The sequence below is a fragment of the Triturus cristatus genome, chromosome 9 (genome assembly GCF_964204655.1).
Source record: "Triturus cristatus chromosome 9, aTriCri1.1, whole genome shotgun sequence".
In the NCBI taxonomy this organism is placed as follows: Eukaryota; Metazoa; Chordata; class Amphibia; order Caudata; family Salamandridae; genus Triturus; species Triturus cristatus.
Window position 1 is genome coordinate 991,948,865 of NC_140592.1, and position 536,154 is coordinate 992,485,018.

The following is a 536,154-nucleotide window of genomic DNA, read 5'->3' on the forward strand; positions in this document are numbered from 1 at the left end:
AAGAACGGCATTCTTCCGCCCACACAGACCGGCTTTAGGGCCCATAGCTCAACTCTTGACAACATCTTAGCCCTTTCCTACCTCGCGAAGAAGGCCAATACGAGGAACAAACCGCCCCTGTTCTGCTGTTTCATAGACTACTCCACAACCTTTGACTGAGTGAACAGGGGCCGGCTTTGGGCAAAACTTGACTCGTGGGGGCTACCACAGGCTCTGCTAAAAGCTATAAAAGCGCTCTATGAGGGCACCTGGGTCAAGGTGAAGCTATGCCCCATAATAACAACTGAAAGAATTGAAACCAACTCGGGCCTCAAGCAGGGGTGCGTCTTGGCCCCCATGCTTTTCAACTTGTATACTGCGGACATGGGGTTAGCTCTGAAAGATGCCAACTTAGCACCTCCAAAACTGGGGAGGCTCGTCTTGGGAACTCTCCAGTATGCAGACGACACGGTGATCATGGACCACACTAGGGTGGGGCTCCAAAGAGCCTTAAGCAGTTTGGCCCTATACAATAAGTCAAATGACCTACGGATCAACGTGAGCAAGACCAAAATCGTCATTTTTGGCAAATACCCCCTCAAAAAAGAAGCTTCATGGTCTCTGGGGGAGCACCGTATCGTCACTGCCCCATCCTACAACTATCTGGGCACCTGGGTCTCTGAGAGTGCCTCTGCAGTCAAACATCTGAAGGAGCTTAAACCTAAAATTAACAAAACCATTCTGTCGCTAAGACGCTTATGCCACCGCTTGGACAGTCCCTCAGCAGAACCAATGTTGACAGTGCTCCGGGCAAAACTGATCCCTGCCATTGCATATGGGCATATAGCCTACCCTGGTGCATTTGACAAAGTGGTAAACGCGGCCCAAGCGAAAGCCTATAAGATGGTGCTACAGGCCCCTAGATACGCAAGGAACACCAGATTAAGGCTAGAAATAGGCCTTAAGCGACCTGAGCTGGAATTACTGGGGGACCTTTTAAAACTCTATATTAGAGTATTGAAAGCACCAGAACATTCGCTAAAGCACTCCCTAAAATCAATCTTTGATGAGGTGGGCTCCCCCTGGTACTCAAAGCTAGGACAAGCTATTGCAGCATTGAAAATCGAAAGAAGGAGTTTGCCCCTGCACGAAATTCCTTTCTCAGCCTGGGCCCAAGCAGTTAAGCGCCAAGTCCGGATCATCTCCTTTGGTCTTGACCTTGCATCTCTTCGGCAAAATCCACTAACTCAGGCCCTGGACAAATCATATATTCCAGGTAAACCCCAACCTTACCTGCAAGATCCAGTATCCACTTGCGCGAGAAAGAAAATTTTGTACTTTCGACTTTTGGCCCTCAGGATCATGGACTTCAACCCCAAATGGGCCCGTACGGATGGCACCCTGGCCTGTCGTCTATGCAATTACCGCAGAGAATCCTGGCTACACTTGCTGTGCTGCTGCACAAAGCTGGCCAATGATCGCCATCGCTTGCTGCTTCCGATTTTATGGAATACGGACTATAGAACTTGCAGAGAGGCTTCAGACTGGTGCCTCTCAGTCCCCACGACCTGTTTGATAGCCAGAGTTGTGAAATTTATACACCAGGTAAAAATGGCACTCGACTCCCACTTAACGGCATTGCCTGCAAAGTAACTGGAAGCCCTCCGCCCCAGTTATCTAACCTGGGCTGGTTTAAAGACCCACGAAGAATCCATCTTTCGTCAACAGCCCTTGGTACATGTATTGACTCTACCGAACTTTCATGCGCCTCCCCTTATCAGTTGGGAAATACTGGTACAACCTATACATCACTCCTTTTAAAAGAACTCTGCTTTGGACAGCTAATCAGGACTAATATGTTAATATCTAACCCAAAGTGACTTTCACTTTTATGTGTGGATGGGACTTGTGAGGGGGTGAGTCGGGACGTTCATAAAGCTTCTTTTTTTCTTTTTTTATTTTATCTTATACTGTAAAGATTTTAAGTAATCATGCAGTTTATTATTAAAATTGTCAAATTAGTGCAGCATTTGAATCGCCCGAACCGAATAAAGTATTTGAATCGCCCTACAATTGGGGCACCCGGAGCGTGCTCTGTTATATTGCATGGAGCCTCTTGGGTATGAGCTAAAATTGTATTGCAGTAGTTTAAACCATGCATTATTAGATGTTGACTTTACTCCTGTATGTAGACCCCCCCTAGTTTTTCGAGGAGAGGGGTGTCTCTAAGATACCCTGCCACTTGTGTTCTATTGGGAGCTCTTTCAGGGGAGGGCCCTCCAGCAGAGCTTGGTAGATATGGAAAATATGCTTCCTTCCACTCGCCATAGCCAATAGTGTATCCAGTGTGTGGGAAATCTGTGGGGGGTCTGGAAAGGACGGCCATATTCCATGCGCAGATGCTGTAATTTTAGTGACCTGAAGGAATTTCCCTGATCCAAGCTGAAATGAATCGATGGTGTCCACTACGGTAATGAACCTATTGTCTGGTTAGAGATCCTGCAGAGTATTACCCACCCCTGCCCTCCATTTATCTATGGACATAGCTCTTCAGTAATTCTAAATGTGCCAAGTGCCCAGATTTTCATATCTGGTGCAAAAGAAGCCCTCCTCAGCACTATCCTGACCATTCTCTCCCAAACCCTCCATACCTGCCGGACCACAAAGGGCACGGTGGCTGGGGTTCTCCCCTTATCATCAACAAATCAGGCAATGGAACTCCATTGCAGGTATCTTTCAGTAACATAACTTCCCAGTTTTCCTGGTCATCTAACCAGTGGACTGCATGTTGCAACTGCGCGGCGAGATAGTAAAGTTCCAGGCAGGGTAACTCGAGTCAACCCCTACTCTAAGGGTGATTCAAGGTGGACAAGCTAACCCTCTTTCTCCTATAGGCATGTAGTAAATCCACTACTAACTTGTCTAGGTCTGTAAGTAACCACCAGGGAAATTTGAAGAGGGTCCCTTGGAAAATATATAGACGACGAGGTAATATGATCATTTTCACTAGTGCCAGCTTCCCCATCATGGAAAGATGGAGTGTGTTCCAGGATCTCATTGAGGGTTTCAAACCATCTATTACTCTTCCCATATTTACAGGTTCGAACTCCCGGGCCCCATGCGTGATTCTGAGCCCCAGCTATCTCACTACTTCCGTCTCCCATGGAAGTTCTAGTTGAGGTAAATCCTGCTTTGGTATCCCTGCCAGCATCTCCAATTGAAATAGTTTCGATTTGGTGCGATTTACATGTAGACTATTTAACTCACCAAACTCGGTCGGGACCGCCAACATGATAGGAACAGAGTACGCAGGGCTGCACAAATACAGCAAAGTGTCAATTGCGTATAAGGAGACTACTTGTATGGATTCCCCAATCTTTATCACCTATCTCTGCATCACGGTCTGCAACCGGCAAGCCAAGGGCTCCTTTGCCAGGGTGAAACGTAGCGGTGATAAGTGACACCCCTGTCTTCTCCCCCGACTCGGAGTGAAGCATCTCAACACCGTTCTCCCCACGCTCATCCATGCCGATGAGGTACCGCATAATAATTGCACCTATTTAATGTATGTTCGCCACAATGCCAATCTTACGCAGCACCTCCCATAGAAATTTCCATGACAAGGAATCGAACGCGTGTTTGATGTCTAGCAGCCCCAGTGTGTACCGGTCCTCCTCTAGAATTGGGGAATGCGTCACCAGGGACAGTCTCCTCAAATTACAAAGGGTGTTCCTGTGAGGGATGAACCCACACTGTTCCTCGGCAATCACCTGAGGCATGTACTCCAGCAGACTCGTAGCCAATACTTTACTAAGTATTTTTACATCTATATTGAGCATCAATAATGGGAGGTATGACTCGTGCCATCTCTATCAGGTTTGGTGAGCACCTCCCTCATGGAGGTAGGGAGTATCCCACTGCTATATGCCTCATTGTATACCTCCCGCAGCCCGTGAGCCATTCCCCCCACCCTGCTTTGATAAAATTCTGCTCTCAGGTCGTCTCCTCCTGGTGTCTTGGCTGTCTTCAAGCCTCGTGTCTCTGCCATCATTTCTTCCATAGTAATGGGGTTGTCTCACCCGTCTTTCTCCTCCCGGGGCAGCGAGGCCATTTGTATATCTGCTAGGTAAATGGTCCTTGCCTATCTAGTGGTGCCCTGTAAACCCCTTGCAAATGTTGTGCAGATACCTCTGTGATGCCCTTCTGCGAGTTCACTAAATGTTCTTGTGAATCTCGTATCACCACTATAGGTGAGTGATGGATCTCACTGCGTGTAAGCGTAGCTAGCATTCTACTAGCCTTGTCCCCTTCCACGTGGAGACGATGTCTTTAATTGGAACTGACAAATTTGGCTAATCTGTCCCACGTTTCCAATAGCTCCCACTTGCACTCCTTGCATTCAGGCAAACGCAGAGGCTGCTTAACCGCCTCCCATTCCAGAATACCCAGCTGGTGCTCAAGCCCATCTAAGGGTCTAGTAAGTTGTTTTTAGACTCCATACATTACTTTCATACACTCACTGCGTAGTACCACTTTCATTGCATCCCAATCCAAAGCTCTGGTCGTTTGTACCTCCCCTCTTTTCAGTAAAATAATGCTGAAGGACTTCCGCTACCGCTACCGCACCCGCAAACACTTACAGGTCTGACAGAGGGTCTATCCATAGCCTCCATAACAGCACCCTGGGTATCTCTCTATGTAGTTGAAACAATAATAGGAAATGTGAATGATCAGATTGATAGTGTGCCAAATAAGAAGCACTTTCCCCACTTTGCAACGAGGCACCTGATACTAGACAATAATCAATGCGGCTATATGCCCCGGTAGTTGGGACAAAGCAGGAGTAAGTCTTAGTCTGAGAGCAGCATGCCCTCCATACATCCTTCGGTCCCACTCCCCCATCAATTACTGAAGAGCGTTCATCATTGGGGGGGGTTGGTGTCAGCTGGGTAGGGGGGATGGTCTAGTTGAGATCCCTTGCCAGAATTATTTCCCACATGATCTGTGGCCGCTCTCAGAATTGTTCAAAAGAATGCAGAATCATCAACATTGGGAGCATATATATTCACCAGACAAACATCACGTGCATTCAGCGTTCCGAAGACAATCACATTCTGACCCTCTGGATCAATCTTCACTCCCTTCGCCACAAAGGGAACACTAGGAGCTATCCATATGAGAGCCCCTCTAGCATAGCTTGAGTATGACGTTGAAAATATTTGTCACCGCCATCTGCGGCGTGGTATTTGATACATGTTCCCCATGTATGTGTCTCCTGAAGGAATGCTACGGAAACCCCATACCATTGGAGGTAAGAGTAAATCCTCTGCTGCTTGTAAGGCTAACCTGGTCCCCAAACACTGCAGGTCATACATTTCCATTCGGTAACCATACCAAGATAACACCGCTTGTGCATATGCCCCACCGCGCACCCCACATCTGCCGGCCCCAATTCCCCACACACATGCACAGTGACACATATTTATAAACATCACCATAAAGCCAGTTTCCCCCAGTCCCACTTTCAAACACTTGAACCCATAGTAACAGATAACTCTCCCACCTACAGGCTGTGAGTCCAAACTATGATGGCCGATCCCAACTTGGCTAACTTTTGGGTCCCACCGCCACATCCCCTCCAAGAAGGCAACCGCCTCAACTAATACAAGTGCATAAAGCATAGGACCCCTCATCCTGTCAGGCCGGTGAAGCCAATGTCTTTCAACCTGCCCAGCCGGACCGTGGCCCACTTTGACCTCCCAACTGCACACATAGTACTACGTTACAGATTGTGGCTTAGGATATATGATAAACAGTACAATAGAAATTACAGTCTCACCCCCGATGATTGATAAAATGGGGTCATAACTGGATTAGGTCACTCCATCTTGGGCAGGAATGTCATGGAGAAACCAAGCGAACGGTATATCTATGAGCACGGAGCATCAGTAGCGGAAATCATTATACTTGCACATTGTCCACACTGTCATCCCTGGTCCTGTTCGATGGCATCACTTTGGTAGTATCTGGTGTCTCTGTGGGACATGAAAGACTCACATGAATCAGGTACGCTGGTCGAGTCTGTTAGGGTCACATCCGTGTACACCAAGATCCGCCCGGTACCTGGAGCGTGAAATTGAATCCACAGAGTGTTTTTGGGTTCTGAATTTCTGGGGTTTAGCTCCACTCCCAGTGCCAGTGCAGACAGGAGGTCCTTGCCGGGATGGCCCTCCCAGTGCATCCAGCCATTCGTTGACCTCATCGGGGTTGCACCCTGAGTATGGCAGAAAATATAAGGCTAGAATGAAGATCCTTTTCCCATAGCCATTTTTTGACTTCCATAAAGTCTCTGTGCATGTCTTGCATCTTGCAGGTGTAGTCAGGTAATATCATTATGTTCCAGCCCTAAAACTGGGGGGCACAATGAACCCAAACATGATGTAGGAACCCTATTACTAAAGTTAAACAGGCAGGCTATAATGGTCCACTGGGGTGCGCCAGGTTTGGACAGAGGAGACAGCACCTTGTGGGCTTGCTCAATTGTGAAGAATTTAGAAAGTTTCTAGGGCCTCAATATATTTGTGATCCAGTCCTCTAAGGATAGCTCCACAGATTGCACCCCTATGCATCTTCAAGCCTGTCCTCCATTCGAGTTGATAGAGTCTTCAGGTTAGACACCATTTGTTTTAAGGCCGCTACCTCCGATTTTGGTATCTTCACAGTACCCTCTGCCACAGTGACCCTCTTAGACATTTTGCGGAAGTCCGCCTGGAAAAAACTCACCTCGAGCGCCATGATGTCTATCTTTGCAAGAGTGATTTCCCTCGACCTCTTGATTTCAGCCAAAATCTCCCCCATCATAGGTACTACTTGTTTCTCTGGGGGGGGGGGGCAGTTTCTCCTGTCCACCACCTGCTCCCGCCACAGGCAAGGGCTTGGCTTAATTGTCAATTTTGTTAGCTTGTGTTGGCTTAAAGGATTTATCTTGAGCCATCTGGGTATTGTAAGGATGAAGTCCCCTATAATAATATTTGTCTCCAAACAGTTACTTTGTTTTCAGGGGGCACCAGTCAGTGGGTCCAGGCCGGGCACCCCAGCTGTAGAGGACCCCGCAAATCCAGTTATCAGCAGGGCCCCCGATAATGCTTCATCTCCAGGTATTGAGGGTGTCAACAATTATCAGTCCACTAAGTGAGCCAGGTATTTCAGTTCAATGTTAGCTCAATATATTAGAGGCCTGTGGAGCTACAGCTCATCAGGCCTTCCCTCGCCTCGAAGTTCTTCATTGGCATACTGCTTGCTATTCTGGCCTGCCGCTGGACCAGCCCCCAGCCGCCCAGGCTACAGGCATAACAGGTCATGCTGCCTCCCATGCAGCATACTGATCGGGGCCCAACTTGCACTTGGCCAACTGGCCTCGCACGGTGGAACCGCCGGCCCCAACTCTCTCACATTTATGGTTCCACTGGAACGAGCACGGCCCTCCTCCTCGTGTGTGACATGGCAAGGCCGATCTTGGTCTTCACACACCATCTACAGCTCCTTCTTGGCCTTACCAGGCTCTGATCAGCGGGGAAGCTGTGCACCACCTCACCGAAGTGGGCTCCGACGTCCTTCCAGCACTCCGTCCCTGGGGCCGATTCCTTGTAACTAGGCCTCCGGCACACGCCAGGCCCGACTCATCATAGGAGACCCCTCCGTCCTGGGCCCCGACATTTCTGGACCCCTGCCATGGCCGGGGTCTGCTCAGGAGGTCAGTGCTACCTTGTGGTTAATTGTTGCTCCGGCAACGCAGGATGATGGCGGATTTTTTATGTGCTCTGGTGAGAGTTCTGGGGAAATGAAACAAGGCAGACATCATGCTTGGTGACGCCCTTGTTGCTTTTCTTACTGCCATATTTTTTTATTCTTGGTATGCAACTCCATTGACTAGAAAAATAAGTGTTCTTCAGAATCTCTCTGCACCCCTATAGTTTCAATATTCTGCTTGAAATCTAATGGCAAGTACACAACTCTACCTTTAAAACCTTTCTGAAGCTCAGTTGGAAGTAACTTTTCTATCTTTGGCTCCATACAGACTATAGCTTGGAATGGATGTATACATTGTATAAGAATTGATTCATAAACACCTAAATCTTAAAGTTCATGTGGAATTAAAACTAGTTCTAACTTGTTATGTACTATTCTAGCTGGCATTTTATTATCCTCTAACTTATTATAACAGTACTTACATTTAATTTGTTGTGTGAAACAATCAAAGCATTCCTCTACAAATGTCAGCTGCACATTATTGCCACTTATCTCTGTTGTCTTCTTCAGTTTTTGAGGACACAATAACATAACAAGTTTGACTTTTGTAGTGAGTGCCTAGACAACATATACAAACACAGTTCAGTTTCTCCGAACAAACCTTCTCAAAATTTGTAGTCTCTTCTCGAAACTTATCAACAGTAATATTTGTGTCATGTTCAGCTACACTTGCAGATATCAAGCCCTAATTTTCCCTACACTCCTCTTATGGACCAAAGAAACAAGACTGGACATCATCACAAACCTTTTCTAGCTCTATTCATTTCTCATAAACAAAGCATAGCTGTTTCAGCATAGTAAAGCCTCCTAACTAAAGTTTGTATTTTTGAATGGTGTAGAGCTAACATTCTGAAATGATGAAAGGTGCTTTGCCATACTTTCTTTGATAGACATGCTAGTAAGCATCCCTCTAAATTAGTATACTTCCTTACTTGCATGGATCTAATCCTTGCAACATACTCAATTTCTGTTTTAAACTTCTGCAGGGAAACATACATAGGATATTTCTCAATATATCAATAGACTGCTGCCGAACACTACAAGTACTGCTACAGTTCCATTTGCATACAGGGGCCTGTCGACATCTTTCCTGTACCTCTTCAGCTATGACTTCCTCTACATTTCTAGATGCCAGCACCTCTTTTGCAATAGGACTCCAATCCTTCACCACATAACATTGTCCAGATTCTTCAACTGCATGTTCTAATGTGTTGTTCATTAAAGAAAGGCTAAATACTAGAAGTATGTATCCATTCACCGCTGAAAACGTTGTAAAAGTTAGTTCTATTGACAAGTCTTTTCTTTTGCATTCTTTTCCTCATAGGCAACACTATTTTATCCCTTGTCCTCATTTGAATTTGAATCAAAATAAATAGCTTCCTCTTGAGAGCAAAAGCCTATTGACTACAGCCGCAACACATTCCTTTTGTCTGACTGCTTCTCTTCTTCTTGTATACTTCTTCATAGTTCTTATTCGATTCTGAATGACTCTACTATGGAACATTCTAACTCTTATTTCCTTAAACTGTCTCTGCCTTCTGGTTAAACTCTGTGCTTTTTCGTATGATTGTTTTACTGTCCATATCATGTACTTTTTCTCCTTTCTTAGTTGATCTCAAACTTTGTTTTTTATTTACTAGGTTTAGCTGTCTTTCCAGTTGTCCACATACTATTTTAAGAAATGTCCTTGTTCTCTTACCAGCATCTCTTTTCTCTTTCACCACTTTTTCCACTTTTGTTTCTCAGTTGTGAGGAGATAGCATCCTTGCTTCTATTATCTTCTTCCCTGACTTTTTGATGGCATTCTAATTGTCTGTACTTAACTACAAATTTATGCATAGAAAGAAAAAAAAACTACATTTACCTTCTAATTATCTACTATCAGACTATATAGTTTAAGTAGTTAATTACCAACAAAAACTGTTGTCTCATTATGAAAAAGCTAAAATTAATCTACTAATTATCATGTTTACGTCTCTGTGTCTTTCTCTGTATCACTGTATGCATTAGTCTCTCACTGGGTATACTACTATTTTCATCACTGTGTTGCTGTGTATCTACTCATGTTTAAAGGACTATGTAATATTCTCATGTTATTTGTAATGTTCCCTTTTACCTTGTCCCTCGCTGCTCAGCCAGTGTGAGTGTTCTGTGTAGAATGTTAGTGTGATTGACATGTGTGGAATGCTTGGGTGTCTGGTGTGAGTGAGGTCAGTTGGAAGATGGGCTGAGCAGCTAGCAGGCTGCTCCTGGTGGGGCTCTGTATCTACTCTTTTTATGGACTTAATAAACTACCTAATGGATAGGAAGACCCGGAGGGAAGGTGTGGAGCTCCAGAAACAAAGTGTGTGGAAATTTGCCATGTTGAAAACCTGTGAAACTATAGAACCGTACCTGACCGGCTCACTGACCTCCCATGAAAATTTTTTGCTGACGAGGTTCAGGTTAAATCTCTTTCATCATCTGTTGATCAGACCAAAAACAGAAATTTTTAATAAAGTGGCAGCACCCTGCGGCTGCGACGGAAAGTCTCCGCAGGACATGCTGCATTTTATATTTTTATGTAAGTTTTATGAATTCCCACGCAAGCGCTATTTGGTAACTTTTTAAAAAAAACTTGATTTCACACAAATCAGACCGGCACTAATGTACTTACAACTCCTGCATAGTGACAGTATTCTACATATGAAGGAATTTTTAAAATTAACTGTCAAATTGAGGAATTGTCTGGACCAGTAATGATTCACAGTGTATCTTGCACTATCTATCCTCCACTATCCTCATCTCTAGTAATGACTCTATTTTGGGGAAGAAAGTATAGTTATTCACTTTTGGCACTTTACCTGAAATGTGTTTATTTTTTTCTTGTGACATGTATTTTAAATTGTATATGCTCTTTTATGGTTTGTAAAAGAACCGAAATAAAGTATTTTATATATATATATATATATATACCTAAATTTCAGCTTGGCTACATCCACTTTGTCATCTCTACACGTGGGACCAGCCCACTACATTTTGGCGACGATTTGGAGCTCATCTCAAGCACTACAGATGGTTTTATGCCAATGAAGGATGAGGAGCACAGCAGGACTACATGTTGGAAAGGACCTACTACATCTACTAGCGAAGACACCACACGAGAAACCTGCAGCAGTACGTGGTCAATTTGGACACACAGACACCTCCAATAAACTTCAAAGAGGAACTAATGAAACTAAGGAACTCAGCAAAGAAACAAAAGATTCTGGAAAAGCACGGCTCGTAGCCCCACCAGTGTCCACCACACCGGACAGCTTCTCCACTGGCGTGCTGTTCTCAAAGTCACCAAATCTAATGGACAGAAAAGTAACAAGGATTGCGAATAAATGTGAAGAACGCAGTAAGATTTACAGTTTACATGCTTTGATGTGTACTAAGTCTTTTTCAAGGACACTGGATTTGGATGGGTGATGCCTTGGTCATCAAGTGTGTCGGAGTGCACTGGGACGTGTAACTAAGCCAAGTCTCGAGTTACAATTTCAATGTACTGGTGTTTGCTCAAGATACTGTCATAGTGTCAATGTAAAAAACACCATTTGTGCCTCACGTTACGGATTCTTCTGACTTTCTAGTCTATACGCGAGTTTGCGACATTGGCACATTAACTTCGGATGAGCACGATTTACGGTGAGGAACCACAATTTGGTGATATATTTAAGAACGAAACGCGTTGGCTGATGTCCAAACTTTTAAATCGAAAATGAAGAATATATTTTGGAGTACATCTGGGAATATCGGACTTCATTCTGGTGCACCGTCCTAATTTTGAACTTTTCTATCTGGTTTTCCAGTGGAGTTTAAGTGTGGCACACTCCGAATGAGATTGCACAGACATTCTATTTAACCGTTCATTGATGAAATTGAGGTGCAGAACCTTGGTCAGCCACACATTTGTTCTTTTTTCTATATATTTAAGTTTTGTAAGGCCATGTTAGCCTTTACATGTTTGACGTTAGATTAACCGTCTTGCATGCACGTGTCATTTACGGCGCGCACAGTTTTATCTTCCACGACCGGGGTTCCGTGGTATTTCTCGTGTCATCTTCTGCTTAGTCAGACTTGTCATCATCATTCTGCTGCTGATGGACGTTGTGCTTCACCAACACGCCGTGAGCCATCCGGCACGGCATGCTCAGCATGCCGCCATCTTTAGGTTGGAGGCTCCTGGTTTTCAACATTGCATGTTGTGGACTGTGATGTGCTGTTCTTCTAGTTCTTTGCCAACCACGTTTTTAATAAAGTTTGTCCAATGTTGAAGCTGACCAACAATGCAGAGGGGTGAAGAACATCTTCACTTCATGGCTACTTGCTTGTTTCATGGTGGTTAATGGTGATCAGCTTGAAAACACAGGTACTTTCCGCTTGGTTATCACAACAATTTTCATTCAAGCCCAAAGGTCGTCCTGGCTGCAATTGACTTCTTGGCAGTTTCTAGGTTTGGGCCAAGGTTCGTGTTTTCAATGGATTTTAACACTCCGAGGACAGTGGACTTTTGTGTTTAAATGTCGCTACAAGCATCTTCAGTGGGCATCGACTTTCCAGCAATGTTCTTCTCTGTCACATGTTTCATGGAGCTTGTACAAAGTACTATTTGGTTCATAGGAACACCTGTCCCTGGTTATCGCGGTATCGGGCTCACCAGTGACATTTCTCAAATGCTAAGTTTATGGGGTATGTTTTATTGTCTTATCACTAGTTTGTTGTCATCCAAGGAAAACTGTCTTGCTGGTAAATTCTCATTAGTTAGCCATTTCTTTTTGTTGGGTGTTTTCACCTTTGCGAGAAGGTGGGTGTCTGTGCTACATTGATAGTTTTCACATGTTTTTTTCCAGATATTGTATCCCTCTCTAAGGTTGGGTCTTAGTCCCATGTGCCCTCTTTCACAGTATGGGTTGTATTCCCATTCAACACTACATTCTTGTCACGATTTGTAAAGCCACTGTACCTTACGTGAGTGGTGGCTTAAGGTATTTGCTCCCTTGTTACGCCTGGTATGGGTTTTAGTCCCATTTCCACGTTATTAGTCATGTTACACATATGATGTTTACCCTTTCACCACGTCGGTTATGGGGTGTTGCCCCATTTACATGTTTGTGGTACATCCCTAGTTTTGGATGTGTGTTTTTGGGTGTTAGTTCCACTAACAAGTTTTTACGTCATGTTGTGTTTAGTGTGTAAGCTGCCCGCACATCACCTTGCCATCTTGTGTGTAAGTCGCCCTGTGCATGACGTTGTCAAGTTGTGTCTAAGTTGCCCTGTGACTCACCTTGTTGTGTTCAGTGTGTAAGCCGCCCGAGCCTCACATTGCCATTTTTGCGTGTAAGTCGCTCTGTGCATCACGTTGTCAAGTCGTGTGTAAGTCGCTCTGCGCCTCACGTGGTCATGTTGTGTGTAAGTCGCCCTGTGCTTCACGTGGTCATGTGTGTGTTAGTTGCCCTGTGCATCACGTTACCTGTGTTGTTTTCCGTGCTGCACCTGTTCTTGGGTGCTAGTCCCATTCTACATTAGTTGTTACTCTGCTTAGGTTTTGGGTCATTCCCATCTTAGCATGGTCCCTTACATGAGGGGTGGCGTTTTTGCCACAGTCTCCTTAGTTGAGGAGTACTTCTTTGGGTGTAGTCCACCCACAGCGTTTTAGTCTTGGGGTACGTTTCCCCTTTACTTTCAATGTGGTAGTTGCTTAATTGGTATCTGTGAGCACTATTTACTTTTTCGCTTTTTTTGTTCTCTAGGTGTTAGTCTGTTTTATCCTTTCATTCTTCTTTCCTCCTTTGTTTGTCTATTTTCCCTCTCATGTTGTGGTTTTCCCATTCATCCCAGGGTGTATGGACTGTTTTCATCATTTGTACATTGCTGTGTATAGTGTTTTCATTTTTATTGTGGTTCTTTTTATTTTTCAATATAAAAGGGAAAGGATATGTAGTATTCTCATGTTATGTTGTAATGTTCCCTTTCACCTTGTTCCTTGCTGCTCAGCCAGTGTGAGTGTTCTGTGTAGAATGTTTGTGTGATTGACATGTGTGGAATGCTTGAGTGTCTGGTGTGAGTGTGGTCAGCTGGAAGATGGGATGAGCAGCTAGCAGGCTGCTCCTGGTGAGGCTCTTCTTATGGACTTAATAAACTACCTTAAACTCAGCTCGGATACGTCCACTTTGTCATCTCTACACGTGGGACAAGCCCACTACAGACTACTTGTCTGGATGGGTAACTAGGGTGGGTAAGTACTTGGCTTCATATGTTAGTGAGTGTACAATTCCAGCTGTAGGAGTTCCATCAGACGTTTATGTAAGTGTGCTGGTATATGATTTTCTGTTTTAGGAAGTCTAAGGCTCTGTAAATATCAATGTTAGTGGTTGAACAAATGTCTCAGTGCCTGTGTAGCTGAACAGAGGGGTATGTAGTGTGTCTGCAACTGCTTTTGATACATAACTAGTTTCTGAGTATGTGTGTGAAGTCCCTTTGGGGGCGCTAAAGAGCCAGCTGCAAAATGGCCACGCACTAGCACTCCTCTGACCGAGATTTATCTCAATATCGGTGGAAATATCGTTTATTGCAGCACCCAAGCTACAGATGCCGAAATCAGAACCGAAGCGGAACAAGTTGATACCAGGATGCCCATCTAAAACGCTTTAGCTGCTCGAGAAAATTCGCAAGGTTACCGATCCATGTGAGTGGACGGGAAGATGGAGGCGACCACTGAATGAGTTCGGAGAAAAATGGTAATTGCAGCACACAGCATCGGCGATTATATGTAAGGACACTCCCTGAACATTTTAGTGACAAACGCTGGCCTTGAGGCATGGCTGTATGTAGCATCTGTGCAGCTTTGTATACTTAATTAGCAAAGAGCGGAACATACCCCCTGGCGGCTAAAATGGCGGCATGAGGAGTTGCTACGGAATATAATGAGCGGACTGTGATCCATCGCCGCTGTGAAACAGCGTGCACTACGGACCCATCAGACGTGCCAAATAGCCTCACAGCTACCTACACACTGGCTTGCCTGCTCTGTGTGATAGCGGCGGCACTCCCCAGCTAGTCCATGTCTAGAGTGGAACCGTGTGAAATGACCGCCCGATACTGCGTGATCGTGTGGAGGCACTCGATGAGAAGGAACGAAGCAACACCGCAGGTGCCGCACAGATTTGTTGAATGCCTACCTCCTAAGACTGTGAAGGCGAATATCTGCAACGCACAGGATTCATGCTCATAATAAGCCAGCCTTAACCTTCCCAACCGCCGGAGGTGCTGGGTGAGTTTGCGGCACTCTATATGTATTATCGTGCATTGGGAATTTAAACATCACAGACTGTACTTCCTGTGAGCCTCTACACTGCATAGGTACCAAGCGCTAAGACAGACACTACGGTTGTATCGTAAGACAATCAGAGAACATACCGGCATCGCATCTCCAGCGTAACACCCGCTCATTGAACGTCTCCTCCCTCGTAAAGAGTGTCACCAATCTACATTCCTTTGCTTATTTCAACACGTATTCACTGATTACCTGACTGCGAGGTAAATGAACTGTGTGGGACCACACTGGGACACGTGCAAGCCTCGGGGTCAGAACACGGCGCTCTGATATATGCATCATCCACCTCGCTGTCTCTTTTGGGAACCTGGTGATGGAGAGCACGCAGTGACTACTTGAGAATGGGAAAAACTGACCAGCAGCAAACTAAGCTGCTATTCATGCCCCAACAAACATCACGACTCCCCGGTGCCACGGCCGACACGGATCCAGAAACGGACTCAGGTTCAGACGCCAAGATGGAGGCTGCCCTTAACGCCATCCACCACAGTCTACAGGCCATCGATGGTAAGATTGATGCACTTACCATCCGGATGGACCACATATCTGCTCGGATAGACAAACATGGTGAGCGATTAGAAGAGGCCGAACAGCGGATATCGGCGGTTGAAGATGAGACCCATGCAACTACCTCTAAATGCGATGACATGGCAAAACTCCTAGAGATTATAAAAGCAAAGAACGAAGATATCGAACCAAGATCACGCCACAAGAACCTGCGCATTGCAGGCATTCCAGAAAGCACCAATACTGGCAAACTTGAAGACTATGTGGAGAAAATGCTAAAAAACCTGTTTGGGACAGAACAATTTTCACCAATGCTCATTGTAAAAAGAGCGCTCAGAACTCTTGCACCGAAACCACCACCAGGAGCCCCTCCACGGCCTATAGTAGCCCGGATCCTGAACTACCGCAACCGCCTACTAGCCTTCTAGCCTTCTACCCAGACTTCACCCTATCTGTCCAGCTAGCTCACAAGGAGTTTGGCCCAGTGAAGAAGAAGCTCCGTGACATGAACATTCCCTAAACCATGCTGTATCCTGCCAGACTTTATGTCACCATGCGGGCAAAACTCACATCCTGTCAACACCCCATGCAGTGAGGAATTCCTTAAACATGCCAAGCAACAGACTGCACATGAAAAACGCTCCACCGCACAACCGGATTCGCATGAATACTATGATACAATGGATATCCTGGAACATGTAACTGCTATGCTGAACGCCTGAGGTTGGTGCCCTGCTTGTCCATTGAAATAGGGTAAGACGCTAGGCTCATTACAAAAAGGCGGCGGATTTATATTCTTCCCTGCTTGTACTATAGAACTGATGCAGGTACTAAGAAAGTCACGAACATCTGCTATACCGCTCCATTTGTAAACTAACTGTTATTTTTTTATATATGATTCATACCAAAGATGTCCAATATGATATTGCTAATTAATTACCCTTTTTTTAACAACAACCCAAATGCTGCAACTCTGTATACTTTTGTCGCTCCGGCCCCCATCTGCATGCGGATGGAATACCGAGCACCTAGTTGCCCCCTAACGGGTAAACCCCACTACAATTCTATTGCTGGTTACACTTACAGTTCGGGTTTGTCTTTGGCATGGTTGGGATGCTAAAGTGGGCGGGGGATAGTTGGGTTTTATGTTATGTTTATCCAGGCCACCACTAAGAGCTCAACACACAACACATGCATAATATTTCACATTGTACTCAATTCTATGGCCATAATAAAGGTAACTTCTGAAGGTAGTCGAGGTACTCTTGTGTACAGCACCCAAAATCGAAAATATTCACCTGATGCATAGGACGGTAAACACCACACCACTGAAACTAGTCACATGGAATGTGCGAGGACTTCAGGTGGGTGGTATTAGATAAACCCCACTATCACAGGAATATGGGACCCCTTGAGACCATTTTATTCCATAGAGAACAACAATGGGTTTTCCGTCTCCGTAGCCATTCAATTGGTCTGAATGACAATATACCGTGGTGTTCAGTGTAACATCATACAATTTGAGTCTATACATGTGCATGTGCTCCATCTTATCCAGTAAGATATGACCTAGGCACATCTGGATAGATAAAGAAATGCTCTTGGTCCATTTTGTCCATTACACTTTTAAAGGGCTCTTTAAATAGCAGTTCTTGGATATAATTTCAATGCACATATGACATAATAGGACTTATCTTTCACCTTGTCCTTCTATAACGCTAATTTTGGTCTCTCGATTTTGCCTATATCAAAGAACACCATACTTCCTCCAAACCAATGAAATGTATGACCTTTTTTGTTTTGGGTACTATGGTAACCGCCACATGCTCAATACGACATCATGAAAGAGGCAAACGGAATACATGGCCTTATGACAGAGCTTTTTCCTTAATCGGAAGCGCACATGCAATTTAAAAAAACAGAGCCATTTTATATAGTAAACAATATAAATGGCTCCTCTAGTTTACCCTGATTTCCATGGTGACGACGTAAAAAACGACACAACCAAAACACGGCACTACGTAATATGCATAGGGTGCACGTCACGCTGTAATTGATTTTCCTTCCGGGTATGAAGGGACATGCGCACACTATGACGGAACTCCCGCCAGAGTCATTCAGAAGACCCCGAGCGGTATTTTAGGTGAGCAATATTACCTCGCTGCTATAATAACTATGAATGAGTTGCGCTTCTGGTTATCTAAACAGAACCTTTGAAATGCTATACGGTTATCGGGCAAAAATTTAGAACACCGCCCGGCATTTGTATTAATAGAAAACGGGAATACGTACTGAAACGCCATACGAAGAGGGTGATTAGTTTGATACATCTGCCTAGTCTTTTTACCACATTACCAGGCGGAAAACACCATCTTGAACTAATGTAACATACTTGATACAAATATATGTATCAAAAACGCTATAGATTCTTCATTTTATAGAGCGCTTTTCTACCCCAATCTGTAGGCTTTCACTATATATCAATCTACACATGAGGGTATTTGCCCACATGAATGTCAATATTGCAGACCTACCGGTCATTTAACCAACCTTTTTTTAACAATAACACACTTTATTTGGGTGTTGATTTTAGCTGTATGGGGATATGAGGCATACATTCAAAGTTAGGTCATCTTTCCCATTCAACTAGTTGGTGTTTGTAACATGTGCTGGATCACATAGCTGTAAACTATGCTCTTACCTTCCTAATTTTAATCCCTACTAGTGAAACCGACAGAGCTGATTGACTCTGTAGACGGTTGAGTGGGAATGTACACAATGATGTCTAGGTAAGAGAGTTTACATTTTATTTTATTTTTCACTGGGGACATAAGAAGGTCGGTGGTGCAAATTCTTGACGGGTCACTCACAATAGTAAATTTGTGTCCTTCTACTTTACAGAGCCTTCTGACCAACAACATTGATGACATATATCCTTGGTCAAGCACAGAGGCCTAAGTACCTTTATATATTTCATTTATTTTTGATGCACCTTCACTAGCAGAGTGACTAAAGTATACAGGTCCTAACGAATGCCCAGAACTTAACTGTCTCTATGGCAGAAACATGATGACCGACCAATAGATAGGGTATATATATTTAACCCTATTTTTTCACTTGCTTTTTAATCACTACCACAGATGGAAGGAAGAATAAAGTTGTTGCTCCTATGTAGGTAGTTTTTAATCACTTTCACTTTTTTCTTGCACTCTGCCCCTCCTTACCATTCTGAGTTGGTAGATCCAACACGTGCTTCACACTTCTGCTCCTTCCCCCTTGGGTAAAGTCATAGCCCACACGGGGTACCTTGCGGTCCCCGTGTGTTGGAGGAAGCCAATGATGAAGCAAGTCACCCTCGGGTGAGTGAGGGTTTTCGTCCACAACCTTGTTGTGCCCTATGTCCTCTTACCCACATTTTTTCCCCTTGCTACCCTATATATCGTGTGAGTTATATCTGTTGCATGAAACCCATCTGCTCCAAAAAAAAAGCAGATGTACTAGGGAAAAGATGGGCTGAGATGGTGGCAGTTTCCTCTTACTCCACATACGCCAGGGGCGTTATCACGTTGATACGTAAAGGTACGAATTTTGTACACGAACAAACGCTAAACGATGACAATGGCCGGTATGTCATAATTATAGGCATCCTACACGGGTCCAAGGTGAGAATCGTCAACACGCATGGTCCCAATATTGATGACCCAGCCTTCTTCACTAACTTATGGAACATACTCAGAGGTCTCCCACATATGGATTTGATTTGGGGGGGAGTCTTCAATGTTACACTTAATGATACATATGATCGATCTCATGCAACCACTGAACATCATCACCGTGCTGCTTCCGTTATTTTTAATTGTATGATGGAATTCCACATGGAAGATATCTGGCGCATGCGCAACCCACAGACGCTAGAAGAGATGATGAAATGAAATACGTCACCCGTGGGTACACAGACCGTAGAATGGGAGAAGGGGGCAGGCCAGGTCGCCATTTGGCGCAACAGATACACACAGAACACAAACAACATATTGTACTGAAAATGATAGACCGTGAGGACACAACACATTATGACAATCAGAGCATATTGAGCACCTTCATGGACACGTATGGTGAGCTCTACTCTGCACGCGACACAGCAACTACACAATAAATCCTAGATTATCTAGAGGACATAGCACTCATATGGCTCACAGATGATCAGTGAGAATTCTTAGCACAGCCCATCACAGTGGAGGGGGTGCAGACCGCCATAAAGACCTTACCAAATGGCAAAACCCCTGGGCCTGACGGCTTTACGGGGGAATTCTAAAAAGCATATTCAGAACTGATTAGTCCCCATATTGTCGAAATGTATGACGAAGCCTATAACAATCAGAATCTCCCCCCAACATTACGGGAAGCAATAATCGTGGCACTGTTAAAACCGGATAAACAACCCGAGCGCGCAGAATTATACAGACCACTTTCCTTAATTAAATACCGATGTGAAGATCCTAGCCAAGATAATTACCACACGATTACAACCCTTTATGCAAATTATAGTTCTACCGGATCAATCTGGTTTTATACCAAATCGATCAACATCTCATAACCTATGCACCATCTTTGGACTCCTGCATCAATTAAATCAAGAGTTGGAGGCAGCGGCTGTCCTCCTAGATGCAGTCAAAGCCTTTGACTCTATTGAGTGGGTATATTTATTTGCAATTTTACAAAGGATAGGTCTGCCACCCATGCTCTTGAAATGGATTAAGTTGCTATATACCAAACCAACTGCAGGTATGAAGGTAAATGGCCACGTTTCAGGTGCCATAAACATCCTGAGAGGTACAAGGCAGGGCTGCCCCTTATCGCCTCTACTATTTTCCATCGCAATAGAACCACTTGCCTGCAAAATCCGTCAAAGATATGCACACATGGCGTTAAGATTCAACCTTCGCCCCGTCGGCATCTCAATGTATGCAGACAATATGGTTCTCTATGTGCGTGACCCAGGCACAAATTTAGAACCGATCCTTAGAGAATATATCAAATTTGGCCGACAGTCTGGCCTACAGATCAATTGGAACAAATCCGCCATACTGCCACTGACTGAAGTCACTAAACCACAACCACTGGAGTTCGCATTGGTTTGGCAGACAGACCCCATTAAAAATTTGGGATATGGATACATCGCGAGCAAGAAATAGAACTGAGAACAAATTATGGTACTGCCGTAGATAAAATTAAGACACAAATAAATAGGTGGATTGCGCTCCCCCTATTACTAGCAGACCGAATATCACTCATAAAAATGGCGATCCTACCCAAACTACTATATCTTTTTACAAATATACCAATTACCCCCCCAACTCCGAAACTTCGCAGATTACGTGCACTTCTTACACAATTAATATGGGCGGTCAAACAAGCACGGATAAGATTACAAACTTTAACCTTACCATACGCTTCTGGGGGGTTCGTGGTCCCTGACTTGTTTTTATACTACTTATGTGCCCAAGCACAATATGCCTATTATTGGTATCACCCAATCCATTACATGCCTCATTTAGCGGTGGAAGACGGTGAAGCCAACCCCATTAAATTAACAAGTATATTGACATATAAACGGCCACACCTGACCAAGCAGGAGATTAACATTATACGCACCACCACAGACACATGGCTGCGGGTTGGTCGAATAGCAAATAAGCTCCCACTCTATGCACCAGACATGCGACTGGTGCAACACCCCTCCTTATCGGTCACTCAGGACAGAGGAAGTATGGAGCTACTAGAGCAAGTAGGCATCACCCTAATAGGTGATCTTTATATCAATGGGATATTCATCACTCCAGATGATCTCTCATATATCAATAACCAGACAATGTTATTTAAATTCACCTATCATAGACTCAGGGAAGCTTAAAGAAATTGTATCCCTCTTATCCACATGAACCTCCCATACTTGACTCGTTGCAATTACTCATTACTACTCCAAACAACAACCATATGGTAGCGAAACTTTACAAAACCATACAATCTGAAATTGGCACCAGCAAATTAAAGGCCCATGAAAAATGGAACTTGCTACTGGATACACCTCTTAACGAGGCAGACTGGCAATCCTGCTGTGCACTTACTACCCTACTTACTCCCAATGGGAATTTACGTATTATTCATTACAAGTACCTGCATCAAGCTTACCACACCCCATTGAAATTGCACAAATATGGTCTACGTGAACGTGCGCGCTGTAAAAGATGTGGAGTTGATAAGGCTGATTTTATTCACCTAGCTTGGGAATGTGAGCGGGTGCAGATTTATTGGAGTCAAGTGGCAAATTTGCCAGGAAAAATTCTGAACTGTACATTGACATGCACACCGCAACTGTGTCTGCTGTGTCATGTGATACCGCTAACATCTGCAAAGAAAAGGTTTGCTGCCATAGCACTACTATTGGCGAAACGAAAAGGAGTGATACATTGGGACAGTAAAAAAACACCAACAGTGAAACAATGGATAATGGACTCTATTTACTGAAAAGATAAGTTTTTCATATATTCAGAAGAACTTCCCACCGCTTTTAAACCTGCTAATTTCTGGGAGCCTCTTACTGCTTATTTAGACGATCACCCTGATTTATTAACAAATGATGTATAGAATGTACCTCTCTAATGCCTTCAATCTATGAATATGAGACCTGGCTGCTGTACTATATGCTGTAATGTGTTGTTTTGTGTGACGATTATTATGCAATATCAATTATGCCGGTACTGTTTGTTACTTTTGCACTGTAATAACTAAAAAATACAATAAAAAAAAAGTATAAGTCCCTTTGTCGTCATCTGATTGATACTGAGGTTCTATGCTTTTGAAAACATGTATGTCAGTTGCATTATGGATGGTATACTTTATGTCAGTACTTGACTACATATCTGAGTGAGTGTAGGAGTCCATTTGTAGGAGTGCTATGAGATATTTAAGTAAGTGTGCTGGTTTATGACTATCTGCTTTAGTAGCTTTATGGCTGTCTAAAGCTGTATGTAAATGGTTGAACAAATAGCTCAGTGCTTGTGATGGTGAATACAGGGGTATGTACGTGTGTCTGCAACTACCTTTGATGCTGCTTGATACATAACTAGTTTCTGAGTATGTGAGTGAATATATAAGTGCCTTGTGTTGCTGTCTGACTGGGTGAGAGGCTCTATGCTTCTTAAAACATGTATGCCAGTTGCATTATGGGTGGCATATTCTATGTAGTATTTCACATAGGGCTATGCAAGTGCACAAGTAACTTACTGAAAATTGAAAGGATAGCTCTCATCTTCTAAGAACAAAGCACAGGTACTTTATGGCATACCTACATTTTATCTCACATGTGAGTTATGTTTACTAAAACATGTATATGTACCTCTGCAAACTCTCACTAGGAGAGAGACAGGGTGTATGCTTTTGAGAACATGTATCTCACTTGCATTATAGGTAGTAAACTCTATACAGTGCTTTGCATAGGGATCTGCAAGTACAAGTGTACCTTATTGAACTCAAAAGGACATATCTCATCTTTTAAGCACAAAGCACCATGCTTTATGACCTCTAGTGCTTTGCATAGGGATCTGCAAGTGCAAGAGTACCTTATTGAACTCAAAAGGACATCTGTCATCTTTTAAGCCCAAAGCACCATGCTGTATGACCTATCTACAGCCTATCTCACAGGTGAGTTATGTGTACTAAAAGATAGGTTTAAGACTTAACGAAGGGCTTTTTCAGGCCAAGTCAAGTGGGCAGTGAGAGTGCACAGACAGGCTCTGCACTAGTGAGCCTGACCAATGTTAAAAGGTCTATCTGTCTAGATGGATGACTAGGTTGTGTCAGTACTTGTCCACCTCTACAAGTGCCATGAGATGTTTAATTAGGTGTGCCGGTATATGACTATTCTATTTTAGGAAGGCTGTGGTTCTCTGAATATGTATGTAAGTAGCTGATCGAATACCTCAGGATAGTGTTTGTGAATAAGGAGGTATGTAAATCTGTCTCGAACAGTCTTTGTTAGATGCAGCATATATAAGTAGTTTTTGAGTATGTGAATCAATGTAGAAGTCCTTCTGTTGCTTTCTGACTGCGTGAGAGAGAGGCTCTATGCTTTTCTGAATATGTATGTCAGTTGCTTTATGGGTACCATACTCTATGTGCTACTTTGCATAGGGGCCTGCAAGTGCACAAGTAACTTACTAAAACTGAAAAGTACATCTCTTAGCTTTTAAGCACAAAGCAATGCGCATTATGGCATACTTACAGCGAATCTCTGAGATCAGTTAAGTGTACTAAAAGGTGTTTTGGCTGTTTTGGATGTTTTAATGTGTATATGACAATTAAAATAAAGAAGATTGCTTTGAAAAGAAACCTCATGGATATGGACTGATTTAAATTATATTGGACATTTTGAGTGGTGCAACTTGTGCTGTTTTTTTCATTTTCACTCCAGAACTTGGAATAGCACTGTGTTGGCGGGTGCTAATCAAGTTTGCACACTCATGGTGAATGAAAATATCACCATTAGATAGGATGGGTTAATCCTAAATCCGGTGCTGTCCCAGAGGGATACCGCTAGCTTTGTTTTCTTATGTTTGTACTAAAAGGTGTGTTTAAAGGTTAGTGAGGGATTTTTTTTGTGCCAGTTCAAGAAGGCACTAAAAGTGCACATATACCCTCTGCACTAGTAGACCTCAACTAAAAAGGCATAATAGCCTTTACTGTACTAGGCCTAACATATGTTTAAAGAACTGTTTCACAGGATGAGTGACTATGTTGTGTCACTACTTAGCTACATATCTGAATAAGTGTAGGATTACAACTGTAGGAGTGTCATCAGATGTTTAAGTAAGTGATCTGACATATCACTGTCTGTTTAAGTAACTCTATGTCTGTCTAAATGTGTATGTAAATAGCTAAACAAATAGCTCAGTCTCTGTGTTGGTTAATACAGGGGTGTGTACGTGTGTCTGCAACTGCCTTTGATACTGCTGGATGCATAACTAGTTTCTGAGTATGTGAGTGACTGTATAAGTGCCTTGGCCAATGTGTGACTGGGTGAGAGAGACTCTATGAATTTGAACTCATGTATGACAGTTGCATTATGGGAGGTAAACTCTATGTAGTACTAGGCATAGGGGTCTGCAAGTGTAAGAGTAACTTACTCAAACTGAAAAAGACATCTTTTACATTTTAAGCACAAAGCACTGTGCATAATGGCATACCTACTGCCGATCTCATAGATTACTTAAGTGTACTAAAATGTGGGTTTCAAAGTTGGTAAGTTGTATTTTTATACCAAGTCGAGCTGGCACTAAAAGTGCACAGATACCTTCTGCAATAGGAGGCCTCATCTAAAAAAAAGGCATAGATAGCCTCTTCAGCACTAGGCCTGACACATGTTTAAAGGTCTACTTGACTGGATGAGTGACTCAGTTGTGCCAGTACTTAGCTGCATATCTGTGTATGTGTAGGAGTACACGTGTGGGCTTACTGCCTGTATTAGTGAGCATTGGGGTACATAACTCTGTGTGCAATTGGCTCTGTTATTGCTGCATAGTGCAGTTGCAGGGTGTGTTGGTCGGTGTCAGTTTCCCCTTTCACAAAGTGATTCCTGAACTGTCAGCATGCAAAATACAAAGACCCCTGCCATGCTACTCCCAACATATACACGATGCTGCAGCATGATGGCCAACGCTTCTGATGTAGGCAGTTTTCTACATAACTACAGCCAATAGATGATCAGGGACGGTTCCAGTGCTTTTGGGGAACCTGGAGATTTCACCTGCCATAAGGTTGTAACCTACCCATGACCAGTTGACTAAAATGTGGTGTTCAGCTTCCTCCTGCACCCCTCTTTCCCCCGTTGCTGCTGCCTCTCGGCCTCTGCAGAGCGCTTATTGGAGGAGGGGGCAGGGTAGAACTGAGGCCGCCTGCACGCTTGTTCAGATCAGTGTTTAATCACAATCGGCTTCCTTCTAGCTTGGAGCACTAACTGCTCAGTTATATATTTTTGTTTAAAAAACGCAGGAACCAGCCTCAATAAGCGCTTTACTAAAGGGAGTAGGCAAATTCAGGGCTAAATATATCCTGCACTTCCCAAAGGCCGCTCTGCACCTCCCACTCCTTGCTGCCTTTCATACTCTGCATGCGCGCACGTTTGTTCCGACTTACATTAGTAACATGTCCTAGGACTCAAAATGAGGCCATGTAGTAATTCATGTGCTGAAACGAGTGGCCATGGTAACACTTGTAAAGTACATTTCACTAGATTTTTCTGAAGAACATCCTCATTTTTGATGGTCACCCCGTTCCAAGATGTCTACCTCCTTGCATTTTGCTGATGTACTTCGTTGTAATGCTCTGCAGGCACGCTCATTGGAGTAGGGGGCAGGGTAGAGCCAAGGCCGCCCTGCACGCTTGTTCAGTACAGTGTTTGATCCCATGCGGCTACTTCTAAGGCACTAACTGCTCCGTTTTATTTTTGTGTAAAAAAAAACTCAGGCACAAACCTCTCTAGGTGCTTTAAAATGGAAGCAGTGAAATTCAGGGCTTAACTTAGCCTGCCGTTCCCAGAGGCCGCTCTGCACCTCCCGCTCCGTTGCTGCCAGTCAAAGCCATATGGCCTGGTACTACCTATATCCCCTCCTCCCTTGTTCAGACCCACAGAATATCAGAAATAAGAGTTTAATTGGAAAAGGGGGTCGTAGATAACCCCCGGCCGTATTTATTACAAAATTAATCAAACAGTGAATATTAATTTTTACATAAATTTACGCAGATAATCACAATTGACATTTGATTACATTAGAATGTACAGATATCAGATGGCTATCCTTAACATAACTCTAATACAAGTTATTCCTATCCGAATCTAAGCATACATCATTCATAAATCATAATGGCAATCATTTTCTGCGTATCCATGTTTGAGCCTACGGCAAGGTCAATAACTGGTGTCAGATCCTTATCAATTAAACCCCGCCCTCCCGCCTGAGTGCGCATGCGTAGAGGGCCCGTTCACCGTGAGGGTACTCCCCCCCAGTTACCCCCTTACGCCCTGTATACTATCTCCATCTGGGCCCTTGCAGTTCTGCGCCCTTTTCTGGCGCAATTGTGCATGTGTGGGATGGCCAACTAGCCTAGGAAAAGCGTAACTCCCCCCTCCCCCGCACCCATACAGCCACAACGGCTGTAACTGCCCCTGGAGAGTTCTAGGAGGGAAGACTTGTCCCTCCCCCTTGGACGACCCCATTCAATAAATGTCGCCGCCCCCAAGGACCTTAAATTTACTGCTCACCAATCATGACCTTACCGCCACAGGCCAGCATAGTTGCCCGACTATCTGCCCCCCCCACCTCTAACCTTAGGCTAACTAGGAAGTCATGCCCTGCTCCTCAAGCCCAACAACCACGCCAGCAGGTTTTCTGATAGGGTTGCATTACCCACAGTTGATAAGTGGACACCGTCTTTTAGGAAGCACGGGTCCCCCCTGATACACCCGTGGGCGATCGTCTGCAAGTGAGGAGACATAAACAGCTTCTCTATCTTGTTGTTGATACGTCTTACTGAGTGGTTCAGTGCCTTTACAGAATCCCCCCCCTCCATTGACATCTGGGTACCATCTGTGACCATGCGATAGTGCATCCTTGGCATGTCTTTGCTAACCAACCCACCTCTGTGATTATGGATTCCACTAGCCCCCTTCTACCCAGATTCACCAGATCATTCCCTCCCAGGTGTAGGATAATGATATCCGGACAGGGACCCCCTTTCTTCAGCAAAACCCCTACAAAACGCCTGCATTGACTCAAACACAGGCCCCCCCCTCCCATGGAAAGCAATGTCTAGACCAGACTGTTCCGCCCTGTATTTGTAGTTCCCTGAACAGAAAAATGACTTCAAACGTGTCACATAGGAATGGCCAATAATCCAAACCACATGTGATCCTGATGTTGGTCGAGTTGCAGGTCCTTCTTGCTTTCGTGGATGTTCCGATGCCAGTTTCCCCCCTGCGTGACAGGCTCGAGAAACTGTAGAATTTAAGCAGAAAGACACGCATCAGCACAGTGCACCTGGCCCACTTACAACATGTGCAGCCGCACATAACGTTTATAACAATTAGAGGACCACCTCCCAATTCTCTTGACATAGCTGCTGTGTAATCCCCTCGCCGTTGCCTCGATCGCAGTCCCTATCCTGAACGAATGAGTACCAAAGTGCGCAGGATCCAAACCTGATTGCTGAATTGCCATGTCCATGACCCTCTTAAACTGGAACCGTGTGAGAGGTGTACCGTCTGCATGCATCAATAAAGTCCCACCCCTTATGGGGGATCTCTGACCCATAAATGCTTCCAAATGTGTTACCGGGCAGCATGGATTGCCATGCGCCCTATGCAAAACCAACCCTTCCCCATAAGCCTCCTGGTCGGTTTTGGACTTTTTAATGCATATTAGTATGGCATCGCCCGTAAATTTCACGTGGTCTACCTGCAAACCCCCTTGTGTATCCCGCTTATTCTGGGCAACCAATTCCCCAACGCGAAATGCGCCGTAGAATGCTAGTGCAAAGGCCGCCCTGAACAGAAACGCTTCCCCTTTTGTCGTGCAGACGGCGTCCAATGCCTCAGTAGGGTGGCTAGTAATTCCATTCCTGTCGGGTGCCTGGGATCGGGTGTAGTCCCCTGAATGCGCTGCCAACCTTTTAGAGCCTTCCTGACTGTGAAACTATCAGTGGGGTCCCCTCTATCCTTAGCCTGGGCAAAGAAAGATATCGCAGCCACGTGTCGCCTAGCTGCCGCCACTGAGCGTCCCTCCTCATGTAAAACGCCTAAATAACGCAGCAATGCCCTTAGGGTATGCCAATCTTCTGCCCAATCCTTCCCCAAAAACGTGCAATATGCCCAAAACGCCCCCTCATAGGCTTTCTTGGTCCTGGGAGCTAGGCTAGCTGCCACGAGGTTCAGTAATTGGGGGCACCAATCTGCCAAAGTGCTTCTGGGAAAGGTGTTGGGTTCGCCTCTGCAGAAGGGAGGTGTGTTCTGAAAACCTGCATCTTGAAGCGAGAGAGTGCATCAGCAGCATTATTCAACACACCTGGGACATGTTTAGCCCTAAACAGTACATTCTCCTTCATACACAAAAGGACAATCACTTTCAATAGACGGAGGATCATATTACATCTTGCGGCCTGCTGATTGATGCACTCCACTACAGTCATGTTATCTGACCAAAATACTACCGATTGGTTCCGCAGCCTGTCGGGCCATACCGTTAAAGCGACCCAAATAGGAAACCATTCTAAGAAACCAATGTTAGCAGTCAGACCAGTCTGCACCCATGCGTCTGGCCACCGGCGCGCCACCCACTCATTACCGAGTTTGGCGTCAAATCCCACACTGCCCGCAGAGTCAGTCCATAAGTGTAACTCTGCAGAGGCAGCGGGTGGACTGGGCCAGACCACCCTGCCGTTGAAGTCCTGCAGGAATGCCATCCAAATCCGCATGTCCTGCTTGACCTCAGCCGACAGCCGAGTATGATGATGCTTTTCTTGAAGTCCGGTCATGGCTTGGGCGATAGAGCGAGAGAATGGGCGTGCCATTGGGATCACTCTAAGAGCAAAGTTCAACTGCCCTACCATTTTCTGCAACTGATGCAAGGTTACTTTCTCCTTAGCTAAGCATTGTTGTAAGGTTATCTTGAATTTCTCAATCTTAGCTTCCGACAGGCGGAAACACCCTTCGACAGAATCTAGTTCAATACCTAAGAATTCTAACTTTGTCGTTGGTCCAACTGTCTTTCCCGGCGCCAGGGGAACCCCAAAAGCCTGCATGAGTGTGCAGAATTCCTGTACTGCCCATGCACACCTCTGGGAGCCCGTAGACCTCAGGATAAGAAAGTCATCTAGGTAGTGCATGACAGACTGGTGCCCGGTCACACGTCTAAGAGCCCATTCTAAAAATGAACTGAACTTTTCAAAATAGGCGCAGGAGACCGAGCAACCCATGGGCATACACATATCCATGTAGAATTTGTCTTGAAATTTAAAACCTAGTAGATGAAAATCCACCGGGTGAACCGGTACCAGGCGGAAGGCCGATTCAATGTCAGACTTTGCCATCAAGGTGCCAGGGCCCAGCTCCCTGAGCATTTCAACAGCCTGATCAAAAGAAGAGTATTTCACACTACAACTTTCTTCACTGATGGCATCGTTTAGTGAATTACCCCTAGGTGCCGATAGGTTATGGATCAACCGGAACTCACCCTCCTCTTTCTTCGGGACAACCCCCAGGGGTGAACAAACAAAATTCTGTACCGGGATGCAATCGAATGGGCCCATTATTCTGCCCAAGCGCAGCTCTTTTGTAATTGTTTTTGCCGCCACTCCAGGGTTAGTCCTCACTGACAACTGATTTTTGCAGTCAGGCGTTCCTACATAACCCGGGGCAGGAATCCTAAACCCATATGTGAAACCTTCTTGCAGTGTCCTAGCAGTAAAATGACAGGGGTATTTGTTCAGCCAGGGATTCATGGCTATTACGTCAATAGGGGTATGCGTGACTCGGTGTCCAATGTGTTCAATCCTGCTTTCTCTTGCTTTTTTCTCTTGCTTTTTTGAGACACTTGGATTCTGGGTGGGAAGGATTTGCGCAGATAGAGCAGGCATGTTTGAACTTACATGTGCCTGGCACCCTAGTACATGTTCTTCAGTTAAAATCCCAACATGTTCCCTTTCACCCCCCTCCTCCACCTGAGCTATGGGCAGGGCCTGAATTCTGCGCCGGCCAAAAGGGCTGATAAGGCTGATGGGGCTGAAACGCTTGACCCACTTGTCCTCTGTTCCCTTGAGTTGTGCTAAACTGAAAATTGGTCTGAGGTGTACCAAACTGGCCTAACCAAGATATCGTGTCCACCATGTTCCAAGAAAGCGCAGGATCGGATGCCTTTGCCCTCCTGAAGTTAATGTCATACAGTTTCCAACCCCACCCACCATATTTTTCATGTGCCATGGTAATGCGGTTATGGTAACACGCCATCTCTGCCTGAATATTCGGGAAACGTTCTGCCATCACTGCCATAAATACTGAGAAACCCCTGATCCAATTGGTTAAGTTCTCCTCCACCCTGAACCGTAACAATTCACTTGCCCATTCTCTGGGGAGCATCCAGTCTTTCTGTTTCTTAGCTTCTTCTCTCCCCCTCTCATCTACCAGCAAGGAAAACATGCTAACATTGCATCCTGACCAAATGACCAAATGAGTTCCTTCAATTCACGTGACACATGCCTAGCCACATTCTCCCTCCCTGTACGAGATTCACCCACCCCCAGCATAGGCAGTGTCTCCTGCTTACCTGCTGTGGTCACACCCGTGGGCTCTGCCAGCTTCTCTTGCACCTGGCTCACAACTGGTACTTCTTTGGTGACGCCCCCTGTAGAAAACCCATTAATGGGGCTAGGGAGAGAAAGAGGTGCCTGTCCTGTTCCTATTGGTCCCGCAAACTGTGCAATCAACCTCCTTGCCTCTGCTTCGGGATCCCCCTATATGTCTTTCCCCAACCAAGGCAGCACCGCTGTTAAGTGCGCCACCAAATCGGTTGGGACCGGATTTATGCCTGCTGTGGTATCTTTAGGGACCCCAATATTCGGCACCCCTGCGCCTAGTGGCATGCTGGCTACTGGGACTGCGCTTGAAGGGACGACCGGTAATGGCTCAGGTAATGGTTTTCCCATGGGTACCCCCCCGTTGGTGGTGTTGGGACCAGGGGACACACAGGGACCCCCCCTAACGGGACCCCTCCCGATGGTCCAGGGGCCTCCCCATCCTTAGGCTGCACCACCGGCGTTGCTGCCTTAGGCTTAATCCCCCCTTTTTTTGGCCTAACCCGTTTTGGAAGTGGATCAAATTCACCTCTAGGCTTGGGGGTACTATGGTGCGCCTAGGTCTTTCCACTATCCCTTCCTGACCCTCCACCCTCTCCTTGAGATCTGCCAAATTCTTCCCCAATCTATCCACTTTCTTCCACTTCTTATCCATGCTAACCATTTTTCGCATCATTGTCTCCATCATGAATTCCATGCGCGAGCGCTTGTCGCCCCGCCTCATTTTTCCTGCCATTGCCACTTAGGAGCGAAAGGCTATGACCCTAGACTAGCACAGCGTGTACAATGCTAGCTTAGTGCCCACCCCCAGTGATGATCCCACCTGTCAAAAGTACCACGTAAGAATGCTCACTTGATCACTTAATGGTCCATACTGTGTCCCTGCAACATATACTGAAGAACACTCTTTAATGACCACCTACGTGCTGCTCCTTGACTGAATGCTACATAAACAGTATACTTAGTTTGCGCAGCGCATATTCAATGCACTGTCGAACCACTCTCCCAATTATTTGAACACTCTTAAATCAGTTATATCCCTACGTATACAAGCATGCACATAAGCCTTACTGCATTACAATATGCTGGTATATTTTTACCCCCACTCCTAAACTCACATGGAAACCAAGATGACTGGGTACCTTCAAACTCTTTTGAGCTTTAAATTAGAAGCATGTAAAACACACAGTGGGATAGCAAAAATTCAGTGTAAAACGGGTGGTACAAACTGAAAATACACAATTTGCACATCATTTCACATCAGTGTTGAAAAATCTGTAGAACCATTTAACTACACCCAATGCACACTCCTCCCCGGCTGCGGACTGGCCCCTCTGCTGGAGAAAAGGTCCTTATCTGCCTCTCGCAGACTGTCAAACTTCTGTGTGAAGTGAGCACTCTCTTGGAAAGGGAAGGAAAAGTGCAGTTACACACCAACGATTTGTTTTACACCCTGCAATATTCTGGTTAACTTGCAGTTGCAGGGTGTGTTGGTCGGTGTCAGTTTCCCCTTCCACAAAGTGATTCCTGGACTGTCAGCATGCAAAATACAAAGACCCCTGCCATGCTACTCCCAACATATACACGTTGCTGCAGCATGAAGGCGCACGCTTCTGATGTAGGCAGTTTACTACAAAACTACAGCCTATAGAGGATTAGGGAGGGTTCCAATGCTTTTGGGGAACCTTGAGATTTCACCTGCCATAAAGTTGTAACCTACCCATGACCAGGTGTTCCCAAAATGTCTATAAAATGGCTTTTAAAATACATATGTTTACCCATTTATGCCTTATGCTAAATTTTGTATGCTGTCATCTGGAATAGAAGTCAAGTTGTCCAAAGCTCTGATTTTGATTTATTTGTATATAATACAACTTCTGTTGATCTTATAAAGGATTCAGTGATGTCCTTTCATGTGGTTTTATTAACTCAATTAGTCGTTTTAACCCCTTAAAAAGCCATACCTCTTGATTGTCTCAGAATGTTTATGTAACAGATACCTATTCCCAACCTGCCCAATGGCCATTGGGTTCACCTCAGTAAAAGTACCAGGGCATATGGAGTAATGTTCTAGTTTATGGGCTGGACTGTAGAGAGCGAGGTTGTAAATCCTTACCTGGAAGTAAGTGGAGCTCAAAATGTAGAATAGGTTAACAAGAGTTGGTTTGTTCTGAACTGATGTACTCAGTGAAAATAAAAGAAAATGAAACATTGAATGAATATCTCATGCTTTGGTACTTGTGCCTTTTCTTTGTAAGATGATGGACTACTCCAAAGTTACTTATCTAGCACTGTTACTCCTGCCACCCAGCTATTAAAACAAGCATTGGCATAGCCAATAGGTCTCTCCTTTGGGGCCTTATAAGTGTTTAGCCAAGCTGTGCTGTAGAGAAGTGTGGCTGCTGTGCAGCATGCTGAAAAGCTATAATACAAAAGTGTCAGAAGCATTTTTTGTTACCTTATATATGACCAAGAAGGCATTATGTACAACTGAACGACCATATTAAAAAAAGTATTTACAATAAAAAATGTCCTCCGTTTTCTTTTGTTCTTGCAATGCTGGCAACTTGTTTCTGCCTATTCCAATGGTTGTTTGTTAAAGCTTTTTTTGAGGGAGCATAAACAATCAGAGAGTGAAGGTTGGGAACTGGTACCTGTATTATAACACTAGCAGCGGCCAGACGCTAGAGGAGAATCAACAGATGCAAGATTCCGAGAGCAGCCTGAGGTGGTGCTGAGTTGGTAGTGGTGGTGGTATTGGTGACTGGTGCGGAGACGATGCTGAGGTGATGCTGAATGATACTCAGGTCTTGCTCAGTGATGATGATGTGGTGGTGTACTAGTGCAAAGGCGATGCTGAGTGATACTGATGTGGTGCTGAGTGATGCTGTGGTGGTGCTGAGTGATATTGTTGTGGCACGGAGTGATGCTGTGATGGTGCTGAGTGATGCTGTGGTGACGCTCAGTGATGCTGTGGTGGCGCTGAGTGATGCTGTGGTGGTGCTGAGTGATGCTGTGGTGGCTTTGAGTGACGCTGTGGTGACGTTGAGTGATGCTGTGGTGGTGCTGAGTGATGCTGTGGTGGTGCTGAGTGATGCTGTGGTGGCGCTGAGTGATGCTGTTGTGGCGCTGAGTGATGCTGTGGTGACGCTGAGTGATGCAGTGGTGGCCCTGAGTGATGCTGTGGTGGTGCTGAGTGATGCTGTGGTGGCTCTGAGTGATGCTGAGGTGATGCTGAATGATACTCAGGTCTTGCTGAGTGATGATGATGTGGTGGTGTACTAGTGCAAAGGCGATGCTGAGTGATACTGGTGTGGTGCTGAGTGATGCTGTGGTGGTGCTGAGTGATATTGTTGTGGCACTGAGTGATGCTGTGGTGGTGCTGAGTGATGCTGTGGTGATGCTAAGTGATATTGTTGTGGCACTGAGTGATGCTGTGGTGGTGCTGAGTGATGCTGTGGTGGTGCTGAGTGATGCTGTGCTGACCCTGAGTGATGCTGTGGTGGTGCTGAGTGAGGCTGTGGTGACGCTGAGTGATGCTGTGGTGGCGCTGAGTGATCCTGTGGTGGTGCTGAGTGATGCTGTGGTGCTGCTGAGTGATGCTGTTGTGGCCCTGAGTGATGCTGTGGTGGCATTGAGTGATGTTGTGGTGGTGCTGAGTGATGCTGTGGTAGTGCTGAGTGATGCTGTGGTGGCCCTGAGTGAGGCTGTGGTGGCGCTAAGTGATGCTGTGGTGGCGCTGGGTGATGCTGTGGTGGGGCTGAGTGATGCTGTGGTGTCACACAAACTTCCTTCACGCTGACCTTTAGTCCCCCATGTAATCATCTTGCAGAAGAGAAGAACGTCTTAAGGGCCTGACAGCAATCTTCCATCTTTCATTTCAATGTTTACAAAATATATTTACATAATTCAGTTTAGCGTAATTTCCACATTTAGGACTTCTACACTTTATGTTTTGTGTATGGGTTCAACACATTGTCCAAAAAAATAAAAAAACTGATTAAAGGCAGCATGAACAGAAGCAGTGATAATAGAATCGTGGACCAGGAGGGAATAGAGTCAGCGCAAGCTGGAAGGTAGCAAAGGGGGGGGTCAAGGGGTGAAACAGTGAACAACGTTGTAGTTAAATAAGACGTACCATGAAATTAGAAACGTGGGAGAAAAGAGACAGCCAGGTAATATCGGAAGACACCAGCGGGATGTGAAAAGTGACCGCAGGAGGATAATGGGGCCACGGTGAGACCCCGAGGGACGAAAGTTTAGTACACTGGAGTCTAATGGAGATGAGAGAAGCAAGTGAAATTCTGGTCAAACGGGTGGGTGAAACAGGTTCCATGGACTTGGTATGGAGTAAGAGCGGCAGTGGGACAAATGACTGTGGTGGTCTAGGAAGAGCAAAACACACAAGATGATGGACGGAATGTTGCACATTGGCAAAACATTCACCCCCAGTCACAGATCTGGGTTTAATCCATCGTTATTATGCTCACCACGCCACCCCAGTTCACACATGGCCATATGCAAATCAGTCTTGACCCTGTGCCTCATGGGAACAGTCCAGCCCAAACTGCCAAGCCATGTCTTCCCTGGACCGGAATCAAGCATCCTAGGACCGGTTTCGGGGTTTCACCCCTCTTCAGCCAGGATAGCTTGACTCCAGTGGCGTAGTGAGCACGGGACCCATGTCTGGGAATACCCTTCCCACATAGGGCAAACAGGAAAACACACAAGATGATGGACGGAATGTTGCACATTGGCAAAACATTCACCCCCAGTCACAGGCAGTTCGGGCTGGACTGTTCCCATGAGGCACAGGGTCAAGATTGATTTGCATATGGCCATGTCTGAACTGAGGTGGCGTGGTGAGCAAAATAACGATGGATTAAACCCAGATCTGTGACTGGGGGTGAATGTTTTGCCAATGTGCAACATTCCGTCCATCCTCTTATGTGTTTTGCTGTTCACACTATGTGGGAAGGGTATGCCCAGACGTGGGTCCCATGCTCACTACGCCACTGGAGTCAAGCTATCCTGGCTGAAGAGGGGTGAAACCCCGAAACCGGTCCTAGGATGCTTGATTCCGGTCCAGGGAAGACATGGCTTGGCAGTTCGGGCTGGACTGTTCCCATGAGGCACAGGGTCAAGACTGATTTGCATATGGCCATGTCTGAACTGGGGTGGCGTGGTGAGCAAAATAACGATGGATTAAACCCAGATCTGTGACTGGGGGTGAATGTTTTGCCAATCTGCAACATTCCGTCCATCATCTTATGTGTTTTGCTGTTCACACTATGTGGGAAGGGTATGCCCAGACGTGGGTCCCATGCTCACTACGCCACTGGAGTCAAGCTATCCTGGCTGAAGAGGGGTGAAACCCCGAAACCGGTCTTAGGATGCTTGATTCCGGTCCAGGGAAGACATGGCTTTGCATTTCGGGCTGGACTGTTCCCATGAGGCACAGGGTCAAGACTGATTTGCATATGGCCATGTCTGAACTGGGGTGGCGTGGTGAGCAAAATAACGATGGATTAAACCCAGATCTGTGACTAGGGGTGAATGTTTTGCCAATGTGCAACATTCCGTCCTTCATCTTGTGTGTTTTGGTGGTCTAGGAAGACGCATAAGGAGGTGAAACGACTACCTGAGGCAGTGAACAACAGCAATTACAATCAACTGGGAGAAGTGGTATCAAGAAGATTCTGCTGCATGGAAGGGTTGCAGCTGGTATCTGATACAATGGAGAAGCAAAAGAGTAAACAATTGTGAAGCATTGGTGCGAAATGGGTGGACGGGAGGCAGTGTATAGTGTGAACGCGAGGCAATAAGGTTGAAAAAGTTGAAGATGATCAATCTGGGAAATCTGCGCCCGAGGGGAGGATATGTACGTGATTCTAGGTCATTGGGACACAACGCTTGCAGTCCTGATCTTTTTTCAACTAAATAATATTTTTCCTTTGAGTTAGTCCAGTCGGTTTAACAGACGGAAACTAAGCTTACTACAACTCACAGAGAGCATTTATTATAACTGCAAAACCGCGGGGTGGACCCAAAATGTCCCTATGACAAAACAACTCTCGGAGGTTTCAGTTGAGGAAGTCTAACGAGTGAAAGGAAAAGTGGAGAAGTAGAAAGAGAACAAGCATTGAAGAGAGCGCGAGAGAGAGAGAGAGCCCGGGAGTGTGTCAGGGCTCACTGAGCATAATCGCACTAACAGCGAATACGGAGATCAAAAGAAACTACAAGTCCCGCCATTCTGTTTTGCTCTGTCATCACGTGAGCTGACGTTGCACGCTATCCGACGTGCTGTCAGTGGACCTGCATATCTGCCGAAGGTGCCTGTGAGAAGACGCTGATTATCCTGTGGTTCCCGCTGTAGAAAGAAGTACGGTCGGGTAAGGGTGCATATGTGCACCAGATTGTTTCTGTTGTTTTCTCTGGTGTCCTGGTGCCGCGGAGTATCTGGAGCGCGTTTCCAAGTTCCTCCTGTTGGCTTTGTTCTTTATGGTCTCATGCGGGAGGAAATGTTGTGACCATTTTGTTTAGTAACACATACCCTGGAACTGTTCTCACTCTCGCTATGAATTAACAACGAGATTGCAAGAATACCTCAGGTGATGCCTTCCTACATTTTGCTGGAGGAAGGGTACTAAAATCCAGCATTCACTATTTAAGCCGCAAAGAGAACACTTGGTCTGGATTGTGTTTTCCCTTCTTTTTGGGGTATTGAAGGAAACTATTAAAAACCCCTTTGTGTTTTGGATTATCTGTGGTAGCATTGTCGTAATGTACTACAGATCCTTGCATTCAGTTAATTTTGGATTCTGTGTTATCCTTCACTTGTAGGGGAGATCAGTTGGGGGTGGGACACGCATACTTCCTCTGAAGGTACGGGCTTTCACAGCAGGACTCTCTGTGTCAATAGGGAGGGTATGGTTTTTGTCAATAGTATTATGTGCTGCTTAATTGACCTGCTATTTTCCTTATGTTAGGAACTTGCTTATGCCCTGTATTCACCCTCACATCTCACCCGGTGTAAAGCCATCATTATATTCTTTACATATATATTATATATTCCATTGGGTAGTGTCTGCAAGTGCAGTAGTAGCATAACTAGACTCTTGGTATTACAGTAAAACTATTATTTTCTCTTTGTTGTCCATAGGTCTCCCTCACAGCTGTTCCTACCCTTTCCTTCCCTCGCTTGACCATCCCACTAGTCCGAGAGGATTTATTCTATCCGGACTTGGGGCTGTCGAGAGGTGGACCCCTTAAAAGCTTCAACCCGATCCTGAGGATATTCGGGTGACCGTGACAGAATAATCGGCCCACGTTTACTTATCTTCCTGGTCGGGTGTAAGCAGATATGGCGACGCTAGAAGACGTTCTAGCCACATTAGCATTAGTGCAGTCAGAGCTAGAGACCTCACATAATGCAACCGCAGTATTACAGGCAAGAGTAGAGCGCATGTAGAGGAATCCCTTTGACGCAAGTGGCTCTTCCCATTCACAGGCTAGCACGGTGGTAGTGGATGTACCCTCACAGATCCCGCTGGCCCCTCCCGAAAGATATTATGGGGATATGAATAAGGTACAGGTTTTCCACACCCAAGTTATGCTTCATTTCCATTGCAAAGCCAAGATGTTCTCAACCAACCAAGCACGTGTAGCCTTCCTGATCTCATATTTGGCAGGGGACGCTGCACAATGGGCAGTTCCTATTGTTAGACGAGACAACCCACTCCTCCCTGACTGGGACACTTTCAAGGAGGAGTTCGAAAAGACATTTGACCGCAGGGCAGAAACATTTTCAGAAGATAAAGAATTGCTTGAATTAAAACAAGGTAGAAAGGATCTGTTGGTCTACCTGAATACCTTCCGTTGATTGGTGGCTGAGACGGATTGGCCAGAGTCAAAGCAAGCAGCCATATTCTACCAAGGGCTTCGGGACGACCGAAAGGATGTTATCACCCAAGTGGATCCTTAGCCGAAGACTTGTCCAGCGCTGATAGAGCTAACATTGCATCTGGATCATCGTTTGAAGGAACGTAGAGGTGATCACAGACGAAGAGAACGGGTACCCCAGCGTTTTGAACAACCGAAGACTGCAGAGCACGGAATGACTCCTTCTGAACCTATGGCGATAGGGGCGATTTGGGCCTCTCTCACGCCCAAGAACAGGAATACCGGCGGAAACAGGGACTCTGTTTCTACTGTGGGAAGAAATGGCATTATCTCCGTGAGTGCCCTGTTAAACCTAAGAACAGTCGTTCCAAGTTTGGACAAGTAGCCACAATGACAGCAGACAAGTCGGCGGAAAACTGATTGCTTGAGGTGTGAAGAAGGGGACTCCTTGAGCAGTAGCAAAATCCCTTCGGTAAAGAACGCTTCCATTGACAGCCCCGAACACTTCTTCATCAACATGAAGATAGTCGTGGGAGAAGAAAAGAAACCAATCCCTGAAATGGTGGATTCAGAGGCCACGGGCTGCTTCATGGACGAAGAAGAAGCCCTCCGATTGGGAGTGGAATTGATTGAGAAAAGAACGCCCGAAAGTGTGTTTGCAGTGGATGGCAAACTACTGGAATTGGTCCCATTCGGTTTAATACGAAGGAGCATGTATTATGGTACAAGGATGACCATTGTGAGTTAATCTCTTTTAATATCATCCAAGCTCCCCAATACGGGGTGATTTTAGTATTGCCATAGCTCTGGAAGCATGATCCCACTGTAGATTGGTCTACTTAAACCTTAAAGATGGATTCAGAGTTTTGCACCTCTCACTGCATATATCCACCTACCATTCCTTCCAAGCCATTATCATGGTGTCATCACATCGCCACAGCCGCAGAGAAAGATGTGGAACTACCCGATTGTTATCAGAAGTATGCAGCAGTGTTTTGTGACAGCATGGCTAAAGAATTACCACCACACCGGATGTACGACTGCCAGATTGATCTTATCCCAGGTGCAGTGGTTCCATGCAGCAGGATATGCACATTGACGGAACCCGAGAATCTACATCTTAGGCAGTACTTAGATAAATACATTTCTTTGGGATTCATCCGTCCCTCCAGGTCACCTGCAGCATCCCCTCGTTTTTTTATACCGTGGGGCCAATGGGGAGCTCCGAACATGCATTGACTTCAGAGCACTGAATGCCATAACCGTGAAGAACCAGTACCCTCTTCCCCTTGTGTCTGTATTACCGGAACAAGTTAAGGGGGCTGCGATATACACGAAACTCGACCTTCGAGGAGCCTACCGTTTGGTTCGGATGCGAGAGGGAGACGAGTGGAAGACCGCCTTCAAGACTCGTTACGGGCTTTATGAATACCTCGTTATGCCTTTCGGCTTTTGTAATTCCCCTGCTGCCTTCCAGTTTTTTCTGAATGATGTGCTCCGGGAGTATTTGGACCGATTTGTGGTCGTTTATATAGACGACATCCTCGTCTTTTCTGCAGACACTGAGGAGCACCAGGAACACGTTAGGATAGTGCTACAGGCCTTGCAAAGGAACCATCTTTTTTGCTAGATTAGTAAGTGCGAATTTCATGTTACCATAGTGGAGTTTTGGGGGTTATGCTCACTCCAGCAGGCCAAATCATGGCAGAAAGAAAGGTAACAGCCATTATGGAATGGCCCAGCCCAAAGACCGTACGTGACATACAATGCTTTTTGGGCTTCGCCAATTTTTATCGGCATTTTATCCACCATTTTTCTGCCCTGGTGGCACCGATCAAACGATTGTTGAGGAAGAACATTTCCTTCCAGTGGGATGAAGAATCTCAAAACGCCTTCGAAGCACTTAAGGTAGCTTTCTCCTCCGCTCCTATCCTGGCCCATGCGGATCCTGAACTACCGTTCATTGTGGATGCCGATGCGTCCGATGGAGCAGTAGGAGCTGTCCTGTCACAAAGACATTCTTCCACAGGGCAGTTGCACCCTGTTGCGTTGATGTCTCGTAAACTGAACAGTGCTGAGAAGAACTACACTATAGCCGAAAAGGAGCTGTTGGCCATTAAAGACGTCTTTTTGGAATGGAGGCATTGGGTTAAAGGTGCAAAAAACCAATGGACTGTTTACACAGACCACCGCAATTTGCAGTTCATGAAATCCACAAGGCAGCTCACTCCCCGTCAGCTTAGGTAGATGATGTTTTTTGCTGAATATCATTTTGTTGCAAAAAGAACTATTGATGGACAGAATGCAGAACAATGTCATACATTCACCCCAGTACAGAGATCTGGGCCTAAATCCATCTTTTTATGCTCACCATGCCATTCCAGTTTGGACCCAGCCATATGCAAATCAGTCTTGACCCTGTGCCCCATGGGAACAGTCCAGCCCGAACTGCCAGGCCAGGTCCTCCCTGGACTGAAAACAAGCATCCTAGGACCCCAGCACTTATTGTTATAAAAATGAGGTACTGCACATACATAACCATGCTGCTAAGGTGGTAGGTCCACTTCTGAATCTCTGCTGACTGTCTTTCATCTTTCCAACAGTAATAATAAGAGCATTATTGCATTTACTATCATGTGCCAAGAGGCAAATAATAATAGAGTGTGCACAATTTAATCAGACAGCAGCTTATTCAAACCTGTTGATTCTCTTCAGACTGTTAGTACTCCTTGTATGTTTGGTACAAGAAGGTATGTAATGCTAAATTTGCCATTTGTATAAGAACAAATTGCAATATTCACTAAATTACGTGTGTCTATTAATTCGCAAAAGCAACATAAGTGATTAAAACTGATGCCTGCTTTGAATGTTTATGTAAAGCTAATTTCATAGACTTGGTTTGCAAACTATGAAAATGGATGGCATGTCAAAACACTTTCTCCAGTACACCAAGTTATCTGTTTAGGAAGCTTGGATTTGCAATTTATTACAGTTTATGCTATGGATGTACAAATTTTAGTTCATTAATGCATAGTCAACTTCCACAAAGTACCTGTACTTGTGCATTTCAAAACTTGATCTAAAAGTATAAACATTAATTTCCAAAAAATAGATGTGCTGAGAACTACCAATCCGACCATGTCCATGTAAAAATTAACCTGTTACCGAACCTCAGAGGTCAACCTCTCACAGACATTGCCTCTCACATCATATTCTCTCTCATTCCCTCACGCACACACACACACCCCTACACCATGTCTTTCCCACTCACTCTCACACACTATAGTCTCTTACATGGATATCTATACATATACACTGAAGCATGCGCTCAAACATTCTCTATACCACTCGACTCTCACAAGCTACTCCACTTTGGGCCAACTACTCCAATCTACACAACACCCTTTACGCCACTCAACTCTGCGCTACACCACTGTAGCACCCCATAGCACTCAATTCAACTCAATGCCCTTTCATTATACAACACTATACTCCCAGCATTACAATCCGCAACAGTTGGTGCTACTCCATGACGTAACATAACATACCACTCAACTCTACACTACGCCACTCAATAACACTACACTCTACTGGACTTTAGGACACTTCACTCGACACCCCCTTACATCAATAACTTTTAGCCATACTGAATAGTAGTCACACTAGGGTAGTGTAGTATCGCCTATCGGGTGCATTGCTGTTATTGCCGAGGGGGTGTGCATAGGCTCACCCTGACGGAGTGTTCTATATTGGTTAAGCCCACGTTAGGCAGGCTGCGTGAATAAATAGGCATGACCGTGAGGCGTAGTTTAGTTCTGACCATACGAGCATGCTGTAACAACCAAGCCTGTGTGGTGTCCTTCTCTACGTGAACACATGTGCATTCAATGCGCGAATAAAGCCCTGCATTGGTTCCCGAACTGCTGCAGGACCTAGCGCGTCCTCACCAACCCGCCTACATAACATTTGGCAACAAGGGTGGGCCCAACGTGTGCAGAGTGTTCTGTGGCTGCCGCCCACCGTTCCTACATGTGTGCGGTGCTTGTGCCGCATGGAGCCACGCCCCCAGGCCATCCAAGAACTCTGCCATGGCGGCTGTGGACAACGGAAATGCCTGCTGAGAAGAGACAGTGCGCGGGAGAAAAATCACGCTTGTGAATGCATTGAAGCACGTGGTGGCAGTCAACAGAGGCCTACTGAAGTCCTACAGAGCAGTGCATGTGGCTGGACTCAAGTAGCAGAGAAATGTAAGTGGCGCAGACCTGAAACAGTGTACATCATAAGGGAGCAGTCACACAAGAATAGCAACACCACTGACCAGATCCACTGCTAACCTCATCACAGAGAGGGATATGACTGAGTGTGCACATACCAATACCATGGCTCACATTTCAGCGATAGAGCCATTTGTAGTAGAAGGAGCCCCGTCAGCAGAAGCCCCGAGGTGGAAGGAGTGGGTGGAGAGAGTGCTCTTGTTTTTTGTGGCAGCGAAAGTGGACAATACACAGAAGCACGCCATGCTGCTCCATCTAGGAGGGAGAGACGTATACAAAATCTCCAAGACAGTGGTGGAAGGAGCACCCAAGACACACCTCACACTTATTGCGGCTCTCAATGTGCATTTTGAGCCAATGGCAAATCAAGATTACAAGAGGTTCATCTTCAGGCAGGCGAGGCAGCAGCCGGAAGAATCACTGGATGTATTTCACACACGCCTAAAGGAGTTGGCAGGCAGTTGTGGTTTTCAGGACGAAACCGAAGAAATCATACGCCAGATCGCCAAGTGTGTGCCTTGGAAAAGTAGCGAGAATGGATTCTAGAGGAGTCAGGGAAATTGCTAGCTGACATTCTCACTCTGGGGCGGACGAAAGAACTCATGGAGGCCACTCTTCAAAAACTGATCAAGACAGAGCTAGTCAATGTTGTCGTCATAAAGACCCCGTCACAGTCAAGCAAAGTGCGGAGCCCAAGGATACGGATGTGTGGATACTGTGGGAGACAGTCTCAACACCCGTCAGACTGCCCAACTAGGGCCAAGAAGTGCACGGCGTGTGGAAAAATGAACCATTTCATGAAAGTATGTCGCTCCAGTAAGGGAAGGACCCCGAGGTCCAACGTCAACATGATCCCAGAGGCTCAGGAAAGAAGTAGTGGCATGGACTATGACGACAGTGAGGAACACACAGTACTCTTGGTCTTCATGGTAGGGTCAGCGTCCCAAACACAGAGTTGATTGCCGCAGTGCCAGGTCCTAGAGGGGGGCGTCACACCATGGCAATAATAGACACTGGAGCCACCATAAATATCATGTCCTCCGATGCTTTCGGGTAAATGAACTCACTACCACACTTAAACCCCGCCAAGATCAAGGTTTTTGCATATGGCCAAACTAAACCACTCGCCATCAAAGGAAAATTGAAGACCACCATAGCCTATGATCAGCAGGCGGTAGAAGCCCTTGTATACGTGACAGACGAGGGGCACGGAAAGCTGCTAGGATGCAGGTCGGCAGAGGCCCTAGGCATCATCACCTTTGCATTTGGGGTGCACCAGGAGGAGATAAGTCACATCCTGTAAGAGTTTCCGCAAGTGTTACATGGCATAGGGTGCCTGCGAGAAAAACAAATACATCTCCACATTGACCCTTTGATATAGCCAGTAGCTCTGCGACACAGGCACATTGCCTTCCATCTCAGACCGTTGGTGGAAAAGGAGTTAATCAAGTTGGAAGAGGCAGGCATCATTGAAAAAGTAAGAGGGCCCACCCTCTGGGTCTCGCCAATTGTGGTCACGTGAAAACCTAAGCAACCTGGGGAGCTGAGAATCTGCGTGGACATGCGCATCCCCAATGCCGCGATAAAAAGAGAAAACATCTGACACCAACCATCGACGATCTGATTGGTGAGCTAAGTGGGACTAGCTGGTTTTCGAAGCTTGATCTCCGGGCCGGATACCACCAACTGGTCCTGGATGAACAGTTCTGGTATATAACGACCTTCTCCACGCATGTCGATTTACGGCGATATGGGAGGTTGAGTTTCGGAATATCCAGTGCGGCAGAGGTGTTCCAGAACACCATCAGAGAACTCCTTGCTGACCTTCCTGGGGAAATCAATGTCAGCGACAATATTCTGGTCCACGCAAAGTCCATACCAGAGCACAACACACGTCTGAGACAGGTATTACAAAGAGTCTAAGAGTCTGGACTCACCCTCCATTGGGAAAAATGCTAATTCCTACAGCAATTTTTTGGATACATCTTTTCGGCGGTAGGCGCGGCCCCTGAGTCAGAGAAAGTCAGGGATAACAAAGATGCCCCAGCACCATCAAATGTGACCGATATGCACAGTTTTCACGGAATGGTCAATTGTTACAGCCGGTTCATTAACCCCTACGATGCTCATGACGAGCTGGACTCGTCATGGCACACATTGGTCGTGTGCTCATGACGAGTCCAGCTCATCATGAAACATGGCGTTGGAAATCCCTCTGGTGCGGGCATCAGAGGGATTCCCTTTAAGCTAAAATAGCCTCGGGAGCTGGGGAAGAGCTTCCCCAGCTCCCGAGGCTCCCCCCCCAGGTTTCCCTGAAATGACGATCGGTGCGCACGTCGCGCTGACGTCATTGCAGTGAAACCGAAACTGAAATGAGCCAAGTTACTCATTTCAGTTTAAGATTCTACGTGCTCAGGGGGCTATCTCAGCCCCCTGAGCACGTAGAAACTCAGGAGAGGTATCGTTGGAAAGGGGAGAATCTCCCCTTTCCAATGGTACCCCTAGTGGATCCCTGCTTGGGGATCGCCCCAGTAGGGCTATCCCCAAGCAGGGATCCACCCACTAGGCACCAGGGAGGGGGGAGCGGCCCCATGGGCAAGAGCATTTGCGCCCCCATAAAGTTTTGGCACCATTAGTCTTTCTGTCCCCCCTGGGGGGTAGATGGGGGCAGTAGACCCAATGTGCCCCCCTGGGGGGGGGGGCAGAAAGCCCACTTGAGGCCAGGGATGTTTTTCGAGCAATTTTATTTAGGGTGGGGCTGCCCGAAATGGGCACTCCAATGCCCCCACCCTCCCACCACCATTACTGCCTTTCTGCCCCCCCCGGGGGCTAAAAAGCCCACTAGGCGCCAGGGTTAGTTTGGGGCAAATTTGAATTAGGGTGGGAGCTGCCCAAAATGTGCATGCCCATGCCCCCCCCTGCAAACATTACAGCCTTCCTGCCCCCCCTGGGGGCAGATGGGGCAGTAGCCCCCAATCTGCCCCCCAGGGGGGGCAAAAAGCCCACTAGACGCTAGGGATTTTTTTTTACATTTTTATTAGGGTTTGGGGCATTGGCATGCCCATTTTTGGCAACCCCCACCCTAATTAAAATTTGCCCCAAAAAATCCCTGGCACTAGTAGGCTTTCTGCTCCCCCTGGGGGGCAGATGGGGGCATTAGCTCCCAATCTGCACCCCCGGGGGGGGGGGGGGGGGCATTAGTCATCAGGGATTTTTTTTTTAGGCAAATATGAATTAGGGTGGGGGCTGCCCAAAACTGGCATGCCCATTCCCCCACCCCCTCCCCTGCAAAAATGACAGCCTTCCTGCCCCCCCTGGGGAGCAGATGGGGGCATTAGCCCCCAATATGCCCCCCCAGGGGGGGGCAAATAGCCCAGTAGACGCCAGGGATTTTTTGGGCAAATTTTAATTAGGGTGGGGGCATTGGCATGCCCGTTTTGGGCAGCCCCCACCCTAATTAAAATATGCCCAAAAAGCTCCCTGGCGTCTAGTGGACTTTTAGCCCCCCTGGGGGGCAGATGGGGGCATTAGCCCCCAATCTGACCTGCCTGGGGGGTATAAAGCCCTCTAGATGCCAGGGTTTTTTTGGGGGCAAATTTGAATTGGAGTGGGGCAGCCCAAAATGGGCATGCCCATGCCCCCACCCCCACAAAAATTACAGCCTTCCTGCCCCCCCTGGGGGGCAAATAGGGCAGTAGACCCCAATCTGCCCCCCGGGGGGCAAAAAGCCCACTAGACGCCAGAGATTTTTTTGGGCACATTTTTATTAGGGTGGGGGCATTGGAATGCCCATTTTTGACAACCCCCACCCTAATTAAAATTTCCCCCAAAAAATCCCTGGAGTCTATTAGGCTTTCTGGTCCCTTGGGGGCAGATGGGGGCATTAGCCCCCAATCTGCACCCCCAGGGTGGCAAAAAGTCCATTAGTCGGGGACTTTTTTTAGGCAAATTTTAATTAGGGTGGGGGCATTGGCATGCCGGTTTTGGGAAGCCCCAACCCTAATTAAAATTTGCCCCAAAAAAACCCTGGCGTCTATTGGACTTTCAGCCCCCCCGGGGGGCAGATGGGTGCATTAGCCCCCAATGAGCCCCACCTGGGGGGGGGCAAAAAGCCCACTAGACACCAGGGTAATTTTGGGGGCAAATTTGAGTGGGGCTGCCCAAAACGTGCATGTCCATGCCCCCACCCACCAAACAAATAGCCACAGTGTTTCTGCCCCCCTTGGGGGCATATCAGGGCAACCCCACCCCCGATATCCCCCCCAGGGCGGCAGAAAGCAGACTAGGCACGGATTTGTTTTTAGCAATATGCCTACCTGTCAATTTTGGGTCCTAGCGCAGCCGGCACATAGGGAAACCTAGCAAACCTGTACATTTTTCAAAACTAGACACCCAGGGGAATCCAGGATGGGGTGACTTGAGTGGCTCTCACCAGGTTCTGTTACTCAGAATCCCTTGCAAACCTAAAAATTTGTCCAAAAAAACAAATTTTTCTCACATTTCTGTCGTGGAAAGTTCTGTAATCTGAGTGGATCCACAAAATTCCACCCACCCCACGTTCCCCAAAGCCTTCCGATAAAAACGGTGCCTCTCTTGTGTGGGAGGCTCAAGTACCCGCGACAGGCAGGGGCCCAAAACGTATTGAGGCGACATCAAAATTGCCTATCACCAAACAACCTGGTTTTGCAAGGGGGGGGTCACCTGGGTTTTCGGCCCGTGCTCGGCAGCCAGCTAGGGAAACCTACCAAAGCCACACATTTCTGAAAACTATACACCCGGGGGATTCCAGGGAGGTATGACTTGCGTGGATCCCCCAACGTTTCCTTACCCAGAATCCCCTGCAAACCTCACTTTTTTTGCAGAAAAAAATCACTTTTTTCACACATTTCTGTGGGGGAAGTTGTGGCATCACCGGGCTGACACACATTTCCTACCACCCAGCGTTCCCCCGAGTCTCCCGATAAAAATGGTGCCTCACTCGTGTGGGAGGCCCAAGTACCCGCGACAGGCAGGGGCCCAAAACATATTGAGGCGACATCAAAATTGCCTATCACCAAACAACCTGGTTTTGCAAGGGGGGGTCACCTGGGTTTTTGGCCCCGTGCTCGGTGGCCATCTAGGGAAACCTACCAAACCCACACATTTCTGAAAACTAGACACCAGGGGGCTTCCAGGGAGGTATGGCTTGCGTGGATCCACCAACGTTTCCTTACCCAGAATCCCCTGCAAACCTCAATTGTAGCTGAAAAAATCCCTTTTTTCACACATTTTTGTGTGGGAAAGTTGTGGCATCATCAAGCTCACACAAATTTCCCACCACCCAGCATTCCCCCAGGTCTCCCGGTAAAAATGGTGCATCACTTGTGTGGGAGGCCCAAGTACCCGCGACAGGCAAGGGCCCAAAACGTAGTGAGGCGACATCAAAAATTGCCCATCTCAAAACCACCTGGTTTTGCAAGGGGGGGTTGTTAAATGGTAGCGGCAGTTTCAGTCGATATCCCTTCAAGTATTGCCCGGCGGTAATCGCCTCTCATACCATTCGATAATTTACCAATGAAAGAGGCAGGCGCCGGAGACTGGAAGGCAGGAAACAAAGTTTTTATTCCGTTGGAGCAGAACACATCAGATCAGACAGCAAGGTATCGTCACGAGGTGCTCTAACTGCATCTCTGAGGCCTGGCCTCTTATACACAGGTTTATGACTTTATTGCAGAGTTATCATACATGGCACATTCTTGAGATTGTCTTGGAACATGAAAGAACATCCTCGGAATCCCCACTTCGAGCTCGTTCCCACACATATCTACAGTGGAAGTCCCCACCCCATCCACAGTAGGAGATGGCTATCACACAGCTGGACATTCCGCCAATTCCCGGGGGTGGGTGCGACCGGCCGGGTCTCAGGGGGTAGGGGCTTTGATCTACTGTAATCCCTTTGATGTGGGGTGTTTCCCTTACAGTAGGGGTAATAAACTGCATCCGCAGGGCTAGGTGATGGCCTGGGATCGGTTCGGACAATGGGGCGCAGAGGAAGGGGGTTATCAAAGAGATGCATGACCATGTATGGGATGTCGGTCAGGCGTGGGATGTGGTTCCATGGCAGGGTCGCGCAGAAGGAGAGGGTTTATGGCCCGTGTATGAGAGAGCGGGGGTGGCCGGCGCGCGGGGGATGCTTGCAACGCCAGGGGAACGCGCTGGCGATCGACAATGAACCGGGGAGAGAGTGGGGTGCCTAAAATGGCGGCCGTGCGTTCGCTGTGCGTGGCGCTGGGGAGAGGCAAGATGGCGCAGATAATGTTCAGTTACAAACTAAATTTCCACAGTCCTCCCTTTTAACATATCTCGCCAGCTTGCCTGGCCGACACTCATCTTCGTTAACCCTTCAGCTATAATACCGTTAATGTTTTTCATACATTTCTTAAAGATACAGAGTTTTTAGGGCAGGCAGGAGTAATCTGACACATTTGTACATAGTTACATACAGTTGATAAAGTAGGCGAGGAGGTAGTACATACAAAATTACATCAGCTGCGCCGCATGTCAGGCCCAGGAATAGGAGGAGGGGAGCTTGTTTGAGCACAAATAGGATACTGTAAAGCAAAAAAAATGTTTCTGGCAAAACAAGGGATATTTCGTACATTACTTAAGGCCCAGACTTCGTGTGGATCGAAAATAGTCAGTATAGTCGTGTGCATGGCTGGTGTTGTATGAATGTCATTATACAAAGTTAGATTTTCTTAACTCTCAGTGTACAGTCGGAAGTGATTGATGCAACATCATGAAAACTCGATAGGAAGATAGTTAATATAAAAAGGTGGTTGGGAGAGGATTTTCGACTTAACATGGGTTCTTCTTTCCAGTGTCCTTTTATAAAGAGCCATCACTGGTAAGCTCTTATTGTTGTTCTTCTTTCGTTGGCACTGTTGAGCACCGGCGGTGGAGCTAAGGTCCAGCTCAAATCCAATTTCTCACGTGGCAGGGTGTGACCATTCGCTGTTCTCCGATCACAGTCCTGTTCCTTAACACAGTTCATCATAGGTACTTTGAGACAGGGTACCTGCTTTTTGTTCTTCTGTAGTTAAGTCAAATTCATAATCCATATAAAAGAGGGAGAGAGAGAGAGAAGGGTGTGACATGCTTCGGGATGCCGAGGGAAGAGGGGGTGGAGTGGGATCGGATCAAAATGCGGACCAAGGAGGGCAGAATCTTCCAGTACTGGGCCCATCAATCGGGCCCGATGGGTTGGGACTTCAGGCACGCTGGTCAGTGAGCAGGGGGCCTTGATATAGCCCTTCGTTCTATCGCTTATCATCCTGATAATGGTGTCTCGTCTCACGCCCTTTTTGCTTTGATGCTTCCCCCTTGGTCGATGCCATAGATGTTCCATGGTCCGCAGCCAGGCTGTGCGTCACGTCCGACCCCTCTCTTCCGATGGCCGCAGGTTATCTTTGAATGGGTACAAGAAACAAAAATCTTAGAGAGTTGGCAGGGAAGACATTTACATACTTCATCCTCTCTCCCAACCACCGAGTAGTTGCGGAAATGCTTTTATCGGTTGCTGTATGATTGGTGTCTATTGACTCTGATGTTAGTGTGCGTGTTACCAATCTATTATCATTGCTGTGGTGCAGGTTTCTGTGGGTGTCCCTGTCCATCGTCTGGCCTTCTAGGTGTCGATTCCTGCGTCCTATAATCGTTGCAGGAAGCCTGACATCTGTTAACCTACTGGTCTATTAAAAAAAATTCAAACCGGCTTCTCCGGTAGAGACTCGTTCATCTCAACACAAGTTTTGTTAATACATATTTTCCTCCGAGGACTGCTAAGTTTATGAAAGAGTGCGAGGTGCTACTGTCATGCGTTCACGAGTATCCATTTCGGGGAGGAACATAAGCTAAGCATTATTTTTGCTGGAGACAATAGGTAACCCTTTATCAGTTTAGGCGATGTATTATTAGAGAATGAGGTCATCAGCTGTTTCGTTCAAAATACTCTGAGACGGCTAGTATAGGGCTGGGGTTATCTTTGGGAGAACGGGGTGCTTTAGACATTCTATTTCGGGGTAATTGGGCGGGGGTAATTCTGGGCGGTGGAGATGGTGTCTTCTAAAAACAAAAACCACTGACATATAGTCCCCGTGATGAGGGCCAGATTGGGAGACATCAGTCGTCTTACCTGTCCTTTCTTTCTCAGCCAATTAAGCTCAACGTTTGCAGAAAGGAGAGGTAGTAACGTGGTAAAGTATGGTCGTTTTGTTTCTGTCAATTTGTTCGAACACCACCGTGTTTCAGGCCAATTATACACTTACCGGAGAGGTATGTGTCGTTAATTTATTCAAAAAGAAAGAGGGCAAGAAAGCCTTTAGTGAGGGAGGGGGAGAGAGAGAGTGAGAGAGAGAGAGAGAGAGAGAGACGTGTGCATCAAGTAGGCTATTTGGCATATGTACGACACAAAACGAGAGAGAGAGAGAGGGAGAGACATGGGTATGATAATAGGCCACTTGGTGCACACACAACATGGAGTGGCATGGGTCTGTTCTATGTAAGAAAACACAAGCGGGGAAAAGACATAAATTCGGTGATCACGTACACACAAATACCGGATAGGGTGTGACAGTACATGCATGAAGCGCAGAAACTTAAGACGGAGACTCAGGGCTACGTTGAGTATGGGGGCCTCTCCTTTCCTGTCCTCTTTCCTATGCATGCTGCGTATTTTCAGTATTTTGTAGTTTATCTTGGGGGGGTGTCGGACCTTTTACTCTCCTCCCTTTGATCGATGGATGAGCACTTCAATCATACGGTGACGCTCTCTTCAAGTGACTCAAGCATGAAATGCATACACATTCATACCGTATAATCGTAGCACACACGCACAATCATACCATACAGTTTCTCATGTTCCCAATGGTGGTCTGAACTTTACGCACTATCCCACAACGTTTGTCTATGTTTTTCCTGATATTGAACACGGTACGGTCCATGCCCACTCCATTCTTCAGTCGGAACTTCGTCGTGACCTATAGAGGGGAAAAAGAGGGGAGGGGGTGTGCAGTATTCAAAGTACCTTAGCGCGCGTAGACACGAAAAAGTTCTACTTACCACGTACCAGGCTAGCCGCAGGAGTGGGTAATACCACAGACCTATTATTCTTTTCGTCCGAGACAAAGATGCTCTATTTCATTCATCTCCTAAATTCGGGTTCCCTGGTTGTGCATGCATTTCTCAATCGGTCGTGTATTATGGTGCAAGATACCATACCTTGCATTCGGCATACACCTTAAGCTATGGTTGACCATTTTCCGACAACTCTTGGAAAAGACAGGTGTGACGGGCACAAATTCCGTTAATCAAAAAGATTCATGTAAATGGGGTCTGCATTATCTGTTTCCTATTGATTGGGAGTAACAATCATTTATTCAAAAGAAAAACCTTTATCAACCTATATGATTTGTCATGACACTGATTCAGTAATCTTTTCAAGAAGCCCTTTATTTAAAACAATGTCAGTATACAAATACGGGCCTACAACCGTTCAGGCCGGCCACGGCGTGAGAGGCGTCGAATATCATGAGCAATACTATCTTAGCTAAATAAAAAAAAAATGGGTAGGTCAGCAATCAGTAAGGTTGTACGTATGCTCGGTCAGTACCCTTCCCGTCCCTCTGCTCATCATGTGTGGAAACATCACATACATATCCTTTTAACACAAATGCCACGTGACTGGAATGCCACAAGGAGTTGTAGGCCTCTCCTACATCGGCGCCATTTTGGGGCGAGGTCGGGCCAGTGTACAGTCTAAGTCTTTCCATGAATTAGCTGTTGGACCAGAATTCCTTTCGGTAGTTCGAGAACTTTCGTTAGCGTCAGCTTGCGTCAGCATGGCGTCACCGCAATCTTGTAGCAACGCCGTGGTCCGTTCTTGGGGCGGGGCAGCAGGCGGGTTCTTCCGCCGACGTCTTGAATCAGTCTTTCTCACTGCACCAAGCGGAGGCAAGGTGGCTGCCGCCCGGGGCAAAGAACAATGGCGGCGGTTTGTCCCTACCGGAAGTCCGTGGGAGTCGAGTGCCAATGACTCCCACAGACTCTGCAAAGCTGAGGGGGCGTTTCGTCAAGGGTGGGGCCCACGCCCAAGCAGACAAGCTTTCGAGTCCAGAATCGTCTCACGGTGGGCTAGGCCTGGATCCGAAGAACCGACCGCCGGAGTCCAAAGGCAGCAGTAGCAGCAGCTCTTCGGTACAGCCACCGGAGAGGGGCCAGCAGCAGCAGTTCGGATGGTATCGCCACCGGGGTGGGTCCAGTAGCAGCGACAGCAGCAGATTGGATGGTATCGCACCGGGGTGGGTCCCCGATTACTCGGCTGCGGGGGCCCACTCCTCGCGTCGGGTGCTAGTGGCAATCCTGGTGAACCCGTGCTTGGGTGGTTGTCCGGCGGTCGAGTGCAGGGGCGCCAACTCAGCTGGACGGCGAATGAATGGTTGGGGTGCCCTCATCTGCTGGTGAGCCTCCACCTGGGGAGGCGGGGGAAGCCCGTCCGCGTCGCTTCCCCCCGCCGGGGCACCCTTCGTTATTGAAGGAAGAAGAAGAAAATGGGAAGATCCGCACGGCGTGGCAGACTCCGCCTTGGCGCTGCCAGAGCTTCGGCGCTTCGTGCAGCCTCCGGCCTATTCGCACAGTCGTCCGCCACTGATGTCAATGGATTTTTGCATGGCTTTTTATAGCCCAAAACCGACTAAAAGAACCGCCCAAAACAGGCCAATGTTGCAACTTCGAGGAAGGAGAGGCGAGGATGGTGTCACGTGGACGTAAATGCTTTGGGATGCAGGTCGCAGCAGACTGTCATGTAAATAGTTGTTTAAAACGTGTTTTAACCTGTTCATCTTGTCGGAATGTTGTTATACCTATAAGTTATTAAAATGTTTAACCATACTACTTTGTTGGAGTGTTGTACATATTTGCAATCTAGTTAGTGTAATCGGAAAATGGCATTGTCCAATTGCGCGTGATCCTAGTCAAGTTCGGTGACGTTGATGGTGGGTATCAACGGACTTCCGGTTGTGTCTATTGGGTGGGGTGGGTGTTAGGGCAGACATGTTTAGGCAGTGAGAGCGATGGGGCCGGGCTACCTCGTGGCCGTCTTGACCGTGAGCTTGGTTCCTTCCCCTAGTTCCATATATCCTACAAAGGGCTATTTCCTAGCGTTTCTTTAGTTTTGTAGGGTCAAAAAGGATCCTACCAGTGGCCACTGACTCTCGGGGTCCCCCTTTGTATATTTTATGCCATAGCTTGCTATAAACTACGGCGATTAGTTCGTATTTTAGTGAACATGTCCTTATTAGGGGTGCCTTCCAGAGGAGCCGGATGGTTCACCTCTAATAAGCGGTCCGGGCAGAACCAACTACCAATCAGTGGGGAGAAGATAGGCATGACGGGTTTCAACGGGGACAAAAGTCAGCACTACCTATCTTTTCACTGCTTGCAAAGACTAGACAGAATATCTCTATTCCTCGTTATTTGTAAGCAGAGAATACCTCCAAAGAACCAATATCGAACAACTAGTGTTTGGACAATCAATCAATCAATCAATGGGGAGATAAAGATAGGCACGACGGGTTACAACGGGGACAAAAGTCTGCGTTACCTACCCTTCACTATTTGCAAAGACTAGACAGAATATTTCTATTCTACGTTATTTGCAAACAGAGAATATCTCAAAGAGCACTATTCTTCAAAACAATCAAGGTTCGGACAATCAATCAGTGGGGAGATAAAGATAGGCACGACGGGTTACAACGGGGACAAAAGTCTGCGTTACCTACCCTTCACTATCTGCAAAGGGAGAGAGAGAGAGAATTTCTACTCCTCCCCGTTTGTAGACAGCGAATATCTCAAAGAGAACAATCAATGAGCAATACTAGTATTTCAGATAATCAATCAATTATTTCGCAATTTGTCGTGTTTCACGACCTTACCCGGACCGCGTGGACAGTTTCTCGTCTTCCGCCTCCAGCGCCCGATCGTCCTCTACTTTCCGTATTTGCCGCGGCACTCCTGATGGTTCCCAGTCAGGACCGTAGATCACTCGAGAGAGGTCTGCTCGGAACCAGTGAAGTTCGGATGATCGGCTGCCAGACGAGGGTCTATTGGGCAGGAGCTCTCCCGATCGTTGCAGTCGTTCACTCTGTCGTCGGGACCTCTCCCACTGGATCCACGTGTCGCTGATGGGCCCCACGCTTGGGACGCCAATTGTTAAATGGTAGCGGCAGTTTCAGTCGATATCCCTTCAAGTATTGCCCGGCGGTAATCGCCTCTCATACCATTCGATAATTTACCAATGAAAGAGGCAGGCGCCGGAGACTGGAAGGCAGGAAACAAAGTTTTTATTCCGTCGGAGCAGAACACATCAGATCAGACAGCAAGGTATCGTCACGAGGTGCTCTAACTGCATCTCTGAGGCCTGGCCTCTTATACACAGGTTTATGACTTTATTGCAGAGTTATCATACATGGCACATTCTTGAGATTGTCTTGGAACATGAAAGAACATCCTCGGAATCCCCACTTCGAGCTCGTTCCCACACATATCTACAGTGGAAGTCCCCACCCCATCCACAGTAGGAGATGGCTATCACACAGCTGGACATTCCGCCAATTCCCGGGGGTGGGTGCGACCGGCCGGGTCTCAGGGGGTAGGGGCTTTGATCTACTGTAATCCCTTTGATGTGGGGTGTTTCCCTTACAGTAGGGGTAATAAACTGCATCCGCAGGGCTAGGTGATGGCCTGGGATCGGTTCGGACAATGGGGCGCAGAGGAAGGGGGTTATCAAAGAGATGCATGACCATGTATGGGATGTCGGTCAGGCGTGGGATGTGGTTCCATGGCAGGGTCGCGCAGAAGGAGAGGGTTTATGGCCCGTGTATGAGAGAGCGGGGGTGGCCGGCGCGCGGGGGATGCTTGCAGCGCCAGGGGATCGCGCTGGCGATCGACAATGAACGGGGGAGAGAGTGGGGTGCCTAAAATGGCGGCCGTGCGTTCGCTGTGCGTGGCGCTGGGGAGAGGCAAGATGGCGCAGATAATGTTCAGTTACAAACTAAATTTCCACAGTGTCACCTGGGTTTTTGGCCCCGTGCTTGGCGGCCATCTAGGGAAACCTACCACACCCACACATTTCTGAAAACTAGACACCAGGGGGCTTCCAGGGAGGTATGGCTTGCGTGGATCCACCAACGTTTCCTTACCCAGAATCCCCTGCAAACTTCAATTGTAGCTGAAAAAATCACTTTTCTCACACATTTTTGTGTGGGAAAGTTGTGGCATCATCAGGCTCACACAAATGTCCCACCACCCAGCATTCCCCCAGGTCTCCCGGTAAAAATGGTGCCTCACTTGTGTGGGAGGCCCAAGTACCCGCGACAGGCAAGGGCCCAAAACGTAGTGAGGCGACATCAAAATTGCCCATCTCAAAACCACCTGGTTTTGCCAGGGGGGGTCACCTGGGTTTTTGGCCCGGTGCTCGGCGGCCATCTAGGGAAACCTACCACACCCACACATTTCTGAAAACTCGACACCCGGGGGCTTCCAGGGAGGTAAGGCTTGCGTGGATCCCCCAACGTTTCCTTACCCAGAATCCCCTGCAAACCTCAATTTTAGCTGAAACAAAATCACTTTTTTCACACATTTTTGTGTGGTAAGGTTGTGGCATCACCGGGCTCACACAAATTTCCCACCACCCAGCATTCCCCCAGGTCTTCCGGTAAAAATGGTGCCTCACTTGTGTGGGAGGCCCAAGTACCCGCGACAGGTAGGGGCCCAAAACGTATTGAGGCGACATCAAAATTGCTTATCACCAAACAACCTGGTTTTGCAAGGTGGGTCACCTGGATTTTTGGCCCCGTGCTCGGCGGCCATCTAGGGAAACCTACCAAACCCACACATTTATGAAAACTAGACAATCAGGGGCTTCCAGGGAGGTATGGCTTGCGTGGATCCACCAACGTTTCCTTACCCAGAATCCCCTGCAAACCTCACTTTTAGCTAACAAAATCACTTTTTTCACACATTTTTGTGTGGGAAAGTTGTGGCACCATTTTTATCGGGAGACCTGGGGGAACGCTGGGTGGTCAGAAATTTGTGGGATCCCGGTGATGCCACAACTTTCCCACACAAAAATGTGTGAAAAAAGTGATTTTTTCAGCTAAAAGTGAGGTTCGCAGTGGATTCTGGGTAAGGAAGCGTTGGGGGATCCAAGCAAGCCATACTTCCCTGGAAGCGCCCGGGTGTCTAGTTTTCAGAAATGTGTGGGTTTGGTAGGTTTCTCTAGGTGCCGGCAGAGCTAGGGTTCACAAACTACAGCTAGGCACTTTGCCAAAAAAGGGTCATTTTTCACTGCGAAATTGAGGTGTGACCACATTGCATTTTGCGCCGCTTCCTGTCGTGAGCACTAGGCCAACCCACACAAGTGAGGTACCATTTTTCTTGTAAGACTTTAGGGAACGAGAGGTGGGTAGAAATTTGTGGATCCACGCAGATTCCAGAACTTTCCACCACAGAAATGTGGGGAAAATGTGTTTTTTTGGTCAATTGTTTAGGTTTGCAAGGGATTCTGGGTAACAGAACCTGGTGGGAGGCAGCTAAGTCACCCCATCCTGGATTCCCCTGGGTGTTATTTTTCGAAAATGTATAGGTTTGCTAGGTTCGCCTAGGTGCCGGCAGACCTATGGTTAAAAAACTACAGCTAGGCACTTTGCCAAGAAAGGGTCATTTTTCACTGCGAAATTGAGGTGTGACCGTGTTGCGTTTTGCGCCGTTTCCTGTCGCGGGCACTAGGCCGACCCACACAAGTGAGGTAACATTTTTCTCGTAAGACTTTGGGGAACGCGGGGTGGGTGGAAAGTTGTGGATCCACGCATATTCCAGAACTTTCCACCACAGTAATGTGGGGAAAATGTGTTTTTTTGACACTTTTTTTAGGTTTGCAAGGGATTCTGGGTAGCAGACCCTGGTGGGAGGCAGTCAAGTCACCCCATCCTAGATTTCCCTGGGTGTCTAGTTTTCAAAAATGTATAGGTTTGCTAGGTTTCCCTAGGTGCCGCCAAAGCTAGGCTCACAAACTACAGCTAGGCACTTTGCCAAAAAAGGGTCATTTTTCACTGTGAAATTGAGGTGTGACCACGTTGTGTTTTGCGCCGTTTCCTGTTGTGGGCACTAGGCCGACCCGCACAACTGAGGTACCTTTTTTCTCCTAAGACTTTGGGGAACGCGGGGTGGGTGGAAATTTGTGGCTCCACGCAGAATCCAGAACTTTCCACCACAGAAATGTGGGGAAATGTGTTTTTTTTGACAATTTTTTAGGTGTGCAAGGGATTCTGGGTAACAAAACCTGGTGGGAGGTAGCTAAGTCACCTCATCCTGGATTCCCCTGGGTGTCTATTTTTTGAAAATGTATAGGTTTGCTAGGTTTCTCTAGGTGCCGGCAGAGCTAGGGTTAAAAAACTACAGCTAGGCACTTTGCCAAAAAAGGGTCATTTTTCACTGCAAAGTTGAGGTGTGACCACGTCGCGTTTTGCGTCATTTCCTGTCGCGGGCACTAGGCCGACCCACACAAGTGAGGTATCATTTTTCTCATAAGACTTTGGTGAACGCGGGGTGGGTGGAAAGTTGTGGATCCACGCAGATTCCAGAACTTTCCACCACAGAAATATGGGGGAAATGTGATTTGTTTGAAAAGTTTTTAGGTTTGCAAGGGATTCTGGGTAACAGACCCTGGTGGGAGGCAGTCAAGTCACCCCATCCTGGATTACCCTGGGTGTCTAGTTTTTGAAAATGTATAGGTTTGCTAGGTTTCCCTAGGTGCCGGCAGAGCTAGGGTTCACAAACTACAGCTAGGCACTTTGCCAAAAAAGGGTCATTTTTCACTGCGAAATTCAGGTGTGACCACGTTGTGTTTTGCGCCGTTTCCTGTCGCGGGCACTAGGCCGACCCACACAAGTGAGGTACCATTTTTCTCTTAAGACTTTGGGGAACGCGAGGTGGGTGGAAATTTGTGGATCCACACAGATGCCAGAACTTTCCACCACAGAAATGTGGGGAAAATTTGTTTTTTTGGACAATTTTTTAGGTTTGCAAGGGATTCTGGGTACCAGACCTTGGTGGGAGGCAGTGAAGTCACCCCATCCTGGATTCCCCTGGGTGTCTAGTTTTCAAAAATGTATAGGTTTGCTAGGTTTCCCTTGGTGCCAGCAGAGCTAGGGTTCACAAACTACAGCTAGGCACTTTGCAAAAAAAGGGTCATTTTTCACTGCGAAATTGAGGTGTGAACACGTTGTATTTTGCACCGTTTCCTGTGGCGGGGACTAGGCCGACCCACACAATGGAGGTACCATTTTTCTCGTAAGACTTTGGAGAACGCGGGGTGGTTGGAAATTTGTGGATCTACGCAGAATCCAGAACTTTCCACCACAGAAATGTGGGCAAATTGTGTTTTTTTTTAACACTTTTTTAGGTTTGCGAGGGATTCTGGGTAACAGACCCTGGTGGGAGGCAGTCAAGTGACCCCATCCTGGATTCCCCTGGGTGTCTAGTTTTAAAAAATATATAAGTTTGCTAGGTTTCCCTAGGTGCCGGCAGAGCTGGGGTACAAAAACTACAGCTAGGCACTTTGCCAATAAAGGGTCATTTTTCACTGCGAAATTGAGGTGTGACCACGTTGCGTTTTGCGCCGTTTCCTGTCGCAGGCACTAGGCCGACCCACACAAGTGAGGTACCATTTTTCTCGTAAGACTTTGGGGAACGAGGGGTGGGTGGAAAATTGTGGGTCCACGCAGATTCCAGAACTTTCCACCACCGAAATGTGGGGAAAATGTGGTTTTTTTTTTACAATTTTTTTAATTTGCAAGGGATTCTGGGTAACAAAACCTGGTGGAGGCAGTCAAGTCTCCCCATCCTGGATTCCCCTGGGTGTCTAGTTTTCAAGAATGTATAGGTTTGCTAGATTTCCTTAGGTGCCGGCAGAGCTAAGGTTAAAAAACTGCAGCTAGGCACATTGCCAAAAAAGGGTCATGTTTCCCTGCCAAATTGAGGTGTGACCACGTTGCGTTTTGCACCGTTTCCTGTCGCGGGCACTAGGCCGACCGACACAAGTGAGGTACCATTTTTCTTAGAAGACTTTGAGGAACGCGGGGTGGGTGGAAATTTGTGGATCCATGCAGATTCCAGAACTTTCCATCACAGAAATGTGGGGACAATTAGTTTTTTTGACAATGTTTTAGGTTTGCAAGGGATTCTGGGTTACAGAACCTGGTGGGAGGCAGCTAAGTCACCCCATCCTGGATTTCCCTGGATGTCTAGTTTTAAAAAATGTATAGGTTTGCTAGGTTTCCCTAGGTCCCGGCAAACCTATGATTCAAAAACGAGAGCTAGGCACTTTGCCAAAAAAGGGTCATTTTTCACTGCGAAATTGAGGTGTGACCACGTTGCGTTTTGCACCGTTTCCTGTCGCGGACACTAGGTCGACCCACACAAGTGGGGTACCATTTTTCTCGTGAGACTTTGGGGAACGTGGGGTGGGTGGAAATTTGTGGATCCACGTAGATTCTAGAACTTTCCTCCACAGAAATGTGGGGAAAATGTTTTTTTTTGTCAATTTTTTAGGTTTGCAAGGGATTCTGGGTAACAGAACATGGTGGGAGGCAGTCAAGTCACCACATCCTGGATTCCCCTGGATGCTTAGTTTTAAAAAATGTATAGGTTTGGTAGGTTTCCCTAGGTGCCGGCAGAGCTAGGGTTAGAAAACTACAGCTAAGCACTTTGCCAAAAAAGGGTCATTTTTCACTGCGAAATTGAGGTGTGTCCACGTTGCGTTTTGCGCCGTTTCCTGTCGCGGGCACTAGGCCGACCCACACAAGTGAGGTACCATTTTTCTCGGAAGACTTTGGGGAACGCGGGTGGGTGGCAATTTGTGGATCCACGCAGATTCTAGAACTTTCCACCACAGAAATGTGGGGAAAATGTTTTTTTTTTTACAATCATTTAGGTTTGCAAGGGATTCTGGGTAACAGAACCTGGTGGGAGGCAGTCAAGTCACCCCATCCGGGATTCCCCTGGGTGTCTAGTTTCCAAAAATGTATAGTTTTGCTAGGTTTCCCTAGGTGCCGGCAGAGCTAGTGTTCAAGAACTACAGCTAGACACTTCGCAAAGATAGGGTAAATTTTCATTGTGAAAATGTGGTGTGTTCACGTTGGGTTTTGAGCCATTTCCTGTCGTGGGCACTATGCCTACCCACACAAGTGAGGTACCATTCTTATCGGGAGACTTAGGGTAATTCAGATTTGTAAAGCAACTGTTATTACCTATTAATTTTTGAGGCTTTTTTGCCTTTCAAATGAAAGACATTGTGTAAAAAAGAAGTCATTTTGAAAAATGACCGATAATTCTCATGCTAGTATGAGTATTCCCAATTTCGAATATGTGCAAATATGTACTGTTTCTAAACTCTATAATTTTTTCCCATTTCAGAAATACATAGGTGTCTTTCATACCGATTTTTCCATGTATACATTTTCCCACAATAATTGCTATATACCCGGAACATAATAAAAAACCATTGCAAATTGCTGCTCAGGTTTTGACTCTGAGTTCGTCGGGTTGTTGGTGAACCTACAAGTCCTATATTTCCCCACAACCAGGAAGGTCCAGCGGATGTAACGGTATATTGCTTTCAAAGAGCTGTCATAATTAGAAGAAGTTACAGGTGAAAACGTTGACACAAAAGGATGTTTTTTCAACTAATTTTCAATTTTTACTATATTTAGCTGTTAGTTTCTATAAAGAAACCTTGATGGATCTACACAAATGATCCCTTGCTGAATTCAGAATTTTATCTACTTTTCCACAATGTATAGCTTTCCAGGATCCATTATTGCTTTCACACCCATTTCTACAATTAACTGGAAGGAGGTTGAAAGCACAAAAAATAGCAAAAATAGGCTATGTCCCAAAAAAATAACAAAACTGTGTAAAAAATGTTGGTTTTCTGACAAAGGTCTGTCATTCCCTAAAGGCTGGGAAATGGTGATTTCAGCCCCACAAACCCTTTTTTGATACCATTTGCAGAGAAAAACCCAGATGCTTTCATTTGCAGCACATTTTTCCCAAAAAACCCAAAATGTTGCTGTATTTTGGCTAATTTCTGGGACCCCTCCAGGGGAATCCACAAACCCTGGGCACGTTTACAATACCCATCATGTTGGAAGAAAAGGACGCAAATTTGGCGTGGATACCTTATGTGGTCAAAAAGTTACAGGGGCCTAAGCGCGCACTGCCCCAAATAGCCAAAAAAAGGCTTAGCACAGGGGGGGAAAAGGCCTAGCAGCAAAGGGGTTAAGGATCTTTCCTTACTTACAGCACCGTTGCGGGATTTGACAAAAGCTTCGAACCCATGGTCGTGGGGCCCTGAGCAGGAAGAAGTATTTCAAGGCACCAAAGATGCCCTATCCAGCTCCACCACATTGGGGTACTTTGATCCATGGCAACACACTCAAATTACCGTAGATGCAGGTCCCAAGGGGCTAGGGGCTGTTCTGATGCAACGCCCCGTGAAGAAGATGAGTGGGCTCCCGTGGCATTTGCAAGCAGATCTTTGACTGCCACAGAACAAAGATATTCCCAAATTGAAAAGGAGGCCATCGCAATACACTGGGGGTGTCGCCACTTCCATCTGTATGGATATGGGAAGCCTTCCTTCATCACCAAGGATCACAAGCCTCTCATTCCACTCTTCACAGCAACTGCATCAAAACCTCCGCCAAGCAGAGAGAAGTGGATGCTCCAGTTGCAGGAGTACGACTGCCGAAATGAGTATCACCCGGGAGTGGGGAATCCCGCGGACTACCTGTCTCGCCATCCTCGAGAGGCCACCCCCAGTGAAATGAAGGACGCCGAGGAGACAGAGGAGTATGTCTGCTATGTGATAGATCGATCTCGCCCCTTGCCCATCACACTGGGGGAGATATGTCAGGCCACCGGCCAGGACGAGTGTCTGCGGAAAACTCTCGAAGAGGTGAAGACCAACAAGTGGAACCATCTTAAAAGTCAAGGACCGATTCTCACTCCCGAGGCGACGAGGGCGCTCAAACGTTTGTACAATGTGAGACAAGAGCTGCCTGCTGATCCCAATGGGTGTCTTAAAAGAGGTCATTGCCTGGTCATTTCAATGTCACTGGTAAACAGAGTGATACAACTAGCACATGCAGGGCATTAAAGGATGGTGAAGACGAAAGGCCGTCTTCGAACAAAGGTGGGGTTCACTCTGATAGACGTGAAAGTAAAGGAGGCAGTGCGATCCTGCTCATGGTGCCAAGCGACTGAGGAGCCAAACCCTCCTGCACCAAATGTGATGGAATGAAGGCCGGTGGGCCCATGGATCTGCGCTAGCATGGACTTTGGAAGTCCCCCAAATGGGAGGCATACCCTAGTGGTGATCGATGATTACTCAAAATACCCCGAGGTTGAAGTGTTGTCATCCCTGAGTGCTGGAGAAGTCATACCGAAACAGGAAAAAGTGGTGTCCACCCACGGATTGATCAAGGAACTAAGGACGGACAACGGTCCCCCCTTTCAGGGACAAGAGTTTGCCTCGTATCTGGTATCGCTGGGCATTGCCCACTGAAAAATCATGCCTAAATGGCTACAGGCCAACGGAGAAGCTGAGCGCTTCATGAGAACTTTGAACAAAGTGATTCGTATTGCTTCTGCTAATGGGGACTCTACGGAACAGTCCATTTACTCATTTCTCCAGGACTACAGACAGACGGCCCATGCCACCACAGTTCATGCCCCTGGGCATCTCTCTAAGGGGAGCATAATAACTGACTCCATTCCTCATCATCCTCAGTGAGCACCTTATGCCATTGATGAACAGGCTGTAGACGGTAAGAGAAGAAATTCCAATAACCATGTCAGCCGGAATCGCCGAGCACAGAAATCTAATCTCAAGGTGGGCAACTTGGTGTTGGTCCAAGACAAACACCCTGGCAGTAAATTTAGATTGCCGTTTGAGAAGGAGCCGTGGCGAATCAAATCCATGAGGGGCACGCAAGTCACGGCCCATAAAGGCTTTGAGACAATCACAAGAAATATCTCGGCCTATAAGAGGTTCCAACCTTATCCTAATTCAGTGGTCCCAAGTAGTAGAGCAGACATGGAGGCCCTGGATGAGGTGGAATGGTCAGAGGTGATAATGGAGGCAGGTGACACAGAGGTGTCCAGTCTTCCCAGAGGAAGCCTAAGAGTCAGCCAAGCCATTCCAGAGTTGCCGGCGAACCCTGATGGAGAAAGAGAGGACAGTCGTGAACACCGGACACAGTATAGACAGCGCCAAAATCCTGAGCCGTCCGGAAGGATTAGAGACTATCACTGCTAAAGGAGCACCCAAATAGACTGATGTTCTTACTGTGGTTTGAATACTTCTCCCCATAGTTACAACATTTGGCAAAGCCATGGGCGAGACCTATTGGCTATGCCAATGCTTCTTTTGTTACAGCGCAAACTCGACCAAACGGTATGGGAGCGCATTGCATGAGCACCAGAGTAACGTAAACACTTAACTTTTTAAGTTAGAAGCTTTATTGTTGAAACACCAGACAGCAGGAAATGACAGAAGAAAGCAACTTCACAAGTCTCCTCCAGGCAGCAGCTCATGTACCAAAGCTCCAGAAAGGAACCTGGAACCTTGCATTACACAGCTCGAAAAGGAAGGGTTTTAAGACTAAACACATATAATGAGGAAGTAGAGTAAACACATATAATGAGGGAGTGGCAAATTACATAACACATCTTCTCCTGAGAACAAAACAAACAAACAAAAAATAAACAAGGATAAGGAAATAAACAGGATACCCACAACAGAGTAAAATACAGTAATTTAAAATAATTCAAACCAGATTCATAGCAAATGAACTTACAAAAGTTCAACAGTAAAATGAAATAAATTACAATTGTTCAAACCAGAAGCATTGCAATTAAACTTACAACACTTCAACAAAATGGCATTACAAATGCTCAATTCCGTGACAAACAAAATCTGTCATCGATTTGGGTTTGACACTCACTCTCTTGTGCACTTCATTGTCCGCAACTGGTTTACTATCACGCCTGACATTTATACACTCTTCCTGCTTTCCAGAACTGTCAGAATCGCCATCAAAACTGAAATCTCCCACCACCTGTTCTCCTTCAATACCACTTCTTTCCTCACTGTGATCAATCTCCCTCGCAGTGTGTTCAATCTCCCCAGCAGCGTCTAAATCATTCACACCATCTAGCCTGGAGGTAATAGGATTAGAGCTAACACCACTGCCATTATCAACATCCACAGGATCTCTATCCACGTCATCAAGAGCAGAAGCAGAAAAGAACAAGGTCTCCTTATCATTCTTGTACAGATCTTGTTTGCCTTTAAGGATGGTAATTCTTCTTGTATTCCAAACGTTACCATCACTCAGGAGCACAGAATTGCGTAGTGGTTTTCTGACCGTTAGAGGCTTCGAAAACTGACTCTCACCTTTCCAGACTTTCCAAGGTTTTTTTTACCTTCACCCACGTACCAACCTTGATATCCACCTTTTCTGATCCAAACTTACAATCAAAAGAGCGTTTGTACTGTAGATGTTTTTCAAAAATAACCTTCCTGTTACCATGGAAATATTTAAACCAGCACCTTTCATCAACCATTCAGGATTGCATTTGGTCCTAGCATTGGGTCCTCTCATGATTTCAAAAGGGGACATCTTCAAAGCCTCATGTACATTTGTCCTATTGGTCCACACAGTTTTATAGACCTGTAATTCCCATTTCTCACGCTTCATAACAGCAATTTGAATGGCAATTTTCAAAACTCTATTGAATCTTTCACACATACCGTTACCACTGGGATTATAAAGGGATATGGTCCTGTGTCTCACCCCAATCCTCCCAAAATAGTTTTTGACTAACTTTGACGTGAATTATACACCATTGTCACTTATAATTTGAACAGGTAGACCCTCATCTACAAAAACTCTGTCAGTAAATTCCAAAACAATGGCAGAGTCAACTTTGTCTACCACCTTGATGGTTGGCCACCTGGAAAACACATCAATTAGGAGATTATGTACTTGGCTGGGTTCCCAATAGGACCCATGATGTCTATGGCCACTGTGTGCCATGGTCTTTCCAGAATAATGGGTTCACACATATCAGGTCTTAATGTCCTCAAGGATTTTTCTGAGTTAGCACAGACAACACAACTCCTTACATTCCTTTCCGCACACACATCCATGCCTGGCCACAAGTACCATCTTTTAACCCTTTTCTTAGTTTTTACTATACCACAATGGTCTTCATGGCACATATTCATAATGGTTTCTCTCAAAGAAGTGGAAGGAACAGCTTTATCTCACTGAAAAACTGTTCCATGGTTTTCAGATAATTTGTTCCTTATTTTCCAAAATAGTCTTAATTTCATTGGGACCTTGGATTTCTCAGGCCAGCCATAAACTACATGCGTAATGAGTGATTGTAAATCCTCTTCCTTTAAAAATTCCTCCTTCCATTTATTTTCCTCCACAAAAAAAGATCCTTCATTGTGAATCAGAGCCCCAGACAAAGCATCCCATTCATTCACCTGCACTCTTTTAAGTCTAATGGCATACGAGAGAGAAAATCTGCTAAAACATAGCTTTTGCCTGGTACATAATCTACCCTTTAGATGAAATCCTGTAATCAAATGGACATCCTTGCAATCCTGTCTGAAGCTTTATAAAGACGTTCAGTGGTAAGTAATTTGGCAAGGGGTGTGTGGTCACTTCTGACAATACACTCCCTTCCCCACACGAAGCTGTGAAAATGCTCTAAAGCCCAAACACAGGCTAAAGTCTCCTTATCGATAACCAAGAATTTACTTTCAGCTGGGGATAATGCACTTGAAGCATATGCGATGAGGGACTCCTTGCCACACTCATTAACTTATGATAACACACCGCCCAACAGCTTATTGCTTGCATCAACGGTGACAACACATTTACTGCTGACATCAAAACAGCTCAAAATGGGAGCATGAATAATTGCATCCTTAATGCCCTCAAATTCTGTTTTGCATAGATCTGACCAAACCAATTTAACATTGCTTTTCAGTAACTGTCTAATGTTAAATACTTTGCTTGAAAACCCTTTAACAAATTTGGCATACAATTCTATTATGCCAAGAAAAGACCTAACTTCATCTTTATTGACTAGATGTGGGCATTCTTAATGGCATCAACCAACTGTGGCTTGGTGGTAACACCACACAAAACATGACCCAAATACATCACAGATCTCACTCCAAATTTACACTTCGAATGCTCCACTGTGTAATGCCCGGAGGGGCATGAATAACCTAAGGGGATTACGGGACAATACCTGGGGCATGCGGTTGGGGCTTCAACCGACTTCTAGGGGCGTGGGACCAGGTAGGCCTAACTACTGACAGCGGAGCCAAAATAAGGGATGTCTACTCGGTTGCTCAGTTCGTGCCGTCAGCCACGTGCACTGACGTCACCTTTTATTATATAGTCCCTGGTCCGCGCCCGGCCCAGGGAGTTGACTGCGCTACAATGTATTGCAATGGCCGGGTGGCCCACTACAGCCAATCCAACCTATAAATGTATAACAAATATTCTAAAACAGAAAGTCCTTAAAGTCACTTACAGAGACCGCCTCATGTGGCATCTTCACGGAAGTCTGAATGTCCACTATTTATCCGACAGCCCTTAGCACAGGAAGTCCTGCAACCTGGAGCTCGGCTCCGGATTGCTGCGCATCCCGTAGGGAGTGTGCTTGCTCCGGTCCTCACTGCTTTCGGACCCCGGGTGATGGCTGTCACAACTGTGATCAGAGGTACTTTGTTCAGCCACACCCCTCTGTCCTTCTGGGGTGGCCTCGGTCGTCGGGCTCCCCTCCATCGGCACTTCGACATCTGCTTCTTCCCACAGCTCTCTCTCGGACTCTGACGCCGCCTGCCTCGGACCAAGAACCTTTTTGAACCATGACATGTTATGGGCTATTCGCTGATCTCCTTTCTCCGCCACAAGAGTTCCTTGTACCTTCACTACCTTCCAGAGCTCGTGCTCAAACGGCGTGCGGAACTTAGAACCTGGGTGTCGGTCTTTCCCTACCACATAGTCACCTACTTGGATGTCGGTCTGTCGAGCCTCTGTCTTCCTGCTGGCTCGCTCATTGTTATGTCGTCGCCAGGCCTGTGACCACTCCACGTCCAGAACCGCCAGAGTCCACACTTCACTGCTTGGTATACCATCCCCCACTGCTCTCTTAAGCAGGAGGTTGTTAGGCGCACATTTGGTTGTGCAGTGCGGCGTCTGAAGGTATGCACTTAGAATTTGGTGCAGACAGGATTTCAGGTTGGCGCCTTGAGCCACCTCAATCCTCAACGCTTTGTTTAATGTCCTCATAAACCGCTCCACATCTCCATTTGCCTGGGGCCACTGTGGTGTTATTTTCCGATGTCGTATGCCATGCCTATCGAGGAACTCACGGAACTCCTGTCCCTGGAATGGCGGCCCATTATCTGTTCGGAGTTCTTCCGGCATTCCCAACAATGCAAACGTCTTCTCCAGTACTGGCTGGATATATTCAAAAGCCGTCGACGCGACCACCTCCACCACCAGAAACTTCGAATGGCTGTCGACGAACACGGCCATTTGCCGCCCATCTGGAAAACTTCCAAAATCCAAGCTTACTCGCGCCCATGGCGACAGGCTCGGTCCTTCCGGTATGATGTGTGCTTCTGGCGGGTCAACCCCCGTCACCAGGCAGGCATGGCACTTCCGTACCTTCTCTTCCCCAAGCCGATCCATGCCCGGAAACCATCAACGGTCCGGCCCCGCAGCGCTGCTGGTATCACTAATCGAGGGCCCCGCAAGATGATGCCGTCTCCCGACGCACTCAGCTCCCCTCTGCACCTCCAGAGACCTTCCCAATATTCTTTGTCGTCTGCCTCTCTGCTGTCATTTCCCCTTAGGAACCACTTCCACTGATGGTCACGTAGAGTGCGGGCGACCTCCTGTAGACACTCATCCTGCAGCGATGCTTCCTTGATGTCCTCTAAGAGCATGGCTCGAGGGCGGGCCTCTTCCACCAGTTGTCTTACGAATACCTCGGCTCCTTCATCCACCTCTTGACCCTGGATACGACTCGCCGCTAGAGGGTGCCGTGACAAATATTCAGCCGGGTTGTTCGCTCACCACTTCAAACCGGTACTGCTGGCTCTGGACAGTCCACCTCTCAATTCGGGGAGGCCCATTCCTGGCCGTGCCCGCAAAGAGAGGCACCAGTGGCGTGTGATCTGTCACCAACGTGAACTCATGTCCACACAGGTATATATGGAAGTGTTGACACGCCCACCGTATGGCCAAGGCTTCCCTCTCAATCTGAGCATAGCGGGTTTCCACCGCTGTGAGGGCTTGGCTGGCGTAGGCTATTGGCACCCACTCATCTTCATCTGTCCTTTGTAGCAGTACAGCTCCCTGTGGCGCCCCACTCTGGCACAGCTTGGCAAAATGTCCATATTTATTACATTTTAGGCACTGTCTCCCTTGTGCAGGACACACTCTCGGTGCATGCGCTCCCATGCCACAGTTTCGACATTCGCGCTTCTGGCGCCTCTCCTCCCGTTTGGCGCCAGCTCCAGCCTCTCGGCCAAACCCTTTCTAGAGCGCCTCGACCTTTCTTCCTTGACAGGCACCGGGAACAACGGCTGTGTCTCCCCGGACCTCTGCGCCAGCGCCAGCGCCACCTCCATCTCACCGGCCCTCGAGTCTGCCAACTCATGCGACCGTCCCAAAACCAAAATTTCATCCAACGTGATACCCGGCTGTCGCAGGATCAGCTTGCGGAGCTCTATGGACTTGCACCCCACAATCAGCTGGGCTCTGGTCTCGAACGGCCAGTCAATACTCACACAGGGGATGGCCAATTTCCGCAGCCTTGCGAAGAACATGTCAATGGACTCGTCGTCACGTTGTTTTGCCTGCCGCAGCTTGAAATGTTCAAAATATGGGTTGATCTGCGGATCAAAGGGGCGATTCAGGGCCCTGATCGCTTTCTCGTAGTCATCATGGTCACCAGTGTCAGGCAAAGCCTGGAACAGGTCATAGAGCTCATCGCCACAGCAGCAGCGACCACTTAACTGAATTTTCCGTCTCCCGCGTTGCAACAAAGTAGTTTTCCAGCTGCCCCAGCCACTTCTGCCAGCGCGGAGCCGCCGTCACTGGGTCTGCCAACTGGCTGAATTCCGGGAGAGACTTTGTCCAGAGAGTGCGGCATAACTGCTGGGAACCTCTCGCCTTCCGCCAAATCACACCACCCCACCGGAGCAGCTGCTGACCACCAGGCCGCTGGGCGAAATAACTACGCCACTATGACTGCACCAGGCCACGCCACACTCACTCACAAGTAGGCACAGGCAACTTCCGCCCAGCAACAGGCTGATAAGGCCGGGAGAAAACCGCGAGATAAGGGGCAGGTTCGCCACATTGCCCTTGCAGGCCCCAACCACTCAGCCTAAATGGAAGTCCGGCCCACGCACACGTCACGTGGCAGCCCGCTCTTACCTCGTCACCAATGTAGTGCCTGGAGGGGCATGAATAACCTAAGGGGATTACGGGACAATCCCTGGGGCATGCGGCCGGGGCTTCAATCGACTTCTAGGGGCGTGGGACCAGGAAGGCCTAACTACTGACAGCGGAGACGAAATAAGGGACGTCTACTCGGTTGCTCAGTTCGTGCTGTCAGCCACGTGCGCTTATGTCACCTTTTATTATATACTCCCTGGTCCGCGCCCAGCCCAGGGAATTGACTGCACTACAATGTATTGCAGTGGCCGGGTGGCTCACTATACACTGTTAAACCTCTCTCCTCCAAAATACGCAGAAATGTAAAGTAAACGCTTCACTTTTTAATTTAGAAGCTTTATTGTTGAAACACCAGACAGCAAGGAACAGAAGAAAGAAACTTCACAGCTCTCCTCCAGGCAGCAACTCATTCCCCAAAGCTCCAGAAAGGAATCTGGAACCTTGCATTACACAGCTCGAGGAGGAAGGGTTTTAAAAGTAAACACATATAATGAGGAAGTACAGTAAACACATAGTAAGTAAGTGGCAAAATACATAACCAGTTACATTACACAAGAACACATTCTGTGTTTTGTAGGTTAAGTAGTTTTTCCGGAACCACCCGATGGTGAGCCGACGCCGAGCCTCTGGTTGTTACGCCACATCCTCTTCCAGGGAAGCTTATTTTATGTCGCAAACCTCTCCTCTTAGCCACAGAACGCATGCTTCATGTAAGCACATATTTTATGTAGCTTCTCTTGGGTGCCCTCTTAGCCTCTGGATGAAATATCGCGAGTCGTGAAGCCTGTGCCGTAATAATCCGTCTCTAGAAGCGAGTCTGCCGTCTACTGCTTCTCTTTACAAAATGTGCAGAATGCTGTGCCTAGCAAACAAACGTTACCAACATACTACTTTCCCCTAAAACGATTTGCTGCTCTGTCTTTTAAAATGCCTTCTGGGTAATGAAGTTTAAACATTTTCGCTTGTATTTGCACTTTCTAGATAAGCTCAGGGGACAGCCAATGGGAGACAGACATGTCTTGTCTCCGTTCTCCAATGACGAAGACGACCGTCTACGGCTTTCCTTTCATTGGTACGGAGGCTGGTCCCATCACAATGGTGCTGGTGGCAGACGGATTGGGCCAGGTGTTAGACAGAAAGCTTTCGATTGGCTAAAGGGGCGGGTGCAGAAGCGAAGTTATGAGCTGCGGTTGGCTAGATGTGGTGAAGCAGGAACCAGTGGAGGTTGACAGGCCAGTTGCAGTAGGCCGTGGTGGATCCCCGGGCTCGAGTAGCGTGGCAGGCTGACCAGGGGTGGTTGAGTGCCGTCTTTGGCTGAACTGGTGTGCGTGGGGGTTCCCCGCCCCGGAGGATGAGGGGTCGGGAGCTGCTACGCCTGCTCGGATACTGCGTCTTCCTGACGGCGCTTCTGTGCTGCCAGTGGGCTACTGCCGGTGAGTGACCGTGAAGAGTAGTCTGCCGTAAGGGGAAATCAGTATGAGGCCGCAGCTCTTTGCCTAGTGATGGGTAAGGGCACACAGAGTGAAAAGGCGTAGTGTAAGATGGTATTCTGTTGCTTGAGGTGCCATTCGGCTGCAGAGTGAGGTGGGGTTGGTATATGCGTACTAGTATGGTTACCATCTGGGTGCAGCAAATGGTAGAGGCAGTCTGCTGTGCGTTTTCGCAGTGTCACTTTTTAATGGGTTATTTGAAAGGAGAAAACTTAAAGGGGTTATTTGCTTTTTATAGACGTTAACCCCTCTAAATTGGAAGACGGGTATAACAACACTTATGTTCTATGACAGTGATATGATGTGTCTTAATAGAACCCCCTCATTTTACCTTGAAGCAGTTGTACTTATATAATTCTCTCTTTAGAGGAGTGAGAGCGAGTTTGAATCTTAATGCCCCTCTTTCGAGGGGGGAAAGAAGATAATAGGTGTCAGCAAGGAGTAACTCGAATTGGATTACCTGTCGCCTTAAAGCGGAGAAAGAAATTCGTGTTTACAGTTTAGCATTTAGATGTATGCGTGTAAGGCTATACCTGGACACACACATTTCCAGATAGACTCACGAAAGTACCCGAGGCATAGAGGAGAACCGGACTATCAAAAACATTTCCAACAGGTGGTTACTCCAGTAAGGAGGAGCTTACGTATAGGGTGCCCTGTGAGTGAGGAAAATTAATGGAGGGGTGGCGGGGGTAAGGGGTTTTCTGCATATTATTAAGTGCAAGATGTGCTCTCAATTGAATATTAAGGGAGTGCTTTGTGTGAGATTCGTACATGGGTAAAAGAAGTTGCTGGTTTAAAAGAACGCCCATCCGTGTGGACGGCAAAAGCGGTGCAATAGTATGGGAGAGTAGTGTAATAAATCTGGCCTTCATGGGTACTGTATAGGAGGAGTGCTGAGGAAGGTTGTGCTGTCTTCGAAATGCCAGGACAGCCAAGCATCAGAGCACTATTCTCATAAGATTACATAAAAGATATAACAAGTAAATATATAATGGGCGTGGATTACTTCATTGTAGAGCTTTCCTGTTTTAACTAGACACCATAGCAGTAACAACATTAGCATCGTTTCAGAGGAAGACGCATTAAGATGCTGTAGTCTTGCATGGGCTATCATTTGACTCAAACAGGTGTATGCAGGCTGAAAACCTACGGATGTAAACATTTAAATACCTGACGTGGTTTGAGAACAAATTGTTAAACTCTTCAATAAATGGTATCGGCTCAAACGCCTCGTCCGTCAACATTTCTTTTGGTGCAACCATTCAACTTGTAACTCTCTTGAATAAATCAATTGTGTGAAAATATGTGTATATAAACAATATATGCATATTATTTACCATGTATTTTCCCACACTACTATGATCTTGAAATGACTGCATCCTCTGAGTGCAGCTTAAACTCTTGATATTTCTCGACATATGCATCCAGCCATTATTTTTCATTGTTAACCCTTGAGCTGATCAACTGACCCGGCTGGAGTGGTGATCTAGCAGTAGCCTAGCATCGGACAGATGGTTTACCTGATTCTAGGGCAGATCAAAATTACCTAATGTAGCCTAATGATCACAAGTAAATAATGTTTCTTTCTACATTCTTGCATCCTCAAACTGCATACTTTCTCAAATATTCACTCTACACCCCTTAAATCCGGCATGAAAAACTGACCTTTAATTAAAACTTCTGATTATCACCTCGCCGCCTTCCATTTTTTTGTCTCTTTAAAATGTCTCTATCCTTTCATTCTGTCCTCTGAACACTTCCTCTCTGAGCACAACCTACTAGGTCATATTCATGTTTGGCTTATTCTCTTTTATTGTATTTCTGCAAATTACCCACTACTCGTTTACAAGATCACGATCTCTCCTCCTTCCTCTGAAAGTCATACCTCAGCAACCAAACAATACACTATCTCCTCTAACTCATTCTTTAATCCTGCCAAGCATGTGCATGCTTGCAACTAACAGTTATTAATTTAGTCCATCATAAAGAAAATAGAATGACTGCTTCGAATGGTTAAGTAACCAATAACACTGGACTAACCACTAACCTTGGGTTCCGGAGCAGTGTGCTTCCCAGCGTAAAGCGCCTCAACGTGTCAACAGGGGTAGTAAGCACCATATAAATGCAATTGCATTAGAATAACATTGATATGTGTTTATTGTCTGATTCTTATTTAGACATTATGGCTTCCAAAGAATCCTCAATTTACTTTGTATTGAGATATTTGGAGGATAGTAATCCAGGCATCTTTGACTTTTGTGGTAAAGGATATATTCGCCAATAGAAGAATAGAGGTTACTTAGTTGATTTGCTCAGGATTTTAAGTGGGCATTTCCATTCGTGTCACAGATCTACTAGTTATTTAAAACTGACTTTAAAACGGGTCCCTTTCGCACCCTGTATTAATGTCCTTAACTTTTAATGTGAGAACACTAATAAATTTTTTAAAGATGACTGGTCACAGTTTTCCAGGTGTTCGGTTTATTGTATGAAGGTAATGACTCTAAGCAGTCAACCTCTGTTTCCCAGCCAAGCTCTTCTGTTGGCTTCCTCAGCAGGAATTCCAACAGCAGAACTGGTTGCTAGGATATGGCTGACTTCCAAAGAATGCATAATTAAATGAAAACATAACATATCTTCCTTTCTTATAGAACATTAAACGAAATATACAATAAAGAAGAAAAAACAACCCAATGTAATAACAAGGCTCTAAGAACAAATGTAATCGTCAAATGTTCTTGGTCTTGTTTTCATACGTTCACCAAGATTTCTCAGACTGGATCCAGAAGACACCTTCCCACGTAGAAAATGATTCTTCTTCCATTCGCGCACTTCCACATCACTGCAAATAGCAACTCTTCTCGTATTCCACCACCTTCCATCAGATAATTTAAGTAAATTTAATTTGACTTCCTCAACTCTCTTGGGTTCAGACAACTTGGAACTTCCCTTCTTCACTATGTTGTCTGAACATGTCCTCACAAAATTCCCAAACCACAAAAACTCTCTCCAAGTTCCTTAACTTGTCATTGTGTCTTTGCTCATAAATGTCCTGACATCTATTCACTTTATCACACAACTGCTTGTCATCAACATTCTTCTTACCACACCTTGCCATCCATGCAGGGACAGCTGCAGTGTAGGGAACTCTTTCCTTAAGTAAATAAAATGGAGTCTCTCCAGTAGTGGAATGGGTAGTGGTACTGTAGTTCCATAACATTTTCTTTATTTGACTCCTCTAACACTAATTCATGAAATGGCCTACTGAATATTTTCAGCTAAAACGCGGTTAAAGCGCTCCACTAAACCGTTACCCCTGGGATGATGTACAGGAGTTCTGCCATGTTTGATGCCCCACTTCTTCAAAAAATCGCAAAATTCCACAGACACAAATTGGGGACCATTGTCTGTCACCACTTTCACAGGACAGCCTTCCCTGTGAAAAATCTCTTCACAAAAACTGAATGTTGAGAGACATGACCTCTTTAACAAATACCACTTCTGGCCATTTGGAGAAATAGTCCATCATCACCAAAGCATATCTTTCTCCAAAACCCAAACGCACAAAAGGACCACAGATATCAATAGCAATTTTGTCCCATGCTCTATAAGGCAGACGTACAGGGTTAATAGGAGTGTCTCTTAACACATGTGACTTGTCACTACATGTGCAAGGCATGCAGTCCCTCACAAATCTTTCGATTTGTCTATCCATCCCTGGCTACCAAAAGTCCATCCTGGCTTTCCTCTTCTTTGCCGACATGCCTCCGTGCCCTTCGTGCAACAAGAACATAAGTTTCTCCCTAAGACTCTCATGGACCACTAACTTATCATTTCTCCTCACAATTCCATTCACAACAGATAACTTCCCAGACATCCTTGTAAATGACTAATTCATCATCAAATCTCCAACTTCTCTGATGAGGCAATTTTTCCATAACTTTGGGATTTAGGATTGGTGGCACAGCTTGACTCGTGTTTGAGTCGTGCGGGGGCAGCCATCTTGGGAGGACGAGGGGTAGCGGACTAGGCTTTCCCTGACGTCAGCTACAAATTGAGACGCTGGTGCGAGCGTGCATTGTCACTCTCCTGAGGCTTGAGCCGGGAGAAATTTAGATTACTGCTTCTGTATTTTATATTTGCACTGCGATATCTTGCACATAGAAAGCTTATTCTTTTAAATACTACTATGTTTTAATGCTGCTGGACATGATGGATAGTGCTGATTTTAAGCAACTTGTTAGGGCACCAACACATGTAGCAGGACATACCCTGGATGGTATTTTTTCAAACCATCCAGGCTTGTCGTTTACAGGCATATTACCACTTGTGTGGTCCGACCACGCTGCTGTCCAATTCGAACTAACCATTGCGGGTCAGAATGCGAGGAGTAGCTATCGCAAAAGACAGATAGAGACTAGAGCCTGGAATAGAGTCGATGGGACTGCTCTACAGGAGCTTCTAACTTCCACGGCAGGTCATTTACCGCAGGGGGTAGAGGAGGCGACCTACACCAAGTGGCTTGCACATGCATGTGATGAATTAGCTCCACTAAAAAACTGTCTTCCCTAAAAGATCACATCCCTCTGCTCCATGGTTTACAGAGGAGGTAAGAAATCTTAAACGCAACTGTAAACGCCTCAAAAGTAATTGGAGGAAAGGCTACATGGAAGCAGAAAAGAAACTGTATAAATCTAGCCTTCAGATTTATAAACAAGCTATCTTCTCTGCAAAACACAAATTCTTTTCGACCCAAATTGATTTGGCAAAAAACTCAGCCAAAGAGCTCTTTAGAACTGTCTCCAGTCTAGCTTCCCCGAGCCCAGCTAGTGTCCAATCTAGTCAGGAATTATGTGAGGAGATTGCCAAATTCTTTCTTAATAAAGTGGTGAGCATATTCTCAGTCTTCAGCGGATCTAATGATGATGGACTGAATATGGCGAAGGAGGTTTTTGAGCCCAAGAGGATCCCTCCCCTTGCTTCGGACAAATTTATGCCACTGACCGTACACAATACTCTTGAGCTCCTAAGGGGAGCCAAATCGGGCTCACCTTTTGATCCATGCCCGGTGACGGTCGTAAAACTGGCCCCCGGTCCAATTGCTCTTTTTCTCGCATCCATTTTTAATGGTATGTTTGAAACAGGACAGTTCCCCGAGCTTTGGAAGGTGGCCTCAATATTGCCCCTTCTGAAGAAGCCAAGCTTGGACTCTAATGATCCCAACGACTTTCGCCCGATCTCTCGTCTTCCTCTCCCTGCCAAAATGGTTGAGAAAAATATGAATCGTCAACTCGTTACTTTTTTGGGGGAAGTCCAAGCATTGGATCCCTCCCAATATGGTTTTAGAGAGGGACACAGCACTGAGTCTGTACTCATGAAGGCTATGGAAGAGATCAGGGAATCTCTGATCCTATTGGACCTGTCCGCTGCATTTGATACGGTCCATCATGATATTCTGATGGACCGTCTCAAGAACTGTGGGGTACAGGGTAAAGCTTGGGACCTTCTCAAAACCTTTTTATCAGACAGAGGACAGATTGTATCCCTAGGGAAATTTCAGTCCAAACTCTTTGCACTGCCATGTGGTGTGCCGCAGGGGTCATCACTGAGCCCAACACTCTTCAATGTGTATGTCTCGTCATTGGCCCCCGTTATCAGTGCATTCGGGTTTGGGATCACGTCCTATGCTGATGACACACAAATTGTGGTGTCTCTATTACCCGGCCAAGAGCTGGGAATAGATAATCGTTTTCAGGCCTGCATGGATTCGGTTGGGAGATGGATGGCAGATAATTGCCTAAAACTGAATTCTGGTAAAACCGAAGTGATGTTGTTCGGGAATGATCTTAACTTCTGGACTCCTAACTGGTGACCTGCCTCCCTGGGGTCACTCCCTACACCCTCTAAAAAGGTGACAAATTTGGGAATAATATTAGATGAGAAACTCTCCTTTGGGGCCCAAGTTAATGCAGTAGCTTCAACAACAGCGCATGTCCTGAGAACTGTTAAGACGGTATTGCGGCTTCTTCCTTTGGGGAGCCGGCAAACAGTGGTTACAGCATTGGTCTTGTCGAGGCTGGACTACTGCAACAGCCTCTATCTAAACATACAACAAAAACTCCTGTATAAACTTCAGCTGCTACAAAATGCCACGGCCAGATTACTTACGGGCACATCCAAGTTCTCCCCAATTTCCAAAGAGATAAACAAATTGCACTGGCTCCCGGTGAGGAACCGGGTGCATTTTAAATCACTTTGTATGGTCTTCAAAGCACTTTAAGGCTTGGGACCAGATCGTTTTAGACGCCAGGTTCAATGGTATAGACCAACAAGAACTCTCAGATCACTGGGAGCCAAACTGGTTGTAGTCCTACCCACAAAAAAAGCTCAGTGGGGTGGCAGAAGCTTCTCTTCATGCGCAGCAAAAGCATGGAAAGGCTTGCCATTCCATCTGAGAAATGCCACTAACCTTCTAGCTTTCAGGAAAGGGCTGAAGACCTGGCTTTTTGATAAATAAACCTTCTTTTTCTAGCTCTGCATTAGGGAGAAGTAACTAGCGCCAGGACGCCTCCGGGTAATCGTGCGCTCTAAAAATTTCCATAACATAACTTTAACAAGTGTAAGATCAGCCAAAATAGCTTCCTTCTCGTTAATGGCATCACATACATTCTCAATGTTAGCCGCAACCCAGTCTTCCCTTACAACACACACATCGCTTTTTACCTGAACAGGTAAACGAGATAAGCAATCTACATTCACATTTCTAATGCCAGTAACATATTTTAACACAAAAGAATACTCTTGTAAGTGGTACAACCACTTAGCTATGCGTGGAGTTGCTCTCGTTGCACCAATTGTAGAAAATATGTCAATTAAGGGCTTGTGGTCAGTGCGGAACTCAAATCTTGTGCCCCACACGAAGACTCTAAAATGTTGGACTCCCCACCAAAAAACGCCTCTTTTTCTACAGTAGAATATGTGCTTTCTCTACCTCTAAGGGTGCGTGACGCAAAAGCTATGACTCTTTCTCTACCCTCATGTTCTTGCATCAATACAACAACCAATCCATATCCACTAGCATCTGTTACAATTATGGTTTTGTCCTTTTTACAGTTGCAATCTTAATAGCTTCAAACGGAGTCTGACATTCATCACACCATTTAAACTCAACCCCCTTTTTCATCAACTCCCGCAAATGATGTACTTTGTCTGAAAAATTATGCACAAACTTTGCATAATATTCGGCCAAACCGAGGAAAGATCTCAGTTGATCCTTGTCACAAGGGGCAGGAGCTTTTTCCAAATCTTCTACTAAATTCCACTTTGGTTTAATTCCACCTTGTGACAAAGTGTGTCCCAAATACTCCACTTCCTCCTTACAAAATTTACATTTTTGCAAACTGATAGTTCAACCCGCTTCCTCCAATTTAGTCAAGACACCTAACGAAACATTATCGTGTTGTGATTTGTCTTTAACCCAAACTAGAACGTCATCTTGGAATACCAAAACATGGTCTGTTCCTTTTAATATGTCTTGCATTATTCTTTGAAACACGGCTGATGCCGAAGCAAGGGCGAAAGGCATTCGAATGAACTGAAACGACCCCTCTGGCGTTATGAAAGACGTTAGATGTTTAGATTCTGGTTGCAAATGCACCTAGTGATAGGCACTGGACAAATCTAAAGTGGTAAAATACTTCCCACCAGCCACACTGGACAACATTTCATTGATTCAAGGCAAAGGATGGCGGTCCACCCAAATACAATCATTTAAATCCGTCAAATCCACACACATGCAAATACTTCCATTGGGCTTGTGTGCGATCACGATAGGACTTAACCACTCTGATGCCTCTAGGTTCTATAATGTTTTCTTCACACAACCTTTGCAACTCACTCATAAGCTTCTCTCTCAAAGCCAGTGGTACATTGTGCACCTTGGGTATCGCATCCTTTTTAGGACTCGCCTGGTGTAGGCTGCGCAGACATGCGCATCTCGCTGGTGAGATTTAATGATTTAGAGTAACTTCTTTAAAGGGCTTTAAGCCACGCCCCTCTTTTCCATTTGCTGGCGTCACCGTTTATGCTAAACGGTGGCCAGCCATTGGAAAAGAGCTTCCAGTGACGTACACTTTTCTCTTTTAGAGCCGTCCCAGTTGGACTGGCTCGTTTGCCTTCCTGCTGGCATAAAAGGTTTCTTATCTTTATGGGGCCAAGCACATGGCCCCATAAAGATAAGAAACCTTTTAGCAGGCGAGGCTTTCAAATTTTTAAAGGCAGTGATCCTTCATGGGAGGACAAGGCAATGCCAAGCGCTTTTTTTTTTTTTTTAAAGCTCAGACGTTCGTCTTCTGAAAGGTTGTATCGTGTGAGTTGGAAGGTCTGATAACATAACACATAACGGATTTAGAGGGTGGAATCAAAAGAGAATCAACCCCCTAAAAATGAAGGCGCATTTGGAGGTATGTTTTAATGCTCAGAATATCATAATTAATCGAATGTAGCGTCACCAGAACTGATTTTGTTTACAAACAAAAAAAACCAGCAACAAAAAAATTTGCCGTCTACTGCTGTTTTTGCAAATCAGAGAGACATTCCTGCACGGTAACAATTCTTCACCTGCCTTTAAAGTAGAGTATCTCTTCGGCCATCTTGGTTCGCTACCTGTTACTGTTGTCCAAACCACGAAGTTGGAGATCTTACTTCTTGAGCCCTCTTTTTATATCCACGGGACACGATAGGCAGCCAATGCTAAGATGACAGCTCCTGCGCGTGGCCCGCATGTGGACTCGGACTTTGACAGCAGCGAGGACCTGCAACGTTTTCGAGAAGCGACGTGGAAGGTGGCTCCTGTGCGAGGTATCTCGGGGAGAAAAGGGGTGTATAGCAAAGGTGGATGTGTTTGTACGGCGCTCAAGCGTTGAAACTGATGAAGGACCGGAGTTGTAGGCAGAGATACAGAGGGTTAATCTATGTCATCCGACTGCGGCTGGTTGCGTCTCATTGTGGAAAATAAAGGAAGAGACCAGGCTGCAATAGATTACTTTACTGACAACCGTTTTGGAGTTTCATAAATTACGTTAAGTGGGTTTGACAGTGATGTGTTAATGAGCGTAATAATTGGTGCAACATGTTGCTTACGGCCGCAGAACAGTAGTGGTCGTACATTTAGATAAAAAAAGCTAAAGGTAAACGCATGTTTACGTGGTTGAAGTGGACAAGAATGGTAATCAACTACTTGCATATCTTGTAGTTCGTTTTATTATACTTTTTTGAATGTCCGCGTCCTGCTAATTCAAGATGGACGCCCACGTCAACGAGAGAATGCTGTCTTTATAGCTGGTGTAGTTGATGTAAGAAAGCAATCTGTTCTAGATTGTCTGGCGGCCATCGTGGAGTGATGCAAAGTCACAGAAACCTCAATGTTTCGGAAGATGTGGACTTCGTGATAGTTTGATGAATGATCATATTTTTTTTTTTCTTTTCTTTTTTGGACCAAACTTGTTGATAAAGAAACATCTAGGAACTTTGAATTAACCATTGCCATTGTTTGCACGATGGTTTATGTTCTCTACAGGATGCGAGTGCAAGGTTAGTCATTTTTTTAATTTTTTTTATGGAGTTTTATATAGCGTGAACTTGACCCGAATCGGGTATCAGAGCGCTTTACATAGCAGCAGTTGCGTTGCATGAGGACACATTCACATTGCTGAGACTCGAACCCAGTTCCCCAGATTCGAGGTCAACCACCCTTGCCGTTAGGCCAACTCTTCTCCCCATTTGAATTTATATAACACTTACTACCCCTGACAAGGCGTCGAAGCGCTTTTTCGATGAGTAGCATGCTACTCCAGAACCCATAAAGGATTAGTGGTGAATTAATATTGTGAAATATGAAATTAATTTGAATGTTGGACATGTTAGTCTGTCATTGTCCCTCGACAGCTCATGCAATAGGTCTCGCCTTTCATGAAGTTAAAGCCATTTGCTTTGCGATACAATACCATTAGCAAAGCAAATGGCTTTAACTTAATCAAAGGCGCGACCTATTGCATTTTCAATGCTTGTTCAGAATGATTCGATGCTTAAACTTCTTGAGACAGCCAAGTTCCTCCTTGAACAAATTTGGTAACTTTTTAACCTATGCATCTACTTCATGAGTTACTGTTAATAACAATTGTAAAGGATGGTTGGGATTATTCCCAATGCCTTGTGTTCCCTCCAACCTAAAAGGGACCTTCCTGTCTCTACCACATATACTTTTCGAAAAGTTTTCCACTTTTGGAAACTCAGTTCCATCTCAAAGTACCCCAACACAGGCAATTTCCTACCGCAATATCCCTGTGGTTCAACATTAGCAGAATTTAATTTGATAGCTCCCACGCTCTCCCAAGTTCGTCTGTCAATTAGCGTGAAAGGGGAAAAGAATCCGCCCACATATGTACATCAATATCATTAATGGTCACAATACACTTCGGAGAAGTGTACTCAACAACAGATTCTTTGTTAGGCACATCCAAATTGCTGACAACTAACACTTCAATGCCAGCATCATCATCAATGTACGTTTCCCCTTCATTATTGGACACTGCAGCAGAATTTATTATGTTAACACTTTTTCGATTTTTGGAAAACTCCTCTACTTTGCACACGCTTGAAAAACGGCTCTTTTTTTGCATTTAAAACATCTGCTTTTTACCGCAGGACAGTGGTTAGCTTCAGCGGTGTGCCTGGTACTGCTGCATCTGCAACATGACCTTCTAAACTCTTCCCCCACTTGTTTTTTTTTTAGGAATTTTATTCTCCTCTTGTGTGGTCCGCTCTACCTTCTTATTGGAATTCACTGCACATACTTTATGCTAGTCAGCGTCAACCTCAGGAACTGAACTGGCTAATTCCTTAACATACAGTGATGTATTCGCTATATGTCTGGCAATCTCTATAGCTTTATATAAAGTGGGATCTTTTAAATCCAGTAATTTCTCTTGTATTTTGATGTTATGGATTCTGTTTATCAACTGATCTCTTATAATCTCATCTGAGATCGTTGAATTTACATGTCGCAGCCAATCTCTCAAAGCTGCTACATATTGTTCAATTTTTTCGCCCTGAACCTGAGTACGAGAAAATAATGTATGCCTCTCTACAACAATGCTTAATCTTTTTCCGTAATTTTCAGCTAAAGCTGCCATAGCACATTCATAAACGTCTTCCTCCTCCTCATCTGAACTTGCATCCACATTTCTTATCGCTATATGCATATTGGGTAGGGTGTTCAATACTCTCCTCCCTTCAACACCTAAACTGACTTTTAAGTATTGCTAATTTCCTTTTTGCAACAAATACATCCCCCCCCAATTGCTTCAAGATAAGTAGTGAATGACTCCTTCCAGTAGTCCCATTCCATACAAGTAGGGCCAGGTTCTTAAGAACGTTGGAGGCGGAGGTACAGACTGGAAAGCCATTGTTGAGCCTATATAATAGAAACAAGAAAATTGCCAAACTAAACAATTGCACACAATTTCCAAATGTAGATCTAAATATAGTTCCTTTTTCTAAATACGTATACCACACCAGTTAATGTGATCTTCTGGTTCAACTTCAGTGTACAAATGACAATGATGCGCACAATACAATAGTTTCTAAACAATGATAGTGCACAATTCCTTTAGCACTCATGAAGAACGGACTTCAGATGCAAGTTATCCTGTTGAGATGAAATAATGTCTACTGGGACTTAATTTGATATGGTGGTTCCCAGTGCAATGCGGTCCAACGAAGAAAAAATGTACTTTGACTTTGTGTGATTCTTTGCTTCTTTGTGAATACAACAACAAACGGAACGCTGTGGCTCCTTCCCTCACCCTCGGAGGCGTGTAGTATCAATTTGGATATTGGAATATCCCAATCCAGTACTCGATTCTCTTTTCGACAATCCCAGTGCTTCAGTGATTTTCCAATACGGTGGCACTCACTATGTCTCTACGTCATCACGTTTTCCCACGTGACGCGCGGGTGTATGGCCTTTCCTTACGTGACCGGGTTGGTGAATATTCAAAGATACAGAATGTTGGGGAATCGAGAACGGAGCTCCAAGTCGTCACAGCAAACTCCAGATTCTGGTCTCCAAACTCGTTCGCGTTGTCATGGACGCCGAAATCCCCGGATCGTGGCTCAAGAACACTGGCGTTGCTAAGCAACAGTTTGTTGACGGTGAGTTGTTTACATTTGATTTTCAATGGCAAACTTGCCCGTAGTTCGGCACAGCTCAATTCTCACCCAATTAAATAAGGTAAACTCGTAATGGTGAACCTTGCATTCCCTATGAGTGGTCCGGGAAGTTGTGTTACGTTTTTAGGTCTTGCGCAGCGAGAGACCTCATGACACGCACAAGCGTGTGCTTTTCCTTATGGGCCACGCTATTGGCCTTTGCGTGCGTCTTTTTTACAAAGACAGCACGCAATTGGACAAAGGCAGGCGCATTGCTCTGCCCATGGCCTATTGGTGTCTGTTACGCGCAGCATATATGTTTCCAATTGTCGTGCCCAGACACGGGCTCGATAATTGGAAACATATGCTGCTGCTTGCAACCACGCACGCACACCAGCAGCTCCTGCATCTTGCGCGCACCATTCGCGGGCTTCCACGTGGAACGGCCCCAACCCATCCAGGCTCGGCCGGTTGACTTAAGATTCAGCACACCTACAGTTTGTTATTGCAGGCCGAAGTCCCGCTTCTCAGGCCTTCAGGGGCAGCCCTAGAAAAACATAAAACGCTGACTCCCCACCTTATGCACCCACCGAAGGAGATTTGATTTGCTAAAGTGCAGCTGCTGCATGTTCTCACCCGAGGACCTTGTGGTTCTGACGGTGGGGGGGCTGGCCCGAGTCTGCAGCCGCCGGGCCTTTAACTCTTGAAGCACCGATGGGCCAGTGCTGCTGCTGTGCTGTGGTACCCGGAACTCTCGCTATGTCCGTCTGTAATGCAACTGGTGCTCATGTAAAGCGCTCTGACACCTCCGGGTCGAGTTCCCGCTATATAAAACTGCAGAAAAATAAATAAATAACTCTAATTACCAGGTGATAGCGCAGCCCTGGAGACACCTTATTGTGTGATTGGGTAGGCTTGTCAGGAGCTTTAGTGGGGTTCAGGGCAAAAAATGTCGGGCCTTCTATGGGTTATGTTTCCATCTAGTAATTAAGAGCATTTTGTTTTCTTGTGATAGAAAACGATGTATGTGGCGCCGCGTATCGGTGTGGCACGTTAGCTGCCTTGTTACCACAGAGCCTTTACGATCTGCAATAAATCTTTGAGACACAGAAGGGTGCCTGTGAAGAGGTGCACCGCTCGTGTCCTCCCACATGGAGCAAAAACTGCAATCAGAATTATGTTCCTTGTGCTGCGATTTCCATCTGTACTTCTCTTTATGATATAATTGCACATGCCCGCCTCCCAACACAATTTTAATGTTTCATATCAGTTCACTCCAGTGAAGTGCACTGATTTGAATGAAATTGTAATTAAATGTGTTGCAACTGAAGGTTATCCCCTGCAAGCATGAATAGAGGAATTTATTATCGCTTGTCTAAGAATACTCAATATCTGACCCATTTACCAACTGTGTGGCCCGAGTAAGGGCTGATCTAGAAAGTTCAGGTTGAAACCTTCTGTGATTTGTCTTTGCACAGCTGGATTGACAAAGAATCCATGGAGTACTCCTACGTCTACGACGCTCAAATATTCTTAATGCAGGCAAAAACAAGGCCAAAGAGCATCCACGCTCTGTTCCTCTCTTATACAAAATGTTATTTAACCAGAACCCTGGATTATTCTGCAAGAAACGATCTCTCTTACTTAAAACAAGCATTTGCAATGCGATAGGTCTCGCATTTACACGAGTTTTAGCTATTGGCATTGTAAATGACAATGCCTTTTATTTATGTTTTAAAAACGAAAATAAAAATAAAAGGCATTGTTATTTTCAATGTTAATAACTCAAACTTGCGTAAATGCGAGACCATTGCATTGTAAATGCTTGTTCTTTTTCTTTCAGGCATCCTATTGCTCTTGTCTAGTGCACCATTTTTAATTGAGTCTCATCCAGGTGTTTATAACAGGTGCGGAATTGAGTTGTGTCTGAAGGCAGTGCGAGTTTCTCGTAGTGCTTTTCAGGGGCCAGAAGGTGTTTGAAATACGTGGTTATCCAATCCTTGGCCTCTCTGCAAAGCGCACAGAGCAATGGTCCTGTGTGCCAGCTAAAGTTGTGATTCCATGTAAATGTGTAGGTAGGAGAGCACTCTATGTGAATTTTAGTGTATATATTTAAGCCATGCCCTTTATTGTATAGGTACGTCCCTTTCAGGGACCCCTCACTTTTTCCACCCTACTTAAAACCCTCGATTTGCAGAGCTAATGTAAAGGATTTAACTTAACATTTCTAATTGTTACTGTACATTTGTATGGAAGAAAATTTGGCAGCTTTTAAAAAAATAAACAAAAGTAGCGCAGAAGTTATGAGGGATGGATAACTGGAATATTTGACAAGCATTGGCAAAACCAATATGTCCCTTTCATAATGTGAATGCTGAGCTATTGATTTTGCCAGTGCTTGGTTGTTTTGGTATTGTTTAAAAAAAAAAAAAATATCTGATTGACTGTCTGTGCATCATGACGTGTGTGTGTGTGCATTTTAAAAAAAAAAACTTTAGTAGATTAATCATTTTATGATGTCTTTGCCAGTGTGTCATTTGGACGGTAGTCTAAGAATGTTTGAAAGCATTCCAAGATGGCTGCCCGTGCCTGCTCATACATGGTGACCCACCAGCTGCGTTTTTGGCTTTTTATTTAAAGTTTAGTTTACAGACCATTGTCAGTATTATAGATTGCAGGTTTAATGGTGTAAAATGCCCATATTACTGTATATGGCTCAGGTGCATGCTAAAAGAGACATATTCTAGTTCACTCTCCAAAGGCGTCCAATGAGTTTACTAAACAGACTGTGCAGCTATACACCCTGCCCTTCTCAGTGGCTTGGTGTTACTGTGACAAATGTTATTTACAGCGGGTGCAGATTTTATTTTTTATTCACCCTGTGGCTGTCATAATAGGCAATCATCCTATCCTATTCCAAGTGCACCTACCAATGGTGATAGTCATGTGATTTTATTGACAACATTTTGTTGGTGGTGTTAGAGCCAGCGAGAGCAGGAACACAATGTACAGGCTACTACAGTGGACTACATAAAGCCACTTGTAACCTGTTTCAGTGTCATGACCGCTCATCCAGCTATAGGAAACTTTTTAAAACAAGCATCGGCAATGCTGCAACAAGCTTGGGTTTGATTTGACACATGTAAGCTAAGATATGCTGAAGTGCGCGTTTGTGGAGCCGTCTTCTGTGCATTTTTTGCCAAAGAATTTGCTGAGGCTAAGGCCTTTATCACAAGTGCGTTTAAAGGGTTGGAAATAATTATTACACCAGATAAAATCAGATGAGTTTGACAATGCAGATGGTTGTGCGTTGGCTCCAAAATCAGCATGCCCCACTATCGCAGGGGGATTTTTGTCTGTTATATTTCGTCAGGTTTGACCTTCCAGATAATAGCCCTGGGGCATTGGCCTTATCCACACGTGATAATTAGTAATTTTGGTAAACTCAGCCCAATTTATAATTCCGACCACTGTGCAAGTGGGGTTTGCATAGTTGAATTAACCGACCTACTTTTAATCGGGGCCTAAGATAATTACAAAAATCAGAATGTATAATTTATAAAGTATTACCTATTAAAATGAGGAATAAAATACTGTATAAGGCAGGGTGTCCAGTTCAGTCCAAAACAGCTTATTCTGTCATATTTTCAAGATAACCAACATATGAGTTCTTTTCAGATTTGTCGCATGTGAATTTGTCTCTTGTGTGGATACCCCGAAAAACTGATATGGAGCAGTTACTCATGCGATCTGTTGGGGATCCCTGTTTTAAAGACTTTTTAAAATGTAGTGTGGCAGAAAAATAGTAAGACTGTGGCTAGGGGCGATGTAAGTAGAAATAAGGAGTCAGGTCGAGACCTTGTTCACATGCAGTACAAGTCACACCCATAGTCTTTTGTGCCCTGCAAAGTTCTGTCATGCTGCAGATAATTCAAGTATCTTTCCAGTGAAATGTTTTCGCCCTCTTATTTGCGTAGTGTGCTCCTTGTGAAACAGTTAGAGGTTTAAGATGGTGCTCATGATGTGAACATATGCTGCCGCACCAGAGGCCTAAGTAAGATACAGGTCTCATGTATTTGGGTGTTTTTGGAGCACAAATAAACCTCACAGCGAGGTGTTGTGGATTTGTCCCTAGCAAATGTTTTCTGAAATGCTGTCCATCAATCTTTGCAGATTCGCTGGACTGAAATTTTGGTGACATATGAGCATTGATAATTTGTTTTGAGGACTGAACAGTATATTTTCAGCAGTTCTAGTTGGGTTCTGCAAGGCTTTAGATGTGAAGATTGTCATACTCAATGAGAACCCGTACACAGCATAGGTGCCAGAAGCAAATTATTTTAGGCGAAACAAAGATTTATTAGTTGACGCATGCAGGCTAGCGCTAAGCTTGTATTATCCTGAAGTTTTCTCAACATTTAAAGGGACTCTTAGCAAGCTCTTCTGCGAGGAAAGCATGGTACTCAAAATAATGCTGAGTTGATAGTTCATAGCTAGTGCATAAATAAATGAGTGCCTACGTCCTGTGAGGCAGAAACAGTGCCTGCTCTGGCCAGAAGTGTTGTCACCTCCTCCAAGCAGTATGGCTAAGTAATGAGCAAATCAAGGCAGGAGTCACATTTGATATGTGACCATGGCTTCCCCAGACTGAAAATGCCAACCCCCTGCCCTGGGCTAATTTGTCACCAAGACAGGCGGGAAATTGGATATGCAGGGAGGAGTGGTGTACTACCGGGCCAGTCACACCCCTAAGGTGAGTTGCCTGTTGTGCCCCCCCCTCTGTAGGTATATGATGTCATCTTGGTGATGGCAGAATTAGGAACTCTGGGACAGGGTTAATTCAACTTACCACAGATATTGGTCATATTGGGGGTGTAGTGACCCCAAGGGTAAGTAGCCCAGTGTCTCCTTCCCTTCACTCCCCTTAACACCCCCAAATCTATTATTTAGGGGAGCCCCTGGCCCCAAGAAAGCAGATTCTGATGACCTAAGAAGAAGGAACACCGAAGAGGCGTGAAGAATAAGCACTGAGGAGCAGCAACTGACTTGGCACCAAACCATCCAGCCTGCCTGGTGTCTCCAACAATTGTGCCAAAGACCACTTGTTCTGCAGCTGCTCTGCCTCCAAAAGCCTGGGAGCACTTCAAGGACCAACCAGTATCTCTTGTGGAGTAGCAGTGCTACTTCCCTGCAGGCACTCTAGAAGAACTGTGAGGACTCCAGACAGTGAAAACCTGACACTGGAAAGCACCACTGCACCTGTGCCTCCCAGCCCGAGTCAGAGTGGGCCAGCAAGGTCCTGAGAACCACCAGAGTTGAACCCCAATTTGGAATTGCCCAGACTGGACTTCTAGTTGCCGCCTGCAGCCTGTTTGTGCAGCCCCGCTCAACCAGACATGTCCTGCAGCATGGACCCGATGCCTAAAGAAACCACTGGATCCAAGACCTACATCTTGAGGAGAAGCGGACCGACAGTGTCCCTACACGTCAAGAGCATCTCAATTACTGAGCCCCCATGTGGGTTCAACCAGATTGCACCCCCCGTCCCAACTTGCAGCCTCTTCTTTATCCTAGGACCACCTCCCATTGAAACCAACGGGGCCACCGACACCGAAAAGCACTCTTGCACCTGGATGCCCCAGAGCCTACCGAGATGACCTGTTGGTACTGCCTTGGGCCTTGCCCCATACTTACCTTAACTCCACAAGATTAGTGTTATAAGTCGCTGCTAAATACCCATATGCAGTAATGTGTCTTTCCCCATAGGATAACATTGCCGCATTAGCGACAACGCAATCGTATGTACCTGTTTTCTTCAAAACTGCTACTTTAGAAAGTAGTTACCCATTATGACGTTCTTGGTGTCAGAAATTATAGAAAGATATGTGGTATGTTTTTTTTAGGTCGAGCCTAGGGAGTGCATGTGCTGGCTCTTCGAGACATACTGTATTTACTCTGTAGGCTTGCAACCCGCCCATTGCCTTTTTATTTGTCCTTGTGGTTCAAAAATGCTTGCTTGCTAGTGGTTAATCCTTCTTCTTTGTTCCTTCTTTTTGTGTTCAGTTTCTTCTCACAGAGCGCTGCCAAATTACTGTTAACATTATGCTTCTGTGTTTGTGTTAATTTGGGGTACTATTTTTTTCTTCAATTTCTGCATGAACCACTTTATGCCCGTCTTTGGTGGTTTAGCTTTGGCATCCATCACTTAATCTCCCCATTCAAATACCAAGAGGAAATGTCAGACGCTATTTTTTTAAATTGAATCTTCATTTTCTCTGACTTCAAAGTGCGAGGATTTTTCCTGAACACCTCCTGCTTCGCTGCTTGTTGGCCTAGCTATCCTTGGTCAGTGGACCTTCAGCATCCCAACTCTGCAGCACAGTTAAGGTTAGGGATTGGGCAACTCCAGTCACATTTTCTCTGATGCTTGTTTATATAATATGAACTTGAGCGAACGGAATCCTTTGAGCCAGTGAGCTGACATGCTTTTGGAGATGCGACTATGAGAGGTACCGAGACCTGAGAGGACTTTTGAAGCATTCTCAGCTACCCTTGATGAAATACATTTTTGTGCTCTACTGGTGAAGGATGAAATCCAGAAACATGCATCTAGAGATGAACATTGCTACCTGCACCATCTTTGGTGAATTACGGCTACTAACATTCAAGTAAGCTCTAATTGTTAACTGCATTCACCATAATGCAAGGGGGCGAACCGTGATGGGATGTGAGGACAGTGTGCTCCCATCCCCCTTTTGCTTTACAAAAGTGGCAGTTATGGTACATTTTTTTAATATTTAGGTGCGCAGAGATTAAGTGATGCCGACACACCCCTGTTTATTAATTATTTCCCCTCTACCTGACAAAGGGGAGCAGCATTCGTCCCTCCCATGACGCTGCATGTTCGCCCTACTGCCTCTTCCTGTCATCCGCCTCCTCTCAGAGCTCTAATTTCAAAGCACATTTGCAGCAGCTCCCCAGGGACTGTGAGACATTTTTTATTATATAATGTGCACTTGAGCAATCCAAAGCTGTTGAAGCGCTTTACATGAGTGCTAGTTACATTACACAAGGTCAGATATGTTTTTGACGGGATGTTTATAGAGTGCAAGCTCAACTGACCTGCAGGTAATGGAGTGCTTTACAAAAGAGCTAGTTACATTACAGGTCAGGTTAATTTTTTTGTTTTTAGGTTTGCGGAGATTAAGTGATGCAGAGGCCGTCCCTGGTTATTCATTATTTCACTTTTACCTGACAGATGGGAGCATTTTTTGTTTTTTACAGAGTTTTATATAGCGCAAACTTGACCCAAATCGGGTATCAGAGCGCTTTACATAGCACCAGTTGTATTACATGAGGACACATTCATTTTTGATAGGCACAGGGAGATTAAGTGATTTGCCCAGAATCACAGGATGTTCAGCGTCATTGCCGAGACTCAAACCCAGTTCCGCAGATTCGAGGTTGACCTCCCTAGCCGTTAGGCCGACTCCTCTCCATTCAGTTGTTGCAATGTCCAGTGCTCCTATACCCAGGGGCCTGGGACGCAGGGCGGGGCCAGGGGCTTGCTGGTAAACGGATGGTGCGAGCAGTGCTTTAAATGGAAAACTCTGGAGAAGCGTACTTGGCAAATAGAGGCCTGGGGAAGGAGGGATGTGACGTCTCCGCCATTGGAAAGTTCTTCACTACTTTTTAGGTCGAGCCTAGACAGCACTTCCACTGTCTGGAAGATCTGTTGTATGGACTTTGTGGTATCTGGAGATCACCCTAGGACTTGACTGCTTCTGCCTTTGCTTACGGACTTTTTTTTCTGTTCAACTGCCTCTATTTAACTGTCTTGATAGAAAACGACCAGTCGAGAGGTCAGTAAAATACTAGAATTGCTTTCTGCTTGTACAACTCTCTCTAATTAACTGTCTTGATAGTAGAGGTCAGTAAAATACCAGAAATGCTTTCTACTTGGGTACTTTCTTCTTTTATTTTTCTGGCAACATCCTCTATTTAACTTTCTTGACAGAAAACCACCAGCAGAGGTCAGTAAAATACCAGAATCAATTTAGCATTTCCTAGATTCCAGGCCATAGAAACTTGTATTCAACGAGCACCCGTAGAAGACCGAGCTTTGGAGAATACAATTTCCCGCTGATGGGCAGTATTTCTCTCCATGTATTTCCATACCTGGCATGTTTCGCAGTTTGGTGCTTGCTTTCCCTCCATGTTAAAGAACAGTAGATGTTTCAGCACCTAGGCTAATGTGCTGCATAGCTAAATACATGTAAGGTCCCAAAGGCGAGACCAATTGCATTGCAAATGCTTGTTTTTATAGGCTGTTCAATACTCTAGTAATGCAGTCACATCACAGATTGTTATAGAGCTGTTGACGTGCATCGAGGCACTTATCTTCCAGTGTGTGCATTAAAAAGCCTTGAAATGTGTCCAAAAATGTTTCCTGAGGCAAGCATGTATTCCCGAATCACACTGCATGACCTAGTGTGTAGTAATTGTATAGCTCTTCAATCCCTGGTGGCACAGCAACCAGGATAATGTGCTGCATGGCTGAACACTTTAAAGGTCCTAAAGGCGAGACCTATTGGCTGTGTTAATACGTGTCTATATTGGTATGGATCCCCTGATTGACTGTGTGTGTGCAGCAAATGTCTATTACTCCTCCTTGATAAGCCTAAGGCTGCTCAACCACACTACCAAAAGAAGAGCTCCTTGGGATTATTAAAGCGAGCACCTATCCACTCATAAGGGATACCATGACTCTACACAGTATACCTCTTTTTGGTACATTATATAAAGAGCCAACTTCCTACAGGTATGGAGAAAACCTAGTTTTTTTTAAAGTTTATTTTTCAATCTACCCTATATGCTGAGTTTAGGAATAGTAGCTGAATGTACAACTCTTGAATTCAGGGTACGCATCCTAGCAAAATGTGTTCTTTCTTGCACACTGGCATACAGTTGGAAGCCAACTGGTAGTAATAATTTTCTACTGTTCAGTGTTCCCACATTTGTCCAGATAAAAAAAGTCACCCTATTTGTATGGCTGTTTCTTCTGCATATGAAAAGAAACCCCCTAAAACGGTGGAGACATCAGATTCTTGGTATGAAAAACACCACTTTTTGGTGATGTTAGTACCTGCAGAATTTAGGCCAGGGTCGGCCGACACCGAGCGATAGCTACCAAAACCCAGATATTTCTACAAACTCAACACCCAGGACAGTCCATGAAGACATGACTTTTGTGGATCCCACTAGATTTTCCTACCCACAATGCCCTCAACTTTGGCTAAAATCACCCATTTTCCTATCGTGTCTCTGAGGTTAAGTTCCAGAATCCACGGGGATCTCCAAAATTCCTACCACCCGATATTCCTATACTCCTGATTAAAAACGTACTGCCAGTCATTATCAGATTTCGATGCCTTCATCTGTGTCTCACTGTATGTATGTCCTATGAAAAAATGTCTATGTTTGCCTATATGTTCACGTCACACTTTAAGTTCTAATTCTAGACCCTTCACTAATGCCTCCCTGTCAAAGATTTGTCTTTCATGTGCCTTCATTGCACTCACTGTGCAAAATCTAACTCTTTGCAGTGTGTGACAGTAAGTTGGAAATGTTTGAAGATGTCTTAGTTGGCCGTTGCATCAGATTATGTGAACATAACTACATTCGAAAACTGAGTGAGGATGCAGGGATAGCCTCTCGTAAGTTTCCTGAAGAGTATTTGCAGAAAGACTAAGGGCCTTACGATTTGGCAGATAGGGTACTTTGACAAAAACTTGTCTCATGTCCTGTCTACTGGTGTGCAATGCATTGATTGTAATGCACTTGTAATATGGCAGACTGATCATGTGCCCTGTTTTGACTGAGGGTGAAGGTGGCAAACAGGCTGCAGTTGTGAACTATAAGTATCGGTGGTTGCGATGATCTGTGTGTGACTCCTATATTGACCATTTGCCTTCAACCTACAAAAGATCTCTATGAAAATAGGCCTAGGTGAAGTTCAACTATCTCTTAATTGTCCTAGTTTCACTTGGAGTCCTAACTAATACTGGGCATATGCTGAATGAGCCCTTATTACTATCTCTCCATGGCAGAAGACTTGTTTTTAATGCCCTTTTAACACACTCGCTGAGCTTAATCCAACTATTTCTTGTGTGAGATAGTTGCTTATGTCTTCGGATGCATTTGCTTGTCCATTCCTCAGAACGCGAATCCTCCGGTGTGTCCTAGAATCAGACGCCAGAAAACCCCCATTCTCCCATTGAGACTGTTCGGAACACAATTTAATTTGGTACAGTTTCTTTTAGGAAGTCTGGGGATTTTTTGGCTGATCTAATTTGGGAGCTGTCAAGTGAGCACTCTTTGTGCTCAATGCAGAACCTGCCTGCACTCCCCATTGTGCTACTTTGCCACTGTCTCTCAACTGCACGGATTGTACATGCAAAGGACATCATAAATGCCATGGACATGTTCTTTGAATCACTTGATGATAAGTCGTCATCAGATGGAATTCCATCATCTGAAAAATAATTTTTCAGATTTTGCTCCATAATCCTCTCCCTTAGAGTCTATATCACTATTGGAACCTGCCTCGGAGCTCTCCTCTGTTATTCAAGATGGGGCCTGTGAAACAGTCAACCGTCAAGATGCCATCTCTGTTAACTGTCTAAAATGTTCCTCCTAAAGTACTACATCCTAAGTAAATGCAGAGGTACTCATAGGTGTTTGTATGTTTGCATGTTAGTGATATGAGCTGAAAGTTAGAGTGCTGTACAAGTTAGAAAGTAGTAATGAAATCCATTTGGGGCACAAAAAAGGGTAAAAGGACTTACTGTCTTCGCGCTGTGATTTTGACAATTTTCATGAAGAAGCTAAAAGAAGAAAAAATAATACTTTAAGCTTGCAACACACATAATAAGGCATATTGCTGGTCGTTCCCACCACAGCATGGGCCCATGTGCCAGCCCATTTCAGTCATTGATAAGTTATTGTGCTATTCACAATTTATATCCACCCACCACAGCATACATCCGAGGGCAATGGGTGGGCCTGCTTCAGTCATTCATTAGTTATTCAGCCATTCACATTTTCCTTCTGTCCACCACAGTTAGGGGATTTTAGAGTTCAAGAAAGGGTTGTGTTAAAGGGGAGTAAAGGGTTTGTAGTGTTGAGAAAAATGTAGTGTCAAGGGTTTTTTAGGGTTTCAGGAAGGGTAGTATTAAGGAGTGGTAAATGGTTTTTATGGTTCAGAGAAGGGTAGCATTCAGAGGTAGAAAGTAATTCCTAAGGTTAAGAGAACGTGGATTTGAGAGGGCGTGGCCAAGCCGGCTGCAATGGTGGACGTGTTTTGCTGAGGCTCCAAGGCAGACGGGGATTGTGTCTGTTTCACAGCGTCGATCCCAGCCGCAAAACGGTCGTTTAGTGACCGGAACTCACGGGGCATCTAGCACCGTTTCCTCGACTGTTACACTGTGGATTTCGAGCAAACTGCAAATTGCAGCCTTCCGAGAGCCCGTCATTTGATGACAAGATGGCGGCCACCCGGGCTCTCGCCCGTCATCCAAGTATCCTGGTATCCTAGAGGGCTCCAGACCCGGACAACCGCGTGCAAGGTCTGCAGGGCCAGGCCACAAAGATCGTAGGCGGCCCGCACACCCGGCAGCAATCGTTAGCCCACCCACCGGCAGTCACTACGAACAGCAGGCGGCCCTGAAAAGTCCCGACCGCGACCACAGCGGTGCGCAACAGCGATCGGACACATTGGGAAACGTAATGGCTGAATAAGATCGGCGAGCAGAGGGGTGCTTTATCACAGAAGGCAAGCGATTGCAGGCTGACTCCCTGCCCCCCGTGCAGTAGGACGCTGGGCCGCCATTTCAGCCGAGCTCGCCTGCCTCTTACATGGCGCCCGGCGGTGGTGACCGGTGAGCATCTACAGGGAGAAAGCGGGCACGGCCAAAACTGGATGGATCGGCAGCACCCTACAGGCGTTGAGTGGCGGGTTTTAAACACCACCCCCCCCCCCCCCCCCCCCCCGGGCCACCTGATACCGGGGGGTGTGGGGCGCACCCTTCACCACCGCCACAGCCCATCAGTACCTATTGCCTGGCCATAGCATGGCGAAGTGGCAGCCCGCTCGACACCAGGACTGATAGCCTGCCCCTCCAACTACCTACTCATCAATATCACCGCAAGGCATTTGGGGCTTGAACTGATAATGGGAGGGAACTACAACTACTCCAGGCTGTTGAAAGTACTCATTGCCAAGGACGGTGGAGAGAGAAGGAGGGGGGTACCAGTGCCAGCAACAGTGATCCCCCACAGTGTAACCTACGCGGTGCCTGCCGCAGCACGCAACGGAGTGGGGGTCGCCTTCAGACCGACTGGCGGAAGCGCTCGCTGGGGAGCGCGCAGCACCCAGAACTTACCCCAGAAGGAACAGCGGCCCCACGTGACACACGATAATCTCGACCCCCAATTTGCGCGGACCCGAGCGCGACTGGACAGTACGGGTGCCACGATGGGGAAACCTAGAGACACACAGACCACCACGGTACCAGAGACTGTGCCCAAAAACATGTCACAATCCAAGACTGGGGCCACACTGGCAGTGACCCCTTCCGACCTGTCCATATCGGATAAGCTTGACTGAGTGTTAGCAGCCATCGAACTTTCTCGAGTGTCAATGGAGGAGAGGCTTGGCACTTTGACGACCGACATCTCCCTCATCAAAGATGACCACCGGAAGCTGGCTGATAGGGTCAACGAAGGGGGTAAGATCATGGCGGACTTGCGGCCTGCAATGAAAGACCAGCAGAAGACAATTCGGGATGTCCTAAACCGCCTGTCTATAATGGAGGAGCGCGTGGTGGATCTGGAGGGCCGGTCCAGGCGCTGTAATATACGGGTGCTCGGATTACCGGAGGGGATTTAGGGAAAAGACCCGTTGGGTCACATGGAGGCATGGCTGAAGTCCTTTACCCCAGCTGCGGACAGGTTAGCCTTCTTCTCCATTGAACGCGCTCACAGAGTCCCGGCGCGCAGACCCCAACCCGGAGCACCCCCACGACCGATGCTCGCAAAGTTTCTACATTTTAGGGACCGATATGCTGTGCTTAGGGCCGCTAGACGAACCGGCCCCCTCCGAGTCGAGGACAAACAAGTGATGTTTTCCCGGTTTACGCGAGGGCAGTACAGCAGCAAAGATCGCTCTTTCTGGAGGTTAAGCGGCGGCTGCGGGCAAACAATATCCAGTACTCCCTTTTATTTCCTGCAAGACTCAGAATCGTCTACAAAGACTCAACCTTATTTTTTACGTGTGCGGGGGAGGCGAGAGACTGGGCGGACATGCACTGCCCGCAGCAGCCCTGATCAGGAATGGAGCGAGGACAGAGGAATAGGGCGCTTAGGCCCAGAAAACGCAACCCCAATAAGGGCCACAATGGCAGGGACATTCTGGCAAGGAGCCCGGCGTTTGACTCTGCTGATCTAGAGCAGATTATGCAGGAGCGCCGGGACGCTCTCCGGGCCGTATCGGCGTTGCAGGCTTCCCTGCCCTCAGATGACATGGACAGACCCCCGCGCCTGTTTTTCTCCACGGGCGAGGAGGACAGTGACTGAGCGTCGTCCAAGGGAGACTCCGTCACCCTGCCGCAGGTCACCCCCCCAGACAGCAGATTTTATGGGGTAGGATTCACGCAGGTTCACGACACCGAGGCTGCAAGGGAGACTCGGTAATAGGACTCTAGTAGCGAATGGACACTGGGCGACCCAGCTCACAGCTGATCGAGGGTGAAACCCCCCACATACACTGGTAGGTCTCTCATACTACTTGTACACCACAGCCCAGCAGCAGTCAGGGACCACATGACGCACAGTGATCCTTCCAGAACCCGTCCATGGATCACCTTCGCATACACAAACCACCAGCCCCAAGGTTGTTAATTGTTTGTTGACACTCTCCTTCTTCCAGAGCGTCAGTTTGGACGTATGGCCTCCAGCGATATGTCCCCAGTGTTGGGACTGTTTCCCGACCCCAGTTCTCAGTTTACCCACTCCATTCGCCATGATCTCTGCTTACTCCCCAGATAGGGGACAGGGGCAAGCACATACATCCCCAACTAGTTATGCACATGCCACCCACTGGCTAGTGAAAGGAGGCTCCCCTCTCTTGGGAATAGAACGCAACTACGACCCAATTTCGATTCTACTATGGCACACACAGACTTCCAGTTCTTAACCCTAAACGTGCGGGGGATGCACACAGCCCGGAAGCGCTATGCGATCTATGCGTACATCAAGCGACAGCAGGCACAGATCATATCCCTTCAGGAGACCCACCTCACGGGGAAGGAACTGCGCAAACTCCAGAAGAAGTGGCGGGGCACCTTCTGCGGCACGACCTACTCCGCTTTCGCGAGAGGAGCGCTCATTTGGATCCAGCCCGGAGTGCCCTTTCGTGAAACCGGGCAAACGAGTGGATCCTGAGGGCCGCTATGCGCTACTAGAAGGGTTGTTGGATGGGCTGCCCCTCCTTGTAGGCAGTGTATACGCCCCAAATGTAGATCAGGCACCGTTTTGGGGAACCCTGACATGCGCGTTAGCGGGATACACACAGTCCCCGTGGATACTGGGAGGGGACTACTACTGCTCCTTGGACCTCACACTGGACAGCTCCAACCCCCCTGCCGCGCGCGCCCCAACCCATGCACAATCAGTCGCATTCCGTGCTTGGGCTGCCCACTGGTCCCTGGTGGACGCATGGAGGCACACGCACCCGACCTCCAAAATATACTCATTTCACTCGATACCACACGACCTACGAGTCCGTCTGGACCTCTTTATGTGCACACAGTCTCTCATTTCCAGCATCAGGCACTCGGACTACTTGGGCAGGGTTATTTCGGATCACGACGCGCACACTTTAACACTAGTGTGGCAACCCCCAACGCCGCCGATCCCCACGTGGCGCCTCTCCTGGGACTGCCTTCTGGACCCAGTGTTCAAACACGAACAGTCAGAAACCATTTAACACTACTTCGCTGAAAACACAGCCACTACCTCGACAAGTGCCCTAGAATGGGACGCGTTCTAAGTAGTCCTACGAGTAGCATGCATCAGACAAATCACATGAGTGAAGCAGACACTAGAAAGAGCAGTGCAGACCACAGAACAACAAGTAGCTAGGCTCTCTAAAGCGGCCGACCAACAGGAGTCCCCCCCCCACACTATTGGCGGAGGCAAAAAGCAAATACGAAGAGGCATGTGCTGATCTGCGCCGGTATAATTTCCGCACGTACACCACCAGAGTCCACAGCGAAGGTAACCGCGCAGGCGCCTTATTGGTCTGGCTCATCCGCCAAGACACGCACACACAACCAATCACTAGTATTCGAAACGCCGCGGGGGTAGTCCATGCGCAAGCTGATATCTTAGATGCCTTCCATGACTACTATGCCATGCTCTATAGGGAGCCAAGGCCAGACAGGGGGCAACACATTCGTAACATGTTGACATCGCGTACCATAATCCAACTCACGGACGAGGAACGTAAGACGTTAGATAACCCGATCACGCCAGCGGAAATCAAATCTGCCATACACCACCTGGCCAAAAACAAGGCTCCGGGTCATGACGGGTTCCTGATGGAACTGTATTTCACGTTCTCCCAGCAGTTAGTCCCGCGGCTTGACACAGCCTTTCGGGAGGCGCTAGAAATGGGACTCCTCCCTCAATCGATGCGAGAATCGGTATTGGTAACATTCCCCAAGCCCGATCGGGATCCTCTGCTCCGAGCTTCCTATTGACCTATCACCCTCCTGACCACGGATTGTAAAATCCTGGGAAGGATCCTAGCAGACAGATTGACTGACATACTCCCCAGACTAGTGCACCAGGTCCAGGATGGGGTACGGGGCAAGTTCTCGAGGGTGGCGTGCCTCGTGCTGGATCCGGAGAAGGCGTTCAACACCCTGGCGTGGCAACACCTTTTCGACGGAGGGTGGGCATGGGGTCCCAATTTACGGCGTACACCCGGCTTTTATACACGGATCTCACCACAAGGGTCAGAATAGGCCGCTCCGTATCTTCTCCCATCCCGATCATGAATGGCACCCATCAGGGGTGCCCCTTTCCCCAGTCATATTTGCTCTTGCTATGGAGCCTCTGGTGGCTAGGCTGCGGGAGGTGGGCGAGCAATGGGGCATCCCTCTGGGAGGTCGCACACATTGCATCTCCCTGTATGCGGATGATCTCCTTATATACCTTAGAGACATCACAGCGGACCTCATCACCCTCTGGGCCACACTCGCATACTTCAAGAGAGCTGCGGGACTCCGGGTGAATTAGCAGAAATCCTCTCTCTACCCCCTGCATCCGAACACCCCGCATAGGGAGATACATATCGGAGACGCCGCGCTGGCATGGACGGGCGACGCCCCGCGGTACTTGGGCGTCAGACTCTATCATGAGCCCCGAGACCTCCTGGAGGGCAACCACTATCGGGCCCTCCGGGGACTTAAAAGTCAAGTTGCTTTCTGGCGGACCCAACCCCTGGCCCCCATTGGGAGGGTAGCCTTATCTAAAATGATTATGGTACCCCGGCTTCTATATTACTTCACCAATATTCCAGTTGTTCCGCCACGGGCCTTCTTCCAGGAGCTCAATTCATTACTAATTTCCCTGATATGGGGGAGGGGCTGCAGCAGAGTGGCCCTTTCGGCACTGCAGCTGCCCCGCGATCAGGGAGGGATGGGCGCCCCATCTTTTGAAGTCTATTTTCTGGCGGCGCAGCTGCAGTGGATATCGCGGTGGACGGCGCATCACAACCTTGGGGAAACGGTGTCCCAGGACAGACAAGTGACGGTCCCAGAGCAGACCCGAATGCTGCTACCAGGCACCAGACCCGATCCAGCCCATCCGCTGATGGTCAAGGCAGCCAGAGCCTGTACCATGTGCGTTCACCGCATGTCCAAGGGAGCACCATTGTATTCCCCATTACTACTGTTGGCTGGCCTCCCTAAGGGGCGTGGGTTCTACACCGCGGGAGAGCTTAGAATCTGGACCGAATGCCAACTCACGGAAACAGAGGCCCTGTTTTCCGACGGCCAATTGATCCCGTTCGCAGCCCTAGTCGAAGAAACCGGGCTTCCAGCCGGCCAATTCCTATTGCATAGGCAGCTGATAGCGAACTGTGAGCGGACCTGGGACCTCTGGAACGGGGAACCCAATACTCACCCGGTGCTGCACACACTATTACGCATGGGGGCGGGCAGGCACCACATCACATGGATCTACAAATCCATTATGGAACTCACACAGGTACCGCTAACCCGATTACGGCTCCGCTGGTAGGATGATTTCGGACGCGCCCTTCATGATCGTGAATGGCGGATGGCCCTAGAACACCACAAAAAAGTGTCCCGCAATCAGAGGTTCAAAAACATCCAGTTCAACATATTACACCGAGCCTATATCACACCGGCGCGGCTCAAACGCTTCTACCCGACATCCCACTTTGACTGCCCCCGATGTCACACCCCTGAAGCCACATTTGCTCATAGGTTTTGGTCATGCCCAGTGATACAAACCCTCTGGACGACGGTGCACACCACCATGCAGACAGTCACAGGTCTCACAGACTTCCATACATGGGAGGCATGTGCCCTAGGCATTTTTAAACGCAACAAACGGAAGAAAGCAGAGACCAAATTTGCCCTGCTAGACGTGCTGTCGGCCAAGCGCGGTGTGGCAATGCATTGGCAAGCGGCAGAGGGGCCACCAATAGCTGCATGGTGTGGGGGCGGTGCAGAAGTGGGCCGCAGCCGAGGAAGATCTTATTCAGCAAGAGGAGGCCCGTGGTATACGGCGGCGACCTATCTCATTAGAATGGGCGATACTCCTACAAGACTTTAGACAAGTGCACACAAATGACACCGAGCACGCGCAAAACCCCCAGGCGACACCAGATTCACCTGCATCCCAGTCCGCGCACGTGTCCAGTCTTCCACCCCCCCTCCCCCCCATCCATGCGACGACAGCTCCACCCAGGTAATCCCCCCGGAATCATAGCATTGGCCAAGAGTAGGTAAAGTGCACATTGCTAGCGTACTGATATGGGACCCCTCTACACTGACCCATGTTTTCTGTTCCCCCCGACCCCATACTTCACAAGTTACACACCCCCAAGTTTAGTTTGAAAACTGGATTATCTATGAATGATACCCTACACGGGGGTTTTGGATCAGAGATAAGCATATGGGTCGGAGAACGGCGGTAATTCTACTACTAAATGCCGCCCGATGCCTTCTGGCACCTCCGGCGGAGAAGGTGGGAGGGATACCCCTCCTCCACCAACGAATACACTATGTGACTGCTTACTCCGCTTCCCTTGTCATAAAGCTGATATTGGTAATTTGTGCTACCGAAATGATTAAGCGGATTACTGTATGACTTGTAACATGTTAAAATCCAATAAAAAGGTTTATAAAAAAAAAAAAGGGGTAGTACGAAATGCTTACGGGTCAGAGAAGGGCTACTTTTAGGTGTAGAAAGGGGTTTTCAAGGTTCAGAGAAGGGTAGCATTGAGGGGCAGTAAGGATATTTTAGGGTTCATGGACAGGTAGCGCTAAGGGGTACTAATGGTCTGTAGAGTTCAGATAGTGGCATCATTAAGAGTTAGCAAGAGTTTGTATGGTTCATGGAAAGGTCGCTGTAAGGGTTTTTCAAGGTTAAGGGATAATAAGGATTTTGTTAATGGTTCAGGGATTGGTAGCCTTAAGGGGTAGAACAATCTTTAGGGTTCAGAGATGGGTAGCAGTATAGGTAGTACATATTTGTAGGGTTCAGAGGTGGTTAGCTGCACAGGGTGGTAAGGTGTTTAGAGGATCTAAGTGTGGTTAGCACTAAGGTGTAGTAGCTATTATTAGTATTTAGGAAAGGCTAGCCTTAAGGTGTAGTAAAATGTTTTTGGGTTCAGGGAAGGGTAGCATTAAGCAGTAGTAAGGGATTCTATGGTTAATCTCTGAATAAGTTAAGAGTAAATAGGAGTTCCTGGGTTTCAAGGATGGTTGGCATCAAGCTAAGCTTGGGGTTTTACTGTTTAAGGAAGGGTAGCTATTTGGGGTAGTATGGGTTCAGAGAAGGGTAGTGGTAGCGGTTTTTAGGGTCCAGGGGCTAATCATTAAGGAGTAGTTAAGAGCGTTGAAGGGTTCAGGGAAGGGTCATTTAAAATGACAGCGTAATAAATAAGTACATTCATTTCACATAAACATGTTAAATTAGAAGTAAATTGGATTTAATATTAGAATGCATTTTTTAATGAAATCAATTTAAAATGAATAAAATAACATTTGGGAGCTGAGGACCTTTACAAAAGGTTCTCCAGCCTCTACATCTTAGAACTAGGAATTAGAAAGAACAAGCATTTGCAATGCAATAGGTCTCGCATTACTTAATGTTTGAGCTTTTTGCGTTGCGAATAATAAGGCAACGCCAATATCTCAAACTTTCACTAATGCAAGACCTATTGCACTGTAAATGCTTGTTTTAAACAGGCATTAGAGTGAGACCGCACACAATGATCCAATGGCAATTATTAGTTTAAGACAAATCGCATATAGAACATTAGGTACTATACACTGCAATTATTTACATTGATTCAGAAGGCCCATGGCTGCATTGAGCACATGAATATCACAGTTCAGTCTCTTTAGTGGGAAGTAATACCTTACAACAGCTGTTTTAACGGAATATTCCTGACTTTAAAAAAAGGATGCCTAAAATGTTGGCAGGGAGGCAGCATCCTGAATTTTGGCCGTATGAATGTCACTTCATTGTTTAACGGAAAGAAACACGGCTCCACTATAACCAACTCCTAGCCAATACTGCAACAACATTCTGCCAGCTAAGCAAGCTGAGGAAGAAGAGATGCAGCTACTGCAAATTTATAAAAAAAATAAAGCATACCCTAAAGTGTACCATCTGTGCACTACATAAGGATACACAACTGAACTGCGGTTGCTCTATGTAACGAGAGAGGTTTTATTGCAGTGATGCACAGTAAACACACACAACACCCAAAAGGGAATGCAACTTAAAATGCTGCAGTTTTCTGCCTGTATTCTAACAACATTTTAGCATCTGGCTACTGCATGTAAAGATACAAGTGAGTGGGATATAAAGGTAACTGCTATAAAAAAGTCTTTAGACTCAAAGAAACGCCAATCTTAACGAACGATGCGTTATTATAATAATGCCCCTCTTTGCACCCAGCCACTGATCAGTACAAGCATTAAAAATGCATTACGTCTTGCCTTTTATTAAGTTAAAGCCATTTGCTTTGCTATACCATACCATTAGCAAAGCAAATGGCTTTAACTTAGTCAAAGGCGAGATCTATTGCATTTTGAATGCTTGTTAAAATTGCACCTGCTTCAATAAAAATCAATTAGCAGAATACATTCACCTGATTATTTTATTCATCTCCCACGTTCTGTTCTAGACGCCTGTTTTATTTCTTCCCAGGCAGCCAGTTAGGGCTGTTAAGACTCCTGAATTGTACAGCGGACACCCTCTTCCTGAAATGTAGTTTGCCTCCTATTTGCCAATACACTAGATTCAGAAGGAACCCTGGTCTTTTTTTTAACCCGCCCGCTTCCATCCGCCTGAATTGCCCTCACTTAAGTCCAAGTCAATGGAGAAAATACAATCCTAATCCCATGATTTGTGTTTTTTGAAAATATCTCTCTTCCCTCTTTCAAAGGTTGGCATGCAGAAACCCCTCATCCCGTATTCGCAGGACGTCTGTGCTATAGGCCCTTCCTAAGTGGGTCAAAGAGGTCTGTGCCTAGCTAGGACGGGATGCATACTGCTAATGCAAATGTCAGGCAGATTAGAGACAGAAACCCCCAAAAAACAGCTAAAAAGAATGCCGATGTGGCCTGCATTGCCCCCATGCGGGGAGATTGCAATTAGCTGCCCCTCTCTTCTCCACTTTGCAGTTTAGGTGTATTCGGGGCGCGAGAGGCAACAACCCTCCCTGTCACCTCCACATCTTGTGGCGGCCTCGTTGGTCCCAGACATCTACCGGTGATCCTGCTAATCGTCCAGCACTCAAAGGCACCCAGCACTTAAAGAGTCTCTTTAGCCTGGCACGCTAGGCTGTTATTTTGGCATGCAAAACCGGGACATGGTAGCCCCGCCCAACCTCACTTCCTTCTCCAGTTAAAAAAAAAATCCCCGGCCCGGCTGCGAGACAGAGAAATGCTCTTTCATTGAAGTTGCAGAAGCTGCAGGAGTGGGGCTGCCGTTTGTGCTGTTGTTGCCATGAAGCTGTACGGGGCTGCCCTGTGCTCTCTCTGCCTGCTGCAGACCCTCGTCCTGCTCCTCCTGCCCTGCCTGCACCCTGCAGGTGCCGCCGCCGCCGCCACCGCCTCCTCCCCCTCCTCCCCCTCCCCCTCCTCCAGCAGAGAGTCGCTCAGGAGGGGTAAGCAAGGCTTTTTACTCGTGTATTTGTTTACCGTCCACGCACATGCTAAAATACACTGCTGACAATGTGGAGTCACCCAAATGAAGGCAATTGTGGAGGAATTGTTAAATTTCTTCAGAAACATTACCCAAGTACAGTTTATTCAGGAGAATATATTGTAAGTGGGGGGCGTTCAAGAAATGGTATCAAGTAAAGGTAGGTGTCGTAGGAGGACGGGTCTACTGCCCTTGAACTTGCAGGGTTTCCAACAGCAGTAACTGCAGAAGAGCGCGGCGCGAGGGACACTGCAAGGCCACTCGGAGCGGAGCTAAGCACTGCAGCAATCCAGAGCCAGGGAACCGGCTGCCCCGGGGGGCGGTGGGGAGCCACGCGTTTGTGTTGTGCGGTCACTTGTAAAAACAGCCATTTTGACATTCTACCTCAGAGAGAATGAGTGGTGCGCGCGCGCCACAAAAGCCATGTGGTTTCAATTTGCGCACCCGTGTCTGGGCTCGATAATTGAAAACACGCGCCTTTGGTGCGTGTAATAGACACCAATAGGCCATGGGCGGAGCAATGCACCCGCCTTTGGCCTATTGCGTGCTCTCTTTCTGAAAAACACACACGCACAAGCCAATCGCTGGGATCAAAAGAAAAAGCACACGCACAAGCTGCCCTACTCCAATCCATGTATCCGCAAGAGAAGAATCAACACCATGATTACCTGGGAGATATATGGCATGTGTTTGACCTAAAGGTTATTCTCTGTTGCCACACAATAGCTAAATTTTATAAAGAGCTCTGGCTCACCCAACTTGCTAAAAAACCGACTGCTTTTGGAGATGAGCACTTTTTTTATCACCACATACAACTTCTGCCCAATCAATACGTACTCCTGTCCTCCAACTTGTGGCCGGAACCAAAGCCCCCTCTGTAGTACTCCTGAAAGCTTTTTTTATAGGTTAATCACATAAGCTCTGGTGACAGCTGTGCTGTCAGAACAGACCTAAAAAGCACACTTTTTTGGTTATTTTCAAACTAAAACTAGATTTCGTCTTCCTCCAATAGAAAAACTGACATGATTCTGACCCACCAGGTCTGAATTGCAGTGTGCAGATTTGTTTTTCCATCAAATGTTTTTAAACAATTTTCTTATAAAGCTGTTCAGCATTACATTTGACTGACTGCCCCCTCCACCACCCTAATGCAAATTTTCTTCTAACGAAATGAATCTTCTTCACCTTTACTCTAACCCCCATCTTCCTTGCTCTGGCCCACGTTGCCTCTTCCTTTCCCAACATTTTTACACACATTATGTTGCTTTCCTACTGTTGCCTGCATTGGGTGGAGTTGTTCTGTGGCTGACTATTTGTCTTCAGTGGAATGTGGATTCAGTCCTGGTCTGCGTATATTAAGTTACTGGCCAGATGATAGACTTGGTTGAGTCAGTGTGCTGGAGCTGTGCACAGGATTTCACCAGAGCTGCCACCCAAAGCTGATCTGGTTGGGCTTTTCGATGTCCCTGGCGGCCTACCTGGAGAGGGTAATTTGTCATCTGTTTTCTGGATGAGAGGCAATCGGAAGAGCTCTGACCTTGACCACTAGCCAATAATTAGTGACTCAACAGTGTTCTCAGGGCTGTGGACCTGTCATTAAGACTTTGGGACAGAGCTCTATGCACATCAGAGTTGGGAGTCCTTGTTTACAGCTTTGTTGTGAACTTTAAAGCATTGTGACGGGATTGTGATCCTGTAGAGCTTTGATTGTCTTCTGCACTGTACTCTTCCTGGTGCAGAAAGGGAACACTGCCGCCTAGCTCTGACTGGGCTAGTCTCCCTAATTTGTGATGTCTATTTCTGGGCCCACAAGGACCCTGACCTTTGTTTAACTAAGGGTGAGAATTGTTGCATGTGCTTCTCATTTTCTTCTCAACTAGACTGCATGTGTTGCCATTGTTAGTTAAGTTATGTGATGCATGAGAGTATCTGTTAGAACTTTTTTTGGGCCTTTCCACTCCATTTTTGGTGATTCTTTTGTTTGTGCATTTTAGGGACAATGAGACTATTGAAGGGATGAGGAGTAAAACCGATAAGTTCATGCTCTACATGTTTGCTGATTTTTTCCAAGACTTAATTATAATTTTGGGAGTGCTCCGGTCTTCCAGAATTGGTGCAGGAATTGTGATGCCTACCGTTTGATGTTTAGTTTTAAGATCAGTATTGACAAATCTGACCTACTCAACCTATACTTAGTGGACAGAGGCGTGCTGCATAAGATCTTAAATTGATTAAATATATGTGGAGTTTACTTGACCCCATCATACATAGAGGCCTTAGTGATGAGAACTATCCAAGGCTGCTTGCGGAAATCCATTGAGGCGTAGCTAGGTAGCAGAATTAGTCCATGTTTTCTTGTATGGCTCAGGAGGGCTGAAGGAGGATGAGCTTACTTGCTTGGCATTTTACCTTAATTCAGTGACTCGCAGGCTGGATTTCGGTTCCTCTCACTCAGTCATATTTAATTTTTCTGCGGGGGGAGAAGACTGAGAATGTCTTTGAGACAACTGATACTCCATCAAGAAGAAGGAGCTTTTGCTTTACATGATGTGAGGAAATATTTTTTAGCTGCCTTCCTAAAACGCATGCGCCACTAAGGCATGGAACAGCCTTCCCTACCGTCTTAGAAACTCAACACAGCTTCTTCTTTTCAGGAAGGGATTAAAAACATGGCTATTCACTTAAATGCTCATCTCAGCTAATAATCACAGATGTTCTAACGGTTGGTAGCGTACAGCGCCAGGACAACCCAGGGTAACAGAGCGCTTTAAAAATTCCAATAACATAACATGATGAAGCAGAATAAGCTTGTAGGTAAACAGTGCTGTTTTGCAGAACACTTCCCGATGTATGTTGCATTATAAAATATCTGCTTAAGAACCATGGTAACACCCAGTATAAATACGGCACAAATCACAAAGGAATGTTTGACACTTGGAATGAGATGCAGTGGATTGCAGTTGCTTTCCAGACTTCTCATCTTTCTAGGTGTTGGCAAAAATCTTGATTCTAATGTTCGAGATGGCCATGATGAAAAACATCACCCAAACCTTGTGGTATTATGCTGCTTCTCAGTTGTTATCTATACTAGGAAGACAATGTTTGCTTGTAATTGAATTGTAATCTATTCTCCCTAGGAAGACTTTATTACTTATCACCCCCATATCTACAGCAATTTCTACAGCAATTAATCTGCTTTACCACTTCTTCTATTGTTGTACATCTTGTTCTTCCACATGACCCTGAGATTGGCAGGAAATTTAAAAGATGGATTACTCCCAGGGCTCTATAACTTTCCTACCTGTTGGCAAGTTATCACCTCTTATTCTCTTTTGTTTAAGAAAAAAATAGCTGTGGTTCCCAAACTTTTTCGACCCACGGCTCCCTTGACCTATTGGCCATAAGCTGTGACTCCCCTTTATGTTAATTTTTTTTAGTGGGTGAGGGAATGTAAGCCCGGCCTCGGGAGAACTTTCATTTTTCTCCCTGAAAATAATTGCCATGAGGGTATTATAATCATAGATGCAACTAAATAAATATATAACAGTTTTGTAATAAAATACTTTTATTGGTATAGTCACAGTGCATTCAAAACAAAGTTAACCTTACAGGCAATGTATTGTGATGAATGCCCCAACAAGGGGCTCAATAATAAACAGTGTACGACCCTGACTGTTCATGGGTAGCAGGCAATTAACCTGAACTCTTTATGTAATCATATTAAATATTTGTTTTTAACTGGTAAAGTTCAGGACTGCGAATACCTGAATCCAAAAGATTTTGAGGAAAGTTATGTCAATGACCTCTTAAAATTGTACTGCATTCTAGTGTCAAAGACTACATTATCCGCTATACATGACATTCCTCAAAATTGCCTAAATATTGAAGGTAAAAAAGAGAAAAAGATCTGAAAATCTTCCACACTACTTCTGGACCCCACTTGCAACTCTTAGATTAAACTTTCCACCATTTGGAACATTTGCACCCCCCCCCCCCTTCTTTTGAATTGGTTTACTAGAAATATAAAATTTTTGGAATAAACTGCATTTTTGTTCAACTCAAAATTTCCTACAGATTTCTGTTAAGAATCGGGTGTTTTACATTCAGCACAAATGTTATTGATCTTTTCCTGACATTGCTCCAGCTGCGAGCCAATTCCTTAACCACTGGGAGTCGAGTCCCCCCCCCCCCCCCCCGACCCCCCATCAGTGGGCCCCTCCCCTCCATGGCACCTCGCCTGACGTACTTTGCGGGGCGCACTAGGCTCCGGCACAGACTTTCAATTCTGGCTCCAGTGGTAGTGCTATTGTCTGCTTCCCTCTCCTTCACCGAGTCGTGGATTAGAGCATAAGAACATATGGGCTTCGACTCACCGAGAAAAAAATATAATCAGGTTTAAATTTGTCTTCACGGTGACTTTATATCAAGACCCGCCGTCCGCCGCTATCGCCAGGTCCAGGTTAGAAAAGAGACGCTAAAAAAATACCATAGTTTTAACTCTTTGCTTTGCGCGCGTAGCTTTTTCTGCACGTCTTAAACATATATTTTTTTGAACCGCCGAGGAGAGCGCACGTCCTTACCTTAGCCGTTTGAGACCACATAATTACTCATTCGCTGCTACTTATAATAGCGGGGTTTTGTTTACCGCTTAATAGGACACTACTACGCTTTATAGGCACTGTAAATACTGGGTATATGACCCACTTTTTACCTACCTCGCAAGGACTGAGGTTCCATTAGCATGTAAATCACTATTAATTGGTCTTCTGCCTGGGCCGGAACGCTCCCGGCTGCGCTGCCGACTTTGGTGCAGGAAACCAGGGTTCGAGCCTCGAGGTCGCGTCCACATCCTGTGATCCTGGGCAAATCACTTCATCTTCCCGTGCCTGAATGTGTAATGTAAATACGGTGCTCATGTACAGCGGTCCAATACCTTCGGGTCGAGTTTGCGCTATATAAAAAATGCAGAAAAAATAAATGACACAATGTGACCAGTTCGAAAAGCTTTGCTGTTTTTCCATGGGTGTCTCGCAGTCCTGATGGGACAGGGCCCTCTCACAAAGGTTATAAGCGAGAACTTACAACGAAGTCCTGTGCTTGATACTGTCTTCAATGTGAGCGAGAATGGCTTGAATTCGCCATCAGGTCAGAGTCGGATACCAAATTACAGGTTCTACTAGTGGGACGAAGAAACTCCAGATATTCGAGTGGATGACGACTTGTGCTTAAAGGCGGAAACATTTATTTTGCTCTAATTTTATAACTTTTGTACTGATCCAAGTAAACTTGGAGATCGAACAGTAAATTAGCCCTTAATAGAAGTCAGTGGCTGGTCGCCACCGTGTAAGGGGGAGGGGCGGGCGTGTGCTTGGAAGAGACCACGGAAAACATAAGTGCACAAAGACAATGGACGTTCCGGAGTATGTGGCAGGCCCACTGGTGTAAGATTATGCGGTTAAGTTACGTTGGCACCACGTGTGTGTTTTAAGACCACAATCATCTCGAAGTACAAACGCAAAGTATTCACTGTTGGCTCTGAGGCATGCTTGAAGGGTACATGCGCATCACGATATGTGGAGGTTACATGGCTGCTGCAGGCCTTGTGGTATTTACAGGCCTCTGCTGCAGAGCAGCGGGAGGAACAGACGAGAGCTGTGCACAGTCTGCAGCCAGGACACCTTGTATAGCAGGCCTGTCTGGGACTCAAGGCAACCACTTAACTCTTCCTCCTGTCCCTGATAAAGTCACCAATCACCAGAGTCGCTCTGTCAGCCCTGCGCGAGGTGAAGTGCACGAAACGTCCACCGCAACCTCCTAAATTAGCAATTAGGCGATGCAAGTCTATCTATCCTGCATACAACTTGAAGCCCAGACATGAGCCTCCTTCAAAAAAGAAGTAAAAATGCATCTAATTAACAAATTCACATCCTAAGACTTTAAATCATACGTGACTGGACTGTTAGCAACATAATCCTATCTACCACTGTCTACCTCTTTTGTATTGAATGTCGATTATTGAATGTATGTATATTACCCCCCAACCATCTAACGTTTCTGAACGGTGTAATGCAAAGCACTCTGATACCCTCTAGGATCATGTTCGCGCTATATAAAACTTTATAAACTGTATAGGAGAGGTTGACAAATCAATATTGTCACACAAATGCATATTATACCTCCTTCAACCATTTCGGAATTCCTTGCCAAAACTTTTGTGTTGAATGTTAAAATGAATATATACTGTGCCTAGTGCTGCTGAGTCAGCTGCAAGAACCATTGACAATTACTGAAGTACGAGTTTGTACTCATCGCGGAAAGCATGTGTGTGTTGAGCATTAAGCGGAGCGTTGTGTTTTGCTAGTGTAATATTACTTAAGCAATGCTTCCAAATGCTTCCAAACATACACAGACGCAGTGGGTGGTGGGAGATCATTACGCACAGTCTTCTTCATAACAATGCCTTGGCGTGTGAGGACCTCTGCGCCTGTTTCTGACTCCTGTTTTTACTTCTACTGTTTGTTTGAACGATTCTCCGGTCCAGTTATCCACAGGTAGCCTGCTGGCTGCAAAGGAGCTATAACACGATGCTGCCATGCTCCTCAGCGTCAAACTCATCTGTATATGAATGCATGTTTTGTACATGTCCAGTTATGGTATTTTGGTAGTCTTGAAGTCTTTGAAGTGAAAGTAGGCTGCTAGGCCACTGCAGAGGTCAGGTATGGACAGCTTAGAAAACATTGCAAGAATGCATAAACACAAATCCAACTGCAGTGCCGAGTTTTTTCAAAGTATGTTATAAAAACAGAATTATGAGAGCGACTTTTTATGGCTTGAAAAAAATTGATTTCTAGTTACAGGCTTCTTTTTCTGACATTCTCTGTAATTAGCTCTCACTGTTCACAAGCTGCTAATCGCACATCAGCTGACAGTCTTCCACCTCGTGCACAAATCTCAGGTTATTTCAGAATTCATGGTATTCAACGCACGAGGGTTCAGCCAAGGGTAGCAGGCCGTTCAGCTGTGGGTTGCTGATTCGTAACTAACTCTGGGTTTGCCATCCTTGGAAGGCTGAGAGTGTCTTGCCAAGACTGGGACTCATGATATGCCGATGTCAGCAGTGAGCGTTTAACTCCTTGGATAAACTGGCTGTCAGGTGCAGAACAATTTGTGTAACAAGTCAAGAAAGGTGCATATCACTCCCAGAATGCATTGCTTATTCGGTAAAGGCCCCTGACATGGAATAATCTGGTGAGGCTGCCTTTTTAATCACTTGTGATGATTTGATGCACACACTAGTGACTATTGTGAGAAAACTAAAATTCACTTTGCTCGCTTATGCAGTGTTCTAATTGTAAACGTTCTATGTCCGAAATTAGTAAAATATATTTCACATTTGTATTCCCTTTTCTCTTCATAGAGTACTCTTATTTAAATGTTTTCCCTTCCTGCTGCCACCTTGTGGCAGTATTGAATATTATTACTCTTACCTGGATTGTAAAGGTATACCCGTAGAAGTGCAGGTAAGTGCTGGAAAAGCAGGCCGGATGTTTGTGAATAGCCACAGATGTGTCTCACTCACCCTTTTCCACTGCATTGCCTTTAACTCGGTGTTGGCATTACCCTGAGAAGGCTCGTCTACTCATCTTAGTGTCACGTACAAATGTAAAGGTTGCCCGTACATTGTGTGACATGTTTTTGCTTGATCACCCGATCACGAACTTTTTAAATGTAGACATTCCACCACTGGGACAGGCAGATAGAAGTTGCCAGCATTGACAGGACAAAAAACAACCTCAAGACATTATTTATTGTTAATACTTTTTTAATATGGTCATTCAGTTGTACATAATGCTTTCTTGGTCATAATCAAGGTAACTAAAATGCTTTTGACACTTCTTTATTATAACTTTTCAGCATGATGCAGACTTCTGACAGCACAGCTTAAAGACACAGGCAAAGTCAATATCTCTAGCTAAACACTTATAAGGTCCCAAAGGCGAGACCTATTGGCTATGCCAATGCTTGTTTTTGTATTGCGGCGGGGTTAGCTAACCGCATCCCTGCCGCATTATAGTAGATGGGCAATGTGACCTCCGCGGTGATGGTCGCATCCTATTGCGGTCGGTGGGTAGGCCGCCTCGCAGACTGTAGACTGCCCGCCATCGTGATGACCCCCCCACCCCCCCTAGTTCTAACCCTTTATTTGGAATGGCACCTTAACTTCTATTGCTTGACCCGTCTTGCTTACGACTTTACTGTTGAGCTCCTTGATGCAAAAGACTTTGGGAAAGTTGTTTCTAATGAAGTTATATTTTTGCTTTCACTTTGCTTGTTTGCTGGACCAATGATGCTGAGGGTTTTTTATTTTATTATAACCGGAGGGTACAGGTCTGACTCTACTGGGCTCCCCCCAGAGTGCTCATGCAATAGCTGGTTCTTGCAATGCTTTGTGAGTGGCTTCCACTTCAGTACCCTATCATCAGTATATATTCTGTGTACATGTGCTGCCTCAGACTGTCATGATTGATGGGTTTTCATCTTAGAACAGGATAAGTCAGAAACACAAGAATAAAAGTAGTTCTTCTAGATTGAGGGCTTTCTGGAGGTGGACAATGATGGGAAATGCAGTTAAACTTAAGGGTGGGTAAGCTAGGGGAAGGACTGATCGAGCTATCTATTTGTTGTTACGACTTCTCATTTGTTTAATGCAGGGTTATGCAGTGGGAAGTGGAAAAAGAGCTTTCTATTCTGGATCTTGAGTGATTTTTGTAGGGCTTCTGTGATTCTGCCCGTAATCTCCTGTAGTTTGTTTATATGTTGCATTTTTACTTGGACTGTTGGGTCATAGAAAATGCAGGTGTAAGCAAGACCTTTTCCATGGTAAGTGGTGTTCAGACCCAGTGCTGTCCCCTGCTGCTGCAACTTTAAGTTGCTTTTTCACACCTATTGTTGGCCCATTGAACACTCTGTTTTTTTATCAATAAGATAACAAGAGTGAAGTTCTGGTTGTGGTAGCCTATTGGGTTTAATTTGTTTCGGTACTGAACCCTTCATTTGTTTATGTGAGCTAGTAGTCTGCAGTGGAATGCTCCTTGTTTGGGTACATGGGCGAAGGTAAAGAAGGTGGGTGCAATTTGTCTAAAGCTTCTCATAGTTGGCTATGGAACCTATAAAGGGCCAAGTTCTCTGTTGGCATGGACAGTATGCAGAGATATTGTTTTGGATGTATTGAAGTGAGGTTAGACGTTGAAATTACACTATGCCGAAGGCTGAGAGGTAAATCTTTGTTGTTTTTTTGTTTTTTGGGCCCCTTGAACTTTACATTTTTGCGAGCGAGGACAACATTTTGCTTCTTGGGTATTTAAATCTCTAGTAGATGTTGATAGGCTGACATGTGGATTCAGAATGTGATACGCTGACCCTTACACACTATATTCCAGACCTTGGAGTTTATATGTGAGATGAATGCTGCTTGCACTGACCTAGTAATATTTTCTTCAGCGTGCTCCAGTAGTGCCATAAAAAGGACTATTTCTTCTACACGACCAACCTCCTGTCTAAGACCCATCTATGTCTAAAACAATAATAGACATTTTGCCAAACCTGGCTGAATCCCATTCACTTGTTTCCTAAACCATTGGGCCCCTGCTTGCCCTTTGTTAGTTAGCTACATGTACTCACAAATTCTGTTTTCCCACTTATAGATCAGGTGGCCATGTTAATGAAAGAAAAGTGGCAAGTCAGTCTTGCACTGTGGACAAAAGGTTGACCAGATGTATGGAGACAAAGTGGCGAAGCATCCTTCTGTAAAAGACTACAGATGTTTGTCATCTTACCGCCAATCACCTCTACTGACCCAGTATGATTGGCCTTGCCTCCAGCCACTCTAAATCAGCCTTCAATTGAGTATTAAGACTGTTTCCTCCCACACACCCCTCACGGCTAACCCACATTCACCCATTGTTTTGCCCTAACAACCTCTTTTAGTGCTGTGCAAAAATCCAAAGCATTAACTATATAAGATAGGATACCTTTTTTAATGTAGTTTTCCCCCTCCGCTCCCCCGAATCAATGGAATCAGTTTGCTTTTAAACATTTCCTTACCCAGGCTACTCTTCTGCCCGTAACTATAAAATTCATTCTTGCATACTTTCCAGTCAACCCAGTCCATAGATTAATTTATATTGTGCCCACCTACAAATTCGGTTCTTGATAATATTTCACACTATTAATAATATGGGATTATTCTTTATCCCAAACATAAACTGGGTTGACTGAAACCCTGACCAAAATCTACCCTGCAGGCGAATATGTGGAGAAACTTCAAACCACTCCCTTTTTGCCTGCCTTATCTAATGTTTTGGAGATAAAGATTATTTTCCAGAAAAAATGATATTTCTCCCTACCTCTTAACTGGTCATGTTCCTACTCATCTAAGTAATATCAATCTACTCTGACCAATATTGCCCACCTCGGCTCTTCTTTGGCATTTTAATATGTATTAGAATGCTCACCATCTTCCTATAGGTAAGGGCATCTTTATTACAAAACTGGACAGAAGGAGAGATATAGGATCTTGATGGGATATTTGTGGCAGATAGAGGGTGTGAAGATAACCAGTCTCCAGATAAAAGCTTATAAACTATGGTGATCTTCATTTTGACCTCAAATCCCTGCATGCCCATGAAAAAAAGCTCCCTCCCCGATCTTTCTTTGTGAAATCAATTTTTTCGTCAGTCAATTAAAAAAACCTAAGGGTGGTTCATATATTTTGTACCTTTTTGGAATTGTTGTGGTTTGTTTATTGTGAGTTTTGTTGTACCTTCTTGGTGTATAGTTTAAGAGCTTGCAGATTTGCATTTCAGAACCTTTCTAAAGTGTGAGTTTATTAACTAACTACTCGTCTTGTGATTGCTGGATTCACCCTCCTGTCTTTTTCTTCTCTAGACGAAGAAGCTGAAAAAGATGGTGTTTTGGATTCCAAGGTGAGCACTCTTTTCTTCTAGTGCTTGTCATTTCACTGGATTTCTGAATACAGTTAAAAAGTCTTTAGATTTAGTTGTGGAAATGTGTTGATCTGTATATATCGGCGATCCATTCCATGGCCACACAGTTTGTGCATCTAGTTCATGGTGTCTTCTAAATGATGCTTACAATACATTATCCCCATCTGAGTGTCCCTCAGTAAAATGTGAATAATTTGCACTGTGTAATTATAAGTTAATTATGTGTTCTGTTCTGTTGTTGTTCTTGATAGGTTAGCCATAGAGGCACGTCATGGTCCAGACATGACCTCTATTCTCGTGTGCTTAGCTACTCTGCGGTCTGTTGGAGGATGAGGAGCTTTATATTGGCTGTGCCAGTGGGAAATAGTAACTGTGATATCCTGCCACCACTTGATCATTTAGGCCAGATTTAAAATTCAGGCTTCAATCTTTGATGACCATTCTCGAATGACTGACACATCTTGTTCTCACACTGTATCAGTTCCGTTGTATTACAAAGTTATGAGCGATTAAAAATGGACTACAAATAGTAAGTGCTGTATAAAAACTGGCAACTTAAATTCACACCATCTGTTGGCTTAGCTGTGAATAAAAGCATTAGAAGATTTAGAGTTTTAGTCTGAGACAGCACAGGTTGTGTAGTCTGATTTCAGAAAAAAATAACCCTTTAAAAATTAAACTTGACTCGAACGGAAATATTACAAAAAGAATCTTTGTTCTCAACTCCAGTAAGCATATCCTCTTTCAAATTGGATATCAACAGGGAAGTTACCTGGTGAGCAGCAGTGGTGGGCATGAAGTTGTGCTCTGGTCATTCTGGATAACATGTACAGGAAGATTTATCTATTGCGAACGGAACGTCTAGAGCACAACTGGATAGTGTCATTTAGTTTCTTATTCTCAAAATTATGAAATGCTGAGCAGACCGTGCTTAACTTTGGCCTCTGCTAAATGTAATTATCGCAATTAATGGAAGCAAAGCTCATCTCACTAAGAACAAAGTGCAGCAATAAAGCTAGCAAAAACTCCTCTTCAATATCCGTGTGTGTCCAACCACAGTTTTAGAAATTGGTGTTATTTTCAATTATGATGGCCAACTGGATAGTATAGACTTCCTTTGTGTTGCCTTATCTCATTGCATGGCACAATGTGGCATCCATCCTGAAAGTATTCTATACTTATAGAACGATAAGCTGCCTCTATTGGCTTTGCCATTGCTAGCAGATTATAAAACCATCTGGCATTAGCTAAGCCAATTGCAACGGACCCAAAGCATTGGCAAAGTGAGACCTATTCAATTTGCCAATCCATGTTAAAAATGGTTCTAATTGAAGACCCGTTCCAGCTTTTTGAATTCTGTCCTGTAAGGGCTATCTGATTATCTGAAAGCACCACTAGATAGATGCCAGAGAGAGGTTTTTAGAAAAAATGAGTGGCGGGAAGAGGGGTGTTGGCGTTCTGTCAATGGGCTGTCCATCAACTCCATTACCTAGACAGCCTTTCTGCCTCCCTGTGAAGCAAATTGGGAGATTTACTCCTGCCAGGCCCCTCGGAGAACAAGGCAACTGACCAGATACTTGGAAAGGTTTTTAGAAAAAAAGCCATTTGATGAAGGGCCAGTGCGTTCTTGCTTGGTGCCCACCACCCAGTCCTCGGACTAGGACTGTTTATCTGCTGTACTCCAGGGTTACATTGGTGGTATAACCCCAGAAGGTCCTAATTGAAGTAGAAATCCCACTTGACACCTGGGCAAGAACAAATAAATAACAAAGGACTGGGGCGAGGGGGTTGGCATATCTAGGGGTTCTGCATTTCAGAAATGTCTGTGAGCAGTAGGTTTTCCTGGGTGCTAGCTCACCCCGGGTCCAAACTTGGCTGCCAACACGATGAAAAGTGTGAATATTGAGCTTTTGGTCATATTGATGGCATTTTCTGTGCATTCTGAGTAAGAACAATTCCAGAATCCATATAAACCAGCATAATGCGGTCATACACAGCTACTTTTTAATGTTCTTGATTCAGTATAGATTACCATAATGAAGAAGTAGGATAAAAAGCGATTTGACTTTTCTTTCGTAATATCGATTTCCTTCAGTCATCCTTGCCCTCTGATGACCAGGTGACGGATCACACTTCTGGAGAGCATGTGGTAGATGTAGAAATCTTCTCTGAGTCTGAAGCTGCTGCCAGTGAAGAGGATGTTTCAAACGCCGATGAGGGAGAGAGCGAAAACACTGAATTGGAAGAGGATACCAGTCCGCTGGATGGAGCACCGCTTGAAAACCAAGACGCAAACCTACTGACACCAGGTAAGGAGTATGTGTTCCTTCTTGCCTGCTTGACTGAAGCAGAACAACTTAACTAAGAGAGAGATAAGATAGTCTGTTGAATTTAGCCCTCTTCAGTTTCATTTGGAATTCCGCCTGCTTCGGTAAAAGTATAATCAAGAGTTGAAAGATGATTGCTTTTCAAAATAAATGACCCTTTCCCTTACCCTCCTACTGCAGAGTATCCCGTCTCCTTCAATAAATTGTCAAGACTGTCGTTGAGTAGTCTTACGTCTGAATGACGAAAACCTTAATTTCCCTACATTTTCCTTTCCTCGTTTTGTCTTACTCCTTCCCTTTATATTTTTGAACTAACACATCCAAAATGGTAGCTGTGCTTTAATACTTTAATGTTCTTCAGGGCACTGAAAACAGTACCGGGACACTAAGGAGGTGATGTTACCAAATTAGTTTATTCTGAGTCAAAATGAGTGACTACCGGGCTTATGTACCGGCTAAAGTGTGAACGTTTTTTATTTAGGCATTTGGCTCGCTTCCGATACGGTGGGTGTGTGCTATATCTTTAGCAATCACTGGTAACAGGCCCTCCAGAACGCTGCTTTGTTTGACGACGTCTCCTGGGCTCGGAGATGCGTTGTGACATCAGTCGCTAGATGGACACTGTAAGTGGAGCAGTGTTCACAGTGGGCGCAGATCGGCCCAGGGACGGCTCGGGCACTATGTGACCTCTGCATCATAGGCGTCGGTATGGGTAGCCATCAGAGAATTATCTGGTAAGATAGCCTTAACCACTAGGACAGCCCGGCTGAACCAAGATCAGCATCAGAGCGAAAATGAGAGGCCATCCTTTGAGTTCCCGAGAAAAGGAACGTTGGCAGATGATTTCGAGTAATCGCTTGTTATCTCAAGACCTGTTTGAATCTATTTATGAACTCATACACAGCAACATCCGAATTGTGCTTCTAGAACGTACGGGGCAGCGTTTTGATTGGTTCTATTTGTGTGGTACTTTTTTCCCCTTTTTTAACTTCTACAACTCACAGAAACTAGTGTGCAAATAATGCGTCTGCCATTCAAATGTGTATTATTTTTAAAGTAGCGTTGCTACTTTTTGGGGTAGGCGAATCAAAAACCGAGTAAACCATCAAACATGAATGGCCTTTTTGCCAACCGTTTTAGCTTCACAAATAAACTGAACATTGGATCTGCAGTAAAGAAGTGTTGTGCGTGTGGCTGGGGTTCTGGCAGGTGCCCTTACTTCAGATTGCATCATGTGCAGCTGCACCCAAGGGACTGGCTCCCACAGTAGGTTCATCGAGAGTTGAGCTGGGCAAGCAAGCGGTCATATTCAGCAGTGATCTCTGGGAGGAGGGGTGCTTGCACCTGCGGATAATACTTCACCACAGAATTATAAGGTGTAAGTCATGTCTGAAAGAAATGTTTTGGGGGGGTGGGGTTGGAATTGTAAAAATAAAACTGATTCGGTGTCGATTTGGGCTTGCATAGAGACACACCTGTTCTTATTGCACTGCACTACGCAGGCAGCTTTGAAACCATGATGACGAAACTCTACTGTAACATAGAAGAAAATGCAAATAGGATGGTTTCCCAAAATAGCTTTATCGGTGGGTGGATATATCCGTTCTCCCTCATTGGCTTGGACCACGTCAGCATAGGAAACCTATTTGTTTACAACACTATTTGAAAACCCCAAAAGTTGCCAAAGGGTTAAAGTCATTACATTTCATAAGTTGATGAAGAATAGCATTTATAATAACGTATACAGTTTTCCTCAGCCCTTCTTTTGTTAGAGCGGTTTGCTTCATGGACTAAGACATGCAAAGAACTGCGGCTCCACGTTGAGTTTAACGGAGCGCTTGATATGTTTCTTCTCGGAGGGAACGGTGCAGCTGGGTATTGAAAGCAAGTGTAGATTTGGTTCCAGAAGGGCATCAGCTCCTTATTGATATCCTTGTTTTCAGGGCCTTCATAATTCAGTGTGGCTGCAACAAGTCATTGGGTACTGTGGAGAAACGTGGTTTTGTGCCTCTGCGCTTTAACACCCCCCAGAGGTTACTTGCACCGCTTGCTGAGAAGTAGCATTTTTTTAGGTTAATAAAAAGGCTTTACCTTTCTCATCTGCACCTTCCCTCAACTCTATCTATCTATCTATCTTCTCTGAAAAAAACAAAGGGTAAAGTTACGTTATAGTTAGGTGAATTTGTCAATGCCAAAATTACTGTTTTTAACAACATAAAACACAAACTCATCATTTACAGTAGCAGCGCTAACTATAACTTGCTCCCCCTTCAAGCACTGTTTATTACCTCATATATGGCATCACTCATGACATGTTCAATTACACCACTGATGACATCACCAAGCTTCATTTCCCCTCATATTTCTGTATTCATTGCTCTGGTTTTACACACAGCATAGATCACATCAATAACCACAAATAGATATATGGGAAGCCCACATGGAATACGGTGTTCAATCTGTATACAACTGTTCAGAGAAAGCCAAAACAGTGAAGGCCTATTCCGAAACAAATGCTTTTGTCTGTATAAAACCCGTGACACACACCAAACCTACATCTACCAATGATGGTACCATTTTACCATCTTTGGTAGATGGTAAAAGGTCGGTGTGGTTGGATTCAGGCAGCAAAGCAATCGATACTCCTCTGTCTCATATGTTTTTCATACCAGCATCGAATTAAAGAAAGATATTCTGTTTCACTTCTATTGTATTCTTCTCTGGACACCTTTCAAAAGCACTTTTCATCTTGCAGTTGTCGTAGGGCTTCCATGCAATACTGATCTCTTGTTTGCAAGACGATATTTTCACCTTTGTCAGACGGTTTGTATACTATTGATTTATCATTTTTCAGGTTATCCAATGCCTGTCGCTGATCTTGAGTGATGTTCCTATTAGATTTGAGTGTAGCCCCTTTCATGCGTAAGTGTAAAAGATCTTTATTCACTGCTTCTACAAAGACGTCAATTGCGTCACATGGCATTTGCGGTAGAAATTTGTGTGTGTATATGTATGTGTGTGTGTATGTATGTGTGTATATATATATAATCAACACTAGAACACCAGACTTGGTGAGCCACACGTCTTGTATGTAGATTTCTTTCCGCTAGGCAGCACTTTCTGCATCAATCACTGCTTTGAAATTCATCTGCGCAATTTGAAGTCCTTACGCGTTTCGAGCGTCCCGCACTCTTGATCACAGGTGTGGGATGAAACATGGAGCAGCATACTTCCGCAAAGGCTCCGAGTCACAATTTTCTAGTCTCTCCAAGTGGGCGTGTCTGCCAAGTGCATCTTGGTACTCCGAGTTCTTTCATCAGGTCAGTTTATATCATAGCGGTTGCCTCATTCATGTTCAAAAATTCAATCACCTTAGTAGGTTTCTCTGTCAGTTAACGGATGTGGCAGTGCTGTATTTCTTCCTCTGTTGGCAGAAAGCACAAGGCTCCGTATCAATTGGGTATAGTAACCCGCTGGACACCACTGCATACGTGGGAGGGTCACCGCGACCCTGGCAGGCCGCTATTAAACATCGACACTGGAACATCCAGACTTGGTGAGCCACACGTCTCGTGTGTAGATTTCTTTCCTCTAGGCAGCACTGTCTGCATCAATCACTGCTTTGAAATTCATCTGCCCAATTCGAAGTCCTTACTCGTTTCGAGCGTCCCGCGCTCTTGATCACAGGTGTGGGTTGAAACATGGAGCAGCATACTTCCGCAAAGGCTCGGAGTCACAATTTTCTAGTCTCTCCAAGTGGGCGTGTCTGCCAAGTGCATCTTGGTACTCCGAGTTCTTTCATCAGGTGAAGTTATATCATAGCGGTTGCCACATTCATGTTTAAAAATTCAATCACCTTAGTAGGTTTCTCTGTCAGTTAACGGATGTGGCAGTGCTGTATTTCTTCCTCTGTTGGCAGAAAGCACAAGGCTCCGTATCAATTGGGTATAGTAACCCGCTGGACACCACTGCATACGTGGGGAGGCTCACAGCGACCCTGGCAGGCCGCTATTAAACATCAACACTAGAACACCAGACTTGGTGAGCCACACGTCTTGTGTGTAGATTTCTTTCCGCTAGGCAGCACTGTCTGCATCAACCACTGCTTTGAAATTCATCTGCCCAATTCGAAGTCCTTACGCGTTTCGAGCGTCCCGCGCTCTTGATCACAGGTGTGGGATGAAACATGGAGCAGCATACTTCCGCAAGTCTGGTGTTCTAGTGTGTGTGTATATATATATATATATATATACACACACACACACATACAGGAACATGTGAGAGCTTTGCCCTCTTTCGTCCACGATACAGGCGACTTCCTGAGGAAACTGGAAGGGGTAGATTGGGATTCCTCCTATTGGTTGATCACGTTGGATGTTACATCCCTCTACACTAGTATATACCATCAAGATGGTTTAAAAGCTATTAACCGTTATCTAGGAAAAAGGCCCATCCAAATGTTTAATCACAACAAAATGTTGATTGCTACATGTGTGAACAATAATTTTTTCATGTTTTTTAACCAATTCTTCCAGCAGATTAGAGGAGTCGCTATGGGGGCCTGCTTCTCCCCTAGTTACGCCTGCCTGCATATGGGCAGATGGGAGGAGCAGGTCCTCTATGGCCTACATCATGACATTTTCACCAGACATGTAATCCGTTGGTATTGTTACATCGTTTGTATCTGTTTGATTTGGCAAGGCACCAAACAGGCCTTAGATTTCATCGATTTGATCAGGGTAAACAAATTCAATCTTCAGTTTACAGCTAACTTAAGTCAAGATTCTGTCTGTTTTCTAGATGTAGAGATTTTCATTACAAGTGATAGACTTGAGACCCGGCTATCCAGGAAGCCCACTGTGGGCAATATTGTTTTACATGCCGCCAGTCACCATCGGCACACTTGATACGCAACATTCCATATGGTGAGATGTTGCACATCAGACGCATCTGCAGTACTGATTCTGAGTGCATTTCAGCACAGGAGGCCAGCAAAACTAGATTTTTGGCCAGAGGTTATGCGGCTTCCATGATTGATAAAGCCATCACTAAAGCCAACCACATTCCTAGGGAAACGGTCTTGCAAAACAAAACATCCAATGCTGGATCGGTACAAGTTAAGGATCCCACTAGACTTATCCTAACTTATAATCGACAGCACCAGGCCCTTCGGAAAATATTTAAGAAAAATTGGAGCCTGATACGGAATGACCCTGTCATTGTGGACGGGTTGGAGCCACACATTTACGAAAAGAAAGAAAACACCCACGTGGCTAGCACTCCCAGGCAGAAAGGATAAAGGGCCCTGCCAGGTAAGTGGAGATCAAAGCACACCCCCTTCAAAGCATTGATCCGACGAGTTTCGGGAAAGACATCCCTTAATCATGGATCCCAGGAGACAAAAGCGGCAAACAACTGGGCTACATTTAGTCCACCTTTTATTTTAATTAAACTAAAAGGTGGACTAAATGTAGCCCTGTCTTTCCCGAAATGCGTCGGATCAATGCTTTGAAGGGGGCGTGCTTTGATCTCCACTTACCTGGCAGGGCCCTTTATCCTATCTGCCTGGGAGCGCTAGCCACGTGGGTGTTTCCTTTCTTTTCGTAAATGTGTGGCTCCAACCCGGCCACGGCTAGCACCGCTGCTGGACCCTTGCGGATCCGCCCCTGACCACATGGCGGGATTGCAGAACGGGTGGTCTGGAGGCTACCTTGCAGATGGAACATTGTGGGGATCATTGGCGCTTTTCACCCCTTTTTAATAAACTCTGCAGGAAAAGGTACTTTGCGGCAGGCATCCCACTTGGGAGATATTGTTCTGGACTACTGGTTCCATGATTCAATGGGGCTCCCTTGAGATGGACTAATTTCCTGTTTAATTAAAATAAAAGGTGGACTAAATGTAGCCCAGTTGTTTGCCGCTTTTGTCTCCTGGGATCCATGATTAAGGGATGTCTTTCCCGAAACGCGTCGGATCAATGCTCTGAAGGGGGCGTGCTTTGATCTCCATTTACCTGGCAAAGCCCTTTATCCTATCTGCCTGGGAGTGCTAGCCACGTGGGTGTTTTATTTATAATATATATATATATATATATATATCTCTGAAACCACCGCTTCAGCCGCACTTTCCCCGTAATTACAACTCTAACAGAGGTGCCACTCGGAATTCAGGTGCTCATTCAATATTTATTTTGTAATTTTCATTTAGCAGCAACACCCAAAATGGAACGCCAACGTGTTTCAGCTTATGCCTTCAACTGGGCAACCCCATGACCCACAACCATTGTGTTTAAAAAGGAAAACAGGACTGTTTCATCCTCCTTACTCACTTTTCATCCACAGCATCTAGACCACCTATCTTCACAAAATGTCTCCCATGAGCAGCCACATTGGGAATGTTGTTTGTTGCATGCAGTGGCTAGATCACCATAGTCCCATCCTGTTGTCAACTATGGTATTCTCGACCATTTCAAATGTATTAAACCAGTGATACTCAAAGTACAGGCCGAGGGCAGCATACAGCCCTCATGACCTTTACATGCGGCCCCTGAGCAGCACTGGCCTGCTGTATACGGCCTCAGCACTAACTTAAAAAAATGTTAAATATGCAGCAAGATCTTCCTTTTGTTTAACTGCAATTAACCTTTAAGTAAGTAACTAGGCCGTTAACTTTAGGAACACCTTTATTTTTAAAGACCGCAAACATGTCAAAATACGATACACTTTTTGAATTTTGAAAAAAGACTATTTCATTGACCTGTGGAACCATTTCATCTCAGTTAATCAAACTGTAGCAGTGCATTCAGAAGTATTTTTTTTTTTAAGTGATGGTTTTCAAACATGAATTTAGAAACGTTAATGCTCTCTCCTCACCCTGACAATGCCATTAATAATTACATCCAAGCACAGGAGTTGGTTTTGTACAGCACGCATCCTGAGCGTTTGTATTTCGAGGTCCTTTTATATGTGATAATGTAGAAAAACGAGTGAAATTGAAATGAAAAAATAGCCCAGGATCACACAATTTGATCAAGTGGAGAAGCCAAGATTTATCCCCGGTTTTCTGGTTTCACATTGCGCAATTGAGTTCAGCCAGTAGATATACATGCTTCGCTTAGTCTACACCCACTGTACGCCCCCCCCATCCCTTGCTGGCATCAGTGCGACCCTTGGTCACAGCAAATACCAAACGTTGCGGCCCCTGGCGAAATGTTTGTGAGTACCCATGTATTAAACACTTATTTGAAAATTGGAATTCAAATTTCGATTTTACATGTGCAGATTCATTATGTTAGACAAATGCACATCCTTGTAGGCACCAATTTTAATGATCAAACATATCACTATTCCTGCAGGGTTTGTACACACTTATTTGATTGCGCCTACCAATATCACATTTAATTGTCTCAATTTCAGTATTGAGGGTATAAAATGTGTGTCTTCAACACAGGCACTCAAAACGCTGATACAGCCAATTACTCGTATCTCTGTGTTGACCAGCTACTCTCATAATTGTCACAGTGTTATTGCACAGAACCTCATAAAGTGCAAATGTTTGTCTAAGAATAATATCCCACAAAATCTCAGTCCTACACATAAAGTGCTAATGCTTGTCAGAGACTGTTTTTATATTCACATTCCCACAATCTAAAGTGCAAAAGCATAATCTACAACCTATAAAGGACAATCATGTGTATAAATAAAGTGCAAATGCATCAACCCTGCTTGCCATAATAATCATATACAGGCCAAATGTTGCTCATACATGTGTCTCTACTGAGTCACAGTTATTCTAAAGTGCAATTGCCATTTATAACTACAATTCTATATCGTTTCTGTTCAGTTGTTACTAAAGTGCAAATGCAAGTGCGTTACTTTCAATTCAAAAGTAGATCTAAACTTCTCACTCTCCTAAATACATATAAAATGGAAGTTCAAAAAAAACGCTGTACCCTTTTGTAGTCCTAAAAGGATTCGATGTTACTAAAGCGCAAATGTGTTGAGGTATATTACTCTCAATTAAAAAGTCATTATTGCAAAAATATTGCATAAAAATCAATATGGCACATACTAGTTGTAAGAGAAGAATTAAAATAAAACAATCATATATCACACTGCTTACAAATAAACACTGTGGCTAAACTGGCCATATCTGAAGTGGTATTACAAGATACTGTGTCACAGGCTTATGTATGTCCCTTCCAACGTATATACCAAAATAAAATGTGCAAATATCTCTCAGTACTGGGAAATGTGCAATTAGAAACCGTGTATACTGCGCAATTATCTCATAGTGCTTAGATCACAGAGGGTCCAACCATGCTCTTCCAACAAAACACTCAGGCAAAAAACATATATATATATATATATTGCTGCTTCGAAACACCAGTCAGGTGCACTCGCAGGCGGGTGCTTCTTCGTGCGGGGGTGTACCCGCATTCAAATATTGCTGCAACTCTCCTTCTCACATCCACCATCCAAAGAGAAAGACAGCACTCACGGGGGCCGTTTCCAAAATTTAATAACTGGAAACTGTCACGTAAACAAACATGTTTGTTTACGTGACCGTTTCCAGTTATTACATTTTGGAAACGGCCCCCGTGAGTGCTGTCTTTCTCTTTGGATGGTGGATGTGAGAAGGAGAGTTGCAGCAATATATATATATATATCAGTTCAATTAGCTTTATTCGGCAATTAAGTCATAAAAGCACATACAAACATTACACATAAATACATATAAATTACTTAAAAAGGATAAAATTGCAATTAAATTTACGGTGGCCGACGAGCTTGCAGTAAAAATCAGATTAAAAAGACATTACATGTCAGTTTATAATGTACAAAAAATTAGCTAAACGAAGCTTTCACATCCCAATACTCTGTTTGTTAACAACCGGTAAATTATCCAGGGCGGATAAGCAATTTATGTGTTAAATCAAAGAAAAAGAATTGGCAATTTGCCTCAGTGCTTTTGTTCTTATACACCAGGCCCACCCTAGGAATTTAGCCACAGCTATACATATTGGAGGGGTAGGATCAGTGCACAGGATACGAAGGGCAATAGCATATCTTCTAATACCAAGGAACTTGCAGATGGGTTGTATCCATCTTTTACGAGGTGCCATATACATTGGGCAGAAAAATAACAGGTGCCCGATATTCTCACATGATGCAGCACATCTGTAACACTTATCATTATTACTGCCTTGCCTCCCCCATCTAGAGGTAAATTCCGCTATGGGTAGTGTACCCACCCGCAGCTGGAAATACAACTTGCGGTCAGTTGTTTTTTCAATGAGATCCCAGTAATCCTCTCGATGAGGAAGGGCTTTTAAATCCAAAAAGCGGGCTGTTAGATGGGTAGAAAGGCCTTGGGTGGTTTCCAATCTATATACCCATTCCCAGTACATGTTTTTCAAGTTTTCTTTGGAAGGAAAAATGGTATCTGCAGGTTTTTTCCAGAGATCTATCAGGCCTATACTTCCCAAAAGGGATTTTATCCCTTGTAGCCATGATATTTTTTGTGACCTGTCAGATTCTATGATGTCTTTAAAACCACTCCTGTAATGGATTAATTCATCAGTACACCAGAGTCTACGCCAATATAATATTGGACGTAGCCTCACCAGATGTTCTAGGGGTTTTTTGCCCAAATCCAATAATAGCGGTCGCAGTGGTGTGCTGGAAGGGAGGTTTATGACTTTGCGCAAAAAGGCATTTTCTAGGGCTTTCAAGCTAATCAAGTTATTAAAGCCCCAGAGCTCGGCCCCATAGAGGCATGAGCCCAGGACCTTGGTACCATAGATTTCTAAAACTGGAGAAATTGGCTTAGTTAGTGAGGTTTTAAATCTAGCCAACAAGGCCCCTGCTTGTCGTTTATATTGTAGGCCAGCCCGATCTAATTGGCAACCCCAGCGCATGTCATTTTGCAATGTTATCCCCAGATATGTAAATGATGTCACTTCCTCCAGGGGCGACTTATTCATGATTATTTTTCCTCTAAAGGTTTTTGATCCATTAAAGGACATGTACTTTGTCTTCCCCGTGTTTACCTCCAGACCTCTTTCTGCGCAAAATTCCTCGAAACACCCGACAGCCTTCTGCAATCCGCCAGGGGTCTTAGAGATTATCAGCGTGTCATCCGCAAACATGAGGATAGGGATACGCACTCCTGCCAGAGTCGGCGCATCGGTGGGGGTCCGCGAGAGCCAGTCGGTCACGCCGTTGACGAAGAGAGAGAACAGGGTCGGCGCCATGACGCAGCCCTGCCTCACTCCCTTGCCAACCGGGAAATCCTCCGTCACCTCCCCCGGGCCCCCCCAGCGGACCCTGGCAACATTTCCCTCATGCAAGCGGATGATCACGGTGAGGAGTTCAGGTGCTATTCCCAACTCCATTAGGACCTGCCAGAGCTTACTTCTTGGGACCAAGTCAAATGCAGCTTTTAAGTCTACAAAGACTGCATAAAGGGCGCCTTTCCCCAAGACCACCGTCTTCCAATATAGGTTGACAAACCGGAAGACTTGGTCGATTGTACTTATCCGGGAACGAAACCCTGCCTGCATTGGGCTGAGGATGTCATAGTCATCCATCCAGGTTTGAATTATATGTAAAAGCATACGGCCTACGATCTTTTGGACCGAATCAATCAAACTGATTGGTCTGTAATTGCTAGGGGTTGCTTTGTCTCCTTTTTTGAATACTGGCACAATTTCAGCGCACTTCCATGAAGGCGGTATGTCTGCCCCCTGTGCAATTGCGTTGGCAAGTCGCATAATATAGCTCGACCAGAGGCTTCTATCATTGGTAAACATGTCTGCGGGGATACCGTCCATTCCCGGGGCCTTTCCTCTGACTACTCCATCTAGTGCTCTGTCCACATCCTTAAGCGTGAATATGGCCTTTTTGTAGAATACATAGGGAGAAGTCTCAATAAGAAAGTTTTGGGCGGGCGCGGCATATTGGGGTTTGAAATGGTCAATCCAAGCATTCTGTGGCACATTGTTTTGAGGACGCTCTGCTATACCACCCCTATCCCATTTGTAGGTATCCCAAAAAACTTTGCTGTTCTTACTTTTTGAAGCCTCAAGAAGATCCTTCCAAATTTCATTCTCCCAGGTTACCTTTGCCTCTTTGAGAGTTTTCCCATATTTTGACCTAGCAAATCTTACGAGTGTTGGGTCCTTCTGCTTGAGTGCACTGCCTAATTCGTCCCGGGCCTTCCTGCACTCACTGTTATACCATCCCGCTTTCCTTTGCGGCACGGAGCTCCTGGGAGGGACGGGTTTGAGGAAATATTTCCGCAGGCCCGCAAAAAGCCTTGCGTGAATTTCCACTGTACGTTGATGGAAGTCCTGACCCTCGACCAGTAAACTCAGTTCTTCCAATGCAAGGGTAACTTCTTCTTTTATAGCTAATAAAACTTCTGGGTCATCTACAACCTGGTCCCATTTTAGGTGGCGCATGTCGTTAGACAGGCGATGCTCTGACTCGTATATTATTTGTGGCTTTTCTATAGCTCCAAGTAAGGATGAATTAAATGATGAGACCAACGGGTGATGATCACTCTCGGTTCTATTTACTACCTCCATATCTATGAAGTAGGGCCAGAGTTTGGTATGAATCAATAAATAATCGATTCTACTTGCCCTACGACCATTGTCAAAGGTATTTGAGCCACTTTTGTCGGACGTGCTCCTGCCATTAGCTGCTCTCATATGACTCCCTAGACATAATCCGCTTAGCTGGATTGCTGCCCCAGACCACCTTTTTACTGGGGCTATCTCAAGGGGTGGGATACCCCAGCTTGCATCTTCTTCAGCCGCAAGCTGAGATATATCGTGATCCAGGGGCTCAAACGAGGTATTGAAATCGCCTGCTATAATGGGTAGATAATTAGAGGGCAGTGAGTCAATTGTTTCTTCCAGCAGGTGTACTACTGGAGACTCTTTCCCCCCCGGCAGACCTCGTGCATAGACATTAAAAATTGCGAGGTTTACCCCGTCCTTTGAGGCAATCTTTACAAATAATATATCGTTACTAATGTTAGAACTTTGGGTGACTTGACATCCTAGGTCTTGCTTAATCCATATAGTTAGCCCGCCAGATGGTCGGCCTCTTCCTTTTTTTGAAGCTGGGATATGATAATTGAGAAATCCACTGCATATCAAGGGATCTATCAACCAAGTCTCTTGAAAGAGACACATGTCAAATTTTGATATAAAACCCAGCCAATCAGGGTCTACCATCTTTGAACCTAGCCTGCTATGTTCCAAGACATTATTGACAATTGGCCACTCACTTGTAGTCTTCCCTTATAAGGGCTTGAAGGCCCTTGTGGTAGGCTTAAGCTTTCCCTTGCTAAAGAAGTCAGGTTGATGATACTACTAGTTTTCCCATTAGTTAAAGTATCAAGCATGACATTACCAGATGTACCAGCTACAGCTATATCGGTATTCAGTGGGGATATAAGTCCGGTCCCAGCTGGAGGCCGGTATATTTCCCCCAGCTGGCGCTGGTCCAGTAATGTATCATTAGTTATGTTAGTGACAATGTTGGCATCCTTGGTTATGGTATGGTAAGCTACCCCATTTTCTGCAAGGTTTACATCTATATTGCACGTGTGTTTCCTAGACCTACAGGAATTTGATCGTCAATCGCAGTCTTCCAGACCAGAGGATATGATACCCTCCGTCTGCACATTAGGATATCTGTTACTTCTAGGCCACATATTGTTACCACTGTAGCCGACATCCACTATATTGGGGCGCTGACAATTATCATAGAAGTAGGACAAAGGCAGGGAGAGGATGGGTGTTCGAGGGTTTGAGTTTGGCCAGTGACAAATATGCTCAACTGCCCTGGGATCTCTAAAATTAATAATTACGCAATCTCCTGCTATGTTTTTCTTTTTGGGGCCCAACCAATTAACTCGACGCGCAAAAAGGATTTCTGTAGAAACATTCTGGGGTAAGGGGCGATTGGAATTTAGCCAATACACACACTTATTCTTCAAATCCCCGTAGTCCTCCCTAGAGTCTGAGCCCAAGGGTTTAACTCCTGCCAATATTATAACATAAGGGCTTGATTCAGGGGGGAGGTGAATATTTGGGTGTTTCATTGTCGCTCGAAGACTATGATCTACCCTATCTGCTGTTTTTGTTACATGGCTACTGTTAGCTGTCGCTTGTATAATCCCCCCACTCTCTAGGCTACCTACATATATATATACATAGATTGTAGAGTGTCCATATAGATCTGTCTGTTCATAAATGAACATGTAGTTCAGCATCAAGGTTCTGTCCTCACAGTTTTTCAGTGCCTAAGAGAATAAACATCCGTAAGTCGCACTGACGTAGCTCCAATTCCCTGTTGCTCTACGTTGGTGGATCTTAATGTTTCAAGATGTGCCAATTACGCTTGATCAGGGAATTAATAGACCCATTTTCTAACCCATGAAAAAACATATAACTTGATCCTAGTCACTCGTGATCTCCAGTGTGGTTGTGGTAGCCTGAGAGTTCATGAGCAGCAATTACTCCCTATTTTTCTTCAGAACCCTCTGTTTAGCTTCTCTGAACACCCTGGCTGGATACCCTCTATCAGAAAACCGTGCAGTCATCAACCTGGCCTCTGTTTCAAATGATGCAGCAGAAGAGCACATCCTATGTGACCTAAGCAGCTTACCGTAGGGGGGTACAAGATATAAGCAGAGTTGCGTTGGACTCGGGGTGCCCACAGGCCGTAAACTGGGTACTGTGCATTGCAGAAATTTGGAAAGGTCCTTGTGCACCTTCGGGAGACAGTAGATGACCGGTGTCGTGGGATGATCAATCTTTAGGTATAGATGTTCTTCACATGATAACAGCCCCTATTCAGCCCATCCACTGAGTATGGCATAATATTCCCTCTGACCACCGATGGGGTTGCTTCTCAGTTCTTGATAGTGTTCCTTCACCCTCAACTGCCTGTTCATCTCTAGTGTATTGGCTGGTGTTTATAATAACAACACTGCCTCCTTTATCTGAGGATTTGAGGATGATAGATTTATTATTCCTCAATGCATATAACTCATGCCAATCCTGTGCAGTGAAGTTATTATGGTCCCTATGTCGTTCTACTAATTTGTTGAAGTCCTCTATTAAAAGTTAATTGGAACACATCTACCAGATTCCCAGTTGGCAGTTGCGGTATAAATCTATTTCCAGGTTTCAGTCCACTGTCAATGGTGCAGTCTGTAGCGACCCCCTCTGACTGACTGAGTAAGGGAATATCCCCTTCATTAGTTGTCACTCCAGGGCCAACGGTCAAGCCTCCCATATATGTTTTATATATGTATGTGTGTGTGTGTATATATATAAATATGACCAACGGTTATAGGGACTTTCTAGTTGAGTTCAGATTTTACACACTCAACACATAGAAATTCAGCATGTATAGTTATACTTATCACATGAAACTATAACTCCTGCTCTGAGCTAACTATAACTCGATCTGCCTCCATGCACAGTTTTCTTATCAATAATTGCCCTGCAAATGTTATAGTGATATGATTTGTGAAGTCACAGAAGATGTCATGAGTGATGTAATGTGTGGGGTAATAAGCAGTGCATGGTGAGAGCGAGAGTTATAGTTACCTTAGGGCGCGAGCTATCGTTTTTGAGAAGTATAGCTATAACTGCTAAATTTTTATGGTTTTGTTTGTGTAAATTCTGAACCTAACTATAAAATCCCTGTAACCTTTTGTTTTTTCAGTGAATTTTGTTTTTTTAAATACTATTTCCTACCTATAACGTCCCTGTAACCTGGGTTTGTGAGTGTTTGTGTGGGTGTGCGAGAGTGGTGGGTGTGTCAGGGTGTGTGTAACTGGCTGTGTGGGTCTGTGAGTGAGTGGTTTTGTGGGTTTGTGAGTGGGTGTACAGGTGTGTGAATGGTTGTGTGGGTTGGTCTGTGAGTGGGTGGGTGTGTTAGTGTGGGTGTGAGCGAGTGTGTGATCAAGACTGAGTCAGTGTATTTTTTTAATAAATTGGGATCTGTCGCAGATTCACATCGGTGCCGCAGAGGATCCGCAGATCCTCTCAAACGGAAAAATAAACATTTTCCCACAATATCTTCCCCATGAGGGCTCCCTCACAATCCCCTCCATCAGTCCCATGATGTCATGGTACTTCTATCATGACCTATGTATCTTATTTCTACTATATCTTTACGCCCCCACTCCTTCCCCGGGAATCGAGGGCCTTTTGACCAAATGGCAGCTGCAACTTTTAATCACGGTATTGCTGGTGGTGCGTGGAACCGCAGTGGATCTGCATCTCTCTAGAGATACATAAATCTTTTTTCTTTAATAACTCTAAAACTACTGGACAGATTTAGACCAAACTACAAATAGCACTCTTTCTGGACCAAGAGCTAGCTTTCAGCTAAATTTAGTGTAATTTCATTCAGTGTTTTGGCCTGTATTCATGTCTAAAATTCCTATCGGAAATTGCACTGGGAAAACGTGTTTTGGGCACCCACCCTTTTTCTCGGCCCCCGCTTGACGAATTGCCCCAAAATTATCCAGACAACAACTGAAGTGAGTTGTACACTAGTTTTGAAAATGTTGTGAAGATTCGTCAAATGGAGGCAAAGTTATTAGCAAAACGAAAAATGCTATTTTAATGGAAACTAGGTCCTAACTATATCTGCCTACTGGTGATATATATAATGTACACACAACTGATCCCTCTCTGCTCGTATAGGATGCTTTACATAGTTTGAGACCATGATTGTATATTTTCTCTGATCCACTGTTAAATAACTTTATTTTAATGTCGAACACTTATTCTATTTACGTTTCCATTTTCCAGTTGTGACAGCTATTGGCGGTACAGCAGATGGTGAACCTTGCCAATTTCCATTCTTGTTCTTGGAGAAGGAATATGGAGAGTGTACCACAGAGGGCAGGGAGGATGGAAGACTCTGGTGTTCAACCACTTACGACTACCAGAAGGATGAAAAGTGGGGCTTCTGTGAGAGTGAGTAACCTGTCCACCTGATGTTGCCTCAATAACCACCATTTAAAGAGCTAGGTCTCTTCTCAGTTGATCTCTAATCTCTAAAATGTTTACTGTAGATTTCTCATTGCCAAATTAAAGCAACAATGTTATTGAATCCATTCCCAAATAGTCAGAAGGTGGTAGATTGTTAGGGTTGATCTGTGTTACCAGCTTTAAACAAGGTGTCCTTTGCCCTATTTCCCCGTGTTCAGATTACCATGAAAGGCATGACTAGATTCCCAAAAGTCCTCCGATGCCATCCATTAAGCAGTCCCTCTTTATAAAATTACATTAGGAGATACTGGAGCTAGGAGGACAGAGGTGTCTTTTTAAGAACAAGGGCAGATTTTTATTTATATTTGGGACAAAATAGGGGCTCTATGGAAACCCTAACTCTGTTTCCAAAGGACACATTATTGTGTGTTTTGTGTGTTTGCTTCCAGTCATTAATTTAAGGTTATTAGTACATAAATAGTGACATTGTAATGGTTGTCAATAAAATGGCTCAGTTTAAGTTATCACTCCCATGTGTTAACCAGGGGCGCAGTGTAGTAATCCATTTTTGCAACTCAGGTTGTGCAAATATCCGACACACTGGTTTGCACACAGGGATGCAGTTTATGCTGCGTCATTGTACAATGAGGTCATATCGCAAATTGTTCATTCTTAAAAGATGGTGTTAGTCTACATTTTTCATAAAATTTGCTTTGATTATCAATGAAGAAAATGTGCTTGAGATCAGAAAATGCGTTTAACTTTACCGTGTCTGTAGAAAAGAAAATGGAAAACATAGAAATTGATTCTTTTAAAATGTGATAAATAAATCATGTAGCTTAGATGCTTTTTGAACATGTAAAAAGTAAACGTGCAGCTTAAATAAGAAGTAGGCTCTCATACCTAATGTGATTCTACAACAAGGCCAGCAACTGCTGAAAATTCTCTAACTCTAAAATCGTTTATCACTTTAAAATGTGCTGTATGATGTATTTTGTTTGCTTTCTCGCACCATAAGATTTCACTAAACAATGTATTCTGGAATAGTTTTATACTGAATAGAGCATTAGCAATGTTGAACTTATTGAAGATATTTGTTTTCAATGTCTCATCAATACCTACTGATAGAAATGTTTCATTGTTTTAGACTAGCCCTTTATCCACTCAATGGGATACTGACAACAGCTAACAGAATAGGCCTACAAAGGTTCCCATTAGAACTTTCCCTCCTGTATCTAGGGCAAGACATATTAGAAACTTTATAGATAACTGCTCACCGGCATGAATGCTTCCCATGAGAAATCGGAGGAGATGCGACAGACCATTGTAAGACCCGTTTACATTGGACGAACAGTGCTGAATTTTGCTAATGTTTTATGTTTTCATATATACGTGTTTCTAGTTGGAGAGCAACACTCACTCGACTTGTCTTTTCAATGCCACCTTGCCCTTGATGCATTTTTACTTTTCCTTATTCTTATCCAGATTGATGTGTGCTACTCCTAACAGAGATTTCTTATTGTCCTGATCTTTTTTTGGCAGGGAGACTTTGTCTTACAGCTGATCATCGTTACTGCTGTGATTACTTCTCTTTGAGTTAATTAATAATTCCTATTGCAACTTGCTAGGGAACTCGGCTGAGTTTCCTGAACTACTCTTTATGGGGAGTTCATTCCATAGGTAACTAAATGCTCCACAATCTTGCTCTTTTCCAAGAGAAATCTTAATGGGCTTTTATTTAGGTTAGGACTCTTAGATAAAGATGGGGACTATTTCCTTTAAGAACATGCTGTCTATATTATGATGGTTCTAACAAAACCTATCCTTGGTATTTCTGTAAATTGACTAACCTGGATAAAGGTGACAACAACATTACTATCCTCTTAATGAGAAATAAAGCCTTAAAACGATTCCAAACCTCTCATTATTGACTGAACATTGCTATTGAAAGTTAATGATCATATTTGAAAATAATTGTTTTTACTGCTCCAGATCCATTGGCCTAAAGACGAATAAATGCAAAAAATAGAAGGCTTTTGTTGTATGTGCTTGGATCTGCACTGGTCATCAAATTTCCCTAAGAATGGCAAAATCACCTGCTTAGGGAATATTAAATAGGCATGTTGCTGTTTGCGAATCCCTGTGATTGCCTGCGAGTATTGTAATAGGGCCTACAAGGGGCAGCAGACCCCGTCCCTGCCTTTGCATTCCCGATTGGTGAAGAAACATTTTTTCAGCACCTGTGCTCCTTCAAGGGACACGTGCTGGGTTAAAAAAAGACGTTTCCTATTTAGGAAAACATCCAGGTGAAGCAGGCGTGGTTGCCATCGACCACTGCTTGCTCCCTACGGGTTTTTCAAGACGGAAACGCTTCCATATAAATAGTTATCCCTTTGCAAATCGGATATCACCTAGTTTCTAGTTTCTTATCCCTTTGATAGTTTTTTTAATTACAACCTGCAATTAAAAGAGGGTGTTCCTTGTACTCCCAGTCCTAATTGCGATTTGTATGGAGTAGCAAAAGGTATTTTTCAAGTGGAAAATGCTTTTCAGACTCGCAACATTTCTTTACTACATTTCATCCTTCCACTTAGCGGTCGCTAAGCCTGTGATGTTTTGAATCGCAGACATTGCAACCACAACATGCAGTAATACATCGGAACTTTATATGCATTTTTGACTGTTGACTCTGCCATCGTAATCCTCCCTCCCCCTTCTTTCTTTGTCTACCTTTCCTCTTTTGCTGTCCTTCTAACTTCTGACATTTTAAAATGTAACTGTATCTAATTATTTTTGTAGCTGAGGAACAGTCGAACAAAAGACGGCATCAGCAGGAAGCAGAAGAGTTGTACCAGCTTGGCATGAAAATCCTGAACGAAACAAACAAGAAATCATTGAAGAAAGAGTAAGTGTGCCATATGAAAGGTAATGCCATCATATTTGCAACATAAGATAGTGCTTCTGTATGCTTCTACGCATGCTTAATTCTATATGTACTCTTGTATGAAGTGATGAATTACAGAGCAAAAATCCGTTGCTGGAGCTCACCAGTGAACAATTAATCATTATTGACGCCCTAGTTTTGCGAGAGCTGCTATTTAATTTCTTGGTTGTGTTTTTCTTCTTAAGTACTGTAAAAGTGTCTGTACACCAAGACCAAACAGTCAAAAAGACTACATTTCTGAAAACGTTTAAATAGTGTTTAATGGAGCTGAGGTTTAGAGGCCTATCCCCTCCACACTTTGCCTTTGTACCACATGATTTTACAACATCCACGTTCACAAAACAAATCTATTTTCTATGGTTTCATGGTGCCACAAGCAGTAATCTGGTTGCAGTGCATTACAGGAAACAACTGCATGCGAATATCCGGTTTAGACCATCAGTCTTTTGGTCATAGGCATTTACAGATCTTTAAAGTTTCTATTGCTGGGCTTCATGGTAAATTCCTCCAGTCTCCTCTCACAGAAACATATCTGTGCCAAAGGTGCGGCCCAAATCTGTGTCCCCTAATCTCTAGAGTTTGTGTGGTATTATACATATGTTGATTTTCAATAGAACTGAGCAGTAGTCCAAACACTAGGTACCAGGAAAGGGTTTTGATGGGGGAGATTACAGGGGGGAATAACTGAAGTATTTGGATCTGGGCTCTGCAGCACCCAAGAGAACCGAACAACCCTAAGGGTGTGACCCTCAGCTTTGTTCTTCTTGGTCCTTTGAGCTTGGGGGAGGGGGGGGGGGGTGATGGCAGGGGGTACCAGATATAAGCAGAATTGCGTTGGACTCCGGGTGCCCACAGGCCGTAAACTGGGTACTGTGCATTGCAGAAATTTGGAAAGGGACTGCAAACGAAATGCTTGTTTAGGTTCCTGTTATTTGGTCAATTTTATCGCACCTGGATATGTGGAAACATACAACAACCATATATTTTTGACACTTGCAGAACTTAAAGTTTGTATCCCTGGATGCCAGATCATGAACTTGATTGGCTGGCTGGAATCTTGCTACGATAGTCACGTTTGTCAGATTTTTAACATTGTTTTATTTAAAACAAGGTAGTTTCATTCAATTCTTTTAACACAGACATATCCTTGCCAATGCTTGACCCAAATCAATGTTTTCGTGGGTCTATTGAGTGTTGGGTATCAAATGTATGGCTTTTCAGTGGAATTGTACAACAGTACAAAGACTAGACGCCAATGTTGTTTGAGGAGATTACATGGGGAATATCAGCAGCATTTTAGTTGGGGTTTCACAGGTGCACAGGGTAATCTACCAGCCTCCGACATCTCTGAAAGCTAGAGACACAGTGGCTTGTGTGGCTACAAAATATTTTACTACCCCAAATCCCCCGGAAATGTCGGAGTATGGGTAAAATAATTTCTTTGTAAACAAGAGAGGGACTGATGGGCTTTTATTCAAGGAGGTCCAGCATACATGCCCAGTTAATCATGTGTAAAGAAAAGAGTATGCAGTTCCTCAAAGAAAAGGCGGGGGGGTGCCAAAGGAAAGAAGAGACCGTAAAGCAGAGGAATACCTCTATTCGGAACTAGGGTCCTCACACACCCAGCAAGCTAGGTGTCATGCTTCATCATATGGACCTGCTCCTCGTCGGGCCGGCGCTGCAATGCCCGACGGGCACCCTAAAAGGGGCTCTTTGGCGGAGATCTTCAGTTCCTGGCCGTATGATGCAGTGTGTGTGAGAGGGACCTAGTGGTGTAGATGTGAGTGCAGGTAAGTGAATTAAAACAAGTTAGAGAGTCCAAAAATAATTTTATTGGGGATGGCTCTCTACCTGAATAAAAATGTGTGGGAGCAGAATGGCAGCTAACTGATGTTAAGATTCAGTCTGGCTATGCTCATCTGCGCTGGTCGACATGTTTCTTGCCTGATGGTCCTATTGATCCGTGGCAATTCCTCAGGACCTAAAAAAGCTGTCAGTAATCTACACTGGGTGGTAAGTACAGCTGTTACCTACTACCTGTTGTTAGGAAACGGTCTCGCCATCTGCCTAGGGAAACCTAAAAGAAGAGAAGATCATAAGCAAGGCATCCCAAGCAGAGGCAATGTAAAAAGTGGATGTATTACACAGGTCTAGTTCACAAAGTGATATAAACCCCCTATTGACTAAATGATCTAACATGACATGTACTTACCACCCAGTGTAGATTACTGACAGCTTTTTTAGGTCCTGAGGAATTGCCACGGATCAATAGGACCATCAGGCAAGAAACATGTCGACCAGCGCAGATGAGCATAGCCAGACTGAATCTTAACATCAGTTAGCTGCCATTCTGCTCCCACACATTTTTATTCAGGTAGAGAGCCATCCCCAATAAAATTATTTTTGGACTCTCTAACTTGTTTTAATTCACTTACCTGCACTCACATCTACACCACTAGGTCCCTCTCACACACACTGCATCATACGGCCAGGAACTGAAGATCTCCGCCAAAGAGCCCCTTTTAGGGTGCCCGTCGGGCATTGCAGCGCCGGCCCGACGAGGAGCAGGTCCATATGATGAAGCATGACACCTAGCTTGCTGGGTGTGTGAGGACCCTAGTTCCGAATAGAGGTATTCCTCTGCTTTACGGTCTCTTCTTTCCTTTGGCACCCCCCCGCCTTTTCTTTGAGGAACTGCATACTCTTTTCTTTACACATAAAATAATTTCTTCACTTTTCTTTTTCAATAACCCCAGAACTCAAAGCATATAGCAGTGTTCTTACCATCCATAGTTTCCACACTCTTCCAGGTAAAAACGCTTCCCGCTGCATTTATGGGTGGGCCTATTGAAAGAGACAGGAATAGACCACAGTTCTTAACCTGAGTCCAGGCTGGGGCACAGGCGTGTATGTTTATGCCCCATGAAGAAGGCTGACACTGTTTGGAATTTATTTAGGCAAAAAAATGCAAACATTGGGTTCCTTGTGGGGGCATAGTTGTGCCTCTGACCCAGCAGTGCTTGTGACGCTGTTTAATTTTTTTTGTTTAGTCTAAAAACAGTATCTGGACCCTTGCTGGAGGACAGACTTGCAGCTCCTAGGAGACAATGGAGCTGTCGGACACTGAATCAGGATATCACACTTGGAACTGGAGGGACTAAGAACAATTCTAGTCCCTCTCCTTTCTGACCCCAACCTCCCCTCTCCCCCTTCCTGGTTAATTTCTTCCATTGCTGGAGTGGAGGAAGGGGAGTGTGGGCGGAGATGGGCTGTTCTCCCTGCACTTTTTCTCACTACTTGTCAGCCTGGATCAAGCAAGTGGCTTGGGCTAGGAAGGAGTGGTGTCCGGTAGTCCTACTCACTGGGTCGATCCGTGGATTGATTTAGCGGGGGCTATGGAATAATTTCCAGGCCCATCCACTATGCATGTGATGTCACTCACATATGAATGAAATGGCCTGGAAGCAGCACAGAGCTATGTCATTTTGGAGTTTGCTGGTGCCTAGCAGGGATCAGGCACTGGCAATCTCCTTGCTACCAACCACACAACAAAAAGAGGGCCAGGGTTTGGGGGCACAATAATAGATAAAATGAGTGTGTATATATACAACATGAGGATGTCATGGTGAAACCTTTTCATGTGGCTGATGTAGGTCATAAGGCGTAAGGCCAGAGGGTTAAAAACAATGGTTCTTCAGGTTCTGAACAAAAGAAAACCCTAGTTCAATCAGTTGACCTTACAGTGATCTGGAAATACTGGCCAAAGTCTAAGCCGTCCACATTTCGATCCCTTGAAGCAACTTGAATAGGGTGTTTTATTAGGATATGGCCGAGTGACACTTGTAGCAAATCCATAAGGGTGACTAATCACTTGCAAATCCAAAAGACACATTAAATGGATTATTTTGACCAATAAAAGTATCAGGACTTTATTTATCTTTTGAAAGTGGCTAAAAAAGACATTCAACATCTAAAATATAGAACAATAAAGCAAAACCTGAACTCAGTGGGGCCAGAAAGTTACCAGCAGAAAAATGATTGTGGAATTCAAAACTTAATGCTGGCAGTCTTTAAATAAATCCTGATTATAAGCCCAATGTAAGGAAATGTGTAAATCTAGAAAAACAGACGTACCGTGAGCCACCAGAGGTCCCTTGCTAGGGGTGTGCAAAATTTGTATATTTAACTATTGTGTAATTACAGCAAAATTGTGTGAAATGCAAGTACGTTATTTAGCGGTATATTTCAGCACCAAATGCGCCCTCACATAATTTTTTCATGTCTGGACTAATTTAAACAAAAGCACCCTGAAAAAAACGCCTCTCATTCTATTTTCTTCTTTTTACCACAAATTGCGCATAAATCCACATAATGGCGCAATTGTGTAATTTTGTGAATTTTTCTCAACATGTATAACATGAAATAGCTGAAATTATGCGAATTATCCTAGCATAATTTTCATTTTGCCCACGCCTAAATCTTCATTTTCTTTCCAGAGACACCTCAATGCAAAGAGTAAATCCTATAAAACATCAAAAATGGTTAGAGGATTAGTGGAGAAGATGATGGATAGGTAGATGGATGGATGGATGGATGGATGGATGGATGGATAGATAGATAGATAGATAGATAGATAGATAGATAGATAGGCAGATCCTTGACTGAACCTTACTTAAACTGGGCAGTGTTCTTTTCAGCGAGCAGCATGTAAGACTAGAACGAATATAGCATGTTACATCGCATGCTATTACATCGCGTTCCTTTACAACGCGGTCGTTAGAACGCTGTACCTTTACAATGCAAGTCATTAGATCGACTTGCTGTACTGTGGAAATTTAGCTCGCAAACTGAACATTATCTGCGCCATCTTGCCCCTCCCCAGCACCACGCACAAGCGAACGCACGGCCGCCATTTTAGGCACCCCACTCTCTCCCCGCTCACTCTCGACCGCCAGCGCTTTCCCCTGGCGCTGCAAGCATCCCCCGCGCGCTGGCCACCCCCGCTCTCTCATACAGGCCATAAACCCTCTCCTTCTGCGCGACCCTGCTACGGAACCACTTCCGACCGACAACCCATACATGGTCATGCCTCTCCTTTGATAACCCCCTTCCTCTGCGCCCCATTGTCTGAACTGGTCCCAGGCCATCGCCTAGCCCTGCGGATGCAGTTTATTGCCCCTACTGTAAGGGAAACACCCCACATCAAAGGGATTACAGTAGAATCAAAGCCCCTACCCCCTGAGACCCGGCCGGTTGCACACACCCCCGGGAATTAGCGGAATTCCCTGCTGCGCGATAGCCATCTCCCACTGCGGGTAGGGTGGGAACCTCTACTGTAACCATGTGTGGGATCGGATCTGAGCCGGGGCTTCAGGGGATATTTCCCCGCACATCAAGGGAATCTCAAGAATATACTATGTGTAATAAAGCAATAAACCAGTGTATAAGAGACCAGGTCTCAGAGATGCAGTTAGAGCACCTCGTGACGATACCTTGCTGTCTGATCTGATGTGTTCTGCTCCGACGGAATAAAACTTTGTTTCCTGCCTTCCAGTCTCCGGCGCCTGCCTCTTTCATTGGTAAATTATCGAGTGGTATAAGAGGCGATTACCGCCGGGCAAATACTTGAAAGGTTATCGACTGAAACTGCCGCTACCATTTAACAATTGGCGTCCCAAACGTGGGGCCCATCAGCGACACGTGGATCCAGTGGGAGAGGTCCCGACGACAGAGTGAACGACTGCAACGATCGGGAGAGCTCCTGCCCAATAGACCCTCGTCTGGCAGCCGATCATCCGAACTTCACTGGTTCCGAGCAGACCTCTCTCGAGTGATCTACGGTCCTGACTGGGAACCATCAGGAGTGCCGCGGCAAATACGGAGAATAGAGGACGATCGGGCGCTGGAGGCGGAAGACGAGAAACTGTCCACGCGGTCCGGGTAAGGTCGTGAAATACGACAAAAGTGCGAAATAATTGATTGATTGTTTGAATACTAGTATTGCTCATTGATTGTGCTCATTGATTGTTCTCTTTGAGATATTCGCTGTCTACAAACGGGGAGGAGTAGAAATACTCTCTCTCTCTCTCCCTTTGCAGATGGTGAAGGGTAGGTAACGCAGACTTTTGTCCCCGTTGAAACCCGTCGTGCCTATCTTTATCTCCCCATTGATTGATTGTCCGAACATTGATTGTTTTGAAGAATAGTGCTTTTTGAGATATTCTCTGTTTGCAAATAACGTAGAATAGGAATATTCTGTCTAGTCTTTGCAAATAGTGAAGGGTAGGTAACGCAGACTTTTGTCCCCGTTGAAACCCGTCGTGCCTATCTTTATCTCCCCATTGATTGATTGATTGATTGTCCGAACACTAGTTGTTCGATATTGGTTCTTTGGAGGTATTCTCTGCTTACAAATAACGAAGAATAGAGATATTCTGTCTAGTCTTTGCAAGCAGTGAAAAGATAGGTAGTGCTGACTTTTGTCCCCGTTGAAACCCGTCATGCCTATCTTCTCCCCACTGATTGGTAGTTGGTTCTGCCCGGACCGCTTATTAGAGGTGAACCACCCGGCTCCACTGGAAGGCACCCCTAATAAGGACATGTTCACTAAATATGGACTAGTCGCCGTAGCTTATAGCAAGCTGTGGCATAAATATACCAAGAAGGACCCCGAAAGTCAGTGGCCACTGATGGGATCCTTCGACGACCGCAAGATAGAAGCGCTAGAAGTAGCTCTGCATAGCAATAAGACGACGCCTACTATGCTTGACAGTATTGGCATATGGCGCAAAGAAGCGACGCAACAGAAAAAGGAGGGAAGAAGTAAAAGCAGAAAAGGAATTACGAAAGGCAGCTCACCTAGCCGCTAAAAAGTTAGAAGAAGACATAAAGGAGAGAAGGGAAACTAAACTAAGACAGGAGCCCGAAACCTCAGGCCAGTACGCTGTTAGGACCCCTTCTTTGCTCTACCCTGTATTGTCCTCCAAGCAGCAAACGAATGACGAATTACTGTTAGGTCCCCCGACCATTTACATGCCCCCTCCGTATGCACCCTCCCAATCGGTAGTGCAACACCCACAACCCCCGAACACGAACGAAAGCAGTACAGGGGCCTCGGCCCTCACGGCCTCCGCGCCGGCTGAGCCTCTTATACTGAACCTAACGTCGACTGCAACGATAGACGACCATGAGATAGGAAAGAAAGAGTCCACCAGAATGAATCGGTTAACTAAAGATGAACGAGCAGGAATTGACAAGATAGTAGGGACGCTGGTGGAGCGAAAAGAAAGTGAGGAGTATATAACGGACGTGTATAAATCGTATGCCGACAGCCGCAGACGACACTTCGTCGTACGACTCTGTTATCACACCCTGAATACATATGAGGATAGGTACCACGATAAAGGTCCCGAAGGCCTAGCGGCCCTATATAGGAAGGTAGACATTGGGGAAGAAAGAGAGGGCGATGTAACGAACCTCTTCACTCGTACACTCGAGGTCTACCGACACCTTAAAGAACATGGACAGATCACCAAAACGGAAACCCCCATAGCAACTAAGCCCCAGGGAGGAAGGGCCGATGCCATGATGCCCATTAAAGAAGCTGCCCCCTACTGGGTCCCCCCACGGGGTCAGGGAACACACGACGACATCAACCACCAAGATGCGAAGGGAAGGGTTGTATATAACTGGGTCTACCAGCCGTGGGACCGGCAAGATATTTTGACCTTTAGAAAGACTCTACCCGACTTGAGAAAGAACCCGACTGCCTTCTACACTGAATTGGGTACAGCCTTAGGCTCAACGATAATGACGTTAGCAGATATCGACTTGTTCTTTGGGCTATGCCTACCGGCTGATGTGTGGAAACAAATCCGGAAAGTTGACCACGCTGAGCCGTTCGGATATACCTGGGTACAACTCGATACCATAGATAAACAGCGAGAACCAGGACAAAAACCCCCGAAAGCCATCTTAGAGCTCCCAGACAAGATTGTACAAAAGCTGAAGACTCTAATCCCAGAAAGAAAGGTAGACTGGTCGATAGTGACGGCTTGCCGCCAGAAACCCCAGGAGGATGTGTCTGAATACTTCTCCCGATTCGAGACTGTGTTCTCCGATTACAGTGGCCAAGACATGACCACCGCAACCGGACACCACCTCTTTGTCCAGAATTATGTAAAGGGTCTGTCTCAAGAAGTTTCCCAGAAGCTACAGACCAGCGAGAGCAGTTGGGCAGCCTCCAAACCCGCAGCGATTCTCCAGATGGCCCAATACTACGAAAACCAGAAGAACGAGAACGATAGGGCGTCAGAGAAGAAGAAAAAGGAATTAAAGGAGAGGGTGATGATAGCACAGTTACAAGGGGTGACCATAGGAAGGGAACCCCCAAAAGAGAATTACCAACCAACCGCCCCTAGAAAACTACCCCCTAGAGACCATACACCTACACCCTACAACGGACGGAGAGACTTAGATGGAAATCAATGTGCATTCTGTAGAGGGTTCGGACACTGGAAATCCCAGTGCCCGGTCCTTTTGGAACTGAACAAAAATAGGGACCCCAATAGACACAACCGGAAGTTTGTTGATACCCACCATCAACGTCACCACACTTGATTAGGATCACGTGCAATCGAGCAAACGCCATTTTTTCCGAATACGCTAACCAGATCGCTGATACGTACAACGCTCCAGCAAAATAGTATGGTCAAACATTTTTAATAAATTACAAGTATAACAACATTCCGGCAAAATGAACAGGATAAAACACGTTTTAAAACAACTATTTACATGATAGTCTGCTGCAACCTCCATCCCAAAGCCTTAACGTCCACGTGACACCGTCCTCGCCTCTCCTTCCTCGAAATTGCAACATTGGCCTGTTTTGGGCGGTCCCTCTTAGTTGACTTTGGGCTATAAAAGCCATGCAAAAATCCATTGACATCAGTGGCGAGCGATTGTGCGAATAGGCCGGAGGCTATACGAAGCGCCGAAGTTCTGGCAACACCAAGGCGGAGCCCGCCACGCTGTGCGGGCCTTTCCGCTTTCTCTTCTTCTTTCGTCAATAAGGGCTGATGCCCTGGCGGGGGGAGGCGCCGCGGACGGACCTCCCCCACCTCCCCAGGTGGAGGCTTGCCAGGCACCCCAACCGTCTTTTACTCGCCGGCCAGCTAAGCTGCCCCAGCCATCTTTTTCATCGGCCTGCTGAATTTCACCCTGGCACGCTGTGCGGATCTTCCCAGTCACTTCTTCCTTCAATAACGGAGGGTGCCCTGGCGGGGGGAGGCGACGCGGACGGGCCTCCCCCACCTCCCCAGGTGGAGGCTCGCCAGCAGATGAGGGCACCCCAACCGCATCTTTCACACGTCAGCCAGCTGAGTTGCGCCCTGCCACTTCATTCGCCGTTCGGCTGAGCCGGCACCCCTGCACGCGGCCGCCAGGCAACCACCCAAGCACCGGGTTCACCAGGACTGCCGCTAGCACCCGACGTGAGGAGTGGGCCCCCGCAGCAAGGTAATCGGGGACCCACCCCGGTGGTGATACCATCCAAACTGCTGTCGTCACTGCTACTGGAATCACCCCGGTGGCAGTACCATCCGAACTGCCGCTGTTACTGCTGCTGGCTCCTCTCCGGTGACTGTACCGAAGAGCTGCTGCTACTGCTGCCCTTGAACTCCGGCGGTCGACCCCTCCGGTTCCAGGCCTGGCCCACCGTGAGACAATTCTGGACTCGAAAGCTTGTTTGCTAGGGCATGGGCCCCACCCTTGACAGAACGCTCCCCTCAGCCTTGCAGAATTGGTTGGAGTCATTTGACATTCGACTCCTGCGGACTTCCGGTAAGGACAAAACCACCGCCATTGCTCTTTTGCCCCCGGGCGGCAGCCGCCTTGCCTCCGCTTGGTGCAGTGAGAAAGTAAAGCGTCGGCGGAAGAACCCGCCTGCTGCCCCGCCCTAAGAACAAACCGTGGCTTTGCTACAAGGTTGCAGTGACGCCATGCTGACGCAAAGTTGACGCTAACGAAAGTTCTCGAACTACCGAAAGGAATTCTGGTTCAACTGCTGATTCATGGAAAGACTTAGACTGTGCACTGGCCCGACCCCGCCCCAAGATGGCGCTGATGTAGGAGTGGCCTATAACTCCTTGTGGCGTTCCAGCCACGTGACATTTGTGTTAAAAAGACATATATATATATATATATATGTATGCGATGCTTTCACACATGATGGTGGGGGAAAGGGGGGAACCGATTTTTATGTTAATCTAGTGTTGCTCATGTTGCTCGACGCCTCTCACACCGTGGCCGGTCTATGGCGGCTGTAGGCCCGTATTTCCATACTGACATTGTTTTAAATAAAGGGCTTCTTAAAAAGGAATTACGAAATCAGTGTCATGACTAATCATCTAGGTTGTTGAAGGTTTTTCTTTTGAATAAATGATTGTTACTCCTAAGCGAAAGCATACAGATAATACAGACACAATTTGCCTAAAAATCTTTTTGTTTAACGGAATTTGTACCCATCCCGCCTGCCCTTTTTCCAAGAATTGTCAAATCAATAATGAACTATAACTTAAGGTATATGTCGCATGCAAGGTATGGTATCCTGCACCATAATACACGACCAATTGAGAAATACATGCACAACCAGGGAAAGCGAATTTAGGAGATGAATGAACTAGAGCATCTTTGCCTCGAACTAAAGAATAATGGGTCCGTGGTATTACCCACCCCTGCGGCTAGCCTGGTACATGGTAAGTAGAACCTTTCGTGTCTGCGCGCGCTGGGGTATTTTGAATACTGCACCTCCCCTCCCCTCTTATTTCCCCTCTATAGGTCACGACGAAGTTCCGACTGAAGGGTGGAGTGGACATGGACCGCACCAAGTTCAATATCAGGGAAAACATAGACAAACGTTGTGAGATAGTGTGTAAAATTACAGACCACCATTGGGAACATGAAAAACTGTATGATATGATTGTGCGTGTGTACTACGATTATACGATATGAATGTGTATGCATTTCATGTTCGGATCACTTGAAGAGAGCGTCATTGTATGATTGAAGTGTGCGTCCACCGATCAAAGGGAGGAGAATAAAGGGTCAGACAACCCATAAGATGAACTACAAAATACTGAAGGTACGCAGCATGCATAGGAATAGAGGACAGGAAAGGAGAGGTCCCCGTGCTCGACGCAGCCCTGAGTCTCCGTCTTGATGCATGTACTGTCACACCCTATCCGGCATTTGTGTGTACGTGATCACCGAATTTATGTCTTTTCCCCGCTTGTGTTTTCTTACATGGAACAGACCCATGCTACTCCATGTTGTGTGCACCAAGTGGCCTATTATCTTACCCATCTCTCTCTCTCTCGTTTTGTGTCGTATGTATGCCAAAATAGCCTACTTGATGCACACGTCTCTCTCTCTCTCTCTCTCTTCTCTCTCTCTCTCTCTCTCTCTCTCTCTCTCTCTCTCTCTCTCTCTCTCTCTCTCTCTCTCTCTCTCTCTCTCTCTCTCTCTCTCTCTCTCTCCTCTCTCTCTCTCTCTCTCTCTCTCTTCTCTCTCTCTCTCTCTCTCTCTCTCTCTCTCTCTCTCTCTCTCTCTCTCTCTCTCTCTCTCTCTCTCTCTCTCTCCCTCCCCCTCCCCCTCCCTCCCCTCCCCCTCCCCCTCCCCCTCCCCCTCCCCCTCCCTCGCAAAAGGCCTCTCTCTCTCTCTCTCTCTCTCTCTCTCTCTCTCTCTCTCTCTCTCTCTCTCTCTCTCTCTCTCTCTCTCTCTCTCTCTCTCTCTCTCTCTCTCTCTCTCTCTCTCTCTCCCCCTCCCCCTCCCTCGCAAAAGGCTCTCTCTCTCTCTCTCTCTCTCTCTCTCTCTCCCCCTCCCCCTCCCTCGCAAAAGGCTCTCTCTCTCTCTCTCTCTCTCTCTCCCCTCCCCCTCCCCCTCCCCCTCCCTCGCAAAAGGCTCTCTCTTGCCCTCTTTTCTTCTTGAATAAATTAACGACATACACCCCTTTGGTAAGTGTATAATTGGCCTGAACACAGTGGTGTTCGAACAAATTGACAGAAACAAAAACGACCATACTTTACCACGTTACTACCTCTCCTTTTTACAAACATTAAGCCTAATCGGCTGAGAAGGAAAGGACAGGTAAGACGACTGATGTCTCCCAATCTGACCCACAACACGGGGACTATATGTCAGTGGTTTTTGTTCTTAAAGGACACCATCTCCACCACCCAGAATTACCCCTGACCAATTAGCCCGAAATAGAATGTCTAAAGCACCCTGTTCTCCCAAAGATAACTCCAGCCCTATACTAGCCGTCTCAGAGTATCCCGAACAAAACAGCTGATGGCCCCTGTTTTAAACGGATAAAGGGTCACCTACCGTATAAAAAGGATACTCGTGAACGCATGACCATAGCACCTCGCACTTACGGGTATTACCAAACCTTGCATTATAGGGCGCAGAAACTGACACCTAGAAGGCCAGACGATGGACAGGGACACCCACAGAACCCTGCACCACAGCAGTAATTAATAGATTAGTAACACGCACATTAACATCAGAGTTAATAGACACCAATCATATAGTAACAGATAAGAGCATTTCCGCAACTACTCAGTGGTTGGGAGAGAGAATGAAGTATGTAAATGTCTTCCCTGCCAAAATCTCTAAGACTTTCGTTTCTTATAACCTATTCAAGGATAACCTGCAGCCATCGGAAGAGAGGGGTCGGACGTGACGCCCAGTCTGGCTGCGGATCATAAAGCATCTATGACATCGACCAAGGGGGAAGCGACGAAGCAACGAGGGTGTGAGACGAGACACCATTATCAGAACGATGAGCGCGAAGGGCTACATCGAGGCCCCTGCTCACTGACCAGCGTGCCTGGAGTCTCAACCCGTCGGGCCCGATTGATGGGCCCAGTGCTGAAAAGATTCTGCCCCCCCCTTTTGGTCCGCATTTTTGATCCGATCCCATGCCACCCCATTCTCTCTTCCTCTTTCATTTGGACTATGACTTTGACCTACTACCGAGGAACAAAAGGCCGGCACCCTGTCTCAAAAGTACCTGTGGTGAACTGTGTTAAGGAACAGGACTGTGATCAAAGAACAGTGAGTGGTCACACTCTGCCACGTGAAGAAATCGGATTTGAGCTGGACCTTAGTTCCACCGCCGGTGCACAACAGTGCCAACGAAAGAAGAACCACAATGAGAGCTTACCAGTGATAGCTCTTTATAAAACAAGGACACTGGAAAGAAGAACCCATGTCAAAGTTGAAAATCCTCTCCCAACCACCTTATTATATTAACTATCTTCTTATCAAGTTTTCATGATGTTGCATCAATCACTTCCGACTGTACACTGAGAAGTTAAGAAAATGTAACTTTGTATAGTAACATTCATACAACACCAGCCATGTACACGAGTATACTGCAACTTTGAATGTACTTCCTCCTCGCCTACTTCATCAAACTGTATGAGACAATGTACAAATGTGTCAGATTACTCCTGCCTACCCTAAAGACTCTGTATCTTTAAATGTGTGACGAACATTGACGATACTGTAACTGAAAGGCTAACAAAGGCGAATATTGGCCGGACAAGCTGGCGAGATATGTTAAAAGGGAGGACTGTGGAAATTTAGCTCGCAAACTGAACATTATCTGCGCCATCTTGCCCCTCCCCAGCACCACGCACAAGCGAACGCACGGCCGCCATTTTAGGCACCCCACTCTCTCCCCGCTCACTCTCGACCGCCAGCGCTTTCCCCTGGCGCTGCAAGCATCCCCCGCGCGCTGGCCACCCCCGCTCTCTCATACAGGCCATAAACCCTCTCCTTCTGCGCGACCCTGCTACGGAACCACTTCCGATCGACAACCCATACATGGTCATGCCTCTCCTTTGATAACCCCCTTCCTCTGCGCCCCATTGTCTGAACTGGTCCCAGGCCATCGCCTAGCCCTGCGGATGCAGTTTATTGCCCCTACTGTAAGGGAAACACCCCACATCAAAGGGATTACAGTAGAATCAAAGCCCCTACCCCCTGAGACCCGGCCGGTTGCACACACCCCCGGGAATTAGCGGAATTCCCTGCTGCGCGATAGCCATCTCCCACTGCGGGTAGGGTGGGAACCTCTACTGTAACCATGTGTGGGATCGGATCTGAGCCGGGGCTTCAGGGGATATTTCCCCGCACATCAAGGGAATCTCAAGAATATACTATGTGTAATAAAGCAATAAACCAGTGTATAAGAGACCAGGTCTCAGAGATGCAGTTAGAGCACCTCGTGACGATACCTTGCTGTCTGATCTGATGTGTTCTGCTCCGACGGAATAAAACTTTGTTTCCTGCCTTCCAGTCTCCGGCGCCTGCCTCTTTCATTGGTAAATTATCGAGTGGTATAAGAGGCGATTACCGCCGGGCAAATACTTGAAAGGTTATCGACTGAAACTGCCGCTACCATTTAACAGTAGGAGGCGCGCTGGATTTAGGAATAGTATAATTTACTATTCCAACTCCAGCCTGCGCAACAGTAGGGAAGGTGTTGGAATAGTAAATTATACTATTCCTTAGGTTAGAGTGCCCCCTACAGTAAGTTGATTTATTGACTTGCGATGTAAAGGCATCGCGTTCTAACAACGCGGCCGTTGTAACGGAACGCGATGTAAAGGAACGCGATGTAATGGCAGCGTTGTAAACGCTGTTTTCCTTCAAGGACACCAAGTGTATTTATCTGCTGCATGTCAGCAAGATGGCGGTGCCTAGCATCCATCTGCTCTGTATGTTTTTTCGTGAGCTATGTTTGGAAGTGTCTTCATTTCGAGTTTCTGCATGTATGCGCCTCGATTTTGTTTACAATGGGCAACTGGTCCTCTGCTTTATTTACACCTAATGTATGTTGACTGTTAATGTTTTCTTATTTTGTAGAGCCTATCATTATTTTCTGAAGGCCGCTGATATGAACCACATTAAATCCATGGAAAAGGTTGCTTACGCTATGCTTTTTGGAGAGCCCCTGAAACAGAATATCCAGTCGGCAAAGGAGCTATTTGAAAAACTGAATGAAGAAGGATCACCTAGAGGGCAAATGGTACTTGAAATGTTCATTTTACAGATGTTTTCATCAGAAGTGTTGGGCACATGGGAAGATAGTTGTGAATCTTAGATAAGCATATAGAATAGAGCGGCTTGTCAAACAGTTTGTTGTTTTGTATACCATTTTCTGGGAGAGTGGATATACAGAGGGCATGACACTATGCCAGAATTGGCTTTAATATTTCAGTGTTTAACACTGGTTAGTCTCTTTGATTGAAGGTTAATGTTCCTGGTGCCACAAAGCCATTTTTGTTTTTTGTTTGAGTTGTATAAATGATGAATTGTTGCAATCATAAGATTTTTATGAACAAAACGTTACATTTTGTGTTACTTTAATTATTCCAAAACATCACCACACTACATAGGAATGCATATTCATATCCTGTGTAACAGTGTGCTTTTACAATTGTAGGCTCTTGGATTTCTGTACGCTTCTGGACTAGGGGTAAATTCCAGTCAGGCCAAGGTAAGTTGATAAACACATGTTGAATACAGCTAGCCAAAAATTGTAATGTGCATACATACCTACACGAGATAACACTGCTGCTCTCTCACAGGCCCTGGTGTATTACACATTTGGAGCACTGGGAGGAAACCTGATAGCACACATGATTCTGGTAAGTCTAAACCACACTGTGTGCCTTGCTGTACTGACTTAAAAAAAAAAAAATTACCAGGAAAATATTGCAAGCTATTTATCTTTAACATTTTATTTTTGGCTAATCATAGTTTTTATCAGTACATGTAGCATGAACTGAATCTCCTCTAGGATCAGGAAGACTGAAATATAGGTTGGTTGATGGTGGTGTTCTAGAAACGGCAATCCCAGTTTTTACAACTCCACCTTTTTTGTAAACTAAATCATGTTTTGTGAGTATCTCTGGGAAGATTTTCTAATGTTGGTGCCTAGGCAGTTGAGATGCTTGCACTCACCCTCAACATAGCCAGCCAGTGGCATGGTGTGTAGGTAAGAGTTTGGTAAACTAATTTAGTACCCTGGAGTATGCCTATGGAACTGGTGCATCCAGTCCCTCCTTAGAGGGAACCTGAACACCTTTGAACAGTATAGGCCCGTTTCTTAAAGAAAATTGTAGCCATCGCTGCTGCACTTGTTCTCTTGTCCCGCTGCACACTTGCGCTAGCACCAATAATCTCATTCCTTTCCTCTGCAGAGAAGGTGCTAGGTAGTACATATAGGAAATTAAGATGATATTTACAGCCATACAGATTTGTTATCTGAACATATTTAGATATATTAGAATGTAATGATGTGTACACTTGTGAGATGAACCAATGTTCGATTGCAAATTGGAGCACACTAGAATAATATTTATTTGGACTAATTAGTTTATATGTATTTACCTTGATTGAGTCTATGGTTTATTTTTTTACTTTACTGCCTTCTATGTGGTGTTGATGTAAAAAGTGTATAAATACATTAAAAATAATTAACAGACATTTTAATTCTGAGATATAGCCTAACTTTTACCTTTTTAATGCCCATTTAAAGAAAAAGCTAATATTGCTTTGTAGAACACAGACTACTGTAAAACTTATAATTGGAAATGTATGGTTTTGCTGTACTTGAATGCATAGGCCTGAATTACATATTGCACTGTGTAGCTGGCACAGATATACTGGGGTCGGAATATATATTTCTGTAGAATGTTCTTGCACCGTGCAGTTACAGTTTTCCAGATTTCGTGACCTCCACTTTAGTCTGCAATTACTGCACCCTTTTCTGGATATTTTATTCCAATTACTCCCATGCCCATTCATACTCAGAAATTCATCTTGCTTTAATCAGCAGGAATGTTTGTGCAGAAATATAAGTGGGGTTACAAGTAGGGAGTCTACAGCTGGTCAGCTCAAATCAGGCTGTGTGGGTATCCCCTGTGGAGATACCACTCCACCTGACACCTAATCAGCCCTCTAGTGAAACCATCAATGTAGACTAATGCACAAGCATTTTGGTACTGTTAAGGAAGAAATGCTATGCAGTTTTGCTACAGCTGAAATAGCCCTACTTCTCATGTCATCCAACTAGTGACTACCATTTTTTGTAATGGCCATTGTTAAATCCCAATATTTTAACCATAGAAATACTTAGAATTGGAAAATTTAGTATTTTTGTCATGGATTTGTATAACTTCCTTTCCCAATAATTTGACTCAAGCTGTGCAAGGCTTTCTGTTAACATAGTAGTGTAAAAAAACTGTCTTGCTGGTGTTCATAGTGTTTCCTTACATTTATGTTACTTTGCCAACTCTTTTCTTCTCCAAGTGAATTTCTTCTTATTTCCTTTCAGGGGTACCGCTACTGGGCTGGTATTGGTGTACTTCAGAGCTGTGAATCTGCTCTCACTCACTACCGACTGGTGGCAAATAATGGTAAAACATTTTTTGGATGATTAGTTCAATAAGCATGCATTAGCATTACCAGCAATCTCTGAAAATGTATCTACTGTTCTCTTCCAGGGGATCCTCATCAATAGTCATAAGCACTGAATATTCCCGCCCATGTGCGGGGACCCCGGAAATAATAAAATTATATATGAAAAACACACATATATATATATATATATATATATATATATATATATATATATATATATATACACATATATGTATAAACATATATACACATATATGTATAAACATATATACACGTATATGTATAAACATATATACACAGCTCTGTATATGTATAAACATATATTATTTTTTCCAAGCCAATGCAGCCCCCATAGTAGGCTAGACAATATAGATATAAATATCCAATACACACCATAGGTATAATAATACACCTAAATCTCTTTTTTTTTTTTTTTTTTTTAACGAGGTAAAAACTCATGAGAAAGAAAAGAAAACACTGTGCCAAACACAGATCCACAAAACATTGTTAGCCTGCAGGCTGCATTGCAATACAATACCATAGAGACTGAAAAGCCTTGTACAGGTAAAAACTGGCACCGTGCCTTTAAGGCAGCCCTGATTCCAATATCCCATCATGCCTCAGGGGTGACAGTTGGGTCAGTTGTTCTTTCCGGCTCCTTCAGTCAGGACCCTGGAATTCAGCTCTCTTCAGTCTTGACTTTCTAGTCAAGAATTGCTAGTTTTCTAGTGAATTGTTTGCTTCATCTTAATTATCTCCTTTTGGTGAAGCATTTTTCCTGATTTGCTGACAGATTTCAAAACTTATTTCTGTCAGAAAATGCCTTCCTTGTTCATACCCTGTCCATCCTGTGGCAAAAAGAAGGCTTCTTCAGATACTCACGATGTGTGTATCATCTGTCTACCGGACACTCATTCTCCTGCTTCCTGTCGACATTGTAAGGACCTTTCTAAGAGGACTTTGAAAGAAAGGGAGAGGATTAGGTTTTATGGCCTTTCTGAAATGCGGTCGACGTCGAAGCAGTTGATCCCTGTGTGTTCTCCATCGGCGTCTGGCTCGGCGTCGAAGACTCCAGCGGCGGGATCGTCGTTGAGAGGTGAGGAGGCCAGGGAGACTCATGCTTCCAAGAGAAAATCAACGTCGATGCAAGATCCAGCGGCGAAACGCATTCGTTCGTCGTCGAAAACTTCGCCGTCGAGGAGATATCGTTCGGCGTCGAAGGAGAAACATCATCGTTCGAAGTCAACATCTAGACGGAAGTCGACGTCGAAGGAAAGAAGGTCGACGTCGAAATCTACTTTGAGGTGAAGATAGTCGTCAAAAGAACACGGGCGATCATCGACGTCGAGACTTGGTTCGCCGTCGAGGGAGAAGCGATCGTCGTCGTCGAAGACATTGCCGACGTCGAGACGAAGATCGTCGTCGGAGTATGAATCGACGTCGAGGCGGTCGCCTCCGTCTGGATCAACGTCGAGGCGGTCGCCTCCGTCTGGATCAACGTCGAGGCAGGCTCCTCCATCGTTAAAGATGTCCATGACGTTGGCGATGATACAGACGGGGTGAAGTTCCCCGTTGGGATCTAGGCCTCCGTCCAGGAGAAGCCCTCCGTCGACGACAAGGCTCTCGACGTCGAGGCATGACTCATCGCGTCGAGGTCCAGATCTCTGGCGATAGGCCTATCACCGTCGAGACAGTCCTCCGCTGTGGGGTATCAGGAAATGTCGAAACTTCAATCGACATCCAGGTCAGCGTTGAGACGCAAGTCTCCGCATAGAGTGAAGTATACACCGTATGTGGCATCGGAGCATGATTCAGCCTCTTGCTCACCGCCTATTTCTATTTCACCTTCAGCCTCAGCAGGATCAGGATCTCCTCCTTCAAGATCCAGATCACCTCAAGTGATAAATTCATTTCCAGCTCCTATTTCATCAATAGAGCATCCTGGGCCAACAAGTCCTCAATTGACAGCGTCACCGACACCAATAAGGCAGGAAGAGGATCATCCTCCGGGACAAAGCCCCACCAGAGTGCCCATACCACCACGTATGCCTTCCATGGCGCATGCAGTAAGCATTTCCTTAACCAGATTGAGGAATCTTACCCAGCCTAGGAGCCCAGCAAGTTCCCACTCTCGGGAAAGAGAGTATGATCGGCGCTCACGTTCGCCCAGGAGAAGATCGAGATCCAACTCTCGCAGAAGAGAGTCGGGCGATCTGAGAGAAGACGGCGTAGGTCTCCTACATCCTCTTCTTCTTCAAGTCGTTCTTCCAAGAGAGATTACTCCCCCACACTTTCAGATACTCCTCCATCTCGAGTTTCCCCAGTGGTTGACATCAGCACTTTTCAAGATGTTTTGTGCAGGGGAGCGGCAAAGTTGAACATTCCAATGCCTGTTCAAGAGACCACTTCCTCAGTCATCTTTGAGACCCTTCACGAAAGAACGGCGTCTCGTCCACTGTTGCCCCTGGTCCCTGGGTTGCTTAAACCAGTGATGGACGTCTTCCTCATGCCGGCTACCATCAAGTCAGCTCCGGCGCGAATACTTAAGAAATATCGTCCTGCTCCAGAGGATCCTCTGTTTCTCAAGGCGAACCCTCCACCTGACTCTGTGATTACTGCGGCCGCCAGGAAAACCCACTCAGTGGCTTTGTCATCCATAGTGCCGCCGGACAAGGAAAGCAAGACGCAAGACTCTTGAGGAAGAAGAGTATGCGGATCGGCTGCCTCCAGTTTGAAAGTTGCCCGTGCCTCAGCGCTCTTGGGGCGCTACGACAGATCACTTTGGGATTCTCTCCAAAGATTCATAGAGAAACTTCCGCAGGAGGATAGAAAGGACTTTGAGGAGATCTTGTAGGAGGGCAGTCTGGTCTCCAATCAAGTCATAAGTGCGGCTGCAGATGGAGCAACGCTGGCAGCTCACTCCTACGCCCATGGTATTTCAGCCAGACGATCTTCTTGGCTAAGATTAACAGCCCCTAAACCTGAGGCACAAGCCAGAATTGTCAATCTGCCTTTTTCTGGGAGTTTGCTTTTTGGTTCACATACCGATGACGAGATGGCTCGGATGAAGTCTGAACTCGAGACCATGAAAGCCGTGGGGCTAGAGAAAAGGAAAGAGTTCCGTCGTCGTAGGGGAACTGACAGGCTTACCTTCCAGCAGAGGGTTCAAACCCCTCACTGGCAGAAGAACCAAGACCAGCAAGGGCAGAAAAAACAACAATTCCAGTCCCGCAGATCAACTAGAGGACGAGGAAACAACCGCCAGTCCAACAGTGGAAACAAGGCTCAAGGCAAGCAATGAGCTATCGCTTCCTCCAATACCGTCCACCGCTCCGGTGGGAGGAAGTATTTCGCGACATCTTCCAGAGTGGCAAAACATCACCAGAGACAAGTGGGTTCTAACTATACTGCAACATGGATTCTCTCTTCGTTTCTGGAGACCTCCTCCATCTGTCCACCCGGTACATTCGTCTCATCAACTCAAGATGCTAAGAGAAGAGGTGGCAACCCTCCTACTCAAATCGGCCACAGAAAGGGTTCCGAGAGCGCAGAGAGGGAGAGGAGTCTACTCCAGATATTTTCTAATTCGGAAGAGAAGTACAAAAACAGAGTTCAGACCCATCTCGGATTTGCGAACACTCAACAAACATATCAAGAGGGAGAAGTTTTGCATGCTTGCACTTAACCAAATATATCCACATCTCCGTCGAGGCGATTGGATGTGCTCGCTGGACCTGCAAGACTCGTATTTTCATATACCCATTTGCCAGCGTCATCGGAAATTCCTAAGATTCGTGGTAGGAACCTCCCACTACCAGTTCAAGGTTCTACCATTTGGCCTGAAATCAGCACCTCGAATGTTCACAGAGTGCATGGCGGTGGTAGCTGCTGCCCTGAGGCGCGCAGGAGTCTTCGTCTATCCCTATCTAGACGACTGGTTACTAAAAGGTCCATCGCCTCAGACTGTACGTTCACAGCTGACACGCTGCCTGGATATGTGTCACCGATTGGGGCTCCAGGTGAATCACAAGAAATCCACCTACACACCAATGCAAAGGATACACTACCTGGGAGCGAGTTATAGATTCCGAACTAGGAAAAGTGTTTCCTTCGGAGGAGAGACAGTTATCCCTCGCTCAAAAAGGCATGCATGCTATAACCAACAGGCTGTCTACAGCGCGACAGATATCATCCCTGCTTGGGGCCATGGCATCTTGCATATTCCTAGTGCCCAACGCCAGGTTGTGGATGCGTCCTCTCTAACAGGATCTAGAAGACAAATGGGACCAAAAGTCTTCTCGGTGGGAGGACAAAGTGTGCCTTTCTACAACGGCCAGGCAGTCGATCAAGTGGTGGTTGAAGTCGAGCAATCTGCAGGTGGGGATTCCTTTCCATCAGGAACCTCCATCGCAAACACTGATCACCGACGCATCGCTACAAGGTTGGGGCGCGCATCTGGGGTCTCTACAGACTCAGGGGCTGTGGTCCAGCAGCAAGCAGCTATATCACATCAACATGCTAGAGCTCAGAGCAGTACATCTCGCCCTCAAGGCGTTCCTGCCCTCAATCAGCACGAGTTCCATTTTAGTACAAACGGACAACACCACCACGATGTACTACCTGAACAAGCAGGGGGGTAATCGTTCCAGGACACTCTCGCTGGAGGCTCAATCCCTGTGGCACTGGATCCTGGCAAGGAACTTTTCCAAAACGGCGGTGCACCTGCCAGACGAGCTCAACGTTCAAGCGGACTCACTCAGTCGACACTTTCAAGACCCAGGGGACTGGGTCCTCAACGACGAGGTGCTAGAGAACATTTTCGAGAAGTGGGGCCGTCCGCAAGTAGATCTCTTTGCGGACGAAAACAACACAAAATGCCGAGGCTTCGCCTCAAGGTACTATCGACCAGGGTCTCTGGGGAATGCCCTTTTGATCGACTGGTCAATGACATTTGTGTATGCCTTTCCTCCTCTTCCGTTAATCCCGAAAGTGGTGACCAAGCTGCAACACTCGACCACCAAGATGATCCTAATAGCACCGGATTGGCCGAGGCAGTGGTGGTACCCAGATCTCCTTCACCTATAGATCCGGCCGCACAAGCGTCTGCCGTGCAGGCCGGACTTGCTAACCAAGATGCAGGGGAGGATTTACCATCCCAACCTTCCCTCGCTGAGCTTAACAGCATGGCTCCTGAAGTCCTCCAGTATGGCCATTTAATCCTTCCCCGGGAATGTATTACCATATTGAAGGAAGCTAGGAGGCCTTCTACGAGACACTCATACTTCTGTAAGTGGAAGAGATGTTATTTATGGTGTATTCAAAATCAATATAATCCTACGAAATGTCAAGAGGAAGTGATATTACCCTATCTGCTTCACTTAGCCAGGGTGGGGTTGAAATTCTCCTCCATCAAAGTGCACCTGGCGGCCATTACGGCCTATAGGCGCTCTCCATCTCAGCATTCGTTCTTTAAGATTCAAGTGGTAAAAGATTTTTTGCAGGGACTCAAAAAGGTTTACCCCCCAGTGAGGCCTCCCTCGCCTCCTTGGGAGCTGAACCTGGTTCTTTCAAAGCTTATGAGTCCACCTTTCGAACCCATACATAAGGCTACATTACAGCACCTTACGTGGAAAGCAGCCTTCTTGGTAGCTATCACCTCAGCACGTAGGGTGAGTGAAATACAGGCCCTCTGCTCAAAAGAACCCTACACGGTTTTTCACCTTAATAGGGTGGTGATGAGAACTCATCCTTCATTTTTACCTAAGGTGGTGTCCGACTTTCATGTGAATCAGTCTATCTCACTACCACATTTCTTTCCAAACCCTTCCTCGCCAGCTGAGAGGGCGTTGCATTCTTTGGATATTAAACGAGTTCTCAAATTTTACCTGGATAGAACTAAGGCTGTCAGAAAGTCTGACCAATTGTTTGTAAACTATGGTGCTGTCCGTACAGGTTTTGCAGCATCTAAACGTTCAACTGCCAGATGGATTGTGTCAAGCATTAAGTTAGCTTATCAACTAGCTCAGAAACCGTTGTGGCCTCTACCTAAGGCACATTCCACACGAGGGAAAGCGGCTACTGCTACGTTTCTCAATAATGTCCCACTCTCCGAGATCTGTAAAGCAGCTACTTGGAGATCTGTCCATACATTCACGAGACATTATTGTCTGGACTCTGACACAAGAGCAGACACTCAAGTAGGGCAAGCCTCCTTGAGGAATCTGTTCAACAACTGATTATTTTGGTTGTTATCTTCAATGTATAGTGCAGTTCTCATTTGCCTGCGGTGGAAGATGGGCTTGCTATTCTATTCAGTGCTTATGTCTATTGATGAGGATCCCCTGGAAGAGAAGGATAAGTTACTTACCTGTAATCCTAGTTCTCTTCCAGGGGTATCCTCATCAAAGTCATAAGCAACCCACCCGCCTCCCCAGGCAAATGAGAGGACTGTATTATTAAATATGGAAGAAGTATATCTTTGTGTTTAGGACTACGGGTCCCGCAAAGAACAACTGACCCAACTGTCACCCCTGAGGCATGATGGGATATTGGAATCAGGGCTGCCTTAAAGGCACGGTGCCAGTTTTTACCTGTACAAGGCTTTTCAGTCTCTATGGTATTGTATTGCAATGCAGGCTAACAATGTTTTGTGGATCAGTGTTTGGCACTGTGTTTTCTTTTCTTTCTCATGAGTTTTTACCTCATTTAAAAAAAAAAAAAATGATTTAGGTGTATTATTATACCTATGGTTATTATTGGATATTTATATCTACATTGTTTAGCCTACTATGGAGGCTGGATTGGCTTGGAAAAAATAATATATGTTTATACATATACAGAGCTGTATATATATGTGTTTTTCATATATAATTTTATTATTTCCGGGGTCCCCGCACATGGGTGGGAATATTCAGTGCTTATGACTTTGATGAGGATACCCCTGGAAGAGAACTAGGATTACAGGTAAGTAACTTATCCTTTCTGATGGCTACTTCTATCTGCAGATACCTCACCTTTAGAATATCACCCCAGGGGCCAGATTGGATCCATATGTTTTCATAGCCGTGCTCCTGAGCACCACAAGGTGTTGCTATGCTGCTCCATGCTGAATTTGTTTTGCCCCGGAACTGATTCAGCAGAGATGCATAAAAGTGCTACCTCTGCTTGCCAGCGTCACTTCCTTTCTGTCTGTGCCTTTCAACACGGACCGCAACAATGTCCCCACCTAAAACTACAGGGTTCAAATCATGGTAATACTGATGCAAACAGATTTCAGTAGCAGATCCTTATGAGGTCTGCTGCAGATATGGTAAGGAATTTGCCATCATATACCTGAAGGGGATTCTAGACAGTGAAGCACAGATGTAAGCTGCCAAACTTTGAAACAAGCCATACAAATTATGCTGCCATTCTAAATGGAATACTCTGACCTGTTCCTGCTCTTAGTGCCGATCCCATGTCAGGTCCTCTTCGTGGTTGAGGTGATCCGATAAGTCGAAGTCCAAATTGAAGCGGAAACACAAGAAGGTGAAGCAGGACTCAAATCCATCCCACCAGTCTATCTAAAGAGAAAGCTTGAGGGCATTAAAGTACCACTCTATCTTTCTCTCAGTCTCAATTAAATAGCCTATTGCACAGTTTATCTCGATGTGCCCTGAATTTTCCAGGCCATTGGTGATACCACAATAGGCCAAGACCTTTATGGAGGTCATGCTGCATTTTTGGCACTTTTCTCTAGCACTGGTGTCTCCTTGGGCCCCAAGAATTCACTGGGGCCTCCAGTTGGGTTGCTGCTGGCGGATTCATCCTCTTTGGCGTCTGAGCCCCAGGAACCCGTCTTGGGTTCAGCATTGACTCTAGGTCGACTTCCATTCTGGCTCCAAGACTTGCATGGTCCCTTCTTTGTCAGCATTGGTCCCCAACGTTGCCAGAGGTGTATTCTCTGCTGACTTCAGTGTTCACCACAGTAGAATTGGTCGTGACCCCTGCTGAAGTCGTGCTCCAACAACACTCCAGTGCACCCAGTTATCGTTCAGTAGACAAAACACTTCTGCTACATTGGAGTTATCCTCCGATATTGCTTCTACATTGGAGCTCTCCTCAAATATTCCACCAGCTTTTCGGTTCCGACTAGGACCAGAGTTTGACACCACTTGGAAATAACAGTGGTGTTGTGTAGTTCCCTGGAATGCCCAGGACCTGCTCATTTTGGATGACCTGAACTGAGGGCTTGGTGTCCCAACCGTTTTCCGCCCACCCCCACAGGATATGTTGGCCTTTAGACCAGCTAGCTCTACAATGCCACAACCACCCACCTCTACAATGCCACAACCACCCACCCCCCTGTATTCTAAAGCAGTGTAGGTAGTATCTGGCGTCCACTGAACATGACAACCCTGATTCCGCAGGGATCGTGGAATACAGTACAATTCTTTTTGTTGAGACACTCGTGCTTGCTTTCTCTCAGAAAATAGCAATTAGGACGTTTCAATAAGTATTTATTGGTCCAGCGACAGTCTTAAGTAAAACCTATGTGCTGTGAAAATCAGGAGACAGAAGCCCACATACGAAAGAGATTGCAAGTACCAAGATAGAAAATAGTAGGTACATTTCACCATAGTGCTAATAAGATGAACACAAGCAATTCAGATAAAAAAAAAACAGTTGCACTTGCATATTCTTAAAATGTGCGCCCAAAGTCAATCAATCAATCAATCAATCAAAGGCATTTATAAAGCGCACTACTCACCCGGAGGGTCTCAAGGCGCTGGGGGGGGGGGGGGTCCGCTACTGCTCGAACAGCCAGGTCTTGAGCTTCTTCCTGAAGGAGAGGTGGTCTTGGGTCAGGCGTAGTTCGGTGGGGAGGGCGTTCCAGGTCTTGGCGGCCAGGTGGGAGAAGGATCTACCTCCTGTAGTCGCTCTGTGGATGCGGGGGACGGCTGCGAGGGCGAGACTGGTCGAGCGGAGGTGGCGTTTGGGAGCGTAGAAGTTGAGGCGGCTGTTGAGGTAGGTCGGGCCTTGGTTGTGTAGGGCTTTGTGTGCGTGGGTGAGGAGCCGGAAGGTGATTCTTTTGTTGATCGGGAGCCAGTGCAGGTCTCTCAGGTGTCTGGAGATGTGAGTTCGTCTGGGGACGTCGAGGATGAGTCTCGCCGAGGCGTTCTGGATCCGCTGGAGTCTCTTCTGGAGCTTGGCGGTGGTACCGGCGTAGAGGGCGTTGCCGTAGTCCAGTCGACTGGTGACGAGGGCCTGGGTGACTGTTTTCCTGGTCTCGGTGGGGATCCACCGGAAGATCTTACGTAGCATGCGCAGGATGTTGAAACAGGACGAGGAGACGGCGTTGACTTGTCTGGTCATGGAGAGGGAGGAGTCCAGGATGAAGCCCAGGTTGCGTGCGTGGTCTGTCGGTTTGGGTGCGTTGCCCAGGGCAGGGGGCCACCAGGAGTCGTCCCAGGCGGAGGGTGAGGAGCCCAGGATGAGGACTTCCGTCTTGTCTGTGTTCAGTTTCAGGCGGCTGGTCGTCATCCACTCGGCCACGTTTTTCATCCCTTCGTGTAGGTTGGCTCTGGCGGTGGCGGGGTCGTTGGTCAGGGAGAGGATCAGCTGGGTGTCATCGGCGTAGGAGATGATGTTCAGGTTGTGTTGGCGTGCGATGGCCGCAAGGGGGCTCATGTAGACATTGAAGAGGGTGGGGCTGAGCGAGGAGCCCTGAGGGACGCCGCAGGTGACTTCCGTGGCTTCTGATCTGAACGGGGGCAGGCGGACTCTCTGTGTCCTTCCGGTGAGGAAGGAGATGATCCATTCCAGTGCCTTCTCCTTGATCCCGACGTTGCTGAGGCGCTGCACTAGGGTGCGGTGGCAGACAGTGTCGAATGCCGCGGAGAGGTCCAGGAGGATGAGGGCCGCTGTTTCTCCGTTGTCCAACAGGGTTCGGATGTCGTCTGTGGCAGCGATGAGGGCGGTCTCGGTGCTGTGGTTGGCCCGGAAGCCTGACTGGGAAGGGTCGAGGGAACCAGTCGTCTCGAGGAAGGCTGCCAGTTGCTTGTTGATGGTCTTCTCGATGACTTTGGCTGGAAACGGGAGGAGCGAGATGGGGCGGTAGTTCTTGAGTTCGGTGGGGTCCGCCGTTGGTTTCTTTAGTAGAGCGCTGAGTTCGGCGTGCTTCCAGCTCTCAGGGAAGGTGGCGGTGTTGAGGGAGGTGTTGATGATGTCCCGCAGGTGGGGTGCGATGACAGCGTCGGCCTTGTTGAAGATGTGGTGAGGGCAGGGGTCGGTTGGGGAACCGGAGTGGATGGAGTTCATCGTGCTGATGGTGTCTTCGAGGTTGATCGGTGTCCAGGCGTTGAGGGTGGTGGTGGGGGGCGTTGGTTTGGTCGTGGGGAGCGTTGGTTGTGTTCTGAGTAAAGTAATTTGCCTAAATGTATCTAGCCTAGATCTGTATGTGTAACGTGTATATACGTGTATGTATTTAGCCAAGAAGCAGCGCCCTCACCTGATGGTTGAGAATGAAGGACCCGTCTCTGCTTCGAGGATGACAGCTCGCAAGGGATGTCAGACCGCTGCGGGTCGAAGATTTAGCTTGCAAGACCCCTCGTCAGCTTGAAAGGAATTCTCCTCTAATTTGCAAGGGGGAATAAGGGTCTTATATTCTAGAGTGGTCACTCCAGGGTTTCTTCTAGAATCGATATGTTTTGAAAACAATCATAAATGTTTTGAAAACAATCATAATTGGTTTTCCAAACAAATGTAATCTTGCACAGCTGGCTGTTGGCCAAGGATGAAAAAGTGGTGCCTGAGGACATGTTTATGTACGTCAGGTACAGGGATTAAGATAGAATACCAAGAGCTTGGTGTCGAAGAGACAGGAGCAAGCTACTAGGTAAAAGGTCAGCTGTTTTAATCGTTATCGTGTGGATGGGACAAATGTATGTAATAGGGGTATGCAAGACAGGACTAGCCTAAAAGACTTTACATTGGGAATGATGTACCCACACATTACTATCATTATGATGATGACGATGACAGTCCATATCTTGTGTTCCTGGAGACCAGTGGGCTTGATTCTTTCCGTGGTATGCAATGACTACAACCCTCCCCTTTATTCTCCCCCCCCCCTCCCATCCTTCGCCCCCCCCCCTCCCCCCCAAATTTTTTTTGGGGGTCTCCAACGGAGGAGAGTGCTTCATTTTCTCTGGTTGTCATCAGGTTATCAGGCATGCTGCTGGGGTCTTGTATCTACAGCTTCTTTCTGTTGAGGTTAAAATTAATGTGCTTACTAACATTTTTCAGCCTCAGCCATCTTCTTCTGAGCCCTTTACTTCCATTCAGTGACGCCTTAATCAGCACTATTTTGTGAATTTGGTCAAAACCTTGCTCTTGCCCACCAGTGGATGGGCAGGTGGCCATATGCCATAGACTAGCTACCCTGATTTAAATTTTTTATTTTTGTTATTTTTACAAAATATTCTATGCCTGAGAGTTTGGTGGTCAAAGCTTCCACCAGCAAGGTGACTCCTAATTAATTCCCCTTGATCGCCCCAGGGAGAAGGTGTCTGAAAGGACTGAGGCTTTTGGGGAAACTAATGTTCTCTTCAGCCAGCCTAGCCTTGAGGTCAGTCCATGCCAGTTGTCTACTAAGCTGTTGCATACGTGCTCTAATACATGGCCTACGATATATTTGAGACGGTCCCAGAAGAGTTGAGGGCTTCTCTTGCTCCACCAAATCAAGATGGTCCAGATGTGGCAAGGAGCACGATCTTCCCAGTTCCCCCTCCTTGTGGCATTAGCCTCCCAACTATTTTAGTTTGCCTGTAGCCGCACACGACGAGGCAGGGTTAAACGTTTTTTTCCAGTGTGGCAGTCCAACTCATCTGACAGATGGGTCCTCCAGATTGTCCAGCAGGGCTATGCCCTCAAGATCCTGTACAACCCATCACAGCTTCCGCCCACATCAGAGGAGCTCTCAGAGGGAGGAGCACCCATCCGTTTTATCGCAAAACGTGTGAGCTCTACTGTCCAAAAGAGCAATCAGGTTGCTAACGTCATGAGATATAGGGACTGGATATTACTCCTGCTTTTTCCTAGTGCTGAAGAAGGGCTGAGACCTTCCTCTATTTTTGCCCACGGAGTACCTTCCTGTGGAAGGGCATATTCAGAATGCTCACACTGGCCGGGGTTCTGTCTGCCCTGGATTCTGGGGATTTGGTGATAGCCTTGGACCTGCAGGATGCATATTTTAATGTGCCCGCCCTGCATCCCACAGACGTAGCCTGCAGTTCAAGGTCAACCAAGAGCTTTTTCATTTTTGCCTGCTCCCCTTCAGTCTCACCAGTGCTCATTGGGTGTTTACGAAAGTGATGATGGTGGTTGCCACCATCTTACAGAGGTTTGAGAGATCAGTTTTTCCTCACTTTGATGACTGGCTGTTGAAGGTGGACTCACCAGTCAGTCGTGAACTACCTCCAGACGACGGCAAATCATTTAAGTTCTCGATCAACGATCCACAGTCACACCTGACTCCTTGGCAGAGGTTTCTTTTTGTAGGAGCTGTTTTGGACATGGTACAATCCAGGGCACTTCCTTTGTTGCAATGAGTCCAGGGTATTAAGGCTATGGTCCTGATGCTTTAGCATTGGTCCCAGATTTTGGTGAGAGCAGCGATGCGGCTTCTTGATCCAATATATCCTACTTGTTCACTTCACCAGGTGGCATATGTGGGTGCTGCAGTGGGATCCAAAGTCTCCGTAGGCCAAGCATCAGGGGAACCTGGTGGGCATCATCCAGGATTTGGAGGAGACTGTAAACGTTCTGCAGAGAGACCAGCAGCACACCCTTCTCCTTTCCTCTTTCGGGGCTGACAGTAGTGACAGATGCATCATGGCTGGGTTGGGAAGTCTATCTGGGAGAGGTGGAGATCAGAAGGTTCTGGTTTCTGGCCAAAACCTGGCCCCACGTAAATCTGTTGAAGCTGTGGGCTATCTCCCTGGCATTGAAGGCCTTCCTGCTGTCCATCAAAGAAAGATTGGTGCAGGTATTAATTGACAACACTGTTGTATGGCACTGAAACAAGCAGGGTGGAGTGGGGCCCTGTGTATAGACTCCATGTGCCTCAAGATTTGGAAGGACTGTTGGGAGATTTCCATGATCGTAAACCACCTGGCGGGCTCTTTAAATGCCAGGACACATGACTGTAGGCCGCGATGCTTGGCTTATCGCAAATGATATTTGCAGCCCGAGGTGACACAGGGCATGTACCGGCAGTGGGGAGAACCCTGACTGGATCTTTTCACCACCCCCCTGAGAGCGTGCAGTATCAAAATGACTACACATTGGAGTTCCCAAGAATGCTTTCTCTAGGTGACATATTCAAGTTAGACTGGAGCACAGGAGTCCTGTATGCCTTTCTACCATGCCAAGCTCTGCCTGAATTCTAAAGATCAAAAGCTACTGGGCCCAAGTCATCCTAGTGATTCCAGATTGGGCCAGGAGTGTGTGCTTCCATAAATGTCTGGGCCATGAGCATCAGTCCTTGGATCAAGATGATACTTGGGTAGGATTTTCTGTAGCAGCAGTTGTGCAGGGTTCTGTGCTCCAACCTGTGCAATTTATTTTTCCATGTGGGGTGATTGAGCAGTGGCAGTTGACTGCATTCGACCTACCAACTGAGATTTTGAATATTATCTTTACTGCCAGGTGCCTATCTATGAAGTCTGTGTATTCCTGGTGCTGGGACAAGTTTGTTGCCTGCTGTGTAGTGCGCAAACCAGACACGTTGCAAACCAAATTGTGGAATGTTTTGTTGTTTGTTTTGTCTTTGGCCAAGTAAAATCTTGCAGAGGCCGCTATTAAAGATTTGTCTTATCTTTCAGCCTTTTGTGTTTACCAGTACAACCTTCTTTATTTAAGTCGCTTGTTGTGATGCAGTTTATTAAGGGTTTGACACCCATGGTCCCTCCCAAACTGTCTGTGATGCCACAGTAGGATCTCTGACATTTCTCTTGTGCATCTTCTTTGAGCCAGTGCATAGCTGGTCACTGTGTCTTATGACTTTCTAAACTCTCATCCTTACTACAATAACTTTTGCTCACCGTGTGAAAGAGCTCCAGTCTCTCTTGATGCAACTGCCATACACCAACTTTTTTTCCTGACAAACTAGTGTTGAGGACATGGATGACCTTTTTTGCCAGCAGTCATGACTCCTTTTTCACATTGGGCAATCCATCACCCTCCTAACATTTTTTCCTCGCCTCTCCCCTTGGAATAGGAGAAACTTCTACGATTGGACCCCAAAAAAGCCTTCAGCTATTACATCACTCATACCAAAGACCATTGGCCAGGCTATTAGCTTTTTGTGGGGTTCCCTCAGGCAAAGAAGTGCAAGGCGGTGCAGAACCAGACTTTATCAAAGTGGCTAGACCTCTGCATTAAGATCTTGTACACATTAGCCAAGATGCAGCCTCTGGAAGGACTGAGTGCTCATTTCACTACTGCCAAGGTTGCTACCACTGCACTGGCACTTGGAGCACTGCTGCCTTGACAGCCAGGTTAGATGGGAAGGGCATTTCACCTGTTTGGTCCTGCTGTATTTTTTGACCTGAGCCAACTCCACAAGCCCTTCACATGGAAGGGGTAGGATATTGTTTAGTATCCATTTTAGAGGTGAGCAGTCTGCTTTTAGAAGTATCCATTAGAAGAACAAGTAACACTGTTTCTGTTGGATATTGTTTCTGATGCCAGATTTCTCACTGCACTCCTACCTCTCCGTTTTGTGGAGTGGTCTCATTTTACCATCTGAAAAGATCCGAACATAGTGATCTGAACATTGTTACTGCCAATTGTTTTGTGCTTTGCGCTCGAGGGCACAGAGAGAGTCAAGCAACAAACTGACGTCGGCATGCAAGGATGGTGCTGAAATGTGAACTGTCAGCTGCATGGCACCACTTAGTGGCTCATGGGAGCACTGCTATGATCAGGTGCCTTGAGAATACTCTGAAGGTGAGTTATCTGCAGTTGGATATTTTATCGAACAGAAAGAGCGTTACCAAAGGTAATTAACTTGTCCTATCAAACATAATAGTTTACTGTTGTCAAGACCTACTTTACTGAGCATTGAGGTTCCAGCCTTTATGTGATATTTACATTAATGTTTTTATTTGTTTGGAGTTCCCTCTGTGGTGTAGTATCAATTGACAAGGCAGACTCTTGTAACTAGATTCTTATGGTTTCTAGCCGAGTTGCTACTTGTAACAAGGAGACATCTAAGTTTCGCCATTAGGTTTTTGTTTAGTAATACAGATCTGCCACACTCAACAATATGCTAACAAGATTTCTAAAGTTGATTTGAAAGGTTGCGACAGCTGCTATCCTGCTTGATATTTGCTCCCCTTAGGGGGACTATATGTCTTGGTACTTTATGAAAGCCCACAAGATATATAGTTACCATCACTGTGCCAGTGCAAGTATCACACCACTGGTGGATTTCAGTTGTGTTCGTGTGAACACTTGAATGCTCGAGTGCTTTATTGCACACTTTTGTTTTCCTAATATGAATTTGTAATGTGCTGCTGTTCTAGTATTAATTGGGGTGTGAGGGTGCCTCTGGTAGTGTGTAACTGCTTGTCTTTTATGGAGTGATTAATGCTGTTCTCTGTGCAAAACCACTCGCTAACAAGTGCTCCAGCAGTGCTATGTTATGTTAACAAGTATTTGTAAAGCGCAACTGTCACTCCAGGGAGCATCATGGCGCTGAGCGGATCGTTTGGCAGACAGGGAGGAGTGTGGCTCAATGGTTAGAGCGGCAGACCCTGAAGCAGAGTTCTGGCCAGGGACCAGGGTTCGATTCCCGCCTCGGCGGGGCTCGGGCTCAATTTCCTCAGACCTGTCTATTCTCGCCTCGGTGCCTATTCTAATCATGGGCCCCACGCTGCAACTCTGGGCAATAGCTTGCTTAGCCTCCACACCGGCCCCAACAGCGCTAAGGATGCCTGGCTTCACCATGGGGGTGCCCAGGAGTGGACACTTCACAGGGAAAGCCAGGAGGGGTTCCACAGCGGTATGAGTATCAGCGCCAGGAAACCGCAAAGGCGACACTGCAAGGTGGCCGTCTGGTGACAGTGCGCTCTATAAGTACCTTGATATTTATATTTATAGGGTGATTGAGGTTGGAAGGAAGGATTAGATGAGTGCTCTACATAGTGCATCAGGGCCGTGAAAATCCAAGTTTTCAGGGCTTTTCTGAAAGGAGTTTCTGATTGGATGAAACGAAGGGTATTGGGGAGTTGGATCCAGACTATGGACCCTTCATTGATTTCCCCCCCTTTGAGACACATCTGAAGGCTGGGGGTTTTAATAGATTTGCATTAGATGATCTGAGGGTACGGCATGGTATATAGCATGCATCCTGTTACTGGGGGCCTGAGGAGTGAAAGATTCTGAAGGTAATTGTATGGATTTTTAACAGGATTCTTTGTGAATCTGTAGCCAATGGAGTGCTTCCAAAGCAGCAGATGCTGATCACATCCTAGGCCATTTTAGTATTAGTCGGGCTGCAGCGAGTTGTACCATCTGTAGTTTGTGTAGGACTGACTTGTTAGCTCCTGCATCGAGGCTGTTGCAGTAGTCGAGTCTACAGGTAATTAGGGCCACTCCAACTGTCTGTCTCACCATGCTGGGGAGAAAGTCAAAGAACTTTTTTTTAATGATTGTATCAAGTGGAAGCAGATGCCAGCCACTGCAAGGGATTGCTGGTGGAAGGACAAAGCTGAGTCAAATTTGACCCCCAAATTTCTGGCTGCTGTTACTGTGTTTGGGGGAGTGGGATGTCAGCCGGCCACCATAGACTGGGGGAAAAATATTCCCTTTCCCCAATGGCATGATTTTACTTTTTTCTGAATTGCACCTCAAGTGATTAGCTTTCATCAAATGAAAAACCGCTGCGTGACATTGACAGAGATTTTCCTAGTGTAGTATTTTTATCTAGGACCAGGATTAGCTAAGTGTCGTCCACATATGAGGTGGTCTCGGTGTTAAAGGACGATATCAAGCTAATCACTGGGGCCATATAGACATTGAAAAGCACTGGGCTGAGGATGGACCCTTGCGGGATCCCGGAGAGCAGAGGGTTTTCTGCTGACAGGTATTGTCCAAGGGTAATGACTTGCCTCCGGTTTTAAAGGAACGATTTTAGCCAGGGCAAGGTGAGAAATGCAGTGGGATTCGAGGCGGTCCACGAGAATGACATGCGAGACCATGTTGAAAGCAGCTGGACCTACATAGCATTCCTTCCCTGATCAAGGGCACCTTTAAGGGATTTAGCCGTGTACAGGAGGGCTGATTCCGTGGAGTGCTGTGGCCTAAAACCAGATTGGTTTTGGTGTAGGATGTTTGCTCCTTCAGGTCATAAGTTGGGAGTTAACTCATTTTTTTTTCATCTTACTTAGACAGGGAAGTAAAGAGATGGGACGAAGGGTGGAGGGGTCGGCGAGCTGTTTCTTTTGGAGGGGTTTGACTGACGCAAGTTTCCACTCATTGGGAACTTCAGCTAGTGACAGGGATGCATTTATTATACTGTTGATGACTGGATTAACTGTATCTATCAGAGCATGTAGGATTAAGGGGGGGGCAGGATTCAAAAGGCGAACCCGATTTAACAGCCATTGCAGCCTGACTGGTTTGGTTTGGGCTAATATTTTGAAAAGCTCGAAGGAAAGGATTGTTTTTTTCAGAAACTACCTTGGTATTTGTGGGTGGGACATAGGGTACAAAGAAATCTTTTTGTCATGACTGGACCTTCTGTTAAAAAAAACTTCAGCTATGCGTTCACAGAGAGACTTTGATGGAGGAATCTCTTGTTTAAGTGACGTGGGATTTATAAAAGAGTTGACTATATGAAAGATAGTTTTTAGGGCTCGCACCCTAGCGTTGCAGTGCGCAGCACTGCTCGCGCAGGCGAGAGCCCTTTTGTCTGGGGGTTGAAATGGAGCCTGGAATCGCACACGCGATAATTGAAACCACATGTTCGCTGTGGCGTGCGCGCGTGCATCACTCGCGGGCTTCTTTTTTTTGGTTTTTTTTTTACAATGGCGATCGCGAAATGTAATTGGTGACCCGAAACCCTGCCATCTCTTACGAGCCATCCTGGTTCCGTTGTGCTCTCAGTCCAGTGCCTTGTGTTTCACACCCTTTCTGGTTGAGATATTCTAATAGCTTGATAGGCTTCTGGCTCCGGCTACACTGGTCGGTAAATACTATCTCCCTTACTATAAGCACGTCTCTGCTGTGGTGAGCCTATAAATCGGAGAGAACACCTTTAAAAATGTGAATAGTGCTGCACAGCTGACTAATATGTTGTAATACGCTCTGCGACCAAGAACTTCGATGACATACCTCATTTAATCTTTAAAGGACAATAATCTCCCACACCGTATTTATTCACAAACGTGAGTTAATGTTTTGAATGCTTATTGGTGCTCATGTAAAGCGATCTGATACCCGATGTCTCGTTTATTTAGTCAACAGTGAAGAGAGGGTGTCAAAAGTACGCCACTCTCCGGAAGAGCGTGTCTGGAGCGCTCTCCTCAGAAGGGGGAAGGGAGCACGCTGCCAGGGACTTTTCCAATGCCTGTGGCCTGGAGCCCTCTGCAGCCGTCAATCGCTTTGCCAGGCTCGAGCATTAAAACGCCTTCATTGTACTTTGCAGGATTGCACGACACCCAGAGACATGAATTAGTGTTATCCAAATTTGGTCAGCAGTGCTTTGGGGGGGTAGGGGGGGGAGGGGCAGTTAGAAGTGTGGTACGTCTCTAGATTAAGATCTGCTTGATGACTTGGGGCGCGTGTCAGAAGACAATACGACTGCTTTATTATTTCAGTTAGTGAAATAGCACTATTAGTGCTTTAATTCACGTCATACATTGTTGACATTGTACATGGCGTGGATGGAATCGACAAATATTTTCCTGTGGGTAGTTTTGTCTTAAACCTGTTCTTCAGTGTAAATTACTTCTGAATGTTTGCACCTATTTTAGGAAACGTACTCTGTGAGTAGTTGTGCCTTACTCCGGGCTTGGGTGTGGTTTATTTATGATTTTCTAGGGGTAGGACATGCTGAATCGCAGATAAAAACTGTGATTCACAAAACTTTTTCTGTGAATAACTACGCCTTACCCTTGTAAATTAACGAGTTAGTCAGACCTGGGTATGGAGTAAGATGCAACTACTCAGAAAATCTTTGTGAATCAGACTGTACCTCACATCTTAGACAGGACCGAGACACAACAACTCCACTGAAAAGGTTTGTGTTAAGCCGTTTTTTTTTTTTAATGAAAAATCTTTTAGCTGGTATTGTCTTAACATGCACCCTTCAATTTATTGTCCAGTAGTAGTAGTACCTAGAAACTCTGAAAGGGCTCCCCAATTGCAACGCACACCAGCATCTTCATTGCAGTAGAAATCCTGGTTTGGCTGTGTTTCAATTTATATGCAAATGAGTCACGTTTGGGACTCTGGGTGTATATGGGTTGTATTGAGCGGTGTTGGCTGCAGGGTAGATTTGTACTGTAGGCCATTGGTGTCCTTGAGTGAGAGCGGTACTTCTAAAGACTTGTTAAAAAAATCTTACACTGAAGGAGAAGTCCGTGAGAATAGGAAACGTTTGTCAAGCACACACCTCCATACCCATCTACAGGCAAACAATAGAGCCAACCACATCTAAAAGTTGGGCAACCACAGCACTGCATTGGACTGCCAAGTCGGCCTACAACACCAACAGAAACTAGCATTTGCAATGCAATAGGTCTCGCATTATTAAAGTTTGAGCTATTGGCATTGCTAAAAAATGCAACACCAATAGCTCAAACTTTAATAATGCGAGAAGTATTGCATTGCAAATGCTTTTTTGGTTAGTTAGCCAGTTTAAGCACTTCGGTGAAATGGGATTTCTTGGCAGCTTTGATATGTTGATGGTAGTTTTTAAGAGCGGCCTTGAACTCGGTTTGTTCCGTCTGTTTATATTTTTGTCGCAATCTACGTTCAAGTTTCTTGCAGTGCGAGACTGACACATATCAGAATGCTGCTATTACAAAGTGAAAGTGATTTTTTTTTTTTGCAGAGTTTTATATAGCGCGAACTTGACCCAAATCCAATCCGGTATCAGAGCGCTTTACATAGCACCAGTTACGTTACATGAGGACACACATATTTTGGTCGTGCCATCAGTTATCCAAGTAATACTGCAAAGAATCTCACAGTCCGGACCCTCGTATCTAGAATGCCACTTCAGCTAATCACCCCCAGCCCTTGATGGATATTGCTAGACTGCTAAAGCTGTCTGTAGTGAGACCTAAAAAAAGATGGAATTGGTTGAGTTAATGAGCACATTAACATAGCCAAAACTATGTTGCAAACTCACTGGCTATCAAAGCCTGCTGCGTTCAGTTATACATTCTTTAGCTTCAATCACGGAGCAGTCTGTTACAAAGCCTTTAAAAAAAAAAAAAAAGACAAGATTGTCTTAATTTCCACCTTCACACAAGAAGCATTGGAGCATAGTCTAGTAGTTGATTATTGACTTTTGCCCACCTCCACATTTCTAGTCTCCTGACAGTATTGTAGCCGTGCTGTCAAGTATACCAGTGCTGTGAATCTGAGTCACTATTCTGATATCCGTAGGCGATAACAAGGCACATTCCTGTTTTGACATAGTTGTAGTTCCTCATATCTGAAAGAAACACGTTAGTTAGATTCCTCACCTTAGAATAGAATATCCCCAGGCGTCAAGCTGGATCCGGAAAGATTTTTGTAGCAATACACCTTGCGCATCGCTAGGCGTCGTCTGCGGCTCCGCGTCCGTCGTTGGCGTCGTGCGCCGGAATGACGTCGTCGGAGTACTTAGACGCTGCCCTCGCGCGCTGACGTTAGTTCTTCTTTTTTCCGCGCCAGACAGCGCTGATCCGGGAAGAGCTTACCCCTTAGTCAATTTTTGACTAAACTTTTTTGACTCTTTTTGGTCTTCTGTCGACTCTACTCTGGTGCCGGTAGGATGCCCGGGTTTAAAGTCTGTGACTCCTGTCATCGACTGATGTCGGTGACGGACCACCATCGCTGGTGCCTTTCCTGCCTGGGGGCCGACCACGACGCGGAGTCGTGCCCCGATTGTCAGGCCTTGACCTCAAAGGCTAGACGGGAGCCGTCCCGTAAGCTTCTCGAGCTTCGGCACTCGGCTCCGCGCCGCTCATGGTCCCGGTCCAGGAGGAGGCCCAAGGACCGGTCGTGGAGCCGCAGTCACCATCATCGCTCGTCAGGCTCGAAGTCTTCGGGTAAGTCGAAGCGATCTAAGAAGTCCAAGAGGCGACACCGCTCTTCGGACTCCCCTCGCCGGTTGCGCGACTCGGCCGAGGGTGAGACCCCCGCGGCTCCTTTGGAGCCGCGTCCGTCCCCATACCCGCTGGTCCCTGGGACTGACGCGACTCCGGCGGGAGGTCAGTGCCTTCCTCTCAGCCATGAGGGGCCTTGCGCCGGCGCGCCTTCGGGCCTTGCGGGCTCGACCGGGCGACCTCGCGTGCCGGCGGCTCCGGCCCCGGCGACGTCTTCGGTCCCGGCGCCGCAGGTCCCCGAGGGATCCAGGCCTGGATCTCTGCCGGCGCGGTCGACCTCACGACGCCTCCTCCGCCGACACCGGTTCCGTCCCCGGCGCCGTCTCCGGACGACGCCGTCCCCCGGTTTAGCCCCTGTCCGGGACCGGCGCCGGTGCGGTGCCACTTGAAGCCGATGGATGAGCGTTTCATCTACCGCTTGGCTTCGATCATTCCTCCTGTTTATCAGGAATCGGATGACAGGGGCGACTGGGAGGGGTCTGAGGACCCTATGGCCCTGCAGGGCCAACTTTCACAGGACTGGGCAGACGAACTGGGGGATGCCAGTGGTCTGGACACTTCCCCGGACGCTGGTTTCATCTCTCCTCTGACCGTGGCCTTGGAGGAAGGTGCAGCTTTTTCAGTGGTGCTGCGCAAGGCGGCCGCAGCCCTGGGGCTTGAGCTGCCTGCTGTGGCTGTGAGGACTAACGTCCTCACAGAGGTGCTTCAACCGTCAGCAAGCTCCACTGAGTCTCTGCTGCAGTTCATTGAGGCCCTCATAGACGTTCTGCAGGGCACTTGGTCCAAGCCCTCCGCAGTTCCTCCTGTGGATCGGAATGTGGCCCGACGCCACCGCCCTGCTCCGGGCGACCCCAGTTTCCTGTTCCAACACCTCACCCCGAGAGTCTGGTTATCCAGGCCGCCACTTCCTAATCCTCCTTCCCGTCCGCTCCTCCGGATCGGGAATCCAAGAGGCTAGAACAGTTCGGAAAGAAGCTGTTCTCTTCCCTGAGTTTGGGCCTGCGGTCTTTGAACACCGCTTGCCTCTTGGACCGTTTCTCCCACTCTCTGTGGGATACGGTGGAGGACGTGCTGCCCCTGTGTCCGGAGGAGGCCCGGACACGTCTCTCCCAGGCACTTGCTGACGGGAGAGATGAAGCACGACATGCCATACGGTGTGGACTAGACACCACGGACTCGCTGGGTAGGGCGATTTCCACCACGGTGGCACTCCGGCGCCACGCCTGGCTGCGGTCCACGTCTTTTTCGGGGGATGTCCAGAGTTCCCTCATGGATATGCCCTTTGATGGCACTCGCCTTTTTGGTGAGAAGGCGGATAGTGCGCTGGCTCGTTTTAAGGACTCCCGGGCTACGGCCAGGTCCTTGGGTCTCTCGGCCCCACGGCCGCAAACTTCCGCCTTTCGCCGCCAAGGAAGGGGCGCCTCCTCACGTCCGCCTAGCCACCGGCCGCAGACCCAACCTGCACGCGGACGTGGATTCCGCCGTGGCGGTACTGGAGGACAACGTGCCGGTCAGTCCACATCCACCCCGCCAGCATCCGCCTCAAAGCCCTCCTAGTCCGAGCTTTCAGGCCCATTCTACGCCAGTGGGCGGCAGAGTTCGCCATCACCTGCTCCACTGGCGATCCATCACTTCGGACAGGTGGGTGCTGCAAATCGTCCGAAGGGGCTACTACCTCCCCTTCGAGACGACCCCTCCAGCCATGCCACTGCAGTGCCACCGTATATCGGAGGATCACTTGAATCTTCTGCGGGAAGAAGTTACGGCCCTATTGGCCAAAGAGGCCGTCGAGCGCGTTCCTGGTCCAGAAGTAGGCCGTGGTTGCTATTCCCACTACTTTCTGGTTCCCAAGAAGGGCAAAGGGGGCCTACGCCCTATCTTGGACCTCAGGAGCGCCCACGCCTTCCTCCGGAAGGAGCGGTTCAAGATGCTAACTTTAGCTCAGGTTCTGGCTGCCCTCGACCCTGGAGACTGGATGGTAGCGTTGGACTTGCAAGACGCCTATTTTCACATCCCCGTCCTGCCGGCCCACCGGTGTTACCTGCGGTTCACGGTGGATCAGGAGCACTTTCAGTTCACCGTGCTCCCCTTCAGCCTCACCAGTGCCCCTCGGGTGTTCACAAAAGTGATGGCGGTGGTCGCAGCTTATCTGCGCAGATCGGGGGTTCCAGTCTTCCCCTATCTCGACGACTGTCTGTTGAAGGCGGGCTCGCCCCAGCAAGTCGTCTCCCACCTCCAGACTACGGCCGACCTCCTGCATTTGCTGGGGTTTTCCATCAACGTGCCGAAGTCACATCTGAGACCCTCCCAGAAGCTCCTCTTAATCGGAGCGGTTCTGGACTCGGCGCAGTTCCGGGCTTATCCTCCGGAACAGCGGGTCCAGGATATTCAGGGTCTGATTCCCATCTTTCAGCCTCTATCCCGGGTTTCGGTCAGGTTGGTGCTGCGGCTTCTGGGTCTGATGGCCTCGTGCATCCTGCTAGTGCTTCACGCCAGGTGGCGAATGCGGGCTCTGTAGCGGGACCTGAAGTTTCAGTGGGCCCAGCATCGGGGCAACCTGTCCGACCATTTCTTGATCTCGGAGGCACTGCAAGACAGTTGCAGTGGTGGCTCACGGACCACGATTGGATCAGTGGCAGATCCCTCTCCCTACCCCTCCCGGAGCACGTAGTAGTGACGTATGCGTCCCTCCTGGGATGGGGGGGCCACATGGGGGAGGCGGAGATCAGAGGCCTCTGTTCTCCAGCGGAGTTCCCGCTCCATATCAACCTTCTGGAGCTGAGGGCGATCCGACTTGCACTGAAGGCATTCCTTCCCGTTATCCAGGGAAGTGTAGTGCAGGTGTTCATGGACAACACCACCCGCCATGTGGTATTGCAACAAACAGGGCGGGGTGGAGTCGTGGACCCTTTGTCAGGAGGCTCTGCGCCTCTGGACATGGCTGGAACATCAGGGCATCACCCTGATGGTTCAACATCTGGCGGGCTCTCTGAACGCCAGAGCAGACGAACTCAGCCGCCGGTGCATGATGGATCACGAGTGGCGTCTCAACTCGGACGTGGCGCAAGGCCTCTTTCGGCAGTGGGGAGAGCCTTGGTTAGACCTATTCGCCACCGAAGAGAACGCGCAATGTCAGCAGTTCTGCGCGTTGAAGTTTCCAAGGCGGCACTCGCTCGGGGACGCCTTTCATCGCGAGTGGAGTTGCGTCTGTTGTACACCTTGCCGCCTATACCACTTCTGCCCAGAGTGCTGAAGAAGATCAGGCGCGACCAGGCCCAAGTCATCTTGGTGGCTCCGGATTGGGCACGAAGGTACTGGTATCCCGAGCTACTCAGTCTGTCGATCGACGCCTGGGGTTAATTCGGAGGTAAGGATTCTAAAACTACTAATGTCTCTTACAGATACATCGTTACTTAAGGTAAGTAACTTGTTCGTCACTGCCTTTAGTTCAATTATTGACAGACCATCAACTTTTTCAGTACTAAGGGGTGCAGGTGGTAAATCGCCAGCTCGCGACTATGCCCCAGTAAACCAACTAATGCTAAAACAAAAACAAGTCCTAACGTGGCTCCAGACTGGAAATGGCTCTCTGGAAACCTAAATGCAGGGAGTAGACAATCAACTTGGAAGCCCAAGAAGGGGACATGCGACACAGGCCTGAAACTCCGCTCTTTGGAAATTGCCTGCCTGTAAAGTAAAATAGAGAGCTACACAATTCTACCCTTTTGGAAGTAATTTGACATAGTCACCTTTCAGGAGACAAGGGCAGACACCCCGGCCTCCATCACAGGCTATGCGTACCGTCTTCAGCAAGCAGAAAAAAACAAAAATATTCTGCAGCCCTTCCGGGAAGTGGCTACTTACATTGCACTCCCCTTATCAGGACAGATCGAGATGCTACCAGAACAGGATCCTGGCATTCTGATTACCTCCATAACTAGCTCAACATACAAGTGGACCCTAATCATAATTAAGGTCTACGTCCAACCAGCGCCTCGTTCAAAAAACAAAGTCCCCAAGGTAATCTGATCAATTATTCTAAACCTTATGAATCGATCACCAGAGCCCAAATTGATCATCACCGGTGACTTGAAATCAGAAACCTTATAGATATGGTAGACAATAATGATCTTCCACTGGAACATACAGCCTCTAGCGTCTAATTTACGGTGAACACCTCAGGATAAGGTGCTTAATGACAGACTACCTGATGACTGTCCATCAAACTCCACATACTTTTGCCCACTGAGTCAATTATTGATTATACATTTGTATCCCTTACTCTCTTTCCACTCTTTCCAAATTGTGGAACGCTCAGAAAGCGACCATCTTTCACAAAGATTGATCTTAGATTTGGGAAGAGAGGTCACCGAAAATGAACCTGCCATGCTTGGCACACAATATACAATAAACTATAAGAAATTGAGATGCTTGGAAACGCTTATAATGAAGATCGCTGATTCTGCCAAGGCTATAATAGAAGCGTGCAAAGGGTTAAGCTTAGACCAGATACCAACATGACACACATTTACAACTGGTCTATTCACAAGTATCAATAGTGGCACATAGGGGTCTCCCTACAACAAAAAATGGGTCTCGCTTTAGGAAACTATCAAAAACAAGACTACAAGCCTGCTGCTTGGCCATGAAGAAGTTAAAGCATTGAGGGTTGCTTGGAGGGGAAGCAATTAAAACTGGAAATAGCCTAGAACTCTTAAGATCTGCAAAAAAAGAATATAGGAGGACTATCTGGGCCAACAATAAAAAAGAAATAGACACCTTCTGGGCGAAGTTATACCGCAATAGCAAGTAACCCAGCTCTAGAAACATCTGGACAACTGTGAGCAATTTAAACTGACAATGGCAGGACCTCGGTAATATCCCCATTAAAGAAGAGAGCTGGGCGGCCTTCCTCCAGAACCACTTCTCGGCCTCAAAAGACCAAACCACAGTCGTGCTCTGAGAGCCACTGCCCATGCTGCAGCAGTCGGCGAGCTTAGCCCCTACTTCTTAGACTGCCAGCATCGAAGGGCTCATCTACCCCAGACATGGCACCTCACAAACCTGCAACATCATCTGAAGACTGCTCTTCCACTATGGACTTGAAGTCCCTCCTGCTTCTATACAGAGAACCAATACCCAAAGGTAAATGTACCTCCGGTACAGCCTCTTACATTGCCTTCAACTTAGTTGAAGACTGTCCTCTTGAACAAGCAATCGTAAGGGTAATCAAAACAGGAAGGAGAAATGGTTCTCTTTGGCTCACCTACTTACACAGGCCATTTATTAAACTGACCTGCAGTACTGGGCTGGAAAGCTGGCACCTCTTTATCCCAATGCAGTTTCCACCGTAAGCATACTCCACTCGTGGCGGGCTCGGTCATTTTCCCAATTTACTAAGAGGGGGACAAGATCGTACCAGAGAACTACCGCCTTATTACCCTAATAGACAATGAAGCAAAATAATTTGTGACCCTTGTATTAGAGAAATTAACTGCCTGGGCAGAATCTAAGAGGACAATTCCAAAAACTCAAACAGACTTAGAAGTGGCTCTGGGAAAATCTCAGGTATTTTGGCCTTGTCTGTCTTATTTGAACAAATTAAAAAAAGCAGGATCGTATGACACGTCTCTGCTTTGTCAACCTTAAGTCGGCCTTTGACTGTGTAAACTGCACAAATCTTTGGAGGATGCGCATGTCTTGAAACATTCAGTCTTGTCTGCTTTGATCCCCACAGAAGTACCCGTATGGAGTAACTCTATGACTCTAAGTCGGAAATGGTGCCCTTCTGTCATAAAGGATATACACTCACTAGGGTCTAAAGCAGGGGTGTGTGTTGGCACCATATCTCTTCAATCTTTTTCTGGCTGACCTCTGTCCAGCCTTTGATGCAACTAACAGCCACGCAGATGCCCCCTTGGAAAAAAAGGTTGTTTTTTGATAGATAGATGGCACCTATGTTTTTGGTCCAGGGCTCGGTGGCCATCTAGGGAAACCTACCAAACCCAGACATCTCTGAAAACTAGGCACCCAGGGAGTCCAGGGATGTGTGGCTTGCGTGTATCCCCCAATGTTTTTTTTACCCAGAATCCCCTGCAAACCTCAAATTTAGCTAAAAAGTCAAATTTTCCTCACATTTCTGTGTGATAAGGTTGTGAGATCACTGCGTCAGCACAAATTTTCCACCACACAACGTTCCCCCTCAGTCTACCACCCCTAATTGACGAATCTCAGGATATTGCCCCCTTCTGCCCCCGGGATTGCAGAGGGCGGGGAGGGGCAGCAGAGTGAATTGTTTTTTTTTAGGGGTGGGGCATTGACATGGCAATTCTAGACACCCCTGCCCCTAAATATACATAAAAAGGTAATCCCTGGTTCCTGAGGGGTGTAGATCAGGGATAATTGCCAAGAGGCCACTCCTCCCCCTGTCTAGTGGTGGTTCCTGTTTGGTGGATCTCCCTCCTGCGGCAATCCCCAAGTAGGGATCCAATAGAGACGAGTACCATTGGAAAGGGGAGATCCCCTTTCCAAATATTCCTCTCCCTTGTGTTTTGGCGCTTGGGGGCTTTTACAGCCCCACGAGCACTGAAGCAGTGAAACAGAAATGAGCCGATAGACTCATTTCAGTTTCAATGTAATGATGTCAGCGCCCCATGCGCGTGATAGTCATTACACTAAAAATATAAAAATTGCCTAGGGTGGTGAAAGCGAAATCCCTCTGCTGTTTACAGCAGAGGAATTTCCTGCTGGTGTGCCTTTGAACGTGACGGTTACGTCCTCTGCACAGGAGCGCCATGACCAAGCATGTTACCTTTATGTCTAAGGCACAGAAGGGATTCAGAAGAACATATTCTGGTACTTTTGCACGCACACCCTGGACATATTAAAGAAAATCAATATCTAAATGTCCTGCTGGACAACAAGAGAACTTTTAACAGGTGGGAGCAATCGCAAATAAGAGCAGTCCCTTAATTAGAGCCCTCAGTACGCTATATAAAAATTTGAAGGCCCAGACGCTTGATACACTATCTTCAGAATCAATGACCAGGCCGTACGTGAGTGTTGCGCCATATCATAGGACGCGATGGGGTTTTTCGGTTAATATGCCGCCTGGGAGCCATTGATTCTGAAGAGGAAAAGGGACGACGCCTATTCATAATAACAATTTGAATACTTACGAATATTTTGTGCCCAGGGGCCTACCGGTTAGCATGCCGTCTAGGACTCCTATGCTATAAGGAGCTTGATTTTGAAATTTGAGAATCATTACACAATTTGGGTTCCCTCTCTTTAAATCATGTATCTTCTGACTTTGATTCTGTGTCAGATAAAAGGAGGACTCTTCACGGGAGGACTCATTGACGGTGTCTTTTTATCTTCGCTTGTCTCATATCCTCATTGGTGGTGTACAAAACTTTCACTTTATACTCATTGACATCCATGAAATTAGCATTGGAAAACATCAAATTATACGAAAAAGGTCGTATGTGTCCTGTTAAACTCTGCGTAAGCCCTGACGAAGTTCCCGTGGCACTAGGGGAACGAAACGCGTTGGCTGTGCCGGTTTTATTGGGAAAAAAACTACGCTAATAAAGTGAAGAACTTTTGAATAACATATTTGCCTTCTGATTGACTCCTATTAGAGTGCACCTTCCTTTTTTTGTGGACATTTTCTTTAATTGACATCCCCCAGCAGCGGATGTCGGGAGTAGTTGCACTCATATAAAATATTTGAAACTGGTGGAATTTAATGTGCTTGACCTTGGTCTGCTGCTGTTTGTCTTTTGTATCTTTCCATAGCACCAAGTTTCTTGCTATGCATGGAATCCATCATGGCACATGGTTTCAGGCTGGTTATTATATGCATATATCTCCCATGGGCTAAAAGCAACTTATCCTTGAAATCTGTACTCCTACTGTTTTCTTATATTGGAGACATTCTTCATGTTTTGTGCGTCTCTCCATGTCAGTCTGCTGCTCTGAGGGCATCTGAAAGAAAAGTAAAATGTAATGTTATAAAAGCAGAATTGGGGTTAAGCTTTGGTGTACAGCCTTTTGACCTGTCCAGAGGCGAAAATGTGGAGGTCCAAAAAAGGAACATTCTGGGAGTACTGTAGGGTTGATGGAATATTCTCTGGAGAGCATTGCGTAATAGGGCTAAAGGGTGGTAAATTGTATGACTGAAATCTCTGTTCAACTAACAGTTTAGATGAACATGCATTTTAGAGCTGACCCAAACTTTTTATTTTCCTTGTGTTAGTGGCCAGTGACATCTCTCTGACAGGAGGAACGGTGGTGCAACGAATTCGGCTAGCTGATGAGGTTGAAAATCCTGGTGTAGCCAGTGGGATGCTAGAGGAAGACTTGATCCAGTATTACCAGTTTCTAGCCGAAAAAGGAGATGTACAAGCACAGGTATTGTATGAAACTTGACTGACACATCTAATTGGCGTGAAAATAATAATCTTTGCTCCCGTTTACATAATTTGACAAATATTGTTTATGCAGGCTCTCCTAATACTAAAATAGATTGAGCAGCTAAGTGGAAACTGTTCTCTTCCTCCACTCCCAAACACTACTTGAAAAAAAGTTGGGCTTATGGGATATTTAGCAAACGTCTGCTAGAGGCTCCAAAAACGCATTGCTTTGTCAATCAGTTAAGCAATCTTGTGTAATCTATCCAAACAGTAAAATAAGCATTTTTGATGGATACATCTATCATGTAAGGAATATATATATTTTTTTTATTTGGCAACAACTGCTTATTGAGGCTTTATAACTACTATTTCAGTAGCAGAGGTTCCTTACAAAAGCAGAAGTAATGAGGTTCTTTACTGCTTCCCTATAGAAACTTATTGGCTAAAGTTTGTACTCCTTGACAAATAATGTTTGATGGAACTTGGTGGTACAATTTGCATTTTGTTTCAAGAGGTATGCCAGATTGAGTGTTTCTTCTATACATTGTGCCAAACATCTGCAGAAGGCACCCATTTCATTTCATGAAAATAACCGCATCCATCATTGCTTGCTTGGTAAAGAGAAAGTTGTTTTTCATTTGTTACATGTTTTTGAAGGTTTCTGATGAGTATGCGAACATTCAAGTAGTCTTCCCTCTATCTCAAACTAAAATATATATAAAACCAGCACTTCCTCTGCTACACCAGTTAACATGTATCGCTTCTACAGCCAGGACTTCCCCGTTAACCACACTATCAGAAATAAAGTCTGAAACAATATATTACTGGGCTAGTCCTAAAATGAAAATATCTGCACACTTTTTGTGTAGTTGCAAAAGTACAATTCTTATCAGAACCATCTGTTGGCAGCCCTCTAAAGACTTGTTGTACAACATCTTGCCTGACAGGTTTGTGCTGCTGTGCGTCCTCTTATGTATTCATCGCTGATTTTGTCAGCTTTTTCTATTGTGGAAATAGCGCATTGTTTTTTTTTCCTTGTTCAGGTTGGCCTTGGGCAGCTGCATCTTCATGGCGGACGAGGTGTTGAACAAAACCACCAGGTATGACATCCTTGTGTTTCTTTGCACCATCTGTGGGGACTAATTGAGTTTAATGGCAAATGGGCACTGGAATTGAAAGTCTGAAATTCCAGCATGTTTTTTGTAGTTTATTGAAACATTTCAGCTAATACATTTGAGAAGGTCCTTTCTGCATCCGGCATGCCGTATTTCAACCCTTCTGAAATGTAACTGAACACTGTGACCGATATTAAGCGAAATAATAAAGACCGAATCCTGTTGACCTGTTTAAAACATGGTTTAAAGAAAGTTTTAATAAGGGGAATGCTGTTTTCAGTGCTTGGTAGTATGTGTGCAATATAAACTCTATCCATTCTTGTAAACATCAAACTATGATAAATTATAGCTACACCAACTAAGGAGGCCGATAATTTGTAAAAGTAATGTTCGAGGCATGCGTGCCGTAGATACACATGCTTTGCATACTCCTGCCATCTAGTGTTGGGTCCGGATGTTTGCAAGTTGTTTTTCCCGAAGAAGTTTTTCCCAGTCATGAGGTAAGGCAACACGCCCATGACCTTCCCCTGAGTCTGTTCTAGTCAGTGACGGCAATCCCATTGTCATCCCAGACTCCAATTCGTAGCTGGACTGGCATCGTCTGATATCGACTTGTGTGTCGAGCAGGCCATGAACATCTGTGTCAGAGACCGTGCCTCCTTTTTTTCTGACAGTCTCTGTGGGGAATACAATTGGCGCAGATCTGAGTATCCCTATGGTTAGCAGTTTCCCAATTCGCCTCCCAACCCTTCTCCCATGGCTGAGGATAACTGGCATGGTGGAACTGGCAGATGCCAGTGATCTGGATGCTTCTCCTGACACTGTCCTAGTCTGACCTAGTGTGGCTATGGAGGAAGGGGTTTCCTTTGCCATGGTAGTGAGGAGGACGGCTGACGTCCTGGACCTTAGACTGCCCTCGTTGGCAGTCAAGACGAACGTCTTGATAGATGTTCTTCAACCTGAGAGACCCCAGAAAACGTTTTCCCACCATCATTTAATGCAGCTCTCGCTGATGTGTGCTGCTCAGGGTTTGGGTGAAGCCCTGCACAGGACCATTTCCCAGTCCGCTCCTGGGAACTTAGCTTTCCCCACCCTTACTCCACCCTGGAGAACCTGGTCATCCAGGCCTGGCACCTTCACTACCACACCACCAGATTTGGAATCCAAGAGGCTGAACACAGCATGCCACTTGGGACGGGATTACTGCACAGTTTGGGTCACTGTTGTGCAAGTGTTGCCCATGGTCTTGTAAGAGGCCAGGCACACCCTGTCCCACACTATTTCTGATGGCAGGGACGCAGCACAGTTCACAGTACGCTGTGAATTGGACACAAGATTTTCTAGGGAGAACAATTGCTTCATCTGTGGCACTTTGTTATTCCGCTTGGTTGAGGTCAACTGACTTTTCGGGGGATGTCTAGGCATTCCTTATGGATATGACCTCAATGGCTTTTGCATGTTTGGTGATGAGGTATGTTTGCCACTCGAGTTTTAAGGTCAGCCGGGCCACTGCTCGGTCGCTGGGACTCGCCATGGCCCCATGCCAACCCAATTCTGCCTTTTGTCCCTTCCATGGCTATGGTAGGGGCTACCAGCCACATGCATTTCCTCCTTGCCACCCCAGCCAGCAGACTCTCCAGTCATACCGTGGCCACGGACATGGTTCTCACAAGCCCTTTGGGACACAAGCCCAGTGATCTACACTGTCAGCCCCCCTCTGCAACCCCCTCAGCAGCCTCCAAACCATTTTAATATTCCCTCTCATAATCATGGGCAACCACTAAACAGCAGAGTACTACACCACCTGTGCCGATGCCCCTCGGACAAAGGGGTGATCCAATTCTTTCACTGGGGTTGCACCCTTCCATCTACAGCAGAAGTAGGTTATGGTTGCTATTCCTGCTACTTTCTGGTCACGAAAAAGGATGGAAGCTTCCACCCTACTAGATCTATGTCCTCTCAACTACTTTCTGAAAAGGAGAAATTCAAAATGCTCACGTTATTTTAAGTCCTGTCTACCCTGGAGACTTTAATGGTAGCGCTGGATGTATATTTACATATACTCGTCCTGACTGCACAAAGGCGTTACTTGCGGTTCATTGTGGCTCAAGAGCAGCTGCTGTGTTCCCCTTTGGGTTTGTCACCAGCTGGCGGGCTCTCTCAACACCTGGGCAAACAAACTCAGTCATAGATGTCTAGCTGATCATGAATGTTGTCTCCTTCCCGAGCTGGTGCAATGTCTCTCCCGTGATTGGGGAGAAGCGTGGTGGATCTATTTTCCACCAACAAGAACGCGCACTGGCAGTGCTTGTGTGCATTTGCGTTTCCAAGGTGACTCTTTCTCGGAGACTCATTTTGTCTCGAGTGGGGCTCAGGACTGCTGTACGCCTTCCTGCCGATACCATTCCTGCCTGGAGTTCTGAAGATAATCATATGGACCGGGGCAAGTCATCTTGTCGCTCCGGATTGGGCACGGAGAGTATGGTATCTCAAACTTGTGAGTATGAGCAATTGTTTTCTGGTGAGGCTGCCCCCTCTGGAGGATCTTCTACAGCAGCAACAAGGTAGGGTTCTACACTTCAACCTGAAAAAGAACAGTTCTTGTTTGGACGGAAAAGACCTCAGCACAGTTAAAGTCGTGGACCCCTTCTCTATGTGCTCAACTGCACTGTTGTCTAGTCCTTAATGCTGATTTTCTTTTTGCCATAGGCGCACACGGACTATACATGTGCAACATTACATAGGCCTGTCACACGGATTGCAGTCTCGTTGGACCGCAAGGGCGCCTAAAGCGCTACCTTCATAGTGGGAATTTAATCAGGAGTTAAGCAGCAGAAGCGCAGTGGTGACAGTGTACCTTATAGTGATCAGTAGTAGTGAACAGGACTTTTTTCCCTGTGTCACTGGAGTGAGACCTACAGGCTCACACAACTGTTTCAAAGTTAAGCAGCTGTTTCCTCATCTCATCCTTGTCCTACATTATATAAATGTGTAGTGCTGCGGAGCGCAGGAGGAGGGACTCCGCTTGAAGTATGTGTGCCTTGGAAGGGTACAGTACAGGTGTGGAGCAGTGCTGTGCAATATATGTGTGGTTTATGTATGTAGTGGGTGGATGTAGTGCTGTGCAGCGCATGCACAATGAAAGCTTGTGCTCAGTGTATGTGTGCTTGCGTGAAGTACAATACATGAAGGGTGAATTGTTGTGTAGCATGCATTAAGTGAGTGTGTGTGGTAGCAGTGTTTGTTGGCAAATATCACATCTTGGTACAGTGTTGAAAAGCTTCAGTGCTGAACAGTGCACATAGACTGAATGTGTGTTCTGAATGTATGTGTATTTGAAATGGTACAATGCATGGAGGTAACAGTGCTGGACAGCAAGTGTGCCGAGATTGCAAACTGAGCAAGTGTACCTGGAATGGTACATTATATGGAGGACCCTGGGTTCCGTTTTGGAAGCCCAGGCCGGCCCGCTGAAGACATGAGGAGGAGAGGATTTCCCCTCCCAAACAGATGTGTATTGCTGCATTCCTGTGAGCTGGGTGGGTCACACTGAAGGAAGGGATGAAGATACTCTCACTTGACACTTCAAAAGGTTGCTCTTTGGTTCAATGATAGATCACAAGTAAGTGTCCTGGACAAATCTCGGGAAAGGAAATGGGGCTGAGAAGGAAATCAAAAAGAGTAGGACACGGACCCTGGGATTAACCTTTTGATGCATTTAATCACTGCTACTGACATCCAGCTGTAAACTCTGCTCACTCCCATCAATTGTGTTGTGCGTCAGACGACTTCAGAGCCTTGCCTGCTACGACAGACTTCCTTTCAGGAGAAAAGATGAAAAGGAGAAATGTACAATTCAGAAAAAGCAGAACCCCAATATAAAACTTAAAAGACTCGGACCCTAATTTACATTTGGTGTCTGGAAAAAGATTAAAAGAAGGGGGGGAAGAGACCCCAAAATTGGTCATCTACCAAGCAGCCAAACGTGCTATGAGAGAAGATGAAGCTCTGCAAGACTTCTGCATGTGACCAGGTCTGGGGGCAAAGTCCTGCTGGTCTCTCTGCTGGGTGAGGGGACAATACCCATAAAAACCAAAACCACCTGCCCTGGAGCACTAGTGCTTGCCTTCTTGCCAAGACCAGTGTACCCTGCGAGGAAGAGGAGACCGTTGAAGAGTGTGAGATCCAGTGGGGAGCCCTACCATGAGGACTCCCAGTGTGAGGTGTGAGGATTCAGCGGTGCACTAATCGGGTCATAGTCTGTGTGAAAGAGTGTCAGTTCTGCAACCCTCATCCCGTATGTAGGAGAAGTATGCCATGGACTGACCAAAGTGTTGAGTGCTGTGTGGGTCTTGGTAAGCCCATATGCCAGAAGTGGCCCCCGTAAAGTTGCTGCTGAAGGAGCGCTGAGATTCGTAACCGCCATGGTGGAGGCATTTACACACACCGGAGGAGTCTGCTTCCGATTTATAATGCACCTAAAAAAAAACATGTGCCAGGAGAGGCTGCCCGTATCTACTTTGCGAAGTTTAGTCCATCACTTGAGAAAAAGACTGAGGCTGCATTTGGTGGGTCGAGCCCGCACAGCGAGAGAACTGCCCCTGACAAATCACTGAGGACTCGACGGATGCTGCTGCATACTCACTGCACTCCAGTCAGGAGCTGAAGAAATGATCCTCCCCACCCACTCCCTCCCTTACTGGGGAATGCTGGCCTACCCCGTCTTCGCGAACTTGGAGCTGGTCCGATAACTGGAGGTGTTGACGTCGCCATTCAAGAGTGAGAGCCTGCGGCACCGACTACCGCTCTTGTGTCGTGAGCAGCCCGACTTTCCGATCAGGATCAGAATTTGCGGGTGCCACACTGAGGACACCGGCTGCAATTCTGAACATTCTCGTGTTGCAGGAGTGGTTAAGATCTGAGCTGGGCTTGTTGGGCGGGGGGGTGTGGCATGCTGTTCACACAGAGACACTTCCTGAAGAGACAAAAGGTAACTCTGGTGTACGGCCTATTAGTGAGAATTTCCTGGATGCGACCACCAGTGAATGGGGAATAACCCAGAGAATGTTGCAAGGAAGGGATATGCCTGACCACTATTAGAGCTCCGCCCTCAAGAGAACTGTGTTTTGGCTTGTGCATATCGTTATTCCTTTGCATGTGTGTGGAGTTAGAAATAAAACACTTATTTTTCTTATAATAGGAAGTATTTGAATGGACATTGATTTAGCGTTTTAACTGTTTGCACTTTGAGTTATGATTTGTACTCCCCTGTATTTACCCTTCCCTCCCAAGGAAGCTTTTGACAGCTAGTCCACAGCTACCACTGAGAGTTAAGTGCAGAAGGGGTACTTGGCCCAGTTGCTCAGGATTCCATAGTATTCCGAGCCCCAGGACATGAGAAGTAAAAGGCCTCAAACACCATGGATGGGCCAAGTGGCCTCAGTGTGCCCTGTGGCACTCTAAATGAGGTTCTCACTGTTGAGTATCTACTTTTCTTTGTGTGCGAACCTTACGCAGTTTTGTAAGCAACCATGTTCACTGTGCTGTAGCTACAATCTGCTGTGTTCATGTTCTTCACAGTATGTTCAGGCAGAATTGGAAAATTTCTAAAATAGACTTTGTGTCCCTCTCATAAATGCCTGAGGCAGGAAAATGTTAGGTTCTGTAAAAAGATGATGAAAAGGAAAAATAAATTGAGATACTAACTAGCCTGTGACAAGCTACAGTTTTAGTACGTTAGCCATTTTATGTGTTCATTGCAATTTTTGAGTGCTGTCAACGGGTTGAAATACTAGTCCTTCTTAAAGAAAATAAAATGTCTGTTGTGCAAAATTAGACTTGTATCCAAAGATAACTTTTTGAATAAAACATTTGAGCTGCAGTTGTCACAAACCAGCACAATTTATATGCCTTTGGTGAAATGAATACCAGTTCCTGAATATGTTATCTCATGTCTGGCAATCATATTAGATGATCTTTCACGTAGATGAGTTAAAAAATCTTTTGCAATTTGATTTCTTGCAGAGAGCGTTTGAGTACTTCAATCAAGCAGCTAATGCTGGAAATTCGCACGCCATGGCGTTCCTAGGAAAGGTATGTAAGTGCCGTAAAACAGCTATGTAGCCAAATTATTTGCAAAGAAATAGATTAACCTATTTGGGAAATGTTCTTTCCATGATGGATACAAAAATTCAGAAGAGTGTATCTGGTGGATTTAATAAGCATAATTGTTTCTTGTTTCAGCCCTTATAGTATTGTAGTTAACCATTGTTGTAACAGTGCAAGTATTTTCACCACAGCAGATATTGACCTAATAACACATTGCAACATAACTGTGCCTTAGTTTGGGGAGCGCAAAACTATAGACCACTAGAGATTGTAGAAGCATCAGAAATACTGTAGCACGGGGCAGTTGTCACCTTTGTAGGTGGAAGGGGGTTGTAATCATGAGCTGATAAAAAGTATGTCTTTTTTCTGCTCTGATCTACTAAGCTTTCTCCTTTCATGATTAACTCATTTTGATTATACTATGGCTATTCCTTTTTTCAGTCCAAGCCGTTCACTTGTATATATGGGGTGTCTGTTCTCTTTTACTATCCTGTAAATTTCTAGTCCATCCTCCTGCAGCCCTTCTCTTCATTGTGCCATTTCTCACAGTTTTAGAAGCTTTAATGTAGATGCTTCTTACGCGCACCTGTAACAGTTTACTTTGACGATGTAGCTTGATTTATTGTCTTGTAAAGCAGATTGTTATGATCATCCTAAAATTTAGGGCATGGATATATTATACCTTCCAAAGAGGTTCCTGTTGACACCTAACCGGAAGTATGCAGATTTAACGTTCTATGTGACCGCTGGACCTCAGTCGGCTATAGATTCGTGTTGCTTCAAGCACACTGACATTTTTCTTGGGCTTGTGTAATTAATTTAATGTTTTGCTTTTTGGTTTCTTATGCTTCTTTCAAGCACAGCAGTTCCATGTCCTGATAAATAAATTTTTAATCCTAGTGTAGCATTTGTAACTGGGATGCCCTATTACAGACACTCTATTGAGTGCAAAAAACAAATAAATGACATTAAGCCTCCTCATGATTTCAACAAAATAGTGAATTCAGTTAACAGTTTCCATTTTTTACTTTTTTGTTATCGCTTCCCTCATAAAGTCAACATATTTGTAATGACTGGTGTCCACAATGATGGCGATGAAGGAAAAGGAACATTCAGAAAAATTCATGACTCAGTCATTTCAGTACATATGTTCCTTGCTTTCCGATTTATTTACTAGCTTGAATATCATAGCTCTTTATCTAACAGATGGGAATAAGGAGACACACATGTTCAAATTTGCTGCACTGTAGAATGTTCATTAATAATAAATCTTTATTTGGGAGCACTCGCAACCATAAAAGACACAATCATGCATCAAAAATAGCATCATTACAATTCAATAAAAAAATTGAGATAAAACACTGCACATCCAATTTAAAAGAATTGAGATAAAACGCCACTCATTGTTACAGGTGATGAAAATGGTAAAAAAAAGTAATAATGCTAAAAGACAGGGGGCCAATCAATCAATCGGGTCTAGATAGTCTGGATCTATAGGCAGCCCCCAGGAAACTTGTCACTGCACAGAGTGTAAGTTCATTAGGCCACAGCTGAATATACATAAGTGCCACTCCGGCTTGTCTAAACTTCAAGCTCTTTCAAAGGGAATGAAGAAACTGCCTTCTTGGGAGGGTAAAAAATGTACACAGAAGGATAAAATGTAACGTGTCCTGTAGAGAACTAGAGTCACATCCACAGGGTCCTCTCATGTTTGGGGGGAACAAAGCCAGATGGGTATGCCAAGAGGAGGTTAAGAAGTTTAAATCTAAAGTGGGTGGCTTTTAACCTGTTAAATGCACTTATAATGGTAGAAAGGTAATATTACATTCCCTCAACAGACTTTAACAAGGTGTGCGCCCTCACTGTTGGTTTCTGGAGCTCGGTGTTTTCACGGAGGGCAGAGGTATATTTAAAATATAGTTCTGTAGTAGGGGATCTCTGTGTATAGTCATAATCTAGTGAATAGTCCCGCCCATGTGCGCGGACCCCGGAGAAATAAAAATAATCTCTTAAGTTGTCAAGCCATGCAGACCTGCATCTACACTTAAGAGAGAATTTCAAAGACAGATAATGCAGCCTATATCCACAGGCTACACTGTCCAGTACTTCAACTAGAAAAATTCCACCCACAACCACCAACAGCACTGCCTGCCCAGCTTTTTCCACAGAGAAAAACCTGCCTCTTCCAGCAAAAGCCTCTGGAATGATAGAGAGGAAGGAATGGACAGACAAGCCCCATAGGCTGCCATTATGTGTCTCAGAACAGGATACTGTGCCTTTAAGAAAACTTTCCAGAACTTTTCCAGTATCCCAGAATGCACAGCAGGTCCCTTTTACTTTCAGTTCTTTTTTCCGGCTCCTGCTAGCAGGACCCTGGAGCATTGAGCTCTCCCTTTTCAAGGGTTTATTGGTGATTTTTGTCATTTTTCAAGTTTTAGTGTTGGGAACTTCCTTCTGGTGTTGTCAACATGCCTGGCTTGTTTGACAAGTGCCCGGAGTGCGATAGGAAGAAGGCTAAGTCAGACCCACACAGGGTGTGTATCGTCTGCCTTCCCCAGTCCCATGTGCCGGAAGAGTGTGAGATCTGCTACTCGTTCTCAGCCAGGACCCTGAGAGAAAGAATGAAGATCAGGCTCCAAGTCCTACAGGACAGAAGGCTGAAGGCACAAGGTGGGTCAGGAGGGGCTGATTCTGCCCATGCTGAGGCCTCTGGGGGGCTCCCCAGGGGCAGGAAGACCGGCAAACGCCCCCATTCTCCACCGACCAAGGAAGGTCTGTGGGACGGCTGCTACCACCATGAAGGCGGCAAGTGCCGGGGCTCTGTTGGGGCGTTACGACCGTGCCCTGTGGGAGTCTCTCCAGCAGTACGCAGAGCTGCTGCTTTGCGACAAGAAGGAGGACTTCTTGGAGACTTTGCGCGAGGGGATGCTGGTCTCAAACCAGGTTATCAGTGCGGCAGCGGATGTGTCTCTGCTGGCGGCGCATGGGTACTGTCATGGCGTCCACCAACGACGTCGCGCGTGGCTTCGCCTTACCTCGCTCAAGCCGGAGGCTCAACATAGAGTGGCCAATCTGCCTTTCTCGGGGGAAACCCTGTTCGGCCAGCATGCGGACGACAAAATGGCCCGCATGAAGACGGAGGCAGAGACCCTGACGGCTGTCGGGTTGGAGAAGCCCGAAAAGAAGAAGCGCCAGTTCCAGAGACAGTTCGGGTCTGCGGGCAGAGGGCGTAGGCAGGCCTCGGGACAGCAGCAACACCAGCAGCAGCAGTTCCGTAAACCCTTCCAGGAACGCCAGAAGGGTAGAGGGGGCCAGCAGTCCGCTACTGCTACCAAGGGCCCGGCCGGGTCTCGGACCTGAGCGTCTACTTCCCCTGCAACCGTTACCCACTCCAGTGGGGGGAAGCATTCAATTTTTTCCGGCAGAGTGGAGAAAAATTACTCAGGACAAGTGGGTGCTGAATATTGTTTGCAATGGATACAGTCTTCGGTTCATCAGGCCGCCTCCAGCGATTCTGCCGGTAAGCTCGCGGTATCAACTGCGAGAGCTCCAGGCGGAGGCAGACATCCTGTTACGGAAAAAGGCGGTGGAAGACGTACCTCTGTCTCAAAGGGGAAGAGGTCTGTACTCTCGTTTCTTCCTGGTTCGCAAGAAGGACAAGAACGAGTTCAGGCCCATTCTGGATTTGCGGCAAGCAAACAAATGGATTCGCAGAGAGAAGTTTTGCATGCTATCGTTGCATCAGATTTACCCTCAGCTGCAACGGGGAGACTGGCTCTGTGCCATAGACCTACAGGACGCGTACTTCCATGTGCCCATTGCACGGAAACACAGGAAGTTCCTGCGATTCCAAGTCGGCGCCAATCATTATCCATACACAGTACTGCCATTCGGGCTAAAGTCTGCGCCCAGGACCTTCTCGAAGTGCATGGCAGTGGTAGCGGCGCACCTGCGGAGGAACAAGGTGTTTGTCTACCCGTACCTGGACGACTGGTTGATCAAGGCCTCATCTTTCTCGGAAGCGCAGGCGCACTTCCGGAGGACGTGCGCTCTCTTGAACAAGCTGGGGTTACACGTCAACATGTCCAAATCTGTCCCGACTCCGGTCCAGTGCATACAGTACTTGGGGGCCTCCATCGATACATGGTCAGCAAGCGTGTCTCCTTCGGAGGAGAGACGGTTATCGCTCCTTCGGAAGGCTCAGGACCTCATGGCCGCTCCATCGGCGACAGTGAGGAAGGTGTCTTCGCTGCTGGGGTCGATGGCCTCCTGTATCTTCCTCACTCCGCACGCATGGCTGCACATTAGACCACTGCAGGAGTGCTTGGAGGATCAGTGGGATCAGAGGACAGGTTCTTGGGACGACAAGATACGGCTGTCTCTACATGCTCTTCAGTCTCTGAGATGGTGGTGTTCGGCGGAGAATCTCCTCAGGGGGGTTCCCTTCCACAAGGACATTCCCAAGACGAGTATCGTGACGGATGCGTCTCTCCAAGGCTGGGGAGCGCACTCCGGAGACTTACAGATACAAGGAAAGTGGTCCCTGTTGGAGTCTACGTACCACATCAATTTCCTGGAACTCCGAGCCGTTTACTTGGCATTGAAGGCCTTCCATCCGTCCTTCCAGACCAACTCGTTGCTGATACAGACGGACAATACAACCACGATTACCTCAACAAGCAGGGGGTGTCGAGATCGCGCACTCTGTCGCAGGAGGCGCAGGCGATCTGCAGCTGGCTTCTGGCCCGGGGACTGATGATCACGGCCACGCATCTGCCGGGGGTGCAGAATGTTCAGGCGGACGCACTGAGCAGGCTGCTTCAGGAGAACCACGAATGGGTCATAAACGACGAGGTACTAGGAGAAGTCTTCGCAAGGTGGGGAACTCCAGACGTAGATCTGTTCGCCACCACCGAAAACAGCAAATGCCGAGACTTCGCATCAAGGTACTACCAGAAGGGGACGCTGGGGAGTGCGCTATGGATCGACTGGTCGAACAGCTTTCTGTATGCTTTTCCACCCATTCCCATGATTCCGGCGGTGCTCATCAAACAGTCCAAGTCCGGGGCGCGGATGATCCTGATTGCCCCGGAATGGACCAGGCAGTGGTGGTTCACGGACCTGCTTCACCGGGCTCTCCTTCCTCACATGCGGCTGCCGTGCAGGCCGGACCTTCTCACGAAGTTCGGGGGGAGGATGGTGCATCCCAACCTCTCGTCTTTGAGTTTGGCGGCATGGCTCCTGAGATAGTGCAATATGGCCATTTGAATCTACCAGAAGATTGTATGGACATACTGAAGGAGGCTAAACGTCCTTCCACTAGGACTTCCTATGCTTACAAGTGGAAGAGATTCTGCATCTGGTGCAAATCCAAGAACTTTGACCCGACGACCTGTAAGGAAGATGTCATCCTTCCATATCTTTTATATTTGGCGCAGTCTGGCCTTAATTTCTTCTCCATTAAGGTTCATCTCGCTGCTTTGACTGTTTACAGGAAATGCCCTTCACAGACTTCCTTCTTTCAGATCCCTGTGGTCAAGGATTTTTTGGAAGGTTTGAAGAAGGTGTTCCCTCCTGTCAGACTTCCCTCGCCTTCATGGAAATTGAATGTGGTGCTGTCCAGATTGATGAAGGAGCCTTTTGAACCTATTCACAAGGCTTTGTTGCAGCACCTGTCCTGGAAGGCGGCGTTCCTAGTGGCCATTACATCGGCCCGCAGGGTGAGTGAACTTCAGGCGTTGTGTTGCCGAGAACCTTATACTGTATTTCATGCTGCTAAGGTTGTTATGCGTACTCACCCTAAATTTCTTCCTAAGGTTATATCTGATTTTCATGTCAACCAGACCATAACTTTACCTACGTTTTTTCAGAATCCTTCTTCTCCAGCGGAAAGGTCTCTGCATTCCCTGGACGTTAGGAGGGTGTTGAAGTTTTATCTTGATAAGACCAAAGATATTCGTAGGTCAGACCAATTGTTTATCAATTATGGATCAGTCAGGACCGGTCTTGCTACCTCCAAACAGTCCATCTCTCGGTGGATTGTGTCCTGTATACAGTTGTTACCAAAAGGCTAATAAGACCTTAGGGGGTAAACCTAAGGCTCATTCCACCAGGGGCAAGCTGCCACGACTGCTTTGCTGCGTAATGTTCCGATTGCAGAAATCTGCAAGGCGGACACTTGGAAGTCGGTCCATACCTTTGCTGCGCATTACTGTCTGGACACGGATGCCAGGGCAGATGCTCAGGTTGGGCAGGCTTCGCTGCGAAATTTGTTCGCACAGTAGTGGTATTATTTTGTAATCTTCTCCACCGCCGTTTTTGTGTGGGGATGGGCTTGCCATTCTATTCACTAGATTATGACTATACACAGAGATCCCCTACTACAGAAGGAGTAGTTTCTTTTCTGTAACTCCAGTTCTGTAGTAGGGGTATCTCTGTTATAGTCATAAGCGCCCGCCCTGCTCCTTGGTGGAGAGATGAATGTTAATATAAGGAATGCTACAGGTCTGGCGTGCTACGCCTTCAAAAAGAACTGAAAGTAAAAGGGACCTGCTGTGCATTCTGGGATACTGGAAAAGTTCTGGAAAGTTTTCTTAAAGGCACAGTATCCTGTTCTGAGCCACATAATGGCAGCCTATGGGGCTTGTCTGTCCATTCCTTCCTCTCTATCATTCCAGAGGCTTTTGCTGGAAGAGGCAGGTTTTTCTCTGTGGAAAAAGCTGGGCAGGCAGTGCTGTTGGTGGTTGTTGGTGGAATTTTTCTAGTTGAAGTACTAGACAGTGTAGCCTGTGGATATAGGCCGCATTATCTGTCTTTGAAATTCTCTCTTAAGTGTAGATGCAGGTCTGCATGGCTTGACAATTTAAGAGATTATTTTTATTGCTCCGGGGTCTGCGCACATGGGCGGGACTATTCACTAGATTATGACTATAACAGAGATACCCCTACTACAGAACTGGAGTTACAGAAAAACTACTCCATATTTTATATTGTTAAGGTCCTGAGGCATTACAGTGTCGCGTGAAAGAAAAATATCTGGCCTACCTAGAGCAAAAAAAGGACCCCTTTACATAACATATCCAGAGATTTCTTTTTGCAGAGAATTTTAGAAGCACGCTCTAAGGACAGGCAGTCTAAGAGGATCAGGCGATTTAGGTTCATGTTTTTCCTCAACCATATTTTTACCCAACATAATAGAGGCCTTACTGCCACCTGGTCTGCTTCAAAGTTAACACCCAACTCTTCGTACACTGCATAGGCGGGCGTGCATTGAGGGAACCGCAAGATCCGACATAAAAACTTGCTTTGGGCCACCTGTAACTTGTGTGCTGCAATATACCCCCATACTTTACTACCATAGATTGCCTTTGAGGTGCCTATAGACTGATACAATTTTAGAATCCGTTCTGGTGCCCATGATCCCAATCTGTGGAAATAGCTGGCAGTGGTGCCTATAGATTTGTTCAGATCACCCAGCTTGCCTTCGAGTAGTGTTCTCCAGTTTAATTGGTTGTCGAATAAGATTCCCAGATCGGGGAAAGACAGAACCTTTCCTAGAGTGTGAGAGCCTGCTTTAAAAGAATTCGACTGTAGAACCCGGGGGCTCACTTCCAAAACATATGACTTAGTAAAGTTGACTGACCGGTCCAGTCTATCCATAAAAACAACAGACCCATCAATTAAAACCTGCAATCCCAGGGCTGTGCGAGCCGTAAGCACCACATCATTAGCATATAGTAAGACTGGCAAAGATCTCCTGACGACTCTTGGGGAATCCGACTGTAAAGCCAGAACGTGCTACTTTTTCTTCGAGTGACATTGGAATGACATTTTTTTAAGATATTGTTTTTAGGTCTTGCCTGGCGTTAGCAGCGCGCATGCGCTGCTCTCGCCATGGTGAGTGCCTTTTGGAATCGATTCTCATTCCAAAGTAACTTAAAGCCACGGCTTTGTTTCTAATTGGCACGCGTCATTGTTTATGTAAAACGTTGACGCATGATTGGAGAACGTGCTTTCGGGTTACTGCCTAGTCCACTTTTAGGACGGGCCATGTGGACAGGCGGACACCATCTTGGTTTGGCGTGATGTTGGAGGGTGTGCTAGTAGCTTGTTTACTGGCTGCCTATAGGTAATCCTACCCGCTCCTCCATCCCAAACCAAACTTCCCAAATTTGTGCTCTTCATTTAGTAATCCACTTCCTGAGGCGGAGGGCAAAGTTAGCCGCTCCTCTTGTTTCCCACTGGGTTCCTGGTAGATGCGGGTGACTGTGCTCAGCCAAGCGGCAGAATTCGGAAGCAGTCATTCTGGCTAACAAAGTGCAACATAAAATGGAGCTGCTGTCCCCCCTCAGGAGTGTATTTTACTTTACCGAGGGGTCCCAGCTTCTCAGTCTATCGCCTGCACCCAACGTGTGCACTAACGCACAGCCCTTCCGCCCGTGTGCACTGCACGGGCTTCGGAGACAGCCACCCGCCTCGTGTTGGTACACTTCGGACACATTTCTGCTGTGTAGCCCGTAGCTCCCAGGACACCATCTGTGAGGAGAGATTCTGGCGGGAAAACTGCTGAGTGGAACCTCGCCCCCTTGGGAAACGTGCCTCCAGGTGTGGTGCACATATGCGTAGTGCCATTGACTGCCAGGACTCTCGGTGTTAGTAAAATGGAATTAAAACGGATTAGTAAGAGCAGCAGGCTGTGTCTGAAGTCCAGCTTCACTGCACTATGCCCAGTGATATGTGCAGCGTGTGCACTGCGCTCTGTACACTTCACTGGTCTTGAGGTCAGTGCAATGTGCACTGTGCTCTGTTAATTTCACTATCTCCATTACACTCTGTGAACTATTCATACGTGCAATGCACGCCATGTGATCAGCACACTGTGAACCCTGCTTTGGACAGTGAGGGCGTTGTACCCTGTAAACAATGGGTCTGTCAGAATGTTCTATGCTTTGTACACTGTACCATGCCTTTTGATCTGTTCAGTGTGAACTGTGCTCCGTGCACTGCATTGTATATCCCGCAATCTGTACATTATACTGTGCTTGGTACACTCTATGCTCTGCGATCCATGTTCGCTATGCCGCTCTATGCTCTTTAAACTGCAGTTAGTGAAGTGTGTTCGCTACACCGTACTATGCCATGTAACCTGTACACTGAAGGGCATCTAGCGCACTATAATATGCCCTGTAACCTTTACATTGAATTATGTTCACTATGCCCAGTAATCTGTACACTGTGTACCGCGTGACGTTTCCTTCGCAGCTCCCAGCAGAAGTGTTTCTTCCCATGCAAAGTCTCGGTGACTGTGAGGATTCTGGCACCCAGAGGGGTTTCTGAACCAGCCCTGGGCAGCCTCGCGAGGTTCATTGGTGGACTCAAGCACTTCCTCGTCGAGACTACACCCCCAACAAAATTCCCTCTGTCTTTCAGCTCAGAGATCCGCGGAACCCGGGAGCCCCTGCACCGGAACCACGCCGGGGCTTCACGCGTGAAGCGGGACATCTGCAGAGCCATGCTGGAAGCACCCCAAAGCTGCACTGAAGATGGGGGCGAGAGGGGGGGTACTGACCGGACCCAAAAAGTGACATCACCCCTTCGCTGTTTTTTTAATCCTCATGAACGTTTAAAATGAGAAAGGACGATATCTGCTAATGTCGAGCAGTGAAATATAGTTCCGGAGGTAAAGGAATTATTGAAGTTCTGGAGGTTACACTGGTGTTGCCGGGACGGGGACTAAGTGCATGTAAGGTGTGAGCAAGAGACCTGGTGTACAGTTGGTTGATCGTCTACTTTCATCCTTATGTACATGTGGTCAGTGCTGGAAATGGAAAAATATACCCACGGATCCCCTAAATTAGGGGCTGAATGTCTGGCAGAAGAAAGGGATTGGAATCCCGTCATGCAGGACGACATCTCGTCCTGAGCGGGATTAGTTTCATCAGAGGGAAAAAGTTCAAAACATGTGTAGTCCTTCCTTTAACGTGCTTAGAACAGCACAGCTGTTCGACAAACTCACCCCGCGCTAACAACCCCGGCCAACAGCCAAGTGCCACATTATTACAGCTCCTTCAGACCACTAATAATTACAAGCACTCTGTATTCTGGGACTAGTAGTATGACTCCTTAAGCGCGGTCTTACAAATCCCACAATGCAAAGTGATTTTTCTACAATCCTAAGAGAGCACTGGGAAGGTATGAAAACCCTCCGTAGCTGTTCATTATCACATGTGGTCCACGGGATGCAAGAACTCATCAGAACTCGCCTTTCATTAACTTAAAGCCATTTGCTTTGCTATATAATACCATTAGCAAAGGAAATGGCTTTAACTTAATCAAAGGCGAGACCTATTGCATTTTCAATGCTTGTTTCTTTTCCCACTATCTTTGTGCAGTATTTTGTGGTTTGGGGAACTATCCTATCAAGATACTTTGGCTCAACACCAAAAGTCACAGACCTTTTCTGTACTTCCCATAAAGCACGGTATGGATACAAAATGACTTATCTAATTTAAGTGTTTACTTTGGAACCACTGCCCTTCCGCATGGGAGAGGATTAAGAAATAATTCTTTTAAACTAATAAGTGATACACACATCTGTAATCACACTGGGTGGTCTGGTGATGGTACACCCACAGGGTGATGGCACTTTATTCAAGTGTCACAATGAAAAGTACCTGTACCGATAATTGTGCAATATGATTTTGCAGCCTTGAAAAAGTCTGGGAAGACGAAACTCGTGTTGGCTGCGGTGTTTGAGTAACGATGTACCTGGATGTGTTTCTGAATTAAACATTTGTGTTTGGACTGAGTTTGACCACAGAGAAATTTGGAACGCTACAAGAAAAAGGGATCAACAAATACAAATTGGACTATGTGTGCTTAGGTGCAATTTTGTTTCATGTAAAGCCAGAAGGGCAGCTTCTAAACCATTAATATAAACGGAGAATAAAAAAGGGGCTAAAATGCAACCTTGGCGGACTCCTCTGAATTAATATTCATAAACCTTCTAATAAATCCCCTCTGCATGCAGGAAGCCCGGAACATTATATATTGCACAATGACTATTACTTTCCATAGGAAGAGTGTTTTTTGTTTTGTTAATAACTCTGGCACTGCCATTTGACAAATCTTCCTGAAACTTTCCCCCCCAAAAGTTAACTCACCTCAGCCCTTTCCTGGAAAGTTTTGGGGTGATCTAGCAAGCGGAGACTGAAAAAGGGAGTGGTCCCAAATTTGGCCTCCATTTGAAATCTGTATGCACATGCTCCTCAGAAACACTCAAAAGTTTTTTTGCATTTAGTCCTCACATTCTTAGTTAGCCTCTCATTGTCCCTAAAATACTGTTGTAAGCATCTGCCAATGGTGCTGTGCAGTGGTGCAATCTCATACCGGTATAGGTGCAGTGTATCTGCATATGTGCACCAGGATAGTGTTGTTGTCTGAAGCTGTACAGCATAAATGTTCAGCATTATGAATGGACACTTGAAGATGTTCTGAGCAGATGATTGTATTCATTCTAGAACGCATATAAATTATGAATGAATGAGTAATATGTAAATTCTGTTTGGTCTTGTTTAGCTCCCTCCATACACCTAACAGCCTCCAGCTCAGGAGTCATGCCCCAAAACCTTCAGTGTTTTGATCATGTGTACGCCCGAGATATGGCCGGTGTGGAGGATGAGATCTGTACACCGTTGTAGATGCCTGTGCTGTGTGTAAAACGATGCATCATCCTCCCTTTTGTTCTCTATCTGAAGCTTAATTTTACCATTCATTACAGCATTCCACTTTTCCACATAACCACTTGTCCCAACCATCAATGTACTGTTTAAGAGTCTGTTGTTAAGGATAGCTATGCAGTTTCTTGCAAATCCATCTATACGTTGATCACCGCTTTAGCACACCGGATATCAGTGGCAGCGTTGCTTTTGGTATAAGTAAAATAGTTCAAAGCGTTCGGATCGTTTGCAGTATTTGTAGTGACGAGTATCCTCGTTTCTGTTTTAGTTAGAGGACGTTTGTTTGTGTCTTAGTTTCACAGACCTCATGCTTTACATTTCCCCTCTAGGCTGCTATCTTTCCGATCATATTTCTGTGTTCAGCAGCTACTTATTCGTCTGTGGGTTACCTTAATGATGTAGGTTTGGTTCTTTGATGTTTCCTTTTGAGCCCGATTTAGAGTTTGGTGAATGAGTACTCCATCACAAAAGTGATGTATATCTTGTCCACCTTATTGCAAATGCATTAGCATATAATGCACTGGTAATAAGGCAGAAAGGATATCCTTACATAATTTGATGGAGTAATCTGTTTGCCAAACTTAAAATCAGGGTCTTTGTCTTTTGGGTCAAGGTATTGATTTGTGATACTTTGGCACCCATTTATCTACCTATTCTTTTGCCTCTGCAGGATTAGTGAAGAATGGTGATTCCTTATTAACCATAATTCTTAATTTAGAGAGGAACATCAGCATGAACTTCAGGATCATTGAGTGAAGTTCTTGTTTAACTTCCCTGGATTAGTTTATTTGCTTATAGACAACTGCCTTGTAGTTCGTGATTAGGAAGATTTGATTTAGGAGTACACAAGGGCCGTATTTTCACGCTTGTTGCATTATACAATCACAGTCCCCATAATTGAGGAGGTTGGCCACCACCACTTTCGGTAGTGCACCTGGCCTGGGAGCGATTGTCTGGAAGGAACCCTGTGTGCATGTTCCACCAAGAAAAAGTTTGGAAAGTTAGCCAGAGGCTCCTTTGACATGGACCTTTTGTTTTCATTTGCACAACCTTAAAGACAATGTTTCCTTTCATTCCCAAAGTATCATGGACTTCTGTTGTGGTGATGTACATGGTTCTTTGGGAGTGAAAGGAAGCATTTTCTCTCTGCCTTGTGCAGAGGGCAGCCTTCAAAACAGGTCCACAGTTTCTGCCTGATTTGACCATCACACCTCGTAAGATGCTATTCGCAAACATTATGACAATAACATGCTGTAAGAGTGTGTGGGAGCTCTTTCAAAATTCTGGGTCCCCATTTCTGGAAGGTCTTCATCCCGCAAAGGTGCTCACCAGATTACAATGTATTTCATAAATCTTTGAAAACTTGAATTAGCTTTTTCTTTTGTAGCACACCGATGCCCTTACTGGCTGTGTGCTTTCTAAATATACAAATAAATTAAATAAATGTGTGCCCTATGTCATATAGTATCTTAAGTCATTCTTGACTTTATAATCAGAAAGCACTTAACAATCTGGAATTCTATGTCCTTTCATAATGGGGAAGTCTAATCTAAAAGTCCTAAAATGTAAGTACTTTTGGCTGTCAAATCAGAGCTCACTAAGGGTGACTCGTGAGAAGAGGCCTCCCGAAACGATCTATGAATATGGTCCATTACTTGAACAGGAGGAGCATCACATGGGACCTAATAGTATAAATGTATATGCAGCTAAGAAATAGAGGATGAAACCTTCCATTCATTTATGACATAAAAAGTAGCACAAGAGGCAGTGTTTCATCAATGAGTGCTGTAGTTTTAATATGATCTCTAAGTGGTGGAAGGTAGAAAATCAAAGAATTTTCTTGGTCAGTTAAATGGTATGGAATGATTTTGTCAAAAAAGCCCCACTAGAACTGATGAGAAGAAGTGCTAAATTACTTCATAGGATAGGGACAAAATATCTATACTTGACAGAGATAATGAGCCAGTTCCATAGATACAGGTATGTACATGGCTCTGCTTGATTCTTTATTTTTATACTGGACATTCTGAAAACAATAGTTAGGTATGTTCCTGTGGAATATTATCCACTACACTATTTGTGTTACTTTTAAAACCCCTTGAGGAGCTGAACATCTTGTTCATATCTTTTACAGATGTATTCAGAGGGCAGTGACATTGTGCCCCAGAGCAACGAGACAGCTCTTCACTATTTCAAGAAAGCTGCAGACATGGTAGGTTTATAAAAATCATTGCTATGTTTAACAGCCTAATGGAACTAGCACTTATTTATGTTTGTCTCATTTCCCATGACTTTTATTTGGAAATTGTATATTGGAGGGCTGAGCCTACAAGCAAGGGTTCTTCTCGCATTTTGAAACATGCTATGTCCTTTTGATTGATACCTTTATCTGCCAAGTCCTCAGCTGTTGAATCTATTCCAGGTGCCAAACTGGATCTGGAAAGCTGAAACAGCCTTCCAGCACCAGTAAGTGCCTCCTGGCTTCATCTCCCTGCCAGGTTTCACCCTAGATATGATAATACTGGAGCCATTTAGACGCTACCCCGTTGCCCTAGCATGAGTTGCTTTTTTTCTGCAATCTTGATGGGGATGCTGAATAACTCTCCTCCGAACAATTTTTCCCCAACAATCAGATGATTTGCAAGTGTACGTGCAGGGTGTCTCCTCCTAAAAAGTCATGTTTCAAACCCAGTTGCCTCTTTCATGGACAGATGTCCTTTCTAGATGCCCACATGGTCTGCTTGTGGTGTTTGGGGCCTATGCACAACTCTGAGGTCGTATGACCTTTACTGCCTCATGAACCCTGACCATTGTGGAGTAGGAGTTAAAACTCTTTGTCTCCAGTGCACAGTTACTCTCCAGCTCGTCGTCGATCCCATTGCAGATGTCCCTGGATGTCCTGCTCCTCACCCTTGACTGCCAAGTCTTCAAAGCAAGCATTGTCAAGTGACAAGGCCTTAAATAAAAGCACATGTTGCATCTTAAAAGGAAGTCCTCTGCATTCAGACATCCATCCCACTTTAGGAAGTATGCATTCTTATAGGAGACATAGCTGCCCGACTCCAGCCCTGGAGCTTTGCCAGAACCAGTGGATATCACCCTGGTGCCGTCGCTACCTCAGACCTAGCACCAGCTCTCAAACCTGGCCTTAATCCTGGGTTCAGTATAGCCGTTGGCATACCCAGAGTCCCCATTGGCTGGCACTGACTGCTGGTTATGGCCCTTAGCCTAGACCTTGTTTGTGCTATTCCACCATGTTCTGATTCCCAGTGGCACACTGTCGGACCCGTAGAACCCTCAAGATTCTGACTGGCTTTACACTGTGGGTCCTCCTTCAACTCCAATCAACTATTGACATCCTTCCTTCGGCTTTGGACTAGTTCTGGACAGCGCCATTCTAGCACCAAAGGCCTCCCAAGTGGTACCTCCATAGGCGCCTGTCTTCTGCAATTCAAGACCTTCCTCGTACTCTCTAGAAGGCAGCCGCAGAAGCTGGTTGAAGAATCCTTGTACATGATGGAGTTTCAGTACAGATCTTTGCCTAGAGACAAGTATATCAGCAGGGTATATGACCTTTTTGGCACAAACTCCAACTAGATGAAAATGCCAAACCTCATTGCACATGATGATTTTGACAGGCATGACGTGGCCAATTAGTTCCCTTTAACTGGGACAGATGCTTGGGACTGTATGGTACTTCAAAGTGCCAGTGAGCTCCATACCTTGCTAGATTTGGCCCTGGAGAGCCCTTCTAGACTTCTGTTGGAGAAGGTGGCTTCTTTCACAAGCGTTCTAAAAGAGGGTGTGACAATTCGACAACACCGCCTTAGCCCATCCTCTAAGGCTGTGTGTGAGAAGCTGGTTTTCTGTTGCAGTAACCCCCCACTTTTTGTCAGACTACTGATGCACTTTGACGTGCTTTGGGTCCCTGCCAATGAGGTTCCCAGGGCCTGTGTTCTTTCCCTAAAACTAACCCAAACCCAATTGGCATCTCTGGCCACAGGTCACACACAGACACACACAGGCGCACACAGACACACACAGACCACCGCCCTGTACCCCTGCAGTGTCAAAGTCCATTCATGGACATTGTAAGTGCAGTGCTGCCATTAAGAGTATATGGTGCTGGGAGGTTTTCATTACGAACTCCACAGCACCATAATGGCTACACTGAGAAGTTTGCCATTAAACACACACTGATGCCAGTGTGTGATTTAATGAAAAATGCACAGAGAGGGCATCTTAGAGATTCACCCTGAAAAACGACCTACCATCTAGTGTCCAGGCTGAGTGGCTGCTTTGAGCTGCCACGACCAAACATGTTTCTGGACCCCTGGGTAGAGAACCTGCTGCTCTCAGGGGCCTGAAACAATGCACATCCTGGTACCAGATGCCAAGCCTTCTCCCCCAGGATGGGCAGGTTCCACGAAAGGGAAGGTTCAAAGGCTTGCCGCCTTTGTGAGCTTCCCCAGGCCACTTGCTGCTTTCAGCAACTGGTCCCCACTGGTTCTGACCCCCACTTTGGGCGGGAGAACCGGCGGGAAAAACAAATGAGGAAGACTGGTGTGCCCACCTCTGCCAACTCCACCCCTCAGGTGGGAGAGGCGAGGTGAAGCACAACTCTCAATCCCTGCCATCTTGCAGATGGGGGGTCCCAGCCAACCAGGGAAAGGCTTGTGCCCCCCTCCCACTGGAGGGTGGCATAATAGGGGGTGTACCCACCCCAGGAAAGGGACCCATTGTTCCCAACCCTGAACCTTGCTTCCTCAGACAAGAACCTGTAAGAAGAACAGAAGAAGGACCGAACAGCTATGCTAACAAGAGGAGGGCGCCCACTGGCTTGGCCCCAGCCCTACCAGCCTGTCCACACCTCAAACCTGCTCCTGTGAAATCCTGGTGTGCCAGCAACCTCAAGAAACCTGGAGGACCTCCCTGCCTTCAATCCTAAAGACTCTGTCTCCTAAGAACACCGGATTTGTTCAAACAACAGATTCCAGCTCCGCAAGGATCCACAAGTTTGCAACACTCTGCACCCTACGCCCACGTCCCGAGTTCGAGTGGCCCAACACCAAGAGGAGGTCTCCCCGTCGATCCTGACCCGAGATCTGGCGACCCCTGACCTGCCTCAAGCCTCCAGCCGATGCCTGCAGCCTCAAACCGGAAGGCCCCCCCCCCCCAACCGCGACCAGGAGCTGGTAAGAAGATCCGACCATAAAAGGCACCCCTGCACCCGGCTTTCAGTGGTCCAACCGACGGTGCCTAACCAACCCTCGATATCCCAACTTACCTCTCCAATTGGTGGTCGCACCCAGAAGACCTTAGTCCCCGAGTCTGCAGTGCTTTTGCAAATCAGAGACTCCACATTGAAAGCTACATGGCTTCCGACGCCAAAACAGCACTCTGCACCAGGCCGCCCCTGTGCCGCTTAGGGTGCATCTTTTGTGCTGGCCTAAATCCCAATTTGACCTGAGCTTAAGTCCAGGAGCTTTGCTCCCACAACCCAGTGGCCGGCTCGTTAGCAGCCACCAACCGGAGGCCCCCTATTCCCCATTGGATAACATTGGGCCTCAGCACTCTGCACCCGGTCGCCCTAGTGCTGCTGAGGGTGTAACAAGAGTGCATCCTTGACCCTGAGGGACCCCTGAGTCTAACCCCAGAACACCAACTTCCACAACAAAGTACTTACCTGTAAACCGAGAACACTATGCTCGAGGCATATGAGCTGCAGATTACACACTGTGCATAGATCGCCGTCTGGTGTTGGGCCCGGATGTTGCAGTTGTTTTTCTCTTGGAAAGTCTTTGGAAGTCACGAGGTATGTGACTCTTCCTTTGGATCATATTGCGCATGGGCTCTGGCTCCATCGTCCGATTGTTTTTTTTCCGCCATCGGGCGCGGATGTGTTCTTCGCGCTCCAGTTCGGAACAGTTCCAGTTTTCCTGTTCGGAGCGCAATCCTCCCCCCTTCGACGGTTTTGTCTCGATCGCGTTCTCCAACACTCAACGCGACTCTCAACAATCTAACTCTTCGATTCCGGTCGTCGACGAAGGCCTTTGAGCCTACCTGGGCTCCGGTCCTGGCTGATGGAAAGGACTCCATTTAAGAAGTGTCCTCGATGTGGGTCGAAGTTTCCCCACACCGATCTCCATGAGGTGTGGAACCTCTGCCTCTCCCCAGAACATGAGTCCAGGGACTGTCCAGCTTGCGCCTCCTTCCGATCGAAGAAGATGATCCGGGACCGACGAGCAAGGAGAACGATGGCTCACTCGTCGACTTCGATCCCCGACGACCTCTTCGAAGAAGGCGTCGATGTCCCGGAACAACAGCGCATCCGCAGCTGACGACTCCGATGTCGAGGACATTACTCTGGCACAGAGGGGCGTGAGTACAAACGTCGACCCCGACCCTAAACCCCCCTCCACGCCATTGAAAAAGGCTTCGGTCACGCCTTTGCCTTCGGGCCGAGGTATGCACCAAAAGATTGCTTCCCATAACCTGCTTCCGGGCCCGGTTAACAAGCCCATCAAGCCTTCAGGCAGCTCGGGCTCGAGTCAGTCTACCCTCGGTGCCAACAAAAACCTCACCGGCATCGATGCCTAAAAAAGAAAACGCTCCTTTCCACGTCCGTGCCGAGCTAGACACCAAAGCTCTCGGCACCGAAGACTAGCGCCGGCTCCTCGGCACCGATAACACCCTCGGAGCCGAGCAGGTAGCCGAAAAGCCTCGACTCCCAAACATCGAAGCCGAAAGCCACCGAGGAAGTCAAAAGACACTGCTAAACTTCACGGTTCGAAACCAAGAACCAGTGCCGAATCGACACCGAAAAAACCCACGGCTCCGACACCATCGGCACCGAAGGATCTGCCCCTTACAGACTAACTGCTTCGACCCGATCCTTAACAAAAAACCCTCGTAAAAGATCCAAAGACTGGTCATTTGTAGCTTAGCACAAGAAAAAGACACTGGACAAGCCTGCACCAGCTCCACCACAGCCCTGCCCGGATAGCAAGCACACAAGCTCTTCGCGCCAAATTTCAACCTCAACACTCACTTCCATCCCAAGTGTTTATGCCACTTATAGGGATGATGGCCTCTTGCATGTTCATAGTACCTCATGCAAGACTCCAGATGCGTCCTCTCCAAGAGTGCCTAGCACGCAAATGCAACCAGGCTCAAGGTCAGATAACAGATCTGGTGTTGGTAGACGGTCGTGCCCATCGCTCTCTGCAGTGGTGGACCACCAAAAACCTTTCCAAAGGGTGACTGTTTCTAGAGCCGGTTCCTCAAATAGCTCTAACAGCGGACGCATCGATCTCCGGCTGGTGGACACCTCAACAAAAGTTACTCCACATCAACCATCTGGAGTTACTGGCCATATTTCTAGCCCTGAAAGCCTTTCAAACACACGTCTCAGGCAAGGCTGTCTTAGTCCGCACAGACAACATGACAGCAATGTACTACATCCAAAATCAGGGCGGCACAAACTCTCTGCAGCTCTCTCAGCTAGCATAGACCATATGGAGGTGGGCCATACCTCAAAACATTTTTCTCCTAGTACAACATGTCCCAGGAGTCCAAAACACCATTGCAGATCTGTTGAGTCGTCAAACTCAACAAATCCACGAATGGGAACTTCACCCACAAGTTCTTCAACCATTCTTTCAAATGTGGGGGCAACCACAAATGGACCTCTTCGCCACCCACGAAAACGCCAAATGCCCTAGCTTCGCCGCCAGATATCCACACCCATTGACCAAAGGCAATGCAATATGGATGAACTGGTCAGGCAAATTTGCGTACGCTTTTCCGCCTCTCCCACTCATTCCATTAGTGGTGCGCAAACTACAGCAACACTCCCTAACTCTCATCCTAGTTGCTCCAACTTCAGCCAGACAACCGTGGTACACCACATTGCTGGAACTCTCCGTAGTTCCGCACCAAAAATTACACCTCCCTCCACGCCTCTTAACCCAGAACCATGGAGAGACCAGACACCCGGACCCAGCACAGCTCAACCTTGCGATCTGGCTTTTGAAATCCTAGAATTTGGCTACCTTAATCTTCCCCCTGACTGTATGAACGTCATTAAAGAAGCTAGACGTCCTACCACTAGAGCTTGCTGCGCAGCCAAGTGGAAACGATTTGTGATTTATTGTCACAACAATAATATCAATACATTGGATGTGTCTATCCAACACATCATAGGCTACTTACTACACCTACAAAGATGCAACCTAGCCTACACGTCTATTAGACTACACCTTGCTGCCATAGCAGCGTATCTACAAAATAGACAGCATCTATCCCTCTTTAGAGTACCTGTCATAAAAGCCTTCATGGAAGGCCTCAAAAGAATAATTCCCTCTAGAGTCCCACCCTCATCGGTGTGGAACCTAAACATCGTTCTCACAAGACTAATGGGGCCTTCATTCGAACCTCTACATAAATGTGAGCTTCAATTTTTAACATGAAAAACAGCTTTCCCTGTTGCCATTACTTCCCTCAGAAGGGTCAGTGAGATACAAGCACTCACCATTCAAGAACCTTTTCTGCAAATGCATCATAATAAGGTTGTTCTCCGCACTAATCCTAAATTCCTTCCTAAAGTCATTTCTCCCTTTCACCTCAATCAATCTGTGGAACTGCCCGTATTCTTCTCGCAGCCACAAACCATTGCAGAACGAGCTCTGCACACCCTAGACGTCAAAAGAGCTTTACTCTACTACATCGAGAGAACACAACCTTTTCGCAAGACCAAACAATTATTCGTGTCTTTCTCACCACCACACAAAGGCAACTCCATCTCCAAATCTGGGATAGCTAGGTGAATTGTTAAATGCATACAGATTTGCTACCACACAGCAAAACGAACGCCCCCTAAAGCCCACTCTACACATAAGATAGGGGCTTCCATGGCATTTTTAGGGTACATCCCCTTAGATGATATCTGCAAAGCCGCTACATGGTCTACACCGCACACTTTCACTAAACACTATTGTGTAGATGTGCAAACTAAGCAACAAGCTAGTGTGGGCCAGGCTGTCCACAAAACACTGTTTCAAACAAATGCAACAGATACTGATGGTCGCCGCTAAGAGGGGGTACTGCTACACAGTGGGTAATCTGCAGCTCAAATGCCTCGAACGGAATTTGCTACTTACCAGTATGCATTTGTTCTTGGCATGTAGAGCTGCAGATCTACACATGCCCACCCGCCTCCCCAGCTACCTTTATCTGTTCCAGTTTATCTTATTTAGATGCAACACACATGGGCATCTTTCCTGTTATTACTACGCTCCATCTTTCCCTGTTGGCGAAAAACAATCTGAGGATGGAGCCGAAGCCCATGCGCAATATGATCCAAAGGAGGAGTCACATACCTCGTGACTTCCAAAGACTTTCTAAGAGAAAAACAACTGCAACATCCGGGCCCAACACCAGATGGCGATCTATGCACAGTGTGTAGATCTGCAGCTCTACATGACAAGAACAGATGCATACTGGTAATTAGCATATTCCTTTCTTCCAGAGGATAACATTGACTGTTTTTCAATGAAAAGTTTCCAAGGGTGGAGTTGGAAGATCTAAGAAATCCTTTAAAACTGTAACTAAATAACCAAAACGCTTTTACTTACCTGTTTACAGGAAATGTCCCAGTGCAGTATCTAGTTCTACAGCACTGTGTAAGAAAAGTAATCTGAAAAGTAACTTACATGATATTTTTGTTGTACATTGATTAAATAGGCATATTTGTAGAGGTAGATTTATTTTTAGCATTTCTAAACACTTCAGCTCTATCATTAGTTTATACTTGAGCTATCCTTTTACAGTTCATGCTTTTGCCAACAAAAATCTGCTACCACCTTGTGAAGAATACATGCTTGGTCAGAGAAGTTATCTGCTTATCTGTTTTACAGGTGGCTCATAGCAAACACTCTAGATCATTGTTAGTAATAGCAGCCTTGGTTGGCCTGCACCAAAGGCGTGCGAGATGACACAGGCAGCTGTCTCACTCCTGAGTGGTCTTTGCCACATTTTTTAAGTGCGTTCTCACAAAAGCAGGTGCATGATTAGCCCACTGGAACATTGTAATGTTTGTCCTGGTCACCAGCGTTCGGATCAGACAGACGCAGTAGCCCAAACTTGTTTCTGAACGAGGATTTTTAAAGCAAAGATTTAATCATCAAGCCCCTGTTATATTTCAGACATGAGATTCCTATGTTTGGATTTAACCTTCTTCAGGAGTGCCTATTCATCTCATCCATCGCTGGTGCTGTAGCCCTCTTCATTTACTATATAGACAGGCCCATGAGTCCCACAGGCTTGACCTCACCAAATTAAAAATTCAGAGCCCATTGTTTATGGATGTTCAGGTGATGAGCGCTATAGTCTATGTCAGGGTTTATTAGCCGAGGAGGTAACCTCTTTCCCTCACTTTGCTGGCCTTCCCTTTTAAAACTTTGGTCCTGCCAATGCCTGCGATAACTCACTGCCGCCTGCGCCTCCGTTGATGGTGTGAACTGCCTGGGTTCAGCGTAGATAATAGAGATACAGAGTCACTTGGCTTTTTTGACTCGTACACCTACCCAATTCCATAGTCTGTGCTACCTCAAGTGGAGCAGGGCTTGAACCCCTACAATAAAGGGGGTGGTGGGGATCAGCAAAGAGCTTTACAAGTTCTACAGGACTGTTGAAGGCTTGATGGTTTGAATGGTAGCGGAACCTGTAGTGTTGGTTGGTTGGTTGGTTGTATTTCGGAACAACTCATGCCTTTACCGTGCATGCCGTTACTCCGCAGTCTTTACAACAAATGTGTCTTTACCAGCCATTCACACAACTAAATGCATTCGGGAAAGCGCTGGTCTTCGGAGCAGTATAATTTACTATTCCAACACCAGTCTGCACAACAGTAGGGAAAGTGTTGAACTCTAAAGTCTAATACCGTTTTCCCTAACGCATGTCATTGTGTGGATATGCATGGTAAAGACGCATTTGTTGTAATAAGCATGATCCAACTGCAGCGTTTTGTTAGGTCGTCATGGTAAAGGCTGTATTCGAGGCACGTGCGCTGTAGATATACATGCTTTGCTCTACAAGTTGTTTTTCTTCGAAGAAGTCTTTTCCAGTCACAAGGCAAGGTGACTCCTCATTGTGGTGATAGTGCACATGGCATTGACTTCATTGTTAGATTATTTTCTTTCACCCATCAGTTTTGGACGTGGTTTGCGGTGCTCTGGTTGGAGACCTTTCTTCGGGATCCCTTTGGTACGCAATCCACTGTACCCTTGTTGGTATTGTTTTGAATGGGTTTTCCATCCTCCGCGTGTTGATATCCGAAAACTGTACTAGTTGGATCGGGGAAAACTCCAACTGCGGCCTTCGGACCTAGCCTGTTTCCATTAACTCGAGGAAAACATTGAGAAATCTGCCAACGGAACTGACACTGTTCAAATTCTGCTCTCAGTGGCGCTCTAAATATCTGCGCACCGACCTGCACAAGGTCTGTAACCTGTGACTGTCTACGGAGCACGAGGAAGAAGACTGATACGCCTGTCGCTCATTTTGATCTAAAAAGACCCTGCAGGACCGTCTGGCTCGATGAAGAGAAATGCAGCGGCAGAGTATCAAAGACACCCCCTTTGGAGAATATATGGAACAGGAAGAAATGGAAGCGTCCGCAGCGGAAGAGGACGAGGCCTTCTCCATCCAGGACTCCGATTCCGAACCGAAGATCGAACTGGAGTCTCGGGATGTCCCAGCCAGTCAAGGTGTCATGAGTATCAAAACCCGCTTTCACCAAATAAAAGGCTTCCGGCCCACCACTGCTCTCCGGCCATGGTAAGCACCGAGACTCTGCTTCGAATGGCCCGCCCTCTGGCTCGGCACCGAAAGCACAAGTCGAGCCTTCAGGCTCGAGTCTAGACACCACACCTGCCGCCCCATAAACTTCGGTTCAGAAGGACAAAAAAGAAAAATCTGGCTCGGTACTGAACAGTTCCACACCAAAATGGAAAGATGATCCTCAGAAATTCTGGAAACTATGAAAGAAAAGCTGTCACCAAAACAAAAGAAAATTTATATTAATCCAGACACTGAACATTTTTTCACAAAACCTATGATACCATCATCCTCCAAAAGGAAGATTCCTAGCACACAAGACACGGGATATAAATTTAATTTACAAAAAAGAAAAAGGGCATGGCTACTAGCCCTCTCCACCCTATTCCCCTCCACCATCTTCACCAGTACCTTTAGTATGAAGTTTAGACCCTCTAAATATTACACCACGGGGTTCAACTTGTACAGATCCTGAAGTAGGGGCTGGGGATGACACTTAAGGCCAACCACTAGGTCCATGGGATGATTGATATAGATCCTCCCACAGTCACAGATCCAGATCTATGCCCTGCAAAACCTTCACCTCTTGATGAGAACACCTCATATCAGGAGTTAACTGTCAGGGGAGCCATGTACCATGGAGTACATAAAGAATCTTCGGAAGAAGAATTTTTATTTGAAACATTGGGGCCAACACATAAGACAACACAGTCTTTACCAATGTTAAAGGCATGATGCTCCATGCAGAAGACCTTTTTAAAGACCCTGTACATGCACGTATCGTAACACCTATAGTTGATTTTAAAAAAAAAACACCATCTGACCCAATTTTTATTAGGGGCCAGCTTCCATTAAACTCTTTGGTTGTGTCCAATGCTTGTAAAAGAGCAAACTCCCAAACTTCAGGTGATGCACCACCTCCAGACAAAGAGTCTAAATTAATAGATGCCTCAGGCAAAAGTGAGGCTGCACAATCAGTCAATCATTGGTGCATAGCTAATACATACACAAGGTATTTTGGCTAGGTATGATTGGGCCCACTGGGAAAAAATGGAGGAGTTACTCCAATACCTCCCAGAGGAGCATAGGAAAAAAGGGCAGGAACTAGTGCAGTAGGGAAAATGTATTTCCAACTCGTCCATCAGGTGTGCATATACACTGCTGATACTGCAGCCAGGGGAGTTAACACCAATAGTCTCCTCAGGAGGCACGCATAGCTGTGTATCGCTGGGTTTAAACCAGAGGTACAACAAACAATACCCAATTCTCCCTTTGTCAAGGAACAACTTTTTGGCGCTTAAGTGGATGAATCACTTGAAAAGATGAAAAAAGACACTGACGTGGCAAAATCCATTGGAGGACTTAAGTAACCCTCTAACAGGCGCCTTTGCCACTCCTTTTATAGGGGAGGCTCAAAAAGTAACTCAACAGATGCCACTGCTTCGTCCTACAAACCGCAAACTCAATACTCTCCCCTCCAGAGGATTCTACAAGGGTGGGTATAGAGGAAACAATTTTAAAGGAAGAAGTAGAGGTACACCAACTCGTACCTCTCCATCTCACAACAAGCAGTGACTTAACAACAATGCCCTTTAATCATCATACACCTGTCAAAGGAAAACTGCACCAGTTTCTTCCAATTTGGCAATCAATAACATCAAACAAATGGATGTTGGACATTATCCTACATGGTTACTGCCTGAAGCTCACCAGCAATCTTCCCAATATTCCACCTTGCATTCACACACTCTCTCTAGCACACCAACACCTGCTCAAACAAGAAGTACAAGCTCTTCTAACAAAAGGCACTATGGAACCAGTTCCAATACAACACCAAGGGTCAGGGGTTTACTCACTTTACTTCCTAATCCCCTAAAAGACGGTTCTCAGCGGCCAATCTTAGATCTCAGGCCTTTAAACCTATACATACTATATGGGAAGCCACAGACCTCACCGAGATCGAGCAGCAGATTGTAACGTTGGGCTTCACTTTGGTCAAGCGAGAGATAGCACGCCACTGGGGGGCTGCTGCGGCACCATCCGTACGAGTGTGGGTACAGGAGCTCGACAGATGCATGATAGCTGAAAAAAAAGTGTTCATCATTAGAGGGTGCCCCAGAAAGTGGGAGAAGAAATGGAAGGCGTGGAATAGCTATAGAGGGTCCCTATGCACGTCCCCGTTGGTGGACCTGACGTTAAGGCGGAAGGAACTTAGAAAAGTGTTAGCATTGTGAATGTAATCTTACATATGTTAGTCATTTTGGTGTGCTATGGTGCTGCGGACATAAATGTGAATCTATCTGTGTGCCTGGCAAAATGTAATAAAATATTATTCCAAAAAAAAAAAAAAACCTATACATACTATCAGAACCCTTCCATATGATCACACTTTAACAGGTGCTTCCGCACTTACAACAAGGCAACTTTGTCAACACTGGACTTAAAGGACGCATATTTTCATATTTCTATTCACCCAGCACATCACAAATTCTCAGATTTGTGATAGCAGGAAAGCACTATCAATTCAAAATTCACTACTGCACCCAGAGTATTCACCAAATGTCTAGCAGTAGTAGCAGCTCGTCTAAGAAGACAACAAATTCATGTCTGCCCATATCTAAATGATTGGCTCATCAAAGCCAACATACACCACAAGCGTTTACAACATACTCATATTACCATAAACCTTCTTCATCAGTTGAGATTCACAGTCAATGCACAGAAATCCCATCTTCAAATCTCACAGCTGCAGCCCTAACTATGAGTTATAATAAACACTCAAACAGGTTTAGCCTAGCCCAATGCAGCCAGGATTCACAATTTGCAAACACTGCTACACCACTTTGAAAGTAACCAGTATCTAACAGTCAGACCTTCTATGCAACTCCTAAGAATGATGGCATCATGCATTGCCATAGTGCATGATGCAAGATTAAACATACGTCCTCTACAGGAAGGCTTATCACGTCAATGGAATCATTCCCAGTGTCAACTACAAGATATAGTGTTGGTAGACAGTTGCACCCATCGCCCTCTGCAGTGGTGGAACACACAAAACTTATCAAAAGGGTAGCCCTTTGTCGACCAGCAGATGCATGTCTCGCAGGGTGGGGTGCCAATCTACAACATTTAAACATTCAGGGTCTCTGGGACACCAAACAACAAAATCTCCACATCAACTACCTAGAGCTTCTAGCTGTTCACCTAGTGCTTGAAGCATTTCTGCCTCACCTGATAGTGAAAGTTGTTCTAATCTGGATGGATAATATGACAAAAACAAGGAGGTGGAGGGGGGCACATTCTATACAGTTATCAAGCCTCTCTCAGACAATTTGGCGTTGGGCAATACATCACAAAATCCAACTGCTAGCAGAACACCTTCCAGGGACAGACAACAACTTTGCTGACTTCCTCAGCAGGATGCGGCAACAAGTCCACGAGTGGGAACTCCACCCCAAGTCCTCCTCTCTTACTTCTACAAATGGGGGTTTCCACAAATAGATCTTAGCAACACCAAATAACTGGAAATGCCCAAACTTCGCCTCCAGGTTCCCATACCCTCTATCCAAAGGCAATTCCTTATGGATCAATTGGTCAGGGATATTTGCTTATGCTTTTACGCCTCTCCCTCTTCTTCCATTTCTGGTTTGGAAATTCGGGCAAACCTCTCTCACTTTGATTCTAGTGGCTCCCACATGGGCTCACCAACCATGGTTCACCACACTTCTAGAACTCCCAGTAGTTCCACACCATAAGCTTCACCTCACCTCAAACCTTCTCACCCAGAATCATGGAGAAATCAGACATCCAAATCCCACGGAGCTCAACCTAGCAATTTGGCTCCTGAAGTCATATAGTTTGGATACCTAAATCTACCACCAGATTGCATGCCCATTTTTAAAGAAGCAAGGAAACCTACCACTAGAGCATTCTATGCAGCAAAGTGGAAAAGGTTTGTTATATATTGTAATAACCGGACAATTGACCTGCTAGATGCTTCTATACAACAAATAATTTGTTATCTATTGCATCTACAACATGCAGGCCTTGCCTACACATCAATACACCTACACCTTGCAGCGGTGGCTGCATATCTTCAAAACAGACAAAATGTATCTTTATTCAGAGTACCAGTAAGTAAAGCCTGTATGGAAGACCTTAAAAGTGATACCACCAAATGTTCCACCTGCACCAGCATGGAACCTTAATATTGTTCTAACAAGACACATGGGTCCACCTTTTGAACCATTGCACAATTGTCCACTGCAGTTCCTATCCTGGAAGTTTGCTTTCATGATTGCTATCACTTCACTAAGACGTGTTGGTGAGCTTCAGGCACTAACCTTGGAAGGACCATTCTTCCAACACCTTAAAAAGAGTGGCTCTTCACACTAACCCAAAGTTCCTTCCAAAGGTAGTCTCTGCTTTTCATATTATCAATCAATTGAGTTACCTGTTTTCTTCCTTTAACCTGATTCTGTTGCAATAAGAGCTCTACATACATTAGATGTCAAAAGAGCATTATATTGATAGAACAAAAGATTTTCACAACAAAAAATAAACTATTTGTTGCCTCTGCTCCCCCTCATAAAGGGAAACCTATATCTAAATCTAATATTTCTAGATGGATTGTTAAATGTTTCCAAACATGCTATATTAAAGCAAAAATAACTTTGTCTATACCTAGAGCAGATTCTACTCATAAAATAGGAGCATATAGGGCCTTTTTAGGTAACCTTCCCATAGCTGACATTTGTAAAGCAGCTACATGGTCTACACCACAAACATTTACCAAACACTATTGTGTGGATGTATGAGCACATCAACAAGGTAATGTAGGACTGACAGTTCTAAGAACACTTTTTCAAACTACTGCAACGCCCACTGGTTAGCCACAGCTTTAGGAGAGTTCTGCTATTCAGTCAATGCAAAGCATGTGTATCTACATCGCACATGCCTCAAACGTATTATGTTACTTACCCTGTAAGCATGTGTTCTTGACATGTAGAGCTGAAGATTCATATGTGCCCTTCTTCCTCCCCGGATACCTATGGTCGTTGCAGTTCTTATTAAATTTGTGCACACATAGACATCTCTGTACTTCACGTACTTACTTCCTTCTCACCATCTTTTGGGAAAACAATCTAACCATATAGTCGATGCCCATGAGCACTATCACCGAAATGAGGAGTCCCCTTGTCTTGTGATTGGAAAAGACTTCTTTGAAGAAAAAAAATTGCAAAAATCCGGACCTAACTCTAGATGGGGGGGGGGGGGCGGCGGAGCTTTCCTGACTTCAAGATGGCCGTGATCTAAGGTAGCTCTCCCGATCGCCACCAACAATCCTCGCATAAACTTCGCCAAAGTCGGCACTGAGAAGGGAGATTATCTTGCTGGAGCTGAGCGCCACTCAGTGCACCCGCCGCCTGTGTGGGCCAACTGAAGATATCGGTAGTGACGCACTTCGGGAGGCCCTCCGGCCACGTAGTTGGCTAAGGTGCCCCAGCCGGACACGAGAGTACCCGGCGAGTGATCCTGCGGTGAGGTATGGTGAACCCGTGGGGAATATCAGCGGCGAGGCAGGCGCAATATAGACGTGTGCTGCCACACAGTGAAAGAAGTGTCTGGCGCTACGGGGAGAGCGAAGAACCCTTCCGCCTGTGCTGGGAGTTCCCATAGGGAAACCCCGCTACTGCGGAGAGCGGAGCAGTGGAACAAGCGGCACCTATCGCTCGGCAAGCGGCCAGCTCCCCGGGAGGGGCAGGACCACTGGAGGGAGACTTGCTCAGCAGCACTGAGTCAGCGCATGTGCCCAGAATCACGAGGAAGGTAAGTCAAGGCGGCCTCGTGGAGCACACAAATCAGTATCCTGAGCTGGCGCAGGCCCACGCACGATAGAGCACGACAATCAAGACTGCCGACTGAGACCCCTGGTAGGCAGGCTGGCACTGATGCTGGGCACTGCTTGAGCCCTGGGGTGTCACGAGCATACACCCAAGAGAGACAGTGGTGTGGGGGCAAGTTGATTCCACGCAGGTCTGTATGTAACTCACTACCACGAACGTGGGGAAAAGATTGCAGAGTGGTTGGTTAAGAGAGGCATGGAGATAGCCACCCATCCCCCCATTGAAGTGCTTGAGAGCAATTTTAAAGGAGTGACCAGGAGCTTGCGGGGGTGCACCTGTGATCTTGTTTACTCCTGATCTTTTGGCAATACTAGGCCCCCTGGTAAGCACCGGTTTGTATTGGTGAGGCATCTTGACAGGCGAACTCACATTGCATAACTTTCTGCATTATGGATAAAACGGACAAGCTTCAACCCAAACTGCACTTTGACTTACGTAAAACCCCTAGGTCGAAATAACCCATGCCTGCTGAGCAAGATGTCATCTCAGATGATCCGGACGCAGGATCAGAAATAGACATGAAAGAGGTGTTCCGCACTATCCAACAAAGCCTCTCAGAGATAGACAGCAAAATTGACGTGCTATCATTCCGCATGGACAGGATGTCAGAGGCTGGACAAGCATGGCGGCAGACTCGACGCGGCGGAACAGCGAATTTCAGACATGGAGGATGTTAACAGAGCAGACGCAGAGACCGATAAAGAGAGAGACAAGATCTTGTGAGCTCTGCAGGCAAAGGCTGACGATCTCAAAGCGAAATCCAGGCGAAACAACGTCTGTATTTTGGTAGTAGCTGAATCGTCAAATATTAGCAACATGGAGCAGTACATAGAGAAGTTACTTGTCAGCCTGCTGGGCCATAACACCTTCTCTGAAATACTAGTAGTAGAACGAGCACATCGCTCCCTGGCGCCAAGGCCGAGACCAGGTGCTGCCACCCGGCCTATAATAGCAACATTTTTAAATTATAGCGATCGCGATGCGGCCTTGCGAAAAGTTCGAGAGCTGGGAACTCTTCGCCATGAGGGTGCAGAATATCTTTATTTCCCGACTTCAACATGCAGGTACAGGAAGCGCGACGGCTCTTCATCCCGGCGAAAAATAAACTTCGGGACCTCAACCTGGAATACAGCATGCTGTACCCGGCGAAATTAAGGGTTATAATGGACGGTAAAATGCATTTCTTCACTGATCCTAAAGCTGTTCTCCGCTTTATTAAAGAAAAAGAACAATGAATGAAACAACAGGGTTCACTAGTCACATCTCAATCAAACACGGAGGGCTCTCCCAGTGTACATGAAGAGCAAGAGTCAGATGAATGACTGTCGTGGCAGCTCTGAGATGGACAACGCACAGTACAGAAAGAGACACTGATGGTAACATGCGTGCACTACAGCATGGGGATGGAAGGCACTCGACTCTGCCGCGTCTTGAAAGCAAGGGCTGGAGATGACTAGGGGATGGGGGCAGGTAAAACTTTCTAGGGGTAACATAGTGGACTGATTGACATCAGCATGGGCTCCATGGGCGCATAGAGTACAACATGAAGCCCCTCACGTTGGTATTCGCTTGAAGTTGTATGTGATTATATGTGTAATCGGGGTGGCGTAGGGAGTCAGAAAGGATGGCAACATCTGCCCCCACATGTAACACACTATCAGCATTGTTCTTTTTGGGGTTCTTGTTTGTTTCCGGGGATTGGGAAGGGGGAGGGAGCTCAGATAGCCACGACTGTTGTGGGTTTCTGTAACGTGGGAGGGAATTTTTGTTTAACCAGTAAGGGCTTGTGCATTGATGTTAACAAGCAACAGCAGTTACATACAGTACACATTACAGGCAAAGGGGTTCACACACTGCAGTGAAGGATTAGTTTTTTACAGCCCCGACCCCACATGATTGGCAGGCACACCACCACGCACAATTCAACTTATGAGGGCAAGTGCCGTAAAATACCAACCCTTTGAAGGGCTCAGAGGCTTCCAGGCTGTACTGGGGCACCCACGAATGGGCCAAGGCTCCGTGATGCGAGGCAACATGTCTGCAACTGCAACAAGCATTGGCATAGCCAATAGGTCTCGCTTTTGGGACCTTATAAGTGTTTAGCCATGCAACGGTTGATGTTGTTGCACCAAGGATATTGTGCTGCATAACTAAATACTTATAAGGTCACAAAAGCGAGACCTATTGGCTATGCTAATGCATAAGGATTCTGTTGGTGGGTGCTTGACTGCTCTTGCCAGGATAGGTGGGCCATGACAACACTACGAATAATACCGGTTTTCAGATTTTCATCATGCCCCCCCCCAAAAAAAAAGTATGGTAGTTTTCTTCACTCTGCCACACACAAACTTCTCAATGTCAATGCTTGCTTCTAAGTCTCTCCTCCTTGCGTTCTTCTGAGTGTTAGTTTAACAAACATGTGGCTTTTCCAGAGGTTGAGAAGTGATCTGCACAATAGATTCCAGGCAAATGTTTTGAAGGGTAATTAAACCATGGGGGTTGTTTGTAGTGTTTGGCTCATAGTGTTATAGATAACAGTTTTACAAAGTACAGCCCACCTTGTAATAGGTTGCTGGTGAATTGTCGATCCTCCACTTAAGTCCATAGGTATTTTGACCCTAAAAAAGTCTGTATACATCTTGAGTAATTCCAGTGTAAAGGAAAATGTAAAACAGTAACAAGTCCTGTTTAAAGATTGGGATAGTGTGTACTCGTAGTCCTCTAAATAATCAAGTGGAACAAAGAAGAATAATTGGCCCGAAATATAATGTGACAAATTCTGTTGAAAGAATGTGAGAGCATGGTCTCATTACCCTTAGAATAATGAAATGCAATTAGGAAGAATGATTCCTAAACGTGCAGCATCTAGAGTAAAGCATGCTACACCACCATGCAAGTGTTGTATAGAAACACAAATATCAAAGCGTGTGCCTCATTTGGCCGAAGCTCAATCGAAATTAAGCGTGTGAAAGCCATGCGTGAAATTAATCAGATATTCAATCGTTTTTTGTGTCATAATACCATATGCTTACTTTTCTATCCCCTGTGCTCATTATCATTAGCCAGCTTGCCAAATGTTTACATTTTCGGAGGTGTAAAATGAGTTCTCTTATGTAAGTTCCTCAGTTCTCCCAAAGTAAAACCCATTTAACGCCTGCATTAATTGATGGTTAGTTGTTAATAAATTACACCTTAGGAGCACATTACTTTGTTTCACTGCATACCTGCAAACCAAACTGCTGACAAAAGGGCCATGCTTTTTGATTGTTAATTATTATTCACGATCATCAATCACTGTAGCCCATTAAACTGGAATCAAACTAAGCGAGGAAGGAGCAGCATTTGTTTGAAGCTTGCAGAATTTTCAAGCTGAAGCTTATCAAGCAACAAAATAGGGCAGTTATGAGTCAAGAGCTCAGTCATTTTGTTTGATTCAGTGTAAAAGAATCTGACTTCTCCTATCCCACATCATCTCACCCAAGCACTTTACCAGGACCAAACTACTTAGGAGTCCAATTCGTTAGCCGAGAGAAACTACTGAAACGCTGATGACATTAATCTTATTTGCTACCTGCTAGGCGCTTGCCCAATTGTTCTACCAAACTGGACCGGTGTAGGACCATGCAAGGAAGAAACGAGGCAAACAGCGTACACGTGGCACATGAAGGAAAACAAACCCTTCCACAAGCATGAACCAGAAAATAAAGCTATGGGAGGAAAGTGCCTGCTTCTCATCTCAGTACATTACAAACAAGCAACATACCCCCAGCCTGTTCATCTTCTATTCATTTTTATTTTGTAGAATCGTGAAGGCAGAAGTCAGTGAAGATAACAAGTCGAGGCTGATTAAACCGTGGAGCAGCTAAGTGACCTCATCCGAGCGACGTAAAGTGCGCCCCAGTCACAGGAAAGGGTGAATTAAGCAAAATACTGAGTGACATAAAGATAGGACTAAATGTTCAGAAGAATGTGGTGTTTTCTGGGTCAGCTATTTTAAAAAGGTCTCATTTGGAAAGAAGGCATCCCCATCCGCCCACCCACGTGGCTTTTCGGTGCCAACATGTATAAAAGCTGCATTTGTGCAGCCAAGAAATGTCCCTGACTGCAGGTCTCAATTGTGAATTGAGTTTGCGGTGTACATTTGAAAGGGGTGCTTTGAAACTTTAAAATGTGCAGCCACGTTTCCATAAACCAGTCCCACAAGTTCAGGAAATAAACCATAGCGTGACTCATGAAAGCCATGTAGCCTTTGACATATGTAAGCTGCAACTGCACATATGTGGAAAGCCCTTCAAAAACCAGCATTGGCCGCGTGGCTGTGAAAGTGACACGGCCACGAAAGTGATCTCATGCATGCTTAATGAGGAAGAGAGGAGGGTCGGGTTGTGTGTGTGGATGACGAGAGAGTTAATGAGCCATGACGAGCAGAAGGCGGCTGCGCGCGTTCACGCGCATGTAACCGCAAGCGCTAGGCCAGCAAAAGCTGTGGTAGCACTTTTAAAAGCCCACTTCTAAATCTCTCGCAAAGCAGCGCATGCGCTGGCTCAGGCGAGACCTAAAAATGGCGCATAACACTCGTTGAGCCAGAGGAGCATCTTGTTTGCTTTTACGAGCGTCCTCTAGTGGTCGGCGGGCAAAATCACTAGAAAGTGGCCTCCTTAAATGCTAATCTTAGCCGCTTGAGGAACGTCGAGATGAGCTCCCACGGCAACCTGTGAAAGAAACAAGCATTAAATGCATAAGTACTAGGTGGCAGAATTACCATGAAATCATCAAAAAGGCATATAAACCATGAACAGCACATTAAATATGCACCACAATACTGTGAGACAATGAAAACCCTTAACTCATGGCTGCTGAGTAGCGAAGAAAGAGGGGGCATTGACAGTGACAATGGACTATAATACATGGACAGTTTGCTGATTGGTTATGATGTATTCGAGGCATATGAGCTGCAGATTACACACTTTTGCATAGATCGCCATCTGGTGTTTGCAGTTAGTTTTTCCTCTTGGAAAGTCTTTGGAAGTCACGAGGTCGGTGACTCCTCCCATGGTTCGTATTGCACATGGGCTCCGGCTCCATCCTCAGATTGTTTTTTTCCACCATCGGGCTCGGATGTAATACTTCGCGCTCCGGTTCCGAACATTCCAGTTCGACGATCGAAGCGGAATCCTCGCTCTCCGCGGTATTGTTTAGATACTGATCTCCTCAATCACCTTCTTCTTCGACACACCTTCGATTCCAGTCATCGACGGCAGCCTTCGGGCCTATCCAGGCTCCGGTCCCGGCTGATGGAAAGAACTCCATTCAAGAAGTGCCCTCGATGTGGGTCCAAATTCCCCTACACCGATCTTCATGGGGTGTGCAACCTCTGCCTCTCCCCTGAACACGAGGCTCGAGACTGTCCCGCCTGCAAGTCTTTTAGATCCAAAAAGACTATTCGAGATCGAAGGGCCAGACGGAAAATGGCGCACTCCTCAACTTCCGGTCCAGTCGACATCTTCGGGGACGACCTCGAAGCTCCGGGACAGCAGCACACCGAAGAGGACCTAGTCAGTGCTTCCGAAGCCGACGACTCGGATGTGGAGGAAATCACCCCGGCGCAGAGGGTCGTGAGTAAAATACCCCCTCCCACACCTGCGCCGACACCCAAAAAGGCTTCGGTCACGCCTTCGCCTCCGGGTCTAGGCAAGACCAAAGACACTGCTTCGAACACCCCACCTTCGGGCCTGGTGAAGAAGCCAAGTAAGCCTTCCGGCGGCTCGGGCTCGAGCCAGCCTGCCAGCGGTGCCGAAAAACACCCTTCGGTACCGAAGAAGAGATCGGCCTCTACCTCGACAGCGAGCTCCGTACCAAAGCCCTCGGTGTCCAAACCCAGCCTCTCGGTGCCGACCAAACATCATAAGGCCCTCGGCACCGACACTCCCGCGCCGAAGCCTGTCTCGGCACCGAACAAAAAATCGGAGGTCCCAAAAAAGCACGGCACAGACAAGCCTAAAAAACCATCGGCCCCGAAAATGTCGGCGCCGACCAAATCACCAGTGTCGCAAGAACTTTTTACACCGGATCCTTTGCAAAAGACACTTACCAAGGATCCAAAAACTGGGCATTTGGCACGGTCTTCTAAAAAGAGACATTTGGACATACCAGCTCCACCTCCAAAGAGGAAGGACTGTGCTACCTCCCCTTTCAGAGTGCCTTCCCCACCTCCTCCACCCTCTCCACCTCTGCCCCCTCCACCTTCTCCACCCCTGCCTCATCGCTCTCCGACCCCGTCTCCAGACCATGATGATCAGGGGGACCCATACTACGACCCAGCAGATGTGCCACAAGATCCCAACCCTACTGGATCCCCAGGCCCCTGGGATGATTACAATAATCCAGACATCCCAGATGTCCCACAAGATGACCTTTATCCATCCAGGCCATCTCCACCAGAAGACTCACTAGTTTTTCACCACCTACTTCAGAGGGTGGCACATTATCACGGGGTAGAGCTACACACTGACCCATTAGAGGAAGATTTCCTCCTAGACACCTTTGATAATGCACATAGGTCTACTGCTATACTACCTATGCTCAAAGGGGTAATAAAACATGCGCCAGAGGTTTTTAAAGACCCAGTCAGGGCTAGGGTCCTAAACCCACGCATAGAAAAAAAGTATAAAGCCGCCCCCACAGATCCTGCATATATCAAAGGGCCAGCGCCACTGGATTCCTTAGTGGTATCCACTGCAAGGAAAAGATCTAATTCACAGGCATCAGGCAAAGCATCACCGCCGGACAAAGAGTCAAAGCTCCTGGACGTGTCAGGAAAACGCACTGCGTCCCAGGCAGCCAATATATGGCGTATTGCCAACACTCAAGCGCTATTGGCCAGATACGACAGAGCGCATTATGATGAACTAGAAACCATCATGCACCATCTCCCAGAAAAATATAAAAATAGGGCCAGTGAATTAATTCAAGAGGGTAAGACCATAACTAATACCTCTATACGCTGTGCCTTAAACGCAGCAGACACAGCCTCCAGGGCCATTAACACTAGTGTCCTCCTCCGTCGACACGCTTGGCTTAGAGTGTCAGGCTTTAAACCAGAGGTATAAGCCTCTATATTAAACCATCCATTTGATCAGGAACATTTATTCGGTCCAAAGATAGATGAGGCCCTCGAAGATGAAGAAAGATACAGATACGGTGAAATCCATGGGAGCCCTACAGTCACACCCTCCTAGGCGCTCCTTTCGCCGCTCTTCCTTTAGGGGCACGGGCAGAGGCTACTCCTCAGATAGCGCGTCCATGTCCTACAAATCCCCTCCTCAGTCCACCTTTACAAAAGGTTATCAAAGAGACGGATAGAGAGGCAATAACAATAAAGGCAGAGGTAAAACAAATACCGCTCGCTCTGCCACACCGCCTACCCAATGACTTTCCCCTGCTCCCTCCAGACCATCCCACTCCGGTCGGGGGCAGACTACAACATTTCCTTCACGTCTGGGAGTCCATCACATCAGACAAATGGGTGACCCAAATTATTCGTTCAGGGTACTGCCTAGAACTTACATCTACCCCCCCAACATTCCACCCAGGCAACGCCCAATGTCAGAAGAACATTCCACGTTACTAAAACAGGAGGTAATTTCCCTCCTACAAAAACACGCAATATAACAGGTCCCTCACGATCAGCAAAATGTAGGGGTCTACTCCCTATATTTTCTGATACCAAAAAGAGACGAGACTCTACGACCTATCTTAGATCTCTGGCCTCTAAACACATACTTACATTCGGACCATTTTCAAATGGTAACACTTCAGCAGGTACTTCCGCTCCTCTCCCAGAACGACTTTCTCACCACACTGGACTTGAAAGATGCATACTTTCACATTCCGGTACACCATGCCCACAGAAAGTACCTCAGATTCGTAGTGGACGGGCAACACTACCAGTTCAAGGTGCTCCCATTCGGGGTCACAACAGCACCACGGGTATTCACCAAGTGCCTAGCGGTAGTGGCGGCACATCTCAGAAGACAGCACATTCACGTCTTCCTGTATCTGGACGACGGGCTGATAAAAAGCCGCGTCCTACAACCAATGTGTACACCACACCGCCACTACAATCCAACTACTTCACCAACTAGGCTTCACGGTGAACCACCAAAAATCCCAGTTAACACCATCCCACATAAAGCAATACCTCGGTGCCACCATAGACACCTCAAAAGCCATAGCCTACCCCAATCCGGCCGGGATTGCAAGCATTCAGGCTTTGCGTCAAAAATTCATACTTCAACACTCCCTCCCAGCAAGAGTGTTTATGCAACTGATAGGGACGATGGCCTCTTGCATTTTCATAGTGCCTTATGCAAGACTCCAGATGCGTCCACTCCAAGAGTGCTTAGCGCGCCAATGGAACCAGGCCCAGGGGCAACTGACAGATCTGGTGTTGGTAGACGGTCGCACCCATCGCTCTCTGCAGTGGTGGAACACCACAAATCTTTCCAGAGGTCGACCGTTCCTGGACCCGGTTCCACAAATAATCCTGACGACAGACGCATCGCTCTCCGGCTGGGGAGCTCATCTACTACACCTCACAGTGCAGGGCACATGGACGCTGCAACAAAAATTACTCCACATTAATCATCTGGAGTTACTGGCAATCTTTCTAGCCCTAAAATCTTTTCACAAACAGATGACCGCCATGTACTACATCCAAAAACAAGGCGGCACACACTCTCCACAGCTCTCTCATCTAGCACAGAGCAAATGGAGATGGGCAATTCCACACAAAATCTTTCTCCTAGCCCAACATGTCCCAGGAGTCCAAAACACCATGGCAGATCTGCTCAGCAGACAGACACAGCAGATCCACGAGTGGGAACGTCACCCACAGGTTCTTCACCCGTTCTTTCAGATGTGGGGGCATCGAAAGATAGACCTATTCGCCACCCACAAAAACAAAAAATGCCCAAGCTTCACCGCCAGATACCCACACCCATTGTCCAAAGGCAATGTGATATGGATGAACTGGTAAGGCAAATTTGCATACGCCTTTCCACCTCTCCCACTAATTCCATTAGTGGTGCGAAAGCTACAACTGCACTCCCTCACACTGATTCTAGTAGCTCCAACATGGGCCAGACATCCATGGTACACCACGCTGCTGGAACTCTCAGTAGTGCCACACCAAAAATTACACCTCTCACCATGCCTCATAACCCACAACCATGGAGAGATCAGACACCTGGACTCAGCTCAACCTTGCGATCTGGCTCCTGAGATCCTAGAATTCGGATACCTTCACCTTCCCCCTGACTGTATGAACGTTATCAGAGAGGCTAGACGCACTACCACTAGAGCCTGCTACGCTGCCAAGTGGAAAAGATTTGTTTTTTATTGCCATAATAACACAATCAACCCTCTAGACTCATCCATACAGCACATCATATGCTACTTACTACATCTACAAAGATGTAACCTAGCATATACATCCATTCGGTTACACCTCGCAGCAATTGCCGCTTACCTACAAAACAGACAGCACCTATCACTTTTCAGAGTGCCTGCCATTAAAGCCTTCATGGAAGGCCTAAAACAAATAATTCCCCCCAGAGTGCCACCCTCACCTGTGTGGAACTTAAATATAGTGCTCACAAGGCTAATGGGACCGCCTTTCGAACCTTTACATAAATGCGAACTGCAATTCCTCACCTGGAAAACAGCTTTCCTTGTAGCCATCACCTCCCTTAGAAGGGTCAGTGAAATACAAGCACTTACTATACAAGAACCTTTTCTCCAAATGCACCCGAACAAGGTTGTCCTCCGTACCAACCCAAAATTCCTACCCAAAGTCATCTCACCCTTTCATCTAAACCAATCGGTAGCATTACCTGTGTTTTTTCTCGCAACCTCAAACTGTTGCAGAAAGGGCTCTACACACACTAGATGTTAAAAGGGCCTTGCTTTACTATATCCAGAGAACACAACCTTTCAGAAAGACAAAGCAACTGTTTGTCTCTTTCTCTCCACCTCATAAAGGCAACCCCATCTCTAAATCAGGGATAGCTAGGTGGATTGTAAAATGCATACAAATTTGCTACCACAAAGCAAAACGCACGCTATCTGTTCCCCCTAAAGCCCACTCTACAAGAAAGATAGGGGCTTCTATGGCTTTTCTAGGGAACATCCCATTAGATGATATCTGCAAAGCAGCTACATGGTCACTTTCACTAAACATTACTGTGTAGATGTGCAAACCAAGCAACAAGCTAGTGTGGGCCAGGCTGTACTAAAAACACTATTTCAAACCACTGCAACAGATACCGGTGGTCGCCGCTAAGGTTGGGAACTGCTATATATTCTATGCAAAAGTGTGTAATCTGCAGCTCATATGCCTCGAACGGAATATGCTACTTACCAGTATGCATCTGTTCATGGCATGTAGAGCTGCAGATCTACACACGCCCACCCGCCTCACCGGCTACCTGTATCTGTTCCAGTCTATCTTATTTAGATACAACACACATGGGTTTCTTCACTGTTATTACTACGCTCCATCTTTCCCTGTTGGTGAAAAACAATCTGAGGATGGAGCCGAAGCCCATGCGCAATACGAACCAAGGGAGGAGTCACCGACCTTGTGACTTCCAAAGACTTTCCAAGAGGAAAAACAAACTGCAAACATCCGGGCCCAACACCAGATGGCGATCTATGCAAAAGTGTGTAGATCTGCAGCTCTACATGCCAAGAACAGATGCATACTGGTAAGTAGCATATTCCTTTCTCTTTCCCTTATGGTTTTCTAGTAAAGGTAGTTTGTTTTAAGGCTGCTGTATGTAATAAAGTGGAGAAAGATGAGCATAATCCTAGACTCGGTCCTGACATAGAATTCCTGCACAACGTTATTTCAGACTTTTGCATTACCTGTACGTTATTCTTGTCAGGTCTACAGCAAACAAAAACAAAAAACGGCTAAAACAGAATGGGCTTTTCATTTTTAGGTCTCGGCTCGAAGGCTGCGCTTGCGCAGTCTCGCTCCAAAATTTAATGTTTTGGAGTGGGGCTTTAACCGCCCCTTTTTTTTTTTACGTCTTCTCCATTGGCTGGCCTCTTGAATGCTGGCCAGCCATTGGAGAAGAGGTTTGTCTCTCCGAACAGGCCCCGTCCTTTTCAGATTCGGGGGCGTGTTTTTTGCTACTTTTCTCATCATCTCCTCCAGCCAATGACAAGAGGAGAGAAAAGAAAAACACGCCCCCGAATCCGGAAACGCCGCTGCCTTTCTCCGAGGCATTTCTGCTTCGCCTCGGAGAAGGGCGGTGGTGTCCCGGCGTCCGGACGCATTTGTTAATTTCCCATACTTGTTTTTCAAGTGCCGGCGTTTCTGATAGGAGGCTTAATTGGTGAGTGAAAACTTTTCTTTCGCCGTCCGATCTGGGTTTTTCATTCGTCGGACTTGTTTTTTCTCCTGAAACGTTTTTCCCCGAGCTGAGAGATCGCAAACACGAGCTTCTTAAAAACAATTTATCCAACGCGGCAAGTTGCGTATACGAGCTATAGCCAGTAGATGGCACATTCGACACGTTTCTTTCTCAACAACAGTTACATTGTTGACATGATGCAGTTCATGATGGGAAAGATTTAAGTGTCAAAATTATTTTCCACCCACAGACACCAATGTAAATGAAATTACTGTTCCATTCATTTCTAAATGAAGGATTCAATTAAGGCTCATCGTAGACTCGTGTGATTCATGTTGCACGTGAGAGAGACAGACGCAAGAGCACACGCAGGTAAGCAAACACGTCCTTTCACGAAGACAGACTTTCACAGGGGTGCGTAAAAAATGATTGCCTTGTGGTTCTAGTGAGCGCTCATTGGTTAAACTCCCTATCACTGCGAGCGGCAGCGCACTGAAGACCTTTCACTTGCAAACAATCTACTGTATTCTCACAGAAAGCTATTACCTCACTCGTGTAACCCAGCTTTCGAGGACTGTAGTACACAACTGCATAAGAAGAATGCTTTTGTGCGCTATATTGCCCTGATTTCTGCGTAAGGCGCTCTCAGAGGCATGGACACGCACTGGACACTCCCACTTAACAGGGTCCTAGCCCTAATAAAAATGCCAAATATGTCTGCAGATAAAATCTGCCCTTTAAGACTGATGTCCATGCTAAATGCCTCCACCTGCCCTCTGCATACCCGCACAAGCATAGGTTTTTGTCCAAAGCTTAATTTCTAAATGAAAGAGTGCCTGCGCTCAAAGCTCTGCTCTGATACACATGGCTGGTGCAAATAAATGTGTGTGCACGGAATACCAAATCTGTATAGTCCTAAACATACCTCAGGCATCTTTAGTTCATTAACACTATCACTAACATTTATATTTTCTAAGAATTAAAAAAAAAAACTTGCCTTAACATTGTCCAATATTCACTCTCACATAGCATGTTTTTAAAATATTTTAAGCAGATTTGTTTTATGTTATATTACCATTGTTTTAAAATCCGTCTGGTCAGGAAACAAAACAAGCATTTACAATGCAATGGTCTCGGCATTGATAAAGTTAGAGCTATTGGCATTGCTCATGACATTATTTTTTTTTTTTTTAAACATTTAAAGAAACGGCAAAGTCAATGCTATTATTCACCTCGATAATCTCCACGGCTGCTCCGTCGTGTCGCGGTGCACACATTTCGGTGGGTTACATCTGCATCACAACAATTAGTGAGACCATTTCATATTTCGGGTATGAATTTCAACAAGAACCCACACAAAACTGACCTTTGGCTACCAAGACATTTCAAATGTATTTAAAATATCGAAATAATTACGCGGCATCCGGATTGAGCAGGGTAAAGATTAATATTTCGTTGTTAAAATAAATATAAATAGCTCTTTGATCCCAGACAGAGCTGGTTTCAAAATAAAGATCACTGCCGGCACATAACACGCCGAAAGCCGGCTGCGAAACCTTCTGTATTCGGGTCTCAGAATCCGCGCTCTCCTAAATGGGCGCAGCGTTCATTGGTGCGGCAGGTGCAGTGACACCGGGACCTCTGCCTTTAATCACTCAGCGGGCGGCGGGACGTTTTCATCGCTTCCTTGAGAGGCCAGCGCGCTCTTGCTACTATTAATCACACCTCCTAGCGCTGCCGGATGGGGCAGGAGCACCTCAGAGGGAGCCCAGCAGCGGCGGGGACACTGGTCAAGCCCGGCCCAAATGCAGACTGTGGATGCTGCTGGGTGAGTGCGCCTGTAGCAAAGAAACCAACTTCACCCCGTCCTGTCCATCTCAAGTTCCACCTTAAAATACTATTATTGCTCATCCGGCGGTGCCTTAAGGGAGCCCCTGCTGGACGCCCACGTCTTTATGTGAAAGCGCAATGTTTCTGTCGCTTGGGGCGCTCCAGACCTCTTTGCGTTATAGTTTGGTGAAATATTGCCAACACACGAAGTCCCAAAGTCCGCTTTTCATAAATTTACTATTTTAGTCAAGTTGCCAGTTTCCCCTAAACCGTGATTCTCCATTCAAACCCTACACGCATTAATTGGCACGGATGAAAGGAGCGGTTAAGATTCGGACCTGCAGAGCACACCCAGCGGTGAGAGGCTGCCTCAGTGCGCTGTACTTTGTTGCGAGTTCAGCTCTGTGTAGCTGCTGGTTGGTAACAAGAGCTCCCTATCGTAGGACCCCTTGAAGTAGAACCCCAGGCCTCAGGCACACGGTGACGTTCAGCGCCTGTGGGGGTGCACAGCGGCTGTTTTCGTTTCTATTAGTGTGTGCTGCTGTGGGTTTGTGTTTAGTGAAAGTGAGTGTGCAAAGCCCTGCAGGGGGCTGGGCGGGTGCTCGCGTCCAGCTGTGCTGTCTCCAGCAGGTACCGGGCAGGGAGGTCTGACACGGGCTCCCTGGGGCACAGGGATGAGCTGGTCTCCGGCCAATGGCTGGCAAGGAGGAGGGCGCAGGAGGGGAGAGGGTGAGCCTTGGACTGACTGCCCGTCCCACCTTCCCTCACTCTCAGATGAACCATCTGTCTCTCCGTGTCCTAAGCACAGGCACCAGAGGCAGGGTTAAGGTTTTAGAAATGGGATCTGCTTTGTGTGATAATTCAAGAATTGAAATCCTTTATCCTTTGAGATTTGGGAATCATATTTCAGCCAGCAACATCACTTAGATAAAATGAAAGGGGTGTACGGGCAAAAATGCTTCACTCCTTAGCTAGAAATCTGTCAAGCCACTTTTGGGGTAACATTGTACTGGTAAGCACTTCATCACGTGTAAGCTGTTCAGGGTGCTCGTCTATAGTTCATCCTAGTAGTCTTGTCCTTATGTTATGCATAGTAACAGAATCAAAATCAGTTTTTAGGTCTCTTGTGTATGTGTGTGCCTCTGTGTGTGTGGCTCTGTGTGGGTGGCTTTTTTGTAGGTGGCTCTATGCGTGGGTGGCTCTGTCTGTGTGTGGGTAACTGTGTGTGTGTGTGTGTGTGTGTGTGTGTAGGCGGCTCTGTGTGGCTGGCTCTATTTGTATGCAGGTGGCTCTATGTGAATAGCTCTGTGTAGGTGGCTGTGTGTGTGTGGGTGGCTCTGTGTGTGTGGGTGGCTCTGTGTGTGTGGCTCTGTGTGTGGGTGCAAATGCAATAGGTCTGGAATTTGAGAGAGATTAAGCTATTGACATTGTAAATAACAATGCCGTTTCTTTAAATGTTTTAAAAACAAAAACATAAACAAAAATAATGTCATGAGCAATGCCAATAGCTCTAACTTTAACAATGCCGAGACCATTGCATTGTAAATGCTTGTTACAAATGTATTTGTGTGTTAATATTTGCAAAGGAGTAAATATATCAGAACACAGAAAATGTATTGTGGAATGCACAATTTTTATTTGAAGTAAGCTCTAGGTTTTAGACCCTTGCAGTTTTGTTTAGGGGATCGCATACGTCTGGAGGAAGCACATCATTCGCAATACTGAGTATTTCTTAATTGTTACCACAACAGACTAGCTAATAGAATGCATTTCATTAGTTGGCAAAAACTGTGTAGACTAATTCACTGTCTTCTGTGGGTAGGTATTTTGAAAAATAACGCTTTATGCACTGCAGCCCAAGCCTGTGAATTCCATGAATAGCTTGTATTATTTGTCAAAAAATTGCCTTTTCCGAGTTGAAACCTTCCTCATAACATCAATATCCCTTAAGATTGATTTATTTTGCTCCACCTTCAATGCTGCCAGTCCTCAATAATGTAATTGTTAAATGCCACATCAGGTGTCAGAGTGGGTAGTAGATTGAGAACCATACTCTTATTTTCTATTGTAATCCTTTCATTTTCCATTCAAGGGCAATCCTGTGGGTCAGAGTGGTCTTGGCATGGCCTACCTCTATGGAAAAGGTGTTCCTGTGGTAAGTTTTTATAATAGCATAAATCTGTGTCTGTCTGTGGAAAGGGACTTTTCCAAGACTAATGCTGTACGATCCTGGCAAGCTAGTTATAATGACATTAAGGATATTTTCATGGTTAATGTATTGATTCTAGACAAATGCTTAATCTCCAGAAATTTAAGTGGTTCCATCAAATCTTAAGAATCAGTGGTGATGTGTGCTGTGAATCCATGGGGTCAATAGTTATTTATCCAAGCAGAAGGGGGAGATAAAGGGAAAAACAGAGGGATTAGCCCTCCTATCAAATTACCAGCAAACAAAAGGAGCCCGTCCGTCAAAACTAGGACTAGACTTCCACATCTAGTTTGGAAAACAGAATGTTTTTTTTGGTTAACCCTCACCCACCAGGGTTACCCCTTGGTGGCATGCTTCATCATTGGGTCCTTCACGTTCCGCTACGGAATGGGGCATGCTACGACCTATGTGGGAGCATTTATAGGTGACTATATTAGATGAATAGATGTCAAAACGACGAGTGTAGGTTGTTTTGGAACTTTTAAAAGTATCTGCCTGGTAGGAAAAAATGCTTAATTCGTACCTCTAGTCTGTATGGTTAAGAAATGGGGAAAGAAATTGAAACCACAAGCAAAAGTGTTACTAGGTTTCAGAAGGTCTACATGTTTCAAGCTCTACCCCAAGGCGTTCCTTCAGAACAAAGGATGGCTACTGCCTGATACCACTTCCTCAAGCTGCAAAACTATTGCATGCCATGTCCTTTGTCAATCATATCTCTGTTTTTTGGTGTGAGTGCATGAGTGTGACTAGTGTACAATTTTCGGTTGCACCAATAATGCTCACCCTTTGGAACGTTTAGAATTATCATGATTTTCCCACAAAGGTGATGTTTTTTAAGAATGGAATACAATGTACATTAACTGTCCTATACATTTGTATAGACTTTGAGAAACGACAGCTAATCCTGGCGGACTAACGTTCAGATTTTGTAATTCCAAATCTTTCAACCATAACACCATATGGTCCTGTATGTATGTTTACCTTTTTTGCCATGCAATAGTTTTGCAGCTGGAGGAATTGTAACTGGGAGTAGCCATAGTTGGTCCTGATGAAAAGCCTTGGGGTAGGGCTTGAAACATGGAGACCTTCTGAAACCTAGTAACACTATTACTTATAGTTTCAATTTCTTTCCCCATTTTATTTTTAACTATACCGACTAGAGGCACGCATAAAGCATTTTTTTGGACTAGGCAGGTATTTTTAAAAATTTCCAAAACAACCCATCCACTCCTAGTTTTGACATCTGTTGATCTTATATAGTCACCTATAAGTGCCTCCACATAACTCATAGGTCGTAGCATGCCCCATCCCATAGCGAAACAGGAAGGACCCAATGATGAAGCATGTCACCAAGGGGTAACCCTCGTAGGTGAGGGTTAACCAAAGAAAACATTCTGTTTTCCAAACTAGATGTGGAAGTCTAGTCCTAGTTTGGACGCACACGCTGCTTTTGTTAGCTGAAAATAGTTATACTATTTTTTATACAGTCTCTTGTTTTTCCTCCTGGTATACAAGTGCTATCACATGCCAAACTGTGTTGTAACTTGCTACAAGTAAGAAAATTAGTTCTTCTCATTCACAACCCCATGACCTGATATAGTCCAGTAAGTCCGGTACCACTTCGCTTAAGTTCAGCACCCGTTTAACTGGAGAATGTATTTTCTATTACTGCTTTATCAATTCCAGACTAAATTGTCTTGAAAGCTGCATAGGTGCACAGCTCCACCATCACCTCATGTCATAATAATCTCATGTCCTATCAGTCAGGGTTTTGCTCCTTAATAGTTATAAAAATATCACCTCAGAATGTTGTGATAACAGCATGCACGCACTGATTGTTGTGGGTGTTACTACATCTCTTGATACCTCTAACCGGACCACAGTGCAAATTCTCCATCTGGCATCACACTCTTATAAAATATGACAGCCAATCAAGTACCTGCCTCTAAGTTTCTATTTGGTCTAGCAAAGCTCATTCATATGGGTACCTTCAAGTATGTATTTGAGAGGTCGCCTCACCAGCATGCTTCATACTAGGCGAACCCCCCCCCCCCCCCCCCCCCCCCAACCTTCCCCCACACCAGAGAAAATAGCAGGGACCCATGATATTACGTTAAAAATACTTCAGGCTATGCCCAAACGATTTCCTTTCCTTTTATAGGACTCTTGGTATGTATTAAAACAAGCATTGGCATAGCCAACAGGTCTCGCCTTTGGGACCTTATAAGTGTTTAGCCATGCAACAGTTGCATGAAAGTGATCGCGAGATCGCGATCAAACTTCAAAGCGGCCGCGAAAGTGAAAGTAATCGCGATCAAGCGCCCGCGCACATGCACTGCAGCTCTAGGCTGGCCTGGTAGCACTTTTTGGAGCCCTCTCAATAAGTCTCGCCAGACCAGCGCATGCGCTGGGTCAGGCGAGTGGTGTAAGAATGAGGAATAAGGATTCATCTATCCACATATGACTGCCAACATGTTTTAGCTGATGTGTACGCCTATACAGGTCAACGATCTTCTTCAGTGCTTAAGAACTTCCTTCCTGAATAATTCATACATCCCATGCAAAAATATGAGGCATGCTGCTCTCATACCTGTCTAATGTAGCTCAGCAATGAACCTTGTTGGTAGGAACAAAACGTGGAATGAGATATGTAAAGCAACCTTGTATGCGACCTACATTTTAAACATAATGTCTATTTCATATACACACAAAGTGTTTTCCAGTACACATGTATATCTAGATCGGCATACTCTCCTCACTCCTGGGCACTGCAATGCTCTTAAATAAAATAAAAAAAGGGAATGATCCTTGTGTGTAAACGTATACTTTAAGCTAAAACCAGTGTATTTACAGGCAAGTGAGGACTATACATTCATACATATAAGATGAGGACTTAGCCTATTCTGGAATATACCTGAGCATCATGGTTCAGAGCGGGAGGGCACTTCCCCTGTAGTCGCAATGGTGGATAGTAAAACGCTCATTAAAATAGATACCATAAAGGTAAATGGTAGTGTAACTTTTATACTTCGACTAGCCTAGTAATGTGTTTGCGACAACCTAAAATGAATAGCAGTGGGAATATACAGCAGGAAAATACTCTGATTACAGGAGCCCTGTGTACAGAGAAAATGTAAGATGATCCTTGTCACGTAAGTAGATATCACCAATGCACAGCACTCATCAAATGAAAACGTCTGTGGACACACAAATATATGGCTTTGCATAGATGTGACAGAATGGCGTGATTGGGCAAACTGACTAAGACAACTCATATTAGTTGCTCTTAAATCTAATATCTAGTCTGTAGATGAGCCTAATCAAAGGATACTAAAGCGGGATAGTCTGTTATCAAAATAACCTCTTTGTATTAATTACAATCGCATTAAAAGACAGGTACTTACTTTCCCATTGGTTAGATACAACCTTCAATACCTAATGAGCCCCCCCTAAGCTGCTGCATAGTAGACACCGATTTGTCACGGTGGAGTGCATATAACTGTATTTCGGTGTTGCTGTGCGTACGTACGTGCACATGACGTGTAGCATAGAATGGGGAATTAAGCACAAACATGTTTTAATTATGACTTTATAAATCAAACATGCCTCTAATCGTGAATACTGTTTTGAGTAATTCACTGTAAAATGTCCTTGTAATTTAAAAAAATAATAATTCTCACAAACCGGCGTAATAAATAACTCAACTGGGCTATAACCTGTAGTGGGGAGCCAGGGGTGTGAACCAGTATTGGAGGAGAGTATCTTACCCATTATAAACAGTGGATAGCGGCTCAATGTACATAAGGAAGAATACAGCATTATGGGGTGCTCTTTAGCTCAGATTTTATGTATGAAGAGCATTCCAGTACGCAGATGGTTGCACTAGTAACAAAGTCCATGTTGAAGTAATATTGATTAAAATCCAAGGTGATTTTCGGTCCCCAGCTGGCCTGTCAGTGAGAGAAGTGCCAATTCTCTATTTAGTTTACTAGTGTGACACAAAGTACAGATTCCTAATGCCTTTATATTCCACTGATAAGAAAGATCTATTCCAAAGAAATGTTTTTCGCTATTCTATGGAACTGTTTACTTTGTGCTACCTACTTGTGCTCAGGAATGCAATAAAACATATTCTCTTTCTTTTGATTCTCACACTGTGCCTAATGCTTGACCACTCGTATTTTTTCAGTTTATTCAGATAGGTACTTCTAGCCGCAGATTCCTCAACGTAGGAACCTTCCAAGACAGAAGCCTGCATCTAGAAACTCTTGTAATAGATCAAGTTTCCTGGCAGGTTGCACCATATGCATCCATCCAGACTTCTCCCAATCCCCAGACATGATGACACAAAGCCACAGGTTCGCACCACCCCTGTGCCCTGGCTTGAGTTCCCTTTTATCCATGTACATAGATGCAGATCCAGAGCTCCACCTCATTGATATTGGTTCTTTTACTAAAGTTGTCTTCCAGACCCTTTTGCAAGTATGCAGGAATGTCGCCTCCTATAAAGGCAGAATTTGGGCCATGCCATGCTGTTGCAAACAGATGTTTGTTACAGACTCGCACACCATCTTTCTTTGGTGTCTCGTGCCAAACGTGGCTCCAAGTCCTGCAATAAATGCTCCCTGATGCATTCAAAGACCAATCTTGTTGGTGCCCAGCACAAACCATTAAGTCTGTTCTGCTCAAGGTTCCAAGACTCCCCTGAACTCCTTCATCCTCCTGAGGTAAGTCCAAAGCAAAGTTGAGAGGCAAGTCCAATAAAAAGCACAAGAACTCCAAGTGAAGCTCTTTGACATCTAGATGCTCTCACTTGAGGGAGATGTCCTAAGGACATCCCTCCAAAGGCCCAACATCCCCTTCAATGTCCAATATGGATCAGATTCCAGTTCTGGAGTCAAGGTGCCCCCAGTTCTCTGGGCTGTCATTGACTTTGTAGCACATCCAGCAATCCATGAGTTCATGTTGTAGCTCTTTAGTTAACTCTGGGTTCCCTCTGGAGCCCACAAACCCCCTGGGTATTCCGGTCAGGATCCCACATCCCACTGGTGGTCTTTCAGATGTCGACTGAACCCGCTCAGCCTCTTGCGCTGGGCGATGCGCTGACTCCTTTGCTGCAGACTCCGCATGTTATTCTCTTATTGGTTCAATTACTGGATCTCTTCTTGTCTCCGATTTTCGATCCAGGACCACCGTTAGCTGGAGTGCGTCCCATGTGATACTACGCTATCAATAAAACCTGACCTGACCTGACTTTGAGGAAGACTCTCCTCCTTTCCTCTTGCTGAGGAGTATTATTTCAGCAGGATGAAAGCCTTTATTTGTTCATATTCTGAAGCTCTTCAAAGGCCTAAAGCATGTTCCCCATAATGAAGCCAATGATACAGAAGCAGGTTGGTTGCTCCATCCTCATTGTGCAGTTGCTTGCTTGTATCTTGTACTCGACAATGCCAGTGGCTTGGATACTTAACTAGAGATGGAAGTTATTGTCCGCTTAGGTCCCCCAATAAAATATAAAGCTTTTATGGTGGGGGTTGTTGGGCTGCTGAGGTGCCAGATTTGTAACTTCCTGCAGTGGAGACTTCAGCCAGTCTCTCTAACTCAAATCTTGCATCCTAGGCTTCCGACGTCAGAGCCCTTACCTCCCTTAAACAAATCCCCGATTGAATCCCTAATGGCAGACTGGCTTGAGTCTCGCGCAACCCCACCAGTGAGTCACAAACTGAAGGAAGCTGGCTCTTTATGTGATATATCAAAAATCTGATATATCGTGTAAAGACTCCAGGGGTTCCCTTACTAGTGGATGGGGCTTGCAATGCAATCCCCAAAGTGCTCTATTAGAGGGTAGTGTGGTCCAGCAGCCTTAGGCATAACACAGAGGAGTGCATGACTTTTGCAAATGCACCCAATGATTAATAAATGACAATACGACTCAAGAAGGAGATCCACAGCCATTTATAAAAATACCAAGTATCTTTATGTTCGAGGCATGTGGGCTGCTGAATTCATATCTGTGCATAGATCGCCGCCTAGTGTTGGGTCCGGATGTTTGCACGTTGTTGTCCTGGAAGAGTCTTCGAAGTATCCTGAGATAGGTGACTCCTCCCCTGGACCACAGTGTGCATGGGCATCCTCTCCATCCTCAGATTGTTTTTTTCCGCCATTGGGTTCGGATGTGCTATCTTAGCTCAAGTTAGGAAAAATTAATTTAAGGCTAAAAGGCCTTTAGTTTTCGTCGGTACTGTTCCCGCTCGGTATCGACAGCTTTCTGGCTTAGTTTCGCAAACTTCTTCAAGTTTTTCGGACCCATTTAATCCGATCATCGACCTTACATCGACGATGGAATCGAGGACCCCATTCAAACGGTGTCCCGTTTGCCACGCCAAATATCCACATATCGACGTCCACCCGGTGTGCAACAAATGCCTCTCGCCGGATCACGACGAATCGAAATGTATGGCCTGTGCCCGATTCCGATCCAAGAAGACTCTCCGGAATCGACGGGCAGCGGGATTAGAAGCGCAGCAATCGGCACCGGCCCCGGCAAACATCTTCAGCACCGAGGACGAAGATGTTGAAAGCGTGGAAGACACGAACTACAGCCCCGCTTCCGAACACGATTCCCGATCGGAAGACGCCGATGAAGCACTTTTTCCCAGGGAAGAAGCCGACGATGAGGTAGGAGACTACGATGAGGCCTTCGGGGCCGAAGAAGATAGCTCTGGTGAAGAGCAGGGCCTACCCGTCGAAACGGAGGCTATCAAAGTGCGTCATTCTACGGCTCCGGTCGAGGGATCGCCTCCGGGCCTTACCCAAGATCAATCCCGCAGTTCTTCGGCCCCGCCTTCGGGCCCGGCCTCGAACATCCAGCAAGAGCCATTATTACCGAAAAAGACTGGTTTCCCTTCAACGAAACCAATCGTCGCACCAGTTACACAGAAACCGAAAGTGAAACTGGCAGTGGTCGGCTCGAAGCCCTCGAAGACCTCCACTCCTTCGACGCCAGCCCACACCATCGGCTCCGAACGCACTAAAAGGGATTTCCGCGCCGAACTCGCTGCTGCGGATGTCGGTACCGAACCGAAAAAGAAGGCCATCGGTACCTCAAAAGTGCCTCGGCCGCCGGCACCGAAGCAATCGGCCCCGACCACAAAAGTTAAAATGGCCGCTCCATCGGAGTCCACTTCGAAGGCAGCGACTAAGGTCAAGTCATCGACTCCGTCGACCGCTACTGCCTCTCCTCGAATCGATGACCCTGTGGCTCCGAAGCAGTCCTCTGCAGAACCACTCCGCACCAAAGAACCTTCGGCGTTCTCGGTGCGACAAGTTGCGGCGTCCTTGCAACGCATCAGAGAACAGGCAGCCCTCCAGTCCACATCGGCCCCCGACCCGAAAAAGGCTCCAAAGGCACCTTCGGCACCAACCAACATTACTTTTGGTTTGCCGCCGTCCACGGCGCCAAAGATGTTCGAGATCCGAACACGTGTCCGCCAGACAAGGTCCCCATCTGCTGGACACTCTCCTACTGAACCTTCACCGTCCCAATTCATCGACGCCGACACCGGCAGACTCATGCTCCGAAAACGGAAGGTCACACCAGAGCAGACCTTGGACTCTTACAGAATCCCTCTAAAGCAGAAACTGCCAGCAGAATCGGAACCGGTTCTATACGAACGCCTGCATACCTCCTATCTGGATCCCCAGTCCTTTTCTCCAACGCCCTCCGACACGGACGCAATGGAGGACTACATGGGTGATGAGACCACCTACCCTAGGGATATAGATCCTGAGGAGCAGCAGGACCCAGATCAAGCTTGGGATGACCCTGCAGACCCGGGTGCCACAACAGATACCCAGGACACGCAGCTCTACGGTGCAAAAACATCTCCCACAGAGGACACTGCTGCCTTCAATGCCCTCATAGAACGTGCTGCAGCCAATCATGGAGTGCAACTCCACTCGGACACAGTTGAGGAAGACTTCTTGGTGGACACTTTCGCCTCCTCTGAGAGGACGGTCAAGACTCTGCCCATGTTGAAAGGTGTTCTCAAGCCAGCAAAGGAAATTTTCAAGGAAACAACCAGGGCACGGGTGCTGAACCCCAGGATTGAGAAGAAATACAAACCTGCGCCCGGGGACCCTATGTACATTAGAGGTCAGTTACCTCTCGACTCCATGGTGGTTGCTAACGCTCGCAAACGAGCGCACTCACAAACGACTGGTGATGCTCCTCCCCCGGACAAAGAGTCCAAGGTGCTGGAGACCTCAGGCAAGAGGATTGCAGCTCAAGCAGCAAACATCTGGCGCATTGCCAATACACAGGCCCTCCTGGCTCGCTACGATCGTTCACACTATGACACACTAGAGTCACTACTCCAACATCTGCCAGACGAGTACAAAGAGGCAGCGGAGCTCCTCATCAGAGAGGGACAACTTCTTACAAACGCATCCATTAAGTGCGCACTAGATGCTGCCGACACAGCAGCGAGGGCAATAAACACCAGCGTCATGTTACGCCGACACGCTTGGTTAAGAATCTCCGGATTCAAACCTGAGATCCAAAACAACATCCTAAATCAGCCTGTCAACCCCGACTACTTATTCGGACCGGAAGTTGACACCACTTTAGAAAAGATAAAAAGGACACTGACACTGCGAAGTCAATGGGGGCTCTGCAAATGCAGACATTTCGTAGTGACTCCTTTCGTCGCCCCGGAAATAGGGGAGCAGCTAGAGGACAGGGGTCACAGCAGACATACAATAAAGGGGGCACACAGAGTACCTACGATAAAAACAACAGAGGTGGATATCGTGGCTCCAGCACCAAGGGCAGAGGACGCGGTTACGGCAACACCAGGTCCTCACCCAAGAACAAACAGTGACGCCCTCTCCCTTCCCCCCGACCACATAACACCTGTCGGGGGGAGACTCCAGCGGTTCCTGTCCACGTGGAATACCATCGCCACGGACAGGTGGGTCAGAGATATTATCCAGCACGGTTACTGTCTCGAATTAACCTCCACTCCACCCACAATACCGCCAAAGCACCGTCCTATGTCCGCAGAGCACTTAGCATTATTGCAGCAGGAAGTGCTAAGTATGCTGCAAAAAGGTGCAATAGAGGTCGTGCCCTTCAACCAGCAGGGGACAGGGGTGTACTCTCTGTACTTCCTCATCCCAAAAAAGGACGGGTCGCTCAGACCTATACTAGACCTGAGACCCCTCAACCTCTACATTCTCTCAGAGCATTTCCATATGCTCACCCTACAACAGGTTCTCCCACTGCTCAGCCAGGGAGACTTCCTAGCCACACTAGACCTCAAAGATGCGTACTTCCACATACCCATACACCCGTCACACAGGAAATATCTCAGGTTCACTATTCAGGGGCAGCACTACCAATTCAAAGTCCTCCCCTTCGGTGTGACAACAGCACCCAGAGTTTTCACCAAGTGCCTAGCTACAGTGGCTGCACATCTACGGAGACAACACATTCAAGTCTACCCTTACCTGGACGACTGGCTTGTTCAGGCAAAGTCAGCCCAGCAATGTGCCACCCACATGTCAATCACCATTCACCTTCTTCACAGTCTGGGATTCTCACTAAATTACCCAAAATCACATCTCCAACCCGCACACGTACAACAGTACCTGGGTGCGACCATAGACACTCTGGCAGCCACAGCTCAGCCAAATTTAGTGAGGATCAACAGCATGCAAATGCTGATCTCAAAGTTCAAACCTCAACACTCCCTTCCTGCGCGAGTGTTCATGCAGTTGATAGGCATGATGGCCTCCTGCATTTTCATAGTCCCACACGCGAGACTACATATGCGCCCGCTTCAGGAGTGCTTAGCACGTCAATGGAATCAGGCTCACGGGCAATTAAAAGACCTAGTGTTGGTGAGCGGTCGGGCATACAACTCTCTGCATTGGTGGAATCCACAAAACCTTTGCAAGGGCCGACCGTTCCAAGAGCCTGTTCCACAAATAATACTGACGGCGGACGCGTCTCTCCAGGGATGGGGAGCTCATGTACTCAATTACACAGTGCAGGGACTATGGACAATACAACAAAAAAAAAATGCACATCAACCTTCTGGAACTGATGGCAATCTTCCTGGCAATGAAGGCATTCAAAGTACACTTATGCAACAAAGTCGTGTTGATCCGGACGGACAACATGACTGCCATGTACTACATACAGAAGCAGGGAGGAACACACTCTCCACAGTTGTCTCATCTGGCTCAGAGCATGTGGAAGTGGGCCATTCAGAGGAACATATTCCTCATGGCGGAACACCTCCCCGGCAAGGACAACCAGATGGCGGATCTGCTCAGCAGACACAGCCACCAGATGCACGAGTGGGAGCTACACCCGTCAGTACTCCAACCGTACTTCCAACAGTGGGGTCATCCAGAGATAGACCTATTCGCCACAAACGAAAACGCAAAATGCCAAAGCTTTGCCGCCAGGTTCCCACATCCACAGTCGCAGGGCAATGCGATATGGATGAACTGGTCCGGCAGATTTGCGTACGCTTTTCCCCCAGCACCATTAATACCGCTGGTGGCACGCAAACTGCGACAGCACTCACTGACACTCATCCTAGTTGCTCCCACATGGGCGCGCCAGCCATGGTACACCACCTTTCTAGAACTTTCCGTGGTGCCGCATCAAAGGCTGCGGATCAAACCTGCACTCTTAACGCAGAACCATGGCGAAATTCAGCACCCAGATCCGCAACAGCTGAACCTGGCAATCTGGCTCCTGAAGTCTTAGAGTTTGGCTACCTAAACCTGCCACCTGACTGTATGGAGATCATTAAGGAGGCCAGGAGACCCACTACCAGAGCCTGCTATGCAGCTAAATGGAAGAGGTTTGTCATTTATTGCAACAACAATGACATTAACCCGCTAGACGCATCCACTCAAAACATAATCTGTTACCTCTTACACCTATACCGATGCAATCTGGCATACACCTCAATACGTATCCATTTGACCGCAATAGCAGCCTATCTCCAGAACAGGCAGCACCTCTCTTTATTCCGAGTGCCTGCCATCAAAGCTTTCTTGGAGGGACTTAAACGAGTAATTCCCCCAAGACACCCACCTGCACCGGTGTGGAACCTCAACTTGGTCCTCACCCGACTGATGGGTCCACCCTTCGAACCTCTCCACTCATGTGAGATTCAATTCCTCACCTGGAAAGTAGCTTTCCTAGTGGCAATCACTTCGTTAAGAAGAGTTGGTGAACTCCAGGCACTAACCATTCAAGAGCCATTCATACAAGTTCATACCAACAGGGTCGTACTACGTACTAACCCCAAATTCATGCCTAAAGTAATATCGCAGTTCCACATGAATCAAACTATTGAACTGCCTGTTTTCTTTCAGAATCCACAAAATGTCGCTGAAAGAATGCTCCATACACTAGATGTCAAAAGAGCCCTCATGTACTATATAGACAGAACTAAAGACTTTAGGAAGACAAAACAACTTTTCGTTGCCTTTTCTCCACAATACAAAGGCAACGCCATCTCCAAAGCAGGTATAGCCAGATTGATCGTTAAATGTATTCAAACTTGCTATCAAAAGGCTAAACGCACATTAACGATTCCCCCACGAGCCCACTCAACACGTAAGTTAGGGGCGTCCATGGCTTTCCTGGGAAACATTCCTTTACAGGATATATGTAGAGCAGCCACATGGTCCACTATACATACATTTACCAAACACTATTGTGTAGATGTACACTCAAAACAGCAGGCAGCTGTAGGACAGGCTGTTCTCAAAACTCTTTTTCAGACCGCTGCAGCTGGCACTGGTGGCCGCCGCTAATAGGAGGTACTGCTATGTATTCTATGCACAGATATGAATTCAGCAGCCCACATGCCTCGAACTGAATATGCTACTTACCAGTATGCATCTGTTCTTGGCATGTAGGGCTGCTGGCATTCATATCGCCCACCCTCCTCCCCGGCGCCTGTAGCAGCTGCAGCTCTCAGAATTACTGTATAGCATGGTCATCACTTTCTGTATCTACTCCATCACTGCCACAATGGCGAAAAACAATCTGAGGCTGGAGAGGATGCCCATGCGCACTGTGGTCCAGGGGAGGAGTCACCTATCTCAGGATACTTCGAAGACTCTTCCAGGACAACAACGTGCAAACATCCGGACCCAACACTAGGCGGCGATCTATGCACAGATATGAATGTCAGCAGCCCTAAATGCCAAGAACAGATGCATACTGGTAAGTAGCATATTCAATATATTTGGGCATCAAAGAAAAATAGTTCGGGTTAGTATATTTTCAAGTATAAATTCTTTTCAATTTAAAAAGTGGACACAGTACAGTTTCTGAATGTAATCCTATGGAAGGAAGAACAAGTTCTGCAAACAGGTATACTACAGCAACTTACAAGACTAATTTCAAGGAGTTAATGTGAGTGGTGGGCAAGTTGTAAGGCAGCACCTGCAGTACACCCCCAACGGCACAGGGGCGGCAGGGTGCAAAACAGTGACGGGAGCCAGATGTATTTCAGTGGAAATCAGTCACTGTGGAAAGAGGCTGCAGGCTCTGGCCAGGAGGCCAGTTGGGCTAAACATGCAAGTGGACTCAGGCCTTGAGATGCTCATGGTGTCCTGTTAGCGCTGCCCTCCACTTATCTTACCTCCTGGATATTGGTCCTGTTAATCGTTGTACTGAACCTGTTTGCAGAACTTGTTCTTCCTTTCATAGGATAACATTGCACTAAGTGTCCACTTTTTAAAGTGAAAATAATTTATATTTAAAAACGTACTTACCTGAACGATTATTCTCTGATGCCAAATCACATATGAAGCTACTTAGTATTTTTATGCATTGGTGTGGTTCTCCTTGAGTCGTGTTGTCATTTATTAATCCATTATTAATCATTGTGTGTACTTTGCAAATTTCTTGCTCTCCTCTGTGTTAATCTTAAGGCTGCTCGACCACAGTTCCCCCTAATAGAGCACTTTGTGATTGCATAGCAAGCCCCTGTCCACTCAAAAGGCAACGCCTGGACACGGTATATCAACCTATTGATGTATCACATAAAGAGCCTGCTTTCTACGTTGGTGGTCCAGCGGAGAGAAAGAAGACTCCACATTTCCTATACCACTTGGTTGATAGGTGATTCTACTCCGGAATTAAAATAGTCTTTAGGTAAAAACATGTTTTCAGATTTTTCTAAATCGTTTAAAAATAGCTGTTGGGGCCTTGGTTAAGTCCCCCAGTAAAACTGTTATAACTTTAAAAGTCTTTTGAGTAGATTGGGCCTTTTAGAGAGCACTTAGCTTTTTCGTCACCTTTCTAAAAAAGTTCCAACTAAATTAAAGCCATGACTGATTCAGCAGGTTCTTCCTAGGAGCTCAACCTTATGCCTTACAAGAACCTTAAGTTGTACAAACGTAAGACACATTGCAAAGCATGGAACCCCCTTGGGGCCTCGACCCACAAAAGAACATCTGCTAAAGTTGCTTACAGATACTGCCAGGTCCGTGGCTGAGGAGAAAGGAAGGTAGATGCTGAAGTATATTATATTTCCAGCAGCAATCAAACTGAAGACAATACCACTGAGCGCACTTCTAGTAGTGTCTCAGAAGAAATAGATACTAAAGATGCAGATCTTCAGAAACTGTCCAAGAGGATAGCATTAGAGGCTAAACTCCTGGCCATAGAAAAGGAAAGGCCAGGAGTCATCTCTGGTGGTAGCAGAATGTATAGAAAGGGAAGATGGTTTTGACCCTAAAATCCCCAAATGGATTGTCCCAAAATAATCAGAGGGTGATGACATCACAAAATAAATGGTTTTCAGTATTTTAGAGGGCCTGTAAACTGAGCCAACTGAACAAAAAGTATTGGAGCTCTCTTCTTTAGGATCTGTTCTCAGGGAACTGTATGGATAGGCTCCTGACACTGAATGAGACAGATACCGAGTCCTATGACCTCATGAAGGATACCCTGATTGAGGGCTTCGCCCTCACCGCTGAGGAATACAGGATCAGGTTAAAGGAGACTCGAAAATCCCAGAGTACGTCCTGGGTAAATTGTTTTAGACGTTTCAGTAAAAACACTAAATGGCTGGTTGAAAGATAACAAGGTGCATGATTATGATGTGCGTTACAATTTATTGATGAAAGAGCATCTGTTAAGTGATTGTTATCAAGAGAAGTTACACAAGTACCTGGTAGACTAGGTCCACTTTCTCCTCGAGAGTTGGTGAAGAAGGCAGACCACTGGGTCAAAACAAGGGTGACCAAAAGTATCACTGCTGGTGGTTGACCAACAGAAAGAGGCCAAGAGGCCCCCCAAGGGAAAGATGGTGAGCAAGCAAAAGATAAAAACCAAGAGTCTTCTAAAGTCCCCCAAAAACCTGTTCAGTTGGGTGGGCACCGAAACTCTACACAGTCTAAGGGAAGGTACCAGGGTACGAACTGGGTTCCTAAAAAGGCTTGATGTCATGATTGTAAGGCTCTTGGACACCAAAGTGGAGACCTTAGCTGTCCCAACAAAAAGAATGCCTCTAGTGCATTTAAAATAACACACACAAGTTTATTAATGCAATATTTTAGAAAGGTAGGCCTAATATATCTGTAAATGCAGACTCCCAAATATCAAGTGAACAATTAAATGAACAATTGAAATAAAATGCAGTATATAAAAACTATATATATATATATATATATATATATATATATATATATATATATATATATAATGGTTAGGAACACCTCACCGATTGAATTTGCATCATCCTTGCCAACCAAGCTGGGGAAGCCCTTCAACACCCCAGGAAGGAGTTCAATCAGGACTCCAGTTCCGTCACCTCCACAGCAATACGTCTATTCTGTGGTGAACTTCCATCTGGCCCTCGAAGGTTCCCAGCATAAATATCATTACTCAACGTGAGGCGAAGCTTCTAGAAAACCTCGCCCCCTTCTCATTAGAAAAAAACAAGCTGGCTGTACCTGTCTGCATCAAGGCCAAGACGGGGGCTGGCAAAGCTCCCGTATTCTGAAGCTGAGACAGAGTTGTACATTCTCACATCTTCCAATCTCTATCTTGACGAAGCTCCCGCAAGGCCTTGCAGAGTATATTGAACAAAAGCAATCGCTCAGAAAAACAGGAAGACCTTGAATGTGAATAACCAAAACCTCTTTCAAGCACTGCTGTGCACGCAGAACAATCTACATTAAGGGAAAGCCAGGGAAAAAAAGGATGACATGAGGCCATGTCAAAGCCAATAGTAAGCACTTATAATTCTCATAACCCAAACAACTTGCAAGCATTACTGTGCACGCAGAAGCAAGGCAAAGTCAGAAAACAAGATGACATGAGGCCGTGTCAAAGCCAATAGTACTGTTCTACTCCGTGACAGCTCCCACTAAAAGACAGCAAGATTACAAAACAGAAGAGAAGCAGGCATATGCAGGACCGTCCTACATTAAGGCTAGGATAAAATAACACACTAAAATCAATTAAAATGGTGGTAGTCGAAGGTCATCATAGGGTGCCAAACCACAAGAGCGCCTCTTTCACTACAATCCTGTATAGGGCATTGTGTCTTGTGAAGGAAGGCTAGGAGAGGCCTCTCAAAGAGCCTAAACAGGAATTTATGGATTATGTGCTTGGCCTTCGCACCAGAATGGCTAAGTACATGAAAAAAGCAACTAAAAACCATGAGGCCAGCCAAGAGGTTCTGAAGCTTTGGTACAACAAAAAGGCTGCTGTTAGAAATGGGATTGCTGGTTGGCTAGCGCTTGCGCCTAAGCCAGGCAGAAACCACCATTCTAGTCAGGGCAAGGGAGTTACACGCTGAAGATAACCCTTGCTCACCCCCTTAATAGCTTGGCACGAGCAGTCAGGCTTACCCCAGAGGCAATATGTAAAGCGTTTGCGCAACACACACAGCAGCAACACATTAGGCACACTACAAAAGAAACTCCACACAAGGTTATATCAAAAATAGCCTTTGCATTATCAAAAACACATTAGAAACATAATCACACATTTACACTGTGCCAACTGGCGCTAGGCAATATTCACAGGGGATTATATACACATGACAGTGCCAATTGGGCCACTGTCAGAACCACCAGGATTACACAAATAGCAAATAACGCAACCAGTAACCACTGGTACAATAATGACCTCAGCATTATCAAATTAGGCATAAACCCAATAGGCCCACCTCATAAGCATAAACACATTACGCCATAGGCACCATCCTAAAATATCATAGCATGACATTAGGCATCAGCATAAACACATTATGCAACATCACATTAGGCATAACACATTCCGCACAAATCAGCTGTGCACCACAGTGCACTGACCAGGTGCATAATTCACCTTAGTAACTGACCCCAGGCCAACTGGCCTTTCACCGGGGGCTCAAATGCCCTTTGTCCAGAATGTCAGGGCAACCCAGGTGCGCAATGCGCTGGGGCAGAGGAGGGTATAACACTAAATGCCCCCAGGAAACGATGGCCTAAACGTTGCAGCTGTCGCTAATTGCCGTGCAGCTGTCATGAATTGTAGGCCTGGGACTCAGAAATCTGCGCAAAACGTTGCCGCTGGCCGCTCTGGTGCGGCGCAGCTGGGAATAAGGAAAAGGGCTTGGCACCACTGTGCCTTTCCAGCCCCCACGGGGGCTCTCTTAATAAAACTGCCCCCATCGTTGCAGCTGCCCTCTGCCAGGCGGGCCAGCTTTAAAAAGACTCTAAACGGAGGAAGGCCCGGGCACCACTGGCCCTCGGAATCCCCACGGGGGTCTAACAACAAACATGCCCCCATCGTTGGGGTGGCCCGCTCTCTTGCGGGACCACCCAGACACTAGAACTAGAAGGGGCACGGGCCCCTCTGGACCCCCTCGGGGTCCTGGAAGCAATGTGGGTGACATAGGAGCGGACCGCTCTCCTGCGGGTCCGCTCGAGAAATAGGCACCGAGCCTGTGCCTCGATTCTGCTTCCCCCAGCTATCCCTTACTCACCGGGCTCTCTGCTGGAGGGGGGGGGGGGGGGGGAAGAGTCTCATTCCCTCGCTGGCTCTTCTCTCGGCATACGCGGGGCTTCCCTCAGCTCATGGAAGCCCTGCCATGCATTTCCTGTCTTCCGGGTTGCCTTCTCCTGGGCGGGGGAAGGCGGAAGGGACACCCACGAGGCCCCACCCACAGTCAGGCAGACGTGCCTGTCTTCCTGGTCGCGCCGGGCCGCAGCGGTGATTCACGAAAGTAGAACACTGGGTGGGCTCCCGCTAAGGCCCACAACGCGGGGTGGGCACCCGCATCAAAAATAAACTCATAAGCGGGTTGGGCACCCGCCAATAACTCAGAACGCGGGGTTAGCACCCGCATTAAAATCATAAGCGGGGTGGGCACCCGCTATTTCAACATTCCCATAAAGCGGCAATGTGGGGGAATCCCTATGTCGGGATTCCCTCGGTGGAGGATGCAGCTCAGCGCTGCTAGGCACCAGGGTTCCCCCCCTGGAAACGGGAATATAGCTCTCACAGGGCGCAGGGAAATAAAAGAAGTCCTTAGAGATGAAGGGGCAATGCTTGGCCCAAGGCGACAAGCTTGCATGGCGGTTCCTCCTGGGCCCCAGCAGCAGCACGTCCCAGCAGGTTCAGGAACAACACCAGCACAGAACCAAACCAATTTATGGTGTCACAGCCCCTATACTTATACTCCATTCTCCTTTGTTCTGCAGAGTAGGGTTTGGGGAACTAGATGCAACTGGTTCAGGGGGGATTTGGAGCACTTTGGTTTCCAAGCTCCTCTTCCCCTTTGTCGGGTGAGGGCTAGGTGATCAGACACACCACAGGGGGTGGAGCCAGCATTGTATAGGCTGGGCACAGTCCAATTCAGAGTCAGGGGATTACTCCTTCCACTACTCCCAACGCAGATGTCACATTCAGCCTAGTGCTGACTCACCCTGCCCCTCCTGGAGCCACAAACACCTCTCAGCTCCTGTCACTCACAAGCCAGACCTGCAATTCACAGCAGGCAGGCAGACACATAGCACACAGAAATGCCAACTTCTAAAAGTAGCATTTCTCCTATAGTCATAATAAATCTACGCACACCATCGCGCAGCATTCATTCTTACAATTTCATACATACTAAACTAGGCCACGCTGCTCCTCTCATTCCAGCAATTACCACTGACCCACTGATCAGGGAATCCCCAATGCATTCATATGGGAGGGCAGGCCAACCTTACCAAATGTACCCAGAGAGCACACGCACTTTACACTGGACCACAGTGCTAAAGTGCCCAGAGGCCTAAAACCAAAAAAGTTTAGGGATCAACCTGCCAAAAGGGCCAAGTCCAACAGCTGCTTTTTTGGAATTCCAACCAGGGCAGAAGGTGTGGGTTTTGGAGCCTCTGGCTCCTAGATCCCTCCACGACAAATGGAGTGGACCCAAGAGGGTCATCCATGCTAACCGCCTTAATCCCTATCATGACAGGGCTGAGGTGACCATGCTCCTTGTCACAGAAAAGGATCAGGAAGCAGAGAGTGACCCTTTCCCTGACCTTCTCTCCAACAACCCTAAAGATGGGTTAGTTGAAGGAGTGGTCTTTTCAGACACCCTCTCTGCCCAACAGCAGGCTGATTGCAGGCAACTCCAGCATCAGTATGTTAAGCTCTTCTCTTTGACCCCCTGATCAGACCAACTGATGTACACATGATGTGAACTCTGGGGATAGATTACCTGTCAAAAACAAAATTTACCGGTAGTCTGATCATGTCAAAGAGAGTATCAAAGTTGCAGTAAGCATGATGTTGGAATTGAGTAATTGAACCCTCTTAGATCTTCTGGGCTAGCCCAGTTGTCTTAGTCCCCAAAACCTCACACATAGGGTGGAAAGAAAGAGTTGAGGTTTTGTGTGGATTATAGGGTCCTCAGTGCTGTAACTATGACTAATGCATATCAAATTCCTTGGGCTAATGAACTAATTGACATTTTAGGGGCAGCTAGCTAAATATCTTTTGATCTGACATCAGGGCTGGCAGATAGGTCTGACCCCTAGAGCAAAAGCAAAATCGGCATTCTCGACCCCCATATAGGCATTATCAGTTTTCTGTTATTGTATTATAATTTTTTTTATATAGCGCTTACTACCCCCAATGAGGCGTCCAAGCACTTTTTCAGCGAGTAGCGTGCTACTCCGGAACCCATAAAGGATTAGTGGTGAATTAGTATAGTGAAAATTTGAAAGTAATGTGAGTGGTGAATATGTTAGCCAGTTATTAGGATTGAGAGAATAATGGAGGGATAGAAAGGGAAAAAGTTTGCATTTATGTAGCGCTTGCTACCCTTGATGGGTTGATGAAGCGCTTTTTTCGGCGAGTAGCACGCTACTTTAGAACCCACGAAGGATTAGTGGTGAATTAGTATAGTGAAAATAGGAGAGTAATTTGAGACTAAAGAATGCACCTGCTACCTTCCAAAGGTTGGTGAATAAAGTCCTTGCTGGGTTGGAATCTTTCTGTGCAGCTTATCTTGACGATATTACTGTCTTTAGCTCCCCCTGAGAGGATCACCGGGTCCACCTTGGCATGGTCCTTGAGGCTCTGAGAAGGTCTCACTATCAAGGTAATCACGTGCCAAAATAGACTCCGTTGTATACTTCGGCCACCTTGTAGGTGGAGGCCTAGTTCAACCGTACAACCCAAGATCCAGACAATTTGGACTGGATAGCTACAACCACCCAGACTCAAGTCGGGGCATTCCTTGGCTTAACTGGGTATTACAGGAGGTTTGTGAAGGAATAGGTTTCCTTTGTGGCACCTCTCACAGAATTGATCCCCCAAGAAGATGCCAAAGAAAGTGAACTGGACAGTGAGATGTCAAAAGGCCTTTGACACTCTGAAGGAAGCAATGTGCTCAGCACACATTCTAAAAGCTCCAGATTACACCAACCAGTTCATAGTGCAGACCGGTTGCTTTGAACATGGGATACGAGGGGTCCAATCCCAAACCAATGATGCTGGCCTTGACCAACCTGTTGCTTTCATTCGCAAGAGGTTACTCCGCAGAGAGCAGCACGCGTGCCATTGAGAGGGAAGCCTTTGCTGTGGTTTGGTCCTTGAAGAAGCGGAGGCCATACTTGTTTGGCTCTCACTTCCTTGTTCAAACTGACCACAGGCCTCTCAGATGGCTAACGCAAATGAATGGTTAAAACCACAGTGTTGAGGAGAACTATATCTGTACAGGTTATGGACTTTACGGTGGAACACAGACCTGGGACTGACCATGCCAATGCTGGTGGCCTTTCCAAGTTCTTCCACTTACAAGGTGAGGACTCTCTTGGGAAAGGTTAGTTTCATCCTTTTTCGTATGAGGGGTGGGGAATATGTAGGATAGTGCTCAGCATCAAGTCTGCTCTTTATGTAACATGAAACTGCGTGGCAATCGCATAAAAGGGAAGATTTGAAACTTGGAGATTTTGCAGTTTTTCATCACTCTCTAATTTATAAAGACCTACAGGCCCAAAATATTGTCAACTTTGTTGATAAAGACTTATTTAGCCTGTGTGAGCAAACAAGGGACTGTTGAGGTGTAGGAAAGTGCTAGTTTTTGAGATGGTCACCCCCACCTTTTTGCCTGGAAAAATATGTAATTTCGACTGAAAGTGCACTAGGTTCCTGCTAACCAGGTCGCCAGAGCTCTTTCCCAAAACTGTACAATTGTTTCCATGATTGGCAAAATCTTTGTCACCCTTCGTAAGTCTGTCGTGAATGGTACCTTGGTATACCTAGTGCCGGAGGTGATAAAGAGGCCACCTAGGGGCTGCAGCACGAATTGTGCCACCCTAAAGGACCTCTCACTAAGAGCATGCAAGACTGCAATTGCAGGCTGCGTGTCTTGGGGCAGACAGATTTGAAAACCTGACATGTCACACATCCCTTCATGCCATGTCTCCTACCACTGCATCTCATATTTGTAAGTCACCACTACTGAAGGCCTGACAGCCCCTAGATATGCCCCTGCAATGGTCAGTCCTGTTACTGCCAGTGCAAGTGGACAGGGAAGTCATTTTAAGACGTATGCTGGACACTGGTGAAAACAAGTTCCCCAGCTACATGATGGCTTCACTGAAAATAGAGATGTTTGCTATCAAACATCTGGTACTGGTAAACCCACACAGATGCCACGTTGGATTTACCAATACATTCATCCAAATAGTACATTATAGGTGCCCCTGATACCCTACCAGCCTCTGGTGTGCTTGCTTATTGCTCTCTGCCAGCCTGCGACCCAAAATGCTGTTCTGACATCCTAAGGTGAGAGCCTTTGCTCCCAGGAGACCCAGAACAGGAGCCTGTCTAGAAAGAGCATGAAACACCCCCTCACACAGGATGACCTGCTGATTAGCCTACTTGGGCCAGCGAGCTTCAAAGAAGCTGCTGCCTTTGCAACACAATTCTGTCTCCCCTCAAAGTAGTTGAAGTCACCCTCTTGCCCAGAGACCCCTTGGCACCTAAACAGGTGGGAAATTTAAATAGTCAGGTGTGCCATCCCCAGTCTAGTACCACCCCTAATGTGGGCTACTGTTAGGTGGACACAGTGTTTCAGAAGTAGCCATACTTAAGAATTCTTGGACAGGGTTATATAAGAGGGAGGACACCGAAGAGCCACAATAGCAGAGAGTAGAGAAGAAGCAGCTGTCCTATTACTAACCCTGTCAGCCTGTCTGCATCCCTCGCGCAAACTGCTCCTAAGCCGACTCGTATTGCAGTTGTTTACTCCAGATACCTGGGGTACTGCTTGCCTTTAAAAAAGATTCCAGACCTCCCTCAAAGAGCAGACCTGTTCTGAAGAAACTCGAAACAAGAAGACTCTGCAGCCTCTGGAATTGCTAAAAACCGAAGTTCTCACTGCACCTGTCGCCTTCGGCCCAAGTTGAAGTGGCACAACGGTGTCAACAAGGTTCCCCAGCCCTCCATAGCTCGAGTCTGTCATGGTTTCACCCCTCCTGGACTCCCTGAAGTCGCCTGCAGCCTCTGCACGCAGGCCACTCAACTGCAACTGCTCCGGTAATGAAAAACCCGACGCCTAAGGACTCCCCTGCACCCGTCACCCATGGGCCTTGGACTAGAGGACTGTAGGAAGCTGGTTCTTTATGTGATTTATCAATAAGTGTATATACTGTTTTTAAAGAGTCCTGGAATTCCCTTATGAGTGGACAGGGGCTTGCTATGCAATCCCAAAGTTCTCTATTAGGGGGTAGTGTGGCCATCCTGTTAGAGGGAGTGTTACACCCTCTTTCCTGACAGGCTTTTGTTCTGGGTCCCCTGAGAGCAAACTACTCTCTCACAAGGAGGTCAGAACAGCATTTCGGTTGGCAGGCTGGCAGAAACCAGTCAGCAAGTGCTCCAGAGGCTGGTAGGTTTTCAAGGGGCACCTCTAAGGTGCCCTTTGGGTTCATGTTTTGGTAAATCCACTACTGGCATCAGTGTGGGTTCACCAATACGAGTGGTTTGATACCAAACATCCCTATTTTTAGTGAAGCTATCATGTAGCTGAAAAACTCGTTTTCACCAGTGTCCAGCACGTTTTAAAATGGCTTCCCTGGTCACATGTCCCGGCAGTATTAGGACTGCTCATGCAGGTATACCCTCACATGTAATATTCAGTACCCTGCCTTAGTGCTGTCATGCCTGCTGTAGGGGTGTCTTAGAACTATTACATGCAGTGTTTGGGTACCTGGCGCACAGGTATGTGTTAGAGTTAGGCCAGGAATCACTAATTTCCTGGACCCAGAGAGCACAGCATTTGGAATTTATCCTTCCTAGTAAACAAAATCCAATCAGCTTATTTATGCATTCATCAGCATATTTCTTTACCCGTATTCTTGATTTACATTGAATCTCTCCTAATACAGAGAACACTTCTGTAACTCATAAGCAATGATTTCATTCAAAGTTCTTTGTGACAGTAACAGCAAAAATGTAACACTTTTTTTCTTATACTCTTATATAATGCTCATTACAAAGAGCAAACTACCCAATGCATTTTGGGACACACTCCCCTTTTCAGAGTATAAACCATGCATAAAGCCATGATCCGTGATCAGTTACACATGAGAACCATAGTGATACTCTGGGTTGTGTAGATATGTTTGAAGGTGATGAGGTAGAAAGAAAGATTATGTGGAATGAAAACGGAACAATCAACCGTGTCTACCACCATGTGCTGATAGACAAGAGAATAAAAATGTGAACAATTACGTAAGATTGTGCTAAATCCAAATAAACCCCAAGTAGGTTCCATTGTGCCATACACAAACCGTAAACAAAAATCCCAAACACCAGACAATAAAAATCCGACTGACTTACTGATTCAGTGCTGTCAACATAACCAGGTTTACAAAACTGAAAATAAACTGTAAGAAAATTATGTTAATCTGTTATTTCAGAAGAAATATTATGTACAATCGATGTCACATCACTGTGTACTTCCATTCCCCATCAAGAGTGTCTAAAGGCAGTAGAATAGGCACTATTGAAGCAACCATAGATAAAGGCGTTCCTGTTAGAACTCTTACATTTTTGCCTACACCACAGTTATTTTAAATGAAATGAAAAATGTTACCTTCAGCTCAGAGGAACGTCCGGATTTGCTGGGGCTCCATCATACACCAATACATTCATGGCAAAGTTTGAGTTTGAAAATATCTGCTTGGTTTATTACACATACAGTGTTTGTTGCTAAGTTGAAGGCAAATTCTGCATTTTTTATTTTGCAGTTATACAGAACAGCCCCAGAAGAAGGGAGTGTATCCCAAAATGCATTGGGCAGTTTGCTCTTTGTAACGAGCATTTTATAAGGAAAAAAGTATTGTCCTATTCTTGCTTTTACTGTCGCAAAGAAATGTGAATGAAATTATTGCTTTTAAGATACAGAAGTGGTCTCAGGACTAGAAAAGATTTAATGTAAATCAAGAATACGAGTAAAGAAATATGCTGATGTATGCATAAATAAGCTTGATTGGATTTTGTTTACTAGGAATGATAAATACTAAATGCTATGCTCTCTGGGTCTGGGTCCAGGAAATTAGTGATTCTTTGACTAAGTCTAACAGATCTTAGACGTATGCCAGACTGCACACACACCAGTGAGACACGCAAAAAACGGAATGAAAATATCTAACCCAGTTTATTAAGAATAAAAAGAATCAATAGAGTGCACAATAATTCAATTTTTTCACACAGGTATATGTGACATGTCATGTCATGTTTTCATTTTATCACATACCTAGCAAAGGGGGTGGGGGTATACTGCTACAAAAATCCCAGTTTCCTACACAAACTTACACCAGGTGAGCCAACTTTCTGAGCACAGCTTCCTACTTTTGAGAGCCTTATAGTTAAGGCTCGCAAGAGCAAAGTCATTCTGAACTCTTATTAACTGCCCCACTGTGCAGGGACTCAAAGGTTAGATATTTTAAGAAAAAGTGTGTCCATTTAGTAGCCTGGGGGGGGGGGGGTGTTATATCCTTGAATTTTCTTAGTATCTTGCATCACTACACTTGTGGCCTGTTGGGTGACTGAGGTTGTAACCTCATTGTGTAATGACTTGTGAAATTCCTTTGACCTGACAGTGGAAAAACTGCCAGGATAAGGCAAAATATATCTTACTAGACATCACAGATTCTTTTTACCCTCAAGATGCTATGGGTACGTGCCACCCGGTTTTATGGGGAGGGCTTAAGCCTTGTACATGGGCATGTCTTGTTTGCTGAAAAGACCGCTTTTATGCTAGCAACCTTCGCGGGCAGCAAAGCAAGGGCTTGTTCCTGGAGTTACTTTACTCCACTTACCAATGTCAGTAGTGTAGGACCTTTCAGGGAAACTCAAAGGCAATTGCTTATAGAGACAGTCAGCCCACATGCCCTTCCAGCAGCCAAATCAAGCTTTTTGTATTCCAAGGGTACTCGTAATGATAAAGGGAAGAAGTCACAAACAGCAGTTCCTCTCGTCCCCTGGTGCTGCCACTTTCAAGACTCTTTGGTATTCTGTCTGCCAGCTGTTTAGGGCCAGTAGGGGGCAAATCCAGTGGGATCTTTAAATTGTTCAACAATGTGATATCCTAATTTTGGAGAAAGCCCCAAAAAATATATTTAGCATGTAATGTGCTGATCCACAATAACAGGCAGCTTAAGTAGAAGAACCTGAAAGAAATTTGAGATCAGAACCATCTATGCAATTACAAGATGAGCAAGGATGAGGCTGATGACAAGATCTAGAAGCAAAGGTGAGGTGGTGTATTGATGGAGTTGAGCCTTCTGAGTGAAATTAACCTTAAATGCGAAATGTGTAAGCTTAGGGTGGCAAGAGAGAAAATACGACACTTCCTCAGCCTGAAAAAGGCACAGACTAGTTTGAAGGATGGTGTACAAGCGCAGAGGAAGCCTTTTTCTAAGAACTTTGAAATAGGGCACTGTGTGTAGCAGTAGCCAACTGTAAGTGAGGCATGCTAGAGACTGATGCCTAAACTGGTGCAGTGTGCTCAGCTACGTGCAGCAGGCGAACAGTGGCGATAGACACGGAATTTAGAGAAAGCCAGGGGGTCCAGATTATTTATAGAGGATCCAGTTGCAGGCCAAAATAAGGCTTGATCTCTGTGTTGTCCCAGAGTTGAAACTTAGACCAAATTTGATTCCGGCATGTGTCCACAAGCTGATTAAAGGCGTAAGAAGACCACATAGTGGTTTGGATACAAGTCTCACTGGCTATAGAGGTATAATATGTAACCAATCAAACAAAAAAGCGATGAGAGGAATACTTGCAAAAAGTCTTACACTTTGAAGGAATCACTCCGATTAGCATTTCAATCCATCATGTTTCACCCTTAGTACTGACCTTGCTCATCATGGGAATCGTCCATCCTGAATTGTCAGGAGAGGCTCCCTCCGGAAGGAAACACAAGCAATCCCAGACCGGTGATGGCCTTGTTAGCCTCATCAGTGAGTTATAGCTTGATCTAAATGACACATTGAGCAAGCTCCCCACGTTGGGTTGGAATGCTACCCCGAGCGATTGCCAAGCTTTCCTATCATCACTTGTTATGCATGGTATATTATGTAACCCAGAAAGACTTTCAAATCTTTAATTGTGAATGTTCTGTTTATTTGTAAGACATAATTTCAGTTGTTGTTACAAATTCTGATTGCATATCTGTTTTATTATTGTTAATGGAGGCTAGTGGCTCATCATGCTTTTGGGGTGGTAGATAGTTTGCAACCTGCAGTACGATGATGAATGGGGGGGTGGGTTGGGGAATGTGGGTGTTGCTAAATGTTCTTTGATTGCAACACATGAGATGTTGATTAGGTGATTTTAAATTGTTGAAGACTGTTCATATCGAAGCTGAAGGGGCATACTCTAATTGATTACGTTGAATGGCAGTGGATTTGGTAACCTAGGAGCGTAGTGCTAAGTGGTAAATCATCATAGACGACCTGTGATTCTATTATCATAAACCACCTGGTGGGCAACAATTGTGATTTTATATGTAGGGGCTCATAAAACTGGTCATTCATCCAGATTTTTCCATCTGGATCCCAGGCAGAGGCGAGCAGATCAATACCATTTGTACTAATACATGAGTAGACCTCCAAGGATGCTATGTAGGGATGATGGAGCTGTGTCATGGGGAGCAATTTCTAATAGTGGCAATGTGTTTATGGCCTTGCCTTCAAAAGTGATGCTTGACAAGGGTAGGGGAGCGGCTGGTGGCTGCACCTGGAGACCTGATTCTGGTAAGCGCTTGTAACTTGGTGATGATGAAGCAGAAGAATATATGTGTCACTATATTTGCTCCCAGGAGAGAAAACATTGAAGGAGTTCAATGAGGCTGTGGTTTACATAGCCTTATGGAAGGTGGCATTTGTGGGGTGTGGCTTACAGGGCCAAGATGACGGATGCTTTTTAATGCTGCTCCGCCACCCTTCCCCATTATCCGATATCTTAATAACCCCATGGCGGCCATCCACCTATTAAAAGGACCTTGCTGGTCTGCCCGAGTGCCCTCCTCCATGTTCCTGTCGGTGCGGTGTCCCGTGGGCGGCTGCTGTGGATCTGTGTGACCTGGCACGGCCTGTGTGAGGTGACGGAAGGGCTGGAGGTTGCGGTCGGCCTGCAAACTTGCTGACTGCTCACGGGATTGGTGAGGGTCCGAGAGTGGTCACCGGAGACAACGTGGTGGCTCGGGGCAACGCAGACTGAGAGGTGTGCCCAGAGTGCACTGGAGGTGGCACCACTGGCTTTAGCCTGCTGCGTGCGGTGTGGCGGCCTGTGGAACCTTCATTAAGGAAGGCACCCGACTATTGGCCCTCCGCTGACACAGTATGTGCTGTTGGACCCTGGGCACGCCCCAGCTCATTGTGCATAATTGTCCCCTGCCTGCATGGAGCTACACTGGGGAGGTACTGAGTGAGCTGCTGGCTCCAGGTGAATTCCTGCCTTGATCTGAGGCCCGGGGAGAGGCCTACCACTCGGACTCAGAGACGGTAAGACGGATCCCTGTTCCTCGCTGAGAATCTACCTTAGCTCCCCCTCAGAACTAAGGGGCTTGTGTTGCTTGGGATCGGCCCACTTTTATTTGCCAGCCTATGCCCATCAGTGCCCATTAAAGCACTTGTTCTTCTTATCTGGAACATTACGGTCTCCCTTATTGACCAACATGTTTACTGGTTCTTCCTACCCTAAACCACTTTGCCCGCTACTAGCTGCTGCAACGTAGTCTCTTTGGTTGGCTTTTTTTGAGACCTCCTGGTTCTTCCATTGGCAGCGCAGCAGAGATACCATGCCTCCATTTACCCTTGCTGTTTTTGCGCCACTGGATGCTGTGACCTCTATTCAGTGGCAGTCACCTCTGCTCTGGGCTGCATGTGCTGCGTTGTGCAACACTCCACAGGTGGACATTTGTGGGTGGACCCATGATTTCTGGATGGCGATCCCTTCCTCCCTGATGCCTACAACCTGAAGCTAGTTCCTCCTCCAGCTGTGTAAGAAGGTATCTGTGAGTCGCATGACTGTTGCTTGTGTCCACCGCTTGGGCTGCCTTTGACACGATACTAGTCCTTTTGACTGTTAAACCCTCGGGCAAATCCTTGTCATATCCTGATTGTTTGCCAGTGGTTTACCTGCTACCAGGGGTTGCTGGAATGGGCTGTACTCAGAACACTACCTCCAGGACTTCCTCACGTCCCTTGTGGATTGTGGGAGCTGATCGGTCGGATCCCCTGAGCCAGCCTTCACCCCCTGGAGACAGATTTGATGTTGTGTTTGCGGCTGTAGAACACTCCTGGGTTTCTCTGGAATCTAAAATTGACAATGTGGTTGCAGATTTCACACTACTTCATGCTGATCACAGGAAATTGGTAGACCGAGTAATACCCACAGAGCAAACTCTCTCGGAGATACTACATGTCACTAAGTTATTGGAACAAGTGCAAGAATATGGTCCTAGGATCCAGCCCCTGAAGTCTGAAGTGGAGGATGCAGAGAATCGTTTGAGACACCATAATATCTGCCTAATTACCCTTTCTGAGGGTGCGGAGGGTCCTGATATGATCACATTCACTGAACGATGGCTTGGAGAACTGCTGCCCGAATCCTCCCTGTCATCTTTCTTCACTGTTGAAAGGGCACACCGATTTTCCTCACAGAAACCCGCCCCAGGCAACAGCCCCTGAAAATTCATCTTTAAAGTATTACACTATCGTAACTAAGACTCCATACTGCATGAAACCAGGAAACTGCATGACATCTGGCTGGATAATGCACGCGTTGTTCTTTCTGGAATACACCATAGGAATGCAAAGCCAATGCAGTTCCTTCCTAGCAGTGAAACAACAACTCGGAACACTGGATATGAAATACTCCTTACTTTTTCCTGCACAGCTGCATGTGGTATCTGCTGACAAGACAAGATTCTTTGACACGCCGCAAGATGCCTGGAACTGGCTGGAGGCCTCTGGACTTTTTTCTTGTCCCTAAGCAAGCCGGGGAGGATGAGGGGCAGGGTTCGCGAGAAGCCCACATTGATCACGTTGCCGGCATAGTAAATGCCATCTCCCTGGCCCGGTGGCACGGATGATTCTGGAACAGATCATAACAGAGCTCAGACTGGCTGTCCAGGAGGCTACACGGATCAGTGATGCTATAACTGTTTCTGACCAGGAAGCAATGTGCCTACCTGTTCGTCTGGAGACGCGGTGTCCTCAGCAGCGTGCCCATTGGATATTAACTTGACGATCCTGCTGGAAGTCACCATGCAGATTTCCGATGACATTATTTGAACTAATCCTGCTTTGGTCTGTATAATACTTTTTGCTGATTAGTTATTTTGCTTTCCTGCCTATCATGATCTGCTGCACACAGATGTGGCCTATCTGAGTTGTGATGGACCAGACATGTTGATGGCGGGCAGGTCGCTCCCCGTCCCCCTCTGTGGCAGTGTGTCTAGACAGGGGTTGCAGTTGGACTTGGGATGCTCCTGGGGATCCTACCTTATCCCTGTACTCTTAGGGGAAAATACTCTGAAGGTCCTGTGAAGCCTCATGCCTCTAAATCCACATCTTTTACGGTTCACTCTCTTTTTGACATAGTTTGTTTCTCAGTTTGAGCAGCCTTCCCTAAGGTCCGCCATTTTGGTATTGAGGATACGCCATGTTGGCATCAGGTTAAAGTTTACTGTTGTATTGGTTCTGCTGCTCTCGCCTCTCGGGGCTCCCAACCCCACTCTTCCATGTAGTCGTGTGTACACTCTCAGACTTCAATGTTATACTCTCTTTCACCTACCTATAATATGACACATCAAAATATTATCACCTGCAATTTTCTTGGTATTCACACCTCATTTCGACACTATACAGTTTATTCATATCTCAAGCGCTGTGCTGCCCACATCGCTGTATTACAGGAGTCACATGTAATGCTTTCTGAAGCGATCAAATTGCAACACAAGTGGAGAGGGCAGGTTTTTGCCACAAACTACTCCTCTTATGCCAGAGGAGTATTAATCTGGGTTTGCCCAGGGATTGTTTTTTGTCAGATAAGCTTGCGACAGGTGCCGAGGATAGGTACATATTCATTAGGTAATGTTTATGCACCTTATACTGATCAGAGCTCCTTTCGACAGTATATTTCCCAGATACTCTTAAGGTGGTGTGGCCTCCCATACTTGATAGGAGGTGATTTTAATAGTGTCTTGAGCACCAGCCTGGACCACTCCTTTCCTCCTCTACAACGTACAGCAGCCTCTACTAATGCCTCGACACTGAAAGACTGGCTGTACCAATGGCATTTAGAAGATTTATGGAGGTCCCGTAATCCCACTACACAAGTGTTTTCTTTCTATTCCCACCCACATTACCTACATGTTAGAATTGATCGGTTATTATGCACGCCCAATCCACTGCCCTCCATTGCCCATACTGACTATTTGGGCCTTACTCACTCCGACCACAATCCTCAGCATATACGTATCGCATGGGTCACTGGGCCTCCTTGATCCCCTCTTGACGCCTACAACTGGCTATGCTAGAGGACCCTCCTTTTCGTGCGTTCCTAAATACTGCTATTGTTAAGTACTTTGAGTCCAATGTGGGTACAGCTACCTCAGCCCTGACAGAATGGGACGCACTGAAGGTAACTCTTAGAAGCTGCTGTCTGGGCCTGGGCTGTGGCATGTGGAGACAGGTTGAAGACTGACTACCCAAGATAGAGCGAGACCTACTGGCACTTGAAACTCGCTCTGTTACAGAACCCCTGTGAACGTCTGATCTCGCAGAAGCGAAGAAAACCCGCACAGATCTGCTGGAGCCCTTAAGATATCTACATTATAAGGCACATTCAGCTAGGGTACACACCACTGCGAACCATTCAAGATTCCTTCTTGCTTGGCCGATCCGACAGGAGCAACCAATGCAACCAATAACCGCACTGCAATCTCCTGAAGGTGCAGCGCGAAATTCATAAGGAAATGGTTCCCCATATGAGTGGACATTAAATGCCACAACAGCAGATATCAACTCCTTCCTATATGAGCTACCCTTTCCCAAAATTACCCCAATCCAGTGTTTGGACCTCAGCTCCCATCACACATGCAGAGATTAAGGATATGATTTGGACTCTTTCCACCGGAAAGGTGCTGGGCCCGGATGGTTTTCGATCCGAATTCTATAAAGCTTATGCGGACTTTCTAGCTCCGCACCTTCAGAAGATCTACAATGAGGTTCTCCTGTCCTTCCACTTCCTCTATTCTCTTTGTGAGGCCACGCCTATCTCCTTACTGAAGCCCGACACAGACCCAATGAGTCTGGGCTTTTATCATCTGCTGGCACTGCTAAACGTGGACTATTCGATATTGGCTTAGGTATTACCATAGAGACTGGCACCACTAGTACCCTCTGAAACATGCAGATCAGAACGGGTTTGTCTCGGCAGGCACTACCTCCATGGGTTTACTCTGCCACTTCCAACTCGTGCGATTTGCCACCTATACCGGGCCATACTCTGGATGCCCAGTCCTTTATTTGGAGAAGGTGTTTGATACTCTTGAGTGGCCTACCTTTTTGAGGTCCTCCCACACTATGGCATTGGACCCCATTATCACCACATGGTGAAACTTCTTTACAACAGACCAACCTCTAGGGTTGTGAGAGGACTCCTCTTCACTGATAAAATTTACAGGGGCACAAGACCGGGTTGCCCCCTTTCCCCCCTGCTCTTCTCCTTAGCAATAGAGTCATTGGCTCTTGCCATGGGTTCTTCAGTGGAGTCCTGGGGTATACCAATGAGTGATGTATTTCACGCTATATCATTATACACAGATGATCTGTTACTATATGTTGGAGATACATGCAGCATCCCAAACTAAATACCTGGCCTCCTTACTCGAGTCGCACACCTGTCTGTGCTTCACGTTAATTGGGGTAAGTCATGCCGGTTCCCCTTTGTTCGCAACCTAACTGCCGCCTGATATTAACTCTGAAGATGGAGACTCACCAAGGGCGATTTGGGACTGTTGGGTAAAGCATGCAAACCCCCCTAACGTTACCCCTTTTACTCGCTCTCCCCCCCCCCCCCCCCCCTCTATAATCATTTCTATTTCCTCTGAGCTAACTGGTTGCTCACGGTTTATTAGTAATACACTTGTTTGATGTCATTGCCATAACATGTCATGGTTATTACATCAATGCACTAACTGCCCGCACTGGGGGTACTGGTTCCCCCTCCTCCTCCTCCTCTCTCTCTTTATTTGTAATTACAATATATGATTAGTTGTGCAGTGCTCTATCCACTAACTGAATCTAGACATTTTGATCAAAGGTACTGTGATCCCAAGCCTGCCTTATTTAATTGCTCAATACTTTGTTAACACCCTCGTGATTTTCTTATGCCCCATATAGTATTATGCCCATATCAAAAAATTTCAATAAACAGATGAATCAAAAAATGGAAGGTAGCATTTAGAGGGAGATGCACAATATTCATACTGCTCAGATTTTCAGTCAATGCCGTGTAAAAGACTGGATTATCTTTTTTGTCCTTGGAATGATGGTTTAACACTTTAGAGAGGTTGACTATTTGGTGATGGGTATATCGGATTGTAGCCCTAGTGAAAAGGCCTGTTTGTTCCAGGGATGAGTTGAGAGAAGAAGGATTGAGTCTACTGGAACGGGAGCTTAAGGATCACAAGGTAGTGGCCCATTTAGCAGAGGCAATTGACCAGTGTTCTATGAACAATACTTCGGCTTGAAGAATCCTCACCAGTTCAATATCCTGTGGTGCAAGAGTAGATTTGGAAACCTGCCATAGCTCTCCTCCAATGAGAGTTGACCCTAACTGCATTTTGGTGCTACAAGCACTGCAGGTGTGATGTTGCTGGAGCCATGCAGGGCCAACTCGGTTTATTGACCTCAGTTTCTCATCCATTTATTTCCAAGCCCTTGGATCCAGAGAAGACGGTACCAACAGATCAAGCATGGATCAAGCGTGCAACAAACTAACTTTAAACCTTTATACCAGTAGCCTATCCCCATCTTTCAGATCGGGGAGGCTGGCCGGATCGGTGAGGAGTCTGCAGGTAGAAAGACTATGCACTAGAAAGATCTTTACTGAAAGGAAGTAACATTTTTATGAGGAAAATATTGCAACTGTGCTCGCTTATTGGAAGCTCATTAAACGGTCTTAAGAGTCCAAGCCAATGTGTTAGTATCCAGGAAAATGAAAGGTCAGAGAAAGGTTCAGGAGATGGAAAACAAATTCAGTCGGATAGATAAGCAATCTAATATTGGTATAGATCCTGAACTACAGAGAATGACTACCATATATAACAGTATAGATTGGCTCAAACTCATTTCACAAAGTTGCATATAGGATTCATGAAATAAAGCAAGTTAACTGACAGCCTTATTTTTTAGGAAGAATTTGGAAAAATAATTTATATTCCAAATTAAGGCTGACTATGGGGCGGTAGTAGCAGCAAGAATATAGCGCTGATCTTTGCTTACTTTTTCTGTGCATTTTATGACTCTAGAGACTTAGTTGTATGCTGTGCTGCAAAATGAAAAACATTTGTTTGTTACTTCATTAGTAGGCGTACACAAACTCTGAAGGCGTGGGGTCAAGACATTATCTGCTATCTGTTGCATAACAGAAAACCGGTTTAGCAAACACATCTATTAGGTTCCATTTAGCAGCGAGAGCTGCTCATATGCAAAAAACATAACCTAGATCTTTCTTTAAGATCCCAGTAGTTAAAGAATTTATGGAAGGCCTTAAAAAGGTTATTCCTTTGAGGACACCACCTGTTCCTGCGTGGGTCCTTAATGTGGTTCTCACAAGACATAGGGGATTGGTTCTTTAGAACCGTTACACTCTTGCCAGATGCAATTCCTCTCTTACAGGTTTACAGTCCTTTTCTTTTATTTTTGTGCCACTCCATGGCAATACAGCCCATACGATCTAAACCATTTCCTCCACAAACACCTTCATGCAGGCAACCTGTGCCCGAGTCATGTACGAGTGCATTTGCCTAGTTAAACAAAAAGGATACAGTGCTTCATCTGAATGATCCTGAAGATTACAAAAAAAGATGGTGTATATGACTGCTCTTTTTTTTAAATAATAAAGGTAATTTTCTTTTTTATTCAGAATTATGACCAGGCACTGAAGTTTTTCCAAAAGGCTGCAGAACAAGGCTGGGTAGATGGCCAACTCCAGTTAGGATCCATGTACTATAGTAAGTATGATATCTATATCAGTATTGTCAGCACCTATATGGTTGTCCACTGTTCATCATTAATGTTTCATGGAACAGCCATTTCTCTGTGATGAGATCTTCATTAATTCCTTGAATACCAAGTGATCCCATTCATCCATTGGATACCAAAACCCTTTTAAAAGGAAGAGCAAACCTTTCTGAGTAATGCAGCATTTGTTTCTGTTTTTTATCTTTTAAAATTAATATATAAGAACAAATAAAGTTGTAAAAAAAAAAAAAAGAATAAAGCCCCTAAGGCAGCAATTCTGGTGTAAACCCTTTCTCATTTTCTTTTGACTACTTTTGGTTTTAAAAAAGTAATGTTCCTAGTTATGCAGTTCCATATGAAAAAATACTGCACTGACAGTAGGACAGCACATGATGTTTAATCACTGCAGCATGCATCAAAGTCTCAATTAGCCTTTCAGTAAGAAACACAGAGCTTAGTGCATTTTCCGTTCTTAGCACAGATTTCATAGCAGTACCCTCCTAGCAGCGATGGTTAGCTTGTGGATTATCTAGATGTGGAATAATGCTGTTAACATGGCTTGGCCAACTACACAGTGTTGACAAGCTATTATAGCCACACAATAATGCACCAACTTGGAGCAAGGCAGGTCTTTCGCAGACCAAGTCCCAAAGATAACAATAACCATAGATGCCCATTTCACAGTGTGGAGTGCTTAGCTCAACCAGTACACAGTCCAAGGGCAGTAGCCCAGTCAACACGAGAGTTGCCAAGTCAATTACTTGAAACTGCTTGCCATTCAGTTAGCCTTTAAAGCTTTTCTCCATGTCCGTTGCAGCAAGGTAGGCAGCAGGGCAGACAACATGGCCACCAAAAATAGGCTGGCAAAGACTTCCCTCAGCTCTCACCTAACTGAGAAAATCTGCCACTGGACACTCCGCTACAATATCCACCTCATGGCGGAGCATCTTCTGGGGATAGACAAGGACTTTACAGACATGTTCAGGAAAACAAATCAACAAATCTACGAGTGAGAACTCCACCCCGTAACCTTCACACATACTTCTAGCACCCCTGCGTCTAGACCAAGCTTGGTCCCAGGTACCCATCTCCTCAGTCCATTAGCAACATACTGTGGATGAACTATCCAGGGATAATTGCCTACACTTTTACACCTTTCCCACTGCTTCCCTTCATTTTAAGGAAGCACATGCAAGTCCCACTAACTCTCATCCTTGTAGCGCCAACCCAGGCAAGAACGCATTGGTACTTCAAACTTCTGTGGTTGTCACTCAGCCCCCAAAAGGTATGCTAAGCATGTGAATCTACATTCTACAAACCGATGCTTACCAGGTAACTAGTATATGCAGTAATTCTCATTGATGCTGTTTTATCTTCACTTCACACAATGTATCTATAGCATTATAAAAACATGGGTAAACATGGGTAGGTAGATTTTTGTGATCTCTCAGCTTAGTTCTTCAGTTGTTTTCTGCCTGTTAAATCCATTTTTCTTTTGCAGGAATTTTCTATTTGGACTCGATGGGTAATTGTGTCGAGTTCTCGGGGGTCTACTCTTTTTCTACATTTTCAATTCACCAAATATGTATTGTTGTTTTTTGGAAGAGAATTAGAGCTAGGCTAGGTGTACCAGCACCTTTGAAGTTCCGACTACAGCACGAGGGTCTCTGCAGAAAAACATTAAAAGAGGGAAGCAACCCCTACCTACCTATCCATATAAGCTTGAGGTTGTAAGTGTGGCTTAAGGTCAAATTCCGTTGTACACAGCTGAGACAGTGTGTTTAGTGTGTTGGTTAATGAACTGCATAGCATTGTCCATCTGGCCTGAATGAAGGTGCTAACTCAGTGGCCTGTCTTGTCTGCATTTTGCCAACGGTTATGTGCATTGTGGATTAGGTGCTCGCAAAGGACTGCGTATAGGACTTGCCTAGAGATGAACTCCCATTGCACATTTTCGGTGACACAGTAGTCGTATAAATGAATGATGTCATAAGTGATGTTAATTAAAATATTGAGTGATGTAATGGGAGGTCATAAGCACTGCATGAATGGGTGTGAGTTATGGTTAGTTTACTGAACCATAACTGACAAATTTCAGTAGTTACTTAGGTTTTGTTTTGTAACCATAACTGCACTTAAACTGTTTTTTCTATGAATTTCAGCGGTTTTTTTAAACACACATTATGGTGCTATGAGCAACCCTAACTAAAACTTCAGATCTACCTTTTTTGTTGTGAATTTAAGTTTTTTTTATCATATTGAACGTGGAAGTATTTTTTGCACCTTAATCAAAGTTAAATTCTAGCCATTGCTTTGACTAGTACAAAATAGCTCTAATCTATGTGGAAAACATTTGTAGACAACTTAACCATTGCAGGACATGCGTCATAGGACCTATCAAGCAGGGGTTGAATGAATAAACCCTTGTATCCTAACTATACCAGGGATTGTGCATGCATCAGTTGTTCTCAAACCTATGCCAACTGCTATTATGATCTTTTTAGCTACTTCAACAGCACATAGTAGGGATGGAACGCAGGGCTTTGTAGGCCAGGCCAGGCTCTCGCACCAACATCAACAGGTGAACTCTGGCTGTGCACAGCAGGTTAAGGTGCAGCGTGTGAAATCTGGCTAGTCCCTGCATCTGATGTTCATAGTAGATACCCTTTGATGATCTGCGTATCCGGGCATCTTGGGCCCTTCAGCCATGCACCCGTTGGCAGTGTACCTGGTGGGAGATGCAAGACCCTCCACAGCCAGGCCTCTCCAGGCCAAAAACCTTGCATCCGGTGGCAGTGTCCCAGGCGAGTGTTACTAGTGTCTGAGAGCCAGGCCTCTAGCGTCCATGAAGCTAGCATCCAGTGGTGGTGTACCAGGCCTCAGTAGTATTAGTGTCTCCACAACCCAGCTGCTTCAGTCTTTGAAGGTAGTGATATAGCGGGTGGACCATAGCAGTGCCTCTGCAGCTGGGCCACTTGAGTCTTTGAAGTTTGCTACCTACAGGCAGTTTCAATATCTCCTCAGCCAGGCCCCTTAAGTCTGTGAAGATTGCACCCTCTGCAGACAACCCCACTGAATAGTGCACAGTAGCGTTTGGCTGCAGGGTATGTTCTATGACCAGACCTGTCTATCTTTTTTTTTGTTATTTGTGGATCTAAAACTGGATTCTAGATTCCATACTGGAGGGCCTCACTAGGATCCACGAATCCAGTCACTGGTTTGACGAAACCTGTGACCAAATGTATTTATTTTTTTATTTTTAAATGGACACCCACATCGGCCTAATGGTTAGGAGGTGTTCGGCCAGTTCCCTGATGGGACACCCACATTGGCCTAAAGGTTAGGAGGTGCTCAGCCAGTCCCCTTATGTGCCTCTTCATGCTTTTTGAGGACTCTGGGGCTGAGTCCCAGAGACCTGTAATAACTACCAGATCATTTGCCTTCAATATTACAGCGACCAATCATACCCGAGAGTCCTGTGCGGAATCTACAGCCAAAATGGTAGACTGAATAAAAAGCTCCCAAGGCCAATGGGTTTTGTGACTGTTTTAAATTTTGGGATTCAGGGATGACATGTATCCTCAGCGGTACAGATATCACTAAAATTCTCTCAGATTTAACCCCTTCATGCCCAAGCCAAGCCTCTCTATAAATGTTTTTTTTTTGTTAACTTATAAACTGATTTACACCAAACTAGCAAAAGCACAATCCTTGAGCAAAGTTCTAACTTTTTGCGAAATTTGGAGTAATTCTGCTCCACAGTTTTTTATGTATCGGAGAGCAAAACTTTCCTAAAAAAAGTTCCCACATGTTGGTTCCTTCATGGAAAGTATTGTTTCATGCTGATCCATTAAGCAGGGGCAACGAAAAAAGGGGGCAAAAGTGTGATTTGCCATTATAATTCCAATGGGATGTTTCATGCGTATTCATTAAATGGCACCAAAGTTATCAGAAAACAAAAAAAATAACTTGCCCATAGAAACTTTGACCTAACGAGGCTAATGAGCTGCAGATTACACACTTGTGCATAGATCGCCATCTGGTGTTGGGCCCGGATGTTTGCAGTTGTTTTTCCTCTTGGAAAGTCTTTGGAAGTCACGAGGTCGGTGACTCCTCCTTTGGATCGTATTGCACATGTGCTTCGGCTCCATCCTCAGATTGTTTTTTTCCGCCATCGGGCTCGGATGTGATCTTCGCGCTTCGGTTCCGAACAGGTTTCCAGTTCAATCGACACGCAATCCTCACCCCAATTTGCGGTATTGTTTAGATCGCGATCTCCACACTCCCCTAGGCTCTCATCGATCAACACCTTCGAATCCAGTTGTTGACGCCGGCCTTCGGGCCTACCCAAGCTCCGGTCCTGGCTCATGGAAAGGACTCCCTTCAAGAAGCGCCCTCGATGTGGGTCCAAATTCCCCCACACCGCTCTCCACGAAGTATGTAATCTTTGCCTCTTTCCTGAACACGAGGCTCGAGACTGCCCGGCGTGCAAATCCTTCCGGTCCAAGAAAACGATTCAAGACCGAAGAGCAAGAAGGACCATGGCGCACTCGTCGACGGCAATTCCAGATGACGTCTTCGGAGAGGGCGTCGATGCTCCGGAAGAACACCACACCGACGAGGGCCTCGTCAGCGCCTCCTAAGCCGACGATTCAGATGTGGAGGACATCACTCCGGCACAGAGGGTCGTGAGTACCAATTTGCCCTCACTGTCACCGGCACCGAAAAAGGCTTCGGTCACGCCTTCGCGCCTAGGTAAGACCAAATACACTGCTTCCCACATCGCACCTTTGGGACCGGTAAAGAAGCCGATTAAGCCTTCCGGTGGCTTGGGCTTGAGCCAGCCCACCGTCTGTGCCGACAAACACTCCTCCGCACCCACACCGAAAAAGAAAATGGCCTCCTCTTCGGCACCGAGCCACATACCGAAACACTCGGTGCCGAAAACCAGTTCCACCTCCTCGGTACCGACTCCATCCCCGGAACCGACAAAAGCACACAAGGCCACCGGCACCGAGATCACGAAGCCGAAACCCACCTCGGCACCGACCAAACAAAAAGCCCTTTCCAAGCCGCATACTTCCAAACAGGACACTAAAGCCAGAAAACCAACGGCCCGACGCCTTCGGCGCCGACGGATAAACCACCTTCAGAAGAATTCTTTACACCGGATCCCTTGCAAAAGACATTGACCAAGGATCCCAAAACCGGACATTTGATGCTCCGCATCAAAAAGAGACAGCTGGAAAAACCTACCCCAGCTCCACCTCCAAAGAGGAAGGACTCTGCTACATCACCTTTCAGAATGCCTTCCCCACCTCTTCCACCCCTTCCACCTTCTCCCCCTCCAGCTTCTCCACCTCCTCATCATTACCCAACACCCCCTCCAGATGATGATGATGCTCATGACGATACATATGATGACATGGGGGACGTGCCCCATGATTTACCTACAGGAGACCCCACTCCCACAGGCTCCCCAGACCCATGGGACGACTATAACAACCCCTACATCCCTAACGTCCCACAAGATGATCTCTATCCTTCGAGACAATCCCCACCAGAAGACTCATTGGGGTTCAACCATTTACTCCAGAGGGCGGCACACTACCACGGTGTAGATCTCCATACCGACCCCGTGGAGGAGGATTTCCTCCTCGATACTTTCGACACCACCCATAGGGCCACCTCCATACTGCCCATGCTCAAATGAGTTGTAAAACATGCGCCAGAGGTCTTTAAAGACCCAGTCAGAGCCAGAGTTATTAACCAGCACATTGACAAAAAATACAAAGCCGCCCCTACGGATCCCTCCTACATCAGAGGGCCAGCACCCCTAGATTTCCTGGTAGTATCCACAGCACGCAAGAGGGCCAACTCCCAGACGTCAGGCGATGCACCACCACCTGACAAAGAGTCAAACTCTTGGACGCATCCGGCAAGTGCACTGCATCACAAGCTGCCAACATATGGCGTATCGCCAATACACAAGCGTTACTGGCTAGATATGACAGGGCCCATTATGACGAGTTAGAAGTCATAATGCAACACCTCCCTGACAAATACAAAAACAGGGCAAACGAGTTAATTCAGGAGGGTAAAATCATCACTAATACCTTCATCTGTTGTGCCCTAGATGCAGCAGACACCGCCTCCAGGGCCATCAATACTAGCATCCTCCTCCGCCGCCATGCCTTGCTCAGGATCTCAGGATTTAATCCAGAAGTGCAAGCTTCCATCCTGAACCATCCCTTTGACCAGGAACATCTGTTCGGCCCAAAAGTGAATGAGGCCCTAGAAAAAATGAAAAAAGACACTGACACGGCGAAATCTATGGGAGCCTTACAATCACACCCTCCCAGGCCTTCCTTTCGCCGTTCCTCCTTTCGTAGCACATCCAGAGGCTACTCCTCTGATACCGCTTCCACGTCATACAAAGCTCCTACCCAATCCACCTTCACAAGGGGTTACCAAAGAGGCGGCTACAAGGGCAACAATAATAAAGGCAGAGGCAAAACAAACGCCGCCCGCTCTGCCCCCACACCTGCCCAATGACTTTCCTCCACTCCCCCCAGACCATCCCACTCCGGTCAGGGGCACACTCCAAAATGTCCTTAATGTCTGGACTACCATCACCTCAGACAAATGGGTGACACAAATAATTCGGTCAGGCTACTGCCTAGAGCTAATGTCTACCCCCCCCCCCCCCAAACATTCCACCCAGACAACGCCCAATGTCACAGGAACATCTAGCATTACTAAAGCAGGAGGTCTCCCTCCTACAAAAAGGGGCGATAGAACACGTTCCTACCAACCACCGAAAACTGGGGGTTTACTCCCTATATTTTCTTATACCAAAAAGGGACGAGACTCTACGGCCCATCCTAGACCTCCAGCCCCTAAACGCATACATACACTCGGACCATTTTCACATGGTAACACTTCAGCAGGTACTTCCCCTGCTCTCCCAAAACAACTTCCTGGCCACGTTAGACCTAAAGGACGCTTACTTCCACATTCCTGTACACCACGCTCACAGGAAGTTCCTCAGATTCGTAGTGGACAACCAACACTACCAATTCAAGGTACTCCCATTCGGAGTCACAACAGCACCACGGGTATTCACCAAGTACCTAGCAGTCGTGGCAGCACACCTCAGGAGACAACACATCCAGGTCTTCCCATACCGAGACGACTGGCTAATAAAAGCTAGCTCATAAAACCAGTGTGTACAACACACACATGCCACTATCCAACTACTTCACCAACTGGGCTTCACGGTAAACCACGCAAAGTCCCATCTGCAACCGTCCCACGTAAAACAATACCTCGCTCTCTGCAGTGGTGGACCACCAAAAATCTTTCCAAAGGGCGACCGTTCCTGGACCCGGTTCATCAGATAATACTGACAACGGACGCATCGCTCTCCTCGGCTGGGGAGCTCACCTGTTACATCACACCATGCAGGGCAGATGGACACCTCAACAAAAGTTACTCCACATCAACCATCTGGAGTTACTAGCAATATTCTTAACCCTGAAATCCTTCCAGACACAGATTTCAAGCAAGGCAGTCCTAGTCCGCACAGACAACATGACAGCCATGTACTACATTCAAAAACAAGGCGGGACACACTCTCCACAGCTCTCTCAGCTAGCGCAGAGTATATGGAGATGGCCATACCCCAGAAAATCTTTCTCCTGGCCCAACATGTCCCAGGTGTCCAAAACACTATGGCCGATCTACTCAGCAGACAGACACAACAGATCCACGAGTGGGAACTACATCCACAAGTTCTTCACCCGTACTTTCAACTGTGGGGGCATCCACAGATAGACCTCTTCGCCACCCACAAAAACGCCAAATGCCCAAGCTTCGCCGCCATTGTCCAAAGGCAATGCGATATGGATGAACTGGTCAGGCAAATTTGCGTACGCTTTTCCGCCTTTCCCACTCATTCCATTAGTGGTGCGCAAACTACAACAACACTCCCTCGCTCTCATACTAATAGCTCCAACTTGGGCCAGACAACCGTGGTACACCACACTGCTGGAATTATCTGTAGTACCGCACCAAAAGTTACACCTCTCTCCACACCTCCTAACCCAGAACCATGGAGAGATCAGACACCCGGACCCAGCTCAGCTCAACCTAGCGATCTGGCTCCTGAAATCCTAGAATTCGGTTACCTCAATCTTCCCCCTGACTGTATGAACGTCATCAAAGAAGCTAGGCGACCCACCACTAGAGCGTGCTACGCCGCCAAGTGGAAACGTTTTGTTGTCTACTGTCACAACAATACCATCAATCCCCTACATGTGTCTATTCAACACATCATAGGCTATTTACTACACCTGCAAAGATGCAATCTAGCCTATACGTCTATTAGACTGCACCTCACAGCCATAGCAGCTTATCTGCAAAACAGGCAACATCTATCACTTTTTAGAATACCTGCCATTAAAGCCTTCATGGAAGGCCTTAAAAGGATAATTCCACCCAGACTACCACCCTCACCTGTGTGGAACCTAGACATCGTTCTCACCAGACTAATCGGGCCTCCCTTCGAACCTCTGCGCAAATGTGAACTCCAATTCCTAACATGGAAAACCGCTTTTCTTGTAGCCATCACTTCCCTCAGAAGGGTCAGTGAGATACAAGCACTTACCATTCAAGAACCTTTTCTGCAAATGCACCATAACAAAGTTGTTCTGGCGTACCAACCCAAAATTCCTCCCTAAAGTCATTTCTCCCTTTCACATAAACCAAGCGGTAGAACTACCAGTTTCCTTCTTGCAACCACAAACCGTTGCAGAAAGAGCTCTTCACACACTAGATGTCAAAAGAGCCTTACTCTACTACATACAGAGAACACAACCTTTCCGCAAGACCAAACAGCTGTTTGTCTCTTTCTCTACACCACACAAGGGCAACCCCATCTCCAAGTCGGGAATAGCTAGGTGGATTGTCAAATGCATTCAGATTTGCTACCACAAAGCAAAACAAACGCTTTCCGTTCCCCCTAAAGCCCACTCTACATGCAAAATAGGGGCTTCAATGGCATTTTTATGGAACATCCCATTAGATGATATCTGCAGAGCAGCTACATGGTCAACACCGCACACTTTCACTGAACACTATTGTGTAGATGTGCAAACTAAGCAACAAGCTAGTGTGGGCCAGGCTGTACTCAAAACATTATTTCAAACCACTGCAACAGATACGGGTGGTCGCCGCTAAGGGTGGGTACTGCTATATAATCTATGCACAAGTGTGTAATCTGCAGCTCATATGCCTCGAACGGGATATGCTACTTACCAGTGTGCATCTGTTCTTGGCATGTAGAGCTGCAGATCTACACACGCCCACCCGCCTCCCCAGCTACCTTTATCTGTTCCAGTTTATCTTATTTAGATGCAACACACATGGGCATCTTTCCTGTTATTACTACGCTCCATCTTTCCCTGTTGGCGAAAAACAATCTGAGGATGGAGCCGAAGCCCATGCGCAATACAATCCAAAGGAGGAGTCACCGACCTCGTGACTTCCAAAGACTTTCCAAGAGGAAAAACAACTGCAAACATCCGGGCCCAACACCAGATGGCGATCTATGCACAAGTGTGTAGATCTGCAGCTCTACATGCCAAGAACAGATGCACACTGGTAAGTAGCATATTCCATATATATATTTATAACTGGATTGAAGCATTTATTTATTTATTTTGTAACACAGTTACGTAAATTTGTATATTTTTCCATTCTCATTTCATGCCAGTAGGATTCCTACTCCAGTTATAAAAAAATCTTTTACTTCCCGTTAGATGGAACCTTAAGAACAGATGCAGTAGTAACACATCCAGCGTGCTCTTAAACAAATATGACCCGCTTGTTTTCTAAAGATTGACATCACATATATTTTACAGTAACATTTTTTCCAACTCCTGAATTAAAGATGATGGCAATTTTTTGTTATTGCGACAATACATTTAATTTCATATCATTTCATGGACAGTGATGACCAAGTTTGCCATCAACGGCACAGGAAGCGTTCCTTCCATTAATTTAATCAAAATCTGTGTGGGGTACTGTAGGGAAGGTAAGATCCTTCTGCATGGGTACCCCCTACCTTTTGCCTGGTACTAAGCTGTGTTTTGACCAGCCTGACTAGGATACTGCTAATCAGGAACCCAGTATTTCTGCTTTCTCCCTAAATGGTTGTGTTCAGTACCTAGGTACATCCCAGATTGGATACTGGGGTACCCTTGTCAGTCCCTAGTATATGGTACTCATGTACCAGGGCATAGGTTCCCCAGAGGTCTCCCATGGGCTGAAACATGCATTATGCCACCCATGAGAGACCATTCAAAATGAAACTACAGACCTGCCATTGCAGCCTGTGTAAGTTGGTGCATACACCACTTACTAAAGATATAGGTTTACTAGATCTAAGGGTCACTGCACTTAAAATCTATAAGTCTCCCCTCTAGCAGGCATTTACAATCCTGAGGGCAGGGTGCTTGGTTCTAAGTGAGAGGGTGGCTCTGCATGAGTAGGACACCCCTGCAGCCTATGGAGTCCATTCTCCTGGGTTGTCAGTGAAGCAGCCATATACTATATAGAGGGGAATCGCGTGACCCCCACGATGACCATCGCAAAAACGGCTGCAACGAATCCTATTAAGTTTGGTATCAAACATGATGGAAGCATACCCCACATTGTAAACAGTGTAGGGGTATGATTACAAGCACTGGAAGAGCCCTCATTTAGGCTCTCTGTGTTCCCGGTACCAGCCTCTTAGTCCCGGACAGAACAAAATGGTTGCTGCTGACCAGAGACACATTTCTGCCCTCCTGCTGCTGGGCCAAGCTTGAGCAGGGAAAGGCAGAACAATAGGCATCCTGTCACAGGGAGGTGTGACCACTTCCTAGACAGGATTTAGTGTATTGGGGCTGGATGGGTGCGCTTGCCAGCGCCTGAAAGTCTGCAAGAGGGGCACTTTTGGTGTCCCTGTGCATAGTGCAGTTCAAACCAGTCCTTGGAGCCATAGGCTCACGCTCTGGCACAAAACTGGACAAAGGGTATGGGAGTAACCTCCCCCCTGTCCAGTCCCTCCCCTGGGAGGGTCACCTGAATCTTCCCAACCCTTTCCTCAGGGTACTTAAGGGCTTTCCTGGGTGTAGCTCCCTAGATCCGTTGTGGGATAAGATTCAGAACTGAAACCACTGCACTTTTACTGTCTGGGCACTCTGGACTTCGTTTGGGCCTGACTTTGTCTCCCTTCCAGTATGCTGCATCGCCTGTGCCTTTGCATCATACGGGATTCTTCCAAGGCCTGTGAAGAATCAAGCACAACCAAAGTAATCTTACTTGGAGTGAAGGAGTCGCTCCCCTACATTCGTAGGCACCTCAACACTGCTGACCGGTCTGCTGATCCCGGGCTCCTGCGGACTCCAAAGGGTTCAACAACACAGGTGGGGGTTATCCCGAGCTGCCCTCTCACCAAGTCTGAGGTCAGAATCCCATGTGGGGGCTGCATTAACCGAACCCCTGTGCACCATGTACTTTTGCAAGTGCATATGCTTGTTGGAAACTCTTCACCCACACCGTCTCGGGGGCACCGTGGCCTGCTCCTTTTGATGAGCTGCTCGAGGTCCTTGTGCGATCCCTGTGCCTATGGCCAGTGGGACCAATTGAGGGTCATCTTTGTTTTCCTTGGGATTGAGTGTTCGGGTCCTGCCCTGACTCCCCTGCTTGTGGTGAGTCTCCTGGACCTTGCTAGTCCCAACCGTGCACCTTCTTGACTTCTTCCGTGGGTTGACTTGGCCAAGGCTTGTTGGTGCTCCCGCCAGACACCGACCCCTCAGCACTTGACATCCTTTGTGGGACAGCTCGTATCCGGGTCCTGGTCATCCTCAGTGTCGCCTGGTCCTCGCAGCTACAGAGTCATGGTCACCGTCATCTTACCTGAAGCAACCAGCATCGGAGGGCATCCGTCTTCCAAGTCTCCTGGTTACTCCTTAGTGACATAGACACTGTCCCCTCTGCTTTCAGGTACTCCTCTTCCAGAATCCACGTTTGGATTCCTCCGGACACTTTCTCCTCTTCCAGCAGCCGCCCCTCTCCTGAAGTCTTCCATTGGGTTCGACCGCGGTTTCCAGCGTCACTTCACACGTATGCACCGGGCTCCCCTAGGATAGGCAACTTGGGTACCCCAGTATCCATGGGTGGGTTGGCTCTCCAACCTTCTTGTCTTCCACGGGGTTTCTTCAGAGTACAATGGGAAGGGTCCCTAATCTTTAAAAATCCAACCGCGACTTGCACATAGACTTGTACGGAGCACGTGGTCGTGTTCATACACTGCACACGCTCTCCGTGGGGTCCCTATCTACTCACCTTGGGTGGTTCTGTGGGTCCCCAGCAATTCTACGTCCTCTCGACTTTGTCCTGACTCTAGTCCTGGTTCTTATACCACTTTCTTAGGATATGGCCCACTGTGTATTAGTGCTATTTACTGTGATTTCTTTGCTTTAATATTGTGTGCTTTGTGTCTATCTCCATGTAGGAGGTACTGTAACGCACTAGATAGTGTTATATAATAAATACATATTTGTATAAATACTTTGTGTGGTTCTTTTTCATTTAATCTATACTATAAGATTATACTCTGGTAAAACAAGCTGCTTTACACTCCTTCAAGACTAAGCCTAAAGGCTGCTCTCCACAGCTACCACTTGCATAGCTTTCTAAGGTTGTTTGAGACCTCTTAAATCGCCATAAGGGTTGTCTGGACTGGTGCAAGGTACCACTTACATTAGTGGACATCATATACCATGCCAGCTTCTCACAGGTTCAGTTTACTCCTGAAACCAATTGGGCTCTGCTCACTTGTTTTTCTAGGCTTGAAAACTGACGTGAAGGTGCTTCAGCCAGCTGTGTATACAGACATATCGGATCTTGTTATATTTCTATGTCTTCGTGCTTTTATTCCTTACTGCCCACCCAGCTCTTGTAAGAAGGGATGAGATTTCTATTCTCTTCAGTATTTGTGAATTTCAATATAGATCCCATTATAAAGGAGGAAACAATACTTAACAGTACAGTACTTTTTTATTGGTATCTTCATTATATTCAGAAACCTTTCTCTTGTGGTAGGCTGGTCTACACCAGTCATCTAGCACACTAGTAGCCGGTAGGTTTTCAGGAGGCACCTCTAAGGTGCCCCCTGGGTGAATGTATTATTATATCCATCACTGGGATCAGTGTATGAGATGTTTGATACCAAACATCCCTAGTTTTAGTGAAACCATCATGCTGCTGAGGAACTCGTAAAGACCAGTGTCCAGCACATGTTCTTAAAATGGCTTCCACGGGTCACTTCAAATATCCAAGAATCAACTTGGACATCACAGGGGCATATCTGCTCATGCAGAAATTTCCACACATGTAGTATAGTGCACCCTGCCTTAGGGCTGAAAGGTATGATGTGGGGGTGGCTTCCCTATACTGCATGCAGTGTCTGTGGGCATGGCACGCAAGAGACGTGTGCCATGTCGTGCCTCCACTTTTCTCTGCACTGTAGCACGCAGCCTGCAGTGGCAGTTTGTACGTTGGTGCTGAGAGATCTCTTAGGGTGGCACAATACATGCTGCAGCCCTTGGGGACCTCCTTTAGTGTCCGCACCACTAGATACCAGGGGTACCACTTACCAGGGACTTGTAGGGATGGCTAAAGTTATTGCAGATTGGGGAACCATTGTACAGTTTAGGGAAAGAGACCTGGCACCGAGGTCCTGGTTAGCAGGAACCCAGTGCACTTTCTGTCAAAATTGCATCCGATTCCAGGCAAGAAGTGAGGTTGACCATCCCAAAAAGGGGCACTTTCCTACATGTATGCCCATAGCAATGTTTCTCTTTTAATTATTTCTCTTTTGAAAATGCTTTTGGACCGCAATGTTGCCATGCTCCTTTTAGACACATTTCTAAGTTTATGGTGGGCTGTTGGGATCGTGTCTGACTCCTTTATTGCGAAAGAAAAAAATGCCTTCCAGCAGACAGTGTTTTTTGCTTTATTTGGAATGTTTTCTCTTCATTTCATGCAAGTGTTCGAGGATGTCACCCTTTAGTAGTGCTATTCACTGTTTATGAATGTGATGAAGATACCCATAAATAGAGAACCTTTGGTAAAGGTGAGTACATTTTTGTTGTGCATATGTTTGCCATCAGTGGAAAATATTCAGATCTGTCCCTGATTTCAGATCTTTTTACATCCTCTTTGGCCATCTTATGTTATATAGGGCACTCCTAAAATACAAATGTAGGAAGGGTAAAGCAGTATTTCACTTGTGCAGGAAGAGATATTCCAAATAAAACTAGTGTTAAATGGTTCTAATCCCTCACCCAGTCGATGTGTCAGTGAACCAGACACACCTACCTTAGGAGAGGCAAGACCTCTTTGTAACAGTTTTTACCTGGTGTAATTGAGAGGAAGTGATGTTTTGTGCTTGTTGCTAGTTTCTTTGTTTGGATTGCTTTTGACAACTATTTTTGAATTGAGGAATTTACTTTTTGTCTTTACTATAGCCTTATAGCCTGCCGTAGAGGGCTATACCGGCTATTAGAACATTGGAATGTGGAGAACTCAGTTGAATAAAATGGAGTGCTTCGTGCTTCTATGGGCCGGTAAAAGCCCGACAAAAAGAGCAACATTCCAAAGTTTCTTTTGTTCACAGCTATTGCTGTGAACAAAGGCCTCTCGGAGCTCGAGGGGATTAAAACCTTCTCGGGCTCCGACGCCTTTGTTTTATTTGTTAGAACATTCTGCCCTATAGCCTTATAGCCCTTCGTAGCTGGGCTATACCGGCTATTAAAGGCCCGCTCCAGAGTTTAAGGCCCGAGCCGAAGGCGAGAGCCTTTAACAAGGGAGCGGGACTTTAATAGCTGGTATAGCCCAGCTACGAAGGACTATAAGGCTATTAGAACATTCTGCCACTAGAGGGCAGAATGTGCTAACAAATTAAACAAAGGCTTCAGGGAGCGCAAGGGGATTGAAATCCCCTCAGCCTCCCTGAAGCCTTTGTCCACCACCACAGCTGTGAACAAAGAAACATTGGAATGTTGGCGCTCCAGGCTTATACCAGCCATTATAAGCCCTGAGCTACTCCACTGTTTTCAATGGAGCTCCCAACATTCCAATGTTCTAATTTCCCTTACATCTGCAGCCAAGCAATTAATGTATCTATTTGTAACAAACGTTACTTTGTGGGGCTTTTGCCTGCACGGCCAATTTACAGATTGAATATAAATGAAGTATGTACTTTCTCTGCACTAGCCTGTTTATTTACACAAGAATTCCTGCTGTATTGGCTTTTAGCTCTTTCAACAGCAAACTCATGATGATCTAGGCGCTAAGTATGAGAATGTTAAACCGAAAATAGCCAGTTCTTTAGAAAGGACTGAAGTAGTGCACAAAGTATAGTTCAGCCACAGAGGTAAAGGAGTTTATGAAAAGAGTGGCTAATGGGAAGATATATAAATGTGGGCTATACATATAGCCAACAAATCTGAAAACAAATCAACAGAGAGTTGTTACTATAGCAGCTCGAAGTTTTTTTTTTTTTTTCTGGAGCACAGGTAAAAAGTGAATACCAGTGCATACTGACAACAGTAGTCATACGATCTAAAATAGGCTAAAGCCAAATTGGTATAAACAGTATGTGCAGGAAACTGGGTTGTTGTTGTTGCAGTAGCCCCCCACCTATTGCCTTATATTTGATGCATCTTTGACTGTGCAGTGGGTTTCTGCTAACCATGTCCCCAGTGCTAGTGTTCTTTTCCTCCAAACTGTTCATTGTTCCCCAATTGGCAATACCTTTGGCACTCTCTGTAAGTCCCTACTAAGTGGTACCCCTGGTACCTAGAGCAGGGAGGCCGAAGAGTACCCTTAAGGGCTACAGCACAAAGTATTCCCCCCTAAAGGACCCCTCACCAAACAACTACAGACTGCCACTGCAGGCCGAGTATCTTGGTGCAGACAAAAGAGAAAACACAACATGGCATATAGTCCTGTGTGCCTTGTCCACAGACACTGCATGGAGTATAGGTCATTCAAACCTACTGCAGAATCTTACAGCCTACACAAGCTACAGGGTGCGCTATACTGCATCTGAGGGCATAACTGCATGTGCAGATATTCTCCGGTGCTGGTCAGCCCTATTGCTGCCAGTACAAGTGAACAAGAAAGCCATTTTGAGTACATGTGCTGGACACTGGTGTTAACGAGTTTCCAAGATACATGATGGCTTCACTGAAAATAGGATGTTTGGTATCCAACATCTCATATTAATGAACCCACACTGATACCAGTGTTGTGTTTATTAATACATACACACAGAGGGCACCTTAAAGGTGCCCTCTGAAACCCTTCCAACCTCTGGTGTGTTGACTGACTGATTCTTGCCAGCCTGCTGCCTGAGACATGATCTCGACTCTCAAGTGTGAGTGCCTTTGCTCTCAGGTGGTCAGAAACAAAACCTGCCCAGGAAGAGGGTGTTCCTACCCCCTCCCACAGGAAGGCCTGCTGATTAGCAGTCCATGGCAGGGGAGCTTCAAAGAAGCCACCACTTTTGAAATGAGAATCTGGCTCCTTTCACACGGGATGATGCATACCGCTTTTGTCCAGAGCCCTTTGACACCTGGACGGGTGGGAAAATTAGCTAGCCAGGGAGGTATGCCACACTCTGGCTAGTACCACCCGTAAGGTGGGCTTCCTAGAGTGGGCACACATTTTTAGTGTTGGCCATCTTGAAGATGGCAAAGTTTGAAATTCTGCGACAGGGTTATGCCCACTTCCCACAGGAAGTTGTCATATGGGGGCGTGGTGACTACTACCTAACACTGCCCTAACACCACTAAATTCAGTATTTGGGGGAGCCCCTGGCACTAGAGATAAATATTCTGCAAACCTGAAAGAAAACGGACTTGAAGAGTCGCAAAGAGCAATAAGAGATCCAGCAACTATCTTGGCACAAACACTGCCGGCCTGCCTTCTGACTTCGACTATTGCACCGAAAGCCAACTTGTCCTGAAGCTGCTGTGTCTCCAAAGCCTGGTAGGCCCACCAGTACTTCACCCAGGAACCAAGAACTCCCGTGGGACAGTGGACCTGTTCCCCTGCATCCTACAGGCACCAAAGACTGAGCTGTGAGGCACCGAGACCGCAGAAACCCGACGCCAGAAAGCACCACAGCACCCGAGCTGCCTAGCCCAAGCGAAGTGGGTCAATGGTGCCAACGTAGTCCCCCGACCCTCCAGAATCAAAGCCCACCTGGAATTTCCCCACTGTGGACCCCTCTGTTCTTCATGGAGAAGCCGGCCAAAGGTGTCCCCGCGTCCCAGAGCATCTTAAGGCCTGAGCCCCCCTGTTGGTTCAGCCCTACTGGCCCCTCAGTCAAAGCCTGCAGCCTCTTTTTGCGAAGACTGATCCCTATTGACATCCATTTGGCACATGACGCTGTTTTGCACCCTTCCACCTGGCCGCCCTAGTGCCACTGGTGGTGTCCGTTTGGTGTAGCCCTGGACCTTACGCTCCACTCACCTTAAGTCCTGGAGATTGGTCTTGTAAGTCGCTTTACTATACCTGAATGCCATACTTGTTTTTCCTTCCACAGGATATCATTGCAGCCTCTGAAAAATGCTGTGTTGACTTTTTAAATGCAAAAGTATTTCTATTGAAAAACTTACTTACCTGGTCCTGTTGATTCTGGTGCCTAAATATATATAAAGATATGTGTTGTTTTTATAATTTGGCGTGGATCTCGTTATTGAGTAGTGTGCATCATATATGGACTATTGTGTGTATGTGCAGATTTCTAAAACTCCTCTCTGATAAGCCTAAGGCTGCTCGACCACACTACCCCCTTGAAGAGCACCTTGGGATTGCTAGAGCAAGCACCAGTCCACTCATAAGGGAACCCGTGGACTCCTTGCACGATATATCTAATTTTGATATACCATATAAGGAGCCAGCTTCTTACAGTGCATTAATCCTGTTGATTCTTTTTTCTGTAGTCTTGTCATGTTCATCTTGGCCCGAAATTGGTCAAGGAGTGGAACCATGTATGTGTTTTAGGTTCTTCTGCATGCAGATGAGAGGCTTTGGAGTATTCATTAATGTAAAAACATAGAACATACTATTTACAGGACTGCCTATTATTCCCAGAAAAGTAAAACAAATGAAAATACACAATCTGTGCTTTTCTTTATTTTAGATGGTGTTGGAGTAAAGAGGGACTACAAGCAAGCTCTGAAGTACTTCAACCTAGCATCTCAAGGTGGCCATATTCTTGCTTTCTACAACCTAGCACAGATGCATGCTACAGGTACAGGGGTCATGAGATCCTGCCACACAGCGGTGGAGGTAAGCAAGTCTCTTTCTGAAAGTGAACGTCTGCACAACTGTGAAACCTGTGGAGAAGCACACATTCCCTAATACTGAAACGTTGCAATGAATGCCGGTTCCTTTTTGCTGTTCTACAGTTTGGGCTAAATCTTATCAAATAATGCCTGCTAGGTCCCTAGTTGGCAGGTTGTTACCCTGTCCAAGTAGGGACCTTTCTCTCTAGTCAGGATAAGGGCGTTGCACTTCTAAAATAACCTCTGCTTACCCCCTTGGTAGCTTGGCATGAGCAATCTGGCTTATCTCAGAGGCAGTGGGTAAAGCATTTACACATAACAAACAGAAATACAGTGAAAACACTACAAAAGGGCACCACCCCAGTTTTAGAAAAAGATCTACTATTTTATGCAAAACAAGACCAAAAACGATAAAAATCCACCATACAGTTCTCAGAAATATCAATCATCAAAAATAGGCTTAAAATACAGTTCCTAGAAGTTGAGTGCTCGGTCAGGGGCTATTGTGGCGTTGTGAACAACAAATAGAAACAGTTCTGGCTGACCGCGGCAACTCGGGCCATATAAGGTGCTGGAAAGACCCGCAAAACAGTACCTTTAGAAATGCAGGGCGTCGGGAATCTCGCGGTGAGCTCCAAAAAGCCGACGTCTGCAAGCCTCGGTGCAGGGTCGTCAGGCCCTTTAAGTCACATGTGTTGCAGATCGAAACCCTCCCGGTTGAAGTCGGGAGCGCCAGCTTCTGCAGGCGTTGGGACTGCGGTGAGGTGTGCAGTGCCCTTGGGTCGTGGTGCAGGCAGCGGCTCAGTGACTGTTGTCCAGCGGCATCTGTGAGTCCAGGGCTGCGGTGCAAAGTGATGCAGTGCTGGCAAGTCACAGTGCAAGCAGTAGAGTCGTCGGTGCAGAGGCGCTATTGTCAGCTGACAAACTGGAATCAGTAGTGTGGGTAGGCCAAGGCTGTGGTGCGGGACGAGTGTGATGCATCGTGTAACTTACGAATGGGGCCCTCAAACCATGGTGCAAGCAGCGGCGTCTAGGTTGGCGTGGTGCGGTTTTGTCGTGGATACCAGAACGGTGGCGTGTAGCAAGGCAGTGCTTATTGTGGTGCCCACGGTTTGCGGTGCAAGCAGCAGCTCAGTGGCAGCATCGAGCGACGTCGTCGGTGAGACCAGAGCTGAAGTGCAGCGGTGCCTTCAGTACACGGAGCCAGTAGCAGTGTCGTTGATGGCGTATCGTTGCTTTTTCTTCTGTTGCAGCGCAAAACACACAGTTCCCAGTGCTGGTAGCAGATGAACTTGAAGTCTTTGCTGTTCATTAGACTTCTTTAACAGGGGGCACACTCTACTTCAAGTCCTTGGAGAAACTAGAAGAAGTTGCAGGAAGTTCTCTAGTCTTTTCTCTGCCCAAGACAGAAGCAGCCACTGCAGGCCAACATAGCAAAGCACACTCCTCCTCACAGCTTCTTCAGCTCTTCTTCTTGGCAGGTTTCTGAGTACAAAAGAGTTCTAAAGAAATGGGGTCTGGGCCCCAATATTTATACCACATTTCCCTTTGTTCTCTTGTGGCAGAGAGTCGCTGTGCTTAGTCCAAACCAGTTCTGTCCTCTCTGGTCCAGCTTGAAGCAGGAGGTGGAGACAGCATTGTGTAAGGCACACCAGACCTATTCAGGTGCAAGGAAATCTCTTCCCACTACTCTAAATGCAGCTCAGTTCTATTCACCCAAGCCCACACTTAACTAGGAAAGGCAGGACCCCACCACTCAGTGGTTGTCTACAGTGAATGCACATCCCCAGCCCCGGTCACTGCAAACTCGGACAGTCAATACACAACCCAGCAGAGGCACACAGGATGGTAAAGCAAGAAAATGCCCAATTTCTAAAACTGGCATTTTCAAAGCCACAATTCAAAAACCATCTTTAATAAAAGATGTTTTAGGACATTCTGAGTTCAGAGAGCTCAACCTCCATTTCTCTATCTTGTCCCAATGGGAAGGTATACTTGTAAGATGTTACAAAGTATCTCCCATTCTATCCTGTGGGACAGATAGCCTTTCCATAGTGAAAACGAAATACACTGTATTTCAATATCATGACATGTCACACAAACACCAGTACATGTCCTACCTTTCAAATACACTGCACCTTGCCCATAGGGGTACCTTGGGCCTACCTGAGGGTTGCCTTATATGTAAGAAAAGGGACGATTTGGGGCCTGGCCAGTGGGTGCACTTGCCAGATCGACATGGCAGTCACAACTGCGCACAGACACTGCAGTGGCAGGTCTGAGGGCCCTTAGAAGGGCTGCTTGTGTGGGTGGCACAACCAGTGCTGCAATGCAACAACAGCATTTGATTTACAGGCCCAGGGCACACACAGTGCGCTGTACTAGAGACTTAAAAGTAAATCAAATAAGTCAATCATTGAAACACTAATCCATAAACACAATTGACATGGCGAGCATATGCATTTTAACACTGAATAGCAGTGTGGTGGGATGTGGGGAGAGCGGGCGGGAGTGAGTAGGCCGTGGGTTTGGCTGGTGTGCTAAATGCGACAAATGTTCTGACTGTTTAGAACACTATTCCTTTCATTGTATTATCACTGTCAGGAAAAACTTGCATGTGTATTCGTACTCTATGGCAAGGCACGGCAACTTTTGAGGGATGGCTGTTGTATTGGATGTGCACAATGATTTGGCCGTTTGGATCACAATTACTCTCATTGTATTACCACTATCTGAAAGAAACACGTTAGTTAGATTCCTCACCTTGGAATATCCCCAGGCGTCAGACTGGATCCGGAAGATTTTTTCGTCAGCAATACCCCTTGCGCGTCGCTAGGCGTCGTCTGCGGCTCCGCGTCCGTCGTCGGTGTCGTGCGCCGGGATGACGTCGTCGGAGTACTTAGACGCCGCCCTCGCGCGCTGACGTCAGTTCTTCTTTTTTCCGTGCCAGTAAGCGCAGATCCGGGAGAGTTACCCCATTTAGTCTTTTTTGACTAAGTTTTTTGATCCTTTTTGATCTTGTCTTTACTCCGGTGCCGGTAGGATGCCTGGTTTCAAAGCCTGTGCCGACTGTAACCGCTTGATGTCAGTTACGGATCATCACCGCCGGTGCCTTTACTGTTTGGGCCTCGACCACGACGCGGAGTCGTGTTCGGACTGCAAGGCCCTGACCTCGAAGGCTAGACGGGAGCGGTCCCGTAAGCTCCTCGAGATTCGCCACTCTGCTCCGCGCCCCTCTCGATCCCGGTCCAGGAGGAGGTCCAAGTATCGGTCGCGGAGCCGCAGCCGACGTCATCATCGCTCGTCTGGCTCCAAGTCTTCGGGTAAGTCGAAGCACTCCAAGAAGTCCAAGAGGCGACACCGCTCTTCGGACTCCCCTCGCCGGTCGCGCGACTCGGCCGAGGGTCAGGGTGGTTCCATCTCCGCGGCTCCAGCGGAGCCGCAGGCGCCGCGCAAGTCCCCATACCCGCCGGTCCCTGGGATTGACGCGACGCCGGTGGAAGTCAATGCATTCCTCTCGGCCATGAGGAGCCTGGCTCCGCCGTCGACGCCCGCTGGCGCGCCTTCAAGCCCCGCGGACCCGACTGGGCAACCTTGCATGCCGGCGGCTCCGGCCCCGGCGCCGTCGCCGGCTCCGGCCACGACGCCGCAGGTCCCCGAGGGACTCGTCCCCGTCGACGCCGGTCGACCTCGTCACGCCTCCTCCGCCGGCGTCGACACCGGTTCCACCTCCGACGCCGGCTCCGCTCGGCGTCGAGCCCCAGTTCAGCCCCGCTCCGGATCCGGCGCCGTTGCGGCGTCGATGGACGCCGCGTACGGCGCCGTTAGAGACACATTATGTCTATCGTCCGGCTCCGCTCCTTCCTCCTGTTTACCAGGAATCGGATGACGGGGGCGAATGGGAGGGGTCCGAGGATCCTATGGCCGTTCAGGTTCAGCTCTCACAGGACTGGGCAGATGAACTGGGGGAGGCCAGTGGTCTGGATACCTCACCAGACACTGGATTCATCTCTCCTCCGACTGTGGCTTCGGAGGAGAGTGCTGCTTTCTCTGTGGTGCTGCGCAAGGCGGCCGCAGCCCTTGGGCTCGAGCTGCCTGCCGTGGCTGTGAGGACTAACGTCCTCACTGAGGTGCTTCAGTCTGCAGCAAGCTCCGCTGAGCCTCTGCTGCAGTTCAATGAGGCCCTCATTGACGTTCTGCAGGGCACCTGGTCCAAGCCCTCCACAGTCCCTCCTGTGGACAGGAACGTCGCCAGGCGCCACCGCCCTGCTACGGGCGACCCCAGTTTTCTGTCCCAACACCCCACCCCCGAGAGCCTGGTTATCCAGGCTTCTACCTCCCAATCCTCCTTCCCGCCGGACCGGGATTCCAAGAGACTGGAACAGTTTGGCAAAAAGCTCTCCTCCCTTAGTTTGGGTCTGCGGTCCTTGAACACCGCCTGTCTTTTAAACCGTTATTCCCACTCTCTGTGGGATACGGTGGAGGACGTGCTGCCCCTGTGCCCGGAGGAGGCCCAGACACGACTTACCCAGGCTCTGGCCGATGGGAGGGACGCAGCACGACATGCAATCCGATGTGGGTTTGACACTGCGGACTCGCTGGGTAGGGCGATTTCTACCACGGTGGCGCTTAGACGTCACGCCTGGCTGCGGTCCACGTCCTTTTCGGGGGATGTCCAGAGCACTCTCATGGACATGCCCTTTGATGGCACTCGCCTTTTTGGTGAGAAAGCGGACAGTGCGCTGAATCGCTTTAAGGACTCCCGAGCTACGGCCAAGTCCTTGGGCCTCTCGGCCCCGCGGTCGCAAACTTCCGCCTTTCGCCCCTTTCGTGGCCAAGGAAGGGGTGCCTCCTCACGTCCGCCTAGCCACCAGCCGCAGAACCAACCTGCGCGCGGACGTGGTTTCCGCTGAGGCGGTTCTGGAGGTCGACGTGGTCAGCCCACATCCACCCAGGCAGCATCCGCCTCCAAGCCTTCCTAGTCCGAGCTTTCCGGCCCATTCCTCGCCAGTGGGCGGCAGAGTTCGCCATCACCTACTCGACTGGCGTACCATCACTTCGGACAGGTGGGTGCTGCAGATCGTCCGAAGGGGCTACTCCCTCCCCTTCGAGACGACCCCTCCAGCCATGCCACCGCAGCACCACCGTATCTCGGAGGATCATTTGAATCTTCTGCGAGAGGAAGTTTCGGCCCTCTTGGCCAAAGAGGCCGTCGAGCGCGTTCCGAGCCCAGAAGTAGGTCGTGGTTGTTATTCCCACTACTTTCTGGTTCCCAAGAAGGGCAAGGGGGGCCTACGCCCTATCTTGGACCTCCGGAACGTCAATGCCTTCCTTCGGAAGGAACGGTTCAAAATGTTAACTTTGGCTCAGGTTCTGGCTGCCCTAGACCATGGAGACTGGATGGTAGCGTTGGACTTGCAGGACGCTCATTTCCACATCCCCGTCCTGCCGGCCCACCGGCGTTACCTGCGGTTCACGGTGGGCCAGGAGCACTTTCAGTTCACCGTGCTCCCCTTCGGCCTCACCAGTGCCCCTCGGGTGTTCACGAAAGTGATGGCGGTGGTCGCAGCTCATCTGCGCAGATCAGGGGTTACAGTCTTCCCCTACCTCGACGACTGGTTGTTGAAGGCGGGCTCGCCCCAGGCAGTCGTCTCCCACCTCCAGACTACGGCGGATCTCCTGCATTTGCTGGGGTTTTCCATCAACGTGCCGAAGTCACACCTGAGTCCCTCTCAGAAGCTCCTATTCATCGGAGCGGTTCTCGATTCGGCGCAGTTCCGGACTTATCCTCCGGAACAGCGGGTCCGGGATATACAGGCCCTGATTCCCATCTTTCGGCCTCTATCCTTTGTTTCGGTCAGGCTAGTGTTGCGGCTTCTGGGGCTGATGGCCTCCTGCATCCTACTAGTGCATCACGCCAGGCGGCGCATGCGGGCTCTGCAGTGGGACCTGAAGTGTCAGTGGGCCCAGCATCACGGCAACCTGTCCGACCATGTCTTGATCTCGGAGGGCACTGCGCAGCAGTTGCAGTGGTGGCTCACGGACCGCGATTGGGTCACGGGCAAGAGCCTCTCCCTTCCCCAACCGGAGCATGTCGTAGTGACGGATGCGTCCCTCCTGGGATGGGGTGGCCATATGGGAGAGGCGGAGATCAGAGGCCTCTGGTCTCCGGCGGAGTCTCGTCTCCACATCAACCTGTTGGAGTTGAGAGCGATCTGACTTGCACTGAAAGCCTTCCTTCCCTCTGTCAGGGGAAGTGTTGTGCAGGTGTTCACGGACAACACCACCGCCAAGTGGTATTGCAACAAACAGGGCGGGGTGGGGTCGTGGACCCTTTGTCAGGAGGCTCTGCGCCTCTGGACATGGCTGGAACACCAGGGCGTCACCCTAGTGGTTCAACATCTGGCGGGCTATCTGAACGCCAGAGCAGACGAACTCAGCCGCCGGTGCATGATGGATCACGAATGGCGTCTGAACTCCGAAGTGGCGCAAGGTCTCTTTCAGCAGTGGGGAGAGCCTTGGTTAGATCTATTCGCCACCGAAGAGAACGCGCAATGTCAGCAGTTCTGCGCGTTGGAATTTCCAAGGCGGCACTCGCTCGGCGACGCTTTTCGTCACGAGTGGAGTTGCAGTCTATTGTACGCCTTTCCGCCTATACCACTTCTTCCCAGAGTGCTGAAGAAGATCAGGCGCGACCGGGCCCAAGTCATCTTGGTGGCTCCGGACTGGGCACGAAGGTACTGGTATCCCGAGCTACTCAGTATGTTGACCGATCCTCCGATACGTCTGCCCCTTCGGGAGGATCTTCTGTCGCAGCAGCAGGGGACGGTCCTCCACCCGAACCTGTCCAGCCTCCACCTCCATGCGTGGAGATTGAGCGGCGGCAGTTGATGCCATTTGACTTGCCTCCTGAAGTCTGTGATATCATTCTGGCAGCCAGGCGTCCCTCCACAAAGACGGTATACGCCTGCCGGTGGAACAAATTTGTGGCATGGTGCACAGCAAAGGCTGTGGATCCCTTTTCCGCCCCTCTTTCTGAGGTTCTCCTCTTTCTTCTTTCTTTGGCCCAGCAGGGCTCTGCCCTGGGCACCTTGAAAGGTTATCTTGCTGCCATCTCTGCCTTCTTGCGGCTTCCTGATCAGCCTTCTCTTTTCAAGTCCCCTGTAGTTACACGCTTTCTAAAAGGCATTACTCACACGTTCCCTCCTGTCCCTTTTGTAATGCCTCAGTGGGACTTGAATCTTGTTCTCACATTTCTAATGTGCGCTCCCTTTGAGCCTCTTCATAATTGTCCTCTTCGTCTGCTGACGCTTAAGACTGCTTTTCTGGTAGCCATCACCTCGGCTAGACGGGTGAGTGAGCTCCAGGCTTTATCATCAAAGCCTCCTTTTCTCTCTGTTCATCCGGACAAGGTTGTCCTTCGGCCTCGTCCCTCCTTTCTTCCGAAAGTGGTGACCCCCTTTCATCTTGGGCAATCTGTCACCTTGCCCACCTTCTTTCCGCCTCCGCATCCTTCCAAAGAGGAAGAGAGGCTCCACCGTCTGGACCCAAAACGTGCGCTCTCCTTTTATCTGGACCGCACAAAGCAGTTCCGGGTGGACGACCAACTTTTCGTTGGATACGTGGGTGCTAAGAAGGGGAAAGCTGTGCACAAACGGACCATCTCTCGGTGGGTCGTTTTGTGCATCAAAATTTGTTATTCCTTGGCAAAAAAGGACCCTCCTGTTGGGCTGCGCGCCCATTCTACTCGGGCCACAGCGGCTACTACTGCTTTGGGACGGGGTGTCCCTTTGCAGGACATCTGTCAGGCGGCAACGTGGGCTTCGCTACACACGTTTGCCAGGCATTATTGCCTTGACAGCCAAGTCCGAAGGGATGGCTTCTTTGGCCGTTCTGTCCTCCAGGACTTTCTGGTGTGATCTTGGTTCGCAGACCCACCACCGGGGATGGTATTGCTTGAGTATCTATTCTAAGGTGAGGAATCTAACTAACGTGTTTCTTTCAGATGAACAAGTTACTTACCTTCGGTAACGATGTATCTGTAAGAAACATTAGTTAGTTAGATTCCTCACCGACCCACCCATCCTCCCCGTTTTGCGAACTGACATCTAGGGTTAAGGTTATTCTTTTCAGGCCCCTAGATTTTATTTTTGGCACCAGTGTCGTTCTCTTGCATGGCTCTGCGTTCCTGGCGCGGAAAGCTATGTACAAGAACTGACGTCAGCGCGCGAGGGCGGCGTCTAAGTACTCCGACGTCATCCCGGCGCACGACGCCGACGACGGACGCGGAGCCGCAGACGACGCCTAGCGACGCGCAAGGGGTATTGCTGAAGAAAAAATCTTCCGGATCCAGTCTGACGCCTGGGGATATTCTAAGGTGAGGAATCTAACTAACTAATGTTTCTTACAGATACATCGTTACCGAAGGTAAGTAACTTGTTCGTCAGGAACTGCTTGAATTTTTATTTGTACTTCATTGCAATGCTATGTAACTCTCATGCGCTATTGGAAAAATAAAGTGTTTAATAAAAATAAAAAATAAAAAACACTGAATAGCAGTGGTAAAGTGCATAGAGTCCTAAAACCAACAAAAACAGAGTCAAAAACAGGAGGGCAAAAAGTCTGGGGGTAAATCTGCAGAAAAATCCAAGTCTGGGGTAAATCTGCTGAAAAATCCAAGTTGGATGAGAAGTACACGTTACCTGAATACTGAAATGTTGCAATTACTGTTTTTGCTATTCTGCAGTTTGGTTTGGGCTTATAAAATAATGCCTGCTAATGTCAAGAAATGTTGCTGTCTCAAGAAATACCGGTGCCATTTTGCATTTGATAAGACCTCGCCCACCTTGTCAGGAAAGGACTGGGATTAACACTATCCTAGTTTAACTGCTTAAAAACTGTTTGCTCATTTTATCGATCGTTTCTTTCAAAATGTTAAAACAACCAAATATTTTGATATGCAGTGAAAATGTGAAGTGGTTGAGAAATTAAAAAAGTATTGACATTGATTTTGTTTTGGCAGCTGTTCAAGAATGTTTGTGAGAGAGGGCGCTGGTCTGAGAGGCTCATGACAGCATATAACAACTACAAAGATGGTAATTCCAACGCCGCAGTAGTTCAGTATCTCTTGCTGGCAGAGCAAGGCTACGAAGTGGCACAGAGCAATGCAGCATTCATCCTTGATCAAAGTAAGACACTAAAAAGTAAGACCACAAAGTAACTGTGGGGATTGGTGTGATAAGTGAAGAACCGTGTACTGAATCTTCTTTGTGAATTTTACGTTTATTTCCCCCAATTACTTTTGAAAGATGCATCTATGACTGAAAGTGACTGGGAAGCCTTTAAAAGGGGGACTCTGTAGCTCATACTATTTGACATAATTGGAGAGAATAGATTTTTTTACTTTTAGACATTTTGTCCATAATGAAGTGTTATAGTCCGAGCCACTGGAATTATGTGATAGTGCGGTCATGGCTGTTTTCACATACTTCTAGATTTGTTACATTTGCCACATACTCCATCATCTGAATCATAATCTGCAGATTTAACAAAAATAAGTTTTGCTAGCTCAGGCGGGTCAAAAGTTATTAAAACTGCAGCAACACGTGTTAATGTACTGTAGAAGGCCCTTTGCAAAGGTTGACTGGTCACCTTCCTGTTGCTTATTGCTATACTTGGGTGTTAAACTGGTTATAATCGGGTGCAACCAATGGCCAGACAGTATTAACAAGTAAAAAAATGACAAAATAATGCCATAATACTATCAAAAAATGTGGCGCATTACGCAGCATAATTTGCCTTTTCTTGCTACATAATTTACTCAGCACTGCTGCCTTATTTGGCCCTCAACTGCTGCATAATTCCAGTGGCCCTAGTTCTAGTAGGGGTCAGAAATATGTCGGTGGTGGAAGGGTGGACGAGACCTGTCAGCCAGGACACTACATAGGGATAGGTTTTTCAGGGGCCACTTCTAAGGTGCCCTCTGGGTGCATGTCATAATAAATCTTGTACTCGCAATAGTACAGATTTATTAAGACAAGATGTTTGATACCAAACGCCATAGGTTTCAGTAATGCCATCATGTAGCTAGAGAACTCGTAATGACGAGTGCCCAGTACATATCCTTAAGATGGCTTCTCTGTTCACTTGTACCATCTAGTAATTGAACTAGCCAGCACAGGGCTAGCTCATGCAGCTATACCCTCACATGTAAAATAATACAACCTTCCTTGGAGCAAAAACTGAGCAGCAATTTGCAATGGCTTTTTATTATGTACCGGGTATATAGCAATAATTGTGGGCAAAATGTATACATGGAAAAATCGGTATGAAAGACACCTCTGTATTTCTGAAATGGGAACAAATGATAGAGTTTAGAAACAGTACATATTTGCACATTTTCGAAATTGGAAAAACTCATACTAGCATGAGAATTATCGGTCATTTTTCAAAATGATTTCTTTTTTACACAATGTCTTTCATTTGGAAGGCAGAAATGCATCAAAAATCAATAGGTAATAACAGTTGCTTTACACATCTGAATTACCCTAATTCTCCCGATAAAAATGGTACCTCACTTGTGTGGGTAGGCATAGTGCCCACGACAGGAAATGGCTCAAAACCCAACGTGAACACACCACATTTTCAGAAGGAAAATTTACCCTTTTTTTGCAAACTGTCTAGCTGTAGTTTTTTAACACTAGCTCTGCCGGCACCTAGGCAAACCTAGCAAACCTATACATTTTTGAAAACTAGACACCCAGGGAAATCCAGGATGGAGTGACTTGACTGCCTTCCACCAGGTTCTGTTACCCAGAATCTCTTGCAAACCTAAAAAATTGTCCAAAAAAACACATTTTCCCCCCATTTCTGTGGTGGAAAGTTCTGGAATCTGCGTGGATCCACAAATTTCCACCCACCCTGCGTTCCCCAAAGTCTTACAAGAAAAATGGTACCTCACTTGTGTGGGTGGGCCTAGTGCCCGCGACAGGAAACGGCGAAAACGCAACGTGGACACACCTCAATGTCGCAGTGTAAAATGACCCTTTTTTGGCAAAGTGCCTAGCTGTAGTTTTTTAACCCTAGCTCTGCCGGCACCTAGGGAAACCTACCAAACCCACACATTTCTGAAAAGTAGACACCCGGGGGCTTCCAGGGAGGTTTGGCTTGCGTGGATCCCCCAATGTTTCCTTACCCAGAATCCCTTGCAAACCTCAATTTTAGCTGAAAACAATCACTTTTTTCACACATTTTTGTGTGGGAAAGTGTGGCATCAACCGGGCTTACACAAATTTCCTACCACCCAGCATTCCCCCAGGTCTCCCGATAAAAATGGTGCCTCACATGCAAAACGTTTCATACGTGTGACACATACAGAACCATTCACACTGCCAGCCGCGGGCCCATCACATTACAACACTCACACCAGCAGACAGAGCCATTCAAGGGCCCATCACTTTCACACGCCCACATTCCTGACACAGCAACCACACAAGCTAATGGATTGCGTGGAGTGGCGCAGCAAGTCACTACTCACACACCGCCAGCCAAGCGCCAGTCCACGCACACCGCCAGCCAAGCGCCAGCCACGCACACCGCCAGCCAAGCACCAGTCCACGCACACCGCCAGCCAAGTGCCAGTCCACGCACACCGCCAGCCAAGCGCCAATCCACGCACACCGCCAGTCAAGCATCAGTCCACGCATATCGTAAACCAAGCGCAAGTCCACGCACAACACCAGCCAAGCGCCAATCCACGCACACCGCCAGCCAAGCGCCAATCCACGCACACCGCCAGCCAAGCACCAATCCATGCACACCGCCAGCCAAGCGCCAATCCACGCACACCGCCAGCCAAGCACCAATCCATGCACACCGCCAGCCAGGCACCAGTCATATGCAAATCAGTCTGACCCTGTGCGCTTTGTTTCCCCCTAAGTTGGCAGGGTATGCCCAGACGTGGGTCCCTTGCTCAATTTGCCACTGGACTCAAGCTAGCCTGGCTGATGACAGCTGATTGGCCAGAAACTGGTCCCAGGATGGTTGTTTCCGGTCCAGGGAAGTCATGGCTAGGCAGTTCGGGCTGGATTGTTCCCATGAGGCACAGGGTCAGACTGATTTGCATATAGCCTTGTCTGAACTGGGGTGGTGGAGTGAGCTAAAGAATGATGATGGATTAAACCCAGATCAGTTGACTGTGGGTGAGTGTTTGATTTGCTCAAGCACTCCGTCCATCATCCCCTTTGGTACTGCCCCTCAGGGTGGCAAAAACGGGCAAATTAATGCTCCCCAAAGGGGAGCAACCCCTGCCCAAGGGGCCACTCCCCACTACATTTATTCTATTGGCCAGTGGGCCGATTTTATTGAAAAAAATGTAAATCTACATCCCCCCCCCCTTGCCAGACAAAGCCAAAATGTATGCCCCCAAAAGGGGAGTGACCCTTCCCAATGGGCCACTCCCCACTACATTCATTCTATTGGCCCAGTGGGCCGATTTTATTTAAAAAAAAAATGTAAATCTACAAAAAATTAAAATCTGCCCCCCCCCCGGGGGGCAGACAAATACAAAATTGAGACCCCCAAAGGGGGAGCGACCCTTGCCTAAGGGGCCGCTCCCCCAAACAACGAAACTCACATCAACACATTAAAAAAATAAATCGCACAGTGGGCATTCCTGCTGCACGATCGCACGATCATGCAGCAGGAATGCACAAAAGATGCATCGAGGGAAAGGAAAACCCTTTCCTTTCCCCCCAATGCCTCTTTCGTTTAAATCCCCCCCCCCTCCCCAGCCCCAAAACGTACCTGTTTGTTCTCCGACGCGCAGGAAGCAAATGGCTTCCTGCGCTTCGGAGAACAAAGGGAAACCTCCAATGATGTTGGCGTGGCTCGCGCGCTGACGTCATTGATGACGCGGGGGGAGGCAGGGGAATGTCTTCCCCTGCCTTCCCCGGTAAAAACACCTGCCTCGACCGCTGACGGGGGGGGAGTGTCAGCGCTTCCCCCGTGGGTGGGGTGTCATGACGAGCTGGACTCGTCATGAGCACACGACGACTGTGTGCCATGACGAGTCCAGCTCGCCATGAGCCTGCAAGGGGTTAAGGTGGCCCCCTGACACCAGGAACTCAAATTCACCTGATCCAAAGCAGGAGGACAAAGAAGAACGCAAGAACTGTGGACTAACTGTGGACTTGGCGCCAAACCCTGCCTGCCTGCTCCGGTCTCAACAATTACAAAGACTTGACTCGTCTTGTTGCTGTGCATCCTCCAAAAGCCTCGGAGGGCTACCAGAACTTCACCAACCCGTCAGCATCTCTGTTGAACTGGAGGAGCCACTTACCTGCAGGCACTGACAGCAAAGTCCGGTTCACCAATCTGCTGACCACTGGATCCACTGATGCAGCAGCCGCCCAGGAGAAGGTCACAGAGGTCCGATCTTCCCACCAAGTTTGTGGACAACTGGACTCCCAGGAGATGCCCTGCATCAATATCCGGGGTACAGGACCCCTTGCAACACCCAAGGCTTGTTCAGTGTCTCCAGACACCAACACCACCAGGGCCAACCTACTGATCGGTGACATCAGCACCAGAGAGGCCATCGAGAGTGGCCCAGCTGTCCTGTTTTGTCCTTGTCTCCAGATCAACCCCAAAAGTGAGAGCCTCAACGCGAGCGGCTCGCCAAACAAAACATCTCCACACCCGAGCCTCAAAGCCAGAGTTCGAACCGCAGAGCAGGCCTGGGCGTAGTTCGTGGAGTTTTGCCACTCGGAACTCCACGGAGTGGCAAAAAACTCCTCAAAGTTCCGCAAGTGGCGGAGTGCAGTGCGAACCACTGTTCGCGCTGGTCTTCCTGCCGCTCGGTTAGAAATTCTACTCGAGCGGCAGCTCCCGTTCACAAACTTACCGTTTGCAAGTGGGGAAAAAACTCCGCTTCACTATGCGGAGCAAAGTTTTCCACACTCTGCGAACTGCGTGGAGTGCCAAAAACTCCACGAATGGAGTAGAGTTTACCGCCCAGGCCTAACCCAGAGACCGCCCAGAACCGAGCCACTTTTGGGTTCCAACGGACCTGTCCCAAAGTCCCCACTTGCAGCATTTTTCTGCTTACAGGTTTCAACTGTGGCATTTGAGGCTACCCTGCGACTAGCCCCTCTACAACCAGACACACCAGGGTGGGTAAACCAAAACTGCTGGTAGTTCTAAGGGACTTACCTTAAGTCCAGAAGAACTGCCCTGTAACTAGATTGCAAGTATCCCTATGCAGTGTATGTCTCTCCCGTAGGATAACCATACCGCGTTCCAGGCTCATTTGACAGCTGTATTTTTTAAGTGTGTGAGAATAGCTAACTCGAAAAGTACCTTTCTAATCTTGTAGATCTTGGTGTCTAACTAAATCTGTAATCTTTCTAAATTGGTGTCAGATTTCCTTATTAAGTGTGTCTTTTGTTGACTTTGTGTGTGCAACAAATTTCTAACACTCCTCCTACTAAGCCTAAGGCTGCTCGACCACACTTCCACAAATTTCTCATTTTGGTACACTATATAGAGAGCCAGCTTCCTTTTTAAAATAGCAGTTTTGAAGAAAACTGGTAAATACACTTGTACTGTCTCTAATGCGGAAATTTGAGCCTATAGGGGGAAAAACACATATACTGCATGTGGGTACTTAGCGACTTACAGGATTATTTTTCTGGAGGTAAGGTGGGTATGGGGCAAGGTCCAAAGCAGCACCAACCGGTCACCTCTGTAGGCTCTAGTGCGTCTGGTTTCAGAGGTGCTTTATGTTGTTGGGTGCCCTGTTTGTTTTAATGGGAAACACTCCTGGGGAAAAGTGGCTGCAGGCTGGGACATTGCTTCCTTCAGTGTGTCTTTGGACAGCTCATTGTCCAGTTTACCTTCTTTGGCATTTTCCTGGAGGCCAACTCTGTGAGGGGTGTCACAATCATGCCATACCCATTCACAAACCTGTATTAGCCAGTCAAGCCAAGGAATGCCCCGACTTGAGCTACCGTGTCCACAATTGTCTGGATCTGGGGTTGTAAGGGTTGAACGTGGCCTCCACCTACAAGGCGGCCCAAGTATACAACAGAGTCCTGCCCTATCTGACACTTGCTTGCCTTAATAGTGAGGCCTGCACTTCTCCGAGCCTCAAGGACCTTTCCGAAGTGGATCCAATAATCATACCAGGTGAAGCAATAGACCGCAATATCATCTAGATTAGCTGTACTGTAGGATTCCAGCCCGGCAAGGACTTTCTTCACCAACATTTGGAAGGTGACGGGCATTCTTTAGTCCAAATGGCATTACTGTAAATTGGTAATGTCCATCTGGGGTCCAGAATGCAGATTTGTATTTTGCTCCAGGGGTCACACCAATCTGCCAGTACCCTGATGTTAAATCGAACATACTGAGAAACTTGACTGACCCTAAACTGTCAATATGTTTGTCTTCCCTTGGGATAGGGTATGCATGTGCCTTAGTGACAGCATTGAGACCTCTATAGTCCACTCAAAACCTCAGCTCTGGTTTACCACCCTTGGAATGAGGTTTGGGGACTAAGACCACTGGGTGGCCAAGGGACTTTAAGAGGCCTCAATCACCGCTAACTCCAGCATCGTGCTGACTTCAGTTCTGATGCTTTCCTACACTTGGTCAGACTGTCTGTATATTTTGATTTTGTCAGGCATACTGTCACCAGTGTCCACATCATGAGTACACCAGTTAGTCTGACCAGGGGGTGAGGAAAAAGAGCCTGGCATACTACTCCAGGACAGGTACTCAGGGCACTGTGACCAGGGAAGACCTCCAAGGGCTGCAGCACGTTTTGTGCCAACCTTGGAGGATATATATATATATATATAATCTACTGGCGGTCGCCAGTAGATAGTTATAGTTAGGACCTATTATCCATAGGAAATCCGCAACATTCGATTCCCAATAAGTCTGGCGCCGGTTGATGAATCCTCGCGAAATGTTCCAAACTTTTGGCCAGCTCCGCTCCGCTCCTACCCTGAAAGTTTTGTGGTGATTCATCAAGCGGGGGCTGAGAAAAAAGGGGGGTCCCAAAACGCGTTTTCCCCCTGCAAATTCCCATAGGATCTGTTGTCGCAGCTACAGCCTGAACCGCTGAACGGAATGACACCAAATTTGGCAAAGAGGTAGTCCTCAGTCCAGACTCGTGCCTTTTGCATAAATGGAGTTAAAAGTACATAAATATCTATGGCTGGGGAGGATCCGCGGACCCTACCCGCCCCGTAAGTGCGGCCTCCCCGAACCGAGCGCGCATCCTCCCCATAGCGCGCTGAATGCTAATTGGCGGTCGAGTGTCTCTCTACAGGAACTGTTGGCGGCCATTTTCTGCGTCGGTAGAAGCGAGGCTGAAGAAGCAAGGGGAAAAGTTTGTAAAACATATAAAGGGGGCAGAGTAGAAATACTCTGACCCTCTAGAGGTGCTTAGGGGGTCCCAGAGGGACCCCCTGGGGCCCCCTTTAAAAAAAAAAAAACAGCACGGTCCCCGCATCCTACCGCGTTGGGTGCGCGGATCCACGAAAAAAATTTTTTGTAAAAAGACAAGAAATCATTGGTTGTATGACTACTTTGTACACTGAAAGGTAGGGTGTATATTTCTGTTTTTTAAAGGTATGATTCTTATTGGTTAACAAAAACAGATTGTAAGGAACATTATATATGATAAGCTGATATGTTGAAAAGTGAAGCACACTTCCTCTCTTGTGTGCTGAACTTCTGACCTGTGTGCTCAGTGCAGTGTTCCATGACCTGTTTCTATGGTAACAGGCAGAAGGCAGATTGGGGGAAGGGTTGAAATGTATTTCAGTTGGAAAGGGTTGAAATGTTTAACCAATAGAAATGTGTGTTTGCTTTTGAGTTTATGTGTGAAGGATTGTGATTTGATGTTTACATGTATATGTGTGGAAAATGAAAGGGAAACTTTTCCATTCTTTGTTTTTGCTGAGAGGTGCACAGTGCAGAGATTCTGTAAAAGAAAATATGGTGAGTGACTGATATACTTCTTAATCTACAAAACAACTTGAAAAATGAGTTATTTAATTGTGAGGGGATGTATGTAGACTATTTTGATTTTAATCAGACTAATGTTTTTCTCCTGCTAAAGTGTAGGGAGTACTTTTTTTTCTCTACAATCTTATTGACAGTGTGTGTGCATGTAGAAACCATTCTGTGATAAGCATTTGTGTTTTTCATGTGTTTGCAGACAGATAACTGTGCAGTTTTTATATTTTGGTAGAATTAGAAACCAGTCATTGTTTATGAATTTGTGAAATGAGTTATGTTATGTTTCTATACTAAAATGTAGTACTTCTTCTAGATGAAGAAATGTGTTTTGGTATAGTGCAAGGGATAGTGTTGTTTTTCTAGAATCACACAGTGAGTATGTGTGCATTTGGGAACCACTGTGAGAGAAGCATTTGGTAACATTGTGTATTTGCTGACAGATAACTGTTTTAATCTGTCATGTTGTGAAGTTTTAGTAGCATTAGAAGAAAGTTATGGCTTATGCTTTGATTAAATGAGTCAGGCTTTGACAGAAAAGTGCAGTCCTGAAATATGTAGATTGTGTGCAGTTCCCTTACCACTTGCACTGTAGTGAATGAGTTTTGGTAAACTCCTAGGGATAGTGGTGCTTGTCTAGAATCACAGTGTGAGTTAGTGTGTATTTGGGATCACTGTGAGAGAAGCATTTGGTAACATCATGTATTTGCTGACAGATAACTGTTTTAAAACCTGTCATGTTGTCAAGTTTTAGTAGGATTAGAAGCCAGTCTTTGCTTATGCTTTGATTAAATGAGTCAGGCTTTGACACAAAAGTGCAGTCCTGAAATATGTAGATTGTGTGCAGTACCATTAACTCTTCTAGACTAGTGAATGAGTTTTGGTAAACTGCTAGGGATAGTGTTGATTGTCTAAAATCGCACTGTGAGTCTGTGTACTTTTGGGTAAGGATTGTGAGAGAAGCATATGGTAACATAGTGTATTTGATGACAGATAACTGTTTTAAAATCGGTCATGTTGTCAAGTTTTAGTAACTTTAGAAGCTATTCTTTGCTTATGCATTGATAAAATGAGTCTGGGTTTGACACTAAAGTGCAGTACCATGTACTATTCTATTCACTGTGCCAGAACTGAAAATGTAAAAGTTTTAGCCAGGCACTAACCTAGTAGTAGTCTGATGATTTAGTCAGTTTCCAAGTCCTCATGTTGTGAACCATACATTATCACATAGATTGTTTCAAATGTCTATGCAGTATGCATGCAGTCTTCTAACATACTATACACTTGTCTTTCACATTTTCAATTCGCTAGTCAGTATCCATACACTTCCAGGAAACACCCTGTAACTCCCTTTGAAGTCCTCTAGTGACCCATTCAGCATCATGTACTAATCCATTCACTGTGCGAAAACTCAAACACTTATAAATTCACCAAGATACTATCTTTGCAGTACTCTAATCATTCAGTCAGTGCCTAAGTAGTCATGCACTGAGCCAGGCGTTAGCACATGGACTGCTTCAAACCCCTATCCACTATGTATGCAGTCTTCTAACCACCTAGACACTTGTCTTTCACACTTTCAATTCCCTAGTCAGTATCCGTACAGTCCAGCAAACATCCTGTCACTGCCTTTGCACTCCTCTAGTGGCCCATTCAGTACCAAGTACTAATCCATTCCCTGTGCGAAAAGCCTACCACTTATAAATTCACCTAGGCACTCTCCTTGCTGTACTCTAATCATCCAGTCAGTACCCAAGTAGTCATGCAGTGAGCCAGGCCTTAGCACATGGACTGATTTAAATACCTATTCACTATGCATGCAGGCCTCTAATCACCTACACAGTTGTGTTTCACACCTTCAATTCCCTAGTTAGTATTCATACACTTCTAGCAAACACCCTGTCACTCACCCAGTGTGTCTCCTTATAGTACTGTAATCATTTAGTCAGTTAGTGTAAAGATTGCCAATACTCTTGTAGATTGAATCCAAATCCAAATTTAATATTTCCAGGTTGAATTCAAACAGCATCCCCAGCTGACACAGCCCACCATCTGTCTTCCCAACATTCCAGATCCCACATATGTCATTGATGACCAATATACATTCCAAATCATCATCAAATCCTTACACATCTTTCCCCCTTAACATTTCAAACTAAGAAATAATAAAAAAAAACACATCTAATATTCTACTAAGACTGAACTTTACACACATCGCACATACTTCTTGTGGTACCATTTTCTAAAATTACCACATTGCGCTTGACTTCCCTTACTTTGCAAGGATCAGAATACTTACTCTGACCCTTGTGAACAAATCTTCTTAACTTGACAACCACCAAATCTCCAGGTTTAACGGAACAACGTTTCACACTGTTCCTTCTGTTATAGTATTCCATGTTCTTCACTTGTGATCTTAAAACATTCCTTAGAATCTCCGCTCTGTCTACTCTCACATTAGTTGCCGCCTTGTTTAACCACATTGGACACTCTTTCACTCCAGGATTCCTTCCTTTCAAAGAAGCGAAAGGAGAAACCCCCGTTGTTGAATGAGGACTAGTCCTATGTGTCCATATCATTCTTCTCAATTCCCTCTTCCATGGAAGATGATTAGCAAGAGACAACTGAATGTTACTCATCACTAAGCGGTTTACTCTCTCTACAACCCAATTGGCTTGAGGTCTGAAAAGTGCCACCTTATCATGTTGCACTCCCATACCAGATAGATACTCCTTCATTTCCCTAGATACAAATTGTGCTCTATTGTCCGATACAATTCTCTTTGGCACACCTTCTTCTACAAAAACTTCTTCTAAGAATTCAATGATATGTGAACTCTTTACTTCTCCCACATCTTTGAACACAAACCACTTGGTGTGAATATCCACCAGGATTATAATAAATCTGCTCCTTGAACCCAAATTTACTATGGGTCCCAAAATATCTATGGCCAATTCCTCCCAAGGTTTCTCTGGAAATCTTACAATCTCCAATGGAGGTTCTTTAACTTGTTTAGTTTTATCGCTATTAGCACAAATCGAGCAATTTTTTACTTTCTCCTCCACATCCTGATCCATACCTGGCCACCAATAAGATTGTCTAATTTTCCTCTTAACAACACCACGTCCCAAATGACCCTCATGGACGATGTTAAGAATCCTACTTCTGATGCCCACTGGAGGTATTAATTGATTCCTTCTCATTAATTTCCCAACGATTATGCTCAATTCCTCCCTGACTCTGAAATATTCCTTTAATCCAGAATTCATTTCATCCTCACTACTCCACCCATGCACAACCTTTTCCTCAATGACATCCATTCCCTGATCTATACTCCTGGCCGCCATCCATTCCTCCGGCATTACAGCCATCTCACCATTAAAAAAATATATACCACTAGATATTTCCCCAATTTCATTATCTCCACCATCTTCAGGAGCCCTTGATAAGAAATCTGCAATCACGTTTTTTAATCCTTTCATAAACTCTATTTCAAAATTGTAGTCCATTACTGACAGTAACCATCTTGATATACGTGGCGTTACATTCCCTTCCAGTCCTCGGCCCCCTTTAAAAATGTATGTCAATGGCTTGTGATCTGTCCTTAACCTGAACGGAATACCCCACACATAGAACCTGAATCTGTTGATGCCCCAATAACAAGCTAAAGCTTCTCTTTCAATCACTGAATAATTACACTCTGCTCCTTGCAGTCTCCTAGAAGCAAATCCAATTAAATTCTCAACCCCATCCTCAACCTGTGACATCACTGCTCCGATCCCAACCTTGCTAGCATCAGTTGTCACATACGTCCTTGCACTAACATCAAAATGTCCAAGTGTTGGAGCATGACTAATACATCCTTTTATACATAAGAACGCTTCTTCACATTCATTAGACCAGACAAACTCAACTCCTTTCTTTAACAATTTCCTTAATGGTTCTACAATTTCTGTAAACCCCTTTACAAATTTGGCACAGTATTCCGCCAAACCCAAAAACGACTTCAATTCGTCCTTGGTACATGGTCTCCCTGCCTTTTCAACAGCACTGACAATGCTTTTCTTTGGAGTTATCCCTTTGGCGTTTATAGTATGCCCAAGATAATGTACTTCATTTTTCCTAATCTGACATTTCTCTTTCTTTATTGTCATCCCATGTTTGCGTAACCTCATCATCACTTCCTCAAACAATATATCGTGTGCAGAATTGTTTTTACCAATGATTACTATATCATCTTGGAAACATAACACTTGATTAAGATTTCCAAATATATTATCCATTATTCTCTGAAACACTGCAGAGGCGGAGGCCAGGCCAAAAGGCATTCTTTTGTAACGAAAAGCCCCCAACGGCGTCACAAAAGAAGTCAAGTGCCTTGACTCTTCATGCAAATCCACCTGATGATAAGCGGACGACATGTCCAGGACACTGAAAACCGTCCCACCACTATTCATCGTCATCATTTCTGATATATTCAGAAGCGGATGCCTATCCACCCAAATCGCCTTGTTTAGATCGCTAAGATCAATGCACAAGCGAATTTTGCCTTCCGGTTTGGGTGCTACGACAATTGGTGCCAACCACTCAGAAGCCTCGATGGGTTCAATAATTCCCTGTTCCAACAATTTGTCTAGCTCCACTTTCAAGAGATCCTTCATGGCATTAGGTACATTTCTCACCCTATGCACTACAGGTTTCGCTCCGCTCTTTAGTATTATTTTATGTGAAAATCCTTTCAACAAACCCAGTTTTTCAGAAAATACATCTGGATACTTATCAATAAGATCTTCATTTAGAGCAACATCAATCTCCTTTACCTCCCCTTGAACTGACAACATTACAGGCTCAGGAGCATTGGGATTGATGATTATGCCCAAGTCACGCTGGTGACGCCAACCTAATAAGTTAGAGCCATAATCACTAACGTACACCCTGCCATATACTTTTTCTCCCTTGAAATCAATAGTTAGCCAACTCATACCCAAAATCTCGATCCTTTTTCTAGCATACCCTACAGCTTTAATATCAGGTTTGGATAACGAATTAACATTCCAAGATAATTCAAATACTTTCTTTGATATTAAAGTAAATAAGCTCCCAGAATCTGCTAACACTCGTATCGGAACACCCTCAAGAAGAACTTGACAATGGGGTTTCTCTAAATTATCAGTACTTTCTAGTTTCACCCCATCAGGTTTCTGACTAGGTTTCTGACTAATTGCGCACGTCTCTTTTAGTACCTGAGCATCTACCATAGAAATAACCTCTACAGTGGAGATCAGTTCACCACCTTCATCACATGGATCTGTCATATGTGGTCCCACCTCTTGAATTCTTTTATAATCTATTTTAGTCTTACACATTTTTGCAAGGTGCCCCCTCTTACCACATTTCCTGCAAATGGAATTTCTTACAGCACATCTGCTACTAGACGCAATATGTCCAGGAGCACCACAACGATAACACCTTATTTCTCTCCACTCTTGGCTAGATTGTTTAACCTGCCCATCATGTTTTACTTTGGATTCTGATCCTACTTTTTGGGTGTTTTTCTCCTTATTTTGTACCACCCCTACTTCTGCCACCAAGCTTTCCTTAATTTCTCCACTGGAACCATCAATTTCTTTAAGCCATACTGCAGTATGTTCCATCCCCTTAGCAATTTTAATAGTTTCATCTAAGTTAGGATCTTTCATCAACAATCTTTCCTTAATTCTCTTGTTATTAGTGCATCTGACTATCTGATCTCTAATCAGAGAATCAGTCAACTGCTCGAACCGACACGACAAGGATAGACCTCTTAAAGTAGCTACATATGATGCTATATCTTCATCTTGTTTTTGCGCCCTAGAAAATAATTTATGGCGTTCTAATACTAGATTTGTTTTAGGGGTGAATTGAATCTCGAGCATTTGCATAGACATATCGTACAGATTGTTTGGTTATCCATCGCCCATGCCCAATGACACTTCAGGTAAGTCCTCATATATGCGTCTGCCTTCTATTCCCAGATGATGTAGGAGTATTGCCTGACGTCTGAGGGGTCCGTAGCGATCACAACGTATTGCTAAAAGATAAGTCACTAAAAGTTTTTTCCACTGCTTCCAAGGTACAGGTGGTTCACCAGGAGATGATAAGAAAGGTGGAGGTGAAGACATTGTTTGATCACCCATGATCAGTCAATCACTAAATGTAAATAAAAGAACTAACTTACAAATCTTCCTATTTTCTTGTTTTCTTTTTTTTGGGCTACTTTTACCCTTTATAATTGGGTTTCTCCTTTCCTTGCAAGGCTTGTTTGTGTAAGAAAATGTTGTAAGGACTTTTCCTCTAATTTTCCTCTTGACAACGTGTCACTTCCTGAATTTGCCTTGAAGGTCCCTTCCTTTAATTTCCTTCGGTTCCAGAATTGAGCTTGCAGTTGTTGATGTCAGGTACGTGCATTTTATCAATCATTCATGAAAGCATGTATTTCGTGGGCGTAGCTTTAACAGTTCATCGGCAGCACTGAGGAGGCAGCAATTCATGCATGTACGCGTTAATCACACTTCATTGGCAGCATGTAAAAGGCATTACTTCATACAAACGCGTCTTTGTTTTCGCGCGCTTGTATTTCGTGGGTGTAGCTTAAATAGTTCATTGGCAGCACTGAAGAGGCAGCAATTCATGCATCTGCGTGTTAATTATACTTTATTGGCAGCATTTAAGAGGGATTCTTCATACAAAAGCGTCTTTGTTTTCACGCGTATGTACGTGTTAAACAGACCTCATTATTTCAGAAGACATCAATTCACACCGACGCGTCTTTATCTTCACGCGCTCCTCTCTCATGAATGTACTCGTAGAAGACGCGCATTAATTCCAGCACATTCACGTGCTGGCAAGCACTTTCTATTCTATACGCGCCGGCATCCGCTAACGAACACGAGCTGCTCACACGCGCTGCTCACACGCGCATGTTTGTTTCACGCGGTGGCATTCACGCGCTAGCAATCACTTTCCATACGCTGGCAGTAGCTCTGGAACACGCGCTGCTCACACGCGCTGATCCGTTTCAATTCCTATGAAAACAGTCACTAAGAGTTTCTTTATATATAAATGGCAATGAAATCACACACAAATACTATAAAGTTTCACTTGCCTCTGTTTGTTTCAGCTGCTTGAGTTCGTCTTTTTCTTTCCTTTTCTTTTCTTTTTTTATTTCAAATGTTTTCCAGGGTGAGGATGCAGATACTGTCCCCTGCACAGTTGAGTCCTGAGTTCTTGGTATCTTCTTTTTGATGATGTTTAGTTCTTCAACTCGTCGCCAATGTAAAGATTGCCAATACTCTTGTAGATTGAATCCAAATCCAAATTTAATATTTCCAGGTTGAATTCAAACAGCATCCCCAGCTGACACAGCCCACCATCTGTCTTCCCAACATTCCAGATCCCACATATGTCATTGATGACCAATATACATTCCAAATCATCATCAAATCCTTACAGTTAGCATGTAGTGTTTTAGTGAAGTAGGCTTTAGGGCATGAACTGCTTCAAAGTAGTATGCACTATGCATGTAGTGTTTTAACCATCGTCACACTTGAGGTTCAGGGCTATAGTTTCTTAGTCAGTATTTATATAAAATGTGTTTGTACAGTAACGGAATAGTATAAATTTGAAAGTTATTAATATACATTTATTTGTGATTCTTTTTTACAGGTACAGAACAGGAGTGTTTATCATCTGTTTGCACTCTTCTCGTGCAAGATTGTTTGGATGAAGGGTCCTTAGGTGTTTCATCCTACTTGCCGTGCCGCACGAGTATTTTTTGTTAGGATCCCCTCGTAACCGGACTCTTTTGCAAATCTTGCGCGTGACAAAGGTGGCATGGGTCTTTGTTTGCCCCTCGAGAATAGTAGAAAATTTCCACATCACTGAAGGAAAACGTTGTGGGCGTGGTGCATCCTCCAAAAATTCATCCTTAGATTCGGTGAATATTTTAAAGCGACAACATTTACAGTTTTTGTAAGTTAAACTTATAAAATTTTGTTAGCTGTAAGCATTTTATATATCTGTGATTTGTATCTTGTGGTATTTTGTTGAGAATAGCATGTTGTTTTTTTTTTAACAATCTTTGTAATTGGTTTTTTTTTGCCCGCTGTTAAGTGATGAGTACGATTGAAATCACTATTTTTAGTGAAATATAATATATTCTGAGAACAGCAAAAAAGGCAAAAAAATTACTTTGTGGAAATTATGCTGTGTTGTAAAAAATGTATTATTACATGTTATATTTTTTTTTCCTTTTCTTTCACAGATCCAAATTTTAAAATAAGCAATTTTTAAGAATTTAGATTGGAATGAAAATGTGTACCATTTATTATTCCTATTACTGTGAAGGTAAGTTTAACTAAGTCTCAATATGCAGAATGAGGAGGTCTGCAAGAAGCTACAAAGTGGAAACATGTTTCTAAAAACACTCTGTTTATACCTATGTAGTTTGGAAATCTGACCATAATCAGATATCATGTGACCTGCAAAAAAAGAGATTTGAGGGATTCATAATATTTTCTATTTTAGCTATTGAAGGACCACAATTATTTCAATCATTCTTCTTTGAACATCTTTGCAGACAAAACTCTGTGCTTGCCTTCTATCATTCGCAAGGAATTTTAAAAACGGAAATATGTCACTTTTTGTAACATAGTTATTGTGTAAGATACTCTTTCATATTTATAAAGAGAGGAAAAGGCACTCTGTGCACTTTTTATACTCCATGTAAATACAACCTCATCATGCAGACCACTTTGTTTTGAAAGGGTGTTCTATAGGTGTTGTTGTGCATGATTGCACTGAATACTCATAGAACAAGACACATGTCTAGATTTATCATAAATCTCGATGTGTGTGTGAATGGTGCACCATTCTAAAATTGGTGTAGGAAAGCACAACAAGGAGAATTGTTTTCATTTCTCCACATTTTTATATCTTCAATGCATGCTGAAATGTTCAGCATACATTGAAGGAGAAAAATGCATTTTCTCATTGTTTTTGTGCAGGAAGGTGTGTCTTCCTGCAGAAAAACAAACCGCACATGACACAGATATCCTTGCACTATGGTGCAAGGGTGCCTGTGTCACCACATGGCTGCAGTTTAAGCAGCCGTGCAGACAGAAGCATAGATTTGCAACATATATTATGTACATATGTCGCATCCCTGTGCTTCGGAAGTACTACAGCACACTGCAGTTAAAGAGGTTACTGTGTGATGCTGCAGCACTTCCTCATACTTCTGCACTTATACATTCACCATACGCTACTAATGCATTCATTCAGTCAATTACGTACTACACATACATTCATCTAAACTAACACTAACAAAGAAATTTAGCTCTTTTTTTAAACCAGGTAAGTTAGTTCTTACAAGAGCTTTTTTTTTCTTCTTTCTTCTTTTACAATTGTTTTGGGGTTTTCTGAACATTTTTTTTATTTTTTTGGTTTTTCTGCAAAAAAAAACCAAAACAAAAAACAGGAGAAACCAAACAATGAACTTCAGGGAACAATAAAAAAGAAAAACTAGCAAATGTGACTTTCTTGGCGGCGGCAGATCAGATCGATCGACTGCTCACCATAGCACAAAGTCACATTGCACTTAGTACAGAGCACTTTTAAAAATTGAAATTGAGGACGGATGTCCAAGGTTTGGGCTGATGGATGCACTCTTGATGTGCTCGGCTGTGATGAGGTGGATGGCGCAGGAGCAGGAGTGTTTCTCATCCGTCGGCACTCTTCTCGTGCAAGATTGTTCGGATGAAGGGTCCTCATGTGCTTCATCATACTTGCCGTGCCGCAAGAGTATTTCTTGTTAGGATCCCCTCGCGACAGGACTCTTTTGCAAATCTTGCACGTGACCAAGGTGGCATTGGTCTTATTCTGCCCCTCGGGAAAAGTAAAAAAATTTCCACACCACTGAAGAAAAACGTTTTTTGGGTGGTGCCTCCGCCAAAAATTCATCCTCAGAAGTATGAGGTGATGCAGGTGATGCCTGCTGCTCTGAAGCCATTTTTGGTTCAAAAAAGTTAGAGCTAAGTGTAAACTTAGTCTAAAAAAATCATCTTCTCTCCAAAGAGATGGTGCTCTAAAGAAGGTCAAAGAAGAATGATTGAAATGGGTGGGGTCTTTCAATAGTTGGAAGAGGAAGTGTAATGAACCAATCAAATCTCTTTTTTTGCAGGTCACATGGGATCCGCGCACCCTGCGCTTACGCAGCACGCACCCAGCGCGCATCCGCGAAATTGAATTAAAAAAAATTATAGGATTAGATGTAAAAATATATTACTTTTAAGACTAGTTTAGAGTTTGTCTTCAATTAATATTCACATGAAATACATACATATGTTTTTTTAAATGTTAAATACTTCGCGGGATCCGCGCACCTACCGCGTCATAGATGCAGATGACGCATCGCGGAAGAGCGTAAACAACGTGTTACGTACATCGAACGTGTCGCGTATAGGCTGGGAGTCGCGTACCAGTCGCATTGCGTTCGCGCACTAAACACGTACCCGACGCATACCATGCGCGGATGCTACCGCGTAGGGATCGGGAACGGTGCGCTTAGGGTGCGCGGATCCAAAAACATTGAAAAAAATATATAAAATAAAGTTTTGCACATATAGTTAAAAAAATATTTTGAAAAATATAAAAAAATATGTTTGAAAAACCCATTAAGTTCAAATAATATTTTTTAATTTTTAAAAGAATTAATTGAATAAATAAGTTTAAAAAATAGTGATAAAGTATTTTAAAAAAAATGTAATTAATAAAATTGACACACTGAATTTGAAAAATATACAAATCCAATCAAAATCATTAAACATGATATCTTCAGAGATAAGTTATAGATAGGAATTAGCATTTAAAAAACCTTTGAAATTCACTGAAAAAACCATAGGTTTCATGCACGTTATAGTTAGGAATTGGCATTTAAAAAACCTTAGAAATTCACTGAAAAAACCATAGGTTTCAGGGATGTTCTAGTTAGCTGGACATTTCCCTCGTACAAAACCCTAGAAATTCCTCCGTTATAGTTAGTTCAGCTAACTATAACTCGCGCCCCCGCAATGCACTGCTGATGACGTCACATATATGTGACGTCAGGGTGCTGTGAGGGTACAGTTGTATGAGCCCCTCACCCCTACACTGTCGCATCTGCCGCCTATCTTAGTGCCGGGACACCCCCGTTGGGGGTAGCTGTGCACTTTGAGTTTCAAAAATAAATATACAAGTCCATTCTTAGACATTGTGCTACCATTAAGAGTATATGGTGCTAAGTGTTTGTCATTACGAACTCCGCAGCACCATAATGGCTACACTGAAAACTGAGAAGTTTAGTATCAAACTTCTCAGCACATTAAACCCACACTGATGCCAGTGTGGGATTTAATTAAAAAAGCACACAGAGGGCATCTTAGAGATGCCCCCTGAAAACCAACCTACCACCAGTATCCAGGCTGCTTTCAGCTTCCACCACCAGACATGTTTCTGGACCCCAGGGTCTTGAGCCTGCTGCTCTCTGGGGCATGAAACAATGCACATCCTCGGAGAGGAGTTGGCCTAACGGCTAGGTCGCTCGACCTCGGACCTGGGGAACTGGGTTTGAGTCTCGGTAATGATGCTGAACATCCTGTGATTCTGGGCAAATCACTTAATCTCCCCGTGCCTAACAAAGAATGAATGTGTGTCCTAATGTAACGTAACTGGTGCTATGTAAAGCGCTCTGATACCTGATTGGATTCGGGTCTAGTTCGCGCTATATAAAACTCTGGGGGGGGGGGGGGGGGGAAATAAAGGTGCCAAGCCTCCTCCCCCAGTATGGGCGCAGGGTTCACGAAGGGGAAGCCTCAAATGCTTGACGCCGTTGTAAGCTTGCCCAGGCCACTTGCTGCGTTCAGCACCTGGTTCCCACTGGTTCTGACCCCCACTTTGGGCAGGAGAACCACAGGAAAAACAAGTGAGGGAGAGAGGTGTGCCAACCTTTGCCAACTCCATCCCTCAGGTGGTGGAGGCGAGGTGAAGTAAAACTCTCAGTCCCCGCCATCTCGCAGACTCAGCCAACCAGGGACAGGCTCATGCCCACCTCCCACTGGAGGGTGGCATAGTAGGGGGTGTACCCACCCCAGGAAAGGGATCCATTGGTCCCCGCCTTTTACCTACCTATAACACCCCTAAATCTAGTACCCCTGAACCTTGCTTCCTCAGACAAGAAGAAACTACAAGAAGAAGACAGACCGAACAGCTGTGCAGAAGCTAACAAGAGGAAGACTTGGCCCTAGTCCTACTGGCCTGTCTCCTCCTCGAACCTGTGCATGCGAAATCCCAGTGTGTATTGCAGCCAGCAACCTCAAACTGCAGCGGACCTACCTGCCTTTAAGAACAAAGACTTTGTCTCCTGTGAACGACAAATTTGTTAATCTGCAACCTCTGGCTCCGGCCGGACACTGCAAATCCGCCACACTCTGCACCCGCCATCCACGGCCCGAGCTCGAGTGGGCAAACACCACGAGGAGGTCACCCTGGTGATCCTGACCCGAGATCCGGCGAGCCCTGACCTGCCTCAAGTCTCCAGCCGATGCCTGCGACCTAAATCCAGAAGGTCTCCCCAACGGAGATCAGGAGCTGGTAAGAAGATCCTACCCCAAAAAGCACCCCTGCACCCGACGCCCCACGACCTTGGGCGCCCAAACTAATGGTGCCTAACCAGCCCCTAATTCCCAACTTACCTCTCGAAGTGGTGGTCGCACCCAGAAGACCTTAGTCCCCAAGCCTGCAGTGCCTTTGCAAACCGGAGGTTCCCCCTTAAAAACAGGGCGCCAGAAATCGAAACAGTACCCTGCTCAAAAAAAGACGTGGGCAGTTGAAATGCAGTAGTTTAGTGGCATGTTGGAAGACTTTGCATAGTAAATTACCTTCTAAAAGTTTTAGCATCCACGGGATTAATTGTTAAGAAAATTACGTGGGTTGAGAAGTTGACTTTTCGAGAGATGACATTTTTAATCTTGTGTTGCTTTTATTTTTATGGAGGACACTACATTTCACCAGGCTTGGGACCTAATATAGGTGCTGCAATAGGTTATGTAACCTCAGGGCATGGTAGTTAACGAGGTTGGGGGAGCACTCCTTTTTAGGTCTCGCCTATTGTCGTCGATTTTGCTTCGGAAGCGGGATGGAAGCTCCACCCATGCTTCTGATTGGCACAGGTCCAAAATGCGTGCTTTTCAGTGGAAGGGAGGCATGTTTTGTTCCCTACCTGTCTCCTGCTCGCTGTGCCTGCCTGGCCAGGAGATGTGCACGCGCACTGCGTCTCTTTTGCTCCCGGCGTTTCAGGCATTGTATCAGTCCAGTCATATGGCGCGCTTTCGCTTTCCTATTTGGGACTTTAAGACTCAGCGCGGCGCCGGCTTCAGGGACGCCGTGCTCAGTATATTTATGTTCGAGGCATATGAGTTGCAGATTACACACTATGCATAGATCGCCATCTGGTGTTGGGCCCGGATGTTTGCACTTGTTTTTGTCCAGGAAAGTCTTTGGAAGTCACAAGGTAGGTGACTCCTCCTTAGGATCATAGTGCGCATGGGCATCGGCTTCATCCTCAGATTGTTTTTTTCCGCCATCGGGCTCGGATGTGTTTCTCGCGCTCCAGTTCCGAACCGTTACCGGGTTTCTCTTTCGACGCGCAATCCTTCCCTTTTCGATGGTATTGTCTCGATCGCGTTCTCCCAATCCACGCGAGACTCAACAACTTCCAAGTCTTCGATTCCGGTCGTCGACAAAGGCCTTCTGGCCTACCTGGGCCTTATCTTCTGGCTCATGGAAAGGACGCCATTCAAGAAGTGTCCTCGATGTGGGTCGAAGTTTCCCCACACCGACCTGCATGAGGTGTGCAACCTCTGCCTCTCACCAGGGCAGGAGGCCAGAGACTGTCCAGCTTGCGCCTCTTTCCGCTCCAAAAAGACAATTCGGGACCGACGAGAAAGAAAAACCATGGCTCGCTCGTCATCTTCGATCCCCGACCACATCTTCCAAGAGGGCGTTTATGTGCCAGAGCAGGGGCGGGTCGAAGAAGGCCTCGTTAGCGCCTCCAAAGCCGATGACTCCGACGTTCGAGGACATCACTCCAGCACAGAGGGTCGTGAGTACAGACGTTGACCCCGACCCCAACTTCCCCTCGACAACATCTAAAAAGGCTTCGGTCACACCTTCACGCCCAGGTGCACACCGAGCGACTGCTTCCCATGCCCCGCCTCTGGGCCCAGTAAAGCCTACTAAGCCTGCAGCTGACTCGGGCTCCAGTCAGCCTACCCTCGGTGCCGAAAAACATCCACAGGCCCCAAAAAAGAAGTCGGCCTCTTCCTCATCCACGCCGACCGCTGCTTTGACATCCAAGCACTCTGTGTCGAAAACTGGCACCGGCTCCTCGACACAGACAACACACTCGGAGCCGACCAAAAAATTGCCACCAAAGGGCCCCGATTCCCATGCTTCGAAGCCGAAAAAGACCTCGGAAACCGAGGAAACCGGTTCCATCGGCCAAAGACACTGCAAAACCGCACGATTCCAAACCCAGAACCGCTACCGAGTCGGCTCCGAAGAAGCCTATGGTACCAACACCATCGGTACCGAAGGATCTGCCTCCCAGAGAAGAACTGTTCCGCCCAGATCCTACCCAAAAAACTCTTGTAAAGGATCCAAAGACTGGTCACTTGATGCTTAGCTTCAAGAAGCGACCACTAGATACGCCTGCACCGGCTCCACCACCTAAAAAGAGAGACTTTGCTACCTCTCCATTAAAGATCCCTTCTCCTCTTCCTCCTCCTCCCCCTCCTTCTCCCCCCTCCCCCACCACACCCCTCTCCTACACCATCCCCTACTCCAGTAGATGATGATGATGATAACACCTCAGATGATGCAGGGGGAGGTGCTGACGATCAACCACTAGGGGACCCTACTCCTACTGGCTCCCCAGACCCCTGGGATGATTATAGTATCCCAGACGTCACTAACATCCCACAAGAGGACATCTATCCCTCCAGGCCTTCCCCTCCAAAGGACACTATCGGCTTTAACCAGCTCCTCCACAGAGCTGCCCAGTACCACGGGGTTGACCTACACACAGACCCCGTGGAGGAAGATTTTCTCTTGGACACTTTTGACACCACACAAAAGTCCACCTCAATTTTACCCATGCTTAAAGGGGTCATTAAGCATGCACCAGTGGTCTTTAAAGACCCGGTCAGGGCTCTAGTCATCAACCCTAGAATCGAGAAAAAGTATAAGACCGCCCCTACTGATCCAGCCTACATTTAAGGCCCCGCACCACTAGACTCCCTTGTAGTCTCCAATGCGCAAAAAAGAGCCAATTCCCAATCATCAGGTGACGCACCACCACCAGATAAGGAGTCTAAACTCCTGGACGCCTCTGGCAAACGAACTGCATCACAGGCGGCAAACATATGGTGCATTGACAATACTCAAGCGCTGTTAGCTAGGTATGACAGGGCACATTATGATGAGCTTGAGTCCATAATGCAGCACCTCCCAGACAGGTACAAAAATAGGGCCAATGAACTCATACAAGAAAGTAAAACCATTACTAACACCTCCATCCGTTGTGCCTTAGATGTAGCAGATACCGCCTCTAGGGCAATAAACACCAGTGTCCTTCTTCGTAGGCATGCCTGGCTACGCATTTCAGGTTTGAAACCTGAAGCCCAGAGTTCCCTTCTCAATCAACCATTTGATGAGTAACACCTCTTTGGCCCTAATGTTGACGTATCCCTTGAAAAAATGAAGAAGGATACCGACACAGCTAAATCTATGGGAGCCTTGCAGTCGCAAGCTCCCAGACGTTCTTTTCATCGCTCATCCTTCAGGAGCGCCCCCAGAGGCTACTCTTCGGATAGCCCCTCCACTTCTTACAAGGCTCCCACCCAATCCACCTTTACTAGAGTTTACCAAAGAGGTGGTTACAGGGGGAACAACAACAAAGGCAGAGGCAAGACCAACAACTCCCGCTCTGCCTCCACCCCCACCCAATGACTTCCCTCCACTTCCCCCAGACCATTCCACTCCAGTCGGGGGAAGACTCCAACAATTCCTTCCTGTCTGGACCAACATCACCTCAGACAGGTGGGTGCAACAGATAATTCAATCAGGATACTGCCTCGAACTAACATCTACCTCCTAAACATACCACCCAAACAGTGTCCAATGTCACAAGAACATTTGTTGCTTCTAAAGCAGGAGGTAATCTCCCTCCTACAAAAAAAGTGCAATAGAACCAGTTCCTGTGCACCAACAAAACAAGGAAGTTTGCTCCCTGTATTTTGTTATACCAAAGAAGGGCGGCTCTCTAAGGCCTATTCTAGACCTCCGACCCCTAAACATATACATACACTCAGATCATTTCCACATGGTCACACTCCAACAGGTCAATCCTCTGCTTTCACAGGGCGACTTCCTTGCTAGACCTCAAGGACGCTTATTTCCACATTCCCATTCACGCCGCTCACAGGAAGTATCTCAAATTCGTAGTGGACGGTCAGCACTATCAATTCAAAGTACTCCCATTTGGAGTCACAACGGCACCACAAGTGTTTACCAAGTGCCTAGCGGTGGTCGCAGCACACGTAAGAAGACAGCACATTCACGTCTTCCCATATCTGGACGACTGGCTCATAAAAGCCAGCTCATACAGCCAGTGTGTACAACACATTCACGCCACTATCCAACTACTGCACGACCTGGGGTTCACAATAAACCACACCAAGTCCCATCTGCAACCGTTCCACACACAACAATACCTCGGTGCCACAATAGACACCTCAAAAGCGTTATCCTACCCCAGTCCTGCCAGGATAGCAAGCATACAAGCCCTTCTCACCAAATTCCAACTGCAACACTCTCTTCCAGCCCGAGTGTTCATGCAACTCATAGGGATGATGGCCTCTTGCATACTCCTAGTGCCACATGCAAGACTCCAGATGCGTCCTCTCCAAGAGTGCTTAGCACGCCAATGGAACCAGGCTCAAGGTCAGTTAACAGATCTGGTGTTGGTAGACGGTCGTACTCATCGCTCTCTGCAGTGGTGGAACACCAAGAACCTTTCCAAAGGACGACCGTTCCTAGAGCCCGTTCCTCAAATAGTTATGACAACGGACGCATCGCTCTCCGGCTGGGGAGCTCACCTACTACATCACACCATGCAGGGCAGGTGGACACCTCAACAAAAGTTACTCCACATCAACCACCTGCAGTTACTAGCCATATTCCTAGCCTTAAAAGCATTTCAACAACAAATATCAGGCAAGACTGTCTTAGTCCGCACAGACAACATGACAGCCATGTACTACATACAAAAACAAGGCGGGACACACTCTCTGCAGCTCTCTCAGCTAGCACAGAACATATGTAGGTGGGCTATACCTCAGAATATTTTTCTCCTAGCCCAACATGTCCCAGGAGTCCAAAACACCATAGCCGATCTCTTGAGCCGTCAAACACAACAGATCCAGGACTGGGAACTTCCTCCGCAAGTTCTTCAACCGTTTCTTCAAATGTGGGGGCAACCACAGATAGACCTCTTCGCCACCCACAAAAACACCAAATGCCCAACCTTCGCCGCCAGATATCCACACCCATTGTCCAAAGGCAGTGCGATATGGATGAACTGGTCAGGCAGATTTGCATACGCTTTTCCGCCTCTCCCACTCATTCCACTAGTGGTGCGCAAACTAAAGCAACATTCCTTGACTCTCATCCTAATTGTTCCAACTTGGGCCAGACAACCGTGGTACAACACATTGCTGGAACTCTCCGTAGTTCCGCACCAGAAGTTACACCTCTCTCCACGCCTCTTAACCCAGAACCATTGAGAGATCAGACACCCAGACCCAGCTCAGCTCAACCTTGCGATCTGGCTCCTGAGGTCCTAGAATTTGGTTACCTTAACCTTCCCTCTGACTGTGTGAACGTCATTAAAGAAGCTAGACGGCCCACCACTAGAGCATGCTATGCAGTCAAGTGGAAACGTTTTGTAATCTATTGTCATAACAACAACACCAATCCCCTAGATGTGTCTATCCAACACATCATCGGCTATTTACTACACCTCCAAAGATGCAACTTAGCTTACACGTCAATTAGACTTCATCTTGCTGCCATAGCAGCATATCTATAAAATAGACAACATCTATCCCTTTTCAGAGTACCTGCCGTAAAAGTCTTTATGGAGGGCCTCAAAAGACTAATTCCCCCCCAGAGTACCACCTTCACTTGTGTGGAATTTAAACATTGTTCTCATAAAACTAATGGGTCCTCCATTTGAACCTCTACATAAATGTGAACTACAATTCTTAACATGGAAAGTTGCTTTCCTAGTAGCCATTACTTCTTTACGAAGAGTTGGCGAACTACAGGCACTAACCATTCAGGAACCCTTTCTGCAGATGCATCATAATAAGGTTGTTCTCCAAACTAATCCAAAATTCCTTCTTAAAGTCATTTCTCCCTTTCACCTCAATCAATCTGTGGAGCTGCCCGTATTCTTCTCGCAGCCACAAACAGTCGCAGAAAGAGATATATATATATATATACGCGTCATGGTGGTTCGAGGTGCACGTATGAAATAAAATTACACCTTGCACTCTATTTCTCTGGGTCCGTGGTCGTCTTTCCTCGTGGATGGGAGTTCGAAGACGAAGTTCTTTGCATATATATATATATATATATATATTACCCAAAATTTTGCTCCTAAAGCTTGAGGCCGCAACTCAATGTAGGCAAAAGGAACATCCTTTATTTCAACATAACAGGCAGCCTTCGATTCCGGTATTTCTCCCCTTGGCCTGACGCGTTTCAGAGATTCACTCTCTTTCCTCAGAGGCCTTCGTTGCAGACACGGTCAAACTTCCAGCTTCCTATCAAATGCCTCTGCGTGCTTTTAAAAGTTCTTAATTGAAATCCGGTGTGTCTTTGGCAGTCCAATTATTCCACAATGCACGCTGGTATTTGTAGTCATTTACGCTAATTTTCACCCTGGTGGGCCCGTTTCTGTACGAAATGTTTAGGGTGCAGTTTCAAGCCCTCCATTAGGCCCCCAAAATCAAATTGTGCCTGCTTATTTTACATTGCCTTCAGTGCCAATTACAAATGAAAGTTCATCTGTGTGGTTCCCTTTCATGCTCGGGATAGCGCGTTCCCTCTGTGACTGGAGCCGCCAATAGGAGCAAAATTTTGGGATATATATATATATATATATATATATATATATATATATATATATATATATATATATATATATATATATATATATATATATTCACTGAAAAAACCATAGGTTTCACACATGTTATAGTTAGCGGAAATTTTACTGATAAAAAACCAATGAAATTCCCCCGTTATAGTTAGTGCAGGCAACTATAACTCACGCGACCGCAATCCTCTGCTGATGCTAATACTGTATTTAGACACTTATTTGCCCATGTCTTCTTCCATACATTTTTAGCTATACATATATTACAAATATTTTTTTTTCATAAAGACACATGTCATCAGCAGAAGATTGCGGTCGCGTGAGTTATAGTTGCCTGCACTAACTATAACGGGGGAATTTCATTGGTTTTTTATCTGTAAAATTTCCGCTAACTATAACATGTGTGAAACCTATGGTTTTTTCAGTGAATTTGCAAGGTTTTTTAAATGCTAAATCCTAACTATAACGTGTGTGAAACCTATGGTTTTTTCAGTGAATTTGTACGGTTTTTTAAATGCTAAGTTACTTTACGCCATTCGTGGCGTGCGCGCCCACTTAACGCAGTTCGTTCCGTGCGCGCACGGTGCGCTTCGCGCACCGTGCGCGCACAGTGAGCACGCGGTGCGCTTCGCGCACCGCGCGCCCACTTTACGCAGTTAGTGCCGTGCTTCGCGCACCGTGCGCGCACAGTGAGCACGCGGTGCGCTTCGCGCACCGCGCGCCCACTTTACGCAGTTAGTGCCGTGCACGCACGGTGGGCACGCGGTGCGCTACGCGCACCGCGTGCCCACGTTACGCTAGATAGGCCATGTACGCACGATGCGCTTCGCGCACCGTGCGCACATGGAGGACATATGATGCACTTCGTTTTGAAAGGTAATATTTTAATTTTTCGTATATGTTATAAGCCATGCACAAATGGTGCCCTTCGGGCACCATTTGCACACGGGGTGGAGAGAGTGTGGATAATTTTTTTTTTTTATTATATTTTTTAAAAATATTTTAGTTTAACTCATCTTTAATAAGCCATGCACAATTGGTGACCTTCGGGCACCAATTGCACACGGGGTGGGGAGAGTGTGGATAATTTTTTTTTTTATATAATTTTTTAGCGTACGGTAAGCTTAATCGGCGAAATTAGCGAAAAAATAAAAATTCCGTTTTTGGCCTTGGGGGATCTTTGGGGACTCCCTCAACATTGCTATGTGTGTGGGAGCTGTCTAAACAGCCCCTTCACATGTTTTTGTGCTTTATATTTTAAACATCACTCTCAGTGCGAGAGAGAAAATGGCGGCCGCCGCTTCTGGTTTCGGCCGATTCGAATGTTTACTAAGATCTAAGAGCCAATCAGAATCGCGCTCGCGCACGCCACCGTACGCGTACGTTAAGCGTACCGTAAGCGCACCGTAAGCTGGCTCAGATATATATATTGATTTAAAGGCTATTTTCTCAGAATCTACTGAACAGATTTACACCAAACCTACAAAAGGCACTTCCTTGACCTGAGGACTACCTCTCTGCCAAATTTCTAGTAATTCTGTTCAGCCGTTCGGGCTGTAGCCCTGTCTAAAGGTCCTATGGAAAAATGCATGGGAAAAACGCGTTTTGGGACCCCCCTTTTATCTCAGCCCCCGCTTGACAAATCTCCCCGAGACTTTCAGGGAAGGAGCGGAGCGTAGCGCCCCACCTATTTTAAAAAATTCGCGAGGATTCGTCTACCGGCGCCAAAGTTATTCAAAATAGAATGTTGCGGATTTCCTATGGAAACGTGGTCCTAACTATAACTACCTACTGGCGACCGCCAGTAGGTAATATATATATATATATATATATATATATATATATATATATATATATATATATATATATATATATATATATATATATATATATATATATTCATATATATATATATTCATTCTACTGGCGGTCGCCAGTAGATAGTTATAGTTAGGACCGAGTTTCCATAGGAAATCTCAAAATTCTATTTTGAATAACTTTGGCGCCGATTGACGAATCCTCGCGAAATTTTCAAAAACTAATGCGGCGCTCCGCTCTGCTCCTACCCTGAAAGTCTCGGGGTGATTCGTCAAGCGGGGGCCGAGAAAAAGGGGGGGTCCCAAAACGCGTTTTCCCCATGGATTTTTCCATACGGACTTTAGTCGCAGCTACAGCTCGAACGGCTGAAAATAATTACGTGAAATTTGGCAGAGAGGTAGCCATAAGGTCCATGAAGTGCCTTTTGCAGGTTTGGTGTAAATCTGCTCAGTATTTCCAGAGAAAATAGCATTTAAATCAATATATATATCTGTACGCGCGCAGCGTGCGCGCTGGGTGCGCGCACCTTGCCGTGCGCGAGTGCAATTCTGATTGGTAGTTAGATCTTAGTAAACATTCGAATCGGTCGAAACCAGGAAGTGTCGGCCGCCATTTTGTCTCTCGCACTCTGAGGGGTGAAAAACAAATGTGGAGAACGTGAAAAGGGGGCAGGGTGGACAGTTCCTGACCCCCTAGCCGTGGTCAGGGGGTCCCAGAAGGACCCCCAAGGGTAAAAAAATTATTTATTTTTTTTTCGAAAAATCGCCGAGTGCGCGCACCACCCAAGTGGAAAAAATTCTGCGAAGTTCGCGCAGCGTGTGCGCACTCTGCAAGTTTTTCGAGAAAAAAAAAATGAATTTGGCCCTTGGGGTGAAGCGCTCCGTGCCCACCGCACGGCACGAAGTGCGTAAAGTGTGCGAGAGGGGCGCGAAGCGCACCGCGTTCCCACCGTGCGCGCACGGAACGAACTGCGTAAAGTGGGCGCGCGGTGTGCGAAGCGCACCGCGTGCGCACGGTGCGCAAAGCGCACCGTGAAAAAGTTTTGTTTAAAAAATACATAACTTGGCATTTAAAAAACCGTACAAATTCACTGAAAAAACCATAGGTTTCACACACGTTATAGTTAGGAATTAGCATTTAAAAAACCTTGCAAATTCACTTAAAAAACCATAGGTTTCACACATGTTATAGTTAGCTGTGCATTTCCCTCGTAAAAAACCAATGAAATTCCCCCGTTATAGTTAGTGCAGGCAACTATAACTCACGCGACCGTAATCCGCTGCTGATGACGTCAGATATTACATCACTGATGACATGTCTTTCTGAAAAAAAAAATGTAATATATGTATAGCTAAAGATGAATGGAAGAAGACATGGGTAAATAAGTGTCTAAATACAGTGATGTAATATCTGACGTCATCGGCAGCGGATTGCGGTCGCGTGAGTTATAGTTGCCTGCACTAACTATAACGGGGGAATTTCATTGTTTTTTTACGAGGGAAATGCCCAGCTAACTATAACATGTGTGAAACCTATGGTTTTTTAAGTGAATATATATATATATATATATCAGACCTGTTCCCCAAGAGGCCTGCGAACAGTAGGGCGCTCAGAAGGTCAGCGCAACAGCGGCACACTGAGTACAGGCGAGGGGGGAGGACCTCGGCAGGGTGGGGGGGCGATGTTAACACCGTGCACTGGGGGCGGGGCTAGTGTCATAGGCGCTCAGGAGGCTCACAGTGAGTACAGACGAGGGGGGTGCTAGTTTCACAAGTGTTCAGGACATCGACAGAGCAGCAGTACAATGGGTGAAGATGGGGGTACTCACGGAGGGGGTTGCGGATGTTACGACCGGGCAGTGGGGGCGCGGGTATAGTTTTTATTAGGGTCAAGAAATTGCAGTGCCCGTCAAACCGGCAGAGTGATCTTGGACAAGAGCTCTTGGCGATCTCTGTTTCTCTTTACACCCTCCACAGAGATCTGCGGGAGACTTTTTACCTCTTACAGAGGTATGTATGTGTCATTTACACAGTACACACAGTTTACCCATGTCTTTTTAACCATCGCACACATGTATGTGCCCTTCTGCTATATTGAAATGTCCCTCTCATCCCCTCTCCTTCACTATTACAGAGGGGTGGAGTGTGTTTTCTCCCTTTGTCCCACAGTTTTACTCCGGATGAGCTTTGCTTGGCATCCCTCTCTTTCTCTGCAAGCCTCTCTCTCACACAGGCCCCTGTGTGTGCATGTCTCTCTCGCAGAGCACTAACCACGTCTCTTTCACCATGTCTGTCCTCTAACACAGCTCCCAAACACTAACACTCTCCCAATAAAAGCTCTGCCTCCATGCTGAGAAGTGCAAGTACTCTCCCTCTCCAATTAAAAAAGTGCGGGTATTCAGTACCTCTGGACACCTGCCCATTTAAGTCACTACTTGTATTGCATCCCCTTCTATTTTTGCACCTGCACATTGGCCCTGAACCTTGATACTTGCCCAGCACCCTACTTTCGGCTCCTGCACTCTCTCTCGTACTGTTTTGTCTCGCCCAGCGCATTCCCTGCAGGCTTCCCCTGCTCGTGCCTTCTTTCTGAATCTGCAATGCTCCATCTGTCCATCCACTCCTGCTTACCCTGCATCCTGATCCCTCTCCCTCTCCACCCCCATCTCTTTGCTCCTACGGGTCCATTTATTGGCCCCTGCACAATCTTTGCTGAAGTATCTTGTGCCACCAATTACTTTCTGCACTCCTAACTGGGCGTCTAGGCTCTGCTCCCCCTTCCAACCTGTGTACCCATCTCTCCCTACACATGTCTCTTTCAAGTCTCGGACTCCCTCCAGCCTTCCTTCTCTGTTCCTTCGCTCCTCCCTCACTGTTCAAGGCCCCTTCAGCTGCTCCCTACTGCCTCTCTGTGCACTCCTCTCACTATGGACGCCTTAGCACTCCTTATTTATTGTTTGCAGTTTTATATAGCGCAACTTTTTGCCTGTGGGGAGTAGAGCTCATTACATGAGAATACAGACCAGGACATATTGTATCCAGCGAGAGAGCCATTGTGTTTTAGAAACAGTCAGGGCTTTGTGGCTTCTTGTTATTCTAGATGGTTCCTGGTTACCCTGCGCACACCCTGTGTGATACTGGGAACTCTGTTGCTCATATTATCCAAGTGCCCTAGGAGTGTGATAGGCACGTGCTCCACGCCCTTCATGTACATGGGTGCGTGGCACTGCGAAAGTGAGGACTCTAAATACCACCCCAGTGTTTTTAAGTGAGCAAACTATGTAAACCAGCAGATAATGTTATCTCAATCAGGGACCTTAGCCTATGGCTGGAACAATGCTACAGGTATCTCCTTTCATTCTAAACAAAACATGGAGGTCCTTGACCTACACTTGGACCAGTTCCTGGTGACTGGTCCTGTCTCTTAGTATCACCACCTTCACAGAGAGGCCTTTAGGTTCTGGCTAGAGTTGAGGTCCACCATTTGTGTCCACTTGGACTCTGGAGTCCAGAGGATTAGATGAACCTTTCAGGCACTTCTCTTGTGCTGTTGCCAAAAGATATGATCTCAGAATGACACAAGGTATTTCACCTACATTTTAGCTTATTCTATACTTTCCGGTTGATGGTAAGGTAAGATATGCTATTCTGGCGGGATGTTGTCTTCCTGCACCCCACCTAGGCTGAGGGAAACCTCTTTGGGTCCCAACTCTCTCCAAGTCAAACAAGCGTTTGCATTGCAATAGGTCTCACATTTGTGAGTTTGAGCTATTGACATTGTAAACAGCAATGCCTTTTATTAATGTGTTTTGAAAACCTGCAAGCGATGCATAAACACCTTACGAGAAGCAAGGCTGGCAGCAAAAGAAGATTGCAATGACTAGAAGTACAACGCAGGTGTTTATGCACCTCTTGCAGGTTTTCAAAACACATTAATAAAAGGCATTGTCATTTACAATGCCAATGGCTCAAACTCTCGCAAATGCGAGACCTATTGCATTGCAAATGCTTGCCTAATGTTGTACCTACTTATCAGTTGTAATCAGTTTATTCCAATGGTGCTGCAACGCTGCACATGCTGTCAATTCATGTGCCTGAATTTGAAGACGGGTAGCTAGTTTTTTAATGGGCTCAATTTTCCCATTAAAAATGGGCAAATTGAGCCAACCAAAGGCAGCAACATCATATGTTTATTTGTAGATTGGCCCCAGAAAAAGGGACAGCTATGTCCTGAAATGCATCGGGCATCATTTGAAATTCTTAAGAAACAGTAGTTTGATTATCATTAATGATCATGAATATGTTTTGAACATTGTGAACAAATAATTTTTTGTTTGGGGGTTTATGTAATATGAATTATTTATATTTGCAAGGCTAATTATATGTTTGAAGCTACACATGCATATTAACACATTACTGTTGAGTTGAATAAATATGCCAACAATTCAAAAACGCTTTTGAAAAAATGAATGTGGCAAATCTTTTTTGTGAACAGTGCGCAACGCTTCTAGTCATTTGACCTCTGGACATGGACATGTAATATGCCTTTTGCATGTATCCCCATAAATTTGTACACGGCTGGTTTTGGAGTATCTTGCTTTTCTGTTCAGGAAACCTGTCACTCCTTGTGCCAAAATAAATCCTTTTCAGACTGCCTGCCTCTTATGCTGCGGGATGGCAGGTTCGCAAACTTCCTGTTTTATCTAGCCATATTGCACGTGCAATACCATATGTGGGCAAAAGAGGTACCCGCATATGGTACTGCACCCACATCATGGCTAGGGTAAAGAACCATTTGCAATGCAATAGGTCTCATATTTGTTAGTTAGAGCTGTTGGCGTTAAAAATGACAATGTATTTCACTTTTGCTTTTTTATACCAATAGCAAAGTGCTACGCTAATATAATTACCCAACTGCAAATGAAAAAAACAAAAGTAAAAAATCATTGTCATTTTCAACGCTAACAGCTCTAAATTTAACAAATGCGAAACCTATTGGATTGAAAATGCTTGTGTGTGAATTGGCACCAAGAGTGGACATTACCAACTTTCAGGTATTGTGTTTGATACAATGCAGTTTTTGGAGAGTGAGAGCAATGTCTGGGCATACAGTGATGTATTTGATTTGAAAACTGTTGCTAGAATTCTGTTGGGCCCTGGTGCTCCATTGCAGCGAGTGGATTCTGGTGCGTGTTCCACCTCTTTTAATGTTAATGACAGTCCAGGGTTTTCTGTGGAATTTATTCATGCATCCGCTGGGTTCTTTGCAGGATCATTCAGGACGTATAGCTTTTTTTATATAGCATTACCGTCTTTCAGGCGAGTCGACATTGGTGCCTCTGATTTTTGTCTTTGCTAAAGTAACGTTCAACGAGTTCCAGAATGTTGTGGCCTTTTGACTTTGTGGCTTTGAATATTTTTCCCACACTTTTCTTCCCTGGCACGTCTAGTTTCCCAGAGTTTTTCAGTATCAAGTTGTCTTATCTCCCGATCTCCTTGTACTTATAGAGCAAACGAAAAAATGAGGTTATGCACAGCAGGTGTTTCTTGTCTCGGTACTAGACAGTGTATGCGCTGTCTGTTGTGAGACAACAATTTTAGTTGTTTTTTTATCAATATATTCGCTTCTCTATTCACTTCGAGCCTTTTGTTGCCTTTCTTCTTTGATTCCCCAACCTCTCACTGCTTTCTGCTTTCCTCTCACCCTGATTCTCTTGTAAAATGCTTCTACGCTCCTTCTCTGTACTTAGCATGGTGTTACTTTTCATTCTGCAAAGCACTTTGCAATCGTAAACATATTATTTTTCAACTTCAAGCTCAGAGTCTACTCTGTTTGCATATGTAAGGCAAGACCTATTGTTTTTGTCAATGCTCGTTTTGATGTTATCACTGTCTTGTGGAGTTGTACACTGTTTTCAGTTTTGCGAGACATCCACAGGCGGCAAAAAAGGAATCAAAGGTGCTTAACACTGGCAAAATGATTTCAGGTGCAACTGCTTCAGCTATCTTTTCTTAAAATATATGTAGACATATATTCCCAAGAATTATTAATTATTCAAGCAAAAGAGAACGTAGCAGGCATCTAAGCAAGACCCATACTGTTCCAAAAACTTGGGAGTACATATAATGGATCTATTGTTCGTGAATCCCAACAACTCACCTCAACTAGTTTTGTCAGATTGCCTGTCAAAAAAATGAATACCAAATGGCGTTGGTAATATATCTAAGTGTTTTATAATTCATTCTTTATGTATTGTAATAGAACATTTCATTCTGAATACTCCGTGCCTGTTTTCCGTGTCATGAATTATTTCTATATTTGCCCAAGTGATTGATGATTGTGAAAAATAAAAATTGGACTAACTCTTCTGCACAGCAATCCGAGATGGAGGTAGAGATTTGCTGGGTGAGGGATGATGGCCAGATCAACATGAGCACTGAAAGGAACAAAAATCTTCATTTTACTTGCCAAATTAATAAAGAAACTAGACTTTGTGTCGGAAACTGTGCCGCTTTCACGCTGTTAGTTTGCAATGGCAAGCAGTAGATGAAAATGGGATGTCTAGCATGGGATCTTGAAAAAGGCCTTGCCTTTTTGTCACAACTTTAACAAGTATGAGCTCTAAAATGTATTAATTGGGTAATTCTTTATCCCAGCTCAATGAAGTTAGAAATGATGAGTCCTGTGACAGGTTTGTCGAGCAGTGGTCTACAGAGGTCTGAGGCAAATTGTTTCCAGGAAAACTGCTATGCAAATGATTTATTTTCGATATTTTATTCTTGGATACCATAAAAATCTGTAATTACACCATCTTTTAGACCATATATTCAAAACCTTTTTGTAAAGGAAGGCAAAATGATGGAAAAAAAGTACACAAAGTAAGCTTAATGTTCGAGGCATGTGACCTGTAGATCACATGCTTATGCATAGTTCGCCATCTAGTGTTGGGCCCGGATGTTTGCACTTTGTTTTTGTTAGAAGAGGTCTTTCTAGTCACAAGATAGGTGACTCATCCTTTCGGTGATAGTGTGCATGGTCATCGACTCCATCTTCAGATTATTTTTTTCCGCCCTCGGGTTTGGATGTTACTCGCTGCTCTCCGGTTCGACACCGATCCTTTGGTTCCCCTTGGTGCGTAGACGACTCACCCTCAACGGTATTGCTTCCGATTACGTATTCCATTCTTCGAGTATCGTGTTTGTTTAGAAAAAACCCTCTTTCGATCGGAAAGCTCATGGTAGGCCATCGAGCTTAACCACTTCCATCCGACTTGCATTCTTTGGAACAAACTCTCTTTAAATACTGCCCTTTGTGCCATGTGAAATACCCGAGCACCGACTCACAAGAAGTGTGCAACCTGTGTTTGTCACCAGAACACAAAAAACAGGACTACGACGCATGTGAGGCATTCCGCTCCAAGAGGACGCTTCGCGACTGCCGGGCTCGACGATGTGACATGCAGAGCCAACGCACCGGCTCCATTCCGGACCTCTTCGGACCTGAATCAGAAGAAAAAGCCGGGGACGCTATCTGGGCCGAGGAGGAGAAGGACCCATTTCCTATTCGGAGGAGGGCTCCGACCAGGATGAGGATATCCCTCAAGGACAACGTACTGTATGTACAGTCCCTTCTTCGCCCCGACTCCCAAGTCACCCAGTTAAAATGAAGACTCGGGAGCAACCCGCGCCCTCAGGCCCTGTTGGCACCGAGACCACGCTTCCGACGCCCTGCCTTCTGGCTCGACACCGAAGCCTACCCAAAAGCCCTCTGGCTCCGAAAAACCCCATTCCATATTGGGGCACAAAGCCAAATCCTTCAGGATCGAAGACCAAGTACGGTTCCGATCATCACCACTCTGCACCGAAAACCATATTGGATCCGAAAACACCAACCCCAAAACCTGGTGCCGAAATGGACAAACACCAAAGTCACCTAAGAAGCATAGTTTCAGTGATCCGCTCGAAAATCCGGACCCGAAGCAGAAGATTTTGGTCATACATCCAAAAACTGGCCATATTACTACCAAAGTACTTTTAAAAATAGGGGCTACTACAGAAGAGAAATACCACATTCCAAGAAGAGAACTGTTGGGACAAACCCTTCCCCTTCTCCTCTTTCTCTTCCTTCACCTCCTTTACCTCAGTCTCTGTCTGTGCAAATTTAACCTGAGCACTCACCACCTGTAAGAACAGTGCGTAACCTAGGGGTTTTAGTGGACGATAACCTCCAAATGGAGTCACAAGCCAATAAAACGGTCGGTATTTGTTTCTCCTTGTTAAGAGCGCTATGCCAGATTCTCCCACTGCTGCCTAGTGTCACTAGACCTCTCGTAGTGAGGAGTATAATCTTGAGTAGACTGGACTACTGCAACTCTCTGTACCTGGGAGCACCGCAATCAGTATTACAGAAGCTGCAGAGAATCCAGTCCATAGCAGCGAAACTGGTGTTAAACAGGCAGTGCAGGTCTTCAACGATGGCGGCTTTAAAGGACCTACATTGGCTGCCCCTCAAGGAGAGAATTCAATTCAAGTCTTTATATTGTGTTCAGAGCAGTACATGGTCTGGGCCCCCTGCCTATGCAGGAGAAACTCGCCTGGTATAATCCTGGGAGAAACCTTCGCTCTTCCAGTGCAAGTCTGGTAACCACCACTAGATTTAAGAAGACCAGGATGGGGGGCAGAGCATTTGGTGTAGCAGCCTCATGTCTTTGGAATGATTTGCCCCTGAATATTAGACAAACTAACTCTCTACTTCCTTTCAGAAAAAGCTTAAAGACCTGGCTCTTCCCTAGGGATGAGTAAAACGAGACCTCTAAATCCGCAAATAGGCTATCTGTTTTGCCAGTACCATCTTGGTAAGTCGCAGCGCCAGGATACCCGTAGGGTGACAGTTTTTTGCGCTATATAAGTATCTGATACAATACAATACACCTGACGATCAGGGTGATGGGGACGGGGATAATTCTAATGATGATAATCAGCCTGGACCTACAGATGAGTGGGATGACTATAACACTGACTCGCCCACAGACAATGACCCTGACCTATACCCTACCAGGCCCTCTTCACCAGATGACAGTGTAGGATGTATTGAATTGCTAGGCAGAGCTGCCAGTGATCATGGGGTCCAGCTGCATAAAGAATCACTTAAAGAGGATTTCCTCTTTGAAACATTAAATAACACACAAATATCCACACACGTTGCCCATGCCATGACCCGACATGTAGACGATATTTTAAGGATCCTGTCAGGGCACGTATCCTTACCCCAAGGTGGATAAAAAATATAAACCTGCACCATCTGATCCAGTCTACATAAGAGGACAATTGCCCTTAGACTCATTAGTTGTGTCTATTGCACGCAAAAGGGCAAACTCCCAGACTACTGGAGACGCACCACCCCCAGATAAAGAGTCAAAACTCCTTGACTCTTCAGGGAAAAGAATAGCTTCACAGTCCGCTAACTGCTGGCGCATAGCTAATACACAAGCGCTGCTTGCCAGATATGGCCGTGCGCATTGGGACGAAATGGAACAACTTATACAAGTCTTACCCCAAGAACATAAATCTAAAGTGCAAGACCTGGTACGTGAGGAACAGCTAATTTCCAACAATCAAAGTAGGTCCTCCCTAGATGCGGCTGATCCATCTGCCAGGGTGGTGAACACTAGTGTCCTTTTAAGAAGGCACGCCTGGCTACGCAAACGGGAGGTTGAAGCCTCAATTTGAACACACCATTTACTAAGGAACACCTGTTTGGGCCGGTGGTAGACTCTTCACTTGAAAAAATGAAGAAAGATACTGAAGTGGCGAAATCGATGGGAGCCCTTCAGTCTTCACAAGGCCGTTCTTCCTTTTGTTGCTCTTTTTATCGAGCTGGGTCCAAAACCACTTCCTCGGACACTACATCCACCCTCGGGTTCCAAAACTTACTTCAGCTGTAATTATAGAGGAAACGACGGCAAAGCAGAGGTAGAGCTTCCAACACACGTACCTCCCCCTCCAATACAAAACAGTGACTTGCCCATAGTTCCCCCCGACCACTTAACATCTGTGGGAGGAAGACTGTCACAATTTCTACCAAAGTGGCAGTCAATAACAACAGACAAGTGAGTTGTCCAAATTATCCATTTTGGTTACTGCTTGGAGTTCATCAACACTCCTTCAGATATTCCCCCAAAGTCGCACAAACTCTCACCGGATCACCTGCACCTTCTCAAACATGAGGTACAATCACTACTTCTAAAACAAGCTATAGAGCCCGTACCACCACAACATCAGGGGTCGGGCATCTACTCCTTTTACTTCCAAATTCCCAAAAATGACGGTTCTCTTAGACCAATATTAGATCTCAGAGAACTAAATCTTTACATACAGTTAGGCCATTTCCACATGGTAACACTTCAACAGGTGCTACCCCTTTTGCAAAAGAGCGACTTTCTTTCTACTCAAGACATAAAAGACGCCTATTTTCATATTCCAATCCATCCAGCTCACCACAAATTTCTCAGGTTCGTGGTAGCAGGTCAACACTACCAATCCACTGGCCCCAGAGTCTTCACAAAGTGTTTGACAGTGGTAGCTGCACATGTCTTCCCCTTTTTGGACAACTGGCTCATCAAAGCCAGCACGTATCAACAATGCCACAACCATAGCGCCCTAACAATTCAGTTACTTCACCAACTAGGTTTTACAGTCAATGTGTTAAAATCACATCTTCAGCTAAACAAGTTTCTGAACTACCTAGGAGCCACTCTGGATACTCAAAGGGCTCTAGCGTTTCCCAACGCAGACAGAATTCAAAACATTCAGATGTTAATTCGCAAATTTCAAGCTGCTCAATCACTTCCAGCAAGAGTGTTTATGCAACTGTTGGGAATGATGGCATCTTGTTTCATGATCGTTCCCCATGCCAGACAGCACATGCGTCCACTTCAAGAATGCTTAGCCAGTCAGTGGAACCAGTCACACAGTCTATTAACCGATCTAGTGTTGGTAAGCGGCCATACTCATCGCTCTCTGCAGTAGTGGAACAAACAAAATCTGTCAAAAGGACGGCCGTTCATAGACCCAGTTCCACAGACCGCAGTAACAGCGGACGTGTCCTTAACTGGATGGGGAGCTCATCTTCAACAACACACAGTGCAAGGCCTGTGGAGCCACCAAAATAATTGCTCCTCATCAATCATTTAGAACTGATGGCGATCTTTCTAGCTCTCAAAGCCTTTCAAGATCACCTCTCTGGCAAAGCTGTCTTGGTTCGAACCGACAACATGACAGCTATGTATTACATACAGAAACAGGGGGACACACACTCTCCAACTGTCCCGCTTAGCCCACAACATCTGGAGGTGGGCTATTCACCACAATATCCATCTCCTAGCAGACACCTCCCAGGAGTCAACAACCTGATTGCGGACCACCTCAGCAGACAAAGATATCAAATACACAAATGGGAACTTCACCCTCAAGTTCTACACCCATACTTCCAAGCTTGGAGAGTGCCTAACATAGATCTGTTTGCAACACCCCAAAACGCAAAATGCCAAAGCTTTGCATCCAGGTATCCACAGCCGTTATCCAAAGGCAATGCTCTATGGATGAACTGGTCCGGGATATTTGCTTACACTTTTCCTCCTCTGCCACTCATTCGAATAGTGGTTCAGAAACTCAGGCAAACATCTCTCACACTAATCCTAGTAGCTCCAACATGGGCACATCAACCCTGGTTCTCAACCCTGGTTCACGACCCTGTTGGAACTCTCTCTGGTACCACATCAAAAATTACATTGAACTCTCAGTCTCCTCACACAGAGCCATGGAGAAATCAAACACCCAGATCCCAAACAATTGAACCTCGCGATGTGGCTCCTGAAGTCATAGAGTTTGGTTATATGAATCTACCACCAGACTGTATGAACATTATTAAGGAGGCCAGAAGGCCTACCACAAGAGCCTGCTACACAGCCAAATGGAAGCAATTCGTTACCTATTGCAAGAACAATCACATTCACCCTCTTGATGCTTCCATACAAAACAATTTCTGTTACCTGTTACATTTGCAGCAGTCATCATTGACCTATACATCCATCAGACTGCATCTCGCTGCAATTGCAGCCTATCTTCAAAATAGGCAACATTTGTCGCTCTTTAGAGTACCTGTAATCAGAGCATTTATGAAAAGACTCGAGAGTTATACCTCCAAGACCTGTCCCAGTTTGGAATCTTAATGTAGTCCTCACACGGTTGATGGGCCCACCATTTAAACCCATGCACAAATGTGAACTACCATTCTTCTCTTGGAAAACAGCTTTCCTCGTTGCAATCACTTCATTGAGGAGAGTGGGTGAACTTCAGGTACTAACCAAAGGAGCCTTTTTTCCAAGCTACACAAAGATAAAGTGGTTCTTCGTACTAATCCCAAATTCCTACCTAACGTAGTATCTGCATTTCACATAAATCAGTCGGTTGAATTACCCGTTTTCTTCCCTCAACCTGACTCCGTTGCAGAACGAGCTCTACACATCTTAGATGTTAGAAGAACACTGTTGTATTGTACTGAAAGAACAAAATCTTTTTGTAAGACCAAACAACTCTTTGTCGCTTTTGCACCACCTCAGAAGGGCAATGCTATATCCAAATCAGGTATTGCAAGGTGGATTGTCAAATCTATTCGGATTTGCAATGCAAAAGCCAAGAGAACTCTAATGGTACCCCCTAGAGCCATCCCACTCGTAAGTTAGGGGCTACTATGGCTTTATTAGAAAACATTCCTATTACTGACATCTGCAAAGCTGCAACATGGTCTCCACCATACACATTCACCAAGCATTATTGTGTAGATGTGTTAGCCAGACAACATGTTAATGGGGGCCATTCAGTACTTAGAACACTGTTTCAGACAACTCCAACTACAGGATGGCCACCGCTTAGGGGAGACTGCTGTATAGTCTATGCATAAGCATGTGATGTGCAGCTCACATGCCTCAAACAAAAAATGATACTTACCCAGTATGCATCTGTTCTTGGCATGTAGAGCTGTAGAATCTCATGCCATCATCCACCTCCCCGGGTACCTGTAGCTGATGTAGTTCTCTTGCTACTATTCATACATGCACATGGCCATCGCTATTCTTTACTACTTATTCATTCTCTCACCCTCTGTGGGAAAACGATCTGAAGATGGACTCGATGACCATGCGCACTATCAACTAAAGGAGGAGTTACCTACCTCATGACAAGAAAGACTTCTTTGGAAAAAAAACTAAATGCAAACATCTGGGCCCAACACTAGATGGCGATCTATGCATAAGCATTAGATTCTACAGCTCTACATGCCAAGAACAGATGCATACTGGGTAAGTAGCATTTTCCTTTTAGTGTCTTTTGACTTATGGTTACTTTCAGAATTTTACTATTGCCATTTTATTTCTATTTTAATGTGATCATTGGTGCCCCTTTTGTATGTTAGCTTTAATGTCATATTCAGTTGTGGTGAGGACAGCATGCAGATTTATCAAAAGTTCTCTCAAATTATGCAATGCTAAAAGGCATATTTACAGCACCAGAGCTTTGTATTATGGCTTTGTTTTTTGCATATAATAAATCCTACCTTAAGACCTGTGAAGTAAAAATATACATTGTTGATCTAATCCTTGTATGTTTCTTACACGATTCTCCTGTTTGTGTTGCTGCAGAAGAAGCAAGTATTATTGGAGAGAATGAGACATTCCCTAGGGCCTTGCTACACTGGAACAGAGCGGCTTCACAAGGTGAGTGCTTGTGCTTTTTGTTTACATTCATACTTGTATTTGTGTTAGGTTAAAGCCCGTCATAATGGTTTATTTCTTTAGGTCTGGCCTAGAGATAGCTTTAGCTTCTTGTTAGGCTCCTGTTTTCACAAGAAATGTAATAAAACTTCATATTAATTACAGAAAGTGGGCTGTGCGTGAGCCCACATAATTTATTGGTCTGGGAGTGCTTCAGTCTCTTCTTGGTTCATCCCACAGAGCAGCATACATACCAAAGGGCAATGGTCCAGCCCAATTCAGCTATTGCCTTGTTGGCATTGTGACGCACATTTTGGACCAGCCCCCAGAACAGCATGTGGTGAAGAGAATATTCGTTTAGTGCCAGCATTTTTCCCATTACTTCTGACACCACACTGGGAAGGAGGGTGACGTGGCCGTCGGAGCAACATCCCTTCTACAACAGTGTACCCTTACAGTACTCTGTTCTTGTTTACAAAGGTGGAGACACATACTATAATACATGAATGACAGGTTGCTTCTCACTCTAAGTGCATATTAAGTGTTTCATGCTTTTGTATGAGAGCAGAGTTAGGCGGGAGAAGAACCTAGTACCCGTAAGGCTTTCTAGTCAGATGTAGCATGTTCGCTATTTTAACAGCCTCTGGCTAGAGCCTTCTCTGCTCTTAAATGGCACTAAATTGCTTTTCGTGGCTGCGAGCCACCCAGACCTTAAATGCATCTCATTCTGTATGTCCACTCCACTATGTCTCAGCTGACTGAATCGGCTGTGCATCTTAACATTGCAAGTCACTACGGAAGTAGCTTTATTAGTGGCCATCTGCTTCATATTACATGACACTCCTACCTGTCATTTATAACTTTGAACTGCAAGGTTAAGTTACCGGGCTTATGGATGGTTTCTACCTAGAGGGTTGGAGTTTTAGCAACTCAGGTGCCAGACAGCAAGTTGCTTGCTGCAGCAAGTGGTGCATCCAGTTCTTGGTAAGCAATATTCAGAGTTAGAATGCCCTTCTGAGACTGTGCAAGCCTACTAACTTGCATGTATTAAGGGTTTTCAGCAACTCTTCTCTAATCTATTCCTATACTGAGAAATGTTGGAAATTTACTCCTGACAATGGCAGACGTAAACCTTCTTCCAGATTTGGGGAAAAAAGTGGTTGGAGGGAAAGTGAACTTGCAAACACTCAGATTTTTGCATGAGCAAATCTACACATGCATATTTGCTCATGCTAAAATGCAGTTCACAAATATTTTCTAGGAGTACTATTTTTTGTTCTACTTCTGTAAAATCTTGGGAATTCACGAAAGCTGTATAGCTGCACTTAATGCAAGGACATATACCATGGGTGCACTTTTGAGACTTTCTTTAATATTTTGGCCCCTAATTTGGTCTGGCGTTGACCATGACCTTTTGCGTTTATTAAAATTGTCTCTCTCTCTGTATCGGCTGGATTCACTGTGAGTGACCGCATTCGTCTCTTTCAGAAGGAGCATATCGGCACACAAAGTAGTTTTGTTCAGTGCCAGTAATTACTGTGGCAGTGTGTGCTTTTTGAGACCAAAAACAATTTTTGCTTTTGCCATTGTTTGTTTTAATGGTGAGGGCCTGGCAGCTTCCACAACAGAAAGGTTTTTCAAAAACCATACCAAAACAAGTCACACATTGACGAAACTAAAAAGCTGACCTCCAATTTCAGACCTACTGGCTTTTCCACTGCTTGTTTATCTTTGTTTCCCATAATCTTATTGAAACTGGTTTCACTGATTTTCCATTATGAATGCTTTTGGTAAATACGAGCATGCATCAACAAATGGTACCTGAAATTTTACAGTTGTTGAGCGAAAGGTTTTTTTCCAGCAAAGAATCATCAATCTTGCTTTCAAGCTTCTTCAAATATTTGCATCAAATCGGAGAGCATTCTGGGAGCATTATATATAGACTCATATTGCTAAACTTTGAAAATGTGTCTATACTGGAACCACTGTCAGTAGTGCAGTCAGAGCTTTCAAGATTTACTTAGAGCGCTCACCCTAATAATAAAGGCTTTCAATTAATGAACCATAAATACAAGTTTGAACAACATTAACATGGATAAAATATAAACTTAACAGCAGACGGTGCCCTTCCCTGATCCATAATGTAGCACTGCAAGCTGGCAGCCAAAGGGTTTGTGCTGCAAGAGGTTGGGCCTACTTGTCCTAAGGACAAAAAAGGCATGCCAACTTGTTGCCCTTGACCCCAAACAATATGTCCTGGGCGTCAGACTATAGGAATTCCACATCCCTGCTTATTATATTCTCCTCCACTGATGTACTGTAATTTTGCTTTCTGTCCCTGAAAACTTGTTAGTTATGCTTGGCCCTCACAATGAAGTTCGTAAACTCAAGTCAGCCATAGATGTAATGGATTAAATCTGAAAGAAACACATTAGTTTTCCTTACCTTAGAATATCCCCTGGCGTCAGGCTGGCTCCGGAAAGATTTTCGTCAGCAATACCCTTGCGTGTCGCTAGGTGTCGTCTGCGACTCCGCGTCCATCGTCGGCGTCGTGATCGCTGTGATGACGTCGTCGGAGTTCTTAGACGCCACCCTCGCACGCTGACGTCAGTTCTTCTTTTTTCCGCGCCAGTAAGTGCAGATCCGGGAAGAGCATACCCTTTAGTCACTTTTTGACTAAACTTTTGGAACTTTTTTGGTTCCTATTTCGAGTCGACCTCGACTCCTGGTGCCTGTAGGGATGCCCGGCTTCAAGCCGTGCAATGCCTGTCACCGCCTGATGTCGGTCACGGATCACCACCACCGGTGTCTCTACTGCCTTGGGGCCGACCATGATGCCGAGTCGTGCCTCGACTGCCGGGCCTTGACCTCGAAGGCTAGGCGGGAGCGGTCCCCCCAAGCTGCTCGAGATCCGGCAGTCGGCTCTGCGCCGCTCAAGGTCCCGGTCGAGGAGGAGGTCGAGGGACCGGTTGCGGAGCTGCAGCCATCATCGCTCGTCGGAGTCGATGTCCTCGCATTCCGGTATGTCGAGGCACAGTAAGAAGAAGTTGAAGAGGCGACGTCGCTCTTCTGACTCCCCTCGCTGGTCGCGCAACTCAGCTGAGGGTTCGGGTGGCACCACCCGCGCGGCTCCGTCGGAGCCGCAGGAGTCGCATCTGGCCCCATAACCCCCGGTCCCTGGGCCTAATGCGACTCCGAGCGAAATCCGAGACTTCCTCGTGGCCATGAGGAGTCTTTCTCCACCGTAGAGGCCTGCCGGCACGCCTTCGGGCCCCACAGGTCCGACTGGGAGGCCTAGCGAGCCGGCGGCTCCGGCTCCGGCGCCGTCGTCGACTTCGGTCCCGACGCCGCAGGCCCCCGTTGGATCCAGGCCTGGATCACGGTAGATGCCGGTTGACCTTACGACCCCTCCGCCGGCGCCGACACCCTCAGATGACGTCGCCCCCAGGTTTAGTCCTGGTCTGGGCCCGGCGTCAGAGTGGCGCCGCCCGGCGCCGTCTCCGCGCCGATGGATGACCAATTCATCTACCGCCCGGCTCCGACCTTTCAGCCTGTCTACCAGGAGTCGGATGACGGGGACGACTGGGAGGGGTCTGAGGACCCTCTGTCACAGCAGTGCCAGTTAAGTCAGGACTGGGCAGAAGAGCTGGGGGATACCAGTGGTCTCGACACCTCCCCTGACACTGGCTTCATCTCTCCTCCCTCCGTGGCTATGGAGGAGGGTGCTACTTATTCTGTGGTGCTGCACAGGGCTGCCGAAGCCCTTCATCTGGAGCTCCCTGCAGTGGCCGTGAGGACTAACCTCCTCACTGAAGTGCTTCAACCGCCAGTAAGCTCCTCGGAGCCTCCGCTGCAGTTCAATGAAGCGCTGACTGACGTTCTGATGGGCACCTGGTCCAAGCCCTCCACAGTCGCTCCTGTGGACCGGAACGTGGCCGGCGCCACCGCCCCCCACTGGGCGACCCCAGCTTTCTGTAGGTGCACCCCACCCCTGAGAGCCTGGTTGTCCAGGCCTCTACCTCCCAGACCGCCTTCCCGTCCGCTCCTCCGGATCGGGAATCCAAAAGGTTGGAACAGTTTGGGAAGAAACTGTTTTCCTTGCTTAGTTTGGGGTTGCGGTCTATCAACACCGCATGCCTTTTGAACCGTTAAACCCACTCCCTGTGGGATACGGTGGCGGACGTGCAGCCCCAGTGTCCGGAGGAGGCCCAGACACGGCTCGCCCAGGCTCTCGCTGAGGGGCGGGATGCGGCAAGGTACGATGGGGGCTTGACACAACGGACTCGCTAGGTAGGGCAATTGCGACCACGGTGGCGATTTGTCGCCACGCCTGGCTGAGGTCCACGAATTTCTCCGGGGATGTCCAGAGCACCCTCATGGACATGCCCTTCGATGTCCGTCGCCTTTTTGGCGACAAAGCGGATAGTGCGCTGGAGCGCTTTAAGGACTCCAGGGCTACGGCCAAGTCCTTGGGCCTCTCGGCCTGCGCCCGCAAACATCCGCTTTTCGCCACTTTCGTGGCCACGTCCGTCTAGCCACAGGCCGCAGAACCAGCCTCATCGCGGTCGCGGACGTGGATTCCACCGAGACGGAGCAGGGAGACAGCGAGTCAGTCAGCCCACGTCTGCCCCAGCAGCATCTGCCTCAAAGCCTTCCTAGTCCGAGCTTTAAGGCCCATTTCACGCCAGTGGGACGCAGAGTTTGCCATCACCTGCTCCACTGGCGTACCATCACATCGGACAGGTGGGTGCTGCAAATCGTCTGAAGGGGCACTTCCTCCCCTTCGAGGCGACCCCTCCAGCCATGCCACCGCAGTACCACCGCATGTCGGAGGATCGCTTGCAACTTCTGCAGGAGGAAGTTACGACAATCTTGGCCAAGGGGGCCATCGAGCCCGTTCCTGGCCCAGAAGTAGGTCGGGGTTGTTATTCCCACAACTTTCTGGTTCCCAAGAAGGGCAAAGGGGGCCTACGCCCTATCTTGGACCTCAGGAGCGTCAACGCCTTCCTCCGGAAGGAGAAGTTCAAGATGCTCACCTTAGCTCAGGTTCTGGCTGCCCTAGACCATGGAGATTGGATGGTAGCGTTGGACTTGCAGGACGCATATTTCCACATCCCCGTCCTGCCAGCCCACTGGTAATACCTGCGGTTCACGGTAGGCCACGAGCACTTTCAGTTTACCGTGCTCCCCTTCGGCCTCACCAGTGCCCCTCGGGTGTTCACGAAAGTGATGGAGGTGGTCGCAGCTTATCTGCGCAGATTAGGGGTTCCAGTCTTCCCCTATCTCGACGACTGGCTGTTGAAGGCGGGCTCGCCCCAGACAGTCGTTTCCCACCTCCAGACTACGGCCGACCTCCTGCATTTGCTGGGGTTCTCCTTCAATGTGCCGAAGTCGCATCGGAGTCCCTCCCAGAAGCTCCTTTTCATCGGAGCAGTTCTGGACTCGGCGCAGTTCCGGATCAATCCTCCGGAACAGCGTGTTTGGGATATTCAGGCTCTGATTCCGATCTTTCAGCCTTTGTCCCGAATTTGGGTCAGGTTGGTGCTGCGGCTGCTGGGTCTGATGGCCTCCTGCATCCTGCTGGTACATCACACCAGATGGCAGATGCGGGCTCTGCAGTGGGACCTGAAGTTCCAGTGGGCCCAGCATCGGGGCAACCTGTTTGACCACGTCCTGATCTCAGAGGGTACTGCAAGCCAGTTGCAGTGGTGGCTCACGGACCGCGATTGGGTCAGTGGAAGATCCCTCTCCCTACCCCAACCGGAGCACGTAGTGGTGACGGATGCGTCCCTCCTGGGATGGGGGGGCCACATGGGAGAGGCGGAGATCAGAGGCCTCTGGTCTCCGGCGGAGTCTCGGCTCCATATCAACCTATTGGAGCTGCGGGCGATCCGGCTTGCACTGAAAGCATTCCTTCCCTCTGTTCGGGGAAGTGTAGTGCAGGTGACAACACCACCGCCATGTTATATTGCAACAAACAGGGCGTGGTGGGGTCGTGGACCCTTTGTGAGGAGGCTCTGCGCCTCTGGACATGGCCGGAACATCAGGGCATCACCCTGGTGGTTCAACACCTGGTGGGCTCTCTGAACTCCAGGGCGGACGAACTCAGCCGCCGGTGCATGATGGATCACGAATGGCATCTGAACTCGGAGATGGCCCGAGAGGTCTCTTTCAGCAGTGGGGAGAACCTTGGTTAGATCTATTCGCCACTGAAGAGAACACGAAATGTCAGCAGTTCTGCGCATTGGAGTTTCCAAGGCGGCACTCGCTAGGCGACGCTTTTCGGCGTGAGTGGATTTGCGGTCTGTTGTACGCCTTTCCGCCTATACCACTTCTGCCCAGAGTGCTGAAAAAGATCAGGCGCGACCGGGCCCAAGTCATTCTTTTGGCAACGGACTGAGCTCGGAAGAGTATGGTATCCCGAGCTACTCAGTATGAGCGTGGATACCCTGATCCGACTGCCTCTTTGGGAGGATCTCCTGTCGCAGCAACAGGAGACGGTCCCCCACCCGAACCTGTCCAGCCTCCACCTCCTAGCGTGGAGATTGAGCGGCGACAGCTGATTTCCTTTTGACTTGCCTCACGAAGTCTGTAATGTGATTCTGGCAGCCAGGAGTCTCTCCACTAAAACGGTATACGCCTCTCGGTGGAAAACATTTGTGGCATGTTGCGCAGCTAAATCTGTTGATCCCCTTGCTGCCCCTCTTTCTAAAGTCCTAGTGTTCCTTCTTTCTTTGGCCCAGCAGGGCTCTGCTTAGGGCACTATCAAGGGCTACCTTTCTGCTCTTTCAGCCTTTCTTAGGCTGCCTGATCAGCCCTCTCTTTTCAAGTCCCCGGTTGTCAATAGATTTCTCAAAGGCTTACTCACCTTTTTCCTCCTATTCCTTTTGTGATGCCTCAATGGGACTTGAACCTGGTTCTCACATACTTGATGTGCGCTCCCTTTGAGCCTCTTCATAACTGTCCTTTGCAGTTATTGACTTAGAAAACTGTCTTCCTGGTGGCCATCACATCCGCTAGGCGGGTGAGTGAACTCCAGGCTCTTTCATGTAAACCTCCTATCTGAAAGAAACACGTTAGTTAGATTCCTCACCTTAGAATATCCCCAGGCGTCAGACTGGATCTGGAGGATTTTTCGTCAGCAATACCCCTTGCGCGTCGCTAGGTGTCGTCTGCGGCTCCGCGTCTGTCGTTGGCGTCGTGCGCCAGAATGACGTCGTCGGAGTACTTAGACGCCGCCCTCGCACGCGGACGTCAGTTCTTCTTTTTTCCGCGCCAGTAAGCGCCGATCCGGGAGAGCTACCCCTTTTTAGTCTTTTTTGACTGAAATATTTTAGATTTTTTTGTCATTGTCTCGACATCTGGTGCCGGTAGGATGCCTGGTTTCAAGGCTTGCGACGATTGTCATCGACTGATGTCGGTGACCTATCACCACCGCCGGTGCCTCTACTGTTTGGGCCTCGACCACGACGCGGAGTCGTGTTCCGACTGCAGGGCCCTCACCTCGAAAGCTAGGCGGGAGCGGTCCCGCAAGCTTCTCGAGATCCGCCACTCTGCTCCGCGCCCCTCTCGATCCCGGTCCAGGAGGAGGTCCAAGGATTGGTCGCGGAGCCGCAGTCGATACCATCGATCGTCTGGCTCTTCGGGTAAGTCCAAGCGATCCAAGAAGTCCAAGAGACAACATCGCTCTTCGGACTCCCCTCGCCGGTCGCGCGACTCGGCCGAGGGTCCGGGTGGTTCCACCCCCGCGGCTCCGTTGGAGCCGCAGGTGCCGCGCAAGTCCCCATACCCGCCGGTCCCTGGGACTGACGCGACGCCGGCGGAGATCAGTACCTTCCTCTCGGCCATGAGGGGCCTGGCTCCGCCGTCGACGCCCGCTGGCGCGCCTTCGGGCCCCGCGGACTCGACTGGGTGACCTTGCGTGCCGGCGACTCCGGTCCACCGCCGTCGGAGGCTCCGGCCCCGACGCCGCAGGACCCCGAGGGGCCCAGGCCTGGGCCCCCGTCGACGCCGGTCGACCTCGTCACGCCTCCTCCGCCGGCGTCGACACCGGTGCCACCTCCGATGCCGACTCCGGTCGACGTCGTTCCCCGGTTTAACCCCGGTCCGGACCTGGCGCCGGTGCGGCGTCCATCGACGCCGCATCCGGCGCCGCTAGGGACACGATTTGTCTATCGTCCGGCTCCGATCATTCCTCCTGTGTACCAGGAATCGGATGACGGGGGCGACTGGGAGGGGTCTGAGGACCCTATGACCCTCCAAGGTCAACTTTCTCAGGACTGGGCAGATGAACTGGGGGAGGCCAGTGGTCTGGATACCTCACCGGACACTGGATTCATCTCTCCTCCGACTGTGGCTTCGGAGGAGGGTGTAGCTTTTTCTGTGGTGCTGCGCAAGGCGGCGGAAGCCCTTGGGCTCGAGCTGCCTGCCGTGGCTGTGAGGACGAACATCCTCACCGAGGTGCTACAGTCTGCAGCAAGCTCCACTGAGCCTCTGCTGCAATTCAATGAGGCCCTCATTGACGTTCTGCAGGGCACCTGGTCCAAGCCCTCCACAGTCCCTCCTGTGGATAGGAACGTTGCCAGACACCACCGCCCTGCTCCGGGCGACCCCAGTTTTCTGTCCCAACAACCCACCCCCGAGAGTCTGGTTATCGAGGCCTCTACCTCCCAATCCTCCTTCCCGACCGCTCCTCCGGACCGGGATTCCAAGACACTGGAACAGTTCGGTAAGAAGCTGTTCTCCTCGCTCAGTTTGGGCTTGCGGTCTTTAAACACCGCCTGTCTCTTGGACCATTTTTCCCACTCTCTGTGGGATACGGTGGAGGACGTGCTACCCCTGTGTCCAGAGGAGGCCAAGACATGACTCTCCCAAGCTGTGGCCGATGGGAGAGATGCGGCACGTCATGCAATCCGATGTGGACTTGACACTACGGACTCGCTGGGTAGGGCGATTTCTACCACGGTGGCGCTTAGACGTCACGCCTGGCTGCGGTCCACGTCATTTTCCGGGGATGTCCAGAGCACTCTCATGGACATGCCTTTCGATGGCACTCGCCTTTTTGGTGAGAAAGCGGACAGTGCGCTGGCTCGCTTTAAGGACTCCCGGGCTACGGCCACGTCCTTGGGCCTCTCAGCCCCGCGGCCACAAACTTACGCTTTTTGCTCCTTTCGTGGCCAAGGAAGGGGCTCCTCCTCCTCACGTCCGCCTAGCCACCGGCCACAGAACCAGCCTGCACGCGGTCGCGGACGTGGTTTCCGCCGAGGCGGTAATGGAGGACGACGCGGTCAGTCCACATCCACCCCGGCAGCATCCGCCTCAAAGCCTTCCTAGTCCGAGCTTTCAGGCCCATTCAACGCCAGTGGGAGGCCGGGTTCGCCATCACCTGCTCCACTGGCGTACCATCACTTCGGACAGGTGGGTGCTGCAAATCGTCCGAAGGGGCTACTCCCTCCCCTTCGAGACGACCCCTCCAGCCATGCCACCGCAGCACCACCGTATCTCGGAGGATCATTTGAATCTCCTGCGAGAGGAAGTTTCGGCCCTCTTGGCCAAAGAGGCCGTCGAGCGCGTTCCGAGCCCAGAAGTAGGTCGTGGTTGTTATTCCCACTACTTTCTGGTTCCCAAGAAGGGCAAGGGGGGCCTACGCCCTATCTTGGACCTCCGGAACGTCAATGCCTTCCTCCGGAAGCACGGTTCAAAATGTTAACTTTGGCTCAGGTTCTAGCTGCCCTCGACCCTGGAGACTGGATGGTAGCGTTGGACTTGCAGGATGCATATTTCCACATCCCCGTCCTGCCGGCCCACCGGCGTTACCTGCGGTTCACGGTGGGTCAGGAGCACTTTCAGTTCACCGTGCTCCCCTTCGGCCTCACCAGTGCCCCTCGGGTGTTCACGAAAGTGATGGCGGTGGTCGCAGCTCATCTGCGCAGATCAGGGGTTCCAGTCTTCCCCTACCTCGACGACTGGTTGTTGAAGGCGGGCTCGCCCCAGGCAGTCGTCTCCCACCTCCAGACTACGGCGGATCTCCTGCATTTTCTGGGGTTTTCCATCAACGTGCCGAAGTCACACCTGAGCCCCTCTCAGAAGCTCCTCTTCATCGGAGCCGTTCTCGATTCGGCGCAGTTCCGGGTTTATCCACCGGAACAGCGGGTCCGGGATATACAGGCCCTAATTCCCATCTTTCGGCCTCTATCCTGGGTTTCGGTCAGGCTAGTGTTGCGGCTTCTGGGGCTGATGGCCTCCTGCATCCTACTAGTGCATCACGCCAGGCGGCGCATGCGGGCTCTGCAGTGGGACCTGAAGTTTCAGTGGGCCCAGCATCACGGCAACCTGTCCGACCATGTCTTGATCTCGGAGGGCACTGCACAGCAGTTGCAGTGGTGGCTCACGGACCGCGATTGGGTCACGGGCAGGAGCCTCTCCCTACCCCTACCGGAGCATGTCGTAGTGACGGACGTGTCCCTCCTGGGATGGGGTGGCCATATGGGAGAGGCGGAGATCAGAGGCCTCTGGTCTCCGGCGGAGTCTCGTCTCCACATCAACTTGTTGGAGTTGAGAGTGATCCGACTTGCACTGAAAACCTTCCTTCCCTCTGTCAGGGGAAGTGTCGTGCAGGTGTTCACGGACAACACCACCGCCATGTGGTATTCAAACAAACGGGGCGGGGTGGGGTCGTGGACCCTTTGTCAGAAGGCTCTGCGCCTCTGGACATGGCTGGAACACCAGGGCGTCACCCTGGTGGTTCAACATCTGGCGGGCTCTCTGAACGCCAGAGCAGACTAACTCAGCCGCCGGTGCATGATGGATCACGAATGGCGTCTGAACTCCGAAGTGGCGCAAGGTCTCTTTCAGCCGTGGGGAGAGCCTTGGTTAGATCTATTCGCCACCGACGAGAACGCGCAATGTCAGCAGTTCTGCGCGTTGGAATTTCCAAGGCGGCACTCGCTCGGCGACGCTTTTCGTCGCGAGTGGAGTTGCGGTCTGTTGTATGCCTTTCCGCCTATACCACTTCTGCCCAGAGTGCTGAAGAAGATCAGGCACGACCGGGCCCAAGTCATCTTGGTGGCTCCGGATTGGGCACGAAGGTACTGGTATCCCGAGCTACTCAGTATGTTGACCGATCCTCCGATACGTCTGCCCCTACGGGAGGATCTTCTGTCGCAGCGGCAGGGGACGGTCCTCCACCTGAACCTGTCCAGCCTCCACCTCCATGCGTGGAGATTGAGCGGCGGCAGTTGATGCCATTTGACTTGCCTCCTGAAGTCTGTGATATCATTCTGGCAGCCAGGCGTCCCTCCACAAAGACGGTATACGCCTGCCGGTGGAGCAAATTTGTGGCATGGTGCACAGCAAAGGCTGTGGATCCCCTTTCCGCCCCTCTTTCTGAGGTTCTCCTCTTTCTTCTTTCTTTGGCCCGACAGGGCGCTGCTCTGGGCAGCTTGAAAGGTTATCTTGCTGCCCTCTCTGCCTTCTTGCGGCTTCCAGATCAGCCCTCTCTTTTCAAGTCCCCTGTAGTGTCACGCTTTCTTAAAGGCATTACTCACACGTTCCCTCCTGTCCCTTTCGTAATGCCTCAGTGGGACTTGAATCTTGTCTTAACATTCCTGATGTGTGCTCCCTTTGAACCTCTTCACAATTGTCCTCTTCGTCTTCTTACTCTTAAGACTGCTTTCCTGGTTGCCATCACCTCGGCTAGACGGGTGAGTGAGCTCCAGGCTCTATCGTCCAAGCCTCCTTTTCTATCGGTTCATCCGGACAAGGTTGTCCTTCGGCCTCGTCCCTCCTTTCTTCCGAAAGTGGTGACTCCCTTTCATCTGGGGCAATCTGTCACCTTGCCCACCTTCTTTCCGCCTCCGCATCCTTCCAAAGAGGAAGAGCGGCTCCACCGTCTGGACCCAAAACGTGCGCTCTCCTTTTATTTGGACCGCACAAAACAGTTCCGAGTGGACGACCAGCTTTTCGTTGGCTACGTGGGTGCAAAGAAGGGAAAAGCTGTGCACAAACGGACCATCTCCCGGTGGGTCGTTTTGTGTATAAAAATCTGTTACTCCTTGGCAAAAAAGGACCCTCCTGTTGGGCTGCGAACCCATTCTACTCGGGCCACGGCGGCTACTACTGCTTTGGGACGGGGAGTCCCTTTGCAGGACATCTGTCAGGCGGCGACGTGGGCTTCGCTGCACATGTTTGCCAGGCATTATTGCCTTGACAGCCAAGTCCGGAGGGATGGCTTCTTTGGCCGTTCTGTCCTCCAGGACTTTCTGGTGTGATCTTGGTTTGCAGACCCACCACCGGGGTTGGTATTGCTTGTGTATCTATTCTAAGGTGAGGAATCTAACTAACGTGTTTCTTTCAGATGAACAAGTTACTTACATTCGGTAACGATGTATCTGTAAGAAACATTAGTTAGTTAGATTCCTCACCGACCCACCCATCCTCCCCGTTCTGCGAACCGACATCTAGGGTTAAGGTTATCCTTTTCAGGCCCCTAGATTTTTTGGCACCAGTGTCGGTCTCTTGCATGGCTCTGCGTTCCTGGCGCGGAAAGCTGTGTCAGCGCGCGAGGGCGGCGTCTAAGTACTCCGACGACGTCATCCCGGCGCACGATGTCGACGACTGACGCGGAGCCGCAGACGACGCCTAGCGACGCGCAAGGGGTATTGCTGACGAAAAAATCTTCCGGATCCAGTCTGACGCCTGGGGATATTCTAAGGTGAGGAATCTAACTAACTAACGTTTCTTACAGATACATCGTTACCGAAGGTAAGTAACTTGTTCTTCCTGGCGATTCATCCGGACAAGGTTGTGCTTCGACCGCGTTCCTCCTTTCTACCAAAAGTAGGCGCTGCCTTTTATCTCGGGCAGACTGTCACTCTGCCCACTTTCTTTCCGCCTCTGCACCCTTCAAGGGAAGAGGAGAGACTCCACCGTCTGGACCCAAAACATGTGCTTTCCTTCTATCTCAACCGCATACAACAGTTCCGGGTGGATGACCAGCTCTTTGTTGGCTACCTGGGCACCAAGAAATGCTGGGCTGTGCCCAAGCGCAATATCTCCTGATGGGTTGTCTTGTGCATTAAAGCCTGTTACTCTCTTGCTGAAAAGGAACCTCTGGTGGGGCCGCACGCCCATTCTACCAGGGTAACTGCAGCTACTACAGCATTGGGACGCTGTGTCCCTCAGCAAGACATCTTTCAGGCGGCCACTTGGGCCTCGCTGCATACTTTCACTAAGCACTATTGCCTTGACAGTCAAGTCCGGAGAGACGGCTTCTTTGGCCGTTCAGTTCTCCGTGACTTTCTGGTGTAATCTCACTTCACAGACCCACCACCGGGTTTGGTATTGCTTGGGTATGTATTCTAAGGTAAGGAATCTATCACTAACGTGTCTCTTTCAAATGCACAAGCTACTTACTTGTGTAAAGATATATCTGTAAGAGACATTAGTTAGTGATAGATTCCTTACCGCCCGCCCATCCTCCCCGTTCTGCGAACCGTTCTCTAGAGTTCAGGTCATCCCTTTCAGGGCACTAGTTCTATTGCACCAGTAGTCTGTCTCTGACATGGCTCTGTGTTCCTGGCGCAGAAAAGTCGTGTACAGAACTGATGTCAGCGTGTCTAAGTAGCTCCGACGTCATCTCGGCGGAAAAGAAGCCAGCGACGTACGCGGAGCCGCACGACGACGCCTACTGACGCGCAGGTGTACAGCTGATGAAAACTTTCCGGATCAAGTCTGACGCCTGGGTATATTCTAAGGTAAGGAATCTATCACTAACTAATGTCTCTTACAGATCTATTGTTACACAAGTAAGTAACTTGTGCGTCTTGACGTCTCTCCCATGTGGTCCCTTTGCAGCAGGTGTCAGGCCTCCTAGGGCGGCAGGCCCTAGGAGGGGTCCATGTTGGGGAAGGACTTCAGTTTGGACTCACTGCCTAGGGGATTTGATGGGGATAGCTATGGCTCAGGTCAAACGGATTGGTGGATGTAAGAGGCTTGAGAGGCATAGGTTTGGGGTTGTGGGACTGAGCTCACAGGCGGGCCTCTCTGCAGACATGCTACCACAGGATTATTTAAGAGATGCTTCAGGTTGGAATGTATGACCTGGAACAATAGAGGAATGGGTCACATTGGTAAAATGTAGAGGGTGCACGCCTACATATGCCGATATGGTGTATTGCTGGCATTTTTAAAGGAGTACCCACACTTGGGGCTTCTGCCTGTCTGCCCTGTGACGTAGATGGCAGGGACAGGTCTTCGCGACTACCCATTCTAGCTACACCAGGTGGGTCATGATATGGGTGGCACCTAGGATATCTTTTGTAGCAAAGGAGGTGAAGATTGACCCTGAGGGTCGGTATATAATCGTTACGGGTACCTTGGATGCTAGAGAGTAATGTTTGGCGAATGTGTGTGACCCTACAAGAGATGACCCTTTATTTTTTGGCACTACCCTGCGAGTCATGATGCATCATATACGGGTTGCTGTGATTGTGGCTGAGGATTTGAACTGCGTGCTAAATGGGGCATTAGACCATCACTCCTCCCCCAAAGTATAGACCATACCTGCTATGACAGAGGCACTGCGGGAGATGATGAGGGATGTGAGTCCCCATCACGTTTGGAGACTACGTCACCCTCTTGAGTAGGCTGTACTCCTTCTATGTGCCCGCTGCAGGCACACATAGCCACATTGACTATTGCCTGATGACTGATGTGGCCCTGCGGTGGATGGAGAGAGTCACTTACCTAGCACATTACATTTTGGATCACTGCCTGCCCCCACCCCTGCTCGTCGTACTCCGTATGCTTGTGCTACCCCCTGCGGTGCCACTATGGAGAATGAATGTGGAGGCACTGACAGACCAAGTGTTCGCACACAAAGTTTCCAGGACACAAGACTGCTATTTTATATGCCATGAAGGTGGTACATTCCCTAATATTGTAGATGGATCAGTATGCGCTTGCGCTGCTGGACATCGGTCAAGCTTTCTATTCATTGCCTTGGGAATTCCAGTGGGAGGTGCTACGTAAAGTAGACATAGGGGTCACCTTCATTAAATGGGTTCAGCTGCTGTACAGAAGACCTACGGCCAAGGTGCAAGTGGGTAGGACAGTATTGGAAAGATTTGGGCTGAATCAGGGGACCCACCAAGGGTGCCCCCTATGGCCACTGCTTTTCGCTGTCGCCAAGGAACCACTCGCTTGCCGCCTTAGGACGATGCTAAAGGGATGGGGCATGCAGATTGGGGGGACCACTCACATGGTCTCCCTCTATACAGATGATGCATTAATGTATCTCAGGAGTCCTAGGTACTCCGTACCCTTCATGGCGACAATTCTGACTAAATTTGGGGAACATTATAGACTGCACATCAGCCACAACAAGTCCAAGCTGGTTTCCTCGGGGACCCTGGTAGGGCGACCGGATAAAGATATGCCGCTGCTGGACCTCCCTTGAGATGCCAAGGTGGTTTGATACTTGGGGATACAAGTTACACATGAAGCACACAACTTTGAAAAGGCACATTTGGGTAGGATAATAGATGGCTTGAAACACAGCATAAAATTGTGGTGTACGTTTAGGATATTCTTAATGGGTAAAATAGATTTAATCAGGATGGTTGTCCTCCCCAGATGTCTCTATCTCTTTCAGGGGACCCTATTTGACATACTGAGATGGGTCTTAACAGATCTAGACAAATTGATAGTGGAATTATTCTGGGATAATGGAAGGAGGTGAGTCAGTTTAGCTACTTTGAAGTGTACTTGGCGAAGGGGTGGGCTGCTTGTAGTACAATTTTTTGGCTTCGCAACTCCAACATGCGATTTATTGGTTGGACGAACATGAAAACTGAGTGTAGACTGCTAAGGAGCTTATGTGGCAAATACTCACTACCTGAGGTTCTAATGTTGGGGTCTAAAGCACCAACGTGGTTGCCAATCATAATCAGCATGGTTTGTGGAGCCTGGGTAAGGACAGTCCAGACGGTGCTGAAGAAAGTCCTGTTAGTGTCAGAAATTAATATGTGGGCGCTGCGCCCATTTAAAAGTATTGGCAGCTCCATATCCTTACATAAATGGAGCAAAGGAGGTTGCGAGTCACTTGGGGATCTTTACACCAACAACCGGTTGTTAACTCTGGCGGAGGCCTCTGAGGCATTCCAACTAGGAAATGGGCAATTCTTACAGTATGCAAAAATAGCAGCGACAGAACGGGAGATAGGGCCAATGTTCCCAGAGGCACCTCCTGCCTCCCGGACACCTGAAACTCTACTGCCAATGGTTGGGGTCCGGAGACTGGTATCGCACCTCTATAGGGCCATGAGGGAGGATACCCCCACGGCCGTACTTGGGTCCAGATGTACGACTGTATTTTGCAGTCGCAAAGGGGCATTTGGCCCACTTGCGACGGCAAAAGAAGGATGCACAATGTACTAACCCTATTGTGCGAGTCGCTAATCTAAACTCGCAGTTCACCCTACTTTAAGTAGATGGTAAACCATTTGAAACGGGAAGGGGTCCCCAGGGGACCCCTTCTCCTTTGGGAATGAGTTCACAAATATTTTTATATAGCAGGCAGTAGTCCCAGGTACTACTGCCTGCCCTTAAAAAATTAAACTGAAAAGTTTAATTTTTCTTTTTTAAATGCATCCAGTTTTCCTTCAAGGAAAACGGGCTAATTTTTTTTATTTTTTAACAGCTTTATAGACCAAGCAGTCCCAGACATGGTGGTGTGCTGACCCCAGCAGGCCATCATCCCTGGGCGTGCTAGCCATTCCTAATGGGGTCGCAAATTGCAACAGCCTCATTAATATTCATGAGGCATGAAATTTGCGACCCCATTGGGAATCGCAAACAGTGTCCGAGAAACTCTTGTACATTGAATTTTGCGACTTGCAATTTGTTGCAATTTGCGAGTCGCGAAATTCAATGGTCGTACATCAGGCCCTCAGTGTGCAGTGTAAATGGGATACTCCGTTGGAAACGCCTCTTGATACTCATGTGGGAAACTATCACCAGGGGGTTAAGACCACCTCTACCAATGTGAAGTTCAAGCTACTCTAATATAATGTGATGCACCAGGGTATACATGACGCCCAAATGTCTGCAAGCCATAAATCCTGAGAGATCGGAGGTTTGCTCCAGATGTGAGGAGCAGGCTGCTGACTTCCTGCACATGATATGGTGGTGCCCAGCTATTGATAGCTACTGGCCAACCATCACACAGAGACTCCACTCGGTTAAAGGATGGGAGGTCCCCAGGGAGATAGCCCAATGCCTATTGGGGCACATCCTGCTCTGTAAGAAAAAAAAGCTGAGTAGGAAATTTCTTATTTTGGGGTTGCTACTGGCTAAACGCAAAATCGTGATACGGTGGATCTCTCCTAGACGCCCGAAGGTCGAAGACTGGCTAAACGATATGGCTGAATGGATAAATGCTGAGGGGTTTCATATGAAACTAACACACAGGGAGGAGAAATTTGAGGCAGACATGAGGGCATGGACAGCAGTGCTTACTGAATTGTTGACACCGTCAGATGAGTTACCCCCATAGACTACATTGATACGAATGTTTGATGCGGCTGAGGAAGAGCCCTAAAGTAACATAGAAGGCCTGCAGGCCTCTATGTATGGCTCGTGAGGGTCCGTGCCGCACCTGGCCCACACCCAACGTTCTCAGCGTACTACTGTATGGAAATGCTAGTTCCACTCGCACTGAGACCTGAGCCGGCGGGAGGGAAGGGAGAGCCGAATATATTGCGGAATGTACCAAATAGTTGCGATTTCACATCTAGCTTCAAATTAATGTATGGTCTGTAATCTGAAAAGCTAATGAAATGATACAAGAAAAATATATGTTCGAGGCATATGAGCTGCAGATTATACACTGTGCATAGATCCCCATCTGGTGTTGGGCCCGGATGTTTGCAGTTTGTTTTTCTTCTTGGACAGTCTTTGGAAGTCACGAGTTTGGTGACTCCTCCTTCGGTCCGTACTGCGCATGGGCTTCGGCTCCATCCTCAGATTGTTTTTTTCCGCCATCGGGCTCGGATGTAATACTTCGTGCTCCGGCTTCGAACCTTTCCAGTTCGACCTTCGACAATCCTCGTCCATCGAGATTCTTCAGACGAAACCATCTTCTTCATCTCTCTCTTCGGCACTTCCTCGATTCCAGGCAGCGGCCTTCGGGCCTATCTCGACTCCGGTCTCGGCCGATAGAAAGGACTCCCTTCAAGAAGTGCCCAAAATGTGGGTCTAAATTTCCCCACACCGATCTACATCAGGTGTGCAACCTCTGCCTCTCTCCCGAACACGAGGCCCGAGACTGCCCCGCCTGTAAGTCTTTTCGATCGAAAAAGACTATTCGGGATCGACGAGCTCGACGCACCATGGCGCACTCATCGACCTCGGCTCCACCTGACATCTTCGGAGAAGACACCGGAGCTTCGGGACAGCAGCACACCGAACAGGAGGACGATAACGTCAGCGCTTCTGAGGTCGACGACTCCGACGTGGAGGAGATCACACCGGCGCAGAAGGTCGTGAGTACTCTACCCCCTCCCACTCCCACGCCCATACCGAAAGAGACTCCGGTTACACCTTCGCCTCCGGGCCTAGGGAAGACCAAGCATACTGCTTCCATCACCCCACCTTCGGGCCCGGTGAAGAGGCATCATAAGTCTCCCGGCGGCTCGGGCTCGAGCCAGCCTACTAGCGGCGCCGAAAAACACCCTTCGGCACCGAAGAAAACCACACCAAGCTCCGTTCCGAAGCCATCGGTGTCGAAACCTGGCCTCTCGGTGCCGACCAAACATAAATCCCTCGACACCGACGCTCCCGTGCCGAAGCCAGCCTCGACACCGAACAAAAAATCAGAGGCCCCGAAAAAGCATGGCACGGATAAACCAACGAAGCCGTCTGCTCCGAAAACATCGGCACCGACAGAGGAATCGGTGCCGGAGGAGCTATTCACGCCAGATCCTCGTCAAAAGACTTTAACAAAGGATCCAAAGACTGGACATTTGACTTTGTCTTCCGAGAAAAGACTTTTAGACAAGCCAGCTCCTCCTCCACCGCCAAAACGGAAGGACTCTGCCACATCCCCCTTCAGAGTACCCTCCCCACCACCTCCACCTCCTCCATCTCCGCCTCCACCTTCTCCACCCTTGCCTCTTTGCTCTCCAACCCCGTCTCCAGACCCTGATGACCAAGGGGATCCATATTATGATCCAACAGATGCCCCACAGGACCCCACTCCTCCGGGAACACCAGACCCATGGGAGGATTATCACAATCCATATGTCCCAGATGTGCCTCAGGATGATCTTTATCCATCCAGGCCATCTCCACCGGAGGATTCTCTGGGGTTCCACCACTTGTTACAACGGGCGGCACATTATCATGGGGCGGAGTTACACAGTGATCCAGTTGAGGAAGACTTCCTACTTGACACTTTTGACATCGCAGATAAATCTACTGCCATATTACCCATGCTTAAAGGGGTGACCAAACATGCGGCAGAGGTTTTCAAAGACCCAGTCAGGGCTAGGGTCTTAAACCCCAGAAGAGAGAAAAAATATAAGGCAGCCCCCACAGATCCTGCCTATATTAAAGGACCTGCTCCCTTAGACTCATTAGTAGTATCCACAGCTAGGAAGCGATCCAATTTGCAGTCATCGGGTGAGGCTCCACCACCCGATAAGGAGTCCAAGCTCTTAGATGCGTCAGGCAAACGCACTGCCTCGCAAGCTGCCAATATGTGGCGCATCGCCAACACGCAAGCGCTGCTAGCACGCTACGACAGAGCGCACTATGATGAGCTAGAGACTATCATACAACATCTCCCAGACAAATATAAAAATAAGGCTCATGAATTGATACAAGAGGGAAAGATCATTACCAACACCTCTATTAAATGTGCCCTTGACGCAGCAGACACCGCTTCCAGGGCTATAAACACCAGTGTTCTGCTTCGCCGCCACGCCTAGCTCAGAATCTCAGGCTTTAAGCCGGAGGTCCAAACATCTATATTAAACCACCCTTTTGACCAGCAACACCTATTTGGCCCAAAAGTAGACGAAGCCCTAGAAAAAATGAAGAAGGATACAGATACGGCGAAGTCTATGGGGGCATTACAATCCCACACTCCTAGACGCTCTTTTCGCCGTTCCTCCTTTCGAGGCACTGACATGGGTTACTCTGCCGATAACGCCTCCACGTCCCACAAGTCCCCTCCTCAGACTACCTTCACAAAGGGCTATCAAAGAGGTGGATATAGAGGGAACAATAATAAAGGCAGGGGCAAAACCAACACCGCCCGTTCTGCCACACCGCCCACACAATGACTTTCCACCGCTCCCCCCAGACCATTCCACTCCAGTCGGGGGCCGACTACAACACTTTTTTCAAACCTGAGAAACCATAACATCAGACAAATGGGTGACCCAAATTATTCGGTCAGGGTACTGTCTCAAACTAACATCTACCCCCCCAAATATTCCACCCAGGCACTGTACAATGTCTCAAGAACATACCACACTGCTGAAACAAGAGGTAATCTCCCTCCTGCAAAAACAAGCTATAGAGCAGGTCCCCGTCAATCAGCAAAATTTAGGGGTCTACTCTCTGTACTTTCTGATACCAAAGAGAGACGAGACCCTACGGCCCATTCTAGACCTCCGGCCTCTAAATGCATACATCCATTCAGACCATTTTCACATGGTAACTCTCCAACAAGTTCTCCCACTCCTCTGCCAGGGCGACTTTCTCACTACACTACACTGGACTTGAAAGACGCATACTTTCATATTCCAATACACCCTTCTCACAGAAAGTACCTCAGATTTGTGGTGGACAGCCAACATTATCAGTTCAAGGTTCTCCCCTTCGGGGTCACAACCGCACCACGAGTGTTTACCAAATGCCTAGCAGTAGTAGCGGCACACCTCAGAAAACAACACATTCACGTCTTCCCTTACTTGGACGACTGGCTAATAAAAGCCGCGTCCTACAACCAGTGTGTGCAACATATAAACATTACCATCCAACTACTCCACCAGCTAGGTTTCACGGTGAACCACCCAAAGTCCCAGCTGATACCGTCTCACACAAAGCAATACCTCGGTGCCACTATAGAAACCTCAAAAGCTATAGCCTATCCCAATTCAGCCAGAATCGCAAGCATACAAGCCTTGCGCCAAAGATTCATTCTTCAGCACTCTCTCCCAGCAAGAGTGTTTATCAAGCTAATAGGGATGATGGCATCTTGCATCTTCATAGTGCCTCATGCAAGACTTCACATGCGTCCACTCCAAGAGTGCCTAGCACACCAGTGGAACCAGGCCCAGGGGCAGCTGACGGATCTGGTGTTGGTGGACGGTCGCACCCATCGCTCTCTGCAGTGGTGGAACACCACAAACCTTTCCAAAGGGCGACCGTTCCTGGACCCGGTTCCTCAGGTGATTCTAACAACGGACGCATCGCTCTCCTGCTGGGGAGCGCACCTCTTACACCTCACAGTGCAAGGTATATGGACGCCACAACAAAAGTTACTCCACATCAACCATCTGGAGTTATTGGCGATCTTTCTAGCCCTGAAATCGTTTCAGAAACAAATCTCAGCCAAAGCAGTCCTCATTCGCACAGACAATATGACTGCAATGTACTACATTCAAAAACAGGTGGGGACACACTCTCCGCAGCTCTCTCGGTTAGCACAGAGCATATGGAGATGGGCAATTCCACAAAAGATCTTTCTCCTGGCACAACACGTCCCAGGGATACAAAACAACATGGCAGATCTGCTCAGCAGACAAACACAGCAAATGCACGAATGAGAACTGCATCCACAAGTTCTTCACCCATTCTTTCACAAGTGGGGGCATCCTCAGATAGACCTCTTCGCCACCCACAAAAACAAAAAATGCCCAAGCTTCGCCGCCAGATACCCTCACCCATTGTCCAAAGGCAATGCGATATGGATGAACTGGTCAGGCAAATTTGCATACGCCTTTCCACCTCTCCCGCTAATTCCATTAGTGGTAAGAAAGCTACAACAGCACTCCCTCACACTCATTCTGGTAGCTCCAACATGGGCCAGGCAGCCGTGGTACACCACACTACTACAGCTCTCAGTGGTACCACATCAAAAACTGCACCTGTCCCCATGCCTCCTAACCCAGAACCATGGAGAAATCAGGCACCCGGACCCAGCTCAGCTCAACCTTGCGATCTGGCTCCTGAAACTTAGAATTTGGATACCTTAACCTTCCCCCCGATTGCATAAACATGATCAGGGAAGCCAGACGTCCTACCACTCGAGCATGCTATGCCGCTAAGTGGAAGAGATTTGTTGTTTACTGCCGTAAAAACACAATCAACCCTTTAGATGTATCCATACAGCACATCATATGCTACCTGCTCCATCTACACAGGTGTAACCTGGCATACTCATCCATCCGTTTACACCTAGCAGCAATTGCTGCTTACCTGCAAAACAGACAGCATTTATCACTTCTCAGAGTGCCTGCTATTAAAGCTTTCATGGAAGGCCTTAAAAGAGTAATTCCGCCCAGGGCACCACCATCACCTGTGTGGAATCTAAACGTAGTTCTTACAAGGCTCATGGGTCCGCCTTTCGAACCAATGCATAAATGTGAGCTGCAGTTCCTTACTTGGAAAACAGCTTTTCTCGTAGCTATCACTTCCCTTAGAAGGGTTAGTGAAATACAAGCGTTCACGATACAAGAACCCTTTCTACAGATACATCACAGCAAGGTGATACTTCGCACAAATCCAAAGTTTCTGCCCAAGGTCATTTCCCCCTTCCATCTCAATCAATCGGTGGAATTACCGTTTTTTTTCTCGCAACCTCAATTTGTTGCGGAAAGGGCTCTACATACACTTGATGTTAAAAGGGCTTTACTTTACTACATACAAAGAACGCAATCTTTCAGAAAGACTAAACAGTTGTTTGTCTCGTTCTCTCCACCACATAAAGGCAACCCCATCTCAAAATCAGGGATAGCTAGGTGGATTGTGAAGTGCATACAAATTTGCTATCACAAAGCAAAAAGAACAATATCTGTTCCACCTAAAGCCCACTCTACAAGAAAGATAGGGGCTTCCATGGCTTTTCTAGGGAACATACCCTTAGATGACATCTGCAAAGCAGCCACATGGTCAACACCGCACACCTTCACAAAACATTACTGTGTAGACGTGCATTCCAAACAACAAGCTAGTGTGGGCCAGGCTGTACTAAAGACACTGTTTCAAACCACTGCAACGGATACCGGTGGTCGCCGCTAGGGTTGGGTACTGCTATATAATCTATGCACAGTGTATAATCTGCAGCTCATATGCCTCGAACGGAATATGCTACTTACCAGTATGCATCTGTTCTTGGCATGTAGAGCTGCAGATCTATACACGCCTCCCCGGCTACCTGCATCCGTTCCAGTCTATCTTATTTAGATACAACACACATGGGTTTCTTTACTATTATCACTACGCTCCATCTTTTCCCTGCTGGCGAAAAACAATCTGAGGATGGAGCCGAAGCCCATGCGCAGTACGGACCGAAGGAGGAGTCACCAAACTCGTGACTTCCAAAGACTGTCCAAGAAGAAAAACAAACTGCAAACATCCCGGCCCAACACCAGATGGCGATCTATGCACAGTGTATAGATCTGCAGCTCTACATGCCAAGAACAGATGCATACTGGTAAGTAGCATATTCCTTACGTAAGTCTTTCTATGTAAAAGCAGGGTTACAACATGACTTGTATTTTACAGACACAACCAGTAATTCTACATAAAGGCCCATAATAACGAAAATAAGAAAATGTCAAAACGAAAAAAAACGGCAGTGAAATCCGGTGAAAACTCCTCTGGCTTTATGAACTGAATTCAACCAACCAAGTTAAAGGTTCATAATGCATTCAGCCATCTCCAGTGCATATAACTGGCTTACTTGTTGGTATGTAAACGTAAGAGTGGTGAAAGAAATGCTACACTGAAGTTTTGTTGCATAGGTGTGTAAAACAATAACACATCGAAAAATGCAATTAAAGGTCTTTATTTACTTGGGCACAGCATATGGGGGTTGGTTCAGTTTTTTTTCTCCAACATGCTGGTAAACACTTTCAAAACCCCTTAACGTAAAGCGATTGCCGAAAGCATTTATACTGCCTCATAAAAGTCCAATCTTTATTGTGCACTTAAACAGAGCAATATGGACATCATTGAAATCGCGTTATTCAGAAAGAGTGCAGTCAAAGGCCATTAATGGAGCAAATAGAGCTGCCAGAAGAGGAAAGTTCAAAGGCAGCCGGGTAGAAGAACTCGAGATTGCCCATTTGACAGATCTGTTCCCCGCCGGCGTAGTGCTGCCTCTGTCAGCTGTGAGCTCTCCCCGAGCAGCCAGTCACTGCTTATTCATGCCTATTCACAGCATTGAAGCACAAGGAATAACGCTGCCGATGCAGCGGCTTGTACTACTTCATTACTGGCAAGGGTAACATTCACTGTTTGAAGGAGGAAAAGCATGGAAGCCTAGCTGCTAAGCTAACATCAGACACATGTGCGAGTCGGGTCCTACCTCCTTTTAGTACACTACACTCTCCTCCTCACCGCCTGGCAGCCATCTTATAAAACCCAACGCAATACCATGAGAGCTAGGTGGGGAAATGGTCTAGGCCGCAGTTTCTGAATACGGAATGCATGGGTTTTAGCAGCCATTTTTAGCCCTGCCTTTCCAGCGCAACCCCATTTAAGTAATCTTAAGAAAACAGATGCTGGCTTTATTTCCTTATTTGTCAGCTAGCTCAGTAGGTTAATGTGCCTCTTGTACAGCTCTGTAGACTAGATGTTGAAATCATCCTGCTGAGGTTTTAAAAGGAGTGTTTCGTGCAATACATTTTATTTTACAAACTAGTTCCAAAGGTTTGTAAAATAAGTGTGTACATTATCACTGCAGATAGTATTATTACTCTGCCAGGTGAGGAAAACAGCAACGGACTGGCAGCAGTATTGCAAAGGAAGCGGAGAACAAATGTCCTGCAGTAGCTGTGTGTGTCTCTGCAGCCAGCACAGGCATAGAAATAGAAAGGACACCACATACCACATTGATGCAGGCTGCGGACCGGCATCTCCGGTGCCAAGGCTAATCTTTGGACCTGGTACAGATACAGCTGTTGGTTTAATGTTTAGATCAGCTGCGAAACATACTAAGCAGTGTTGTGGGAGGTGTGAGGGAATGGGTGGGACGGCATGGAGAGAGTATGTAGATGGCGCGAAACATGAGCAGGCAAGAAAAAGAAAGTAGTCCCCAGAGGAAACACTGAAAGCGTAAGGAGACGGTACTTGGTTGGTGCTTCATGGCAGGAAAGCAGAAACAATAAGGAGGGAGAAGAGGAAGGATTGTCCAGTAGCAAGTAAGGATTTCTAAATAACACTGGCATAGACAAATAAAAAGCAATGGGCGAAGTTTCACTCCACAAACCATATACAAAAGGTCGCTAAGCTACAGAGCAAACGCTGTCTAGGCTCGACCTAAAAAGGCTACTTAAGTGGGTGTCACAGGCCCACCTCTAGCATTGAATTTACAGGCCCGCGCAAATATTGTACCACTTTAGTAGGCACTTACAAGTAAATAGGTGTGCCAATCAATTGTAGGACAATTTTATAGTGGTTTAAGGAGTAAACGCTAGCACGTTCGCACTGGTTAGCAGTCCTAAAGCTAGCAAAACACATTTCAGCAAAGAGGAGAGAAGTAGGCAGAAGGTTTGGGAAAGACCACCCTAAGGCTGACCAGTCTAGCAGCCCCCCTGCCATGTCCTCCGTGGGGACCACCTCTGGCTTATATAAGTACATGCACTCACCAAGGATGCCATAGAATCGGTGCCTTCACACCAGGGAGGCCAAGAAGTGTACACTCTTTACCTCCTAATTCCCAAAAAGCATTCTTCTTTTCAGCTGATCCTAGACTTTAGGTCCCTCAATTGCTGTATACTGTTGGAGCACTTCCACGTGATCACCCTCTAGGATGTCATCCCACTGCTCTAACAAGGGAACATTATGATGATGCTGGAACTGGCCCACCTCTGGTACCATCGTTTTTGTGGTAAGTAGGTAACATTTACAGGCCCCAAAGGTGTTTACAAATGGCCTGGTCATGGTGGTCATGCATCTTTGCAGAAGCACCATCTTCGTCTTTCCGTTCTTAAATGACTGTGATAAACAACAAAAGGAGGCAACCGTTCTTATCTCTCACTCAGACATCAGTGTTCCTACTGCATAGAGTAGCGTTCAATATTAAATTCAGAAAGTCCCACCTTAACCCAACAACTCTAGCGCTTCCTAGGCTTCATCCTGAAAACTGTAACAGGAAAGCATACCCCAACTAGCAGAGGATGATGGCATTTCAACAGCTGCTGGCTTTTTTTCAGACAGGACACCCACTTACCCTAGCAACAGTAATGAAACTGTTGAGGCTAATGGGTTTATGCTTCACAATAGTACCACAAGCCAGACTGCATTTGCACCTTCTCAGCGAGTGTCTTATATAACAATGGTGACCAGTGGAAGTCCATGGTCACTGCTGTCTTCAGTGGTGAAACATCGACAACGTGTTGCTTATAGGCCATTCCTCGACACTCTTGCAAGTGACTATTTCCACAGACACTTCCATTATTGAAGTGGGGGTACTCCTCAGTCACATCACCATTCAAGGCATCTGGAGTCTCCAGCACCTGTACCGTTACATTCCTCTGATCCTTCTTCAAGCTCATCCTGACTCACTCGATACAACGCCCGGGAACCATACTATGATTCTTTCACACCTGGGTTGGAATGATCCTTGCAAGGTGACATGGCAGTAGAGTAAGAAAATCAATGCGGCTGGCAACAGTGTGGTCGGGGGGGGGGCCATACAATGGAGGATCGCTAATTTGGTCATGCTACTCTCCAGATATGGCTGCCATCATTTGGAGGAGATGACCAAGGTAGTCCAACACCTCTCCAGATCCTGTTACAAGAGGAACCAAGAATTGGTGACAGAAGGCAGCAACATCTCCAGTACCACCGTCAGGTGTGTATTGTAATTTAGGAATATCACCTTAAGGGAGATGAAAACTAGCGTCCTACTACCGCAACACACATGGCTCTAATCTGGCTTCAGTGGGGCATTTGACAGTGAGCATCTATTAGACACTCCGGTTGATTCCATGCTTGAAAAGACTAAGAGGACATGAAGGCTGCCAAAGGGATGGGTGCCCTCTACACCCATTTCTGCCTTCCCAAATCAGGCAAGAGAAAAATCTAAAACATCAACACCCCCTCAAAGGAAAGGGTATCTGCAGCAACAGTCCTTCCAGGACTTGCAGGGATTCTAATCCTAGGGCAGGGGGTGGCTACCGTGGCAACAGTAGAGAGAGCGGTGAATGTTGGCTCTATCAGGGGAACCTCCGTCTCTAAGCAATGACTTCCTACTGTTCCCCCTCAATAAAACAACATCCGTTCAGGAAAGACTAAGGTTTTTCTTTCCTGAATCAGAGGAAACAACCTCTACCTAGTGGGTGCTCTTGTTGATTCAGCAGATGTAGTGCCTGGAGTTCCACATCAAACCAGCAAACATACGATGTTGCCGCCACATCCTTAGTCACAACCATCTAAGACAGCTAAGGAAGAAAGAGCAGGTGTTCCTAGGCATAGGGATCATCAAGCTGGTGCCCCCTTCCCTTACCAATGTGGTGAAGGAATCAACTCCCTATACTTCTTGAACCCTAGAAAAGATGGGACGCTCCAGCCAATCCTAGACCTCAGGCCATTAACCCACTACGTTATTCCAGAGCACTTCTGATCCAGCGGTTCACCAACAACAGATACTCCACTACCATATACTCACCTGGGCCCATAAACTTACAAGTGGTAAAAACCGCTTGTTAAGGGGGTTTCCGTTTAATTTTCACAAGCTGTTTAGTTTATTCAATACTCTCATTCATCACTTAACTAACCCTTCACAGATCAAAAAGTTCTTTCCTCTGGTTTATGGACCATTAGTTGAACTAGTTGATGGTGATAATTAACATAACTTTAACTTTTATTTAAACGTAAATAACCACAGTCCAGGAAGTTTTAAATCTTAATCTAAAATAAATGTATGTGAACCATTTCAAAATACAGTGCAGTCACCGACATTCATAGGAGAGAAAATTCAATTCATAAACACCAAGCATATAGTTCGGACTCATACAATAATCAATCCTCAGAAAGGGAGAGGACAGAGAGAAAAGAACATCAACAAATAACAAGAAATTATATTTACCAAGGATGGTGTGAAAGGCCAACCCTCTGGCCAAAGGGCTGGTAAGGGTCCCCCGGGATAGGTCAGGAGACAAAGGCTCCAGGACAGGATTCAGGACAGGATAATTGACCTCTCTAGAATACCGACGATTGCGCCGCACCCCTCTCTGACCCTCTCTTTCTCCTCTAGATTCTTCCGATCTAACCCAATTAAATTAGGATAGAAAGTTCTGCTTCAGGTTCTGCATTTGGCTCTTCATCAGCAACTCAGCATCTCACGGCATCTCTCCAGCACTGTACTCAGCATCTCCCCCAGCAATTCTTCCGTCAGCATAGCTCTCTCCCCTAACTAACTAAGGATATCTTAATTATACCTTTGGTTTCTTCATGTTGCACCCACTAAAGTTTCAATATCGTAAAAATACGAAATATGATTGGTCAGGCAAGAGGGAAGCTCCATCACACCATGCCTCCATGTCACACAAATTATTAGTTCAACTATTGTTCACAAACCCATCCCCTTAATGTTTATATCCATAAATTGGATTCCCATACGCTTTCTTAGTTCACTTTGAAACAATTTAATAACATTCTGAATACAAGTCTTCATTGTTGAACTTTGCCCCATCCATTCTCATGCTTGTAACACTTGTCCTTTGGCTCGCATTCAATCTCTGTCATCGTTCCGGGCTCCCTTTCAGGGGACATGCGCAGACTTAACGTTACTCTGCTTAATCCAGTTATACGAGAGAGGCCCAAATGCACACTAGTAATAAAGTCAGAAAGACCAATGTTGATTTCACAAATAAAGTGGTCGCACTGTATACCACCCACCTCTACTCTAGTCCCCTTTACTTATTAATACTTTTCCCGCATTAGTAAAATAGCTTGTTTTCGTTTCAAGTAAGCTGATGCCATGCACGCGAGTCTTCAAGATTTCCATTTTAGTGTCTTCTGCTCATGCGCCAGAATTTCCCTCCAAACATTAACTCGTCAAACTACTTAGATGCAGCTCACGCATGCGCACAACAGTTCCCCGTTTAAAGCGGTATTAGTCCTTCTTCATTGTTATCCGCGTTAGTACACACGTACGCAAATTAGTTATTCACGACACTTTGTTAATAACTTCGTTCGTAAGTTAAACGAGTGGATTGCATCCAAGCAAGTCTCTTTTCCACGAAACCTTGCTCCATCACTTCCACATGACTATAATGCAAGACATTATTCCGCTTCTACGTAAAGTTGACTGTATGATGGCCCTCGACCTCAGGGGCACCTTCTTTCACATCCCCATACATCCAGCTCACAAGCACTGCCTGAAATTTGTGATAAATCGACACTACCAATTAAAAGTTTTACTCTTTGAAGTCACCACAGCCCCAGCGGTGTTTACAAAATGTCTTGCGGTAGAGGCTGTACACCTACACAAAAAAGACATTAATGTCTTTCTTTTACCTAGATGACAAGCAACGGCAAAGAGCATTGTTTAGCATGAGTCAGACAGCAGTATCTTTGGTACATAGGTTAGGATTCTCCATCCTTACCAAAAATCACTACTCCAGAAGGTTGAGCATTATTTTCTTTTCTTTTTTTTGGATCGGTCCTAAATGCTGTGACGGTGAAGTTGCTGTCTCTTTTTCTGATACAATGTTCTCTCATGGTAAGGATGATAATGACATTGTTTGGGATAATGGCTTCATGTATTTCGTTAGTATCTCATGCAAAGTTGCACATGTGCCCTTTGTAGGACTGTCTAGTGAGGCAATGGTACAAGCGGTGGATAAATGCAAAGATCTAGTGTTAGTATAGGCTGAAATGCTGTCACTGGGGTTTTGGGTTTAGGTAAAGGCGCCACAGGGAAACTTCACATATGTTATCAGGTTCTGAATTAATAGATTGACGGTGCTATAAGGTGGGAAGTACCGCCTGACTTCCCAGAATTAAGAGCCTCTGCTCAATACAGTTATGCAAGCAATCCTTAGCACACGTACTCGTATTATACAGTAAAATTATGACGTGTTTTCACAGTACAATTCAATCCACTTTACAGAAGAAATGATTTAGTCTCTTTCTTCTAGATGGTTCTTTATTCATTGGTAGTCTTCTCTGTGGTACATAACAGCCAGCCAACACGTGTTTCGTCGCAACTAGGGAATGTAGTCCCGCGACTTTTTCAAGGCTGTGTTTGCAAAAGAAATTAAAGAACTGTATTGTTTCTAACTTAAAAAACATGTTGTACTTAATGATACTGTCATAGCAACACGGTAGTGGAAATCCAGACCCAACGTAAAATGGGTGAAAATTGCAATCCAATTGATATAAACAAAGTGTATGAACAACGACCATATCACCATGAATTGTGAATTCATAAGAAGATCAAACATTCTATGATTCTAATCACGATGGAGAGAGCTGGAATAACGTGCTTAAGTGAGGAAACACGCCGAATATTACGCGGATCCTAATTGTGAACGGCACACCCACGTGAAGATTGTCGTGGTGAAATAATGCGGGTGTGACTCGATATATTTAAATTCTAAGGAGTGTGACTTCATGTGTGCTCAAGTGAGGAAAAGGTTTTTGTGCCGTATATTTGTGACAAAAGAGTGAGGATAATAAGAAACGACATCCGATCATATCTACCTATTCTTGGCTTGATAAATCTGGAAAGAATGAATATATCTATATTAAGAATGATATATTCACAATGAATCTTAAGAACAGGAAGGATTATAAATAAGAGCAGTAGTTATTTAAGTAAAAGGACCTACTTAGTAGGTGGTGATAATTCCAAACCACCTATGGTTTCTGCAGTAATGGCGTCACTTTTCCTTTGAATATATGTTCCTTGGCCAGATTCAGTTACTTCTCAGTACTGCGAAAATAAGTTAAACTAATTATCCTTAGTCATATTCTCCAATCAATTTATGTTACATATGGTACGCGGTAATATACTAGTGGAGCATGACGCTAATGCCCAGATAAAAACTCCGTATTATTCCTTGGGATGGAGTAGTCAAGTACTACTGTAACCGGGGAATGTAACTATGTCTATATTAAAAACCCAACTGTCAAGTCTCGTGTGAGAGTGACTCTAAAAATCACGAATTCAAATATGCTTAATCCCATCCAAATAGGCTGGTACCAAAACGAATGGATCGCTGAATTTATAAGAATTAACGTTACCATCATTGTATGGACTATCCACAAGTTAAAAGTCAAGGATCTTTGAAACATAATATGCTCGTCATCCCTTTGTTGTTAACATTAAGCGAATTGTAACCTCGTCGGGTATAACCACACAAAATATCTATTCGGTAAAATTATATTCGGAAACTACTCTGTCCGTTTCTCAAGTAGAAGAAATACTACACTAAGTCTCGCATCGTGCTCGGCAGGGCTTACCTTATTCGACTGAAAATAGAACCGCCGGGACGCCCGTCTCTGGTTTCCCGGTTAAAGTGTATGCATGCGAGTGGTTTCTCTTTCATTTTTATTTCCGCTTTGGAAACGTGAAGTGTAGTCACGTGAGTGGTTTGATCCCGTGCAAATTCACATGCCGTGAATAGTAGAAGGACTAAAATCAAATGGCCAATACGGCGGCCATTTTAAAACCTGTTCGACCTATCGTAATATTAACGGTCTACGTTTATATGTAAGCCAGGGAAAAATGCTCCAGCTTTGTGTTTGGTGAAAGTCAAATACTAGTACATATCGTATTGTTCTCTCCATCTATTAGATTCAGTACAAAGCTTTTCAACGTAGTAACGTGAAATAAGCAAGACAATGGGAACTTAGATACATGATATACAAACAATAAATATCATATATATATACAATTTATAAAAATCATATAATACACAACTGTGAACTAACAAGAAGGTTGCTAATTGGAAAAACGATCATATCTCCTGCATTAATGACATAAAACCTGTTCGGATCTGTCATCTGTATTCCTCAAGATTAGATTCTCTTTTATAGCAGTCACATATATTGTGGTATGCTTGGTAAGAGTGATTCTATAGACCTCTGTACATTTAGATCAAGGCAAGCAGGAACCAGTGAGTTAATCTGTATGGTGTGGTCACTCGAATCCAGATACTGGGGGTCTTAACTACCTAGAAAGTAGTGTAATTCGTGATCAATATTAAGACCCTGTTCCACACTATGCATTTTTAAAATCCATTGTGCCTCTTTTTGTCTTAGTGTGAGTTCTTTGTTCCCTCCCCTGGGACTTCTTGGGACATGTTCTATTCCGTAGAATTTAAATGTACGGTTCAGTGTTTGGGCAGGACAGGTTGACATGTGTACTGCTAGTGGGTATCTCATGTCTCTCTGTTTGATTGCTCTGGTGTGTTCTCCTATGCGATCCCGCAATGGTCTGATTGTGCTACCGATGTAGTATTTTCCACATTTACATTCTATAATGTACACCACAAATTTTGTTAGGCAGTTGATGTTAGAGTTTATTTTGTATTTCCTGTCTCCTGGTCCCGTGAATTCTGTCTTGCGGTCATCCGCCCATTTGCAAGAGCTGCAGTGACCACATATGTAAAAGCCCCATGAATATTGGCTGAACCAATTGGTTGTGGTAGTTGGTTTTGGGTAGCTTGGACTCAGTAAGTTCCTCAGTGAGACCCCCCTCCTGTATGTTACGTTGGGTTTGTCCGTTATAAACTCCTTAAGAGTATTGTCTGCCTTGAGTAAGTGCCAGTGCCTGTTAAGGCTTTTTCTCAGGATTACCGCCCAATTGTTATAACCGGTAATCAATCTGAATTTTTGATCATATTCTTTCTGTTTGGGTTTGTCCCTTAGGGTTTCGATTTGGGTGATTTTTTCTATTCTCTCTTCCGCTCTCGTCAGTAGAGACTTGCTGTAACCCCTCCTTTTGAATCTGGTCAGTATTCCTTTTTTCTGAGTCTGAAATTCATCATCCCTGCTGCAATTACGTCTGGTTCTAATCAGCTCTCCATAAGGAATCGAGCGTATTTGGTGAAAGGGATGTGCACTACTTGCATGCAAAAGGGAATTGCATGCTGTTGCCTTGCGGTACAGTCTACTTTCAATTTTGTTGTTGTGTATGTAGGGTTCTACATCAAGAAATGAAATGTTCGTTTTGCTGTGTTCCATGGTGAATTTTATATTGCATTCATTGTTGTTGAGAAATTCAAAAAAACTTAGGAGTTTCGAGTTTGTCCCTGTCCAAATCATAATACAATCATCTATGTAACGACCCCAAAATAGAAAACAAGTTGGTTACTAAAGGCTTCAAAAATATGTCTACATATTCCGATATCCTTTCTGTAGGACCACCTATGCCTGATATTATAGGTCTTCCAGGTGGAAAAGGAAGGTTTTTGTGTACTTTTGGTACGGTGTAAATGCAGGGATACAGATCAGATTAGTGATAGTGACCCGGAAAGAGCAGAAGCTACGAGTAATGTCTCCAACGAAAGTAGTTTTTTATTAGAGGTCAGACGAATAAAAAAAGGCAACAGAGAGAATCGCAGGCCAATTCAGGTAGAAAAACCAGGAGGGGAAAACGAGGGGGCAAGAGAAACGGAACGTCCCGGGGTGAGGACCAGATCATGGAATGTGAGAAAGTGAATGACTTATCTGTTATGAATTTGACTGATGTTGAACTTACTAATGATATGTTGTCAGTGTTATCCAAAGGGATGAGCTTCTGCCCTAGTAGTATTGGGGACATATGTGCAACTAAAATTGATTTGTTCAAATTCATGAGACGTATCAAACTGAAGAAGCATTTCGAACTAAACAAACTGGTAAATAAAGACATACAGCAAAATCTTGGTTTATTATTACCTAATGAACAGACAATACAAGACTTACTAGATACCAGACTGTTATTGTCTTTGACTGATTGTGAAGATGAGGTGGTATCAACTGATATGATTATGAGAGACCTAAATATCAACCCGGATTACAGCATCACTAGCAATTTAAAAGAAAAATCAAAATGGACACCTACACTTACAGCAGGCAACAACATAGATCTTTTTTACAAATTGGTCACTGCTGAACTAGACAAACACGATATTAAGAACACTGCTTCCCGTATGAAGAAAGACAATCTTACACAAAAAGAAAGATTAGCACTTAGAACACTTAGCAGCAACAGAGATATAACAATCAGGGAGGCAGACAAAGGAGGTAATATGGTGGTCATGCGTAGCACAGACTATGAACAAGAGATACAAACCCAACTGAATGACCAAGAATGCTATGAGACCATAACAGGCAATCCAATTTGGACACTAACTAAATACATCAATATTCAGCTAAAAAGATGGCAAGAACAGGGACTACTTGATGACAATGAGTTCACTTATCTAAAGGTTGACCGACCGAGATATCCCTGCATTTACACCGTACCAAAAGTACACAAAAACCTTCCTTTTCCACCTGGAAGACCTATAATATCAGGCATAGGTGGTCCTACAGAAAGGATATCGGAATATGTAGACATATTTTTGAAGCCTTTAGTAACCAACTTAGCTTCATATATAAGGGACACGAAACACATTTTGAGCACTTTGGCTGATTTAAACTGGGAAGAAAACATGACTATGGTCACACTGGATGTAACCACTCTTTACACCAGTATCAAAAGGGACATTGGCATAAGGGCAGTTAAGAGGATGTTAAACAGAAGGGCTGCTAGCTCTTGGAACCACACAGAGATGCTAATCGAAATGATAGAGCTAATACTGGACAACAATGTGTTCCTTTTTAAGGAACAGTGGTATAGACAAACACAGGGAGTAGCAATGGGCTCCAGATTTTCTCCCTCGTATGCCAACCTTTTTATGGGTTGGTACGAGGAGACGAGAATCTGGAGCACATTGGGGGCAAAATGGAACGACTCAATTCTATTTTGGGGTCGTTACATAGATGATTGTATTATGATTTGGACAGGGACAAACTCGAAACTCCTAAGTTTTTTTGAATTTCTCAACAACAATGAATGCAATATAAAATTCACCATGGAACACAGCAAAACGAACATTTCATTTCTTGATGTAGAACTCTACATACACAACAACAAAATTGAAAGTAGACTGTACCGCAAGGCAACAGCATGCAATTCCCTTTTGCATGCAAGTAGTGCACATCCCTTTCACCAAATACGCTCGATTCCTTATGGAGAGCTGATTAGAACCAGACGTAATTGCAGCAGGGATGATGAATTTCAGACTCAGAAAAAAGGAATACTGACCAGATTCAAAAGGAGGGGTTACAGCAAGTCTCTACTGACGAGAGCGGAAGAGAGAATAGAAAAAATCACCCAAATCGAAACCCTAAGGGACAAACCCAAACAGAAAGAATATGATCAAAAAATCAGATTGATTACCGGTTATAACAATTGGGCGGTAATCCTGAGAAAAAGCCTTAACAGGCACTGGCACTTACTCAAGGCAGACAATACTCTTAAGGAGTTTATAACGGACAAACCTAACGTAACATACAGGAGGGGGGTCTCACTGAGGAACTTACTGAGTCCAAGCTACCCAAAACCAACTACCACAACCAATTGGTTCAGCCAAAATTCATGGGGCTTTTACATATGTGGTCACTGCAGCTGTTGCAAATGGGCGGATGACCGCAAGACAGAATTCACGGGACCAGGAGACAGGAAATACAAAATAAACTCTAACATCAACTGCCTAACAAAATTTGTGGTGTACATTATAGAATGTAAATGTGGAGGCCTTATCAACGCACGATCTATGGGTAAACATTGTCATGACATTAGGGACCTAATCCTAGACTCCCAACTTGATATCCTTTTTGTAACAGAGACCTGGCTCAAGGACTGGAGCAGCCCAGATATTGCCGATGCGATCCCTTCAGGCTATCTTATACAGAGGAAGGACCGGCCAGTGGGTAGAGGTGGAGGACTGGCTATTATATTTCGTGATTCAATGGTCTGTACTTTCTTTGAGTTAGATGCGTTGCTGGATGTTGAGAGCCTGGGCTTCTGTCTTTCTTTGAATGCCACTCTATGTTTCTCTGGTGCTCTTATGTATAGGCCTCCTGGTCAAAGTGCAAAATTTATTAACTCACTTAATGACCCATTAAGTTATTTTATGCTCAAATATGCCAATTTTACGCTTTTAGGTGATTTTAATCTACATTTAGAGGATCACTCTGATTCTGGAACAAATAATTTTCTTCAAACTTTAGATTTGTTTTCACTACAGCAAATAGTGAATGGCCCCACCCATTCAGCAGGTCACACCCTTGATGGGGTCTGCTCTAATCTATTGCACCTTGTTGCAGATACCCCCGTTCCCCTAATCTGGTCCGACCATTCCTTTATCCCCCTTAGAATTACTATGCCTCCAATGACACAGATTGTGAAAACCTTTAATAATCCTCAGCTGGGACCCTCATGGTCGCAGATTGTTAAAAATCCTAATTTAACCACAGTGGCCAAAAGTCTAGTCCCATCTTTAACAGGCAATACAGATACTGACTCTCACCTTTTTCAGTCCTGGCTCACTAACATCAGCAAGGCCATAACGCCCTCACACATAACAAGCAAGCCGCTAAAACCAAAAAACGTAAATACCCCCTGGTTTACGCCCACACTGGCTCTTGCTAGATTGCATTGCAGGCAATTGGAGCGGCAGTGGAGAAAGGGATACACGGAGAAACAAAAAACAATTTTTAGGGAAGGTAGGAAAGCATATCTTTCCCAAATTCAACTGGCAAAAAAGGAATTCTTCACAAATAAAATCAACTTAGCTCAAGACAATCAGAAGACGATTTTTCAAATTGTAAAATCCTTCACAACACCGACGGCGGAGCAAAGAGAGTTGCCCGCCTCTCAGTTACTATGCGACCAGATCTCCTTGTTTTTTGAGGAGAAAATCCTCGCAATTCAGAAAAATTTCCCAGATGCCAATTGCTCCCTTGACTCCTCTCCGACGAATAGCTCTGCCTCTCTGGTTGCATTCTCACCTGTATCGTTAGATTTGACCCTTATGGCCACACAAAAATGCAAATCGGGGTCGCCCTTGGATGCCTGTCCTCCATCGGTTCTTCACAAGCTGTCAGAGGTAGCAAACCCTTTGATTAATCAGATTGTTAATTCGTCCCTTAGTCTGGGCGTTGTTCCAGCAGACTGGAAGTTGGCACTGGTTAAACCATTAAAAAAAAAAAAACACATTGACTCAGCTGTGCTCTCCAATCTCCGCCCTATCTCACTTCTTCCAACTTTGGGAAAAATCACAGAAACCTTTGTCTTAAAGGAGCTCACAAAATTCCTGGAAGATCAACAGATTCTTCACCCTCGCCAAGCAGGATTCCGTCCCAAACATTCTACGGAATCAGCCCTCATTGAAGTTTCTGATGCCCTGAAGATGATTGCAGATAGAGGTAGGAAGGGGGTACTGATTCTGCTCGATTTGTCAGCTGCATTCGATACGATCTCTCATGACATCCTCTTGAGACGTCTCGAATGCAGCGGCATCTCAGGCACAGTGCTGAAATGGATCAGATCCTTCCTGTCCTCACGGAGACAGGTCATTACCCTTGGTTCTTTCCTCTCTTCTGAACGACCCATTTCAGCAGGAGTCCCTCAGGGATCTTCCCTAAGTCCATTACTTTTTAATGTCTATATGGCCCCTCTAATTACTTTGATTAGTTCCTTCGGGATTGAGGTCCTGTCATACGCAGATGACACTCAAATGATTATCTCCTTGGAGAACGACTCCACGCAAGCCGAAATGAATTTTAAAGCTTGCCTAACTGCGGTTCTCCAATGGATGTCGATTAATCATTTGAAGTGCAACACCGATAAAACAGAGATTCTCCCCATAGGGACTGGCACCTCCTTTCACCCGTCGATGTGGTGGCCTGACGGGGCTACCCCACCCCCTGAGGTGGTCAAGGTCGCCAAAAACTTAGGAGTCCAATTTGATAACTCCCTCTCCTTTCTTCCTCATACTAAAGCAGTTGCAGGAACGTGTTTCGGCCTAATTAAAACTCTAAAAAAATTCTTTCGGTTTCTTCCTTTGTCAGCTAGAAAGTCCGTAGCAGTGGCCCTGATACTTTCTCGTATGGATTACTGCAACGGGCTACTGGCTGGAGCCAATAGATCAATCCTAAAGAAGTTTCAGGTGGTACAACATGCTGCAGCCCGCCTGGTACTTAAACTCCCCAGAAGTTCCTCAGCGTCTGCCGCCTTAAATAAACTTCATTGGCTCCCGGTCCACAAAAGAATTCTCTTTAAAATCCTCCTCATCACGTTTAGGGCAAAGACGAAGACTGGTCCTAAGTTTTTGTCGGCACGTGTCTCTCCTTATACTACCACCAGGCCACTCAGATCCTCCTCGGCAAATCTTCTAAAATTACCCAATTACAGATATAAACGAAAAGGCGCAAAAACCCTAGCCTTTTTGGGTGCCAGAGCATGGAATAAGCTGCCAGCCCAGATTAAACTCTGTAATACTGAACTTTCATTTAGGAAAGATCTCAAAACTTGGATTTATGGTATCTCTGACGACTGCTGTTTTGCTCTGATTTAATTACTCTTAGCAATTCAATAATCCGTGCTATCACTACTGTATGACGCCAGCGCCAAGATACTCCTCGCGGAGTGATAGTGCGCTATACAAATACAATCTCAAATCAAATCAAAATACTACATCGGTAGCACAATCAGACCATTGCGGGATCGCATAGGAGAACACACCAGAGCAATCAAACAGGGAGACATGAGATACCCACTAGCAGTACACATGTCAACCTGTCCTGCCCAAACACTGAACCGTACATTTAAATTCTACGGAATAGAACATGTCCCAAGAAGTCCCAGGGGAGGGAACAGAGAACTCACACTAAGACAAAAAGCGGCACAATGGATTTTAAAAATGCATAGTGTGGAACAGGGTCTTAATATTGATCACGAATTACACTACTTTCTAGGTAGTTAAGAACCCCAGTATCTGGATTCGAGTGACCACACCATACAGATTAACTCACTGGTTCCTGCTTGCCTTGATCTAAATGTACAGAGGTCTATAGAATCACTCTTACCAAGCATACCACAATATATGTGACTGCTATAAAAGAGAATCTAATCTTGAGGAATACAGATGACAGATCCGAACAGGTTTTATGTCATTAATGCAGGAGATATGATCGTTTTTCCAATTAGCAACCTTCTTGTTAATTCACAGTTGTGTATTATATGATTTTTATAAATTGTATATATATATATATGATACTTATTGTTTGTATATCATGTATCTAAGTTTCCATTGTCTTGCTTATTTCACGTTACTACGTTGAAAAGCTTTGTACTGAATCTAATAGATGGAGAGAACAATACGATATGTACTAGTATTTGACTTTCACCAAACACAAAGCTGGAGCATTTTTCCCTGGCTTACATATAAACGTAGACCGTTAATATTACGATAGGTCGAACAGGTTTTAAAATGGCCGCCGTATTGGCCATTTGATTTTAGTCCTTCTACTATTCACGGCATGTGAATTTGCACGGGATCAAACCACTCACGTGACTACACTTCACGTTTCCAAAGCGGAAATAAAAATGAAAGAGAAACCACTCGCATGCACACACTTTAACCGGGAAACCAGAGACGGGCGTCACGGCGGTTCTATTTTCAGTCGAATAAGGTAAGCCCTGCCGAGCACGATGCGAGACTTAGTGTAGTATTTCTTCTACTTGAGAAACGGACAGAGTAGTTTCCGAATATAATTTTACCGAATAGATATTTTGTGTGGTTATACCCGACGAGGTTACAATTCGCTTAATGTTAACAACAAAGGGATGACGAGCATATTATGTTTCAAAGATCCTTGACTTTTAACTTGTGGATAGTCCATACAATGATGGTAACGTTAATTCTTATAAATTCAGCGATCCATCCGTTTTGGTACCAGCCTATTTGGATGGGGTTAAGCATATTTGAATTCGTGATTTTTAGAGTCACTCTCACACGAGACTTGACAGTTGGGTTTTTAATATAGACATAGTTACATTCCCCGGTTACAGTAGTACTTGACTACTCCATCCCAAGGAATAATACGGAGTTTTTATCTGGGCATTAGCGTCATGCTCCACTAGTATATTACCGCGTACCATATGTAACATAAATTGATTGGAGAATATGACTAAGGATAATTAGTTTAACTTATTTTCGCAGTACTGAGAAGTAACTGAATCTGGCCAAGGAACATATATTCAAAGGAAAAGTGACGCCATTACTGCAGAAACCATAGGTGGTTTGGAATTATCACCACCTACTAAGTAGGTCCTTTTACTTAAATAACTACTGCTCTTATTTATAATCCTTCCTGTTCTTAAGATTCATTGTGAATATATCATTCTTAATATAGATATATTCATTCTTTCCAGATACATTTATCAAGCCAAGAATAGGTAGATATGATCGGATGTCGTTTCTTATTATCCTCACTCTTTTGTCACAAATATACGGCACAAAAACCTTTTCCTCACTTGAGCACACATGAAGTCACACTCCTTAGAATTTAAATATATCGAGTCACACCCGCATTATTTCACCACGACAATCTTCACGTGGGTGTGCCGTTCACAATTAGGATCCGCGTAATATTCGGCGTGTTTCCTCACTTAAGCACGTTATTCCAGCTCTCTCCATCGTGATTAGAATCATAGAATGTTTGATCTTCTTATGAATTCACAATTCATGGTGATATGGTCGTTGTTCATACACTTTGTTTATATCAATTGGATTGCAATTTTCACCCATTTTACGTTGGGTCTGGATTTCCACTACCGTGTTGCTATGACAGTATCATTAAGTACAACATGTTTTTTAAGTTAGAAACAATACAGTTCTTTAATTTCTTTTGCAAACACAGCCTTGAAAAAGTCGCGGGACTACATTCCCTAGTTGCGACGAAACACGTGTTGGCTGGCTGTTATGTACCACAGAGAAGACTACCAATGAATAAAGAACCATCTAAAAGAAAGAGACTAAATCATTTCTTCTGTAAAGTGGATTGAATTGTACTGTGAAAACACGTCATAATTTTACTGTATAATACGAGTACGTGTGCTAAGGATTGCTTGCATAGTGTTAGTATAGCCCTGGACTCATTCTATCCTTCTCTGTTGGCGCAAGAAGAACTTGTTGCTGGGCAAGCCTTTTCTCAACCCACTTATGCATTTACCCATTGCCACATATGTTTCCCTCATGGAGTGGGAGGACACCTTAACCACATACTACAGTTCTGTATAGGGCTTCAAACACACAAAGAGGGCCGGGGAGATTTAGAGACCAGTGGGTATTGTCTCCCAAACTAGAAATCAAAAATGCAGCAAAATGCTCGGGTCTGAAAAGCTAGAGGAATTGTATGAAACCTTAGATGTAAAGGGAAATCGCCTTATTAGGATGAATGCCCTCACCCAAAAAGTCCAGGTGTGGGTAAAAAGTCACAAACAAATTAGGAGGCACTCTTCAGATGTTTTAATACAATCCTTTGTGAGTCATTAGTCTGGGTGTGTGATGCAGAGTGAAAAAGTGCTATAGCCACCAGACGTGAATTCAGAGCGCCCTCACTGTCTCTCAGCAACATTTTCTTCGATATTTTTCCAAATTCTCTCAGTGTGCAAGGCATGTCACCCCATTAAAAAAGGGTTTTAAACCCTGTAGGGACAATTGAAAACAAATATCTGTGACAAATCACCTTCATGTGTGGTTGTGGTGTCTGGGGTCGAGTCATGACTCCGTAATCGGAAGACTAAACTGGTGGAGACATTTAGGACGCAAGTTTTTGCATCCACTTGCTTTCCTTTCAGATCTGCCTCCACAGAGGCTATTTCCATGCCATTTAAGACTTAATGGTTAACATGCAATTCTCCTGCTTCTTTGAATTCCACTTTGATTAATTACTTCTTGTCAGGGTTCAGGCCAAGTCATGGAATTGAATCTAACCTTTTGGCCACTACAGAACAAATATGATCTATACTAAATGCAGAAGGGTCTGCCGCTCTCGTTTTACTCGACCTCTCCACAGCATTTGACTCAATGTTCCACTCCATTCTGCTAAAACATTTCACAACCTTGGCCGTCGCAACTCTGTTCTTCCATGGATTGATTCCTTTCTTACAGACAGCACTCGATCGATCTTGCTTTCTACTTATCACTCAGCAACCTTCCTGCTTCAGTACCATTCACCTCAGGGCTTGTCTATCTTCCCTATGTTGTTCAGCATCTACATAACCCCTCTCGACCAGCTAATGATCTTTCGTTTTCTCTGTACTATCCCATGTCCATGACACCCAACTAATGACCATTGGTGACAATCTGTCATCTAACCCGCAAAATTTGAAAGCCTTTCCTCTCTGCAGTTTCCTCCTGGATGTACAGTACTTCTTTAAAGCTTATTTCGAATAAAGCAGAAAGTCTTCAGGAAAGTTAGCCTCATGGGAAACTCAAGCTTGTGGACACCGCAATTAGGCCCTACTCCCACTCCTACCAAAACATTCAAAAATGTGGGTATTAAACTTGTCCATGATCTTTCTTTCAAATCTTCATGGTTGCTGGCAACTGCTTACCAATAGTAAATTATTTGAGAAGAATTTTGGACTCCTTGCCTTAAATATGGCAACGCCTTCTCTTTGGGTTTACCCACATATTTTTCAAACTAGTCAAACCACTGTTCAAACCACATCAGCCAGACTTTTCCTTAAACTACCTAGATAAACAATCTTTCTCCTTTCATATCAAAACACTTCACTGACTGCCTGTTTATAGTAGGCTCAAATTCAAGGCACTTACGATCACATACAAAGTTTTCACGAAGACAAGACCCACCTACCTTCAGAAGTTGGTAGGGGTTACTTTTTGACCAGATAGCTCAGATCCGAGAATGCTCACATAATTAAAATCACCTACATTCATCTTACCAGGATCAGAGGCCGGTCCTTTGTCTATCTCACAGGCAAACTTCGGTATTCCCTACCTCCTTCTCTCTGCATTGCACCTTCGTGCCTCAAACAGCTGAAAACATTTTCTTCCTACTTAATTGCACTACTTCTCATTATGTGGTCTCAGCACTGGGACGGCGTATTCTCCGGACATCAGTCGTTTTTTAGGTCTCGCCTGACCCAGCGCATGCGCTGGTCTGGCGAGACTTTTTGAGAGGGCTCCAAAAAGTGCTACCAGGCCAGCCTAGAGCTACAGTGCATGTGCGCGGGCGCGCGGGCCTCGCTTGACGCAATTACTTTCACTGCCGCTTTGATGTTTGTTCGCGATCACTTTCACGGCCGCTTGTTTAAAATATGCTTTTACTTAGTCCCAAACTAGTTTCCACTACCACACCCCATTAACTGCTCTCAAATTTGTTGTAATTCACCACGCACTCCTTTATCTAGACCAAGTGCCCCTTAAAGCCCCCAAAAGCTTCTCCTGTTCCCGTTTATGCTAGCTGCAGCAACACAACCGTGTCTTTCACAGCAGCACACGCGATGGCAGCCAACAGCACAACATACTACTAAAATCAGTGACCTCCGACTGACTCCTAAGTGCACCCATAGCACACTGAAAAGCACAGTGCTGCATTACATCCACAACAGCACACCCCTCTCACATTCAGCATTTCAGCAACATACCTATACCGCCTAACAGCACTATCCCCCTACTACTTGGATACGCAGGACCACGCTACAGACAAAGCAGCGCGGCATCTGTCAAAGCAGTCTTTCTGCCCTAGTCAACCTCAGCAATGTACTCATACCTGTGATGACCCAGCGGCTTAGTACCTTGAGAAGCAGAGTGGCATGACAGCCTCTGCAGATACACATTTACTGAGGGTGAACACAGCTCCCACCGCGCTCCCTAATGCTGCGTCAAGACAGTTGCTTGGAACAGCTTCAAGAGCAGCAGGCTATGGCCCACACTAGACGCGGCTCAGTAATCCTTGCCTTCACAAGTGGCAATGGTCTGGGCCTTAAATTACCCGTAAGCAGTAGTGGCAGCATCAACGCTATATATCCCAACTATGACTTCAGCTTACTCTAGCTGCTGTGAGTGGTGCCGCCATGCTGCATTGCACAAAGATAAAACTGGCTTGCAAGTCATGGTATAAGTCTGCCGTTGCTACGGTCCTAGGTAAAAATGCATGGCAAAAAAAATAGAGCATGATTTTATCTTTATGGCTGTTTGTACTGAGATGAGGGCAAATTTAGAGTGTGTACATTACCCTTGATGCTACTTCCAATTCTGTAAAAGGCAAGAAAAAACCCTTCTAAGACGGCCCTACATTGTTTCCTTACTGTTTCAGGGGCAAGTGTAACAATGTGTGTATTTACATACTTTGATTATTTTTGTGTACAGCTGTTACCAGTTTTTGTTACAGGAAGCCGAATACATTTTAGTAAACACCTTGAGTAAATGTGCAGTTGAAACGGCATGTGCAAATAAAACGTATGTGATTTTTTTAAATTTTTGTTTTCAAGGTCCTTTTAGAAAGATGCTTATTCTGAAACAGAACAACTCTGTACAACAGTCCTAAAATTAGCACGCCAGAGCTTCAGAGAGTTTAGAACGCTATTTTAGGTAAGCTGCTCTCCAGACAGCTCTCCTGTTGAAAAACATCCTAGGAACCTGTGTGGTAAACACAGCGATAAGTGGTTGACCACTATATGCTACCTTCCATGTCTATCAGTGTACATAGATGTAGACAGATTGTTACAGGCAGAGATGCCCTGGGTTTGTTATCGCGTAGAGAAACAGGCGTAGATTGTTACAGATAGAGAACGCTAAAATTGTTAAAAGTAGACGTATCTTTTAAACGGAAATCCATGATCAGTGTGGACAGAGGTAGCTTAGTATGCGACTGGTTGAAATAACCTCAGATTGGTATGGTTAGGCTAAGATTACCACAGGTATACATAGTGTAGGACTGTCACAAGGAAAAACAGCTCAAGGTTATAGGTAACAAGAGATTGAAATTGTTACAGGATAAATAAGCCCCGGGTTAATATAGACTGTTAGATTAAGATTGGCACAGACATAAGATTGTTATAGGTAGAGGCAGGCATCGTGTGAACCAATTAAAACAGCCTGAGATTGCAGCAGGGGAAAGAGATAGACACTTAAATACTGCTATAGTGGGCCTAGATTTAAAAGGACACAGATGGAGATAACCTGAGTCTCACCAGCCATAAGCCTGTTCCCAGGCAGAAATAGCTTGGCACTGAGAGAGACACAGGCAATCCTGCTTTCTTCCGGTGATGCAGAAGAGTCCGTCATGGTGAAGTTTACAGGTGACACACTGCAGACTTGCTCTTGTTCCATCAGATACAGTTATTAACCTGGTGTCCTAACTACCTTTTAAACACCTAATAGTCGCAGAAGGGGGAGATGTGTAGAGCTTACTGCAGGCTCTGCTTTCAGTGGGAAACACAGTTCCTGCTGAAAACAACCCAAAGGCCTGGAACAGCCCTCAGTAGGATGTCATTGAGGGTAAAGCTGCAGCCCAGGTGACGTGAGAGATGCGAGTAGGTGGGTAATGGGCATAGTGGTTTTTCTGTTATTGCCCTTCATGCACAACTCCACGTGCAGCTAGAGGCCGACTGCTCTGGCTGATTCCATTCGCTGTTTGTGTCTGTGCTGTCGGCGACTGCAGTGCTTCTGCTTGAATCCCACCATGCATTGGTGCTGAAGTAATCATTAAGGGCCCTCCTATCTTCCCCCACAGCATGTCAGCTGATAACCCCGTAGTGACATGTTGTGATAGTGAGAGGGAGAACCCGATGGAATGTGTTCTCCCACTCCACGGCTGTCCTCATTTCTCCCTTCAACGAAAAAGCGAAATCTTCCTTTCAGTTCCTATTTCCGGATTCTTAACTCCTGTCGGCCTAGTAGAGAAAATATGCAGCGACGGAAACACATTATTTTGACGTTAATTGGACCCTGTCATGCTTTTTAGGTCTTGCTGAGGCAGCGCATGCGCTGCTGTGCGAGACATTTAGTGTATGAGTTTCCAAAGTGCTGGCACAGGTTTTTGGTGGCCTAAAGCTTGTGTGCACGTGAGCGTGCACGCGCGCAGCCGCCATCTGCCTTTCTGTCATGGCTCATTAAGCCTTCCAGCGTGTGAATCATGCTCCCCACCCCTCCCGTCTCCCCCTCCCTCCTCGTTAGCTTGTTATTCTCAACTTCGGAAGCATCTGATGTGAATTTTTCAAGGAGCAATTCACTTCCGACTAAGCCAATGCCGCCTCAGACAGTAGACATTTTCAGGTGCTTGTTTATCTATCCCTCAACCCTTCCCCTTCCCTCTGTTGCTTCTTGCCTCTGTTCTTCCCATCCCCCTCCCCCGAGCTGTTGCTTATTTCTTTCGTCTGCTCCTGCCCATATAATTTTATGGAGAGGCATTGACTTTACTCATTTTCAGTCTGTGGCGCCTATTTCATTTGAAAATCTTACGAGCTGCTTTTTCTGTCACCTCCAATGTCAACTTCTAATAAAAAGAAAAAAGGTTCCTGTGTGTGGTAGAACTGAAAAATAAATAGATCGTGTGAGACCACGAGGCTTTTAACTTGTTTGTTAACACTGTTGAATGCACAGGTTGTTTATATAATTGACACACGTTATCCACTAAATGTGCTTGCTTCCGCTTCTGTTAGTTGTGTTAATCTGCAGGCAGATTGTTAAAAGAAACTGTGGTGGTCTTTGCACTTGCAATTTACAATGAGACTCAGCACATTAGAGGGGGCAAGATGGCCGCCGAGACGCCGTAGTGGATGGTCGCACCCTGTAACCCTCCTGACTGGGAAGATGAGGTGTACTACGTGCTCATATGCTTAGATTGCAGACTTACAGATTTGCAGATTCACTGATCTACTACCAAGCTAAGTTGATTTAATCTAATCTGCTGTGGAAAATTTGCCTTTCTTACTGGGAGAAAAGAGCACTCGATACTGATAAAAAGCGATGTTGAGAGAACTCACTGGTTTGCTTTTTTTGATATGTGACTTTCCACAAGAGAAAAAGTGGGCTCTGCAGAAATATCTGCACAAACACTGTTCAGCTTTGATTTCCCATTCGCCCCTACCTGGAAGTCGCTATTGGAAAGTTGCTTCAAAATCTATGGCTACAAAACCTGTACTTTATTCAAGGAAGAATCGTGACCGAGACGATTGGAGCCGTGACTCTGAGGTGGAGGAGGATAGGGATAACCTCGGGGCCCCAGCGCTTAATTTAAGAGGGAAAGCACGATCTAAAGCGCAGCAAAGGCGAGAAGCGGCAAAGGAAAATAAATTAAAGAAAATACGTGAAAAAGAGGAAGGAGGGAAAAAAAAGAATGTGACTGTCCCAGTGTCAGCTATTGTAAGGAGAAGAGAGGAAGCAAAACTCACCGCTGGGGAGGTACTTGGAAAGGAAACTGCACTCCGCCAGATGACCATAGTTGAGACTTTTTTGCCCGCAGCAACACCAGTAACGACTGACCAAACAACTTTGCAGTCGAATCTGCCACAGGGAGTGAGAGTCCCCACGTTGGTGAGCCTGTGCAGGATGTTGCAGCCTGCTGTGGAGAGGGAACCGTTTGAACAGGCAGGAGCAGATGGGGATGGTACCTGCATGCTCGAGGTACAGCCTCTAACTGAAGTTACAGAGGCAGCAGAAGGCGGAGACTTTTCTACTGCTGTGGAAGTGGGCGGACCCAAGCTCTTAAAGGAGAAAGCCACAACTCATTTGGCACCAGTGGTATCTGGAGTTAAAGGGCCAGGCTCAGAACAAAGCCTGGTGGAGGATACTGTTGGGGAAAAAAGTAATTCTGAGGCTGCAACTAACTTAACTGAAACAGAGCTAAGGGTTGATAAAGATATTAACTTGGATTTAATTAATAAGAGGGATGCAAGCACACGCAAATTACCTGATGCACTTCCTGCCTCTCCCAGTGATGAGGTTTTTTTCACTGGTAATGACGAGGCGGATGATGAGGAAAGTATGAATGGAAGTCTGGGATCAACGACAGACACGGAGTCAGAGACGGAGAGTTCAGATGATGAAACAGTGAATACTGACACGGGAAGTAATGAGACTGTATCAGGGACTGACTCTGAAAACTCCTCAACTCCTATCAGTAGTGAGATAGAGCCTATTGATAAAGAATATAAGGATTCAGTTAAAAAAACATTGCAAAAAGACGTCTCTTCTAGATCAAAGACAAATCCTGAGGGCAGTATCAGATCTGTGGAAAAAATTAAAACTAAGAGCAAAAAAAGGAAGTCAAGCAAACGAAAAGGGAAATCTAGACAACAGAGATTGTCAAAGGAACACAGAGGCAATATGAAAACAGTAGTAAAAAAACTAAATTTGGATAAGATGGCAGAGAATTCTGGAATACCGGCAGATGAGTTTGTAAACGGTGAAACTCTGGACTCTGCGGACCGTGGAGCGGATGGTGGTATGTCTAATTTTGAAGTCTTATTTACAACATTAAAACAAATGCAGAGTGAGGCTCGCATTGAGAGCCAAAAAGCAAAGCGCAGGGCTAAACAGGCGAATAGGAAAATACAATCCTCCTTGCGTAAGGTCAGCAGGTTGTATGAGGAGATGGCTGAGAGAGTCTCTGAAGTAGAGACTAGAACCGGGAAATTAGAAGATGATATGGTCAAAGTGAAGGATGACAGAAAAGAACAAGATAAGACTACGGCCGACATGCTATGGAAACTCGAGGAATTTGAGAACAGACAAAGACGCAACAATGTTCGCCTGATTGGAATACAGAAAGGGAAAGAAGGAAGTGATGTTCGGGGGTATGTTGTTGACTTATTAAAGGGTGCCCTCCCAGAGTTGTCTACATGGGATCTTGACCATGAAATACAAAGGGCGCATCGTTTTCCTCTGATCCAGAAAGCAGCGCAGAGTAAGCCTCGCGCAATACTTCTATACGTGGGGAATTTTCTTCTGCGAGAAGAGATAATTAACAAAGCAAAGCCCCAAGCTAAATGCAAATACAACGGCGTAGAGTTCTTTGCACGTCCTGACTTTTGCCACACCACTGTGGAAAGAAGGTGGAGGATGAGGCAGCTCATTACCCCATTTCAAAACATAGGTTGTGAGGCTTACCTTCTGTATCCCGCTCGTTTGAAGATTGGAGTAAATGGGAACTTTAAAATTTTTTACTCTGAGATACTTGTACAAGAATATCTTAACTTTCTGCTAGACCAACGGAAAACAAGGCACAAGGAGAATGTTGAGAATAATGATCATGCAGTAGCTCTTAGGGATATTCCCCAAAAGAAACGAAGATAAATATAATATGGAAAATAGAGACTGTGTAAAGTCATTTTTGGGGACGAAAGCTACATATGAGGACTTATTTAAAATAATAGAGGAAACTGTTTGCTCAAGGTCTATGAAAAAAATTTATTTGATGTTTTACTCCTCTTTATCGGATGGTTTTCTTGAGTTGTAGCTTTTTCTGCTTCAATAAGTAAAGATTGGTATTAATATAAGAAGAATTGGGGTAGAGGTTGAGCACGAATAGGGGTGGTATTTGTTGGACATACACTGAGCACAGTAAGATGAAGGGAAAGTTAGGGGGGTTTACGGGTTTGACATCCAGGAGGCAAAAGTCGGCCAGACATAGGTCCGTTGGACCTATTTGCCTGTAGGGGGGGTGGGACTCTGAGGGTGGGCAGTCTGGGGTGGGGTTGGGGATGGGCAGGGAAATGGACAGGGCACAAAGGTACAAGACACTTAAGAGGATTTGACAAAAGTAATTTGTATCAACTGTATGATATGGGTAGTGACACTGAAGATGTGGAAGACAATATTGAAATTAACAGGGAAGTCTATTTATGCTGTGTGCTAGGCCTAGTATTGTATATCGTTTCTAGAACATTAAATAAAAGCAAGCAGATAGGGTTTGAAGAGAACTGGCTGGGGGGGAAAGGGGAAAAAAAAAAAATGAAAAATGTCTATTAGATTAGTGACATGGAATGTATGCGGCCTAAATGATGTAACGAAAAGGCAGAAGATAGGAATACGGCTACGGCAAATGAACGTAGATTTTGTGTTTCTTCAGGAGACACATGTAATGAGTACCCATGAGATATATCTTAATCAGCTGGGGTTTCAATTAATAGTTGCTTCTAAACAAGGAGTTAAACAGAGAGGGGTAGCGATTCTATCGAGGGATAAAAATGTAGTAACAAGGAGAAAGTTAAGAGATAATTGGGGGAGATGGGCGATGGTTGAGGTACTATTAGGGGGGGTGTGGACAACATTAGTTGCAGCATATGGTTCTACACAGGACGATCCAGAAATTCTGCAATTTTTGGATTCTGAGTTGGCAGACTGGGCCCCTCGAGTTATTATAGGTGGAGACTTAAATATTGACGGAGCGGAGGGTCTAGGATCAGGCTCAATAAGACAGTATAAGGGGAGGAAAAAAAAGGTCTACAAGGCCCTTACTGATCTTTTAGAAAATAATACATTGCGAGATGTCTGGGGGTCAATCAGATCGAAACAACTCGGTTATACATATTATTCAGCACCACATCAGATATGCGTTAGGCTGGATTACTTCCTGGTTTCCAATGATTTAATTAGTATAGTGGAAATTGATAGACTTCCTCGGATACTTAGTGACCACAATCCCCTAATCCTAACGATAAAGCAGAGTGGGGGAACAACAATAAGAAGGGAGTGGACATTCGAAAGGGGATTGCTTTTAGATGATGACTATATAAAACATATGTCTAAATGGATTACTGAATTCTTTGAATATAATAGAGGAACTGCTGCAGTTGGCATAGTATGGGATGCCTTTAAGGCAGGAGCACGCGGTGAAACGTGTAGTTATAGCGCCTTCAAGAGGAAAACAGAAAGACTGCGATATAAGGAGAAAGAGGGAAAAGTACTGGAGGCAGAAGAACAACTTAATAACTGTGTAATAAGGGGAGAGCCGACTGAACAATTCGTAATAGAATTACTGAAGGTGAAAAGTGAGGCAGAGGAAGAACTTGTTAATAGAGCCGCAAAGCAATATACAATTAGAAGGGAGAGATGTTACGAGTTCAGTGAGAAAATAGGGCGAGTCCTTGCTATACAAACCAGACAGATAGCGGCGGCAGGGACGATTAAGGAAATAAAGGATGAAAAGGGACAACTACATTCAGATCCAGAAGAAATTCGGGAGGTCTTTAGGAAGTTTTACCAATCTTTATATGATGAGAAAGATCCCAGTAGTATCCATAGAATAAATGAATATCTCCAGAACATTGAGGTAAAAACTATATCCCCTGAAGATGCAGAGGAATTAGAGACCGTATTGGACGAAACTGAGATTAAAGAAGCAATGACTGCTCTACCCTCGGGGAAGGCTGCTGGACCTGATCAGCTACCGATCGAGTTTTATAAAACTTTCTGGGGATGTTTAGGTAATAATTTAACTCAAATGTTTCAAGCTGCACAAAGTGGGGTATCCATTCCCAAATCCTGGAGCGGGGCAGATATAGTATTAATTTAAAAAAAAGAAAAGCCCCCGAATGAACCAGGGTCGTACCGCCCAATAACATTGATGAATAATGACACCAAAATGTATTCAAAGGCACTGGCTGCAAGATTTGCAAGAATTATAAGTAACCTGGTTAGTGATAACCAACATGGGTTTATTCCTGGTAGAGGGACGACTCACCATATTAGAAAAGTTATAACTTTATTTGATGTGGCGGAAGTAGCAGGAGACCCGATGGCAGTTATGCTTTTGGATGCGGAAAAAGCATTTGATCGGGTCTCCTGGCAGTATTTGTGGCAGACCCTAGCTAGAGTTGGGATTAGAGGAGGCTATTTGAAAGCAATTCAGACTCTATATATGGATCCAGGTGCAGCATTAAGGATAAACGGGGGTATAACTGGTCAATTTAAAATCAAGAGAGGAACTCGCCAGGGATGTCCTTTCTCTCCCTTGCTATTTGCCATCTATATGGATCCCTTAATACGGAAGATAGAATCAGCACCAGAGATCACCCCAGTCAATACAGTTCTTGGGCCATGCAAGATATTAGCCTATGCTGACGACGTTGCGGTGATAACACCTTGCCCAACGGAAGCAACCACATTTGTAGAGGCCGAGGCCTTAAGATTTGGACAAGTCTCAGGGTACTCATTGAACGCGTCTAAAACCCAGATTATTAAAAACTCTTTTACACCTTGTGAAGATAGAAGAGTAGTACCGGCAGGGAAATACCTCGGAATTAATATTATGTCTAATTTAGATAGTTTGGTGGATAATAATATTGCCCCAGTAATCGAAAAGGCAAGAAAAGATTTGGATCGTTATGAGAACTTACATTTATCATTAGTTGGGCGAGTTAATATTATTAAAATGCTGATCTTACCCAAACTGTTGTATCTTTTTAGGGCAATCCCTCTTCTAATTGAAAATAAGTGGTTTAAAATTTGTGAAAGTATGGTAAATCGTTTTATTTGGGCTAGAGGTAAAACCCGGAGGGCATTGAGGTATATGTCCCTTCCCAGGGAGAGAGGGGGGTGGTCACTGCCGGATCTAAAGGTATATTATTGGGCTGCAGCAATACAAGGAATGGCTGGATTAATTGGGGGGGCTGAGATGGATGGATGGATGGGATAAGACAGGCTCGCTGGCTATATATGGTTTAGCTCTGGGTACAAATGCTGAAAATATTTTTTTAAGATTTACTGATGGAAGTTACTTTAAAAGAACACGTTTCAAGATAATTATGGCGGCCTACAGCATATGGAAAGGATTTTCCCAAAAAGTTGGAATAGGGAAATATAGTGTATATACTAGATTCAAAAATAATCCCTCATTACCTAGGGCTGTGTTCTCAGGAATGGTATATGAGGAATGGGAGAGTCAAGGTATAAGAATGATTGGTGATATGTGGGATGATAATGGCATCTTACAATTTATAGATTTGAAAAACAAGTATATGTTAAACACAAATCATTTCTTTAAATACCTTCAAATAAGGAGTTGTATATTAAATAAAAAAGGGGGAGCTCTAGGCTTTGGGAGGAGTATAATGATGGATCTCATACAAAAAGGTAATGACTGTACTATAAAAAGATTTTATTTAGAAATGACAAAGTTAAAAAAGGATGATCTTGACAAATGGATAATCAAATGGTCCTCAGATTTAGATATAGCTAGAGAAAGAGATATTTTCTCTGAATCACTTGAGATGGGATGTAAATTACTATGCTCAGCGTCTCTTCAGGCCCAGCATTACAAGAGCCTGTATCACCTGTATTATACGCCATGGAAAATTGCTCAATGGGGGGCTGTGTCGGGCATCTCGTGTTTTAGATGTGGCAGTATGGAGGCCAATTTGTTACATATTTTCTCTACTTGTCCACACTTAGATAAGATAAAACAAGATATCGGGAATTTTTTTCGGAATGCCTTAGACACAACAATAGAGTTGGACTCAGCAACTATTTTGTTGGGAATATCCCCCAACGGACAAATTAATTGTAAATATTTTCTGTTTGTAGCAATGTCGATTTTTAGACTGCTTGTGGCCTCAACTTGGTTAGATCCAAATCCTCCTACGTATCTTCAATGGCTAGGAAAAACTTTGTCAATACAAAAATTGGAAACAGCTATTTACTCTAGGAAAGGGAGAAAGGGTAAAAAGCTGGGTATACAAATCTGGGGTCCTTTGATTCAATGGAAGGCTGGAACTGAATAAGGTATTTTGAGGAATGTATGTATTATGGAATGTTAACATATATTATTTGTATCCGTATATATTATGATAGGATTTGTATGTAGTATGTATATTGTAATATTTCACTTTCCATTTTTCTTTTGAATATGTAGTTGAGTATGTGGCTGCCTTATGAAACTTATTGTGCCTTGTCCATGTAATGGGGGAGGGGGGGGAAATAAAATGTGGGGAAAAAATTTGTGTCTCGTCAGAATACAGACTGGAGCGGACTACATTATATGTATTTGGAGATCAGCGACAAACTCTCTCTAGAAACAAAATGACACATAGTAAAACTGTTGGCAGAAAGATTCACAGCGCTGTGACTCAGTGCCTGCTTTTACGGTGCTGTTTGTGGCGAGCGGTATAAGATCTTGCCGCAAACATCGGCATTTTATCTCCAGTTAAAATTTCAAGGATTATAAAAGGAGTATATTGGATGACAGTGACCCACAATCTGCAGTTTTGTTAAGCTCACAGTGACAGATGCAAGATACAAAGCGCTGTGTAAAATGCATAACATTCCAATAATCATGTGTTATTTTTAAGGACTTTGTTTAAATGTAAATTAGGGACTGAAAGCGTCTAGACTGCTTTATTTTAAGAAACACATGATGCTGTGTTTGCCAAATGACGCTTAGTCGAAACTGTTTATTTTTCCTTTCAGCGTTTATATTAGGGTATGCAATATTGAAAAACTAGCCAGCCTTATAAACCAAATTATGACATTTTCATCAGATGGATACGAAAACAATAGTGGACTATAAGATGGAGAAAATTCAGCTGACTGCACACCGTCTTGCGCTTCTGTTTTGCTGGTAGAGCTGGACTCTCAGACACTCTCTTACAGACTCTCACAGTCACTCTCTTACAGACTCAGACACTCTCTCCCAGACACTCTCTCTCCCAGACACTCTCTCTCCCAGACACTCTCTCTCCCAGACACTCTCTCTCCCAGACACTCTCTCTCCCAGACACTCTCTCTCCCAGACACTCTCTCTCCCAGACACTCTCTCTCCCAGACACTCTCTCTCAGACACTCTCTCTCACAGACACTCTCTCACAGACACTCTCTCTCAGACACTCTCTCTCAGACACTCTCTCTCAGACACTCTCTCTCAGACACTCTCTCACAGACACTCTCTCACAGACACTCTCTCACTCTCACAGACTCTGACTCTCTCTCACAGACTCTGACTCTCTCTCACAGACTCTGACTCTCTCTCACAGACTCTGACTCTCTCTCACAGACTCTCTCTCACAAACTCTCAGACTCTCTCTCACAGACTCTCAGACTCTCTCTCACAGACTCTCTCTCTGACTCTCTCACAGACTCTCTCACAGACTGACTCTCTCTCACAGACTCTCTCTCTGACTCTCTCACAGACTCTCTCACAGACTGACTCTCTCTCTCTCACAGACTCTCTCACAGACCCTCTGACTCTCTCTCACAGACTCTCTGACTCTCTCTCACAGACTCTCTATCAAAGACTCTCTCTCAAAGATACTCCCTCTCACTGACTGACTCACTCCCTCTCACTGACTGACTCACTCCCTCTCACTGACTGACTCACTCACTCCCTCTCACTGACTGACTCACTCCCTCCCACTGATTGACTGACTCACTCCCTCTCACTGACTGACTGACTCACTCCCTCTCACTGACTGACTGACTCACTCCCTCTCACTGACTGACTGACTCACTCCCTCTCACTGACTGACTCACTCTCTCTCTCACTGACTGACTCACTCTCTCTCTCACTGACTCTCACACTGACTCCGCGCCACCACAGCATCACTCGGCAACACCACAGCATCACTCGGCAACACCCCAGCATCACTCGGCAACACTCGCGGGCAACACCACAGCATCACATCAGTATCACTTGGCATCGCCTTTGCAATAGTACACCACCACATCATCATCACTCAGCAAGACCTAACTATCATTCAGCATCACCTCAGCATCGTCTCAGCACCAGTCACCACCACCACCTCAACATCACTTAACACCACCTCAGCCTGCTTTCAGAATCTGCCATCTGTTGATTCTCCCCTAGCGTCTGGCCGCTGCTAGTGTTATAATACAGGTACTAGTTCACAACCTTCAACCTCCAATTGTTTATGCCCCCTCAAAAAAAAACTTTAACAAGCATTGCAAGAACAAAAGAAAAATGAGGAATATTGTTATTGTACATACATTTTTTAATCTGGTCGTTCGGTTGGACATAATGCCTTCTTGGTCATATATAAGGTAATAAAAATGCTTCTGGCACTTTTTTATTACAACTTTTCAGCATGCTGCACAGCAGCCACACTTCTCTACAGCACAGCTTAAACACATTGGCAAAGTCAATAGCTCTGCCTAAACACTTATAATGCCCCAAAGGCGAGACCTATTGGCTATGCCAATGCTTGTTCTAATTATTGTTCATCCATCCAGTCACTAATTGTTTCCTTTTAAAATAAAATGTACATTAAAAAATGAAACTGGAAAAAAAAATGTTGCTTAACCTTTGGCATATATTTAACTCTTTACTCGTACGAAAATCTGCAGTGATTGCAAATACACTTGTTAAACCTTTTTTTCTTTATCCGATATTTAATCAAAAGAGTAACTCCATCTTCCTGTTGTGTTTTTTTTTTGGGGGGGGGGGGGGAAGGTGAGGTTTGGGGGCAGGAAGAGGTAAAGGTGGGGGTGTCCCTTCTCCACCATGGAAAAAAGGTGTGCTCCTGAACTTTTCATAGTTTATTATTCTATTTCCAGTGTGGAATGATTTTGGAAGGGGAGTTGATGAATATCCTTAAACATTTAGGTTTGTAGGTGTGTATTCCAGCCCTGGACCCACTGCTACCTACCTACCTCCAGCCAGAAAGGTAGCAAAATCCAATCCTTGCTAGAATCCAAATTCTGGTAGAAGTTGTAGTATAATCAAAGGGACTGATACCAGAGTTCTGATCCAATAATACATTACCTTCATTTGTCACCTTACAGGCACCAAAAAGGACATAAAGCATTTTTCTTTTTTACAGGACAAGTACATCTCTGAAGTATGCTATTCCTATGACAAGTAGATATTTGGTAAGAGTCCACACCGCCCAGGATTCAAGACATTTTAGGAAACTGTCCGCTTTATAATGTGATTGGCATGCAAGTGGCTTCAACATTATGGTATAGGACTATTGTTGTTTGTTAAGCAAGCATGCTCCTTGCTGTCCTAGAGAAGTTACCATTTTGGGTCTTCTGTTTCTTCGGAGTGATGATTGGCTACTAGGGAACTGACATTGTAGCCCTTCCTCAAGAACAAATAAAATGGCAGCTGTTGAGGAACTGAGGGTGACTATTAGGATGATACTTGGTCTTTCCTCCTCTGTCTGATGAGATGACCTTCTAGTCCTTCTAGTTTTTATGGCTGAGGTTAGCTAATTAATGAGTTGTTCAATGTGTGCTCCTGCATGTAGACTGTAGCAGATGGTTGGAAATACTTCAAGCCCTCCTGCCTGAGCTCACACCCCTGGTGAAAGTCAGGCTTGCGTGGCAGATCAGGACTAGTCTTGGGAAAATTCGTGACTGCTCCTTGAAAAGGCCTGCAATATAATAGCCTTTTCATTAATTCGAAGTTCTGTTGACAAAAGGTACCATTATGCTGAGTTTCATTTGGAAATGGGTAGGCTCACATACACAATGCAAATTGGTGTATGGATTAGCATCCCTCCACTTTCAAAGTTCATTAGCTACCCGTTTCAAGAAAGCCTAGGAGTATGACTATTCTAGTTTTCAGCCATGGTACAATTAGTGTATGTGCGTTTTAGTAGACCGGGTGGATGGGCTAGTGGTTGGTGTTATATAGTTGTCCCATTCTGCATCTATTGTATGTAAATCTTCTTCCTCTTCTTGATCATTATCTGTCGTGTCTCTCTCCTATAAATGTAAATCCTTCATCCTGCACATCAGAAGCTGGCAAGAAGGTTCCTGAGGTCATTGCATTAGAAAGCGTGATTTTGAAAGAGGAGCTTGTCTTGGTGAAGGTGGTGGAGGCAACTGAGGTTGCATTGTGAGCAGTTGTTAAGGTTGTAATGATGGCACGGTTTGGCTGGTTTGGAACTCTCAAGCCGGAGTCCTTCATCTTGCATTGACGGTCTCTAAATAATGATATAGGAACCTGCATCTTTAGTGATATTACTCCTACACGTAGTACAGCTTGTAATTGTAAGGCCACCTCATTTCATGTGGGTGCTCTTGATATGACTGGTGGCTTGTAAAATGCTCCTCCTTGCAACCTTAGTCCTCTGCTTTCAATAATATGACAGGTTCTTAATCATCAAGGATTTGACAGTATACCTTTGAGTGAGGTGGACTGGAGGCCAGGTCATAAGTACATTCATCCTCAGATTCCGGTCTGTCGAGCAGTTTGCATAGTGGCTATGGCAACACCTTAGTTGGTAATGAGTGGTTGAGCAGCAGTACTGATTGAAAGCCCTTCTCTGAAATTATGGTAATCCTGGTAGATCTAGTTAGGGCCTTGTCAGTTGGGATGTTGTCAGTGGTGGGTTTGTTGATGGTGCTGTCCTCTTTGGCAGTGAGATTGTCGTCAACAGTAGGAGAGATTATGATGAAGACAGAGCTCATTTGTGCATCTCCCATAATGTTGTTTAACTTTAAGGCATGTGAGTTCAAGTCGAAGGCTTAGGCATTAAGTGGTCCACAGACTTCTCTTTAGACAGGAACCTTTTGGTAACACATTCCACCTAAAGAAATTGAATAGACCTATGTCTTTTTCTTTTCTGCCTTCTTTAAGTTCATCTGATGTGACTCTTCAGATAATGAATGCACCTTGTCATAAGGAATCTTTGCACAGTATCTGTGCTACATATGCTCTCTTATTAGAACATTTTAGGCCCTTCAGGAGCATTGTCCAAGTCATCCTTTGAGGAGAGGCTTTCTAAACTTGTGCCTATGAAGCCACAACAGCAGTCCACCGATTCTGTCCTTTGTGTTTTTTTTTTTTTTTTTTTTATAGAAAAGGGTCTACATATCTTTCAGTCTGGCTTTCTGGGCTGAAAATAAGCAGTGAACGAAATCCTTTTGAGGATCCTCTGCATAGAGGCTCTGTTTCCCATAAGAAACAAAAGAAACAATCTTTCTATGACTTTGATGTAACTTGTCCACACTTGTGAGACAACCACTTGATTACATAGGCCAAGATCTTGAAGAGGAGGTTAAAGAACAATGCTCCTTTTAAGACAGCAGAGCTCTGAGGGACTACCTTCTCTTACACTGCAAACTTGGAAGCCGACGTATGGTAGCCCTGTGGTGGGAGGATGTGATGAGGAGGGGGCTAGTGGAGGTAGGGGTTTTGTTCTGTGCTCTAACTTCATTGGCTGAAGTTCGGGAGTTTTCATTGAGGTGATTGTGCTACTAAAGAGAAAATGGTTAAGGCCTTTTAGCACTACATTACTATTTTAAAGTCACCATGGGACTACCATCTTGAAGACTGTTAATAATTCAGAAATGTGAATCTATTAAAGATACCAGTGCTGGAGAACTGTAGTTACAGGTAAGTAACATTTCTTGAGACACTTATATCTATTGTACAGGTCTACTGATGAGGCATCTCAAGATGTAAATCCTGCTTCACCACCAAAGATAAATTAGCAGTGTGGGGTTTGAATTTATAATTATGTGCTGTGCCTTGGTTTAATTGCAGGTTACACCGTGGCAAGGATAAAACTTGGAGATTACCATTTCTATGGCTTAGGCACAGACGTTGATTATGAGACTGCTTCTATCCATTATCGCCTGGCATCGGAGCAGCAACATAGTGCTCAAGCCATGTTTAATCTTGGATATATGCATGAAAAAGGATTGGGCATCAAGCAGGTAAGCATTTCTCTGGTTTCTGATGCCCAAATAGATGAATCACGAGCTAGAAATGTCTTTGACTTTGGCCATAGATTTTTAAAAGATGTGATCGGTTTAAACAAAGTCCTTCTTGTCTCGTGATGAACCTTCAATACTGTCTTGTTAATTGCATGCAAGTAAATTCTCTGTAATCGTGTGTATATATATATATTTTTTTTTTTTTTTTTTTTTTTACTAAGTTCAACTTTAGTGTTAATACCAACATATGGGTGCTTTTAGATATCTGTAGGGGTTGTTTCCCCAGTCGTGTAAGTCAGAATTGTGACCTACTAATTGTGGGGTATGGATTTATTAACTATTTTTATCTGCTTCTCCTCCTGGCAATTATGTCTGTTCTGTAACTACATTGTCTTCAGTCCGGTGTCTGAATGATACTGTTTTGTCCATGCTGTGCTGATTTTTACAGGTCGATAGCTGCATTATTTATTTTTAAATTCAAACTGATGTTGAGCAGGAAATTTCATGTTTTAGAGTGGTTGTATGATATAGTGATTCATGTTAGAATGAACTTAGATGAGAAGAAAGACCTCTCCCGAACTCATCTTTTTTGCATTCTCTGGTTTTTTGCGTTAATCTGTTTCTTGCTTTTTGTTTTTCTCAATTGAACCATTGCAGGACATTCACCTTGCCAAACGCTTCTATGATATGGCAGCTGAAGCCAGCCCAGATGCGCAGGTTCCAGTCTTCCTAGCACTTTGTAAGCTCGGAATGGTCTATTCCCTGCAGTACCTGCAGGAGGCCAATGTGAGTAACAATCTGTGATCCACCAGAAATTTCAAGTCTGCTCTCTGTGTCTTGCCCACATCTGAACTGTCTGACTATATCTTAAGTAGACTGGTAGGCTTTGTCAGGAAAGGTTGTATGCCTTTACCAAGCATGCCTTTAACATGCAAGTACAAATAAGCTAAATATATATCTTTTTTATTTAATATTCAATTTATTTTTTGTGTGGGAGAAAAGCCCCCTCCTTATTTTAACTTACTCTTAACCTTCATTTACCTCTAACCACTCCTAAACCCTAACTTTACCACTACATATCCCAAAATCCTATGTTTTGTGTGTGTGTGTGTGTGTGTGTGTGTGTGTGTGTGTGTGTGTGTATATATATATATATATATATATATATATATATATATATATATATATATATATATATATATATATATATATATATATAAAACTGCTCCAACGCACCTTTGGAAACGGATTCACTCGCTGGCGGGTGCTGCTCACACGGTGGTGCCCCGTGTCTTAATATCTCGCTCCAAGGTTTTTCCTCTCTCCCGTCCGGGAAGAAGATAGCTGCACTCGCGGGTTAGGTTGGTAACCAGTTTTTTATTTAGTGCTTCACAAACGCGTTTCGGGTCTTCCCTTCGTCAGTGTGTTGTATGACAGATACAGCGCGGCGCCATTTTATATACAAAAAATACATCACAATCACCATTACGGTCACTTGAAAGTAAGGAAGGACTTCTGCCACATAGTTTCTATGGGCGCCATCTTTCAATATACATATATCGTATTTACACTTATTTGTCAATAAAGTTTTATACAATATTTACAAAGATGTTTTCAACGATACACAGTGTTAAAATCAGGATTTTAGAGCACATGCGTGCCATAACAAACAGGGACATGAGCTATCCAGTGGCGAGACACTTTGCTATCAAACACCAAAGTAACAGAAACTTACTTCAATTTTTTGGGCTGGATCATGTGCCTCCCCATATCAGAGGGGACAGGGTACTTAAATTGAGGAGACTAGAGTCGAGATTTATAATTGACCTACAAACAAAAAGCCCGAAAGGTTTGAATAGCAATGAAGAGTTAACGGTGCACCTGGGGATCTAGGTGACAAATGAAAATGATAGACACTGTATACACCTCTTAATAAAATACACACACTCTAGGGTTTTAGCCGATACACGGCGAGATAAAAGAAAGTGAGGAGGAATAGGGTGGTTCGATGGAACCACCAATGCCGATCCACGGCGAGATATGAATTTCATTAGGATTTAACCAATGATGAATTACACTTGACACAGAATGAATTATGTTGAAAACATCTTTGTAAATATTGTATAAAACTTTATTGACAAATAAGTGTAAATACGATATATGTATATTGAAAGATGGCGCCCATAGAAACTATGTGGCAGAAGTCCTTCCTTACTTTCAAGTGACCGTAATGGTGATTGTGATGTATTTTTTGTATATAAAATGGCGCCGCGCTGTATCTGTCATACAACACACTGATGAAGGGAAGACCCAAAACGCGTTTGTGAAGCACTAAATAAAAAACTGGTTACCAACCTAACCCGCGAGTGCAGCTATCTTCTTCCCGGACGGGAGAGAGGAAAAACCTTGGAGCGAGATGTATATATATCTATATATATATATATATATATATCTCCATATGTCCATACCTTAAATACACTTAAAATATGTGGTGAAGGTATTGTTGTGAAGGCTGTTTCCCGTCAGGAAAATGTCATTGTGCTTAATGTATCTGCATTACATTACAATGTTAATAAAAAACAATTGGTTACACATTTAAGATTAGCCGGATGGGGGAACTTAAAAAACCTACATTAGAATGGTTATAGTAAATAATCATAAAAACTGCAATGAAGTGGGCCAACCCAAAGGATTTGCTGGGATGTGAAGTTTAGTGAAAGTTTGTGGATTTAGTTCAGCAGCGTTTTCCATTTTCTGATATTCTTTATCCAAGGTAGACTTGTAAGTGAGATTTTATCTATAGTTCACACTGTAAACTGAATGCGTCTCTATAGGAGATGGTGTAAATGTAGTGGTTTGTAGAATTAGCAGTTTGAGGCTTTGGGGCAATCCTCGAGTTGGTTATAGCAAAAGCGCTATGCCAGTTAAAACAAGATCACTGAAGTTAGCTCGGTGGTGATCGTTGTACATTTCCCCACAATAGCCGCAACGTTAGTAAAAGGTGCCATTCCTAGAGAAAAGCGGCAAGTATCTTAAATCTGATGGATTCCTTGTGCCACCCACAAGCTGCCAGGAGGCCCTCAAGCATATCTCCACAGCTTAGCCCGCACCAAGGCATACTTAATTAACATATTGATGGTGGCAAGCCTGAATGTCTCTATAATGCCCCAACCTTGGTTGCCAAAGAAGGTAAGGAGAAAAAATGGTAGGAGGCCTAGAAACCTTGGAGGGGTCCAAATCCAGAGATCAAGCGTGCAGCAGTAGTCTATACATGCCACACATTAGCATCGTACCCCCAAATAGACCTATGCACAACACATTTTGTGAGGGTCCCAGTTGTGCAGATCTGAAAAAACTCCCTTCCTAAGGCGAGGCTTCTCAGCATAGGCTGAGCATGACAGCTGCACTAGCAGGGCAACCACCATATAATGGAAGAGTGCAGCCAGCATACAGCAGTCATAAATGGCCCAGATGTGGTTTCACACATCTGCACATAAAGGGGCATGACCACAGCAAGCACTTGTGCAGGCCACTTCTCAACTAGCACATTATTAGCTTCCATTGCCGGGCCCATCAGCAGCAAGGAGTCCATTTCCTCTCCCCATGTAAACTGTGGAAGAGGAGGGAAGGGCAGAGTGAAGTGCCCAGGCGAGTCTGGCCAGATGACTTGCAGCCCAAGCACTAAGACTTTAGGAGTGGGGTGCTCCTATATGCCAGTATCAATGTCCAGGAGAGCAAAGCATGTTTAATTCGATTTGTGGATGCTACTATCTTGAAGCCAGCTTATACGGGGGGTGTGGGAGGGGGGCACAAAGTGTCATTGGTTGTTGATTCACAAAGCTGCTGGAATAGTGCACACCTAGTTCACGTCCCGGGCAGCAAAGTGAAGTCGTCCACTAGGAGGATTGTGTCAACTGGAAAATGTGTGCTCTTTCAATCTTTTGATGTGTTAAGAATCATGCAACCATGTTTTTATTTACCAGTAAGTAACTTCATTTTACTCACCATATCATATCTTGTACTAGTACTTCTAAGTCTACTTTTCCCTGGACTACCACCCACTTCTCTGATATGAATGGTCCTGGGCCTACATTTGGTACTTATTACTGGGTGGGGCTTTGTAAGTGAAATATGAGACCAGGCCTGGTTGTGGGCGGTGAAAGGGAGGTGAAACTACCATTACAAGAGACAGGGAAGATATTATGCTTTTTCAAACTTGGGGTTTTCTGCTTGAGTTATGTGTTCTTTCCATTGGTAATGTCACTTCTCAGGAAGGGGCAATAAACATTATTGTTTTGAAAGAACTTTAAAATGTGGGTCAGATATGCCACATTCTAAAACCTTTTGACAGTGTGTGGGGTTTTGAAGGAAAGCCACAACTACACACAGTAAATAAGGGTATGTTCCCTTCAATTCCATCACCCCAACCCATTGGTAAGAGTGCTGAGGCATAGATTTGTCCCGTTATCATGTCGCCCATTTTTAAGTGCAAGTGGTTGATTTGTAAACGCACTTTATAAACTGCATTTTTTACTAGGAACATTGTAGAAAACATGATGGAGCCTATAAAGGTATTTAGATGAGTCATAGTTTTTCTCCACTATTGGCCTTTTTTACAAATGTTAGCCAAAATCGTACATTTTAAAACCGTTCATTTTAAAACTGTGTCAGCCAAATAAATGTGTCTATGCCTGATAAGTTTCAGATATGATGGGGAGATTTGTGGTTCTCCTAAAACGAACTTATAGGAAAATAGGGGCAGATGCTTTTTCGTAAACTGAATAACCTTTTCCAAAACCCGATAACACTTGAGGACAATTTTACAGGGTTGTAATAAGCTTCTCTCTTGCACGTTTCAAAGTGCATTGTGCCAGTAATATTTCCATTCAGAACTAAATTAGGGTAAAGGTCGTCCATTGCTCTTCTCTCTCCCTAGTTTCTCACCCTCCTTCTTGTCCCCAACTTCCAATCTACATGCTTTCCAACTGTTATGCTTACCTATGTTTTTCTCCTATTTTTGATCCTCCTCTCTTCTATCCTCTCTTTTTGGGGAGGATCCTTGACCTCCTGCCTTCCTTGCCTCACCTCTCTCACATACCCAGTTTCTCCTTTTTCTTCTCACTGGGCCACCTTTTCTTAGTCTTTCTCTTGTTCTTTTCCCCTCTCAAACACTCTTGTTTACCTTCCCCTCCTCTCTTTCCTCCTCAATCTCTTTTCTTTCCCCTGAATTTCTCCTTTCCTCCTTGCTTTCGCCTGTTCCCTGTTGCGTTCTTTCTCTAATTGCTCTATTTCCTCTGGTCCCATTTTTCTTCCTGTCAATATCTTTCTTTTCTCTCTTCCTTCTCACTCAATCTGCATCCCTCTACCTTCACATCGTTCTGTCTTCTACAGCTCCAATCTCAAGAAATCGATCTTCTTTCCATCTTTAAGTAGATGCTTTATGATCTTAAGTTTGTTTTTAATTCTTGCTTATATAGATTCCTTACATTAGACCGAGCACCTGCTTGAATTTATCCTTGTATTCTACCTTGTTAAGTGCTATTTTGCAGCATAAGGCTTGATCATGGTGTTTTCCGATGTGGTATAAGCCAATCTATAAATCCTCTCACACCACATGATATTTCTGTCAAGAGGTAATAAAAATATCCACAGTGCCATTTATTAGATTATACTGCTAAGAACCAAGTAATACTCACCAAGTAATACCCACCTAAAGTTTCCTTCTGTGGTCCATAATTTAAAAGTTTCCGAACACCATATCTTGCTTTTTCCTGGCAAAGACTTACTGAAGAAATGTTGTTGTACTAGCTCCCCAGTGATGGATAGCTACTCCAACTTTCAGATACTTGCCCAATTCAATTTCTAGCTGTAAAAGATCACAAAAGGACTTTGTCCTGCTGGCTACTTCACTGAAAGCTATTTGAAATATTTTCTCAGTACCGAGCTGTGCTCTTGTCTGTGTTTAAGATCCTTCCTGCAACCCTCTTCTGGACTCTGTCTAATTACCCCATTCCTTGCACCTTCCTAGACACACTGTGAAATACAGCAATCCGCGCTGTCAGTTACCATTGCAAAATACCAGTAGTGTGCTCGAGGAGAGGCCCAACAGAGTTTATTTATTTATTTGTTTGTATTTTCCGTAATTTTTGCTTTCGCTGGGAGGCACCAAACCCGAGTCAAGCTTAAAGCTGGCGGATTGGGACAGAAAATGAGTGCATGTTCTTCTGTCTTGAGAACCTAATACCAGATTTTACAAATTGTATCCCTCTTCGCAAACCATACCCATCCCTTTTCTAAAATAAAAATCAGAATTTGTTCTTCTTGTTCTTCTCTGAAATCCAATTACTAATAATCAGATATGAAGTGCTTTCTTAAAAACCTGTTCTGGTTCTAGAGAGCTCTGAAATTAACTCAGAAATAAACTTTATATAATGAGAAGCAGTGCTAGAATACGTTGCAGCAATATTAACAAGAACAAATCTTTTTGTTGTAGGTCAACACCTAGAAAGACTTTAACTTTGGGCGTATCTGCCCTTTAGACTTCTTGACACCACATTGCTTGAATTGGAAAAGGGAGTGTTACATGTGCCAGCAAACAGACTAAATTAATTACCCAAGAGCAAGCATGCATAGAATGTGGTAAACAGAACATCATTTTAGTGGAATTTGTATCCTATAGCATTTGACCAAAAGTGAATGAATGGGGCCTTGGTTTCACTACTCTCTGGCTCAAATACGTTTTCCAGGAAATGGCTCCTGCCAAGGATCTTTATATGTATGCATACACCTGCAGGATGCACATCAGGATTCGGGTGTCATCTAGCTAATGAGGAGCGAGTCCAGGAAGTAGACATACAGGAAGGCTGAAGGAAAGAAACTGTTTAGAGTATAGGCTTCCACTTGACTAAGAGCCACAGAAGAACTCAACATGTTAACCAGAGAAATGTACCATTGGCCACATTTTACAAAGTTAAGAAACAGCTCGATAATACCAGACTCCAAAAACAAATCTAAATATGTTGTGTTTTAAGGTAATCCCCAAGTCAAAATATTTAGCAGGAGTTTCTCTGTGAAAAGTGCCCTTATTGGTATCACAGTTGCTATTTGCGGCATACTTTGTTCAGGAATATGTAGCTTCTCCCACTTAGGTGGCAAGCTTTGTCATCTGGTTCAGCCCCACGCTAGGCAGATGATACAATGCCTAGCCGGCCCCTCACCCTCACAAGGGGGACACTTTTGATGGGAGATCTTCTAACTGCCTATATCTGAAAGAAACCGGTTAGATTCCTCACCTTAGAATATCCCCAGGCGTCAGACTGGATCCGGAAAGATTTTTCGTCAACAATACCCCTTGCGCATCGCTAGGCGTTGTCTGCAGCTCCGCCTCCGTCGTCGGAGTCGTGCGCCGGTATGACGTCGTTGGAGTACTTAGACGCCGCCCTCGCGCGCTGACGTCTGTTCTTTTTTCCGCGCCAGACAGCGCCGATCCGGGAAGAGCTTACCCCTTTAGTCACTTTTTGACTAAAACTTTTTGGGCTCTTTTGTCTACTCGACTCGAACTGGTGCCGGTAGGATGCCTGGGTTTAAAGCCTGTGACTCCTGTAACCGACTGATGTCGGTGACGGACCACCACCGCCGGTGCCTTTACTGCCTGGGGGCCGACCACGATGCGGAGTCGTGCCTCGACTGCCAGGCCTTGACTTCAAAGGCTAGGCAGGAGCGGTCCTGTAAGCTTCTCGAGCTCCGACACTCGGCTCTGCGCCGTTCAAGATCCCGGTCCAGGAGGAGGTCGAAGGACCGGTCGCGGAGCCGCAGCCACCATCATCGCTCGTCGGGTTCCAAGTCTTCGGGTAAGTTGAAGCATGGTAAGAAGTCCAAGAGATGACACCGCTCTTCGGACTCCCCTCGCCGGTCGCGCGACTTGGTCGAGGGTCCGGGTGGTACCCCTCCCGCCGGTCCCTGGGACTGACGCGACTCTGGCGGAGATCAGGGCCTTCCTCTCGGCCATGAGGGGCCTGGCTCCGCCGTTGACGCCTGCCGGCGCGCCTTTGGCGCCCCGCGGGCTCGACTGGGAGGCCTAGCGAGCCGGCGGCTCCGGCCTCAGCGCCGTCGCCGACTTTCGTCCCAACGCCGCAGGTCCCCGCGGGATCCAGGCCTGGATCTCAGTCGGTGCTGGTCGACCTCGCGACTCCTCCTCCGCCGACACCGGTTCCAGCCCCGGCGCCATCTCCGTACGACGCCGTTCCCCGGTTCAGCCACGGTCCGGGCCCGGTGCGGCGCCGTCCGGCGCCGCATCCGACACCGATGGATGACAATTTCATCTACCGTCCGCCTCCGGTTAGTCCCCGTTTATCAGGAATCGGATGACGGGGGCGACTGGGAGGGGTCTGAGGACCCTCTGGCCATGCAGGCCGACTTTTCTCAGGACTGGGCAGATGAGCTGGAGATGCCAGTGGTCTGGACACCTCCCCGGACACGGATTTCATCTCTGCTCCGACCGTGGCTTCGGAGGAAGATGCTGCATTTTCCGTGGTGCTGCCCAAGGCGGCCGAAGCCCTTGGGCTGGAGCTGCCTGCTCTGGCCGTGAGGACTAACCTCCTCACTGAAGTGCTTCAACCGTCAGCAAGCTCCTCGGAGCCTCTGCTGCAGTTCAATGAGGCACTAGTGGACGTTCTGAAGGGCACCTGGTCCAAGCCCTCCACAGTACCTCCTGTGGATCTGAATGTGGCCCAGCGCCACCGCCCTGCTCCGGGCGACCCCAGTTTTCTGTCCCAACACCCCACGCCCGAGAACCTGGTTATCCAGGCCTCTACTTCCCAATCCTCGTTCCCGTCCGCTCCCCCGGATCGGGAATCCAAGAGGCTAGATCAGTTCGGTAAGAAGCTGTTCTCTTCCCTTAGTTTGGGACTGCGGTCCTTGAACATCGCTTGCCTCTTGGACCGTTATTCTCACTCTCTGTGGGATACAGTGGAGGACGTGCTGCCCCAGTGTCCGGAGGAGGCCCGGACACGGCTCGCCCAGGCTCTTGCCGACGGGCGGGATGCAGCGCGACATGCTATACGATGTGGACTAGACACTATGAACTCGCTGGGTAGGGCGATGTCAACCATGGTGGCGCTCCGCCGCCACGCCTGGCTGCGGTCCACGTCTTTCTCAGGGGATGTCCAGAGCACCCTCATGGATATGCCCTTTGATGGCACTCGCCTCTTTGGCGAAAAGGCGGATAGTGTGCTGGTGCGCTTCAAGGAATCCCGGGCTACGGCCAAGTCCTTGGGCCTCTCGGGGCCGCGACCGCAAACTTCCACTTTTCGTCCCTTTCGTGGCTAAGGAAGGGGCGCCCCCTCACGTCCGCCTAGCCACCGGCCGCAGAACCAACCTGCACGCGGATGTGGATTCCGCCGAGGCGGTACCAGGAGGTCAACGTGCCGGTCAGTCCACATCAACCCCGGCAGCATCCGCCTCAAAGCCCTCCTAGTCCGTGCTTTCAGGCCCATTCCATGCCAGTGGGAGGCAGAGTTCGCCATCACCTGCTCCACTGGCGCTCCATCACGTCAGACAGGTGGGTGCTGCAAATCGTCCGAAGAGGCTACTCCCTCCCCTTCGAGACGACCCCTCCAGCCATGCCACCGCAGTGCCACCGCATGTCGGGGGATCACTTGAATCTTATACGGGAGGAAGTTGCAGCCCTCTTGCCCAAGGGGGCCGTCAAGCGCGTTCCTGGTCCAGAAGTAGGTCGTGGTTGCTATTCCCACTACTTTCTGGTTCCCAAGAAGGGCAAAGGGGGCCTACGCCCTATCTTGGACCTCAGGAGCGTCAATGCCTTCCTCCGGAAGGAAAGGTTCAAGATGCTTACCCTAGCTCAGGTTCTGGCTGCCCTCGATCCAGGAGACTGGATGGTAGCGTTGGACTTGCAGGACGCTTGTTTTCACATTCCCGTCCAGCCGGCCCACCGGCGTTACCTGCAGTTCACGGTGGGTCAGGAGCACTTTCAGTTCACGGTGCTCCCCTTCGGCCTCACCAGTGCCCCTCGGGTGTTCACGAAAGTGATGGCGGTGGTCGCAGATCGGGGGTTCCAGTCTTCCCCTATCTCGACGACTGGCTGTTGAAGGCGGGCTCGCCCCAGCAAGTAGTCTCCCACCTCCAGACTACGGCCGACCTCCTGCATTTGCTGGGGTTCTCCATCAATGTGCCGAAGTCGCATCTGAGTCCCTTGCAGAAGCTCCTCTTAATCGGAGCGGTTCTGGACTCGGCGCAGTTCTGGACTCGGCGCAGTTCTGGGCTCGGCGCAGTTCTGGGCTTATCCTCCGGAACAGCAGGTCCGGGATATTCAGGCTCTGATTCCCATCTTTCAGCCTCTATCCCGGGTTTCGGTCAGGTTGCTGCTGCGGCTTCTGGGTCTGATGGCCTCCTGCATCCTGCTAGTGCTTCACGCCAGGTGGCGAATGCGGGCTCTGCAGTGGGATCTGAAGTTTCAGTGGGCCCAGCATCGGGGCAACCTGTCCGACCATGTCTTGATCTCGGAGGGCACTGCAAGACAGTTGCAGTGGTGGCTCACGGACCGCGATTGGATCAGTGGCAGATCCCTCTCCCTACCCCTCCCGGAGCACGTAGTAGTGACGGATGCGTCTCTCCTGGGATGGGGGGGGCCACATGGGGGAGGCGGAGATCAGAGTCCTCTGGTCTCTGGTGGAGTCCCCGCTCCATATCAACCTTCTTGAGCTGAGGGCGATCCGACTTGCACTAAAGGCATCCCTTCCCGTTATCCGGGGAAGTGTAGTGCAGGTGTTCACGGACAACACCACCCCGCCATGTGGTATTGCAACAAAGAGGGCGGGGTGGGGTCGTGGACCCTTTGTCAGGAGGCTCTGCGCCTCTGGACATGGCTGGAACATCAGGGCATCACCCTGGTGGTTCAACATCTGGCAGGCTCTCTGAACGCCAGAGCAGACAAACTCAGCTGCCGGTGCATGATGGATCACGAGTGGCGTCTCAACTCGGACATGGCGCAAGGCCTCTTTCGGCAGTGGGGAGAGCCTTGGTTAGACCTATTTGCCACCGAAGAGAACGCACAATGTCAGCAGTTCTGCGCATTGAAGTTTCCAAGGCGGCACTCGCTCGGGGACGCCTTTCGTCGCAAGTGGAGTTGCATTCTGTTGTACGCCTTTCTGCCTATACCACTTCTGCCCAGAGTGCTGAAGAAGATCAGGCGCGACCGGGCCCAAGTCATCTTGGTGGCTCTGGATTGGGCACAAAGGTACTGGTATCCCGAGCTACTCAGTCTGTCAATCGATCGCCCGATACGTCTGCCTCTTCAGGAGGACCTTCTGTTGCAGCAGCAGGGGACGGTCCTCCACCCAAACCTGTCCAGTCTCCACCTCCATGCGTGTTGATTGAGTGGCGACAGTTGATGCCATTTGACTTGCCTCCTGAGGTCTGTGATGTGATTCTGGCAGCCAGGCGTCCCTCCACAAAAACGGTATACGCCTGCAGGTGGAACAAATTTGTTGCATGGTGCACAGCAAAGGCTGTGGATCCCCTTTCCGCCCCTCTTGCTGAGGTTCTTCTCTTTCTTCTTTCCATGGCCCAGCAGGGCTCTGCTCTGGGCACCCTAAAAGGTTAACTTTCTGGTGTGATCTTGGTTTGCAGACCCACCACCGGGGTTGGTATTGCTGGGGTATCTATTCTAAGGTGAGGAATCTAACTAACGTGTTTCTTTCAGATGAACAAGTTACTTACCTTCGGCAACGATGTATCTGTAAGAAACATTAGTTAGATTCCTCACCGACCCACCCATCCTCCCCGTTCTGCGACCCGACATCTAGGGTTAAGGCTATCCTTTTCAGGGCCCTAGACTTTTTGGCACCAGTGTCGGTCTCTAGCATGGCTCTGCGTTCCTGGCGCGGAAAGCTGTGTACAAGAAGCGGCGTCTAAGTACTCCGACGACGTCATTCCGGCGCACGACGACCGACGCGGAGCCGCAGACGACGCCTAGCGACGCACAAGGGGTATTGCTGACGAAAAATCTTTCCAGATCCAGCTTGACGCCTGGGGATATTCTAAGGTGAGGAATCTAACCAACTAATGTTTCTTACAGATACATTGTTACCGAAGGTAAGTAACTTGTTCTTTAGATGTTTGTCAGTGATTTTGGTGTGTGGTTCAGAGTGATAATAGAGACATTGGTGAACATTAAAATTGACTAGGAATTCCCACATTCATTTGCTTTATTCTGTGGGAATTTGTGCCAAGGCTAATAACAATTGTAAGAGTACTAATTGAATATAGTGGTTTGGTGGTTCCTCTGCTTTGGTCTACATATTTCACACTTCAAATGCTCAACTGGGTCAAATGGCATTTCTTCAATCCCTCATCTATGTTCACCCTACCCTACAGGGAAAAGCTTGTATGATAGTATCCCTAATCTGTGCATGCTAACTACTGATGCATCACTTGGAAGTGCCCAAAAACATAACGTTGACTTGTATGGAATGGACCAGAAGGACCTATAATACAAAAAGGACAAACAACAATTTTTCATGTCCGGAAAGTCAGACCGCTGCTGTGCTAATCCGCTTGCTTTGTGTATAAAATAAATACGTAGTTATGGCATCATGCAGCTCTCATGCAGGATGCAGGCAGCTCCCCGTTCCATCCTGGTTATTTCCCGGGACCAGTAAGTTCTACTAGGTTGCCTGACCACCAGACCAGAACTACCAGTAAGTGGGGCAGTTCACCTGCCTTTGTGTCCCGGGGATCGCCGTTTTTCTTTGTCGGGGTTTGATACATGCCTTATCCGTTCACTAGGTACCTTGTCTGCAGGGGTGGCCATACTCCACCGGATTTCTGTGGGAACCCTTGAGCTTATATTATAGGGTATGTCTACCCCATAAAGTTAAAAAATCGCTTCCCATGACTTACACTTATAAGTGTCACACATTACGCTCAGCCTAAGTGAATGAATCCTTGCATGGTGTCATAGTGCATACAGGTACCAGGAATGCATTTTCCTTGCAAGAAAACAGCTTCATTGTCTTTTAGGGAACAATCCTATTGCAGACATCTGTAAACAGCTATGTGCTCACACCACACATGTTCACCAAGCTCTACTGTGTGGACAAATAGGCCTGACAAAAGTCCTTAGTTTGTTCAAAACATCTGTCATCTGCTCAATAGCCACTGCTTTATAGTGTGTTCACAGCATGTGGGTCTACAGCCACATGTGCTACAAACAGAAAATGTTATTTACCTTTAACTATCTATTCATAGAAGCAGTTCTGTAAATTTACATGTGCCCTCCCCCGTGGAAGCAAGTAGGGATCCTAGATATTTTTATAGGGAGCACTCCATAATGCACAGCACATGTATTATGTGTTCCTTAACTACACTGCAGTAGCATTACTCACTCAATGGAGGAAAACAATCTGAGGTCAAGTCTTTGTCCTGGTGCATTGTGGGCTAAGGGAGACATCATAAGACGTCTAGTTTCAATGAGAGAAAAATCTCTTTGACAACTTTCGTGAAAGGAACACAAGGGCTTGCCTGGAGACAATAACATGTTGTTTCCAAGGGGCAGATGGCAGGCTCATAGGTGGTTTTCTAAAATGTATGGAAAAAGTCCTTGATGTACTAGCCAAGCTGCACACCAACTGTCCTCTAGGAAATATAACTTTAGTCTGTTAGTAGTCAAGTACTACTTGTTTTAACCTTAATTTAATAAAAGGATTTTAACTTTTTACTATTTGTAAAGTATTCTTACAAAATCGTTTATTCAGTTGATCATTTTGGAATAGTTTGAATAAACTGCTGAAAAAAGTTTTGTGTGTGTAGTGACCAAATGGTTATTCGAACAAAAGCAACTTACAAACATGTGTACAACACTATATGGTAGGAGACTACAAAGCAAGTGACTCTACAGCACAACGTCCTACGAATAGGTAGTTACCCTATGGCCTTCTTTCTGACAGGCTCACATTTTTCTTTAAATATTTGTAAACTAGGGTTTACACACTATTGCAAATGACAATTTGGGTAGCATTTAACATCCAGAAAATGTATACAATGTCTCCAAGAGCATCCTGATCAACTGTGAAAAATGAAACTGGTGTTAAAGATGTACAACATCCAGTAATTAGGTGCACACACCGTAATACTACAAGTGGTCCTTCAATCCAAGGATGGAAAACTCTGAATAGGAAGGAGGTATGAAACCAATCTGATGGATACTTTTTACCTCACCTTTGGGTATCCCAAGCAAAGACTGGATCTAGAAACGTATGCAATAGTTCTCCAGTGCTGGTAGGTGGCGATGGCTGGCTCGGTCTTGAAGCCAGAAGTGAAGTCACTGTGACATCACTGGAGCCATAAAATGGCCACATTTGTGCCCCATGTCAGTTCTGGGTTTTTTTCTGCGTCTTTCAGCATGGGTCCTGAACTTCTCTCTTCACCTCATATGAGATAATAAATGTGGTGCATTGCAGGTAATGTCACCCGTACGAAATGAGGGTTCAAACCCTGTAGAAAGTGTGATGAGCATATGTGGTTCCCAGAAGAAAAGGTAGGCCTGTGTGTTAGGACAATAGGACGTCTGAATGCAGGGACTGAGTCCATCAACACCATCAGAGACTGTTGGGACAATCCCTAGCTAGCTAATAGAGCCTCACCCAAACCCCTAACCTTCCTGGGGTGGCAGGTGATTGTGGCAACCTTGAATATGACATCCTGATCCCCAAGAGAATCGTGGAAACAGGTGTTACCCCTTTCATTGTCTACTCATGCATGCCCTTGGTAAACATAAGAAAGATATAAAGGAAGATTTCAATCCATTTATTGAAACATTTGTAATCTTGCATAGAAAGAATGAGCTATGATTAGTATGAAGATAAAACAAAGCAAAGTAACCAACTTAACAAATATGGTGAGAAGGGTAAGCAGTCCAACCATGATATATATATATATATATATATATGTATATATAATCTCCATAATGATACTTTCCGCGGAATCACGATCAAAATTTTAATCCAGGCAAAATTGCAGCCTTAACCTTGGTTAATCGTTTTGGATTTATGGGGCCACCGGAGCCCGTCCAGGACCGCCGTGACTGAAGCTCTGCACTTCCGGGATTTGTGTGATATATATATATATATATATATTACCTACTGGCGGTCGCCAGTAGGTAGTTATAGTTAGGACCACGTTTCCATAGGAAAACCTCAACATTCTATTTTGAATAACTTTGGCGCCGGTCGACGAATCCTCGCGAATTTCTCAAAATAGGTGGGGCGCTATGCTCCGCTCCTACCCTGAAAGTCTCGGGGGGATCCGTCAAGCGGGGGCTGAGATAAAAGGGGGGTCCCAAAACGCGTTTTTCCCATGCATTTTTCCATAGGACCTTTAGAACGAGCTACAGCCCGAACGGCTGAACAGAATTACTCAAAATTTGGCAGAGAGGTAGTCCCTAGGTCAAGGAAGTGCCTTTTGTAGGTTTGGTGTAAATCTGTTCAGTAGATTCTGAGAAAATAGTCTTTAAATCAATATATATATCTGAGCCCGCTTACGGTACGCTTACCGTACGCTTACGGTAAGCGTACGGTGGCGTGCGCGAGCGCGATTCTGATTGGCTCTTAGATCTTAGTAAACATTCGAATCGGCCGAAACCAGGAAGCGGCGGCCGCCATTTTGTGTATTTCACTCTGAAAAAAAAGAGTGAAAACAAGGAAAGGGGGCAATGAGGAGAGTTACAGACCCCCTTACATTTGTGAGGGGGTCAAAGAAGGACTGTAAAGTACAAAGAAAACATTTATTGATTTTAAAAAAAATCACGGGGTACGCGTACGGTAAGCTTACGGTAAGCGTACGGTAGAAAAAAAAAAAAAAAAAAAATGAAAATCAGATTTAAGTGTTTAGATATTAGGGGGCTCTAAAAAGAGCCGTTGTGTTTATGAAATGATTTTTTAGTGGTACCTACAAGTAAGTACAGATTTGTTGACGTGCTTTCTTGCTTTGTCATCGCACCTCGTGCCCACCGTGCGTGCACGGCACTAACTGCGTAAAGTGGGCACGCGGTGCGCGAAGCGCACCGCGTGCTCACTGTGCGCGCACGGTGCGCGAAGCGCACCGTGCGCGCACGGAACGAACTGCGTTAAGTGGGCGCGCACGCCACGAATGGCGTAAAGTAACTTAGCATTTAAAAAACCGTACAAATTCACTGAAAAAACCATAGGTTTCACACACGTTATAGTTAGGAATTAGCATTTAAAAAACCTTGCAAATTCACTGAAAAAACCATAGGTTTCACACATGTTATAGTTAGCGGAAATTTTACTGATAAAAAACCAATGAAATTCCCCCGTTATAGTTAGTGCAGGCAACTATAACTCACGCGACCGCAATCTTCTGCTGATGACATATGTGTCTTTATGAAAAAAAAATATTTGTAATATATGTATAGCTAAAAATGTATGGAAGAAGACATGGGCAAATAAGTGTCTAAATACTAAATACAGTATTAGCATCAGCAGAGGATTGCGGTCGCGTGAGTTATAGTTGCCTGCACTAACTATAACGGGGGAATTTCATTGGTTTTTTATCAGTAAAATTTCCGCTAACTATAACATGTGTGAAACCTATGGTTTTTTCAGTGAATATATATATATATATATATATATATATATATATATATATATATATATATATTTTCACTGAAAAACCATAGGTTTCACACACGTTATAGTTACGAATTAGCATTTAAAAAACCTTGCAAATTCACTTAAAAAAAACCATAGGTTTCACACATGTTATAGTTAGCTGGACATTTCACTCGTAAAAAACCAATGAAATTCCCCCGTTATAGTTAGTGCAGGCAACTATAACTCACGCGACCGCAATCCTCTGCTGATGACGTCAGATATTACATCACTGTATTTAGACACTTATTTACCCATGTCTTCTTCCATTAATCTTTAGCTATACATATATTACAAATATTTATTTTTCAGAAAGACACATATGTCATCAGTGATGTAATATCTGACGTCATCAGCAGAGGATTGCGGTCGCGTGAGTTATAGTTGCCTGCACTAACTATAACGGGGGAATTTCATTGGTTTTTTACGAGTGAAATGTCCAGCTAACTATAACATGTGTGAAACCTATGGTTTTTTAAGTGAATTTGCAAGGTTTTTTAAATGCTAATTCGTAACTATAACGTGTGTGAAACCTATGGTTTTTTCAGTGAATTTGTACGTTTTTTTAAATGCTAAGTCATGTATTTATAATTTTTTTTTTTTCAGGTTTTTCATCGTGCGCGCACCGTGCGAGCGCGGGCACCGTGCACGCGCTGTGGGCGCTCTGTGCGCTTCGTGCACCGAGCCTCCACGGTGCGATTTAAAAAATAAAATAAAATTGTTTTTTTCTCCCTTGGGGGTCCTTCTGTGACCCCCTGACCAAGGCTAGGGGGTCAGGAACTGTCCACCCTGCCCCCTTTTCACGTTCTCCACCTTTGTTTTTCACCCCCTCAGACTGCGAGAGACAAAATGGCGGCCGACACTTCCTGGTTTCGAACGATTCGAATGTTTACCGACATCTAACAACCAATCAGAATTGCGCTCGCTCACGGCAGGGTGCGCGCACCGTGCGCGCACGGTGCGCGCGTATGGATATGGTTTTAAATGCTATTTTCTCAGGAAATACTGAACACATTTACACGAGACCTTCAAAAGGCACTTCCTTGACCTTACGGCTACCTCTTTGCCAAATTTCACGTAATTCTGTTCAGCCGTTCGGGCTGTACCTTCGACTAAAGTTCCTATGGAAAAATGCATGGGGAAAACGCGTTTTGGGACCCCCCCTTTTTCTCGGCCCCCGCTTGACGAATCACCCCGAGGCGCCCCATTTGTTTTGAAAATTTCGCGAGGATTCGGCAACCGGCGCCAAAGTTATTCAAAATAGAATTTTGAGATTTCCTATGGAAACTAGGTTGTAACTATAACTATCTACTGGCGACCGCCAGTAGATAATATACATATATATATATAGATAGATAGATAGATAGATAGATAGATAGATAGATATAGAAATCAAATCAAAATCAGCTTTATTCGGTGCAACAAATTTCACCATAAAAGCATAAAAACATTCCTACATTTATATTATCATTTCTAGTTCATCCAAATACAGTGAAAATAATTTTAAAATACATTTATAGAATGTTTAAAAACCATGGGACAGTCATTAAGCATGCTTAGAGGGCTAAAGGCAATAGAGCATTATAGCATTATCCAATCTTGGGATATAAAGTGCTAGTGCATAAAGGTGCGTAGTAATACCTAAAGTGCAACGTGTCACATCATATCAAGATTACATCAAAATTTACTTTATCCGATTTCATGACAGAAGAAATCATAAAAGTGTCTAGCAGCAATCATGGATATACACATGGGAAAAAACCTTTAAAATACAATCTACAAAAATGTATAAAAGGTTTTAAAATGTAATAAAATTACAAAAGTTACATTGTAGCCCGGGACCTAATGATCGCCTTCAAATAGGTTGTAACAGCCAAAATAGTTGCCGGTGTTTCCAACATCTGTAATCTTAAAAGTGCTACCCTGCAGTATCTAATATTCCAGCTTTTAAGAATCGGTCTAAGGTACATCTGCCTGGGTATAGAAAAATATTTACAAAATAAAGTGCAGTGCATTGTTGATTTTAATGAAACATCATCACAAGGGCATGCAGGTATATCAGATGACCAGACATTTACCACCGGAAATAAAACCATTCTAAAAAAGGAGCTAAGTCGAAAACGAGCCAAAAGCATCCGGCTCAAACTATCCTGTACTGACAGCAAATATTGTTGAAGACCCAAGCCACTCAGGATGAGATGATGTGCCATTACAGTGCGTTTTGCTCTCTCTTTAGACCATCTTTGATCTTCGAGGAATTTCAAGTAATATGCTTTCAAATCTTTCCTAGAAATATCCTCCAAGCTGCTTGGGTCCGTAAAATATGCAGGGTGCCCAATGGCATTGGTTATCGTTTTTATATAATTAAACCACACCATGTCTTTCGCTCTCTCCAGTTTAAGGCAGTCCAAGATTACCTCTCTATTGAAGCCTGTCTCATCTGTGACCCACAGCTTATGCCACAGTAATAACGGAGCTATCTTAATGGTATCCGATATATAAGAGAGTCCCAATTCCTGATGGCAACTATAGGTGGCAGAAGAAATAGGGACTCCCAAAAGATAGCGGATACAACTATTTTCACAAGTTTGTATGATATCCGGTTCTTCGATGCCCCATACAGCCCGGTAGAAACACCTTTGGTCTTATAGACTTCCAAGAGTACTTGTACAGGTCTTCCTCCTATTTTTTAGCAACATTTATAACTGCCCCCACTGCCCTGCTAAAATTCAGTTTTCTGGCCTTAATAGCTGATTTCCATGTTCCCTTTTTGTCAAAAGTGATGCCTAAATAACAAAAGGTACCAGTATTTTCTACCTTTCTATTATCAATAAAACTATTGCATGTTGTACCTCTACTTTTACCACAACCCATGGTGAATGTCTTTGTTATATTTACTCTTAGGCCCCTCTCTTTCATGTAAATGACAAAACTATTAACCGTTCTTTGAAGCCCTAGTTGGGTCCTTGACATAATCACCGCATCATCAGCGTAGAGTAAAACAGGGACGGGGGTGCCCCTAATGGTCGGATAGTCATTTTGATCTCTAATGAGGTGATGGCCCAATCTATTAATATAAAGTGTGAAAAGAAAAGGAGCCAATATACACCCCTGTCTGACACCCTTTTCAATTGGGAATTTTGTCGAGCATTCCCCCGTATTCCCATAACACACCCTCGCCCCTGCATTTCTATACATTTCCTTTATAAACAGAATTAAAACCCGGTCCACCTTAAGATCTTCTAAGGTGTTCCACAACATACCATGGTCAACTCCATCGAAGGCTGAACTAAAATCTACAAAGGTAAGAAAAAGTTTCCCCCTTTTTGCCTTAGTGTATTTATCTATAATCAGGGCTAGGTTCAATCCCTGCTCCATGGTTCCCATGCCTGGACGAAAACCATATTGTAGGTTTGTTAAAAATCCTGCCTCACTCGCCCAGGTTTGGAGTCTATTAAGGATTATTCTCCCTGCAATTTTCAACAAAGCATCCAGGAGGGATATAGGCCGATAGCAGCTAGGTTTGTTCCTGTTCCCCTTTTTAAAGATCGGTACCACTATCGCATCTGTCCACGTAGGAATGAGTTTAAAAGCGGAACTACTGTTTAATACCCTCGTTAACAATGGTGCCCAGAGGTCAATATTTGATCTGTAGACATCCACTGGTACCCCGTCGGGCCAGGTGCTTTTCCTGCCGCGCTCTCCCTAATGGCCCTTATCACCTCCTCCAAGGTAAAATTCAGTTCAAGAGGGAAGACACCCTGATCGTCCACTGCTTGCCTATCCAAAACAGCTCCCGTAGATTTATAGAGATCCCCAAAGAATTCCACCCACCTTTTACCCGTAATAGCCACATCTATGACATCTGCTACTCTATCCTGATAGAAAGGAGCGTTTACAGCTTTCCAAAAGCTAGTATTGTCCCTCCTTACACCGGCCTGATGTAAATGTTCCCAAGCTTCTTTCTTTAACTGGGTTTTACGCTTTATATATATATACGAGTTTGACTGTATCTGATGTACCAATTTTAGAGGACATGTGGGCATTGCAGAATGCAAATGAAGATGAAGAATGTGGAAAAGATGAATTCCCAATAGAATTAAATAATTTGAAGTTGAAAGGAGATGATCATACCCTATTTCGTCCAAGGTCTTGTTTTGTACCTCAAATGATGAGAGACAACCTTGATAATATTTCGGAAAATATGACAATGGACCTACGGAAATTATATCACAAAATGGGGACAAAAAGAAAAAGAGAAGACCCTAAAGAGGTCCAAATCTATTGTGTAATAAGTAAAATTCAAAAAGAGCGAGACTTATTAGTGAAACCCTCTGACAAGGGAGGTAACATGGTTCCATGGGGACGTGATTTATACAAAAATGAAGCTTTGAGCCAAATAAACAATAGGGAATGCTACAAACGAATAGAAATATCAGAGTATGAAGAAGTAAAGCAACAATTCTTTGAAAGACTGAACGAGTGGAGAGACCAGGAACTTTTGAGCTGGGACGAGTACAAATTCGTAAAACGAGAGAATACGACTATCCCAGTGTTTTACATGATACCGAAAGTTCATAAGAACATTATTAATACACTAGGGAGACCCATAATCTCATCTTGCAATAGCCTATTTGAGACTATCTCCAAATATATTGACTGTTTTTTAAATCCAATTGTGAGAACACTTCCGTCCCATATAAGAGTTTCATCAGATTTTTTAAAGCGTATATATATGATGTGAGGTGGGACCAAGACATGGTATTATTGACCCTTGATATTGCCACGCTGTATACCAGTATAAGACATGTTGATGGAGTGAGGGCAACCAAGCTTTTTTTAAGAACAATACCAATGAGATTTGCTAATCACAAAAGAATGCTTATTGAAATGATGAAATGGTGCTTAACTTAAAACATTTTTATGTTTGAAAACGAGATGTTCCAGCAGGAGCAAGGGATGGATATGGGCACCTGCTTCGCCCCCAGTTATGCGAATTTACATCTTGGCTGGTTGGAGGAGCAGGTGCTCGGAGGGCCACAGCTGGAACATTGGACGACAAATGTTTTAGTTTGGTTAAGGTTCATAGCTGATGTTTTCGTGCTATGGCAGGGCACGGAAGCAAGCATAGATTTCTACATTAATTACCTTAATAATCATGATCTGCACTTAACATTTGTGTGGAATTACAGTAAGACCTCTATAGATTTTTTTGGATGTAAAAATAATGGTAAGGGGGACAAACTGGAAACAACAATTTTCGTAAGCTTACAGCAGGAAATACAATTCTGCATGCAGAAAACTTTCACACAACACCATTCATCTGGAGTATACCTTTTGGTGAGTTTTATAGAGCAAGAAGAACATGGATTACTCAGCAGGAGTACAAGGAGGTGGAGAAAGAAATGACAAGTAGGTTCATCTAAAGAGGGTATTCCCCAATAACTCTTGAGAAAGCATCCGAGAATGCAAAATATTTGAGTAGAAAGAAAGTGTTGTTTGAACCTTCGAAATCTGAGAAAAAGAGTAGAGAAGAAACACACACAGAGGTTTATAACTACCTACAATACAAATCATGGAGAAGTCAGATCTGTTTTCAAAAAGCGTTAGCACCTTATTAAAGGAGACCCCATTGTAGGCCCAGAAGTGATCATTTTTCCAGAAATAACTTTTAGAAAATCAAAATCCCTGAGAGATCACATAGTTAGGAGTGAGTATCAAGAAAATACGGGTATCCAATCTTGGTTGCACCAGAGAGAGGGTTTTAGAAGAGGTCTAAAGTGCAGGGTGTGCCAACATGGGGAAAATCTTACAGAATTGATAAGTTTTTAGCAAAACTATCAAAATAAGAGGTTGTTTAAATTGCAAATCGAGCTTTGTTGTATGTATTTTAAAATGCCCTTGTGAGAAGGTATATATAGGGAGCACAACATTACCAGCCCATAAAAGAATTTTACAACATAGGAGGGCAATAATCGACAGAGACAGAAGTTATCCTGTAGCCAGGCACTTTGAGAAGAATCATCAAAGAGACCCAGACATGATGCGCTATAGTTGTATAGCAGAGATCCCAAAAAAGAGAAGTGGTGGCAATAGAGAGAAAGACCTGCGGAAATTGGAAATGTATTTTATCCTTGAATTTGACAGCAACGAGCCAAATGGATTGAATATCGATGATCTATTTACATGCCTGTATTAATGACTGCAGTAGAGTTTGCACATTCAGGAAAGCCATTTTTCATGATAGAAAGTTAGGTGAAGGACAATGGACAAATAGCTCTTTAATCACTAAGCACTTTAAATATATGATAATTGCACTAGTATCAGCACTTGCACAAAACGATAACAAAAAACAATAAAGATACCAAAGAGAAATAAGCACTTTAGAAAAGGAATGCAGAAATATAAAGGTACATATAGAAATGTAAATGGGCAGCTAAGGAACGAAAAGCATTGATGCACTTTGAATTTAAAATGGGAACTTTCCTTTTTATTTGTGTGTGTGTATATATATATATTCACTGAAAAAACCATAGGTTTCACACATGTTATAGTTAGCGGAAATTTTACTGATAAAAAACCAATGAAATTGCCCCGTTATAGTTAGTGCTGGCAACTATAACTCACGCGACCGCAATCCTCTGCTGATGCTAATACTGTATTTAGACACTTATTTGCCCATGTCTTCTTCCATACATTTTTAGCTATACATATATTACAAATATTTTTTTTTATAAAGACACATATGTCATCAGCAGAAGATTGCGGTCGCGTGAGTTATAGTTGCCAGCACTAACTATAACGGGGCAATTTCATTGGTTTTTTATCAGTAAAATTTCCGCTAACTATAACATGTGTGAAACCTATGGTTTTTTCAGTGAATTTGCAAGGTTTTTTAAATGCTAATTCCTAACTATAACGTGTGTGAAACCTATGGTTTTTTCAGTGAATTTGTACGGTTTTTTAAATGCTAAGTTACTTTACGCCATTCGAGGCGTGCGCGCCCACTTAGCGCAGTGCGTTCCGTGCACGGTTTTTATCAACTTTAATAAGCCCTGTACATTTCACAGGGGGTGGGGTCAATGTGGATAGTGTTTTTTTTATTTCGATTTTATAATTTCATGTTGCCAAAATATAGTTTTTTTACTGATGTAATAAGCCCTGTACATTTGGTGGCCTACGGCCACCAAAAGCACAGGGGGTGGGGTAAGTGTGGATAGTGTTTTTTTTATTTCTATTTTTTACCGTACGCTTACGGTAAGCGTACGGTAAGCGTACTCGGCGAAATTGCCGAAAAAAAAATAAAACCGTTTTTGCTCTTGGGGGATGTTTGGGGACTCCCTCAACATGACTATGTGGGAGGGAGTTGTCAAAACAGCCCCGTAACATGTTTTTGGGCATCATGTTTGATAAATAACACTCAGTGCGAGAGACAAAATGGCGGACGCCGCTTCCTGGTTTCGGCCGATTCGAATGTTTACTAAGATCTAAGAGCCAATCAGAATCGCGCTCGCGCATGCCACCGTACGCGTACGGTAAGCGTACCGTAAGCGTACCGTAAGCGGGCTCAGATATATATATTGATTTAAAGGCTATTTTCTCAGAATCTACTGAACAGATTTACACCAAACCTACAAAAGGCACTTCCTTGGCCTACGGACTACCTCTCTGCCAAATTTCTAGTAATTCTGTTCAGCCGTTCGGGCTGTAGCTCGTTCTAAAGGTCCTATGGAAAAATGCATGGGAAAAACGCGTTTTGGGACCCCCCTTTTATCTCAGCCCCCGCTTGACGAATCCCCCCGAGACTTTCAGGGTAGGAGCGGAGCGTAGCGCCCCACCTATTTTGAGAAATTCGCGAGGATTCATCGACCGGCGCCAAAGTTATTCAAAATAGAATGTTGCGGATTTCCTATGGAAAAGGGGTCCTAACTATAACTACCTACTGGCGACCGCCAGTAGGTAATATGTATGTATATATATATTATATTTTGTTTTTAAATAATCTAATATTTTGTATTTGATGGTTTCAATTGTAATGATGAAATTTTGCACAGGCATTCGGAAATGACGAAGTAATATGCAAAACAAACATGTTCCAAAATGGCGCCCGTATTTATCTGAAAGTACTGCCTGGGGATGGATTGGGAATTGTCCTTTGTTTATGTTAGTCTATGTCACGTAGATTATGTGTATTTCAAGCAAATATAATGGTGCTCTGTGTCGTGAACAAGGCTGTGTGTAACAGCCGAAACGCATGGATATTGTCACTTGAATAGTAAATAAAACTTATAAGTATCCCTCTGAAGTGCTGGATTGCTTTTCTTGAAGGAGAAAGGAGTCATAAACTCATAGATATATATTTCACTACCCCTATTCTGAGAGCATAGCGGGTGTACCCTCTGCCCAATCTCTTAGGTTAGCCTGAGATCTCCTAGCTGGATGACTAAGTCTGAAGTAGGACTGGCTATCCCTTTCCGGTGGAAGATCAGCTTAAGCAGAACAGCATGTCAAATACAGCCACGAATGACCATTGTGGCTGGAGTGCCCCTCTGACCTGTAAAGGGAAAGTGCACAGTTTATGTAAAACAGCTGTGATAGAGGTACAGCTTTGATGCAGTGATGTATCTAGATGTTGGAAACTGTCTCCGAACAGGCTACGCAAACACTAGGATATCTTGTTCTGTTCTTAACCTTGAACAAAGTTTACAGATTATGTTGCAGGAAAGGCTGTCTAACAAAAAGCAACATGTGCAGTGTCTTCTCAGAAATAAAGCATGTAAAAATACTATAGCTTAAAACAAAGTGTGCTAAAACGTTTAAAATGAAACTAAAATGGAGAACCAAAGTGGGACCACCAGGGCCTCATTACAAATGTGCAATACAGATCCTAACAATGCACGGCGGTCGATAAGTAACTTTACTCCATTAATGGAACTTTCATAGATTCACATGCTTGAATCATTCCCCATCATCGCGATCGGAGCCCCCGGTACTATATTATAGCAGTACAGTGTAAAAGATCGTTCATGAAGGCCCTGGGTCCTTACGTTTTGCAAACTATCTTTGTCCATTTAAAAATGAGTTATCAAATAAAAGGGGAGTTTGAGGATCAACAGGGCTCGTCCTCTTACCAAAGCGTAAGTGAACAATACAGAGCCCCATTGTTTCAAAGGACTAACCTTACTAAAGGAAAGAAAACTGTAGATTTTCTTAGAAAACCCTCACCCACCATGGTAGCCCCTTGGTGGCATGGTTTATGATCAGGTTCATCCTATTCCGCTGTGGAACGAGGCGTGCTAAGGCTTATGAGATACTGTAGGTGTATCCTAATGAGAAAGGAAATAGAAAATGATAGGAGTGGAAAGGTTTTATGGAGAGTAAGATTCAAAATACCTGCCTAGTAGGTGAACCACTATTTATTCTGGCCTCTAGTCAGTATAATTAAAAACATGGGGGAAAAAATGAAAGGAAAGGCTTTAATGTACCTCCCTTTCTAAAAGGTCAACATGTTTCAAGCCGTGCCCCATAGGCTTTGCATCAGGACCAAGGGAAAACAACTTGCTTCAACCACTCCTGTTGTTTTCTCGTCACACACACACACCGCATGCCAAACAGTAATATTTTAGTTTGTACAGCGCCTACTTGGTAATGACTCCCTGTAACTTAAAAGATGCGACATTTACGCATCATGGGTCGTCCAGGTGTGGGGCCCGAATGTGGACCTGGTGGGTGTGGGTTTTTATAAGAAAACCTATTGTTTTCTTTCTTTTAGAAGGGAATTGGCCTCTCTGTTGTTCATTTACATTTAAAAAAGAGGTCAAACTTGTACTTCAGCCATTCAGCCTTCCCTGCCCTGTTGAACACTCCTGAGGGAGCCCCAGTTCCTCAAACTTTCAACTGCAGGTTGTGCTAGGGAGTCTCATCTGAGCTCTGCTCAACTATATCTACACATCAATATATATTTGAAACCTTTCTTCATTTCTACAAACATGTCAAGAGAAGAAACGTCTCTTCAGGGCTTGCAGTACCTGTGAAAAGAAGATAACTTCATTAAGGACCCTCACCAGGACTGCATACACTTCTTTTATCCCAGACATACAGCTACAGATAGTAAGGTATGTCATACCTATTCTTGAAAGTCTCTAAAGGATAGAGAAGAAAGGCTGCTTCTATGGCTCCAGCAGCTCAAATCCAGGTAGGAGACAGTCTCGGACCCTGACAGTGGCTAATCTACTTCCTCCAGAGGGTCGCATAAAAGTGATTAATATACTCACCCCATTCCCATTACTCCCTTGCACAGCCTCAAAAAAAGGCCACAGTCCTCCTAAATCCTCTCGGAACTCTCACTCTTCTGCCAAACACAAAGAGAGAAAGGGACCCCATTTTTCCTCAAAAAAAGTCAAAGGAAATACCAACTAGACAATCTACACAGTCTCCTCAGGTTAGTCTTTCATTGAAAAAAACAACTTCTGACAGACAGTCGACGAGCGTCCCTCCATCGAAGTAGGCATTGTCGTTGGCGCCGTCAACAATGAGAACATACACGGTGGCGGCAATGACTTTGTTGATGGGCACTGTTTCAGTGCTTACCAGGGCTGCTTCTTCCTCAGGGATGACTGTGCTGTCAACGGCTGTTCAATCCTGACTGCAACGATAAAAATTAAAATGATCTTGTTTTCGACTTCAGTGACGACTGTTATTTCATCGATGGCCATTCCTTCGTAGACGGCGATGATAACACCAACAATTTCTCCATCAGCAAATAACTCGCGCTTCACAACATTGAGTCTGGTAACCTCGTCAGCAACCCAGTCAAAGATAGAGACAACATTTAATAATGAGAAAAGCAGATATCTAACCCCTGCTAGCACCTCTCTCGGCAACATGTCACCATTGCTCCATCGGTTAGAAGAGGAGGAGACTGATGAAGGGTGGCTTTTGGGGTTGCTATAAGTCCATCCCAGTTACATGTTCAAGTTTCAGGAAGATCACGAGGATTATGATGAGTATCCAGAGGATGACATTTATACTTATTAACATCGCTATCAGCATTCCCATCAGGAGGAAATAGTTGGTTTACCTAGTTCTCTGTATTGGATTTAAAATTCATGCCTAATGACTATAGAAATTGTTTTCCTCCCACTCCAGTGGCAGCACCACAGATGTCAACACATACAGTAGATCAGGTCTCTACTGCACCGCCTTCCACACCAAGACCAACGTCCTTACCATTGACCACATTGACAAAACGTACTCTCACACTGCTCTTCTTTAAGATTTAGCAACCCCTGAAGATGATGACCGAGAGGAGGGTGTGTTCTGCGACACCAATATTGAATGGGATGATTATCTCATACCTACACCTTCTTCTCCGGCCCCAATGGATTTCCCACCTGAGGATATTGGGGGTTTTCATAACCTGCTGGCATGAGCAGCGAAAAGATTTGCACTTCTTATTTCTAACAAGCAAATGGACTATTTTCTCTATGACTTCAAAGAGTCATTAAAAAGAAATGTTCAATCCATGCCTCTCGTCGGCCTTATTTGGGAAGACGGTCTTAAAGTCATGAACAATCCAGCCACCATTGTTGCCATCCAAAGCTGTATCCGATCATCACACAAGCTGCTCAACTCATATATAAGAACCCATTGGCCCATATATCTGCACCTCCAGACAAAGAGGGTAGGCACCTTCAGAACATCAGCTAGGGGTTCTCATCAATGTCAGCGCTTATCATTATGCAGCCAATTCACTGGCTGTCCTAGGCAGATTTGATCGTCAGCTGTGGGCTGACATGTCTCTATAGTTGGGTCAAAATCCAGAGGATGTTAGACCTGAAGCTGAGAACATTTTACAGGAGGGGGAGAGCACATTTGGTGAAGGCATGGATTGTGCCATGGTTATTGCCGCAACCACTTTCAGACAGCTGGCAGGTTCTTCTGTTCTCAGAAGATAGGGTTGGCTTAAAGCTATTTCTTTTAGGTTGGAGATACAAAACAAAATACTGGTTCTACCATTAGTCGGAGAATCTTTATTTGGAAAACAGATGATGCCCTACAAACCATTAAGACAGACACAGCCAAATCGCTAGGATCTGAAAGAGACTATTAGTTATAGGTTCCTTACCTTAGAATTACCCCCAGGTGTCAGACTAGATCAGGAGAATTTTTCTTCAGCAATACCCCTGCACGTCGGTAGGTGGCGTTGGTCGACTCTGCAGCTGTTGTCGGCGTTGTGATGACATCACGGTGCCTACTTTGACACCACCTATGCGTGCTGATGTCAGCTCTGTTATTTCCGCGCCAGCCTAGCCCAGATGCAGAGAGAGCTTGTCCCTTAGTAATTTTTTGACTAAACTTTTTTTGACTTTTGTCGATGTCTTTTTTCGAGCCTTCGACTCCTGGTTCACGAGGGATGTCCCATCGTCGGACCGGATTCAAGCCTTGTGACTCCTGTCACAAATTAATGTCTGTGACGGATTCGAACGTCACGTACCTCTGGTGCCTGAAGCGCGACCACGACCCAAGGTCTTGCTCAGACTGTCAGGCCATGAATCCAAAGTCTTTGCTTGTGGAGGCCTGGCGGTCAGCTCCACGTCGCTCCCAGTCTCGCTCGAGGGGAAGGTCTCGAGACCGGTCCCAGAGCCATCACTTCTCGGGTAATTTGAAGCACAAGAAGAAGGCGAAGAAGCACCGTCGCTCTTCGCCTTCTCTCCGTAGGTCGACTGACACAGCACGGGATAAGGAGCTTTGTCGCTCCAAGGCTCCATCTCCGGTGCCTGACTCAGGGATGACTCCACTACCCCCCCCCCCCCCCTTTCTGAAAGCCGGGGCATCTCCTGCCCAGCTTCGTACATTCCACAAATCCCTCCACTGTATCTTTGGGCAGCCAGACTTCGCTGGCGCACCTTTTAGCTCAGTGGAGCCGGTTTGGGGCCCTGGGCCTTCGATGCCGGCGGCTTCGGCCCAGCACCAGGGTCCTCCTGGATCCAGGCCTGGATTCAGATCGATGCCGGTCGACCTTACTCAACCTTCCCCTGCGCAGGCTGTGCCCCCGGCCGACACCGTCCCCATCCTCATTCCTGAGATGGACCCGGAGCCGGATCGAAGTTGGCCAACGTAGACTTGCACGCCGGAAGCTAGGTTTGTTCCCTTGTATATCCAAGGTGTTCACTGTCATCCTGAGGGTGGTGATGAGCACTGGGAGGGGTCGCTGGACCCTTTAACAGACCACCTGGAAGAGCCAAACTGGAGAGAGGAATTGGGTGACGACAGTGGTCTGGATACCACCCCAGACCTTGGCATGCTTTCTCACTGTACCATTGCTACGAAAGAGGGAGCGTCTTATGCAGTGGTGGTGCGTAGGGCAGCCAAGGCTTTGGGCCTGGAGCTCCCTACAGTGGCGGTCAGGACCACCCTCCTGACAGAGGTGTGTGGCTAGATCCTTGGGCTTCACGGCATCCTCACAGTCCGCTTTTTATCCCTTTCGTGGCTAAGGAAGGGGCACCTCACCACGTCCGACCCAGTCCAGCCACTGGCCCATGCAAGCCTCCCAGGCTCTGTGTGCCCATGGACGTGGGACCCAGCAACGCGGGTCTGGGAACCAGCGAGCGGGCCAGTCCAACTTTTCCCTCCATGCAGCAGCCTCCAAACTCTCCTAGTCTGACCTTTTAGGGCCATCAGTGGCCAGTGGGTGTCAGGATTCGCCATCACCTCCCCCACTGGCAATCCATCACTTCATACGGGTGGGTTTTGCAGTTTGTCTGAAGGGGCTACTCCCTCCCCTTCGAGACTTCCCCTCCCTACATGCCACCGCATCTCGATCGCATGTTGGAGGGTCATTTGGCACTTCCAGTCTTCCCCTATCTCGACGACTGGATGTTGAAGGCGGGCTCACCCCAGGTGGTCGTCTCCCACCTCCAGTCTAAAGTGGACCTCCTGCATTCGCTGGGGTTTACTATCAATGTGCCAAAGTCACATCTGACTCCCTCTCAGTCGCTCCCTTTCATTGAAGCTGTTCTAGACACCGTTCAGTTTCGGGCCTATCCTCCCGAGCAGCGAGTCCGGGATATTCGGGCTTTGATCCTGATGTTTGCGCCTCTATCCCGTATTTTGTGGGAATTACCCTGAGGCTGATAAGCCTCATGGCCTCCTGCATTGTACTGGTAGACCATGCTAGATGGCATATGCGGGCTCTGCAGTGGGACCTGAAGTTCCTGTGGGCGCAGCATCAAGGGTAATCTTTCTGACTACTTCCAGATCTCGGAGGGGACTACACAGCAACTTCAGTGGTGGTTAACGAACCAGGATTGGGTCAGAGGCAGATCCCTCTTCCTTAACCAGACCTCGTGGTGGTGACTGATGCATCACTTCTGGGATGGGGTGGCCACCTGGGGGAAGCGGAGATCAGAGAAGTCTGGTCTCCGGCGGAGTCCGGTCTCCAATTCAACCTGTTGGAACTCCGGGTGATTCGTGTGGCACCGAAGGCATTCATTCCCGCCCTCCAGGTTGAAGGCAGTGCAGGTGTTCACGGATAACGCTACCGCCATATGGTACTACAATAAACAAGGCGGGATGGGGTCGTAGACCCTTTGTCAAGTGGCTCTTCGCCTTTGGACATGACTGGAACATCAGGGCATTACCCTGGTGGTTCAACACCTGGCAGGTTCTCTAAACGCCAGGGCGGACGAGCTCAGCAGTCGGTGCCTGGTGGATCACAAATGGCGTCTTCACTCAGAGGTGGTTCAAGGTCTCTTTCAGGAGTGGGGAGAGTCTTGGTTAGATCTGTTCGCCACCATTGAGAACGTGCAATGTCAGCAGTTCTGCGCATTGGAGTTTCCAAGGCGGCACTCGCTCAGCAACGCTTTTCGTCGAGAGTGGAGCTGCGTCCTCCTGTACATTTTTCCGCCTGTACCACTTCTGCCTTGAGTGCTAAAGATCAAGCGTGATCGGGCTCAAGTCATTCTTTTGGCTCCGGACTGGGCTCGAATAGTCTGGTACCCCGAGCTTCTGAGCATGGCCATCGATCCTCGGATCAGACTGCCCCTTCGGGATAATCTTCTGTCGCAGCAGCGGGGGACGGTCCTTTACCCGAACCTGTCCAGCCTCCACCTCTTTGTGTGGAGATTCATCGGCAACAGTTAACCGCTTTTGACCTTCCTCCCGAAGTCTGTAATGTCATCTTGCCAGCCAGGTGTCCCTCCACTAAGACGGTATACGCCTGTCGATGGAACAAGTTTGTGGCATGGTGCACAGGAAAGACTGTGGATCCCCTTTCTGAGGTTCTTATGTTTCTTCTCTACTCTGGGCACTCTGAAAGGCTACCTGGCAGCCATTTATGCCTTTCTGCGGCTACCAGATCAGCCGTCTTTGTTCAAGTCCCCTATTGTAAATTGGTTCTTTAAAGGCATTATTCATCTCTTTCTTCCATCTCCTTTCATAATGCCTCAGTGGGACTTTAATCTAGTCTTGACTTACCTTATGTGCACTCCCTTCGAGCCTCTTCACAACTGTCCTCTCAGGCTCCTCACTCCGAAGACTGCCTTTCTTCTTGCCATCACCTCTGCTCCCAGGGTGAGTGAGTTTCAGGCTCTTTCTTCTAAGCCTCCTTTCTTCAGTCCATATAGACAAAGTGGTGCTTCGAATGAGACCCTCGTTCCTGCCCTAAGTTGCCTTTCACATCGGGCAGACTATTACTCTGCCTACCTTTTTCCCGCCTCGGCACGCTTCCAAGGAGGAGGAGAGACTCTACCGTCTGGACCTAAAACATGTGTTGTCTTTCTATCTCGATCGCACAAAGGAGTTCCGGGTGGACAATCAACTCTTTGTTTGCTATGTGGGTGTCAAAATAGGTGGGGCTGTGCAAAACTGTAACATCTCTCAAAGCGTAGTCTTTTGTATCAAGATTTGTTACTCTTTGGCTAAAAAGGAACCTCCAGTGGGGCTTCGGGCTCATTCCACTAGAGCTACGGTAGCATCCACTGCTTTGTCGCGTAGAGTTCCACTCATCAATATCTGCCAGGCGGCCACGTGGGCTTCTATGCACACGTTCACCAGACACGTTACTGCCTGGATAGTCAAGTCCGGAGGGACTGCTATTTTGCCCTTTCTGTCCTCCAGCATTTTCTGGTGTGAACTTGGTTCGCAGATCCTCCTCCGGGGATGGTATTGCTGGAGTATCTATTCTAAGGTAATGAATCTATAACTAATAGTCTCTTTCTGATGAACAAGTTACTTACCTTCGGTAACGATTTATCTGTAAGAGATATATATTAGAGACATATATTAGTTATAGATTCCTTACCGCCCCACCCACACTCCCCTACGAACTGACTTCTAGGGTTAAGGACACCCTTACAGGGTCCTAGTGTGGCGCACCAGTGGTCGGTGTCTTTCATGGCTCTGCGATTTTGGCGTGGAAAGTTGTGTCAGAACTGATGCCTGCGTGCAGGGGCAGCATCTAAGTAGGCACCACGACTTCATTCGGTGACGCCGACGACGGATGTGGAGTCGACCGACGCCACCTACCGACACGCAGGGGTATTGCTGAGAAATTCTCCGGATCCAGTCTGACGCCTGGGGTTAATTCTAAGGTAAGGAATCTATAACTAATATGTCTCTTCTCATTACCAAAAGTAAGTAACTTGTTCCTCTCTCCAATAAACAAAAACTACCCTTTTGGGGTTCCAGAGGGAAAGAGCTCCCACAATACAGAGGACATTATCAACAATATCGTTACCCTTCCTACTCCTCTACCGCCCAACAATTTCGCCCACAGGACTTATACAGGCAACCACCTCAAGCGGTTTACATCAGAACCATGTCTAGAGGGAGAACCGGACGTCAAGGAAAAAACACCTGTCGCTTCCAATGACCATTCACAGATCGAGAATAACAGATGGTTGAATTTCTTTTAATTCATTCGGTTGTAGATGATCTATAAAAATAAACACGTTGGATGCTTTGTACAAATCAACAAAAAGTTCCTTCCCAATGCATTTCGGGCTGAAATATGCCCTTTGTCAGGGGAATCTAGATCAATCGAATGAATATCTTAATCATACTGACTCATACGATGAAGTCAACTATTAAAGAGCTCAATAGAGTGTCAGATTAAAGAATGAAATGGCATGATAAATGATGAGCGTGCCTACTAAAAAAGAGATAATGAGCAACAGATAAGTGGCTGTAGAAATGCCAAGAAACCAAAATCCATCCATCACCCAATGTGAAAAGCTATAATTCAGTACAAACCACTAACCTACTAAAACAGCGTCTAAGTAAAGCACAGTATACAACCAAAGGAAAACGCTCGAACAACTGTAAAAAACAGAGGAGCAGTGATGACATATACATGTTAACCTGTTACAGTGACCAAAAATCCATTATCGGTACATACCTCAGATATTAGTTGTGAAAGCGAAACACAAGGTGAAGAATCAAGCAAAACATCAAGGACTCTTGTATAACCACAAAATCGATGTCTCTAAAACAGAATCGGTGTAAAATCAATGTGTGTGGTTTAGTAATTATAAAACGAAAACCCTGTGAAGTGAAAATATAAAATAATCAACACGTGGCTTGGGGTTACTGTAAAAGCTGAAATCAGGATAAGGAGCTAATCCAACCACTTACCAGCACAGTGTGAAGGACTCCCATGAAACCACGAACCCGACATCACCGCAGAATCGGCATTCAGTAAATGCGTGTATCAGTGGTTTTAAAGCAAACACGCAATACTACAAGTCCGAGGTACTGACACAAAAGAAGGACTACACGACCGAAAACAAACAAACAAAGAGGTGAAAGGCCCCAAGTGAACATCTCAATGTGATCAAAATAAAGAAAACGCAATACTACATCTCCATTGCAAAGGAAGAAACAATCGAAAGAGGATTGTGCCAGACGCCGGTAAAACAAAAAACAGACAACCAAATAACCCAACACTAACATAACTGTGAAATCAAGTGAATGGAATAAAAAGGAGTAAGAGAGTAAAGAAAAGAAGTTATCCTAAACATTATGAACTAAAACGAGTGAATGAATTAACACACCTACCTATACAAAGCTATACTCTTAGGACCCTACCTATACAAAACTAACCTAAAAAACAGGTACAATATTTTCTAGATAACATTGAATAGACATAAAAAATTGACATAGGCTCATAATTAAGATCTTCACAAACATAAGAGCATGATAAGAAATCAAATCCAATGACAAAAAATATGTAACCAATACTAATCCAAAGAAAGCACGACAATTCCAACTTATCATTCAACCTTTTTGGATAAAGAGTTTCCAAGAACACGCTCAGCAGGTTAAAGACTTCTTGCCACAAATGTATACTGAACCAGGAAATCCTCGATCAAGTGTTCTCCCAGTGGGGCAAGCTGAATCTCAATCTTTATGCGACCTACCTCCCCCCTCCCCCCCTCCCCGAGCCATAAATGACAGTACAAGCTGGCATCACCATCGGGGATCATGGAAGAATTCATTTTCTATGGCATGGTCTGGCATTTTTGCTTACGCCTTTCTGCCCATTCCCCTGATCCAAAAGGTTTCCACAAAGATGAAAATGAAACATTGCGGATAAATTCTTATAAACCCAAGGTAGCCTTGCCAACACTGGTTTACAGAACTCCTCCTGCTGTAAGAGACACCGCACATCAAAGTCTCACCCTAAATCCTGATGAGGGAGGGGCTGCAGGTTCTACATCCGGATTCCCATTCTCTTCAGTTATTGGCCTGGTTTCTGAGCACAATGAGTTCGGCCATTTAGACATCCCTCCTGAATGTAGGGAAATTCTGTTCAGAGCCAGAGTGGACTTTACCAACAAAATGTATTCTTTCTAATGGAAACTATTTTGTCTATGGTGTCAGCAGGGACAGGTACACCCGCTCTGTTCTTTGCCTGAGCAAATCTTACCACACTAGCTGCATTTGGCATGCTAAGGTCTAGCTCACGCATCCATCAGAGTTCATCTAGCTGCAATATCTCTATTGAGACGATCAACCAATTCACTTTCCCTATGGTCTTAAAAGATAATAAAACCATCCCTCAATGAATTATTTAGGGTTTTTGCTCCAGTAAGACCTCCTCCTCCTCCTCCATCCTGGCATCTAAACACATTGCTCTCGCAGCTCATGAAGCACCCTTTTGACCCCATTCACAAATCGAATCTATAGTACTGATCCTGGAAAGTTGCTATTCTTGTAGCCCTAAAATTTGCCAGGTGAGTTAGTCGTATCCAGGACGTCACTATCCAAGAGCCTTTTAAAAATGTTGAGATGACAGGGTAATCCTGCGTGCAAATCTACCGACTTTTGCATCTTTGAGCCTCTGATACTGAAGACCTTCTTTCTGAATCCTTCAACACTGGCGGAAAGAGCTCTTCATTCTTTGGACATCAAACGATGCATCAAGTTCTACATGGATAGGACCAAAAGCTTTCAGAAATTCAACCAATTATGTGTGCCTTACAGCGCACCTCAGAAAGGGCAGCCCCATTCCAAATAAAGTATAGCCAGTTGGATTTCTGCTGCGATTCAGTTCTGTCATCAAGCAATCGGAAAGCCATTGCACACTACGGTGCATGCCCGTTATACAAGAGCTTTTTCAGCATCAACGGCGGGGTTTGCTGGTGTGCCTCTCCAGGATGTTTGCAAAGCAGCTCCCTGAAAGTCTCAGCATACCTTTACACAACAGTACTGTCTCGATTCTACTCCTCAAGGAGATGTGTTTTTTTTTTTTATAAAGTCCTCATACGGCCAAAAACTCTAGATGGGATTCCTCTAACTGCTCCATGCCTACCTTTACCAGCCCCTTGGGAGAGGCAAATGGAGAGAGAAGAGATTTCCCTCCCAGATCACACCATTACCTTCTCCCACTCCCGTTCACATTACTGTGGGGCCCTTAGGTGTTACTTAGGAGGCCAGGTCCGATGGTGTATTGGCTTAATGATTGGACCCTTTTTCCTTCTCCGTCCTATTCAACAAAGCCGCCCAGATCTTACTTTTGCTTCGTTGATCACAAGCCATATCTGATTTGCTGGTGCAAATAATGTTCTTCAAACATTCGGCAAAAGTCGGGGATGTTCTGATTACCAAGCCCTACAGATTTCTCTCCTTGCAAGAATTATCACATAGAATGTGAAATTGGACCCCGGTGTATTCATATGATAGTTATTCATTAGACCGAAAAAAATCAAACTGGTACTTACTACCATCGGCCTTTCCAAGACAGTTTCCAGAAATTTACATACCTCCATCCAGTAGGGCTTAATTCTTGGACATTCCATAAATATATGGATATCATCCGCAGCTGGATGCTTGCACGTGGGACAACTGTATATATTTCCTATCACCTTGGTTAACTTTTTTGGAGACCAATACACTCAGTGGGCAGTGTAGAGATGATTCCTCCTCAGTGCAGCTGGTTTAACTATGGCCTGCAACATAACAAAGGAGTCAGAACATACTTTATATAGATCCAATTCGCTATCACCATATTCTTCGCCCCATAATCTTATAACTTCGGACTCCCCCTCATCCTCCGCTTCCAATAGGGCCCCGTACCAGAACGAGACTTCCTTTTTCCATATGCCTGTTCTAATAACTAGATCCATTTTCGAGTTTACTTCCTCCTCCTCCTGCCAGTTATGCGTCGCCCACCAAGATGAAATCTGATTGAACTTAAACCTCGTTAAGCTTCCTCGGGTTAACCTGCAGAGCGCCTCCCAACTCATAAGCTTACGGTCCACTTTCAGGTCGCCCCAGCATTTTATTCCCCCCATTTTAAGGGGCATACTCAATTGGTCTTGTAAGCATTCCGGGGTACCGGGGGAGTCCCAGACTGTGGCCTGTACCGCATAGTAGGGAATTTTCATCCTTCTTATATACATCCAAGTCTTTAAGGTCGCCCCCAAGATCTTTAACCTAACTTTTTTGTAAAACTTCAGATCTCCATACTTAAATAAGAAGAATTCCTGCTCTTGCACCACATCTTTTAACATGACCTCAAACAATAAGCCTAATGAAGATGAATCAGTTTTATTGGCCAACATCCTAAAGTTTTTAAAGTGGAAAGAATAACAGTATGTGAGTAGGTCTGGTAGTGCTAACCCACCCACTGTAAGGCCTCTTCTTAGTTTTTTCCAAGCTATTCTAGGACTCTTCGTTGCACAAATAAAAGTACCTGTTCTGCCTTGTAGTTTAGCTATGTCTTCTGTCCTGAATAACAATGGGATTTAATTATATAGAAAGGTAATGTTTGGCAAAATTATCATTTTCACGAGGTTAACCCTCCCATAGATGTTAAGAGGGAGATTTGCCCAATGTGTAAGTAGACTGGCAACCTCTTTAGAAACCCTCCTCCAGTTGACATTGGGAATATCCTCAAGTTTCTGCACTAACTGAACCCCTAAATACCTAATTTGACTCTTTACCCCTTGTTTCCTTTTGCTTGATTACATTCCATTATTTCGATTTTCTCTTTATTGATTTTGTACCCTGAAACTTCGCCATATCTTTCTGCCTTCTCAATTAGCCGAGGGATAGCCTCTGTTGGGTTTGTTGTATACAGAAGCAGATCATCTGCATATAGAGCGAGCTTAAGTTCAAGCTCTCCCATTTTAAAAGGATGAATAACAGGATCCATCCTAAGCCAACTAACAAACTGCTCAATATACAGATTAAATAGAAGTGGTGACAAAGGGCACCCCTGCCTGGTGCCCCTCGAGATATTAAACCAATCAGTCAGGACACCGTCTACAAAAACCTTAGCTTTAGAGCCAGAATACAAACTCTTAATCGCCTGAACAAAGTTGTTAGGGAAAACGGAACGTTTTAATGCTTCCCAGATATATACCCAGTTAGCCTGGTCAAAAGCTTTTGCAGCATCTATTGCTACTATCGTCAGGGTAGCCCTCTTAACTTCTGCCATATGTATGGCCCCCATTACCTGGAAGGTAAGCTCATTTAACTGCCTCCCTGGTATGAAACCTCTCTGATCAGAGTGGTCTACCGCCTTAATAACCTTTGCCCCCCTCGTGCCAATATGCCTGCAAAAACCTTACAATCTGAATTTAATAAGGATATTGGTCTAGAAGACTCTTATCTACTGTGGGTCTTTGTTAGGTTTTAGGATCGGAGTCACCGTGGCTTCCGCCCACGAACCTGGAATATCTTACCCCCCCCCCCCCCCCCCCAATATAAATTTTATTAAACACATTTTTTAAAATTGGCACCACAATATCCAAAATGCCTGTATAAAACTCAATTGGGAGCACATCCGGGCCTGCAGCTTTTCCCCTGGCCATTTTTTTGCATTGTACTCTGATTTCTTCTTCAGTAATGCTAGCTTGCAAAGATACCCTGTGTTCTTCAGTTAACTGAGGGAGGGCAGTTAATTTTAACCACTCCTGAGCGACCCCTCGTCCTAGTCCAATATCCTCCTTGTATAGATCATTCATAAAGGTTCTGGCTTCCTCACAAATTTGATCATCCTCATGAAATATACTTCCTGAACCTCTTTGAATTAAGTTCTTTAGCAGATTTCTTGCCCTATCCATTCTCATTTTCCATGCTATTAGAGGACCGCATTTTTCTCAGTAAGCAAAATGCTGTAACTTGCTAACTTTCCACCTATCGGAAAGCTTCCTATCTAGATTGGCTTGAAACTCGGCCCACAATTTTTCTAACTCTTTCTCCAAACGTGGTGCTATACCCCGGGTCTCCATAGAAGCTTTCTGTAATTCTGTTTCTTTTTCCTTAATCTTGCTTATCCTATCTGCTTCTTCATTTTTCAAAGCTCTCTTTCTTCCTATCGATATAGAGGTAAGAATCTCCCTTATATATGCTTTAAAAGCCTCCCACACTGTCTGAGCCTTAGCTGTGCTGATATTAAGCTTAAAGTACTCATCCGTTTTGTCACAGATCTTCATTACCACTTCATCGTACAATAACATGGTCCTATCTAAAGTCCACATTTTTTGTATCTCTCTTTGCTTAAGCCCCAAAGTCAGCGCTACTGTTGAGTGTTCTAATAAGATAGCTGGAATATGATTTATTTCCTCAACTTCTGAAAATAGTACCTGGTCTACAAGAAAGAAATCAATTCTTGAATGATGCTTATACTTTTTCCTGTAAAACGTAAAATCCCTAGTTTCCCTATTCTTGCTTCTCCATATATCGAGTAAATTAAAATCTTTAATTAGATTTTTTAACACCGCAAACGTTTTTGGCGGACTGTTATATTTAACTTTAGAGGTACGATCCATCTCTTTATTTAAAACCAGATTCAAGTCCCCCCCTATTATTATTGGTAAAGTGGTGTTCAATAAACTGGCCTCAAGTTTCAGAAGTGCCCCAGGATTATCTTCATTCGGGCCATAATATGCTACACATACTAGGGGTGTACCCCAAACTGTCAGAGTGGCCACCAACCATCTTCCTGACTGATCTCTCTTGTTTTACGACATTTATACCTGCATTGCTCCTTATGATCAATGCCACTCCCCTAGTACTTCCTCTTTGGTCGGAACAGAGCACCTCCTGGATCCATCTCGCCTTACTGAACTCCTGTTTGCACTCCTGGGACTAAATGGGTCTCCTCTAAAAAACAGAGATGTGCTTCACTATACTTCAGAAATTCAATGACCCGAGACATCTTTCTCCTACTCCTCAACCCATTTACATTCCATGTTATCATTTTAACTTTATTTAACCTGTTCATCTTTGCAGCATTCTAGGCTCTTCCTTCGTGAATCGCCTTTCGGGACCCTCCCCTTGCAGCACGAGGCATCCGCTCCTCAAACAAACCCGCCCAACAATTTTTAAGCTATATCCAAATTCACTATATGCATATGAATATTCATCTGTATATATGTAGAGATGTTTCTTTCTCTATTTTTTTTTTTATGTGTAACCTTCTATTATCCAGACTGCACTGCTACTGCCCTCTGCCCATCTACCGCTTCCCTAATGTAATTTTTTTTTGTGTGTGTGTATATATATATATATATATCATTTTTCCCATACGTGTCTATGTTTAAACTGGTCTAGGTCTACTCTACTGCTTCATTTGTGCCAAAAAGACGTCTACTTTCTCAGGGGAGCTAAAATTATACATCTTATTTTGCCACATTACTTTTACCATGGCCGGGTATTTCATTTGGACCTGGGCTCCCCGGCTTCCCAACTCCGGCATTCTAGTTCCCAAGTCCCACTGCCTCTGCGCAGTTCTCTTCCCAAGATCCGACCTGATTTGATATTCAATCGAATCACATTGTAGTGTAGTTTCTTTTAAAGCTCTCCCCAAAACCAATTCCTTAACTGCATAGGAAAGGAAGTTTATCAAGATTTTCCTTGGGGCTTTTCTCATGGGGTGCATCTTGAAGGGGTCTCTATAGACTCTCTGAATCTCTTTATCCAGATCAATATCCAATCTATCTTTCAGAATTCCCTCCCTGAGAATCTTACAAATAAATGCTTTTATGTCCCCGCCTTCTGCCCCCTCCTGAATTTTGAGGACTCTAAGTTTTTGTTCCGTCTTGCCTGCATCTCCAACCTCTCTAGGTCTTCCTGTAGAGTTTTGTTTTGAGTTTTGAGTTTCTCTAGATCTCTGGTGTTCTCTGATACAGCTTCTGAGAGGATCTTAACTTCGGATTCCAGAAAACCAGTGCGCAGGGCTATATCATCCAGTTTTCCTTCTAAGATCTCACATTTATCATGTATCCCTCTCTAGTTAGCCTCAGATCTCAAATTTTGAAAATAAATCTCCTCTTAAGCTTAATAATAATGATTCCAAATCAAGCTTGCCTCCTTCTGCCCCAAGAGAAGTATTAGTTTTTCCTCTGTCCAACGGGCTGTCATTTACCTGCACTGGTACTGATGCTGGTACTAAGGCAGTACTAGGGAGGGATCCTGTATCGGGAGCGAAGTTTCCTACATCCAGTGCCCCTTCTGCTCCAACCTGACATACCTCCTTCTCTCCCCCATCCTCCACCATCAGTGAAGTATAACGATTTTCTAAGAGGAGTGAGGAGGTCTGTTGTGGTCCTTGCTGCCCCCTTATCGAAGTCACCACCTGCTCCATTATTTTAAAGTAGGATTTTAATGAGGGGGTGCTCTTGACTGGTAAGCGCGCTGCCTTGGCCTCCCTTCGCTTTTTGCTCCCCCCAGTTTTTATCACCACCTCCTTCTTCTTAGGAGTAACTGGGAGAACTTCTCCTGCACTTTTTCCCTCCACAGCTAGTTTTCCCCTATTTTTCACATCCAGTTGGAAGTGCAGCTGATACCTATTTCTCGAGAGGAAGACCGGTGCTCCTTTAGCAGGTAAAATACTGATGGCTTTGTGTGACTCTGCCAAAACCCTGAGCTCAACTGCTCCTCTACGCACCCAACTGCAGTGACCTCCTTCTGTCTCTGTCCCTCTCCCTTATTTATTAAAGCCAACTCAGGGGAAGAGTTTGATAACCCGGAGCAGGAAGAGAGCGGCACTTTTTCCATCTGCCGAGTCTCTCTCCTGCTGAACACACACCTTACCCTGTCCTCGGGACAGCGTGACAGAGGATCCTGTGCAATGGAGTCTTCTCGGGTTTCAACCGCCCGCCAGTGTGCTGTTCTGACTCTGCCCCCGTCGGCCCGGAAGCCGATCCTGCACACTGCAGCCTGTATCCTCCGCCACAGTTCAGCTCGGCGTCCCCCAAATCTGCTATACTGTGCTGCATCCAGCCCCATGCGGTGATGCGGCAGAAACGGAGATGCAGCGCACAATTGGCTCAGCGGCAATGGCAACGGCGGCGTGCAAAGAAAGAAAAAAACGGAGAATGAAGGTATTAGGGTCGAGATTGTTTCTACATTAAGTCTTGCAGCATCTCATATACCTGACAGTCTTTTTTAGTAAGCTTTGTTGCGAGCATTCATTTACTGGTGTAGATTTTCTGCCTCACTGCATCGGCAGCTCCCGCGACCGGCATCTGCCCGCCGCCATGTTCCTCTTGGCTCAAGGAGCTGTGGTAGTAGGGCAAGCAGTCCTGAGACATCTTTTCGGTAAAGATGAGCTATCTCTGTCTCCCCACCATCCTTTTTTACTAGTTCTGCACATTATTTTAAGTAATATATGTTTTTTATATTTTGTGTATGTTTTTTCTCACATCTTATATGATAAGTATTTCGATAGATGTCTAAAAAACGATGCCTATGTCTCTGTTATTGCTATGCTAAGAGATGTCCAATTGCAATTGTATTTTTCCACACTCTCGTTAATGTGTGCCTCACTACTGCTTTATACTTTGATTCAAGCAGGTTAATCTATGAAATGTCCAATACTGGAGTAAGAAAAAAAGTTACTTACCTGTAACTATAGTTTTTCAGCATTGGAATCTTTCATAAATTCGCATGTGACCTGCCCTCCCCCCTTGAGACGCTCATCTTTCCCTCCTTTAAGTGGTTCTCCTGCATTTGTGCTATGGAAAGGCTATGGGACTGGAGCTCTCTCGGGAGTGTTCTGCAGGGAAGCCTGATTGGCTGAAGTATAAGTTCAGTCTCTTTTGTTCTTTTAAATGGACAAAGATAGGTTGCAAAATTCAAGGACCTAGGGCCTTCGTGCTCTATCCTTTAAACTGTATTGCTATTATATAGTACTGGGGGCTCCCTCCTTGACGACTAGGAATGATTCATGCATGTGAATCTGTGAAAGATTCCAATACTGGAGAACTATAGTTAAAGGGAAGTAAATTATTTTCTTATTATAGTCTGTGTGCACTATGTCAGACAGCCTTTCTTTCCTTTCCACAGAAACCTAAACCGTTCACAACACTTTTGTTTCTCCTTACCCTTACCACAGAAAAACAGATCCTTACCAAGCTCTACAGTTCAATACAAATAGATGCCCCGCTGCTGGTTCCCTGTGCTAGAGAGAAGTGAGAAATGGACCTCCGAGCCCCCTTTTCAGACGAGGTCTGCCAATGCTGTTGCGCACAAACCGGGGTGATTTCTCATAATGATTTATTGAGGTTGATCCATTTTAAATTACTAGAGCAAATTTAATGCACTGCGGTGCTACTTAGGAAGATAAGCCTGGTGGATATGAAGAGCTGCTTGAGGAACCGAGGTCCTCATGCAGATTTCTTACACCTTTACTTGTTTTGCTCTCTGATACATGCCTACTGAGTGGAAATATTTCAGCACCTATCACTGATGCTCGAGGTGTATCTGCAGCGTTGATTGTTATGGGTGCTCCTGGGCTACACATTCACTCTTCCCAAGGGTGTTCGCCTGCTGGCATCCGTGACGCTCTTGTTAGCGAAGCGGAGGGTAGCGTGTGTATGGGGCAGGAATTGCTTGCCAATGGTAAATTCTTGGTTGCTGGACTTGAGTTATTGCAACATACAACTGGAATACTATTACTCAACATTCATTGCTTGCTGCCAGTTGATCCAAGTACACTTGGTCCCTGCTGCATATTTTCTTGAATGTTACTAGGGTCATGGGGAGCCTTCCTTCTGCATCAGCACAATAGCAAGGTGTGCAATCTTGAGATGTGCATGTATGGGTGGGGGATGATGGCACCAAGATGGGGACTGTTGGAGTAATTGTACCGCATATACTGTTATTCACTACTTTTGATGTAACCAAATGTTTGAGTACCCCCTATGGCATGCACAGATTATGCTAAGATTCTTTACCTTGATTCCTGGGATCTAGATTTATCACACGTATTGGGTTTTTAAGATTTGTTGTTTATCACCTGAATATTCAATAAATATAAATATATTAGAAAAAAATCTCCGATCCAAAAGACATTTCTGTGGTGCCTCGGCTCTAGGCATGACTCCTAACGAAATTAAGGTACAGAAAGTCAAACTTTTTATGGCAAGAGTGATCGACCACCAAAGCCTTTGTCACACTAGACTCCATTCAAGGGCCAGGACAAGATTGAGATCACCTTCTTGCTCCTTTCCATCATCTAACTCATCGAAGGAAAAATGTTGTTGTCACAAGAAACAGCATGTGTCTTTTATCAGGAGGACCAAATCCAAAGATAACATTCCTCCTAGGTCTTCTACCCAGGCCCAGTTTTTGCCTAAACCACAGCTAGAGGAACTGTACCGGCATTCAGGTTCCCCAAAGCCAATGACACTGTTGCGGACGTCTATGCCCCACTGCGTCTGCCTTTGTCAGTACTGGTGCAGACATACCAAGTTTTTCAACCCTGGGAACAGATCCAAAATCTGTTCTCCAAGTGATATTGTAGATATTTCAAAAGTCAGCAGTCCCCTCTGGTGCACCACCTAGCCCCATTGGTACATATGGGATGCCATTTGGCTCCCTTCCAACGCTAAATATTTAATTCCCATGGTGTGCATCACTAGCCGACATTCTTCGACACTGGATGCCCTCCTGGCAGCTGTGTCACAGGAAAGATCAGTGCCAGGGCTGGTACTGATTCCAACCCTGGGACAGGCTCCATTTACAAGGAGCAATGAAGAGAAGGTGGGACTCAAACCTTCCCTTCTGCTGGCGTCTCTCACCTCGCAGGTCTCCATGATGCCAGTGGGATGGATATTTCTCCTGAGAACAAAATATATAGGCAGGCCCTGGTCCCGCTCTGCCAGAAATGGCTTCTTTTCATTTGGTGCTGAAAAAGTATTAATTAACCTCCTCCTTCATCTCCCTCTTCATCAGACTACCAACCAGGCTGACCAGTCTACAAATGGCCACACCATCTAAGGAACTCCTCCTTCGTTTTAACAAAGCATTGCTATAGGTAGTAAGGAAACCTTGTTTGCATCCAATGACTGCTCCAGCGGTTCAATAAGCTATATAATCCTGCTGTAGTCCAGCTCCTAAAGTTAAGTCCTTTTTTCACTTCACACTTCCCCTGAAAGCTTAGTGATTCAAGCCTCTTCCACTACAAAATTAATGTTTGGTGTTCACCCCTGAGACTGGGAATTGACAAAATTAAAGAGGGATCGACGAGAAAGTTTTATCTTCAGGGAATTTAGAATTACACTTTTATAATGTCACATGCCTTTTTGGCTGGCGCACACATTCCCTGTGGGATATGATAGCTATGGGAGTCTCCAACCTATCTGACCACCTCAGAACCCACTTTTCTGAGGTTTTATGTGATTGATACGATGCATCCTATCTTATAATAAAAGTAGGGCTAATTATGGCTGATTACATTGCTCGATTGACAAGCCCTTCAGTCTCCCTGTGGAGGCATGCCTGCCTCTGTTCTTCAGGCTTTTCCAGGGCATCCAAAATACTTTGATGAACCTTTGTCTTATGACAAGAAGAGTCCTCTTTAGAAAGATTCACGGAAGGGCGAGCTAAATCGAGGTCCTTATGTCTCCAAGCTTTCTGCCAGATGAACTTTTCGTAAACTAAGACCCTGTTCTAGAGGGCATTACTTCAGGCAGCACCAATTGACACCAACCTCCCAGCACCAGGTCAGTTCCCTCGTGCCAGTACAGAGGCAAGGGAAAAGATTGAGCTAAACAGCTTCAGACCTCCTCTTCCTCAGCACTAACAGGTAAGCCACAGTAGTTTGGTCATGAAGGAACACGTATGGCCTGTGGAAAGAAACGTACTCTTTTTTCTTCAGGTCTGGAGGGCCATTGTTTCAGTAAATGGGTCTTACATAAAGTAGAAAATGGGTATATCCTGCTCTCCCAGTAGAATCCCCCAGAGCTCCTTCTAGACAGTCCTTTCAGTTCTAAGAACATCTGAGTATCCTGCAGCAGGAGGTGGCAGCCGTACTGCAGTCAGAAGCACTGGAGTTGGTGCACAAGCGGGGAACGGTGCTCTCTACTTCTTGATCCCCAGGAACTATGGCGGACATGGTCCAGTCCTAGACCTCAGCCACTTTTCTGACACAAGGAGGCATTCTAGATGCTTTCTCTAGCTCAGGTCATTCTGGTACTGAATGCAGTAGAGTGGATAGTGTTTTGACTTACAAGATGACTGCTTTAAATTCTAATCTTACATTTGCACAGGAATTATCTGCGATTTGTGGTGGAGTCCACTCACTACCAGTTTGCAGTCCTTCCTTTTCACGTGACTTCAGCACTGCAAGTCTTCACCAAGATGTTGGTGGTGGTGACCATTCATTTTTAGGGGGCCAGGAATTGCAGTGTTCTCATATCTTCATGGCAGACTGCTAAAAGCTGGTTCACAACATACGTATTGTGCAACTTGCAAAAGACAACATCTGTTGTTCGACTTGAGATTTACTGTCTGTGTATCCAAGTCTCACCTGGCATCCTCCCAGCTCCTCCTGTTCGTAGGTGCAGTAATGGATATCGCCTTAATCTAAGCGTTTCCTCCTCCACAGAGGTTTCAAGACAATCGGAAAATATTTCAACCAGGATTCCAGTCCTGACAGATCTGTGACTGCTCGATCAATTGGTCTCCTGCATTCTCTTGGTCCCTCATGATTGCTGGCACCTGAGGGCTCGCCAGTGCTGCCCCAAAGGTAATGGTTGCACACCAGGGAGATCCAGAGGACTCCATTGTCATCTCCAGAGATACTGCAGTAGATTGGACCTGGTGGGAGACAGAAGACAACTTCTCACAAGGACTGTCCATCACCCCACCCCCGCCCACCCCCTCTGTTAGTAGCCACTATAATCCTCTTCGGGTGGGGCGCACATCTGAGGGATCTTGAGATCAGAGGTCTCTGTTCTCCAGAAGAGCAGAGATTACATATCAATCTGCTGTATCTGTCAGCAATTTGGCTAGCACTTAAGGTACTTCTCCCGTCCCTTCAAAGTCAGTCGGTCCCCATCTTAACTGACAGTACAATGGCAATGTGGTACACCAACAAGCAGGTAGGAATTCGATCTCAACTTCTTTCTTGAGAAGTGCTGATATGCTGGTCATGGGTACACCAACAGAGCTGTGGCTGTTTGCCAACCTCCTGGCCGGTTCGCTGATCTGTTGGGTCAATAGCGTTTTGAAGGGACTGACAATTTTTTTTTCACCAATCGCTTTTCTGGTTCCACAGTGGAACTTGAACTTCTTACTAATGTTCTTGATGGTGGCTTCGTTTGAGTCATTACACAGTTGCCACTTGCGTTTTTTGACATTCAAAATGGTGGTTGCTTTTATACCACACATGTGCGCATGCTTGGGCTTACTGACATCAGGGTGCCAAGCTGGCAGCTTTTATGGCGCCAGCCACGTCACCGTGACTCCACTTCCAGCATTCACATTGACCAGGGGCCACCTACCAGCACCAGAGCCCTATTGGAAAAGATTCCGGATCCTGTTTGTGTCTGGGATATTCAAAAGTGAGGATTCTGCAAGTAGATTGAGTATCCACCAGAAAGATCCTTACCAAAAGTAGGTAAATGTTCGTTCAGTACCAGTCCCTGCACTATTGATATTTGTTTTGGGTAGTGTTACCATTCTTAATAATAGTCCACACAGAATTAGGGTCTGTATTGGAAAGATAATCTCTACCTACTATGAGAGACGCCTTCTTTCATTAATGCTGTTGTTTTATTTCAGGTCAAGGAATTATTCTCCCAAGTGGATATGGATCAGTTGCTGGGACCTGAGTGGGACCTGTACCTCATGACCATCATTGCCTTGTTGTTAGGAACAGTAATTGCTTACAGACAGAGACCGCATCCTGCTGTACCTCGAGCAGCGGGGCGAAGACAGGCTCCACCAGATCCTCAGCCAGAACAGCAACAGCCGCAACCACCACAGCAACCACCTGCACAGCCTCAGGAACACCCGCAACCATGAAGAAAAAATGTCTCTCCTCGTCCATCAACATTTTCTTCCTTCGCAATTTATGATGAAACATTTGCAGATCCTTGTGCAACTTTAAGTGAAATTGCCCCTACCCTATTTTTTGGGATTGGGGAATAAGTAACTTTTTCTGCATAGACCGAGTTACGTGTTTAGATATTTCTGGAACAAAACTGTTCACTGGCTTTTCTTTTCTTTTTTTTTTTTTTTAAATTAATTTTCAGTTGAACAGCAGTTTGCAGTTTTAACAACAATGCCTGTGGTATTCATAATTTTATTTTTGTTGGGAAAACGTCAGCTGCTTTGTTAACGTCTTTACAAATCTTTGGACTGAAAATCCCTCAGGGCATACTGTCAGTTGAACATTATTCACTTTTATTTAAAAAACAAAAAAGGGCACAAAGGATACATTTACGCTTCTTAAGCTTAAAAGGCAGAGTTTTGGGACTTTAAGTGAGAATGACTTTTTAACAGAATTATGCCTTGGAAAAGCAATCAGCTGATTTCTCTCCGCTCCTCCCAATTGTTTAGAGACTTGACCAGTCTGATACTTTTGGAAGTCTGTTTCATGTTCACACTCCCTCTCTTGCATAGGTCTTTTAACTCTGACAATGTTTACTTTTCTTCTGTGCTAGTCTACAGAACAATGAATCGCTGTGCAATAGGCACCACCAGCCACGCTGTCCAAGTTGAAATTGGCATTGGACATGTTCTGTAGCGAAACAAACACTTTGTCCGGAACAAACAGGAGCAGCAGATATTGTGGGAAGGGGGGAAATTGTGTCTATATTTTTTTAAATGGCAGAAGACTTGCAACACTTTTGAGAGGAGATCTGGAGCTTGAGAGATGTTGGGATGATTAATTAAAAGTGTGGAAATTTAAATAAAAAAGTGAAGACGCTGCTTAATACCACAAACAATGTCAAACTCCAACAAACACTGTAATTACAGTTTTTTCTAGGCTTCCACTTTTTTATGGTGTTAACACTTTCTTTGAGGTCAAAGAAGGTTCCGGTTAAAGGAATTATTAACTGGGTCCATGTCATGTTGTCTGACAAGTTATTTATTTTCTTTCACTACTAACCTATCTAAAATCGAGATGGTGGTACTTTTAATATGGCCCTAAACTCCAGTGGCATCAGGATGCTGTGAGTGTTTAGGGATATAAGCTTACATATTTATCTTTGTGGGCTCTGTATTGATTGAGGTTCAGAAGGGTGTCTGATCTCAATAGTGAACGAAACCTAAAGACCTAGGATATAGTACGTTATTGATAAACCATCATGCGAGGCAGTTTCAGATTGGAGAGGTTTAATTAAGGAAGATGGAAGGTCTAAAATGTTTAGGGAAGTATATAAAAAGACTGTTTTTAAACCATAACCATCTTGAGTTCTTTGAGTTGAAATGGATGGATCTTGTTAGAGACCTGGGGAGCTGCTATTGCTTGTCTGAGAAGCACAGCCACAGAAGGATTCAGAAAATATTGTTTGTACATCTAAAGTGTCTTGCTAAGTGTTTACTTGCTCCTGACCATGTGTTTTCCTATGACAGTTTTACTACAATTGAGAAGTAATGTAAAGAGATTTAGAAGCATATCTGGATTTCAGTAGGTGGCAATTTAAGGATTCTAACAATGGTGTCATAGGAACAAATATCCCAAGCAAGATCTGGACCAGGATAAAGATGACCAGCCTAGGGCAAAAAACAGTCCCTACTTTCAAGGAGAAGATGAAAATCAGCACTGCTATTAATGTAGGTTGATCTACGGGGAAGAGTATGACCCCCATCTATGACAGACCTCGCTATCAGAACCATCCTGTTTACATGCCTGTGCAGATCTGATCAAATCATGATGTATTACTGCGACTGCTCTCACTCTGTTCACCACAACCCCCACAACCACTATCATAGGCATGGTTTAACTGGCAATCCCTGCTCCATCTGCAGATCGACAGCAAGTGGAGGAAGATGCAACAGAGGATGGCAGCGGGGAAGAGGAGCAATGTGAGTTGTCAGATAACGCTCAAGAGGATGAATGGAGTAATTATATCACCACAGCTGAGGGAATGACAAAACACTTTGTCCATCTCATGGCAGCCTTGCACAGCTTGGTGGAAAGAGCATCAAATTAATTTAATTGGTCATCAGTCCTATACAAACAAATGTGACTGATGTCGAACTTTCCTGACTCAATAAGGAAAGTGTCACAGTATTTTATGGGTAAAGGGCACGCCTCCACAGTGATCGATGTGGCCATGAACATCTCTAGCAGTGGAATTCACCGCCTTTTGGAAACATCTCTCCACTCTCTCCAGGAACATCGTAGGGGTCCATTACTCTAGCCTGGAGTGCATAACATAGTGTTGCATATACTCTTTGATGGGGAGAAGCTATTTGGCTGGCACACCAATTAAACTTTACAACCTACCAAATAAAGCTGGGGCTCCCGTGAGCAGGGCCTAATGTATTCCATATGATTGACACCACTCTTTCAATTACTTCTTACAAATCCCTTTTGAGAGAAATATCTTGGCTTACTTGCATTAGTGCTTATAACTTACACGGAAACACTGGGTAGTGCACAGAGTCCGGTTTGACCTCACTCTACAGTTCCTCATGAGACCCTCCAACTCCACCGCAGAAGAAAAGCCATCATCGTATCAAACTCCTCTTGGCTGAAAGTAGCTCCAGAGTTCAGGTTTAGATTCCAGTAACAGGGGATTCTGCTTAAGATTTTTCCACATACAGAGGCTGGTGCCCCATCCTACACTAACGCCAGCTGAGCGGAGTCCTAAAGAAGCATGTCATTTAGCATGTTAACATTGCAGGAGATTGTGCAGCTACTTCAGGAAGGAGAACTCCTAAAATTGTTAGGTGTGCAAGATTGAAGCAAATTCAAAGAAAGGAAGTAGTGAAAATCAACTTGCACTCAGTGCCTCCCTATATGTTCAAAGTGTTGTACTGCAATGCCCTATCCATGTACTAGGAAGGATTGGAAGCTGTAATCAATCAATCAATCAATCAATGACACTTGTAGAGCGCGCTACATACCCGTAGGGTCTCAAGGCGCTGGGGGGTGCCGCTACTGCTCGAACAGCCAGGTCTTCAGCTTCTTCCTGAAGGAGAGGTGGTCTTGGGTCAGGCGCAGGTCGGGGGGGAGGGAGTTCCAGGTCTTGGCGGCCAGGTAGGAGAAGGACCTTCCTCCTGTAGTTGCTCTTCGGATGCGGGGGACGGCGGCGAGGGCGTGGTTGGCTGAGCGGAGGTGGCGTTTGGGAGCGTAGAAGTTGACTCGGCTGTTGAGGTAACTCGGGCCTCGGTCGTGTAGAGCTTTGTGTGCGTGGGTGAGGAGGCGGAAGGTGATTCTTTTGTTGACGGGGAGCCAGTGAAGGTCTCTCAGAGGTCCGGAGATGTGGCTGGTTCGTGGGATGTCGAGGATGAGTCTGGCTGAGGCGTTCTGGATCCGCTGGAGTCTCTTCTGGAGCTTGGCGGTGGTACCGGCGTAGAGGGCGTTGCCGTAGTCCAGACGGCTGGTGACGAGGGCCTGGGTGACGGTCTTCCTGGTCTCGGTGGGGATCCACCAGAAGATCTTCCGTAGCATGCGTAGGATGTTGAAGCACGTCGAGGAGACTTTGTTAACTTGCCTGGTCATGGAGAGGGAGGAGTCCAGGACGAAGCCCAGGTTGCGTGCGTGGTCTGTCGGTTTGGGTGCGGTGCCCAGGGCGGGAGGCCACCAGGAGTCGTCCCAGGCGGAGGGTGAGGAGCCCAGGATGAGGATCTCCGTCTTGTCCGAGTTCAGTTTCAGGCGGCTGATCGTCATCCACTCGGCTACCTCTTTCATCCCGTCGTGCAGGTTGGCTCTGGCGGCGGCGGGGTTGTTGGTCAGGGAGAGGATCAGCTGGGTGTCGTCGGCGTAGGAGATTATGCTGAGGTTGTGTTTGCGTACGATGGCCGCGAGGGGGCTCATGTAGACGTTGAAGAGGGTGGGACTCAGAGATGATCCTTGGGGGACGCCGCAGATGACTTCGGAGGCCTCTGACTTGTACGGTGGTAGGCGGACTCTCTGTGTTCTTCCGTCGAGGAAGGAGATGATCCATTCCAGCGCCTTGTCCTGGATTCCGACGTTGCTGAGGCGCTGTACTAGGGTGCGGTGGCAGACAGTGTCGAATGCCGCGGAGAGGTCCAGGAGGATGAGGGCCGCTGTTTCTCCATTGTCCATCAGGGCTCGGATGTCATCGGTGGCGGCGATGAGGGCGGTCTCGGTGCTGTGGTTGGCTCGGAAGCCGGACTGTGAGGGGTCGAGGGATCCGTTCGTCTCGAGGAAGGCGGCCATCTGCTTGTTGACGGTCTTCTCGATGACTTTGGCTGGAAACGGGAGAAGCGAGATGGGGCGGTAATTCTTGAGGTCGGTGGGGTCCGCTGTTGGTTTCTTGAGTAGAGCGCTGAGTTCGGCGTGCTTCCAGCTCTCCGGGAAGATGGTGGTGTCGAAGGATGTGTTGATGATGTCTCGCAGGTGGGGTGCGATGACAGCGTCGGCCTTGTTGAAGACGTGGTGAGGGCAAGGGTCGGTCGGTGATCCGGAGTGGATGGAGTTCATTGTGCGGATGGTGTCTTCGGTGCTGATCGGGGTCCAGGCGTACTTGCAAATATTCAGCAATAAATAGTGTATTCTTATTTGGTGACAATCATATTAATTTGTATTAAGAGAGTAATTCTTATGAAGAGCCAAACTCCTTTCTATTTTTCAAACTACAAAATGACAACCCCTGTTGTTTTTAAGGGCATGCCTTTTAACAAATCTTTCTTTTTCATGAGAGGTTCGCCAATTTAAGGCACTTGAAAGATCTCATAAGTAATCTAGTTTCATTTCTGGGCAGGTCATCAATGTTTTCCGAAGTTGTGGTTATTAATTAATGATGTATTTTAATCATCTCATGTGAGCAAAGCTGTTGTGTGGAGCCAATTTTTAAAACTATTTATCCCCCCACTACCCCTGAAATCATTTTTGGTGGACTTAAATGTGCAGATGCTGCTTTTCATACCTATGTGAATTCCAAGCACATGTGCTTCATGATAGCAGATCACCCTTACCATTTTTCCTGTGGGGGCTTTACTTTGGAAGCATGCCCATCAAATGCTCCTGTCTTTTCATGTGTGGTTCATAAAAAGAAGACCACAACAAGCCAGCCTCCCCACTACAGACAGGGAAGCGGGGATGGCCTCTTTAAAAAGTCGTTGGGACGGGGGGGGGGGGGGGGGGGGGGGTGTCTTGGTGGTTGTCGGGCAGAAGGAGCCCAATTTTGCATCAACCTTTCTGAATTCATTGCATTTTGCATATGTTTTCATGCCTTTCCACAAAGAATCCACAACTCTTTACTGCTGAAAGGAGAGACAACACAACCTCACTATATTATGTCAACACGTGTGTAAGGAGGGCTTAGGCCGTGGTATGAGATTGGACATCTTTTCACAGGTACTGGCCTATACAGAAGTTCAGTCATGGAAGAGAACTTGTTAATTGTCATGAACTACTGGGCAGATTAGCTCAGCAGGTCAGATGGAAACTGCTACGAGTCGGAGCAGCATTCACAGCATGTTTGAGATTTATTGACATGGTTCGTCCATTCTGCAAGCACTGATCATGGGGTCAATATGCAATCGGTCTCTCTTGATGCTCCCTAGCTGTATTATACTAAGTGGCAAGTGTAACTACAGACCGCACAGCTTATGGATCTCTTATAATGAGTCTCAAAATAAGACTCCCTGCGTCAGTGGCACACTGAAAGATGCATTGGTTACTAGTAGAGTCCAGGATTAACAAAAATGCCTGTGTATATTGTCAGATGTTGGCGTGGATCTGCCAACCACTATCTACAACAAAATTCACCTATTGCGTTGTTTGGTCTGTACCTTTGGAGAATATGTAGCTTCTCAAATTCAGAACTTGCTTGCCCCTCGGGTTAGATATGCCACTGTGGTAAGCACTCGATGTTTCTTCAAAACATCCTTTTGCCTCTTCAGGATTTATTTTATGTACAAAGTACAAAAAGTGTTTGTTTCTAGTCACAGGAATATATAGGGAAACAGAAGCAGCGTTGCAGAGAAGAGCTTCGGATACTGAAGGGTGCATAGTTATATAGGTCAAATGGTGGTTTCATGTACCCAAAGCTGAACCGTCTTGGTAACTGGCCATTTTCAAGATTAATGTACATCAACAGATGAAGCATACATTAAAAAAGTGAATAAACACTGGCCAGTGTCCATCTTGGATTAGGATAGGTGAGTCTTGATCTGAGATTGGAAGCGGCAATTTGGGGGCTGTGTCTCATATGTAGGGAACAGATGCCTTCAAACTGCTGTAGAGTCACCTGGCGTTGGTGACCAGGAAACCTTCTGTGGAGTGTTAATTTTAAGTGTGGTCGCGTTGTACTATCTTGCCTTTCTAGTATTTGGCCAATGTGTCCTCTGTGGATTACTCTTGGAGGAAAAGAGAAGAAAGTGTCCCCACCATCACAGGGTTGTATTGGGTAGGGATTAATGAAAGTGTTTTTATTAGGAATTTTATTTGCTGGAATCGTGTTTTTACCTCGCCCACACTTGCGCTTCATGCTGAAGTCCAGTCCTAAAATACTTCCAAGTTGCCTACTTTGTCCTTGGACTATCCTTTTTGGGGACAAGCAACTCTCATAAACAGAGTGAATCTATATTTATGAGGTGGCGAACTGGCCCAGGAACCAGGATTTCTGTTAGGAAACATTTATTTTAGGCTCTAATTCCACAACCATAACCATGCTTGTGAGAAACATTCTAAAGCTTCCAATTGGTTGGGACCTCTAGTGGCTCTAAATAGCTTTGTATCGTCTGCACAAGAGTAAGAGGGTAAAAATCAATTATAAACTGAATGTATAAATTAAGGGGGGGCAGTGAGGATTCCTGTGGCGCTCCATACTTTAGGGCAGACAAATCCTGCGAATTCAACACATATTGTATGGATTTGAACCATCTAGTAGTCATTTTGAGATGTTGGCATTCGTTTGGAGTCTCTAAGGTGTTATGGTCTACTTTATTGAAGATGACTGAGAGCGCTAGTGGTAGCAATATGCAGAGGGCTCATAGTCTTCAATTTCAAGTAATTTGTCCCATACTTTTACCAGTTTCATTTTTGTCTTACGTTTGAACTTGGATTGATGCTTGTGGAGAATGTTCATTGAATGTATTTTTGGAATTGATCTGGGACTATTTTTTTCAAGTGATATTGTGGGTGATATGAGTGTATTTCCAAGTGTAGAGCCTCACAAGTATCAGGGAACTCTAGCGGCAGAGATCGCGTTGTCTTCAAGACTTAGAGTAAAGTCACCAGATATTAAGATGTGGTTGAGGTGACTAATAAATTTGCCAAGAAAGTGGAAAAGCTAACCATAAAGTTAATGGTTTGGCCTGAAGGTCGATAAGAGGTTAAGAATATGACTATAAAATTGTTGTAAAGTTCAATGCAGTCTTTGGCATAGTTGGAAGACCTTTTAACCAATGCATTAATGTGGCCCATCCCATTTCATAAGAAATTCATTTTAGTTTGTGTTTAACATACAATATTTTTTTCATTACTTTAGAGATAATCTAAATGTACACAATGCACAAGTCATGAATCTGTGTCTACTAGATGCAGGCAGGAACCCATCTCCAGTTATCTTTAAAACCTTGTGCGTATCATCCAGTGTGCATAGGCCCGCAGTTCTCGGTCATCATCCATGTAACATACCAAATTAGTTGATGAATATTCCAAACCTGATTTCCCAGTATTAATTCTTATTGCTTCTGATAAATATGTCTAACAGCAAATTCTTCACTTGGTGAATATCTCCCGGTGCCAGACTGGATCTGGAGATTTTTCTCAGCATTGCCACTGCTTCCCAGCAGTTGGCATTGTGCTGCTATGCATCAGCTTTTTTTCCGCCCTCAGAAGTGACATCAGATTTGCATAGAAGTGCCGCTCTAGCAGTTCCTTTCTTTATGTGCTTTTGGACCCAGATCAGGAAATCCCACCTGAACTTTGCCTTGTATCTGACAATGTTTTCTTTCCAAAAACATTTTTTTTCAGTGTGCAAGGGATATGTCCGCACAAACTTAGAGGATTTAAGCCTTGTAGGGTCTAGCAGAAACAGATGTCTGTGACAAATCCTCACCAGGTATGTCTGGTGTTTAAGATCATCGCTCGACTCCAGGGCCTGCAATGACTGCTTGAATGAATCCCAAGGCGATCCGGGAGCACTACAACAAACTATGTCGCTGAACAAAAGGTGCATACAACCTGCTCTTGGTTGAAGTTGAGGGTGCAGACTCGCTCCTGAGACCTATCGCGCAAATGATCCTCTTTGTATTAAAAGCCCTCAAGTAATTTGAAGTCCAAGAAGGAACACAAGAAGGGGAAGCAGGATTCTTCTCCATCCCACCCCTCTTGCTTTGAGGAATCATGTGAACATCAAGGTGTCTCGGTCTCCATCCCGATCGCTTACCAAAGGATTCACTCCACAATAGCTCCTGATTTGACCTGAGTTACCCGGTCCATCAGAGATGACATGGCAAATAGAAGCTTTCGAAGAAGCCATTTTGCAGGTCTTCTGCACCCTTTTGGCTTCCTCTACTGCTCCTTTAGGCCCCACAGATCCGAGGAGCTCTCTAGTCAGTTTACCATCTGTGGATCTGTCCTCAATGCTGTCTGTTTCCCTTGACCCCTCTAAGGGGTCCGTCTTGACTCAAGTGACTAGACACAATAGACCTTCCCCTGGGCACCCTGCCTTCCTCACACAGCATCCCTTGAGTGAGAGCCTAGTTTTCCAGGCCTCTAACAGTTGGTTGAATCCAAGGTCATTCCTTATGACTCCTCCTGATAGGCAGCCAAAGTGTATGGAGGCATTTGGGAACTGTATAGTCTCCTCAGCTCTTCATTCAGTCAATGCCAGTGCCTACTTGGACGATACTCGAATGCACTGTAGGTATTGGTCAGCGAGATGGTGCTGGCCATTCCCAATGAATTTTCTAACCAAGTGCAGATCATCCAAGATGGTCTAGAAGCAACAAAATATGTCATCCATTCTGGGCTAGACACTACTGACTGCTTATGCAGGGCATTCAGTGCTAGAGTGATGCTTTAACACCAAGTATGGATGAGATCAACAGGTTTATCAGGTGATGTCCTAGCAACATGAATATATGTGCCATCTGACAGCACCTTGCTCTTTGAAGACTAAGCAGACTTTGCACTGCAGAGTTTAAAGATAGCAAGGCAACAGCACGCTCCCCTCCATCTGTTATGCCCGTGCAGCAGTATCCTCTGCAATTTCTTTCCTGTTGAGGCTTCAGAAAGGGTTTACCGCGATGACCATGCCAAGGCGTTACACCCTATCATCAGACCACCCCAGTCTGTTTGAGTCAGGGGTTCGGCATCCAACTCTCAAAATCCAGGCCCTCTGGGGCAGCTTACTGCCCAGTCCCCTAACTTGCCCAGTTCTTCAAGCACTTACGTTTGCTCTCTATGGTATGTGGCCATGTTGTCGGAGGCAGAATAGCACATCCAACCAGTGAGTTCTCAGGATAATCCAACAAGGTTACTCCCTTCCATTCCAGATCCGCAGCTCATTCTACCTACATCAAGCATCTTTCTGATGACCATTTTTCTTTTTTACGGCAAGAGGATGAGGCTCTTTTCCATAAGGTAGCCATAGAAAGGCTCCCGGCATCGGGAATAACCACCAGATGTTCCTGTTATTTTTTGGTTCCAAAAAAGGATGGAGGCCTCTGTCCTATTGTAGAACTTGGCCCTCTCATTTCTTCCTGAAAAAGGACAAGCTCAAGTTGCTCACTTTGGCCCAAGTTCTATATGCCCTAGATCCAGAAGACTGAATTGTAGCCTGTAGACCTGTAAGATGTATGTTTTCACATTCCCATCTTGCATCCCCACGGAGGTGTTGTATATGTTTCAAGGTGGTCCAGGAATATTTTCACTTCTATGCTCCCCTTCAGCAGCACTGATGTCCCTCTGATGTTCACGAAATAGGTGGGTGGCAGTTCAAGGCAGGCTCGCCGCAGTCGGTCATTAACAACCACTTTCAGATGACAGTGGACCTCTTTATATCTTTAGGGTACACAATCAATGTTCCGAAGTTACAACTGTCTCCTTCGCAGAGTCTCACATTCATCTGAGCCGTTTCTAATAAAGTGCAGTTTCAAACCCTACCTACGGTTCAGCGAGTAGGGGACATACTTGGTCTTAGGTCTCAGTGAGAGTGGCCCTGACTTCTAGACTGTGCCAGATGGCACATGCAGGCTCTGCAGTGACATCTGAAATCTCAGTGGGATCAGCACTTAGGGACCTATCAGATTCTATCCAGGTGTCTGAGAAGACAACAAAAGACCTGCAGGGGTGACTGCTCAACAGCAATTGAACGGTGGCAGACCCTTCTTCCTACCACACCCAGAGCTGAAAATGTGATAAATTCATTACTGCTGGGTTGGAGATATTAGTTATAGATTCCTTACCTTAGAATTACCCCCAGCTGTCAGACTGGATCCAGAGAATTTTTCTTCAGCAATACCCCTGCGCGTTGGTAGGTGGCGTCGGTCGACTCTGCGTCTGTCATTGTGGTTGTCGGGATGACGTTGCGGTGCCTACATAGACGCCGCCTCTGCGTGCTGACATCCGTTCTTTCTTTTTTTGTGCCAGCTTAGCGCAGATCCATAGAGAGCTTGCCCCTTAGTCATTTTTTGACTAAACTTTTTTCAACTTTTGTCTCTTGTCTCTTTTTCGAGCCTTCAACTCCTATTGCGTGAGGGATGTCCCATCGTCGTACCGGATTCAAGCTTTGTGACTCCTGTCACAAATTGATGTCCGTGACGGATCCGCACCTCGTGTGCCTCTGCTGCCTGGAGTGCGACCACAACCTTAAGTCGTGCTCAGACTATTGGGCCATGAATCCAAAGTCTTTGCGGGAGTGGTCCCGAAAGCTTTTGGAGGCCCGGCAGTTGGCTCCATGTCGCTCCTGGTCTAGCTCGAGGGGAAGGTCTCGAGACCGGTCGCGGAGCCATCACACCTCGTCCAAGTTTTTGCACTCCTTGGGAAAGTCTAAGCACAAGAAGAAGGAAAAGAAGCACAGTCGCTCTTCGCCTTCTCCCCATCGGTTGTCTGACGTGACGCGGGAACCGTAGCGTTGTCGCTCTAAGGCTCCGTCTCCAGTGCCTAACTCAGGGAGGACTCTGCACTTCCCCCCCATTTTCGGGATGCGGTGCATCTCCTGCCCAACTTCGTACGTTCCACAAAGCCCTCCACCGTATCTTTGGGCAGCCTGAATTCGGGCCCCGCGGCGCTAGTTGGGGGCCCTGGGCTTTCGATGCTGGTGGCTCTGGCACCGCAGGGTCCCCATGGGTCCAGGCTTGATTCCCGATAGACGCCAGTCGACCTTCTCCGGCGACGATCCCGGCGATGACGCCCCCAGCAGCAGCTGTGCCCCTGGCCGACGCCGTCCCCTTCCTCGCTCTTGAGATGGACCCATAGCTGGATCGACCTTGGTCAACGTTGAATCCGACGCTGGAGGGTACTTTTGTTCCCTTGTTCATCTCAGGTGTTCCCTATCGCTCTGAGGATGCCGATGAGGACTGGGAGGGGAAGCTGGACACTTTAACAGACCAGCTTGAAGAGCTGGACTGGAGAGTTAGGGGATGCCAATGTGGTCTGGATACCCCGCCAGACCATGGCATGCTTTCTCCCCCCACAGGGCTACAGAGGAGGGAGCATCCTATGCAGTGGTGGTGCATAGGGCAGCCTAGGCTTTGGACCAGGAGCTCCCTACATTGGCAATCAGGACTAACCTACTGACAGGTGCTTCAACCGGCGGCAACTTCCTCTGAGCCCCTCATACCTCATTCTGGGCACTTGGTCCAAGCCTAGCACAGGGGCTCCTGTGGCATGGACGATTGCCCACCACCCTGCTCTGGGCCATCCCATTTTCTTCTCCCAACATGCTTCTCCCAAGAGCTTGGTGGTCCAAGCCTCTTCTTCCAAGGACGCATTCCCTTCCGCACCCCAGGATAGGAAATCCAAGAAGCTGGATCATCTTGGGAAGCGTATGTTCTCTTCCTCCAGTTTGGCACTGCAGTCCATGAATATCAATCAATCAATCAATCAGTGACACTTATAAAGCGCGCTACATACCCGTAGGGTCTCAAGGCGCTGGGGGGGGGGGGGGGGGGAGCAGCTACTGCTCGAACAGCCAGGTCTTCAGCTTCTTCCTGAAGGAGAGGTGGTCTTGGGTCAGGCGCAGGTCGGGAGGGAGGGAGTTCCAGGTCTTGGCGGCCAGGTAGGAGAAGGACCTTCCTCCTGTAGTCGCTCTTCGGATGCGGGGGACGGCGGCGAGGGCGTGGTTGGCTGATCGGAGGTGGCGTTTGGGAGCGTAGAAGTTGACTCGGCTGTTGAGGTAGCTCGGGCCTTGGTCGTGTAGGGCTTTGTGTGCGTGGGTGAGGAGGCGGAAGGTGATTCTTTTGTTGACGGGGAGCCAGTGAAGGTCTCTCAGATGTCCGGAGATGTGGCTGGTTCGCATGCCTCTTGAGCTGCCTCTTGAGCTGCTATACCCATACAGTCTGGGATACGGTTGCTCAGGTGCTGCCTCAGTGCCCAAAGCAGGCAGTGGCAGATGGGAGAGATGCAGCTAAATTCACAATCCGCTGTGGACTGGATATCGCCAACTGTCTGGGCAGAATGATTGCCACTTCGGTAGCCCTTCGTCTCTCTGCGTGGTTGAGGAGGTCTGGGGATGTTCAAGCAACCTTGCTGGACGCCCTTCAATGGCCGTTGCCTTTTTGTTGACAAGACAGACTCGGCGCTGGAGCGTTTTAAGGATTCTTGGGCTATGGCCAGATCCTTGTGCCTCGCTGGGTCCTCCCGTCCCCCACAGTCCGCTTTTTGTCCCTTTCGTGTCGATGGAAGGGGCACTCCACCATGTCCGACCCAGTCCAGCCACGGCACACGCAAGCTGCCCAGCCTCTGCATGGCCGCGGACGTAGGACCCAGCGACATGGGTCTGGGAACCAGCGGGCGGGCCAGTAGACCTTGTCCCCCTGCAACAGCCTCCAGACCCTCCTAGTCTCATCTTTCAGGGCCATCAGCGGCCAGTGGGTGGCAGGATTCGCCATCACCTCCCTCCCTGGCAATCCATCACGTCAGGCACGTGGGTTTTGCTGATAGTCCGAAGGAGCTACTCCCTTCCCTTCAAGACTAACCCTCCCTCCATGCCACCGTCTCTCAATCGCATGTCGGAGGATCATTTGGTGCTTCTCCGCCAGGAAGTCTCAGCTCTCTTGGCCAAGGGAGCTATTGAGAGGATCCCTACGCCAGAAGTAGGTCGTGGTTGCTATTCCAGCTACTTTCTGGTGCCCAAGTAGGGCAAAGGCCTGCGTCCTATCTTAGACCTCAGGGCCCTCAACCACTTCCTACGGAAGGAGAAGTTCAAAATGCTAACATTGGCTCAGGTCCTGTCTACCCTCGACCCTGGAGACTGGATGGTAGCATGGGACTTGCAGGACGCTTTATTTTCACATTCCCGTCCTGCCAGCCCACAGGCATTACCTATGGACATAATAGGCCACAAGGATTTACAGTTCACCGTGCTCCCCTTCAGCCTCACCAGTGCGGGAGTTCACCAAAGTGATGGCAGTGGTTGCAGCTCATCTGTGCAGATCAGGGGTTCTAGTCTTCCCCATCTCAACCACTTGCAGTTGAAGGCCGGCTTGCCCCAGGCGGTCGTCTCCGACCCCCAGACTACGACAGACCTCCCGCATTCGCTGTGATTCACTGTCAACGTGCGGAAGTCACTCCTGATTCACTCTCAGTCGCTCCCTTTCATCAGAGCTCTTCTGGACACAGTGCAGTTATGGGCCTATGCTCCCGAGCAGCGAGTCCGGGGTATTCGGGCTATGATACTGATGTTTCAGCCTCTATCTCGGATTTCTGTGAGAATGACCCTGAGGCTGATGGGCCTCATGGCCTCCTGCATCCTGTTGATAGATTATGCCAGATGGTATATGCGGGCTCTGCAGTGGGACCTGAAGTTCCAGTGTGCACAGCGTCAGAGGAATCTTTCCGACTACTTCCAGATCTCGGAGAAGACTGCACAGCAACTGCAGTGGTGGTTAACGAAGCAGGATTGGGCCAGAGGCTGATCCCTCTCCCTTCCCCAACCAGACCTCACCATGGTGACCGATGCATCACTTCTGGGATGGGGCAGCCACCTGGGAGAGGCGGAGATCAAAGGCATCTGGTCTCCAGTGGAGTCCGGTCTCCATATCATCCTGCTTGTGCTCTGGGCGATTCGCTTGGCAATGAAGGCACTCCTTCCCTGCCTCATGGGGCAGGCAGTGCAGGTGTTCACAGACTACACCCCCGCCATGTGATACTGCAACAAACATGGCGGGTGGGAACGTGGACCATTTATCAACAGGGTCTTTGCCTTTGGACATGGCTGGAACATCAGGGCATTACCCTGGTGGTTCAACACCTGGCACGTTCTCTGAATGCCAGGGCTGACGAACTCAGCTGCCAGTGCCTGGTGGATCACGAATGGCGTCTTCACTCAGAGGTGGTACAAGGTCTCTTTCAACAGTGGGGGAGAGACTTGGTTAGATCTGTTCGCCATCAAAGAGAATGCGCAATGTCAGCAGTTCTGCATGTTGGAGTTTCCAAGGCGGCACTCGCTCAGCGACGCTTTTCGTCACAAGTGGAGCTGCGGCCTTCTGTACGCTTTTCTGCCTGAACCACTTCTGCACCGAGTGCTCAAGAAGATCAAGCGTGAACGGGCCCAAGTCATTCTTGTGGCTCCTGACTGGGCACTGAGCATGGCCATCGATCCTCTGATCAGACTGCCCCTTCGGGAGCATCTTATGCAGAGATTTGCCTTCTCCACGTTCCACAAAGAACACGGAGTAGGCAAATCTCTGCACATTCCGCAGAAGAGCGGAGTTGACCAGCCCCCACCTCCAACCCCCCAAGTAAGAATTAAATAAATATACATTATAAGTAAAATAATAAACACTTTACATTTCTCGCAAGGTATGCCCATGCACGGGCGCGCGCGCTTGCACAGATCACCGTGAAACGCCGAGGAAGAGGAGGACGGCAGCCCGGGGACGCCGCAGGCAAGGTAAGTGTTTATTATTTTACTTATAATGTATATTTATTTAATTCTTACTAAGGGGGTGGAGGCGGACGGCGGAGCGGAGTTGGTCCCCAACTCCGTGGACCTCCGCCTAGAGCCGCTCCGCAAGCTCCGCCCTCATGTCTTTTGCATCCATTTGTTGTACAAAGCGTTTGAGAAGTGTTTTGTCACTGTTCAACCCTGTCTGAAATTTATGGTACGATATCATAATTACACTCAGTGCTTTCAACTGATTTTGTACTACTGAGCAATTCTCACCCATCGCTGCATAATGTAGCAATGGTTATATATTTTATTGACAAAAGATGCACTCCCCGACAATGTAAATCAATCATGATCTTTAGCAATGGCTTACTCAGAGTAGTGTATTTTATAGTTATCTGTTACAAAGAAATTCATATTGGTAAGAAGTGATGACACGCCTTTCCTTATCATTTTGGTGGCTGGTTACTGATTTAAAAAAAATAACAAAGTTAGATTGCTAAGTACGTGTCATGGAAGTGTTATTTATTGTGTTTTTGAAATATATATCATAGGAAATATTGACTTATTGCTGTTCAATGCTCCTACAACTAAATCCATTGTTCCCTGTCAGGGAATACTAATACTGCTTCAGCAGTCTTCTTTGTGTACAAGGAGAGGATTGAGGCACATAACCTTGGTCTATTGTGTCATCCTACAGGGAAAAAAGTTTAAGGAAAAGGTTTACTCCACTGAAGACAGTTGTATCCCACAGAACAAAGTGAAACGTTTGTGCATGAATGGAGGATCACGAAGTATGCTTAGAGGTTCTTAGGAATAAAACTGACAGAAATCAAATGTTATAGTTAGAATGGTTCTAGAAAGATTTTACTTTATTTCACTGAACAAATCCTGAGAAATGGTTGAAACAGAATTAGATGGTTTTATTGAATGTTCATGGGTAGTTATCATTGGGCCTAAATGCTGTTATATTGGCGATCTGCCCCCTTCAATGTATGGCCATAAAAAGACTATACTGGAAATTCTCATTTGCCTAGAAATACTGTTGAAATGTTTGCAACACTGGTAATGACTTTGTGATTGTAAATGCTAATATTCACTGCGTGGTCCCGGGAGATGGATATATCCTTAAGGGATATCGCTCCAGAAAGGAGGGCTGGTCACTGAAGTGTTGGTTTACCAATATTTGGCAAATTTAAAAAATGGAAGGTTTTTGAATAAGGACTGGCAACGGGAAATTACAATTATGAAGCTGGCGTAGGTGGTCGGGTGTGGCAGTGGTTGTGGCCAACATGATTGGTGAAATTTAGAAAAGCTCCTGCCTGGCGCCAGAATATCCAACAGCAGCCTGCACTTCTAGGGCCTCAAGAAAGATGCTTCTAGAGTAGGAATCCATCTAAATAAAGCTCGGTTTACCATCACCCGGGTGGACCCTGGTCTTGGGCTCTTCTGGTCTAATGGGCCTTGGCTGTTGGTTTTAGAGAAAATCAGGTTCAAATCATCGCATGAATTATAATCACAATCTCTCTTCTAAGTTCAGTGAATAATGAGAATTTGAATGCGAGTTTCAAGGTTTTTATTAATTATTATAACTTTTTAGTAAATCTATATTTACAATCATAAGTTTTAATCACTTTAGTTTCAGTAACTCAGTCATGAACAGAAATTGATAGTTAAAAAATGGGCTAATTAGTAATTCATAATAAATGTATAAAGCATGTTCCATAAAGGAAAGAATCCCTATTCTAAGAATTGAGAGAACAGGTATCAGTAGGAACCCCTAAAGAGTTCAAGTCAAGTGAGAGATCAAGCATAAGTTCATAAATCAGTTAAAAAGTCAATAATCGACCAAAGCAGAACTTTCCATAAGAGGTTCAGGAACCTCCGTAAAGTCTCAGAGCAATGGGTAATAAGGCAGGGTAAATTGGGTCTGGGCAAGTCATAAAGCGAAGCGGTAAAATGGGTCTGAAAATGGCAATGAAAAATGGCGTAATGGCCTTAAACTACTCTAGGAACACGCACTATTATAAACAGTTGAAAACGATGTTGCAATTAATGTTGCGTCTTCTCTTTTTCTCGTCCAATCAGCTTTCGATGCTCTCCTAGGAACAGGATCACTTCTCGTCTTCTCACATAGTTTACAAACAGAAACGTTAAACTTGTTACTTTGAAGTGACAACTTGGATTCTTACAGAACAATTTCTCATGTGAGACTTCTTTTCTCACGTGTATCTAAATGTCTAATCTTCTAAAATATCAACTTGTACATTTTGCTAACAATGATCTATGTAAAAGCTGGAATATCTTTATAACGAAAGAAAACACTTCCACACATCATCATCCTTTGGAGCAAGTATGTTAAAAGAGGTCAAATTTTGTTTAAATGCTGAATTTTGTATGAGATTTTAATAATTCTTTTATTAAGCCCTTCTATGTGTCGGATGGCCAGGAGCCATCCGATGCTACAGTGCTCCTGGCTGTCTGCGCACATGGGAAAGGAAATCCCTCTGGTGCCCGCTTCCCCAGCTCCTGAGGCTGCTCAGTTTTTTTTCACTGAAATGACAATCCGCACGCAAGTCGCACTGACGTCATATCAGTGTAACTGAAACTGGCTGATCGGCTTGTTTCAGTTTCACTGCCTCGATGTGCAAGGGGCTCTCTCAGCCACCTGAGCACCGAGGCAGACAGTAGAGATCATTTGAAAGGGGAGAATCACCACAGGAGTGCGATCTCCAAGCAGGGATCCACCACTAGAAGCCAGGGAGGGGGAGCTGCCCCTTGGGCACGGGCCTTTGCTCCCCCGAATGAATTTGGGCAAATTCAGTCTTTCTGTCCCCCTGGGGGGCATACGGAGGCAGTAGCCCCCAAGAGTTCCCCCCCCTCCCCCAAGGAGGCAGAAAGCACACTAGATGCCAGGGATTTTTTTAAATAGTATTTAGGGGCAGGCCCGCCCTAAATGGGCATGCTAATCCTCCCACCACCCCAAACAACCTCCACAGATTTTTATGCCCCCTCCCAAGGGGCAAAGGAGGGTTATTACCCCCGATCTGCCTCTCAGGGGAAGCAGAAATCCCATTAGACACCAGGAATTTTGTATTTTATTTTTTTTATAAAGGAGGGGTTTGGGCTGCCCACAAAGAGCAAGACCATGCCCCCACCCAAATATATTTGGAAACTGTCTTTCTGCCACCCCCCACGGGGGGGAGTAGCCCCCAATCTGCACCCGGGGGTAGAAAGCACACTAGATACAAGGAATTCTTTCTTTAATAGTATTTAGGGGTGGGGTCTGCCCTAAATGGGCATACCAATGCTCCCACACACCTAAAAAGATTGCCACAGTATTTATGTTCCCCTCCGTGGGGCAGATGGGGGCAGTAGCCCCTGATCTACCACCCCCTCCGGGGGGCGGAAAGCCCACTAAGCACCAGGGATCATGGTTTGTTTTCATATGTAGGGGTGGCAGCGCTAGTTGGACAGTATTTCTGTCCCTTTGGGGACAGATGGGGGAAATAGCCCCCAATCTACCCCCCCCCCCCCCAGTGAGGGCAGAAAGGCCACTAGACAGCCAGGGTCAATTATTCTTGTAGTTGAGCAGTGTGGGGGCTGCCCAGAATGAGCATGCCAATGTTCCGCTCGACCTATCGATCAAAATGATACCTAGAGTCTTTGGGGACCCAAAGCAGAGTCAGCCTAAAAGCGTATATAGAAACTGCCCTTTTGGACCCACTTTGGTTCCCCCGCAATCTCTACAGGATTTTGTCCCTTTCCTGTCACAGGCACTTAGCCCACCCACACAAGTGAGGTATCATTTTTATCGGGAGACCAAGAGGAATTCTGAGTAGTAGGTATTTAGTGCTGTTACTGTGATCCCACAACTTTCTCACACAAACATATGAGGAAAATGTGACTTTTTATCTAAATGTAAGGTTTGCAAGGGATTCTGGTTAGGAAAATGTAGGGGGATCCAAGCGAGCTAGACTTCCCTGGACTCCTCCTGGAGTCTAGTTTTCAGAAATGTCTGGGTTTGATCGGTTTCCCTATATGGCTGCCAAGCCCGGGACCAAAAACATAGGTGCCCTATAATCTAACATAAAACAACCTGTTTTTGCAAAGGGGTCATCTGGGTTTTTGGTCCCGTGGTCGGCGGCCATCTAGGGAAACCTACCAAACCCAGACATTTCTGAAAGCTAGACACCCAGGAGAGTCCAGGGAGGTGTGGCTTGCGCGAATCTTCCAACATTTTCCTACCCAGAATCCCCAACAAACCTCAAATTTTGCTAAAAAACCCAAATGTTTTCAGTTTTCTGTGTGAGAAAGTTGTAGGATCACCAGCCGCTACAAATTTCCTACCACCCAGCATTCCCGCAGGTGTCCTGATAAAAATGGTACCTCACTTGTGGGGGTAGGCCTAGTGCCCGTGACAGGAAATGGCCCAAACCATAGTGTGGAGCCTTCAAAATTATCGATTGCAAAACTACCTGGTTTTGTGAGGGAGTCATCTGTGTTTTTTGGTCCCGAAGAAATGTCCTCTAATTTACATGCTAGTATGGGGATCCACAATTTCGGATGTGTAAAAATAACTACTGCTTCGAAACTCTATCTTATTCCTATTTTGGGAAAACATATGTGTCCTTGACACCTATTTTTCACTCTTTATATTTTACCAAATGAATTGATGTATCCCCGATATACAATGAAAACCCCTTGCAAGGCACAGCTCAGTTATTGGCTCTGGGTACTTCTGGTTCTTGGTGAACCTACAAGCCCAATATCTCACCACAACTAGATGGGTTCAGCTGACGTAATAGTATATTGCTTTAAAAAATCTGCCATACTTAGAAGTTATATGTGAAAATGTTGGCACAAATGACTGTTATTTTCAACTAAATTCCAATATTTTTTTTATTTCTACCACTAAATGGAAGGAGGCTGAAAGCATGAGTAATAATAAAAATAGGCTATGTCCCAGTAAAATGCCAAAACTGTGTAGAAAACTGGTTTTCCGACAAAGGTTTGCCTGTTCCTGGAAGATGGTGATTTCCGCACAACAAACACTTTGTTGATACCATTTGCAGGGGAAAAACAGACGCTTTCTTCTGCAACACTTATTTTTCTCTATTTAAAAAACAAAAAAAATAATGTTGCTCTATTTTTGGCTAATTTCTGGGTCCCCTCCAGGGGAATCCACAAACTATGGGTACCTTTAGAATCTTCAGGGTGTTGGAAGAAAAGGACATATGTTTGGCATGGGTACCTTATGTGGACAAAAAGTTACAGGGGCCAAAGGACGAACTACCCTAAATAGCCCACAAAAGGATTAGCACAGGGGGAAATGTGCTAGCAGCGATCGGGCTAAACAACAATTTGTAATCAAACATTTAAGTCTTCTGTGTGTAAGTAGAAACATTTAGGTATGTGAAAAAATTTCTGTAACTTTTTATTGAAAGGTGAAAAAATGATCATTGAGAGGTCAAGAATTAAACATTTTATGTGTATTTAAGCAAAACTAGTCAAACAACTTTCAGCCAAAAGTCAACTTTAGCCATTTGAGGCCTAGTAAGAGTGAATATAACTATTTGGGGCACTTTCTTCATTTTAGAAAGTATGGCAGTTTCATTAAAGCTTGCAAGTTACTTCTGCGCGTTTATTTTAGCTATGTTATTTCGCGTTTTATTTAAAATGCGTCTTCAAATCCCCCCTTTGATGGTTATCTTAACCATCGCAATTTCCTCAATGAATCTGTTAGAACACACTCTCATCGCCGGTCAAGTCTTTTCTTTCTTCACAAACCTTCGTATTGTTTTGATTTTCTGTATTCTTCATTAATGCGATAATTTAATGCTTTTCTCTCTCTATTCGTTCACCCATATCCCTGCTCTTCCTTTTGTTAATGCAGTATCTACAGCCTTTGAATACAGCAGGCAAGGTTAATAAGTAAAGCCCTAATACTAATCTTGCCTTAAAAATAGGCTTTAAAATTCCTCCTCTAGCAGTTGCAAACCAATTCTAACTCAGGTTTCATATCTGAAATGTTCTTTGCAAATTCCTTTATTTTCTGACTCATCTGGAATATACGAGGAGCAATGCTGAACCTTCAGCATCTTGCAGACACTGCATATCTTAAAGAGACTATTAGTTATAGATTCCTAACAGCCGCCCTCTGTCTCCCTGCCTTCGGATCCTTTGTTGGATCTTCTCCACCAGGGTACGGTGGATGCGGAGCCCTTGTTGCCTTTTGGTGGGTCATTGTATGATATCCTTCTGGGGACTTGGGCCAGACCCTCATCAAGTGACCCCATCGATCATGCTATTGCACATCGCCATCGGCCGGCTACAGATGACCCTGCCTGTTTGTCCCTCCATTCTAGGGCTCAAGGACTTTTAGTCCAGGCAGCGCTCCCTTCCTCTCCTCCACCGTTGCTTCCTCCCACTTGGGAGTCTAGGTGGTTGGAGTCATGTGGCCGCAATGTCTTTGCGTCCACTAGCTCAGGCCTTCGGTCCCTGAACACGACCTGCGTGCTTGCTCGGGCTACTTTTGCCCTTTGGGACTCAGTCGAGCAACTCCTTCCCTCTTTGCTGGAGCGCCCTTGTGCTGACCTGGTCCGGCTTATTCGGGATGGCTGCAACATGGAGCAGTTTTCCGTCGGTCGGCCATGACCACTGACTCCGTGGGTCGAGCTATGGCCAGGTCCTTTGCTCTGCATCGCCATGCGTGGCTACTCTATGGCAGCTTCTCTGAGAATGTTCGGGAGCGACTCCGAGATCTGTTTAATGCACATGCCGACTCTGTGGTCCAGCGCCTCCTATCTGGATTTCCATGACTGCCAGGTTTTTAGTCCTCTATGGTGGATTTGTGTTTTCGTATGCAGTGTTATCACTGCATTATGATTTACGTCTCTGGGTTCAAGACATTATTTATCAGACGGGCTGGGCTGTATGGCTGTTTAGCTGTGTTTTTCCTTCCTTTGGTGCAGCTGCGCCAGCTGGTTAAATGGTTCTTTTTGACCTCTGCCTATGAGCTTGTCCCAAGAGGTGTCCCTTGCTTTTTATAGGGATGTGACATACCCTATGTGGGGTATTTGTTCGCTATTGTGTAGCTGCTCTTCCTTTCCGGGAAGTTTTGGAGGCTCCAGTGGAGATCTCTTTGTTATTGTCAGTCCCTCTGGGGATTTTTCCTGTGGGTTATGCTGTGGGCATCTCCCTCTGTTCCATGCTTCCTGCTGTGGTGGAACGTCTCCTGTTGAGACCCACAAACTGACGTGGCCCTCTCCTGGAGCTCTTGTATTGCTGCCTATGGTTGTTCTGTTGCACTCTCATACATCTGTGGACACAGTTTGCTCCGGTGTATTGTTGGGGTTCTACCGTAACCATTTCACCCCAGGGGTTGCACGTCCTCCTGCCTTGCTTTTGGCTCATCTTTCCGGCTTCATTCTGCTCCTTGCACCGTTGGCTGTATTGGGCGTGGGTACGCGTCCCTGTGGGCACTTTGTTCCATTCCGGATCGGTTCTTCTGTATTCTGGGTGGGCACCACATGTGGTCCACACAGTGTGTGTGCTATCACACGGGACCTGTAGTTTTCCTGGATGCCATTGTCTTGGCTGCATTCTCTTCCTGTTGTCCTCTTTGCTGGTGTTGGAAAGGGCTTGGGCACACCCTGTTGGGGGTATGCCTATGGGTGGTAGAGTTTTTGCCAGAGCGGATCTCTATTATGTTTTACCTTGTGCCCCTGGCTTCCCTCTGATGGGCCCTGCCTGGGCTCCGGTTTTTCTGTTCGTTGTCGCACACAGCTCAGGCCTTCTTCTCCTGGCCTCTGCTGCAATTTTCAACAGACGTATTCTATCTCGGGATGATCTCTGGCTTCATCCTGTCAATATATGTATTATTTATTTATTTATTTATTTTCGAGATTTTTATTGCGCAAACAAATACCCGAAGGTGTCTCGGCGCATGTGGCGGATAGAGAGACCGAGCAGCAGGCTTAGTGGTTGAACAACCATGTCTTTAAGAGCCTACGAAAGCTCATCAGATTGGGGGCAGTTTTTATGGTGAGTGGCAGAAGGTTCCAAAGTTTGGGTGTGGCAACCAAGAAGCGCCTGTCTCCCCAGGTTGCCGTTCTCGTGCGAGGTACCGGAAGCAGGCAGGTGTTGGCGGATCTCAGCTGTCTCTTGGGGCTATACAACTGGAACGCTTCAATCAGAAACTTTGGACCGACGCCATGCACTGCCTTATAGGCGATGCAGAGGGCCTTGAATTTAATACGGCCCTCTACTCTTAGCCAATGCAGGTGACGAATGGCTGGAGTGGTTGGCTGGCGGCGGGGGATGTCAAGAAGAATTCTTGCAGCCGCATTCTGTATGGACTGCAACTTAGATAGAACGAGTTTCTGAGTATTAAGGAAGAGGGCATTCCCGTAGTCGATTTTGGAAAACACTAGGGTGGAGACCAGGGTCTTCCCAGCTGAGGTGGGGAGGTAAGGCAGTATTTTCCTAATTTTCTTTAGAATAAAGAACGCAGATGACACAACCTTGTTGACATGAAGGTTAAATGACATCTTGCTGTCAAAAATGACTCCCAGGCTTCTAGCCTTTTCAACTGGGACAGGTGGAGAGCCCAGCTGGTTAAGCCACCAAGTGGAAGACCAGTCCGGAGAGAGTTTACCAAAGGTCATGACCTCGGTTTTGTCTGAGTTAAGCCTCAGACAATTGGAGGACATCCAGGTACTGACAGCAAGCATGGCCCTTTGAAAATTAGCTGCCACCGCTGGGCCGTCCTTGTGGATCGCCAGAACCAGTTGGGTGTCGTCTGCGTAAGATGTAAGTCGCAACCCATGGGCCTTTATTACCCTCGCTAAGTCTGCTACATAGATAATAAATAGCGTTGGACTTAGCGAGGAACCCTGTGGGACTCCACAGGGGAGTGCGTTGACAGGAGAATAGAAGTTACCCAACTTCACTGTCTGGGTACGGTTGGCCAGAAAAGATGAAATAAGATCTCTAGCCGTACCGTTTATCCCCAGGGCTGTGACACGGTCGACCAGAATAGCATGGTCGACCGTGTCAAAGGCTGCGGACAAGTCCAGAAGGATCAGGACAGCCGCACCTCCCTGGTCCATAATGGCTCTGATCTCGTCTGAGGCCTTTATTAAAGCGGTCTCAGTTCCATGCCCTTTCCTAAAGCCAAACTGCGTTTCGTCGAGAAGTTGGTAAGTATCGACGAACTCTGAGAGTTGTTTGTTCATCAGAGATTCGCATATTTTGGCAGGAAAGGGGAGACACGCTATTGGTCTATAGCTGGCCAGAGCTGTGGGGTCCATGGAGGGTTTCTTCAGAAGAGGTTTGATCACGGCCTTCTTCCAAGGATCTGGATAGCGACCAGTTTGGAATGCGGTGTTACAAATTTTCATGAGTGGATGAGAGATCACCTCGCTGAGGTTAGCCATCACTGAGGGAGGACAGGGGTCTAAGGGGGAGCCAGACTTGGTAGTAGAGATGAGTCTGCTGATTTGATCTTGCGTAATGGGAGCAAAGGAAGAGAAGGGATCATGGTCAGTGGCTGGTTCTTCACCACTGCAGACTCTGGATCTTGTCCCTACGTTCCCTGCAAAGGATGAGTATATATCTGCCACCTTAGTAGTGAAAAAGCTGGACAGAGCATTACAAAGAGACTGAGAGGGTTCAACCCCAGGTCCCGTAGAGGGGGTGGACAGAGTAGTGACCACTGAAAACAATTCTCTAGCAGAGTTCCTGGCATTCTCGATTTGAGCCGAGAAAAATGCACTTTTTCGGGCAATGATAGCCTTTTTGTATATTGTCAGGGCGTCTTTGTAGGAATGCTTGGCTATGGGGCAGTAAAGTTTCCTCCAGCGCCTTTCTAAGTTCCTGCAGTGTTGTCGGTGGAGCCTAAGCTCTTCGGTATACCAAGCCGCCGATGGGGATATTCTGTTAGGTCGCATAAGCTTCTCCGGGGCCACCTGATCAGCAGCGTTCCGAATCCAGTCTTGGAAGTCGGAGGCTGATAAAGCGGGATTGGCTATCCCCATAGGAGAGGATAGTGTCAGGATATCTACCATCTGATGGATTTCCGCTTTTTTCCAAGCACGGGTCCCTAACCTAATTCGTGGCCTGGAAGGGGGAGGGTTAGCGTGCCGGGTATGGATCCCAAAGATAATGGCCCTGTGATCTGACCACGTAAGAGGAAGAATATCCAGTACAGAGATGTCTGAGTTGTTGGTGAACAGACCATCTAGTGTATGCCCCGCCTGGTGTGTAGTTCCCTTCACCAATTGTTGAAGTCCTAAGGTTAGGAAATCAGCAGTAAGTTGAGTGGTTTCGTGGTTGCCCTGTTCTTCCAGAGGGAAGTTAAAATCTCCTAATATCATGTATTCCAGCGAACTTATGATGTAATCATTAAAATCAGAGAGTGTGGCAAGAAAAGAATTTCGGGCCCGGGAGGTCGATATAGCAAAATTCCCTTGAGGGCTTGTTTATAATTAATATTAATGGCAAAGGTGGCTGCTTCACAGTTAGTGGACTGTATAGGATCGAGTGTAGTGCGGTACAGATTCTTATAAATAATGGCAAGTCCGCCACCTCTTCCTATATGTCTGTCATGCCTAGCGACACTATAGCCCTCAGGGGTTGCCAGGCAGAAGTCCGGTCCTGAACCAGCATCTCCCCAGGTTTCGGTGGCAAAAAGGAAGTCAAGATCATGGGCGAGAATAAATTCGCTGATCTGTAAGCTGTGAGATGGAAGGGAGCGCGTATTAATGAGCGCTGCTCGACAACCATGGGGTTGAGTGATATGCAATTCATGAGAAAGTGTATTGCTAGGGGGGTCTGAGGCTGAGGAGCCAGGCAAACGAGGTTGCGGAAGTTGGTATTGACACCCAGGACAAGGAATGGGGGTAACGCCCACTGCAGTGAAGAGAGGCCGAATGATACAATGTCGGTGGGAGTGGCCAGGGTTCAACTGTCTTAGTTGCAGGGAAGAATAACGCACTAAAGGGCCAGGGGTTATGGCCCTGGGCTGAGTCCGGTCGCGGACGGGCGCAGACGGGCTTGGCTTAGGCGCGGCTTCGGCGCGCCCGCTGCGCCAGCCCGCTGCGCCGTCTGGCCATGCTGCAGATTATATACGGTGCGAGGAGGGTGGGAGGCCGGCGCGACTAGAGCGCACCCCCCAGCCACACCAAAGAGTGCACCCACCGCCGCCTACACCGGATCAAAAGACCGGTTGGGCGAGGCAGGGAAATGAGATAATAGCGTGTGGAGGGGTGTCAGTGTTCCTGATCAATATTCCCACTGAAATAAACAATTTAGAGCCCCCAAACAATAAAAATATTTTTCAATCTAAAAGCTCCTTAAAAACGCATTACACAGCGTGTTCTTGCCAGCAGGTGATAGTATCGGTCAGACTAGCTCGCAGCCCTAGTTACTCTCGCTAGGGAGAGCTCTAATTAGGCAGCGAGGGCGACGTAAAAGCCAGGCTAAATAGCCTGGGAGGGCGGGAGGCCGGCGCGACTAGAGCGCACCCCCCAGCCACACCAAAGAGTGCACCCACCGCCGCCTACACCGGATCAAAAGACCGGCTGGGCGAGGCAGGGAAATGAGATAATAGCGTGTGGAGGGGTGCCAGTGTTCCTGATCAATATTCCCACTGAAATAAACAATTTAGAGCCCCCAAACAATAAAAATATTTTTCAATCTAAAAGCTCCTTAAAAACCCATTACACAGCGTGTTATATATATCTGCTTTATTCAGGCAATCTATGTCTGAGTGTTACTGACTTCTTTGTTGGTGTGGTAGTCAGTATTCCTGCCTGTATCGTGGTGGCTTGGTCTTCCTCTCGATCGGGGGGTTGGGGTCGCCCTCTTTTGTGGTAGGACTGTATATCCTGCCACATTTCGCAGAAATCTAAAAGAAACACGTTAGTTAGATTCCTTACCTTAGAATATCCCCAGGCGTCAGGCTGGATCGGGAAAGATTTTTCATCAGCAGTACCCTTGCGCGTCGGTAGGCGTCGTCTGTGGCTCCGCGTCCATCGTCGGCGTCGTGATCGCCGGGATGACGTCGTCTGAGTACTTAGACGCCGCGCTGACGTCAGTTCTTCTTTTTTCCACGCCAACAAGCGCAGATCCGGGAAGAGCTTACCTTTAGTCATTTTTTGACTAACTTTTTGGACATTTTCGACTATCTTTTTCAAGTCGACTTCGACTCCTGGAGCCAGTAGGGATGCCCGGGTTCAAGCCGTGTGATGTCTGTCACCGACTGATGTCAGTTACCGACCCCCGCCATCGGTGTCTCTACTGTCTTGGGGCCGACCACGATGACAAGTCGTGCCCCAACTGCCGGGCCTTGGCCTCGAAAGCTAGGCGGGAGCGGTCCCGCAATCTCCTCGAGATCCGGCAGTCGGCTCCGCGCCGTTCGAGGTCCCGGTCGAGGAGGAAGTCGAGGGACCAGTCGCGGAGCCGCAGTCATCACCGCTCGTCGGGATCCAAGTCCTCGCACTCAGGTAAGTCGAGGCATGGTAACAGGAAGTCGAAGAAGCGACATCGCTCTTCTGACTCCCCTCGCCGGTCGCGCGACTCGGCTGAGGGTTCGGTTGGCACGACCCGCGCGGCTCCACCGGAGCCGCATGAGTCGCATCCGGCCCCACACCCTCCGGTCCCTAGGCCTCATGCGACTCCGGATGAGATTCGAGACTTCCTCGTGGCCATGAGGGGTCTATATCCGCCGACGAGGCCTGCCGGCGCACCACCGGTCTCCACAGGTTCGACTGGGGGGTCCTAGCGAGCTGGTGGCTTCAGCGCCGTCGTCGACTTCGGTCCAGATGCCGCAGGTCCCCATGGGATCCAGGCCTGGATCCCGGTCGACGTCAGTTGACCTCACAACTCCTCCGCTGGCGCCGACCCCCATGGTGTCGCTCCCGGTGCCGTCCTCGGACGACTCCGTCCCTAGTTTCAGCCCCGGTCCGGGTCCGGTGTCGGAGCGGTGCCTCTCGGCGCCGTCTCCGGCGTCGATGGGTGCGCCTTTCATCTATGACCCGGCTCCGTCATTTCTGCCTGTTTACCAGGAGATGGATGAAGGGGAGGACTGGGAGGGGTCTGAGGACCCTCTGGCACAGCAGTGCCAATTAAGTCAGGACTGGGCAGATGAGCTGGGGGATGCCAGTGGTCTAGACACTTCGCTTGACACTGGTTTCATCTCTCCTCCTTCCGTGGCTTCGTTGGAGGGTGCGACTTACGCTGTAGTGCTGCGCAGGGCGGCCCAGGCCTTACTCCTGGAGCTCCCTGCAGCAGCCGTGAGGACTAACCTCCTCTCTGTGGTGCTTCAACCGCCAGTAAGCTCTTCAGAGCCTCTGCTGCAGTTTAATGAGGCCCTCACCGACGTTCTGATGGAACGTGGCTCGGCGCCACCGCCCAGCTCCGGGCGACCCCAGCTTTCTGTCCGTACACCCCACCCCTGAGAGTCTGGTTATCCAGGCCTCCAAGTCCCAAACTGCCTTCCCGTCCGCACCTCCGGATCGGGAATCCAAAAGGATGGAGCAGTTTGGCAAGAAACTGTTTTCCTCCCTTAGTCTGGGGATGCGGTCCATTAATACCGCGTGCCTTTTGGACCATTACACCCACTCTGTGGGATACGGTGGCGAACGTGCTGCCCCAGTGTCCAGAAGAGGCCAGGACACGGCTCTCTCAGGCTGTTGCTAAGGGGCATGATGCAGCACGGTATTCCATCCGATGTGGACTTGACACCACAGACTCGCTGGGTAGAGCGATTGCAACGACAGTGGCGATTCGTCGTCACGCCTGGCTGAGGTCCACAAACTTTTCAGGGGATGTCCAGAGCACTCTCATGAACATGCCCTTTGATGGCCGTCGCCTTTTTGGCGACAAAGTGGATAGCGAGCTGGAGCGCTTTAAGGACTCCAGGGCTACGGCCAAGTCCTTGGGCCTGTCGGACCAGCGCCAGCAAACTTCTGCTTTTCGCCCCTTTCGTGGCCAAGGAAGGGGCGCTCCCGCACGTTCGTCCAGCCACAGGCTGCAGAACCAGCCTCAACGCGGTCGCGAACACGGACTCCGCCGTGGCAGAGCAGGGGGACAGAGAGCCGGTCAGTCCACATCTGCTCCCGCAGCATCTGCCTCAAAGCCTTCCTAGTCCGAGCTTTCAGGCTCATTCCACGCCAGTGGGAGGCAGAGTTCGCCATCACCTGCTCCACTGGCGTACCATCACTTCGGACATATGGGTGCTGCAAATCGTCCGAAGGGGCTACTCCCTCCCCTTTGAGGCGACCCCTCCTGCCATACCACTGCATGTCGGGGGATCACTTGCAAGTTCTGCAGGAGGAAGTTACAGCCCTCTTGGCCAAGGAGGCCATCGAGCACGTTTCTGGCCCAGAAGTAGGACGGGGTTGTTACTACCACTACTTTCTGGTTCCCAAGAAGGGCAAAGGGGGCCTACGCCCTATCTTGGACCTCAGGAGCGTCAATGCCTTCCTCCGGAAGGAAAAGTTCAAGATGCTGACTTTAGCTCAGGTTGTGGCTGCCCTAGACCCTGGAGACTGGATGGTAGCGTTGGACTTGCAGGATGCTTATTTCCACATCGCCGTCCTGCCGGCCCAACGGCATTACCTGTGGTTCACGGTAGGTCATGAGCACTTTCAGTTTACCGTGCTCCCCTTCGGCCTCACCAGTGCCCCTCGGGTGTTCACGAAAGTGATGGCGGTGGTCGCAGCTCATCTGTGCAGATTAGGGGTTCCAGTCTTCCCCTATCTCGACGACTGGTTGTTGAAGGCGGGCTCGCCCCGAACAGTCGTCTCCCACCTCCAGAGTACAGCCGACCTGCATTTGCTGGGGTTCTCCATCAACGTGCCGAAGTCACATCTGAGTCCCTCCCAGAAGCTCCTCTTCATCGGAGCGGTTCTGGACTCGGCGCAGTTTCGGGTCTATCCTCCCGAACAGCGGGTTCGGGATATTCAGGCTCTGATTCCGGATGGCCCTATGGCTGCTGGGTCTGATGGCCTCCTGCATCCGGCTGGTACATCACGCCAGGTGGCAGCTGCGGGCTCTGCAGTGGGACCTGAAGTTTCAGTGGGCTCAACATCGGGGCAACCTGTCCGACCACGTCCTGATCTCTGAGGGCACTGCAAGACAGTTGCAGTGGTGGCTCACGGACTGCGATTGGGTCAGTGGCAGATCCCTCTCCCTACCCCAACCGGAGCACGTAGTGGTGAAGGATGCGTCCCTCCTGGGAGAGGCGGAGATCAGAGGCCGCTGGTCTCCAGCGGAGTCCCGGCTCCATATCAGCCTATTGGAGCTGCGGGTGATCTGGCTTGCACTGAAGGCATTCCTTCCCTCTGTCCGGGGAAGTGTAGAGCAGGTGTTCACAGACAACACCACCGCCATGTGGTATTGCAACAAACAGGACGGGGTGGGGTCGTGGACCCTTTGTCGGCTCTGCGCCTCTGGACTTGGCTGGAACATCAGGGCATCACCATGGTGGTTCAACACCTGGCGGGCTCTCTGAACACCAGGGCGGACAAACTCAGCCGCCGGTGCATGATGGATCACGAATGGCATCTGAACTCGGACGTGGCGCAAGGCCTCTTTCGGCAGTGGGGAGAGCCTTGGTTAGATCTATTCTCCACCGAAGAGAATGCGCAATGTCATCAGTTCTGCGCGTTGGAATTTCCAAGGCGGCACTCACTTGGAGATGCTTTTCATCGCGAGTGGAGTTGCGGTCTGTTATACGCCTTTCCTCCTATACCACTTCTGCCCAGAGTGCTGAAGAAGATCAGGCGCGACCGGGCCCAAGTCATCCTTGTGGCTCCGGATTGGGCACAAAGATACTGGTTTCCTGAGCTACTCAGTCTGTCAATCGATCCCCCGATTTGACTGCCTCTTCAGGAGGAACTTCTGTCACAGCAGCAGGGGACGGTCCTCCACCCGAACCTGTCCAGCCTCCACCTCCATGTGTGGAGATTGAGCGGCGGCAGTTTATGCCATTTGACTTGTCTCCTGAAGTCTGTGATGTCATTCTGGCTGTCAGAGGTTGCTACCAACTTGCATAAGGAAGCACAGGAGCAGAATGATGCTAAGCCCTCTATGCCCCGCTCGGAACTTCCCGCCGGATACTAGGACTCCTAGCAGGTAAGTTCCAAAGAAGGGAAAAGGGGAATGGGACGAGAAGAGACAGCTCCAAAAACTCTGCCAGGCCTGCTACGTCTTCTATCGGTCTTCTTTCTGGTCTTCTGGCTAAAACATTTTTTATGCAATTTAAAATCTGTACTTCTGTTTAACTTACTGTATTTTAATCTATAGATAACTTATCTTACCAGGAAGGCTTTTGGAGCTTGCTACTCTTCTTACTTCTCTTGTGCGATATTTTACACCAAGTGAAGTCTTCACTCTGTTTCTTTTACAGGCTGTCTCCCTGCTTGATTCTGCACTAAAAGGGAGTGAGAAAAATAGGGTGAGTATGTCGCTAACTATAGGTATGTTGTGATGCTATATGTCTTTCTTGTTCCTTCTCTCCACTCACGAGGTTAGAAACTGGTGAAGCCTGGTAAATTAGTCTCTGGATGATTGATTCTTGGAGGTCAGTGATTATGAAATCAGGGAGAAGGGTTCTCCGTTATGTCAGCTGTCTTTTTAGTTATTTTTTCCTTAATTGGAGTTTTAGACCTGTAACCCGATTACTGCCTCCTATAAATACATGTAGCGAAATTCTTTTTGGTTCTTCCGCTATTCGGAATTGAGATTTTTTTAATGCACGCGTTTATTTTACGCAACCGCGTGAGAATGACTCCTTCTTCAAGAATCGAAAACGGAGTGCTAATGAAGTTAGCCTCGTGTTAGTTTCTTTTTCTTTTAACTTGCTCGAGACCGCATTTCCTCGGTTAGCGTGAATGCCTGATTTCTGTGTCACGCTACATGAGAAAAGCCAGCGTCGAGTTAATGGAATACTTGACAGGCTAAATTTAGAACACGTCAGCGGAAGCCTCCAACTGGCGGTTTCAAGGGGTGCCGGTTAGCGCTCTGAAACAATGTTGACGAGAGCTTAACCGGAGTCTTTGTTCCTAGGAATTACATTGTATGCTACGAAGGGATTTCCCAGTCAAGTGCAGCGTCTGAATAGATAACGCTCGCACTTGAATACTCTAGTCAGATCAGAAATTACTGTGCTTGCCAATAATATCCATCACCTATAAACCTACTCTATAATTAGTAGTTTAGAATTTTCTAACAACTGTAAAATCTTTTATGAACTCGATATTTTTTCTCTCAGACAATATTATTTTTAACAAGAATGAAATAGGCTGACCTGTTTTCCTGAAGTGTAAGTAGACCGGCGCTTACTAACCCCGAGTGAACGCTTCTACCCTAACTATCTTCCACGACGCTTGTAAACAGGTGTTCCTCTCATGAATTCCTCAGTGAAGTGCACCGAGGAATGTTGAAGAACATTCCTCAGGCAGTTGATACAGAAAACACTAGACTGCTAAACAGCGGTATGCTGTTGCAGTATTGGATAATTGGCAGCCATGTTGGAATTTCTGCGATGCCAGCAATTGCTCCAGCTAAAGAGGTCGTTTGTGCTTGAATGGTTTTGTAAAGCAAAAATAGTAGCCACAGTGGAGTTAGAGGGAGGAAACCTCCCGTGATTCCTGACACTGGCCTGGCTGAAGACAGCTGTAATGCCAGAAACCGGTCCTAGGAAGCTTGTTTCCGGTCCAGGGAAGACATGGCTTGGCAGTTCGGGCTGGACTGTTCCCATGAGGCACAGGGTCAGACTGATTTGCATATGGCCATATCTGAACTGGGGTGGCAGAGTGGGCTAAAGAACGGTGACGGATTAAACCCAGATCAGTTGACTGGGGGTGAGTGCTTGCATTTTTCAACGCTCGGTCCATCATTTCCTTTGGTTTTTGCTATGTCATTCTAGCAGCCAGGCGTCCCTCCACTAAAACGGTATACGCCTGCAGGTGGAACAAATTTGTGGCATGGTGCACAGCAAAGGCTGTGGATCCCCTTTCTGCCCCTCTTTCTGAGGTTCTCCTCTTTCTTCTTTCCCTGGCCCAGCAGGGCTCTGCTCTGGGCACCATCAAGGGATATCTTTAAGCTGTTTCAGCCTTCTTGAGGCTTCCTGATCAGCCTTCACTTTTCAAGTCCCCTGTTGTAAATAGATTCTTAAAAGGCATTACTCACATGTTTCCTCCTGTTCCCTTTGTAATGCCTCAGTGGGACTTGAATCTGGTGTTAACTTATTTGATGTGCGCTCCCTTTGAGCCACTTTATAACTGTCCTCTTCGTCTTCTGACTCTCAAGACTGCTTTCCTGGTTGCCATCACCTCTGCCAGAAGAGTGAGTGAGCTCCAGGCTCTTTCTTCTAAACCTCCTTTCCTCTCTGTCCATCAGGACAAGGTTATTCTGAGGACTCGCCCTTCTTTTCTTCCTAAAGTGGTTACTGCCTTTCACATCAGGCAGTCCGTTACCTTACCCACCTTCTTTCTGCATCAATCGAAAGAGGAAGCGTGGCTCCACCGTCTGGACCCAAAACGTGCGCTCTCCTTCTATCTGGATCGCACAAAACAGTTCCGGGTGGACGACCAACTCTTCGTTGGCTACGTGGCCGCTAAGAAGGGGCGGGCAGTGCACAAGTGAACCATCTCTCGGTGGGTCGTTTGGTGCATTAAAGTGTGTTAGTCCTTGGCTAAGAAGGATCATCCTGTGGGGCTGAGGGCCCATTCCACTCTGGCCACAGCGGCTACTACTTGTCCCTCTGCAGGACATTTGTCAGGCACCTTCGTGGGCCTTGCTGCACACTTTTGCCAAGCATTACTGCCTGGACAGCCAAGTCCGGAGAGACAGCTTCTTTGGCCGTTCCGTTCTCCAGGACTTCCTGGTGTGATCTTGGTTCGCAGACCCACCACCGGGGTTGGTATTGCCTGGGTATCTATTCTAAGGTGAGGAATCTAACTAACATTTTTCTTTCAGATGCACAAGTTACTTACCTTCGGTAATGATATATCTGTAAGAAACATTAGTTAGATTCCTTGCCGCCCCACCCATCCTCCCCGTTCTGCGAACCGATATCTAGGGTTAAGGTCCTCCCTTTCGAGGCCCTAGTTTCATGCCACCAGTGTCGGTTTCTTGCATGGCTCTGCGTTCCTGGCACGGAAAGCTATGTACAGAACTGACGTCGGTGCACGAGGGCGGCGTCCAAGTACTCCGACGACGTCCACCCGGCGATCACGCCGACGACGGACGCGGAGCCGCAGACGACGCCTACCGACACGCAAGGGTACTGCTGACGAAAAATCTTTCCGGATCCAGCCTGACGCCTGGGGATATTCTAAGGTAAGGAATCTAACTAACTAATGTTTCTTACAGATATATCGTTACCGAAGGTAAGTAACTTGTGCGTCAGTGCTGTTGGTACCCTTTGGGCGACTTTCTGTTCTCTAGGGGTACTCTTCCAGTTTACCCTTGGTTGTCACTTCTTGACTTTTTCATGTAGTTCTGTGTGCTGTGTATGCACACGAGGGGGCAGGCATGCAGGGTCTTCCTGTGGTGGTTTCTGGGGCTTGCCCCAGATTCCTCTCTCTCCCTCATGGGAAATAGCTTTAGGCGTGATTGGCTGTCGGTGGCCCTTGGTCGTTGAACCTAGTGGTACGGTTGCCTGGTTGACTACCTGGTGTTGCGCTGTCTTCTTGATCGACGCGCACATGCTGTTGCTGTTACGCTTACACAAGGTAGGTCTTGTGTATTCTTGTAATTTACAGCTATGTATCTCCTGGTGGTCATAGTTTATATGTCTTGACGTGATGTCTTCTACCCTAACATGCCATTTGTTGGCACCTGATGTTGTGCCGCTCAGATTGTGTGTTTTGAATCTGTCATCATGGTTCAGTCCCTTCGCTGGGAGTTGTCTCTATTACGGATCCTGGGGTCTTATACTCCGTTTCCCTCATTTCGTAGGAGCTTGTGGCATTCTGCCATTGTACACTGACCTTTCTGGTTCTGTGATTTTGTTGCGTCCCTGTCTGGCCGAGAGTGGACTCATGCCATCCTCTGATGGATTGTGGTACCTTGCTTCACTTGTTCATGCTCCGCCCTAAACTTATGGTTTGGTGTCAGCTATGCTGGCAATGCTGAGCTTTACGAGTTTGGTGTCAGCCGCGCTGGCATTGCGCCCCCACCTTATTCAAGCAAATGGAATTGACTGACTACTTCCTTCGGGAACTTGGTGGGTTGTGGTTGCAGACCCTCCTCCCATCGGGTATAGCTTTGGTATCTATTCTAAGTTAAGGAATCTGCGGCTAGATTTCTCTATCAGATGAACAAGTTACTTACTTTCAGTAACAATGTATCCTTTCCGTTCTGCGAGGACCTTTCCAGGTGGGGTTATGCCACCTTGCCACCTTACGAGCGGCCTTGGTCTTCCTGAGGTGTGCTCTAGCTCACCTTCCTCCGGGGCAGGGTGTGTCATGCAGTTTTGGGCACATTGGCTCTCCACCCATTCTCGTTCTTGGGTGGCTAGGTTATGTGCTTTTCAATGCTCCTCCACCCGGGTTCTCCAGCGTGGAGATTCTCATGTTTTCCTACCCTCCCTCCACCCTGGTCTGTTCTCCCCATTTCTTTGGGGTCTCCTTGTCTATACTGCAGTCGATTGGGTTGAGGTCCTATTTGACTATGCTACAGTTCATAGGTCATTGTGGGGGGTGTGGTGAACATTTTATGTTGTTGTCTTCACTTCTGGTCACTTGCCATGAGTCGGATTGTTCCAGTCCTGTGGCTCTTTTCAGTTCCATCCTGTGGGTACAGGCTGTCTTTCATACAGTTCCATCCTGTGGTTGCAAACTGCCTTTCATTGGTCATGTCATTCATTTCCACTGCCGTTGCCTCATAGAGGGGACACTGCTCTTCGCTTTGGCGGGACTTTCTCTGGGATGGGTGCTCTGTTCGCTTCCTTCATTACCTTCAAGCGTTGAATACTCTTTCAATATGATGTTGTTTCTCATCATTCTATGATTTCTTATCATTGTTATTTCAAAGGTTTTGCTCTTTTTTTGGCACACTGTTCCTATACTCTCACAGTTTTTGTAGTGGCTCCGCGTTGTGTCGCGGTAAAGTTTCACAGTAGAAAACTGACGTCAGCACGCTGAGGGAGACTTGTATGGCACCATTGACGTCACTTCCGTGGACGACGTCAGGACGGAGCCAGGCGACGCCGCCCCCGGCGTGCAGAGGTACTGCGGAGGAAGAAATTTTCCGGATCCAGTCTACCGCCTGGGGCTATTCTAAGTTAAGGAATCTGCGGATAGACTGTGTCTCTACCAGATACATTGTTACCGAAGGTAACTCATTCAACAGCTGTGGAGTCCAGGTGATGTTCCAGGAGCCTGTCACGAGTTGTCCCATGTCAGTCAAAAAGTGCAGGAAGGTCAGTGGCCAGCAGGACCACCAACAAGCCTTAGCAAACAATAGCAACGGTTCGTAGGAGAAGATGCTTGGTTGCAGATCAGCAATGTCTGTTGCACTAATCCAGAAAGGGTAAGTCAGGCCTGGACATCAGCACACAGGAGAGCCAGAAGGAATCGATGGAGCCCCCTTAAAGACCCTCTGGCAGCATGCAGAGGAGGTCGCAACGTAGACCAAGCAGCACACAGGGGACGAAAGCCTATGAGGTAGAGGATGCAGGCAGTATGACGTACTTAGAGCTGTGCAGTGCCGGAGGCAGGGGCTACTATGAGCTGGAAGATATTCGGTGGAAGGAGCCAAAAAGCCTTAGTAACAGCAAACGGATGCAGCGCACAGGCAGTATGATGTACTTAGAGCTGTGCAGTGCCGGAGGCAGGGGATACTATGAGCTGGAAGATATTCGGTGGAAGGAGCCAAAAAGCCTTAGTAACAGCAAATGATGCAGCGCACAGGTAGGCTGTCTGCATTGGCTGGAGAGGGATTATAGTCTCCCAACTTGCAGGGAAGACTAGTCAGGCTTCTAGAGAACCAGCAAACCACCACCTATGTTACAGAGCTGGGCGATGTCCATGGGACAACAGGCTCAGCAAATTGATTGTCGATGTCAAGGTGCCTGCAGATGCAGGGAAGTGACTCCTTCACTTCAAGGAAGATCTCTTCAGGCTCGGATGCAGGTTGAGTCCTTGGTAACTTTGAGGATTCAAGGCACTGGAGTTGCAGATCTTTGGAAATGCACAGGGACGAAGATGCAGCAGAATTCTTCCTACCGGGAGAAGTCTTGTCATGGGTCCTGGCTTGAAGAACAGCAGAGTTCCAATGTCCACCAGCAGAAGAGTATTTGAACAATCTTCAGCGACAGGCAGTAAGTTCCAAAAGTTGTTAGTACAAATCTAAGGACCTACCCTCAGGGGATCCCTCAAGTAACCCTAAAAAGGGGAAGGACTTCTTCTCTGGTGGCCCACCTATCAGAGGGGGTAAGGGATGCCACTCAGCAGTCTTAGCCAGTCAGATGCTCCCAGGGGCCAAGATTCAACATGGCAGAATCAAGTGGCTACCTGAAGGAGCTCTGGCCACCTCCCTAGGGAGGAGCTGGAAAGGGGGGTGTTCACTCCCCTGTGCTTTGTGTAGTTTTGCACCAGAGCGTGAGCCAAGGGCTCCAGAACTGGGCAAAACTGGTTTATGCATGGAGGGCACCAAATGTGCCCTTCAATGCAGTTGGGTGGCACTCGGAAGCGCCCCCCACCCTACCCAATTCTAAAGGAGAGGTGGTCACATCTTTCCTTCATAGGAAATACTTGGTTCAGCTTCCCCTGCCCGAGTCAAGCTCATCAGCAGAGAGGCAGAACACTGTCTGGGGTCGCCATCAGGACGCACTGGCAGTCGGACCCTGTAAGGCTACACAGGTAAGTATTGGTGGTCATCTAAGGAGCCCCCAGTACATGGTATCATGCAACTAACACTAGAATCGGTGTAGTTGCATGATTCCAACATTTTGATACAAAACATGACCAGGTTCAGGCCAGCCATTCTGTAGTTGGACATCTCAACTTGCCAGTGTACACTGCATACCTTATAATGGCTGTCCCACTCTTACATAGACCAGAAAATGGACTCTAGTGTTTGTAGGGGAACGACTGCTCGTGCAGAGGCACCCATAAACCTAGAACCATGCACCCTGCCCTTGGACTGAAGGGCCTACCTTAGGAGTGACTTGTAGGTTTTAAGTGCAGTGACCGGGATATAAGGGAAACCTTATATTGAAGTGAAGGATGCATGCACCCTGTCATGCAGACTGCAATGGCAGCTCTGCAGACACAGTTTGCATGGGCTCCTATGGGTGGCACAATACATGCTGCAGCCCATAGGAGACCCCTGGTGTACAATGCCCTGGGTACCTCAGCACCATATACATGGGACTTATCATAGTACCCTAGTATGCCCATTGTGGGGTGTACAAAGTACGTACCAGTAAATTTAGAGGAGAGAGCATGATCACTGGGGTCCTAGTAAGCAAGATCCCAGTGAACTACAGTCAAAACATACTGACACCAAGCAAAAAGTAGGGGTATCTATGCCAGAATTATCCTCCTTTCCTACATAACCTCATCCCAAACAAAAGAAGAAAAGACTAACCTTTCCCAGGTGAGTCTTCATTCCCTTCTTCTCTATAGAGCGTATATCAGGTCCCTGATCACCAACTGCATCTTGGGGCTGTGTGCCAACACCTGTAGTGGTGTGGTTCATGCATTTCTGAGGCCATGACGATATTACAGAAGACAAGAAAAGCTGGGCATTTGGCTGTGGACAATGAAAGGGTAATGATATTTGATTATACCTTTGTGATGTCAGCCTCAAGTATGCTCTGCGGTTTCCTACTAAACTGAAAAAGTGACAGACTGTTAGACTTTTTGTAGGGTCATCCCCAAACGTATTCCCTTCACTCATCTTATTTTTACCTAATTCATTTATGTTGACCGTAGGACTTTAAAAGCGCCATATAGAGCAAGTCGTGGTAACTACTTGCGTTGTAATGGTACTGCAATGTAACAACGCGGTTGTTGTAACGACGACGTTGTAAAGGTAACACGATGTAATGACCCCGTTGTTAAGGTTGTTTGTTTACCCCATACAACATGGTAGAATTGGCTATTACTCAACTGGCATATTTAATTTACTTGTAAGTTCCTAGTAAAGTGGTACTATGTGTAGCAAGGGCCTGTAAATTAAATGCTACTAGTGGACCTACAGGAGTGATTGTGCCACCCACTGGAGTATCATTATAAACATGTCTCAGGCCTGCCATTTCAGCCTGTGTGAGCAGTTTTAACCTTCCATGTCGACCTAGCCAAATAAACCTTTTGGTCCGCCTGGACCTTCTTTTTTAATATATATGTCACTCCTAGGCTAGGCCCTGGACAACCCAGAAGGCAGGGTGCATTGTATTTAACAATAGGACATGGGATTGTGAGTTTTACATGTCCTTTTAGTAGTAAATCCTTAAATGTGTTTTTCACTCCAGCAAGGCCTACTTCTCCCATAGAATAACAGTGGAGTTAGTTTATTACATTTAATAAGCTGTAACTTCCAAATGGGAACAGGTAACCAGTTAATGTTTGGCGTCTTTAAAGAAAAAATCTTCTCTTATGGTATAGTCAGATTTTAAATTATAGTTTTAAAAATACCACTTTTAGAAAGCTGCAAAAAGAACGAACGATGAACGGAATGCTTAACCAATCAAACATTCACCCCAGCCACAGCTGGGTTTAAACCATAGTTTTTTTGCACACCGCACCTTTCTAGTTTAGACCCAGCCATATGCAAATCAGTCTTGACCCTGCTCCCCATGGGAACAGTCCAGCCCGAACTGCCAGGCCAGGTTCACCCTGAATGAGAAACAAGCAACCATTGATTGATTGATTGGTTGATTAAGTCGCGCCTTGGGCTTTTTGGCGCTATTTTCGTTTAAATCTTTAAAATTGCTTATCTCCAGTTCTACTGGTTGTTTTTTTGTTATTTTCCTCTTGTTTTATTTGTTTTACTCTATTTTTCTAATCTTTGTGGCATTTTTATTGAGTAGTGTTTTCACTCTATTACTGTTTGAAATGTTTTATACATGCTTTACATATTGCCTCTAAATTAAGCTTGACTGCTCTGTGTCACTCTACTAGAGGGTTGAGCACAGGTTACTTTTGGGTAAGCTTGTGCCCCACTCTGAAAAGAATTGTGATATCTGCTCGAGTAGGGTTTCACTGCCCTCAACCAGTTACCCAATCCCTCACATTGAAGATCAGTGGTATTAGGACTTGTGTTTGTGCAGTGCCATACAGTGATCTTGTGTTCCTCTGAAATCCCAGATAAATAATCTGAGACCAATTTGAGTTTTACATTCTCTTTGATTTGCATTTTTGCTTTTTCTAAATTCACCCTTAACACTACCTTTCCTCAATCTGGAGAGCTACACAGTGGCAGAGCTCATGGAATTTTGGGAGGAGAGGGGGCTGCCTGCCAAACGGTGCACCAAGAAGGAAATGCTCCAAAAGTTTCTAAGGGCATGGGCGGAGGACCACCAGTTGCCTGTCACAACAGATGACCAGGAAAGAGACCATGGATGTGATCTCCTTATACACTAATATCTCACAGGATTTAGGCATTACATCCCTTAGATATTTCCTAAATACTCGAGCTGTTGAATACCTGGAACAAACAGATGCTTTCGGACATGACTAGGCTTATTATTGAAAATTATTCAATAGAATTTGGTATAAACAGCTTCACGGAACTGCGATGGGTTCCTTTTTTTTTTTTTTTTTTTTTTTAATTTTTATTTTTTTATTTTTTTTATTTTATTTTAGACAGGCAGCAGTAGTACATTCATTAGTTCTAAGGCATACGAGTAAGCACGCGGATAGGTTACAACAGCTCGTTCCATCAAAAAGAAACAAACAAAAAGAAGAACATGGAACAATATGATAACATCACAGACCCTTACTGCTTGGGCATAGATTATCTTTATACAGAGGCCATATTACCTACATAGGTTCGCCACCTATATCGATCTTTATTCCATCATTGGCCCCCATATTTTTTGAGCCCTTACCATCCCACTCCTACCCTTACATTTATAGAGTATCAGCTCTAAATTAAGAATATGATATACTCTAGCATACCAAGCCTGGTATGTAGGGGGATCCGTGTCTTTCCACCTAGTAGCTATAAGTAAACGATAAATAGCAGTTGCCATAACGCACAAATAAACTGAACGATGATCTAAATGTAGACTTTCATCAAAGCCAAGTATCAATAGAGTTGGAGTAAGAGATATCGATTGCCCCAAAGTTTGACATAGTAAGGATTCAATACCTTTCTTCAAGCTAGTCAGTTTGTAACAATCTGCAAACATATGGCTAATATCTGCTGGCCCCTGATCGCATCTCGGACATTTATTATTACTTCTTCTCCCCCATGCCCAGAGTTTGGCCGGAGTGAAATAAAGACTAAAGACTGTTTTAAAAGTCTGGGCTTTAAGATTTGCCGTCAGGAAGATTTTTTTAGACAACTCAAGTGATCGGCTAATATCTACATCTGGGTTATTTAATTTGCCTGCCCAGGCACTTTCTACCTTCAGGATATCATCACTATTAGCCTCCATCAGCATTGCATATATATCCTTAACTCTATATTGTTTTTTTGTCAGATATTCTAAAAAGGTAATCCGATTTAGGTTATTTACTTGTGAGAACAGATTACTTATTATCGCCCTGATTTGTATATATTTAAATATCGTGCCGGTATCTACTCCAAATCGTTCCTGAATAGCCCCAAACGAAATTATGCCATTCAAATCTGTAATATCGCCTACATTTTTTATACCCGCTCTGTCCCAAATTCTACTTATATTATCATACAATATTGCTGGAAAAGCCGATGAGCGCCACAATAATACATATCTATTGATTCTGGGTATTTCCATGTGTTGACCGATTTTGCGCCAGACATTCCAGGCTGATCTAATAACCTTGAAACGAGTTTTTTTATAGTAGCTACCTTCCAGCTGCCTTAAAACCAACCCCGGTGCCATTTTACCGATAGCCAATTCCTATATAGATGGTATATCTTTGTCCCTTTCCATAAGGTTAATTCCCCCGACTGAGCCAAAGGTATGTGGCCTAAAAAGGATACTCATGTGTTGCAGCATGACTGCCCAAAAGTAGTATATCATATTTGGGGCTGCGAGGCCCCCCCGATGTTGTGGTAGGGACATATATTTTAATGATCTTCTGATTTTCCCATAGCCCCAGATAAATTGGCTAAATATATGCTCCAGCTGCTTGAATATTAGATTTTCCGGCTCTATTGGTATACATCGCTGCAGATAAAATATTTTAGGAAACATTGTCATTTTAATGACGTTTACTCTACCTATGATCGAAAGATGTAAATTATCCAATCTCTTCAGATCCGCCTTAATTTTTTTAATTAAAGGTGAGATGTTTATTTCCCATATTAAACCAGTCTCGGCTGCTATAGTTATCCCTAAATATGTCGCTGTCTCTGTCCTGCGTGTGTCTTGAAACCATGTATTTTTTGTACAAATAATTTGTGTTTTATCTGTATTAAGGCTATACCCTGAATGTTCCCCAAATTGAGCCGCAAGTCTCTCAATCTGTTTTATAGCGCCAGAAGGATCTGTAGTGACTACTGCAACATCGTCTGCATAGGCTAGGAGTTTTGTACAATATCCCGAGGTTACTATTGGTTTGATCGCTTGATCCGCCAATATAGACCTAATCAAAGGATCGATATATAGTGCAAATAATATAGGTGAGCAAGGACAGCCCTGCCGTGTCCCCCTATTAATCCTAATCCTGACTGATTCCTTCCCCATTAATTGTATCTTCGCGTGTGCCTTATAATACATAGCCTGTATCGCTGTTAAGATCCGTGGGCCGAATCCCTTCTGTCTTAGATTTTTCCATAGGTACCCCCATTCAACTTGATCAAACGCCTTTTTAGCGTCCAACAAGATCATCGACATTTGTGTCCCTGTGGCCTCGGCAATATCAAATAGTGTAATAACTCTACGGACATGGTCCGTGGTGCTTTTACCTGGGATAAAGCCATGTTGCCATGGGCTGACGAGGGTGCCTATTACCTTAGCTAATCTTAAGGCCAATATTTTCGAGTACAATTTCTCATCAACATTGATTAACGATATTGGTCTATAAGCAGCGGGATCTTCCGGGTTCTTGCCCTTCTTTAGAAATAGTACGATATTGGTATCCTGCCAAGATTGTGGCGGAATCCCCTTCTGTTGAATTGAAAGAAACAAATCCAAAAATAGCGGGGTCAGTTCTACTTGTAACGCTCTGTATACTTCCATTGGTATCCCATCTGGGCCCGATGCTTTGCCCATAGCCATTGTTTTAATAGCCTCGGTGACCTCATTTAACGAGATGTCCGCCTCAAGGCCTGACAACTGGGAATCATCATTATTTGATACTATCTCTGTTCCATCCCTAATCGGACCTCTTGATCTATACAGATCCTGATAAAAGTCCGTGAGCACATTTAGTACGCCTGTTAAATCTGTAGCCATCGTTCCATCTTCCCCTCTTAATTGTAAAATATTATTTGCCGTTGCCCTTTGTTTCATCCGTAGCGCCAGATGTTTCCCCGTCATTTCCCCGTATTCATACTTCTCCTGAGTTGCCGTTTGATACCTTTCGGCTGCATTTTTATTATAGATACCATTAAGTTTAGCCTTGGTCCTAGTTACTTTTAGTTCTAGGGTCTGTTGTCGCTCTATCTGTTTATGGGCTATAGCTTCCATATGTTGTCTCTCATCGCTATTCAGCTCCTCCATAAGGGCAAGTATTTCCCCTCTCAGTTTTTTCTGGTGAAATATCCCGAAGCTTGTGATTTCCCCCCAAGCCCTGCCTTGTACGCATCCCAAACACTTTCCCTAGATGTGCTATATCTATTAATATCAAAAAACTGCTTTGTCCATCCCTTAATATGTTCAATAAATCCTTCTGTAACTAGCAACTTTCTGTCAAAAGACCATTTTTGTATGCCCTTAATACATGCCGGTACATCAATGCTCATAATTAATGGGTTATGGTCTGACAATACTTTGGGGAGTCTTTTAATATCTATTCCCTCCATGAGTGAGGCTGAAGCTAAGAAATAATCAAGTCTGGCATATTTCCTATGTGGATGTGAAAAGTATGTATACCCTGGGTCCTCTGCATTCTTAAAAGCCCACATATCAACCAGCCCATGGCTATCAATGAGCGCATTAATAGCTTTATAAACCTGTGGTTTCCTCCCTATATATCTTGCCTTACCCCATCCTCCTATATCCACATGGATATTTAAGTCTCCGCATATAATTAATGGTGTTGGCCAGGATGCTAACTCAGTTTCCAGGTATGTCCAAACATCTACGTCATCGAAATTGGAACCATACACCGTACAGATAGTGACTAAATTTGGTATGGAAGCGATGGCCCACCGCCCCCATTTATCAGATTTAACCCGATTGATCGGTAACAGTCGCTGAGAGACGTGTATAGCCACCCCTCTCGTGTTGGTAGACTGTAAGGAACAGGCAGCCAACGTATAGCCCGGAATAACATTAATCCCCCTTTTCTGCCATGGGATATGCGTCTCTTGCTGGCATATAACGTCTGCCCCTATTCCTCGTAACAGTTCGCCAGCCCTATTTCTTTTATCTCTATCATTTAATCCAGCAACATTAATTGTAAAAATAGCTAACCTACCCATATTAACCTATATTTGTTTTTTCCCCTACCACTCAAATCCATGCCTTCATAGTATAGCTTTCTGGGCCACTTTCGGCCCCACCTGATATAAGCTGTTGTAACTCCATTAGTACGTCTAACCTTCTGGCCTCTTACCTTCTGTCCAACTACATAGCTGTCCTGAATTTTCTGTTTTTTTACCCCCTTAACTACCCTTACCTTCCCACCCAACCCCCCACCCCCTACCCTCTTCCCCGTGAAATAAGGCAGCAGACCTCTCTAGGTCTGCCTATGATGGGCGGTGATCCAACCCTAGTGACGGCATGCTCTGAAAATCATTTAATATTTTGATTCATACAAATGTCTCTCCTGAAAAAAAAAAGAGGAAAGGAAAGAGAAACAATACCCGGCTCTACATAGTCTACGTAATCTCGTAGATATATTTCTTAACTGCCATACATGGTCTTATTAACTACCGAATGAGACGTTAGGAGGGGTGTGGAGTTAACCCTTATGCATTCAGAAAATCTTTAGCTTTAATTTCCGACATGAAAAACTTGGTTTGACCCCTCCAAATACCTTTCAATCGAGCTGGGCTGAGAAGAAATGCTTGTGCTCCTTTCTCTTGAAATGGTGAGATTAGTTGCCGCAAACGCCATCGTCGCTCTACTGTAAAGTGGCAAAAATCTGGCCTTGTAAAAAATGAAAAACCATCAGCAGCCCGCTGAGCTTCAGGTCTTGCTTTTTCATACACATTTTGTCTCAATAAAAAATTCCCAAAGTAGACCAGAAGTGCCCTAGGTTTAGCGTCCGGTCGAGCTGGTAATCTAATGTTAAAGGGGACTCGATGCGCTCTTTGCACTTCTTGCGCCCAGTTCCACCCTACAAGGTCAGGAAACGACCTCTCCAAAAGTTGAACCATAAAGAGGCGTGCATCCGATCCTTCTTTTCCCTCCGGAATTTCGAGAAAGCGCAAATTGTTCCTTCTCTGTCGATTTTCCCCTTCCTCCAGTTTCCAGTGAATGTCTGTGAATTGTTCCTCATGCGCTATAGTCCGGTCTCTTACAGTGAGTATTTCATCCTCGAGCGCAGCTGTTCGTGTTTCCACCTCTGTCATCCGACTGCTTATATCATTACAGGTTTTAGCAATTTTCCGAACCGCCCCCTGCAATTTCCGATTGGCATTTTGAACGCGCTTACTTTCTAATCTGGCTTCTTCCCTATGTGCCATTACGCATTGTAGTATGGACTCTAAGGTGGGAGAGGGTGCTTCCAAACTTTCCACTTAATTGGGCTGATTTCTACCCCCCATCAATTGATCTCCCGTAGAGTAATCCCATCTGAGATCCATTTGTTTGGTATTTCCTATTTTTCCTGATCGAGGGTGCGTTTTCTTGACAGAGGTCACCTTGCCCCTGTCGTCTGAACCTGAGATACTACCCTCCTCGCTAGACTCCAAGTTGGTTTCATGGCCAGAGCCTAGGCCAGACCAGGTTGCGTCCAATAATGAAAAGAAATCGTTACCCTTGTTTGCTTCAGAGTCCATATCTTTCTCTTTGCCTATGCGCTGCCCCCCCTGAGGCTTATGCGGAGCTTTCGGGGTCACCACCGTCGCCACTGTAGGCTGTGGCATTTGATCTTTCCCACATCCTTCTGGGGGGCCAACGGTGTCGCCCGACTCATCGATATCCATATTTGCTGAACCAGCCCTAGGACCAGCACTTGGACCAGCATTTGGACCAGCACTAGGACCTGCTTGTGGGGCATTGTCGGTATTATTGACGATAATATCAACCCCCTTCATGCTACTTGGCAGTCCAGCAGTCTCGCCCTGGTTCGGTATCCCCCCTTGCCCCAGCTGCAGCTTACCCGTAGTAGTCTGATCATCAGTCTGATCTGTTAGCTCTTCCTGCACCCATGTATTTTCGGCGCGTATTCCTCCTACTGCTGCAGAGCTACCGCTGCTGACACTGCTCCTAATCCCCCGGAACAGGTCTACGATTGAGGCGGTTGATTGTGGCTGGGGCTGCGGCCGGATCCTCCCCTTCCCGTCCGGAGCATTCTCCGGACGTGTTCGCTGCCGGCGTCCTTGCGCTGTGGAAGGTGTTACGGATGCATCGGTCTGCGGGGGCTTGCCAGAGGCTGACTGCCCGAGTCCGCCTCTAGTCTTGTTTCCAGTCTTTGGAGGCATATCAAAACCAGCGCTGCGGGATGACTCTCCGTTACTCCGGCGCTGCACCAACTCCCGCAAGAGGCTCCGGCACCCAGTGATCAGCACCTCCGCAAGCCTTGCCAGCACCTCCGCCCCACGTTTGACAACTGGTGGGTACAGCTCTACCCTTAGTAGAGATCGCCGGATAGTATATTCGTCATGATGATAGCGCGCCATACACTACTCTAATCAGCCCGGTTCACTAACGCCATCACCGGGTGGATCACCTACGCTGAGACCAGCACCATGCTAGCACTCAGTCGCCATCTTGCCTCCGCCCGAGTCTGGACACCAAGAGGGGTTCCAGATTCGCTTTGTCTTTTGACAATCTCTTCATGGGATTGTTTGAGGCGGAGTGGATCTGGGGTGTGAAAGGAGCAAAATGGATTGACCGCATACATTACTATGGGAGATGCATTGGCGATTGTTTCATGATTTGGACTGAGGACGTAGAGCACCTTAATGACTTTTGTACGTACCTGAATGGGAACAATAGGAATATGTATTTTACATTTGCACATAGTCAAGAGAGTATGGTGTTTCGTGACTTGGAACTGTTTATTTATGGTACAAGAATCTGTAGTAAGATGCATAGAAAGTAAACTTCATGTAATTCACCCTTACATGCGACTAGCTTCGACCCTAATCCGCAAATCAATGGGGAATTGTTAAGGGCTCGTAGAAATTGCAGTGATTTTGATAGTCTTTTTAGACATTAAACATCAGTTCCTGGACAGGGGCTAAGATAAGTTTGTTGTGGAAAATTCTAAGAAAAGGGCCTGTCACCCATCTCGTGTGTCTACACTCAAACAGAAGGGCTCAGGGAGTATGTTAGAGAAAATACATCTGAACACCAACTATTACCCTGACTCAGATACATTTTACAGGATATTAAGAAAGTATTGGCACTATTTGACTGCTGATAAGGCTTTACATCTGTACTTATCAACTACACCCAGTTTAACGTTTAGAAGAGGTACAACATTGACTAACTTGATTAGCCCTAGCTACCCACACACACACCTTTACGTCAAGACTTATGGATCACAATAAACGTTTCTAAAGATGTGGTGACTGTAGTGTTTGCAGATTGACATTAGAGAAGACCAAGCTTTTCAACTATAACAACACTGGCAACTACCAGATTGTGATGCATATTGATTGTGGCACTAAATATATAGTATATGTGATTATATGTCAGTGTCGTAAAATAAACGTGGAAAATGTGATTAGACCATTACTTGAATGCATATCCGTACACTTTCGGTCATAAAACAGAGCAACATGAAATACCACATAGCTGTGCATACTTCTGATTTTGAGACTCGTGGACATCTGTCCAACTTTAAGTTTCATTGGATTGATTTCATTAGAATAGACCTTAGGGGGGTAATCGTGAACTTAAACTCAGAAGATGTGAGGTAACTTGGATCATGAAACTCAAATCAGTAGAACAAGGGCTGAATATAGACAATGAGTTACAGTACTTTCTAGGTGATTAGACTAATGGTACCTGCCCTTAGAATCAATTATGTTGATTCCACATAATGATTTTGATTTAAGTAATTGTTTTTGTCAGAAATTATTACTATATTGCGGTTGTTTAAGATAAGATGCACCAAACTTTATTGTGACAATAGGACTGATGTGTTAATTTTGCTAACTTAAGATATAATTGTCGAACCTTTAGGGCACTATAAGACTAATGTACATTAATAGGTGTTGTAACCAATCTTATGTTGGATATTTATGTTTCAAATATATGCACCTTTGTCTAACAATGTACCCTGAGAGATTGACTATCAGAATTTGAAGTAATGGATGTTGTTAAAAACACCTGATCACTATTTACTCTGTGACATGTTACCCTTGTTCTGAAAGTACTCTGTTATACATTATGTGAATGAAGAAATGGTACTGGAGTACATTGTTGTGATAATACATATATGACATAATTTCATTGGTTGACGTTTTTCACCCTGGGTGCCTTTTACTATACTTAAATTCTTGGATTAATCTCATCTTGCTCTTGAGTATATGACTTTTTCTTCTGTCTGTAATTGTTTGTTAATTACCTTTAAGATATAATGGTAGTGCCTTTTAGATCTGAGTCACTTCAAGATGGCCGCTGGAGTTGAACGATTAGACATGCAACACTCCTATACATCAATAATACATTAAAAGTCTCATTTTACATTCTTAGGATTTATATGAGTCTGAATGTTAAGTAATGTATAGTGTTTTGTAACCTGAGCCTTCCAATTTATGGAAGATAATGAGGTTCGTTTGGATATTTTATTTGATGCAATCCATTGCATTTGGATTGTATCTGAGTATGTATAATGGAAGAGACTTCATTATAAGATGGCCGCCACTATTTCGGGTTGGGTCACATGATTAGGCCCGGCGGGAAGGTTAAGAAGGCTCTTGCGGTGGATGCTGTTAATGATTGCATGGAGTATCTCTGACACGCGTTAGTAATGGACCGGTAAGCTTATGCCGACATTTTTCATTGGGAGATAATGCTGTCTGGTTACTTCAGCCAATGCAATGAATTGCATTTTATTTGTATTTGAGTTTGTATATTGGAGCAGACATCATTATAAAATGACTGCCACTAATTTGGGTCTGGTCACATAATTTGGCTAGGCCGCTACTTATAGATGGTTAAGATTAGCTGTGGACGGTGAACTCTGCTTGGCCAGCAGAGTTTGCAGTGTTTTGCCAACTCCGTGCTCTGCTGGAAGCGCGGAGTTTGGCAAAAAAACTCTGATTCCGCCGCATGGTGGAGTTTGCCTCCGCTGTTCACCTTACCATATGAATTGAATCCGTACTGACGTGCAGAGTAGACTCTTCCTGTAGGCATCTCTGGAGGCACCATCCATCGGTGAGAGCCATCTGACTTGTATCGACGTCACTAGCATACCTGCCGCCCATTCCTGCATTAGGCATTTGAACAACACAGCGCTGACTGTGTGAAGAGGGCAGCAAAATGAGAGACAGCTGTAACTCTGGAGGAAGGTAACAGTCGGGGAAATCCACAACTTTATGTTTGTTTTTTGTTTACTGTTTTAAGTGTTTTGAGGAAGTGGCTTCGGAGGGCGGCAGCTAGGGAGGGGGCGATGGAAGCTCAAGGTAGTGTGTGGGAGGTTAGAGGACCGGAGGGGGAGAGGACAGGAGGGCACGGAGCTGTGTTGGTGTGAAAGGGGCATCATCTGTGATGTTACTGTTATACAGTCATTGTCCTTGTTGCTATGCCTGCGTTCACTCTTTATTGTCAAACAGTGGTTTCTGTAAAATAATAGAATCATATGTAGATAATAAGGTGCACAATTGCAATGGAAGGGTTAAAATGACGTGTTGTGTATTGAGTTGCTAAATTGTCTACTTTTTTGAATACCTTGGAAACCTTATAAAATACTGTCACAATTATGTCACCAATATTTTAGGTTCCTGCTTCTCACTGGGGACACAACGCACATTTTTCTTTTTCATTGTATATCGAATTTCGTTTGCAAAATATAAAATATCATTGTATCAAACTAAAACCATAGGTGTATGTGGTTTCTTCGCCCTCTGACATCATTTTAACCCTTCCATTGCGATTGGGCACCTTATTATCTACATATGATTCTATTATTCCACAGGAACCACTGTTTCTGACAATAATTTACCCACCCAGGTTCCTTAGTGAGTTGGGTTCCCTTGTCCTTTTTCTCGTGCGTTACCTCTTTGGCAGATGCTTTTAGGCAAAGTTGATAAAGTCAAACTCTCTTCTCGTGGTTATATCCACCCCCACTCCTACCATTCCGCTTACACTCCTGCCTGTGTGAAGTTGGGCAGTCAAGTACATACCTGCTCTTTGAACATTGTTCATAAAAAACAAAATCTACCTATTGGGGGTGGGTTGTTGCTGAACAGGAAGCAGTTACACCTCTTTCTGCTGGTTCTGCAAGTGGTGCTAGGTTTTGCTTCCTATCACTCTTTCTCTTTGAGCCTCTTTTCCTGCTCTCTCCCCACCACCCCACTCCCTCCCTCAGACTCCTCAGCCCTTGTTTGGAAATGCAAACCTTCAGACACAGAATTTCTGAACCCTGTCTTTTATTTTTAAAACATCCTCTTTGAGGTTGGGTAGTAAATATAGGGTATATTACTAAATCTGCGGCACCGGGTCAGGAAATAGGGTGGAGCGGAACGCCGCAGAATTCCACAGAGTTTTTATGCAACTCCTTAGAAGTAGTTCAACTTCACAAACTCCGCCCACCCTTAGCCAAGATGGCACCTGCAATGCACGCCCATGGTGGTTGCATAGAGTACTGTCCGGCACACATTGCTAATGGACCAGTAAGCGTAATGTCGACTTTTCATTGCAATAATAGGTTGGGAGGGGTACTATATTTTTTTTCATTGTTCATGAAACTGTTTGTCTTGCGGGGCCTTGCATGGAAACGTTATTACCTTTTAAATTATAATGATGGCAGGATATGCCTTGAGATTATAATTAGCTATCAAACCACAAATTTACACTTGTGGCTTGAAAGCGGAGTGCTTGTAACTATTGCACTGCCCGGGTACTGTTTTTAAGATATTGAGTGTGTTTGTTATTACTAGAACTCATGTTTGAGAATCAGTGAGAGACTTAATGTTGGTTCATCAAATAGAGGTATGTTTATTTTTATCTGTTACATGTATTTCTTAACAGGATATATTTTGGAGATTGGGAGTGGAATATACACCACCATCGTATTACAAAACACTATGGATTTTGCAGGTTACTGTTTTCCTTTATAAATAACATGTTTGTTCTATTAACTTTAGCATTTACTCAGTGTTTTCCTTAGTCTTGGGTTGCACAGGTGGATTTATAATAATGATGTGTTGGGTGCTTCGCAGGGACCGTAGTTTTCTTGTGACTCCTTATCAGAAGAACACAATTTGGTTAACTAATTTAGTATTGTTCTACTACCTATTTGGCACTACCATGAGACATAGTGTGAATAATTGTGATACTTTTTTCATATTGTAGAAAATAATTGTGGACTATATTTCTCGACTAGGAACAGATTGATGACGAGAAGTACGATTGGCAGTATTGGCCTTGCTTAAACTTACTCTACACAGTTTGCTTTAGCAGGTTACTTATTTCTTGCATATATATACTTTCTCTATTTCATTTTCATTTTCTTTCTCTTTTTTCTTTCCTTTCCTTCTTTTTTATTTTTTTTGCTTGGTTGTGTTATTTAAACCTGGTATCATTTTTCTAAGTTTCTCTGTTTATCCCACCATGTTACAATTGTGTGCTTTGGTCTAAATTATACCCATTAGATTGCTGGTTATACTAGCCCTTGGGTAACTTCCTTACACTTTTCTGGATCCACTGACACCTTTCTGGTGGGTGATGGTGTGTCCTCAATGTCATGCATTAGTGGTTCTTACGTAGATTATTTTTGATTTCATATTGGAGCCCTGAGGAAGTTGAAGGCATATTTGCTTTAAGACGAAACACCTGTTGACTGTTTGTTCTTGGCTGCCTGTTCTTGTATTAACATTATACAAATACCAGGATGGATACTGAATACAGATTACTTGAACCTTGGATACTCTTCAAATTTAATGATTTATTATTTGAGTGCTTATGACTCCCTTTTTGTTTATGAATACATTTTCCCCTATGTGGGGGTTTATGCCTTGAGGTTGCTCGGTAGACAACCTTTGTTCTGGAGCACCACTATATTATTAGCATATTACTGGGTCCCAGATATTCAGGGAGTGCCCTCTTTAAGCTTGGCTACCCCTTCTTTTTGAGCATCAGGAAGGAAGACCTTCAAAAGGCTCTGAGGGCATGAGCGGAGGACCACCAGTTGCCAGTCACAACAGATGACCAAGATGGAGAGGAGCCAGAGCAGGGCCTGTATACAAGTGCTGGGATGTAGCATTCAGCTGAGCGGGATGACTTGACCCCCAAGCTACAACTCCCTGCCAGAGCAGAGAGCAGTGTGTCTCCTCAAGTCTGGACCCCAGAGGAGCTGTGAAACAGGGAGGTGGAGAGGGAGTTTAGGCTGCAGGTGGCCCAGTTGAAAACAGAGGAAAGAAACTGGCCATGGAGGCGGAGAAAAAAAAGGCTGACTTGGCCTTATCCAGAGAACATAGAGGAGAGAAAAATGTTGTTGGCTCATTACCTGAGTCTTAAGGAGCAGCACATCAGGGCCAGACAGGCAGATTCCAGTAGTGATGGTGGCAGAGTAAGTCGGGGCTCTCTGGAGACAAGAGCATCCTTATTCCTAACGATCTGGAGCCTGACTTTGTTGTGCGGGACGTATTGACAAGTGGTTTGAACCCTATGAGGTAGCTTTACAGATGCAAACTGTCCCTGAGGATGATTGGGAGACTAGCCTCTGGAAGCACATCTCTAGTTATGGGAGGGATGCCCTACTGGCCCTAGAGATAAGGGACAGGATGAGGTTCCCCCATGAAGGAAACTATTGTCAGGCAATATGGTCTCACCCCTGAAATGTACAAGCAGATGTTCAGGGACGGCCAGAAGCTGCACCAGCTGTCCTGGGTGGATTACGTGGATTCCTTTTGCAAGAGCACTGGATGGTTAGGTGTAGAGCAGCAAGGTGAATGATCTCAAGGGGCTGTATGATCTGTTTACAAGACAGAACATGCTCATTCATTGTTTTTCAGAGCTGTGCCAACACGATTGATAGTAAGCTTACCCGTCCCAGGGAGATTGCTAAGGAGGCAAGCAGCTGGTTCAGCACCAGGGTCCATTTGAAGGCGGAAGACCAGAGGTCCCCTTTCCAACTGCACTGCTTTAATTGTTTTCAGCTGTGACAGAAGCAGGGGAACTCTATTTGTCCTAAGAAAACCACCACTGGGGGGAACTCTACAGGAATGGCTAACATGGCCTAAGGGGTAAGTAGTCCCGAGGGTCAGGAGGTAGATCACACCCTAATCTCCTTCATTTGGGAGGTGAACTCAGAGGGTTGATTGGTGATCCCTGAGAGTGGGAGTTGTCACTTCCACCAGGCCAAGGTGAATGGTGTCACTGTCACTGCTCTGAGGGATACAGAGGCCAGCCAGACCATGATAGTAGAAAAGCTGTTTCCTCTGAGTGGTACACCGGCCAGGTGTGCAGGATAGCTCAGCTCAGGGGCAGGTCCTTTTCCGCCCCATTGGCCCAGCTATTTTGTCCTGCTATTCTGTGAAGGTGACCCAGTTAGTCTCCAGAGGCCCCAAGACTGCATTATGCCACCTGTGTCAGGAGATTTAGGAGATACCCTGAACGCTCTGATTTCTGGGGGTTCTGCTCCCGAGTGGAGGGTATAGAGGCCCGGATGGTGGGACAGGAGGTAGAAACAGTCCACAGTGGAGAGACCAGTGGGTCAGGGGTTACCAGCCCTGAGATCAGAGCACAGTGGTGAGGCCACTTCTGATGAAGGGATGTTGCCTGCACTGTCACAGAGACAGAGAGCTAGAGAACTGCACCAGGCAGACTCCTGCATGATACTTACCCTTGAGTGGGGTAGTGGTTCCCCCCTGGAAGTCCTAGCTTGCCAGTCAAATGTCTAGCCCCCGGATACAGACTCGGGTTGAGGGTCCAGTCACAGGCTCCTCTATTGGTAGAAAGGAGAGTGTTAGTAGGGAGCCTAACACCCAGGGTTGTTGCACAACACTCTGAGAATCCTCAGAGTTCAGAGAGCCCTGGATGGCTGTAGGTTTCAAAATAATCATAGGGCTATGGCCCTTATGTTACGTTATTTAGATTAGCCTTATAATGCTAAATATAATGATGGTTGTTGTGTTTGTAGACAACCCATTGAGCTATAATGTTGATTATACAGTAGTAATGCATTGCACTGCTAGCAGCCATTTTGTATGATGGATTAGGTATATTAGTATATGTGCTTCAAACTGTGAAAGGTCCAAGTGATCTCGCAATATTGTACAATAACTTGTTGTTCACAGAGTTTTGCTCATACGTCAGAGGAAGCAGAGACTGTGCAGAATGACCTTGGTTAAGAGACAAGAATGTACACTCCTTCTAGATGGTGGCACAGACCTAAAATCACTCCCTTATTCTTTGTCCAAGTTTGTAACTTTGCCATGTGGGTGTGGTTTGGAGGACATCTGATGAATATGTATTGTATACTGTGCTGGTGGTGGTCAGTTCCTCAGCTTTCATTTACTGATGCAGGCTGTAATGGACTCTCTCTGCAGAGATTAATAATAAAATGCTTATTTGCATTCTCTACTGGCTGACCGACTCTTCATTGATATAGGTAAGGCCGAGAGGTGGTTTAGTAACCCGAGTGACCATGTTTGGGTCATTTCCTTCAGTTGGCGCTCGAACAGGGACCCCGCGATTATCACCCATCACACCCGCAAACGGTTTGTGAAGTCGGGGTGCTGGCTGGTCAGGTGGGCGGATGGGGGCCCCCCACTGATGGAGCCCTGTCTCTGTGTGACTTGCCCCGCCCACCTGATCGAGGGTGCCCTGCCTAGTGGTAATACGCCGGGGTCCAGAGACGGCGAGACCCAGGAGCAGACCAGATTTGGTCCGGAGAGTCGGCAGGAGAGAATCACCTATGACACCTGTGTCGGACAGGTGACTGATTTTGTGTATGTTTGGTCTTTGGAATACTGGCGCCAGTCTTTGAGGTAGTGCTGGGCTGAACCGTGCGAGGCAGACTGTTGACGACCACCTTTCGGTGTGAACTTGAACTGCTCCATGCAATTCGGGCTCTTGAGACCCGTCTCATAGTAGTTCGTGGATAGCACCGGGAGGGGCAGGGCCTTCGGGGCGTGCTTCTTGGACGGAGCCACACTACAGACTTTGGGAGGCAGAACTGATCGGTCTGTGCTCCATAAGTGGTGCCAGACTGTGAGTATGAGGACGCCTATCGAGCTATCTCATTGGTCTTTAACCACAGATTGAGATGAGCCTTACAGGCGAAACCTCACGGGCAGTGCCGGGCCGCACTTTGAAGAGGCAGCACCTTGAGTTGTTCCCTTAAGTATTGGGGACAAGCTGCTTGGGCTGTGCTTTTATAGCGAGTTTGATCTGAATGGTATGGCAGATTCCTGGGGCTGAATCTCGTAGTGGTTCGAGAGTCGTTAATGGCTCTACGAGCTACAAGATGCGAGATAAGGCTTTAGATTGTGTCAAGATGCAATAATATCGGGCTGGGCTATCCATACACGTAACAGAGATTCTTAGGTGGTGCTTAGTGAAAGGCTGTTTGGGCCATGTTGTATTGCATATCTAGGAGGTCTGTTCGTGCTTGTTTTTGAGTGAAAATACTATGTACAATTTGGGATAAGAGAAATGGATTTGAATTGTGCATGCGCAGTGGGAATTGGGGAGAGGAGTTGGCCCAACGGCTAGGACTGTCGACCTTGAATCTGGGGAACTGGGTTCGAGTCTCGGCAATGACAGTGAACATCTTGGGATTCTGGGCTAATCACTTAATCTCCCTGTGCCTAACAAAAATGCTGAAAAAAAAAAGGACAAAAATAATAATAATAAGATACACTTAAGTGTTTTAGGATATCGGTATTGTTTTTCTATGTGATGTTCAATTAGTAAAGAGGCCTTTGTGTCTCCAAAGGGTATCCTGAAATTTGATATCTATGTTAAAAATGGTATGGACTCTGTTATATTTAAGCATTTTGTGGTGTAAAATATGTGAGAGCCAATGCTGAGTTACTGTGGGCTTTTTTTATGGCCACTATGTGGGATTCTGGGTTATTGTGAATTTGAGTGGCAATCCACAGTGTCCCCTGCATTTGAGTGACGGTTTGGGTGTGCATGACATGTATATATGACAGTTTAAAATATGTCTTGTGCATGAATTGTAGTCTCTGGAGTAATTGTGGTGGTTCAGTTTTCAGATTGTTTTGTGGTGTAATTGTGTGTGCATGCCTCAGAAATTAAGAACTGACATCAGTAATGGTGGTGTGTGAAATATTAGTTTGAATGAGCAGTAAAATAAATGTGGTGTAAGGGGTAAAGTTGTTTTGCCTCAGTGAGTTATGTGGCGTGAGGTTTCTTTGTGTGACATGGTCTGTGGACCACTTTTGGAAAAGTGCTTGAAATTGTTTGGTTCCTTTTGAGGACATGTTGGCAAAAAATTGTAATTGTTTTGCCAGCCAAGTTAATGAATTTGGCCTCTGTTTGTGGAACCCTAACCTCTGAGGCGGAAGCCGGAGGAGATACGCGCCATTTTTTATAACTGTTGATATTTGTGTTCACATATCTTTTTAAAACTTGTATTCTCACCTGAGCTCCTTTCTGGGCAAAAGCGCCAAGCAGGCTCAGCACATCTCAGCGGAACTAGCGCTGTTTTGGATCATTGTTTGTTCACGGCCGCCATCGCAGCAGACGCGGGGCCACGCCCACCTGACAGGCCACGCCCACACCCCCCGCCTATAAATACAGCGCTGATTACTAGCGCGACCAGTGGAACCCTAACCTCTGAGGCGGAAGCCGGAGGAGATATGCGCCATTTTTTATAACTGTTGATATTTGTGTTCACATATCTTTTTAAAACTTGTATTCTCACCTGAGCTCCTTTCTGGGCAAAAGCGCCAAGCAGGCTCAGCACATCTCAGCGGAACTAGCGCTGTTTTGGATCATTGTTTGTTCACGGCCGCCATCGCAGCAGACGCGAGGCCACGCCCACCTGACAGGCCACGCCCACACCCCCCGCCTATAAATACAGCGCTGATTACTAGTGCGACCAGTGGAACCCTAACCTCTGAGGCGGAAGCCGGAGGAGATACGCGCCATTTTTTATAACTGTTGATATTTGTGTTCACATATCTTTTTAAAACTTGTATTCTCACCTGAGCTCCTTTCTGGGCAAAAGCGCCAAGCAGGCTCAGCACATCTCAGCGTAACTAGCGCTGTTTTGGATCATTGTTTGTTCACGGCCGCCATCGCAGCAGACCCGAGGCCACGCCCACCTGACAGGCCACACCCACACCCCCCGCCTATAAAATGTGCCTTCTACGCAAGCGCAGCGGACGAGCGCAGCGGGAGCGCCGTTTGCGCGCCGAAGGCGCGCTTAAGGCACGCCCGTCTGGGCCCGTCCGGGCCCGGACGGACCCAGGCCCAGGGATGCTGCCAGATCCATCCCCCAGTCGCCTGATGTATTCAGCAGACATGCTTCGGGACCTCCGACCTGAAAAAAACCAAGGCTGTCGCTACATTCACGAAGCAGGTAAACCCTTCACAAGCTGCGTGCACTGCTACACAGCCACGCAGACCCCAGTCAATTCCAGGCTACAGCTTGGTCTCCTCAACTGTCGCTCCCTCCCCAGGCATGCACTCGAAATCAATGGGCTGATTCAAGACCAAGGCCTAGACACATTGTTTTTAACAGAAACTTGGCTTTCTGACAGCAATGATGCGGACATCGTCACCGCCCTTCCCCCAGGCTACCTCATCCAAACCCGCCACAGACCTAGAGGAAGAGGAGGCGGACTGGCTATAATCCACCGCGATCACCTCAGCTGTAGAATCAATGACGCCAATATTGATGACGCTGAAAGCTGCCACTTTTCCCTCCAAACCTCCCGGACACACTCCCTTTCGGGACTGCTCATCTACCGGCCCCCGGGTACCCTTGGGAAATTTCTTAACGCAGTCACCGGAATGACCTCTCAACTGGCCGCTTCTGCTTCCAACTTCCTTATTGTAGGTGATCTTAACCTCCATTTTACTGATCCCGCTGACCGGTCTGCCTCTGACCTTCTAGTAGACCTCCTGTCACTCAACATTCGTTTAGTGAATAACGAGCCCACCCACGACAAGGGACATCTCTTAGATCCCGTCCTTACTAACGACGTCAATATCACCACGAGCCCCTCTTTGCCACTGCCATGGACCGATCATTTCTTAATCCCCATTTTTTGGGAGTTTCCTACTGTCACCACTCAGTCCGCGAAAATCAAAGTCACCGACAGACGTTGGCACAAACTTGTACCATCTGAATGGTCCTCCGTTCTCTCTAACTCTATTCCATCGCTTTCCCCCGATGCTATCACGGCCGACAAACAATTTAGCTCCTGGATCACATCCTCGTTGGATACACTTCTCCCTAAAACCACCACCCTCAGACATACTAAACGAATACCTTCTGCCCCGTGGTATACTCCTGAGCTCAAGTCGCTTCGGCAGGACTGCAAAAGAGCTGAACGCTCCTGGAGGATGGAGAAATCCAACACTAATAAGGATGCCTATCTCACCTCCCTATCAGTATACAAATCTTCTATTGGTAGGACAAAAAGTCTATTCTTTCAGGAAAGAATTGAAAAAGCCGCCTGCTCTAGCAAAGAAACTTATACCATCCTGAAAGAACTTCTCAATGTTCCCGATCCAGTCCCGAGAAACCCCCCAGACCCCAAAGCGGACCACGAAAAATGCCATCAGCTAGCCAGCTTCTTCCATGAAAAAATTCAAAAAATCCTTAACTCCATCCCTCCCTCCATTCCGAGCGACTTTGGCGATCCCCTCGACACTCCGATCTCCCCTAACCTAACTTCCTGGGGGCAAATAACCACCGAAGAAGTCGAGAACACGCTAAAAACTATCAAAAGCAGATCTCCTAGGGACCCCGCACCGCTACGGACCCTTAAGGAAGTAGCTCCCATCATTATCCCCCCCCTCACCCATCTGATTAACGCGTCTTTTCAACAGGGAACCGTCCCCCCTAGTTGGAAAGCTGCAGTTGTTAAAGCGCTCCTAAAGAAACCCTCCTTGGATCCAGCGGAATTGGCTAATTATAGACCAATATCTCTCCTCCCTGGGACTAGCAAGATCGCCGAGAAACTGGTGAATAAGAAACTTTCCCAGTTTCTTGAATCTAACAATCTGCTAAAAAACTCGCAGACAGGTTTTCGCCCAGGACAGGGCACTGACATCGCCCTCCTGGCGGCGGTGGAGGAGGCCAGAGCACTCTTAGACGAAGGAGGATCAGTGGCAGTGATCCTCCTCGACCTGAGTGCGGCCTTCGACACCGTCAACCACCAACTCCTGATCAAACGGCTCAAGAAGGTTGGAGTAGAAGGTACTGCTCTATCCTGGCTTTCCTCCTTTCTGGCCCAACGTTCCTTTCAGATCTGGGAGAATAACTCCTGCTCCTCTGAAATTCCCCTCCAATGTGGAGTGCCCCAGGGCTCATCCCTGAGCCCCACACTGTATGGCCCCATTGGAGGAGCATCGTCAGCTATGCGGACGACACACAATTAGTCGTCTCCCTATCCCACCCCAGTCAACAACCTGCAGATTTATTCAACTGCTTGACGCAGATACAAGGGTGGATGAACAACTCCGCTTTAAAGCTGAATGGATCAAGGACATCCTCCTTCTGGGTCCTCCCCCAGACCCAAAACAGGAAGTAAAAAGCCTGGGAGTTTTGATTGAAGCTGATCTCTCGTTTACCACGCAGGCCAAAAAAGTAGCCGGCACCTGCTTCGGACTACTGAAATCTATGAGAAAGATCCTGCCCCTACTTCCGCCCACTTCCCAAAGACTTCTCATCCAAGGCCTCATACTTTCCAGGCTTGACTATAGTAATGCAATCTACCTGGGCACACCTGAAGCAACTCTTAATAAACTTCAGAAAATCCAAAATGCGGCGGCCCGGATCCTCACTAATACCCCGGCCAGAGCCTCAGCTAAACCTGCTCTGAGGCTCCTTCACTGGCTCCCAGTGAGGGAACGAGTGATTTTCAAAGCCCTATGCCTGGCACATAAGCTACTGCAGAATCAAGGCCCTCCGATTCTTAGAAAATTTATAAAATCTTACAAAGCACCAAGATCCCTTCGATCGGATAAGGAGTCCCTTATCATCATGCCTAGATTCAAGAAAGCCCGCTCGGGTGGAAGACGCTTCTCAGTCCACACCGCCCGCCTCTGGAACGCTCTCCCCCGAGACCTGAGAAAAGAACCCAACTACCTACGTTTCAGGAAACGGCTCAAAGCTCACCTGTTCCCTCAAGTTTAATTCTCCTCCTTCTGACACTTGCCGTCCCCCCCTCTCAGCTGCCCAACCCACAGAGGTAGGGATCTCCAGCGCTGGGATACCTTAGGGTGACTACGCGCTCTATAAATTTTTTTAATAATAATATGCCTGGAGTAAGTTTAATTTGGTCTCTTATTGCCATCAATGCGTTCCAAAAGGTAATTGAAAGGGGTGCATCTAGAAAAAGAGCACCCCCTGTGATTTGATGACACCCTTAATGTGAAGAATATAATAATGAAAAGGAAATATGGACTGATGAAAAGTTCTAGGAAAAATGTGTGCATTTGAATTTGCAGGTTGTTCCCAGCTCGTTTTGGTGGCTCAGTGAGCTAATGCGCCTGGTGCAGGGGTCTGTGTTTAACATCATGGTTGTAGTTAAAATTCCAGCTGGACATACGGAGACTTTCTTCCATTTGAGGTTGATAAAATGAGTACCATTGATTTGGGTAGTAACAAACATCTGTTATTTAGTGGTAAAATATTTATGCTGGCATGTTATGTTATTATGTTCTGTGGATTATTCAAGTTAATTCAAATTTATGCTGAGCAGATGTCTATTTAAAAATGTGCACTAGGAAACAGTGAAAAAAAACAGACTCCTGGTCTGACAGTGTGTGGTTTAATAGTTTGAGAGCAGAAATAAACTGTGGCCCCTAAAAGGAGATAGTTCATGTTAGAATGTATTTTTTAAATAGGGTTAATTATTGAAGGTCAGAAAGAACTATGAGGGCCTTTTGCATTTGACAGCTTGAGAGTGAAGAGAAGGTGGGGGCTAGAACAGGAGCGAGTAAACAGGAGGTGAGATCACTGCTTATAAGCTTCACTGACATAGAAAGTGTAAAAATGCAGCAGAAGTGGGTCTTGGAAATTGGTGGGGGCCGGGAGTGCTCATAGTGGCTAGCTAGCAGCCCAGAAAGCTCCGCGCTGAGTGCTTATATTTAGCTTCCTGATAAGATAGGACGGGCCAGATGAGGAATTGAAGGTTACAAAGCTGTCTTTGTTTGCAACGAAAAAAAATAATGCCTTTGGTTCACGAGTGAGAAATTAAATAATGCTCACGTTATTGTCTTATTTTTAAAAAATACATTACACTAATGCTAGAGACAAAGTAATTAGAAGGTCTTTCTTAGAATGTAGTGGGCTACATTAGTGGGAAAAAAATAAGTAAGAAAATTAGGGCTTATTTTATATAGCCAAATTGTGGCGCAAAGACAGACAAAATTAAGGTAGCTGCCAGCTTGCATGTTCTAGACATGACAGGCCTAAAAGGGACAGTGAAGGTAAGTAGTGTCAGTTGGGATTTGTGTTTTTAATTATTTTGTGTGTTAAGTTGAAGTGCCTTTCTTTTGTGTTTTGTGTATTTCTGCTTCTATCCACAGCTCTTTATTGAAGTGGTTCTAGGGCTGACAAGACTACAGTTGGACACATGAGTTGGTTTGAAAAAGACGTCATAGGTGTGCACAATGGTCTGCGCAGTTTTATATAAAGTGCTTTAAGCTAAGTCGCCCCCACCCCTTAAAGAAGGGGCATTGGCGAAATGAGTGCTATAGGCTGGTGGGATCCCTAGAAGAGGGGGTTTTCGGGACGTGGTAGAGGAACAGGAAATCAGGGTGAGAGAAGGCCAGAACGAACTGAGAATGTTGCAGCAGGTGCAGGGAAGTAGTGGAAGAAGAAGGGGTCAGCCGCAAGCGCAGCAGCGATGGTCCACACCACGAGGTGGTGGAACGAGTGTTCCATATGTACCTGTGGGACCCAATTAATGTGCGAATTGCAAAAAGGAGGGTGCTGTCAGCTGTGTTTTGAAGTATATGTGTTTTTAAACAAGTTATTTAGAAAGAAATGTTTGTGCATTTTTCATTTTTGTGCATTTTGTCTTTTTATGAATTGTTCCTACTGTTCCTGTGTGTCAGAAGAGACACTGTCAGTTGTGTCGACAGCAGGTCACAACTTAGGTCACCTACTGTCAAAGGGGGGAGAGGAGAGTAAGGAAATAGAATATTATTTTTAAGCCTGACAAATTAAGCAGGCCAGAATATCAGTTTTTGGGCTGCAGGTTCACTGTGCATGACACAGTATTATGTGCCACCGATCATTTAAATAGTATATAGAAATTGTCTATGCTTTCTGTGCTTGGTATACAGCAAGTATACATGATGGCTTATCATACACGTTTTTGTTTTTGAGCTTTTGCTTTTTGATACTATTACAAGTCCCCCTGTGTTGTGAGGGGATGATCATGACGCTGCCCATTGCTATGCAACAGTTGATTGGACTTGTTCTGGTTACTAAATTTCACAGATATGATATTTCATGCTGTGAACATGACAAACAACACTTCACCAGTGCATGTCTATTTGGCTATAATGGTATTGAAGAAAAAGATAGACAGGATTAAAAGTGTGTCACCTGCAGTCAGTCATGTTACTGCCCCTCCCTTTTGTAAAATTGGTGGAGAGGGAATTGGCATAGCGACAAAGGGACAAGCAGACTAGATTGATGTTCCCTGATCGGACCCTTAAGGGGAACTATAAATCTGTGACTTTTGCTAAAGGTGACCACTAAACTTTCTCATGATATTGTACTTCTATACAGAGTCATGAGACACACGAAGAGTTTCTTATTTGCTATCCTGAGTAGCAGGACTGTGACTTTTAAGTAGGTGTAGTACCCCCTCACCCCGGACAGGTGATGTGGGAAAGGATAATGCTTTAGATCAGACACCAGAGACCTAAGAATTATTAGACTAATGTGACATGTACTCTCAGTGATCATGAGGAGGCATTGTTCAGCTTGTACATTGCATAGTGCACCTGATGCACAATTACTAAAAGGGGGTATCTACATGCCCCTGACAATTTGTATCATGCATTTCCCCTTTTTGGGGTTTTTCCGGATAAGGAATGTAGGAACACACAGATATAGTAATTCAATAGATGTTTATCCCACTAGACAATGCCACTATGTGTGTGAAGACATACATTCAGATAGAATTCCCATGTAGCTATCTACCCTTAGATGGTAGAGGATAGTGCCCTCACATTGAAGTTAGTGAGGATAATGGAGAGTACCCAATTAAAGAGACTAGAAGTATTGCCCTTGGCTCTGTATTGTATGAGGCCGACAGCGCATTTTAGATCAGAGTTGTCCCATGGCTTTTGGTCCTCCTGAATATCGCAGGCCACCTACTCACTGCTCCAGTGTCGGGTAGCTGGCGATTTGTTTTTGTGCTACTTGTAGGAAATTAACAAAATGTTACCTTTCCAATACCGGCAGGTTCTGCAGGCTCTTCCAGAAAAACAAACGAAGAGGAAGGAAGTTTGGTATTTTGACCTGCAGAACTGTGATCACATAAATCATGACCTGTGAGAACCACAGCTACAGTCCCAGCACCCAGAAAGCAGCAAGGCCGCACAGCGATCGCCAGAGCGCCGTCGGTGGCATCTCCAAAGCATTGCGTTTGCTCCATCAGACGGCATTGGACAGCAGAAGAAGGAGGAGCTGGTTCCCTGCTTGCCGCAGAACCAGAGTTTCATCACAAAAGAGTGAAAGAAAAGGATGGATCCCTGTTGTTGACGGCAGGGCTGGCTTAGGATTTTATGTTCCACCTGTTATGTGCTGGTCCCTTGAGCCCCTTGGCCTAAGTTTTGGCCACCCCCTTTTCTTTGCTCCAACGGAAGGACAGTGCACCGGAGGATCTGAGATTAGCAAAAGGCACTACATTTGTGGTGCCCATGTTGAATGATGAAAAGCTATGCTGGTGCACTGCCTTGAGACATTTAGACTTTCAAGTGAGCTGTGAGTGTTTGCCAGGAGGGCCTCCAACAGATACTAAGAAGGATTGAATTTATGAGAAGGCCTAGACTGTGAGGCCCCACGCAGAGGAAGTAATCTGTTACTATATGATGGACAATAGAAGCCTACCAAGGAGGCTTAGAACGGACTTTGGTGTAGTTGCCTATTGATTGAAGAAGGTCGCAAGTGACTCCATCATTTGTAAAAAAGTAGGTGTTAGATATGTTCTCATTTGACTGAATTGTCATGGAAGAGGTATAGCCTCTGGTGACTCCGCCCCTAGCATCCAAAATGGTCCGCCAGAAGTGAAGTTGTGTGGCCGTTCTTACTGTTCTGCTGGCATTGTTTTAGAGTAGTGTTCTGTTTAGTAGAACAGCATCAAGTCCATACCGTGATAAGGACTATCCCCATTTCACCTGAGAGCATTGATAAGGATCCCACTGTTTCACCTGAGCATATCTATGACATGTTTGATTCCGCATAAGGACGGACACAGATAGAGTGATTATAGTATCTACTAGCTGTAGGGCCCGTGGATTGCTCCCCATTGTGACCAGCAAATGATGATCTAGTTTTGTTCCTACTCCTGCTATATGTGGGTAGGTGAGAGGCCTGAGTATAGTGGTACATATCTATTCCTATGTTAATACTCTAAGTCAATTGAATTCGGTTATGAGGATGTCCTGGAGTGCAGTGTGTTGCATCAGAGTTAGATCCTGAGAAACGGGCGGTGAAAAAGGCACCTTGCACCCAAGCGCTTGCCTGAACGTAATGAGTAAAGTATAAATGCTTCCTGGCTGGATAAGAAAATGAAGTGTAGGGTTTTCAATGGTTCAACATCACTGAGTACTTTAGGTCTTTCCATAAGTAGAGTGTTTCCCATGAGCAAGTCATACCTGTCCCAGTAATAGATATATCAACCCCGTTCTGTGCTAAAGGGGTTGGGAGTATTTCAGTAGGAAGAAGACACTGCAATTATATGTTTGCCTTTAATATGATAAATAGCCCATCCTTGTTCATACACTTTGAATGTATATTTTGTCTGAAATGTCTATGTTTATGTTTGGTTTGTTAGAGGCTGGTCAGGTCTCTGTTCTGTTTCTTTCCCTTTGTCTCCAGTTCAATATTGCTCTATCCACTTATCACTAGGATCACAAGCTGCAGTTATGTTATGTTATACTTTATTTGTAAAGCGCACGTACACCAGATTGGTTTCATGGCGCTACTCTAAGGGTGCTGGTCTGAGATGTTACTCGTATGCCTGTCTAAATAGCCATGTTTTTAGGAGTCTACAAAAACTCGTGAGGTCTGTGCAGGATCTGATTTCTAGAGGCAGGGAGTTCCAGTATCTGGAGCCTAGTATGGTGAACCTTGTTCCACCAAAATGTTTTAGTTTGAAGGAAGGTATAGTCAGGAAATGCATATGGGCAGATCGCAGCTCAGAATGTATCTTTCAATAAGGCTGTCGATGAATTTGGGGTTTCTACCACTCAGGGACTTAAAGATAATGCACCCCAACTTAAAGGTGCATCTCTGAATTATGGGGAGCCGGAGCAGCTTCCTTAGAAGAGGAGTGCCATGTTGACACCTGTTTTCCTGAAGAATCAGTCTGGCTGCCTGATTCTGTACTAGTTGAAGATGGTGGGTGAGATAAGCGGGAATGCCGAAGTATAGAGAATTGGCGTAATCTATATGGGATATCACCATAGCAAGGACTGCCTGTATTTTTGCTTCCTGTGTAAGAAACCTGCTAATTTTCCTTATTTTTCATAGTTGGAAAAAGCATGTTGAAATTACGGATCCTATTTGAGTTTTCATTGTGAGGTCATTAGCAATTATGGCCCCCAGAATTTTGGCAGCTATGGAATGATTAGGGGGCTGTCCCAGCTCTTTAGGCCAGAACCAGGGACTCCAGGGGTTTAAAGGACCTCCTGTAAGAATCACTTCTGTCTTATCTGAACTTGCGCTTATTAAATCGACGGAGGAGATCAGAGAAATTATGGATAAAGGAGGAAATGCTATGCTAATCCTTTTAGACTTATCCGCGGCCTTTGACACCGTGCATCACAAAGTTCTGCTAAATCGGTTGTCAAAGATCGGGATAACAGGACAAGCTTGGAATCTCCTTGAATCCTTTTTAAAGGACAGACTTCAAATAGTCGAATTAAATGACACTACATCTGAAGCCTTCTCCCTGCCCTGTGGGGTGCCGCAGGGCTCTTCCCTGAGCCCCACTCTTTTTAATATTTATGTGGCACCCCTGGCTGGTATTATTAGGACATTTGGTTTCCAACTCACCTCATACGAGGACGACACGCAAATTGTGCTGTCGGTGAGGGAGGGAGCTGAAAAGGAAACAGGAACTTGCTTTTCGGAATGCATGCTATCCATTTCCAGGTGGATGTCAGCTAATTGCCTTAAGCTGAACTCAGCCAAAACAGAAGTGGTAAGGTTTGGAAATAACCCTCGAATGTGGACTCCTGATTGGTGGCCTGATTCACTAGGTCTTTGCCCCACACCCTGTAGGAAGGCTAAAAACCTGGGAGTGGTGGTCGATGAAAAACTTAGCATGGGGGACCAGGTGAGCAGGGTCACCTCAGGTTGTTCCTTGGTACTCAGAATGATTAGGAAAATTAGGTCCTATCTCACTGAGGGGTGCCTCCGCACTGTAGTGACTGCACTTATACTATCCCGACTTGACTATTGCAATAGTCTCTATATCAATATGCAGTCACAACATCAAAACAGGCAGCAGGTCATTCAAAATGCAGTTGCCAGACTCCTGACTCGGACTCCTAGATGGGTATCAGTTAAAGATGAGCTGAAGAGACTGCACTGGCTTCCTACCCACCTGAGAGCTAGGTTCAAGGCCTCGTGCATTGTGTTCAGAGCCTTGAACGGGATAGCTCCCGAATTTCTCAAAAACAAGTTTTCCTGGTACACTCCGTGCAGAATGCTCAGATCTACGGGAGCTAAGCTAGTGAAAACTCCTTGCATTAAAAAGGCAAACTGGGGAGGAAGGAGCTTTACCTACGGGGCTGCTAAAATCTGGAATGAACTTCCTTTCATGTTGAGAAATGCATCAGATCTCAGCTCCTTTAGGAAGAATCTCAAAACTTGGCTTTTCTCTCAGTTCTAATTTCCCATTCTAGCGCAGGCTATCAGTGTTTAGCGCCAGGACACCGCAAGGTAATCGTGCGCTTTATAAACTTTAATAACATAACATAACATCTGGATTTAACTTCAGATGGTTGCTGTTCATTCAGTTGCGGATGAACAGCATCGTAGTCTGGAATTCATGGACGGATGTAGGAGAGTTACTGATAGAGAACACCATTCGGAAGTCATCTGCGTAATTAAAGGTGTGAACTTTCCTTTCTTTCAGGGCGTGGATCAGATATAAGTTAAACAGATGAGAGGAAAGTGAGGATCCCTGAGGAACACCGCATGTAATTCTCATCTTGGGGGTCGTGAATTGGCCTAGGCAGACTGCCTGAGATCGGTTTCTTAGAAAGGAACTGATCCATTCAAGGACTGGGCCTTGGATTCCTGCTTCCTTGACGCAAGGTCCAGCAGTACCAAGGCTTGCGGAGAGCCCTTATCAGCCTTCTCCCGAAGGGTGTCCAATACTGTCAGTATAACTGACTCTGTGGAGTGAGCTGGGTTGAACCCTGTTTGATGTGCGTCCAGATAATCGGACTGCTCCAAAAAGGCAGATAGACTTTTGGCCACATGGGCTTCGAGTAGTTTGGCCAGGTAAGGTAACAATGAGATAGGGCGGTAGTTGGTTAGGATTTTAGGGTCCGCTCCTGGCTTCTTTAGGAGGGGGATGACAGTAGCCTCATTAAAGGTGTCAGGTACATAACCCTGGGACAGTGACTCATTTAAAAGGGACATAGCTGGACTCGGGAGAGCAGTAAAGGCTTCCCTTAGGATCCAAGGGGGACAGCAATCCCTAGGAGAGCCAGATTTTACTTTTGTCAACAAGTGTATAAGAAGTGTATCAGAAAGGGTTATAGATACAGCAGATATTGATCAGACTGATACTGTGATGCAGTAATTTGTGGACGCTGTGAAAGGTTCATTGCCACTTTGAGGACCTATGTAAAAAAGCCAATGTATTCATTATTTGACTAGAATAGATGAAGTAGTGATTAATGTCATACCAGATATCCTGATTAGTATTACCGTGTAGCTTCAAGTCATTAGGCTTGTTGCTCCTCAGAAGTTGGGAGGATACCATCCTTGCAGACAGGGGAGGAGCCTGTCGCATGATAGGTAGTAGCCATTATGTTAGGATTCTTGATTGTGTCCCTATTGTTTATTCTGCCAAATAGAGACTCTATAGATTAGCTTCTGACATTCATGAAGAAAATGGTTCATGGTTTCTACACTGTGATTATGAAGTCTGATGTCACTATAGATGTAGACAGTACTCCTTTTCCCTAGCAGTTATGGCAGGAGTTATTTGTATGTATAAATTGTTTCCCATCCTGTTACCCCTACTGTATGATTAGGCTTAACCCCATTGATACAATAAGTGAGTCTAAAGCCAGGGATGCGATTATGATGCTGAAAGAACTTCAAGAACTGATGGTTATCGACAAAGGTATTTTCGAGGACAGAAGATTCGAATTCTATTGAATCTCACTCTAGTTTTATATAGTTGCATATCTCTTAGGTTTTCCCTCATGCTGACAAATGATAAAGACCAAGTCTGATGGCTTCCGCACTTATATATTTTGCTTATAATGCTAAAAGGGCGGTCTGTAGGTTTCAAAATAATCATAGTGATATGCCCCTTATGTTACATTATTTAGATTAGCCTTATAATGCTAAATATAATGATGGTTGCTGTGTTTGTAGACAACCCACTAGCAGCCATTTTATATGATATGATGATATGATGGTTTAGGTATATTAGTAAATGTGCTTCAAACTGTGAAAGGCCCAAGTGATTTTGCAATATTGTGCAATAACTTGTTGTTCACAGAGTTTTGCTCATACGTCAGTTGGCGGCGCAGCCCTAAAATCACTCCCTCATTCATTGTCCAAGTTAGTAATTTTGCCATGTGGGTGTGGTTTGGAGGACGTCTGATGAATATGTATTGATTACTGTGCTGGTGGGGGTCAGTCCCACAGCTTTCATTTACTGATGCAGGCTGTAATGGACTCTCTCTGGAGAGATTAATAATAAACTGCTTATTTACATTCTCTACTGGCTGACCGACTCTTCATTGATATAGGTAAGGCCGAGAGGTGGTTTAGTAACCCGAGTGACCCTACTTGGGTCCTTTCCTTCATGGCCCAGGGCTTGGCTCTTGACACTGACGGCTGTCAGTGGCCTCTGTTGGTTGCTCTCATTATGAGCAGAATTTTCCTGTTCATTTGGTTGGGGACAGAAGTCTGCTCCAAAGGTCAGTATGGAGCTCGTCAATTTATTGGCATGGTCTGCCTACTGGGCTGCATCTGTAAGCAAGTTAATGTTAAGAGCTGCACAGATGGGGTACAGCGATGAGGAGTAGTGTTTCCCATAGGTCAGTTCCGTAGCTTAGCAGAGTATAGGCAGATGGACCCAAATGAGTTCAGAGAGACATTTAACAGACATATGCCTCTGCATAACAGGGACTTTGTCCAATTTCTATCACCTCAGCAGGAAAGCCCATCAAGGTATTGATTAGTCTACCCCGGCTTTTAGCTGGGGGGTGGGGGGGGAGGGGGGGCACGTGTTAGACTTGGCCCTTTCTGCAACATTATCCCCAAACTTTTCAACTTCACTCCTACTATTTTTGCTGAATTAGTTTTTCGTGGCCATAGGACTCTGCACACTTTACCACTGCTAACCAGTACTAAAGTGCTTGTGCAATCTTCTTCAAATATGGCAGAATTGGCATATACCCAATGGGCATATTTTATTTACTTGTAAGTTCCTAGTAAAGCTGCAGCCTGCAAATTTAATGCTATTAGGGGGCCTGCAGCACTGATTGTGCCACTCATTTGTGCCACTCATTTGAGTAGATCTTTAAACTTGTCTCAAGACTGCAATTGCAGCTTATGTGTGCAGTTTTAAACTGCAATGTTGACCAAATAAACCTTTTGCCAGGTCCAAACCTTCCATTTTGTAAGTGAGTAAAATGTTTATTGCATGATTACCTAAAATCTCTTACAAAAACAATAGCATAAAATGGCACCAAGTATAACAAATATAAAAAGGCAATGTGAATTGTGCCGTAAAGTGACGCTGTATAAAAGTGTGAAGTGTTGCGACATTTATTGTGGAGCAAGGTTGACAGCGCCAGAAGATACTACAGCCCAGAGGTGTGGAAATAGCAAGTGATTTATATAACGACTGCAGAATAAAGCAACACTGGACAAGGCCAAAACTGGTGGAGTGCTTGAGCGTGCAGTGTTGTGCCATGCAGGCATGCGTACATGAGCGTGTGTCAGAATTAATACAGCATATGTCACAGGTTATAAGAGATACTCCTCCCATATCAGTAATATTCTAGTGTTAGAACCAACGATGCATGCAGTAAAAGTGCATGGGTCTTTATGGTGCGTAATTATGCAAAGGACCCCACAAGGAGATTATGCCAGAGATAGGTGGAGTGCTAGGTGGAGAGTCAGAGCCGTGTGCAGGCCTCTTGAGTGGTACATCTTTCATGCACACCAATGTGCTCCATGGAGATCTAGGGTGCAAGGTGAAAGAGTGAAAACCTTCAATTTTGATACATACAAGTCCTCCCTAGGGCAGGCCATGGGTAAGCCAGAGGGCAGAGGGCAGTTATTTAAAAAGTAGGACATGTAATTTAAATTTCACATTTCCAGGTAGTGAAAAACTCTTAAATGCTTAAATGCATTTTTCGCTATTGCAAGGCCTGCTTCTCTCACAGGATAGTGTTGGAGTTACCTTATTACATTTAATAAGCTGTAATGTCCGAATGGGAACAGGCACTCGGTTCATGTTTGGTGTCTTTGGAAATGGGAGAGGTGTGGCGCAGCAGCCAGAACGGCTGACTCCGAAACGTTGGGCCTGCAGTTCGACCCCCGGTGTCGACGGCAGGTCAGCTCAGCATCATGTGACTCTGGGCAATAGCTCACTTAATGTCCCCGACGGCCTCCAGCGCCTTGAAACCCTTGAGGGGTGATATGTTAAAGCTTTATAAATACGAATTAATGAAAAATCTTCTCTTATGGTGATGTTGGATTTTAAATTACAATATTAAAAATGGCACTTTTATAAAGTTGCCATTGTCCTGCTTTAGCCGTTTTGTGTCTGCAGCCTGTCTCTGAATCATTTGACTGGGTGTAGCTGACAGGCTTTTTGTATTCCTCCTAAATAACCACACACAATGGAGAGCTTAGGTATGCCTGGATATGCCATCATTGGCAGGATGGGAGGTCTGAGCTGGTCACAGCACTACTTGTACTTGAATAATCTGTGTGCTGCCACCATACAAAGGGATGCATTCCTTATGTAGTTAGTCTTGAGCCAGGGCAGTGGAGGCAGGAAACCTGTGCACTTCAAAGGTGAAACTTTAAAGGCTTCTCCTACTTCAAAGGAGGCACCAGATATACATTTTGGACCTTAGACACAAACTTTTCACTACTTTTGTGGACCTGTGGAGACTCTGCAAGGAAAGAGTGCTGTGTTGCTGAAAGGAGTGCCACTCTGCTGGACCACTGCCTTGCTGGACTGCGGCCTTCCTGGGTTGCTGCCTTGCTGCCCTCCTGCCTGATTCAGAAAGATTAGACCTGCACCAGAACCCAGGACTCCCAGGGTGACTCCAAGGGCTAGTTTGCTGGCCTTGTGTTCAGAGCCATAGGGACATAATAGGCTCTTTGGCAGACCAGTTACATAAACAATTAGTGTCTGACAAATGAGAGGCATTGATAGTAACAGTAATATTTCGAGATATAAGGAGAATGACAATGCCTAAAGTCAAGTCAAGATTGATCAGGAGGTGACTCATTATCATCAAAGAGCCAAGCGATTGATGAGGATGGCCTCTAAGGGGTGACTTCACATGGCAGATCAGTTCTGACAACATCTGCCTGCAAATGGTCTTTTGTAACATTCAAAAATATGTGAAACAATTGAGGAGCATGATCTAAATATACCTCTTTGGAGTGGCTAAGATGAGGGAGGCGATACAGACACTATACAGAATGTAGGCCATGGGGCTTCCGGGGCATTAGACATTATTGTTTTGGAAATGGCCCAGAAATTGCGTTGACATGGAAGGCTAGCCTATACCATGCTATACTAAGAAAATTGATCCCCTTAATCGCTACTCCTCAGCATGTGGGTGAGATATGTTCTAATTGTTTTGTTTCAGTTTGGCAATTGGAGTTTAACAGATGGGGTGGTTGGTTAAGTTTGTAGCAGGGTGTAGGGAGTAGATAAAATGGATGACTTAGTGATGCCCCAACGAGGGTCATGAAGCAGTGGAAAACACCTATGCAGTGCTCCGCCAGGAGGTCTCAAGGCCCATGGGAGAGTCACACTTAGATGTGAGAAATGGTGTTATAAACACCTACAAGCCATTACTTGGAGTGTCTGTGGGATGAATACTGTTAAAGTCCTTTCACAGACACATTGGTGTATGTGTTGCATTCAAATAATAGACACTTTGGCATCTATTGAAGGGGCTACATTGCAACAACGATGGAGTGGGCAGCTTTTTGCCATAGTTTTTTAATCCTACACAAGATGAGTTGCATTCTTGGTAAGGACTAGGTTGCCTTTTGTTGTACTATAATGTGGAATAGGGAGGGTACTTCTGAATTAGTGGAGGAGAAATTGGACAGTACCGGAGTGATAATGGGTGGTTTTTATGTCCCAAAAACAGAGCAGCTGACCACCTATCAGAGGAGGGACATTTCCCAATCTTGATCAGAAGTGATTTTAATTCTGTCCTAGATGTCCATGGAGATTGCTTGTATCCCTGTGCCAAATGCAGTGGTGAATATAATGGCCAAAGCGATGTGTGAGTAGTTGAATGGTTTGTCACAAGTAGATTCCAGACACTGTAAGAATTCCATGTTTAGAGAGTACTCTTATTATTCCCAGGCTCATCACCTACATGTTAGATTGAACCAGATAGGGTCTACAGGAACACTATAGACATCGATGGACCTCCCTGAATATTTTGGTAAAACGATTTCAGACCATAACCCACTAATATTGATACCAGCATGGTGCCTGCTGTGCTATGATGCTTATTGCCTTCCGCTCAGAGAAACCATACACTTGTATTATTGAGAGAAGGGCAGCGCTGCATGCTCCTTGCTAGTAAAATGGGAAGCCTTCAAAACCATAATCAGAGGATGACATTTGGACAACAGTCGGGAGCCACAAGACATTGTAATACTGGAACACAAGATAAGAACTCTAGAGGCATCAATCACTGACAATAAAGGTAAGTTATACAGGACCCAACTAGATTGGAGATGCTCTGACTGGTTAGGTAGAGACAGGCCACTGCAACTAAAAAACTGTGCTGTATAACCTACACTTCTCACATAGATTGGTACAGCTTGACAACATCTGGAGGGAGACAGTGTGGGTTAGCGGCTCAAATGGCTGGTTAATGGAGAATACCGAGGCACCCACATAACGATGATCAGAGCTTGGAGAGACAATAGGTTGCACTCACAGGAGGAAATCACGGGGCCTTGCATGGCTTTTATATGCACTTATAAAGAATATACAATTTGTGTTTCCTGACTGAGATGAATGAGCTCATGGAAAACGAAACTCCATCTCGGGTAGCATTTGCAGATAGACGAAGAGCACAGTCCTGTAAATGGTAAACGCACAGACTTCTGGTATAGATATTCTTCCATTAGAGTTCTATACTACAAACGCAGAGCAATTTGTCTGAGGACCGGGAACATACACCTAATATCTTAGGAAGTACAAATGTCTCAGCTTGGACCCTTTCTAGGCAGTACTTAATATGGCCAGCATCAGACATGGTCAAATAATTTAATGGGGCTAAATGGAGCAGAATACTGGACTTCCCACTCAAGGTGTTACACAATGCCAGGCTCAAATATAGTCAGTTACATTTTTTACACAGGGCCTATTTTACCCTGCATAGGATTAGCAAGCTATATCCCTTGACTTTCTTAAATGGTATTCTCTTCATAACCGCACCAGGCAGGTTCTTACATATGGTATTAGCTTGCTTAAAAGGTGGAAGGTTACAGATGTCCTGTCAGAGGTTGTAGGGCAGGAAGTGCATAGCAACTCAGAGGCCTTATTCGGCGTGTTTCACCACTATAAAGAGGGTAGGATGGTCTTCAGGGTTTTGGATCTTACACTGTTAGAAAAGAAAGCAATAGCGATTGAGTAGGAAGCCTGGGTGACCCTCTGGTGTCTGAAAGGAATTCTAATCTATTGAAAACTTGTAACCCATGAACAAGTTGTAAGCAGAGGCGTAGCTAGAGCTTGTGGCGCCCGGGGCTATCCCTCAGATTGCCGCCCCTGGAGAGGGGGATGAGGGGTGCTGGGGAAAAAGGACTGAGAGACACGTAGTATCGCCGCTAATAGTTACCTCGATCATGCAAATTACATGCACATACATGACACGGTCCAAGGCTACACAGTTGAATACACCGGTGACCGGCAGTACAAAGGAGAACACACAGACTGCCACCCTGCAGGATTTCAGGAAGGGCCTAAAAACATGGTTATTCTATTAACGTCCCTAATCAGCAGCACCGCCCCCACCCTCCAGCGCCTAGATACCCTCACAGGTGATAAGTAGCGCTATGCAAATCCTGTTTGATTGATTGACACCCGATTTCCACACATTGTTTGTGCGCTACATTAGTTTTATCTGTAAAATTGTATGTCTTTGAAAGTTAAGTGACCACTTCACTGGAGATTGTGCTGTCTATAAATGACACTGCACTAACACACCATGCTTTAATGATATATGTTCAACATTGTGAGTTCAGTAATGAAGCACTGATGGCAGTGACGCCACTCTGAAAATTGTTCGAGCACCACTGGGTGTTCCCAATCCTGTTTCTCTTGGTTATTACCTTCTCTGACTCAACGAAATTCTAGTCCCCCTCCCATATGAATGTGTCACAAGCCCTCTGGACAGTATTAAGGCAGGTATTGGCCTGATAATGTGGTAACCAGATATTTTACTCATTTGCATTTTTAAAGAAGGGCGCATGTTGTGTGTGTTTTTAGTGTCTCACCAGAGTGGCCAAAAAAAGAATCCTGCTGTGGTAGGCCCTTTATAGTTTTCAGAGCTCGATACAGTCTCTGACAATTCTATGTTTATTTGTAAATTGCTGGCCTCTGTGCTGAGGATGGGTGTTAAGCAGTCTGGATTTCTCCTTGCACGATTGTTGGCTCAATTACTTTCACTGTAACTCTAAACCTAGAACACAAACCCTAACCAGAAACCTGCGGTAAGACCCAATCGAAACACTTGTGTTCATCCAAACCTTAAACCTAACCCGCAATCTAAGCATAATCATACATGTATCTCTAAACCTATTGTTAATCCAAGCAATGCTAATAATTCCAGTCCTCATTCCACCCCTATCCCATTCATCTAACCATCACCCTCATCCTAGTTGTAACCTAATTCTTTCTAACACTAATATTAACTGTCACTCCAACTCAAACACTAATACCAGCTTTAAGGCAACCCCCCTCTCTCGTGCCCTAACTTGAGAATAGCAGATCTTGTTTCAGTGCAAGATTTGTGCATGCTGTGGTGCCATATGTGAAAAACAAGATCTGCAAACCTTAGTCCATTCTCTAGATGTCACCATTTAGGTATGTGAAACTGCCCTACTCACTGGCCTATCGAGCCTGGCTTCCCCAACATTATTATTAATCTCAGCAGCAAGGCTTACTGCAAACACGGAAAAGGGCAGACCACAGCTCATCAATTAGAGAATGTCTGAGCTCGCTTCCAGTAGAGAAACACTGCATACTCAGGACAGTGTGCATAACCTTCAAAGCCCTTCACCAACCTACCTAGCATCAGCAATTACACGTCACTGGGCAAAACAGATACCCCAGAAACAAAGAAGCATTGATGCTTGTAGCTCTGAAATTCCACATAAAAAAAATCATATGGCCTTATTTAGAGATTGGTGAATGGAATACTCTGCCACACAGTGGCACATATCCTGTGCTCTGTATACAAAGGCTATAGGCTACAATGCACCTGTAATACATTTGTGTCTGAGTATCTCATCGGCCAAACTCCAAAGTAGGCCCTTACTCCATCTCAATAACAGCACCCAGAATATGGATTTTTTATTTATCCAATAAAACTCCATATTCATGCCTCATAACACCTAACACTAACACTTACGTTTGTGACATTTAATTGCAGCTCTCTCCAGCACCTGCACCGCCACATATGCAGTGTCATTCTTAAATCAAGTATTGTAGCGTGAAGAACAAACTGATGACTTAACGTTCACTATAAGACAACACGTCTTTGCTAACATGGATTTATATGACTTGGATGCATGTCTCAAAATATGTATCTACAAATTGCAAAATGCTCTGACATCATCCTGAACATTTCTTTGTAAATATGTATGTTTATTATTTGGAATCATTTCTCACATTTTTTTGTAAAAATAAAAAACTGTAGAGTACTTTAACGTCGTCTGCGTGTGGTATAAAATTTCAAATAAAGAAATAAAAACGTAGAAATTACCAGCATTCGCAGGGTTCTATACTTTATGGAATGTTCTCCGACACCCCACTGTACAACCGGCGGCCATGTCTATGTTTCTACAGGGCAATGCCTGCAATGTTCAGTTCATGGTTTGTGCATGTGGAGGGGCGCAGCTGGCACCGGAAGTACAGCTAACAGCAGCAGGCCGGACATAAAGGAAGCATAGCTGCCAAGGTTTCAGATTGCTAAATGTGACCTTTTTATAATGTCAGCGTAATTATGAGTGACATTTCAACAACTATGAGTGACACTTTTTTTGCAAGGAAAATCAAGCAATAAAAACAAAGGCAACATAAATATCAGAAATTACACCCATTTGAGCAACGAAGAAACTGTAAGAAGATTGTAAAACGGCTGCAAAGCACTGGAAATGGAAGGGTACACACGTAGCTTAGAGGTCACAACCCCTCTGCAGACTGTAATTTATCTCAAAAGGACACACTCAGCAATTTGATAAAAATCAATTCGCTGATAACAGCAGGGTGTGCGTCGCCGCCCGTTATTAATAATCTGAAGCTACGTTGCATTGCTAGTCTAAGCAATTAACATTGAGACACAATTAAGCATGGGGGTGCGTGCAAGCCTCAAGTTTGATTAAAGTACACATAGTCCAGGGGTCACAACTCAGCTGTAGGCAGTTTTATTTCAAATATATACTTTTTGAGAGAGTGAGCATTAAAAAGCCAGCGCTATCTAAGAGTACTTGCACCAGTGCGTGTTATGCAGCAGGCTGAAAAAGTAGTCTAAAAAATACATATTGCACTGCACAGAAGTGTTTGCTTTAAAACATACCGGCACTCGTACTGACTCCTGAAGATGAATGACATCTTGTGGCAGCTGTGCATCGGATCCCATGCGCAGGTGCCGACATGAGAAGCTTAGACAGCTCCTATACTTCTGCACAGGTTCGCCGGTGACTCAGAAGGCCTGCCTCACTGGAGTAAGCCATAGGTAGGCCTGAGGTCATGGGTCGAGTCGCCAGGCGGGACCTCATCATGCTGTTTTGAGCCGCTCTCAGCGGCCTTGCCCAGCACTTAGCAGGCTGTTGACCAACTTAATTTAGCCGTGGCCGGCGTTGCCTGGGCCCGCCTGTCTTGGATGGCGTGCGTCGTGATGGGAATCAATCCATTCCTCAAGATCCCCACCGGGACAGGGTCGAGTAGCTCGAAGCTGGCCCCCAGGCTGTCGCACATTTCAGAATTATGGAGCAGGCCTAAAAGTGCAGCACAAAACTTTGATAAATGCCGCCCGCTCGATGAGCACCGCGGGCGGCAGCTGAGCTCAGCATGATTGCGAGACCTGTGACTCGTCCCCGCCTTAGCCCGTGTCTGTGCGCAGGAGGTTGGCATTGCCCAGGAGAGACTGGTGACCGGTCGCAACTCACGCGCGTGTACGCACCACACCACCACTACTATGCGGTACGTGCAGCGTGCGTGCGCTAGTGCAGGCAGTAGTTGCAAGTAGGACACGTGAATTTGTTTGCACTGCAAACGCCAGCGCGGCACTGGCGACCCGTTGCGGCGCCTTTATAATTTATTTGGGGACTGGGACACTGACTGACAAAGTGTCAGACAGTGAGTGTCCCCAAATAAATTATAAAGGCCGCCGCAATGGGCCGCAAGTGCCGCGCGGCCGCCGCTCCCAAAACAGTGCCGCCTGGGGCGGTCCGCCCCCCTAGCTACGCCACTGGTTGCAAGGGATGTTATATTTCATATCGGTGCCCTAATATAGGTCCAGGGAACATCATACACTTTCCCCACATCAGCTCGCATTATTTCATATGAACGAGCCTTAGAAGGACATAACTCCAAATAAGGACTGTAGCCTTTTATGGACTAAACCTTTCATCTAGTTGCATGCTGAGGGTGGGTTTTCCCCAATCGATATTGCTAATACGTCATCCTTAGCACATATAAATAATTGATGAGTACACGCTCCAGGAGGTATACTTCACCCCTCCCATCGACGCACAAGGTGTAATCCCCAACCGTCATCCTCATACTGAACAATGGGTAACACACATCCATAGACTGTATAAATACAGCACCTCTTGTTATCAGAAGGCAGGAGGTACCCGAGACTTCAAGGCTGACACACTGACCAGAGACGTTGCAGTTCTTGCATGACATCGCTCCAGCTATCAGTGGTCTAACTATCCCTTGCGGGGTGTCCAGCTCAAGTCCAGGACGAAGTCCCCCATTCTCACTATCCAGGTATGGGAGTTCGACTCAATCCTAGGGATTCTTAGCTATTAGATTCTAGACTATTAGGCTTTTAGGCTCAGTATCTCTTTCACACCTACTTACATGCTAGGTACACTCAGGTACATCTAGTTAGGCATCTTAGGAGTACGCACTTTATTTTTATAAATGCATTTCATTTTAATGTATATGTTCTTGACTATTGCAAAATGGTAGAGCAATACTATTCATTTTTATTCACTGTACTGCTGGTTCTATATCTCTGCTACTGTTTTACAGTTGTAAAAGCACACTTATTCTACATGAGAAGAACTACGGTACAATAAATTCTTATTGTAAAAACGCTTGACTGTTTCTTCTCTGTATCTCTCTGAGAGCAAAACAAGCATGCACGAGTGACTGGGTGAAAAGTAGTATATTGTTCCCATGAGTCTGAGGTTATTGTATTCTGAGGTTGCCAAAAACTAATCTCTCTGATAGCAGGAGATTCTAGTGGCACTGCGAGCTAGCTAATGCAAAGCATAGGCTGACATATGCGGCGGGGTGCACGGAGTCAGTCTGCCACCAGACCCACAGTATATGTTATCCGTAAACAGCATAGGTCTTGCATGACAGGGTACTATTAGGACTACACTGCAGGAACTTATCACTGTTGCTTCATTGTGTATGTTTTATCTAGGGTGTATCCTCTTCTTAATTATTGGGTGTCCAGAAATAGTTTTGTTTGTTAAGTTGAAGGCCGTTCAAAATTAAATAAACTGAATATTCTGCTTTCTTAACCTATCTCTATATAAAGAATGAGGGGCCAAATTTACGAATATTTCATGCAGCACATCAGCCAAATTTGCTGTGTTTTATTGCGCATTGGGGTTACCCAGCCGCAGACTCAAATCTGCTAAGATTGGACTGCTATAGCTGTTGCACCCTTCGGCGGTGCACGTACCACAAAACCTTGCACCATGGAGCAGAGGTGACTGTGCACTACCCAGGACAGGGTTTGTACTGGATGAATGACCTTCTATTACAAAGTTGTATGCCTAGACTAACACAGAAGAATCCCATGCACTGCATGTGTGCTGTGCTCTGCAACACACATGCAGCCCATGGATCTTTTGACAAATAAACACATTTCCCATTATTAATGCCTGTTTTAAGGACACAGCACCTGACCTGAGTTAGTACATTGCTCTTCGTTTTGGAAACTCAAGGGTATTTACACTGATGCGCCCTTGTAACGCCTTCTTGATGCAAAGTGGCTCCAAACGCGTAAAGGTATTTATGCACTGAGAAAAGGGCACATGTCGAGTGCAAAACATTTTTCGCTCAGGAAAGTAAATACCCTGCAGGACTTTGTGTTGATTTGTGTCAAACTGCGTCAATGCAAAGCCTTATAAATCTGGGCAGACATACCCATGTTTTATGCCACATACTTTGTAGGACTGACACGTGTTTGAAGCATTCATTCTCTCTTATGGCCATGACCCTTTTTGAGATTAAATCATATTTGCCTGCTTAACTTGTTTCTGGAAAGATTTTTTATACAGTGTCAGAAACCGAGATCCAGCATCAAACTGAAAACCTCTACCCAAGAATGACAGTGATTCTCCCCAAGACTATCAACACAGGAACCATAATTATGTTGGTCAAACCACACAAAAAGTTAAAGCTTGCATTCTACGGCATTGCACCAGAACCAGGTGTGGTACCATTAGTAAGATGGCAAGTAATTGCGCAAGTCCACCGTCGCCCCATAGAGACGACATTGTTTCTGATCCTAGGCTCTGGGAATGTAAATAGATGGGTGTTACCACATAAATGTTACAAAGACTTAGGGCCAGATTTAGCAAACTTTGACGCAGGAGCGGCCATCATAGGTGAGAGTGGTGGGTAGGGGCAGGGTGCGGAGGGGACTCGACAGATGACTGGATAGGTAAAATCAAATTAAAAAAGAAATAAAACCACTTACCTTGTGCTCGCCATGTCCTCGAGTTGGCAATGCCGCAAATGCAATGTAAGTGGTTTTATTTATTTTACCTATCCGATCGGCTGTCAATTTCCCCCCCACGCTGCTCCACCCCACCGATCTTACCTGTGCTGGCCCCACCTGCTTTGATGCAGTTCAATACAGCAAGAGAACTTGCTGCACTGTGCTTGGCCCAAGGACAATGCAATTCAATTATAAATATGTCCTTTATTGACTATGAGGAGTGAGGAAGTTTACTTACCATGTAGCAATCAATTGATTCTCACTGTGAACTTTGGTCAACCACTGACTATTTGGCAAATGCGGCCTTTCATATTAACTGATGTATGAATTATGTATTGTAGGCACAATCTTTAACACTACACTTTTATGTTAAATGTTTGATTTTTAATTAACTATGCTTTTATTTTGTAATATCTTAACTTAATTTTGTGGCTAATCAGATATTGTACCTAAATAGTTATTCCCATTACAGAAAAGAAAGGATTTTCTGAATCTAGTGTTTGGTGACATTATTTGGTTAGTTTATGAGAATATTCATTATTGACAAACATACATGGGATTTACAGTTTGTGCATAGTATGTATGCATTTTTATATAGCACTTTGACTGCCTTACACTGGTACCACAAAGGTTTGAATGAGGATTTTTTAGTTTACTTGTGATTCATTTGTAGTACAGCATTTTTGTGCATATCAGCCAGGAAGAATATATGAAACTAAACATGGTGCATAAGGAAAGTCATTGGTTCTGATGAAGCAGGTAAAACAACATTTTGTATACCTCATCTATTTTGAATGACATTAATTATGTAATCATTCTAAGTATTAACTCGTACTAATTAGTTTGGAGTTAGACGACTAGCCAACTTTTACACCTTGATAAACACGAGATACATGTGGGACTAAAATGCGAACTGCATGGCAAACAATTAAAGTAATTAACTGTGGTACGCAAACTAACCTTAGCATGTGGTGAAATAGAGAATTGCACGATTCATGTCGCATTTGTGATAGTTTGTGCTTCCAGTGCTGCAGAATGGTGAGTATTATTGCTTTACATTTTGCTACTAGCTAGGAAAATACTAATATATATTGGGGTTTAGCGTGGGATTAAACATTAGAATCTTCATTTCTATATTCTAATTACTGTTATGTCTGTTTTTGCTGAAGTTGGCATTCGGGCCTACTAGGCCGCAGTACTTAAGATGGAGCTCCGAGGGTGCCGCCGTCATGTGAGCGCGATGTCTACTGCGCAGAATCGGATGGCTCTGGAGATCTCCAAGTGACCTCAGCTCCTGTAAGCAGTATGTCCCTTGTCTAGGATAGGAGCATGGAGGGTTGCCAAGTGATGAACGGTGTGAACAACCAAGAGGACAATGGATTATTATAACTCCGGAATTTTTGCCTGTGAACCACAGAAAAGATATACATTTGCTCTTGGCCATGCCAGGTTGCATGGGAAATCAGTCGAACATGAGAAAAGTCGGAGAACTTACAAATTGAATTGGATTAGCCAATCGGAACAGTTTCTACCCCTAAAATTGTTGCATATTGATCTGAAGTAAGCGGGAAAAGGGTATAAAAGACTCTGATCTGCCAAAGGGGGGTGGTTCATTGGGCTGATCGTCTATGGCGTTGGGTCTGTGTTGAACTGACGAAGATTTCCCTGGTTTACCTTGGGTTTCTTCAAAATTTGGGAAAGCTGTTTCATCTGATGATTGATTATTGCTGCGCGTTGGACAGTTTATGCTGGAGATTGTAGCTGTGACTTTGAATATTGCCTCCCTGTGATCGGAGGGTCACCAACTTGGAGATCTTGGTAAATATAAAGGCTATGCAAAATATATGCTTTTGTTTTAAAGATTCAATGATTTCCGGAAATAAAACAAACTATGTTGTATGCTGGAGCGTCTGAATGCTAATGCGAAGAAAATAAATATTAGATAAACAAAAGTTGTTTCCTAGTCTTTAATTGTGTTTTAGCCGGTTCTAAATCACCATCAGCCAGTCCAACTAATTGGTCCATCGACCAAGTGGTGGAGTGCCTTGATGTCAAAGTCCGGATTCTATAGGTGCAGATGTATATATTGTAAAGAAATTTACTCCCGACAGGTAACAAGGTACCCCCACATGTCCAGCGCTTTTCCTCATGTGTACAGATTTGAGTGAGACGAATGTTTGTTGGTGTTATGGGCCCCACCAATGAATGAATGTATGAATGAGGTAGTGTGATGACGAGTCTGTGACATAGGGAGAATATGTAAATTTGCCCTTTCCGCTGGAGCAATTCCATAAGGCAGCACCCCATATGATAGGCATTTTCATAGCAAAACTATATATATATTGGTTATCGTCTATTAGCAGTGAGAGTGGAGACCTTAATTGTCTTTATCTTTTCTTTACAGGACTCCTTTGTTGCATTTCCCTTCCTCACTACCCTTTCCCTCACTCAATCACTCCGAGCTTCTGTGCCTTTATGGCATGAGGAATTGGGGGTATTGAGGGATTTTGCCAAACAATCCTTGGCAAAATGTCTGGCCTTGCCACAGTACAAGCAAAGGTTAAGTTTCCGCCTCCTCTTTTTTTCATCAGAAGATTTGCATAGGCTCTGAAGTGTCCTGGACTTTATTTTTGGCTTTTTTCTTGTCAGTTTTAACCACGAGAAATTTGGCCGCACTACAAAGGCATTCCCCTTTTCTATTGGTTAATTAGTGATCTAGTTTGCCGACAAATCTATAAACTCACAACACTCTGGGAAATTTACAATGTGATAAATGGAATCCTTAAGATTGTCTGGCAATCTCCTGTAGAAGAGTAAAGTCCTCTTCTCCTCAGGCAACTAAGTTTCTCTCAATAGTCTTTTGAAAGATGTCATGTAAGCCACAAGGTCCCCAGGGCCAGCTCTTGGGTGGTATCCTGGGTCCCCAACTCACTGGGCACCATTGTACCCTTACCTGCGAGATCGTGGGCAGGATAGTCTTTAGCGCTCCCAACCGGCAGGAACAGAAGGGCTCCTGCCAGGTGGGGGCACAAACGTTTCTCCCTGCCTGCGCTCTTGCAGTCATGGAAACTCAGAATTGCTCCCGCCCAGTGGAAGTAAATGAAAAGCTGTTCCTCCTAGGTGGGAGCAATTTTGGTTCCCGCCACACCAGAGATTGGGACTATCAGAGGAGCCGGATGGGGCTGCGAGGGCCATGGACCTCCTGTCAGAGTCCCAAATGGGGCTAATGTTGTGGGTTGCCCCGAGTGGGCATTGAGGCTTTCCACTGTTTAAAAGAAAAGCTAAACATGGCCGGCTGATGGAAATTCAGAAGAAAGCGGTCACACATCATCTTTCCTGAAGATATTTCAATGGGACTTACTGTGGCT

The 536,154-nt window shown here is 46.0% G+C and overlaps 1 protein-coding gene across 8 annotated transcripts; it reads left to right on the plus strand.

The window, feature by feature from the left end:
• Positions 1–72,023: 72,023 nt before the first annotated feature.
• On the plus strand, positions 72,024–451,847 carry SEL1L (SEL1L adaptor subunit of SYVN1 ubiquitin ligase). Of its 8 annotated transcripts, none has more exons than XM_085626599.1 (21): positions 72,024–72,322; positions 117,077–117,114; positions 119,231–119,444; positions 135,313–135,480; positions 138,295–138,400; positions 153,374–153,536; positions 153,954–154,007; positions 154,099–154,158; positions 155,850–155,931; positions 185,564–185,718; positions 186,764–186,820; positions 192,860–192,928; positions 206,816–206,893; positions 237,768–237,830; positions 272,095–272,182; positions 290,458–290,606; positions 299,625–299,790; positions 342,442–342,516; positions 402,283–402,455; positions 403,113–403,241; positions 450,662–451,847. In XM_085626599.1, the coding sequence occupies exons 1-21, from the start codon at positions 72,241–72,243 to the stop codon at positions 450,902–450,904; spliced, it is 2,412 nt and encodes an 803-aa protein (XP_085482725.1). In that variant the 5' UTR covers positions 72,024–72,240; the 3' UTR covers positions 450,905–451,847. The 8 variants fall into 8 exon arrangements, with proteins under 8 accessions (XP_085482725.1, XP_085482724.1, XP_085482726.1 ...); XM_085626598.1 differs by having other exon boundaries at positions 72,063–72,322; positions 299,625–299,805; XM_085626600.1 differs by having other exon boundaries at positions 72,063–72,322; positions 119,255–119,444; positions 299,625–299,805.
• The last annotated feature ends 84,307 nt before the right edge of the window (positions 451,848–536,154 follow it).

Coding starts and splice junctions, on each gene's coding strand:
- SEL1L (XM_085626594.1), top strand. CDS start 105,932: ATGAAGCTGTACGGGGCTGCCCTGTGCTCTCTCTGCCTGCTGCAGACC. Junction 206,894..237,767: donor TCAAGAAAGCTGCAGACATG/GTAGGTTTATAA, acceptor TTTCCATTCAAG/GGCAATCCTGTGGGTCAGAG. Junction 403,242..450,661: donor AGTACCTGCAGGAGGCCAAT/GTGAGTAACAAT, acceptor GTTTTATTTCAG/GTCAAGGAATTATTCTCCCA.